Source organism: Rhamphochromis sp. 'chilingali' (assembly GCF_963969265.1).
Source record: "Rhamphochromis sp. 'chilingali' genome assembly, chromosome: 4".
Classification (NCBI taxonomy): Eukaryota; Metazoa; Chordata; class Actinopteri; order Cichliformes; family Cichlidae; genus Rhamphochromis; species Rhamphochromis sp. 'chilingali'.
In genome coordinates, this window is record NC_137948.1 from 26,911,959 (window position 1) to 27,481,362 (window position 569,404).

The 569,404-nt window shown below is 40.9% G+C and overlaps 8 protein-coding genes across 26 annotated transcripts; 5 read left to right on the forward strand and 3 right to left on the reverse strand.

The window, feature by feature from the left end:
* Positions 1-89,071: 89,071 nt before the first annotated feature.
* Positions 89,072-101,600, forward strand: ednraa (endothelin receptor type Aa). 2 transcript variants are annotated; one of them, XM_080880396.1, is made up of 8 exons: positions 89,072-89,427; positions 90,335-90,847; positions 92,340-92,467; positions 94,259-94,457; positions 97,150-97,302; positions 97,438-97,571; positions 97,751-97,859; positions 98,213-101,599. In XM_080880396.1, the coding sequence occupies exons 2-8, from the start codon at positions 90,380-90,382 to the stop codon at positions 98,348-98,350; spliced, it is 1,329 nt and encodes a 442-aa protein (XP_080736522.1). In that variant the 5' UTR covers positions 89,072-89,427; positions 90,335-90,379; the 3' UTR covers positions 98,351-101,599. The 2 variants fall into 2 exon arrangements, with proteins under 2 accessions (XP_080736522.1, XP_080736523.1); XM_080880397.1 differs by lacking the exon at positions 89,072-89,427 and having other exon boundaries at positions 90,340-90,847; positions 98,213-101,600.
* A 4,467-nt stretch (positions 101,601-106,067) lies between these two features.
* Positions 106,068-112,783, forward strand: tmem184c (transmembrane protein 184C). Its single transcript, XM_080879213.1, has 10 exons — positions 106,068-106,676; positions 108,283-108,413; positions 108,494-108,530; positions 108,641-108,846; positions 109,660-109,734; positions 109,834-109,927; positions 110,027-110,139; positions 110,243-110,342; positions 110,448-110,619; positions 111,251-112,783. Exons 1-10 carry the CDS (start codon positions 106,560-106,562, stop codon positions 111,559-111,561), a joined length of 1,356 nt encoding a protein of 451 aa, XP_080735339.1. The 5' UTR covers positions 106,068-106,559; the 3' UTR covers positions 111,562-112,783.
* A 103-nt stretch (positions 112,784-112,886) lies between these two features.
* Positions 112,887-132,523, reverse strand: prmt9 (protein arginine methyltransferase 9). 2 transcript variants are annotated; one of them, XM_080879211.1, is made up of 13 exons: positions 132,093-132,523; positions 129,757-129,956; positions 127,251-127,399; positions 124,187-124,423; positions 123,842-124,009; positions 123,590-123,692; positions 122,024-122,133; positions 121,737-121,929; positions 120,314-120,497; positions 117,966-118,656; positions 117,707-117,860; positions 113,869-113,991; positions 112,888-113,606 (listed from the first exon to the last, which is right to left on the reverse strand). In XM_080879211.1, the coding sequence occupies exons 2-13, from the start codon at positions 129,952-129,954 to the stop codon at positions 113,367-113,369; spliced, it is 2,550 nt and encodes an 849-aa protein (XP_080735337.1). In that variant the 5' UTR covers positions 129,955-129,956; positions 132,093-132,523; the 3' UTR covers positions 112,888-113,366. The 2 variants fall into 2 exon arrangements, with proteins under 2 accessions (XP_080735338.1, XP_080735337.1); XM_080879212.1 differs by lacking the exons at positions 127,251-127,399; positions 129,757-129,956; positions 132,093-132,523 and adding an exon at positions 125,522-125,828 and having other exon boundaries at positions 112,887-113,606.
* A 1,999-nt stretch (positions 132,524-134,522) lies between these two features.
* arhgap10 (Rho GTPase activating protein 10) lies at positions 134,523-189,943 on the forward strand. Of its 2 annotated transcripts, XM_080879609.1 has the most exons (23): positions 134,524-135,154; positions 153,660-153,755; positions 153,890-153,951; positions 155,817-155,888; positions 156,105-156,206; positions 157,668-157,778; positions 158,397-158,501; positions 158,979-159,108; positions 159,597-159,703; positions 159,836-159,930; positions 160,562-160,643; positions 160,833-160,875; positions 160,981-161,049; positions 161,484-161,558; positions 164,684-164,768; positions 166,204-166,262; positions 167,633-167,738; positions 171,020-171,179; positions 173,508-173,649; positions 178,347-178,512; positions 183,453-183,554; positions 184,975-185,066; positions 188,181-189,940. In XM_080879609.1, the coding sequence occupies exons 1-23, from the start codon at positions 135,001-135,003 to the stop codon at positions 188,267-188,269; spliced, it is 2,304 nt and encodes a 767-aa protein (XP_080735735.1). In that variant the 5' UTR covers positions 134,524-135,000; the 3' UTR covers positions 188,270-189,940. The 2 variants fall into 2 exon arrangements, with proteins under 2 accessions (XP_080735736.1, XP_080735735.1); XM_080879610.1 differs by lacking the exon at positions 184,975-185,066 and having other exon boundaries at positions 134,523-135,154; positions 188,181-189,943.
* Positions 189,944-195,784: 5,841 nt separating this feature from the next.
* nr3c2 (nuclear receptor subfamily 3, group C, member 2) lies at positions 195,785-334,141 on the reverse strand. 4 transcript variants are annotated; one of them, XM_080880590.1, is made up of 10 exons: positions 333,792-334,141; positions 282,369-282,407; positions 279,032-280,858; positions 231,920-232,047; positions 221,767-221,883; positions 213,903-214,241; positions 212,170-212,314; positions 208,021-208,151; positions 198,991-199,148; positions 195,785-197,780 (listed from the first exon to the last, which is right to left on the reverse strand). In XM_080880590.1, exons 3-10 carry the CDS (start codon positions 280,837-280,839, stop codon positions 197,625-197,627), a joined length of 2,982 nt encoding a protein of 993 aa, XP_080736716.1. In that variant the 5' UTR covers positions 280,840-280,858; positions 282,369-282,407; positions 333,792-334,141; the 3' UTR covers positions 195,785-197,624. The 4 variants fall into 4 exon arrangements, with proteins under 4 accessions (XP_080736716.1, XP_080736717.1, XP_080736715.1 ...); XM_080880591.1 differs by lacking the exon at positions 333,792-334,141 and adding an exon at positions 282,672-282,819; XM_080880589.1 differs by lacking the exon at positions 333,792-334,141 and adding an exon at positions 282,559-282,819.
* Positions 334,142-351,755: 17,614 nt separating this feature from the next.
* Positions 351,756-394,009, forward strand: dclk2a (doublecortin-like kinase 2a). Of its 7 annotated transcripts, none has more exons than XR_013971433.1 (18): positions 351,756-352,744; positions 356,611-356,948; positions 374,027-374,156; positions 376,012-376,110; positions 376,435-376,485; positions 379,488-379,567; positions 381,618-381,705; positions 382,124-382,229; positions 382,947-383,004; positions 383,328-383,447; positions 383,541-383,687; positions 383,777-383,910; positions 384,210-384,287; positions 385,096-385,192; positions 387,100-387,180; positions 387,272-387,385; positions 390,321-390,395; positions 390,846-390,921. XR_013971433.1 is itself a non-coding variant. In XM_080880594.1 (18 exons), exons 2-18 carry the CDS (start codon positions 352,339-352,341, stop codon positions 391,599-391,601), a joined length of 2,883 nt encoding a protein of 960 aa, XP_080736720.1. In that variant the 5' UTR covers positions 351,759-352,187; positions 352,294-352,338; the 3' UTR covers positions 391,602-394,009. The 7 variants fall into 7 exon arrangements, 5 of the variants coding, with proteins under 5 accessions (XP_080736722.1, XP_080736723.1, XP_080736720.1 ...); XR_013971434.1 differs by lacking the exon at positions 390,321-390,395 and adding an exon at positions 387,990-388,125 and having other exon boundaries at positions 351,757-352,744; positions 390,846-390,858; XM_080880594.1 differs by lacking the exon at positions 390,321-390,395 and having other exon boundaries at positions 351,759-352,187; positions 352,294-352,744; positions 390,846-394,009.
* Positions 394,010-394,122: 113 nt separating this feature from the next.
* Positions 394,123-566,861, reverse strand: lrba (LPS-responsive vesicle trafficking, beach and anchor containing). Of its 7 annotated transcripts, none has more exons than XM_080880583.1 (57): positions 565,950-566,861; positions 542,299-542,530; positions 540,768-540,868; positions 538,790-538,885; positions 536,966-537,087; positions 536,133-536,259; positions 535,325-535,444; positions 534,270-534,416; positions 532,538-532,735; positions 531,321-531,454; positions 530,705-530,813; positions 530,251-530,403; positions 529,802-529,970; positions 529,481-529,560; positions 529,068-529,130; positions 528,397-528,494; positions 528,104-528,196; positions 526,870-526,978; positions 526,476-526,557; positions 524,430-524,553; positions 524,125-524,317; positions 516,220-517,515; positions 515,855-516,051; positions 514,877-515,030; positions 514,173-514,353; positions 512,424-512,557; positions 511,750-511,857; positions 511,465-511,603; positions 510,426-510,765; positions 504,966-505,135; positions 503,064-503,148; positions 502,650-502,783; positions 501,896-501,957; positions 493,131-493,195; positions 490,872-490,980; positions 480,653-480,819; positions 467,827-467,951; positions 467,469-467,483; positions 462,955-463,098; positions 461,042-461,178; positions 442,895-443,012; positions 442,595-442,697; positions 440,992-441,107; positions 440,736-440,848; positions 434,681-434,821; positions 433,380-433,499; positions 429,740-429,892; positions 416,811-416,978; positions 411,408-411,497; positions 409,065-409,242; positions 407,701-407,766; positions 405,820-405,975; positions 403,804-403,971; positions 400,067-400,168; positions 399,478-399,674; positions 396,566-396,717; positions 394,123-395,425 (listed from the first exon to the last, which is right to left on the reverse strand). In XM_080880583.1, the coding sequence occupies exons 1-57, from the start codon at positions 566,133-566,135 to the stop codon at positions 395,335-395,337; spliced, it is 8,730 nt and encodes a 2,909-aa protein (XP_080736709.1). In that variant the 5' UTR covers positions 566,136-566,861; the 3' UTR covers positions 394,123-395,334. The 7 variants fall into 7 exon arrangements, with proteins under 7 accessions (XP_080736709.1, XP_080736710.1, XP_080736708.1 ...); XM_080880584.1 differs by having other exon boundaries at positions 503,064-503,145; positions 511,465-511,606; XM_080880582.1 differs by having other exon boundaries at positions 400,067-400,165; positions 511,465-511,606.
* On the forward strand, positions 458,075-459,952 carry mab21l2 (mab-21-like 2). The gene has a single exon (XM_080880598.1). It carries the CDS (start codon positions 458,494-458,496, stop codon positions 459,571-459,573), a length of 1,080 nt encoding a protein of 359 aa, XP_080736724.1. The 5' UTR covers positions 458,075-458,493; the 3' UTR covers positions 459,574-459,952.
* Positions 566,862-569,404: the final 2,543 nt, after the last annotated feature.

The following is a 569,404-nucleotide window of genomic DNA, read 5'->3' on the forward strand; positions in this document are numbered from 1 at the left end:
TTTCTGTCACACGAATACCGAACTAAGCAAAACGACTTGTGACCTTTTCAACCTGCCTGTCTTGCTCTCCAACACAACTGATCTCAGAGTTGTTTCTGTTTGTAGAAAAAAAAAAATGGTGTATTAAAAAGTAAAAGCGCATGAATAGATTAAAGAATTGCTATTCAAACACTCTCACATTTTGAGATGGACAAGGTTACAACCAGCAGATAAACAGTTAGCTGTGCCTTTAAAGCTCTATCTTTGACTCTTCTGTCCAGCGTACCTTATTTCAGTGTGTACTGGCAATCTTTGGCTTAGTCTAATGATTGTTTTGATACCTTTATTTTTGCTCGTAAGCCTCCCATGTAGGTCAAATCTTATTGAATAGTAATTTACTCCAGATAACAATTTTTACTTGTGATTGATAAGGAAAAAATCCAAAGCATTAAACACGTTTACCTTTAATCAAAGCAATTTTTTCTTATTCTTAAAAAAGTGCAGTTGAGATTTTTCACCGAAATTCCAGTGTACACTTTGTGCAACCATCTCTGCCCCACCTACCTCAGATGGAGTTTATTACCAAAAAAAAGTAGTCCCTAAATATAAGGTGGCTAGCACCTGAACTAGTCGTCGAAAAGTGGAGTCCATATAGTTTAATTTCAGCTTACACAATGTTGTTTCGAGAGATCTGATCAGATTTGTGCATTTTGCAAATCAGTTGGTGTCTCTGGAATATTTTCGCATCAAAATTTGTGGAAGCAAAAATAGACAAAAGTACACACTTATAATTACTTTAAGTATATAAAAAAATCATGGTTACTTTCTTACCTCAGCAAATTTGGTGTGAGTTTTGCATTATCATCTTCTAAAAGTTGTCATACGCAGGCCTTCTAACACTGAGAAATGCTGAAAGAGAGGGTTTGTGACTTTTCAATCCAGATTTTATTTTTAAGAAGTCACCAGTTTAATCTAAAAACAAAATGTTCCTGTAATGCACTGGAAAATAACAATTTCACATACAGTGCTGTTGGAGGGACTTCTCAGTTAGACACCCTTGCTATGGTCCAAGATCCCCAAAACTAACTTGGTAAGTATTATGTTATTATTAGAAATAAGACTGGTGATCAAAAAAATTCAAAAGAGACAGTTTGTAATGAGACAATAATGATTAGCAAATAATGCAGTTAGCCTTTAGAGCCTCGCCACCTCTTCTTCATGGATTTTGCGAAGGCGAATTTCCTGTCTGAGTTTGGATAACTAAACGCATTAGTTCAACTTTTCTTAAATGCTGTCCGACAATAAGTATGCTGAAGGGTTTGTACCGTGCCATGCTATCGGTAGCTTAATGCTACAATTTTGTGTGTGTGTGTGTGTGTGTGTGTGTGTGTGTGTGTGTGTGTGTGTGTGTGTGTGTGTGTGTGTGTGTGTGTGTGTGTGTGTGTGTAAAATGTGAGGGTTTCCACTGCAGATTTTCTTATAAAGGGTACCGGCTCATCTGTGATGCCACAATGCTTTGGTCAAAGATAACACAGTCTCAGTATCTTCTTTTATGCTGACTTGAAAGAGTACATGTCCAAGTGGGAACACAGTATTAAATATGGATTCTGTTTGGGTCCCACTTCAGTTGCCTCCGCGCTCCCACCAAACTCCCAACCAGTGTCAGTGTCTCTGTATGAATCCATGTAAGTGAATGTTTTTGTAATGTGAAGGCTCTAGAGTGGAGGGAGGCTTACCTTGGAAATGCTGTATGATTACCCAACAAACACAAACAGTGGTGGTAACCTTGGCCACACAGAATTATTCTTTGGTATGGATGAAGGGTGAAGAGGAGTAAAATGTGAAATTCCAGTGGGTGTCTCTGTGTGTATCTAACCTTGTGAAAACACAGAGACGTGAGTTTGATAGAGTTATTACACATCTGTGCTTCCACCATTTGTGGAGCTGAATCTATTATCGGAGAGAAACAGGGCTAAGCTGAGATTCTGTTGGGACATTTCATCACCTGTGTGTCAGGGGTCAGCCAATTGCAGCAGACACTGTTTGCGTTTCATTACTAAAATACAAACTATAAGCATGGCTTTTTGTTGTTCTTAACAGAACAGTATTTGCTCTAGCGCTGATTACACTGTTAATATTTCTGCTATGCCACTGAAAATGTAATTTTAGAAGCTGAGAGGGAGCACTTTGGCTCAGAAAGATGCCTTTTGTTCCAGCAATGTGCAGCCAGTTTACTGTGGTTATAAGCATTCAGGAAAATAATTAGCCGAGCACATGTTGTGTATATTAAGTACATGCCGCTCCTGTTTACTCTCTGGAGTATTTATTTTTTCTACAAAGAAACGGGGCTTCTCTGTAATCTATACGGTGCTAATCGTCTCATCACTCTAACGTCAGTCAATGGTTGAGTATTTCATCGCTGGATCAGGAGAGACATGTATCTGGCAATCAGGATGTTGCTATTATTTTTATCTCAGTGAGTGTTACGCTTCGAACATTTATCTTTATATAAAGTCATCACGTGGAAGGCGTCTTTTATATCCATCAAGTCAGGGATATAAGACGCTGGTTATCACTGCTCGACCTCCCATGACAACTGTCCAATTATGTATATCACACTGCGGCTACTGTTTGCACGAGAAGTAATCAATAAAGGATGTGGCTGAGTGCACATACATTTTGGTGGAACCAAATGCATGAAAACGTAATCATTTGCTTAGATGGTGGGGAATCAAATATCGGTACAGAACAAGTAGGCAGCGGGTTCTTCACGAGGGAGGGACTGATTAGTGGTTGTAGCTCCAAGTTTGACGGGTGGCGGAGGGTCAGGAGGCTTTTCTCTCCTGACGAGGCAAATGGAATGGGTGACAGGTGGAAATGTGGATGAGAAGGCGGTCCTCCGTTTCATGAATAAATGTAAACACAACACCATGCAATTACTGCGGCTGGTCATCTCTTTCAGGTCTGGGTGGGGGTAAACCTGCGGCTACATCCCTGCAGGTCCAATCTAATGAAAACGCCCAGGTTACTGGGGCGTTTAATTGTATATACGGTAAATCTAAGAGTGAGGAGTGTAGCGGCTTGTTGCGGATGAAAGCCTAACCCTACAACTGGAAAATTTGATTCAGTTTAAACATAGCGTTTCGTTTATTGATCCGCCGGGCTAGGTGAGATCATCACAGGAACACAACCTGAGCAGATGGATTCATTTGAACATGTCATGAGAACACATGGGTCTTGTTACTCTGGAGAATAACTTGTTACACAGGGATGGAAGACAAAATGACATTTTTATATCAGCTGTGATAAGATAAACAATTTTTCCAAGTTGAACTGATAAGTTCAATAGTTGATGACTGATTCACAAAAAAAAAACTTCAATCTATATTGAGGCCAGTTTGTAAAGTGTGTTAAACATACATTTCATTAACAATTACAAGAATAAAGTTTGTGTTTTTTATTTTAATGTCATTCATACAGTAATCGCACAGACAAGGTATAATCTTTATCCTTTTTTAAAGAAGTCTCATGTAATCATTGGTATGCATATGCATATCTGTTTGGTATTAACACTTATCCACCACAGTAGAGGCAGGTCCAAGCACGCCCCAGTTATATCTTTTCTATTACCAAGGTTAATCAATAATTCATGGGTCACAATAGCAGGCGGTGGGAGTCAGGGGGAGACGGGGGACATCCCAAGATCATCTCCCTACGCAGGATCCCCTCAAAAAACAGGAAGAGGAAATCAGAGCCTAGCATTACTCTGAGCAGAAAGATAAAAACAAACCTCGCAATGCTCCCACCCGCTCACCGCCTCAGCAAAGCAGACCATATTCACCATCATCATCGCTGACACTACGGCGCCTGTTCAGGCATTTCTTACTGAGGCGATAACCTTTTCTTTTCCCTTTCCCCCCCGTGCTAGTCTCTGAGTAGTGCTCACACCATCACTTAGAGCATTAATCAAAAAGCATGTGCCTAATGGCTCCTGACAGGCAGCACCCATAATGGGCTGCAGTCCAAGTCTGCATCTTCCTCACGCATCTGGTAACACTAACAGCAGCAGCCTGAGCACAGCTGCCTGCCTGGCCACGGCTAGATCGTTAATGGCAGTGGATGATATGGTCTCACTCACCATAAAACACTTAAGGTCCTAAGATGTTACCGCATCATGCATGAAGAAAGCTTTTTGATAGTATGCTAATCTCACCCATTACTGTGGGATGATTTACAATCACTTAAACAGCGCGTGAGCCTGCTGTAGAGACACAGGCTGGCTAGATGGGATTATAAAGACACTGGCGCGTGTTGATCATTAGAGAGCTCACTCTTCCTCTCTCTTTGTGTCTGTGTGTAAGCATGCACTCTGCATGCACTGGCATTTGGCTTAATTAGTAAGCGATTTTAACATGAAAGAGACAAAAGACAAAAGGGAGAAAGCGTTTTGGGTTTCAGCAGAGATGCAGTCCACCACCGACACCTGTGCGTGTGCTATTAGGGCTCTGTGCTAATACACAGCTGTATCCAACTGTTTATGCATGCTTATTTTAACTGTTGCCCTTATAGGTCAAACAAAGGTTTGAGTTGCAATTTCTCCAATTCAAGGAAATGTTGAAAAAGAAAGTTAGCTCCTATTTTTTCTCTTGGCTAATTCCAAATTTTTTGTAAGTGACATGCTAATAATGATTTTTGTAGATTCTGATTTTCTTTCACAGAACAATTACTGGCAGCATTCCCAAGCAAAACTCAGCAATTGTTCATTGAAAACTTTTGTTTTCATAATAAAAGACATTATTAAACTTGTAAACAATGTCTCCCAAACTGCACTCAGTTATAGGCTCTTCTCTCACTTAAACACCTGAAAGTAAAGTCCTCTGTTGTTGGAAAGAGTTTTGAATGACAAACTGAAAACAAACTGCTGTATAACTTACCTTTGTGTGACATATTTTACCTTAATAAACAAAAGCAGATTTCATGCAACAAAACAAATGCCAGCTCATTACATCATTTCCAGTATGTTTATAAAGAAATAAGATAAAAAGAAATTCAGCTTTTCCTCTCTTTTTTCATCTCCATAACTACTTTAATCCTTTGCTCATACCGAGGCTGCTAGCTTGTGACTGGCTCTGAGCTCTGGATAGCTTTAGCTTTAGTGTTTCCTTTGTTAGCTTCATAAAATCTTCCTGCCCAGTTGGGTGATTTAAGTGTCTGATAAGGTTGTTTAATGATGGTCACCCCATTGTTTACTATGACAAACTTTTTGTCCTCACTCACAGTGAGAAGCTTCCATGCTAGCATATTACTACTGCTGTGCATGTGTATGGTCTTAAGCTTATAATGGTAAACACTTGAGAAACAATCATTGAAAACCTCTATTCAGACGCACGCAGCAAATATATGCAGATCATTTTGTAGCCAGTCCCAAAAAGGATGTAATGTTTGCCTGGTTATCTGGCTGGTGTGTAATAAACGTGATTACAACACATTTTTTTTTTGGATTATCAGAAGCAAGATTATTTTACCCTTTAAAATAAATTATAATTTACTGGTTTAAAGAGTGGTATGTGTTTATATAATAAAATAGGCTTTACCAAGCTGAAGCCTATTTCAAAGTGGATCAGGCTTTACCTGATCCGCAGCTTACAGTGTGATGTCTTGTCTCACCAGTGTTCCACCAGTGTTTTGCTGTGTTTGACAATTTAGAGGGCGACATGCCATTCAGCAACCCGCTGCCAGTGTGTAACACCTAGTTTTTTGATTACTTTTTCTACATGTAAAGCTAGGAAATTGTATCAATATTTCATAGGAGGCAGCATTTTCTTCGGCACAGATTCAATGGGCAAGGAGATAAACAGTGAGGTATTAATAATGCAGTGCGGTGACACTGACCTTATTTTGTGCCTTTCAACCTGCACTGATATTTTGATGCACAGTGCCCCGCTACTCTCTAGCACACAGGAGGTTTTTTTACGCTCTCTGTTCAAAGCCTCGAAAAAAAAGACACTTCCTGTTTGACAGAGGTTACATCACTGCCTAAACCACCTAAAGACATTAATGAAAATGCTGGGGCTGTTTTTTTGGGGTTTTTTTTTTTTGATACACAGTGGAAATACATATCTTCATTTTACAGAAACAATGTGAATGCTAAGTGTCGGTTTGACACCTGGTGCTGACAGCTGAGCAGTTGCCTTGAAGGTGAACTGTGAGAGGCTTTGACAGGGGACTGAAAAGACAGCAAAGCAACCTGTTCTTCACTTCAAGAAAAAAAAAACATTATTTGAAGTTCTGGTCACCAGTGCAAATAAAAGTGTATAAGTATACCAAATGCTAGCCTTTAAATAATCAGTTTATTTATTTATTTCAGGGACAATGCACATTAATCAGCATTACTATAAAGTGCTAGTGTTACCAAACTGATGTCCCCTGGCCAGATGTTCAATTAGCCATTAAAACGATAAAACAGAAAAGAATATTTAAAACCACTGCATAACAAAGCAAGCGAAAACAGGGTAAAAGGATTCATATTAAAGATCACTGAACAAACAGTTAGCACAGGCAGTAAAATGTAGCCACAAAACCATTTTATAGACAAAGAAAAGCCTATAAGGGACACAATCAGACAAACCTTACAAAAAGCAAATAAGGGCAGGCAAGGTGAGTATACGTGAGGTAAGTATGACTGGAGGACTTGCTGCTCTTTAAAATTACATTACAAAGGTAACAGACACTTTGATGTGTTTAACCCAAGTATGTTTCAGCAATGAGAAGCTCTTATTTTGAAGGCTGACTGGCCAAAGTGGGGTTTTTTTGCCTTTGGACACAAGTGTGCTAGAATATGAATCCATCATGAAGATGATCAATAAGGAAAATGATATCAAGGCAATCATTTATCAACTATCACTATGGTCTCATTGACAAAACTGGCCAAAAAAATCTTTTTTTAATGTAATTTTAAGGAAGCTTCAATCAAACCTTCAAAATGACGCACTGTAAGAACCGCAACTCACTACACTTATTCTATTTATTGTCTGTATCAGTCAAGATAGGCTTTGTTAAATGCATCAAGCTTTTGGCAATTAATTTGGCATTTACTTGAATTTGATATTCTCCATCAATTTCTGGGACAACAACACTTCTAACAACATTTAACAATGCCCTCAATTCATTTACATGAACCAGTGCTCCTAGAGTTTAAGAGGAAATATTGCCATCCATATACACAGTATATACAAAACAACACTTTTTTTGTAGTACCAATGCTTTTAATTACATAGCAGTTTAAATATAGCTTTCAGCTATATTTAAACTGCTCCTTCAGTATTTTACTATATGCAAACAGCAAGATCGATGCTTCATTGCCAAAACTGTAATTCTAAATATTTTGTAAAATAACTGATGACTCTCTCAGAAGACAATATGTTAAAGAGTGAGAATTAAAGAGTGAGAGACAGGAATGGGAAAAAGAAGTGCCAAATCGTTATATGAAATTAGGGAAGGCATGATGAAGCTAAATTTATATCAGTCAATTTGTAAAAATGTATGCCAGTCATTCTTTTTTTACCTCGCTCCTATCAATTTACCTCTAAATGTCAGCATTATAAATAAAGCACTGGTTTGTCTTCTGAGTCATGTGTGGTTTACAGCAGTCACTCTATGCAAAATAAAAAAGACTTGTCCCATAGCTGCCTTAGAGACAAACATATGTGTTTCTAACTGTTCTCGGCCTCTGCTTCGCACATTCACAGAGGTGACAAACAATGACTAAGCCCCATCTGCCAGGAGCTTTTACCATGAGTGTTATAACAACCAATAATAAGTGTAAATAATAAATGGCCCATACCTTACAATCATGGGGGCTTCGGCAGCTCTGCTAAACTATTTAAGGTGCCTCATTGATGGGAGTTATTTTTTGCTGTGGGGTTGTAGAAATTCTCTGGCTTCCCAGTAGAGTTTTGGCCTGACAATAAACAACAGTTTAATACTTTATCTAATCCCTGCCAGGAGGTGAGTCCAACAGCAAGCTCTTGCAGATGTTCACATCCAATAATCTATCCATAATTGATGAAACAGGGAGGTCAGATGTAATGGCTGCTGCCATTGCAGCAACAAATAAATGGTTATTGACAAAACAAGTCAGTGTGGCACTGAGTGGGCTGTGAGATGACAGGCACGGAGCGGGGCAGAGAGAAGAGGCGTGCAGATGAGACGGGAGGCAGGAGAGAGGGGCTAAACTCTGGACCACTGCTCCTCAGATGGGCCGGCCAAGCCAGCGGGGCACGGAGAGAACATCCCGGGTGGAAAAGTGGAGGACACACCCATGAGGAGCCCTCAGGAGAGCGTAAACAGGGGGAGAACGAGAGCAAAAACGGGGAGGGACGTGGAAGGTGTTTGAGGAGGAGGGCAGGGAGGGGGGGTGGCAAGCAGCATGGTGAGGTGAGTGGAACTGCATGGAGTGTGCTGAGTGCAGTGGGCCAGCTGTCCGCTCTTCTTTCATCTCTGGGCTTTATGTCAGATACAATCTACCTGGCTGTCAAGCCTCTGCAACCGTCTCACAGCCCTCTCTCCCTGTTCCTCCCTCTCACCTTCTATAACTAACCCCCCCCACATCCCTCACCCCCCCTTCTCTCTCTCTCGGTCCATGTCTCTGGTGGCATCCCACCTCTGTGTCCTCTGATTCTTCTGGCCAAATCTCTGAATGGTCTGCAACATGTTTTATTCTCTGACATCAAAGTCTGTCTCTTCAAAACATAAAATAAGTACATTACCCACAGAAATAAAAAGAAGGATGACAGTGACTCAATGCAAATCACAAAGTTGTTTATTTCAGGCGCACTGGTATAACGTAAGGCCATTTAACTTATTCTACTTATAAGATGTAAAGCTTATAAAGTAAAGCGGTAGGAGAAAAACGGTCCACATGTCTGTGGCGCTAACTAACTGGAGTTAGCTCGCTAAACAAAACTGCACTTCTTTTAAGCCTCATTAACTCTTCTGTGGTAAATGGCTCCGCGCTGTGCGACGGCACACACAACGAGTTAAATGCTTCGAAGAATTACAGAGAAAGCAGAGGACAACATGCTTTTTAGTGCTGAAGAAAAAAAGGGGGCCATTTTTAACTCCAGCAGAGGGTGAGCGACTCTCCCTTGTAGAGTTCCCTTCTCCACCGCTTAATTACTGCGTGCGATCATGAATATTTCAGGCATATGCTTTCCCACTTTGTCATTGGAGTTCAGAACTAAGAGAAACAAGTTCATATGCATATTAATCCGCGGGGGCTGTGGGTGGATGGGGGACAGGAGGGCTAAGGGTTGCCAGTGTGCTGGTGACAGCAGGAGGAAATGGCACTCATTCCCCAGCAGCTGCTCTTTTTAGATCCCCCTCAGAGGAGACTGCCCGAGGAGGGCCTCCACCACAAAGGGGATAAAGGAGATGAGGGCTCTTGATGGAAAACAGGCAAACAACCACTGGGACCCCTTCCTACCCCCGCCTCCAAACGCTAATGTGTGTGCACACTCGCGCACGCAGACACACACAGAAACCTTTGGCCCACACTTTGCCAACCCTCAGGAGTTGTCAGGACCTCTTTAGCATTTTCCACGGTGGCTGCTAAACTGTGCATTAGCACCAGGCTAACGGGACCGCTCTAATGACAGACAGAGATTTTTTTTCTCACAAGCTCCATATAATGACACATACGATGCAGTCCTGCGGGAGGGGGGGGGGGGCTGATATGGATAGACTGTGGTCACAGAAGCATCTGAGGCCCCCGTCAGTTGAAGAGGGGCGTACTATTAAAATGACAATATAAATGTAAATCCTAAGTAATAATTCTTAAAAATGGCTGACACGACCCTTCGTTGGATCACGTGCATCAGTGCACTAACATGGTCTAGGGGCAGCATTAAACACTGTCTAATTGAATTTATGGACCTTTAAAATACCACTTAGCACCTAGTAGAGCATAATGACAGGCTTTATTTAACATATCTAAACAAAGACGATTAGAGCATTGTGCAGGTTTAATGGTGCACAAAATGTTCTCTTCCCACTTGATTGAGAGGGCTGTTTGCACACGCAAAGAGCCCCCTGTTTAGATGTTTGCCTAAAAGAAATAAAGCATCTACAAAACACCACTGACAGCAAGACAGAAAAAAGCTATTCAGCATACTTACAATGCAACTTTTTAAATGAGCTTTTTCTACAAAAAATAAAAAATAAAAAAAAGTTGGCATTTTGCTGCATGTGGGACAACCCTTGATTAATTTGAACCCTGTCAAGTCTGCATGGAGATATCAGGATCTCTCAATGACAAGTTCAAAGGGAGCGCTAATTAGTTTGACCTTTCCTGTCATAATTAGCATGCCCACTCAACCTCCTACAATTTACCAGCAAAGAACAAAAGAGGCAACGCTCAAGCTGTGCTCCTGGATAGAAAACATTCTCCTAATTGACGTTTTCAAACAATACATGACACCGTGTTTTGTTCCGCGTGCCCCTTATTTGCACAATTCGTAACACGGATGCAGATCTGAAATACACATGCAGAGGTGCTCAGCTTAAAGCGTCTTAAAATGTAAGACGGGAGCCCAAAGACGAAGCTTGCAGGGTGAGGCAATTAGAGCACTGGCAGTTATATCACTTCTTCCAGCGTGTCAGAGGTACTAAATGTGATTTATAGTGGGAGTTCCTGCTGGGCAGTCTTACAGGGGGAAAGGATTGAGAGACATTCATGAAGAATGTAATAGCCAGAGCTTAATATAACTATCCAAACAAACACCTTTTTTTTTCTTTTTTTTTTCCTTTTTATAGAGGCAGAAAATAACTTCAATATATTTCCAGATAGAGGAAAGAAAGCCTATAAAAGTACACATGACACAATCCAATCGTCACTAATACATTCTGCATAGATCCAAGTGTTAGTTAGGTAATCTTACAACTGCAAAGCCGATTGTTTAGGTTACTCAAAATATTATTAACCATTTATCATCCACTGAGGTATGCCAATGACAGCCTTTGGACAGGATTAGAGTACACGACTAATGCTTATATCTGCAAACACATCAGAATGACTGCCACAGCTACAATAAACCCTTGTGATCTGTTTCAGATCTTGTTCCACTTTCCCATCAGTCATCATCACAGACACTATAATTCCCTTTCTTTGCTCCAAGATTCTTCTACCCCCCCAGATTGAAGGCACAAAGAGAACAGGACGGAGAGGGGTGGCTTTTGTTTTGGTACCTCTGTGTCTTCCCCCCACTCGTTCTCTTCCCTTCCCTCTGTGAGGCTCTGGTGTGATTATTACACTTTCAGTGGAGGATTTAACCATGGGCCAGTTGGGCCATCGCCTCGGGGAGGCCCCCATTTCAATGCGTGTGTGCTACTTTTTCCCCCAGTTTATTGCCTTGCCTTTTATTCTGCCAGGCAGTCCCACTGACATCAGGGGCCTCTTAGAATAACTTGCCTGAGGCAATCAGATCCCTGAACCTTAAATCAGCCACTGTATACTGGTATAGATTCCAGATCTGAAATTGAACTTGCACTAACAGATGAAGATACGTCAGATGATGCTGAAAATGAAGGGACTATTTTTCTTGTTTTAATATTTTGGTGGTTTGTTGACCACATGTGCCTACCTTTAAAGGGCTTTAAACTAATTGAAGAACTTGGCAGGGTGACTTCCTGTTTAATTGAGCGATGCAAATCGTTGTTTTCTGTTTTTTCCACATGCAATTTTCAGCATGTGCGGACGCCATGTCAACATATTTACAGACAGTACACATTATTTAAAGCACTATTATCAGTTAGTTTAGTGTCTTTCCAGAGTTGGTCTCGAAGGGCTTCCTTTTTGTGAGCATAAGAATGCAAATGTGGAGCGTTTTTTCTTTTAAAAATTCACATTAACCAAGCTAAATCTAAGTTTATATCATCTTAATACCTTTTATATAGAAATGCATCAGTTTAGATTTTAAGACGTGCTAAAAACAGCTTATTAGATATTATGACAGGTATTCACTTCTCATATATTTGACACAAATTTTGTATTTTCTTTTAACTTTCCCCCAAATTTACCTCTAACATCTTTCTGAAGGTGCAGTTCACTGAGGACAAACCCTACGGTTCAAATCTTAAGGGTAGCTGGCAGGCAAAAATTGACTGGTGACAGATTTGAAGTCTAAATGAGAGTTCGGAATAATTAGTTGGTAAAGTCAACAGGGATTTGCTTTTGTATTGACGATCTTGGCAATGTGTGTGTGTGTGGATTAGTGTGAAAAGTCAAGCGCAGGTCAAGCTTATACAAACCAATTATGACAAACAAAAAGGAAATGAAGTGTAAATAACCTGCTTTTTCTGAAGCGCTGCCACGTCAGTGAGGAAAGATAACACAGCACTGCTGCCTTTCAGTGCTGAATAATGCAGACCCTTACTGTATTGAAAAGCTTAAAGAAATAAAAGGATCTTTAAAATGAAAGTCTTTATCTCTCCTGTACATTATTTTATGGACCGAAAATTTTATGGAAGTGAAGTGGAGGAGAGCTTTTTTTTTATTACAGCAGCGTTCCCAAACTTTATGGATTATGACAGTGAGATAAAGCAAAGGCGAGACACCCGCTTGCAACTAATCACGTGTTGAACATGTTTATGTGCTGTGAGACGTTAAACCCAAACTGACTTTTTTTAATGGCAGAAAAAAATTAAACCAAAGTAAAAAAAATCTGAAACATTCAGTTTTGTCCCTTCAAATCTTGATTACAATGTGACAACTACCTGTGCAGAGTAACGTAGCAGCCCTTCATGTGACTGACATCAGGTTTACACAAAGGAAAAGTCCCTACAGTCTCATCTTTCCTCTTTTAAGATTACTTGAATGCAAACCACATGTGTGCACAGGCTCTGCGGCATCTTATCACTGAGTGCACCTTTAATTAACACATTTTTCATGATTTCAAGAAACACATTTTTTTACACAAACATAAAAAAAAACTGCTAATCAATCAAGTAAAACAAAAACACCAGAGCCTGATTAATTCACACCGCTGTAAACATAATTAATGTGTTAAACGGGCCTGTTGAAAGGCCTGATTTGTTGCAGGCTGATATATATTTACATAAAAGCGTACTGTAATGTATGCACATCCATGTGTATGCTCTCGCTGTATGAATGACAGCTCAAAGATCCCATGTAGGAGGTACAGTGGGGCAAAAAAGTATTTAGTCAGCCACCGATTGTGCAAGTTCCCCCACCTAAAATGATGACAGAGGTCAGTAATTTGCACCAGAGGTACACTTCAACTGTGAGAGACAGAATGTGAAAAAAAAATCCATGAATCCACATGGTAGGATTTGTAAGGAATTTATTCGTAAATCAGGGTGGAAAATAAGTATTTGGTCAATAACAAAAATACAACTCAATACTTTGTAACATAACCTTTGTTGGCAATAACAGAGGTCAAACGTTTACTATAGGTCTTTACCAGGTTTGCACACACAGTAGCTGGTATTTTGGCCCATTCCTCCATGCAGATCTTCTCGAGAGCAGTGATGTTTTGGGGCTGTCGCCGAGCAACACGGACTTTCAACTCCAGCCACAGATTTTCTATGGGGTTGAGGTCTGGAGACTGGCTAGGCCACTCCAGGACTTTCAAATGCTTCTTACGGAGCCACTCCTTTGTTGCCTGGGCGGTGTGTTTTGGATCATTGTCATGTTGGAAGACCCAGCCTCGTTTCATCTTCAAAGTTCTCACTGATGGAAGGAGGTTTTGGCTCAAAATCTCACGATACATGGCCCCATTCATTCTGTCCTTAACATGGATCAGTCGTCCTGTCCCCTTGGCAGAAAAACAGCCCCATAGCATGATGTTTCCACCCCCATGCTTCACAGTAGGTATGGTGTTCTTGGGATGCAACTCAGTATTCTTCTTCCTCCAAACACGACGAGTTGAGTTTATACCAAAAAGTTCTACTTTGGTTTCATCTGACCACATGACATTCTCCCAATCCTCTGCTGTATCATCCATGTGCTCTCTGGCAAACTTCAGACGGGCCTGGACATGCACTGGCTTCAGCAGCGGAACACGTCTGGCACTGTGGGATTTGATTCCCTGCCGTTGTAGTGTGTTACTGATGGTGACCTTTGTTACTTTGGTCCCAGCTCTCTGCAGGTCATTCACCAGGTCCCCCCGTGTGGTTCTGGGATCTTTGCTCACCGTTCTCATGATCATTTTGACCCCACGGGATGAGATCTTGCGTGGAGCCCCAGATCGAGGGAGATTATCAGTGGTCTTGTATGTCTTCCATTTTCTGCTGATTGCTCCCACAGTTGATTTTTTCACACCAAGCTGCTTGCCTATTGTAGATTCACTCTTCCCAGTCTGGTGCAGGTCTACAATACTTTTCCTGGTGTCCTTCGAAAGCTCTTTGGTCTTGGCCATGGCGGAGTTTGGAGTCTGACTGTTTGAGGCTGTGGACAGGTGTCTTTTATACAGATGATGAGTTCAAACAGGTGCCATTCATACAGGTAACGAGTGGGGGACAGAAAAGCTTCTTACAGAAGACGTTACAGGTCTGTGAGAGCCAGAGATCTTCCTTGTTTGAGGTGACCAAATACTTATTTTCCACCCTAATTTGCGAATAAATTCTTTACAAATCCTACCATGTGAATTCATGGATTTTTTTTTCACATTCTGTCTCTCACAGTTGAAGTGTACCTCTGGTGCAAATTACTGACCTCTGTCATCATTTTAAGTGGGGGAACTTGCACAATCGGTGGCTGACTAAATACTTTTTTGCCCCACTGTAAATACTGCAGAAGGCCAGAGTCTCAGGAGCGAGCACAGTTGATCTGTGATCTCTGATCTGTGGAGGAACTCAGCAGGACACTACCACCGACTCCACTATCCCATCAGCTGTAGACATAAACTCACATTTGCTGGGCTCCCCTGTCTTCTGCTACAAGAGTTTTAGCATGTCTAAAATTGATGCTTTGCTCCCTCCTAGGAGAGAGGTGTATCAGGAGTCAGAGCTCTAATGAGAAATAATTGTGCCCTTGCTTTACGCTGGCACCCCACAAGACATACGGGTCAGCTGAACAGCTGGAGCTTAGAGATTGTTAAAAACAACCATGGCTGCTCGAGATGTATTTGTAAATCAGCTTAAACATAAAATAAAAAAAATCTTAGCTACTGTAACGGGTCTTTATTGGGAAAGTCACGGCTTTAAGCCTCCCCTTCAGTTGGAAGCACACAGCTGAAGCTACGCCTGAAAAGGCCTGCGTAGTTAGAATTTCATAACAAAAAAAGTCCTTTAAACAGAAAAGAGCAAACATTGAATCATTGTTAAGATGATGTTAAGTTAAAATCATTAATATTGAAGGCCCAGCTTTGTTGAGACGGTTTTAAGTCACATCGTATCAGCCTTTAAGATCTGAGTTTAAGATTTTATATGCAGTTTATGCAAGCAAAATGGGCCACCGCCACATTGAGCTCTTGCCTCAGTCTTTATTGAAAGCTTTCTTAAAAACGACTGATAAAAGCCAAGGGTGTCTTTAAGAATTGACACACTCTTTAAAACATACATCTCATGAAAAAGACTTAAAGAGGGCCAGTTGCAAATTTAATATAACTTGGGGGATGCAGCACTGAAATACCATCAGTGTGCAGGCAGAGGCTGGCTCACAAAGTAACTGCCTGGGTCTGAGAGAATAGCACGTTCACATAACATCTAAAAAGCCAAACACACTGGCAGGCAGAGGCGAGGCAGGCAGGGCTGATGAAGAGTGAGGAGTAAAGGCAGGCTCAATTGAGATGGAGAGATATACCCCTATTTCACCTTTTTGCATCACTTGCTTTTGTTCTATATGTCCATTCAGACAAGAGCCTTTTATGGCATGAAAGTAAGAGTTTGAGGAGTTCATCTAAGTAAATAAGCAAAAAAAAAAAAAAAAAAAAATACAAAAAAAAATACAAAAAAAGGAGAATAAAAAAAAAATCTTTCATGACATGTCTGATTCCTCAGACACCCTGTACAAAAATATGGACCAAAGGATTATCAGCATTCAGAACAATACATGTCAAGCACTCCCAAAACATGAGAAACTTAAATGTAATTCTGTTCACTTCAATTTTGATGCAGGGTTTTTTTTTAATCGCATAAATAATTGATGAAAAGAGTCTAAAGCAAAGCCATATAACACTCCTGCATAACTGATGCTCACACCCGTGAGCCATCAACATAAGAGCCGTGATTGAATGCATTCAAATGAATTCAAACTGCACATTGATTACTTGATGGAACAAATGGGCCCTTCCCGCTGCATTCCCTCATCATTCTTCAGCTCTGCTTACATGCAGTAGATTCCAGAGAGAAAGACGCTTTTGCAAGACAACAAGAGAGGGAAGAAAGAAAAGGGACAAACATTGGCAAATGCTCCTTTTTCTTTTATTAATTTCCCACATATTTGAAAATGATGAGTAGACTTGACCTCTGTGGAAAGTCAATTAGGTTTATATATTGCTCCAGGTATTCTTCAGGTAATTCACAGTGGCTTGACCCCAATAAAAAAAAAAGAAAAAAAAATCCTGAGACCTCTCTGCTCCAAAATCACAGCTGCATTATTGGGAGTAGCTAATTATCTTTACTGTGTCAGGGGTGTGCATTTTTTCGCCCGGTAGTAACCCAGCGAAAAAGAATAATAATTGGAAAATCTAATGAGATGAGGCTAGCAGACACAAAGAACCATAGCCTACATAGTAAAAAGTTAATGCAGTTTACAGAAGTTGCTCTGATCCTCTGAGGCGGCCTTTAAAACCTCAACCTCACAAGAACCTTTTCTCTCTCCCCCCCCCCCCCCCCCCCCCTTCCTCATCATTATCAGCTGCCAGTAGCCAGCGAGGAATATCAAATTTTTAAGTAGTGCCCTCTCCATTTTAACATTCGCGCCGTCAGTCAGGACTATAAAGGCGTCTAGTATAGGGAAAAACAATGTCATTGGCAGAGCATTGCAATTAATGTACAACTGCAAAAACCCAAAGAGCAACTCGGCTGCTATCAAAGGTGGAGGCTGTAGCTTCGGGATGAGCCTTAGGCGTCTCCCAGCTGTCAAAGTTGGGAGGATATGCAGTGAGGCCACTCATTTTCCGCTGAACAAGTTGTTCAGCTCAGAGCAGGTACTGGACCTGCAGGGTGCTTTGCATATTGGCAAAGCGAAGGTTGAGAGAATTGGAACCTCTCATTAAAACCTTCAGCTTATCTTCAGTTTCTCCATCAGCACTTTGCACCATTTCCTTTGCATTCCTTCTGCAGCTTCCCTTCAGTGGAGCACCTTTGTAAAGAACAGCAAAACTAACATAAAGCAAAAATAAATACATTTCCTATCTAATCACTCATTTCAGTAGATTCATTCATGTGCCCCCCCACCCCACCCCACCCCTTTCAGACAGATTGTATTTAAACAAAGGACATTGTAAATGAATCATAAATAAAGGGGCTGAACCATGCCAGTTGTTTAAAAATGTTAAGCTATAACTAAAACCTCATAATGAAGCTGATCCTCAGAGACCAAGGTCAAAAGTAAAAATCATTTTGGTAATCCGATGTACAACAGTTCCCTCGCACGGTGGCATAATTAACTTGAATATATTAATTCTTTAGTATACTGCTTATTGAATTATACATTCTCAATTTGCCTTCGACAATCCAGTATATTGAGCAATGATGTTGAAAAAGGAGTTGTAGATAAGACCTGCTGGTATAACTGGAGCCCCTGAGCATGAATCGTCTCCCACAGGCTGAAGGACACTCTGCTGGGTTCGGGGAAATCTTGAACCCTTCCTGAATAGGCCTATTTATCTGAGTAAGCTGTAATTGCTTTCCAGGGACATGTGGAGAACTTTGAATATTGTCAAACCCAAGTACGCCAAGGCTGCAGGAAGTGGCCTCACTGATGAAGGGAGAGTTGTGAAACTTGCCCTGCATTTGCTGATAAAACACAGTTTTACAAATTTATAGTCAAAATGTGTTAGTGGTCATTTTTTTCAAAGTCAGTTCTAAAACTTCACATGAAGCTTTAGCCTTTAGTGTCGATTACCAGCTTGTTAAGTTTCAACAACTTCTTAATGCCCAGTATATCATATTTGATACATAAGTTTTGGGGAGTTTTTTTAAAATGCTACCTCATCAGTATGATTTTTCCCCCTGGGATTTTCCAATGAAATCATCTGTTGCCGAGAACGGTCAGGAAAAGAGAAAACATCCAGTGAAGTCTTCTGGGCAAAAATGCCTTGTTGATGCCAGAGGTCAGAGCAGAATGGCCAGACTGCTTTGAGTTGGCAGAAAGGCAAAAATTACTCATATAACCACTGGTTACAACCAAGGTATGCAGAAGTCCTTAAGTCCCATTTTAGACTCAAGGTCTGCATTTGACTGTTAAACCGCTTGCTCATTAGCTAACGCATTTTTTTTTTTAAAAAGCGTGACCAATATTTACAAACCAGACTTAGTGTGTGACTGAATTCATAAACTCATCAGGAAAGTGTTTACAGAGGTCAGAAAAAGAAAAGTTTTTCCATGGACTTCTATAAGACTGGAAATCTTGTGCAACCACAGGTTTCACCATCTGTTGACCTTCAGAGGGTTTAGACCCACCATAGGCAGGTTTAAGGCACACTGCCTTCATTTTTCCGACCCTGAAGCTAAGTCCATGTTTTATGCAGTTAATGATAGGCACGAGAAGCACAGCACTACGGCAAAAAAACCTACAATATTGTTCTTTTTGTTGCACTACAAAAAGTAACTAAAAATATTTGTCATATATATCTTACGATTATCTTACTGGGTTTTTTTGTCGTTTTTTGTGCACTGTCTTAAAAATAGTGTTATTAGTGTTCGTTCTCATCTTCATTAATAAATAATTGCTCTCATATTTGACATTTTTTCATGTATCGAACACCAAGTATTTTCCTGGGTATTAGTATCGAGTTTGAAAATCTACTGCCATGCCAGTTAAACATTTACTTTTTGCCTTATAGTACATTTCCTAGGATATTTAAGCTCAGGTGTTTACCTACTCTGTTCTTTATGTGCCATCACTTTATTGAACTTCTTCTTTCGTAGCCAAAACAAGACCGAAATATTTTTCATTTTCCATTAAGTGCCCCACATTTAACCCATAACCCCCACTGTTTGAGTACTAACTGAATACCAGATCAACAAAGGCGGCGGCAGTGTAAAACTTTCCCATTGTCTTGTCAGTCAAGCCCGAAGAACTCACATTCACATCTCTTATTCTCATTTTTTTGATCCACAAAAAATGGCAAAGATTCTTTTATATTCAAATGAGAACATTAACATTAGACATCCAGCATCACAAAGTCCCTCTATGTTAGCATCTCATTTGAATATCTCATATCTTCAAGACAAGGCTCCGTTAGAGTCATATGGGCTTTTGTCCCCTGCACAGGACACCACAGGCAAGTCAGAGAGGTGTCACACATCCAGCCTAGTAATTTGTCATGAAAGAAGCCTTTCCTGGGATGAAAGTAATGAGCTGTCAAGGTTATGATGATGACTAGCATAAACATACTTAATTAATTAGAAAGTAGATAATGCCATACTGTTGAGAGAATCAATGATAAGTTAATATGTTAAATATATACTCCTCTGTTAAGGAGGCAAAACAATTATGCCGGTGTGAATATCAACAAGGAGGGACTCATAAGGAGTCTCACAGTGGCACCTGTAACAAGCTCAAAGAGAACATGCATTATAAATACAAAAAGACAAGCCATTCTCTATTAGAGATGAAGACTGAGAGGCACTCAGACAATAACATGTCAACATCTCTTAAAGTGCACACCAGCTCCCTCAGACGCCTCAAAACTGCCAAACAAAATGAAAATGACATGTTGCAGCTCAGAAACTTGGCACTGACTGAAAACTTTCAAAAATCCTTTTCTCCAAGGACTCAGTTGAGTTTTTAGACTCTGATAGTAAATTGCAGCTAATCTGTTCTGCTGAGTGGGAAGGCGTTTGGCTCTTATTGTGTCAGGCTCATTATATAATTCTGATCCAGCTCAAGCATTAATGTAGAAGCGAATTTGCCCCACCCAAGAGAACGCTGCATGGGGGTTACTCAGGTTGGATGAAAAATTACTTAAATTAAGGGAGAGAGGCAGAACCCAAGCGATCATACCTACAAAAATGTCTAGAAGTAGCTTCAAACTGTGGCATTTAGAGTTTATAAAATTAAACGACTCAGTATGAATGAGTCCAATTACCACTAATTCTCATTAATACTGGGGAAGCTGAAGACACACAGCATACCAATTCCTCTGCCCCAGGCTATGTTCTTAAAATTTGCTCTATTTGATTTATGATGAGAAAAAAAAAAGTTGGAAATCCCTCCATATGGGAGTGAGTACATACCATAGATCCTGGTACAAGAGAATTAGGAATAGATTGATTTGACAACAGTTGATAGATTTCTAGAAGTGACGAGTCTTTAAACTAGTAATGCCACAATTATTGCATATCCAATATGAATTCATAATACACTTCTATATCCAGTAAAAACACAGGGATTATAGTCCTTTTAGACAAATCTGTAATCTGATGTCATAGATAAATACAGATATACAATATATAGATCTACAATCGACAACAAAGCCTATACAGCCCTGTGCGACTCACTTAAATGTTCATTCATTTACAATAGTTTCAACTTCAAGTAAATGTGTGGAGTATTTAAGATAAGATAAAATGAGATAACCTTTATTAGTCCCGCACGTGGGACGTTTGATCACATATATCATTTAGGACAACACAAACTCACGGAAATAATGCAAGTGTGTAGCTATATCTCTGACCACTAGCAAAAGTCATTACATTACTTTTTTTTTTCATTTATGTTTAAACAAAGTTCTGAAAGATCAAGGACACATTAAACTCTAGATGTCGCATTTGTGGACTGGATAATGTCTGATGCACTGGACCCACATGGTAAAGAAGCTCCCGAACACGTTAGAAAGAGAACAAGAGAAGCAGTGGAATACTAAATATGAGAGGCAGCACTGCTTAGAAGACATGAAAAAAACCACTACTACTGCTAATAGCTGAAGGGGCAGGAGCTGTCCACGTTAAAAAGACAGTGCAAAACTGCAGGATAATCATTTGTCAAAGAATGGGACAATAAGCAGCACATTAATTGGTCAAATGAAACAAAATGTGTTCATTAAAATTTGGATTGCTATCAGTAATATTTGTGGAAAGTTGCTCACATTATTCATAAGACCGACTCAAATGTGTGGCTTTCCAAGAAGACTGGACAAGGAACCTAGTATATCATTTTGTGTGGACAAACTTACTGGTTAAATCTGTCACTGACACACACTGTATATGTCTGAGTCTTGTCTTTTCCTGTAATTCAAGTGTTTTTCATTTGGTTTCGAGGATTGGCCAGTTACTGATCAAGCAAGCCAGTTTCCAGAGAAACAAAATCTTTATGTGTTCCTCATTAGTTGAATGAAAAGCATTCAGATCCTAAGTTGTGTACTCACTTCTGCCTGGTCAAGTACCTGCTATATAAAACATGGCTGTTTAAGGTGTTTTGCACATAACTCACACAAAATCAGAATCAGAACCAGAATCAGAAAACTTTATTAATCCCTAAGGAAATTATGTGGGTTTCAGTTGTTCCAAGACAGTAACAGCAGCAGACGAAACTATTTAAACAATACAATGTGTTACAGATTTTACAAATGCAGTTGCAAGTGAACAGCAAATTCTTTGTTTCAGGAATTTTGAAAGTCGAGCACACTTGGACAAAAACGTGTTTCATCAACATATTTTGAGTCAATGAAAAATATGTTGAAGTCAATTGAAAAATGTCAAGGCCTAAAAATAAAGTGAAGCATTAAGAAACCACAGCAACTCACCCATGAAGAGGCAGACCATGAAAAGTTACAGCGAAGCGCATAGTGTCTAAAAGTCACCAATACTCTGTTGAATCAATAGCTGTAGAGTTCCTCCTCTCCTCTGGCGTTAACATCAGCACATAAACTGTGTGCTGGGAGCTTCATGGCATGGCTTTCTACATCCAAGCAGCTCCTGTGGGTATAGGTGGCCTTGTGCTTTTTTCCATATAGTGTCTGACACATTATCAGAGTTAACATAGGAAAAAGTAGAGCCAAACATTCTTAGTGAACTCTTTGAGGTCCTTCCTTCAATTCTTTCCCTGTCTGCATCTAAAAAGAATGCCCTAGCTGTTGCCACTCTACTTCCTAGAAGATTAATATTGACTAAGTGGAAATTAGCAGCATCTCCCACTCGTGCCCAGTAGATAAGGGGCACTCTGATTTATCAGACTGGAAATGATCAGACTTTCACTAAGGGCCTTCCCCTAGTACATCTAAGAAAATATGGATCTGTTTCTTCCATTTTAGTTAAGAGCATAAGTTTCCCTCACAAGAAATAAAAGAGAAAATATGCCTTTACAGTGGGGCAAAAAAGTATTTAGTCAGCCACCGATTGTGCAAGTTCCCCCACTTAAAATGATGACAGAGGTCAGTAATTTGCACCAGAGGTACACTTCAACTGTGAGAGACAGAATGTGAAAAAAAAAATCCATGAATCCACATGGTAGGATTTGTAAAGAATTTATTTGTAAATTAGGGTGGAAAATAAGTATTTGGTCACCTCAAACATGGAAAATCTCTGGCTCTCACAGACCTGTAACGTCTTCTGTAAGAAGCTTTTCTGTCCCCCACTCGTTACCTGTATGAATGGCACCTGTTTGAACTCATCATCTGTATAAAAGACACCTGTCCACAGCCTCAAACAGTCAGACTCCAAACTCCGCCATGGCCAAGACCAAAGAGCTTTCGAAGGACACCAGGAAAAGTATTGTAGACCTGCACCAGACTGGGAAGAGTGAATCTACAATAGGCAAGCAGCTTGGTGTGAAAAAATCAACTGTGGGAGCAATCATCAGAAAATGGAAGACATACAAGACCACTGATAATCTCCCTCGATCTGGGGCTCCACGCAAGATCTCATCCCGTGGGGTCAAAATGATCATGAGAACGGTGAGCAAAGATCCCAGAACCACACGGGGGGACCTGGTGAATGACCTGCAGAGAGCTGGGACCAAAGTAACAAAGGTCACCATCAGTAACACACTACAACGGCAGGGAATCAAATCCCGCAGTGCCAGACGTGTTCCGCTGCTGAAGCCAGTGCATGTCCAGGCCCGTCTGAAGTTTGCCAGAGAGCACATGGATGATACAGCAGAGGATTGGGAGAATGTCATGTGGTCAGATGAAACCAAAGTAGAACTTTTTGGTATAAACTCAACTCGTCGTGTTTGGAGGAAGAAGAATACTGAGTTGCATCCCAAGAACACCATACCTACTGTGAAGCATGGGGGTGGAAACATCATGCTATGGGGCTGTTTTTCTGCCAAGGGGACAGGACGACTGATCCGTGTTAAGGACAGAATGAATGGGGCCATGTATCGTGAGATTTTGAGCCAAAACCTCCTTCCATCAGTGAGAACTTTGAAGATGAAACGAGGCTGGGTCTTCCAACATGACAATGATCCAAAACACACCGCCCGGGCAACAAAGGAGTGGCTCCGTAAGAAGCATTTGAAAGTCCTGGAGTGGCCTAGCCAGTCTCCAGACCTCAACCCCATAGAAAATCTGTGGCGGGAGTTGAAAGTCTGTTGCTCGGCGACAGCCCCAAAACATCACTGCTCTCGAGAAGATCTGCATGGAGGAATGGGCCAAAATACCAGCTACTGTGTGTGCAAACCTGGTAAAGACCTATAGTAAACGTTTGACCTCTGTTATTGCCAACAAAGGTTATGTTACAAAGTATTGAGTTGTATTTTTGTTATTGACCAAATACTTATTTTCCACCCTGATTTATGAATAAATTCTTTACAAATCCTACCATGTGGATTCATGGATTTTTTTTTTTCACATTCTGTCTCTCACAGTTGAAGTGTACCTCTGGTGCAAATTACTGACCTCTGTCATCATTTTAGATGGGGGAACTTGCACAATCGGTGGCTGACTAAATACTTTTTTTTGCCCCACTGTATTAGAATATATGTGTCCATTCTAAACACTGCTGCCCTAGTTTTGAGTTTCTTAATTATCTTTTTCAAAAGTACTCTCATAAAGTAGTATAGTATTAGTACTTTAAAGTACTGGTATGCATCAGAAAATGTGTCTGACATCCAAATAAAAAAAAAACATCTCTGCATTCAACAAGTTATGATTTGCAGTATTTTATCAGAGAGGCTCTGCAGATTTAGGTTAACTTTAAGCAGCCCTGACTTTAATTTCTCTTAGCATTGCAGATGCTGTGGATGAAACCATTTCCATTTCTCTGCCCTCAGGCTTCTAATGGTGCTGCTGTGGTTCCTGCTGCAAAGGGGTGGCTGCCACCATCCCCCTCAGTTACCTGCTCGGTGGTGCGGCCCACGCCTCGGTCAGGAAGTGTTGAAGCTGATCCAGCTTATCGGGCTGGCTCCTCCGGGGGCTTCTGCCACCATATGGCTGACCCAGGCCCTGCAGCCTCCCCAGGGGTAACTTGCACATGGATCAGAGTAACAATTCAGAGTATACGGCTCTCACTGTTACCCCTTTACCACCAGCAGGACTGCACAGATGTTGTTTCAGCAAATTCCTGAAAAATGTGAACTACAGTAAGAGGATGAAAAAGGACTGGGGGCACATCCAAAAAAGTTAATTTGGGATTTGCCAGCTCTTCATCGAGCTATGTTTCTTCCTGATATTTGATATGATTTGAGAAATGTCAGCTGGCAGGATTTTCTTTTCAAGTACTTGAATAAAAATTAATTAATAAATAAATGGTAAAAAAAAAAAAAAAAAGGCACAGTCTGGCAAATGGACAGAGGTCTTTACCACAATACTAGGTAGCAGATGCACTTTCCAACCGCTTCACTTTCCAGGCGGTGCCCTGACATTTTAAATATGCTTTCAATGGTAGTTTCAATGGTCCTGAGCCAATATTTGCATGCCTTTTGTCCCCAAAGGCAACAAAAGAGGAAAGAAAGGGAATGGAATGGAAAAAAGTCAACAGTTTTTACACTAGCCAAAGCTGTATCTCAATGTGTCTTACATCTCTGCACCCTGCTAAGCCCCCCCGTCCCTCTCATCCCTCGTTCCTCTCACCTCCTGGAGGGTGGAATGATTGAGGGGTGCTACCCCTGCCTTTCATCCTGCAAGCGAAGGTCTGCCTCTCTCCAAAGTAAAAAACATCAACTACAGAGGTGTAGTAAAGACTAGGAAAGAAAAAGGGAGGGATGTAAAGTGTCACATATTCCCCTGAAGCACAATAAGCCATGCACAAGTTAGATGCAAGGATATGGAAAGTCATTATTTGCAGGCCTAAAGGGATGTAGCTGTTACATGGGCCAGATGGTATATCAACAAGAGGCAAAAAGAGCCAACCCACCACAATCCTCTATAGTACTTGTTGTGGCTACCTTGTTATCCAATTTGTATATGTTTATTTATTTGCCGTGTGCACTGGTTTTCACTTAGGAATTAGGCAGATGTCATTAACAGTTTCACGTAACCTCTACTTCTGCCTATAAAACTGATCCATGTTTTAAACACACTAACAAACAGTATTAAAAAAATATATACTATATGTTACAAACCTTACCTTTTAAAGTTGATGTTATTTTAAAGCTGACAAAAAAATTGTGCACACAGACTAATGTTCTTCTGAGACACCTTGGGTACCAGGTGTATGTAAAGATCACTTTGACTTTTAGCATTTACTCAGGATAGTTCCAACTGTTGCAGATGTACAGTGGGGCAAAAAAGTATTTAGTCAGCCACCGATTGTGCAAGTTCCCCCACCTAAAATGATGACAGAGGTCAGTAATTTGCACCAGAGGTACACTTCAACTGTGAGAGACAGAATGTGAAAAAAAAATCCATGAATCCACATGGTAGGATTTGTAAAGAATTTATTCGTAAATCAGGGTGGAAAATAAGTATTTGGTCAATAACAAAAATACAACTCAATACTTTGTAACATAACCTTTGTTGGCAATAACAGAGGTCAAACGTTTACTATAGGTCTTTACCAGGTTTGCACACACTGTAGCTGGTATTTTGGCCCATTCCTCCATGCAGATCTTCTCGAGAGCAGTGATGTTTTGGGGCTGTCGCCAGTCAACACTGACTTTCAATTCCCGCCACAGATTTTCTATGGGGTTGAGGTCTGGAGACTGGCTAGGCCACTCCAGGACTTTCAAATGCTTCTTACGGAGCCACTCCTTTGTTGCCCGGGCGGTGTGTTTTGGATCATTGTCATGTTGGAAGACCCAGCCTCGTTTCATCTTCAAAGTTCTCACTGATGGAAGGAGGTTTTGGCTCAAAATCTCACGATACATGGCCCCATTCATTCTGTCCTTAACACGGATCAGTCGTCCTGTCCCCTTGGCAGAAAAACAGCCCCATAGCATGATGTTTCCACCCCCATGCTTCACAGTAGGTATGGTGTTCTTGGGATGCAACTCAGTATTCTTCTTCCTCCAAACACGACGAGTTGAGTTTATACCAAAAAGTTCTACTTTGGTTTCATCTGACCACATGACATTCTCCCAATCCTCTGCTGTATCATCCATGTGCTCTCTGGCAAACTTCAGACGGGCCTGGACATGCACTGGCTTCAGCAGCGGAACACGTCTGGCACTGCGGGATGTGATTCCCTGCCGTTGTAGTGTGTTACTGATGGTGACCTTTGTTACTGTGGTCCCAGCTCTCTGCAGGTCATTCACCAGGTCCCCCCGTGTGGTTCTGGGATCTTTGCTCACCGTTCTCATGATCATTTTGACCCCACGGGATGAGATCTTGCGTGGAGCCCCAGATCGAGGGAGATTATCAGTGGTCTTGTATGTCTTCCATTTTCTGATGATTGCTCCCACAGTTGATTTTTTCACACCAAGCTGCTTGCCTATTGTAGATTCACTCTTCCCAGTCTGGTGCAGGTCTACAATACTTTTCCTGGTGTCCTTCGAAAGCTCTTTGGTCTTGGCCATGGCGGAGTTTGGAGTCTGACTGTTTGAGGCTGTGGACAGGTGTCTTTTATACAGATGATGAGTTCAAACAGGTGCCATTCATACAGGTAACGAGTGGGGGACAGAAAAGCTTCTTACAGAAGACGTTACAGGTCTGTGAGAGCCAGAGATCTTCCTTGTTTGAGGTGACCAAATACTTATTTTCCACCCTAATTTACGAATAAATTCTTTACAAATCCTACCATGTGAATTCATGGATTTTTTTTTCACATTCTGTCTCTCACAGTTGAAGTGTACCTCTGGTGCAAATTACTGACCTCTGTCATCATTTTAAGTGGGGGAACTTGCACAATCGGTGGCTGACTAAATACTTTTTTGCCCCACTGTACATCCCTTGATGGCAGTGGCCTCTTGCACCAGGATGATGTTCTCTCCCAGTGCATAATAAAACGGAACAAGGTGTTGACTTGCCATAGAAATGTCCCCAATCTCAATCTAATATTGTATCTACAGGATACACCATATAAACAGAACAATGGAGACCCTGCATTACCAATACTGAAGGAAGGATGATGATGGTGTAAGCTTTGCACAAGCCCCTACCTCTCTATTAAATTCTATTCTCAAGCTGCTTCCAGACCTGCACTGACTTTTTCAGATGTTTTCTAGTGAAGGTTCTTTGTTTTCTATGTGTTCTTCAGTCGTATCATTGGCTTGCATGTCGAGGAAATGTAGCTCCTATAGACTTTGATAATGATCTCAAAGCATGTTTCCTCAAACGTGCTCTTAATTTGGCAGCATGTTCTTTCTTCTTCAGAGTCTGCTTTATACACTAAAAAAGTTTCTGTTCCTCTGATAGGTGTGTATCGGTTTCATTTGCTTGCACTAACACCTTTTTGAACTGTAAATTCCAAATGCAAATTCAGTTAGGTGTCCAGTTACTCGTCTTAGTCATCATCGTAATAATAAAGGTCATGTTACACAGAAGAGTTAAAAACAGTAAGAATAAGCAAAACAATGTCAAGTCAATAAAACAAGTTTACAGTATGCAGAATCACTGAGAACAGAGGATGCATTTGATAGGTGGAAGACAAAGTGAATATGCCAGTTTAAGGTGGTGTTACAGATGTCAGATGGGAGGGAAATGCAGAGGTGAGGAGCAAAGCAGCTGAAGGTTCTGGACCCCATAGTAGTGAAATAGGGGGCAGGGACTGTCAGGTGGAGGAAAGAAGAAGAAGAAGACTCCTGAGGTTTGTAAACTGGAGAATCTATGTACATTTGGTACTCTGTAAATACTTAATACAATATTTTTATAATTCCTCTTGAATTAAAGGTGCAAATCTGCACACTATTCACTGTCTAATATTAAATTCATTTGGTGGTGTAGACAGACAAAATAACAAAACAACTGAGTTAAGCGCCACTTACGGACCTGACTCAATATATACTGCAAATTTTGCTCCACAAACAAGAGCATATACAGCCAGCACTAGTACAATTTGGTCTTTATATAAGATCATTTCTGAATATTTGTTTTTAGTTTAGCTTTGCGGTTTTTGACTTAATAAACTGATCAATATGAAAAATGACAACAGTACCACCGGATCACAAAGGGACAGAAAAAACTTTAAAGTTTAAATAGGAGCAACTCGTTGGCAAACTGTTAACTGTAACTGTAAGCCAACTAACATTTTAACAAGACAAAGTTCCTCCACAGTCAGTGCATCAGACAATAAGACATCATTAATACCAAAACAGCCCAAATGTAGCAGTGCAAAGGCAGAAGTGCACTCAAGACAGTTAAAAGCTATCACAGAACAAAGGAGGCAGAACATAGAGGAACATCAGGTTTTGGTTATTGCTCGGTTATTGCTGGCTTTGGAAGCAAAAGCAATTATCAGCGAGGGCATCAGTAAAAGCGTGAAGCTGTTGACATAAAAATGTCCATTTCACTATTGCTTTGCAGCTCATTGCAGTTGCTGGGAACAGTAAATTGTAATGAGGAGAGGCTGATGGAGGCGTTAGCTCCAGGGACTGTTAACTGACAGGCAAATCGGGTATTATAACTGACAGATGAGATTTGTAGCATGCTTAGGTTTGTAATCTAATCTGTGCTGTCATCAAATGATACGATCAGGAGGGTTTTTTTTTATCATCAATGTATTGGAAAGTCCCTTTGTGTATTATTACTGGAATATCCTTTGTTTGAGTGTTTGAACTGGGCCAGTGTCTGATAGAAGTTAGCCAGTGTAATCACAAAAAAGCATAGGGGCAAACCGAGACACCACTACCACCTCTCGCCTAATGTTTTTGTTGTGTTGTGGTCTTACATCACTTTCAAAGCTGAATAACATCAATTTTTTGAGTTCATCTAGATTTCAGCAGTGTTCAGATGTCTTGGGAATCTATTCAAACATTCAACATTTTCAATTTCAATCTTATTACGTATGGGATAAATTTAGAGTTGGGCAATGTGTGATGTATTTGCATGCATCATAATTCCCTATAATCCTATTTATATATCTCATTAAGCCTTAAAAAGGTCTTAGATTGTATTTTAGGCTTAACTACTCCAACAAAAAGTAAAGAAAAATATGTGAAAACTTAAATCGCGCTTAAACTCCCTGCATTTTTGTCACTGTATACCCTCTAGTTTTGTTATAGTGAAAGATGGTGACGATTGTTATGTCTCCAGTTAAGTCAGTGTGAGGTTGCAGGCAGGGCAGCACAGTGCAGTGTTTGTGTGGCTTGCAGGGACACCTATTGGCTACATGTGAAAACTACACTTTAGGTTGCAGACAAGATCAAAATGTACCACAAATCAAGAGTGCACTACTTTTAATTGGTGTAGTTCATTAGCGTTAAATAACAAACACAATTTGTCATACATAATGAATAACAATTAAAGCGCAAGGCGCTTTCTACCTCTTCAGCTCAAAAACAGAAAAACAGGGATAGAGTTTTTCGATTTTTATTACTCAATGCAGTCACATACTGAGCAGTCAAGTCAGCCTGTTAGGAATTTAAAAAAAGCAGTGTTTCCTTAGGACATACTAATGAATCATGTATAAAAGATAATCATTATTGGTTTATAAACGCAAGCGTCTCACAAGCCACAAGCACACAGCTCAGTCCCAGGATATGCAACAACTAGTAATATTGTAATTAAAACAAGAAACATGTCTGAAATTTTCAGACTTCAGACAATATATTATCACAAAACATCTCAGCCTCAGTGAAAAGCACAGCGCCTCAGCAGCCCCCCTGCAGAACGTCTGATTAAAACGTCCAAGAACACATGAATACATTTTGGAAATGGAAAAAAATGTGGATTATTTTAAATTCCTTTCCTTCACCACATGCTACTTTCCATTTTTAACAATGTTATTATGACAAATATATTTTAAAAATCCTTGCAAAAACTTTTGTTTTGAACACATCACCTTGTTCTGAGCTCTCTGCATTCATAAAAACCAGACTGACGGGAAAGCAAAACAAAAGAAGAACACACAAAAAGACACGGTAATGCTAAAGTGTAGCCCTTTAATGTTTTTCTCATTTAGCTTCTGCTCTTCTCCTCGGCACTCAACAGGTGTCGTTTGTGACCGTAAGTCCTAGTTAGAAGCAAAAAGACTTTCCTCCTGATTCAGTTTCACCTTTCATGGACCAGATACCTTTGAACGAGTGAGTGTATACAATAAATGGAATAATTCATGATTTTGTCATTAAAAATGAAAAGTTTCTTTTTCCTCATACTTGGGATGTGTTTTGAAATTATACATAATGGACCATAGATGTTCAGAAGTTTTCCAAACCTCCTCTAGCTACGTTGGGAGATGTACGTAAGTCCCCCCTTGCGTTTCACAGGAGAGGGGTACCAGGGCTTTAATTATGTGCAGAGCCTGGATCATTAGCATGGATGGGGGAGCCGTACGGAGCGTCCTCGTCTCCAGTCAAGTCAAGTCGACCACCCCCTCCTTTCTCCTCCCTCTCATGTAACAAACGAGCCCGGCCTTGTTACCCAGGCACAGGTTAACAAGCACCGGCACGAGTTCATGCTGATGAATACATGGAGAACATCAGCTAATGCATCTTGCAAGCAATTAATTCAAATAATAGTTGTAAGTAAATTAATTTGAAATAGGGTTTGGCGGAATTTATTCTGATTCAAATTAACCCAAAAGTTTAAGATTTATGCGAAGTCACTAAATTTACCATCGAAACACATTTCATAATGTGCATTTCTGAGCAACATGTTAAAAAAAACTTCCTAAAAACATGTCTTATTGTGACCCCAGATGATCAATCCGCCTAATCCCACAAAATACGTCTGCACAGCTGGAAACAATCTGAGTATTGTCATGACACAGATACATCTAACGCCCGCGCACATTTATCCCAACCCAGTTCTAAACTTTCTCAATTATTCATTAATATGAAATTGTGTTTGTCTCAAGTGGAACAGTGCGATTTCCTCCTGTGACATACAGGCATTGTTTGGCCCCTCTCCAGAGCCACTGTCGCTCCTTTGCCAATTTCTCAGTTGACACAAATTGTTCAGGAATCCATTTCCCTCCTGATAGTTTGGAGAGCCCTGATTTGTCCTAATCCTGAGACCATTTGTAATACAGAAGACTGGGATAAATAATAAATTGTGTGTGACAGAGTCAAAGGAACAAAAAAAAAATGGAGCTGGCGAACAAATGGTTTGCTTTATCGCTGGGAAAGAAAAGCTTTCTTTATGGTTGCATTATCAAATCATGATATGTATATTCGCTGTTGAAATGAATAGTAATGAGTGGAATGTGGAAGAAATATGTAGAACAAAACTAACTAGTGTGAGACTTCTCTCTGCTGTGATGGCTTCATAATTGTTGTGCTCCGAGAGAAAATGTATTATTTTGTTATTGTTGTTACTAATGCATGTGAGTCTTACTCTGGACCCTGTGTGAAATTTCAGTGTTTGAGCTATTAAGAAATAAAAATAGCTAAAATATTCATCAGAATACTCACAATATTTATTCACACAATATTCAAATTTTAATTATGTCTAATTTTAGTGTTTACTGTAACTACCAACGTTTGACATATTAGACAAATGGCAATGGATACGTAGGAAAATCATGTTTTTAGTGCTAATATACTGCATAAAATTATATATAAATACTTAGTAGGTTCATCATGAGTATCATACATTCATATTTTCAAAGCGGTCTGTCCTTACCTGTAAAACATTCTTTATCTTTAACAGAATACTGCAAATCTAGACAAAAGTTCCTTTATTTTGACCAGAAATTAGATATTTAATTTTCACAATAAAGCTTAAAAAGAATTGCCATAAATTACCAGCTGTGTTACTGATCAGGCCTTCTTAGAACCTTTATTTGTCAATCAAATGTATAAATCGCAGCCAGGTAGTTCTTTTACTGTGACGCTATGCTTGCACACGGCCAGATTGACAAGGAAATAAAAAGTGACCGCTTACAAAATTTCCCAGTGGCATTTCCTCCCCATGAATGCTGCATGCTGAGAATGAATTCATGCATAATTTGGAAACACTCTGTCACGTGATCTTCTGTGAGCACTGCTCGTTCAAATCCTGCAAAAGGCTACTGAATAACTTTAATAAAAGATCAGTGATGCTAAAGACTCTCTCATAAAACAACACTCATCCATTTTAATGCTAAGAAATTTCCATTCCAGTTGCCTTTGTAACTGAGATTCATTTTGCAAAAACTAAATTAGTTTGAATAGTATGATTTGTAAATATATGTTAATTAACCCCCTTTTCTTCATCTCATTTGTTAAGAGAGAGCAGAGCCAAATTAAATTCAAACTTACCTGCAAGGCAGACTCAGGACCTGTCTATGAATTAAGGCAAATAAAAACACTCCAGCACAGTTTACTTTTTTGCACAGTCAGTTGTTTTTAGTTAGGCGAAGGTCTTAATTGCATTGTCGTTAGTGTGTCTAATAATTGCCACAGGACATTTGGGTTTATGAACCTATGCAGGCTTCTACTGTGTGTAAAACCTGAAAAGGAAAACCACAGGAAAAGGATGCCCACCACTGCTCCTTAATTTAAGGAGAGATTAATAAAGTAGTTGCTAGACTTGCAGTTTGTTCTCCCTAAGGGTTGTATTAATAATCTTAGAGATACAAGGTTCAACTGTGGAGATCTGCCCTTGTGAAAGACCGGCAAAACTTAAAAGGCTTGTCTTAAAAGATCACTGATGTGCTGCTGTTACTTGTCGTCCATAATTTACTGTTAGCTTCATGCAGATTAAATGTTAAAAGAGAGTCTTTCCGTACAGTATGAAATACCTTACTGTCTGGGTGACTAAACTGCTATGAAATGTCCTGCAGATGTGACACCAGGAAAGAACAGATGTTGAGGCGACCACGTTCCATATTAACTTGGTCATACAGCTGTGGGTGAAGAATGAGGAAGGGGAAGATAAGTTATACTGAGACGACGCAGATCTTGACAATCCTACTTCTGATAGGAAGCACGAAATCTGGAAAATGTGTTTCCTGATTTTAACTTGATCTCACTAAAAATTATAAACAGAGTAGTGCCAGACAAGAAAGATTTAAGATAAATTAAATGTAGTCTTTCTAAAGCAAAGTATGTGATTATAGATCAGGCTGGAAACACTCATTATTGCCCTCTTTCTAGTGCATTTCCTTCCAATTGACATGTGATAGGACTCATAACTGAATGATGATTGGTTTTTAAACTGAATTTGGATCCGTGACAAAAAGTTATAGTTGATGTTTATGTAGGCTTTCCCAGCTGAGACTGTGGTTTGCCTCCTGTTCCAGTTTAGTTTTATTTTCACTTTCAACCTTTACTTTCACTGGATGTTTGATTGGATTTATGATCCAAAACTACATAGATGGCTTTAGGAAAAGGTGCATGTTAAAATATAACTAGTTGGGAGTGAGACTTGTTACAGTACTACCATAACACATGCCTCACATAATCAAGACTAAAGATACACCCGGAATATCTCTCAGATACCAGAGGCGTTTGGAAGGAGGACAGACTCACTTACCAGTAAGAAAAAACCTTCATAAAAAAAAACAACCATTGGTTATTATCGCTAGTTATTTATTTTATTACAGAAATGAATGTCAATTTAGTCTTAATAAAATGAATATGTACTATAGATCATTAAAAAGCAATCACAGTGTATAGAAACGGTTAATATAAAACACCTGTCAAGATGTAACAATAACTTTAAGGTGGCTCTTTGAAAGATTTATTTGAGAAACTTCAATGTATCATTCAGAATACTTAATTTCCGATTAATACAATGTATTAAAATTTTAATAAAAGCTATATTATTACTTCTATAATGTGGTGCCAGTAAAGAGTAGCGGTACTTTCATACTGTGTAAACTCGCTCTTCTCATCATGTACTTTGTTCAAAGGTACTGCAGTCACACCGACATGCTTGTCAGTTTATTTATCATAATGATAATGATAATGTTGTTTGACTTTTGAGAGGTTTTCATACCTAACTGCTGCATGTGTTTGTGTAAAAGGTACATTAATCACATTCCAGTTTATTTCCCATTTTTTTCAGCATTTGTAGTGAGTCCCATTGTGGTGAACAATTTCTGTGACAAATCAGTTTAGATTTTGTCAACTTTATTCCCCAAATACAATAACAGCAAATACTGCATTCAAAAGGACAGCGTGTAATCAAATGCCAATGTCTGAATGGTTTCTCTTAGAGAAGTGAATGAACAGTCAAAGGGTCAATTCAGTGTTTTTAAATGATCTGTTCTGTATTTTTCAAGCAGTTTTTCATATCTTTAAGAGATGCAGTTTGAAGCCTTGATGTGAAATTACTTCAGAATTTCAGTGTGCAGACTTGAGCTTCTATTTACTTTTCTGGTATTTTCCAGTATAATCATTTTAAAACAACATAATGGTTTTTGTACTTCTAACTAGATTTAACAATACTCTAACTTTATGCTTCATTTTTTTCGTACATGAATCATTTTGTTTTTAATTGGAAGCTGAACATTTTCATACTTAAAATTTGTTCAATGATCATATTCATGGTGATGTAAAATCCTGCACTGCACTTTTGACCACCTGTTGGGACCTTCTGCTAAATATTTCATAACTTTTCTCCATTTTTACCCTTTTTTCTATGGCCCTTTGATGTTTTTGTTCCAATTCTTTCCTCCTTTTTCATCCTCTCTGGAGTAGCTGTGGAATAATCCTACAGTTTTCGCCTTTCATGCCTGAAACTTTGCATTGCATTTTAACATTTGTCGAGAGAACATCCTTTTCCTTGTGTCTGAAAGATCATTTCCAATAAAAGTGGAGGGCTAAGAAGAGCTGTAAACCTGTACTAAACACACAGCGCTGAGGTCTCTGGGAGACTGATTAGCATCTGGGAGTCAGTGCATCACTTCTTCATAATAAGAAGAAGAACTGGTTGGCTGCCATGTGACTCCTGCACTAGATGACATTTCCCTTGTCAATCAGACATCATTACAGCCTTCAATTATTCCTGTGTCCACCCTGGCAGGCAGTCATCACATAACATCTTCACTTGAAAGGCCTTTTCTGATAATCTCACCACCAGAATGGAGATGTGACTGTGGCCAGGGTTGCTCCTGGTATCATATTTTCTACACATATCACACAGCATAGAGAATGGGAGGGGCTTTGTGCTTACCGTCTTCACACAACAATTTATATTATATTATATTATATATATATATATATATATATATATATATATATATATATATATATATATATATATATATATATATATATATATATATATATATATCCATAGGTCCGTCATCCTATTCATGTAGCCCCTTCCGCCGGGGTTACTTGCGTAGTAGCATTCCAACAACGCCCTGTATATATATATATATATATATATATATATATACTAAAATTGTTGTGTGAACCATCCAAGGAAACTAAAGCAGGAAACTAATAGAAAGAAACCTGAAATAATAACAAGGTTATTTTTCAAAAGCCTCTTTTCTAAATCTCTAAAACTTACTGACAAACTCACACAGTGGCACAATAAATACAAGTTATATCAGATGCCAGATGCACTTTACACAGAGAAAGCTAGTTAAAGGAAAGAATTAGTGGTCATTAACTAGATCTATCTAGTTAATCTGCAGTCTGCATGGCCATTGAACCACAATTAAATTGTCAATATTATGAATTATAATGAAAACTTAAAAAGGTGTATTTTTGACATTTGTCCGGTGATCATTATAGACACCAGCTACATGAGATGAGCCAGAAACATTTAGTTTGGGACATGTTTTCTGAACAAATCAATATTCTGCAACACAAAAACACACAATACACACAAATGCAAAATTATGCAGATGTTTGTTGTTATGTTATTCCCCCTCTGAATGTTACGTAAGAAGCCTCCTATGTAATTATTGCTTTGTGTTGGCTTTGATGTCTTTAATTTGTAACCACTACTTATTGTTCCATTGTTTCAGAGTTGCACTAAAAACAAGAACTACAGTACTGAGGTATAATCTCTTTCATGATGATGACAGAGATTCTGATGCATTGTAACATATTCCTAATGAAATTCTCGAGTCTTCTGCCCTCATGTCAGTCGATCATGCGGTATATCCATGATTTTTCTTTTCTTTTTTTTAAATTCCCTGGACAAAAAAGGGAAAGATCTAAACCTTTCTCTTTTCTACTGAATTTACATCTCCGGCTCATTTCTCCTGCTTTCTTACCAAGAGAATTCTAATGAAGGGCAGAGTCAGATATCTACAGGGATACAAGAGGACCTGGAGACAGGAGAGAATGCCGACACTGATGGCAAGAAATTTCCATAAAAGTACAATCAGGTTGGAATTTTAAAAGTGAATGTTTAAGTAGTCTAAGAGATGGGCTTTGATTCACAGCCTGATCAAACCCAAGACATCTCATTCAGAGAATAATGATTTTTCCCCCGTAATTTTCTCTGTCTCTGTCTCATCTGTGAGCTTACAGGTAGAGCAAAGCCCAATGGTATTGTTTTCCCTCCAGTACTTGAGCACAGGAGCCTTTCTTCTGCCAGATTAGACATGGCCAAAAAGAATGGCAAATGTAGATATGCCACATTATTAGGAGTTGGCTACGCAGTGAAAATTCAGGCCTAATCCGCCGAATACATTGATATCCCATCCAAAATTGGACTGGAAGTAGGTAAATATGTATCTTTTATTTTAGATAGATAGATAGATAGATAGATAGATAGATAGATAGATAGATAGATAGATAGATAGATAGATAGATAGATAGATAGATAGATAGATAGATAGATAGATAGATAGATAGATAGATAGATAGATAGATAGAAAATATACAGTGTAAACAGTATTCCTTTTGTGCATATATTCCCACGAATATAAGGATGCGACTGAATATGAAATATCTATTGTTGTTCACAGGAACGATGGTCAAAAACAGCGCTGGAGAAAAATATTGCCATGTGAGACAAGCAGTTATCTGGGCCAGAGTTTTAACCAAACAACCTCAACAACCCTCTAACACAGAGAAATAAAAAGCAACAAAGTTCATCAACCAAAGTATTTGTTTAGCTTTTACATTATTCGCTGAGTATTTTCATTGAGTTAGCTTTTTGCAACTTAACTTCCTTTGCTTTTTGGATCCAGAGTTACATTAGGGGAGACCGGGGATAGTTGTAACGTGGGTCAGTTGTAACACTTCCAATTTCTCCAATCAGGGCAAAGTTTCAAATGATGTGACTCATCCTGTGCATGCCCAACTCAGTTCTGCTATCACATGTGAAAAATCAGCACATTTTGTCAAACACAGACAATTTAACATGAAAAAAAGTAATTTGTATGCCAAAAAGTAAGTTTTTCTACTTTATTTCAATTTGTAATCGCATTATCTGCTTTGCAGTTAAACTCATCAAACTTAAATTATGTTATTTGTTTGTCTATGGGGATATATTCTGTGTAGGTCTTTAGTTCTAATGTTTTAGCCGTTGGCTGTAATGTTAGCTAGTTCATGGCTATAGGAGTCTGGGTCAGTTGTAACAGAAAAAGTCTGGGTTAGTTGTAACAATAATGCAGATGTTACAACTTTACCACACTATTACTTTAATTTATATTAAACAAGTTGGGGCAACGACATCAGCACAGAGAGGTTCACTGGTCACATTTGTATATGTGGTTAATGCCATTGGCAACACAATTCCTCCACTGTTTGTGTTCCCACACATACATTGTGCAGACCACTGTGTCAGAGATGGACCAGTAGGAAGTACTGGTAGTGGAAATAAGTCAGGATGGGTGCAAGAAACAGATTTCCTCATCTTTCTGAAGCACTCTGCAAACCACACCAAGGTAAGCCAGGATAAAAAGTAATGGAATTGCGATGCTGGTGAACAACTACATTTTTTTCAGCTTCATTGTTATGTTCAAAATTGGTGCAAGAGTTGTAGGTTATAATGCCCACTGAGCCAATGAGGCCAAACTCAAGGAAGACCAACCAAAATTAATGAAATATTCAGTTGCAGAAAATTCCATAATTTGTCTTTTTTGGGGAGTTGGAATATGTTCAAACCTAGATTTCTGTATTCTGTCACACACACACACATAGTTGCATAAATGGCTCTAAGTGCATTCATGTGTTGAATAAACAAAGATTACATGTTAATATTTTGTTAGTACCCTTATTTCATTGTGTTACATTTCACCCCAGGATATGTTACAACTAACCCAGACTATGGGGTTAATTGTAACATTTCACTCTTTGTGTTTGAGGCCATACCATGCAATGGGTAATTGTGCTGCAGAGAAAATAGCTGCACTATTTAATAGCAGAGACATGTAAATACTTTGCATTACATTTTGAATCCACTACCTTAAAAGAGCTCCAAGTTACAGACAGAAATGTCAAAAATGTTACAACTATCCCCGGTCTCCCCTACTTTATTTTTGATTTAAAAAAAAAATCTGAGATAAGGATAAAATACCACAAAAGGGAAGAAATTGTGTTACATCAGACTCAACTGAGAGCTACTTAATTAACAGTTATTTTAGCAAAATCACCAACAACTGCAAGATTTCCCTTTTTTTTTACGTCACTTAAAAAAACATCCATATTTCACTAAAAAAAACAATACAAATTGGTATAATGTTGATTATTTTCATCCTTTAGGGTGTGTTTTTTAAATTACATAACATAAATTTACTTATTTAAAGTAAACACACACACACCAAGAAAAACTCTTGGAGATGTCTGCTCGTTTTAAACCTCGGGGTGTTAAATTACATTTTCCACCTGCGTGATGTTGCTAAAGTCCAGGAAACTTTTTAAACTGGGCACAGGGTTTGAACCGTGCATAGTGTAGGTCTATATTTTTTTTTTGTTTCAAATATGATCTGTCAGACATGTGTGTTTTGGCTACAAGATATTACTCTTTCATGGACTCTTTTTGGAGAGAAGGTTCCTGACCAATTATTTTCAGACAGATGCAGGGATGCAGAATGACTAGAAGCATCAGGTTTTTTTTCCAGATGATGCCTAAGGTAAGGGGAGAATGGCCAGAGGCTACGGCAGCCCTCTGGGGACAAAGAGGGCTTATAAACAGTGAAACTGACATATCTCATCTATTACTCTTCCTAAGTAAACCTTTAAAAAACCTTGACAGTCCTCTGCATGCTTTTACCAGCCTGTATATATTTAGCATTTTATGAATTTGAAGTCATTTTTGAAGTATCGACTGTGTATAATTTTGCGAATAATCACTGATCCAAGGATGAATGAAAAAGCCTCAAACTTAATACACCTCCTCATCTGCAAGCTTTCATATTTCTTTTAAGGCACCTTATGTTACTTTTATGTCATAGAGCTTTCCAAAATCAATATACTGTACACTTTCAGGATGAAATATGTTTTATCTTATCAATCTACACTTCCTTTACAAACCGCATGCCCATCAAAGCCTAGCCAGTCACAGCGAGTTCTGGTGGTGCAGTTGGAGTTTGTCGATGTGAAAATTTTTTTAAAAAGCCACTCTTGCCGCTGCCATGCACGTTCCCTTGTTGACAGGCCCTCGTAAACCAAAAAGCCTTGCAGGGTGCCTCCAGATATGTTCCTTCAGTCACAAGGAAGCAAGTCACTAGTTCCCCCCACAAGGTCACCACATCTAATGCTGTCACCTCCACTTAAAGGCCGCAAAAGCGATGGCCCTCTCCCTGTAACTTCCTCCTAACCTCGCACAGACGTCATGTGTGTGTTATGTAGCCGCAGCAGCCAAAGTATAATAAACAACAAAGACTGTCTTATTAGAAAATCAGGTAAATAAGCAAGAGAAGTTGGCTTTACATGCAAGGATATAAACTGTATTTAAAAGATGGACATAGCCTTAAGCAATTTGCTTGTGGACATTCATAGTCTCTGGTTGCCTTGGTCACCCTCTAATGTATTCATTACCAGGTCATATGTCAATCACAGGTATTCTTCACTCTCATTAGCAGTCTAATCTCTCACGTGGAAGTTGACAAAACGTTTATCTCGGCCTCATAGTCACATGAATTTAGGGAACATCACTTTCTCTTGTCTGCGGTTGGCACATCTCCATGTTGTTTCCACTGCATGCACAACTTTGGGATCAGAAAAATGACTTCTTGCTTGCAAGTTAAACCTTACAGCAGGTTTCCCTTAACTTCAAAGATATTTTATATTTTCCTTATTTGGTTGGTTTCAAGTTTTATTTCAAAAGAACTAGGGAGTTAGAAGTGTTTCATGAGAAAGAGCTAGCATACCTGCCCCTGTAGTAAGAAAGAACATGTGGTATTTGGGATGAGATTGGGACAAACTTTTTGATCACCTGGAGCCTTTCTGTGGAGTTTGTGTTTTCTCTTAAAGATTCAAATGATCTGCTTGTTAACTGGTGTTAACTGGTGATTCTAAACTAGTCTAAACTGACAGCAAAATATTCACTCTCAGCTGGAACCTAGAAAGACGCATGTAAAAACTGATTTATAGTGGTAACATTTTGATAGATAGCTATTAACGGCTGATCTCATATATCTATTGTGTTATTCATATCTATCATATCTTAAGTTAGTGGCTCCATACTGTACTGGCCTATATATTTACCTAACAAACAAAAGATCCCCTGGTTTGATCCCAGGGAAACTTCAAATCTCTTTGAAGTTGCATTAGGAAGGCAACATCGAACATTTACACCAAAGAGGTGACTCTTTGTGAATAAGAATATGTAGAACATTTCAAACATACCTTCTAATGCCGGAAACCTGGATATTTTTAATACAGGAGTGTGTGGGTATTGGCCAGTGGACACTAAAGGAACTACAATATTTGACAATTCCCCACTGACTTTTACAGCGCTGGAGGTTTCTGCTTGATTGAGATTTTTATACATGATTAAATGATGAAGAAATGCACCCTGGGATTTGTAGTTCATGTGTAGCGAGTTTGTATTAAATTCTTTCCATTGCTTTATTTTTGAGGTATTATGCATATTAGTTACTGTAAATGTTTCAGCATTAATTCAACTTTTTAGACTGATTTTGTAACAGGTGTCACGTCACATTTTCAATGGGGATTATAGTTTAGGAAATAGCTTTTCCTACTTTACAATACCTTTTCATTCACTATTATTTCTGTACTTGTTTTTTTTTTTTTTTTTTACAATAAAAGACCAATTACATGGGTAATAAATTACAACTACTCAATATTGTATCTCTGACTCTTTAGTTGCTAAACGTTCATCTTGTAATACCACTCAAAAGTACACTTTGTCTCTAGATCAGTCTTTGAGTCAAATGTAAATAGATTTATAGTTCAAAGTGCTTTGCAACATAAAAAAGAAAATCAATGTTCTTAAGGTCATTCTTATATCTGGGAATACAGTTGTCATTAGGGCAGTATTAATAATTCAGCACACCCCAAGGTATACACTGAATGTCTTGAGCAAAAGATAGGCACAAAACAGGACAATACAATTCCCTAGTAGGCACAGTAGAAGACTGAATTTCACTTGGTAGTTGTTCTAATCAATTACTGTTTGGAGGTTCCCCAGTTCACCCTCTTGCATCTGCTGTCCTTTTTCATTTTGGTCATTTAGTTACAAGAAGTAATAATCCAAACAGAGGTAAACAGACTTCACCAATTCAACCTGACCTCTGGTACACAGGAGGCACTGATCAATATTGCTGCTCTGGGTGCCTTGAGAAATACCTTCAGGGCTGGACAACCATTATGATAAGCATCCAAGAGAATACTGCAGGACAATAAGAAAGGAGTCGGTGGTGGTGGTGGTGGGTGCTTTTAATGCTGCAGTGCCAACATGTTTCAGGTACACTGAATACAACATTTACCAGCTCCCTACCACTTCTAATCTTACACTAACAGTCTAGTATGAAAATGCATCATGTACACATAGAAACAAACAGAGGACACAGACATTTTACCAAAAAATCCTACATTAAATACATAAAAATACATTTAACCACATAAAACCAAGTGTATCATATTTGATACATGAGTTTTTGAGACCTCTACATCATTAGTGTGATTCCACCCCCCCCCCCCCCCCTTTTTATTTTTGCAATTTTGCATGTATCACATGTATCACACTACATTTTTAAGAAATCCTAGACCCCTGCTTGATCCCTTTTATTTCATTAATTTTCATTGACACTCTAAGTACTTATTAACTTCTAAACCTTTTGTGTGGTTTAATACAAAATAATAATTTAGGTAATGCTGGCACAAACAGACTACCATGAATAACTGTAAGAACGCAATGTTTGGGAGAACATGTAACACTGCCATCAACCTGAGAAAGAAATAGCCGTGGAGAGAAATGGAGCCAACCTGTAATGATCCGAGTGAGTATCTGGTGTTTTTCCCTGTGTTTTCCTGTGTCCGCCTACAAGGGCAGAGTCCTGGTTCCTCACCTTCTCCTGCCACCTGCGATTAATCTATGGCAATCAGCAGAGCAGCATTTAAGACTAGCTCTGCCTCAACCTTCGAAAGGCTTACCATATTTTTCGCATCAGATAGGGGGCTAAATGGAAAACTGCATTCAAAACAACCCTGGGACATTTCAAATTTTTAGTAATGCCTTTTTGCCCCTGCAGTTTTCCAGGCCCCAGAGAACAATATGTTTAGGGACAATGTGAACATTTTCTTTTCATATATTTAGATGACATTCTGATTTTCTAGTTTCTAGAAGAACACAGAGTCCATGTCTGCAGCATGCTGCAACGCCTCCCTGGAAAACCGTTTGGAAGTCAAGGCAGAGAAATGTGAATTTTACTTCCTGTCAGTCACCTTCCTGGGCTGCATCTTGGCAGGAGGGCAGGTGGAGACTGAGCCGGTGAAGATTTGGGCTGAGTGAATGGCCCACTCCCACGTCATTGAAGCATCCCCAACAGTTTCTTGTTCTCAGCATTTAAGACCAGCTCTGTCTTCCACTCTTCACATCTTGGTTTTTCCTCACCAATGCTCAGAATCTACTCATCTGCCATGTAATTACCTGGATTCTGGTCACTCTTGTGACGACTCACCAAGTCATCTTGCAAACTCTTTTCAAAACTCAATTACACACCTCTTGGCACCTGCCTGGCCTCCTGCTCACCGGGTCACTGGAAATATAAGGTTGGAACCTCATTTTCCCACACGTTGCATCTCAGACACACTCATTCAACTAACCTCCTCGGAACCTCAAATCATCCATCTGCAAGTTTCACATTAATCTGTATTATGACACTGATGCATCTAATTTCCCTCCTCTAATTCTAGCTGTCCACGACTATAGCTATAAAAAATTAGGTAAAGTGCAGTCTCCACTAATTTCAATTAAAGCGTTCACTTGCAAAAAGAGAAAAAAGTTTTTTAAAAAGTCAATGAAATTATGTTTGTCATTCTTAGCGTATGTGAGGAGATAGTTCAGCATTGAAATACAGCCCTTAAAGCTAGACAGTGTGTGTGAGCTTCACTGACTATGGGCAGCTCCATTAATATTTAGTTCTTCACCACCTCACTTCTTCTACAGATAAAAGCAAGCAGAGGCCAGAGTACAAGGAGACGCCACCTCTCCCAGTGATGCTAATTATCCCTGTTTGCTATCTGGGTAGCTTCCAGGCATTCTGATTGGATTTACTTCACAAAATAAATAAATGATCATCATAAAAGCGTAATGCCAACTCTCTGACCTTACTGAGGCCGTGTTAGCAAAGGTATAGTGAAGCAAACATTGTTAGAATCTTTTGTTCCTGTGTTAGATACTTTCTCCCTCTTAAACCATTCTTGATACCTGCCAGGGAAAAATCCTTGTGTGTGTTCCTCACTCATATTCTGCCTGCTGATTCTTGTCATTGCTTCTGTCTTTGAAGACACTGACATGATAAAGTTACGATGAATACAGTATATATGATGCACTTTTTATACAAGAGCAAAAATTGTTGGCTTGTGTAGATACACATCATGGTGTGATGACTGAGGTTTTATCTGACTTTATATAAACTTCCGATAAACTTGATTTTCTTAGCTGAGGGCAGCAGACAAAAGATATGAACGGTGAAACGTGCAAGAAACGCTGCTGATTTAAACACTTTTCTTCTTCTTCTGCTTTATGGCTCACATAAATCTTACAGGTGGTTTTATACATGTAAAAATTATTTACCAAAACAGCAGGCTAATATAAAATATATATTTGTGATGTGATGGTCATCTGGCAAGCAGAGTGTGGAGCCACACTCCCTGCCTGACCTTCTGCAGATGGAATTAAGCTCAAAACCAGAGCTTTATTAATAATACAATTATTATAAAATCACAAAACAGGGCAGGAACAAATTAACTGGAGGTAAAACAGACTAACACAACACAAGGGAAGACACAACAAAGAACAGAGGGAGACCCACAGAATATATACAAGGGGGATTAGGGCAAAGTGGGTACTCCTGGGAGCAAATCTGAAGAGACTCTAACTAAAAAAACAGGGAAAGCAAAACTTAACATACCACACATAACACATGGGACTATCAAAGTAAAATAGGAAATGGGAAAACTGAGACCAGGACTGTGACACGCCAACTTGACAGACAGGACATGGCGAGACCAGACAGACGTGGGGACATGGCTGGGGAGACAAACACGGAGATGAGACTAAGATACACGAAAGGAACAAGGAACTAGAAACAAAACTCAGAGGGACTAGCAAAAACTACCCTCAAGACTAAATAAGACAGAACTAGAACATAATTTGCATTCATCTCTTAAATGCAAAAACTCAAAAAACTAGGTTGAAGATCCAGCACCATGGAAATGTTAGTCTACTAACTTAACAGTTTCATTATAATCTTAATGTTTGTAGTATACTGGTGGGAAAAAACAACTTAATTAAACACTGGAAGTCTCTGTAACTCTGAACTTCCAGTCTTGCTGCCTTTAAAATGGTTGTCTCAAACGTGTCCGTGACTACTCACGGTTAGTTGCTGTTTTCAAAACAGCAATTAGACAGAGTCAGTATACACTCAGTCTGCTGTTAGTTTGCATTTGAAGGTGTCAGGTAGGCAGTTACATGCAGTTTGTTTGTGATAATATAGTGATTAGCCGTATCGAATCAGTGAAAATTACAAAACAGAAACTCAAATGAAGTAGAAATTCAGATTTACTTTTAGAGTCCAGAACTGCAGAAATTTCTCAACAAATAGGAACGTAGTTACAGAGAAACTCTGATTGATTGCAATGTGTCTGCATTTATAAATTAAACAGCTGTTACTGCAGTCAATCCACATCAGACCACGATTGTTCGGAGACAAGTTGGTCACAGCAACTAGTTGCAATCATTCTCTGACAGCAAAAAAAGAAAAAGAAAAAAAAAGTCAATGCATGACTGGGCATCCACCTTTTTTTAGAGTCCCCAACCATGTGGGTGCACATAACTACATCATAATACAGCTTTATTATGTGGATTTAACGTCTGCTGATGCTCTCACTCCACTGAAGCAAGAAAAGTAGTGGAAAAATATCAGTTATGTTTGGAGCAACAAGAATAGAAGCTGAAGTCACTGCTTGGTAGCACTGATTGGTGGGGACTGAAACAGCTGACTTTCCAAAGTCACAAGTAAAATTTTACTACTCCAACATTTTAGTAAGGCCATGCTGGTGAGGTGTAGGTAGTAAGTAAAGATGGCAGGAGTAATCTATTTCTCTCTGGATACGAGTGCAGGTTCCTGATCCTCAATCTGATTAAACTAATGCCTCATTAGATAGAAACTAATGTCCTCTTAGTAAGCCGAATTAGCTGTGCAGCACATCTATGAAATCCTGCACTGATATCACTATTGAGTGCATTGATATCACCTGTCATATACAAATGCAGAAATTATGCTCTCTGTGGGTAAAGAACAATGGCTCATTACTGTTTTTGGTAAATGAATCACTTATGTGTTAAATCAAAATATCTACATTACATGGAATAATAACATGAGTGGAAGACTAATAGACAATACAACAACATTAGGGATTTCCTGGCAACTATTATACCGTAGTTACTGTGTCTCATTTCATGGCAGTTTTAAACCTTTTGGCATACTCTGGGATGATGTACATGAAGTTTTGTTGTGATTTATTTTACAGTGCTGCTGTATAACCTACAGTATATACTATGTTGCAAGAAAATGATGATGTAAATGAAGAAAATGCACAGAATTGCCCCATATTTCCTTCTAAAGGGCTTGTAATAGGAGCTGAGTGGTTACTATATAACCATATTATATCCACTCGTGCCTCCTTTCTTGTCTCTTGTCTATTTTTCCACATGGCGTTGCATGGTGCCTTTCCAAAAACCAGTGCTATGTCATTTATGTACCTGTGGCTTTTGAAACTGCTTTTATTTGCTAATCAAAACCCTTTGTTGCTTAACATGAAAGGTTTTGATGATCAGGTTTTGACTGGAAGAATTTTAGTGGTCTGAAATGAATGATGCACAGAAGTTACAGTTCGCATCTGAAAAGTCATCTATTCATTTCTTCTACTCGCCACCGATGTCGGTAATTGGCCCCTCCAATTTTATTGGTGCCGTGCCTGTGTCAGTATGTTGGAAATAGATTCAATACCAGCACCTTTTTCACTGGTAAAGGTGGATCACAGAAGTGGAGACAGGAAGCCAGAAGCAGAACATCATCATATTAGTAAAGCCAAACCTTTTAAGAAAGAGGGTTTGTTCAATATAAACAAGGCAATCTTATTCGGGATGCTGATGCCACTCTGTATCCCTCTCTGAGCAAGCACCTCCTTGGGGTTTTGAAGAACTGTGACTGCACAGCTGATCCTGAGCAATGTACAGAGGACATGCCTTTGTTTTCCTGTGTAGTTTTTCTTATGAGCAATCCCTGTTACCAGACCTCCCGCCTTGTCTAATCCCCTCATTGGCTCAGCTCAGCTCCAGCTCCCTGAATCCCTTCCGCCTGACTCCTCTCAGCATTTTCCTCTGCCCTGCTCAGCTCAGCTTCCAGCCCAGCCGCAGCCCCAGGCTCCGAGCCATCAGTCCAAGCCATAGCTCTAATGTTCCTACTACCAGCTTAGCTCTTTTCCAGCCTCTTTTCCCAGCCCAGTTCATTCCCCTGCTTTCTGTGTCAGCTTTTGAATAAAACTGCCTTTTAACCAGTTCCGCTGCCTCCAGCCTTGGTGCCTACACTTGGCTTCACTTGCCAAGCGATACAGCAACAGCATTTGACATTTCAATTTAAAATCAGATTTGACAGGAGCTTATCATGGCCACCTATGATGCATGCACACAACCTTGGTGTGAATAAATAATGTTGGTACAGGTATACACTGCACATTTTCTATTATGTATCAATATTAAAGCTCTTTCTTTTTGAGAACTTTTTACAGAATAAGTGTAATTTAGAAACCGTGACATCACAAAGTCTGTCAAGCACAACTTCCTAACACCATAGTTTTAATTAGTAACATCCATATGCATCACAGCTGAGCAGAAGGCAGTGCAGAGTCAAGCGTTATCGCCACAGAAAGCTGCAAAGTCTTCCCTTTTTATAACTACTATAGGCCAAAAAAAAGATATGTAAATAATATTGTACAACATGCACAATATGGTTATTTTTAAGAGCATTATTAACCTTGCATGCAATAGCTAAGAGCCACCGGGACTCTTTTCTGCAATATTTCCTGCTACATTGTGTTCTTACATAAAATGGCTGTTTGAACAGTGGTTTCTCAAATGCTTAAACTTAACTTGAAGGTTCTGCTTGTTACTTCTGTCTTCTAGCAAATACATTCATGACGTCTAAAATCTTTGCGCCTTGGACTAAATGAAGAAATGGATAGGCTCAACACAGCAGGAACTCAGCGCAATTGGCAGTCCACAAATATAATCAAACAGTATATGAGCGACTTTGGCCTTCGCGATGCATGGCGCTCCCTTCACCCCAACAGTAAGGAATATACTTTTTTCTCGCATGTTCATCACTCCTATTCTCGTCTGGATTATTTTTTGGTCAGCAGCTCACTGCTGAGTGACATTTCAGACACTGAGATTCATCCTATAGCTGTCAGTGATCATGCTCCTGTATCTTTAAAACTAATACACAAGAATAATACTACGCCAAGTAAAAACTGGAGATTTAATACATCACTGCTTAAAGATGAAGACTTTATTAAATATTTTAAAAAGGAATGGACTTCATACTTAGACTTTAATGACACTCCCGGAATATCTGCGTCTGTTCTATGGGAAGCAGGAAAAGCTGTGATGAGAGGTAAAATAATTTCTTTCTCATCACACAAAAAGAAAGAAGAAAACAAAAACATTCAGGAATTAGAAAAAACCATCAAATCACTAGAAGAAGCCTACGCGTGCGACCAAGATCAGGAAACATTGAACAAAATATGCAAAACAAAACTAGAATTAAATGAAACTATTAATAAAAAAACACAATTCCTTATACAAAGACTTCGCTTGCAGAATTTTGAACACAGTAACAAATCAGGTCGATTTCTAGCTAGCCAGTTAAAAATAAATAAAGAAAAAACAACTATATGTGCTGCTAAAGATTTATCAGGGAACACAATATATGACCCTGGAAGAATAAACAACATTTTTAGGGATTTCTATGAAACTTTATACTCACCACAAATAAACCCATCTAAAAATGAAATTGATCGGTTTCTTGACAACGTAAATCTCCCAAAATTACTAGACAGTCAAGCAATGGAACTGGATTCGCCACTGACGCCAAGTGAGTTCCAGGAAGCCCTGATAAGTATGCCCAATAATAAGGCTCCAGGTCCAGACGGCTTCCCTGCAGAATTCTACAAAGAATTCTGGACAATTCTGGCACCAGTATTCCATGGAATGTTGCAGGAAATCGAGGAAAATGGCAGATTACCACCAAATATGAACTCTGCCAACATTAGTCTCCTGCTAAAACCAGGCAAAGACCCTTTATTTCCCTCAAGCTATCGTCCAATTTCTCTTTTAAATGTAGACCTTAAAATAATCTGCAAAGCTCTCTCAAAGAGATTAGAGAAAATAACCCCCCTCTTAATTCACCCTGACCAAACTGGTTTCATAAAAGGTCGGCACTCCTCAACAAACACTCATAGATTACTTAATTTAATAGACTACTCATACAATAAAAACATTGAAACCATAATATTATCCCTAGATGCAGAAAAAGCATTTGACAGAGTTAACTGGAAATTTTTATTCGCAACTTTACACAAATTTGGTTTCGGAAACTCTTTTATAAACTGGATAAGAATATTATACAATTCCCCAACAGCTCGTATCAGAACAAATGACCAGACATCCCCCAGCTTCTGTCTCCTGAGGGGCACCAGACAGGGATGCCCACTCTCCCCTTCACTTTTTGCAATTTTTATCGAACCTCTAGCAGCAGCATTTAGACAGGCTACAACAATTAAGGGCATAAAATGTAAGAACATAGAACATAAAATCAGTCTCTATGCGGATGATGTGTTGCTTTTTCTGCAAAACACACAAACCAACCTCTCTGAGGTAATTACTCTAATAAACTGGTTTTCAAGAGTTTCAGATTATTCAATTAACTGGCCAAAATCTACAGTTCTCCCCATTAACTGCTCCTTCCATAATTCTTCCTCTGCCCCACTGCAATCCGGAAATATTAAATATTTAGGTATTAATGTTTCTCCTAAGCTTTCAGACTTAACTAAATTAAATCACATCCCACTTCTAAAGAAAGTAGAAGGCGATCTGACTAGATGGAAATCTTTACCCATATCACTCATGGGAAGGGTCGCCACTATAAAAATGATGATCTTGCCAAAAATAAATTACTTATTTTTGATGATCCCTAACAAACCATCACAAGATTGGTTCAGATCTCTGGATTCATATATTTCCAAATTCCTTTGGAAAGATAAACCCCCGCGTATTAGCTTAAAAACGCTACAAAGAACCAAGGATAGAGGAGGATTAGATCTGCCTAATTTTCACCAATACTTCTTAGCCAACAGGCTTCAGTTCATCTCAGAATGGTCAAAACATACCTTCCTAGATGAACCTTGGCTAGATGTTGAACAGGCACTATGCAAGGATCTAGAGATTTCAGACCTACCATTTATTAGCTCAAACATCAAAAAACATGAATGCTTTAAAAGTATCAACATCAGCTTCTCTCTGACAGCATGGTGGGAGTATCTAAAAATAACGGAGTCTTCACTAATCCCATGCAAACGTGCTCCTATCTGGAATAACCCTGACATATTACAAAACAATAATATGATTAACTTCCCAGAATGGAGTTGTAAAGGAATTAAATACTTAGAACATATATTGGAGGGAACAGAATTGATCCCATTCGACAGACTAGTTGCACAATATGGGATCAACAAGAAAAATTTTTTAGAATATCAACAAATTAAATCCATAATAAAAAAGAAATTTAACCTCAGTCAAGTTGAATTACAAACACCACCAAGTGCGGCACATTTCCTTACTCTTAAATCCCCCAAATTATTATCTAAAATATATAGAACATTCTCTAAATTAGATGAATCAATATCCCTTCCTATTGCAAAGTGGGAAGCAGATTTATCAGTCAGTTTAGACCAAAACTTCTGGTCTCAGGTATGCTTAAAAACTTTTAAATTGATTAAAAATCCCAGTCTGCAATTAATACAATACAAAATACTACATAGAGTGCACTATACAGGTCATCGGATGTTCAAGATGGGCTTTACATCTTCCAACAACTGCTCACACTGTCAAAACAATACACCAGACAATTACATTCACGCTTTTTGGTTCTGTCCACCAGTGCAGAAGTTTTGGCACGAGATATGTGAAGACTTATCAAAGTGTCTGAAATGTAACATTCCAACTTCCCCCTTAGTGTGTTTGTTGGGCAGCTTAGATAATGTCACCTCAGAAAACAATTTAGCCCATATGGTTTTCACTGCCCTATGCATAGCCAAGAAAACTGTCCTCATGAACTGGAAAAATAAAAACAATCTTAATTCTAACCAATATAGAAATTATCTATTAGATTACATTAGTTTTGATACAGCCTCGGCCACCACATCAGATCAATTGCTCTGGGCTCCTTTGATCGGCTCCATCACCTAGTGGGGGTGGGGGGTCATAGTTTGGTCCCGCCTTCAATGTTGTGACTGGTGTGGGGGCAGGGACAGGCTTAGGGCGTCGGGGGGTTCCCCGGAGGCATCTTCCTTGGGGGGCTCAACCCGGGGTAGCGGTCATGTCCGGTTGGGGGCCTTTTTCTGACCATTTCCTCGTGGCTGCGTGCAGCGGGGCTAGGGGAGGGTCTGTGGTGATGGACGTGGGTTACTGACCTGGTAGCCTGTCTGCCCCTGGGTGGGTCCGGGATGGGCGTGAGGGTCTGGGGGCGCTCCATCTCTGGGCCGGGGCCCTGGCTGGGCCTCGGGGCCTTGGGTCCTGGTTTGTGTGTTGCCGGGGTTGTGGGCGGGTGGGTGCATGGGAGCCCATCCCTGGCGCAGGGTGCCGCCGGCGTGTCGAGTCGCCTGTGGGGCTCTTCAACCGGTGGGGGAGATTGTTACACCTTGCAGGAGCTTTCTTCCCCTCAGGAACTCTCTGCAGGAGGGGGAGATACAGGAGAGGTGGAGGAAGATCTCAGCCTGGGCGTCTATTGTCTCATGTAGTCTGGAAGACGAGTGGATGGTGGGGTGGGTGCAGTTTTCTCTGTGGTGGGGTTGGGTGGACTGTCCCGGGCTCTGTGGGGCCGGGGGGCGCTGCTGCGCTGGGCCCCGGTCTGGATGGGCCTGGGCCCCACTTTCCCTGGCGGGTCGCGGAGTGTGGGAGTGCCTACTGGGGTCAGCGGGGGAGCTGGCCCCAGGGAGGGGTCACCTGCCCCTCCCTTCCTTCCCTCCCCATCTCCAGCTGCCTCCCTCCTCCTGCTCCACCACAACCACCCACACATGCAGGGCCTTGGAGTAGGGGTATGTCACCAGGATGCAGAGGAGGCTACCCCCCCTCTGTCCCCTTCTGGCTGCCTCTGCCTCAATTTTATCCCACAACTTAGACATTCACATTACTCACACCCTCATTACACATACATATAGGATCTTGGGGGTGGGCACGATACACGGAGTCCAAGTTACCATCAGGGTGTACGCCTCACCCCTGGCGTCGTTGCCCACCTCTCAATTTTAAATACATGTAGACATTGAGGGCTAGCAGGAGGGACTATGCGCTTACCTGCTGCTCTCTGGCAGGTAGCTCTATGCCCTCCTGGGTTTTAATTGCACCTTAGAACACACATGCATCAACACTACAATGAGCGGGTGGAGGGAGGTTTGGAGTCTTCTCTCACCCCCATTCTCTGCGGCCTACTGGAGCGGGGGGGCTAGGAGGAGTGGGCCATCCGACTGCGGTCTGGGGCCTCCCTGCTGCTGCGGAGTCGGGGCGGTCTGCCTCTCCCCACCGCAGGGAAAAGGGTAACACCACCTGGGTCTGGGTGCAGTTCCCCCCTCCAGGGGCAAGGGTACCTAGACCCGGTTAGTAGAGTACGCTTGGGGAGTGTGATCGTGTATACAGCGTCCCTTTATGTCTGTCTCCACGTCGGTTGAGTGTGAAGTACATATGAGAGCATGAGGGTGGGAATGGATGTTTGTGTCTGTGTGTGCCTGTATGTCTGTGTCTATATGTCAGGTTGGGTATCAGACGCCACCTCTCTGGGGACATCTCGGGCCCTCCAAGGTTTGGAGGCCTATCTCCACCCACCACCACTTCCCCTGCCGGTGGCGGACTCCCTCAGGTATCGGTGCGTTGGTGGTTCTTTGTATCTGGGGGTGGGTGTCCGGGTACACACCGGCTCACTCCTTGGCGGCCGCTTATTGGGGCTCGCTCGGGCCACTTTGGAGGTGGGGTGCCCCCGGCCTCTCGGCCTGGGGCTCGGTCACTCAGGCACAGCTGGCTGCCGGCGGAGCTCACGGGCGCGTCACTGCAACTCCCCCTGGCTTCTGCTCCGCGGCTGCTGAATGAGCTCTCATCTGGGACTCTCCTTAGCTCTTACTGGGACAGTGGCGCGGCTGCCCCTCTGTGGGTCTTCCTTGGTCTCTTGTGTTCTGGGTGCCTCTGGATGTCTGGAGTTTTGATCTCCTCCATACCTGCTTGATACCATAGAGGACAGGGCTATGGCTCCCCACACTCTCTAGCAGATCATTACATGGAGAAACCTTTGGAATGCAAGCATGCTGATCCACACAGGTATGCACACAGGTGTACACATGGGTATTCACAGATGCGGACTACAGCTTTCTTGGCTGCTGCCTCAAAGCACACTGTGCGCTGTCTATCTTGCGTGCTGCACAATATCGTTTATTATTTAGTAACTATTGATATCTATGACTAGCTAGTTTATTGTGATGGTGCTTTTTTTTTTATTATTATGTTGCTCTTTGTTGTTTGCTGTCTCCCCTGGTTTTTTTGTTTTTCTTTCTCTCCATACAGGTGACCCAGGAGTTTTGTTTTGTTTTTTTGTTTTTTGTTTTTCTCTCTTCCCCCCCTTCTCACCGTCTCTTCTCCCCTTTGGTTTTCTTTCTTCCTCTCCCCCTCTTTCTTTCATTCTTTCCCCCTGTCCTATTAAAAAAAAAAAAAAAAAAAGGATGACAAAGGATGAACTGAAGCTCCGCCATCACGTGATGTCACATGCTGCTGTTTCTGATGTCACTTCCAAAAAATAAAATAAAATAAAATAAAATCTTTGCGCTGGGATGAACTTCCAACAGGAAGGAACCCAGAATTATGTTTGTGTTTTTTGCAAATTAAAAAAAAAAGTGAGCATTTAATGAGAAAATGGCAGAATGTGGCCAAAGGATGTGAAGTGCTAAAAGCAAGAAGATGGAGAAAATGTAGGATCATAACATTTAGTATGCCTGTGATGCTGCAAAAAATTTGTGTTACATACTACTATTTGTTACACTACACTTATCTTTACTCCATAACGTGGCCTGGGATCCATTATCATATAACTTCCAGTTAACAATAGGAGCCTTTGGCTACAGACCCACGCAAAAAACTAGTTTGCTCCTCCTAAGTGCAAACACAAAGCTGACAACACACTTTAAAAAAAGAGAGTGAGAAAGAAGAAAGAAACACAAAGACAGCCCAAAGAGCACTTCACAGTGATTGCCATTCATTCAAAGAAACAAAGATGAGCAAAAACTGAGGCTACAAAGCCACAAGTGTAGCTCCTCATCTCTGGTTCTGTTACCTGTTGAAGATCAGACCTTTATGTTAGCTTGTTGGCTTTGCATTGTATTTGTTTGCACAGTCAGTGTTGTGTTATCAGCAGTCATTTCTGGCATTTGTGCTTTACCATCACATTGTTGTCTTTCTTGCGCCATGAAAATAAAAGCCATGTCCATATTTCCACTCCACAAAAGCTGTAGATCGCTCAACAATTTTTAACCCCCCTTTCCACACAAACCAAAATTGTCTGACTGAAATGCAAGTGTACAGAAAAAAGACACATTTGATCAGAAAAAATTCCTTCTGTCTGCCCATCACACAGATAAATGTCGGCCCTTTGCAATGTAAGTAAAGGCATAAATGCAACTGTAATATGATTATTGAATTATTACATTGCAGTAATGCATTACTGTAATACTGTAAGATAATTACTCCATTACAGAGCACTGTAATGTGATTAAAACACCCAGTGCTGGTTATTAAAATCTATATTTCTGTTAGATAAGTTAAAAGATGTTGACAGTGGGATGTGGTCCATTAGAATCCTGTGAGTAATGAGTAATGTAAGTTTGTTAGCGCAAAGCTAACATTAGTATATATAGTTTTATAAAGGCCTTCAACACACAAGTCTACATTGATGAGGGCTTGATAACCACTCCGGGCAAGCACAGCACCAGTTTTATGGCCAGAATAGAGGTCCTTGATATAAATGGTAATAGTAAATGATTAAAAAAAAAGAGAGAATTGATGAAGACAGTGGGATCATTTTAGGGGGAGAAAGTTTTTGTCTGTGCCATGAAAACAGGTGAGGGATGTGATCTTAATATAGCTTAATATATAATAATTTCTCCATTAACTCTTAATTAGGATACCCACCACAATCGTGACTTAACACAGATTCATACTCATCACGGAGCGGGAGGGAGGGTGGAAGAACCAGATTGGATTTTGGCCCAGCTTAACACTTCAATTGTCTTGACTGATTATTAACCGTGAGACCAATAGTGTTTCATTACTTTTTTACAACCATTTTTTAATTTGATACAAAGTTTTTAAAACTGACTTTTTTCCCCTTTATTTTTAAATGTTCTCTCAAAATGTATTAAAATCATAAATTTAACATTCGGTCCTTGAGAAACTAATGTAGGCTACTCAAGTAACCTGATCCCTACAACATGTGGACAAAAAATGCCTACTAGCCACTGATGTAAATTCTAGGTAAGTTCAGCTAACACAATTATTTTTTCTCAGTACCCAGTTATCTTCAGCTCGCAGCCCAGAGCATATTTACTGGCACAGGTAAAAGCAGTTTTCAAAAGGTTTTCCAAATTTTCAAAAGTCAAAAGAAACTCCTGGAGCCTTACAACTTTCCACAAGTTGTGGCATTATTAAATCATCAGGACCAGCATTAACTTCTTCAAGGCAGTGATCTAAAGTAAGGCATTGATTTCATATCGGCAGTAGTTCTGTTTGTTTCTTCTGTAAGAATGAACCCCCTTATTTTACCATCCATCCATTTCGCACAAGACCTGTTGCTAGGGCTCTAACAGCTTTGCTATTAGTAGCATTTTTTCTAATTTTATCTGTAATGCATTTACATACAGTTATGATAACAAATACACACATAAACAATGAAGAGTATATCTACAATAATAATTTCTTCAATATGTAAAATACCCCATGTACTCTGATACATTACACCCAAGCTAATTCAGTTAAAAATACACAGTTTTTAAAAAAACAAACAAAAAAACCTTAAATAAGAATTTACAGAATAACTTTTAGTTGCTCACATGACCAGACCACAATTTGTTTTTATATTTAAATAATGTTTTTATTCTGAGTACTAATACTTTCTGGTTATTGTTGCCATGAGCTGATTTAAGTGGTTTAAGTGTGAAACTAATGCATGTTTAAAAAAAAAAAAAAAGGATATGTTTTTACTAATGTTTTGTATAAAATTTTCATCCTCATCCACCGGATACATTAATGGGATCGGATATAAAGGGTTTTAAATACGTGAAGTGTAGTTTAAAGAACACATGTATTAATGTTTATGTAGCACTAATGGTGGCATGTTATTATTTGAGATCAAGCACATGTTTTGAAATTGTAATGGGTCCAAGATATCTCAACTTTCTATCCCGTCTCTCTATCAATATGAGATGGGATGGTGGCTGTGGCTATGCAGCTTGCATAGGTCACAGGAAAAGCCCCTAGAAGAAGCAAGCATTCACATCACCTGCCTATCTGTCACTCTCTTTGCCTCTGTCTCAGAGGCTCACTTTATTGTCTCTGTCAGTCGTGAGCTGGTGGTTTGCCTCCACTCATTGTCACCCCTCTGTCAGGCCCTGACCGATAAAACTACCACGAGCGCCAGTCTCCGTTCTTCAGCTCTGTTGGCTGCTCCTGGACTCCATTCCACCACTAATTAGCTCTTCAGAGATTTCTCTTCATGGAAGTAGGGGGTTGGTGGTGGGGTGTTGGGGGCTTGACGGGCGGAGTGGGGTGGGGTAAGGAAAGAAGCAGCAGAATGATGCGAAGAGGAGTGATGAGTCCTTTTGGATAGGATGGCTCAGATGACGGTGCACTAGTTGTTGTACTGACAGGTGTACGAAGTGAAGCATAGACAGATAGATGGATAATCTTAAGGATTTGGTCAAATACAAAGCAATGTGAGAAGTGTCTCGCTAATGTCCGTCCTGCCTCTGCCGGGCCAACATGACCACTTCAGGTCTTTGGGTGATTAACATGTTGGCAGGGGTTCCTACATGAAAAGACCCCTGTTTCTTTGTCCTCTAGTGTGTAAATATTGTGCTAGCAGAATATGAAAGTAGTGCAACTATAAGGTACAAAAACATAGGGAAAAAAGATCAAGAGTGGGTCTCACATCAAGGAGGACCCCGAGGATGTCTTTGTTGTCAACTTCAGAAGGGGGGAGAGAGGAGCAGAGGAGGAAACTGGCAGAAAGGGGAAAGATGCCAGAGAGAGCTCAAAGGATTCGGTCTGGGCAAGGTGATCGGTATTCCTCGGCAGTCTGCCTTCTGGCTCAGATCAGTGGGAGTAAGCTGGCAGCCAAGCCAGAGGGCATAACAGCACAAACACACCTTCAGCACTACACTGCTAGAGGCTTGGCTTCACAATCTGGAGGGGCGGGAGTCGAAGGGAGAGAAAGAGGGAAGAGCAGGAGAAAATAAATACACTGTAATTATCTTCAAATCATCACCTACTGACATCCATTGTAAATATGTGCATGTGTGTATGTGTTCATATGGCAGCAAAAGCCATCACCTTCCATTGTGTCAAAACAATAGTTCATTAGATGAGACTCAGACGGGTTACGCATGGAGATACCGAGGTCAGCAGTCAGGCAGGCTGATCCTCAGGCCAGTGATGTCATATCTACTTAGATAATCACCTCACTCTTGGACAAAATCCAAAAACCCTCAATGTGTGACGATTGAAGAGACTCCTCTTCAAGGACTTCCTAGCATCATGCTGGGACACAAGCCTAACACACTCCTTGCATTACACACCTACATGGCCCTAGCTGATGTTCTGTTACAGCTCTGACTAAAGGTCTAAACAGGTACCTGATGGGTGGGCACAACTGGGCAGGTCACGCCAATGAAGAGCTCATGCACCCGCAAAGTGTGTGACGGGTACCAGATGTCTTGGCAAGGGCCAACTGTCTCCGTGGATGACAACTCCCCCCACCCCCACGTACACACTACTGCACATACACACAGCCGCTCACCCACATGTGCGCACACGTTGCGTTTGGCTATGATGCGGATCCTATGCAGCCCAAATCACCTGTGGTCTGACACACAGTAAGTGGATTGCCCACATCAATGTGCGCTATCTCTCTAACTCCCTGCTGCAAACACCTACCTTCATGTAACAGCGCAAATATATTTTGGAGACACGGGATGCAGACAGTTCATTCATCCCTGCGTGCAAAGACAATCCTGCTGGAAGTCAGTCGTTTGATTTCAAGGGGTTTGTTCTGTATTACATGCCACAGCTTGTGATATAATTGCAGACCAATTTAATGACTTTCATCCTCAATATACTGTTACAGATACATAATAAAGAAAAAAAATGTAAGAAAAATGCAACAATACAAAAAGAGTTTTGCATATTTTCTTTATAATTATATTCATAACTTAAATGTTATTTTTCTCATACATATTACGTTTTTTTAGTGGTTTTTCCTCACAGTGGACTTGACCTATTGTGTTGCAGTTATGTAGTATTTTATAGTGTTATAGTAAAATCGCCCCAACTTTTATGCTAAAATGTTAAAAGTAAATTAAATCTTATAGGCTACTCCTACATTCTGGTCAACTACCATGTCACAGTCCAAAAAAAGTTTTCTCATAGTTTCTGATGGTTAAAATATCCTTGCAAACATGTAAAACATTGATAACTAATCGAGTCTCATTACATGGTCGGCATTTTTCAGTGAAAATAATCGATAGAAAATAAGTTTTTCATGTAAATGTGTAGACTAAATGTGTTTATATAGTCTTTAAACTTACGTGATGGATTTTGGCCACAAAAACAAAGATTAAATTCTAAAACTATTCTCCTGTTTTATTATTTATCCCAGCTATAATTACATACACATGAAGCCAGACCTTGAGTTTCTGTTACAGCCAACGTGTAGAGAAACTAATTTAGGAGCTATGAATACATTTTTGATGCGTTAAATCCAATACTGCCTTAATGAGGAATAATCTTCATCATTATTCTATATCTCTGATAATGCGGTGTTGTAGTTGATCAATATGATGCCATCTTGAACCATCGGTAATGTCCACGGAGGCTTTCTGGAAGATCATCAAGGCTGCGCTGGAGTGAAACTAACATATCCTCTGATGCTCAACTCAAATTGCCATTCAGCTTGTGCTCGTCAGCCTCGTGAGATCCAACTTCTCTCCTTAGGATGGGGGAAAAAAGGGAAAAGTCCTTGCTCTTTTAAGGTTTTAAGTCGAATCTTAACGTGTGGGGTTTCTTTCTCTACTCAACATCCCTTATATTTCCTGCTGCACAAGGTCAACACATTCACGTGGTAAGAGATGGAATTAAATAAATAAACTGCAAGAAACAATTAGCAATGCATCAATAGTCAGATCAATAGTGATGTTGGTAATTATCACTTTTGGGATAGGGGAGATGGTCTTTCCTTATTGATGTGCTCTAATTCACGGGTATAACCTGAGGGCCTGCAGAATAAATCAAAACACATCAAGGTAAACCACATCCCCAATTCCTTTATGACAGATGAAAATAAATATTGCCCTGTAACTTAAAATATTAAAATCTAAACTTGGCTTGCATAAACACGGCGTTACGGTCATCACGAGCTGTTTTGTATTTTGACACCAGCTTTGATTAGGTCTTTATATTCCAGATAGATTTGTGATTTATATTCATTAGAAGTGTGGAAAACGTATTCAGCTGAGCCCACAGATGTAATAGATTCATTCGAGAATCTTGTTAAAGATAATTAGATGTTCAGGGAAAATGTTGTCATTTGTGAAGGTTTTTTCTTACAATAACAGTGAATATTACTGTTAAAATAATGCATTCATTCTTGAATTAATCCTTTTATGTGTTGCCAGATCAGTATTAGTCATATCAAATCACTATAAGTCAATAACAGTAAAAAAAACAAATTGTTTTTTTAAAGAAAAACTGAATTCCTATTTATTTAATAGCCCCTCATTTAAAAACTTCCTGCCTGTGCATGCTATCAAATTAAATGTGAAATTCTATTTCAATTTTAGTTTAAATTTATCCTTTCAAGCTAAAAGAAGATTCCAAATTAAGCCTCATCTAGCCAATCACAGTCACACGAAATCACATTAGCCCAGTAAGTAAGAAGTGTGCCCTGCTCTGCTGCAGAAGCATTTAACCAATCACTTGTGTTACAGCTAATTGTTACAGGGTTTCACTAAACTATGCTTCAATTAAAAATGTAGCCTTGTGAGGCTGGAATGCTGTGAAAAGAAGTTTTTAAAAAATTTGTTTTCATCAGTTGACTTTCTAATGTTAAATGTTTGCTGAATAAAATTAGTACGGTTGCTGCGGGAGTCCAATAACGAAAGGAAAAAAATTAAGTTGTGAACTTTTTGTCGGTCATTATATCAATCACTCGTGTCACTTCTGTACATGATATTGTAAAATTAATTATTGATGGTGTAACTAATTGTTATTATGAATGATTCAAAATTTCTCAGTTTTTTTTTTAATTTATGAAATGTGTTTAAAAAGCTAAAATTGGATCATTTTAGGCTTAAAAATGTAATTTGTCTTTTAACTGCTCATTAAAGATGTCTCACGTAATCCACGACGACGTTTCTAATAATTAAGAGTAATTATTTCCTTCAGTATGCGATTAGGGGATAATACTAGTGCTAAAACTGTTCTATATGACAGCATTGATGGGTCCTATGTATTATTAAGTGATTATCAGGGAGGATTGAAAGAAAGACTTTGAATCAAAATATTGATTCCTCTTCATCTTGTAACCTATATTCGTTTTCTGCATGGTCCCTCTCACCCTCTTCCTGTACAGGTAGCTGACGTGATCCCCGACTAATACTTCTTCCTAACCCGTAATTTTAGTTTTGTCCAAACCTGCTTCTAAACTCTCAAAAGAGTCAAACCCTTTGCAGACACACAGGAGAATAAATGTGAGCCTGTGTACCATCTCAGCCTGGGCCCTTCAGGCCCCGTACTGTATCAATAATGCAAACACGACCACACTGATTGGATGAGACATCGTGTTTAGACGGAGTAAATCCCAAAAAAAGGGCTGCAGCTCTACACAAGTTAAATCCACTCTCTGCCAGTGATTTAGATGTACAACCGGTGGAACGGTTGCTCCGCTTTGTGCAGCTTTGCCGACATTGACATACTACTGCAGTTATGGGTATAAGCATGTGAGTACACACACGCGCCTGCCCGCGCGCACGCACACACACCTAAGTTCATGCACACACTCAGTCACCCAGGTGAAGGAAGGCACACACAACACCACGGCTTGTTGATGGGTCCATTGATTTTTGAAGGCCTCGCTCCTTCTTCCCTTTTTCTTTGATTATTAATTCACAGAAGTAAAAGAGAACTTGCACAGCGCTTTTAAATCTTAACTGCTCACTGAAGTACCATCTATGGGTTAGATGGACCCTACAGTGGGTAAATACATGACTTTGATATGGGCAGGCAGGCCTTGTTTCACATCAGATGTTTTTTGACATGCACAATAGAGAAAGTGTCAAATGTGAGCACGTGCGGATATAACAGAGTCGCTGTTAATGTTACAGCGATTTTGTCAAAAAAAAAAACCCACTAAAATATTCCTTCTGTTACATTATTGTAAAATAGTGGCGTAAAATGGAAACTATACAGAGGCTGGATTTATTATATTTTCATATATGACATACACCTAACCATAAAGTTTAAAAAATGGAGATAAATTATTTAACAAAGAAAGATTAAATTGTGCACACTTTATGAATTTCTCTATCTGTATATATAAATGTGTATTGGAAATCTTTTTTAAAAGTGCTTGTTTAACAGTTTGACATTCCCCAATTACCTAAATCCAGGATGATGATGAAATCAAAGTGAAAGTGCTGGGGTGCTGGGTTGTGGCCAAAGGGTAAGAAGTGCTGGGTGTTGGGAAATAGCTGAGCTGACCCGCTGAGCTCTCAGGATTTGAGATGTTCTCTGACTGAAGGAGTTTTTGGAAGGAGTTGCCAGAAAATACAGGATAATATTTTATTTTAGCTTAATGAAGAAAACAGCACGTAAAATACAAACACGCAGAGATCCAAGACAGTCTTGTCTTTTTTTTCCTTCTCATTCACAAACAATTCATGATATTTCATGATCAGCTGTCCAGTCTGTCATTGCCAAAATGATTCACTAGAGGGAGCAAAAACAAAGCTCCTGAGTCTTTCTCCACTCAGAAGATAAGAATGGACTGTTTGTATCCTTTTGGGGTTTTTAGGTTTGTTTTTAATTAAAATTAAATACTCAGTAGGAAATGATTAAATATCTTTCTAATCCTATTTTTATAGAAGGCCTGATGCTCCTCGCATATTCCTATGCTCAGCTTTTCTGTGCAGTACTTTTTTTATTCACTCGAACTGACAGTTTGAAAACTTTTCATTTTGGATGAAGAACAGTCACCAGTAGCAAAGGGTTAATGAGGGATTTTTTCCCTCCAAAGCACAGCTGAAGGATGTTTGTGCCTCGTGCGCTTCAGGACTTCACACTGGGCTGTTTTTGATCCGTTGACTTAGCGGTGTTTGTTTGTCCGATGTTGGGATGCTGCTGATTAGTGAAGGTGGATTAATGAATCATAAAAAGACTTGTCAGAAGTGTCTTCTCCGAGGGACGCGTCCATTCATCTGAGGAGAAACTTGCAATGCATTTTTCAACTTTCCGCTGCATAATTAGACATATTGATGAATATTAACAATTAAGTCTTTCAAATGTCTCATTTTATCTGATGCCAGATAAAGACTGCCGCTCTTAGTGAATTAATGCCTGAGATGCTCCTTGCCGAAACATCTAAGATTCACCCAGAAGGCTGTGCTCTGCTTGCTCCATGCTAGTTGCTCTGGGCTCCCTCATCCACCCCCCCCATGCCTGCATCCCCTCAACTAGCACCCACTCTTCTACGCTTCCTCCCCCCTCCCATCTATTTTTTTTTCTTTTTGCTTGTTTGATATATTTCTTTCCACCCCACCACCACCACAATATTCAAAGACTTATACAATATACATGTTCCATCTGGTCAAACTTGGTGAACTTAAATATACCTGTCAAGTGCAACTTTAAAGTTTCCCTCGCAACCTCTACTGGGTCTCGCCCAATCCACCAAGGCTTTAATTAAAAAGCAGCCCCAGTTCCAGGATGTGCTTCTAAATGAGGGAGTTTGCGCTGGCAGACGAGGAGCTGGGGTCTTGCAGTGGGACCCGGCTTGTGGCTTTCATCACTTCCACTCCACAGCTCTGAAGTTCCGGAGAGGCATCTGTCTGACTTGAATTGGAAAGATGGAGAGATGCACAGTGAGAGAAATTTATAGAGGGAAGAAATTGAAGAAGCAAGAAAGCATAGGGAGGGGTGGGAGGTGGGGGGTTTGTGGCCCATGTGGGGGCAGATACCCCGCTTTTGTTCTAACTGTGAAGAAGGAAAGTGAAATGTTAAAGGTAGAGCGATTTTTTTTTAGCATTAATGCTGGAGTTTTGCAAATGAGTTTAAGTGAGCGCCTTGCTGTATTACCTTTTAGTTGGAGATTGTATTTATGATTGATTTTAGTGGGGGGGGGTTCTGACTACTGTTCAGGTGTGGACGCTGTTCAAATTTTTTAAAGGCCTGTAGAGTCCCTTCATAAACCTTATATATTTTTGTGTTAAAAACACATAAAGCAACACTCACATTTACAGATGTGTAAATTTACATTAGTGTTCAAATGACATTTGTGCCCCACTTATGTAAACCAGCAAAAACACTAACTGAAAAACTGTAACTCTTGGCAACACATGATGTAAAATGCAATATTAGTAATGTTTATATTTTTACAAGCCTGCTAACAAAAGAACAAACCAGCTGATCAGATTTCTCAGGGTAGAGCGGATAGATTTGCAATCACGCTGCTTGACATCCCTGAAAACCAAGCAACTATGACATCTAGTGGTCGTTTCCTTAAAACACAGTTTTACAAACTATCTTCATACCCACAAATAAGCAAAACTTGACCAACAATCTCACATTCCCAGCTTCTTCTTAAAAAAACAAAAAAGGCATTATACATTTAAAAAAAATTCCTAGAAGTGATCTGACTACCTAAACATTAGACCACCATTTCTAACAAGGTCCTCAAGCGGTTGTAGAATATGTAAAATGTTGAACTTTATTTATAACAAGATTTTTAAATGTTGTTTTTCCTTCATATATATATGAAAACAAATCAAAATCCAGAAAGGTTGTTTCAACTCCATCATTTATTTGATATACTTTTTATAGAAACTATCCTCTTATATGTTTTTTAATATTCAGGAGGCCCAAAACATCAGCCACAGCTTGATGACTCCAGGCAGCGAGCCAAAGCACACTGAACCCTGAGAGAGGTTAGAAATTTCTCACGCATGTTTGTAGCTGGTCTGCAAACATGCCTTTCGCTCAAAGTCTGCGCTTCGGTAATTTATTGCCAATAAGAGTAAGCAGCACAAGATCATTTCCAAAAGATTATACACGCAGCCTTGCTGTTCCCAGTTTGGAGCGGTACGAGTTGTTCTGCAGGGATTACCCAAAGTGTGATCGGCTGCCACAGCTGACTTTAACAAACCTGATGATGATAACCATGTTTCTAAATATACCTTTTTCTTTTAGCGTGGAGACGGCTGGTGGATCTGCCATATGTCTTTCACCCGTGTAGAGTCATTACGCATCAGCTGCTCATGAAGTGCACAAAGAAAGGGTTCAAATATCAATCTATCTTAGGCAGTTACATCTATTTGTGGATATTTACATATGCTCAGAGTTGTATATAATCCGTCTCGGCACCTTTGTTAATTTAGTGCCATTTTAGGAGAAGCACAAAAGCAGGCTCTGCTCAGTGATATGTGCTAGAATTTGACCGCGTCTATTCCCTATCTTCAAAAGAGGTTAGAAGAAAATCTGTTTCACATGGCAGTGGATAGTTTACCCTGCTGTGGATTTTCTGTTTTCCTTTAAGGTCTTTTGATGTAACATTATCTTATAGACAATGAGGTAACCAGCTTCATTCAGCTTCAAATTATGGTGTTAAAGTGCTTTTTTTCATAGTGAGGAAATCAGTAACGGTAAGCTAAATGAAAGAAAAAGTGTAAACATCTATCACAAGTACTTAACAAGGTTTATCAGCAGATAGGCTAAATAGCCAAATAAATATTTCCAACATCAGAGGAAGGTCTCCCCATTTCCACTGAGGTCACCGTTTTACAGCTGTCTTTTTCACATAGCCTTTACATGATATCTGAAACATCTTTGAAACAAATGCAGCTCAGTCTAGCAAGGAAAACGCAGTGTAGTCGTGTTTCTTATTTGTTTGCATTAGTAGTTTTTTTTTTCTCCAAACTTGTATGTTCTTTCATCTTTAATCCTTCGACCAAGATCAAGTCTCTCCCAATTAAGTGCTGCCATATGTTAAGTCAAGCAGCATTTAAAGCCGTATTAAAGCCTGTTTGTTAAAAGCCATCGAGGTATTTAGGCTTTAGTTAAATCAGCACTTTGTTGACAGGGGATACGAAATGCAAAACTATGGGAAAGTTGTGTGGAAATTCCCAATCTGGAAGATTTATTGCCAATGAATCTTCTCTCCAGAGATGCAAAAAAATACTAAGGCTGCTTGCTGACAGATCTGTTGACTGGCATCTCTCAGATAAAATGATAGTTTGTCAGAACCTGCACTCTTCAACCCACGTCAGTCACACTATAGTAGTTTTGTTTTCATTTTTATGAACTCCAGGGCTCACCATATATATAATAAATCATAACAGTCACTGGAATCACTCTGTTTTTTGGTCTGACTGGTCAGTATACACAGCCCTGTCTATGTTTCTACCCTCGTTTTTTGCACTGAGTATTTTTGTTATGTTCCTGTTTTACAGTATCTTTTCTCATTCGTTGTTTTAATGTGTATTGTTTTGCACTGAGAGGTTTTGTTTATAAAAAGGATCATTTGAACTAAAGTGTACTTTGGGGACTGCTTACAAGGCGATGGTGTTACTCACTCTGCGGACTGCTGATTGCTCCACCGCAAGTGTGGGTGATACTACAAAATATAACTTTTTAATATGTTGCTTGTGCCTGAGAAATAAATATGCTGGTTCTCATTTGCAGCGAGGGAAAGGGAGCGAACCTAAATGTGTATACGTTATGGTCCTGGTTTGTAATTACTGTTATTTAAAGGATTTTGTTTGTTTTGGCAGGGTTTAAAATGGTATCTGTTGTAAATATTAGTGTGATGCATGGGCATGTCTATAACTGAATGATATGATTCCAACAAAAAATTTATTTTTTCTTTATCTCAGTGATAAACAGGAACTGTTTCTTAGATGATACACCCATACCGAGAAACCTTCAGAAATTCTTTACAGTAAGGAAGTGATAATGAGTAGAAACAGGCCGTATTTTGACCAATTTAACCTTTTCTGATCTCATTTGAGTTCTCTGTCCTTAATACAGTGTTGTTCTGCCTTCTGCACAAAACCCCAGGGCAATTTTCCACACACACACATACCAAAACCCACTCACACGTATCCTTTGTTTCCTTCTACAGTCCCTCCAAACATTTTACTGCTGCATCCTTCATGTAGTCCGGTGGACTATTTGGAAATTGTAAGACATTCGAAAGAACATTTGGTTCAAACAGTCTTTCAAAATTGCTATACACACACACACACACACACACACACACACACACACACACACACACACACACACACACACACACACGCATATACACTATTTTCCTAGTGTAATTAAAGCGCCCCATACTCAGCCCATGGAAGCTCCCTAGAGGATTTGGAGGCCCACACTGACAGTCCCTGCAGGTCGCAGGGGTGGCTGTTTTTCTTGGACAAGTTTCATGAGAGTGCTTGTGTTCTCTCTGGGAACCGGGTCCTTTGTGGAGGAACAAAAGCACAACAGTGGAGATCTGGAGCATACACATCAGAAAAAAATGTTGAGAACAGACTCATCCCGGTCTTGCACCCTAACACCAAGAGCAACTCAGATCTTTGATTGGAGAGCCTCCCAGTGGGTGGCCTTGCATTCACAATATGCTAGAGGGCATGTCAGGTCTGCTCAGGTTCTGTTTATAATTTATTAAGGAACTAACGATTGCAGTCTTTACAGGACACAGTCGGTGAGGAGTTCTTGAATTTGTCAGTGCTTGGATCGAAGTTGGAAAGCCAGTCAGTGGACAGCAAGTGTACTATGTTACAAAGTTACAAGTAATCCATTTTCACTGGGGTTTTTCTGTCAATGAAAACAAGCATTGGTAGGCATAAGAAGGTCACTGTTAGGTTGAGTAAAGTTCATTTTCATTTTCCTCCATTAAAAGTATAGTTTAGCATTATTTACTGAAATTTAATGAGCACCACATTATTTACTAAATAATGCATTTAGTTCAATCAAACCTAAAACTTTCAGACTGTTTTTTATGGATTTCTCAGTATTAATCATGGGGTATTAAGAGTTATTAAAGTCTTTGCATTTTTCTTAGTTTGTCTTTCGATTTATTTCTTAACTAGTGATTTTTCACAGTTCATATCATCAGGTTTGCTTGTTCCTGTTCGGAGAGCATTTCTCATGATAGCAATTGAAGACATTAAGAATATCTTTACCATTTTTTATTTTTCATTTTACTTAACTATAAGGCTCTAGATTGGCCTTTTAATCAAATGATCATTACAGTGAAAGCCAGCATGTTTGAGATTAAGTGAAAGGGCGCCATTATTCATTAAGCCTCAGGAAGTAATATTTAAAGTTTCACAATTCATACCCAGCGTGAGAACCGCTTCACCTCGTTATTGACATTGTGAGGTGCTGGTGGTTGCGTTTTAGAGAAAAAAGATGCTAGGTTAGTAAAATAATGTGACAAAACAATATAAAGAAAGTTTACATTGACCCCTAACTAAAGTCACATGACAGGGTGAATTAGCCACTTTCTGTTACTGAAGAAATGCTACTTGCAGTCAATCAGAAGCATAGTGTGAAGAAATTCATATAACTACCTTCCACCCTAATAGTTAAGTCAGGTACAGCTTTAAACAAATACCTAAGGAAGTCTTTATACATTTTAAAATGCTAATTCTTCTTTGCTTTTAGGTGTTGTTGCTGTTTAATGTTTGAGAAGTAAATTCCTGTAAAAACTGCGCTTCCATGGTCTCTAACGCCACATTTTATTCTCTAGGTTGTAAGAAACTATCTAAAAATAGACATCAGCAACAGTGGACCTCCTGCTGAGAAGCAGTGTCAGGTCCATCCTCAGGTTAGACATATTGATGACTGAAGCCCATCTGAGCCGAGATCATGACTTGGGTCATTATCTTGACTGCTGTGGATGGAGGTGGAGGTATAGCTGTAGGCTGCACTGTGATCCAAGACTTCTAAACATGTAATCTATTCTCCTCTGAGGGTCCCTAACCACACGAAGCCTCTCATGCAGCTCTACTGATCTCTGCCTCATGGCCTCAGCGCACCTTACAACATGTTCCACCCAGTTTCACCAATAAAGCTATACATCCATGAGATCTATCTTATACTTTTCATGCCACTGAAAAAGTGATAAAAATATTTCTAAATCATTGATCCAGCTTGCCTTCCTGTTGTTTATGATGTCTGTGTTGTGTCTGTAACTTGAGTTGGTCTATTGATTCTTTTTTATTTATTTTCATAGTTCAAGAAAAATAGATATAATCACATTAACTCAAATTGGACTGCGTAACATGAGAGATTTATGAGGTAAAGAATAGTTCTGAGAAGTACAATCTCAGTTGTAAACAACAGTTACAGCAGATGCTGCCGACAGCTCAGGAGGGCCCACTACTGTGGCTGGCTTAATGACTAATTGTTGTCAGTGCTATTTTATTATTGTTATTTTAATTTGATTCTAATTGTATTTTTTAATGTATTACTATTAGTATTATTATTAGCAGCTGTAATATAAAAATAATAATTATCTATTATTTATTATTTTTATTATTATTTATTATTTTTATTGTGTTCTTAATGTTGTTGCTTTAGCTTGGCTGACACCCGTAGAGGAGTATAGCAAGAGCATTTTGCTAATGATCACATTCTCATCCCAGTATTTCCTTCTGTAGCAAAGCTGACAGGTGGAAATAAATTTATACATGCAGTATGTGCATGCAGTCAGGGCAAAAAGAAAGCACACCACCCCTACTAATCAGAAGGTTGGTGGTTCAGTTCCTGCCTGCTCCAGTCTGCATGCCATCCTTGAGCAAAACTTCCTAAACCCAGGTTGCTCTGTGATGCATCAGTTAGAGTGTGAATGTTAGATAGAAAGCACTTAAGCATAGTAAAAGGTGTTTATATAAATAGGCATAAAGCACTTTGACTGCTCAGGTAGTGTCGAATCCAAAGTACAACAGCTAATTTACAACAGCTATTAAAAAGGGTGCAGTGGTCCAGGTAGAAGTACAGACCTCTGCCTGAATGAAATGCTGTGTTGGGAGCTTAAGAGAGCTGTGCATCAACAAATGACCATAAATCGACTGATGCGCATTGATCATGAGGAATACTACTAAGCACTGAAAAAATAAATGTGGAGTTTACATCAAAGATTAAGAAATTTTTCTTTCACTTAAATTCTAGCACTTTTCCTTGTCTTTTCCCCTGTTTTCATTCTGTGCTCAATTCCAGTGCCTAAATTTTACAAACGTATATAACCCTTTAAAGCCAAGCATATCGCATTTGATACATGTGTTTTTCTGAGTTTTGAGACATCTACATCATCTTTTTTTAACCTCAAAAAATGATATAAATGGCATGACAAATTTTTAATGAATAAATTACATAAATATGGGTTATGTAGAAAAATGTGATACAAATTAAAACTCATATATGCAGATTAAAAGTTGACATATTTTTATATAGTTTGTCTAAAGGTTCAACAAACACTCCATTATTAAAAAATTTAAGGTTTCTGGCAGTTATTTCATGGTTTGGGTTTTAAAGGGATAATAATTACAGGCAAAATGTAGGTAGGTAAGTACCTATGGTGGTAATTTAAAAAAATGAAAACAAAAAAGTAAAAAATAAAGCTAAGTCTGGGGGTGCTAGTTTAGCTCAGTAGGTGAGTAGCCAACCGTATGCAACACGGCCAGTTCAGTGGTCCAGGTTTGAATCTGACCTGCAGCCCTTTCTGTGTATCTGCACTGCTCCACTACCAAATAATGGCAAAAAAAAAAATGTCCAAAATAAATAAACAACATGTACACTGTAAGTCTAAGAAACAGCAAGATGAAGGTTTAATACTGTGTCTGTGAAATCTGTCCTGACAGATGTGTTCAGCTGTCACAACAAGGAGAGTTGTTGCACAGTTTTACAAAGAAAGGGAGGAATGAGTTGGATAAGCCTTATACAACAAAGTTCTTAACAATTTTTGTTCCAGAATTACCGCGCATGCTTTGTTGATACTACCGGCTGAAGTTTTTGGCTACGGTGCCCACATGACTCTATGTGTACACTAACTCAACTTGCTGGGCAACCAAGGAAACGGTCTGCTTCACTCCAGGCTTGTCTTGGCACGGTCACGTATTAAATCTGAGCTGTTATCTGGCATTTTTTTGATAAGTCTTTAACATTTACCGATAGTCACAGCAGCTCTGTCTTCTGCAAGAACGTTCTGTGTAAACAAGTACAGGAAATGGTGATGACGATGATGATCACTCATAGTTTTTCAGGATTTCATTTTTGGCACTCGGCTAGTTTGACAGAGTTTATGCCCTTTGTGAATCATGAGGGTGTTGACACGCTGGCCCCCTGATAACACTTGTTCTTGTGTGAATATTCATAGTTGGAATTGAAAGTTTCTTGCTTCTCGGGCCTTAAATAGTCAGTATTTATACTACATTCAGTCTGCCTTTATGGTGAAAATAATTCAGTTTCACCATGTCAACAAATCTCTCAGTAAGGAAAAAAAAGTTACACTTTCATCACCGGTTTCCATGAATGCTATTAGAAAACTAGAATAATAATACCTTTAAATAATCAGGTCCTATATCTCTCATTTCATTACTTTAAAAAAAAACATTTTATTTAATTTTCTCTTAAAATAAGTGTTTAAATGTTGTCTATCAACAATCTTTATCAACCACGACTACTAAAAGACTCTCGGGGAAATCCTGGAAACTAAATGAACACACAGTAGCGTTATAAAGGCTGTGCTTAATAACCCAAATCTCCAAAACATACAGCAAGGTACTTGGTAGCCCTGCCCAGGCAGTGCCCATTTCCCCTCATTTGATCATGGCACACAGGAAACATGAGTCAGTGTGAAAGACTGGGTGAGTAAAACTCTTTCTACACTGAAACTAATTGCATGAGTGATAAGGAAAGAAGACGGAAAGCAGCTATTAAGAGACTCTAGTATAACTGCATGGCAAAAAAACACATAGAAAAATGTGTCCAAAAGTACACAATTTTTAAGCTAGACATACTGAAATGTGTTAATGATTTTCTGCTTTATTTTTTTATGAATGACACACAGATTAATCATAAGTTGTGACATTTGGGTTCTTAACACTTATCGCTTACTGTAGGGTGCATCAGTTTATCTTAAGGATGGACTTGTAACTATGCAGGACTTTTCTACTTTATTTGAGTTCACTCTAAGTACTTTCTTATTAAAAAAAACTAATCATCTGCCATAAAGTGATTTCCGATGTTTCGATGTGTTTTTTATGTCTAATATCTTCATTTACGTTGGTAAATAGCCTGTAATGACAGGGAGTTACACAGGGGTTTTATGTAAAATAAAGAACTTACATGTTTTGCAAGCATCTTTATGACCCTGCTCTATTGTACCTGCTCTGTGTCCTACACTCTAATCAATCCAGTCATTTTTGGCCACAATGTCTTTATGATATATGTTATGTGTTATTTATGTTGCAATTTCTATTCACCTCTAGACCAGATCTTGGCATGTTTAACATTAATGACAGTTTTATTTGGATAAATGGATAAACATAGGAAAGTCACTTTGCTAAAAACTAATTGCAGCTTCTGCATCACGACAGGAATTTCCTTTATGCTTAAAATCACTTGATATCATTCATGACAGACATGTTTGACAGCTTAAATGCCAGAACTCATTTTTTCCTGGCAGAAAAAATTTGATCTTTTTGGCGTGACACCGGAGATCAGACCACTAACCTTCCACCTAGTAGACAGCCCCGGTCTTCCTCTTACAGACTTCTTGTATTGCACTGTGCCTAGCGCCATTGTATTAGCTTCTTGCCACTTTTGCGCTCCACTGTTGTGAGTTTGCTGTTTTGATTTACCATCATCACGTGTCACTTTCAGCCACCGCAGTGTTTTGTAAAGCAAGTAAAGCTAAAGGTAAAACTAAAGCGTGAGTATTGAAGCCGAGTCCAAACTGAAGCTAATGCTGCTGCTAGATGGGAAATTGCTAACATGTTTGCCGTGACAGCTTTATAGGCCTACGCTGAGTGTTATGGTTATTACTACTGAAACAATCTAATTTTGTTTTGATTGTAAATCACACATATTAAAGGAATTATAAATATTAATACAATTTAATATGTGCTTTGCAGACAATGAGGCATTCATTCACATTTATTGTCTGTATTTGTGTGTTGAGCCCCTCATGGAGAACCTGTGAAGTATTCCAAGTTAGTTATTAATAACTAATCAACTCACCAGAGAAGCAATTAAACCCTTTACAATATGCTATATTGTAAACTAATTCCACTGAAACGTGTAAGTAAATATTGAAATGCTGCACATGAGCCGCATGTTAAAATTATCTTCTCAGTGCTGGGTGTCAGTTTAAAAAGCAGCTTCCTGGTTTTAATTGTCTACACAGGTGGGCCTCTAAGTATCCTTTGACCCTCAGGGCTGAATAGGGGCCCCATTATGGAAGTCAAAGGTCAGTTTAATGCTTGAGGCTAATTGATTTGGCTAGTGCTTAGATATGCATATTCAATGAATCACAGCAATTATTGTGATTATCCTTGTATTTTAAAGCGAGAGGCCAACAAAGGTTTTATAATTTCTTAATAGATTTTACCGCAACAGTTTTTCACTTCCTGCTTGATAGAGTGCTAAAACAGTAATTTGCTCCAAACAGTAAATAAAGCAAAAATGAATAAATAAATAAATAAATAATCTGACTATCTTAGCTCAGGCTTTTATTTGTTATCAGAATACAGGACGAACATGCTTTTCATTTTCAGTACAAACACCACAAATAGACATTCACAGCACAGAGTGATATCTCGGCTTCTCTTCAGAGACGTAATCACTGCCAGATGGTGTCGGTCTTGTCTCCCCGCACTAACCTTTGACTCCCCCTCGCTCTGTGCCTTACACATGCACCCGAGGGAGAATGACAAGATTCGGGGAGTTGCCAGAGGAGTAAAACTCAGAAGGAGGTCATAAGGTATGACGTGCCAGATGAGGCCAGGAAATCCCTGTGGTCTCTTAATCAACAGAAAGGAAAAACAAAATATAACCACAAATGGTAATGAATTAATGTGAGAGGGTCTTATGAGATAACTGCAGTCTGCAACACTGCAGCTTTTTGGCAGCATGATGACATGAAACGTCAAAAAACATTTAGAAACACTGTGAAACACAGTACAGACAGACTTCTGCTTGGAGGTTGAAGCTGGTCATTTTTATACTGATCTTTCAGATAAAAGAAAAAATCAACGCTAACAATATTCGAGCGTGTTCTTAATTTTTTTTTCTATCCTGTCTTTGGCACTCAGGCCCATTAGCTCCAGCTGAAGAAATCTTTAAAACAGACACGGCGTGGAACGAAATCATTTCCTGTAGTAGATAATGCATTTGTTTTGGACTGTTTTCACTTGTGAATGTGGTGCAGTATTGGATGCTTCCTGCAGCAGTACACCAAATGTATAATCATCATCCATATGTTTTTATTTTCTTTTGTTTTTGTAATGAAAGGAAATAACCCAAAACACTGGGGTTATTGTGTTTGATGTAGAGACTATGAAGATCTTTGGCACGCAGAAACGAGGTACATCAGACATTGGCTGCTTGTTAACAGTGGAAAAACACATAAACACACACACGCAAAATCTCATCAGCTTTTCCCCTTAAATGTATTCATCTGTGGGGTATACTTTCACTGGGTTTCACTGCCACACAAAAGGTTTGAAAAACATAAAGCATATTTACATTGTATTGCCAAATGTATTCACCCACCCATCCAAATCATTGAATTCAGGTGCTCCAATCATTTCCATGGCCACGGGTGTGTAAAATCAAGCACCTGATGGATGCTGAGTTGCATAGTGTGCAGGTGTCGCCAACTTTCTTTAGAGTCAGTTACTTCCAAACTTCATATGGCCTTCAGATTAGCCCAAGAACAGTGTAGAGAGTTTCATGGATGGGTTTCCAACACCAAGCATGATGCAAAACATCAGATGCAGTGGTGTAAAGCACGCCACCACTTTACTCTAGAGCAGTGGAGGCGTGTTCTCTAATTAATCTCCTCCATCTGGAAATCCGATGGACAAGTCTGGGTTTGGTCGTTTGTGTAGAGGGGATTATGGTGTACGGGTCGTTTTTTGGAAGTCGAGCTAAGCCCCTTAGTTCAGCGGTCCGCAACCCCTCAAGCCCTCAAATCAGATTTCAAATTTAGAAAATTGGAGATGGTCCACCAACCTCAAGTTCAAAATCAAAGGTGGTAGCAGTGCCATTAGTAAAACTGTAAAACTTGGGATGTTTACTGCTGCTGTATTTGTGACTTGCTAAGTAAACCATGCACAGACCACTGACCAGGCACTCCCTTGTGAACATGCTGTGGTGTTTTTGCACAAAAAATGGAAACGGTATCGCAACTCTGAAGTGATGTACCTCCCAACACCCAACTTCTGAGGAAAAGGAAAGCAGCATTGAGTCGGGTATGGGACTACACTGCATTTTTATATGCACAATAAGAGCTGATGTTGCTGCTGTGAAATCAGTTACATAGGCTAAAATGCTGAAAATGGCTAATAATCGAGTAGTGCACTACTCAATGGTCAGTGATTTAAAAGGACTTTTCTTAAAGGAGTTCATGTTTAACTCTTTAAAGTCTAAACCATAAAATTCTTTTTTTTAAATGCTAATTTTAAAAAAATTAATTAAATATTCATTTGTATATATACGTTTTAATTTACATCATATTTGGTACATTTCAGCATTTTTGTAATTTAATGCTTAAAAATCCAATGGGCAGTTTTATTTTGTTTTATTTTCTTGCTTTTTGTTTTGTTGTTGTGTGTGTGTGTGTGTGTGTGTGTGTGTGTGTGTGTGTGTGTGTGTGTGTGTGTGTGTGTGTGTGTGTGTGTGTGTGTGTGTGTGTGTGTGTGTGATCCACAAAGACGATGAAGAGAAGAAGATCAAGCGGTTCTAACTTTAACTCAATACAATCAAAAAACATGGTGCCACTTTTAACCAGTAATAAACAAAAAACTCATATTGTTTCTAATAAAGGAAAAAAAAACTGAAATCATTTTTGGGATTGAGTCGCCATTATTGACTTATTTTTATGTTAAACTGGTGTTTGTAGTAGTTTGCACCACAACAACCTTTAACTCACAATTCCATCTAAAAAACCATCTATAAATGTTAAGCATTCACACACAAAAAATCCCCTTCACTAGTTTCATAAGGCAGTATAACAGAGGAATACAAATGGGCCCAGTGCCCTACATCAAAGCAGAAAGCAACACTGCTAGCAATCAAGGGAAATGAGTGGAGGGATTAAGTGTTCTGGAGCGAGACGGAGGGCAAGGCAGGAGGTTTGTCTGATTGAAATAGCAACTGTATATATATATATATATATATATATATATATCAGTTGGGAACTGATTGGAAGAAACACACGCACAGGTTTGGCAGACAGGAGGGCAGCTCTTGACAGACTGCCGTCACTTACATATGTAAACTTACTAGTCGGTGTTTCAGACAGAAGTAAACCATTTTAGGCTCAACCACCTGTAGCTAAACGCACAGCCATTTCATTTTTCTGAGAGCCAGAATAGTTTCCTAAAAAGAAGCTGAAATTGTCGTCTAATATTAGATCATTATCAGGTAACTGACCGGAGCAACATCTGGAAATTCAACAAGTAAATCCCATCAGTCTTTCTTAACGGAGGTTTGTTATCTTCTGTTTGGCCACTTGATCTTTACAGCTGTGTTTACCAGTAGCGTGCCATGTTCAAATTGTCCGCAGATGTTTTTCAAATGTAACCTAACTGAAGTATAGGCAGCAAACTGTTGATCGCGGCTTCAGTGGCTGTTTATACTGCATTTTGGTGAGACTTGCAGCGCAGTAGCACCACAGCTCTAGGCAAATGTGAAGATTTACAGAGAACATACACAAGAAATCAATAATTTAAAAGAATACCAAAAAGAAAATATCTAATAGTCAATTTTTATTCTCTGAAGTGTTTACTGGTCAGAGTGTAATGGAGTTATAATTATTCCTAGAAATTTTGAGCATGCGCTCATGGGTTTTCTGATAGGGGAAAGCAAAGTGAGATGGGCAGAGACTGAGTTTATCAGTGCTTTGAGCCTCTGTCCAACAAGTGCCAGATTATAAACAGGAATGTGTCTAGGCTGCCCTGTGAGAGACTCCACTATCAGTTACCATGTTGTCTGAGAGCTCTATGTTTAGTCATCAGCACTGGGTTTGCATGGCGTGATGATAGTTTTGAAAATTTATAGCAAATGAAAAGTCTTGTTCAAAATACCAGCCTAAACTCTTGACATATCCAACTTGTTTCCAGATTGATTTTTAGAAAGTTTGGAAAGCAAACACCTTTCGGAAAAGAAGTGCTTGCAGAGTAGATCCGAGGTACATTTATAAGAGGTCGTGATTTAGTCTGGATGCTCTCGCCAAAGAAGTTGGTTTGCTAAGGGGATTTTGTGTCACTTGTAAAGGAACAATTGTCAAATACATAAAAATGCAACTTAATCAACCCATTTAACCGCATGTTTAGCTTAGAGTCACAGGTTTGCTGGAGTTTGTCTCTGCTAACATAGAGTAAAAAGTGGGTTACACCCTGGACAACGCCAGTTAGCTGCTAATAACAGCGCACTATGTAAATACTGAGGACTCCACCATTACTACAGCCGCCCATGCAGATAAGCTGCTGATGTCTAGACACACACACCCATACACACGCACACAATCACACTGTCCTAAAGATGTCCTGAACAAAAACTAATACATAAGAAAAAAAGTGAAATCTCTGTATGCAAAAACACAAGGCCAAAAAACAACACTGCATGGCTGTAACCTTGGTGTTCTGCATTATATAAAATATAAGAATAAAAAAAGACAGATTTGATTAATTGTAAAAAAAAATAAAATAAAAATGTGTGTTTGTGGACACTTAGTTTCACTTAGAGCAGTTTTTTGCCGCATAACTTATAACTCTGCCATATAAAAAATAAAACGTATTGTAATGACCTGGCTGGGGTTGTTAGCCAGGTGCATTCTGGGTATTGTGTTGTCTCTGTGTTTTCTATCGTTCTGCTAGTTCATATGTGTTTGATTTGCATGTTGTGTTAGTGTTATGTTAATGTAAGCCACAGTGAAGTTGATGTGTGTTCTGTGGAGGGGGGTGAATTGGCATGGTTGGCTGACACCGCGACTCTATGTGGTGGGAGCGTGATAGGGGTTCGGTGTCAGCAGTGTTACATTGTTGTTGAAAAAGATGGTGAATAAATGCCTGTGGTGAACCACTACTGCCTCCTGCTGGATTATTCGGGGATTACCAGTCTGCTGCTGAGACGCTCGGGGTCATGCGGTGTACGAGGCACGAGCGCTCTCCATTCATTGCGAAGTTTAGCGATAGCTGCTAGTGCCCCGCTAGCCGTTTAGCTAGTGAGCAGTTTAGCCAGTCAGCTCCCCAAACCCACAGTCGTTACAATTGGTGTCAGAAGTGGGATTCATGAGTGTCTAGCAGACACTATGGAGCCGACCATAGGCGAATTAGAGCGTGTAATCCGAGACAACAGCTCGCTTCTGGAAAGCATGGCTGCCGAGACCCAGTGGAGAAGACCCGAGCTGGGGGGGCCAGAGGGCCACAGCGCGCCCCGGAACAGCCACCCCCTGCTCTCCCTGCGACGGGAGGGGATTCCTGGGGCCGCACCACAGCTTCCTGGCAGGACGGCTGCTAAGCTACAGCACTACACTGGGGCGACGCAGCTGGAGCCGTATCTGGCCCAAGTCACGCTGGCTGCCACTCACAACGGGTGGGGTCAAGAAGAGACTGCCACCCACCTGGCGCTTGCACTGGAGGGCCCAGCGCTCCAGGTTCTGCTGGACCTGCCCCCAAAGGAGCAGCGCGACCTCCGGGCCTTGACCACGGCGCTCGGCAGACGGTTTGGACAGAGACCACCAGCCGAACAGAGCAGGGAGGAGCTGGCTTGCCGACGCCGACGCGAGGGAGAGAGCCTGGGGTCCTTTGCTGCGGACGTCCGCCTCTATGCCCGACGGGGCTACCCGACATTCCCAGGAGCGGCACGAGAGGAGCTGGGTCTCCACGCCTTCCTGAGGGGCCTCACACCGGAGAGGCTGCGACAGCATGTCCGGCTGTCATCCCCCCGAGACCTGGAGGAGGCACTGAGGGAGGCTGAGCGGGCTGAGGAGGTGCTGCGGGGCGAGCCAGGGACCCGACGATCGGCCAGGATGGTCGAGCGAGAGATGAACGCGTCCCAGTCGGATGAGGAGGAGGAGGCCAGACGAGCCCAATCAGAGGCAGTTCCACGTCGGAGGCGCCGGACGGACTGCTGTTATCGGTGCGGGGAACCTGGTCACCTCGCCCGGAACTGTCCCGCACCTAGTCCTCGGAGCCGAGTGACATCACCGACGGGAAACGGCCACGGGGTGGGACAGTGAGGGAACCCCCACCCCAATCGTTAAACCCTCTCCATGACACTCATCCCGTGGTGGGCCGCTGTGGGTCCACCCGTGGACTGTACCTGGACTGTATAGTTGATGGACGGTCTTGCCGGGCCCTGGTAGACACGGGGTCCACCATCTGCTTGCTGCGAAGGGGGGTGCTCCCGGAGACGGGTGGCTCATTGCCAAAAGACTGGACCCCTACTCACACAGCGTTGTACACTGTCACAGGAGAAAAGACTGTGATGCCGGGGAAAAAGACTCTGCAGGTGGTGGTGGGAACGAACAGTGTGAACCATGAGTTCTGGCTTGCCGACATAACAGACGAGTGCATTGTTGGACTGGACTTGCTGGCCCACTGGGGAGCACGGGTCGATGTACCGGGAGTTGCCATCCACCTTGGTGCTGAGACCGTGCAGCTTCAAGTGGGCCGCGGTAGCCAGGGACAGACCCCCACCCCACCAGCACCCCCAAAGCCCTTACGCCCCGCAGCTCCATGCCACAGCCAGGGGCCGAGGGCGGCAAGGGTGCAGAGGAGGACCCAGGGGGTGGACGTAAGCAGGGCCAACATCCCGCAGCCAGAGTCGCCGCCTAGCTCGGCAGTCTCCCTGTCACCTGAGACTGTCGCGGCAGTAGAGGAGCTTGGGCGGCGAAGTGGGGTGCACCTCAGTGCGACACAGCAGCAGCAGTTGCAGAGCCTCTTGGCAGAGTTTATGGACACTTTTGCCGCCAGGGAAGAGGACTGCACAAGGACGGGCCTGGTGCAACACACTATAGACACCGGAGCAGCTGCTCCAATCCGGCTGCGGCCCCACCGCCTGCCCCTCGCCAAACGCCAAGCTGCTGAGGGACTGATAAAAGAGATGGCAGCTAATGGCGTCATTGAACCCTCGGATAGTCCATGGGCCGCACCTATGGTTATGGTGCGGAAGAAAACAGGGGGGTGGCGCCCTTGTGTGGACTTCAGGCGTCTGAACGCGGTCACCCGCAAGGACTCTTACCCGTTACCTCGCATCGATGATGCACTGGATTACATCGCTGGGTCCAGTTGGTTCAGCTCGCTAGACCTCCGCAGTGGGTACTGGCAGGTGGAGCTCGCTGCCGAGGCGCGGCCCAAGACTGCATTCACCATAGGGCAAGGACTGTGGCAGTTTAAGGTGATGCCTTTTGGACTATGCAATGCACCAGCCACGTTCGAAAGGTTAATGGAAAGGGTCCTCAAAGACATTCCCCGTGCCCGCTGCGTGGTCTATTTGGATGACTTGCTGACTCATGCTAAGGACTTTGAACAGGCCGTGGCCAACCTACGAGAGGTTCTGACTGCCATCCGCGGGGCCGGACTAAAGCTGAACCCGGCCAAGTGCAACCTTCTTGCTCGCCAGGTGAAGTTCCTGGGACATGTGGTGAGCGAACAGGGGGTGGCTACTGACCCCGAGAAGGTGGTTGCTGTGGGGGACTGGCCTACCCCATCGAACGTCGCCGAGCTACGAAGCTTCCTGGGGCTGGCCTCCTATTACAGGAGGTTTGTAAAAGACTTTGCCACCGTCGCTAGCCCCTTGCATCAGTTGACAAACAAGGGTCAGCGGTTTGGTTGGACGGAGGGCTGTGCAACAGCTTTCGAGCAGCTGAAAACTGCCCTTGTGAGTGCCCTGGTCTTGGCGTATCCTGACCCCAGCCAGCCTTTCCTTTTGGACACCGACGCCAGCAACGTGGGGGTCGGAGCGGTGCTCTCCCAGAGGGGAGAGGCTGAGGAGCGAGTGGTGGCATACTACAGCTGCAGCCTCAGCCGGGCCGAGAGGAATTACTGTGTTACCCGGCGTGAGCTGTTGGCTGTGGTCCTGGCGGTTCGTCACTTCCGACCTTACCTCCTGGGCACTAAGTTCCTGCTCAGGACAGACCACGCCAGCCTAACCTGGATGCTGAACTTTCGCCAGCCAGAGGGTCAGGTGGCCCGGTGGCTGGAAATACTACAAGAGTACGACTTTGAGGCCCAGCACCGACCAGGGCGGCAACACGCCAACGCTGACGCCCTGTCCAGGCGCCCCTGTTCTGCGGATGAGTGCCGGTACTGCAGGCGCCTGGAGGAGCTGGACCGGGGTCCGACATCGGCAGCAGCAGAACCTGAGGGTGTGGATGAAGGGCAGGAACCTTTCACCGCGGCGGAGCTACAGCAGCACCAGGTGAGCGATCCAGCGCTGGAGATGGTGAGGGACTGGATGGAGGCAGGGACACGGCCAGACTGGTCCGCCGTGTCTTCCCAAGGGCCCGAGACAAAGTCGCTGTACTCCCAGTGGAACAGCCTGGAGCTCCATGGCGGTGTAATCTACCGGCGGTGGCGAGCGCCAGACGGGGGAGGCGACATACTCCAGCTCCTGGTTCCCCGGGCCTTGCGGCCTGAGGTCCTCCGCTGGGTCCATGGGGCTGCAGGTACTGGCCATTTTGGGAATGGCAAGACGTTGCGACGGCTGAGACGGCGGTTCTACTGGCCGGGGTGTCGTCAGGACGTGGAGATCCACGTCCACTGCTGTGACGACTGCACGGCGCAGAAAGGTCCCAGCCAGCGCTCCCATGCCCCATTGCAGCAATACCTAGTTGGGGCGCCAATGGAGCGGATCGGAGTGGATATCCTGGGTCCATTCCCTGTTACTGATGCCGGCAACCGGTATGTCCTGGTCGCGATGGATTATTTCTCAAAGTGGCCAGAGGCGTACGCGGTGCCGGATCAGAGTGCGGTGACGATGGCGCGGACTCTGGTGGATGAGATGTTCACGCGGTTTGGTGTACCGGAGGAGCTCCATAGCGACCAAGGGAGGAACTTTGAGAGCCAGGTGCTGGGAGAAGTGTGTCGGAGGCTGGGGGTGAGAAAAATGAGGACCACCCCCCTCCATCCTCAGAGCGATGGTCTGGTTGAGCGGTTCAACCGCACGCTGGCCACCCAGCTGGCCATCCTGACCAGCCAACATCAGAGGGACTGGGACCAACACCTGCCCCTTGTTTTGTGGGCATATCGAACAGCAGTGCAGGAGTCAAGTCAGTGTACTCCTGCAGCGTTGATGTTCGGAAGGGAGCTCCGGACCCCGGTGGACTTGGTGTTCGGAGCACCCCCTGAGCCGGAGATTGCTGGTGGACCAGAGATGGACTACTTCCGGTGGCTCAGGGAGCGGTTGCACACGGTGCATCAACTGGCAAGATGGACATTGGAGGGAGCCGGGGCCCGCCAGAAACGGGCGTATGATACCCGTGCGCACGGTCCTATGCTGGGGGCCGGAGATCGGGTCTGGGTGTTCTGCCCCCAGAGGAAGCGGGGGCTGACCCCCAAGCTCATGAGCCACTGGCAAGGCCCGGGCGAGATCCTGGAACAGCTGTCGGAGGTGGTCTTCAGAGTCCGGATGCCGGGGCGGGGAAGGCGGGTGGTGCTACACAAGGACCGGCTGGCGCCATACCATCCGCTTGCCCCCAACCCGCAGGCTGGTGTGCAGCCTGGGGACTCCTCGCCCCCTACGCCCGGCCCGGATGGGGGCGCCATGGATTCCCAGTCGAGGCCGAAGCGTACTCGACGCCGGCCCGGACATTTGCTGGACTACAGTGTGGAGAGTTAAGGTTGTGGGGACACTAAACCTTTTTGGGAGGGGGCTGTGTAATGACCTGGCTGGGGTTGTTAGCCAGGTGCATTCTGGGTATTGTGTTGTCTCTGTGTTTTCTATCGTTCTGCTAGTTCATATGTGTTTGATTTGCATGTTGTGTTAGTGTTATGTTAATGTAAGCCACAGTGAAGTTGATGTGTGTTCTGTGGAGGGGGGTGAATTGGCATGGTTGGCTGACACCGCGACTCTATGTGGTGGGAGCGTGATAGGGGTTCGGTGTCAGCAGTGTTACGTTGTTGTTGAAAAAGATGGTGAATAAATGCCTGTGGTGAACCACTACTGCCTCCTGCTGGATTATTCGGGGATTACCAGTCTGCTGCTGAGACGCTCGGGGTCATGCGGTGTACGAGGCACGAGCGCTCTCCATTCATTGCGAAGTTTAGCGATAGCTGCTAGCGCCCCGCTAGCCGTTTAGCTAGTGAGCAGTTTAGCCAGTCAGCTCCCCAAACCCACAGTCGTTACAGTATAAAATCAAGCTCGAAGCAGAAAAATGTGCTGTAATGCTCTGACCAATATCTTCAGGTTTCTAAGCAACCTGTGCTGCCAAATGACATCGTTTTCAGAGACAGACTTGCTTATTTCAGCAAGACAATGACAAACCACATTCTGCATGAATCACAGCAGTATCAGGCCAGAGTGGGAGAGCATTTGGCTTTCCAAGCCAATGTCTAGTAATGTATTTCTGAGACATGAATCAACAAAGCTTCAATATCCTTAAGAGCAAAACATGCTGCCACCTCACATTTCACAGCAAGCTGTCTGAGCTAATCTGAAGTATTCCTTTTATTTTCCTTTCTGCCATCTCTGGGTAAAGATGTACTGTGAGCAAAGTACGGAAATAATACACATATTTCTAGAAACTGGCTTTTAGTTTTATTAACCTTATTTCTCTAATCAGACAAAAAAATCTGGATTACTGTCATATTTTAGATTACTGTTTTAAGGAAAATGTGCAGTTCCAAAAGATAACGAGCTCCCAGACCCCAACAATTTGTTTTTCCTGCAGATTTAGCATAGCCAAAGTTGCACAAAAACAACATACTGCCACTGCCTCAAGGCCACAGTGTAGAAAGTTTCATGAACTTTAAAACAGACGAGTTCTCACGAACAGATTTTTTCTACAGGCTCTTTTCATCAGCCGTCATCATCATCGCCGCTTTGACAAAGCTTCCCTCCTTCTAATTAAAATAGTCTGTTAATATTATATTGATAAATTTCAGATGAAGTCAAGTGCTGGCACTAATCAGACTACAATGAAAATTTCTTCCATCCAGAGTCAAAATTTCTTTTGCTCTTGTGCTGTAACTTTTTGTTTGCGTGAGCCATATGGCCCAAATTAATAAAGCCAGGCAGTATACTGAGCCCTCATCACTCTGTCGCTGCTTGTCACTGTAGGATTGGCCTCAAACCTATTCTCTCCCTCCCTCACTGCTTCGGTCCCTCTCTCCCAGTATCTCTCTCGCTCCCTCTCTCTCTCTCTCTCTCTGTTCTTTCTGTTTTCACGCAAGTGTCCCAGTTAAGAAATTGCTTACATCCCACTCAGTCTGGGGCTGGATTGAAATTTCCCATAGGGTATGTACCAATATGCAGAGAGCACACTTCGACAGATGCCATCAGAGAACAAGCATATGAATTACCAGGCAGCCTGCCATCTTTGAGTTCAGACAGAATGGCATTAATACCTGATTACGATCCAAACAACAACACAACAACAACATGAAAGCCAAAGCAACTGGGAGCAGGTAAAGGTTTCATCATTTATATATTAATGGATTTACTAACAAAGACTCTACCCCCCCACCCCCCTCCAAAAAAAAAAGTTAAAATGTCATAGAAGCTGCCAACAATCAGGGGACTTTGGAAGGGGAAAAAATAGGGGTACGAAATCAGATGCCGTCAGCAAATCACGTTCCAATAAATTAAATATTCGCCACTGCTGACCATAACTAATTCAGAAGCCATGATATATTCATGACTACAATTAAAGAAAACACGATCCCTTTAATTTCAGATGGCTGTAAATATTGGCATTACCCAATTAAGTCACATTTGACTGTAGGAAAAGTACCTGAAAATCAACCATATGTGCTGAAATTATACTTTATCTGAGGAAGCATAAAAGTTTTATTCACAAAAAATATATATATTATTGTTAAACTATATATGATTTTAACACATAGTTTTAATTTGTAATTAACTTGTATTTGGTAGCAATAATATAAAAATTTGACCTCATCTTGGAAAATAGAATATTTTTTTATTAGTTAAGGTTATCAGGACAAATATTTTATAGTGACATGATGCAAACAAGAAAATATTTTGTGACGTGCTTTCTCATAATAATAAAAAACCTTTAGTGAACCCATAACTATAACACATTAGTGATTAATCACTTTTGCAAAGAAGTCATTCATCAATTAGTTTGGATGACCGGAGGTAGAAGGTGTCACAGGCTGGGTCTCCGACCCAGCACTTTGAGTTTTCTTTGTATTGTTCTTATTTTTTGAGATGTTGTTAGTTTTGTGTTATTTACTATTTTGCCTTTAGTTTAGGCAGTTATTGCTCCTGGGTTTTCTGTTTGAGTTCTTGCATTATTCATCACGTATTTGGTATGTTAAGTTTGTATTGTCATGTCTAGTTTTAGTGTTTCCTGTTTTATTCTGACAGTGTCATGTGTTCTTTGGTCATTGTATTTAGTTTCACTCCTCCTGGTCCTGTCATTAGATTCATGTCAGTCAGCTGTTTCCTCATGTGTCGCCACTTCCCCTGATCACCTCATGTCTGTATTTAAGCCTTTTGTTTTCTTCATGCCATTGTCAGTTCGTCTGTTTATTCTCACCAGAGTCATAGTCATAGCCTGTTTATTTTTCCCACCTCGGTCATAGTCATAGTTATAGTTTTTGGTCTTAGTACCTTTAGTGTTTTGTTTCTTAGTGTTTTGTCAGTTCAGTGTTTTGTTTCTTAGTGTTTTGCCTGTTTGCTTTGGTCTCTTGGTTCATTTCCTGCCGTCATCGCAATAAAGGTTCACTTTTCTGTTAATCATTACTATTCCTCGTCATCATCTGCTTTTGGGTCCTGTTTCCGCACACATCGGCGCACCCCGCCGTGACAGAAGGAAGCCTTTGTACAAACCTATGGCATGGAGCATCACACGAGAAATTAAAATTCTCAGGAGAAAACATATTTAAACAATAGAGACTTAGTGGATGTTCACTCAGCGCCCTTTGACACCGAAGGTCTCGGGGCCACAGCCAGTCAGTGAGTGCTTGCATATACCATGTGTGCATGTATGTGTACGTTTCATCCGGATTTCTCTTTCGTCATATAGTGTGTGCATGATCAACAATAAATGTATGATTTCTACAGCAAAATTATTCTCTACTGCTTCTTAACAGTTGCGTATACAGTGGGGCAAAAAAGTATTTAGTCAGCCACCGATTGTGCAAGTTCCCCCACTTAAAATGATGACAGAGGTCAGTAATTTGCACCAGAGGTACACTTCAACTGTGAGAGACAGAATGTGAAAAAAAAATCCATGAATTCACATGGTAGGATTTGTAAAGAATTTATTCGTAAATTAGGGTGGAAAATAAGTATTTGGTCACCTCAAACAAGGAAAATCTCTGGCTCTCACAGACCTGTAACGTCTTCTGTAAGAAGCTTTTCTGTCCCCCACTCGTTACCTGTATGAATGGCACCTGTTTGAACTCATCATCTGTATAAAAGACACCTGTCCACAGCCTCAAACAGTCAGACTCCAAACTCCGCCATGGCCAAGACCAAAGAGCTTTCGAAGGACACCAGGAAAAATATTGTAGACCTGCACCAGACTGGGAAGAGTGAATCTACAATAGGCAAGCAGCTTGGTGTGAAAAAAATCAACTGTGGGAGCAATCATCAGAAAATGGAAGACATACAAGACCACTGATAATCTCCCTCGATCTGGGGCTCCACGCAAGATCTCATCCCGTGGGGTCAAAATGATCATGAGAACGGTGAGCAAAGATCCCAGAACCACACGGGGGGACCTGGTGAATGACCTGCAGAGAGCTGGGACCAAAGTAACAAAGGTCACCATCAGTAACACACTACAACGGCAGGGAATCAAATCCCGCAGTGCCAGACGTGTTCCGCTGCTGAAGCCAGTACATGTCCAGGCCCGTCTGAAGTTTGCCAGAGAGCACATGGATGATACAGCAGAGGATTGGGAGAATGTCATGTGGTCAGATGAAACCAAAGTAGAACTTTTTGGTATAAACTCAACTCGTCGTGTTTGGAGGAAGAAGAATACTGAGTTGCATCCCAAGAACACCGTACCTACTGTGAAGCATGGGGGTGGAAACATCATGCTATGGGGCTGTTTTTCTGCCAAGGGGACAGGACGACTGATCCGTGTTAAGGACAGAATGAATGGGGCCATGTATCGTGAGATTTTGAGCCAAAACCTCCTTCCAGATGATGAGTTCAAACAGGTGCCATTCATACAGGTAACGAGTGGGGGACAGAAAAGCGTCTTACAGAAGACGTTACAGGTCTGTGAGAGCCAGAGATTTTCCATGTTTGAGGTGACCAAATACTTATTTTCCACCCTGATTTACGAATAAATTCTTTACAAATCCTACCATGTGAATTCATGGATTTTTTTTTCACATTCTGTCTCTCACAGTTGAAGTGTACCTCTGGTGCAAATTACTGACCTCTGTCATCATTTTAGGTGGGGGAACTTGCACAATCGGTGGCTGACTAAATACTTTTTTGCCCCACTGTATATGTGTCGCTGTAACGTAGATACAGTTTAAATTTTCCAATAGTGCCCAATAAATAAAATACCTTTGACGTAAAGTGCATTTTTTGGCTTATTTCTATGCAAAAGAAAACTTTGGAAAGTCCACAAATGCTCAGAATCAACATAAAACACAACTTCTTGTCGCCTTTTTGCTATTTAATCTATTGAGAAGACAGTTTTTCATTTTTAGCTTATATGCAGCTGGTTCTGTATCAGGAATGGCATACAACTGAGTGGTGTTTTCCTCTTTGTGCAGTTGCTGCGTCAGCTTTTTTGGTATTGCAAAACAGAGATTGCGGTGACTTCAATAGCCTTCTTCCTGCTCTCAGCTCACATCATAAACTATTTTGAAATCCATAATGGACACTGATGCACAAGCACTCTTCTCGCTTGACATCGAAATGGCTTTTTCTCCCATCTCAGGCGTCTGGTTATCTCAGATAGCACTCAGTTTGGGAATTTTGTTTATTTTTCCTCTGTTTTGGGGGTTTTTCCCCTTAAAAAGGTGAAAGAAATTTCCAGTTGATTTAATATTTGTTCATTTAGAAGTCTGGTAATGGAGCAGAACGCTTGTTTAATGCTTTTCCCCTAACTTATAACTTATTCAACAGATATTATATATCTTTCACACCTTAAATAAATCGAAAGTTAAGAAAGTGTGATGTGGCTCGGCCACCCACACAGCTCGTAGTATGTTGATGTAAAGGCTGGCTGATGGTTAGCTCCCACTTCCCGTCTCCGTTTCCCACTTAGATGAAACAAACACAACATCACAACATGGACACTGACTTCCTCTTGCCTTCCTCCTTCCAGTCTAATCTCTGCTGCCTTTTGTGTGAGGAAACAGTTGTATGTAATGTATACAAGACATATTGCGAGTCAGAGGGGATTGAAAGTGGAGGTGGGAGGGATTTAAGGAAAGGGGCAGATTGGAGGGGCGTTGGGCTCCCAGATGCCCCTGCCCTTGTGTGTGTGTGTGTGTGTGTGTGTGTGTGTGTGTGTGTGTGTGTGTGTGTGTGTGTGTGTGTGTGTGTGTGGGTGCTGCTGCGCCATGGAGATGACTGTCAGCAGGCGGTGCCTCTGAGAGAGAGGAGAGAGAAGAGAGGAGGGTGATGTTTCCAAAGGGGGCCCAGTCTGTTACCAAAGGGAGGTGGAGATTTACTATCCCACCCAGTCAAAGTGTCTCACTGGTGCTCTGACACGCACACACACACACCCACACACATACACATGTAGAAGTACACAAAACCTCAGACTCACACGACTGAGCACGCACACACTCAGACGTACTGCAAACTCTCCACAGGAAACTCTGAGCCATAATGCGAAGGCACCTCAGAGCAGACGGGTGCATTGCTCAAACCAAGTGGGATACGCTGCGGCTTTGATAGTGCGTTAATTACTCATGTGATGTGATACAGATGTCTGGGGGCTTCAGCTGAAAGTTTGCCTGACGCTTTCCAAGGGGGCCAGGCAGACATTTTAGAAGCGGTAGGTGAAAACCAAATGTATTTATTATTTATGGATAGATCAGTTTGCGTGCTGTCACAGATCCCAGCAGTGTCATGCTGATGCTAAACTGTGATGCTACTTGAAGGGCTGGCTGCTAAATAGTTCTTTGTGTACTTGGTGACAGCTGGGACTTTGAACAGGAAGAACTCTGGGCTATAAGAGTTGCCGGTACTGTGACATGATGAAAAGGGCTTCACTGTGGATGTGATAGTTTAAAACTTTCTCTCTTACTCTGATTTTGTCCAGAAAGTTTGTTGTTGTTGTTGTTGTAGGGTTGTTTTTTTCCTTTTAATAAGAAGAGGGATTCAAGTTATAAACTACTACTACTACCTCTTAGTTCTGTGGGTTTGGGTCTTCATCTGGTTTTTATTTTAACCTGGGCTCTTGCATTACTCAGCTAACTAGAAGTCAATCCAGCGTGTCTATAAAAAGCTCAGTACCACAAGTCTAAACTTTTTGAAATTAGAAACAGATGGAGAATAAAGAACATAGGAAATCAAACTCACATGAAGGGCTTGTTGTCAAAACAGCACAAGCTGACATAAAACCCCAACGTCCAGCTGCAACATTATCGATACAACCAAGTGCTGCTTCATCCAGGACTGACTGAGAGCAAAACAGATCCCCGACGTGTTCTGTTGATGCCTCATCCTCACTGTAACTACTCCTGGCATCATCCATCTGTGCCCCCTTGGCAAAACCTTTTAGAAGTCATAAAGATGTTGCTGAACTTCCTCATAGCTTTTGAAAGGGACATTAAGGCCATCAAACATTCTCGTCATCTCTGACTTCTAACATTACACTCCCGTCTTTTCAGATTTACTGTGAGCTTTCTGAAAAAATAACCACGTCTTTCTTGCTTTTGTTTGTTTTCTCTTCTTACCAGTGATACATTGGGACCATCTTTCTGTCAGTGATATCAAAGCGCTCAATGCGTCCCATAATGGGCTCTCCAGCTGGACATATGTTTTTGCTAATGGCCTGTATGGCAGCCAGAGGAATCTGCCAGATAAACAGAGCTGAAGCGGACCAGGACCCTCTCTCCAGCTTTCTCGTCCACTCCACCCTCCAGTCTGGTCTCTACAGCACTGTCAGCCCAAGCACGGGGTCCGGCATCCACCAGCGGACACAAGCGGTGGTATCTGGCTCTGGCAACGCAACTGCAGTAAAGAAACCACCTAATTGCACTGTAAATACCTCAATCAACGCGCATTTTAAGTACATCAACACAATCATTTCCATTATAGTCTTTGTAGTCGGGATAGTAGGCAACGCCACCCTGCTGAGGATTATATACCAGCACAAATGCATGAGGAATGGACCCAACGCCCTCATTGCCAGCCTGGCCCTGGGCGACCTTATCTACATTGTCATTGATATACCCATCAATGTGTACAAGGTACAGTTTTTTTTTTGCTTACTCTAAACTCTTATTTTCATGTCAAGGCTGCTGAGTGACATGTCTCGTTGTGAATATGATGAAATGCAGGGACAGCAAAGGCGATATGCACAGATAAAGTGGAATATTACAGGCAGACTGGAGAAGAGGAGAGAGGGGGGTGAGTGGGAAAGGGCCTGAGTGAGTGTACAAATAGATGGCAAAGCCTAATCAGTCAGGTTGTTATCGTGTTCGTGTGGCGATGAGACAAGCAGTGGTATGGCTGACATAACTAAACATAAGAATCAGGCTGTAGTCACACACATCACTGGCCTTGCGCTGACCTGAGACATTAGTCATGAACCCTTATCTGGAATTTGTTTTTTTTTTGTTTTGTTCTCAAATCTCACTGCTCCACAAGTGATAAATAACTTTTGTACTTATTGTACTTTATCATCCAAATAAAAGTGAGGTGAAATAGGAGCATGAGAGCTTATCGGTCGGTCATGTTTGAAATCGACTGGTTTTATTCTCGTCCTTATGAGCATTATAATTATTATTATTAGTTTTACCCAAATAAGCAACTGTTAAACATGTTAAACAGTCTTTTAATGATTATCAGCATCTTTAAAAGACACTGTCACGAGAGCACAACTGCAGCTCGTTTCAGTTTGGTTTGACTCGACCCTTTTGTTTACGCTGGGACCTCTTCAGAATGTGAATGACTATGTTAAATCATTACAGGCCCCCTGCCTTCGTTTGATTTCTTTCAGTAAACACTGTCATGGTTTTTTTGCAATAATAAAGAATGATGGCAAAATGAAGTGATCAGTCAACCTGATCCTTTGAGCTCATTATAGGATGTGGTTTAACCAAGAAAAAAAAGCACCTGGTTAAAATTATCTTGGGACTTTGAGGGCAGAGTGACTTTGTAGTCTGAGCAACACATGTGCAAAGAGGAAACAACAATCCTTCTGCATGGGGGAGCAGTTTATGCATAAACAAAGAAAGAGCCACATCTACAATGTTGAAACCTCCTGTTGTCTTCCTCGGGGCAAAGACATTGTTTCCAGAAACACTGTCTTTTGTTTTGCTTTGTAAAACTTTTGTGCTGCTGAAAAACGCTTCAGTGTCCAAGTGCTTACGTGACCCTGACTAATTTTACCAAAGGAAGAAGTAGTAGAAAACAACTGTTAGACACTAGTGATAAAAGTAGAAAGCCAATATTGAGATTTCTCCAATATTGGAAGTGGTCCCTGCAGACTGACAGTGATGTTAAGATGACACTGACGGACTTCAAAGTAAAATCCACTAGGAAGGTCTTATATATGCAAAAGGACCCATTTGAGTCAGGAAAACAACAGTAACAGCAGGCTTGTAAAACGCACGTGAAGACAAAGAAAATTATTTACTTTTTAATGATACATCAGGGAAGTGTGAGTTTTGCTGATGTGCGTAAAGAATACGTATTAAATCGGATTTAAATCCTTTCCTTTTTTTCTATATTTTCCAGCTCCTGGCATCACGCTTCCCATTCGATGACAGCATTGTGGGCCTGTGCCTTTGTAAGTTTGTTCCCTTCCTGCAGAAAGCATCTGTGGGCATCACAGTGCTCAACCTGTGCGCCCTCAGCGTCGACAGGTCAGTGCTGCCACATTGCCACACTGCTCAGTCACATAGTAGAGAGCTCTTATATGAGGATCTGGCATTTAAAAAGCTCGCGCTGTACATCTGACATCTGTACGTGTATTTGCTTAAGTGTGAACTTCAGTTTTATTAACTAGTGAACCAGTTTTTGCTTTTTCCCCATTATTAAAAGCAGCAGCTTCCCACAGAGCTTACATTCTTTCACCCAGCCAGGTCTCTGCGCATAAACATGCACGATCATCCCCGTACGCTTTTCTTAGATGGAAAAAGCAGAAGCTGAAAACAGCAGCCAAACAACTGGAAAGAAAATTTAACAAATTCGATTTGGCCGACCAGCCGTGCCAATTAATCCATATTGTGCTCGGCACAAGAGAACATTGCTTTAGATTAGTTGCTCGCAAATATTTTTTTCTAACATAAACAGGAGATGCTGGAATTAATTTCAGCAAAATGTATGAACATTTCGATTGGATTTCAGGGTAATGGCAGGAATGCTAAGATCATCTGTTCCAGGAAACTTGCTACACTACGTCAGTACTGATTGTGCATAATCACTCAAGAGTCATCCCTTTACTTTCTTTTCTATTGCTTCACTGCAACCCCCTCAAAAAAGAGACTCTTTACTTCTTTTATGGAGTTGTATATTATATATAAGCTGCACACTTCTGATGTTAACATTAGTCTGCAGTATGTTGATTGCAAGCATATTGACAGGTTCTTTTTTTTAATAGCACCTTAATAGAATTTCCTTAATGAATAATTGATGATCATGAAGTGCTGAAGCTCACGGTCATCTCATATGATCTACTACACTCAACTTTATAGATAAGAGGCTCGCCTGGAGCACCGGGGCTCAGCTATAAGAAGACAATATTAATGACCTCTGTTATGAGAAAAGCCAGGCTGCAGCTCTGTACCGTTGTAGTTCAAGTGCAGATGCTCTCCATTTGTTTCCAGGAAATGTGTAGCATATCTTCATCTGTGTGTGTGTGTGTGTGTGTGTGTGTGTGTGTGTGTGTGTGTGTGTGTGTGTGTGTGTGTGTGTGTGTGTGTGTGTGTTATGAAAGTGCTCGAGTCCCTTTTGTATCTTTTCAATGTTGGAGGAAGAGGAAAAGGTGGATACATTACCACTTAGTAAAATATAAATGCCACCATGTTGTTCAACAGAGAAATTCAAATGTGTCATGAAAAATATATTGTTTTTGCTATAAAATCTTGATGCCCGATTTTACTAAAACATTTCGACAAGTGGTTTCCATTAATGAAACAAACAAGCAAACAAGTATTCAGTGCACGGGAAACACAAGCCAACACACAGACCCCTCTGCCAACATGGGCCAGTCTGTTTGGAGGCTTCACAAAAATATAAATATTAGATATTTAAAATAAACAATTGATCATCTCTGCTCATGAATTCTTAACATTTTGATAGTGTTTGCTGACTGAGCAGTTTGTTGTGCTTGGTGTGCTGCCATGCATAAGGAAGCTCTTGTTAGCTTTGTCAATCAGGAGAGATGAAGAAAGTGATGACTTTACTTTAATATTACATTTCTATCGCACAGCTGAACTCTTGCTGACCTGTTTTAAACATTAAACTGACACTTTATATTCGTCTTACATTATTTGTATCCTAGGGTGCTGTAAGGATAACTGCAGTAATTACAGTCATTACTGCAGTAACTTAAAATCAGCCGGTGCTTTAATCTAAGCTGCTCATTGTGTGTAACAGTTATGGCATAAATAGCCATATGCCAGGTGATAACTTTGTGTCCCGCTGTGTCACAGATACCGGGCTGTGGCATCGTGGAGCAGAGTGCAGGGCGTGGGCATCCCTCTGATCACCGTCATTGAGATCGTGTCCATCTGGGTGCTTTCACTCATCCTGGCAGTGCCGGAGGCCGTCGGTTTCGACATAATCACCTTCGACTATGCCAACAAAACCATGCGCACTTGCATGCTTAGACCCCGGAGTGCCTTCATGGAGGTGCGCTGTTACCACTTTGCCATCCCTTTAAAGAAATTGCATTTTGTGCCCAACTTTTTAGACTGCGCTAAAGCCAGGATGTGCAAAAGAATTGTTGAATTCTGTAATGTAGAGACAAAATGATCTGCTGACATGACTGCTGACATGGGACACACACACGTGGGAGAACTACTCAGAGTGTAAGATCAGCATAATAGTTCCATCGTGATCACTGCCATCATCTTAAAAGCATCGTATTGTTCGTTTGGAGTCGGTAAGTGGTTCTAATGGACAGCTGGTGCACTGGTGTGCTATTTTCATTATATATGGGCGCATGTTTTTAAAGCATCGGTGCCCCAGTAAAGCATGTTTAGACCTTAAGAAAACTAGAATACAGCCATGAATCCGCTCCAGTGAATATTAAAGGAATAGACCTGGCCGGCTTAGTCTTTCTTAGTGATTATGCCCTGTTTCACAATTTTGGACCACGTAATTGATTGCAGGCCAAGTGCAATTACACAGACCTGGGGCCTCAGGCTCAGGCCACATGTGCATACCCTTGAGGTAATCTCTCCCAGATATCAATACAGTGCTAAAGTCTGTGCCATTGTTTAATAGCAATGAAATAGGATATTTTTGAAAGACACCTAATTCTATTTTGTCCATAAAGCACAAGATACCAAAACCTGAAGTGGTTCTACGAAGAGTCCAGAAAAACTTGGTGTAATAAGGTTTGGTCTGGTTTGTAGGGTTTTGAAACAGTGCATATTTAGCATATTTTTTAGAACCACAGAAAACCAGAGGCTCTTATTATACACAGTGTAATTAGAACGGCTTGATTTCAGACTTGCTACACAGTCTGTGTACAGAGCAGCATTCACATGGACTTCATTAACACTGGAGTACAGGGGGAGGCTGGTAGTGGTGTGAGGAGAACTGCTTCGGTTACAAAAGCATAGATTCTACTATAGCATGAAGTCCAGTTTAATGATTTTCAGTTTACTTCCATAGCCCAACACCACATATGACATCTATTTAGGATTTTTATTAATGTTAGGGCCATGTGAATAGCTGATGAAATGGAACTATAGATTATAGTGCAGAAACTGCATAAAGTCCTAAACCCTTTAAAACCTGAACCATGAAATAACCACCAGAAATCTTTCATTTTTTGATAATGGAGTGTTTGTCAAACCTTTAGACAAAAACTTGAATCTGCATATATGAGGTTGAATTTGTATCACATTTGCTAAATTGTGCTTATGTACAATATTTTTGCAATTTAGTCAAAATTTGTCATGCAATTTATATGATTTTTTGAGGGTAAAAAAAAAAAGTCACGCTGATGATGTAGAAGTCTCAAAAACTCACAAAAACACATGTATCAAATCTGATACACTTGGTTTTAAAGGGTTAAAAAAAAGTCTTCCATAGGAATTAAGAGGAGACTTGATTAACTGATCCTCAGCAAATGTGAGCACCTCTATAAAAGCAGAAATTTCAGCAGTTTGCTGGTCTGGAGCATTCAGGTGTGTTTTAACGCCATGCCAAGGAGTACACAGTGTCAGAGAGGCAAATTGTTGCTGCTCATTACTCTGGGAAGGCTATTTCTCAAAGAATCTCAAGTCCTTCATTCACCAGAGAGAAAGATTATTTAGAAGTGGAAAACATTTAAGACAGTTTCCAGTGTTCCCAGGAGTGGACATGCCAGCAAATTCACCCAAAGGTCAGATCATGCAAGGCTCAGAGAGGCTGCCAAAACCCCAGGAGCTACAGGCCTCCGTTAGCATGTTAAATGTTAAAGTTCACGACAGTACGATTGGGAAAAGACTGGACAAGGATGGCTTGTTTGGAAAGAGAAAGGAAGTGGAGAAAGGAGAAAGTCTCTTCTCTCTAAAAAGAACACTGCAGCACAGTTTAGGTTTGCAAAGTTGCATCTGAACTAACCACAGGACATCTGGAACAATGTCCTTTGATCAAACGAGACCAAAGTGGAAAGTTTGACCATGTTTGACAATGCCATGTTTGGCAAAAACCAAACACGTGATATCAGCACAAACACCTCATACCAGTTGTCAGCACAATGGTGGAGTGGTGAGGACTTGGGCTTTTTTTGAAACCACAGGATCTGGGCACCTGGCAGTCATTGAGGTCAGCACTGAACTCCTCTGTATGCCAAAGTATTCTAGAATCAAATGTCAAGCCATCTGTCGGAAAATTCAGTCATACAACAGGACAATGATCCCAAACATACCAGAAAAAGCAGTAAAAATAAATGCTGCGGTGGGATTTTAAGAGAACTGTGCATCAACAAATTCGCACAGACCTCAATGAACTGAAGCAACATTGTAAAGAAGAGTGAGCCAAAATTCCTCCAACGATGTGAGAGACTGATAGTCTTCCAGAAAATCATTACCTCAAGTTATTGCTGCTAACAGTAGTTCAACAGGCTATTGAATCGTGGGGGTGTTTTCACAGGACTGTATGTAATCATGTGAAAAAGTACTTTTTCACATTATTGTATGTGCAAGGATAAGCTTAAGGGGCATTAATAAATATGTATGTATGGGAAATGTGTGGAGCTCAGCGGTCTGGAGTCCCAGTAGGTCATAAACCTTCAACTCCCTAGTCTCAAACTCCCAGGTCACAGTAAAACATGAATTTATTGCAGTTTTTCATAACTAACCGCGTCACTGTGTTTGTCGCTCTCTAGTTCTACAGAGATGCAAAGGACTGGTGGCTGTTTGGCTTCTACTTTTGTGTACCACTGATTTGCACAGCTATCTTCTACACTCTCATGACCTGCGAGATGCTCAACCGCAGGAATGGCAGCCTCCGGATCGCTCTCAGTGAGCACCTCAAACAGGTTCAACAACATTTCTAAATCGCCTTTTCTCTCTAAATATAATCCCAGTGTTTATTCCATTGCTTTAACATTTGACATTTCATTACCTAAACATCATCTTCAGACTACACAGTAATCTGTTGTTTCCCTCTGCAGAGGAGAGAGGTGGCCAAAGCTGTCTTTTCCCTCGTCCTCATCTTTGCCCTCTGCTGGTTCCCACTGCACCTCAGCAGGATTCTTAAGAAGATGATTTACAACCAGACAGAGAAAATGCGATGTGAGCTGCTCAAGTGAGTTTCTAGAAGAATAGACTTCTGACAAACAAGGTCCTCAAAAATCTACTGGGAAGAAGAGTATGGGAGCGCATGGGCCAATTTAACTCAGGGTGTCACTAGCTTCTTTGGAAGCTGGGCTTCCAAAAATGTTTGAAAATTATTCCTTCAATATTTCTCCTGTTCTCTGTTTTCAGTTTCCTGTTGATCCTGGACTACTTTGGCATCAACCTTGCAACAATCAACTCCTGCATAAATCCCATTATCCTCTACTTTGTCAGCAAGAAGTTCAAAAATTGCTTCAAGGTATAGTAGGCATGGATATATACACATGTGGCATGCATGCAAAATCACTCTTTTTTTAATTCCACACACCCACACTTCTTCTAATGTTTTTGGTCAGGCTGGGAGAGCAAACAACGCTTAGCTTGTGATGACTTTTGGTAACCAAAATGTAAAAGCAGCCTGATGATTTATGTACTAATTTTACTGGCCGAGGTCACGAAGGGACAGAGACTGAGATTAACCATGTTTCAAGCTTGCATGTGAAAGGAGTTGCAGGAGCAAACGAGAAATGTGATCTACACGAGTGAAAAATCCTGTCTGCAAACGCTGCCATGTTTAAATGTTCCCTTTCCTCTCTTCACATGTTCTCCAAGTCGTGTTTGTGCTGCTGGTGTTACTCCGACAATCAGCTGAACAGCACCGGACCCATGAATGGCACCAGTATTCAGTGTAAAAGTCCAGAGCCCAACAACTTCCACACTGACCGCGGTACCAGAAAGTACAGCAACTGAGTTCCCGGCTGAGGAGTGTCTTTGAAGCTTTTCTGTATCCCCATCAAGCACTTAAAATGTGACAAATACTCATATTATAATACATAAATCAAAAAAATGTACACATTCAGACAATAATCTACGTGAGGACTGCAGAAGCAAAACATGAATATGGCAGGCATGCATTAGGAACTGGAATAAAAGGGATGAAAATGGATTGGGGAACTTCAATACGCTGGTGTTTCCTGAGTCTCTCAGCAGACTAAACTTCCTCCAACAAACTCCTTCTGTTCCCACACCCACGGACAGTGACTCTAGCTTGTAAGAAGAAGGAGGAGGAAAGCAGGAGGAGGAGAACTTTTAAAGGGAAGCAGCTGAGCCTCACTATAAATTGCTCTCTATCAGGAGCCAAGTGTGCTATTCCTGTAAAGGGCAGCACCACTGGGAAGGATGCTGCAGGAAGGAAAAAGCTGACTGTTCTCCGTCAGAGGGGATGACGAGTGATGAGTCCCCTGGAGTTTGCTACTTACTGATAATGAAAAACAGGAAAGCATGCTAGTGACAGTTGTTGTACAGTATATTTGGCTCATACTTATTATTCCCTGAGCTACTACGTGGTATAAACTAGAGGATGACTTTAAAGTTTATTCGCCTGATGTTTAAGTCCCACTGCTTTTTTTGAGTTATCAAGAAAGGGGTGCACTCTGGACGTATCTGAACAAAATCACTGACAAAAACACAATTTTTTTTCCTAGTTTCTAGTGAGAATACTGCACAGTAGACTTCACAAAAAGTCAGGTCCTCTGTTAAAGCAGCTGACACATCAGGAAACATAGGGTTGCAGGTTTTAGAGCAAACAGTTAATGTGCAACAATGTATTTTAACACACGTCATACAAATGACTAACATGCGGTAGATTAAAGAGTAACCACAAGTGTGACCATTGAAAAAAACAGATTCCTACAACACTGTGAATTTCAACATACAAATACAACAGTTTTCTTGACATCTCTGCTTTATAACCCAATGCAAATATATACTCATGTAATGACCAATTTTATAAAGTGTTAGACTGCAGTAACAATATTTTTACTCAGCCTATCTTACCTTTATAATGACATAGGTAAAGAATGTTTTGTGAGATGATAGACACTCCACATTTAGAGTTGGGTTCGCATTTTGGGAAATGTGTTTACAGTGGTCGCTCGCGATAACACGGTTCACCTTTTGCTGTTTCACGGATTTTTGTCTGGGCAAATTTGCGTGCTTTTTGTTTGTTTGGTTGGTTGGTTGTTGTTTTTACAGCACATTGTGTTCTGCGTCCTGTAGACTATTGTCAATCGATCTCGTGCTGTGTCTCCTGCACAATACAGAATACGTTCAGCTTGTCAAATTTACATAAATCTTCTATCGCTAGCAGTGTGCTGCAGATGCCTTTTGTTTCATTCTATAATACTGCACTTATTTTTCTACAAGGTTTGAAATTTGAGAGTGTTTAAACAACAGAAAAAAGTGTAAAAATGTTCATGCCTGTCTGAGAAAAGTGTATAAAGTGTGTAGTGAGGGGTTTTACAGCCTTAAAACATCTATAATAATTGTAAAAAATAAAGTTAGCTACTTTGCGGTTTTAACTTATTGCAGGTTATTTTTAGAACGTAACTCCCGCGATAAACGAGGGGCCACTGTACTTGTTTTTGCCCGTTACTGTGTGAAGCTACAGCCAGCACACAGTTAGCTCAGTTTTGCGTAAAGACAGGAAACAAGGGAAAACAGGGGGCCTGACTTGGTCCAAAACCAAAGGTCCACCTCCATTTTAACACATTTTGCCATTTATATAACACATCCATGTATACTTACATGCTTCACTGGTAGAACAAGACTAACTCAAAGGGGTCACAGAAAAGAACATTAAGCTAGCTAATAATACCTCTATATCTCCAAAACATATTTTGACTTCTTGTTAAATCATACTGTCTGTTTTACTTTTATAAGTGGTATCGAAAGAAAATAAGAGGTGTGGCTACACTGGCTTCAGATGTTTTCAAAAGCATTTTTACTGAAGCTAACGACTGAAAAATAAACTGAATCATGTATCAAGTTTAGCCATGTTAGCCTGTATGTAATAGCTAATTATGTAAAGAACATTCTTGTTCAAATCAGGACTGTTTCTCAACTGTGTGCAGTTATTTCCTAGATTTATTTATTTTATTTAGATGAACTAACCTAACCTAGAGCTTAGAGGCTACGAGCCCATTGCTTTATGGGCTTACTCACAATGGGCCTCTAGTGGACAACCAAAGCACTTGTTGCATGTGTAAGCCTTTTTGTATATTTTCCAATCATGTGTCAAGAAACAGAAATCCTAGCCCCCACTGCTGATCACCTCACTGATCCCACTGCCGATCACTGGTGCCAAAGCTGAGATTAGTTTGCAAAATTCCATTCATATTCCCAGAAATCTGAATCGCTGCTAGTTTCTTCCTGTGTTTACATCCGTTACATTTACAAACTGATGGCTTAAGCTTTGTACTGTATCTCTTTTCAACTCAACCATGCCAGAAGAGTAAAGAGGAGCATTTCCCAAAATGATGATCAAGTACTGTATGTGGAACCCGTGTCCCACCACAAAACAACTATAATGCCTTATTCTATTTGATGTGTGAACACCATTGATCTAGAAGGACCCAAAGACTGAGCAATAAGCTGTAAACTCTCTGCCGTCTTACTCACGGGTTAGTATGCAATGCAACAGAAGTCACAAACAAGTGTTGCAGCTGGTAGGCTCCCCATTATGTGAATATCAACATAATATTTTTTTCTGTCATGGAGCCACCAGTAAGATGGCAGCGATATGCTAAGGACCCAATTTCATTCGGGGTCAACCTTCAGGATCAATAAAGTTTTATTAAATTGAATTTGAATTGAAGGAGACAGGACAGAATAGCACCTTTCTGATGTTCTACATCTATGAGAGATACCCGTAAACCTGTGTGACTTTGAATGTGCACTATTGTGTGTGTGAGTGTGTGCTGTGTCTGCAAATACTAGCACGTCTTTAGTTGGAGTGTTTTGCACACTTATGTATAGATCAGTTTATATCTGTACGGTGTTATTTTACCACTACTCAAAAGCTATTCATAATAATCTGTAGAAAAATGGATTTCGTATATGTTTGTTGTCGCTGATTTAACGTGTTAACCTCATGTTAATGCTGCTGCTTATACCAATAAATCAATTTCCATCGTAGGAAACAAGGACGTTTACTCAGCCATTGTGTTGCTCTAAGAAGTCAAGGTCCCCCCTCCCCTCCTGTTTCTCATCTGCAACTGTGAGAAAGAGGCGTCTGGGAGTGATTTGAAACACACTGACCTGCTTGGCACTCAAGCCCTAAGGGTTGCGAATGTCAGGAGAGAGGATGTGGAACGGCTTGGATGGTGGGAATGTGATACTTATAATTCACTCTCTCAGAGGGTAGGGCAGAGGACTGAAAAGTTTGACCATTAGCGGCATAGTTTGCATAGTTGTGCAGTCCTCGTTTTAGTCTGTCTTTAGCATGGCTTTAATTGTCTAAATGCATCTAAGCACTGCTTCCCTAAATCTGTATTTTTTTTGACAATTTGGCTGTGAGCAAATGTGTCAATAACCCAAGATTACACTCCATCACACTCAACAGCAGACAGTTACCAGAACTGTGTAGCTCTATATACAAAGTCAAAATCATCCAAGACCAACAGGCCATTGTAGCAGTCACGGTTTATCAGACATTGGTCTGGTTAATGTTTCAGCTATTGGCGATAAATCTCAGCCTGGTCATGAACTTTATGACATAGTTTCATATTCCTTGCATTATATCACAACTGGTTTCCTGTAACTCGGAAGAAATTCCTCAAAACTGCAGTCACTAAAATGTCATATGTTACAGTTCAATGAAGTGGAGACAAAAATAAATAAATAAATAAATAATAAGCCAGGAGAGAATTTGGTGGGAATCTTGTCTTCTGCCAGCAGTGAATTAAATAAAGCCTGAAAACAAATAGAGGATCTGAAAGATCCAGAGTGCTTTCCAAGCAGAGCTTAACTCTGATTTGGTGGATACAGTAAAAATATGTTAAAAACTAGTCGATGTTCAAGGCAAATATATGTGATGGCTACGTGTTATCAAGACCCTTTCATATAATCTAAAGAAATTCCTATTTTTGAAAGATTTTTTCTTAGACAGGATGACACAAACAATATCATTTTCTTTTAATTTGGACAGACCCAAGAGTTTTAGTGTCAAGTCTGTGAAGCAGTCATATCCTAGTCATGGTAGAAAGAAATGCACATGCTCTTTCAGTCCTAAGGTTTTACAGATCACAAAAGAACTTTTTAAAATCTGGTCATTGGCAGGTGTTAAACTTAAGTAAATAATACCTCAGATGAACTGCAAAACACAGCTTTACACCCTGTCATTGTGTCATTAACAAAAATAAACCGAAATGCAATCAATGTGTGAAAACGAAAATCCAGGAACACTGTTTGTATCAAGAATTATTGTCTTCATCAGTCTCTCACATTCTTGTGGTCTTCTTTACAACATCAGTTCATTAAATTTTGCAGGCTTTCATTTATGCACAGCTCTCTAAAGGTCCCACCACAGCACTAGAATCCGGCTTTGGTTTTGACTCAGCCATTGCAACTTGATCCTTTTTCTTTTTCGTGTAGATTTTCTGCTGTGCTTGGGATCATTGTCTTGTTACGCGACCAAATTTGGCCCAAGCTTAAGCTGTCAAACAGACTTTACATTTGACTTTAGACTACTTTGGTATACAGAGGCGTTCAGTCATCAGTGACTGCACAGTACTCAGGTTCCATGGATGCAAACCAAGTCCAAATAATCACCACTCCCCCACCATGCTTGACAGTTGGTATGAGGTGTTTGTGCTGATATGTTATGTTTGATTTTTGCCAAACACAGTGTTGTCAAACATTTCCAAACAGCTCCACTCTGGTCTTGTTTGTCCAAAACCTAAGTCTTTTTTTTTAATTGTACTGTTATGAACTCTAACATTCAACATGCTAACTGAGGCCTATAGAGTCTGAGATTTATCTTCTTTTTATCTTTGCTTTGACCTTGAGTTGAATTTCCTGGGACATTCACTCCTGGGAAGAACCACGTTGAATATTTTCCATTTGTGAATAATCTTTCTCTCTGTAGAGTGATGGACTTTAAATCATTTGCAAATGGCCTTTTAACCCTTCCCAGATTCATGGGCAGCAACAATTGGTTCTTTGAGATCATTGCTGATATTTTTCATCCTTGGCCTTGTGTTAACACACACACACACACACACCTAAAAGACTTCAGGCTAGAAAACTGGCAAAACATCTGCTGATCATATGTACTCACACACATTTGATTATCAATCATTATGATTATCAGCACCTGCCTGCTACTTAGCCTCTTAATTCCTATGGAAGCAGTAAGGTTGTATTTAGTTTTTCATACACAATTCACATTTTGGCTTGTTTTTTTTTTTTTTTTGTTTTTTTTTTAAATAAATCATAAAATGGTGTCATATCATCTTTTGCTGTTCATCTCAGGTTTTCCTAATTTAAAGATCTGCTAAGAATCAGATTATTTTTTTTATATCCTGACACGACAACTTTAGAATTGGAACAAGGCGTACTTCCTTTTTACCATTACTGTGTCCTAATCTGTTTCTTATTTTAACATGTGGATATTTTTAAAATATGTTTTACAATACGTGTGATTAATAATTTTTTTTAAAAATTATATATATAGTTGCTTTTATTGGTTCTATTGATAATATTTTCTTAATAAAAAATAAGAAGAGGAATTAGTTACTTTCACAGATATTTATTTTATCATTTTATTTATTTATTGGCTTATGGGATCTATTTACGGTAAGTGAAATCTGTTTTAAAATAACTTTAACTACAAGATCCAGCAATAACTACATCCAATGTAAGACTCCAAACATAAGCCGACTGGTTGTATTAGAACAGAGTTTCTTAAAGCTTGAGACCAAGGTTGGATTACTAAACAAGCAAACAACTCCAGAAGAGCAATGTTGAATTATAAGTTGAATTTATTTTCATAAAAATCAATCAAAAATGCAAACAAATAAAAATACAGAGAACTCACAGCAATGTAGTACATGGAAATGAATAAAAATTAACTTGTTTTTGGTCATGTAGGAACACACACACAGACACACACAGATAGATAGATAGATAGATAGATAGATAGATAGATAGATAGATAGATAGATAGATAGATAGATAGATAGATAGATAGATAGATAGATAGATAGATAGATAGATAGATAGATAGATAGATAGATAGATAGATAGATAGATAGATAGATGTTGTGTGACTTGAAAGAACGTGTTTGATTCCCTCCTCTCTGTGTTTCTGTTCCTGAACAATAATATAAGTGGTGAGAGTGAGAGTGAGTCTAAACATTTCCTGACACAAAGGCCTTTGGCAGACATATTAAGATAAATAAGTAATTGTTGAACTGCTGCAGTCTTACGTATTTCTTTGACAAAGGAGGTGCACTTTGGCTGATGCATCAGCAACCAGACAGTATGTCTCCTTCTTTCTGTATTGATTATTATTATTATCATTCCGCAGACCCATCCATTCTGTTCATCTCATTTGCCATTTATACCGTACGAGATACTGCACTTATGGCTGCGATTCACTTTGACTTGATGGACGCCACATCCTTTATGCTAAAGTATGTTTTTGGGTTTGATCGAACACGGCATATGTTTATCTACCCTGCCCTTACATGGCGCTACCCTGTATGCCACTTTGCATGGCAATCCCTCCAAGCTACCCACCATGGCACTCGCATGCGCTACTTGTGGTAAAGACTATTTCTAATTCATAAAAGCCAAAAGGATCGATACAAAATTCATGAACAATCTGTCCTCCAACAGCCAGTGATTTCTGTGACTGTGGGGCAGTGTAGACATGGTGCGACAGAAAGGAAAGTTCTGCCTCCCCTCATTTTTACAGAGAAACACACTCATACGTCTGCACATACAAATACAAACAAAGAAGACAGGATAAAAAGAAAAGAGCTCCTTTTAAACTTTTATTATTTAAAGAAAATAATACCCATAAAGCAACTTCCACTTGGTTTTGAAAGTAAATGGAATAAACAAGAGACAATAAATAATCCCAATTTAAAGCTTTGTTTAGTCCTCTGATATGTTGTAATCCTGCCCAAATATAGACAGTGCATTTCTATGAATTTAGATAGAAATTGTTTAAAATAGGAACAGAAATAAACCAATAGTTTTGTTCTTAGTGTTGCTCTGGATCCTTTCTGCACAGCCTCATTTGGGAGTCAAACAAAATAAACTCTTTACTGTTCTACATACAGGCCTCTGTATCCAGTGGAAATGGGAATAAATCCCATTTGCCATTTCACTGACACCAATAACCCAAACGTTTCTTAAATAGGCCAGACAAAAATTATGTGAAAAAAAATGCCACATATACTCAAGCTCTGTATGTCCTAAAAGTGACATATTTACTATCTCAGCATCAATGTTTTGAATCTGTTTCACGTCTGATACCCTACATATAGCAAATGAGCCGGGATCCTGATAATTGTTAATTCACATTGCCATCTGCTGGCGAAACCACACATCATACGGCCATGAAGCTATAGCTCAACCAAACTATCCACGATTCCACCAATCAGGTTGAAGGGTTTAGGTGGAGCTCTTAGTTGAAGCAAAAAACAGGAAGTTCACACAACAATAACAGCAGTTTGGAAACTTTTTTAATCTCTAAACCTCTCTTGGCTGTAACTTTTTATATTTATATTTTTTTAACAATTCTCTTGATTTAGTGTGAATTATAATTTAATGATTTGTGGAGCCTGGTGTCCTGGCAGTATGGAACTATTCCAGCACCGTTTGTTTACATGGTGAATCAGCTGACAAGCTAATGTTAGCAGCCTAGCTTTTAAAATTGGAGTCATATGAGCTGGTTGTTATCAAGTAGCTTTGTCCTCATGAATGAATCGCTACGTTAGAGAAAGAGTCGACATACGCTTACACATTAGTAAAGGATTGTTTTAGAGTCGCGGTTAACCGATAGGAGGGTAACAGTATGCTAAGCTAACGTAAAGTGCGCAAAGTGTTGAAGACGTTGGTTCAGGTCTTTAGTAAAAGAAAGGGGTGCCCTGCAGTGTCTCTGTGAAAGATGCCGTGTTCCTGTGGGAACTGGAGAAGATGGATCCGGCCATTGGTCGTTGTGTTGTACATCTTGTTGCTCTTAGTGGTCCTGCCGTTGTGCATCTGGGAACTGCAGAAGTCAAAGGTCAGTGCAGTTTTGCTCATGCTTCTTTCTGGGGAGATCTGTTGGTTTAACACAGAGATAACACTGGTTCTCAAATACTGCACTTGAATACAGTTGTGAGTTGTTACAGTAGTTATGTGGCGTTGTGTTATTTTGAGTACAACTGTGTATAAAGACAAACATGTTCACCATCAACTGGCTACTTGTTATCATGTACAATAGCAGCCGGTGAGCTCTTCATTATTAAGCACTTATTAATGCATTTGCAAACCTACCAGTTTGTGCAGTAATAGCACAGTGCTGTGAAAAAGTACGTCCCACCTTCCTGTTTACATCCCCACGTACGTGTTTCAGGTCGTCAAACAAATTTTAATATTAGACAAAGTTAAACCAAGTAAATACCAAATACAGTTTTTCAGTGATAATTTAATTTATTAAGGGCAAAACTATCCAGATCGATCTGGCACACTGTGAAACAGTAACTTTCTCCCCTTTGTTAAATCTTGAATTAACTGTGATTAACCCCATTTTTTATTTTTATTTTTATTTTTTGGAACGCTGAGTTCAATTTAACCGACCTGTTAAATCAAGAAATCATATAAATTACACCTATCAGCGTAGCAGGCTAAAAATCTCACCTTTTAGCCTGCTTCATAGCATCATAGCTCGATCTAAAGAAACTCAAAACAGCTGAGGATAATTATCCAAAAATAGAGAATCCTTGGAGCCGTAGTGAACGTCCCCAAGAGCTTTCAGCCCACTAAAATAATAAGAGTGCATTGACATTAAAACAATTCAGCAAAGAAAAGGTTCGCCCAAAATTCCTGCACAGCGATGTGAAAGATTTATTGCCAGTTATCACAAATGCTTCACTGCAGTTCTTACTGCCAAGGGTGTCACAACCAGTTATTTGCTTTGGGGAGCAATTACATTTTCACGTAGAGTCAGGTAGGTTTGGATAACTTTTTTCCCCCTGAATTAAAGAGCTTGTCGTTTAAAAACTGCTTTTTTTATTTACTCAGAATATCTTTATCCAGTATGGAAATTTGCTTGATGATCTGAATCATGTAAGTGTGACAAACATGCAAAAAAAAAAAAAAAACAGGAAGGGGGCAAATACTTTTTCATAGGAATCTATATTAAGGACGTTGAGGGAGTAATGCTAAACGCTAAATAAGGTATTATTATATAGGTTTTATAACTGTTAAGATTGCTGATGTTTTACATATTAACAAGAAACTAGTCAATGACAGACTTTGAAGTCTTGTTTTATTTTTTCAAAAGTCATAAAATCTGCTAGAGTAATATAGATAACCTTTTTTATTTTTTTAAATAACTACCATCTTCATTGTTCTTCTGGTGTGTTCAACTAAAACAGTCTTTCCTTAATTGTACTTTCTTTAAAAACTATCTTTATCCAAGTCATCACACTGCACTGCAATTTAGTTAAACACGTCCCCTTTATACGGGACTTGAAATTAAGTGTTTTTACATGGTTGTAATGTTTCTGTACTTCAGAATCTGAATACTGCTTTCACCATTGACTTTATATTAAATGATACCCTCCAAGACTCCAATGGCTAAATGACTTAAATGATGTTGACTGTTCCTTTCCATGTCCCGACAGGTTGGCACTCATAACAAAGCATGGTTCATCGCTGGGATTTTTGTCTTCATGACCATACCCATATCATTATGGGGCATCCTCCAGCATCTAGTGCATTATACTCAGCCAGAGCTTCAAAAACCTATCATCAGGTAAAGATCTTAACAGTCATTTTAGCCACAAATAGGAGCCCAGAACAGATGTTTAACGCTTTTGTGTTTTCTATTTAAAGGATATTGTGGATGGTTCCAATCTACAGCTTGGACAGTGTGAGTTATGTATTTTTTTTAATGAAAGCCATTGCACACCGGTTTATGAGTTTATATATCCTCATAGCTTTTCCTGTTATTGTTCCCTTTTCATCTTTTTTTGTTTCCAGTGGATTGCACTGAAATACCCCAGTATAGCAATATATTTTGACACATGCAGGGAGTGCTACGAGGCGTATGTCATTTACAACTTCATGACGTTCTTGCTTAACTACCTGGAAAACCAGTACCCCAACCTGGTGTTGATGCTGGAGGCTCAGGAGCAGCAGAAACACCTGCCTCCTCTCTGCTGCTGCCCACCGTGGCCAATGGGAGAGTGAGTTCCCTTTAAACTTTTTCCTCTTATGTCAAACTGTAGCTGTCAGCAGGTTAAATTCACTGACCCAGAGTTTAGCTGCGCTCAAGTGTTGGTCATACCTTTGCTGTAAAAACGATATTAGTTAAACATTACCATCTGTTTATACTTTGACCCAAAAATGTTAGTTTTATGGACAATCTACTGACGTTTTACTGGAATTATTGGCCATAGTCATGTTTCCTTACTGTATCAATGAAATGGCCACAATTTAGAGATTTAATCTGCATCGGTCTTCTTGCACAATGTTTTCTCTTTCGATGTATTTTCATTTCAGAGAGGTTTTGTAAATTTAAACGGATGAATGAAATGAAACGGGTTCATCTTAATGTACTAAACTCTTGGAGCTCAAATCTCTTTTTTTTTTCCTCAAAGCAAACAAGTCAGTGAAAGTCACAAGCTTCAAATTAGCCTCAATCACACAACATCTGTAATTGACAATTGGTCAAGTGTGTTGTTAATTTAGCCCAGATTTATTCGGGTGACCTTTGTATATAAGAGACTGGTGTAGATGTATAAAAAGAAGTACTAATGGCCAGCATCAGCAACCTCATTGTTTAAATAGGAATACAAATACAATGTGGCTAAAATGGGCCATAACTTAGTTTGTGTTGAGGACGACACAAACTAAGTTCAGTGTTAACTGTTATCATCAAGCCGGTCTCGGGCTTCTGCCCAAGTGATCCTGAGATACTTCTGCTCACCAGTCTTGGGCTTTTGCTTGGAATTTCAGACCAATTCACTTCTAATTCAGATGATCAAATTCCTCTGCAGGGTTCTGCTGTTGAGATGTAAGCTGGGAGTGTTGCAGTACACAGTAGTAAGACCTGTCACCACAATCATTGCTTTGTGAGTACCCTCTGGTTGTTACATGCTTTATTCTTTAACTGTAGTCACATTTTGTTTGGTGTCTGTTGATCTCAGCTGTGTGTTTCTCTTCCTTTCTAGAATCTGTCAGCTGTGTCGAGTGTACGATGAAGGCAACTTCAGTTTCAAAAACGCCTGGACATACCTGGTGATCTTCAACAATATGTCACAGCTGGTAATGGTGGATCTAAATCCTGTTAAAAGTTGGACTAAAATTGTTACAAGCATTCCCTTCCTTCATTCCCATTCCTTTATATGTCTTCTTTTGATCTAGTTTGCCATGTACTGCCTGGTGCTCTTCTACAAGGCTTTGAGAGAGGAGCTGAATCCAATCAAACCAGTCGGCAAATTCCTGTGTGTGAAAATGGTGGTGTTCGTCTCTTTCTGGTAAATCTCAGTGTGTTAAAACTTCATGACATGACCCAAATATTTCTGAAAAAGTCATTTAAAACAAGGCTAATGAAACTGTGATTGCTGTAAATCGTTTTAGGCAAGCTGTGGTCATTGCTTTGCTGGTTAAAGTGGGCATTATCTCAGAGAAGCGCACATGGGACTGGCAAAGTGTGGAAGCTGTAGCTACTGGCTTACAGGTATGTGAGTATAGTTTAAACATTCTGACCAAGGTCAACAGAACTAATATATCCTATGGGACCTAATAGTGCAACACAATGAAGCTGTCCACTTTTTTTCTTTAGGATTTCATCATATGTGTGGAGATGTTTCTCGCAGCCATTGCCCATCACTTTAGCTTCACCTACAAACCTTACGTGCAGGAGGCCGAAGAAGTGTCTTGTTTTGACTCTTTCATGGCAATGTGGGACATCTCCGATGTCAGAGCAGATATTTCTGAACAAGTCCGCAATGTTGGTACGTGTTCCTGCTGTTCTATAAGTGCTATAGTACCATAAGCTAGTTGGTATCGTTGATTATTTAAGCTATTTTTCCGACTGTTTGTATGGTTTTGTGACTGCAATGCTAGAGTTGAGATCAAAAATGAGGAGCCAGTTCAACAATAAATATTGTCTGCAAGATGATTGCTCGTTACTTATGTATAACAGGCTATACTGAGAAGGGAGTGCCTCAGCAGCGATTTTTAAACACAATTTAAAATGTGTAGTTAGAACAACATTCAGAATTTAAAAGATTGTGGAAAAGGTGCATGTTGGAGTCGGTACTTGCTTGGCTTCTTTATTTTAGGTTCCCTTTACTCAGTAGTCACTGATTGTACTAAGTCCTGTGCAGTTTTCTGACTGTACAAAATGGTAATGGCAATGACCACGTGATGGTTGTGATCCCATCCAAGCAAAACAGAAAAAACTCAGAGCAAAAACACCTACCAAAACCATCTGTACTGTAGATGTACCTGTGATAATCTAGAACTGACTACTACACACTGCTACATGAATAGCATTGTTACTGGTGTGAGCCATCATAACATGATCTTTACTGCATCCTCTCTAAAAAATATTTAATAGTTTCTCTTTGTCCACATTTGCAGGAAGAACAGTTATGGGTCGTCCGAGAAAGTCCTACTTCAATGAGGCGCAAAGTGATGGTGAGCGATCCGGCCTGCTCTCTTCTGCATCTCAAGATGCCATCACCGAAGCAGCTTGTAATCCAGTTTCTCCTAAGGGTCACTATCAGGGCCTGGGCAGAACCCCCGCTCCACACTCTTTGTCAGCACCCGCTGGGCTCGGCTCAGCCCTGTGGGAGGAAGGGTGTGAGGCTCGACCTGAAGAAACCCAGGATGAAGAAACTACCAACCAAACCAAAGACCCGACAGAGGCAGATCTCATTGTGATCACCTAGCTTAGGTGTCGCAAACGAACTCTGCCAGACATGGTTGGGCAGGGCCCAATTATAGCCTTGCCACATTTTTTCAAACGTCACTGATGCAAACAAGACAAACTCATTTAAAAGGGCACAATGACCATGTAGTAGTCAAAGTCCACTTCCAGTGACAGCTTCAAGAATGTTTGGTGATTTAATGGCACTAAAAGACTAGTAAGAAATGTCATTTTGCTGTTTTATGTTTTATTAGAGAGTAGGCTAAGCTAGAATTGGTTTTACCCAGGAAAGACATAAGATCAGACAAAACATGGCTCTCACCGAAGAATAAGTGAAATATGGAGAAATGTTTTCCAAAAATGAAACTATACAATTTTACGTGTCATTCATGCCGTAATCTCAGATGTGACGAAGAGGGAAATATGCAACCTTTTAAATTGAATATCATGCTTTTACTGGTTTTTGAAAAACTGAAAACCTGCACTACTATAACTACAGATATCTGCAGTCGTTTTGTTCTAACTAGTCGATTCAGAGGGGAGAAAAGAGCAACACGATCTTGTACCACAGTTAACTGTGGTACAATGATGTGTACATCACTAGAGGGGTCATAACTGACAATATCACACAGTATCAGTATAAATGTAGTATACTCCATTTCAGAAGAGTACGAATATATACAATTAAACAATCCTAGTATTATTAAAATCACAATTCAGTTTTAAAAAGTACAATCAGCACCTTCTGGTTGGCTCTTATCTATGCTTTAATGCGTACAGCTTACTCGACAGTTAATAAAATCCGCTAGTCTTCGCAGATGCCTTGTTCTGTGTGCTGTGTAACTAGTCTGTTTACACATCCATGTAGAATGTGTTTTATTTTATTTTTCAATCTGGGATCATTTATTATTTGGTGAGATGTTTTCTGTCTCTTGTAAACTGAAATAATTTTGCACCTGTTGCACTAAAGCCATTTGTTTTTCCATAGGTTTTTAAAGGATCCTTCTTTGTGAATTCACAGATTTGTTCAGGGATATTGCCATCGTTAATGTACAGTTTTGGGATATCAGTGTGTGGCACAGCGAGGGGTAACTGGCATCATGCCTGACTCTGGTATGTCGCACTGCCTTATGGGATTTTCTTTTTCTTTTAAAATATGACTGACGCAATTGCATCAGATCCGTCGTTCTACATTTTGATTTAATTCCATCTCAGATATCCTCAATAAATCAAATGAAATATGACTTCGTTTTTCTTGCCTTTATTATAAAAATGCAACATTTATGGGTCAAGTGAATGATGTTTACAAAAAACAACTGAGTCAGTAATTAAGGGCTAATGTTTTTATTATCTACTTACAGATGTAAGTACAAGTCCTTGTGGACCGATTTTCCTTATACAGCAGGCTTTTTACTTAAACTTCTAACAAGGGTTTTTTCATGCAGGGAGTTGCTAAACTGTGATCCCAATGTTTTGAGACTAGTACTACATGAAAAATGTCAATAGAGAAAGGGCATTAAAAATACTAGTAATATTAGCAGCAGTGTTCTTTGAAATATACTCTCATGCGTATTCTGCAGACAGTGCTGAGAATATTGTAAACAGCAGGCTGTGAACTGCTGGGCAAACATGATGACACAATTTCTACATGCAATTTACCGCAAGCATCTTTTTCTGCAGTATGATCTGTAACAACAAAAATGGCCATCAGACAACAAGTACACCGACTCTGATACATCTGACAGACCAATACTGTCTTTGTTATCAGTCAGCCGATACAACGGTGGGCTGAAATGTATTACAAATAAGCTAAAATGTGAGCGATTATCACTCCATCTGCTGAGGTGTGCTTTCTATATGGGCCAAAATGGAGATGGTGCTTTTGTGAAGCTTCACGGCGAGGCGGACCCACTCTCCTGCTCGTACCTCCAGGGGCTGCTGCAGAACGACAGCGGCCTGCTTCCAGTGAGCAGCCTGGCCGAGGGTGCTCACGCTGATCTCTTCGTCCAGGTAGATGTGATACCAGAAGGGAATTGCAGTTATTCTGCCTGTAGATGTAGCCTGGACCTGTTCATTCAGAACCAAAGAAGCAAAGTCAGAAAGTTAAGTGAGGTTAAAAGTTTGTGGGGGGAGACAAATACAGGTCTGACTCATTTCTACTTCTTTTTTCATGCTTGTGAATTTTAATCAGCAGATTTAATGTGTAAATTAATTTTCAGCACTTCGGCCCTGTTCTATCACAGGTGACATTTCTTTTTCAATTTATTTACTTTAAAAAAAAAATTTTAATACATGATGCGATCACTGAAAGTATTGATGCACAACTAACCTTGACTTCTCTGTTAATGTAGTTTGCGTTGGCATCCATGAGGTTGAGAACAAAGAGCTCTACAGATTCACTGAGGTGTCTGCACTCCAGTGTGGAAAAGTCCAGAAACACATGGACCGGTACCTAAAAAACATAATAAAGGAAAGGGAACAATTATGTTGCATTTCATTCACCCACAACTGAAAAAAAGCCTTCTTAACATTAATAAATACTGATCGTGTCAACAAATGCCATAACTACTATAAATACTTATAGGTACTCTAAATACTTACCCATAAATACTATTACCCAGTATGGCCCAGAACAGGCATTTATGCTTTGAAAATGTCACATAAACGCCACTTTACCAGGTACTTCCTGCAAGTACCAGGTTGGACCCGTTTTCCTTTACTGGCATGCATTGTGGTCTTCTGCTGCTGTAGCCCATTAACATGTTATGTATTCAGAACAAGTAATTTTTTGAAGTACAGTCACCTTCCCATCGGCTGACCTCCAGCATCAATGAGGCATTTTCACCCAGAGAACTGCTGCTCACTGGATATTTTCTCTTATTAGGACCATTTTCTAGAAACCCTAGTGATGGTTATGTGGGAAAATCCCACCAGATCAGCAGTTTCTGTCTGTCACCAACAACCATGCCACATTCATTTAAATCACCCGTCTTCCCCATTCTGATGCTCAGTTTGAACTTCAGCAGGTCGTCTCCACCGTGTCGACATGCCTAAATGCAACAAGGAGCTGCCATGTGATTCGCTGATTAAATATTTGCTTTCATAAGCACTTAAAACTAAAAATAAAGTGGCTGGTAAGTATATAAGCTCTAATCTTGTGTGAATCTCACTCATGCACTGGCTCTGAAATTGGCACTCAGTCACCAAACTTTTAAGAAAAAATTGAGAGCCTCTGACATAAACACGTGTAAGTAAGCTTCAGGCAGAAGATTAAAAAAGGAGCTCTTGTTGAATCTTTCTTATTATTTCTTAAAAGAAGAAAAAAACTGTTTACTTCTGCTAAAGGTACAGATTATTTTAAAATTTAATAGCAGGCTAAGATTAAAAAGAATAAAGGAACAGCTAAATTGACTCACTGTTGTTGGTCTCAAAAATTAGTTTTTAACCACACAATGTTATTTTCAGCAGGGACCTCACTCCCTCACGGGTTAGCTCAAAAACACATCTTCCACCTCATCCAGACGGGCCGCAGCAGACCTAAAAACCTGCCAGAAAGTGGCAGCACAGAAACTGCCATAGTTTCCTTGACTACAGAACAAAAGAAGCTTTTCTCCTCCCTGTCGCAGTTGTGTAGACCTCAGAGCCCACTGTTTGATGTGCCTGATGTAATGTGCACTGATGTATGCAGGTAGGAATGTCTTAGGGCCAAGCTATGTGTTGTGTCTTGTGTGACAGTTGTGTTAGGAAGTGCCCTCCGCCGAGGGCTTCAAAGACAACATCTGTTAAAACAAACGACCGTCCCGAGAGAGGCCTGCAAAATTAGAGCGCAAACATCATGCTAGGGAAAGAAAAAATATTTCCAGACCAAATAAAGAAGAAGAAATTCAAAGGAAATTCACAGCTTGTTTCACACAGAGACACACTTCAAAAGAAGAGCACAGAAAACAAAGTCCTGGACCTTGGTATTCCAAATGAAGTACTTGTGTGTTTTCTACCAATCCGCCTGATTATCTCTGGCACGTCACATTCGATCGGAGATATTTTTTCTTATACTTTAATAACACCGCACCAAGTGTCAGTCCTATTTAAAAGAACCCTTTTGTACGATCTTTGTAAATGATGCGGGCTTACAAACATGGCATACTGTATGCGAAAACTGTCAATATTGACTGTTATTGCATCATGAACATGAGACAGAATATCAGATACAAGCAGCCAGAGAAGTACAAAAGCAAAGTAAAAACTGTTTTATGAAAACTGAAAAAGTCTTGGCTTTACAATCTGATTTGATTGTGATTCCCTGTAATTTCTTTGACCTAATTTAAAACCACTATAGATCGTAAGAAGACGCTTTGTAGCTGAAATTATTAAACTGTTATAAGTAAAACAACTCATGTCATCCTCCTGTTTAGAAATTAAGTCTTGAAAAATATTTGTGCCATCCACACTGAGAAGAATATAAGTCGCTTAATTTAAAATGCTAATATAGACAAGGAATCTGGTCTGCTTAAGCATGAATGAAGAAATAATACAAAAACAAAAGTTTTGGAGCATGTTTGAGTACTGATGGAAATGGTGGGGGGTTTTTCCAAGAAGGAACAAATATGGTTATGGAATAACGGACCAATTCTTCATGGCATAAATACTGGCTTGAGAACTAGTGACTTTGGAAGTCATCTGAGTACAGTGAACTCATTGTGATATTCAAGAAACCAGTTTGGGATGATTTGATCTTTGTGACATGGAGTGAAGAGGGTGGACATGGTCAGCAACAATACTCCTGTGAGCCTGTGCAAACTGTAGCTTCAGTGTCGTTATTAGCTGACATGTCTCCTCACTGACGCTCTTCTGCATACCTTGGAAGGTATAAAAGTTTTAAAAAATTATATACAAGTAATCGCTGTAAGCTAAAAGCTCAAGCTTCAGACTGTCCTAATTTTTTCTTCTATTACTGGGTCTGGCTGGTGTCAGCAAGAGGGGATTTCCTTATATGGTCATTCTCAGGCAAAACCAGAAGTATCAGGCTAAGCGTAGCATGCACACCTGCTCCATCCGACTCAGAGAGTTTAGCCATACGTTGCAGGTTGCAAATGTTTTGGTGGCTAATTAAAAACAAAAAACAAAAAAGCAAGTCAAATCTACTTTTCAAACAACAGTCGATACTAATTGCCAGTGGGTTTGTCCTTTCACAGGTAATAATTTTTATCAAACTGTGGTATTTTTTTCCCCTGTGGATGTTCACAATGTCCATATTCCAGATTGGATTCAATGTACAGATGGATCTGAGACGCTGCCATTTTTTTTTTTAAACAGCCTCCACACCAGCAAGTGGAAAAGATGGTGCACACAAGCCAGCTGGAGGCAAATCAAAGAAAGTGGTTTTAGGGAAGGTGGTTTTAAAAAGACAAAAGCTGAAACTGAGTCTGTGCAAAGGTGAATGAACTGAAGGCTGGCATCAACACCCAGTGTAAGATAAATAAGGATTTTTTTTTAACCTAAAAACCACTCTAAACTACATGGAAATAAGTATAATTTTCACCCACAGTACATGGAAATTATGGTAAATTGTCTGGTACTTACATAGCGCCATTCTACTCAACACTCAAAGCACCTTCTATTACTACCAAGTCTCATTCACCCTATACACAGTCATAGTGCTTTTATGTCCCCCAAGCCCTTTTTCTAACATTCACACAAAACTCCAGGTTCAGAAGCTTGCCCAAGGATACTTCAGCACATGGACTACAGGAGCCAGGGATTGATCCACTGACCTTCTGACTCTGACCTGAGCCACAGCTGTCCCGAACGATGGAGCTACAAACTTTAACCGGAGCACTTTTGTTTGATTCTGATCAAACAGTTGTTTGAACTTTGCACTACTACATGGTGCTCTGTACACAGCTTAGAAATCCATGTTAAAGGTGACAAATTTATAGAAACTAACATTAGGAGGGATCGTAATCAAAGGCATATTTTTAGAACCTAACGATATTTATGCAAAAAAACACGTATTTACCAATTTAAGACACACACACACACACACACACACACACACACACACACACACACACACACACACACACACACACACACACACACAGAGTCATTTACATGCAAAATAAAATACCATAATAAAGTGTTCTGGTAGATTTTGCAGTCATACTTACAGTGAACTGGTTGATAAAAGGAGCAATATTGAATCCAAGTGTGGGCTCCTGACCCTGGACAGCGCTTTCCAGTAGCAAAGTCTCAGACTCCACCAGCATACCATACACCACAATCTTTCCCGGGAAAATACGTCCTCCTTCCTCCAGCAGACATCTGGGATAATTGATAGAAATTGAGCTGACACGTCTAAAAGCAAAGCACTAAAAACTGAATCAAAACATGCAAAAGCAAAATACTTTATCAGTTGCACACTCCTACCTGGCCAGTGACGCTTTCTCCATCAGCTTCTGCCGTATGAGGCCGCAGGTTTCTACACAGTCCAGGATGATGGCACTCCACAGCTTCTCCCTGGAAGGCCTTTGCAGCATCCCCTGCTCATCCTCCGTGTTGTTTAGCCAGAACTCCAATTGCTGTTCCGAGACACTATTGGAGCGAGCCAGTCTCTTAAGCACTTCCTGTTGCTTCTTCTTTTCCACCGAGCTGAAGGCTTTCACGTGACCCTGGCTGGCAGCGATTAGGGAGAGCAGAGAGAAGCCTTCCGACACGTCAAGCACATAAAACGGGCTCGCGCAGCGTGTGGCCACAGCGGGGCCGGGCTGAAAAGCCGACCCTCGCTCTTGGTTTTGGCACTTAACCTTCAGCTGGGAGATGAGTTTGGCTAACACAGTGCAAAAACTCTGATGGTAATCCTGATTGTTCAGGAGCGCAATTTCCGAACATTCCAGCATGCAGAAGTCTCTCGCTTGACTCTGATCAGTCTGAAGACATGCTAATGCACTGCACAGTTCTGCCTCTGGGTTTGGGTTTGAAACAGGATACTGAGAATCCATTAGTTTGTCTAAACTGATTTTATGGCCGTCTCTCAGCACAGCAACACTGCAGAGCCTCAGGTAGGCATCTCGGCAGGAGACTTCAACAATCAGCTCATCTCGTGGCTTCAGGACAAAACCTGAGAAAAAAAAATTCAATGAAGGAAAATGATCAAGAGACTCAAGAAATAAAATTATACTGAAAATTCAGTGTAACCATTAGGCCTTACTAAAGATGCATTACTCTTAAATAACACGTAATTATGCATTTTTTTGCCTGTTTTTGATCATTTTTATTGGTTCGTGTTTGTGTATGGCTTCTCAAACGACCATGAACACCCCTGTGTACCAAAGTATTCTAAAGTAAATATAAGGTCATCTGTCTGTCATTCATTTACAATAATGAGGGACACTGATAAAGTCCTACACAAAATCAAGATCACTCCAAGTTCATGCTGTTGAAGCTGCTTCTACAAGCTACTGAATCATTTTTATTTATTTACATTTTATTAAATAAATAGCACCACGTTTTGTTTTTGTAACACTCTGATTGGAACTAAAAAAGGATCTATTTTCTGACTGCATACTATTCAGTACTTGCATCCTTCCAGATAAGGAAACGTCTGCTTTTACATGCTTCGTCTATTCCTTCTCAATCTTTTGTGTTAGCAACAAACGTCACTTGTGTCAAAACCATTATTTTAAAATAAGTACACATAAACATGATTTATAGACACAGTAAAAAATATAGTTAAAAACATCTTAAAAATATACTGAACACTATTTAGATGTCTGCTGAAATGTGAGAAATGGGCACGCAGGATGGAAAACAAAAAGAGCACAGAGGAGACGAAAGGAACCCAGCAGAGAAATTATAATTCAAGGGACCAGGCAGCGAGAGGATTCCTACAGGAATAACATCTGCTCGTGTCTTCGCGTCAACACGCGGCTCGTCACAGGCGTTTGAGGAAAATGCATATTTATTGCCTATAAGAATTTCATGAACACTAAAGAGTGTCACAGGCGATCAGGGCGCACGTGTCACGGCAGCGGGGAAACGGATGTTGGCGATCACCGGGAAAGGTGGCAGCACCCTTGAGGCTGCCTTCGCCAATTAGCGCTGCAGTGAAATGCTGTAGAGGCCTGTCTCAAAGATGATGTACTGCGATGCCAACCGGAACATGTCACCTAATGTCGGTGGCTATTAAGTTCACGCTGGCCTGGGATGGTAGCAAAGTAAAGAGTATGCAGTGCCCTTAGGTACATTTGCCAAAGTTAATTTAAAGCTCAGAAAGCAATTAAAACTTTTTAAAAGTCTTGACAGTTTTAATGTTTCATAGTATCCATTTTATGCTACTTTAATAGCCTTACTGTGAGCCTTAAAAATACAGAGACGTGTGCTATTTTTATTTGAGCTGATACCATATTTCTTAAATGAGTCTTACAATTTCACTAAAGGTGATTTTTACAGTGTCACTAAATTACATGTTGTAGTGGAAAATTCCCAGAAAATAACAACACAGAAATTATTATTAGCAGCTAAAATGCTTCTTAAAGTAATCCACACATTATTAAACAGAGAAGACTTTAACACACACTGCCCTCATCTGACGTAACACAGAAATGCAAGATAAACGAGAAGCAAACACAAGCAGATCAGATGTTTCATTTAAACATGCTCAATTCATGAGAATGAAGAAGTGGACTGGTTATGTGCTTAAAATTTACCTTAAGACAAGGCTAACAAAAGCAATGTATGTAAACTACAATAAGTGACGAAGTCTCCACCTATCTTACCCTTGGCACTGTGGAAGGGGTAGATGGCTTGTTCCCAGCAAGTGTCCTCCTGGGGTCCAGTAGACAGACTGTTCTCCTCATCCAGGTGGAGCTGGAACCACACTGCCAAAGCATCCAGCTCTCCCTGCTGAATGACGGGCAGCCGGATCTCTTGAACCTCCCTGGAGCTCAGACCTTCCAGCTCCTACAGGTTACAAAACAAGTCACACTTAAAGCGGAAGCAACACATCTCTGAAGGAGCTAAAGTCAAAACTCAATTCAAGCTTATACTCGGAAGGGCTGATCAATTTGACAGATGTTGCTGCTTTTAAAGTAATTCAAAGACAATCTGCTTGTTAGACTGAACAATTAGCAGATGTTGTCCGGCACTTTCAGAAATTTCAAGTCTCCAAGACCATTACCACTGTTTTGCTATTAAATCTCTCCTCTCATGCTGCTGGCACGCACTGAGAGTTGCAGTGAGGCGGTTACAGATTATGACATAAAGCGGGTTGTCTGCTAATCGGATGGTCAGTGGTTCAATAACTGGTTCCTCTAATCTCTAATCATGTGTGTATGTGTATGTTAGACAAAGGCATTTAAGAATTAAAAAAGCACTGATATGAATGCATGAATGAGGCTTGTAGTAATGAGCACTTTCTCCTCAAATTGAGTAGAAAAGCACTACATTAGTACCAGTCCATTTTCATCTATCGCAAAGAGCAGTGTAGTATGCAATACAGCAAACATCATCTGAGATGGTTCAATTCCAACTTAAAATAACAATATTTACTTCAGTGCAAGCATGCCAGTGGATATGTTAAAATAGTTCAAAATTTGAATGCTAACACTAGAAAAATACATTTCCAAGTTGCACTCATATCTATGAAAAGGTGGATTTGAATGGGAATTAGCAGAGTTCCCTCTAGTGGATAAACTCTGCAACATCAACACTCAAACACAGCTGAAGGGTGTTCCTCTCATCGCTTCTTTTTTTTTTAATGTAATTTATCAGCCAATATAAATGCCAATAACAATCTATCAGCCAATCTATCACCCTATCGATATATCGGTCTGGTTCTACACATAATAATCGTAATCTCATACGCAAGAGGTTCTTAAAGGAACACCTTCCAAATGTTAAAGAACAAAGTGCAGCTGGAAAAGTTTCACTTTCTATAGTTTTCAAGACACCAGCTGCACGTTTCAGCATAAATCTAAGTATCACTTATCTGCTAAAGTGGCAGCGTTGCATCGAGGCGACAGCCCGCTTACTACACGTGTATGAATAAATATCCTTTGCCTGCAACGAGGTCAGATAATTCTTTTCTCATTATTAAATTATTCTGGTCATTGCTATGGCAGACAAAGGACACGCAAAAGTAAAGTCAAAACAAACTAATATCATACTGGCTATTTCTGAATATGCGTCAGCCCTCATCACCTGCACATTGTTGAAATCTATGTTGAGGGCTGTGAATGGCTCTGTGAGAGGTTTATATCCTCCTGGCAGTCTGCTGAGTCTTTCTGTAGTGTACGGCTCCATGGAGTCATCTGGTTCGGAGCTGCAGCTCACTGGGCTGTGGAGCTCTCCAGCTGCAGCCATGGAGAGACCGCCCACCTTTGTCACACACAGCCTGCATAAAAAGAAAAAAAAGACACACAGTCAGCTGATTGATGCAGACAGCTAGTGAACACAAGTATTCCTTTTAAGGTCGCTCCCGGGTCTACCTGTGATGCCGGCGGATCTCGCTGCACTCGACAGCCATACCAAAGACAGTGGCTCCTGCGGGGATGACCCGTCCTGTGGCAGACTGCTCCCCAAATTCATTCTCACCCCTCTGTGGGGAAAAGGCATATTTGTGGCTAATGCTACTGAGCATTTAATCCTATTAATATTGTTAACACCTCACATGAAAGTCGACTGGATGCATTTGGCTTTAACAGCAGGGTAAAACTACTTGTAAGTTACTGGATGTGCTGAACTGTCACATCTCCCACTATGAACTCCGATTTTGCATGTGTTATTCTGACACTTAACAGGCTGCTCCTTGGCTATACATTAACAGATGCTTGTGCTGACACTGTGTTACCACCCAGGCAAGCATGTAGCTTTTTCTGTGCTTTTGTCATAGGCGGATCCTGTTCTGTAGTTCCTCTTACTCTGCCAACCAATCGGCAAGCTCGACCTGCTTTTGTTGCCTTATTTAAGCACTTCAGGTCAATACCAGGTGACTAGAATTGCATTTTTTGCAGCCCACCACTGCACCTTTTGGTCTACGCCACTGACAAACTTCTTATAAGCTTAACTGACTCAGGCTGAGCATGCCATAAGCATGCAATAAGTGCAGTTTATCTGCATTTCTGAGGTATTTCTTTTACTGGTTGTGGGCTGGGTCAGGCTGAGCTCTCTCATTCACACAGATACACACACAAACACATAAACACCACAGCGAGACGTTTCAAATGGTCACTTCTTAGACATAGTTATATTCTGAGTGTTGCTTTCATTTTCCTTTTATTACTGAATAAGTCACTGTTACTTTGTTAGCCCGCTTCTGTCTTTTTATTCCTTTCGCAGATTTGACCGGTCCTCTCCTACTTGCAGTTTTATTGCACCTTTTGTTTTTTGCAAAGCAATAAATAACTTTGCTAAACCAACAACAACTGGTTTTATGCCTGTACCCTACAAACTGGTAACGCTGAGTTGTGACACAGAGATTATGTCAGAACTTCTTTTTTGGGCTAAAACACGTGATCGCTTTCTTGATGCTTGTCCCATCAGTTCAATAGGAAGTGTTACTCACTAGAAGACTTTTGAAACCTTTTCTATCTCCGTTTTCACCTACCTACATATGTCTTCTGAATTTATGTGATTTTTTTCAAATTAATTACATCCGTTTTATCCACATGGCTCATGTGCAAAACTGTCCAAATGTTTTATTTATTTATGTGGGATTTTTGAGCTACAAACATTGCTTCTTTCGTACATTCAGTCGTTATTTTTTAAATCTGATCTCAGACCAAAGCCCCAACCATGGTTCAGTTTGTTTTGTTGTGTAAGATAAGTATTAACTTTAAGTACTGAGCGCTCAATTGTGTGTTTTTTCAAATAATCTATTAAAGTACTTCACTTGAAGATTGGAGAAACTGAACTTCACCCAAACCCAGTGTCATCCCTCTGTAAGTGCATGAATGCATTAATGATTGCAGCTAGACATCTGCAGTTTATTTACTAGTTTATGAAGGACTGCCGTGTTTACAGACTCATCTTTGTGTTTAATGATTAGGAGTTACCTTGGGCGGCAGCAGGAGGTGGTGCCAAGCGTGAATCAGACTCTCTATGATGCCCTCTCCAAACAATCCTGCATCTACTGTCTCTGTCACCACCAGTGATACTCTTTGCAGGAAGAATAAAAGCATTTATGGAAAAACCTTATTTTTTAAAAGACTTCATAAAACAAGGATCATTACACCACTACACACTGAGACTGGCTAAACTACAACACCTGGAGGGTGATTAAAAAGTATTTTAGGTACAAAGTGCACCTGTGCGGTATGTCCTTTGGCACTTCCATCTCTAGGGACTTCATATGGAGGATCTTGATGCTGCCGTCCATTCCATTAGCACTCACCACCTCACAGGCCAGCTCATACATGGTCTTTGACAGCTCACAGGCGTACACCTCAGCAGCCCCTGCCTTCTTAGCACACATACTTCACAGAGAGAAACAGGAAATCAGGACAAGAATTCACCTTTGAAGCCACAATAAGAAGCATAAATCCACCACTAACTCTGGAGTTTGTATCAAAGAGTCCAAATTTAACTTTCAAATCACACTGGATAACTTAAGCAAATGAACAGGTTTCAAATTCCAATGGAAAATGTCTCACCCAAGGATTCCAGTGCCAGTACCTATGTCAAGTACAGTGTTGCAGCCCTTCTGAACAGCCTTCTGAATGGCTTGCTGGTACTTCTGGTTTCTCCCGTGGTCATTGAGCATGAAGAAATGCCAGCGCTCCACCAGCCAGTTGGCCACACGGTAGAAGTTCTCTCTGGCCTCTGGGTAGTCTGGTCTCATCTTTAGAGCTTTGTGAAAATAACCTGCAGCTTCATCTCTAAATCCCATTCTGGATGGTAAAGGGGGGAAAAAGCATAAAAATATAATTTATTGAGAGAATGTAAAATGCTACAGAACTAAGAAACTCAAGTGCTTAAAACACAAATCCTATAGTATAATATACTACAAGCAAAGTAATATAATAGAATTTTTTTTAATCCATTTTCTTCCACTTATTCGAGTCCAGGCTGTGAGGTCAGCAGTCTAAGCACAGATATCCAGATCTCACTCTCCTCCACTACCTTCTCCAGCTTTTCAGGGTGGGACGCTAAGGCATTCCCAAGCCAGCCCAGAGATGTAATCTCTCCCATGTGTCCCGGGTCTGCACTGAGGCCACTTCCTGGTAGGGCACACCCAACACACCTCACCTAAGAGGCACCCAGGAGGCATCCTGAACCATTGAGCTGGTTAATTTAGATGTTTAGTAGCAGCAGCTCTACTCTAGCCTGCTCCCAAATGACAGAGCTCATCACCTTAGCTCTAAGAGAGCTAGACCGCTACCCTGAGGAATGACTAAACTCATTTCTGCCATCAGTATCTGCGATCTTGTTCTTTTACACACACACACACACACACACATATATATATATATTAGGGATGCAACGATACTCGTATCGATATTGAACCGTTCGATACAGTGCTTTCGGTTCGGTATGCATATGTATCGAACAATACAAAATTTGTAATTTATTTTATCAACTTTCCTTCTGACAATGCTGTCTGTGTTGAGCGTTCAGTGAATCTGCGTTTGACTATTATTTTGGTTTTCATGTGACTATGACCCTGAAGGTAAGCGCGTCATGGACTATGGTAAAACAGTATGTTGGATGTGCCACGCAATGCTCAATTACATGGGTGGGAACTAGTGTGTTAGCGCAGTTAGCTCGTTAACGTGTTGGCCGTCTAGCCCCACGCACGGGGCGATCAGGGGTAGCTCGTTAACGGAGATTTGCCATGTTGTGGCGTTAACGTCATTTCAACGAGATTAACGCTGACAGCACTAGTGGGAACACAACGAATATGACTGCACATTTATGCCGACATCATCCTAGTGCAAAGACAAGTGGAAGCAGACAAAAACAACAAGCATGCATGCTACAAACTTTACCCGAGTCATTTAGACAGCCGTTAGCACATGATTCTCCTTATGGGGACCTGATATGTTTAATATTGTGGCGAGCTCAGACAAGGAGGAGACGGAGGTGTCGTTTGGTCTTGCTTCCCGTGAGCTAGCCAGGGAGCACAGCCGTTTATTGACATCTGCTGAAGAACACTGCCGCTAGCTAACTGCTCAGCGCCGCAACCGCACAGCAACAACAACAACAACACACAGGGCGCCCTCTGACCCCGGAAGGACACACCGTCGCAGCGAGAGGGCGTCACCCGTCACTATGGCAACACAAACAAAACATAACTGTACAAACAGAACCCCGAACAGCCCTGACCCTCTACATAGCCCCCACCTAAGGGGTCAGTCGTCCCCGACGACCCCATTACCCCACACAAAGTCCTGCAAATGTCCAGGTGCCTTCTTTTGGCGCACCGGCCGGTCACGACCGGGGGGGGGGGGGGGGGGGGGGGAGTCACTCGGGTCAGAACATGGGATGCCACCATCATCCCACTTCTGACACCAATGTGGCGAGCTCAGACAAGGAGGAGACGGAGGTGTCGTTTGGTCTTGCTTCCCGTCAGCTAGCCAGGGAGCACAGCCGTTTATTGACATCTGCAGAAGAACACTGCCGCTAGCTAACTGCTCGGCGCGGCAACCGCACAGCAACAACAACAACACACAGGGCGCCCTCTGACCGCGGAAGGACACACCGTCGCAGCGAGAGGGCGTCACCCGTCACTATGGCAACATAAACAAAACATAACTGTACAAACAGAACCCCGAACAGCCCTGACCCGCTACATAGCCCCCACCTAAGGGGTCAGTCGTCCCCGACGACCCCATTACCCCACACAAAGTCCTGCAAATGTCCAGGTGCCTTCTTTTGGCGCACCGGCCGGTCACGACCGGCGGGGGAAAAGTCACTCGGGTCAGAACATGGGATGCCACCATGATCCCACTTCTGACACCAATGTGGCGAGCACAGACAGGGAGGAGACGGAGGTGTCGTTTGGTCTTGCTTCCCGTGAGCTAGCCAGGGAGCACAGCCGTTTATTGACATCTGCAGAAGAACACTGCCGCTAGCTAACTGCTCAGCGCGGCAACCGCACAGCAACAACAACAACAACACACAGGGCGCCCTCTGACCCCGGAAGGACACACCGTCGCAGCGAGAGGGCGTCACCCGTCACTATGGCAACATAAACAAAACATAACTATAAACAGAACCCCGAACAGCCCTGACCCGCTACAATATGCTGCTGAGAATATAGCCCAGAAGAAGTGTATAGTATTGCTTTTATTTTGGAAAGAGCCATTTCTCTGTAATAAACTCTCTTTTCCAAAGATGAGTGATTCCTCAATCAGATTTATTTTTTTAATTACTTTTGTTTCAGCAACATTAAATTTAAAAACTGTACTTTTGAGTTAAAATATATATTTATAAGTTTAATAAATGACAAATTAAAAAGGCATGAACATTTTTTTTGTATCGAAAAAATATCGAACCGTGACACCAAAGTATCGAACCGAACCAAACCGTGAATTTTGTGTATCGTTGCACCCCTTTATATATATATATATATATATATATATATATATATATATATATATATATATATATATACATATATACATATATACATATATATATATATATATATATATATATACATATATATACATATACATACACTGACTGTATCTGTGAGTTTGCAGAGTAGAGTACCTGAACAGGTGTTCGCCCATGCTGTTTAGGATCACCTCGTCATCAGGGAAAAGTTCCAGAGCTTGTTCATAGCAATCAAAAAGATACTGAATGCGGCCCAGAGAGTCCAGTTCTTCTGCCCATTTGAAGAGAGTGAACCTGAAAGACTCCTAAAGAGAGAGAGATTTCAATGAATATCTTTGGATTTATTTATTTATTGAGAAGATCATTGCTGTTAGGCCCAGTAATCATTTCTTCCTCTTTTTTATAGCCTTTAAAGGGAAAAGTTAAACCATTCTCTAGCTCTTCGGTTGTAATATGATCCTCTTCACTGATAAAAGCAGCTGAACGTTTCCCCTCCTGTAGTAGCTATGGTTTCTTACTTGCCCACAGGCTGTATCCCTTTGTATTTTAAGCATGCTCCCTTCCAGCTCACTTTTCAGAGAAACCTAACTTAGAACCTCCTGTGCTCAGGAGCTATGCATCTATATCCAAACTCACTTATTTGTCAAACATTTTGTACGCATTAAAGAAGCACAGTATAAAAACAAGCTCCAGTTTGGGTTTCACCAAAAGATCTCAACTCAGACTGCAATTCTAAAGCTTCAATTCGTCTTTGAATGACATTGGTTCTGTGACACTGTAGATCATTATATCCATAGAGGTCATGTGACTAGGTCAGTACTTCTGGCACACCATTAGATTAGAGCTTATCCCTTAAACAAAAGTTTCACCATCTCTGTAACAGTCCTCGAGGTCTAATTTCCACTGCAGTCTTCTGGGGCTTGTGTAGGGTTTGGTTCTAGCACCCCTATTACTCTCTAAGTGCTCGCAGCTAAAGCATAAATACCATATATCCACAGATCATATTCAGATTTTTTTTCTCTGAAATACCGTAATTGTCGGGCTATAAGCCGCTACTTTTTGCACAAGCTTTGAACCCTGCGGCTTTTAGTCAGGTGCGGCTTTTCTATGGATTGTCCATGATTTTTGTCATATCGTAAGACGATTTGTTTTATTTGTTCCGCTATTGTACGGCACTACGTTGCCTGGCGGAAGGGCATGTGATCGGACACACATCGGGGTTCAAGAGTAGTATGTTGGTCACATGTCCATCCGCCAGGCAACATAGTGCCGTACAAGTAGCGCAAAAAACAAACTTCAAAGTAGCGCTACACGTTCAGCGGGAGTCGTGGATGACAAGCGGCCATAAACTTGCGAAAAGCAAGTTATGCTCAACTCCACCGGTGGATTCTGACAGCGTGGAAAAGTGTGAAAACATCCATGATCACCAACGGATTTCAAAGGGCTGGACTGCTGCATGATGGAGAGGAGGACACCGCCACGGCCCTTCTGAGGGTGTTCGACTCTGACACTGACAACGAGGATTTCTTTGGTTTTGAAAGTGACAACGAAGGAAAGGAGCTGAGAGTGGATGACGAAGCCATCCTGAACCTGTTCATATCCGACACTGGGGAAGATGGTGGGAATGACTGACTTTTCTTCTTGTTAAAGCCGTGTCACTGCACCTGAGCCTAAAAGGTAGTCCGAATCTATTTTTCTGGTGTGCTGTAGGTTATTGTTATGTACTACATTTGTTACTCATTTATGAAGCACAGTACATGTTTCGTACTTGTAATTACCGCTACTTGTACATATACCTAAAAAGTTATGCAAATATGTACCCATAACTTGTTTTTCAAAATATTAATAAAAGTGATGTCTCCAAACAGCCATCTCTTTCCTGACAATTCCCTTTGTGCATATTCTCTTACATATGATAAGTCAACATTGAAACACCTGCGGCTTTTGGTCAGGTGCGGCTAATGTATGTACAAAACAGGATTTTCCCCTGATTTTAGCTTGTGCGGCTAATATACAGGTGCGCTTTGTAGTCCGGGAAATACGGTACATCTGCCTTTTGTTATCTGAAACCAGATTTTGCTAAATTTCAGTGCTCAGTGCTCGTCAAGGATCAGTCCCAGTCTTTATCTATTGTCTGGGATAATTCTAATTAGTCTTTGTCACTGACACCCATATTTTGTTTTGCTTGACTTCAAGTAGATGACCTGTGATGTGCTTTAACATTACATGAAACTGATGACTTACTAGACCACGCAGATGGTTTCACATCACACTTCTATTTATGTCTCTTCGCAGGCTCTCTGCTCAGCATCAAATTTCTCATTCTTATGAGCAACATGTGCACCTAAATTCCTTCATCTTCACTTCACTCACTCACTGTCTGTCCCAGTGACACCATACTTTCCAAGTCTGGTTGTATGCACTGATTAGGGTATTTTAATTCATGTTTTTTACACTTTTTTCTTTTGTTTTTCTTTCATATTGCTTTTAATAACTGAGTTTTTTGTGATCCTCATTTCAGAAAAGCAGTGTATCAGGAAATCCTGCTTGCTTGCTGTAAAATTTGACCTCTGCGTGTATAATTGTGACTGGTTATCTGTGGACAGCGTTTGGCACCGAGTGCTGACGGACTGGTTTTCAGCATAGTGTAAACAGTAATTACCCTTGCAAAGTCCTTAAACACAGGTGCGAGGTTGAGCACCAGGAGGTAGTGTGCAAACGCAGTTCCATAATCTTGGTTGAACAAGCACTGCTGGGCACTTTCCAGAGAACTGGAGACCAGCTCGTTCCTGGCAGGATCGGCTCGGCGGCGCCTTCGAGTCCTCCTGCCGTGCTTCTGCCGTGTGCTGGTGTTAGGCATCCCTCAAATTAAGAGCAATAAATGGAAATTCTTTAAGAAAGATAATCATGATGCCATATGTACAATCTGAAGCCACTTTCAAGCCACCCCGCCCAAAGCACTACACCCAGAAAAGAAAAAAAACAAAACAAAGGAGCTTTTCTATGTCGTGAAATAGAAGATAAATGCAGAAGATAAATACTGCATAAAAAAAAAACACAAATTAAAATGCTATATATTTAATCAGCCATATGAAAAAGAAAGCTTTAACAGAACTCTACGCAATCCTGTAAAAAAAACTTGTGCATCTTTACAATTTTCGCAGGAATTAAGAGCATAAGTAGCAGCCAGGTACAGCTAACTAAATACATTTGATTAACTGATCATCAGCAAGTGTGAGCACCTCTATGAAAGCAGAGGTGTTGGCAGTGTGCTGATCTGGAGCATTCAGGTGTGTGTTAATACAGTGCCAGGGAAGAAAAGCGTCAACAATGAGCTCAGAGAAGCAACTGTTGGTGCCTACCAGTCTGGGAAGGATTACAAAGCCATTTCCAAACAATTTGAAGTCAATCCTTCTACAGTGAGAGAGATTATTCGCAAGTGGAAAACATTAAAGACAGACGCCAATCTTCCCAGTAAGATTTCATCCAAAGGTCATAGAAGGGGTGGGGTGTGTGTGTGTGTGTCGGGGGGGCACTCAGACTCTACAGGCCTCAGTTAGCATGTTAAAGTTCATAAAAGTGCAAGTGCAATTTGGAAAAAGCTTTAACAAGTGTGGCTTTTTTTTTTAGAAATGTTGTCAGGAGAAAGCCTCTTCTCTCTAAAAAAGAACAATGCTTAGCTTTGCAAAGACGCTTGTGAACAAACCACAAGACTGATGGAGCAATGTCCTCTGGAAAGACAAGATTAAAGTGCAGCTGTTTGGTGGAAGCCAAACACAGCATATCAATACAAACACCTCAAACCAACTGTCAAGCATGGTGGTGGAAGGGTGAAAAATTGGGTTTGATTTGCAGCCACAAGGCCCCAGTACAGTGAGTCAACCATGAACTCCATATACCACAGCATTCTACACTCAAATGTAAGGACCTTAATCCAGCTGCTAAGGCTTGGTGCAATGTGGGTCATGGAACAGGACAATGATGCCAAGCACAGCAGCAAGTCTACAACAGAAAAAGAATCAAGTCGTTGCTATTTCAATCAAAGCCCAGATTTCAAGCCGGTGTTGTGCCAAAAAGTGATTGCCTGCCAAAAACTGATTTTCGGTATTTGCCAAAAACTGATTGCTCGTATTTAAACTGCTATAAGTAACTTGTTGGGCTATAATATGTGAAACATATGTCAAATGCATCCCTCATGGATGACAAAGTCCTATTGAGCCACAAACAACATTTGTGTAACAAGGTAGAAGCTGCAATCAGTTTTTGGCAGTGACTTTTACATACGGTAACCTTTATTTATGTAGTTAAAATAAAATCTCATTAACACTAAAAATGTCTTTTGTAAGAGTAAGTTGGCCAAGAGGACAGCAGAAGTGGCAGCAAATATTACAATAGGTCTGTAAAAATATTTTACGTGGGGATAAAGGACCGGATTGGTTATAATGTAAGTACAATAACACAGAGTAGTAAAGATGGTTAAAAAAAACAGATAATTTTTTAATTTTATATATATATATATATATATATATATATATATATATATATATATATATATATATATATATATATATAACCCCTTTGTAAACGCTGTCTATTTACCGACATACGTAAAGATGTTACACAGAAACATCGGAAATCAGTTTTTGGCACAACACCGGCTAAAACTCTGTGGCTGGACCTTTAGAGAGGTGTGCATAAACGAAAGCCTTCCAACCTCAATGAACTAGGGCAACTTTATAAAGTTCCTCGACAATGCGAGTCTGAATGATACAGAAACCATTACTCCAGGTTTTTGCTCCTGAATCCGAGGGTGCAGACCTGTGAAAACTTTCTTTAATGATTGTATATCGTACCTTTCATTTAGTGACACTTTTCAGATCTTCATTTTTTTTCTCGAAATAGGCATGCCAGGTTATCATTATTATTGCCAACATAATATCGGCTTTATAACAGCTATTTAAAAATGCTCTTTAACTTGCATCACTAACGTTCACTTACTGTATGCTGGTTTTGTCCACAGGCTGATGTTTAGAAATAAGCTACCGGGATGTTTAAGTGGTGCTGTTAATTTGGCAAACACACAAACGTTAACATTGAATTCACATCCAACACAGTCGTTAGCATGTTTGTTTGACAGTCCGTCTCCCAGCAGCACCCTGAAGATATTCTAAAAGTTGCTAACAAAAATTATCCGCAAAAAATGGGCATAATCTCATATTCAGGCTCCGTGTTTGCTTATTCAAACGCCAAATTACATTTCTGCTATAAATCGTGCATCTACCGTTCAACAAGACAAGTGTCCGCGCGCTGAATAGCCCCGAAGGAAACATGTCGCCAACTAGACCAAGGTTCCGAAAGTGCAGCCGATACACTCGTTTAATTTGATTTGAAATTGTGAAGAGGACAAACGCACTGCAAAAAACGTAGTGAATTTTTTAATCAGTTTATTTGCAGACCGACGTACAAAAAGCGCGATTGCCTCGTACTTTATTCCCGCGGAACTCGTCACGGGCGGATTTTAAGGTAAAATCAAAGACCGTGACAAATCAAGATAATTCCCAGCCAGGAAAATCCCTATGGAAGTTCCCTCTTTGGGTCTTTCTGTAATTTGGCGATTTCGGTGAATTAACCCAACTGAAACGTTTTCTTTTACAATACGGGGAAAAAATATAGTTATTGTTTTAAACCAGAATCGGGTAGTACAAACTTTAGTCAGGGCTTTAGTCACAATTATCTATGTGGTTTGGGGTTAGACCACACTATCTTTTGTGGGGTTTTTTTTCAAATGTATTAAACGTACACATTTCCGACCGAAATACAAAGCCTATACAGTACTGTGTAAAAACCACTCCTCATTTCTTCATATTTTGCTGGGTGCAAGAATTTATTGAAACACGTGCAGACATACACAAAACCACAGTATATGAGGCAAAAACAGAGTTTGTAAAATTCCAACCAGGTTGAAAGTCAGTGTTTGGTATGACCACATTTATTCTTCAACACAGCTTAAACTCTCTTAGGCAAGTATTCTTATAGTTAGTCTTGTAAGGAATAGTTCTCCAGGCTTGTTAAAGGACATTCAAAACTCTTCTTTGGATGTTGGCTGCCCTTTGTTCTGTTCTCTGTCAGGATGATCCCAAACCTATTCAATAATATCAAGGTACGGCTCTGGGGAGGCCAGACCATGACTGATAGTGTTCCTGTGTGTTTTTCTATTTAGATGTCTCACAGCATTAGTATGAGAAATTGAGCTGTTGCCAATTAGATGTTTTCCACATGGTATTACATAGTAAATCAAAATCTGACTCTACTTTACTGTGTTCATAATTCCATCAGTTTTTACAGGATCCCCAAAACCACTGGCAGAAATGCAGCCCCAAACCATTACAGAGTCCCCACCGTGTTTTATCCTAAAGATGCCTCTAGACCTCTCCTGACCTTTTCTACACATATTGATGACCTGTTCAAATTTGGATTCATGACCAGACCTGTTGCTGCTGATCTTCAGTCGAGTCTTTGTGTAATTTAGCATACCTTGGTTCTTCCTTAAGAAAATCTTCTGCCACTGATACCATTATAGTAAACAGTAAATGGATCAACTAAATGGCCAGATGTCAAGTCTCTGATGGATCTCCCCCCCCCCCCCCACACACACACACACTCACACTCATTAAGGTCATGGCTTTCATATATTGATAATTTACAATAGCTCTTTTTTTAAAGCCTTCCACGTCTCCTTCTGTCATCCACTTGCACATTTTCTTTTAAATTTTTTATTGTAAGTACATTGGTGCAAAAACACTTTACTCCCAGTCAAGCTGTTTCCTATGGCTGCCCCGAGAACATTTTCGTTTTGTTTGTAATGGGTTGCTAGTAACAAAGATCCTATAGATACAAACTGAAAGTGGGCCTTTGTTATATTTGTGCAGACACAACACCTTTTGATCCCTTGTGTTAGATGTCTTTTATAGGCTTGAATGACTCAGGTCACTCTTGAATGGCTTAAAAAATATTTTCTGAAAATGGTCAGGTACAAGGACTGCAGTGAAAAAACTTGAAAAAACCTGCAGACCTATGGCATAAAACCAGCAAAAAATAAATCAATAAATAAGAGAAAATGTGTCCCCTTAGAATCAAACCATAAAGAAATTACAGTAAGGATGGCAATCCTTCAATCCTCAGCCCACACAGGACCAGAGGGGAGCTTTGATTTTCCAAAGAAAAACCTGTAAATTTAGCACCGCCTGATTCTCCAGCGCAAAACAACCTTTCAGCCACGTTATAGTATACTACTATTCCTTTCAGTTAAATAAAACCTGCAATTACCCCCATTGTTCCCACCACAAAACGAAAACAACGGTCATTGGGCACGCGAAGAAACGACGGCGGAAGTATCCTGACTAAGCTATCTGGCGCAAAACTCTGCTGGCAGAAGTTTGCAACACGCACGCAGATGTCAGTAGCGGAGTTTCTCAATCTGTCACTTTAGCTAGGTGGAGTACATTTGATGGAGGAAGGAAAAAATTGGACACAGCACACTCTGACTTTTTGACCACTGGTGTCAACCGACTTCCGATGAATGCTTCAGGCGATATCGTATCTTTATCACTTCTTAACCGTTACACTTGCTAGTCATTCTGGTTTTATTTGACAGCCGTGGAACTACACCCATGAGCCCTTGTCAGAAGTTACCATGCTAAACAACGTTAGCTGCTGCTGCTACTTCTTCATGTAGCTATGCTTTCTCAGCCCGACTCGAAGACTCCTAAAAAACGACCCGTCATTTAACAGCAGCGACTATTTATTTGCTCGAATTGCAAACTGAACCTGGATTTGTTGTGCTTCTTTTTTTTCCGTGTGTGAGTTTTCCGTTGTTTGAAAACGAAGCTATCAATCTGTCACAGCAATGGGACTACACCCGCTGGAATTTAGTGAGTGCTATCTGGACAGCCCGAGCTTCAGGGACAAAATAAAGTCACACGAAGCAGAGCTGGACAAAACTAACAGGTTTATCAAAGAGCTGTACAAAGATGGGAAGAACCTCATCAATGCAACCAAGCGTAAGTTTGACGTTTTTAATATTCAAATGGTGCAAGAAAATCAGTGAGTCACAGACAAATCGAGCACTCAGCACTGATTATGTTATGAGCGAGGCTGTTGAGGTTAATTGAAGCTAGGTGTGAGGAATATAATGGACATGTAGAGGAAAAACGTTTTTAGATCTGGTCTGTCAGTTTGGCTCAATTTGTCAACACTTTGCAGTGCCGGGCTTCAGTGCAAATATCCTTAAACTTGGGGATGTGTACATGACTGAGAGTCCACTCCCTTCGCAGAGTGTAACGTTTGTGTTTTAATTCATCAAAGTTTGCTCCAGACATATCGCCCGTGTTTTAAAAATAATGCTAATTAAACAAACAGGAAAAAAAAAAGATAAAAATGAGCGATGAGACGAATAAAGCTGAGAAATAAGCAAAGACACTCGGGGAAAGCACCTGAAATACAAGAGAAGTGAAAAACGAAAACCTAATAAGAAACTGCAGAGCTTGTAGCGTCTCTGTTTATGAGGCGCTCGTTAGTAGCTGAAGGGTTATTGTAAGACGAGATAATGTGGGGGGAACAAATGTAAGTTTTTGTTTTATTTTATGGGGAAAGTTTTGAGTCGGTGTGAACCAGTGCTCTGGATTTTTTTTAATAACACCTTACACTATTTGTTCAGTCACACACCTCAGCTGGGTTAAAAATGATTACATTATCTCCTTGAACTCTAATCTCATGGGCTGGGCTTGTCTGTAGGTTGCCCTGTGCTTAACGCCAGGACTTAAACACTTATAAAACAGACTGCTTTGCCTTGCTGGAAATGCCATGAATCATTTCTAGTTTCTGAAACACTGTATCTGAAAGGTTTAAAATAATACCAATCCTATTTTAGTGAACTTTTTTATGCTGATGGGGGCTAAAGTTTACCCTCAGGCTTGCTTTATTGTCTGTCTGTGCTGCTGGTTAGTGTCAGGTATGATTTTCATACTTGCTTCTAGAAAAGCCTAAAGTCTCCCAAAGCTCACATTTACTAGTTGTTTTTTCATGCTGACTACACAGTGCACAAGCACTGCATGAGCAGACTTTGAGGCAAAGGGTTAATATTGTAAAGTATTAGCGTGTCACAAACATAAGATTATAAGTATATGAGTTTGGTTTAGTGTTTCCTACAGCAACAAAATATTTTGACTGATTTTCAAAACTGGCTCTCTGATTTTGAGCTTGATGTTTCTATTTATATCCTAAGCTTTTTTTTATTGGAAGGACAAGGTGTGTGGTATGTGAGATACTTAAGTTTTCTTGCATGTACATGAAAACTGTACTCTTGATGCAAACAGTTTGTGGCGTTAAAGTTATCTTTGCATCTCGTCTTGAGATTCAGTCTTAGCCACACTCTAGCTTACAAAAAAGCCTTTGGCGCTTAAAATATTTTAACCTTTTATGTATTTTTAAATGCGTATCGATTGTCTTTTTATTTTAATTACGTTGCTTTAACATAAAGTTGAGGTGGTGCATTTTTTAAAATCTTTTCTTTTGGTTACAAAGGTGCATATTAACTGGTTGTTATGTGGTGTGTGCTTGTTTGTTCATTAGGTCACTTAAATGTGCTTTAATTAGAAAAAATATGTGTGACTCAAAAATATGTATCACATCAAGTTGTTCATGTTATAGATGTGTATTCTACATGGACTTAAAATCTGCAGTTCATAATTTCCCTTTCTTTTCCCCCAGAAATTTAAAAAACTTGTAGATTTACATGCAACAAAACAATTTTCATTTCTTTTTAGTTTTTAAATTTTTTTTTAACTTGAATTGTTTGTGGTTTAGTAATGATCCAAATACGTAAATAGGACCTTTAGCAAGCTATTAAATGCATACATTAAAGGCACAGAAGTCACCATATTTTGCTTTCTGACTGGGCGGGCCGCGCCCTAAGCCATGTGTGGCTGCATTGAGCGTGAGTTTTTCCCCTCACAACTGAGAGGTTTGCTGGACAAGGGCTCCGCGCACAATAGTGCATTATTTGCACTTTATGTATCAGAAACTATTCAATAAATTACATTTTTGGACACCGTTTTGAGAAATATTTGCAGATAGTAAAGTTTCATGTTGGAAAGTCCATTTTTAAAAATGTTTTTCTTGATTGTGTTATTACTTGGCTGCTTTTTTGTGCACAGCCGGGATTGTCGGCCTGTTTCTTTGCCTTTTTGAATGTTTCCATGGTCTCATTGGAGCTCTTTGCTACTCTGACCCCCCTCATCATAGTGACTCCCTTGACACTTAAACTTTAAAACTTAACATATAAACTTAAATTCTTTCAATCTGAGTAAAGATCTTAGGAGGATAGTTGTGTACCCTCTAAAAGGACATTTTGGTTAAAGTTGTCTAAACATGTTTCATCTATACAACTGTCACATTGATTGAACATGAGGAAACTGTCCTTATGTTATGTACGTTTAATAATGCCTGCTGTAATTTTTGTGACTTTCTCATGCCTTAGGCCAGATTTATGGTAAACTGTGGACATGTACACGGACCCCTCAGCTAGGATTGTTACAATGCTACTTTTCAATCCTCTTGGAAAATGGGTCCATAGCTGGTGTCATTACAGTTGAGGGTGTGCAGATGTCAATACAGTCACATATGCCTCAGACCTTTGCAGATGCTCAAGGTGAAATGTTGGTAGTATTATTATTTTACTTGCACCAACAAAAAATTTGAATAGCCTCCGCAGTGTTGTGGTGACTCACTGGCAGTTGATGTGATGTTGGTGCACTGCTGTGTTGGTATAAACTGGCACAGTGACATAGTGTCTAGTTTCAGTATGGCATGTGGTATCTTGTATTTAGCATCGTATTTGACTGTAGTTTTTTTGCTTTGATTTAAAGTAGAGTCAGGATGGTAGCATATCACTGCTTTCACTAAGTCTGTGTTGGTGTTTTTAGAAAATGACAAGAAATAGGAAACCCTGGTCATGCTCTCCCAATGGGACTATTGCAAAATCTGTTTCAGGAAGGAAGTGATGGTTATGTTTTGACATTAATGAAGTTTGCTCAGCCTAATTCACTTGGCCTGTGCTGAAGCCTTTAATGGAAACTATTTTGTCAACAAAACTGTTTTTGGTGTATTTTTAGCATTCTAATCAGGAGCCATTTACACTATTTGGTAGTGGCAGCAATAGAGCAATTTAAACATTATAGAGCTACTGCAGCAGATTGTTAGACATGGCTTGATTGCTTTAGATGTTATCTAGACTTAAAGCAGAACTTTTTGATTTCTATTTCTATTTTAGGCTGTTCTTTGTGCTGTGCTGAAGGTTAATTTAAAACAAAGCTAGTCTGTCCAGGGTGGAGTAGGCTTTCTTCTATTGGTGAACAACAGATGATCAAATTAAGCGTCATCAATTTCAATAATTTATCATTGCCTCAAGTTTGATGGTTGTAGTTCTTTTTTTCTTTTTTGTCTTAAGCAAAAGAATATTTTTGTTGTTAGGATAAAAAAAACAACAAGCGCCTGTTTTTATGCGTTGTCGTTAGCAACAGCGACAGTAAAACCATCGCGTGTCCGCTTGTTTATTTTCCACATAAACCTTTCACAATAAAGCTGAAGATCCTGTAGAGACTTTTCAAAATAAACTGAATCACGTGAAAGAGTATGCAGAGTGTTTACGGATGAGAAGCAAAAAAGAGCTGACAGGTGCTAAAAAATAAACCTTAGACTCAAACGTTAGAACAGGCTTTTCCCCGCAGCACGCCGTGTAATAAATACTCATAAAGAAAACAGCGGCCGTTACAACTTGTGTCTAAAAATGTATAGTTTCATGCATCGGTTAAAACACTCGACTCCACGTACACGATGCCCAGCTGGAAACACTTCCCGCAAGTCGAGCTGCCCGAGATTCACAGAATTTACAGAAAATGTTCAAGTTTTGTGATTTATATCGTTATCGGGACGATAGATGTCTTATATCTTATATCGGGATATGAGATTTTGGTCATATCACACAGCCCTACTCTGCAGCATGTTAAAGTTCATGGCAATACAATTAGGAAAAACATGAACACATTTGGCTTGTTTGGGAGAGTTGGCTGGAGAAAGTGTTTTCTTAGATTTGCAAAGAGGCATCTGAACAAACCCTAAGACTTCTGGAACAATGTCCGTTAGACAGATGAGACCTAAGTAGAAATGTTTGGCTGTAAGATACAACACAATGTTTGATGGAAACCAAGCACACCATGTCAGTACAAACACCTCATACCAACTGTCAAGCACGGTGGTAGAGGGGTATTGATTTGGGCCTGGGCACCTTGCAGTCACTGAGTTGACTACAAACTCCTCTGTATACCAAAGTATTGCAGAATGAAATGAGGCCATCTGTATGACAGCTAAAGGTTGGTCCAAATTTAGCTGTCAAACAGATGGCCTCATTTCATTTCAAGGTTGATTCAAATTGGGTTATGCCAAGCACAATGGTTAATCTGCAACAGAATGGCTGAAAAAGAAGAAAATCAGATTGTTGCAATGGCCAAGTCCTACACCTGAACTTGAATGAAATGGTGTGGTGGGACATTAAGAGAGATGTGCATTTACAAATGTCCACAAACCTTAATGTGCACAGTCTTAAAAGTCTATCTTACAATGATGTAAGAGACTGATGGCCATAGGGCTGCCACGATTTGTCGACTAGTCACGATTACGTCGACTATCAAAATCGTCGACGACTGATTTAATAGTCGACGTGTCGTTTGAAGCTTTGTAAGATCGCAAAAGACGCAGGAATAATAGCAGGATTTAAGAGTGTAATAACGGACTGAAACAGAAGATGGCAGCAGAGCATGTACAAGGATGCCAGCTGCCGTTAAACCCCGAAGAAGAAGAAGCAGCTGTGTCCCAGAATTCATAGCGCGGCCCAGCTTAGTTTCCAACAATGGCGGTAGCTAGTTAGTTTTAATATTACTCTTATTATTCTTTCTGGGTCACAAAATAAACGTTTAACATATTTTCAGGCGAGAATGTAGCTGTGTAAACCTCAAATATCGGCTCAGTTTATCAGGACACCACATATTTTCAAAAGCGCTCCGACGTTTTCGGAGACGTCTGTTACCCACTAGCTCGATAGCTAGCCGGGGGCTAGGTCACTAGCGCCGTGAGAACACCGGACTCCCGGCAAATTGTTTTCAAACCCACCGCCGTCTTTCACGACTCAGGTTAAATATATATGAGTCACTTAGATAAATTAAAAATGTTGTTGTTTGGCTTTTTTTTTTTTTTTTTTTTTTTTGTATTTTATTTGTTCCTGAGTAAATCGGTTTGGCTGAGATTAAAGTTATAGTTTTTACACAGCTGAATAAATGTCAAGCAGACAGCTGATTATCAGAAGTGTGAGATGCTGGAGAATATACTCCGGTGTCCTGTTATATTTTAGATAGCAAGGAGTTTATTAAACTTTACCGAAACAATCTGCAAATTTCATTAAAATTGAATAAACTATCATCTTGTCTTTATTTCTAGTTAGCACCTTAAAAGCTTAAAGCTGTAAGCTAATGATAGTTATATAAGAGCAGATGCTGCTGGTGCAATAAGCTGTAGTTTTACGTCCAGTGGATGATGATCTGATTAGTCGACTAATCGCATAAATAATCGGTGACTAGTCGACTATCAAAATAATCGTTTGTGGCAGCCCTAGAAGGCCATACAGAAAATGGTTACTTCAAGATATTGTTGTCAAGGATGGTTGTACAAGCTAAACTCATAACATTTAGAATAGAATAGAATTCAACTTTATTGTCATTGCACATGCACAGGGCAACGAAATGCAGTTTGCATCCATCCAGAAGTGCTTTAGCCATGATATAGATATATTACAATTTAATGAGTTTTAAGTAAACCTCACAATTCATATAGTCCTTTCCGGTTTCTGTCAAACTGTAAGTATGTGTCTGTTTAGTATAACTGAAAAAATAAAATAAATTATTGCAATTAATTGTAATTTAATGGGTTGTTATTGTAATGTCAGAACTGTCAGCTCAATAACTGAAGGTAGTAGAGTTTGATGGCCTAAAATGGATTGAAAGCTCTACAGATAATTTTCTACAAATATTCTGATTCTTAAAATAGAATAATAGATTTAAAGTCTGTCGCGCTGCTCTAAACTTTTGATCCTGTTCATAGCTGGCATAGCTATTTCTTGGGTGATTTGATCAAAGTACATCAGTTTTCAGTGGGCAGTAGAAAAGTCTTTAGATGTTTTCAAAGTGACAAAATCTGCCTTTTACCGCTCCTGATTTGTTTGCAGAGGTCCTTCATGGATCTACATGCCAGTTGTTTAGGCGGTCCTTTAGTGTAGTCCAGTACACAGGAAACAAAATGGCTATGGCTGAATGCATCCTAAGTGTCTTTACATCTGTACTGTGAAGCTGTCCACTTATTGCAAGACCACCCAAGTTAATGCTGGGTGTGAACAGGGCCTTTCTCTAAGCACAGGGGTATTACTAAGTTTATAGTATTTTGGGCTATACCTAAAGTTTAAGTAAGGTACAGCGTTGTTAATGTACATTCGTAGGGTGGAGCTCAATCACAGTCTAGCTCTGTTTAGGTGGATACACTCTGATAATAGGGTTACAGTCTCATGAGACACTGTGTTTGGTTAGTCTTTTTAGAGAGAATCCTACAAACAATCAGAAGTTTTCTTCTGAGTATGCTTTTTGTAGTTTGCAACTTTGAAGTTAAAAGGGCCACATATCTAGATGCAAGATTGTGTGCTTTTTCTTGATGTGTAGACATGATTTGAGGCCGCTAAGCTGTTTAATCTGCAGGCCACTATCCGCTTCACAATAAGCTGCAACACTCGACAGTATTGTACAGATGTGTTATTTAGAGGTCTGCAGTGAACACTAACATATTTAATCTTGAATGCAATTTAGGTATAGATTTTTTTAGTTTCATGATGATTCTTTTTTCCTTTAGTGTTGCCCTCAGAAGGCTCAGTTGTTTGGGCAGTTCAAAGCACAGTTGTTGTTCTAGAAATCCATTCAGTTCTCAGCCTTTCAGTAACTCCCTTGGCTGCTACAGCTGGGAGGATGTGCCAGTATGGAAAGTCCTTGGTTCTGGGAGGAAACTTTGAAGCGGGGCCTTGGGCCAGAGAGGCATGACATGGAAGTGCCCATTAGAGGAGCAGCATGCAGATGTGCTTCTGTTTCAGAGGGTTTCCTCCACAGGAACTGTGTCCTGTCTGTACCCTCTCAGCTACACGTCACTGTTGTCTTTAGTAAACCTTTTTTGCTCCCCCAGGAAGTTTTGAGTTCTCAGTTTCTGAAGATCTTGTTATTTGGGCAGTCTTGTCACTGCTCACTTCTCCACTGCCCCTTGCAAATTGTGTTTTCGTGTTGTAATAATCTGGAAAACTGAAGTTAGACAAAGTTGCAGCAAGATCAGGCCTGTCTCTTCCACAGCTGGACTTGCTCAGGTAAATTGACCAAACAGTTCAGAAAAACAATTCCATAAGTGTAATTTTTTTTGTAGTTTCACTTTTGGTTCCACATTGAAAGCCCAGCGATGTGAAGGTCTCTTTCTGTCTGGCAGACAGGTTTAAGAGTAGCCTGCCGTAGTGTGCTTTGGCTCACTGCTCATCTCTGTAATCACATTACTGATTCTGCCAAAGAGCCACATCACAATCTTTCATTAAAATCGCATTAGCACAAGACGTGAAGTCATGTGGGAGGAACGCTCCTTATCTCTCTCTCCAAGGAAGAGGTCTACTATAAAAGTATATTACATTGCAGTGTTTCAAGGGCTCCTTTTTTGGTGAGGACACCTTTCACTGCATAATGAAAGAAAAGCATTTTTGGTGTCTGAGGGGGGAAGAATACCTCAGACACTGAAATATTGTGATCAGCCTCTTGGCTGTTACTGACAGCGTAGCCTCACCCAGCACACTTGTTTTGAGGTTCAGGGATACGTAAATGAAGTAATGCATGCTTTCTGGTCAGGGAGCTGCGGGAGGGGTCGGGTGAGCTGGCTCTGGGGAGGGCAAAGGTGGAAGGCAAGTAGAGCTGGGATACAGCCTGGAAAAGATGGGAGAGTGGAACAGGAAAGACTGTGGAAAGGCGCGGCACGTAAACACTGTGGGCTTGCATTAGGCAACTCCTGACCTAAGTGGCACATCTGGTGAGACTATAGAAATCATAACAAGCAACTTTCCAACAGATGCCAATAAATACACTGTGGACTTCTTCTGCAACTGACCTTTGACATGGACTTACATTTTATAGTCTGTTATGGAGAAAACCTTAGCTACTGCAGTCCCAACATGCATGTTAAACGTTCTGCTTTAAAACCCTCAGCAAGTTAAAAAGGATTTGGGCTAACTGTTGTTGACTATCAGTGATGTTAATCTGTAAAGCCCAGTGTAACAGAAAACATGAGGCCATTTTTTTATAAAGAGCACTGGTGAGCGTGCAACCAGTAACTCTACAATCAGTTTCATTAATATTCAACTTGTAAGTGCCAGTATTTTCCAATGGATAGGTTGCTCTGAACAGTTTATTAATATATGTTACAACACAGTGCTTTAAGCAATCAGGCTCCATTAACGAAGCTGTTTGCACTGTAACAACAGACCATTTTGTAGATTAATCAAATATCTTGACAGTACAATGACTCCAAGTTGTTGTTTTTTTTCCTGGTGTTAGATTCATTATTGTCATTGACTTTATTTTTTTTTGCTTTTGTTCTTGTGAATGCCAGTTCTTAAAGCACCTGATATTAATACAGTGTTTGAGAAATTAAATGGATTAATCAGTGATTTTTGGTGAAGGACCAGGCAGTTAGGGAACTTAATATTACTATTGTCCACCAGACCTTTGTCTGAAGTGAGTTTTACAGCACAGTACAACATCGAAGTTATCAAATATATTTAAAATAAAGCTCCCTTTATTGCCGAACTAACAGGAGATCAGCAATGTGTGATTTTGGTGATACTTCACTGTGTAAATTGTATATATTTTTGTAGTATTGGACTTTTTCTGGCGTTTTCCAGTGTTTCACTTTTTACTTGGTCCCAACAAAGTTGATGCATAGCTGGCTCTATAGAGATGAGTGCTTTGTGGCCCAGCTTCCAACTTGTTCACAGTTGGAAGGAGGGTTTTTTGTTTTTTTAACAACACTTTAGTCATGCTCAAATCAATGGTCCTTATATTTTTCCTCAGACCTTCCTCAGAGGCAAGAATAAACATTATTTATTGTCTTGTGTCTTTAAAGTCTTGCTGTTTACTATATCTTTGGTGGAATGGCAAGCCTAAAGTTAAAGTGATGAGCTAATGCATACAGCATCTAAATGTTCTGCTTGCACAGTAAGCACACACCCTTGAATAAGGTTGTGGGTTGCCAGGTTGCGCTGACAGATGTGTTGAAATTTTATTTAGTATGTGGGTTGTGTACATACACTGTTTCATAGACCGTGTGGTAAGTTGGGTAACATGTATTTCAATTATTAATTATAAAGCTTGAGGGACATGCAGATTACAGATGTTTCCTGGGAGAAGTGGCAATAGGGTTGATTGGCAGTTATGCATAGTACTTATCACAAGTCTAGCCACACAGCAGCCATCTAGGTAATGCTTAAGCATCATTTTGGGCTGACAATTCAAGACACTAGAAACATGAATAGAGAGAAAGTCAAAACTCTGATTCAGTGAGACTGAGGCATAAAAACTGTATGCGTAGACTCAACAGTCAAATCTGATTAAATTTTTTTTTTTTTTTAAGTATGAACTTAAAAAAGATTTTTTTTAAGTATGCAAGAGCAGCATATCAAAGCATTACTCCATCATTTATGCTTTAATCCAGAGCACCAAGTCAAGCAAGGTCTCTGGTTTATCCCATCAGAGCACTAAACAAATGCCATGCAGTGCAACAACATTCTACGCTATGTGCAACAGCACAATGGGCTTATGTTTTTTTTAGTTCGGCTGATATAAAGCAGATGATTGGCTTTTTAGTGGGTGTTACAGGACAACCACCATCTTTGGCTTTAAAATATTTTTTCCAGAGGTTTCTATTAAAGATTCTTCACTCGTTTTGCTCTTTCTTTCTTTCTTTTTCTTTTTTTAAGTAGTCTTGCCCTTTGATCGGTGACACTCTACAATAACCAGAGTCCTTTAATTCACTACCCTTCACATTTTGTTTGTCTTTTCTTCCTGAATGGGCATGCCAGTGCTAATGTCACATAGCTGGCCACTTATTTTCCTTTGCTTTCCGCTTATAGAACAGCATAGCCTGTGATATCAGATACAAGTAAGGTGGGGTCTGTATGACTCACACTGTAAATCCAGAAGAGTAGGGTCTCTGGTGTTCTGCGGAGAAACTAGCCAAGTTTGACAGTTCCCAGGTTTGCTCTGAAATGCCTTGCTTTAAAAGGCAAAAAGCAGACGAAGCTTTTGCCTTGGACTCTTGCATGCCCTAGTGTGTGTGGTATGTGATAGTTGCTGTCCTGAAGGAAAGAAATATCGTTTCAATCTCTTCTGCAGACCTCTCATCTGACACGTTGTTTATCACTGGAATGATTGTATCCAATTAATCTATGCTGTTGAAACTGTACAGGAAAACAATGCCGGGGTTTTTTTTTGTTTTTGCTTTTTCCCCTTATTTGAGTGTTGCCTGGTGTTGATTATTGCTGGAGCTTCATGTAACTGGATGACATTCATTCTTTGTGTTTTATGTAATGAAGTCCACAGCTTGGCCTGAACTGTCCACCCTGAAGTGTGTTAAACATGCTTGCAGCCTATGTAATCAGATTGCAGATGGGTGCGACCTGCACTGCACATGTGGCTCTAATAAAAACCATGCAAATCTGTCTGTTGACATCAGTGTTCTGGAGTGCATATTAATTATCCACAGTGTTGTTAGCCCCGTATTACTTTTTTTTTTTTAATACACAAAAGATGTTTCATATCCTAATAAAGTAAAATACAAAAGACCTGTGTCTTTTTCCCCCCATGATCTTTCTCTAACAGTACAAAAACAGGCTACAACCCAAAACATCTGGAACTCTGTAATTTCACCTTTCACCCTGTAAATAGTACAACAAGAAGATATTGAATTTCTAAAAAAGTTGTGGGCATAAAAAGTTGCAAACAGCTTTTTGTCTGTTTTTAGGCTAAATGTAACTTTCAAGAACAGAAAGTCTTTGTAATTTTTTTTTTTTTAAATTACTGCACCCTGTTTTTGTTTGTATTTTATACATCATTAGTTTTGTAATTATGAATCATCCCAACTCTGTTGGAAACTTATTGTGGAAGTTGTTTAAATCTGGAAAAGCAGAGAAGCGAGTGCCTCACTGAGAACTGAATCCCTGAGGCAACTTAAACACTGCACAAAAAAAAAACTCTGTAGAAAACCTGTGTATTACAGCATGCACATTACACTCTGCAGTATAACAGTAATTGCTTGAATGGCATTGATTTTTAGTGACATGTGATTCTGACCTTACGTCAGGTACAATGTAGTGTGTTGAGGCTTTAAGGTGTGTCAGTGTTCAGTGTAATGTTGTCACAACATCTTTTTACTGTGTCATTCAGGAGTTGAACTTTCCACTCTACATTTATATGTTTCTGGATAAGTTGAGACCTGCAGGTGACCAAGGACTCCATAAAGGTCACTCATTACCTATCAAGTAAATACCTTAATGAAAGGTTGGTAATGAGCTATGCTTTTAAAACCTTACATTCTAATACTACTACTAAAGATGACAGCATATAACACTGACCAACACAAACTTTGTAAGTTTAAAATATGGGGGGGGGGAAGTTATGTCGAACATTGATAACAAACAAGCAATGCCAAAAGCAACAGAGGGGAGTGAGCAATAAAAAGCACAACTTTGGGAATGAAAAGAAGCAATGCACTCCAATAACACTGCTTTTCTATAAAAGGTTTTGAGCAAGGATTTAATTGGCAATACTTGTTTTCCTTGTGTTCCTTCAGCACGGCTGCTTCAAAGCACAGAGACTCATATTGCAAACATTTTGTTGAAGTCATCAAATGGGGATAAATGCATTGGGACGGGGGTTATCTTTTAAAGGGTTTCCATGCTGATAAAACTGTTTTCTGGTAACGGCTCCATTCAAAAAAGGTAACTTAAAGACATTAGAAAACGGAGGAAACACCCATCCACTTAGGTGTGATTTAGATGCCTTGTAACCCTACGATGCAGCCAGTTGCATCAACTTGATGTTGTGTGGTCTGTCTGTGGTGAGGGACTGCTTCATTCTGGTTAAACAGTTTAGAAATTACAATAATTAAGTAATAGTAAGTGTATCTCATTATTAAGAAGTTTCAATAAATCTGGGAAATCTCACAGCTATATCAGCATTTAGATTTACTGTTACACATTAATATGAGAACCTTTTCACAAAAAAATGAGGCAGAAAAGATCCTTGTAACTAAGAATCTGTGAACACTTTCTGCTTTCAGTACTTTCAGGACTGTCTGCAGAGTACGTGACCATGGTGCAGTATCAATTGGTATCCTCACTCCAAGTTGCTCACTAGTTAGCTAAACTTTCCAGAAATGTATTTCATGTTGAGCCCATCTTCCAACCATCTGCAAAAAGTTAAAACTCCACCATGTGAAATCAAAATCTTTACACGAAAGATCTGGAAACCTCGTCTGGGCCCTGTAATGATGTATATGAAATAATTTTTTACATCTATATATGCTGCAGTTCAGAAGATGCCGTTTTCACCGAAGGCCTTGCTGATTTCAGCACGCCAACGACAAATCACATTTAGCATGTACAGCATTACGGTGAAGGACTCCTCAATAGCATTTGGGGGAAATTTCTGACTAATTGGTTACGCAGCTGAATCTCACTGTCCCTCTCGTGGACTGACTAAACAGCAGTGCCAGGTCTTCACATCAGAAGATATTGCGTAAGGTTTACAAGAGGCCAGATCCAAAGAGAAGCATTGGATGTTATGCAGTACTGTGTATTACTCAATAAATTATCTATTATCAAAGTGGGTAGCAAATATGTCCTGCCTCTGTTGCTTGTAGTCATTCCATGTTCTGCCAATTAAGGATGAGAGCAGGCTGACCAGAGTCACCTTTTATGGACTTGCTGAGCTGAATTCTTGCTGTCGGTGTGGTTTAGATTCCTGCTAGATTTACGGTCCCTTCAAAAAAAAATAAAAATAATTCCAACCTATAGCTTAGATGTGTTTGCTTCCAAAATAATGACCTGGTAGGCTTATATTTGCTATACCTTTATTTTGAAAATAATACCTTTTTTAACCCATATTTAGAGCACTCACACACATCATTCGCCAGGATGTGTTTCCTTCAGGTAGAAGTCACCTCTGAGACAGAATGAAGTTTTCATTATAGTACAAGCACATTAGGAAAATGAGCTGCACGTGTATTTGATGTGATTCAAGCAAGTTTATGACATCATTTGTCTTCTATGAATATTTGCCTAATAAAGTCTTACAGAAACTTGAGTGATTCTTTCCTGACAATAATAAGGAATCCCGAGCACACCTCCCTCTCGTTTCTTCTGGCTTTATAAAATAAAAGACTACAACCTTTAAAGAGGAGTCAGTCTTTGATACTCCACCGCTGTTCTGTGTTTGCATCTCTTAATGAAACTTGTGCAGTGTCCTATTTATATATACAGAAAAGGATGACTGCAGGTCTTAATGCTCAATTCCGATTTTTTTTGATCAAATCCAATTTTTTTGTCTGCTTGTTCACACTACAAATAAAATACGACAGCAAAGGCGCTCTAGTGTGAACCCTCAAAGCGGCCGGCATGCGCAAAAGAAGATGTCACACACAACGCGCTCTGTTTAGACCCAGAGCAAACAATATTGTTTGACTGATGGCCCTTAATATAAAGACTTCGGACTTTACGTTTCCCAATTTTTGCTTTAAGTTATTTTATTTACATAATAATGTAAATAACCTAATAATTATCCTTATTGCTGTTTTATATATCCGATACATATCCGATGTTTTTAAAACATCGGATATGTATCGGATTCAGTGCCACATATGAAAGTGACCCAGATCGGATTTGAAAATATCGGATGTCATACCATGATCGCATATGGGTCGCATAGGGTCAAAAAAATTGGATTTGATGCGCTTTCGCCTGCAGTGTGAACGTAGCCTAAAGCTCACTTCAATCTTCACGGTGTGACGTTATTCTGTTCTGTGTCTTGCAGTTGTTCAGGGGTCAGGCAATGATCTGTCATTTGCCACAAACAAGTCATGAATCCTTGTGTTTTATTTATTTTTATTATAGTATTTTTGCTAAAGAGGAATAAAGTGATTGTGCAAGTTCTGCTTGTATGCATTTTAGATGCTTCACTTTCTGTTTATACTTTTCTCTTACATCAACAATGATCTCACAAGAAAATAAAGCATTTCCTCCAAATGCTATATGAAAAACTACTTAGAGCAAAAACAATACTATAATAAGAAGCTGCCCCATTGTCTGGAAGATCCTTTAAACTTCCCCTAGTTCCACGTCAACTGGCCAGAGGACCCAAACCACAGGTGTTTTGGTTTTAATGTGCCTCGTGTGCTTTGGGACGGTACAGATTTAACACCTTTAGAGTGTAGAGTGACCAGCAGTGGGTTTCAGATAAAGAAAACGAATAAAGTCGAGGTTGAAAGTGTTAACCTTTTAATAGCTGAGCCACAAGCAAGCCAGGAATCCAAATAACAGTGTGAAAGTAGGGTTGCCAACTCCCTGAAAAATAAATAAGGGACACCTCGTGGCCAGGGCCGGGCGACCCAATTGTCTTCACCCTTCCCAGTGTGGTGAATTTTCTAGCTCTTTTTTTGTGTGTGAAATTATTTTTTTAACCATTTGACTTGAATTTGATTTAAGTAGATGTGTATTCTTTGTGATATGAACACATGTGAAACAAATGATCATTTAGCCATTTATTTTTAGCTCAAAATGACAACATTAACACAATAAAACAGGTCTCCTTCTTAAACAGAAGCCTGTCATGCTTAACTTTTGAGAATATAAGTAAATCTTTCTTTAAAAGAACTCTGTCCTGCTTAACTTAAAATAATAGAAAACAATAGAAAGAAAAACATTCTTGTAACAGTGCACATTTAGTGCATTTAGTACAATTGGCTTCAGTTGAGGTATTATTTCAGCTTTTCTAATGCTAATCAGCTGCTCCTGTTTGTAAACCCACTTGCTCCCATGATTACGCATCTTAACTCATCATCATTATTCATCTATGTATTACTTTTATGTATTAGTCATCTATTTGTTGTAATCATCTATTCTTGCAGTTGTTTATTACACAAAATAAATTATATTATCACACTTCTGGCCACATAGCGCTGATATTCACTGCACATGCCCATATTAACTTTTTCCAGCCAGGTGTTTTCCTTTTCCCATTCTTCCCTTTCTCTGAGGGGAACAAACATTGCTGCTCTAATGCTGGGCTTACACTGTGCAGTTTTAGGCCCATTTTGAGCCGATTTTTGAGTGATCGGACCGATTTTGGCCTTCATCGTGCATCGTGTAGTATACGTGGGGTAACGAGAAGTGATTAACACCTCACGACCAGCTCCCGATCATCAATCGCTCGTGAGGGTCTCACCACAGCCGCTCACACTGCTCGCGCGCAAACACGTAAACGTTGGTGTAAAAGATGGAGCAGCACGGCTGTGCAGCCTGTGATCTGGACACAAGCGATGGAGGCACAACTTGTAGAACTTTGGAAAGCTCATCCGAGCCTTTTCGATGTGGCATCACAAAATTATCACGACCACAACAACCGTGAAAATAGTTGGATTTACATTGCTGCTCAGTCACAGCTGCCCGATCAATGTTTTTCATTAGCAATTTAGCAAAGTTGATGGTGGTGGTGTGTCTGTGTGAGTGAAAGACAGAGAGGGAGAGCGACAGATTTTCTGTTATAACCTTCATTTTATGGAGGCACAGTGTGAGCACTCAGGTCGCATCAGAGCATCGGGCGGTATAGTGTGAGACCTGCATCGTGACCTACCAACTGCGAGTCAATCGTGCAGTTTGAGCAGGAGCTGAATAACGTGACTGAAAAAAATTGCACAGTGTCTGCCCAGCTTTAGGTTTACTGTCGTCCGAGACTTGCACCGCAGTGTCTGCGTTTGTTCCCCTGTTGGCCATGCTTCTTGTTGTGGTCATTTGTTGTCTTCCGGTATTTTCTCCGTAAGCGACCTTTCCTCGACCAATGAGATGAGCGGTAATCTGAATTGTCATACTCATAAGTGTGCTGTCAGCTCATTGGTCACAAAGCAGGAGAGGGGCTGGGAATTATGTTTTCAAACAAAGCGTTAATTCCATTAAAAGTTATAGACTACTTCTGATTCTCACTGTATTACGGGACAAAGTGCGTCCCTTATTAGCTCAATACGGGACGTGTACTTTTGTTTCGAAATACGGGACGATTCCGTATTTTAAGGGACGGTTGGCAACCCTATGTGAAAGACTTTTTTTTTTTTTTTTTTTAAGTTATCTGCATTGCTTAAGTTTGGTGTTGATTGAGGAATGCTTCATGATGTTTTTAGGGTATGTTGGGGCAGATTACTATCCATCCGTCCTTCCATCCATATTGGAACTAGGGCTGCTCGATTATGGCAAAAATGATAATCACGATTATTTTCACTGAAATTGAGATCACGATTATTTGACGATATTTATTTAACCCTTTAAGACCTACTATAGAACCAAGTCCACCAGAGCTTATATTATTTTTTTTACATGCTGTAGTGCCATTTGTGGGAGCATTTCAAGTTGCTATACATCAATACAACTGTTATAGCCCATATTTTAATAATATGTATGCATTAAGTGCATAGTAATTACATAAATTGCAAAAAAGTGCAATAAACTACAAAAAAAAATTTAAAATCGCTTTTGTTTTGTTTACATATATTTCTACTTGGAGAAATTTAAGAGGCTTATCCCTCAAAACTTTAAATACCACAAAGTTGCAAAAAATAGTTTCCCACCACAGGAAATTTATTTTGAGTGTCTTCATAGTTTTATTTTGGAGATACAGCAATTTTTATATACTGCAGGAAAAACAAAAAACAATCCTATGATGCAAATTTGCAAAGAAAACAGCATGTGCATCATTTCACTGTGGGAAGTGTTACGAACAGCTGATAGGAACGGCGAAGCGTGTTTCTGGAATATTATGTTTTTGTTCCTGCAAGCGCTTTTTATGCAATTTTTGCAAAGCTATATGTGGAACGAAACCGTGACCGAGGACAAGCTGATGGCATCAGATGTAAGTACAACTCCTCCGGTTTCATATGCAAAACAAATTATTGCGCTAGCTTACACGGTTCAGATTCTACAGGGATTTAAAAATAGTTACGCAAAACGGAGCGTGCTGCTCTGACCGGCTTTAAAGGGTTAACAATGACTTTAAAAAAATAATATAAAATAGTGTGCAACACCACTGAAGTTTTTTTTTTTTTTTAAAACTCTCTTTTCAACCAACGGCAGTCACTCTCCAAATAACTTCTGCTTAGCTTTCCGAGCTTCCCTCGGGTCCTCTTAATCAGCGGTCTCCAACCTTTTTTGCGCCACGGACCGGTTTATGCCCGACAATATTTTCACGGACCGGCCTTTAAGGTGTCGCGGATAAATTAGGGAGGGGCTAATAATCGGCTCGGTCATTTTTAATGATCGTTGAAAGCCCAGATGGTAATCGAGATTAAAATTCGATTAATTGAGCAGCCCTAATTGGAACCCATCCCAGCTGTCTTAGGGTGAGAAGCAAGTTACACCCTGGAACAGTTGCCAGTCCATTGCAGTGCTAACACAGGAAGAAAGACAGCCATTCATGCTGACATTCACACCTCTGGCCAATTTTGCTTCCTTTGCACTCACTGTGATGCAGTAGTGTTAACTGCTGTGCTGTCCTGTTGTATGTGTGATGATTTTAAGTTTCCAGTAATCTAGTCACCTGCCTTTAGTCAGGCAGTAAAAAGCATTGCCAAAGTGCTGTAGAAACCAAACATTTTATTTTATTTTCCAAGTTTTGGGGTTCATGTAATGTTATTATTTAGGAAAGGAAAATATAATACTGCATTGCATTTGGGAAATCGATATTGTAATTTGTGTATATTAATTTAGATGTATTGGCTTCACAGCTGTCTAGCTTTTAAGCATCACATTGTTAGCATCAAAGCATTTACTCGTGTATTGTGTGACTTGCTAAATATAGTTTGCCCTGTTTTGTGGCAAATGTGAAGCAGTGGTACCTGCACTGCTGGTGCACGAGGGTTTGATGTGCAACAGGATGTAGACAGACAGGATGTTTGCACTGTGGTTAACAGCTAAGTGCAGCAGACCTACTTTTCAAGACTATCTTTATTATGTCACTTTTCCACAGGTGGTGCCCAGGATGACACACAGTTGTAGTGTGTTATGATTTATATTGTAAAATCCCTTTTTAATACAATGAGGCTGATGTTTACTATGTTTTTGACATTTCCTTGTAGAGCTTGGGATGGCACAGCGCAAGTTCGCCCAGTGCCTGGGAGAGTTTCAGTTTGAGTACATTGGCGATGCAAAGACCGATGATGAGAAATGTATCGGTAAGTGTGGGCTAACCACCTCATATTGAAGGCGCTAACCATATGTTTTTTGCCAACACGTGCTGTTAGACGAGTGCAACTGATAATTCTAATATCTTTAACCCTGTATGTGTTATTTTTTGTTTTTTCTTCAGATGAGTCTTTGCAAGAGTTCTCAGCATTCCTCAAAAACCTTGAAGACCAAAGAGAGCTGATGGTGAGAGTGACCCGTTAGAACCTAATTGAAAGCCCGCTGTACCTTTTGTGTGTGTGTGTGTGTGTGTGTGTGTGTGTGTGTGTGTGTGTGTGTGTGTGTGTCTAGTGCTCATAATGTAGGATACTTGTAGCATATTCTCCAGCTGTTGTTGCAATATTGTTAGCGTTTGCACATATCCTCCCCTTCTGGCTGTCTAAGGGTCACTGTCACATGCCCTGCCTGGGCGTGGCTACAGAGAGAGCAAGAGTCCATAACTACATTACGCACAACACTCATCACACACCCAAACTTTAAGTACCAAGCCAGATCAAATAAAGCGCTACCACCAACAAGATCCACAACAATGCAAGTGTTTATGACCGTATATTGCCATAAAGCTATTCTGCCACAGGTAGCAATATTATAGCTGCCAGTATAACCACAAAAATCCCATCTAATAGTGAATTGATACACTTGTCAGTGCTACTCGTTTGAAGCATTCTTACAATGCAGATGCAGACTTTCCAGCCATCTTCTTGTAATGCCTGTCTGGGGTTAGGGAGTGAACCCATCATCAGTAGCTTGCGGAGATGCCTATTACAGCATCATGCTCAGACCGTAAGCACAGACTTAGCGCAGGAATCCTCAGAGTAAAGTGCGATGACATCACCATGCAGCGTAAGGAAAAGTACTATGGCCAAACAAGTACAGACATGCTTTGTTCTCAGCACAGAAGAAACTCTGGAGTAAAGACGTTACGTACAGTAACTTTAATAATGCACTACTGGAAGACAAAAGTTTTTTTTTTAGTAATTAGTATTGTTTAGAGGTAAAAAACGAAACATTGAGCCGCTCAAATGTTGGCATATTATCAACTTTTAAGAAGCCACAATGGAGCTTCAGCTTTAAATCTCCACAAAGATTCTATTGATACTGTTTATATAAAGTTACAGCCATCTTGGCTGAGAATGATTGCAGTACAGTTTTTTTTTTAATACTTACTTATGTTTTGGGTTGGGGTTTTTTTGGGGGAGGATTGGCAGAGGATGAGCTGGGAATGAAGTCCCAATGTTTACACTTACAGTTCAATGTGATCTTGACTCACTTTGAGATGGGGTGGCTGTAGCTCAGGTGGCAGAGCAGGTCAGCCACTAATCAGAAGGTCGGTGGTTCGATCCCAGGCTGCCTCCTGGCTGCATGCCAAATATCCTTGGGCAAGATACTAACCCCGTGTTTGCCTACTGGTGGTGGTCAGAGGGCCCGGTGGCGCCTGTGTCCGGCAGCCTCGCCTCTGTCAGTGTGCCCCAGGGCAGCTGTGGCTACAATGTAGCTTGCTATCGCCAGTGTGTGAATGTGTGTGTGAATGGGTGAATGACTGAATGTAGTGTAAAGCGCTTTGGGGTCCTATGGACTAGAAAAGCGCTATACAAATGCAGGCCATTTACCATTGAGCAGAGAAGCTGCCGAGTGTGGCCTTATACTTTGTCTGTTTACCTTGCTGGCATGCTAATAGACAACAACTGGTGCAAAGCCAAATATGCTCCAGGTGGTAGTCCACAGTTTTTTCATGTGGCAGTTCAAGTATGTAAATATGGGCCAGATAATGTGTCACCAAGGAAGGACAGTAACAGATAAAAATTGCACATGTTCTTGTCATTGTTTTGCAATGTGCAAATGTCTGAAAAGCATGGCAGCATTATTAAAATGAAAGGATGGATTATGCAACATGGTACAAGTGGCAAGAGTAGTGGCAAGTAACTACAGAGAGCCGCTCGTTCGTTAAGACTGGAAAGTTTTGAATGTCGTGAGTAAGTAAGTAAGTAAAAGTTTTATTAATGAAGCATGTCACTGAAATGAGCACTAATGAAGGCATTTATTCTCCGTAGATGAGGAACATCACAGAAACCTTAATGAAACCTCTGGAGAAGTTCAGGAAAGAGCAGCTTGGTGCATTAAGGGTAAGGGCCTCTCATTCCAAAATCTATTTCCCTTAAACAGTCTGGTTTTTGTAGGCTTGATGCCCTTAATAACTATAAAAAATGCATTTGTAGTTTCTGTAGTTAATGTTTAATGGATTTTACTACACATACAGCTTCTTACTTTAATTCCCAAAAATAAGGAAGTATTTCTTCTCCTTTAATTTTACTGCTTTTTTCCCCCTGTATTTTGTTAAGGCGGAAAGAAAGAGATATGAAAAGGAAACAGAGAAATACTACAGTTCTTTGGAAAAGCTTCTAAATATGTCATCAAAGAAGAAAGAGCCGCAACTGCAAGAGGTATCTTTATCATTGCCTGACCGCTCTGTGTGACATACATGATATGAATTTATTATGACAGTAAGATTATTCAAGCAGATGTTTTGTTTAGTGTCTGAATTCCGGTTCTGGCTTTATCGTTCGGTTCCATGAGGCTGCAAAACCTGGTCGACTGCTTTGGGTTTCCACTGGCATGCCTTGCAGCAATAGTTTTCCTGGCTTGTTTGAAAAGGAAATGTGTGCTCTTTTGTACCGCACCTCTGAGGTTGACCGTGGCTGCTGCAGTTTGTGGATCAATCCCCGCTGCACTACCACAAGCTGACATTTTTTGAGTTACGACGAACTGAGCCACCTTTTACAAAACAATGTTTTTTTGTGTTTTGTGATGAAACCCTGTAAAGCTGGCCCGTACGTTAGATCCACCAACCAGGGGGTGGTTAGAACTGTTAACATCACGACTGCGGGGTTTTGTATTCTTTGGGACTCTTATAAGACAAGAGTCTGTGGCACCAATACTGATTTTTAGCAGACTTGTATAAATAGACCCCATATTTCATTCCTTGCTACAAGGGTCATGAACTCCATCAGCTGTTAGGACAACTCAGTGAACAGTTTATACTAAATATAAACCTGGTGTGTGAACTACAAGTGAGAACTTTGGTATCTGTAGTAATCAGAGCTGGATGTTTACTTGACAATATTGAAACAAACTTGCTGTAGTGTGAAAATATGCATACTCTATGGCACTTAAAATGTATTTCTAGTATTCAAGCCTTGCTGCTTTGTAGTTCCTGGATGGTTATGATACTTCTGGGCATTTTTCAAATACTAATAATCACAGAAATGAAATAAGTAGATATTTTCTTTGTTCAAATTCCCTACTGGTAGGTTAGAGTTCAGTGTCGCCCCTTGTTCCGTAGATGTGAATACTGGTGTGTCTTTTCTCACCATCAGTCAGTGGGGTTAGCTCTGGCTTGCAAAGCACAAGAAGCAGTGATAATGGCCAGATAGATAGATATCAGAAAGATTGTGTTTCTCACTTTATCAACAGTTTGCACATTAAGCTACAAGGAAGGAAGCCGTGGTGTCCTGTGCAGTCTTTGTATGGTCTGAATGACATTTAAGTTCGCTTTGACTTGTACTGCTTTTGCCGTCCTTGAAGACGGATCCCTGCACTTCCTTCAGTTTTCGTCTCTTTTAGCGTGTGTGGCTTTTCTTTGTCCAAAGAGACAAGAAATGGAGGTTGATCACACAGCAAACCTGGTTTTTTTTGGTGGGGGTGGTAGAAATTAGCTAAACATTGGTGTCAGATTTTGATTTACTAACTTCAGTATGTCTTCTATACCAATTTAAAGCCATACCAAGGTAGACCTCAATGTCCCAAATTGCACCAAAAAAACTAAAATTGTGATGTTTCTTCTTTGCTTCCGCGCTTCTGCCTGTAACTATAATTATGATGGGGTGTGTTCTCCACCTCTCCAGGCAGACACGCAGGTGGAAATCATGAGGAGGCACTTTCAGGAGGAGTCGCTGGACTACGTGTGTAAACTGCAGGAGATCCAAGAGAGAAAGAAGTTTGAGTGTGTGGAACCGGTGAGTAACTGACCTAAAATGGCATAAAAGCACTGGCGCGGTGTTTCATTCATACCACAATGAATGTCTTAAAACAAAACCGATGTGCTAGTGTATACAGTACATGGGATTAGCCTGATTTACAGTATGAAATGATGGATTAAAAGGTAGAGCTCTATTTCTAGGGGTGCATTTTCAACAACCCCACACTAAATCGAGTTGGTGTCTTTGAAATTTCCCCTTGTACAAAGTGTGCCTACCTTCTAATAGATGTGAAAATATTTGTAAGTAAGGATCTACTTTCTTGGGAAACGAAATCTGTAACTTTAATACTGACTCAGATTAGTAGATTTGTTACAGCTAAAACCACTATGGAAAATTACAGATCCCGACACTTAATGTCAGATACAGATGGTCATAACAGTATTGCTTTATGACAGAAATCCCAAACCCCTTCCGTATTAAAACAAAAAGGCAATATGTGAAGTCCTACACCGTCACAAGTTTTTGCCTGACTAAAAGTTACTAAACAATTCCATCGTATCCTGTCATTATGTGGATATAGTTTGCAAGTTTCTCTTTTACTTGCTGACCTTTTATCTCTGGTCTTTTTCTTCGTCTCATGTGTTTTCCTTGTAGATGCTGGCCTTCTTTCAGACAGTCTTCACCTTTTATCACCAGGGCTTTGAGCTCGCCAAGGACTTTGACCATTATAAACGAGAGCTGCAGATTAATATTCAAAATGTAAATAATACTTTTTTTTGCCTAATTGTTACCATGATAGCAAATGTTTATATATGTCATTTCCCTTGCACTTTGAGAGGAACAGAAGAAAGGTCTTAAGTGTAGAAAACAGAAGATTAAATTTTAACTTTTTGGTCACTAAATAGGGAAAAAGGCCTCTTCATGTTCCGATCTAGTATTTACTTGTCTGTTTATCTTCATTTGGCCATCAACTCCTGAGAAAAATATGTTTTGTTTTCTTTACCGCTTCAGGTCACACCTCTGTTGTTTCGATTTCTCCTATCCTGCAGGACACAGTTTCATTCTTACCTTTACATTTATATACTGTAAATTAGCAGCTAATTTCAAAAAGTTGAAGGTGTTTTATGGAAGCCATAAAAATACAAGCTGTGACTTAATGAGGCCTCTGGAGGCCATCCCTACCAAGCGGCCGAAAGTGACTTCCTGGAGTGTGCGCTTGCTTCCTCTCCCTCTTAGACAAGGAATCGATTTGAGGGCACTCGGTCGGAAGTAAACGAGCTGATGAAGAGGATCAGAGAGGCACCGCAAGAGTACAGACAGACGAGTCCCATCAGTTTTGAAGGCTACCTCTATGTACAAGAAAAACGTAAGACTTGTTTGTGATCATGTAATAGTATGTGTATAACATTTTAGTTAATAAAGCGCAGCAGGCAGCCAAACTCTGAGCGACAAAAAAAAGCACAAATATAACTCTTCCTTATTAGAAGGGGATTTTTTGTTGTTGCTGCTAATCAAATGTGTAAATGGAGGTGATATATCAGATATTTTTATGTAAATCAGCAGCAACGTTGCTGTAGCGTGACACAGAAAGTTGAAACACAGGATAAGTTCCTGAAGTTGCACTTGTTGCTGACACTGTAGATGTTTTAACTGAATTTGCTTACTGTTGCGTATTTTTTTGTCACTCGCTCGCTAAAAAGGACATTGCGAAAACTGCGAGCGTTATCCGGGGAGAACCACACTGGAACTGTCAATTGTGTGTTAGCGTGTTGCAGCAGAGCCCAAAAGGGCTTGTTATGACTTAAACCACATGAAATGTTTACAGTATGTTGTTAATATTTGTGTTTCATCTAGGGCCACCTCCTTTTGGTTCAAGTTGGGTCAAGCGTTACTGCACATTTGTTAAAGAGCAAAAGATCCTGCACATGGTGACTTTTGACCACCGATCAGGAGGAAAGATTGTGAGTGGAAGTGCCGCACACTAAAAAAAAATCAGACTCTGTTCAGTCTTTTACTTTCCATTACAACGTTCATTTTGTCATGCATTTTCTTTTTTAAATAACCAACCATATTTTGATGTTTTTTTGTTCCAGGGGGAAACAGAGTCCATCACACTCAAATCCTGTGTCCGGAAAACGACAGATGTGTTGGACCGGAGGTTCTGTTTAGACCTCGATATAACAGATCGGTATATTGTCACTTACTATGTTCTCAAACACACTGTGATAAAATCTTGCTTGTATTAAACTTGTCGTTTAATTTGGATTACTGGTGACACATTATTTGTTATTGCCTGCTGGATGACTTTTGCTTGAACACAATGTAAATGTTGTCCACAGACTGTTCACAGAGCACATAGATCTGTTTTGCTAAAGGGCTTAGCTCCACACACACACTTGGTGTTTGTTGCTATGTTTTGGATAGCCGAGGGCAGCACTGCAGGGGTTGTTTTGGAGGACCGCCCTCACGCATCATGCTGTAATATATATCCCGTTTTGTCACAGAACTTAACCCTGCGCCGCCCCTTTTCTGTAGTATTAATAGAAGAGCAATACCTTAAATTTAGAATGGAAATGTCAGTGCACACATCTGTTCGCCCTGTAATGAGTAACTTGATACCCATTTGTTCCTACATGATTGGAAGTGTCATAAAACCAGCTGGCCTCTTCTTTGTAGTACAACCAATCTAAGATGTATGTGGCAGAGGGTGGTTTTTTTTTTTGCTTTTTTGCAAATACATTTCATGCACTCCTTAATATTTTACAAAACTATACCTCTGATGCTTTTCCTAATACAAGTGTGGTATGGCTCTCTCCCAGGCCAGGAACGGTGCTTACAGTGCAGGCTCTGTCTGAGGATGACCACAAGTTTTGGATGCAAGCCATGGGTGGGAAGGAGCCTGTGAGTCAGCTTTCACAATGTCATCATCTACCACTCACTCATGGAGTTTTAATACATTCTCTTTAACTGCCATCTTGTAGAGAGCAAATACATGTAGCTTTACACCAACATATACTTAGAACTCCCCAAAAATATATTGCGTAAACTTTAAAACTCTACGTCTGTGTTTTGTGGTTGTTACTTTAACAGGTCGGACATTATCTTATGAGGACTTATTCTAAAGAACGTGGAAGTAAGGATCCAGCTGTGCCAGACACTGAATCTGTAAAATTATGTGATATCACAATTTTATAAGCATCGGTGTTTTTTTTCGTCTTCATTTTTTCCCTACCTGTAGTCGACGCTCAGTTGGATGACGTTGGTTTCAGTTTTGTGAAGAATTCCATCAGTGCAATAGAGAAAAGAGGTGAGCTATAAATATATTTAATAATGTAAATATCTGATGCTAGCATATGGAAAATTGCAGGATAAATTTCAGTGTTGGTGGATAGTAATAATAGTAGGTAACATGCATGCAAGCCTTTATCTGTACACAAGGGGGCAGACTTTCTCCAGTATTGAAAAGGCAAAAGACTTCCCAGCATCACCTGCAGGCACCTTGTACTGAAGACATGCAACTGCCTTTTCACGGCATTATTCTTACTTATTTGCTCTTATCTGGCCACCTCTTCATAAAAAGATCCTCTAAAAACTGATATTTTTATGCATGTTGTTACCTCATAATGAACTTGGTTAAAATTGAAATCATGCTGCAAATATATTATTTCAATAATTGTCATTATTGTATTGTAAGTAATATGCAAGTAGAGGTGTATTATTTTTATTATTGTTATATTCTAGGCATTAATGACCAAGGCCTGTATAGGGTTGTGGGGGTAAGCTCCAAGGTCCAGAAGCTCCTCTCATTAATGATTGGTAAGTTCTTCATTCTCTTCTTTTTCTCACATAGATTTTTAGTTTTTTAAGTAAGGACTGAATAAAGTTACAAATTTTAATTTAATGCCACCGCACTATCTCTGTGAAATTAGGTCGCCCCTAGTTAGTTGAATATGCTGATGTAATGGATGTGTCTGGATGTGTCTGTTAGGGGTGATATTAAAAAGATAGCGATTGGAAATCATCCCGTGACTCAGCCCACTGGTACCCGTGGCTCTCTGAAGTGCAACAAGTGCCAGTGTGTAGCTTGGCTTCGCTTTCATTCAGTTTTAAGCCCCCCGAGACAACCCAACGAGGTCCATCCTATTCACATTCTTCTGCTTTTTGGCTTTTCCTTCATTAACACGCCAGTAGGATGGCCTCTTGTGTGCTCGCAGATGGCTTAGTCTGTCAGTTGCCTTTCTCAATTACCTTTATGCCTCTTACTCGTCTCGAATCCCTTTCACTCAACTCCCTTTCTATAGAACTTGTCCTCTGTCCTTTCCATTGCTCCCTGTCTGCTCTCTGGTTTCCTGCTGTCTCCAGCAGACACCAGCTCACTTTCAGCTCTGTGTTCAGAATGACAACAAACTCAGGCAGCCGCCAGCCTGTCTCAGCTTCCTCTCCAAAACCTTGCAGCCTTCCAGCCCGCCGACTCATGCGGTAGACTCCATTAATGCTCTGCTACGGAAGTTTCTTTAAAGCCTTAAAGTATAGAAAACTTCCATCACTAGTCTTGAGAATCTGCATGTTACTCATTTAAAGAAAAATAACGATTTAATCTGTGCCTAAATATTTCTATCTAAACGCAACTCGTATTTTATCCCTGAAATGACTAATATGTATGACAGCAGTTGTGTGTTACTTCTCCACAGACACATTCACAAACATTTCTTGCATACAACAGTTCACAGTGAGTGGGTGAAACAAGCTTTAAACCCTGAAGAAAGACTTTGGATCCTCCCACACCTCCTCCTTTTCATCTCTCACCCACCAACATGGCCACGGTCCAATCTGAGAGGACAAAGTGATACAAAATTCTCCCATCATATTACAGTACAAACAAAGAGAGCGGCACCTATTGAATGACAGACAACAATATAACAGGAAGAAACCTGTAAAAGTGAGCTCCGTTCCCTCTCTGACCTGTCTGTGGTTCAGACAGAACGGGCAGGGCAGCGTGTGGTGTCGGTGGCGATATGGTCATAATAGCTGCTGAATTGGAGGTTTTGGTCCTCCAGATGTAATTGCATAGGTAAATTTAATGAATGCACATTTCCAAGGAGCAAAGTCAGGCATTTAATATTTTACAGTTCAAAGCAAAAGTTGTTAAACACTGAATTAGACCTGAACAGATGCTGAAAAGGTTTATGGTGCACCTTCATTGGTTAAATGGTATCGCTTGAATACTGACCCGCCAGGCACACTGTGGCCTCTTTGTGCCCAAAAAACCCAGATGATAAAGAAGAGTCATCTGTCACTAGATGAACCAAGCAGGCGGTTAGGACATTTTGCAGTGTGAGTGTGCACAGCGCAAAAATAAACTCATGCAATAGCTGCTCTGAATAGCCACACCTGAAGTAAGAAGCTAATGAGGTGCTTTTTTGACTGTATAATTTATAGAAAATTAATAAATGAAAAATCTTGAGAGAAAAATTATAACCTACGACTCCTTTCTAGTTTGAATGTCGGCTATTTTTGGTTTGAGACCTTTCAGGAAAGGTGGGGATACAGGCGTTTCCTAAATCGACCGAGATAGAGTTACGGGTAAGTGGTTAACCGTGGGTCAGGCACTTTGGAAGAATTACCTGTGAGCTGGTTGTTTGAGAATAAAAGAACAAATCAGTCACGCAGGAAGCAAACACTGACAGGTGCTGCATGTGGTTGTTGCTTCATCTTAATCCTGAACAGCATTTGCTTCCTCCCTTCTTCTTTTTCCAGTTGGCATCAGTTGCACATCTTAGTCTTTACATTTTAGTGCCACTGAACATCCTTACAGCACATACGTCACACAACCATCGCTTCATTTCCAATTTCTGCACATCACTTGTTTGTTCGGGTTTGGGTCAGGATGTGGTATTTACTTATCTCATGAATAGGCTTACTTTCATACTGGTCCAGGCTTTCAATCAGCTTATCCTCAAATTTGAAAGTCTGTGAAGGAGAGTAAATTCCCTATTTTTATTTAACAAACTTTTCCCTTCTTAATATTTTGTGTATGATGAAAAGTTTTTCTGCTGGTGTTATGTCACTCTGCCGCTGTGCTTATTAAGTCCCCACACAGCACGGTGTTGGTTGCCTAGTCTTTATTGTTGCTAACACAAAAGAAAATAATATAGAACTGAACCTCGGTGGATGCTGTGTCGTTAACAGTTTTGCAATCAGTGCTCCTCCAACTGCTCCAGCTGTGTTTGTGCATACACCGACCTGGCCAAATCAGGCCTGTTTTTGCAAGACTACAGCACCTCTGCAAACTCCATCAGTCTCACATGTGGAGACACACCTGGCTACACATGCTTCCTAAAAACGTTTGCTTTCAGAAGTTGACACTGGACAGGCAATTTTGTGGATTATGCAGACGGAGAGACACGCGGTCCTCTTGCCTGCAGTGGATAGATCAAATAAAAAATAAATAGATTTCCTATTAACAGACCACCTAACACCCGTGAAGCTAAAGTCTGTGTGGTGGCTAAGACCCTAAGCTGTACATGTGTCAGACTCCAAACACTTCACTGACACATTGCACTTCCTCTGTAGTTCATCAGAGGCTACTTACGGTGTGACTAAAGCCCCCCCTACCCCACCCCCGCAAATTTTCAGCACAACACACCCTTGGAGTCCCTGTGGAGTCAGTGAAGTAGTAAGGGATTAATTAAACTTGTAATGAGTATAAAGCCAGCAGCCCTCTACAGATGCTGCAACTTCCTTCCATATCCTCTGGGGCGAAACGCGACCCCCGAAGGCTAGCAGGAATGCTTTTTATCCTCATATGGCTAATTACAAGTTACATATTTAAATCACATATTTGTTGTGCATAATATGAACAGGGTAGTTAATTGGCGCCTCGGTGCGAATACCTCAGTCAGTGAGTAATTGCAGTGATGCTAAGTTTGTGATTCTTATAGATGAGAAGAGCGACGAAGTGGATTTGTCAGCCAGCGAAGACTGGGATGTTAAGACAATAACAAGTGCACTGAAGCTTTATCTGAGGTAAGGATTAGTGTGATGTTTTAATGTGAAAGACACGCACACACCTGTGAGTTATTTGTTTCACCAAGCAGTGGCAAGCATTGATACTAAAACATTGCAGCACAGCAAGTGTTTAAATAAGGTAATTGATTCTTCTAATCGCTTTTGCAGTCACTTCAGCTCTAGACGTTACACCTAAACCCTCTGGTTGAATTGTACCTATTAACAAACTTTTAATTAATTCGTCTAATTAATTTGAAATATGACAAATAGAGCTTACCGCCATCCCTTCTCAGCAGCTCAAGAGTACAGTAGCTTTTTGTCTTCATTAGATGTTAATAGCTGCACTGTTAAGAGTGCAGGAACTCTTATTTGGGGGGAAAGACGCTTAGTAGGTAATTATATTTTTTCATCTTATAAACCGTCAAACTGTGCTGTTGTGCATCCAAGCAAGTCTATTTCTGACCCCACGACAACTCCTTTGATGAATGCGGTCCTTTCCGCTTGCTTGAATGCGAAACACTGCATCCAGCGCCGATGCTTTATTTTATAAAATGGCTACAGATTTAATTATGCAGAGTGCCTTTGTATAATTAACTCCTTGCGAACTCATAATGCTCATGATATGCATGTTCCACAGTCAATAACTCCTTCCAGGTTGGCAGCGAGTGTGGGTGAAGTTCAGAGATTAAAAATGTAGTTTGGCTGCAAGAAGATGAAGCGGTATAATTTTAAATGCCAATCTGATTTTGTCGACATGCTGTTGCAACAAATTGAGTTGGCTTTGCTTGTTGCTTGATTGGAGGAAAATTTGCATTTAAAGTTGGGAATTTGCCTGCTTTCTTTTATGCATATTAAAAATACTAAAAAGAAACTAATACCGTTTTTTGGGGTGGGGGGTTTCGATTACTTGTTTTATTTTGTCACTATGGAGGTCTTCAAACAGTCACTGCTATGTAATTAGGATGTAAATGATGAACCTAGTCAGGGGGGTTAAACTTGTGTGGACTGACCACTTCCAAAAAGCAGACTGATGGAGAGGACTGTGGACTCTGGGACATTACTTAGTTGAGAAGTTTTACCTCAGCATTTTAGTTACCGTACCCTTATCATTATTGACGTGCTATATTAAATCAACACAGTGTTTTTCTAATTTGTCTTTTACTTCCATGACCTGCTGAAGTAAAACGGCCTCAATCTCCTCAGTTTCCTCTGAGGCTAAGTAGCTTTGGCCACTATCCAGCTGCAGTGTGAAAGTACCTTCAGATGAACTTGGTTATCTCAACGCGTGCACCGTCTAATTCCATCTCCTGGCCTGGCCACATTAATCATTGCTGTGTGCAGACCCTATAAAACAGTGTGCCAGCTATTTCTGTCCCTCTTGCTCACTTTAACTCTCCTTCTCCCTCCCACCGCCCCCCAACCCGTCTCTCTTTCTCTCACTATCTCTGCGAAGGAGCCTTCCTGAGCCGCTGATGACCTATGAACTTTACAAAGAGTTCATTAGCCCCGCAAGTAAGTTCTACCGCCTCATGTACCAGCTCTTCATCTGAGCGCAGACCATACGCAAACAGAAGTGTATGTATGTGCCGTATCAGTGCGAAATGGGCATTTTATCAATTGAAGCAGCTGAGTTCATTACTTAGTTCTTCTTCGGGGGGTTATTGAAAAGGAGCAGTGAAGTGAGACACAATAAAAACACTTTTAAATTAAATTTTACTAACTTTGTTTAAACTTTGTGCTTTTAAGGGAAGTTGGGCAACAGTGGTCACCTTTCTTATGTCTGAAAGCTATTGTGTGGTGTGTGCGTGTCTTGATTGCTAATTATCGCCTTTTTATGTCTTCCTGCGTGGTATCAGTGTGTTACTCGCAGCACTCAGTGCATTTGTTCTTGATTCTAACCCTACCAAAGAGGCTTTCAGCTCCCTTTGGCTTAGTTGCATTTGTCTTTTCATTGCAGATGAGCTTATTCCAATCTCCATATAATCGCTACCTGTTTAACATGGGACTAAATTTGTGGCCAAAAAAGCCATTAAAGATCCTGGATCAAAATCATCCAGTGACCTTGAAGAGGAAAAAAAAAGAAGGGAAAAAATAGGGTTTTTTTTCTGCCCACATAACATAATTTCTGTATGAAATGTTTTAAATCAAGCCAAACTTGAATCTTATTACAACAAGTGCTATAATTGGATCAGGTTGACATTTTTATCAGGCGCTCGCAATGCCCTCATAACGAGGGGGGAAAAATGGATTAGCAATGAATATTTTTTTTGATGGATGACAGCATCCATAAGAAGCTTTTGCCATGTTTAAATCCTTGTCGTTCCCATAGTAATGATATTTTGTGTGCCTGTGTGTGTTAGCGTGTGGGCGGTCAGATGCCCATGTGTGAGGAAGTGTTTAAGAGATGATCTTGGGGGTTTTAACACAACCCTTTATACGGTAGCGACAGTAACGTAAAGCTATCTTCTCCGCCAGCATAGTGGTCCCTGCTGCCAAATTCTGGGAGGCTTCAGACCGTATATCACCATCACACCTCTTCTTCATTTATTTGAACTGGGATGTATTTTCCTCTAATGCTTAATCCCATACACTTGAGAGGGATAGCCTCTGATTGTTGCACGCTTAAAGGTCCACCAACTTTTGCTCATTTTAAAACATTCCCAGACTTCTGATAAATACTTTTAGGCCTTTTTGAAGTAACATAGAGCTCTTTACCTCGAAACCTCACTCAAATCAGCAGCGACTAGAATTTTTCATCATCTATTTAAATTTCCTACTGTACAGTGTACCATCTGAGCTGTGCTGGCTCCTTGCCATGCGAGGAGCACAGAGAATTCCTTGTAGTTTAATATGAGTACACGGCTGTTTCTGCATTTGAACAGAGGGCGGTAGTCCCGAGTCTCGCATCCAAGCCGTCCACTGCCTGGTCCACAAACTACCGGAGAGGAATCGACAAGTCCTCGGGCTGCTTATGAAGCATCTGGCCAAGTGAGTGTTCATAGTTCCTTGGTCATAGTTCAGCCAATCTCCACCCCCTCTCTCTCTCTCTCTCTCTCTCTCTCTCTCTCTCTCTCTCTCTCTCTCTCTCTCTCTCTCTCTCTCTCAGTTCTCTCTTTCTGCTCTTCCTGTCTGTCTCCTTATTCTCACTCCACATGCTTTTTCTCTCTCTCTCTCCCTCACTCCCACTCTTTTCACTCCCCCTTCCCTGCTGTCACTCCATCTCTTCTCTGTCTACTCAGTGACTGCTGGGTAAGAAAATTGATGCCACTAGCGTCTCGATTCTTTTTTCTTTTCTTTTTCTTTTTCTAAGGTCATTTTGTTGTATATTTAAAGTTGTCGAGGGAGGATTGAGTAGCCTGCCGTACCTGTTCATCATGCTGTTTTGCAGCCCACGGGCGAAACGAAATGAAATAGACCACTCAAATTAAGCCCTCTCTTGAGATTACTGTATACACCCCTGGACGGACCACTATTGTGCATCATTCCATTTGCGAGATTAGATAGGAAGAAAGATTTTAAGAAATAATGTTAGCTAACATTACAAGGTTTTACCTCAGCAAGCTTTTTATAAACTAAATATGAGCAAATTGAAGATAAGTAAATAATCCCTCTTCCCTGAGGCAGTGAAAGTCTGGTGGATCTTATTTCATAGAAACCCGCTGCAGAATCAGGCTGTGGTAAAAAGGCAGCGCTATTGAAATTGAATTTGGATTATCCAGCGTGAAATTCTCCAGACTGGAGAGACTCGAATATTTTTCTGAAGTTGGCGTGTGTGCATGTCCTGCAGGGGAAGGAAGCAAAGCCAGAATTTCACACTCCTATCTGAAATGGTTTCAGAGATGTTATAAATGTGAGTTGTCACCAATGTTTTTGTCTTCAAAGGCATCCTTTGAAGCTATTTAAACTGTCTCTCTGCAGCTGCACTGCATATCATCATATTTGGAGTATGAAATCTCTTCACCTGTCCGTATAACTTTTTCTTCAAATAAAGGTTTTTTCAACTTTTCTTTTTCTTGACCACTTAATATAGTTGTACCTATTGAACTCCCAGTTTTGGAATGGATGTAGGTGACATTAAATAAAACTCCAGTCTTTCCTCAATGTAAATATCATTTGGTAAGGTGGATCCATCCCCTGGCCTCTTTACATGTCAGCGATGGCAATATGATGAAGAGATTAATACATACTCGCATTCAGAACACAAAGAGAAAGCTTAATCAATGGCCATGTTGTGTGCTTTTGAAAAGAAAATCTGAAAAAAATCCCCCAGAATAATTATATGTGAACAAAAATATTAATAGAAAGTTCATAGTAATTAAACTTAATTGTAGTGTTTTTTAAGCGTTTTATATACATTTCATATGACACAAAGCATCATACAGTGCTGCAAGGTGTCAGTTTGGCTAATGTCTTTCACAATTACTAAAGTAAAAGTAAAACTTGAAAGTGTGATTTTTAAAAAAATATATGCTTGACTCTAATGCCATCAACAAGTGACAAAACAATAAAAGGGATGTTGTTTAAAGTTAAAAAACAAACAAACAGAACTGATCAGTAATGTGATTGTGAATGCCACTGAGTCAGAGGAAAAGACTCCGCGGTACTTTCAGCTGCTCCCTTATTTCTGCTCCCAAAGGATCAGCACAGCAAATGTATCTGCATATTTGATTTGGCACACATTTGACATGAAATACCCTTATCCTCACATTTACCAGCACTAGGAGTTCATGAACAAGCCACCCTTCTTTTAGACTAGCTTCGTGTCTCTTGCCCATCTCAAACCAGGGGTCTTTTGGATGTAAGGTGAATGTGTTAACCGCTGCTATGCTCTGAAAGACTACAGGAGCAAATATTTCGGCAGCAGTTTTAAAAATTCTCAAACTAAAATTGCAGAGAATTTGGGCATCTGAAATTAGTAATTACTTTTAGGAGTCACAACCAGAATCTGTAATGGCATGGGGTTACATTAATGCATATAGCAAGGGTGATTTTCATCTGTGAAGGCACCATAATTATTAAAAAGATGTGCACAGATTTTGCTAAACCACACTCTGTGGCATAGTCCAAAATGAAAGGATGCTAAACTGGTTCTACCTACAATCCTACATTGACGAGTCATCCATGAGTCCTTTCCTGACATGGAAAACATTGTACAGTACATGGATACTGGGTCATGTTTGCATTAGTATTCCCCCTGGGTTAATTGAGAAATGTAAGAATGACAAAAAGAGACAGCATACGCATGCATACTGTGCATAATGTGCTTCAAGACTTGTTGCCCTTGTGCCCACAAGCATTATCAACAGTGACACTAGAGTAGTGTAACTTCACTCTTTAGTTCCATCTGTCACTGTCACTAGAAGCAGTGTCCCTGTGTTTTCGGGCCTGTGTGTGCTTCAGCTGCCCCTTTACTGAATAAGGAATGGCGATTCTAGATGACAACAGCAAACATTCAAACCTTTCAGTGAGCTGAACAAGATTTGCAGTCTTAATCGTGTGTTTCTATCTGCTAATGTGACTGCATGCAGTTTAGACTTGTGTTGTAGAGAAAATAAGTAAAAGTCACACACGCCAAGTTGGTAAGATTGCAATCGCAACTGTGGCCAGGGCGCTCATACAAACACGAAGCTGACAAGTTCAAACACCATCAGATTAATGGGAAGGAGTGCATGTCTGAAAGGGCCGATTGGCGTCATAATGAAATTACAAATACAAATACAAATAACAAAGGAGGCCCCGCAGCTGAAACCCTATCTCAAGCGAGAAACGTTTGGCTTTTAAAAATACAGCAGTTGGTCTCCTCAGTTACCAGTCACAGGAGAGATGCTGGAGTGCAGCAATAAGCATTGGCCCTGTCCTAACTTTTTGGGATTTGTTGCTGGCATCAAATTCATTATTTTACATTGGGTTTAAAAATGTCTTTGAACTAGCTGTTGCATAGGCCACCATCTACTAATTTAATGAGCTGGAAGATGAGTGCATCCAGATCTGGGTGGTTTACCACCTCCAGTTTTGAAGGGTAGAAAAAACTTGTCTTGTGTTCAAGGGCTGTTTTTCAGCCAGCGACTAAGCCTTTATTTAACATTATTTTTGGATTCCCTTTCTCATCTGCTTATGTAACTTTTTTTGGGGGAGGGGGAAATAATGACCCATTACAGTTACGCTACTGGAGCTCTGCCCTTTTTTATTCTTGGACTACCCTGTCTTTGTGAAGTTAAGTTGTTTAGTTGAAATTAAGCGGCTATAATGTGAGTGGTTATTTTCCCCAGCGTGGCGGCACACAGCAAGCAGAATCTGATGACCGTGGCCAACCTGGGCGTGGTGTTTGGACCCACATTAATGAGGCCACAGGAGGAGACTGTCGCCGCCATCATGGACCTTAAGTTCCAAAACATTGTGGTGGAAATCCTCATTGAACACCATGAAAAGGTAACACACAGACTTTATAATCTATCATATGCCTAGTGGAGTGCACTCTATAGACTGTATAAGTGTCTATGGGAATATCCTTCTATTGTATTCTATTGACTTTTTTTGATTGTACACACGTTAACTGCGTTGACTCTTCACATTGGATTCATCCTGCGAGTGCAACATTTTCTATACAACTGTTTTGCAATTCGCAGTCCACAACTATATTCACTAAAACCTAAGCACTGTAGGCAGCGCCAGGTAACAAGTGACAGCACGAAATGAAATCTGAGGTGACATGACATCAGTAAGCTGCTCACAGCACCTTGTTGTTTACCTACCTATGTGGTGCATAATTACTCGAAACTGACAGATTATAAATGTGCTAGTGCAGCAAAAAATGTGTTTGCGAGTCTTTTTTGGAACGGGGCGCTTTATTACTGTTAGAGGTTTTGTGTTTCGCTTCCTAAATTATTATTTGGTACTTCTCTGCTGGAACAGAAGTGCACGTACTGTACTATGTCTGACAGAAGAGTTTCATCTGGATCGAATAAGAGTCTCAATTAGGGGAGATGTGATGCTCTTTTCTTCCGCAGGTATTCTTGTTTTTGGTGAGGGTGGTTTATACGTGTCCATTGAAAACCTTTTTTTGCTTTCTTGAGTAAGTGTTCTGGCAAAAACATGCATCATACTAGATGATGGGGTAATTTGTGGCTATTGGAAGCTTTTCCGAGTTGACATAGAGCTCAGATAATGAAACATGCTCGGACAGAATACCCTTCACCCAGTTATTGAGGCGCAGAGAAGCTCGATGTTAGTTTAATTTACATATTTTTGTGTGGCTCTCCAATAGGGGGAGCCCTAAGTGCTTCTACCAGAATCAAACACATGGTTTTCTCTTCAATTTCAGCCTTTTGATTACTCCGTAGATTGTTGCACACATTTTATTACATTCAGAAAGGCCTGTCTGAATGCATTTATTTTGGTTGTGAGTTGTTTCATAACCTGTAGTTCACAGGATCATGTAATCTCCCCCAGAATGTCATTAATCGGTGTCAATCCTCAAACGGGGATAATTCTCTGTGTCAGAAGAGAAAAAGGTTTGAGATTAGTTTTCTAATCTGTTTGGAGCAGAGCTGCACTCGCTGCATAGAATCAGATGAAACCGGGAGCTCGTCGTGTTTATTTTCCTTCCAAGCTTCATTAAAATGAAGAAGAGGCGTGTTGCGAATAATGTCTCCACCCAAACTCACAAATCTAAAACGGGGTGTGAGAAAATACAGAAAAAACAACACCAGCAAAAACAACACCAGCCAGCCCCGCGCGCACCGCTAGTGTCCTTAGACTACCTAGAGGTATCCAGCACTGGCCGGGTGATAAAAGATGTAGTGTTAGAATGCAGCAAGAGCATTTTAGAAAGTACAGCATGTTTGAGCAGGGGAAAAGTTGAGCAGACAGACAGACGGGCATTAACTTCCCTCACAGCTGAGTCCCACTCCAGACTGTTGATACCCCCAGATACCAACAGTAGACTCTGCTTTACATTCACCTCCATCTGCAGAGAGAGGCGAGAGGGGAAGAGAGAGGCAGCACAAACTCTCAGCCATATCAGATTTCTCACTTTTTCTATCTGCCTCTCTCCTACAAACTTTTTCTCTCATGCCCCCACCCCCCCTCCCCCTCCTCTATCTGCCTCTCCGTTCACACTCTCGCTCACTTTCTCTCTCTCTCCTCTCCCTTCCCTACCTCCCTCCTCTCCTCATCTGTGATCCTTTCTGAGGCTCTGCTGAGACTTCCTCTTCTCTGCAGCCCTATTCTCTTTTAACTCCACATCTGAAGTTTATATGTAAACACGGGCCCGGTGTAAACAGGCTTTGCCAGTTGGCCAGTCCTCCTCAAGTCCAAACCTTGTTTATTTGACTTTGGGTCAATTTTTTTCGGAGGAAAAACGTCACCTTAACTTAGCCCTGGATTTCTAGATGGGGAAGTGATTATTTATTTATTTAGTTATTTTTTAATTTTTTGGCCACACACACACACACACACACACACACACACACACACACACACACACACACACACACACACACACACACACACGCGCACACACACACACACGAATCTGTTCACATGCAGTTTTTAGGGTCCAATCAATGAGCAGCTCAACTTTTCCTAGGAGAACTTGCTGCTGCTGCAAATATCTTTTTCCATCCACAACTACATAAAGAGTGTGAGTTTTTCAAAACACATTGGTTCAGTTGAGGACATGCTGCAGCTCAACAGTCTAGGAGTATCTGCATTGTGTATGCTGTGTTTTGCTACAGACTTATTCACATGTGTATTCAGATCTTTACAGATGCTCCCGAGTCATGCCCTCTCTCACCTGCTGCCCCAGTGCTCTGTGCTCCCACGAGGCAGTCCAAGAAAATGAGTCGACAGAATCGGCCTTTGGCTGTCTACAATCCGCAAGCCCTTGACATTCAGAATGGTAAGAGATGTACAAGTTTGTACCTGTATATTTTCACATTTCTTGGTGTGTTAAATAAAAGGTGTTGTGAATGTGTTTAGGAATTTATTTATTTTTTTGCTCTAGAAGTTCAAATGCTCCTCACTTTAGCTGTAAAGCACTATAGTGATTCAGCAAGCATCTCACTTAGCATTTATTCATTTGTAGGGCCCAAGAGGTCTTAAGTGGCAACAAGTGAGTAATACCTGCCCTGAGACTTTTAGTAAGTGCAAATGAACTGAACATAAATCTGTTATGTTGGAAAATATTATTTTACTTCCATTTCCATGTGCGGATATGCGGATACACCACACAGCAACTCAATACATTTAGGCATGTAGATATGGTGAAGATGACCTGCTGAAGCTCAAACCGATAACTTTGATCGTCGCACGGTTGTCGGTGCCAGACAGGCTGGTCTATAGAATATAGCAAAGTATTTCAGAAACTGCTGATCTACTGGGATTTTCCCCACACAGTCATCTCTAGAGATTACAGAGATGAAACAAGAAAGAAACTATACAGTGAGGGTAAAAATGTATTGTTGATGTCAATGGAGAATAGCCATACTGTTTCAAGCTGAGAGGAAGGCAACAGTAACTACTGGTTACAACCAAGGTACGCAGAAGAGCATCTCGGAATGCACAACTCAGTAAGTCATGAAGCAGATGGCCTGCAGCAGCAAAAGACCACGCTGGATGTCGGTCCTAAGCTACGAACAGGAAACCAAGGCTGCTGCTGGACCAAAATGGAAAACTATATAGACTTTGCCTGGTCTGATGAGTCTCGATTTCTGTTGCAGTATTCAGATAACAGGGCCAGAATTTAGTGCAAACAACATGAAAGCATAGAGCTGGCCTGGCTTGTATCAGTGGTTCGAACTGGTAGTAGTGCAGTGGTGCAGAAAATATTTTCTTGACACATTTTGGGCCAACTAGTACCAACTGACCATCATTCAAAAAGCCACTGTTTAGCTTAGTATGGCTGCTGACTGTGTCTATGCCTTTATGACCACAGCATGCCCATCTTCTGATGGCTGCTTCCAGGAGGATAACGCACCACGCCACAAAGCTCAAATCGTCTCAAACTGATTTCTTTTACATGACGATGAGTTCACTGTACTCAAATGGCCTCTACAGTAGGGCTGGGCCATATCATACCGTTCACGGTAATACCGGTATAATGTTGGGCAACGATAAGAAAATGAAATATCGCGATAGATTATGGGTAAAACGCGCATGCGCAGTGCCTTTGTTTTCATACGCACATGGCGGAAAATGAGAAGGTCGAAAGCGGATCGTTGAATGAAACGGATGAACCAGAATTGGTTTGTAAAAATGAGGCAACTTCAGTGGCGTGGAACTGGTTTAGCTTTCGTCCGTCAGATACACAACAAAGCACTATTTTTGGTAGAGCATGCTAGCGGGCCGTCGTTATTACCGTGTTTTTTTGGAAAACACGGCACACTTAAAATCAATCCTTTGATTTTTCTGAAAATAGACAGTGCCCCTTATAATCCCGTGTGCCTTATGTATGAATTCCGGTTGTGTTTACTGACCTCGAAACGATTTTATGTCGTACACGGCGCTCGAAAATCTATCAAATGTTTGAGTACGACTTTGCTAAACTACAAAGCCGCACCGCTTGATGGATTGTTGGAGCATTACGGCTATCGTAGGCAGACGCCTCGCGGAGTGATACGTACTGTGCTTCAACATAATATTACCGTATTGTGTGTGTATAACCTCTTTTTAAGTTTTGTGGATATTATGCATGGTTATGCTGAGGATATGTCGGCCAATTTCCACTGGAAATGCCTTTTGGTTAAACTGTCAGCAAGGAATTTGCACTGTTACATTTTTATACAACTTTAATGCACATAAAAAAACAGCTGCTTGTTTAAGTGAAAATATATTGATGTTTGGGGGGGTTTTTTTGCACTAACAAAGGTGTAGAGTTGTAAAGTATTTTGTCTAGTGTTAATTATATTGTCAGTTATATTGTTATTGCAAATTTTCAAACGTATATCGTGATAAATATTTTTGGTCATATTGCCCTGCTCTACTCTACAGTCACTAGATCTCAGTTCAATAGAGCCGCCAATTTGCAGCCAAAAGAATTTTCTCCAAATTTGTGACGCTATCATGTCAATATGGACCAAAACCCCTGAGGAATGTTTTCAGCATTTTGTTGAATCTATGCAGCAAAAAATTAAGACAGTTCTGAAGGAAAAGGGGGGTCTACGCTGGTTCTAGGTCTACACAAGGAAGCTGCCAGTTGAGATTCTGTTGAGGGGCAATTTAAAATCCAACATGTATTGTCTTAAAGAACCTGAAAAGGGAAAACTTTAGTGCTAATTTATTTTAGTGCTAATTTGTACACTCATACTCTAACATATTTTGTGCATTAATTATCATAATAGAGTGTTGCCAGGTTGTGAGGTGCACCAAGGAGGTTAGGCTTTATGTAATACAGTGTTGTTGAACAGAAACACAAAGTCAAAATATCCAGAATTATCATGAAGTCGAATCAGCATCTTTCTAATGGGCGGTTTAAACAAAAACTAAACATTATCACTGTCGGATGCATTCAGGCAACAATATTAGTATCCATTAGTTTGAGGTGGGTGTAACAAATAAACTGGCAACTAAGTGTATTTACCGCTGATCCCTGCTGAGCTCTAAATCACTCACTCTGTCTGTTCCCTTATGAGTGCTATGCAGAATAACAGTGTCTACAGATGACACACTAAACTTAATCACCTTCTTTCTCTAATACTGTTTGAAGGGATTTGCATCTGGGTCTTTTCTGTGTTTTTGTTTACTTAAAAATTTACTTTCTCTAAAGATTGACTGGGAGACTGCAGCATAAGAGAGTCCCACTCTGGTACATCAGGAGAGCTGGTCACCTGACCCACTGACCCAAACACTCTAACTCTAGCAGTTTCTGATCCACAGCCAGTTAAATCCCCCCCCCCCCCCCCCCCCCCCCCCCCACACACACACACACACACACACACACACACAATACCAAAGGAGTCTAAATCTGCTTACCAGATTGCCTCTCTTTGTCTCCCTTGTGCTAGCTTTTACTGTGGGGTATTTTAATATCAGGGATGAAAGGCATAATCCTTTTTTAACCTTTGTGTCTTTTATATGGGTCCCACATAATAAGAGTAAAAGCAATTTAAGAATGCTGAAGTGGGTAAGAGAGAGCAGTGTTTATGTATGCGTGTGACTCTTCTTATGATTCTACGTGCCGTGCTGGGTGTCTGATATCCTCGCAGATGTGACGGCACGCTATGCGTAGAGAGGTGCTTTAATCAGAGTATTTGTGTCAGGAAGCTTTCCAACAACTGTGGTTTACAAGGCTCTTATTCTCAAGATGATTACAGATCACTTGCATGTTTGTTACTGATTTAATTAAAATGTAAAAGGTGCTAAAGATTTAGCTGCCAGTTTATTACTGTTGGGTGTGTTTTGCTTTTTTAATATTTATTTCATCAGATGTGATCTTTTTCTTAGAGCACTTTACAAAAAAATGTACTGTCAAAATCTGTAGATAAAATTATATAATAATGCATAAAATAAATTGAACTCATTCTCATTATAAAGTGGTCTCAAGTTTAATCAATAGATTTTTTTTAACTTTTAACTTTAACTTTTTTCCACTAGAGAAGCTTTGCATGATTTACAGTATAAATTAATCTTTGGTTCTAAACAAAAGACTTGAACAGTAGGCTAGCAACAATATTCTGCTCACATCTAGTGCTGCGTATAAGAAGCAAGTTGTAACAACAACTGCTTCATTTTTCACCATGACAATGATCCCAAACAGACTGCCGGCGCAGTAAAAGCATACTTGGATAGAAAAACTCACAGTGTAACACTGTTGGTCATCGATTGGCCTCCCCAGAGCTCGGGCCTCAATATTATTGACGCAGTGTGGGATCATCTTGAGAGAATAGTGCCAGCAGCCAACATCCAAAGAAGAGCTTTGAATGTCCTTCAAGAAGCCTGGAGAACTATTCCTGAAGCAGCTGCCTAAGAAAGATCAGGCTGTGTTCATAACAAATATTGACTTTCAAGTTCATTAGAAATGTACAAACTCTGTTTTTGGCCTATATATTGTACTTCCATGTATGTTTGCACATGTTTCAATAAATCACTGCACACATTTCCTATTTTATTAGCAAAATATAAAGAAATGAGGGTGGCTCAAGAGTTTATCACTGTACTGTACACAAAGCCAGTTCTTAGACATTTTCATAATTGATGTATTTATCGGGGGAGAGATAAATGTTGTATTTTGTGGTTTTGTTTTTTTTGTTTTTTTACATTTATCCTTTTGTGCCTCCCTCATCTCCTAAAAGCACAATCTTTACGTCACAGTAAAAGTGAAAAACAAGAGCTCGGCTCTCCCAGCTGTCTCTTAGGTTCCTGTCTATGACTTCACAAGTGTAACGAACAACACAAACTTGGTTGTAAGTCTCGCCTGCTTTGACAGCAGTTTGATTTACAAAGTCCCTTGTTGATGCAGGATTGTTTTCATGTGTTGATAAATTATTCATCTGTTTTATCGTCGGCGAGCTTGAGCAGACTGAACCTTTTACCATTGACTAAAATTATTTAAAAAGATGTAATTAACTCAAACAAACACATGTTAATTGTTTATCCCAGTGTCAACAGTGGGAGACAGTTCCAGCCCAGCTCCAGATGAGACATCAATGGGCAGCAATGAATCTGTGTCATCGCAGTCATCATCAGCCTCGGCCTCAGAGGTGAATATGGAGAAGAGTGACCACGCCCCTCTTAATGCCAGCCTCTCCTCAGGCAGCAACTCCGGGTGAGTTCTTCACTAAGTCTCAAATCGATATGTCGCATGCGGGCGCTCAGAATGCATGTTTGTGAGGTGAGATCTTCAGCTATCAGGCCACAAATGAAAATGATTTCAAATTAGTAGTGCTTCACATCAAGTTATCCCATTCTCAAAGGTAAACTCTGTTTTTAATAACTAATGTTTGATTAGAGTGTTTTCTAATTAACTGGTCTTTGCTTCCAAAGCACAGCTGTTAGTCTGGTAATCAGTCTTTGGGCCAATTTCCTCTCACTTAATGTATTGATTCATTTAACATATGAATCGTTGAACTTCTCAGAAGTGTAGGGGATGATTCAGAGGAAAAGGCAAACTCCAAATAAGAGAGAAGGACATTATTTTAATTGTAGGCTTTTTATTCACTTGCATTTTGTATTGACGTGGTTACTGTGATTCTGTGAGAACCTGTTCTTATGTATATTCATATTCTTTTTAGTCTCTTGTTAGTGTTTTTGGAGCAGAAATCTTCCATTAAATCAATTGGATTTTAGGTTTTTTGTCTTCCAGTTCAAACCGGTGTAGTTTAATCAGACCATCGGGGATTCGATGCTCCCCTCGTCCAGTTTGAAAACGTCCTTAGAAAAGCACATCTTTTAGCAACATGTTAGCGTTTGATTCAGGGCACCGTTGGTCATCCTCAGCTGGCAGAAAATTGAAATGCCCTTTCACACCCTTTCAGTTTTGCATCATCTGGCTCGACAGTAACTTTGATGCACACTTGCGGAGTAAAATGAAGAATGAAATACTTTGAATATTGGCGCACATATTTCAGCAACAACCTGAGAATAGCGACTCTAAGCCAAAAGTCCAGCAACTTCTTCCTGTGGACATTATTAAAAAGGAAATTCATGTAAACACTTTGGGTTTCATTCATCATGGGAAGCAGTTGCACTTTTCTGCACTTAGCAGCTGCATCTCAGCTCCCTCTTTACAACTCTGGGCAAAAAGCATACTTGGCAAGATAAAACAATCATTATTAATAATGCACACTTACCTATTTTTGAACATTGTGAATCGTGGAAAACGAGCATCTCAGTTCTCGTGTGAATCACGCGTTTGCTAACCTGTAATGCACATTACGCAGTTGCCATTTTTGAGTTTAATTAAATAACAGATTATTCAAGGTAAAGTGGAATTAATTATTGGAGTGTCAGCCCCATTGTTCTTGCTATTACTCTTTTGTACTAGATGGGAAATGCATTAATAGCTGGAATGCATTGCCATGCCTCTCTCCCTCTCTCTCCCTCGCTGGCTTCTCCTTTCTGTCCTCACTGCTAAGTCCTTGGTCCTTTTTGTTGTTTTCAGCCTATGACTTGTCTTGAATGCTGATGTGAGAGATGAATTATTGGGTTATGCTGCAGATGTTAGACTCTCTGCTGTGTCATGTCTACACATTCACCTTGGAATAGACTTGTCTTTTTTTCCCTCATTCACTGTCCCTCTCTCCTTTTCCATCAGCTGAAAAGAGTTGTAAAATAAAAACAAATCCTCCTCACACCTTGACAGAGGACAATGTGATTCTTCTCTCTGTGACCTCTGTGGGTGCCTGCCCGCCTGTGAGTGTAGGCATGTTTAGTTTTTTTTCTAAGTTGCAGTATTAGACGGACAAGGCTCTATAGCCCTTATGTAACCAACTCTATTTTTTTCCCCTGTGGGTATTTTATTTATTTATTTTTTTGTGCTTTCCCACATATGTGGCATCATGTTGGAGGACGGAAGGAGCAACCAGGAGGAGGTCGTAAATCTCGGCTCTTATTTGTTTGGGAGACAGGTGGCCGTGCGTTGGCCGTGTAAATCGTATTGACATTGGGGAGATATTAATCTTGTTTACCCTTATAGCCGCAGCCCCTGTCCCTTTATGAAGACTTGCGCCATATGTCACAGGGTGTCGCCCTGGCTTTGTTCGCTCATAAATCTTAGCATGTGAGATGGTAGAGACCTGTTAGCACAGCAGCTCTCTGGCGTGGAACCCAGGGATTCGGCGTGAGTCGTAGCCAAAAAGAGCAGTAGGGATGGCAATTGCTGCATTACTTCCAGCCACTCTCAGAAATGTGTTATCTGCTCTCTGGCGTGCTCAAAGGCGCACCTGGAAAGCAACATATTTTAGTCTCTGTCCTGCAGAATGGCAAAAATCTGCATGGTCATACAAAAAAAATGCATCCTGACTCACTGTATCATACAGTAACTCTTTGTGGGTATTTGCACGATTTATCTTCTCTGTCTACTTCCATGTCTTGCCTCATTTCTCCTCTTCTCCCTGAATTCACTCACAGCTTCTCCCAGCGGCTCAGTTGCCCGAAGTGCTGCCCAATGAGGTTACATTTTCTGGCCTTTTTTTTGTTTTGTTTTTTTGGCCTCCTTCTATCTCTGTGCTGCTGCCCCACCTCCAGCCCTCCAAGCCTCCCACTGGCAGACAGCTGTGGATCATAAAATGGTGGATCAGAGCTTATTTCCTGCCCACCCAAACTGGAGATTGCTGGGCGAGCAGCTCGGCTATAGGTCTGATCCCACTTTCTACTAGAAACAGTACTAAATCCCACCGCTGCCTTTCGTCCTTTGGTAGAAAGACGGTCGATAGCCCCGCTCATCCCCATGTTAGCTCCACGCCAGGATCAACAAGGCTTGGATCCTCCAGGCTGAAATTCCTGCAGTAATGAGAAGCAGCAGCCCTCTGCTGTGCAATGCGTGATAACGTGTGATAACCCCACTGTTTATAACGATAAACCAGAAGACCTCCAGGTGCTGTTCACTTTGAAATTCCGTGTTTGCAATATTGTTTGAGTTTGATATAATGATGCCCTTTAGTTTTTACAATTTGCCCTCTGCTCAATATAATATACATACACATCCTCACAACTTAATACTCTTAAAGAAAACTCTTGTGATAAATATTACCGGCATCTGAAAGGGGATTTTCATCCAGGCCTTTCATGCACTGCATTTTCAAGTCCCTATTTACTGTATTTAATCATCTTTACAGAAAAGGCTTAGCTAGGCCTGTGACGGGTAAAAAACAACGAAGAGCAATTCATGCTCGATGCTATTTTTGCTGAAGAGAAACGGTAAACGATTTCCCTCGCTTTGGCTTAGCTGTAATTGTGAAAGCAATTTTTGGATAAATCCATTTACCTCTGATGTATTTAACAAGTTTCTAGGGCAACCATGTGGCGTTACCTGATTTCCCTAACTGTTTATTCTGTTATTATTATTTAGATATCTGTTTATTTTAAAGATCTTCACAGAGCTGCATAATCCTCTTCCCAGCTGTGAGAAACAGTCAGACAGATCATTTAACTTTTCTGAAATATGTGGATGTTGACATTTTCTCCTTTCAATATCATCTAATTTTGGATATGGCGTGTATGTGAGTGAGTTCACCTGCTGGTGGGTCAAGTGTTGGCGCTCCTCGGCTCTCCTCTCTTTTGGCTTCGACCCAGGCGGACAGTGGTTGTGCCTGGGACCAGGTTAATGAGTGGATTTGCTGCACTGCAGCGCACTGTCCCCCATGCTGATGTGGAGCAGCTGAGCACCACAGTGGCCCCACACTGCTGCAGAGCTATAAATCACCCACAGTCAGGCCAGGCCCAAACAGAACAGCCACCGCTGGGGATGGACAAGAGCACTGAGAGAAGCAGCGGAAGAAATGAGGGAAGAAAGCAACTACGGGAGGCGAGGGGGTGGCGTGGGACGAAAACGTGAGCACAGCGCTGTGTTCACCTCCACCTATGTCCACATAACATCCCCAGCCATGTTCTCCCTTAAGGCTATCTCTCCCCCCACGTCTACTAGTGCCAACGTAACCACTATTCACACCATCCTCTCAACCTCCAGCCCCTCCCCAGCTGCTCCCTCTAATTGCCTTTATTAACGTCTCTATGGGAGCGGCAGCTAGGAGCAATTTGCTCATTATGTGCTGTATTAGCACTGGCCCTGGGGCAGGCATGGAGCACAGAGGGATGCCTGGCTGAGACTCCTGCTTTCCTCTGCTGCACTCTCCCTTTATCAGGACCCCTACCTCAGTCCTTCAGGTCGGCCATAGACTTGTTGGCCCTGACAACGAGTGTAAAGCACAGCTACTACTGCAACAGATAAAACTACAGTCAACGTGTGACTGTGCAGAACCTGCGCTCACTACTGTAGGTACAGGTTTTACCAAGAAAAGAAACGCATAATGGCTTGAGAACCTCTTCACGGGGTACACACACAAAAATCAGCTCAAGATGGTGACGTTAACTAATTAAAGTTTTCCTTCTGATTTTGCTATATTGTATATCTAAATGTTATATTTAATGGAATCTGGTGAAATAAAATTAAATTGATCGGTATATGTTTAGTTTACACCAAGCACATTTTCCTCACAAAAAAATCACATTTGAGTAAATAAACCTTTGAGTTCATATATTTCAATTGCATTTATATTATAATGCTGCGTGAACAAGAACATTAATGCTGGTATCGTGTTGTTTTCATGGAAATGTGACTCCGTGCTATAGTGTAGTATGCCAACATTACTGTATGTATAAGATGTCCTTAGCCTTAATCTGCATTCTTTTTGATGGCCAGCAGGGGGTGACTCTTCTAGTTGCAAAACCAAGTGATTGTACAGAAGCCTGTGGTTACATGAGCCTACTTCTCTTTTGATTTATGACCTCACTAAACGCTAATTCTAAGTCTAAATGTTTCATTTTGTTCTTTATGGTTGAATTAAGAATTAAATAAACTATAAATTGTGCAATATTCCAGTCAGAGACGCCCCTTTCTCATAGTGTTCAAAAAACAAGTCGTCAGCGGCTAAAAATCCAAAAATCCAAAGCGGGAAACCGATGGATTACATAATGCTGACCATAATTTCAGTCAGCAGACGACACTATGGAATCTGTGGTGACTAAGCTGCTCTGTTTTATTTGCAGATCTGCCACAGCAGCAGCCTCCTGCTCTGCTCCTGGATCGTCAGGAGAGCGTCAAACTGCTGCTACCAAAGCTACTTCTGACAAAGAAAGGCAAGAGGAAAGGTAAGACAGGGCTCTTTGCTAGTTTCTTCTCTAATTTCGTAGTTGCAGTTGGCCTCTCTTCCGTGCTGTTTTGTCTGAATTGTTCACTATCACGCTCGCATCATGTTTGAATGTCATGCGGAAAAATTCTTTCGCTCTCTTTTCCTGTTTTAAATCACTTCCTCCGTTACTAACTCGCTGCTCTTATCTTGCGTGTCTCAATCGTCTAGCATCAGCGCAGCTTTTCACATCAATATTTTCCTTCTTTTTCTTTTTAATGTTGTTCACTCTTTGTGTGATTTGGTTACCTTTGATGAATTGAATGCCACACAAGCATTGGCCATAGCAGCAACCTTCTCCTTTGTCAAGCCTCAAATGGTACCTTGAGAGAAGTGGATGGGACTGTGCACGCAGTCAGCCCATTGCACTGATCAATTGCCCTGCCTGCCTCCAAATAAATGCTCAGTTCATTCTCGGTGCCTTCAGATGTTGCTGAGGAGTATGCAAACAGCGTGGTAATTCTATGGGCAATCCATCAATGTTGTTTTCATCGAAATAAAAGTCTTCGTTTTTCCAAATGCGGTTCCACATGAGTGCATTCTTCCAAAATTCTTCTGAATTCAGGAACTTGGCTGAGCATTGTTGTATTGACAACTCTGTGACCACAAACTTTTTTCAGTTTGTATATCTTCTTTCTCCTTTCTCATCCTACATTGTTGCCTCTCTGCAGAAAGAATATGAAATATTTATCAGGGCATCGTGCGTTGAAGGCACAATTACTACATGGTAATGTTGCTGGCGTTCGAGATAACACTTTGCAATGGTGGGCAAAACAAGCTTTCTGTGGAGACGGTTTTTATGTTTTTGCCAACCGAATGGCATAAATACGTCTTTTTACTAACCTTTGCGGTGCGGTGAATATGGTTTCTTTGACGGCGCTCTTTTACATCGGGCTGATTTAAAATGCAGCTTCTGAGCTCACAAATGGGAATTTAAAAGCCGAAGCGCTGCGGAGGGAGATTTCTTTTCTACCTGTGTTTGTGTGCAAACCTACTTTAGAATCCCCCTGCTACTTTTTAATTATCTCACCATAGATGGTTGTCTGCTGCGCAGACCTGATGTGTGCTTTCCTTTTTGGCTGTACAAAATCTGCTGCAAACAGTGCTGCATCCCATTGTGTCTGAGCACACACACACGCACATGTGCTTGTAGCTGTGTTTTGACTCGCTCCTTGGACTGTCTAGACTAGAGATAGGGCAAGACAAGGCTGTGTAGTGGCCCAGCTCCTCTCTCAGTACTTTTTTTCTTATTTTCCAACCTGGCCCATTTCTGCTGTTTCAGGCTAGTGAGTGAATGAACAAGCAGGCCCCGGGCCCAGATTGAACTGTGCGGTAATCCTTCCCAAAGCTCCGCCAGCTCACTGATTGCCTTCATTTTTCAGTGTCACCAGCAGGAAAGCCAGGGCAGTGTACCCATGTGAGGCTGAGCACGACTCTGAGCTCTCCTTCCACGTCGGCGACATATTCAACGGTGGTAAGTGTTATCGCCTACACCAGTCGCTCACTCAGAACCAGCCCTGGCATATTGGATTTGGAGGAAAACCGAACAGCCAATCTGATCTTCAATTGAACGGAGAGATGAGACAAGGAGGGGGGAGAACAGGGAGGGCTGCGCAGGAGACACAGATTTGGTCTGTGGTGTCTCTGAGTCGAAGCTCAACTGAGCTTTAATCACTCATAGAGGAAATGAGGATTTTTCGAGTCCCTATTTTTTATATTTTTGTGAGAACCCTCCTTTATGAGACACAGATAGTATAAAGTGTATATACTGAATTATGTACAAGCAAACCTGCTTGTGGAGATGCTTTTGATATGACCTAAGAATTTATTGGTTGTTGTGATCACGTAGCTTTACATTTTTGCACTGTTTGAAATGGGTGCAACTGTATTTTAGTGTTGGTGTGAGGAGTACATGCCATTCAAAACATGATTACAGTAACAACACTTAATTTATTAGAAAGTGGATTTATAAGTATTAAGAAAATAATAATATTTTAAAAGTCAGATTAAACCATCCTCTGTTTTATTTTTCTCACGTTTTAAATAACTATCTTGTTGAAGTTGTTTCTTTTGGATTTTAACATAAATCTCCAGTGATCCTGTTAAGAAAGTTTGGGCACATTCTGTACAGCTTTGTTTACTATCTGTGTGTCCTTCAGCACTTAATCTGGCTTCAAAGGAGGCGACTGACATTGTTACATAAATGTTACGTGCCGAGGTTTTAATCAACTAAACATCTACTTGCTGTGTCTTCAAAACCCTTGACATTTTGCTGCACTTCTATTTCTAAATGTATTTGTGGTCTTAAGTCAGCTGGAGCATAGCAGATGTGCAGAAGGTCAAGAGGTCTGACTCTTTACCAAGTCTGTGTATATGTGTGAAGACAAAGTTGACATATATTGATGTTTCCTAAGCCTTAAAATTAGCAGAACATATCTGCATTTCTTATTTGCTTATAATTTATTCTCTTCGATTCTTCGATTCTTAGCCACCTTAGAGACCTAAAGTTTTTTGTTGTTGTTCCATTATACTATACAATATATAACAGTTCAAAACATAGTGGATGCAAACAGCCCTTTAACAACAGTCCTTGCACTGGAAGACAGGTCCCAGGGGCGGAGACATGGGGTGGCTTTGGCAATGAAAGCCTGAAGTCTTGACCCCCCTCTAGCCAACCCACGCAGTCAGTGGTGGTGAAGGGGGGGGGCTACATTCACACTAAAAAGAACTGGAGTTATGTCCAGTTTGTTTTATCTTTCCAGCAGAAAGTTTTTGCAGAACTTTTCTCTGTGTTCCACGTTTCCATATTTTGAACACATTTTAGCATTATTTTAAAAGCATGAGTACGATTGAAATTGTTCTCATCCTATGAGTTTTATTGTAGTTTTTCAGTCACGCGACTGCTAAACACGTGACATTAACTTATCTGACATTTTGGACGTGTCACAATGTACGGTCAAGTAAACAAGGCCCCAGTCACACAGATCTAGAGATCAGTCCATGACCATCTGGCAACCGACGATTGTGAGTGGAAAATGTGTGTTGCCTCCACTTCCTTGCGATTGTGTTAGTTGCTAACAGATTGCTGTGGTGGCTGGTGGCTTGCATGGAACATGCCCAGCTTATCTGCAACTACTTTCTGCTTCTATTTTGGAGGCAACATTTTCTGTTTCCAGTTTGTATTGCACTTTTTCCAAGTTTTACTGCGACTTTGCTAGTAGTTACCTACCTTAGCCTACCAAGCACACTAAGGGCAACAATCTGCTAGAGACTAACACGATCACAAGCAGGTTTTTGGTGCAACACCTTCCTTGCAATTGATTCCATCAAGTGTTGGTAAACAGCTGCCAGAAACCACTTGTGAACTGGTTAGAGGTTCAGTGTGTCTTTTATATATATAATACACATTCAAGCTTCGTCTTCCGTCATACAGCTTCAACTCTCCCTGGTGTCTTCTCCTGAAAAATGAAGAAATAAGCCCAGAATCTTAGTTTCTTCCTCTTCTTGTGCAGAAACATCAGGACCAGCTCATCATCACTTAATGTCAGCTTAATTTTTTTCACGGTGCATTTTTTAAAAACTAATTTTCTGGAAAAAAATGCAAGGTGTTTAAAGTGTATATGTTACACAGCAAGTCTGCATCTGGAAAATTTTGAATTTCTTGTCACTTTTTTCCAATGCGCTCAGTTTGAAATGGTGCTATGATTTAAAAATGAATGTCATGTTGTTTTTTACAAGAGCTGACATGAGGGATTGGGTCCATAACCTCATCAGGAAAATGCTCACTCAAGTCACAGAGTAAGAGACCTGAGAGGCATGTTTTCATGGACTTTTATTTAGCTGGGCTTTTTTTTTTTTCTAGCCGCAGCTGTCGCCCCCTGCTGGTCGTTCAACTCATCGGTCCCCAACCTTTTTTGCGCCACGGACCGGTTCATGTCTGACAATATTTTCACAGCCCGGCCTTTAAGGTGTCACGGATAAATACAACAAAATAGAACCAGTACTGTTACCAAAAAACAGAAGATTTATTCATAACACATGAGAAAAGACACAGGGAAACCAAATTAATGATAAAAATGATTAAAAAATAACACTAAAAACCCCGAAAACCATGAATTTCATACCTGAGCCTCAACTCTCGCTGCCCAGTACCAAATGACTCACGGTCCGTGGCCCGGGGATTGGGGACCGCTGGTTTAACAAACATAGATTTAAAGCTCCTCTGCATTTGCTTCCCTTTTCACAACTAACTGTTACACCACTCATTATGCACTTCATTTAATGCCACCACAACTCAACAGATAAAACGTATATGGTGAGGTGACGTCAGATACTAGATGTCACAGAGATCGCAACAATTGTCTTTGAAATTCCCATTCTGTTCAGGAAAAAGTGAGATATTAGTTTCTATTTCAATTTAGCAAGCCTTCTAAAAGCGGGCTGTTTTGCTTTGAGGTTTGGAAATGACCTCCACACTCTCTTAACAGTGTACTCACTGGAGGCCCAGTGTCCTCTGTCTCTCTCCCACCCTCATCCCCTCCCATGCTGTTGTTCCCCCCCGTCAGTGACACTGTGTCCTCTCTTGCAGTGACCCAGTCGAGGGAGCCGGGCTGGCTGGAGGGGGAGCTGGAGGGGAAGAGGGGCCTCATCCCTGAAAACTATGTGGAGATGCTGTAGAACCAAAAGGAAATATTTATGGACATTTCATCACGTTCGCCGAGGGAAGTATGGGAAGATGCACGTGCCTCGATAGCCTCGTTCAATCGAAGCCCTGAATTTTCTCAATCAGTAATGACAACACCATATGATGTTATTGGTGCATTTTTGTTTGTTTGTTTGTTGCTGGCAAGTAGACTTTACAATGCATTTGCAAGCATGTTTATGTGTTTGTTCATTTTAGCCAAGTGTTCACCTGATTTTTGACAATTGTAATTGCAAAATGGGATTGCACTTCCAGTGCTCTGCTGTATATGAAGATGCTGTAGCCTCTATCCAAGGAACTTAGCAGAACCAGAGGAGAAGCGTCTCTCTAAGCGCCCTCTGCCCTGTTATACATGGTATCCATGAGCTCAAAGTCAAAGGGTGATCTTCAGAAACCACAAAGTAGAATGACAGCACTCAAAACCACTGTAACATTGACCCCCTCACAACCCGCCACAGCCCTTGACATTGATCCACGCAAATTTGTTTGAGATACCCTTTGTGCCTTCACAGTCAAAGCACCCGGTATAAACATGCGTACGGGTATGTATGAAAACGATCGGGCGAACTTTTCATTTATACGCTTTTGCGATGTTCTGTTCTTTTGAGAATAGCTAGACATGCAAAAGGAGGCACACTGCTGATGTAATTGTATTTTGTGTAATTGGCGCATTGATTGCACGTTTTGTTTTGTTCTTCTTTTTTTTTCTCATTTTAATTTACAGTGCCGTATCGTTGCTGCCGAACTTTTTCAGAAACGCCTCTTAGCCACCCGATGGAACCTGTTGGGTTAAACACTAACACCTGACAATCAGCCGCAGTCGATTTCAGCAGGTGATCGAAACCAAGTGTTTTTCTTCTCAAATCCTCCGTCTGGTTTGTTGTTTTTCGAGTTCAACGTTACTCAGGTTCTTCAGAGCAAAGGAATGAGACACTCCCAGAAAGTCTGAATTTTGACTTTTATTAGTTCTTTATTAACTTATCGGAAATGTGTGTTTTATTGTGAGCGAGACCACGAAATGCAGTACTTTGAAATATTTGTACCGTTTCGCATCCATCGAGTGTACAAAGCCCTAAAGAGTTACAACCAAGTATATTTACTGCGCTAAGTAATGGATGGGTTTTTTTAGGTTGTCATTTAGATTTGGTTTTAGCATGTGCGCACACCATAATACATTTTATCCTTCAGCTGTTCAGCGAAACACTTTCATTTGTCTGAGAGCTTTGGTTCAGCTGATTGTTTGTGTTTGCAGCTGAGGTTACAATAATTTAAGACAATGATTTATGACGTTTGTAAAGGTTCTTGGCTTTTCTCTCTCTCTTTTTTAAAATTTACCTTTGGGTAACTTCTTGATCAATGTTAAACAAATAAAGATATCTATTTTTGTTCTTTCACTGCATTGCATATTCTTGTCATGAAAAAATACGATAAATGATTTATTTAATTTTTTTTTTTTTTTTTTACAAATTAAGGTCTTTAACAGTTTCTTTAATTATTGGACTAATCTCACAACAGCCTATTAAACGACACACATTTCATGGCCGTATTGTGCCGACTGAGAGTTATAACGAAAGTTTGCCGTTTAGATCTTTGTCTGGGAAATGTGCAGCTTTATTAATGTGGAACGTGTGTGGTTTTTTTTGCTGATTCATCCATTGTGTCACTGAAAAGGCTCCCAGTTTCCCACAGAGTCTAAGAATAAAATGATGAAATGCGGATTCATCCTGCAGCCACTTCACATACACTGAACCCTGTGGTGTAATGTAATCCTTCCTCTTTATATTGACCTGTGCTGGGCCCCTCCGACTAAAAGCTACTTCCAAAAAAACTTTCCATAAAGGGATTAAAAATAGATGTTAATCTTTTATGGAGGAAAAACACACTAATCCACCCTCCTCACCATTCCCTGATCCATTAACATCTCAGCCTCACGCATGTTAATTCTTAGACTACATCTGTGTAATTAACACACCAAATGGCCTCCAGACCCAGAGCTTCGGCCTCTGTTACATAATCACCATCAGTGCACCCCCTGCTACACTCAGGCCTCCAGTGAACGGGCTGATGCGCTGTTTAGCAGCGTAAACACATGCAGGCTTTGTCCATTTAAAGAAAGGTTTTTAGTGGTTTTAGTGGGTGACACATGTCCACCAGCCCCCCTGAAGCAACTGTAACATTAACATTATGAAATGAGGCATAGCTAATGAGATGGGCACAATAATCCCTCAACTACCACTACCGCCACCACCACTGCCACCCACTCCTATGGCTCTTCATCATCTTCCCTCCAGCAGAATACTGCTGAATCATAGACGTGCGCCCTGCCTGCCTCTCACACTCTTTGGACTGTCAATCAGAAAGCATGCCATGCTGCAACGATCTGCCTACCTATCTCTCTCTCAGTAGTATTTAGGCTCATCTCTGCTCCCTGCTGCCTCAGCCAGTGATTCACTGAGGCTCTAGTAGTTTCAAAATCAATTAAGCTCCATTCATTTATTAGTTCTCGTCATTGTGTGAAATTGTTGAATAGGAACAGCGTTGGGCTTTTCATATTTGAGGCTTGTTGAGCTGCCCTCCACTGCCACTTAAGATTGAGGTCAGCCTACCTGTGCATGCATTATTCATTAGTGTGCATCAGACTGGGGTGATGTATACATCAGTGTCACCATGTCGACTTACTTGATGTGTGTGAGTAAAAAAATCCAGATAGATGTGTTCATTTCTCACATCCCAGCCCCCCACCGGCTGTGTGCCAGCTGTCCTCTACCTCCCATGACGCAGTGTCCTTCAGCCCCCAAAAAACACACACACACACACACACCGTGCCGTGACTCAGCCCAGATCAAAGCAGCGCAGCAGTTTACCTACAACCGTGAGAAAATGGCACAACTGCCTTAATACTTTCCTGTGTCTCCATCACGCTTCACACTCGTAGACTCGGTGTATTACCGGGGCTGAAAACTGAGTGGGAATTTGGAGGAAAGTGAATTTCAAACATAAAGGAAAGAGTGTGTTTTCGTGTGTGTGCGGAAAGGGGGTGGGGGGGGGGACTCCTCAGCTGAGAAAGTGGGCCACAGAAGCCGCCATGTGTGCGGGTGCAGCCGTGAAATCAGCCTGATCCAATAGATTCTGTTTATCTGGCACGACTACAAGTGAAAGCAATTGGAAATCTGGGGGAGATTTGGAGAGGGCTGTGGATTCACAGAGAGAGAGAGGGAGAAGGAGGAAAATGAGCAAAAAAAAAAAAAAAAAAGTAATACTGTCTGCTCTACAGTCTGGCAAAGCAGGCGTGTTTTCAGATCAGCCTTTAACAAGGTTAATGGTGATTTTTCTCCACAGGCGTCGTTTTACTGTAAAAGGCTCACGCTTGCCCGCTGCCTTTTTGTCATTATTCACTCTTCCCTCTTTCTGTTTCTCTTCATCTCCTCTCCTAGTGAATGGCGTACCTGCTGATGCTTCTCTCTGTTTTGTTTTCTTTACCTTATTAATATCACCGCCCACCAAATGCAGCTGTTTCAAATACATCCATCAACTCTTATAGTTTGGGGCAGGGGTATCAAATACGAGACCCAGGGGGGCAGAATCGGTCCGGCACAGACCTTTTCCTCCTAATAAAGATCTTCCCCTTGGTCATTTTTCATTTTTTCTTCTTGTTGGTCCAGAGTAAAAATGTAGTTTAATCACAGGACAGGCAACTACAAGCCAGAGCTTTTTATGTTATGTTGCACATTTATTTACTTACAATTTCAGTTCAACTATATATTAACAGAAAGAGTGAATTTCAATGGTCCGGCCCACTTAAGATCAAAGTGGGCTATATGCATCCCATGATGTAAACGAGTTTTCTAGCTTCTTCTCATTGGTACAGATTTCATCGCACACGCCTTTAAAACACACACACGCACACAGTTGCACACAACCCATAAATTACAACAAATGCTTCAATTTAATGTTTTTTTTATTAGAATCTTGCAATAGTTTGCAAACACAAGTATGGCAATATCTGCATCAAGATATACAGTAGTAACTGCTTTCGAAGATGTTTTATTGGTTTATAGTGAGGGTTGTCTACTGTATGTTTGCTGAGAATTATTATACAAAGCATCTGAGTAAAAAAGTCAATTTTCAAATTGGAAAAAGAAAGAAACTAAAAAAAACAGGAAAAAAAATGTTGTATATATTTATAAGAAAATGCACTGCCATGGCTGTGGAGATATGGCTTAGTCTCTCTACACCCGAATCATTATTGTGAACAGAGAATGGTGATGATGGGACTCCACGTACAGTGACTCCACCAAAGTGTACTGTGACACTGCAGTTAGAAAGAAAAAAAAAACCAGACAAATATCCCGAGTTATCCCGAGCCGACAGGGAGGGAGTTCATTTAGGACAGCTTTGAAGATAGAGCCGCTCCCCCAAGTACGGGGGTAAGGGTTGATTTTATTGTTTGCAGTGGGCGGTGATTGATGACCATTAAGTAAACAATACATTAATCTTGCTCCTCCGAAGCATTGCCTCGACACTTGGGGGAAACACACTTACAGTCCCTTTTAGCGGAGAGTTAGGAGATGAGATGTTTTGATACCGCTCTCAGTCGGCTGTTTTAGAATTCAATTTCCCCAAAATTTACCAGACTGACTGTAGACACTCTCACATCAGCCACAATGCAACTCCACCACTGATGGCGCCAAAGCCCTTCAACAAATGCCTCCACACGTTGATCCGGGCAGTTATTTTGAATTTGAATGCTCACTGGGACATTAAACCTCCATAAGTGTTTAAAACGAATTGCAGAATCTGCCCCTAAATAACATTTTAAAAAGGTTTTACCTCTAAAAATGATGCTTCTACCGTGACCTTTGCCGTTGTGCGAGTGCCAGGTCTGTCTCCTCTCCTATTATGCCAGCAGTGGCTCATATTCAAACACTGTGGTCTTGAGCCCCGCCTGACGGCGCCTCAAACGACACCATTCCCTGCTATTTCCTCTTGTTTCCAGTCTTTATGTTCAGCCTAAGCAGATTTCTGATTTCAACACTGGAGTGACGCTCATCTTCTTATCTAACTCTCTGCAAGCAAGCGAACAAGTGCGTGTCCCACTAAACTATATCCAAAAGTATTTATCTAAAAAATAGCCAGCTCATATATCTGGAGGACGATAAAGGAGATGGAGCTTGATAACAACATCATCTTTGCATTTTTTGATACTTTTAATTTGAAGGTCCAGAAGAAAAAAAAAAAGGGGGGGGGGGGGGGTCATAATTGAAATTGGCTGGATGGTCGGGTAAACCGCAGCTTCTCTCAGTGTGTGCACAAAGCCAAAAATAATGTTCTGTCACATAGCCGCAGTTTCAATAGTTTGTGACTTCTTGATTTTTATTGTGGTGCTCATCAACAATTACCGCCACGGATTAGGAAATCATTTCAACAGCAACAAGGATCCATCACTTCATACATCTCGTTACAAAATAAATCCTTTTTTAAATCGTGGTTTGTTTGTTTTTTCTCTATGAGTCGGGGAACAACAATGCAAAAAGTAAAAAACAGAAAAAAGATGCAGAATCAAATAATTTTACTTAATAAGAAGATAATAAATGTTCTCTCTCTAACATTCAGGTAGTAAGTTCCATAAGTCTCTCACGATGTATGATACATTCATTTCTCTGTTTGGCCCTTTGCCTGGTGCCAACCCCTTTCTTGAAATTCTCCTCTGTGATCCGACACACAGGACATGGCGAGTGGGAAACACACATTAATTTTTTTTTGTTTGTTTGTTTTTGTCATTTTTTTTCTCGAATATTCCAACAAGATGGTTAAAGTAGAAATGTTTTATACTACACTCAACATAAGGACTTGCTGTATTATTTACAATATATACTGTAAAACTGTAAATCAGGTGAGATAAAAAGGCACAAGTTTCCCTTTTTTTCTTTTTAAATACAATGTAAACATCTCATCAAAAAGCATGCAATAACATTTCATTTTACAAAAAGGATATCGTTTTTAGACAAAGTACTTAAATATTGTTTTCCAGCAAAATATAATTCTCTCAAAAATACTTTCCCATTCATCCTATGAACCTTTAGACAGTTTATTTTTTAAAATTTTGAATTCTTGAAAAGAAAAAAGAAAAAAAAAGACAAGAAGCAAAATAAAGAAACAGTGACAGATCAGCGTAAGGGCACGGCAAAGATGAATCGGGTACTGCATGATAATGACTGCGCAGGAGAAATTATTATAAAGTTTATGGCAAAACACAAGAATCCTAGCCTTCATGAGTGAACCGGGCCCACACACACACCAACCTCTTTGTGAATTACTGAAAAAGGATTCGGATTTGGGAATGACAAAAAGTTCAAATACCCTGCTTTGCTTTCCTCTCCCCCAAAAATACAGTATCGAATGACAGTCGTGATCCCAACAATGCCAACCTCCAAGCAGTTATGTAAATAAGTAAGTAAAATCACCTTGACTGATTTTACTTACTATCTTTTTACACCAACGTCCAAGCAATTAATGACGTAAGTAAGTAACAGCCCTTTTCCACTAGTACCTACTCAACTCGACTGACTCAAATTTGGTTGTTTTCCATTACAATCGAGTACCAAATACAGTACAGTAAGTCCCATGACACAAACACAACACAACAATGGAGGATGAGCTACCTGCTGCTCGGTCTAGTTCTTTTTGTCAAACTCGAGGACCACAGTGTTGTTTGTTTGTGTAGCCATTTTTCTCCTTGCTGAGTTTCAAAAATTTTGGTGAAGGAGTCGCTGTCATGACTTGTGGAATGACGCCACTGGCTAGGCAATCAGTGCCATGTGGCCTGTTGATGTAACATTTTCGGTTAGCCTCAGAACAACCGCCGAGAAGGTACTAAAAAAAGAACCTGGTAGCAGGTACTACCACCTACTCGAAAACCCTTAAAAACCGGGTCAAGTCAAGCTGAGTAGGTACAAGTGCAAAAGGGCTATAAGTAAGTAAAGTTACTTACCTACTTACTCTGTTATGCCAACTTCAAAGCAAATAACAACACAGACGAGACCTCAGTTGAGCACGAGGCCACAAATACAGCACGCGGCCACCCTGATGTGGTAATGATGTCGTCTCTAACTTTAGGCCGGGGTGACCATGCAGAACGTTTTGCTCCCCTCCCCCACCCCGCATTATCAAAGTTGCTTATCGAAAGAGAGAATTCATACGAGCTGCACTGACGCCTCATTTCACATTGTATCTTCTCTGTGCAAAAAAATCTAAATGTGGAAATAGGATAATCCTATAACATTAATGCATAATACCCACGCCGAAAGAGCAGATCATCTATGCACATGCTTGCCAGGAGGAAAAAACAAAACAAAAAAACGCACACGCACTCCATACACACATGTAAATACACACTTACAGGGCACGAAAAAAAGAATAGTAATATTCACACACCAACCCCCCCCCCCCCCCCCCCCCCCCCACCCCCCCACCCCCACCCTCCCCTTGCACACACTCGCACTCTTTTTCTTCCCCAGCGACTCTGTCGTTTTTCAGTAGCATCATAGTAGTGTTCCACAACCACCCGGAAACCAGTGGGGTGTGAGACGAGCTAATGGTCCAGATGACTGGGCCTCGCCATGCTTTTAAAATAGTAGCACTTGGCCCGAAGATAGGGAAAAAAAAAAGGAAATAAGCAAAGTGAGGGAAAAGTGATCATACCAACACATCTTCATCAAGCTCTCGTCGTCGTGTACCTTAAAAACGTCTTCTGTACAACAGCTGAATAGAGGGTGTTTTTAAGAAGTTAATACCTGTACACATCTGCCTGGGGTTTGATACGTTAGCTGTTTTTACTGTAAGCACTGCAAAGAGTTAACGCTCTGTCTTGGATTATATCGACTTTACAGAGTATGCGTGTTTGAACTGCGAGCCCACGTGGCGTACTGCATGGACTGTTCTACCAAGTTACTGTACATGTTATGTTTTGCCTGGCTTTTGTAGAAACGAAGCACCTTAAATGTAAAACGACTGGCTTGTCAAAAACTTAAAACCTTTGCAACACACGTTTCTTTAAAAAAAATGCTTTTTATTCTTTCTGGGAAGAGTAGATAAGTGTCGGTTCACAAAGGGCTGGTTTCGCTTCATTGTGAGTAAAAACAGACATTTGGACAGCTGCTCTGGAGATAACACAAATAACAGCAATTACTATGGATGCACCTCAGTCAAATCCATTACCAGCGGACTGTACTGAAATTGTTTCCGTAAATGCATTATGTTTTTCCATCCCGCCGCGCTCCTGACCATTTCTGCACAAAGGTAAGAAGTCTCTCGTCAATATTGTCTTTAATTCTACACCACCATGCCTCTAAAATAGTGACTTTATGACATGGGAGCATCACGTGCAAAGCTTTCTTTTACGCGAGAGAGAGACGTTTGTGTTTCAAAACAGCTTTAGCTTTGGACTTTTGCATATTAGTTTTGATTGTTTGACTACACATTTTAACTTTGAAAAAGAAAAATCAGCATGTAAATGTCAGCGATGGCTTATATGATACCGATTTTAAAATTGAACCTTGTTAAATTTGATGCGACTATTCAGCTTATGATGATCCTTGTATAGCCCTTGGAATATATTCAAATAGACCTTTGTCTATTAAGTCTAGATTTTCTGTGCCTCCTCATTAGTGTCCTTTTTTTTTTGCCCTGCAGTCTCGTCACTACACTGCAAAGCAAATGTAAATATTGGCATAATTTTTTTTCATAGTACTATTATCTGTGAAAGACTGCATAAGCCAGAGTTAATATTTGCAACAAAACCTTTTCTCTAGATTTGTAAGTAAGGGAGTCCCATTTCTAGTGCATGTGGAGTGCACCTGTGCATTTTGTGTGAAGGCATGTGGACAGTTAAGTGTGTCGATTTCCCTCTACGTGTGTTTCTGTGTGTGTGTAGTGAATGTATCTAGTGCGCCCTAAGAAATGTATGGCTTTATCTCCATAGAAAATACTGTTATCGTCTTTGGGGCAGGGGGACATTGGTGTACTTCGGGATGCTTTGTCACATTTGTCACAAGTCCTTCTCGGTGTGTCACGCTCGGCTTCTCAAACTATCCGCAGCTCTAAACCGCTCGTGGTGACTGCAGGGTCAAAACCTTCTCCCCCAAACTTTCTCTTTTTTTCTTTTTTTTTTTTCTAAATCTTTCCATCCAGTACGAGGACGCTGGCATACTGAGCGACACGGTGCGGGCCAGCAGGACGGGCCTTCCCAGCACATTTCTTCTCTTCCCTGAACTTTTCTCGCTCCTCTTTTTCGAGTTCTTAATGCCGCTTCTGTCCCATCTGTGTAAAGAGTCACTTCTTGTGGAAGTAGATCGTGTGAGTGAGGCCTGACTCCACCTTTGGTATCTGGTCACTGATGATCTCCACCAACATTTCGGGGAATTCCACCTTCAGGGCCTGGGACTCACGAAAGGTGTAGAAACAGAAGTCCAACAAGTTCCCCACCAACTGGACACCACAGAGAGAAAAATATGATTATTAGAAACATAACTGGGTTTTTTCCACTTTATTTTCTAAATTCTAAATTATTTCCTACTTACCAACGTTGTGCAAAAGTCTTAAGCCACCCCTAATTTCTTTATATTTAGCTAGAAAAACGATTCCACTTTTCTGAGTTTGGAATTCCATACATTTTGACAAGATTCCCAACACCACTGGCTCTAATGCAGTCCAAAACCATGGCTGGGCCCATTCTCTTAACTTTCTCTATATATACTGATGACTTTAACCATAAATGTCATATTTGGATTCATCTCTTCATCAGACGTGCTGAAAGTGTAATCTGTTTCCTTTCATTGAGAATGGCTTCATGACAGCGCCTAAGGATACACCTCAAACTGGTTCATCTCTTGTGTTTTACACTTGAATTATTCACAGGTACACTCATTTTCAGTCCGCTTCTTGTACCGACTGAAAATGAGTGAAAAAGCAGCCAATAAAGGAAGTTCAGAAAGCCTGGAGAACAATTGCTTAAGACCACTTTAAAAAATTGCAAGAAAGTCTGACTCCTTGGAAGCAAAATATAAAGACGCAATACTTTCACACAGTACTGTACATGTATATTTTTTAACTGTGTGTAAACTGCAACTGAATTTCACTGATTGTCTTTACCACTTGGGGGCACCACTGATTTTTGTCTGGGCAGCCCTTCTTTAAAAGAAGGGTCATCTGCCCAGCACTAACCCCATTCACTCAGTCATTAGGGTCGTTGAATCTCTATGACTGCTCTCTCTTGCTAACGCTCACCTCCAGAGGCTGTGCCTACACTGTCATTCTCCCACGCACTTGTTGACACATACATTTAAAAAAAACTAAAAAAACCTCATTTTGCACATTTGCTATGGTGACCAGTGTGAACTTCAATAAACTGCAAGCTGATATCGATCCCCTTTTGTTCCATTCACCAATACGAGCCTCATCACTGCCTTTTCCAAAATAACCTTCCCTCAGGGAGAAAATGGGATGTAATAATCCTTATTCCAAGCCACGGCACCATTGAACTGCTAAGTAAACACATTATCCAAATCCACTATTTTGCCATTTCACTGAGAACATTTCCAGTTGTATCAGAGCCCTAAAGTGCATAACTAGACTGCCAAGGGAAGGCAGTACTGTATGCAACTGGCAAAGGGGGGGAGGGGGGGTCAAGGGTACTTACATCATGCATGGCGTCCAGCAGCTTGGTGAGCTGGAAGAAGCGCTGCCAGGTTTGGCCGGAGTTGTTGGTTGCTTTTCCCACCGAACGCCGGAGCTCTTTAATGTAATTAACCCTCATCTCCTCGAACGCCGCCTGGTTCTTCAGACCCTCTTTGGGAACTGGGAATCAGACAAATCATTACGTCATTGATATGGATGCAATGACTGTACAACAATTATTTGAAACGATTTAAATTTTAATGACCCAATACTAGCAATGAGGACTAAACAGTGCAGACTTCTCTACTTAAACCTGTTAGCCGTTTTGACATGACTGCAGGGGACTTTGTACTGAACAGCCAAGCCTGCGATTCCATTAGACATATACAGGAAGAAATATTCGCCTAATGTGTCTCTATTGTGCTCTATCTGGGCTACGCTGAGAGCTGCTGAATGCTTTTCAGATAATTAATGGTGTTATCACAATAAATATTCAGTGGGCTGTAGGGTTGGTTTTAAAAAACAGCAATCTGAAGAGCAAGTTAATGTTCAATTTGTCATCTGTGGTTGTATTTTAAAACAGTGAGGGCAATGTGTTAAAGTAATGATCAGGACTGTTGGGTGACAGTGTTGGTTTTCTTTATATTACTTCTGTATTCGTTATAAAAGTAGTCAAAAACAGGGGTCTTTTAAATAGTAAAAGTCAATCCCACATTAGAAAAACGTAGTTATCCACATTTTCACTCATAAACATAAGACAACTCACACATAGAGTTTTATTTTTTTTAGAAAACACAAGTATTACAAATAGATGCCTGAAGTAATTTAAAATGGGCTCATCTTGTAATTGTGGCTCCAACTCCACTGTTTACAATACTGCTGCTACTGTAATCAGTAATGGCCAACAAACTGTATATAAAAGATGGAAACAGGTTGCAGGCATAAAGATGGACATAGCTACCATGAACCATCCGGTGGTTTGTGAAGACTCAATTTGAGGTTAGCGTTTTCACTATTGCCATTTTAGCTTCAAAAAACATATGTGATGAGGAGGGGTGGATGTGACTGTGAAACCTCCAGCTCATTGGCTGCTGACTTGTCAATCACATGCTGTTAGCCAACGTGAAAGTTTCTAAACCTGCATTCTTCTTAATGACCAGTAGGGGGCAACTCCACTAGCTGCAAAGAGATTCCCCGCTCCTCCGCTCCCAGTCACCGTGACCTCAGTAAGCACTTTTGTGCTGACATCAATCACTAGTTTTAAGTGTTACTGAGTAAAACATGGAGATCACTTTGTAAATGATGATAGCCAGTAGAGTGAAAAAGGAGGATAAAGTAAGGTACTCTTCACCGTGTGAATGACGAGTCATCAGCCATTGAGCATGCAGTTTCACAGTCAGATCCACCCCCGTGTGATGGGTGGTTTCTCAAAAGCTACGATGGTGATAGAAAAAAAAAGCTCATCTTGAGGTTGTAAAAACAGCTTTAGTAATCAGCGGTTGACACGACAACATCCGTCTTTCACATGCAACTCATTTTGTCCCCCCCCCCCCGCAAAAAAAACAATCCAATGTTGGTCGGGTTGTGGTTTTTACAGCATTCATTCTTAGCTGTTTGAGAATTCTTGAAAACACCAAAAGGGAAGTTGTTTTTTTGTTTTTAACCATTCATAGTAACTCCGCTCAAAACAAAGCACATTACTAATTAACTGTGACTGTTTTCCTGTCTCGCATGTTTCTGAATTGATTTTCCTGTCGTGCTGAAACATTTGACGCATTTTAAAAATGTCTGGAACATGCGTGTTAAATATGATTTGCAGGTAATGGGCTAAGCCATGCACATCCCGCGGTATGTTCCTTTAATGTGCAACTGTGTTAAGGGTAATTAGAGGTGCTTAGTGAATTATGCTCTGAAACCCACACAGTAGCCTGTTTTTGCACATTTTTCCTGTGCTGTTGACCTGAGCCTATTTAGCAACTCATTACAACCACTTTCACCATTTCAAGTAGTAATTAGTTTCCATGTGTAGCAGCTGGTTCATGAAGGATGACAGATATAGTGAAAGGCATTGATTCAAAGTTATCTCAGAAACAGTGAGAGCAGAAAAGGAAACAATGGTGCTTATGTAATTTAAAGGGTCTAATAATTTTGTTAGCCAAACCTAATTTATTAAGCGCAACGTTCGGCGCCCGGAGCTATTAAATAACGTCAACCTTTCATTCTCATAATAATGACTTGGATTGTGGCACTTAGAGTTAAAAACTGGTCTATTAGAAATCTAGATAATAATGAAAAAAAAAAAAACCCCACAGTAATTACACCACGAAGATCCATTTAAACATCTACAGTATCATTTTGTCTCACTCCGTCTTCCCACCTGTGCAAAGGATCATGTCATGGATACATAAAAAAAAAAAGCAGTACATCCTGGGGTTTTAGAAAACGAGCTATTCAGTTCAATTCAATTTGATTTATATAGCACCAAATCACAACAGCAGTTGCCTCAAGGCCTTCCCAGCTAAAATGATTTGAATACAATCTGAGATGAACAAAAACAACACAACATATTTCACTGTGCCATTACTTATTTAACACAAGTAAGCAAAAACTACAAAAGCGGTGTGCGCAATACTGAGTACAACCCATGACTCAACAATTTGTAGAAGCATCTTAAGCAGCAATAACTTGAAGTCCCACCACAGGACTGTTATCAGGGTTGAGGTCCGGACTTGGACACCTTGATCTGCTGCATGACCCAGTCTAGGCCAACCTATAGCTGTTGGACAGATGGCCTCATATTTGACTCTAGAATACTTATACTACAGGAGAACAACTATAAGGTGCTCGGGACCTATGGATCCAAAACAAGCCCAAATCATCACTCCTCCACTACCGTGCTTGACAGTTGGCATGAGGTGTTTGTGCTGATGGTTTCACCAAATGTTGCACAGTGGACGTTGGCCAAACATCTCTACTTTAGTCTTGTCTGTCCAAATGACACCGTTTGAGAAACCTTGTGGTTTGTTTGGATGCAACCTTGGAAACCTAAGCTGTTCTGCTTATTTTTTTCTTATTCACATGACTGTATGCATGCCTGCTAAACCTCTTAAATAACATTCTGCTGCTGCCATACAAAGACACATCTCACCTCTCAAAGCTTAAAAATCAGGTGTGCTCTTTGAGGCAACATCTTTAGTTTTCCTAAAGCCAAAATCAGAAAATGATGCTTTACAACACAGTAAGGCCTCAAATGAATACAACATAAAAGCTGCTGGAAGGTCGAGTGTGTTTTGAAAATGACACGTTGATTTTGATATTTCTAAAATATGTCAGTATTAATGGTGCCTTCGCAGATGTGCAAGTTACACATGGTAAGGGCAATAATTAACTCTGTTCCACCATCACTGGCTTTTGAACTACACAGTCATTCATAAACCAGATGGTTCATCTCCTGTTTAGCCTGGAGGATGCAGCATCTGTTATTTTCACAAAGAATTAAACAATTTTTTATATCAAACCAAATGACAGTTTTCTGTTTCACTTCAGTCCTTCTTAATTTAGCTCAGGACCAGAAATGAAGTGTTTCTGGATCTTTATATAAATGTACATGTGTGTGTGTTTTCTTTTACATGATGGGTTTTGTGAATGCACAGACAAAAATATGTTGCTTAGGTCATACAGTGATTTCTGCTACAGAATTATGTGTTTCTAATACACTGGTGACTAAGGGCTCAGAGATCATGGCCATTTAATACCGGTTGTCATCTTTGTCACTTGCATATAGAGATTTATTCAGTTTCTTTTAATCGTTTTACAATATTATGCACTGTAAATGACATCCCCCCCAAATTCTTTACAATTTTTATTTTGAAAAATTGTATTTTTTAACTACATGACCACACAGTCTTTACACACTGGTGAACCCCTCATTATCTGAAACACTGTCAGCCTCTCAGAACGGCTCTTTTTTTCCTACCAAATCTTGTTAATGACCTGTTGCTAGTTAATAATTACCTAATTACCTACTGAAACATGTTCAATAGGAACACGTTGCTGGCCTCAAGCTCCAAGCATCTTATATGAACTTTAGCAACAACGATCAGCTGATAGGGCTTGTTTGAATTCTGCAGAGTGAACAGCCACAGGCAAAGCCGGCATCTTGTCAGTCAAAATTGCAGGTTTTTTAAAACAGATCTTTGAGAGTATGTATTTTGGTGTGTGTGTGCTCCTTCTTGTCTCTTTCTATGTAATTCTTTTCATCATACTTTTAGGTACAATCACCTCCAGAAAACAGATTGTACCCTGGTGCTGTGATTTCTGTGCTGATTTCATGGCTGACATGATGAGAATGTGCTAAAACCCTTGGTCGCATTTGGACCTTTTGTTTTTCTCCCACTGACCCACATACATCCTGATTAGAAACTGACCTGGCATTCAGGGGCGGCACCGTGACCGGCCCTGAAATAGGGCATTTATACCACTATAAATGATGTCAAATTGATTTTTGCTGCAGGTCGAGAGCACCTTCAACTGGGCTGCATTTCTTTTTTGGGAGTTAAGACGCTGCACCGTGTGCACCGCAACCACCGAACAGCTCTTTTTCTTAATGTGTTTCAAAGGAAGCAGCGCATATCTAATGCCGAGAGAAGATGCTCTTAGCATGCGTTTCGCCAAACTACGTGCAGCTTCCTGCTCTCGGTAGCTACATGCCTAACTGACAGGGTGGCTCTTAGTTTTGATTTACTTCCTGATAGTAACCAAGTTTGCAGCTAGTCCTGATTATGACTGCAATATAAAGCAGGTGAAAGTGCTGAATGACAATAAATATTTATTAAAAGATTATGCAACAGAAAAATAACCAGCTGCAATAAAAGGAACACAGTATTTGACACAGTATTTGAGATTGTAACCACTTCAGCTCCGCACACACACACACACACACACACACACACACACACACACACACACACACACACTTGTCCCATCTGGAATGAGGCTCCGGAGCCATTTTGGAGAGAAGCAAGATGACGGTTTGGAAAGGAAACAAATGACTGAGATCATCAACTTTATCTACATCTTTGTAGAGGTGAGGAGCATAACCGGTTCAAGCAGGCCGCTGCTACTGTACTGAATCCAAACAGGGTCATGAGACACCGCGGGCTGACTGAAACCTTAGCCAAGGTCACAGAGGAATAACAGCCCTTGTCTCTTTTCCCTTTATCCCTTTTCGCATGTCTGTTTCACTCGTTTATTCTCTCTCCATGCAGCGCACACATTCCCTTTTGCAAAGCAGCCTAAAGGCACTCGCAAACTCGGTGACTATGTAGTACTTGCTCAGCTGACAAGTTCTGACACCTCCTCTGTAAACATTTCTCCCGCTACTCCTTCCACAAGGCCCGAGTATTATATCTGAATGATGGTAACTAAGTGAGCCTCCTACAGCGCCTCAGAAAATCCTGCAATAGACTGCTCCTTTTTTTGAAATTACCCACAAGTGCTCTGCCAAACCTCCGTACAGTACAGACATGAAAGACGAAGCATTGAATGATTATTTTCTTCCCTCCCCTTCCCTCATTTTTGAATGTTATATTTTGACTAAATCCAATAACTGCAGCAGACTAAGCTAACTGTGAAGCATCTTAAATTCCCTGTTTTGATTCTGCATCCCACTTTCTTTTATCCACACCCTCGCTTTCAAAATTCTAGCCCGGGTTTCAAGGAAGTGGAGAAAAATAGCAGGTCTTGGAGCAATGCCTGGTGCTTGACTGGCCTTTATTAAGTACAGCAGGGCTCTCTGGAAAACCTCCAGAGGACCAATGAGGAGAGGGAGAGGGAGGCCGCGGCAACAGAAGGACTAGCTCCGCCATCCCACCACTCCCTTTGTCTTCGCTTTCTTTCTCCCCATAGCTGTGCACCTGTCTCTTTCTCACCAACCCTTGCTCCGTCAACTCCAAAGAGTGTTTTCACTCTTTAAATTGAACTTTCCCGTCTTTGGTTTCTCATTCTCTCCGCATCGCCTTGCTCCTTCTTCTCTTCTGACATCCACATTGTTAAAGTCCAGTTAGAGCTCTCCTTCTTTCAGAGTTCATATTCAGAGAAACGCTTTCACATTTGTTCTTCCATATGTCGCTGAGCTATAGAGCCAAAATCGGCCTTCCTCTGCTACATCGCAGTACAGTGCATGTTTAAAATACTTGTAGACTTCCCTTCCCTTCCATTCAATACTTAAAAAAAACACTTTAATGAAATTCAAAGTATTCACTACTCGCTTAACTAAGTATATAAGTATATAAGTATATTAAATAGAGTATAGATGCTTAAAATGATGCTGCAGCTGCCAGTTTACAGTTGGTGCAAAGCACGGCAGCAAGGCCACTCATAAACACTCATAAACAGAGTACTCCAGAACTAAATCGGCTACCCAATTGTGACAGAATCTAATTTAAGGACATATCGATTTCTTGGAAATCGCTGCATAATATCTTTCTGCTTTATATTTCAGAACTCTTAACCTCTTATTCTGCACCCAGGCTGTCAGATCAGAGAATCAGGAGCTGTCACAGTTTCCACACTCAGGGCTTAAAGCTCGAGCTCAACTGATATTAGCTATGTGCATATCTAAAAAATTAAATAAGTTAAAGAAAAAGGAGTCAAGTCAAGGCAACGGAAAGACACGTTTAAAACATGTTAAACATATCTTCATATATGTCATGCTATAAAGTATGTGTACACAATCGTGACACAAATATAGCAACAGCAATTAGAAGTGAAACACAAACAAAACTAGAGTTGTTGCTCATGCTCACAGATGTCTGGTTTTATATATATATATATATATATATATATATATATATATATATATATATATATATATATATATATATATATATATATATATATATATATATATCGTTTGTGTTGTGCTAGATAAAGAGATGGGAGAAACAAAGTTGAACCATGTTATGAGGGTTGATGTTGCATAATTTGCACCCTGCAACTTCCCTGTTGGCAACAAATGTTTTCAACAAACCCAACAATCAGCTGGTCTGGGCAGAGTCGGGACGGGCATAAAACGGTCATCCACGTCTTGTTGTGGCAATAAAACAAGATTATTTTTAAACTGAACTCTCACATTATCTTAGCAAGGACTCATAAATAACTGGGAAATCTGTTTATGCTTAGCGATTTAAAAACAACACATATCTGTATCGATATAACTTAAAAATGTTAAGACAATAAGTCGATAAGACTTAAAGGCTCTACTTAAAGCATTCAAAGTGCTCAATCAGCCCTTCAGTTTCAAAAATCAAACTTTGTCTCGCGTCATAGCCTGCTTTTGTATAACACATTATGGTCTATCTAGTGTAAATGTTCTCATTTTGTTGTTTCTAATTTTTGTAACTTCTGCCAGCCACCTAACTCCAGTTTTAAAAGGTGCTATAGAAATACAGTTTAGTAATATTAGCATTCCCGCTGGATCAAAATTATTCGGTACAACCTGAAGAAATGTGGGCTACACTTTCTTTGCGCTATTGACATTTGCTGTGTCCCTGCTGTGTAAAGAGAGAAGTCATTACAGGCACCAAAGCTTCCTTGTATTTCAGAAAAAACCCAAGCACTGAAAATATGAATATAAAATGTACAACTTTATCAGGATTTCTAAGTATTTTAGTAGATGTACTTAATTGAAAGTTTTTGAAAAAGTTTTCATTTAAATAAATAAATTTGTCCAGTAAAAATAAAAATAAAAACCCGCCAAGTTTTTTATATGGAAACATGAGATTGCTCACTACAGCCTTTCTGTGCCCTTCTGAATGTGGCACATCTATCGACACCCTACACAGACAAATGCAAGACTGCATCAGGTCTCTGGTGTGATTTAAAGCTTTGTGTTTACCTTTTCATTAATTCTAGTGTGTGTGTGTGTGTGTGTGTGTGTGTGTGTGTGTGTGTGTGTGTGTGTGTGTGTGTGTGTGTGTGTGTGTGTGTGTGTGTGTGTGTGTGTGTGTGGACAGTAACGTTTTGATAGACTGCTACCATTGACTTGACCACAGCCACTCACTCTGTTGTCATAGTGAAAAGAAAAAACAGAGGCTACTTTTGGTTTCCAGTTGAGCAACTTGGTCCAACGTATCTTCTCTGTGAGGCTGTAGTGGTGGTGTGTGTGAGGTGGTATCACAGTGAGACCCTCAGTACTGAGCGGCACGAGTGTTAATCCTTGGCAAAAAAACAACAACAAAAAAAGCAGCAACGGAAAATAAACCAGAGCACAACCGAGAAATGACACCATCTCTCTTTCATTTTGCATACATTGCATTTTGCCACAGGTGCCTGCAACACCAAGTCTATTTTTCACACTCTTTGTCTCTGTTGAAGAATTACTAAGAATTGAACCGTGGGCGCCAGGAAGGCAGATACTGCCAAAGGTGTCTCGAAGGTGTGTGGTGAAACTGAACAGACAACACCTCATCGCCACGTTTCCTTTGTGAGATGGCAACCTTTTTGGTTAAGAAGAAGCAGTTTGACTCAGGCTGTAGCAATCCACATCATGACGCCTTTAATTGTGATCCTAAAGTTAGCGAGGGGGGATTTATATCGCAACAATGACATACGCTGACTGTTCTTAGTCTGATTCTGCTAAAGCTACACTCACTATCCTTAAATATGAGGGAGGTTTTTTTAGGTCACAACATAAAATGAAAACAAAGAGATTTGGGATTTGTCCATCTGTATTATATAACGCTGTTGAAAGCACCAACGAAACAGTGCAGTACAAAGAAAGTGTTAGATGCCCGTCAGCATTCCCGGGTTCACAAAACATCGGATTCATCTCATCTGGGCACTTTTGGCATCAGCGGAAATGTTGGGAGCCGGGACCCTACGGTTTGAATGCTGAGTCACGCACATGAAATGTGGCAGGTCTTGCGAGGTACTAGGAAGGTCCGAAGTGGTTCTGAACAGATGGCTCGATTATTAGTGTGGAGTCTATGATAGCCAGGTGTGTAAGTGGAGAATAAATAAGAGCCGTGCAGGTTTCCAGTCCACTGCTTACCTGTGCTGAGAAGCAGGAGGACCTTCATGGAGAGGAACTCGTCGTAGGTTAGTTGCAGTCGCACAAACTCCTGGCTCACCTGCCTCATGCCCAGACACAGGTCGTACATGGCCGACTGCTGCATGCGCTCCCTGAAGAGAGACAGGCAGAAAAAAAAAGAAATTAATAACTAGCAACTGTGTCGGTGTTCTGTTACACTCCTTTCCCCAGTACAGGCTCACATTTATTCTCAGTTCATTCACTGGTTATTTTCTATTTATTTATTTATTTATTTTTGTCGATACTAACTCACTAACAGGCTTCCTCGCTCTGTTCCTACCAAAACTAGTTCAGTCCAGTGAAACAGTGTTTCCACACAGTGCAGAGGAGGATCCTTCCAGTCTGGGCTAAGACCAGAATACCAAATCCCCCCAGATTGCAGATTGCAGAGCGCTGCGTACGGTCTCACAGCACAGATGCACCAGTTTTCCAAAGCTGCGGCAGACTACAGCAGACCCCGTATCTAACCCCAATCCCCATAAAAAAAAAAACACATTTGAAAAATTGTGTGTAATTCCAAACACATCCATGTTGGCAGAAATGGCACACATTAACATATGTTAAGTACGCATGTGCATGCTTACCAATCAGCATCAGTGCCTGTGCACCAGAGTGTCAAAAATACACCAGTTGCGTTGATTTGTCTCACTCCCCTTCTCTTTCACACACATTTTATCGCTAAAATCATCTTGGGTATGTTACACAACTCTCTCTCTCACACTCACACACACACACACACACACACACACACACACACAAAGAAACGGGACAAAAAAACAGGAAAGCAAGAAACACTAGAAGAGATAAAGCACAAGCCAATCAGAAACACTCTCTGCAGATGCCACAGATTCTCTGGCTTTGGATGCCACTTTACTCTGCTATAAATCACCACCGCATCAGGACTACAGTAATTAAATGCAAGTGGTGCGCCTTGACTTGAAAGAGGTTGGACTTTTAACCACAATGCAGTGACACCACATCATTACACAGGCAGCGCGGGCGGAGACTTATTCTGATAACAACTACATGTAATATTATGTAGAGGGGACCGGGAGCAGCCGATTGGAAATGGGTGCATAATATTCCCATTAAAGCACAAAAAAAAAAGACACGCAACGCCTTTACAGTATTTACTGTGCAGCTGTCGGCTTCGCTAAGTAACTGATAAACTGTGACGTCTGAGCACGCCCGCTTCCCCGCTGTGCAGTGCCGTGTATGTGAGCAGTTTCGCAAAGTGCGGTGTAATATCATTTGATACAACTTTGGGCTGGAGTTTCTAAAGTCTCCACACGTTTTCTCTATCGCTACCTCTCTCTCTCTCGCGCTCACTCACTCCCTTCCTGAAATCAATTTTGCTGAATCACTGCCCAAAATGAGCGCCTGGTGTTGGGGAAGGAAGAAGCAGAAGAAGAAGGAGGAGAAAAAAGAAGACAGCAGCAATCTCTCTCCTTCCCTCTCGCTTTCCAATTTCTCTGTATCTCTGTGTGTCTGTCTTCTTCTCACTCGGTTTCCTTTTCTTTCTCTGTTTCTAAGGCAAAAAAGGAAGAAGCACAAGACTGAGGAGAAAGGAGAGTTCAGAGTCTCCTTCAGCTGCGAGAAGCTCCCAAAAAGCTCACAAGAGAAGGACAAAGGAATCATTTAGAATTGAAATGAAATCACAATTAGTGTTCTCTTTTTTCAAACTCTCAAATATCAATGTCAACATAATTCCTCAAAAACTTTGTTAATATAATTTAAAAGTTCACAAAAGGGTCTTTGCAGATGCATCACAAGGGCTCATTGGGAGGACGCTTATATGTGTTTGATTGACAGCTGAGCAGCCACGGGATCAGTGGCACAGTTTAAATAACGCTGTACCACTGGCTACAGTTTTACACACTAAGGATGCACAATGAGTCGTGAACACTTGATAACAAAGAATAAAGAGAAGTTTAGATCAGCTGTTTGACTTTAGGTATGTTTTTGAGCAGTTAAACTGTTCGCCCGTGTTCAAAATTTAAATTCAAATGAAAGTAGTAAGTTAGATAAATAGAAAGGAAACCAAAAATATAATATGGTAATGGATGGATTATAAAGCACTGTTTTACTCTATCTGAGATGTGCTTTATGCGACATGCCACAGTTATCCATTCACACAAGCACTTTTTAAATTTTATCTAAGTGCTTTATATCGAACATTCACACTCTGAAGAACAGATCAGGAGCAACACGGGTAACTCAGCATTTTGCCCAAAGACACTTTATCATGCAGACTGGAGCAACCAGGTACTGAACCACCAACCTTCTATGCTCTACCTCCCGAGCCACAGCCACCTCATACATTAACAGCTATAAGCAGAATAATTTTTATAAATCTATGATGCATGCAGTTTCCACATTTTTACAAAGTAAAAGCAACTGTTTGCACTCTATAATTATAATGTTTGAATCTAGGGCAAGTGATGTGATCTGACTCGGGAATTTACTGATAATAATGGACAAAATTTGACAGATGTACATAGCTTTTAATGTAAAATGAACATCCATGCTTGCTGTATTTAGACTCAATTGCAGACAGCTAAGTGAGGGGACAGGGTGCTCAATAAACGCTTTAATGCCCTAGGCCAATAAGCACTTTGTTGCTATAGAAACAAGTGGACACCGTCCTCTGCCCTGAAGACTGACCGGAGCTCGAAAAGTTATGGACAAACTGTGTACCCATATTTGACCTCAAAACAACAACAAACACGCACACACACCTTCGCTCAGAAAGAATCAACGGGGATGGCAGTGACATCCAGGCTGCCCTGATAGAGCAGCAAGCATGTGACCAACATCCAGGCCACCACCAACAGCCAGTCTACATCTCCTCTGCTCTGTCAAGCTTAATACCAGGCGCATCTGTCAAAGGGAAAGGCTGCTGTATAGAAACCAACACAGCAACTGCAAAGTATATATATGTATGTATATATATATATGCATATTTATATATAAATGATTAATAATCATTCATTATACTCGTGCTATTCGTTTTTTTTAAACATCTTTTCTCTGTGTTAGGACTTATTCAGAGCTGAATGTGTCACATGAACCATTCGGTTTCTATCACAGCGTAAGATTTTCCCCCTAAAACTGATTTCAAAGTAGGAAACACAATTCCTAACCTACTGTGTCTCATTTGGCGCTAAATGAAACTCAGGATGTGAGCTAAGCACACAGTGATACAACATGCAGGTCCCAAAAAAAAGGGGCTTTTACTGTAGCTGTGTTGCACGAAAGAGTTTGTGCTCCTATTTGGTTGTTTGTGTCTCTGTATTTATTTATTTGGGACAAACTGACCCAGTGACATTGACTTATACAAGCTATTAGTTGGGAGCTTTTAAAGCAGCCTCTGACTGAACATGCTCCTCTACAGCAGGCTGCCTAGAGAAGTTACCGTTCTCCCCTTTGATTAATTCTACAACATTCAATTCATCAATGGCCACGCACTGCAGCTCCAATCAGAAAATATATATATATAGCATATATATAGCATACGTTTCCTTTCTGCCTGCTCCCCTGCTCAAACATATTAACACAGATCAACTGGGCTATTGACTGCTCTTGCCAGGCTTTGATGGTCTGTGCCTGATGCAATTAAAGGACCATCAGAAAGTACAAACGTGTTTTCTTGTAAAGTGCCAGAAATCTGGCGCGAGATTATGACCTCGTTTAAAGTACATCCTGACTTCCTGAGAGGGAAGTCATTACCACAAAACCTCATTGTGGCCTTTTAGTAGCTTTTGGGTGGCTTAATAAAACGCTTAAAATAGCACAGACCCAAAATGCACTGCTTACTTCCTTATGTTTATGCATAAATTAGCATTTCATGAGTGGCTAAAAATAGAACCAGCCACTAATAGTGTAAGCCTGGCTGTTCACTCAATTACTATATCGACTAATTAACTACTCTAAAAACCAAATTGTGCTTTTTCATGTCTTTAATAGATGACTGAAATGGTTGATAAAGGGCATATCTCCTCACTGCCTTTAGTCTCAGTACTGCTACCTGCTAACTGTTACGACCAATACGATCTAATAACATGAGAGCCATGCGTGCGTTACATTGCAGATATGGAAGTGTGGACCTACTCGTTAAAGATGAGGTCAGGGGCAAAGTAGAGCATCTGTCCATTGGTGTGTTTGTAGGAGCGCCAGCTGAGGCAAAAGGAGGACAGACACATCCATGAGTACTGGATCAGGGTGATTTGGTCCTCAATGGGCAGGCTCCGGAAACCTAGCGCACATGAACACATGCACAGCAGACAGAGACAACGTCACGTTTTAAATGCAGCAAGGAACACTGAGTTAACGCATTTGGACTTAAGCAGCAACTTAAAGAGGCCTTTATCTAGCCTGGCACGTGTGTGTGTGCGCGTGCGTGTGTTTACTCATGTCTATGCATTAAGCGGCGTGTATCTGTGCTACAGCGAGCAGTTTTGTGCCCGTTTTTTATTTAGACATGATAACCACTGGGAAGTATTCACCCATTCTTGTTTCATGCAAATCCCACAAGGCCTCCAGATATTGGCATGCCATCTACGGAGCTCCAAAAATAGACTCAAATAGGAAACTTGCCAAACTCTCAATCAAACTCAGGCAAGGAACCCCTCCTTATCCGAAACACACAGGCCAACTAAGGACACCCAAGTGACTTATCAGGGCTTAGGGACTATTTCAGTCTATATGCATGTCAATCTGCCAAAAACAATGATTTGTATGAAAACATTTGTGGGAAAGGTATGTCAAATGCCTGGCTGTCAACACCGTTTAGTCAGTTTATATCACGTTATGAGGGTCTTCTCTAAACTGTTACATCTGATCTGTGTGTGTGTGTGTGTGTGTGTGTGTGTGTGTGTGTGTGTGTGTGTGTGTGTGTGTGTGTGTGTGTGTGTGTGTGTGTGTGTGTGTGTGTGTGTTTTTACAGGCTGCTTTAAAGTTAACATCAGAAAAGTATATGTGCTTAATGACTGACATAACATTGCTGGCCCGTGTTGCCTTGCGTGTCACTCTGCCACATCCAAATGTAAACTGAATGCCGGCAGGGGGCATATCTGAAAGTCGAAGGTGCTCATTTTGACCCTTCTGTCTGGCTTCTATTTATATGTCCGGATATGGCAAGCAGACACCGTGGAGGTATCAAATATTTGCAATACAGCAAATTAAACAGGCTCAAAGAGCTACCTGTGAGGCATCTTTCATTATGTCTGCCACTGACTGGAATTTTAGGGGAACGTGTTTATTCCTTCTCAAACATTATTTTCTCTCAGCTTCCCGTAATCTGGTGTATATGAAAAAATTAATGAGAAAGCTGTTCACATAACAACTGGCAACACTGATGTAAATTAGTTTTGTTTTTTTTTCTTCTATAAGAAATCCTAATCTTGATTTTATTAAATGGTAAAATAGGATTCATCTCTAATCTTGTTGAAGCACCGCAGAATTATTTCCTGACCTAATATTTAAAATCAAAATTGGGTGCTCTGACAAAACTGGCAGTGTTTTATCCGAAAAAGATCAAAAGTGAAGATGTTGGCGTGTTATCTTCATTAAAACCCCTCTTCATAATTACGATATAGAGTCCCCTCTGATTTATTAGGCTGGTATTTTTACCAGCTTACCACTTTTTTTGATTCAGCCATAAATAAAACTGAATATCAATTCTTTTGTTAGCAGTAAACTATAAGGCCATGCACATATAACCTACTTCTCTTACACATGTCTTTAGGACTGCTTCCACTCTTTTCCAACATTCCTAAACATTTCTAGCAAACATTCCTAAACAGCACTTAGGCTTCAGCCCTCTTGCACTAATGGTCACTAACCTGGAAGTACTTTGGCCCATTTCACCATGCGTACCATCTGCTTTCCAGCCAGGCGGTTGAGACTGGATAGCAGGTGGTCAGTGGTGTCAGGCTGTGAGTTGTCATAGCCAGAGTACACTTCTTCGGGCTCAATCAGCTCCAACACGCTGCAGATGGAGGGCGGCAGAAAAGGTGTGACCACCCCAGGCCTGTGGGGCACCAGGGCATTGGCAGCACTGGCATTCAGCTCCTTCTCTGAGGACAGGTAGCCTCCAGCGCCACCTGTAGCAGTTTGGCCATCCTTAGAGCCCTGCAGGTCCTCGCTGACTCCCTTCAGCTTCAACTTCTTGGATTTCCGTGCTGCGGGGTACAAAAGAGCCTTTACTAACAGTGTTAATGGTGGTATTTTTTCTATTTATGTGTCTATCTATGGGTATAAATAATATGCAAATGCAACAAGATGTACTACTTAAGTCAAACATTTATGTCTGCTGTGCTGCTATCACATAAAAAGTGTTTGTTCAAGTTCCTGTTTACTCACACAATCATATAGGTTTTTGGAAGGTAGTAAACATTAAGATGCAATACAGTCACCTACACTGGACTGTAAACCAGCTAATTACTAGTTATAACATTATAAGTTGTCAATACTATCATATAAGTGTTATTCTAATTTCCTTTTAAAATCAAGGTTAGTCAGTAATTTAACAGAGCCTGCTTCTGCCGGAGCTTTCTTCTGGCTTAAACTGAGGTTTTCATTTCCACTGTCGCCAAGTTCTTGCTCATCTCATCTCGGGTCATCTGATTCTTGGCATTTTCTCTTTGTTCTCTTAAAACTCTAACATATTTTGGCACATAAGCCTTCATAACTTCTCTCCTCATGGAGCTTTTTAAACAACAGATATAAGCATGTTTAATTTTACCCCTTTCTGCCATGTCTAGGGTGTAAAGTCTCATAGTATATCAAAAATCAACCATTTGTGGGAGCACAGCTGGTAAATACTTACAACTGAAACTTAACTAGAGCCAATCAAAATGTGGGACGTTGTCTGACGAAGGACAGGGTATGAAAATTATGTGCGGTCCCACATAAGGTGGGACATCTGGCCATCCTACTGCTGGTATAAAAAGTTCCTGACAGGCACTCTTGCTATGCCAGTGTGACTTCTCTTCAGATACTCCAACTTCCTCCCAAAGCCAGGTTTGTTTGGTTAACTGGTAACTCTAAATTAACTGTAGGTGTGAATTTGAGCATGAACGCAATCTATCACAAGGCTGACATAAAAAGACAGCCTTTCACCCCGTGACAGGTGGCATAGGCTCCAGCCCAGCCCTCATGCTTTTGTTGCTATAACCACCTTATCTCCATGTATTGCGGTTTCATTGTGTATCATACATCACAGTTCTGATGACGAGCCTAATTGCATTGCCATTAGCCAGATAGACAATAATGATGGCTAGGATTAGCTTTCTGCGAACGCAGTTGTAATACCTTGAAATGTAACACTTTCCTTCTGGGGAAGTAATTCCCCCAGACCCTCGTAGTAAAGGCAGGTTTTTACCTTCCTTATTCTTTCTCCATTTTCATCCCTTAAGTATTAAAGTGTAACGTGTTTATAGAGATCAGTTGAGTCTGAATTTTGCTTTCTAATACTGTCTCATTGTCAGGATTTTAATTTTTAAAACAGAGCTTCTAACCAATAAAGGACATCTGACCAGTAACCATGTGATGTTAACTCCTTGGGCCATTTGTGTGACAATGTAAATATTACATGTGTGACAATCATGGTGACGATGTAGGATCAAGAGAACAAGACCCGAGTCACGCAGGACTAGAGACCAGTCTGCAACCATCTGTCAACCACCATTAGTATTTCCCAACAGGTTGTGAGCGGTTGCTGGAAGTTGTTGGCAAAAAAAAGTATAAAGTCCCAATCACACAGGCCTATAGAGTGGTCAATGACCCCCTGGCAACCACCTGTTGTTAGGAAAAAAGGTATTCCCCAAGATGTTGGCAAGGACTTGGCAAGGACTGTTGTGGTTGCTAGTACATTGCTGCGGTTGCTCAGCATTTTTCCTAATATTAAAGACAACCGTGGCAAAGTGCTAGCAACCAAAGCAATCAAAAAATAGTTTTTCATTGTAGGGCAAGGGTGGGGAACTCCAGGCCTCCTGGAGGTTTTAGATATGATCCTGGGTCAACACACCTGAATCAAATGATAAGTTCATCACCAGGCCTCTAGAGAACTTGGAGACATGCTGAGAAGGTAATTTAACCATTTAAATCAGCAGTGTTGCATCAAGGATGTATCTAAAACCTGCAGAACACTGGCCATTGAGGCCTGGAGTTTCCCCAACCCCTGGTAGGACCTTCTCTGCAACCAATTTCACTTAGCCAGAGTGGGACAACTTCACCTACTTCCAAGGCGCATGGAAAAGATGACATGAAGACTTCAGCGACACTTAATGTATTTGCGAACAACTTTTTTGGGTGACCAATGCGTTTCGGCTTGTGGCCTGCATCAGGGTCTGGACTTAGCCAGGGCCACCAACTTCGAGGAACCTATACTTGTCAGTCCGGGGGATACATGTTTCCTTAGCAACCAATGACCAATATGGCAGACAACTCTTGAGGAATGTGTGCATGATCTCGTGTGGGAAACCTAAATAGCAGCGTTTTATTTGCTCCAAAATGTCAGCGTCTTTACACACTTTCTTCATCGCTCCAGCTTAAACTAACACGCGAGTCTTTGTGATGATAATTGGAAACGGAAAGTACAGCAAAAGCCTTCTGTTTTCTTTTAGAACAAAAACCCTCACGCTGTTAAATTATTCCCTCAAATATAAATGAAGCATTTCAGTTCCACTGATCTCATCGTGCATTAGACAGCAATGCTTCACCACATAATTACAACATCCTTCCTCATCATTAGGGAACCAGACAAAAAAGTCTATCTATTTTTTAATTTCAACTTGCAAAATGCACCTTTTTTTCCCCTGCAGGAATTACTCTTTCATTATATATCATACTTCTCTAATCGCTCTGTCATAGATGTTAATCAACAGCTCCAAACATGCTCATAGATAACCCCACGAGCAATACCCGACAACGTGTCACGTGTAAATGTGCAGACACGCCGGTTTAACAGCAAACAAGTTTTAATGTAAGCATACATGGCTTGAAGGAAACAGCATCTTTTTGAGAGAATCGAGAGAGAGCTTCAAGGGTTGTGTGAAAAACAGGTCGTCCCTAATCAGCTCCCGCAACTGTTCTTTTTATATGTTTTAGCCAGAGTTGTTTTAACCCATAATAACTGACAGAACTGGTTTATTAGCATGTAAACTACATTAACTACATTTTAAAATCAACACCCCAGCAGGTTTTCTCTGACCAGGCAATGTCCTCACCTTTTGTACGGAGTCCATGTTTGCATCCCTGATAATAAGTATATTTGTGCAGCTTACGTGGTTTTTATTTTGCTTTTCGATATCTTACTTTATTCCGTCCTCACGATCAAATTTATCAGTGCATCACTGGAGCTGCACTACATTTACGACTCCGATGCTGATTCAAATCGGCAGCTCCGAGTGCGCTCACAGCTGGAGTTAAAAAGCGCCTTTAAGACTTTAAACCAGCTTCATAGTAGCCTTAATAACAGTAAAATGTTGGTTTCAGTAAAGCCGGCTAACCCAGAGTTCGATTTGCATCATGATGCCAGCCCCAGGTCTCTTGTAGCTGATGCTCTGCCAGCACCAGAAAAATGAAAAAGACTGCTGTCCTTTACGAAACATGAAATTGTTTTTCCTTAATGTTAGCTTTCAGGCAAACTTCACTAAAACGGTTTTAAATGCAGCAGCTTTCTTTACTGGTCATCACAACAGAATTGGGGACAAACAGCTGAGGCCTCACTGGTAACCTTAAGTTCATTTTTGAGTCACGGTTATGTGATGTCTTTCAACACCTCAGCACTACAGAACGATGATATGTATATTCCAAACTATGTATGCTTAAGGTGACAATTGTTTGCTTTTAAACTGATGTCTTGCTATACTCGAATGCGATAACATTGCTGGTTTTACAACTGTTGCCTGTGGTGAGGCCTGAGGTGCATTATCAGAGGGTAACCATAACTATAACATCTGACTGGAGTCAGACACTGTAACCGTTTTGTTTCTTGTAGTTTTATGTGCTCTGGTCTGATCTCATCTTTGTCTAAATTTTACATGACAGATTCAATAAACTCGAGTAATGTACTTAAACCTAGAAATTTGTGTCTATTGTCTTGTTGTGCTACATTTCATCAGACACCAACACAGCTGCTTCTGACATATTAGAACACACCTTCATCCTTGCACCCACCTATCTACTCCTATTAGCCGGTGAGGTTGCTTATTACTGACACGTTCGCCTCTTCTCAGTGCATAAAAAATGTGTTTGCTTTCAGATAATATGTAAAAATAAAACAGTCAGCTTTTGCATTTCTTATCACAATTATAACTGTTTTTTGTTACAGCACACAGATTTTTCTTATCAGTGCATGCAGTGTAATATTTACAGACACCATTGTAAACTATTGAGTGTTTACAATATTCCAATTCATATCAAGCCTCTTTCTTTTACTCAGACTACTAATTACATGGAGAAAAGGATATTGTTTGCTAACGTTAGCAGCTAACGCTCCACCTTTTTTTTGATTCCTGAGTTCACTTGCTAGACGTAACTGCATGCTGTTACTTCAAGCTAGTTTTCCTGGCTGCCTATTGTTCTTAGCAATAACGAGTTCTCTTTCAAAGCTGTTTTTACCAGTAACATATAAGGCACACGCAGACATACCCAAAAACAGTATAAAACACGGTTCTAGCTTCCGGTTGGAAAAGTGAGCGCCTTCAACCTGCACTTTACCCGAAGCCCACCACATGGCGATAGTTGTGATTTCAAAGAGCCTTCCCGTACTATAGTTCACTGTAAGAAAATAGCTTTCTGACTTGACCTCTGTAAACATTTTTCTGCTCATTCTGGGTTCATGCTGAATGAAATATTACATCTATTTTGTAAATCCAGGTCATACTATGTTTCAAAAAGAGGATTTGCCACAATAAGCTCATTTGCTTGTGATTAACAAGCCATTAGCCAATTAACAACTGGTTTTACAGAAAGACCCGCCTCTCCTCCCCACTGTCTGTTTTTTTCTTCTTTTTATTCCAAACCAAGACGAGGACGGTGAAATTGCTAATCTCGGGGCATCAATCGAGACTATAAAAATCAATGCTGTCTACAACGACACCTCACAAAACTGTTGGGGTTACCACAGCAGGTAGTTCCCCTATGTTTCATTTGACAGATTTTTTTCCCTCTTCCTGACTCCTTCCTGATTTCTGTCTCATCCTGGGATCAAACCAGAGCTTCACTTGTTGCCAAATGTATAAACCACTGTTGAGCTACATAAAGCTGTTGCTACTCTTTAGCTAATAAATAAATGTCTATAAGCTAAATTTTCAGTGGTATTACAGGTTTGTTTTAACGATAATAAATATTACATATTTGATACAGTTACCAAATTTGCTACTTCTTTGTGCTCTCCACTCTCACTAGGTTGGTGTAATTTGCATGAGCTGCTTTAAATTCATGTAGCTAGTCCATTACTTTTTTCTTAAAGTTCTTTAAAATGATGCTAATTTGTTGTTTTTTATAGTTGCTTTCTACATATTTGCACTTACTGTAGCTGTGGGCTGAACTGACTAACTCGGTGGTGCCTGTACGATAGAGCATGATTAAGGGGTTATCCATCTGTGGTCTGATTTATCTGCTCGAATCACTGCAACTCATCCTTCACTCATGATTCTGATAATGTTGCTTCTGGTCAACTCTGCCTCTTTCACACGGAGATGCTCCAAGTTAAAAGAATCAGCCGATAACTAGCTTAATGTTGCCAGGACAACCAGTGGTAGCCAAAGTGAAGGCAGATGACTTCCAGATCGAACATGCGTCATGGTACAGATCCCATGTCTCTTGTAAATGATGCTATAGCGGCAGTAGGAATAAATATTCATAAAAGGGACTACTTACACTTTACACAGCATGAAATAATATTATCATATTTGTTGGCTGGAAGGCAAACTTCACAAAACAAATAAACAAAAATAAAATTCTGATATTAAAAGAGCATTACAAAAATATGTCTATTATTAAGTTTTGGGAACATGTCAGCTTTCTTTACTGGTCTTCACAGCATACAGTAATTAGGTATAAACAGCTGAAGTCTCTTTCAATGGATTACGCTGCTGCTACTCAGAAATACACTTGCTGGCAACCTTAAGTTTTATTTATTTGTGACTCATGGTCATACGATGCTTTTCAACACCTCGTAGAAATACTGAAAGAAGAGAGCGAAGAGAGTGTTCAAGCTGTTCAAACTACTTCAAGCTATGAGTGCTGATACATGTGGCTAATTACTGGAGGGTATCTGTAATCAGACTACTTTTTTGGTGCCATTTTCCAGTCCCATGTGTGCTGAACTCGCTGTGCTGAAGGGCAGTGTTTAATGTGACTAACACTTTATAATACTGTGGCTTCTATCTCACTCTGGTATTCTGCTTTAAAATCCAGCTTCACCCCTGCATCCACCTATAGACTTATTATCCTCGTATACCCGGTTCTTCACAGACAGTGAACATTGTGTCTGCTCTCAGACCGTTATAATACACACCAAAACAAAGTGGGCTCTGTTCCTATAATACACTAGCAACTCACTATTACATCCATTTCATATTGTTTTGTTGCCTGAAATATATAGAGGCAAATTAAATTGTCTGTGGAAAAGTAAGCTTCCAGAAGTTTATAGGACAGAAAATGGATCTTAAAATCCTTTTCCGAAATTGATTTTTCTAATCAGCGTCTGTTTATGTGAGTTTTGTTATACTGTGAGTTGGTTGGCCGGCTTGCTGGATAAACTTTGTCCCAAATATTGGATGTACCTCTTCAAATCATAGGCCTTATAACAAAATAGGTCGTACTCTCATTTAAAACGTTTGGCATTTCACTCTTATTCTGAGGAGTTCAATTCAAGTGGCCATTCTTATGGTGTAATTCTGAAGGTTAACATTTTTATACCATCAAAAGTTATCGTATTATAAAAATCCCTTTAAAAAAAAGAGTATAATAAGAGCTAGAATTTCTTTTACATGGCTTCAGTAGTAGTTGGTGAATATTCAATTGTTTAGTAAACCTAAAACTATTTATCCTATTTTTAAGGTGCTTTTTACAATATCCAATATGCCTTTATGCATATATTTCATATATTTATCTAGTAAATTGCTAAAATCCTAAAATGTGTCTGTACAATTTTAAGCAGAGTATTTTTTTTATGTGTTTACATTTGTGGTGAAATTCACTTCCCTTTGGGAGCGTAGAATTGGAAACCATTTGTAATTTCAATCTCTCTAATGGAGTGAAAATCTATCAAGTGTGCTTTTAGCTTTGCGCGTTCCACTGTGACCCTGAATTGGAATATGCCTGTGGCAAAAAAAATGAATACATTTCACTTAAAAGAATAAATAAATAAATAAAACACAAATTTTCCCCGCTAACATACAGTGTCATACTTCCTTATAACACAATGCTGCAACTTGTCTGCAGGCTTCTTTTTTTTTTTAGCTTGTACTGTATATAGTATTGTTGAGCTACACCTGCTGTAGATGCATTATGCATATCATATTCAGACACATAATATAAACACAAACATCCTCTGACTCAGCATCCCAGGGCCTCTTGTGACTATATATGGATCTACATTTATAATTTCCATGAAGCAAACAGAGGCTGACTTAAATGCCACATCTGAGACAAGTGACCGGGCAAATGTGTAATGAGGATGTGACTCCTTACCTCCTAGGTTCATCCCAGCCTGGAGACACTTCCGTACACGACACGCTGGACAGTTTTTCCTTCGGATCTTGTCAATGATGCAGTCGTTTCTCCCAGCGCACAGGTAGTTATGCTGACCTACAGGGAGACAAGACCCTGTCAGTTTGATGATGACAATCCTGAAGCTTGACACAGAATAATAGTGATATTTTCAAAGTTTTGGAGAAAACAGGGGTTTTTTTTGTCTGTTTTTGTTTTTTCTTAGAAGAAAAAAAAGCAAAGCAGGAGATAGAAGCCGCTTACTTATAGAGGTAGGATAATAGTTCTGAACATTTTCCAGGAAATATACAACCAATTACATGAATGGCAGGAAATGTTTCATTGTAATGTCAGATCTCTGTGAGCCACTGTAATGTAGGTCATCAAGGTAAGCTGTAAAAAAAATGTGTGGCAATATCGGTTTTCACGACTGTGAAAATGATTAAAATTGTGATTATTCCGCTCTCACCTATGACTAATAGTGCATTAGACAGTAAATAGCATGAGAGTTTTTAGAATTCGCCGGAGCCAGGACTCTGACTGCAGCTAGACTATTCCTGACAGTGATGCTAACATGGCGAGAATCCCTCCTGCCTCCTGCCTAGCCCTGAGCTAAACCCAATGATCTCCCATTTCAGAGAGCTTCCTTCCGCTCCACTAGCTCTTCACTGTACAGCTCCGCTCTCCTCCTCCACTCTTCTCCTTCGCTACGCCTGCGTCTCCATCCCTCCTTTTCCACACGTCCGCCAGCCTCAGAGCGCCATACGCCCACACACAGACAGGCTCATGCACATGCACACATACAGTCATTCACTCTCACTATCTCACATGCGCACACATGCACATACAGCCAAAGCTGCTCCACTTGGCAATTTCAAAAAATAAAATAAATAAATAATGCAAATCTTGTATCTGATTCCACAAAGAAATAAACACACACACACACAGGGACTGAAATCACAACCCAACCCGGGTGGAGTGGTACAGTGTGCCATTGTGACCCTAATGACCTAAGTATAAGGCTTAGCTCCCTCAGGGCTTATGTTAAAACTGTGTGTCCCTCCCACAAACACATACATGGTTGCGCGCATGCAAATGCTTGCATGTCTGTGCATATTGCTCCGTATTTTCCCTTGCACGTTTGTTGTCAGTTGTTTGTTTCTCTCAAAGTACGCAAAATTTCTGTCGTGGATTGCAATGCTTTTAGTACGGGAGCTCGCCGTGTGGCATTCACATGCAGTTTATCTCCAGCGACAATGCTACTGTGCATTGCATTTTGTTGCACCTACAGTACAGTATCTGTATTTGTGTGTAGGACTGAGTAGAAGTTGTTTTCTGAGCTAGCGGGAGTAGTGCGCAGTGTGTCTGTCTGGCTGCTGCCAAAAGCCAAGGAACCGAGCTGCAGGAGGAGAGGCAGCAGCTGTAGCCCCACCACTATTTCTGGCTAAATCACATGACCGTTACATAAGCCCATTTTTCTTGCTCTAAAAAACAGTAAACTGCGACACAGGATACACAACGCAGCCATCCCATTCCCTGCACCCCCCCCCCCCATCCTCATCCACACACACACACACACACACACACACACACACACACACACACACACACACACACACACACACACACATGTTTACAGTATACACAATCACACATTTGCGCCTCTTTAGGCCAGACCGAAAGGCAGTTCCGAAACTCTGGAGTCCTCGTGTCAACTGTTTGGCTCATTCCTGTGAATCTTGTTAATAATTGTTAGAGTGAAACACACTTTAAGAGCCAGCCAAAGTCGCAGTCCGATGGTGGATACGTGTCCAACTTTGTGTGTGAGTTTGTGTGTAGGTGTGTGTGTGTCAAGCATGAGAATTTATTTATGCACACTGTGCATGCGCTCACATATACTCGCGCAACATGTTTATCTTTTAAATTACCTCTTGATTCGTGCAGAATGAAGAGGAAACTCCCATAATAAAAACTGAGAAATATTAAATATTTAGAAAATACGAATGTAAGGACCAATGCATTACTAGGAAATTCTTCTAAGAAGGAAATTTTCTTTCCAATTGACCTACAGCACTCTGGCCACTCAGGAAGCTACAGTTCGGCTGCTCTCGAAAGCGAAAATCAGCTTCAGGCCTTTGCTAAAATACAACCTTTAACCTGACATATTTAAATAGCCAATAAACACAAGTGGTCAGACCCCTGTTTGTGACAATAACCTCACAAATACAGATGCAGACGCACATGGATAACGGCACCGAAGAACACTTGCCAGTGGACGCACACTTCTTCACTGGGTACCGTTGCTGTGGACTTAACTAAAGAACGCAATCGTGGACGACAGTAATTTAATTATTGACCAGCAAAGCATTTGGCCAATTCTGTGATCACGGTTCATTGGTGTTTATGCAACCTATCATTACACAGATACCAAAATAGCAAACACAAAAAAAACCCAAACAAAAAAAAACAGAGATGTAATTGTTGTCACCAGTGAGCCAGCAGTATGCAAATCACTGCCTTGCAATGGCATCGCTACTCCGCTTCTTTGGACAGCACACAAACAGCTGTGTTGGATGAGGCTTTACACAATTAGGTTTGTGCTCTTATTTAAAACTACTAAATCTATGATGCCAAGTGGTCCCAGCTTTTAGGCATTTTTTTCTTGCAATATAACTATGTGAAAACTTTCTGTCATCTAAGGCATGTTTTGAAAATAATTCTCTGCAAATTGATAAGTATCCTGATCGCCTCTGCAAAGGATGAAGACATTTTTGCATAATTGTGGTGGTATACCTATTTTTAATGAAGAGAGCAGCATATCTGCAGCAGCACTTTCTAACGTAACGCCACTCCCTTAGTGCTGTATCTTTAAAAAGAAAAAAAGAAAAAACAATTACCAGTGAAGACAGTGATAAAGCCCATCAGATTGGCGGCCCTTATTTGGTTGAGCACAAAAGGTGTAACCCACATTGAAGTCACAGAACAAAGGTATCACCAGGGAGTAGGAAGAGATGGAGGTCAGATTATATCCGCTGGGGAGACATGCAGGTCAGCCTAGGCCAGAGGAACTGATGGCATGGAGGAAGTAGTGCGAGTTATATCATCACACAAGCACCAAAACATATGGTGTAGTTGTTAGTGCCACAACAGGCTTTATAGGACAGTAGACAGTGTTATGTATGTTGTTTTTATTGCTAAAATGAGGCATTAAATAGAACATAGTGAACAACCACTTAAACAAGAATATAATATGTCTGCAGTGCAAGATGTTGTTCAAGTGCACAATTTTAATATAAAAAATAATTTGTAGCCCTCATGTATTGTTTATGTATATGAATATTCCTAAAAGAATGCATAATTTAACAGTATTTAATAGTGTAATAAGATATCCCTTCTAATATCATTACAGGTCTATTTGCAATCGGGGCGACACACATGCTTAGAGTAAGTCATTTTTACCCCGAGCCGTACACCTGAATTTCTTTCCTCTTGTGCCTCCGGTTGTGTCTTTGCTATGCAGTTTCTGATTAAAGGATGTGTGATGTGGGGAAGGTGAGATCGGGACAACACTGACTCCAGCCGTCGTTACATGAGCTCCTTCACACACAACCTGAAGCATTCACCGAGGAGGCACTGCAGGGAGGCCTTTCTCCCTCCCCCCCGAGCCTGAGCTGAGCAACGGGATTGGACAGCAGAGCTGTCAATCCAAACAGAAACCGGGCAAGACGTGTCCTCAGACGACCTCTTCCTCTGAGGAGGCAAGGAAGAATGAGTTTTTCAGATTGACACGAGCGCCACGGAAACCACGGCCCAGTCGGATTTTTAGAGCTGAATGAGGGCGTAGCAAGGTTGAGTAATTTCTCGTGTATCACGTAAACCCAAAGTTAAAAAAAGAAAAAGAAAGAGGAACAGTAAGAGCAGCTAGTGAGCTCCAAGCATGACCTGGTATTATTACGAGGAGCAGACATGCCAAGCCACTGATGACATGCGAATAATAAGTTGGCGCTGAACGCTTCAAATGTGCGCCACATGGAGCCGTTTATTGAGTGCAGCTGTCTTGTATCAACAAACTTGTCTTTAGAGGAGTGAAAGCAGGAAAGAAGCACATATGAATGCATTCAGCTATTTCCACATTTCATTAGCAGCGATGGCACATATTTACAAAGCGCTGTTTTATGTCAGAGGGTTGTTTTCTGCAGCGCAGGACTAATCCATAACCTGAAGAGTTAACTGCAAGACATTTACTGCAGGTTTGCATGACAGTTTAGTCAATAACATAAGTACAGCTGCCTTGTGAGCTTCATAAGTCATTCTATATTTATTTATCGGACAATTAACATGCCAGATGTAACGGTAAACACAGTAAATGTCTAACAATACCTGCCATTCTCTAAAAGATAAACTGGATTATTTGTAGTAATTGCTTATCTATGTACTGATAATATTGGTGTCACAGCACTGTGTGAGAACGTAGTTACTAAATACTACTGAGATGGGGGGTTTTTTATTTATTTTTTTATGTGTTGCACTTTGTAGACAGTTTCTACAGGCTAAATGCCAACATTATTTCAGCCTTTTAGCCAGAATAATCCAGAGTACAGTAGTTTTAATAATGCAGTTTTCCCACAGACTGAGATACTTTTTGTGTATTATTAAAAATTAAGATCCCGTGGACAGACTCCAACCTTATTGGCTTTGACTGCAGCAACCAACCATATAGTCTCTGTTCTGCTCTGCAGTGCTGACACATGAACTATCTTTCCACCTTTGTCAGGTTCAAGTTAAACTGGCCCGAGGCTCACAATGAATCTCTGCAGCACATCTTATTTGTAGAAGAAGGGCTGTCATTGCCAACTGCAGTCCAAGACAGCAGGACAAGAAACAGCCAAATGATAGAAACAGCTAAATGAAATCGAGGTTTCTCACAAGGCGTCATACGCACATTGCTCTAGAGTTGTCTGCCATATTGGAAGTGATACAACCACTGGTTGCTAGGGAAAGATGTTTTCCCCGACTGGTTAGTCAGAAATTGCTGTTTCTTGCTTCGTGAAATCGGATGCAAAGAAGTTACTGCACCAAAAAAACAAAACAAAAAAAAACCCCTAACTAAAACAAACTTTTAGCAGTTGATTTGGTTCCTAGCAGGTTGCCACGGTTGCTTGTAGTTCTTCACATTGGTCTGCAAATAGTGCATTTTGGGAAAGTGTGATGCGAACAATCCAGAAGTGGAGAAAGTTTACCTTCAAAGTAAAAGTTGTGCCTTGTGAAATATGTTAATTGAAAGAGAACCTTCCACATTTCTGGTTTGTGTCACACTTTTCTGTTTCATTAAAACTACAGCTGAAGTAATATACCAGTGACCGAAACAACCACAACTAGGCTTCATGTGTTTGTCATATGGTTGCAGACCAGTCTCTAGGCCTGTGTGACAAACCTTTTCCCTTGGTTTTACATTGTCACCATGATTTATGTCACCAGTGGTATCCTGTTGTTAAAAGGACAAAAATGATGCTGAGTGAATGGTGCTAATGCAGCTGGGTGGCTAATCCAAAGTGAAAGCAAAATGTGTAGTTTGAGCTTAATTCGCAGTACTGTATACCACAGTGTTTAAATATCATTTTGCTTATCAGTCATTGTGTTGGGTAGTTCTAATCTATGAATGGCAGCAGCAGCAGGTACTCTAATAAGTTGTTGTTGCTGCCCTCTGTATTCTAAAAGGACGTTTTGCCACCAGCAGCCAGCAGGGAGTTATTTTGGACTATCTAAATGAATAGTGATATAGCTGTAATGTCAACAGCCAATTCAACAAGTTTAAAAAATGATTATTTTTTCCTCCCGCAGGTTATAATTGCTCCACATAAGCACAAATACACGGCATTGTGATTTAATTAACGGCTCAACCCCGACTGCCAACACAGCATCTCGTGGCGCTTTGATGCCTCATCCCACCAAAGAGCTTGAACAAATGTCCTGCTAACTCACACTACTAACACAGTAAGTCAAGACAAATGATAAGAGCACTTATCTACATCTGCACTACGAATAGAAACGTTTGCCCCCACACGGTACAAAGTGTCGTAAACTTCAACTTTTAATGTAGCAACTTGATTGGCTTATATGTTTCCCAGTAATCAGCAAAATGCCCGCTTTGGCGTGATGGACTTCTACCACTGATTGCTATTGGGGATTATGTAAGTGCCATGTGTTTCTCATGCAGTGCCTCTGATATACATTTATCCCGTGAGCGTTAGCAATTAGAGCAATTAATGTTAATATATAATAATAAATACATTTTAATAAATCATATTAATGCATACTGTATGTTGTGAGGTAAGAATGAACCGAGGGCTGTTTTTTTTTTTCTTCGGCAAACTGGGAGCCAGAGAGTTCTCAACACCTAATTTAATATTAATATATATTTCACAGGCTCATGGTTCTAAACTTTATAGTGTACAGTTGGCAGCACCTTCTGGTAGATATGACAACATTAAGTGGAATGAATATTAGTCCTCTTGAGGAGAACTGTAAGTGAACAGATTTGGACAGTGAAGGGCCCATGTGGCCAATAGATATTCCAAACAGATGGTCTAAATGTAAATCTAAAACGTAGACTTCAAAAGGATAACCGTGCTGAGGCCCAGTGATGTTAAAAAAGAGAAGAAAAGCTACCTAGCAATGACCTATATGACTCGAGTAAAGAGAAAACCAGACTCTTCACAATCACAGAATATCATCTGATTTGTTGATGGCTTCAGAATGCTAGCTCTGTAGTAAGGGCTGTGAGCCAGTTAGTCGTCTAATGAGCTACAGCCGACCGAAAACTTGTGTCCCCCGAGGCAGGCCGTGCCAAAAGAAATTAAGCATGGGCTGGATTATTCCCCTTGTACAGATGCCCACTCTCTGCAGTCTTCTTTTATATCTCCCATGCCAAGTCTAAGTTTTTAACTTTGAGAGAAAAGAGGAGGAGAAGGAGGAGGAAATACTGGGAGAGGGGCGGAGTGAAACGTCTCCTCACGTCCTGACTTACACCTCTCCGGCACTCGCTGCTGACACATCATTTTCCATCCCTCTCCATGTTACTTACTCCCAGCTCCTCCTCTCTTTATCTCGATCTGCGTCTGACTTTTTCTTTGTCCTTCCTCCCCCTCCTCCCTCGCTGTATCCGTTTCACCGTCCTCTATCTCTCCTCCCTTTGCAAAATCCTTCTCTCACTATTTTCATCCTTTGCTTCGCTCTCCATCCACCTCAGCAGCGGCAGCAGTAGCTATTGAGGGGGGTCAAGTAAGGTAAAAGCTCACATGTCTCATGCAAACTTGATGACATAACACCACTCTAGGGGTTGCTTTCATAGTTTGCACAGTTGCCTTTTTTCTTTTTTTGGTTGTGCAGAATCAAGAGGATATCCCCCCCCCCCCCCGAGAAATACTGAATATTGAGAAAATATGAATGTAAGGATCACCGTGTTAAATTTGAAAGGCATTATGCAATCACTGAAGCCTTTTCTGTGTTTTTATAAGAGCAAAAAATACGGTTTTAGCACCGTAATTACAAAGAGAAGTGAGCACTTTCCGGTGCCTCACCTGACTAGCGCTCCCGCACAAAATCCGATCTTGAGTGTCTGCCGCCGGCGTTGTGCCAGACAGGCTTGAAGCAAGAACAACGGCACATCTGATTCGATAACCCCAGACACATAATCTGGTTTTAGGTCTCTACGTAATGACGGTGTGTAAATATCATCAAATTAAGGCATGATTTGATTGGGAATGAATGCAATTCCTTCAATGGTCAGGAAAACACCTAGAGGGCCTGACGGCTGGCTGGCTAGCAGCCTTGTTTGCTCCTGTTTCCCCCCCGCCTTCACTGGGTCTGTAAAAGTGTGTTTTGCATTCAAACACTCATCTAAATGAGTTAGGCCAAAGCCTCAGGCAACAGGCACAACATGAAAAGCACATTATGACTGGTGCTGATTTTCCCCAAGCTAAATATAACATAAAGGGCTGCTGCTGGAGACTAACCTACTGAATTGCTTTTTTCTTCCCCGATGACTCACTCTATAAATGTAATGCCTAATTTTGGTCATTTTAATGATATTTTAGGAATAAATAAACAGATGGTCTAGTGAGATTAAACAGTAGTTTGTTGCATAGATGCAACAGTATGGTGGAAATTTTAAAAAGCAACTATGGGTAATAATTCTTGCAAAGTACAGTGTGCTGAATGTGTGGAAAGAGCAACTTGCCACCATGTCCTTGTTTAAGTGAGCTCTTTAAAATGTTGTTGTTACATCTGAAAATGACTTATACCATTTTTCTCATTAACATTTTCCCCAGCTCCTACCTAACATAAGAGGCACATTACAACGTGAGATTAAAGTCATCCGTCTTTTTACCTGGATAAATCACCGTGGTAACTTGTGCTGGACACATAACCTGGCAGGGTTATGCAGTTAGTGGGGTTAGGTTAGTTGTTGACTCTAAATTGCTTATAGGTGTGAATGTGAGTGCAAATGGTCGTCTGTCTCGCTCTGTTAGCCCTGCGACTGTCCAGGGTGTACCCGCCTCTCGTACTGTGAAAGCTAGGATAGGCTTCAGCTCGCCCCACGAAACCCTGAATTGGATAAGCGGAGGAGAATGAATGGATGGGGTGGCTGTCGCTCAGGAGGTATAGGAGGTCATCTTCTAATCGGAATGTTGGCGGTTCAATCCATGACTGCTCCAGTCTACATGTCAAAGTACCCAAGTTGCTCTGAATGTGAGTGAACATTAGATAAAAGCACTTCAGCATAGAAAACAAGCTGGTGTGAATAGGTGTGAATAGCTGAATGCACTTTTCTGGTCTAATTTCCATCTTATTTGTTGTGTGTTGCATTTTACTGTTATATTTTGTGTACCTTACAGAATTTGTTGAATTTTAATTTCACCACTTTGTCATCACCATTTAACAGTATCTCTGATTGCAGTAGGCGACACTCATAAGGATAGTCTTGCGTAGAAGAAGAGTCACATGATGCGTGAAACAGAAAGCACGGCTTAACAAAGAAAGATGGTTACCATCGATGTCATACCTATTATTTCAGACTGGGTTTGAAGTTTTGTTAGTGTCCTTCATAGCATATCACTCTGGTATAAGATCCTCCAAATAAGCAGAATATTGGCCAATAAGTCTGAGAGTTGTAATTGTCAGTTAAAGCGATTCTCTTCATTTATCTGATATTGAGTGAAATAATTAATTAGAAATTCCTGCAACGTAATAGAACAGTATTAATGTGTCTTTTCTTTTTTTCCTGTATAAAAAATATGAGAGTCCAAAGCACAGCAACGAAAAGAGGCAAACGGAACTAGCGTCTGAGGCTACGTTCACACTGCAGGTCTTAATGCTCAATTACGATTTTTGGATCAAATCCGATTCTTTTTTTGTCTGCTTGTTCACACTACAAATAAAATGCGACAGCAAACGCGCTCTAGTGTGAACCCTCAATGCGCAAAAGAAGACGTCACACACAACACGCTCTGTTTAGACCCAGAGCAAACAGTATTGTTTGACTGATGGCCCTTAATATAAAGACTTCAGATTTTACGTTTCCCAATTTTTGCTTTAAGTTATTTTGTTATTTACATAATAATGTAAATAACCTAATAATGATCCTTATTTCTGTTTTAGAGAGGAGCGGTGCTTCAAAGGACAGTTGCAGTAGAATTTCTAGAACATCAATTAAGAAACACATTCGCCAATTTGAAAACACATAAGGCTGCATATGCTGCAGATACAAAAACACTGACGTCAACTAATCATCAATGTTGTTCCAAAAGAGCAATCAAAAGATAATGGCTCCATACCTAGATTCAGCCAATTACTTGTTCATTATTTTTTGTGTTGCCACAAATGCGGTTATTGTGTACTTGGCTTGTACCAATCTCTCTGTTTGCCTGTTTCCTGTACTCGCTGTGTGTTTCTTATGCTGCATACTGTGTGTGCTATCAACTGGTCGATATGTTTCTTGATTTGCTTGCTGTTTTACTTATTATCTTGTCAGAGAGGTGGTAATGTTTTCTTGCACTCCCTTGTGTTTGCTTAATCTGCAGGGTTTTAAGCTCAAGCCAGTGACATCTCATCTAAACGTGGGACGATGCCATACCTTCCACAGCTCTTTTGAAGAAGACCTTGCAGCTTCCGCATGTTACGACGCCGTAGTGACAACCTGATGCCTCATCTCCACAAACCAGGCACACTTTGGCCGTCGAGGACGGTTGTCTCAGTGGCGAGCTGAAAGGACACACATAAGAGTTCTTCAGACGAGGCATAAATTAACAAGGAATATTCAAAAGTCAACAATAAAACCAGGGCTGACTGTCCCCTTCCCATCTGCATTACGGCATGATGCGCACTGTGAAACATTCTTGGGTTTTTACAACCCACTGACAGTAGCAGCACAATGTGGCTAGCCATAAAAATGTCTGCCAACCGGGAGAGGAGGGCTTTACGCTCCTCGGATTTATGGTTTCTCCAAGCTTACCAGGATGACACTGAAAGAATTATAGAGGAGATTATTTAAATTCAATAAGCAGAGAGAAACAGAGCAGGGTGTCAAATTTAAGTGGGATCCAAAACACCTCTTCTCTGGCATGAAACCGGACTGGAAAAAGAGTTCAGAGGTGGACTAAAATGTCAAAAACCACGGTGGAACAAAAGCCCTACTGTGTTATAGGTAAAACTATATATCGAGTTCAAGGCCAAAGATCGCAGGTGTGATTCAGCACTGACGTGTGCTGTACTGTAAATAGCATGACGTGTTGAATTTACTCGAAACAACGCAACAAACAGGCAAGACAACACGAGTGATGAGTCTGCTGATCTAAGGCGTTGTTTACTCTGGCATCATTTACTTCTTTTACCACTGACTGATTCCTGCCATTACAGGCTCATTAAATCGCAGGATAAACAGTATGTTCTTACTAATGCGCTGTTAAATGGGAGAATTAGTTAAGACTTGCAGTTTACCCACTCCTGAAAATGAGACCATGAGGGTCATGGCGAGGAGTGTCACTGGTAAAACCTGATGTGTGCTGTCAGTTTCCACCTGAAGAAAGATCATTATTTTTATATAATGTTTCTGTCTGCCAAGCCTAAATGTGGACCATTCCAGGAAGATGTTGGATAAAAGATCGAGAATCGAGACGGTAGAAGCTAATTAGTGATTCTAAATTGGATGTAACTTTTTAAAAAAAATAAGTTTACATCTGTAAATACTGATGGACTGATTCACGAGGTGGCGTTCTAGACCCAAATCTCTTCTGATAGAAGAAACATTTCCATAAATCTGATATATATCGTCACCACGGGCAACTGTGTATTATCAATGAAGTAACACTAACATTTTTTCCCATCATTTAGTCTCATTTAAAAACCCTATCCAGTTCGCAAAAGACCACAAACTATATTTTCAAACAAAAAAAAAAGTCCTGTCTTATATATGTATTGAATTCACAGTATTTTAATATAAAATTTCAATCTAATGAGTTTTAGGTGTTGCTCTTTGTTCTGCAGATTTGATAGTTTGAGTAAAACTGGAACGGGTCTACATTAATCAGCTGTCTTGTAGTAACCACCAGCACAGCTGTACTATAGAGTGAACCGGTTAACATTTACGTTCTACGTGCACAAAAGTTTTTGTCACGTCTAGACACAGCAGAAAAAAAAAATCAGGACATTCACTATAACCTTTAACAAAACGTTTCCCTTCATGCTCAAACACACACAAAGAACACAATATGTAGATTGGTACAAAGAGAGAACACCTTGTATCAAAACATTGAAAGTGGCCTCAGCTTCCCCTTCTTTTCTGTGCTAATTACCTCTCTTCCATCTCAATCAATAAGATGCAAGGTGATTGTCTGGTTAACATTCTCCGTACATCCTTCATCAAACCAGCTGCCAAGCGCTCTCTTTCTCTCTCTCCCCCCTCCCCTTTTCTCTGTCTCTTTCCCAGTCTCTTTCTCTCATGCACACGTATTTCCTCCAGGGGACGAGCTGGAAAGGGGTACAGCAACAGCACACTCAGATACAATCAGGACCACTGATCTAATTCCCTCTTGTCCATCTACACACACATTCAATTTGTTAGGACGCTTAGAGGAGTCTCTGGTGAGGTGTTTGTCTGACTTGATCTTTCTGGCAGCGGGCCTCACGGTTTCAGCTTAATGTGAGTGCAAGTGTGCGTGCACAAATCTAATACGTATCAAGATGTGTTTCCAGCATGTTTATATGCAGAATATTCCCCCCATACATTGGCCTTTTCACACCATCACCAAACTGCATTAAGGGGAAGACAATCCAATCCAAGAAAAACAGCCCCGGAAAGTTTCACGGCCAAGAGCAACACGAGGAGCAGATGAGAGGTCTCTCTAAAGTATGCCTCTAATATCGAGTCAGTGGTCAACCTTTTAATAGTGCCGCACATTAAAGCCTTGTCGCTGCGTGCCAGCCTGCCTGCCTGCTGGTCCACCAACAAGGTGACTTCCCCTCCCTCAGAGAAGTATATAGGTCATTTGCTCTCTCTGCTTATGAAACCAGAGCAGACAGGCCAGGCTGCAGTGACTGTGCACCAACGTCTGCCAGTAGCCCAGAACCAAAAACGAGCAGCCAGACATTCCCAAATCAGCCGCTTTTAGCAGCCTACAGTTTACACGTGCAGCATATACAAAGAATATTAGCAATTTTGTAACAATTTTTTATAAGCTTACAGTAAATGCAATTATGGCCCCTAGCTGAAACCAAAATGGGGATATAGTGGTTATATTTTGTGTGTCTATCTTTGACTACTGGGCCACAAGAACACAACAAATGAATGAATTTCCTTTTTTTTGGCCTGCCAATTTAGTGGCTTGAAATATTAAGTGGTCACAGTTTATGTCTGCTTTGATGAAACTTGAATGATGATGTGCAACTTGGTGAAATGTCTTGTTAAAGCTAGATGTCTAAAATGTTAATTCCCACAGCCTCGTGTCACATTTCATCTTGAATGAAGACAAAAAAAACTGAGTCAGAAAGCAGAGTTAATGGTGACTTAGTACAGATGTTCTTTTTTTGGGAGGGTAGCCCTAATAATAGTTCTAAAACAATGCACAGGATGATTGTTTCTGCAGAAACTTCTGCAGGCAACTGCTGTGAACCGGGAACGGGGCCTTTTTCTTTTCTTTTCTTGACCCCTGTCTTCTCTATTTCTGGGTACAGTCTCAGACTAACTCAATGGGACTGACTGCACAGATCAAAGGTCTCATTCTTCGCTCCAGTTGCTTTTTTTCCCCTTCTGAAACCCCAGGGCAGCAGTTTCATTGTTTTCAGTGTCCTTTCATCTTAAAAGATAACACACAAAGCTAACAACTGATTTAGTTGCTGTGTATTTCCCATGAGGGCCCAGATGAGTACGAGTACACAATGCCCGATTCTTCCCACCAAAATGTACAAACAGAAATGTGTGTCTTCTACTTGCTCTTGCTCCCTCCTTATCAGACCAACGTGCTGCTTGGGGAAGATATTAATGAAAAAGCCAAAAATGAAAAGAAGCATGTTATCTTGAAGGCTGAGAAAAGCCCACTGCGCCCACCAAACTGTGTGAAGACCAAACCACAGGACAGATGTTGCTCAAATTGGCCTCGTGTTTTTTTTGTGGGGGTTTTTTTTACGAGTAATTCGGATGTCACACTGAGAGCATTCTTCAAATGGTTCAAATATCTCCACCCTCTCTCAGCTGCAGCAGGAATGCTCAGTCATTAAGAGCTACAGCCAGGAAGGATGGTCATTTTAGCCACAGATTTATCAGAACCCGGAAAACTGATAATGACTGCAGTCACTCACAGCTGGTCTCTCTTTTTTTTATCAAGGAGTCTTCTTTGGCCCTAGTGCAAATCCTCCGATAGCCATAAAAAAAGGTCAATACAGGTCACAACAAAGGGGCAGCAATCATTTGACTAAGGCATAACAAAAACAATTAGTTGCTATAGAAACCACGCCGTTGAAGAAAACTAACGAACGAGGGAGACATATAGAGGAAGTCCAGTTATTCTGGCTTTATCAAGATAACATCATTATGGGTGAATAACTGGGCACGAAACGGCTTTATGATGGACGGCAGCGAGGCTTCGTGGTTAGAAATGAACCCTGTGACCCGCATGCTGTAAGTACATTAGCATGACAGCGTCAGTAAACAAGCGAGTGAACCACAGACAGGGCACTGTTATACAGAGAAACAATGTCCTCATCACGCATGTTACACCGCCTGTCGCACACAAACACACGCGTGTGTGCTGAACTTTGTTTACACCGCTGTACAGCCGGCCGCCTACTGTAAAGATAAACGCACTGACTTGCTCATTCTAGAGGCTGATTAAGTGCCACGGCCTCCCTGAACCTGCCCTTCATGAAAGAGAAGCATCCTTGACTCTGGAAAGAGAAAAAAGGGAAAAGAAAAAACAGCTTCCACGGTACAGTACCTCTCTACAGTCTGGCCTACAATATTTATGTAATACACACCCTGGCATGCTGAAAAACCTTAAGCTAGACCAGTTCAAAGAATATTTATGTAACGCATAACTTGGCATGTTGGGAAAGGTAAAGGTAGATTAGTTAGAAAGAGGACGAAATGGCTTACATAACCATGAGCAGACAGTATAAACATTAGGCTGACACCCACTCGCCGCCTCTCAAAGGGAGAGAGGTCTTATGGGTAGTGTTAATGAGCCACAAGGGATTTATTTTTCCTGGTGAAGGTGACCCTGGCATTGGGCAGAGAGTACCTGAGCATACAGAAATATGAGATTTCCTCTTTGCTAGGCTTGTGTTACACATGTGTTAAGGTTACAGTATAATCTACTCTGACTGCTGCTTTTGGTTAAGAAAGAGGAATCAGCCTTAAGATGTTTAGCACACCTGTGAATGTTTATTGCCTTTACTTTTTTCTTGTTACATTACAATTGACAAAGAGTCAAACTACAGGGCTTATGTGAGTATAGCAACAGCAAATAATATGTATTATGTCAGCCGTGTTTGCATTCCTCATGTTAAACCCAAAGCTGTCATGTTGTCTCACCTCCATGGATTATTCCCGCAAACTTTAGGTGACCTTACCCATGACAGCGAAATCACATTTATCTTCCTTTTAGAAATCCACTGTTTTGACTGTAAACAAAGGCGTAGAAATGCACACACGCACGCAGACACGCCGCCCTCTTAAGGCGTTCACACCGCCTTGGTCGACGGGAGGTTACAGACGACGCTATCGTTCTGATCTACACAGTATCCAGTTTGGACTCAACATGTCTGAAGCTGTACCTGTTTTCAAATTCCATAAACAACTTACAAACATCACAGGCGCTTTTTTTGGCCCAACTTTAACCTTTTCTTTAGCGTGCAGCTGCAGCTGAAGGGCCCAGAGGCTTTGTTTTTACACAAGCAGTGGGTACCTTTAGAGCAGCGGGAGGATAACTCACCGGGTTTAGAGTGGCCGGAGCCGTTGAGCATTTCAACCTCATCTTAATTCCTCAACGTCAAACGCATTGAATGAAATTAATCACCTGAGATATTTTGGCTAAGTGGTAAAGCATGCGGGCATGAATCTCAGAAAGATGTGGCAGGCTGTTATTATCTGGTGAGGAGGATTATCATGGCTGGAAACTCCTGTAATTCGTGCCTGCTGAGGACAGAGAGGGACTGATCGCATGCATCCAGTATAAAATTAGACACTGGGAAGCCAGCGGATGCCCAAAACTTCATTCATGCTTTTTATGTTGCACCTTTTATTTTAGGTATCCAAATTTCTGAGTACTTCTCCTGAACCAAAAGCTCAGGCTTCAGGCTACTCTGATCTTGCCACACATTTCTTTATATGGTGATCTTCTTGTATTCATAATCTAAGTTGTATTATAAGCAATTAAATTATCCCAGCATGCAAATAACTGTCGGTGTGTGGTGCTACCATACGTTTGTTTGGTGACAACAGGAGAAAAAAACAAAACAAAAACATTTTACTAGCTACATTACCTTTCATGTTTTAGGATAGGAGATGACATTTAAGCACATTTTCCACACTTACACCTATTTACAGCACAGGGCAAATATTTCGTGCATCAGGTAGCGAATGTTTTGTTTACCGAGCTGAGATGTGCTGCTGTCGTCTTTGTTACTGTGAATATTTGTGCTGCTCACTCAGATCAGGCTTGAACGTTTATGGGTGGGTTTGAGAAGTTGCCAGTTTCCACTCAAGTAAGTGAAAATATATTACTTGGTTGCAGGGCTTAGCGCTGTCGCCTCACAGCAGCGAGGTCCTGGGTTCAAATCCGCCAGCTGGCCGGGGCCTTTCTGCGTGGAGCTTGCAAGTTCTTCCCTGTGCTTGCGTGGATTTCCTCCGGTGACTCCGGCTTCCTCCCACAGTCCAAAGGCATGCGTTTTAGGTTAAATGTTCACTCTGAATTGGCCGTGAGTGTTGAATGGTGGTCTTTCTCTGCATGTTAGATAGACTGGCAACTTATCCAGGCTATAATCTGCCTTTTGCACTATGACAGCTGGAATAGGCTGCAGCCCTCCCACAAGCCTGAACCGGACAAGCGGTTAAGAAGATGGATGGATAGCTGCATAGTGTTTTTTTTTAAGAACCTTCACACCAACCAAAGGATGAGTTAGCGTTCACGGGGTTAAGGTGCTGCCCCTTGGCTGGCTTCCTGAAGTTGACCAATCAGAATAAAGCTGACCTTTAGAAACGATGGCCTAAGGAGCCCTAATATTGCCTCTTTCCAGGCAGAGGCTCAACTCAGGAGCTGCATAACAGGCAGAATGAGTTAAATAATCTTTTCTCTCTTTTCCACTCTCCTCTCACCCAGACTGGTTGAGGCAGATGGAGAGCCTTCCTGAGCTTGGTTTGCTCTGCGGTTTATTTCTGTTAAGATTTTTGTCGCCAAGCGCTTACTTGAGGGAATTTTTTTCTCTGTATCGCAAGATCACTTTACATTACGTTAAAAAATGTATTTAAATACACTGAATAGGTAAGGACTTTTTTAAGAATAAACTGTGAATCATTTTATAATATGCAAAACAACTCACTTTCTACTGCTCACCTTCACACGATAGCAACCCTGAGGTATATACATCATCCAATATTAAGTCTCGTTGTATTTGTATTCATATTATGTCACTATATTTATGTTATCGAAGTCTTTTTATGTGCCATGTGAGGGAGTATTGCTTAATTTCATAATTTCATTATGCTTGCATAATGAAAATAAAGAGTCTTGAACTGAATCATGCAAAGCCACAATTGTGGAGTCCCAGAATAAAAAAACGAGCGTGATATGTTACGCTTAAAGTCTTTGTGAGCCTTGGTGAGCTGCTAATGAATATTCGTGTGCATGCTTTCCATACTTTTCAAACTCTACATTAAAAGTTTAGTGTAGCTGTGATAAATTTCATCTTTACATAATGCTACACGAAAACTAGACAGTTCCTATAGAGTTCAAGGGGTCAGCACACCCACTCATTCATTTGACCACACGCAGTCCACCGAGTTCATGGGGTAATGTGCAAAGCTTGAACCAGGCCAAAGAGATCCAGGACTGCAAGAAACTTAATTTAGATGCATCTTGCATCCCCTGCCTTAGAAATGATGTATACGGACAACGGATGAGCAGAAGTTTGGGTGCAAGTCCCACATCTTAAGAACTTTCTCCACTTGGAGTGTTCTTTTTCAGACTTGAGTGGACTCGCCTTCAGAAACCTGTAAAATGTATTTTTCAATAACCCCGCAACAGAAAAAAAGGCAACAGCTTTTACTATGCTGAATTCATTCAAACAAAACAATCCTACTACTCATTTGCTGAGCTCTGCAGCAGCTTTGGCAAACCACCTCCTCGAGTCCCGCAGCATTGTCTTTAAAGCACTGGAGAGCTTAAGTTCCTCACGTGCTCCTCACACCAATCTGTTGCTGCTTCGCTAATTTTCTGTTTTTGAGCTGCCAGTTTTCAAAGCTGCTCTGGACTGGAATCGGAAAACAGCCACAAAACAGCTGGGAACACAATTCGGCTGACATGTTGAGAAACTTCATTGTTGGGCATCAGGTTGACTTCCAGATATGGGAAATTGAGAAACAATGCAAACAAGGGGCCAGTGATAAACACAAAATGTTCAGCACACAAAGGAACATGAAATTCCACGATTAGAACCCGAACTCGCATTTCCCTCCCCAACCTAAACCTATGTGATAACTGCAAAAATAAGCAGGACAGTTGGCTTAAATCTAACTAAATACACAAAGGGGAAGTTGTTTTCGTCACCTTTGTGAAGCACGGCTCGGGAATGACTTGAATCAAACTCACTGCCACGAAGGAAAACACAAATGGACCACTTCAAAGTCACGCTGATAAATCTGGTTTTGTTACAGAAGCAAATCCTTTGATTTCAGTGGCATGAATAAACTCTAGCCCCGACCTCCCTTGATGTTCATGTTTCAGCTTTATTTCCTGCTTACTGTGCTCTCTCTCACTCTCTCTTCCACCAACTCTGAGCAGTACCTGGCTCCTTACGTACTATTTGTCTATAGCCAGATTTGGGCCCCGTTGCCTGCACAGGAAGTGACCTCCAAACTCAGCTTAGAGGCCCTAGGACAAATGAGAAAAACAAATCCCTAGACAGGGAGATTATCTTTAAGGGATCAGCCCTGACCTGAGCCACCTCCATGCCACAAACTCATTAACCTCTGTTCTCCACTTTCTAGCAACAGTTAGTACGCAGCTGACTCCTGTTTACATTGACCTTCCTGTGAGCAAGAAGGGTCTACTGAATAAAATGAAAGTATATCATAGGCCAAAGGTTGGCATTTCAACTCTAAAGCATGTAAATGTAAAAGAACTGAGCTTGTGAGTGCAGAGAAATGAAATGTGCCAGAATATTTTATTCAAGAGATGACCTTTTCCTTTCCCTAGTGATTCAAAAAGGCCTCACTCTGAATGTAGGTTAATGTACACTGGCGCTAACACATGTTGCCAGCAACCCTATGCATTGGCTGTCACATGTGATCATCCTTAACACCCACCAGTCATTTACAATTCTGCCAGGACAAACGTGTCAGATGAGCAGACAGGGAGTCCAGTGTATATACAAGGGGAAACGCTGCACACACAAGCCATAGTACATTAAGATATATACTGAGAGACAGAGTTAGCAATGGGGCTGTCAAGTGGATCTATTTAGGGGCTTTATTGTATGTAGAGCTAATAGTCAAGCGGCTCACTAAAGTCACAGGGTATGAAACCTCAACCTCAAGAAGCTGGCTGTGCACAGGAGCCAAAACCAAGTCTGGGGTTGGCCAAGATCCAGGTGGTTAACACCACAGCTTACATTCTGCATGTCGGCTGCTGTGAGCTCCTCTCCAGTCAGTCAGCGTTTCTATAGCATCTGACAGGTTCAACAGCAGAAGAGCAGTCTTACGAACTGCTCGGAGTCTCCTTCCTGCCTGCTTTCAGCCACTTAGTCAAACTGCTCCAGACAGCAACAATCAGGAGCCAATCAGGTAATGATTGTATATGGATAGAAGAAACAACAACAGTGAAACCTCACATATTTTCTTTAGACTTCTATGCACCTAGGAGCAGTTCAACAAGGTAGTCGGTTAGAAAAGTTTCCATATTTCACAGTTTTGTGTTTCTTTTTTCTTCTCCAAGACAATAAGCTAATGCACATTAACCAAAACTGTAAGCGGATACAATGAATAGTTCAAAGAATCATGTCTACAGTTTGTCCAGGAGCACTGAGCCTGCTCATTATAAATGTTTACTCCCTAAAAGGTCAACTTAACAATTCGGACTTCACAAGTACAAAAGGTCCCATACATTTGGTACAGATGAACACACACACACACAATGTTGGTGTTCATCTCCGAAGGATTACAGGCCCAGATGGTCTCTGGATGAACAATGCAACACCTGCTGACGGACATAGTGCAATTAGGTTCTCACATTAAAAAAAAGAAAAACTACTGCAAAAAAGGAGAACCTAAAGTGAATCATCAAAGGTACACATATGCTTGTGCTGACTAATCTCACTCTCGGCTAATCTCTGCATGACAACAACCCTAACCACAGTTTAATCCGACACCCAGTTGATCTTTGATCAAGGTCAGCCCTTAAAACCTAAAACCAACAGATGCCTAAGTCTTCCGACTCTCACTCTGTAACTTTATTCACATTCGGCGAGCATCTGCAGCGAAGATAAAGAAGTATCGCGTGTCATGTTTGTGAAGCTGTCTCACCTTGTTCCTGCTGTTATGCTATGAAATGTTTTAAGCAGCGTGACAAACAGAAAACAAATACTCTCTGATTTCTCATTTCAAACAAAGTGAAACTTGACCAGACAGGCTTTAACGAAGAGGAAACAGAATAGCTGAATGATTTCACTTAATACTGTTTTCATGAAAAAAGAAATACGAGGAGCTCAGCGGTGCAGGTGTAATTACATGATTCAGCAAATCAAGCATATTTACCTCTTGCATCTCTATCATGCACCAGATGCACCTGGCCATCACTGCCCAGTACCCGGACTTGCTCTAATGCCAGTCTATTTCACATGTTGCACAAAGAGATGTGTGCTTGCTGTGTGCAGAGACAATATAAATGGTAAATGGCCTGTATTTATATAGCGCTTTACTAGTCCCTAAGGACCCCAAAGCGCTTTACATATCCAGTCATCCACCCATTCACACACTGGTGATGGCAAGCTACATTGATGAGGAGTGGGAGGGTGTGAGTGGCTGAAAAATCAAGGGACACTGTTTTTACCCACTGTTATCAGCATACATCATCACTGCACTTACACAACTTGTAACACGCATGGGATCCCAATTTCCTGTTCAAAACAAGAAGTTAAAAATAGCATCAGTCATTGTAACCTTGGCTCAGGTGAGACTGGCTTCACAGGTGTAGTTGACTATAGATCTATATTTAATAAGGTGAAAGATTTGCAGTGGTGCATGTGGCTGCCCTTTCAGAGCAGGCGCTCATGTCACCTTTTATGGCCAGCCACTTCCGGGGATGATGATGAGTGATGATGAGGCACAGGAAAGGGAAATGAAAGGTAAAAAAAAAACATTCAGTTCAAGCTAAACACAAGATTGAACCTATTTTAAATCAATCATTTTAAAATTATAAGTGATTTTGGATATATTTCTCAGAATGTTTGTCAAATAAAAAAGGCAAACAGTTTATTGTCAAAAATATAGTGCATGTTCCCCCTTGTTTGTATAAGGCTAGCATTGCCAAAGGGTGGCGGTTATGGACCTATAAGCTGTTTGCCCATTGACATTGAAGAACAAAGACAGAAGCTACTAACGACCAACCTCCAGAGCAGGAAAATGAAGCTAACGTTGAGTATTATATATACTATACTCATTGGCTAATGACTTATGCTTGACAATTTGTTAGCCAATGAGCAAGTGCTCTTACAGTATCATGCCCCCCCTTTTGTAGTTTCATACTGTAGATGGTGACTGTAATAACGCTACTCTCACGGCTTCAAAGCTGCACGTCAGAAACAACAGGTACATAGTTACTATGGCCATATGTGCATATTTTATACCGTCTATGAATGCAGCATGCTAACCTAGCTACCTAGTGTTACCTGACTTAGCGCTCCACGCTTTTTTCGTTAAACGGTAGCATCTGGCTCCCAGAAGTCATTAGCTTCAAAATGTAGATTGACAGATAAAGTGTGTGTGACACTGAGAGACTGAATGCTACTGTATAGATAAGAGAAACCTGGAAAGCCAAAAACTACTACAGCCATAATAAATTAAAGCGTCTGCACCAAAGATGCAGTCTTTTTTTCTTTTTTCAAATTGAAAAGCTTATCTGTGGTAAACACCATGTCAGGTATTACAGATTGTTCTTTTGGTGTTTAAGTGCAAGAGAATTTTGAAATAAAACATCCTCTACAGTATACAGTGCCAGGAACTTAACCAAATAAAAACAGCAAAAATTCTCACGCGTATTCACACTCATTTCACATCCCATCATTTTAATATCAATCATTTGGATTTCTGACAGTTTTTAGTGAAAACAATAAAATAATTATCAATAATTATTTAATTACTTTGTTACTATATTTCATTATAAATCTCATATATTGCCAAAATATAATTCACTTGAATTATATTGGATGGATGGATGGATGGATGGATGGATGGATGGATGGATGGATGGATGGATGGATTGATGGATAAGTTGTCATATAGTTTATAATAATGACTTCTGGCTTCTCAACTGGTTCTTGTCTTTATCTTCAGGATTATCGTGAAGAAAAATGAATATTTAAAGAAATTATGCCACTAGAAACCAATATATATTTACATTTTCTGACAGTAAGTGGATTCATTAGTAATTATTAATTAAATTCAGTTTATCTCCTTGCAAGAACACCTAGCAATAACATACTACATGATGAATATATCCATATAAACCCTATGCATAAAAGTACAAGACACATGCACAAGGTAAAAATCTCCTTTCATTTTATAATTTCCCTTCATGCTGCACTTTTAATAAATTGTCAGGTTTTACCACAAAGATGTCCTGTTCCAATAACACATTAGCCCAACCAAATACTCCAGGGGCCCAGAATATCTCCCACATTTTCCATGTGTGGGAAATACTGTTGATTCAGAGGTTCTCTCTTTCCTCTCACTCCCTGCTGCTCTTCCCCTCCCCACATTGTGTATACACTTCATGTCATTGTTTGAGGTGTATGAAACTGAATTTTATGGTAAATACATAACATTTTGGGCTCATTGCATAAATATTTAAGAACAGGAGACAGGCCTCAGGTGGAGAAGACGGTGAAAGTCAGCACAGTAGCATATGGTAAGGGTAACTTATTTGAGAGGTTTTTGTTATTATGAAGATTAAGATAAAAAAATAATAGAATTAAGAGTGTAGCTTTTCTAAAGATAGATCTTTTTCTTAAGGAGACTATTCAGAGTCCAACCTGAGAGGATTTTAAAAAATATTTGAATTACATTTTTTTGTGAGCAGCCGTTTAGTCTCAAGTGACATGCTGAGCTCTTAAACAGGAGGCCGTGGGGATTTACACAGTGAACAAAGGATTCCCTATTGAAACACTGCTTTGTGCAGCAGAAAAGCAGCTTGTAGTTCTACATTTTCTATCTATTCACTGTTCTGCTCCATGTTGCGAAGCCCGCCAGCACTAATGAGTACCTTTATAAAAGGAAATAGAGCGTAATTGCTTTTTCTGAGACATGAAGAAACTTGGGTGAAATTGGGAAAGATGTCTGTCAACCCACATAAAGCACATATATTCACATGCATGCATACTATACGTTAATATACAGTACTATGCAATAGTCTTGAGGCACCCCTCTTTATATTTCTTTATATTTTGATATGCAAGTGATATCCAAGTGCAGTGATCTATTAAAAAAGTGTGCAAATATACATAGAAAAGCAGCATATAAGACAAAAAACAGAGTTTGAGCAATTCTAACGATTTTAAAAGTGAATATTTGGCGTGACCACCTTTATCTTCTATACAGCCTGAACTCTCGTAGCAAGTTTTCCTCCCGTTGAACTTCTTTAAGAGTCTTCAGGAATAGGTCTCAGCGTTTCTTGAAGGACATTCAAAGCTCTTTGGATGTTTCTGCCTTTTGTTTTGTTCTCTGTCATGATGATCCCACACTGCTTCAGAAATGTTGAAGTCCGGGCTCTGAAGAGGCCAATCCATGACTGATATTGTTACACTGTTTTTTTCTATCCATGTATGCTTCATGGTAAATGGCCTGTATTTGTATAGCACTTTACTTGGTCCCTATTGGACCCCAAAGCGCTTTACATATCCAGTCATCCACCCATTCACACACACATTCACACACTGGTGATGGCAAGCTACATTGTAGCCACTGTCACCCTGGGGCGCACTGACACAGGCGAGGCTGCCGGACACTGGCGCCACCGGACGCACTGCCAGTGCTTTACTGCATTGGTTTGAGATCATTGTCAAGCTGAAAAATGAAGCTGGTGACAATCACATGCTTTTCACATGGTATTGGATGGTGGATTAAAATCTTACGATATTTTGTGGCTCCATTTTTCCATCAATTTTGCAACACCAGCACCACTGACTGAACTGCAGCCCCAAACCATGACAGAGCCTCCATCATGTTGGACCTGACTACCTCTGTTCATACTAACAATGATTTAAACCCCAAAATTTAAATTTGGATTCTTCACAAGACCTGTTGCCATTGATTTTCAGTGTAGCTCTTGTGTAATCTGGAATACCTCCAACTTATCTCCCTATTTCCCTATAGAATGGCTTTTTGACAGCCATCAATCCACAGAGACCATTTCTGATGAGGTTTCAATTAACAGTAAATGGATCAACTGAAGGGCAACGTCCATCTCTCAGGCCCTGTTATCTTATCTGGACTTTTTCCTATTGCTTAAGGACTTACAGATACTGGTCATGTGCTTTTTAGGCCTGCCATTTCTTCTTTTATGCGGCACATGTTGAGTTTCCTCAAATTTCTTAAGGACACACAGCAGATCATGCCAAGATATACCAGGTTTCCAGCTAGCAGCTCTTTGGGAATCACCTTGGCATTTTTTGAAGATGATTTTGAAGAAGATAAAGATATAATTTCAATGTATTTTTTGCAAAGTTGTGTGTTATGTGTACACTCTTGAGTTAGATGTCTATTTATGCTTAAAACTTTTGAGGTCAGTGTTAAGTGGCTTAACATACAAAAAATCTTCTGAAAATGGTCAAGTGCAAGGATCGGTCTAAAAATGAATGAAAAAGCAGCCAATGTCTAAAGAAAAACTTTGAAAGACCTTCAGAAAACCCGAGAGAACTGCTGCTCAAGACCACTTTGAATTAAATTACAAGTCTGGCTCCTTGGAGGCAAAATATAAAGAAATGAGGGGTGGCTTATGGCTTTTGCACAGTTCAGAACATGACTGGTGCGCCGCATAAAGATTTTTGACACCAAACTAACAGCTGATCAGTGTGCCACTAACTCCCCTTTATGTAGATTTCCCCCACCCATCCTCTGTCTGTCCACACAGGCTTTATATGAGGAACCCTGTCATAACAGCCATTTTGAAGGGTGAGGCATGCCCCGTTGCACTGGGATGGCTGGCCAAAGTATACAAACCCTAGTTACTGTAAATTCAGAAGAACTGCTATGCTGCTCTGAACAGATGTGTCACCATCAAACTCCACTGGGAAACAGAGGTCATGATTTCCATTTACACCTACTTCTCCTACACATAGATGTTATTGTTTAAATCCTTGCTGGTGTAAGCAAGTTAATGTAAAGCAGGCATATGCTTCTGTCTGTGTGGGGTTTTTTTTTTTTTTTTAAATACAGAAGTTATAATTCCCAAAAGGCTGAAACTTGAAGGCCCGCTGCTCCACTGTAGAGCCTGTGCATTTCCTTTGAGGTTCAAGATGAAGGTTTCTCTTCTGTTCTGAATAAATCAGCAACTGGCTTGCCCCGTCATTACAGAGAAACAACGTCTCTCTGTTTCTGTAGTTAACTCGCGATCCTCTTAAGCAAAAGACAAAAGCTTAACTCTTCAGAAAAGAAAAAGTCTTGTTTTCTTTTTTCTTCCCAGATGTGAAACAATTGCCATTTCGCCACATCTTTCAAGCTTTTTAAGCTCTCTGGTTCAAAAGAAACTTTTATTACTTCATCATACTGATTTCTCCACTGATGTTCTCCTGCCACCTTTTTTGTGTCGAGGACTGACTTTGGTATGCTGCTGAAAGGTCCTTACCCCAGCTGCTGCTCTTTAACAGTGCCTCTGTAAACAGTCCTGCTTCCTCAGCTGTTCTGTCAGAGGCTCTCTGCTCCTTCGCGTCTCTCCTCTCGTATGAACAAATCACACTCCGTGCATTATCCCCGTAATCTCTCTCTCCCGCTGAGCAACTTCTTCTAATTTATGTGGATTAAAGCCATTTGTTGAAGACCGCAAAGTGTGCCATCACGAAGCCAAACATCAACATTAGCCTCATGCTGAAGACTTAGATCTTCTATTGTATACCGCAAGCATTTAAAAAAATCCATACATGGTTAGTTGAGCTTTCTCTTTAAACTCATTGCAACCCCAGAGCCCTTCTGTGTCTGGGCTGAACGTAAAAACGACTATTTAAAAACTTTCCGTTTGTTTGTTTCGATAGCTTCGTGTTATTAACGTGATGCAAGCATCGCGTAAATGAATCCGTTGAAGCTTCGCGCCCTCGGCCCTCAGAAATAATACACTCACCGCCAATTAAACGGGGTTAGAACGGCTGCCACGATGCAGTACAACGATGCTACATGCCATTCACTGAAACTGTTTCAGTGACCCATTCTTCATTCTTTTGTTCTCTTTCCTTACCTGAATTTGAAACCCGATCATCAAGGAGGAAGAGTGAGAAAACTGTGAAAGAGTTTAAGCCATCCCACGGCTTATGAAGTTGTTCCAACAGTCTTGCACCCTAGGGGGCTGTTCTAGTCACACCAAATCTATCCAGAGAGACAAAAGTGGACCGAGAGTAAATATGGGCTTTTGCAGGTCTGTGCAGCATTAGCATGTATTTCCACTCTTTAGCCACAATAACAGGACATTCAATTTCCCTGTTTCCAGCTACTGAAATCAATTGGTGGAGTTAGGAACAGCAGAGTGGGGAATGATACACACTAATTCTCTTGGAGAGGGAGGTTAATGTGAAGTGCACAAGGTCAGTACATTTGTAAAGGTAACCTTGGCTTTGCCTGTGACGTTCTCCTCTTTGTTTCTCCCCTCTGTCTTTTTCTTTTTCTCACATGAACACACATAGAGCCACAGAGTCCCTCAGTGGTTGCTTTCTCCTTCACTCGTTCGCTCTCCCCTTCCCCTCCGTCTCTTTCTCCCTCCCACAGCGGCTGTCTCGCACAGCCTCTCCGACTTTCCGAGTTTTCTGTCTATTTCCCCCATTTCCCCCGTTCCTTCTTCTCTTCCTCCTCTCGCCTGCATGCTAAGGAGGTGTCTCTAAACACATAAGAGGGGCTCAGAGAAAGCTGTGCTGCAATAATTGGATTATTGAACAATCTGCAAACAAATGTAAGACACAAGGCAAAGGATCAATGCGGAACGCTTGCATCATTTGTGGTGGTCAAAAGCAATCAGTGTAATAAAGCCATCAAACAAGTTGCTGTTCGGGATTAGTGAGTTTAGGAGGAACTTGTGGTGATATGTCAATAATTGCTTATTAGACATCAAAGGAATCTTTCCTCCATGCAAACACTCCCTGTCTGGTGGATTTGGATGAATGTATGTTGGAAGGCTTAAAATGAGCCCTGCAGTGAACGTCACAGTCTGTCCGTAGCCGGTGAAATGGCTTTGGGTTCCTATTGTGTATTAATGTCCAGATGGACAGTTGTGTTGTAATCTGCAGCACTTCTGTTTACAGCCAGGTAGTGCTATAAACTGGCTAAATATAGCAGCAGCTTCAGTGAAAGGAAGCATAAACCGAGTGATTGGAAATAAAGAAGAAGCCATGGTAAGAGTTTCACTCTGTAATGTAATCTGTGTAACGTAGACTATTATGTTTGACCTTTTAAAAAAAAAAAAAATAGTAAGACTTTGACTAAGGATGTTTGTAATCATTTATTAATTTGACGAATCTCTAAAAAAAATAACCACTAAAGTGTTGATGAGTTTAACTGCAAGACATAACGGTACAAATAAATTAATAACTCTACACAGTATTTGCACAGTATTCTGTCCTCACCTAAGTTAGCTCAGAAAGTTCTCCCATCCTTTTAAGGAATCTTCACAATATTAAAATACCGAATCAGTGGGAGCCACTAGCCCAAAAGATCTCACAGATATTTTGACTGACTAGTGTTAGCAAAATTCAGCTGGCTAGCATGTCAGCAGTGAGCCAATACAAGATAGCTGCTGTGACAAACCCATAAAAATTGCAGAAGTAATGGCAAATTTAGCTTTCTCACTATCCGGCCTTAAATCCAGCCAATTAAACTTGAGATATGAGAAAGAAAAGCTGCAAGGCCTCGCATCCTATTAGCTATAAGCAGAAAATATTTAGCTCCTTGCTTCAAAAGCAGCTAAAAGGATTACTTATAATCCGTGACAATGATATTAATTTTCTTTTAATTATCGACTTGATTAACTTCTTAATTTAGTAATATATATGATTATCGGACACCTGTAATTAGGGAAAACCTGTTCTACCGCTCATTAATGCAAATATTTGATCAGCCAAATCACATTGCAGCAAATCAGTGCATTTAGGTACGCAGAAATGGTCAAGACAAAACTTCAAAAGTTCAAACTGAACAGCAGATTTAAGAGAATTTGAATGTGGCTTGGTTGTTGGGATATTGAAAATAGCTTTTTCAGTGTCAGAAGCTATGGATCTACTGGTACTTCCTGGCACAATCATCTCTGGTGTTTTCAGAAAATGATCCAAAAAGTGAAAATATCCAGGGGGCAGCAGTTCTCTGGGCAAAAATGTCTTGTTGATGCCAGAGGTCAAAGGAGAATGATCAGACTGCTTTCAGCTGTTTGGAGTAACTCAAATAACCACTTGTTACAGCTAATGTATGCAGTGGAGCATTTCTGAATCCACAATATCTTGAAGCTACAAAAGCTACAGCAGCAGAATACCACACCAGGTGCCACTCCTATTGAACCCGAGGCTATAATTCACACAGGTTTACCAAAACTGGACACCAGAAGATTGGAAAAATGTTGCCAGGTCAGATGGGTCTCGATTTCTGCTGCAACTTTCCCGTGATAGGGTCATAATTTGGCATGAACAAAATGAAATTATGGATCCATCCTGCCTTATATCAATGGTTCAGGCTGCTGATGGTGTTGTAACAGTCTGCGTGATATTTTCTCTGCAAACTTTGGGCCCCTAAGCATCAATTAAATGGCACGCCCTACCCGAGTATTGTTGTTGACCATGTCCGTCCCTTTTTGACCACAATGTTCCCATCATCTGATGGCTGCAAGATAGTGCAACACAGCATAAAGCTCAAATGATCTCAAAGTGGTTTCTTGAACATCACAATGAGTTCACTGTACTCAAAAGTCACCAGATCTCAGACCAATAGAGCAACTTTGGAACGTGGTCTAACAGGAGATTTGCATCATTTACGTGAAGCTGACAAATCTGTACAACCATCTGAAGCTAACATATTAGTATGAACCAAAATTTCCAGCACTTTGCTGAATCGATGCCATGAAGAATTAATACAGTTCCGAAGGCAAAAGGTGATCCAACCCAATACTAATAAGGTTTACCTGATAAAGTGTCTGGCGAGTGTAGTGTAACTCCAGTAACAAGGTGGTATTTGGCTTGTTTGTCAATTAGGGGGGGAGCAATAATAGGAGCTTTAACACATCTTTTTTAGTTACAGAATAAAGCCATCACCATTCCAGTACACTGCTTGATGTAGAAGCCCCCCAAAAAGAAAAATATATTTCCCCCTGAGATTCTCCAAAACAACAGCAAATCATGCAGTAAATAGCTTACATGGTACATTGTGCACCCACATGCAGTGTATAGTTCCACTATAAAATCAAAAATTACTTTTGACTTCAGAATATGTGCGCAGTTATAGCAAGAGCTTTTTCTAGGTCAACTGAATAAATATTGCCAGTCTCGCATACTTCCTTAAGAGACAACAGGGGGTAAAAGAAAGACTTCCTCCGAAGTTTGCCAAAGAAACCTGTTTCAGTAACCCTGAACTTCTGGTGTGGAACGTAAAAAGTTGAGCTCCTGCCCGCCTGTCAGGTTGCGGTGAGGAGGGTGTCGATAAAAATGTTATATCGAAATTGACGTGCTGGCAGTCCTTCTAACAAAAGCCATACACTGTCATTCCTACTTTACTGTCTCTCTGAGCACACAGTCACTGAGACCCTCTCGCTGCTTTCTTTCTTCTGCTCCCTCACCCTGTTTTGCGCTGCCTCCCTCCCTCCCCCTTTCTCTCTCTCTAAAACCCTTATAACATCCTTCGGATTTAAGAGCTTAAATGTCAGTCTCATGATATCAGTGCCACTGAGATTAAGCGCCTTAAATACGATGTAAATGTATAAATGTGGGCCAATGAGTGGGCACCATTCAATCCAATTAGTCGTAATGAAGGCAGTCTCAAGCAATCTGAAAAGCAATAATTTCTAATCATTTTTTTGTGGCTTTTTGTCTAATATACTCCAGATAGACAGCTGAAAATATTCTAGCTTCGTATAGAATTTTGTTCCAGTTTATTCTGTGAGGATGTATGTGGGCACTTTGAGCACCACCAGGATTTCAATCTGAAAGCAGCGCAGCAATAAAACTAAACAAGGGGCCGTGTGGTGGGTGTGTTTTGCTCCAGGTGCTGGCTTATCAGATGCCAAAGACTGGGCAGTAGGTGGTTATATAATGAGGAAAGATTTTTAAAGGTTAACATAGAAACAATCCTTTGTCTTGACAGAAGTGAAGAGTGAAATTACCACATTCGCATCTATCAGGACGGTGTGTGATTGCACACATGATTTGCATACAATGTATAGTTTTGCACTTCCAGTTATTCTCAGGCATCTCACGGTTGTATCCTCTGCTTGCATCCAGCTCACAGTGGAGCTTGATGTTTCCCCCCCCCCCCCCCCCCCCCAGTTTTATCCGCAGTTTATTTCCAGATTGTTAAACAAGCCGCTGCCAATATCTTATGAAAAATGCATATAGGACATAGAGCAGATTGTCCACTAATCAGAAGATCAATGCTTCAGTGCCCTTATCCAGCCTGCATGTCTTGGGCAAGACTTCAAATTCCTCTTTATGCATCTACCTTTGTGTGAGTGTGATAAATAAATCACCTTAAGTGCATTACTTTAAAATTTTCTTTCCCTTATTTTAGCTCATACTTCAAGGGGAAACCCTCCAGCACAAGAAGAACCTTTGAGTGTCGTGTACGCTGATTAATCTCAGTGTACGTTGAGAGGTGCAGCACTTTCAAGTCCCATATTAAAGAATATCAGCATAGACATTTTATAAAAGGACATGGCCCAGCAGTACAATCCAGGCTTTATTAAATCTATATGCAACAGAGGAAATACAAGGTGATTTTGACTCATCAAAGCAAAAATATTTTAAAAACCTTAGCTACAACTTCCTCTTAACTTCCAAACCCATTGCACCAAAGGGGTAAATGAACCAGAGATTGATTTGAGTAGACCAAACAGATGTGAAATCAACTTTACTAGATGCTATCCTTGGTCAGATTTGACTAGCATGTGCTGGTAATATTAGTCAACCTTTCGGACGCCATCATAAGTGACTTGTGAGCTGCAGTTAGATGGAGGGAGCCTCTAAGGTTAGTGGCTTATTCTATAGCTGACAAAACAAGTCTGAATTCACAAGTCTTCTAATTATGTTGGAAACTTTGAAAACACACAGAGGCAAATGCAACATCCACCTGCTTGCTGCTGCTGTAGTCTTGCTGCTGCTATCCCAACCAGCAGCATAAACCTTCCTATTGGATATGCAAGTGCAAAGAGCGAAAAAAAAAACCAACCCTTGAGGTTATGTAGTTCTCGGGGGAACGTCACAGCAGGTAGTTACCCTCAGGAAATCCCCAGTAGCTACCTTCAAGAAGTCAAGGAGGACTCGAGGCATTTCTAAAACCCGGTAGTATACAAAACCTCATATTCTTTATTTTCAGTCAAGACAATGCAAAAGGGCAAATCCCACACCGCACATCACATATACTGTGTGGTCAAACCTTTGCTTTGATTAGGCATTGTGGTTTTATATCTAAATATGAGTCTTTCCCTATATTATACACCCTCTAAACAGTTGTTACAGTTGATTGGCGGTTTGCACTATTTGTGGTTTGCTTCAGCTGCAAATCACCAAATTCCACATCTTATTATTTCCCCTAAGGTGTACTTGAACAAATTAAGTGTCAGATTACTTTAAATTTTCATCTATCTGATGTAATCTGGAGGGCAGTGCAGGGTTTTGCAGTTGGGGAGAGTGTGTGCTTGCGTGCATCGCGTCTGCCAATGGAAGCCTTGGTTTTTGGAGAATCAAATATTAGTAGGCTGCATTGATTTTGGAACAAACCTCTACGTTCTTGTGAGAGCTCAGTCTTCCTGCCAAGTTTGTCTGGTCTGTCTACTCGCTCTTCCTCTCTAAGCAGTCATTTCTCTGAACTGTGTTCAATATGCAGAACAACAGTCGCTCCATATATCTATTTCTTGTCGCTCTCTTACGGTATTAGTAGACATCAGGCTAGGTAATAAAAAAATCATTAAAATATCTTGTTAACAATAGCGAGCTACCGTCTCTGCTCAGACGTGGATGTTCGTTTCACTTCAAAATGTCAAAGGAAAGCTAAATCTTGGTCTTCGGTGCCTCCCCTTGAGCTGCAGCAAGCCGGGCTGTTTAATGTTTAAAATTCAAGTCTGATGCATAAACTTAGTGGCAAGTCTCTGGCTACGAGCCAGAAGGAAAGGATGACAGGAAGGGCAAGAGACTTTGTTTGCCTTACATTCCTTTCTCCCTTCAGGCATCCACTGTAAAGGGTATTTCCCCTTGCTGTTTAAAATAAACAGCATACTGTACATGGCCTTAATGCTTTCTCTAATGGTGCTTCTCATGTAGCACAAGGACAAAGCAACTTATTCATACTATTTTGCTATTTTCAGACCCATGTCTCATTTTAGCAACTGCAATCATTACTATTAGGTACATGCATTTCCTGAGTAAATCAATTTTTACATAATTAAAAACACGGGGATACGTTTACTGACATGTGGGTTGATATGTGAGGATTACTTATGGTCATGTGGGGTACTTTATTGGTATTTTTTCAGGCTGAAATCTCAACAATATGGAATAAATTAAAAGGGGACTTACAAATGCCCTTACCCACTGCTCTTTTGTCTCTCTGATCAGTATCTGTCCATCCCTGTGCAGCACTTCATCAGTTTCTATCCATTTTTCTGCTCCTCTTCATTTTCTTTTCACTTTAAATTAGGCTACATATCCTTCGAAAGGCACTGTTGTGAATTAAGTGAGACACGTTTTTAAAGTTATTTCAGTACTTAAGTTTTATGTGGCTCTCATAATAAATGACAAAGGAGGACTTATTTCACGTTTTTGAACGAGCTTTAATTTAGGCTGATTCCCTCCTGCATGCAAACGCTCGCCGTGCAGTTCTGTTTTACTGCTTGTTAATGCAAATATCTAATCAGTCAACTGCATAGCAGAAATCCAATGATTTGGGCATAAGAGAGGTTAAGACAACCTCCTGAAGCTTAACCAGAGTTTTAGCATGTGTGAGGAAGGTAATGGTGACTTTAAATGTGGTTGATGGTGCCAGACGGGCTGGTCTGAGTATTTCAGAAGCTGCTGATCTTCTGGGATTTTTCTGCACATCTCTGGGGTTTACAGAGAAAAGAGAGAATATTCAGTGAGCAGCAGTTCTGTCTTTTTGTAAGGATACAGTAACTCAAATAATCACTTCTTACAACCTGGGTATGCAGAGGTGCATCTCTGGATGCAAATGTCGAATCTTGAAGCAGATGGACTACAGCAGCAGAAGACCACACCAGGCAGCAATCCTGTCACTTAGGAACGGGAAGCTAGAAAAATGCCCCCTGATTCTGTTTTTCTATTCAGATGAACGGGTCCGAATTTGACATAAACAACATGTATGCATGGATCGATTCTGGTGTGGGAGGTATTTTCTTAGCACACTTTGGCGCCTTGAAACCAACTAAGGATCGTTCAAGGGTCACAGCCTACCTGAGTATTGTTGCTGACCAAGTCCACCCCTTTGGCCACAGTGTGCACATTTTCTGATGCCTGCTTCTAGCAAGATAATCTGCCATGTCGCAAAGCTCAGATCATCTCAAATTGTATTCTTGAACATGGCAATGAGTTCACTGTACTCCACAGTCACCCAGTAAAGCACCTTTGGGATGTGGTTGAATGAATAATGAATGTGCAGCTGACAAATATGCTGCAACTGTGTGATGCTATCACTTAAATGTGGACCAAAATCTCTGTTTCCAGCACTTTGTTGAAGCTGTGCCACAAAGGATTCAGGCAATTTTGAAGGGGAAAAATTTTCAACCCATTACTATCAAGGTGTATGGGCAATGGGCAATATCATAAGTAGTATAATTTTATAATGCTATTATATATTTTTTTACCACTACAATTTAATACCAGTCTTTAATCTGCATTACTTTTCTTTAACATTACCAAATTTCTGTTGTGAAGCAAATCCATTGTATTTATATTCTACCCACCAATATTGACAGTGTGCAATGTAAATAAAGCCCACAGAAAATATAACGTATTTGGATGAAAAAATGTATAGCAGTGATAGAGAAGGTACTCTTTCCCAGGGCACCATGGGGGTTGGTGGTGATATCTTAAAAAAATGAGGACAAAATACTAACACTGGATGTAAAATAAGACCTTATTTGCTGAGAAAAAAAAAAGGTTTTATGTAAATGAGATGTAGTGCATATTAATCATTTGCCCCAGAAATTCCAAAGCACCCTCTAACAGATCCTAGACGTGTGTAGATCCCAGAAAAGAACCATTAAACTTTTTATTTCTTCCACCTAAAGTGTCGCTCAGCTTCTTTACTTTTGTAGAAGCTTCATTTGAGCATAATTTCCTGCATTTTTTTGCACCTTCTTTGTGTCATATGCCTGCAAAGTGATAGTATGCTATAAGTTAAACCATGTTCGCATAACACCTCCCTTTTCTCAGTAATGCAGAGTGTTATGCCAGTGTTACAGAGGTGCAAAAAACATCACAATAAAACAACATAAGATCAGCATAGAAAAACATAAGTACATTAATTTAGCTACTCAGAAAGCGAGGTAACATGAGAGCTACAAAAAGTACAATTTCATGCTTTTTTTTTTCTAGTGTCTGTTCAGCAGGTATTACTGTAACTGCAAATCCTAATTTTGGAAAATGAATGTCATGGAGAAATAACTTGCTATCCATTAGATTGTTTGTATTCTTCAGATAATCTGGCTTACTTCTTCCTCATCCTGTGGAGTACAGGTGTGTTTGCGCACGTGAAGGTGCAGCAGCGCTCCCCTTGGCACACTCCTTTATGTTGAAGAGCCTAATCTGACTTTAATACACTGCAGGGTTAACTGATGCTGGAGGCAGAGAGAGCTCAGCTCTGCGAAGACAGATCGGATCAATTACCCGATCCATCAATAGACAGAGAGTAGAAACTACCCCGCGCTGTCCGAGCTTTAGCTGAATATATTCCCTTTTAATCAGAGTCACCGCGACCTTTCATCAATGCCATCTTCCCTCTGCCCAATGAGGTGTGAAGAAAGAGGAGTTGACAGGTTTGAATGTCCTTCAGTATCTGTCCTGTATCATTACCCATCTCTCAAAATAGATCGAAGCCATCTAAAAAAAGAAGCCCGTTGTCGTGCATTCACTGTGTTTGATGGAGCTTTGAGACCTTGGTCAGACATTGCTCTCGAGTTCTAGGTTCTGCTCTTATGTTTGTGTAGATGTTACTAAATAAAGGTTCAGCATCATTTGAATCCTGTGATCTAACGGTTACACCACAGGATTTGTTAGCAACTCCGGCACAGACGTTTACCTACATTTCTGTGATCGCGTTGGCTTCCTAATGTCCGAATAATTACCTCAGCCATATTCCCTTCCTACCAATGCCAAACCCTGCGAGCACTAGATAACACTCTGCTTCCAGAAAATTCTCAATTGCATCACTCACCAAAAAAAAAAAAATCTTAAGAATCTTTTACAAACTACATTTGTTCTCTCAGGATACAATATAAAAGAGCACAAAACTGAGAAGCAACACTGAAATATTAACATGTCCGCTAAGCAGATGTGGTTGTTTACAAGTGTGCATTTATTTATGTGTGTCTGATGGTGTGTGCACACCCCAAAAGGGAGCCACAAGGGGACCAAAACCAAAGGGAGACCACTGAGGGGAAATAACTAAATCATGCAGCCCACAGATGTTTGTTAAATGCCACAAAGAGACAAAAAATAAGGGGTCCAAAATTGTCAGATTGTTTTGTGATGTGTGTTTTTTTTAATCAAATCCTGTCTGACCACTTGTTAGAATCCATTAGACAGATGTGAACTGAAATCCATCTCCAAATCCATTTGATAGTGCCTTTGTGCAGTACTATCAAATGTAAATTAGACCACAGGAGGACAGAGAGGCGCACACAAACGTGACAATGAGATAACTGCCTTACTGGCGCAAACGAAAATTGTGGCAAAAAAAAGAAAAAAACCTTGAATTCAAATCATTTCAACACGTGGAAGATGCTTCATGATGAGATTGTATACACAGCAGGCGGTACAGTGATTGAGCCTTCGGGCCATCTCTGCTGAGGCCACTGCATCTTCGAACGTGGCAACATATGTGACATGCCCTCATTTTCAACACCATTAATCGCAGCGGGTTTGACTCAGCATTTTGCCGTGGAAGTGATCTAAGGACTGTAAATGGGGGTGAGTGCTGAGTCGGGGTCTGAAACCGAATAATCGTGCGCACTGATTATATGAATCAGTACTAGGGCACATGATCGAGAGGGGAGGCCTTAAAAACAATTAAAAAAAACAATAGTTAATGTGCAGTTGCATTCAGTTAGGTCCATATATGTTTGGACAGAGACAACTTTTCCCTAATTTTGGTTCTTTACATTACCACAATGAATTTTAATTGAAACAACTCAGATGCAGTTCAAGTGCAGGCTTTCAGCTTTAATTCAGTGGGCTGAACAAAAAGATTGCAACAAACACAATCCCTTCAATTCAGGGGCTTAAAAGTAATCGGACAAATTAGATAACTGAAAATAAAATGTTCATTTCTAATACTTTCTGTCTGAAGTTTAGTCTTCAAACTGTGAAATGAGCCGTCCCACACCTTCTCCATACTTTTTCTTGCCATCATTCTGGTAGATGTGGATCTTTGTTTCATCTGTCCAAAGAATGTTTTCCAGAACTGTGCCGGCTTTTGTAGGTGGTTTTTTTTAGCAAAGTTCAATCCAGCCTTTCTATTCTTCGGGCTTACGAGTGGCTTGCATCTTGCAGTGAACCCTCTGTTTTACTTTCATGCAGTCTTCTCTTTAAGGTAGACTTGGATATCAATACGCCTGCCTCCTGGAGAGTGTTGTTCACTCGGTTGGCTGTTGTGAAGCGGTTTCTCTTCACGGTGGAAATGATTCTGCGATCATCCACCACTGTTGTCGTTCACCAGTGTTTTTTTTCTCAGACTGTATCAAAATGTAGATTTTGCCACTCCTAATATTGTAGCAATTTGTCAGATGGGTTTTTCTGTTTTCACACCTGAAGGATGGCTCGTTTCACCTGCTCCTTTGACCGCATGTTTTCTGTTCACAGCAAAATCTTCCAAATGCAAGCACCATACCGCCAATCAACTCCAGGTCTTTTATCTGCTTAATTGATAATGAAGTAACAAAGGAATTGCCCACAGCTGCCTATGAAATAGCTTTTGAGTCAATTGTCCAACTACTTTTGGTCCTAAACCCTTCATCCAGTTTGATTGTGAATACCCTGAAATGAAAGCTGAGAGCCTACACATTATTAATATAATGGTCATGTCCATTATATAACTACAACTGGAATATGTTTCCATATTAAAAAATTACTAAACTTGTTTCAGTGTCAAAATATATATGAACCTAACTGTACTTTATCCCTGCTGTAAAAAATTCTTTGAAATGTACTTTTAAGTTTCCTTTAATTCTTTCAGAAAAAAAAATCTTCCATCCTTCCACAACAACTTCCTAACTTTCCTGCTTTCCAAACCACTACTACTCACACATCTTTTTGAAAAACCTGTCACATTTCTTTGCTTAAGAATCTGAAAAACTCCCTTTAAACGATGCAGTACATTAAAATGTGCAACAATCTTCTCCTTCTTTCCGCCTCAGTCTATATTCTTTTTTCTCGCTCCTTCTCTCTCTGTGGCAAACACATCAAGTGTCGTACTTTCAGGTTCTTCCTGTCTTGGTATAGTATGGTAATTTTCCCCTGTTTAGTTTTTTTTGGCACCTCTCCAGTGTAATCGCTAAGGGGAAATCGCCCCTTGAACACTTCTGACTGTTTGTCCCTTAATTCATATTTCATGAAATGAGCATGGAGCTCTGTTCACACAGGGAAAACAATGCCATGCTGTCGATATAACTTTTCTAATACAACCCACAGATGGGAGCTCTAATAACTCATAGCAGGGCCAGGAGAATAAAACAACAAATAAATGGGACCTGTACCTAATGTGACAGCACCTGCTAGTCTACAGACGTGAAATATTTAATATACGAGGCACACGCTGCTCTACATTGTTAGCAATTTGTATTGGGCTCGTGGCACCTACTGATAATAATCATAAAGTTACTTATTTTAATCTCTGTTCTGTATTTGACTATAAACGAGGACTCATTCAGCGTTTTTTTAATTGCGCTGTTCTGTTGATTTTTCACCACTACTTTCAGTGATTTGATCAATGCTGATTTTGTTCCCAGCAACAGTCTTATTCTTACGTAAATGGAGCTGTGGATAGTTTGTTTCCTCAGTGGTAAAGTGGCTGTTTCATTCGCGCTAATGCTGGATTAAGTGAACAGTAGGTCACGAGGACAAATCAGGACAGCATTAAGGGAAAAAAAACCCTGAACTTTTCTCACCATTACTCAACATTAAAGAAGAATACAAGAGTACAACTTAGATCAGATGGTCGACTGTCTCCATCCCACCATCACCCCAGTACACTGTTTTCATAATATACGAGGCATGTATGTGACTCCACGTTTAACTACTTTGTTAAAATACTTAGTAACGTGCAATGCCAGTGAACTTGTAGCCCTGGCACACATCAGCACACCTCTCTCTCCCGCTGACAGGAAGTTGTAAACAAGCAAGAAGTGAAGTGAGACAGATGACAGCCCCGCTAACCAATGTGGTTCTCCAGCACTTGGATGTGGAAAATTGACCGTTGTGTGTAGGCTGTGTCAGAGGGAACTGGCATATAACCAAGGCTGCTGGTGCCTGCAATGCTAACATTAGCCATGCTCAGCAAACTAACTTGACGTTGCCCGTGTGCAGCGTTATGCACCCCAAAAAGAAGCCACACACTTAAGCAACTTTTAAGTTTAGTTTACTGAATGTAAGCACCAGTTTCAAATGGCTCTTATATACAATATTTCAAATGACTATATTGAACTTTGCCTATTGGATTTTGCACAATTTGGGCTGTTTCGCTATGATCAGTCTTATTTTTCCCCCCAAATCAAATACTAGCTGGCACGGATCATCCTGAGTGGGAATAAAACCGGTAATTCATAGCTGTGTGTCCTGCCCCCTGCTTGCGCTACCAAGGTTAACATCCAGCAACATTTTTAGCAGTGAGAACGCATCTGCCACAGGCTATCTCCTGGTCTGTGCTACATGTGGGGAGGGCAACTCTGTATGATGTCCTGACCTGATTTTCCAAACTGCCTGAAGTTTAAGTATAAAAATGGTTTAAGTTAAGTTTCCTCCTCTAAAACGTGAGGCTGATATTGGCTGGGTAATATAATTGGCTGATTTAAGCTATTTGCCAATATATCAGTAAATGTATTTAAAACACCTGATAAATACAAATTTAAAAAAAGAAAGAAGAAAAGAAGAAACACCCTTCAATCATGTTAAAAGCGTTGATGCTGCATAGTTTGCCCACTAGAGGGCTCTCTGGCAAGACATGGTTGGAACGCCACAAACACAACAACGTGCAATAGTCATATATCTCGTTTAAGCACAGTTGTTTAAGTACAATTGTTTGCACTTACAATAAAAACTAATTAAAATGCATTGCCATGTTATCTTAGTAAAGTATCATAAGTAGGGCTGTGCAATATGACCAAAATCTCATATCTCAATATAAGACATCTATCGTCCCAATAACGATATAAATCACAAAAATATTCCGTTTTCTGTAAATTCTGTGAATCTCGGGCAGCTCGACTTGCGGGAAGTGTTTCCAGCTGGGCGTCATGTACGTGGAGTCGAGTGTTTTAACCGATGCATTAAAGGATGCATTTTTAGACATAAGTTGTAACGGCCGCCATTTTCTTTGTATTTATTACACAGCGTGCTGCGGGGAAAAGCCCGTTCTAACGTTTGAGTCTAAGGATTATTTTTTAGCACCTGACGGCTCTTTTTTGCTTCCCATCCGTAAACACTCTGCATACTCTTTCACGTATTCAGTTTATTTTGAAAAGTCTCAACAGGATCTTGAGCTTTATTGTGAAAGGTTTATGTGGAAAATAAACAAGCGGATACGCGATGGTTTTACCGTCATTGTTGCTAATGACAATGTATATATATATATATATATATATATATATATATATATATATATGCTAGGGGTGCAACGATACACAAAATTCACGGTTCGGTTCGATACTTTGGTGTCACGGTTCGATATTTTTTCGATACAAAAAAAAATGTTCATGCCTTTTTAATTTGTCATTTATTAAAATTATAAATATATATTTTAACACAAAAGTACAGTTTTTAAATTTAACCCTAACCCTTGTGCGTGTTGTTTTTTAGCTCGTCATATTGCAGCCACAGAAATTCTTTTGTCCATGAAACCATAAAGCTGCACTTTCTTTTTGCCTTATAGTCTGATTTGTCATAACTTCTCCGTTTTGTGGTAAGCTTTTCTTTGGCTGTCACTTCTTCACCCTGACCTGTCTTATTTGGCTCAGCAGAACTAAAATATATATCTGTCTGTGAAGGTTCTCAGTCATCCAGGTCATCGTAGTGAAATATATATCCTGCCGCACTCACATAAGCTCAGCGATTCTCTGCGCGATCAACCTCTCACATGTTTAAGCTGCGGGAGATTTCACTTGTCATGTTTGCATAGTAAGCTAACAATTAATAAGACGATGTCAGAGGAATTGGTGCACAAATTATCATCACTCACAGATCAGTGCTGTCGCTCTCTATACACAGTTCGCGCGATTGCAAAGTGAAAGCAAAAAAACAAGCGCAAATTCAAACACGATTTCAATATGTCACATATTGACAGTGGCTCACCCAATGACATAATTACCCAGCTACATTTCTGAAAGAATGCAAAAGCATTGACATATATTTTTCCTTCCTACAATAGCCCGACAGGCAGGGGAGAGATAGCCCCGGGACGTCGGGCTAGCGATATTGCGAGCCCTGTATCTGATTGAGGAATCACTCATCTTTGGAAAAGAGAGTTTATTACAGAGAAATGTCTCTTTCCAAAATAAAAGCTATACTATCCGCTTCTTCTGGGCTATATTCTCAGCAGCATATTAAACATATCAGGTCTCCATAAGGAGAATCCTGTGCTAACAGCTGTCTAAATGACTCGGCTAAAGTTTGTAGCATGCATGCTTGTTGTTTTTGTCTTTGCACTAGGATGATGTCGGTGTAAATGTGCAGTCATATTCGTTGTGTTCCCACTAGTGCTTTCAGGTTAATCTCGTTGAAATAACCTTAACGCCACAACACGGCAAATCTCCGTTAACGAGCTACCCTATACAGAGGGGCTAGATGGCCAACACGTTAACGAGCTAACTGCGCTAACACACTAGCTCCCACCCATGTAATTGAGCATTGCATGGCACATCCAACATACTGTTTTACTTTAGTCCATGACTCGCTTACCTTCAGGGTCATACGTCACATGAAAACCAAAATAATTCCAAACGCCAGATCTGAATGAGGGTGGGGAGGTCCACTTCTGTCTCGCTAGCTTGCCCTGCGCTCTTCCTTCTGACCATCCTGTCTGTGTTGAGTGCTCAGTGAATCTGCGTTCGACTACTCCGCCTAGGCTGCACTCTCGAGCCTAGGCGGAGTAGTCAAATGCAGATTCACTGATTCACTTATATTTTATGGTGATGCCCATATTGACAGTGTGATTCATCAAAATTCCCTCTATGCATGCTGGTAGTGAACCATCTTAGATTGTAGATTGGGGTAAAAGAAAAAACAATCCAGTTCAAATTTTAGTAAAAACTAATGTGAGGCTTTACCAGTCTGAGTTAGCATAGCCTTAATTTAATCAGTCTTCATTTCTAATTATAAAGTGTGCCTACTCTCACAGACGATGCTTACTTTCTGCAATCCAGGGATACAGTACATCCTTGTAGCTGAATGCAGGGCTGTTGCTCGGAAAACAACAACACACCTAAAAGGCTGCAATCATTGCCACAAAGGATTTGACAGTCTCAGGCTGTACGATCAACTTCAATGTACATATTACCAGTGTTGGGACTAACGCGTTATTAAGTAACGCGTTACAGTAACTACGTTATTATTGTGGTAACGAGCACGGTAACTAGTTATTATGCCAAAATCAGGAACGCGTTACTCGTTACTGGGATTTAGATAGGCTCGTTATTCGTTACTTCGTGTGGTGGCTGTCGCGGAGCTTCCACAGATTCAGTAACATTAGCAAGTGGTAGAGGCCAGCAGGTGGATGAGAGAAAGGGGAGGCAAGAGGAGAGACCCGAAGCGGCCGAGTGTCAGGTGAACTGAACTTCAGGTAAGAAGTTATGACCTGCAGTCTATCTGGGTCAGATATAAACCAGGTTTAGTTGGAGTTTATTTTCGTTGTACTGACTTTTTCATACTGCGTGCTAGCTAGCATGACGGGGTTTCTATACAGCTGGGTGGGTGCTATGTTACTGATGTTGAACTTTATTTTGTTCATACAGTTAATTATTAGAGTTGCCGTTCCCTAAAAAACGGAATCGTCTCGTATGCAGAGAAATTATTACGCGTTTCGTATTGAGGTGAAAAGGAACAGTTTGTCCCGGACTTAAGCTACAATGAAAAAGACACAAAGCTGAAGTTATTCTGTGTCTTTGCTGCACAGCTGCCTCTTCTCTCATCCTCTCCCCTCCCTCTCCTGTTTCTACTACAATCATGAAACTGATCAGCTGATCGGCTTTTCTCTCTTGTTTGTTTATCGTCCACTTTGCGCCAGAACGGGGAAACCAGCGGATGTTGCGCTAAACAACAGCAGCACGTTTAAGCTTGATCAGCTAGAATTTATTTAATATTAATTTCTAGTATCAGCTGATGTTTGCTGGAGCCACAGCTGTAAAACTGCTGGTCATGATATCGGTTTGTATATCTGGTGAGAGGGAAACATGAAGATGAAACCAGGAGATGTCCTTACTGAATCATCAGAGCTGTGATGGAGAAACAGGTTTACCCTTTAGGTGACATGAATGAGTTGAAGAGAAGTTATGAACTGTTTCTGAGAGACAAATAACACCAGGATCCTTTTCTAAGTAGCTGACAGCTGGTAACTGTGCAGGGGCGGATCTAGCAAAGTGTTGCCAGGGGGCCAGGTAGGGCATTAACAGGGAAAGGGGGGCACAAAGAAATACTTTCTTATTCTCACTTAAAATGTCTAGCTTTTAATAAATAATTATCTGAGTCTTACAACAAACGATTGATAGATTGATACATATATACCATCAAGACAGTGTACATCACTGTCACAACAGCGTTTGTTTTCATTCAAAGGCTTCATGATTTTTCCTATAATGGCGGGCCGGTCTCTAGTCACAATGCCCGGGCTGATTTTTTGTCCCAGTCCAGCCCTGTATGCAGCTCATCTGCAGTCTGGTGTTACCTACATCTTCCTATTCGGAAGGCAGAATTTCAGAGTACAATCAAAAGCACCACGACTGCAGTTTTTGTGTTGGATGTAAAAAGCGCACATGATGCTGTGACGTAGGCTAGAATCCTGGCGGTGGTCAACAACGGTCCAGGCGTGGGATTTCTCTCGTGGAAATATGCACATTATTTTTTCCTTTGGTAGGTGGCACAGTGCACTTGTGGCAAGTAAGCAAGCTAGAAGACTGGCACTCTTGGTGGGTATCCAGTTAGCAACAGATTAACAAGAGAAGTCTGAGTAAAATCAAAGTTACTTTCCCTAGTAACTAGTTACTTTGAAAGTAACGAGTAACTTGAAGTAACTGAGTTACTTTTGATGGAAGTAACTAGTAATGTAACTAAGTTACTAATTTAAAGTAACTTACCCAACACTGCATATTGCATGAGAGATCAAGTGTTGGCAACTAGTCGGAATGAATAAACTCAATAACCTGACTCGTGCTTTACATCACATCTTACACTGTGTCTCTTTTATTATCTTAATGCCAATCTCACATTTTAACCACAATAAAGTAGATATCAGTCTTTTGGAAAGTATCCATGTGGTCAGACAAACTAAAAAATTAAGTTATGAATGTGACATTCCACCCTTTTGCGTCTCTTAATTAGAGCTGGGCGATAGAACGATAACGATATGTATCGCGATATAACTTTTACTCGATAGAGAAATTAAGCTATCGCGATAGACCTCGCCGCTCTTGTCCTCTTTAAAAAAAAAAAAAAAAAAAAAAAAAGGTCAGCCAATCCAAATTAAGTAGCGCAGAGCCGAACCAATCACAGCCGCAGCGTCACGTCGCGTGACTTGTTACGTACAGCACAAGTGCCAAGCCGCACCTGTGTTTGTTTGGGAAGCAGCCAGTGGGTAATGGAGCCAGCGCGTAATGGAGGAAATGAGTGTGCTGACTAGAAAAATCAACCGAGCGTGACCGAAGAGAAAACAGATGATGGTTCCAATGCCGGAGAGATTGTCGAACAGAAGAGCCATAGAAGTTCCGTAGTGTGAAGGTATTTCGGCTATTTCAAGTCTGACAAAAAACAGAGTAGCGTGCACTGTAAATTGTGCCGAAAGCAAGTCTGGAAATACAATAAACTGGTGCATGCGTCACACTGTGCGCCACGTTATTGTTTCGGTGAAATGAACTTCTACAATACTGTTACTGTTAATTGTACTCTCTGCAGTGTTTAAATGCTTACATATACACACAGTTACTGTCCCTCCACACATACGACTCAGTTCTGCTTCTATGCCCCAGCTTTGTTTACTTTTTCCCACCGAGGCTTCTAGACTTCTGATTGGCCAACATTTCTGCACGGTTAGGAATCTAGCGCCACCTGCAGCTTTGGCATGTTCATAGCAGCGTTTTCCTTCATTTCTGCCTTTATGTGTGGACGGGATTATTTTTTAAAACGAAAACGGAAAATCTCCGTTTTCAAAAACACCCGTGTACGTGTGGACGTAGCCTCAGTCTCTGACTGGAAGCGCTAATTCGTCATTCGGCTTTTGTCAGACTAAAGTAACTGTTAAAACTGTTTGAAAAGCTCAGCTATACAACAAGGAGAGATTGAGAATTTCCTTTTAGTTCTCAGTTTATTTGATATTGACAAAAGTTAGTCAGTTTTGTCTGTTCTTCTGTAAAACAAACTAAGATTTATTTTTAGAATTAATATTTTGTTTCTAAGTGGAATTGACAATTTAGTCTGTTTCGTTTGTTCTATTTTGAAACTTAAACGCTTTAGCGGCTGCCTTTTGTGTAGTTTGCAATATTTGCCTTTATTTATCTGAAAAAGTCTCATGTTCCTTAAGTACATCTACCCTGTTGAACTTATTATGGGAAATAAATATTTAAATCAAAACAAGCTGCTGATTATTTCACATTTTACTTGTGAGCAACGGCACATTTAAATCTTACAAATATAGTTATTTGGCTTATATCGTGATAGATATCGTTATCGCCTGAAATGAAAAAAACATATCGTGATATGAAAAAATCTCATATCGCCCAGCTCTACTCTTAATAGTCCGACATTACGGTATGGTGGTGAGTCAGCTTCTTTCATTTTATCCAAGGTCCAGCAGCTGAGCAAGAATGTGAATAAAAAAGAAAGCTACTGCTTAACAGTCGAAACCCAAAACAGCCCCAGACTGACTTTGTTACAGGGAAACAGACGGTCCTAGCCAAGTCAGAGGGAGGCAAGCAGAAGAAAATGCAGACACAGAACAGTGGCATGTTTGTCTATGCCAGGTACAGTGCAGTAAAATCTACCAGGAGAACAGTAAGATCAGAGGATTTTCCAGAGCTGCGGAGTTTATGCTAAATCAACAGTGTCTTAATTGTTTTTCCTAAACACTCAACCGCATTCAAACACATTCTAGTGACTATAACATCCACTATTCATTAAAATAAAAGATAGATAAACAACCAGCTTTATCTAGTAAGAAGATTTCAGTACTGCTGGAGGTAAGTAAATATGTTTTGAGATTCACTATAACATTCAGACGTATTCATGCTAATATAATGACATTTTTTAATGGCAGAAATAACACCAGAAGTACAAAAATATAGATATTTAAATGGATACATTTTATGACTTGAGTCAAGAATTGTTACTAAATTGTGAGTTAGAAGAGATAATAACCATTTTTTCTCCTGCACCCGCCTTCACACCCATACTGCCAGAAAACAAAGGCCTGAAAGTTTGCAGGGCCGCCCTGCTTTTTCTTCTTGTTACACCACAGCGAAATGTGTCGTAACAAACACATCAAACGGGCTGGGCTTTTTAAATTTTTCTTCTGTTTTTTAAACAAATATGGGAAAATATGGGAGGATGGTGGAGGAGAAGTTAAAAAAAATACAGGTTACTCATAGGCAAAACAGGAAGGTCGACAGGTATGGCAATGAAAACGAATTCAATACCTAGACAAATGAAACTAATACTTTCTGCATGACTAGACACAACCCAAGGTCATGAAAAAAAAAGAGAAAGAAAAGTTTTTGTTTTGTTTTCGTGTGTCTGTAATTTGAACGCTGACCCTTTAATATCCCTTCAATTATGGCTTTTCTTCTCCCCTCTACAGAAAACCAGGCTCATATTACACTTCCTGACAAACATGTTTACCCCTTTGCAGCAGCAGACTAGTGAATTCTCTCTTTAGCAACAGGTTCAGTTATAATATAGTATCTTTTCTCTGAGCTGCCACTTGATCCTCGGAAGCTTCCTTTTACTTTCTGGGTCAGTGTATCACAGGAAGCTGCCCCATCCTCAATCACAGGGGTTTTGTGGGACCGTCTCATATGGATTCTTCTAAATGCTTGACAGAGGACACGCACAAATCATTTAATGTTTTTTATCCCACAGCAAAGCAGGAAGCCCAGGGTACCCACTAAACATGTTTTTCTAGGTCATGATGGCAGCCATTTTAAAGCTTCACAAGTGTGAACACGACTAGTTACTAGTAGCTACACTGCTAGATAGGTAGTAGTTTGTTAAATAGTTCAGTGCTTCACATGATTTAATATTATTTGCTATTAAAGTTACTTTGATAAACTCTTGAGCCAGTTCTCATTTTTTTAATGTTTTTCTAGGAAATGAGAAATAGTTGCAGTGCTTATTGAAACATATGAAAACATAGAAGGAAGTAACAGTATCGAAGGCAAAAACAGAGTGTACAATTCTAACAACCTTGTAATGTAATATTTGGTATCACCACCTTTATTCGGTACAGGCTGAACTCTCTCAGGAAAGCTGTCTTCTAACTTCTTTAAGTAGTCTTCAGGACTAGTTTCCAGGCTTCTTGAAGGAGATTCAAAGCTATTCTTTGGATTTTGGCTGCCTTTTGTTCTGTTTTCCGTCAAGATGATCCCACATTGATTAGATCATGTTATTGTCCAGGTTCTGGGGAGGCCAGTCCATGACTGTGTGTTTTTATATCCAGGTATGCTTTTACTGAACTGGCAGTGTGTTTGGGATCATTGTCATGCTGAATAATGAAGCTGTTGCCAATTAAAATACTTTACAGTTGGCTCTGCATGGTGGATCAAAATTTGATGGCACTTTTTGTGGATAATTATTCAATAAAATTTGACGAAATCCCCCAAAACACTGGCTGAAATGCAGCTCCAAACCATTACAGAGCCTCTACTGTCATTTACAGATGAATGTAGAGACTCACTGTTGTACCTCAGTCTTTCATCGCCGCCCTCTCTTAAGAATGGCTTCTTTACAGGCGTCCTTCCACTGAGACCATTTCTGATGATGCTTCAGTGAAAGATATATGGATTAACTGAAAGGGCATATTCATCTCTTGGGTCATGTATCAGGTTTTTTGATGAACTTTTTATTGTTAAGGACAGGAATTACACAAGCTGTTTATATGCTGTAGATCAGGGGTGGGCAACTTGAGGGCCGGTGTCCTGCAGGTTTTAGATGTGTCCTTGATCCAACACAGCCGATTTAAATGACTAAATGACCTCCCAAACATGCCCCGAAGTTCTCCAGAGGCCTGGTAATGAACTACTCATTTAATTCAGGTATGTTGGCCCAGGTGAGATCTAAAACCTGCAGGACACCAGCCCTCGAGACCTGGAGTTCCTCCCCCTTGCTGTAGATTGTTTTCTAGGCCTGCCAACTTTCCTTTTGTCTTCCACTTGTTCAGTTTCCTCAAGATTTTTAAGGACACAAGGCATGCCCAGCCAAGATACATCAAATTTGAAGCCAATGGGTCTTGGAAATCAACTTGTTTGTGCACAAATACAATTTTATGCCCGTCAAACTGTGTTTTTCATAGATTCAACAAAATCTGGAACAAACTTGTGTTTTTGTGGAACGCTGGTGGGAACAAAGAGCCTAAAATACAATTTAAAAATTGGTTCGTTGTTAAGTTGCTTGTTATGTATAGACACAAGATCTGTTCATCCCTTGAGGTACAATAGATGCTGAAATGATTCCACTGAAAATGTCCGGGTACAAGAATTGGACTGAAAGTGAATTAGAAAGTGGACAAGGATCCACAGAAAACTTTGAAAGGGCTTGAGAAAGCCTGGAGAACTACTGCTCAAGACCACTTCTAAAGAATTACAAGAACATCTCCTTAGCAGTAAAATATAAATAAATCTAGAGTGAAAACAAGACTAAACTAATATCTCACTGAAGAGGCTCAAGTTCAACTTGTTACAATTTTTGATTCAGGAAATCGATCAGTGCTCACTGCCTACTCAGATTTTTCGCATTTGTATTTGTGAATGTAAAATCGACAAAGTTATGGTTTTAAGTCACAGTCACACTTTTCTGAATCACGGGTTCTGCTGATGTAAAAGTGGATGCACCTCGTATGAGTGTCTATGTTCGTGTGTGTGTGTTTTATTCAGGGAAGAATGAAAGTGTTATGTAAAACGCCCAGAAGCCCCCCCCTCACCAACAACAACAACAACACACAAACGCAGTTCCTTTGGTTTATTTGAGCCAACTATGCATGACCTACTTTGGGAACCTTTCAAGCAAGCTGAACAATTAACATTTTTTGGAAGTGTCTTCCTTCATGGCATCCCTTCCATGGAGAAAGTGACAAGACAAACACCAGGCTTAAACGTAAGCACTCTGGCACGAATACTTGGGCAAGCTCTAATTAAACATGAATGATAAAGGCATGCCTTGTTTGCTTAGTCAAATATATCAGGATACAAGAGGAACACAATTATATGCTGAGAGAGTGAATCGAAATGGATTCTCTCTGCATCCTCTCCACCAAAAATGAAATATAGATCTAATTGGTTTTTATAGCGCTGAATGAATAATATCCAGCCAGTGAAAGAGACATCACCTTGCATTTAGATCAACAAGAGGTACTTTCTTTATTTATGACAATAGCAATAGGCTCTTATGAGCGGTTAATCTCTATAATTTGTGATTTAATATGCGCATATTTTCCTCTAGCTGCGGTGTATGACTAAATCGCCAAACTGACCCACAAGGCTCATGACTCAGGAGATGTTCAAGAGCACTTGTGAGAAATCATTGAGACTTCTTGCATGCTAGGTAAACAAAGTACTTGGTGCACAAAAGACGGCCACAGCACCTCACACAGCAGCACGCCACAGAAATCAGGGCAACACACAGAAGCATGCACTATGCTTTGTTGCAGCTCCGGTATTTAGTTTCCACCTCCTTTATGCAGTTTGTTAATAACCTCAACAAAAGAAGGGAATGTCAGCGGTAGGTAATAGAGAGTAGATCTCCAACTACAGGACCGGCCTAGTGGAAATCTGGCCCTCTGTCACCAGACTGTGTTTCAGGAAGAAGTTCAAGTGAGGACAAGACAAGCATTGAAATCCCAGGAGCCTTGGCCAGCAGTAACCACACTTTTATTGGAGTGTCAAGTCCGGCCTAGAATGTGTGCTGTTGTTCTTGCTGTTGGCGACCATGGCGACAGCGTTGTGTGCTTGTATGTGTGTGTGTGCGCCTTCATGGCTGTGTGTGGGAGAGGCTGAGTGGGAACTTTTAACATGATTTCTTTTCTGTGCAACAAAAGCATCCGACCATTGTGCTAAACAGTATCATCTGGGTTCTTTTAAAAAGATTACATCCACTGTAGGCATCTACTCCTACACTCTGGTAGCACAAGGTAAAAAACATATCCATTCATAAAAGCTGGGAAAGAAAACTGGCTTTCACTTTATCCTCATGGCTATGCTTGTTAAAATAAGGGGCGATATTCTGATCACATCCGTACCCGATTTAGAGCTGTTTTTAAGATTATTTTATAGCCAAGGAAAAATAGCTAAACTCTTAGCTAATGTAATTTTGCTCTTCCGGCAAATGAATTCAGCGTTACTGTGTTGGAGAAGTAACAGTAAAGGAAGTAATGGAAACAGAGCGTTGGACAGAGATGCTTGCAACACCAAATCTCGTAGAAGTGAAAGTAGAGCTGACAGAGGTGAGAATATGCCTCTTTACATTTTAATGGTGACCATTACTTCCCCCTTAAAGCACCATAAATACAGTTTGGGCAGCACGACAAGCCATAAACATAACACCGACATATTATCACCTTATAAAGTTGTTGTGGTGAACCTCTTAGCAAAAACTACCAGATTATCCAGCAAATGCAGACATATCAAACAAATGAGCTTTTGTTTGATATGAGAAATCTCAACATTTACGCCCTTTCAGCTCTGTTTGGGTATACAGCCACACCCAACGAGATATGTGGATTACTTTATGTGTCTGCTCATTGCTCCTGAGAAACCAGTTGGTCTATCAGTTTTTTGTGGAAAAGAGTGGCCCGCTGCTGCTGCTGCTGTAAACATGGTTCACACAGCCTGAAAGACCACACCAGGGACAGTTAATAGCTGAGAGCAACTGCAGCACAGCAATAGTTGGCTGTGATGGTACTAAAATTGCAAACACTACTGCCAAGTCAAGTTGGTGATAATTTAATGTCCTCAAAATGCCTAAATAATTGTGATCCAATTGCTTGAGTGATACCTAATCAATCAGGAAAAGCTTGGTGATGATTATTCAAAACTTACACTCATTGTCTTATAACCTAAATGAACACACTGGCTAAACAACACCATGAACATCTGACTGAACTGAGGATATCCGCAATGCTGAAATTCTGTTTTGAAAAGAACAAAACTGCTTCCAAGCATAAGCCCATAAAACGGTTAACTGTTACACAGAGAAAAGGCCAACAACATCACAAACACAGGTTACTATACAAAAAATATGTACATTCATAGTCGTACAAACTCCTAAGTTCCATAAAATACATTTTCACTGCTCTTTACAGGTTTTCCTGAGCCGAAACGCCTCACGGAGAGCTTTTACCGTCACTTTTAAGGATACATTTTTAGACTCTAAGAACTGTAGACAGCTGAATTCACCACTTGGACCAGCTCTTACTATTCATACCTTGAATGCTGCCTCTCGACTCTGCTTTACACAGCTTCCAATCCACCCACACCAACCAGTGCTGGGCTACCCAGAAGACAGAAAAGACCTGAAAGAACTGGATCCTTGTGGTCTCTGCGTGTTCATTAATTTGTGTGTTTCTGCAAACGTTTTGTTTTTTTCATTTTTTCTAGACATTAATGTTATTTTATTTTAATGCATTTCAATGCATCTGTTTTTACATCAATTCAAAATAAAAGGGGATAAAAATTTAAATACGTATGATGAGGTCACAAAAAGTTTCAGGCAGTAACACTGTGTTGATTTGTATTTGTGAGATCTACATTTTGATTTGACTTAACAAATCTTATTACACTGAAAATCCATTTTGCATCTACAAGCCGCGGTATCCCACTGCTTTATTTTATCAATACGATTCACGGGCTGAAAATCTAAACCTATTTAGACTGTCCTTACTTTATTCTGTGCTCAGTGTGACGAGTGCTCGGCAGGACTGGTTTAGTTAAATGCTGCACTGAAGCCAAGAAGACAGAAAGCCCCGTACACGGATGTGCTTGTGCATTTTAGCATACTGTACTTTACTTTATTTTACGTGCAGCATTTAACTTCATTTAAAACACGTGTAACTCGATTGTAGAGGATAAGCTGTCTACCTGTCTTTTTATTTAAGGATTATTCTGTATGCCGTGCCAGCGCTGTGGCTAACACATTTTGACTAAATTGGTTTTACGTAATGTAGCTTCATTTCCTTCTAAATAAATAGCGCGTATCATTTTCCCAACATCCTTTGAGAGCCCCTTTATAGTGGGCTGTTAACAGCTGGTTACACAGTGTCGGGGAAACATTTCACCAGTCTCTTCCTAAAGCACCAGACATATGTAGATACATGCTACAAATATACATATCTATTATTTTGACATCATTAGTTATAGTTTTAGATCTAGTTCGTTCTTTATTTATTTATTAATAGATTTTGTCTACACGTGACAACTAAAATCTGCATGACAACATGATGTCTTCAATCCTCATAAAGCTAAAACCAGTGTATTAGTTAAAAAGTTCTACTATGCTATTATGTGCTAGTTACACGTTTTATATTTTATATTTATACATATATAAATATGATAAATCTCATCTTGCTCACGAGCGCATAAAACAGCACTCACGCTCGATGAGTATCAGGGCTGCACTTGAGACGTAGTTAACAAGAACTCGTACACACTCAAGATTAAGAGAGTTTTTCTAAAGCAGCCTGACATTCATTACATTTTATTACACAATAGAAGAAGAGCAACACGAATACTCCAGAAATCTGAACTTGCTCCTTGAAGTTTGCCAGAATAAGTGGTTTAAATGATATCCAGCACAATTAAATGATCATAGTCTTCACTTAATTACTACAATATAATTAAATATTCACCGGCACACATGAGAGTGCATATAATTAAAACGCTTGCGCGCAACAAAAGACAATATCTCTGCCACACTGTTATGTCTGCTGGGCAGACACGTGAGAGCCGAAGCCATTCCCCAGCACCTTCACCTGTAACGTCCTTTTTCACAACCCAAAGAAACAGCTGTCCGCTTCACAGTCAGGAACCCATAATGCACCGGGAGCCCCTGTGCATGCCTGGTGTTGGGGTTTAATTGGATATTAGTATCCAGCAGTGTCTGAATTAATCAAATCATTTCCATCCATTAATTTAGTGGAGGAACATACAATTAAAGCCTTATTAGCGTGCTCTCAGGAGTATGCCTTTTCATCCCTCTGCAGAACATTGAGAGTTGGCCAGAGTCCAGCGTGAAGCCTTCTCCTTGCTCGAATCCGGTGCCTCTTCACGACGTGCTCTCGTTTAATCTATAGAAACCGGCTGCGAGTTTAAAACAAATGAAAGTGTCTGTCAGCGCTGGGCAACTTTCCTGTTGCTGGGCTGAAAGCTACAAGTTTCAGGAAGGGCTTATTTAAATTGAAAAAAGCATTGTTGGCTTCGAGTTGTCGGATTATGAAATTATAAGGTTAGCACTGACAAGTTTTAGAGAAATTCTATGTGGTGAAAAATTGCTGTGAAAACCAACACAAAAATGCCCTAAATAGGGTGAAAAGAGATTTGGAGATTTAGGCTGTGAGCAAACATAATCCAGAGCCCTAATGTAGGTCATTTTATGATCATTACCATATTTATATATCTTCAAAACTGCAGCGCACTATTTTTTTTCCTCAAAAAAATCAAATAAATACAGAAATGATACATTTATAACACATATATTAAATAACATGCAATATTCCATTCTACTTTATCCTAGCATTAGGTTTAAATTAAACATCACACAAATACAAATATTCCAGGACTCCTTTTTCCCCCTTCCTCCTCTGTTCTGAATCTAAGTTAAAACATTTTGCACAAAGTAATCCAGACTGCTCAGATGAGCAGCCATTTTTAATTAAAACCATTTACAGAGGAAACCAAAGTGAGAAAAAAAAGAGCCAAGGGATTTAACACTCTGTCATCCAAGGCTTCAGCGGATCAAAGAGTTTTAGTTGTGCTTTTTAATGGTTACGTAACATTTTTGCCTATGAAATATTGGGCCCGGGTACCATGCAGTCAGTCCAAAGCTGGACGGTACCACAGATTTTCCCGCAGTGCTTTTTCAAATTTCAGGCAGGATACACTAAGCCTGTGTTTATGCCTAAGTATAGCTGTCAATCAATGCAGCACCAGTAGTACAACAGGAAACTGAAAGAAGGCAGTAACCTCTGAAGAAAAAACGCAGTCTTGCCTTCTGCCTAATGCATATATATATATATATATATATATATATATATATATATATATATATATATATATATATATATATATATATATATATATATATATATATACACATGTGTATGTATACAGTATGCGTGCGTGTGTGTGCGTGCATGTATTGTATGTACACATGTATATTTGCATCTGTCTGCTTCCCTGTCTGCCTGACTGCCTGCCATGTGGCCCACCTTGTACTGTCATCCTGTCTGACATTAGGGCTAAGCTGGATCTCATTAGGACCAAGGTGGCAGTGATCCCGTCAACATCGCTTTGGCTCCTGCCATATGGGTCGCCTCCAAGGTAACCGGGCTGTATCAGTCTCCTCAGAGCTGCAAGCCTTGTTATAGCACATGCACAAACAAGCAGACGCAGTATCTACTTTCTAGACAAGTGTGTACGTATGAAGCTGAAAAGCGCGTCAAACGGGAGAAAGCATGTAATTTTGATATGATAATCAGGCCAAATGTTTTAGATGAAAGAGAAATAAACACTGTCACAGATACACACAGGGGCAGGCACAGAGCACAGAGTGCTTGCTATCTATGTTTAACACATAAAAGGACAAAAATTACACCAAGACAAAAACATTTTTTGTGAACAAGGTTAAAAGGAATTCATCGGGTTATCTTGTGTCACTGAATGATGGTTATTATAAGTACATAAACTTTTAATACAGGGGTGTCAAACCCATTGTAGATCACAGACCACATGCAGCCTAATTTGATTTAAGTGTTATATTTCTTTCAGTGTGCATGGACTAACTATTCATGTTTAATGAACCCTCCGTTTACACAACAGAAGATGAGCAGAATTTTAAGGAATCTTAAGAAATTTAAGTGCAATTTCAACCTTTTTTTCTGTTTTTCCACATCAGTCGGATTACATTCATTAGAAACAAAACACCAGCGTCGGCACGGCTCTTTGCCTTAACCACCTTCCCCTGAAGGCGTATGGCTGGCTAAGGGTAACGTCTTTGTCAGTAAGCAGGCTGTAAAAACGATGATGTTTCAGATCTTTGTCTCAGATTAAATTAACAGTCCAGACAATCACTCCCATAACATGAGCCTATCTTAACGAGCTGCAGACAGAATACTTCCTGGTGCAAAGCGCACTGAAAAATGCTGCTCTCCTTCTCCACGATTTTCACTTCCGGCGGACCCTTTCACGAGCCTGTTCTGGCCCGCTCACCTTGTGTTTGACACCTCTCTTTTTAAGGTAAATTCTAAACAGAACAATCAACCCCTTAGAAGCAGTAGCAATTTTATAGATTACATTTATATTCTGCAGTAAATCATACTTCTAGTGATGACCTAATTGAATATCCAGTGATCAAGCACTTTATTATGCCAGCTTTTTCTAAAATAATTTCCCTCCCATCTGAACGATAGTAACTGAGCTGAAGAAAATGATAGAAAACGGCCGAGAAATCAAAAAGATCTGCAGAGGGGTTTTTTTTTTCGTTTGGTTTTTTTTTTTTATTAATTCAATCAAGAAAACTTTTGATCTAATACATGTCCATTACGGGGTTCTGTGCAACATCTCGGCCCGAGCTCAGCTTGGACTTGGCATGATCAGTCAAACATAGCAAAGCAATGTACATCAAAATCCCAGCGGAGGCTCGGATACAGTGCTGCACTTATTTTACAGCAAGCGTCTGACTTTTATCAAAAGCGATCCAAGTAAGCAGGAAGTCATTTATGGTTTTGTTTAGTGCGTCTTTGCTCGAGCTCATAAAACCTGTGAATTTATGACATCCCCAAGCATAAATAGATTATAGCAAAGTGTATTTTATAAAGCACTAGGAGGCACTCTCTGTTATTTAAAAACATTTATAATACGTGCAAATTCTCCATATACCACAAACCATTCTTTGACTTACTGTAAATAAACAGCAGCATCCGTCACTGTTAGGCGAATATAGCAATGTATTTTCAGCAACACAACCGTGTGTTTTATGGCCTACGGTTGTGACATTCACTATTATTAATCGTGCTGATAATTCACCTCCTTCACATGCAGCCGGGACAGTAGAATACACTGGAACCACAACAACTGTGTCAAAGTTCCACTATGTCAGATTGGCGGCTGTTATAGATTTTTTTCCCCCCTTTGGCCTGTTTGTTTTGTTCCACCCCCTCCACCACCACCCTCACAAAAATCAACTGTTTATTTCATCAGTTTGGCAACCAAAGCCTGTGATCAATCATTCATAATTTATAATGCTGCCAAAGGCCTAGGGCCCATAAAAGCAGATATTTGCATTACACAAGGTCTCAGCTAGAACTTCTGATAACAGACCAATAAATTTTGTTATTGTACGTACACACAGGCCCCTGATAAGAAGCAAACTTTGCCTCTGTTTTACAGTAGAACACAGGCCTGTAAGAAGAGAGACGATAATGTTGTGGTCACATGCTGCTACAACAATGACCTGGACCCTATCCTTTAATTCCTGTTCCCCCAGCCAGCATTCCGCTGCCTTTCCCAAGCCCTGTTGTTGTTGTTATTATTTTGCACTTCTCAAAGCAAACGCCCTAAATCCCCTGTGCAACAGGAGTCCCATTACAAAAAAACTAAACAAAAAACTGGCTCTCCATCTATGGGAGACTCTGGAGCGGCATACTATTATACAGGTACACTGAAGGGAAAAAAAACCCCAAACATGATTTGATATTTACACAAAACAGGCACACACAGAGACTGCCTAAATACACCTTCTTCTTCCTTACCTCGACATGCCGTCCGAGATGCAGTTCTGACCCGGATATCCTTCACCTCTGGCTGCGAGAGACCCCTGGGATATGCCCGGGTGAGATTTCCACGACTCCATTAACGCCGTTACGGGTGAAATTAGATTCAACAAAGGGTTGGTCTGGTCCCTCACATCGTGCCGCGTGAAAGACATTGTTCCTTGCGCTCCAATCTGGTAATGGAATGAGTGTCCACCGGAATTAACTCCAACAATGGCGGATGTGGACATGCTGTTATTCTCTTGGTAATAGCTGCCATCTGTGGCTTCCTGCTTAACCCCTTTAGACAGGACATTGTTGGAGAACACATCAGACTCATAGTTCCCATTCACAGAGGAGACAGGGGGTCCTAAGATACCGGAAAGACTGTATTCATCAATGTTATTCCTCAGGGACAGATAAGTGGTCTCAGACGCAGAGAAGAGGCCAATCGATGGTGACTGCTCACCGTAGGGCTGTTGATTCATACATCCCTCACTTTTGTTTGGCTCACTCTTAATCTGCGTGATAAAGGGCGTGTTGCTCGCGTTACATTTGGAGCTGCCTAAACACATGCTCCTGAAGTCAGTCCCAGGCTCGTTCTTTATGTACTTAACCATCCCCATCTGATCTAAGCCGACATTGAACACCTCCCCGTCTACCATCTCTACTTTAGGGAACTCGAAATTCTTGAAGTCCGTTTCTCTGGTCAGCCCTGCTTCCGGGCTGCTCGTGTCATTCTGCACCAGACCCAGTCCGTCAGCAGGACTGGACACAGGAAACCCACCAGAGGAGGGGTTCTGTGGGCTGCTGGCAGTCATGTTGCCTGCTGTGGCCGGACTGGAGATGGAGGGCATTGCTGTGTTGCAGTTGTTGGTGGTTTTGCTAGAGCAGCTGCCAGCTGTTGGGCTTGAGACAGAGGACCTAATGTTACATGTAGTGCTGCAGGATGGAGGGGATCTCACACTACTCATGCTCTGAGGACTGGACATGGGAGACCTCATGACATTGAGCGGGCTGGTGAGTGGCGGTGAGCCCACGGTGCTGGACTCCACAGGGCTACATGTGACTGAATTCCTGCGCTTGATGTTGGCTAGAGTTGCAGCACACGAAGTCTGGCTGACAGGGCTACTGACAGACGAGCACAGAGGCGCAAAGCACGTAGGAGGACTGGTGGTAGACGACACCATATTGTTGCTGCCTCCGGGGCTGGAAATGGCACTGGAGGTTTGGGGACTGCAGGACAGAGAAGAGGCCAGCATAGATGCTGAGCTAACCGGGGTCCCCGCGGTGCATTCTCTGGGAGTCGCGCTAGGCTGCTGGAAACCAAATGGCTTCAATTTGGGGCTCTTTGTGGGACCACATTGGTTCTCCTCTAAAGGCCGTCCACATGCTGGATACAGCTTTCCTGGGCTGGTATTGGCTCCCTGCTGGTTAAAAGCAAAATCTGCCTCCCTGGCAGCATTCATATACAGGCCCATAGACTCAGCCACAGTCTTGGAAAGCTCTTTGGAGTCCATTTCCTGCTTATGACCAAGGAGTGAGTTGTTGAAGTGTGGGAGAACAAATGGCTGGTTCTGGCTGAGCTGCAGCATTGGCTGCTCCTGCTTTTTTGTATTGTTGTCTTTGCAGTCGGTGGCCGGGCTTCCAGCAGGGCAGTTGACATTAACTATGTCCATCAGGATATCACTGCCAGTCAGACTTGAATCCTCTGTACTGCAGCAGTACTCCATAGTGCCAGGGACCTGAGGCCATCTGTTCTCTGTGTCCTTTCCATCAAAGAAACTTTGGTATCTTTTGGTCTCCATTGCTGGCTCATTGAGTTACCTAGTAAACATGGCAAACAGACAAAAAACAAACAAAAACAGGGTCAGTCGAGCTACAATAGTTGGCAAAGGTTTTTAAGAGTATTACTTTCTGATAAAGAGACTATGTAAGATTACGTTACATATTAAAGGATTATGCAATTTTATTTTCCTTTAAAATCTAATCAGTCTCCTGTTTATAGCTTATAAAAAGTTGCACTTAAGTGAAACCTAACAAGGCAGAAAAAAAAACAATGTGGAGGAACTGAAAGATTTCTGAGTGTGAAGCCCCTGTTTGATTGTTTTATTTACACGGGCAACATTTTTTAAGATTAAAGTGTCTCATATTTTTTTTAAACAAGTTAAATCTAATAAAGTCCAAAATAAATCTGTACAGTATTTCCCTCTCACACATGATTCAAACCCCTTATCGGCGCACTACAGGGAATGCAGCGATAACTTAAAGAAACCCAGACCACAAGGGTTAATTTATCTGTATGTGACGTCGCCTGGGCTTTTTTTCTTTTTATTCCCACCTCTACTGCGTCTCTATTGGCCAGCTCGGCCAGAAATCCAGCAGCTTCATCAGGCCCCATTCATGGATTGGCCCGAAAGCTGTCACTCAATAGTTATCGCTCATGCAGCCACAACATTGCTGCGACACAACTTGAACTGTTGTTTTAGGCAGCCGGAGCGGCTTCCCTGTGTGCTAAAAACGATTCAACATCACTGGGAACAATCGGACGATAAAACACAACAAATTGCATTGATTTCTGGCTGGTTTGGAGTTAATGTTCAAGCTATTTATTTTGCATGCAACGGTGCAAGTCCGCGAAGGGCTCGCAGCGAGCGGCCGAGATATCGGCGTTAAAGTGTTGCTGTCTGCAAAAAAAACAGGCTGTCCTGTGCACATGTGCAGAGAATTTGAAAGTAAAACAAGAAAAAAAGGGGGAAAAACCCGAACAGCTGTCAGACTCATAATTCCCCTCCTTGTTGTCCTGCCGCGATCGCTCTGCCTTTGCAGGACATGCACAAGTCTGCATTTTGCGTGTGCGCAGAATACAAAAAGTAGATGAAAAAAGAAGCCAAAAGCCCGTCCGTCTGCTATATTGTTTCCGTTTTTTACTCCTTTTTGCTTTAAAACTCGCATGTATTGCTTTTGAATGATTACGTCCACTACGATCAAAGTATGAATTATTTAAGCCACTTTTTAGACAGAATTTGACAGCCTTATATATCACTCTCCGCAGACAGGTGAGCGCATGTACGTTAAATCCACGAACGCTGCTCTAAATCACGGTGGCGATTTCCTAAAGTGCATAAACTTCTTGGCCACTTTTATTAAAGAGCAGACACGGAGGGGAGAGGCTAACGGTCCCGGTTAAAAGTTATTATTTTTCTCCTCCACAGCACCAAGGCCAGTGTCCGTAAGTATTCAGTTCTCCCGACACCAACTGCGAGGGGGACTTGCTTTCATTATCACCTCGAATTAAAACTGTACAGTTAAAACACAGGGCTCCGTCCGTCCTTACCTTAATTACGACATTCAGAGTTGTCAGGTGGCTGTGTTGCTGGGCAGCGATAATCCAGAGGACAGAAAAAGAAAAACGCAAAAAAAAGAAGCAAAGTCAATAAATATCAACCAACGTGCTCTCCGCCCCCCACCTCCTCACCCCTCTACTCTTTCCAATACATTGTTGCCAGTTTGACAGATAGACACACCGGAGAAGTCTACTGCGTATTATCACTAGTAATCCTCAACAGCGAGCCGCTGCTCCTGACAGGACGAAACGACAGCGATGGGTCGGACGGCAGCGACGGATAATCACACTCACATTATGGCCGTAAGAAAAATTTTTTTCCCAAGATTGACGATTCTGGAAAAGAAAAGAAAAAAAAAACAGAAGAAGAAGAGTAATTAAAAACAAACGAAGGAGTCGAGTCGGACTTGCAGTCAGAGCGACGTCATTCTGTGCACATGGACCCTCCTACTGCAACGAGTGCAACACAAACTCCGAGGAGGAGGGAGGTGGTGGAGGTGGGGGGGGGAGAGAGAGAGAGAGAGAGAGAGAGAGTGGTAGAGGGGGAGGGAGGGGCTCGGAGCGCAGGTAGACGGAGCCGTCTGGAAATAGGGCACCGAGCTGTGTGAAAGAAACTCGTGTGATGGCGACAGTAAGGCTTTCGTGATTTCATTTTTTCTTCTTCTTTTTTTGTCTGTTGAAGTCTTGCAAGTTTGTTACGTTATATTTTCTCTCTCTCTTTCTCATTTGTGACTTTTCAATATTAGTCATTTCTGCCAACTGACACTTCGGAGATCCCGTCACGGTCACGCACAGCAATTTTAGATCACAGGAAAGTATTTCAGGTGCTTTCCCCGCACGACCCCCCTCCTCGTGCACGGTGAACGTGGAGCTCATGAGACCCTCGCGAGTGCTGAGAGAAGAGTGAAATCAACTCGGCGAGAGCGTGACGGCTGCCCCCCACTAGATGGAGATGCTGTTCAGAAACAAATTACAGAGTGGTCAAGCTGTCACTTAATTCCGTCCATGTCAAACTATATTAGTAAAAACAAAAAACGCTTTAATCTCTAATGAATCCAAATGCACACTTTCTGCTTTTGCGTGTTAGACCCGTAGCTTTCTTTCCACATCATCTGTCTTCTTAAAGAAGAATATAATAATAAAAGCCACAAACAATGTTTCCTATCTGAGTGTGGACATTCGGACACCTTTCTTTTAAAATGAAGTGCAAGACATCCACTCATCCCTGATGGTGACACATCCGAGTCCATCTGGTCACTGCGTGTTCACGCTGTCTCGCTGGCATGATGATTACAGTGCATGGTTAACGTCCATAGGTGCCTTCACTCGAAAGTAAAAAATAATCAAATAAATGTTCTCAGGTTCGTGATTTGTGACTCTGTCATCTGGATTAAGCTGCTGTTTACATTTCACGACCCACATCTCATGGTGTTGACTTTGGTTTTACTCCAGCAACATCCAATAATCAGTTTAATCTGTGGAGTTGTCAGTCACACTTTGTAGGATTTTTTTTTTTTTCATTTGACTGCATAACAGGCAGCGTGTAGGGGTTTCCACTGTGAGGGTGGCACTTTATACAGTAGAATAAAGTTCCAGCGTTTCTCTTCTTTGCTTTTCTGGATACTCCATACCAGCCTGTAGCCATTTCTCAAGCCAGGCAGCAGCAGTTAGATTAGTCAAAGCCAACCAAGCAACACTGCCCGCCTCCCTGATCTGCCTGTTAATCACCCATGAATGGGGACCTGCTTCACAAAAACAGAGGGAAAAAGCGTAGCAGAATTGAGATATAAGCAATGTTTCCCACACCCATTCATGCAGCTCCCACTTGTCCATTGCGCATAATGGGTGCCAGTCAAACACATCATGGGCAAATCTAATTTAGCTTTGCACCACAGATTTTCCTTCCACAGCCACAAAGTCCTAAGAATTTGCAGACTGACAGCAGAACACGGCTGATATGAAATCAGTAATAATTTGCTCCCTCATTGGTAGAAATTGAAGGGAGCCCCCTTGAATCTCTCTGAGCTTCCAAGCACTGTCATTTTAGACAAATCAATGATAATCGCAATAGCCTGAAAACACTGTACATATATGGGAGTTTAAAAATAGCTGTGTTTTGAAGTGATTGGGGGGAGGGTGTGTGTGTGTGTGTGTGTGTGTGTGTGTGTGTGTGTGTGTGTGTGTGTGTGTGTGTGTGTGTGTGTGGGTTTCTCTCAGATGAGTGATTGCCATGATTAGGAGCAGGCTTCCACTCCAGTTTAGACACATAGCAGACAACTCCAGTAGCTGAAAGGCCCGGCTGCAAAACAGAGAAGTGGATGCTGCCCCTCATGGGGACAGGTGAATTGGAGCATGTTAACTCTGAAACAAAACACTCGTCAACTCAACAGAAGACCCTGTCCCCATCGTGTGGTAATTACAGATGTAGTTTTTAATCAGAGAAGAAGTCCATCGCCGACACCCTCCCCCAATCCGCTTATTGTTTCAGTTCAGTTTTCCTTGAGGGTCATCCATTCACAGATAAAGCGACAATGCAGTCGCTCTGCCAGTTACTAAAATATTCCATTACCACCTTTTTTTTCACAACTCTGACTTCATGGGTCGAAATGATGATGTGTTGACTTTCTGTCCAAGAAGTCCATCAGACAAGCGTTTGATCGAGGTTGGCATTTTTACATCCTGGATTCAAAAGCCTTTTTCACACAAGTTGTCTTTGAATATCCGATAAATGCAAGCACTGACTCTCCTTTTGGCTCTACTTTAGTCTCCACCAAGCCCTGAGGGAGATACGTGGCTCTTTAGCTGCAGCTCTGCTTACCAGATAGTTGCAGGTTTTCCTCCACCTGTTTTCTCGTGCTGTTAATTAGATTTAACAGAACGTTTCCACTGAAAACAGCTGACCTTTAACTGCTAATACGATTCCTCAGTTTGAACAAAAGCAATGCAGTTTTTTGACCTCAAGTGAGCTTAAAAACAATAAAAAATAAAGCTGAGGTGAGGGGAAATGCAATTTCTTTTCATTACTATAAACTAAAGGGTGACTATTCACTTAACATTTAACACTTAAGCTTCATTTCTTGCCTCTGTGCAGTCATTATGATTGTGTTCACAGCATCCGTCATGTTTCCGCGTATTATGTCTGTTTGTTCAATGTCATGTGGTAGCAACAGGGCAGAAAGTTGACCGCTTCTCATCTGCATAAAGTTGAGGGGTAGGTGACTGTATACAGGAGTGTTTCCCTTAACCCGTACCTCTGATCATCAAAAGATTTTCCAAATAGGAAAACATATTCAGCAGCTGCATGACTCTTGTTTTAGATGTTTTTTAAGAAGCACATTTTACTGGATTACATGAAAAAGTTTGCAAACAGCTCCCCGTGTTAGTTTGGTTTGAAGCAGACAGTCCTTGAGAGGCAATCAACCAGTCAGATGCAGCTCAGTGTTTGTGTGGTAGCAGACTATAAGGCCGGGAGAAACCGGTCAGGCACTGTCTAGTAGCTCACAGTTCATTAGACATGTCTACTTGCCATAGTAAGTTTCTTATAACTAATATGATTGGATGAAAAATCCGTTCTTTACTTTGGCCGATGCAGATTTCAAGATGAGGAGTACATGCTGTCGTATCTGGCTCGCAGACTGAATAACCTCACAGTTGGATGATAAGCCTATGAAGGTCAGACACAGGCATACATACCATTGAATTTTAAATGGGGTTGTTATGGGAACTAGCATGTTTTTGTATCTGAACTCTGCAGCCATGGTCAGTGTAGGCAGGATGTGAAAGAAATTAGCCTTGGGCTACTGCAAATGTTAATAAATGTGAATTAACATTGGGAATGAACTCTTTTACATTTCATAATAATAAAGAGAGTTTATGGAGTAAATGCAAGAGAGAGAAAAAAATGCGAAAATTAATTTGCTAACTTTATCGGGATTCATGCTTTTCAAAGACGATTGATACTTTTATTCACAGTTACCGTGTGTAGTTAAACATTTAGAGGCAGCTAATTAGATTTAACTTTCACCTGGTAATCAAAGTTGACCAGTTCCTGAAATAGTTCATTTAACAGAAATCATATCTCTGCACTGCAAGCATTTGAATAAATGCAAAGTTGAAGAGTTACACAACCAACTTGGCAAGATATTAATTAATTCACCCAAGGGTATAATTACATACTGAATCATTCAAGTATGACTGTATGGGTGTGAAAATTTACACTTATTTAAAATAAAGGCATATTTTACTAATTCTAAGATAGATAGATAGATAGATAGATAGATAGATAGATAGATAGATAGATAGATAGATAGATAGATAGATAGATAGATAGATAGATAGATAGATAGATAGATAGATAGATAGATAGATAGATAGAATGCTATTACGAGTAAATTGCATGTTATGCAAAACCTTAATATGTCTGTTATAACACAGCAGAAATAAAGCTATCTTCCAGCTCCACGTTTTGACACAGATCACAGTTCACCTTAAGTTGGCAGACTGCACGGACGGCACGTATCGTTTAAATCCTGAGCATGTTCAGCCAGCCTCCCTACAGAAAAGTCTCTCGTACTATGTGTACAACACCTGGGGTTTGTTCACCCTACTTAAGCAATAATGACAGACAACACGGCGATGATTAAATAACATGTTTACCCTCAGTGTGGTCAGAAATACATATTCAGTGGGAACACAGCGTATAGGCTACAGCCTGACTTCAGATCAGATTATTAACATGCAGAAAATTATCACTAAATAATGTGTTGTTCAACAAAACTGTGTCAAGTACATTATGAATTCATATTCCTGGTGCCTGCTTGCACCCACCCCTCCCACCGCACCCAACTCCCCCTCCCCCCCCACCTCTCGCAGCATTTAGATGCCAAGGTAGAGTGAGCTTTAAGAGCAAATGCCCAGATTGCATTGTGTACATCCGAGTATGCTTTGGTGTTGAAATATCACTTGATTCTGTTGCACAATAAATTTGACACGTTTTCTAATTGGAGATTGGAGATATATATAAAATATGACATTGTTTTGCAGATGTGCAATAAAAGATGCTAAGCTATAAAGGTTTGCATGCGGTAACACCTTGTGAATTTGGCAGTTTTTGTTTGTTAATCAGCTTTAAATATACTCACCACAGACTTTTAAAAAAAAAAATACACCTATCAGGTATCAGCTTGGACCCCATTTTCAGAACTGCCTTTAATTCTTCGTGGGATAGATTCAACAAAGTTCTGGAAACGTTTGGTTCATATTGGCATGATAGCATCACACTGTTTCTGCACATTATGAGAATCTCCTGTTACACCACATCTCAAAGTTGTTCTGTTGGATTGAGATCTGGTGACTGTGGGGTTCAGTAAAATCTTTGTCATGTTCAAGAAACCAGTCTGAGATGATGGTACTAAGGGACCCATAGCTGGACTGGCTGCTGATTTTTTGTTTTTATGGGCCGATGTTTTTTTTGTTTTTTGTTTTTTTTTCTCCGTAACCGTATAAACACTGAAAGGTGGTGGATTGGCCAGATGCTGGGAGATGTGTAAAAATAACTCAGTTGTTTGGTGGCGGCTATCGTTAAGTGATGACGTGACGAATCCTACTTCCGGGCCTAAAGTAGTCTGCGTTTAATATGGCTTTTGTGTTGTTAACATGTTTAATGTCTATTCGGGGCCTGAACCAGGTGTAGGACTGGACTCTCCCAAACACGTCACTATAAGACTGGACTCTCACACACGTCACCACACGCACCACCACACATTTCCTATAATCCTATAATTCCTCTAATTTATAATCCTTATCTTTATAATCTCTTCTGCTATTTGCACATTCTTTACTGTAAATTCCTAAGTTAATTTGTAAATTTTTGTAGTAAATTGTAAATATTGTAAAACTTTTCTTCTGTCATTTAATGGTCGGGCATTGTATTTAGTATTTAGTATTTAGTATTTATTTATTTATTGTCATTGTCAAGAACAATGAAATTGCGTTTGGGGCTTCCATACAACCCAAAAAAAGAAGAAAATAATAAATACCCCTTAAAACCCAAGTGTACATATTTAACCCAGTGTGACTCCAATGCAATAAGACAATCCTTAGCAATAATGTTCGTAGAAATTCAGACAAAGACCTGAGAAACATGACAAAATACAACAATGCAACCCATTCAATATTATTGTACTGTGAGATATGATATCAGATATGATAGTTATCTATTTAAGAAAGAGGGGGGGGGGGCAGGAGGGGGAAGAGAATAAAGATATGATGCACCAATGCAGACCAGTTCATTGCTATTAAGAAGTTGGATATGGTTATTGTCCGTGAGAGGGGGGCAGAGAGTTCAGGAGCCTCACAGCCTGTGGATACAGGCTGTTGGCCAGTCTGGATGTTCTGGCCTGTATAGACCTGTACCTTCTCCCTGAGGGCAGCAGATGGAAAAGGTGGCGCGCAGGGTGATGTTGGTCCCGCAGGATACTGTGCACCCTCCTCAGACAGCGAGTGGGGAAGATATTACTGATCTCTGGCAGACTTGTTCCAATAATTCTGCCAGCTTCTTTCACCACCCGCTGGAGTGCTTGCTGATCGGCCTTGGTGCAGCTGGGGAACCACACTAGAAATCCATACGTCAGAACGCTGCTGATGGCACAGTTGTAGAAGTTCAACATCAGAGATCTGGGAATGTGTGCGCTCCGCAGTCTCCTCAGGTAGTAGAGGCGCTGTTGGGCCTTCCGTACAACTGAGGTGATATGGTTGCCCCAGGACAGGTCCTCGGTCACAGTTACCCCCAAGAATTTAAAACTGCTCACCCTCTCCACCGCCTCACTGCCAATGAAGAGAGGCAGATGGTTGTTATGACCCCTCTTCCGGAAATCTACAATGATCTCCTTGGTCTTTTTGGTGTTTAAGACCAAGTTATTGTCGTGGCACCATGACTCTAGTTGTTGCACCTCTGTCCTATAGTTTGTCTCATCATTGTTGGATATAAGTCCGAGCACTGTAGTGTCATCTGCAAACTTAACTTGTACAGCTACAAGCATTTCACCCCCATGTCATACTGTGTATGGTTGTGTGTGTGTGACAAATAAAAATTGAATTTGATTTGAATTTGTTATGTATTTTCTTCTATTTAATTTCAAAAAGCTCCTAAAACAGTCAGTGATCACTGTTGACCTCCCTCGGCTTTTATTACCGCTAATCATTTATTTAAGCTCAGTTTTTAAAACCTTAGGATGTAACTACAGCCCAGCCCATGCAGCAGTATATGAATGACTAACCTCGTATTGTGGATGGATTATCTCAGGTGTTCTCCTGGCTGAGGTTTGGTCCTTTTACAGCATCCTGCCATGCGATTACATTTGTTTCTGACCACCGAGAACACTCACGTTAACTTTTATCAAGTGGAAAAAAAGTATTATGCTAACATAGCTGTGTCGCTAGCGGACACATAGCACATCATTATATACCAGCTAGCCAAACTTCAGTAACCCTACAAACATCACTGCTGTTTAGTTTTCTGTCTTCATTTATGTTGGAAGTGATAACAGAGCTGTACGTTTTAATTTGTTTCCAAAACCCCGCAGTCAGGACTAGGGTTGCCAACTCCCTGAAAAATAAATAAGGGACACCTTGTGGCCAGGGCCGGGCGACCCAATTGTCTTCACCCTTCCCAGTGTGGTGAATTTTCTAGCTCTTTTTTTGTGTGTGAAATTATTTTTTTAACCATTTGACTTGAATTTGATTTAAGTAGATGTGTATTCTTTATGATATGAACACATGTGAAACAAATGATCATTTAGCCATTTATTTTTAGCTCAAAATGACAACATTAACACGATAAAACAGGTCTCCTTCTTAAACAGAAGCCTGTCATGCTTAACTTTTGAGAATATAAGTAAATCTTTCTTTAAAAGAACTCTGTCCTGCTTAACTTAAAATAATAGAAAACAATAGAAAGAAAAACATTCTTGTAACAGTGCACATTTAGTGCATTTAGTACAATTGGCTTCAGTTGAGGTATTATTTCAGCTTTTCTAATGCTAATCAGCTGCTCCTGTTTGTAAACCCACTTGCTCCCATGATTACACATCATAACTCATCATCATTATTCATCTATGTATTACTTTTATGTATTAGTCATCTATTTGTTGTAATCATCTATTCTTGCAGTTGTTTATTACACAAAATAAATTATATTATCACACTTCTGGCCACATAGCGCTGATATTCACTGCACATGCCCATATTAACTTTTTCCAGCCAGGTGTTTTCCTTTTCCCATTCTTCCCTTTCTCTGAGGGGAACAAACATTGCTGCTCTAATGCTGGGCTTACACTGTGCAGTTTTAGGCCCATTTTGAGCCGATTTTTTGAGTGATCGGACCGATTTTGGCCTTCATCGTGCATCGTGTAGCATACGTGGGGTAACGAGAAGTGATTAACACCTCACGACCAGCTCCCGATCATCAATCGCTCGTGAGGGTCTCACCACAGCCGCTCACACTGCTCGCGCGCAAACACGTAAACGTTGGTGTAAAAGATGGAGCAGCACGGCTGTGCAGCCTGTGATCTGGACACAAGCGATGGAGGTGTAACCCAGTGTTAATGTGGTTATCTGATATTGTGTGATATTCAGTATATATGTATATACCTATATTGGGTGTTATAAAATGTTCTTCAATGATTTTGAGTTTTTTTTTTTATTGCTATTGGTTTGCGGCTGCTTTACGACAGTCGACTGTGGTAGTACATCCTAGCGGGAGGGGCTATGAGCTCACGTGGCTTGTAGCTGTGCCAGAGAGCAAGCTGGGGTGAGCTAGCGGGGAATATCGCCTTCTGCAGTAGCCTTGAAAAGGACTATTGTTCGTTCTCCTGCCAGGTAAAAATCTGTTTCGTATGTATATTATACTATTCCATGTGTTATCATGTGTTTGCTATGATGTGATGTGTAGTAATGGTTATTAAGGTGCTAATCGCTAATCGAGGCTAAGCTAGCAAGCTCGACAATTAGCCGCCATGCTAAGCGGACGTTGGTAGCCAAGTTCGTATGTCACTATGGGGCTATGAGCTCACGTGGCTTGTAGCTGTGCCAGAGAGCAAGCTGGGGTGAGCTAGCGGGGAATATCGCCTTCTGCAGTAGCCTTGAAAAGGACTATTGTTCGTTCTCCTGCCAGGTAAAAATCTGTTTCGTATGTATATTATACTATTCCATGTGTTATCATGTGTTTGCTATGATGTGATGTGTAGTAATGGTTATTAAGGTGCTAATCGCTAATCGAGGCTAAGCTAGCAAGCTCGACAATTAGCCGCCATGCTAAGCGGACGTTGGTAGCCAAGTTCGTATGTCACTATGGGGCTATGAGCTCACGTGGCTTGTAGCTGTGCCAGAGAGCAAGCTGGGGTGAGCTAGCGGGGAATATCGCCTTCTGCAGTAGCCTTGAAAAGGACTATTGTTCGTTCTCCTGCCAGACGCCTCGCTGCTGTGCTGCCTCGCTGCTGTGCTGCCTCGCTGCTGTGCCATTAAAGGACAAGCGGCCGCCATCCCTTCATCCATCCGGACCTTGATTATTTGGACCGAAGTACTCACACACACGCCCGCACTCAGTGCCATACACTCTCTTTATTTTGCTGGCCAGCTAATATCATTTGTTTTTTTTGTTTTGTTTTGTTTGCATTCACAAAGACTATCCAAAGACATTTTGGTTATTGTCAAATAGACACTCTCTGATTACGGACTGAGGAGGTTGTGGTGTTACAACCCCAGGACTGAGAAAAAGGACTCTTTACATAATATATTCACTTGTCTCCTGGTTAGGAAAAGTGACTATTGATGGAAATATTTTTCTTCTTCTTGTCTTTGTCTACATTGTATCCCAGAGAAGTTTTAAGTTGTTCAGGTTGAAACATTTGCACTTAAAGTCGGTTAAGTTTCCTTTGATATATCAGTGTCAAGCTGATGTTTAAGAGGGTATGTTAAGGACAGATGTGCTCCAGTCCATCAATCCTTTAAAGTGCTGGACACCGATGGTAAATTGCCATCAGACCCTAAATAAATTGTCCTCTGCTGTTATCCATATTGCTTCACTCATTCTTTGGTGAGTAGACGTATTGGTTACAACTAAGAGTAGTAGGAAAAAATTGGCGCCCGAACAGGGACTGGAGCGCATCACTAACTTTATCCTGAAGCACATGCACAGACATCTGTGAATTCATCTACTGCTTTGCAGAGAGAGACAATGGAGTTTTGTGACAGGTATGGTTTTGATCCAGAGTACACTGTTTTGTTAAAAGGGGCTAAAGCCGAGATTAAACTACAAGAGGTGCAAAGAGCATTCGCTTTGCTGGATCACGTTGTCAAAATTCAACAAATAGATAGTCTCCCTGACACTATTTTGTGTCAGTTCATGGAGTGCATTACCCCAATGCTCTTAGATGGAGAACATTCAGCAGATGGGGAGTGTTGGGAGGTTATTCAGATAGATGAGTACTGTCCTCAGGGACCTGACAGTTTTCACCTGGCGCATGATGTGGTCCCCCTCGCTCGAGCAATTGATGATGTGACTGCTAGTTTCAGAGAACAAGTGAACGAACTGGCATTAGCATATAATGTGAGCCCCATGACTTTAAATCAGGCTGCAGTGAGCCACATGTGTGGGAAAAATGATACATATAAGGGGTTAGCTACCTCAACTCCTACCTTGGGAGTTAAAACTCAGTCCACACCCGGTCCCAGGTCAACTGCCGCCTGTGATGATGGCCATGTGCCCAAGGCTAAACAGGCACTTGATGCGGACTCCCTGCTTGTTGATCCTTTGCCAGCGGAGGTTCAGAGAGTCATTGTGGAGCACATTGTAAAACATGACTCGCCCATGCACACTCCCTCTGGTTTTGAGCTCCGCTCATTTTCAGGAAACTCTCCAAAACCCCCTAATGAGGTAGAGTACAGGGTATGGCGACTTAGAGCTAAACAGGTACTAAATGACTCTACCCTTTCCGAAGGGCAGCAGCGCCGTGTTTTCCTCGATAGCTTGGCTAGCCCTGCTTTGAATGTGGCCCTTTCTATTGGGTCTCAAGCACCACCAAAAGACTATCTCGATGAGCTTGACAAGGCTTATGGCAATGTCACTGGAGGTGAAGAGCTGTGTATATTCAGTACCTAGAGACTCATCAGAATAGTGGAGAAAAGGCATCTGATTACTTGCGCCGACTCCAGACGTTGCTGCAGGAGGTAGTTGACGGTAATGGCATACCTAGAAGTGATTTTGATGTTCAGCTACTAAAGCAGTTCCTCAGAGGTTGCTGGGATGACTCTCTAATTGCCACTCTGCATCTAAAAGAAATAGTGGGATCTGCACATCATGTTATTCCCACTTTCTCAGAGCTGCTTTTTAAAATCAGAACGCATGAGAAAGAGAGTCAGTTAAAAGAAATGCGCAGGAGACGTTACATGAGCGGCACCTCAACTAAAGTGCAGGCTAGAACACTCGTAGCCACAGATGACGGCAGGCATTCTGGCACACCTCCCACAGCGCTGGATGCTTGTACCAGAGAGCAACTGGAGGAAAGAATCAGGCAGCTAGAAGCAGAGCTAATGAACAGCTCATCTGCAGCAAATTCTCAGTGTCCCAAAAGTGATAAAACTAGGCAGAAGCTATCGCACAGAACCAAAATCCACAATCCAGCTCCACCAACTCCTGCTAGGCTACCTGGTGATCATAAAAGGGTTGGGAAATTTTGCTATAATTGTGGGGAGGATTCACATATGTTGCCACAATGTTCAAACCCAACCAATGCCATATTAGTGCAAAAGAAATTGTGTGAGAGGCACAGTGCTGGGCAAAGCCAGTGTTCAATGGCTCAGCGACAGAATAGTCCACAGTCCAACTTGCCTTTAAACCAGTAGGAGCTCCTGCTGTGGAACGAGCAGGAGCTGATGGTCAGAGCAGTTCCAAGCCTTCAAGCCAGTGCATGTACGAAGCCCCAGCTCCAACGGTGCCTCCCCAGTTTCCTCAGGGTCTAATTGGGGAGCCTTGTGATGGTTTAGCATGGTTAGATCAAGTTCCGTGTCGGTGTTTAATTGACACCGGGTCCCAAGTGTCAATAATATCAGAGTCATTCTATTCTCGCTATCTTTCTCATAGAGAACTGTTCTCTATAAAAGAGGTACTGGACATCGAAGGTGCGGCTGGACAAAAGGTACCATATGTGGGGTACATTGAGGCTAAAGTTCAGTTCCCTGAAAGTGCTTGTGGCACAGACAAGTGTTTCAACATCTTAGCATTAGTTAGTCCAGATCAATCGTACAATGATAAGTTTTCTCTTCTTGTGGGCACAAATGTGTTAGGTCCCATGCTACAAGACTGTCAAAAAAAGGGTGGAGCAAAGTTCCTGCAGACTCTACCCATTGACACTAACTGGGTCATGGCATATACCGAATGTTTCAAGCAGGCTGACCCCCAAGCAGACGAGGTCAAAGCCCTCCGTGTTGCACTCTCCAGCAAGGTACCGGTGCATTTGAAACCAGGTGAGGTGTATACTTTGAAAGCCATCTGCCACACTAAACCTGGGAGCGATAAATTTCAGGCTCTTGTGTGTAGCTCGGAGGACACACCTACACCAGGGGGGTTTATCATCTATGACCAGATAGTTGATGTAAAACCTATGTCTCACTGTAAGTTTAAAGTTGCGGTCAAAAATGCCTCTCGGCGGGGCATCACACTGTATCCTGGAACAGCTATTGCTGAGTGCTCCCCCATTGATTGGGCGGTTCCTGTTGCACTCCCTGATATGAACCCCCAGCCCGAAGATGCTCCTCTGCAGGCACAGTCCCTGCTAGTTTCTCATAGCGAGGACAGTAACCAATCTGCCGTGCTTCTTGGCCTTGATTTTGGGGACAGCCCGATATCACCACAATTCAAAGAGCACATACAGGCTAGAATTGTCAGAGAAGCATCAGATGCTTTCTCGAAACATGATCTTGACGTTGGTAGTGTGACGGGGGTCAGTCACCGCATTGAGTTAGAACCTCATGTCCCATTCAAAGAGCGGACAAGACGTGTTTCGCCCGCTGATTTCAATGATTTGAAAAGACACCTCCAAGACCTTTTGGCAACAGGCATTATAGAGGAGTCACATAGCCCCTATGCCTCTCCAGTAGTGCTTGTAAGGAAAAAGAATGGGGAACTGCGAATGGTTGTAGATTACCGGAGACTAAACAACCTCACCAAAAAGGACGCATACCCATTGCCTCGTATAGAGGAGACGTTCACTCTGCTCTCTGGTTCAAAATGGTTCACTGTTTTAGATCTCAAGAGCGGGTACTATCAACTTGAAGTTGAGCCATGTGATCGACCCAAGACAGCATTTACAACGCCGTTTGGAACATGGCAATTTCGGAGGATGCCTCAAGGCTTGACTAACTCCCCTGCCACGTTTCAACGGACAATGGAGAAAGTGATGGAGGGAATTAACCTCCAGGAGGTTGTTGCATTTCTAGATGACCTCATAATCTTCTCCAACTCACTGGAAGAGCATGAAGAGCGGGTGATGAAGGTCCTTAAGCGCATTGCTGAGTTTGGTCTGAAGTTATCCCCTTCTAAATGCAAGTTCTTCCAAACCTCCGTGAAATATCTGGGGCATGTAATATCTGCCCAGGGGATCCAGCCTGACCCAGACAAAATTACTGCTGTGAAAGACTGGCCATGCCCACAAACTGCCAAAGAGCTTCGGTCATTCCTAGGTTTCACGGGGTATTACAGGCGGTTTGTGAGAGATTATTCTTGCATTGTCAGGCCTCTCAATGACTTGTTAAAGGGAGAACTAGCCCCCAGGCATAAAGGCCAAAAACATTGGCCACGAACAAAGTCACCCTCACTTGGGGCAAAATGGACCCCTGCCTGCCAGGCTGCTTTTGACCTTATCGTTGAAAAACTGATTTCAGCACCTGTTCTGGCTTTCGCCAACTGGCAGCTCCCGTACGTAGTACACACAGATGCCAGTATGTCAGGCCTGGGAGCAGCGTTGTATCAGGTTCAAGACGGCCAGACTCGAGTAGTAGCTTATGCTAGTCGTGGCCTCTCCAAAAGCGAAAAGAATTACCCTGTACATAAATTAGAATTTCTCGCCCTCAAGTGGGCAGTAAGTGAGAAGTTCCATGATTATTTGTATGGGGCTAATTTCAAGGTGCTGACTGATAACAACCCTTTGACGTATGTGTTGACCAGTGCGAAGCTTGATGCTGCAAGTCACAGATGGCTTGCTTCTCTGTCGATTTACAACTTTGACATACACTACAAATCTGGCCAACATAACACTGATGCTGACGGGCTCTCTAGGAGGCCTCATGGACCCTCAGAGGAGGACGAGGAGTCCCTGGAGACAGACAGAAGAATCTCCAGCATGCTGGACTGTGCTAGTTTGTCCCCTGAGGAGTTTAAAGTTCTCGATGGGGAGGCAATGAGTACTGTGTGTAAGCGTCATAGTGTCAATGTCAACACGATCTTAGGTGAAGGCACACAGACAGTCGACACTGTAATCCCTGCCGTGGAAACACTCTTGTGCAATGACAGTGCGGTTCCTGATGACCTTGAGGATCCGGTCCCCCTACCTGGCCAGTCAGCCCTACCAGGAATGTCTATGGTGGACTGGTATCAGTTACAGAGAAATGACAGCTCTTTAGCCCGCATCATAGGCATTTTAGAGACTGGGGATGAGACTTTTGACAGAAAGTCTGAGGAACCTGAGGTGGTTCTGTTTTTACGGGAGAAATCAAAGTTACTTCTAGTTGATGGGGTGCTATACCGTAGAGTTTTTGATCAAAAGGGGAAGGCCTTCCATCAACTTGTCATCCCTAATAGCCATCGAGAGAGAGCTTTCCAAGGTGTTCATGACGAGACAGGTCACATGGGTATTGAGAGAACCTTAGAACTGGCTAGAGCGAGGTTTTACTGGCCAAAAATGGCTAGCTACATTGAGAACAAGTGTAAAACATGTGAGAGGTGTGTGAAACGAAAGGCACGAGTGCAGAAAGCCTCTAAACTTGTCAACATCAAAGTCAGTGGTCCCCTCGAGTTAGTGTGCATAGATTTTCTGACAATAGAACCCGATTCGAGAGACACCAGGAACATCCTAGTACTAACTGATCATTTTACAAAATATGCACAGGCATATCCCACGAGAGATCAGACAGCGAAAACGGTGTCCACAGTGTTATGGGAGAACTTCATCAGTCACTACGGGTTTCCTCGCAGAATCCATAGTGATCAAGGTGCTTGTTTTGAATCTGAAATAGTGGCAGAGCTTTGTAAACTAGCAGGGATTACAAAGTCCCGTACGACACCCTACCATCCACGTGGAAATCCAGTGGAAAGATTCAACAGGACTCTGTTGGACCTCCTCGGAACTCTGGAGGATAAGAAAAAAGAGGAGTGGAGGAAGTATGTTCGCCCCCTTGTACATGCTTATAACTGTACAAAACATGACGCAACTGGAGAAGCGCCCTTCCTTCTGATGTTTGGTAGAGAGCCACGCCTTCCGATTGATCTCTGTTTTGGACATAGTCCACGTGGCCACAGCACCAGAACACATATTCAGTATGTACGAGAACTAAAGAGTAGGCTGAAGTATGCATACGACCTAGCCTCAAGAAATGCTGAGAAGAGACAATTGTTGAACAAAAGACGCTGGGATGCTAAGGTTACTGCCCTTCCATTGGAAGTGGGTGACAGAGTCCTGGTAAGGAATCTGAGCCTAAGAAAGAAACACAAAATCTCTGATAAGTGGGAGCCTATTGTGCACATCGTTGTTAAGCAGACGGATGAGTCTATCCCGGTTTATGTGATTAGGCCAGAGGATGCAGAGGGCAGAGAGCGAGTTCTGCATCGTGACATGCTTCTTCCCTGTGGGTTCCTACCGGTTAACCTGCAATGTGACAGTCAGGATGTGCTAACCAGTTCGGTTCAACCTCTCATGAGAGAGGATGCAGGGAGCAACACAGAAGAAACTCGGCTGGAGGAGGAGTTTGGGCAAGACGAGGAAATAAACTTTACATCCAGCCAATTTCCTGACAATGACTTGTTGGCGGATCAAAGGGATGTTCTGGGAGAACAGGAGGCGTCCCAGCCACAGTATCCTCTGAATCCTGGGGCACCTGAATTCATTGTAGATCTGACAGGATCGGAGACAGCAAACGATGAGGAGGTGCTCAGCCCAGCCCCAACATGTGGTAGGCCACAAAGGAGGAGAGTGCCACCGGCTTATCTCAGTGACTATCAGGTCGGCTACAAAGTCGATTGTAAGCATCACAGTTTCAATGTGCCGATGACACTTGCATTGCTCAATAACTTTTTCCTGTCATTACAACAACAGATTGCTGGGTTAGTGCAATCTCTGTCGGGTGATAGTGACGGGGACGTCACACTTTAAGCAGGGGTGGATGTAACCCAGTGTTAATGTGGTTATCTGATATTGTGTGATATTCAGTATATATGTATATACCTATATTGGGTGTTATAAAATGTTCTTCAATGATTTTGAGTTTTTTTTTTATTGCTATTGGTTTGCGGCTGCTTTACGACAGTCGACTGTGGTAGTACATCCTAGCGGGAGGGGCTATGAGCTCACGTGGCTTGTAGCTGTGCCAGAGAGCAAGCTGGGGTGAGCTAGCGGGGAATATCGCCTTCTGCAGTAGCCTTGAAAAGGACTATTGTTCGTTCTCCTGCCAGGTAAAAATCTGTTTCGTATGTATATTATACTATTCCATGTGTTATCATGTGTTTGCTATGATGTGATGTGTAGTAATGGTTATTAAGGTGCTAATCGCTAATCGAGGCTAAGCTAGCAAGCTCGACAATTAGCCGCCATGCTAAGCGGACGTTGGTAGCCAAGTTCGTATGTCACTATGGGGCTATGAGCTCACGTGGCTTGTAGCTGTGCCAGAGAGCAAGCTGGGGTGAGCTAGCGGGGAATATCGCCTTCTGCAGTAGCCTTGAAAAGGACTATTGTTCGTTCTCCTGCCAGACGCCTCGCTGCTGTGCTGCCTCGCTGCTGTGCTGCCTCGCTGCTGTGCTGCCTCGCTGCTGTGCTGCCTCGCTGCTGTGCCATTAAAGGACAAGCGGCCGCCATCCCTTCATCCATCCGGACCTTGATTATTTGGACCGAAGTACTCACACACACGCCCGCACTCAGTGCCATACACTCTCTTTATTTTGCTGGCCAGCTAATATCATTTGTTTTTTTTGTTTTGTTTTGTTTGCATTCACAAAGACTATCCAAAGACATTTTGGTTATTGTCAAATAGACACTCTCTGATTACGGACTGAGGAGGTTGTGGTGTTACAACCCCAGGACTGAGAAAAAGGACTCTTTACATAATATATTCACTTGTCTCCTGGTTAGGAAAAGTGACTATTGATGGAAATATTTTTCTTCTTCTTGTCTTTGTCTACATTGTATCCCAGAGAAGTTTTAAGTTGTTCAGGTTGAAACATTTGCACTTAAAGTCGGTTAAGTTTCCTTTGATATATCAGTGTCAAGCTGATGTTTAAGAGGGTATGTTAAGGACAGATGTGCTCCAGTCCATCAATCCTTTAAAGTGCTGGACACCGATGGTAAATTGCCATCAGACCCTAAATAAATTGTCCTCTGCTGTTATCCATATTGCTTCACTCATTCTTTGGTGAGTAGACGTATTGGTTACAGAGGCACAACTTGTAGAACTTTGGAAAGCTCATCCGAGCCTTTTCGATGTGGCATCACAAAATTATCACGACCACAACAACCGTGAAAATAGTTGGATTTACATTGCTGCTCAGTCACAGCTGCCCGATCAATGTTTTTCATTAGCAATTTAGCAAAGTTGATGGTGGTGGTGTGTGTGTCTGTGTGAGTGTAAGACGGAGAGAGAGCGCGACAGATTTTCTGTTATAACCTTCATTTTATGGAGGCACAGTGTGAGCACTCAGGTCGCATCAGAGCATCGGGCGGTATAGTGTGAGACCTGCATCGTGACCTACCAACTGCGAGTCAATCGTGCAGTTTGAGCAGGAGCTGAATAACGTGACTGAAAAAAATTGCACAGTGTCTGCCCAGCTTTAGGTTTACTGTCGTCCGAGACTTGCACCGCAGTGTCTGCGTTTGTTTCCCTGTTGGCCATGCTTGTTGTTGTGGTCATCTGTTGTCTTCCGGTATTTTCTCCGTAAGCGACCTTTCCTCGACCAATGAGATGAGTGGTAATCTGAATTGTCATACTCGTAAGTGTGCTGTCAGCTCATTGGTCACAAAGCAGGAGAGGGGCTGGGAATTATGTTTTCAAACAAAGCGTTAATTCCATTAAAAGTTATTGACTACTTTTGATTCTCACTGTATTACGGGACAAAGTGCGTCCCTTATTAGCTCAATACGGGACGTGTACTTTTGTTTCGAAATACGGGACGATTCCGTATTTTAAGGGACGGTTGGCAACCCTAGTCAGGACATGCTTTAATGTATTTAGATAGAAGCTAGCGAGCTAACTTCCTGCTAACTTCTAACTCCGTTAAATGTCATAAATTCCGTTTTCATGGATGCCTGGATGTTAAACTCAATTGTTACACCTGGTAGAGCAGAACGCTGATCATTTTATTAAAGATGAAAGACTTTAGACAGTTTTTCAACTCTCAGTATTGCCATAGTGATCGTTTGATATATGGACCTGCAGCGGAGTTTAGGCCCAGACACGGCTAGTGACGTCAGACTGAACAACCGGATTGCGGAGCTTCCACAGATTCAGTAACATTAGCAAGTGGTGGAGGCCAGCAGGTGCAACACGCTGGCAGGTGGATGACGGAAAGGCAAGAGGAGCAGAGACCCGAGGCGGTGAACTGAACTTCAGGTAAGAAGTTATGACTTGCAGTCTATCTGGGTCAGATATAAACGAAGTTTAGGTGGAGTTCGTTTTCGTTATGCTGACTTTTTACAGTCAGTTACAATAACTCGTACTGCGTACTAGCTAGCATGACGGAGTTTATATACTGCTGGGCGGGTGCTATGATATTATTGATGTTGAACTTGTTTTATCTTATTTTATTTATAAGGTTAGTTATTAGAGTTTCCAACCGTCCTGTAAAAAACGGAATCGTCTCGTATTCAGAGAAAATATTGTGCGTTTGGTATTGAGGTGAAAAGGAACAGTTTGTCCCGAACTTCAGCTACAATGAAAAAGACACAAAGCTGAAGTTATTCTGTGTCTTTGCTGCACAGCTGCCTCTTCTCTCATCCTCTCCCCTCCCTCTCCTGTTTCTACTTCAATCATGAAACTGATCAATGATCGGCTTTTCTCTCTTGTTTGTTTATCGTCCACTTTGCGCCAGAACGGGGAAACCGGCGGATGTTGCGCTAAACAACAGCAGCACGTTTAAGCTTGATCAGCTAGAATTTATTTAATATTAATTTCTAGCATCAGCTGATGTTTGCTGGAGCCACAGCTGTAAAAGCTGCTGGTCATGATATTGGTTTGGATATCTGGTGAGAGGGAAACATGAAGATGAAACCAGGAGATGTCCTTACTCAATCATCAGAGCTGAACAGGTGATGGAGAAACAGGTTTACCTTTTAGGTGACATGAATGAGTTGAAGAGAAGTTATGAACTGTTTCTGAGAAATAACACCAGGATCCTTTTCCTGTCAGCTGACAGCTGGCAACTGTGCAGGGGTGGGTCTAGCAAAGTTTTGCCAGGGGGGCAGGTAGAGCATTAACAGGGAGAGGGGGGCACAAAGAAATACTTTCTTATTCTCATTTAAAATTTCTCACTTTTAACAAATAATTATCTGAATCTTACAACAAACGTTTTCATCTGATGTCAGATGTATAGAAATCCATTATTGTACATAGTAATTTTTTTAGGGTCCCATTTTAATTTCTTCAGAAGTAGCTAAGTACTGTATATGATGCCAGTATTTTCCCACATTTTCTAGATACTGTACCAGTACTGTGTGTAAAATGCCATCAAAAAGTCAATTAAGTTTTATTCTTTCTCACCTATCTTCCTGTCTCCTTTTACTTATTAAAGGTTGCCATGTTAGAAAAAATATTTTGCCCTGCCATGGTGTTTATTAATGTGGCAAATGAATGGTTTATGAAAATATATCTAAATCTGTCATCGGTAATCAGTAATGATCATGTCTCACCTCTAGTCTTCTCTGTCTTAATTTCAGGTTTTCACCATGTGTTGTAGATGGTTCAGGAGGTTAACTCGACCAAGCAGTCTACTTTCGGGTACTGTTTAGAATACCAGAATAGGGAGGATGGTGTAGGTTTAAGTTTATCAGACTGATACATATATACCAACAAGATAGTGTACATCACTGTCACAACAGCGTTTGTTTTCATTCAAAGGATTTATGGTTTTTCCTATAATACCATGGTGGGCCGGTCACCAGTCAAAATGCCCGGGCCGATTTTTTGTCCCAGTCCAGCCCTGAAGGGACCCCATGTCTGCCATATTTTAACCCTGCTATCTAAATAAGACTGATCAGAGATCAAGACTTCTATTGTCGAAGCTATCAGCTTAAAGCAGTCTGGCCATTGTCTGGCATCAACAAGGCATTCTCACTGCTGCGCTCACTGGATATTTTCTCTTTTTCAGACCATTGCTGAAAAAAATCCATGATTGTGTGGGAAAATTCCAGCAGAGCAGCAGTTTCTGAATTGTACAGACCAGACTGTCTGGCATAAAAAAACATGTCACATTTAAAGTCACTTAAATCAGCTTTCTTTCTACTTCATCAGGTCATATTGACCTAAGGCTGTGCGATATGACAAAATATATCAGAAGATGAAATTACAAAATCTATTGTTTCATATTATGCGCTATCGTTTGTTTCATGGTGTCACAAAATACCCAATTTACAGCAACATTGTTTCATCGTTTGGATGGTCACCATGTGGATGCAGGCACAGAGGATACCAGCATGGCCAGTGAAGATGAGGCAGAACCAGGTAGCTCCAAACAGAAGGACCAGTCAAAACAAACTGAGGCCCTTATTCCTAAACAAGGGGCTACCTCTGTAGCATGGACATGGTTTAGTTATGAAAAGTCTGACGTGGACCAGAAAACTGTACTATGCAAATTATGGCACAAGACTCAAACACGGCAAACCTCTTCAACCACCTACACAAGAATCACGTGAAAGACTATGGAGAGAGTTTACGGATGAGAAGCTGTCAAGAGCTCAAAATAAACCTTAGACTCAAACATTAGTACAGGCGTTTCCCCACACCAAATACTACAAAGAAAATGGCAGCCGTTACAACTTGTATATGAAAATATATAGTTTCCTGCATCGGTCAAAACACTCGACTCCAGGTACACAACGCCCAGCTGAAAACACTTCACATAAGTCAAGTTGCCCGAGATTCAAAGAATTTACAGAAAATGCACTATTTTGTGATATATATAGCTATCGGGATGAGAAATGCCTCATCGGGATATGAGATTTTGGTCATATTGCGCAGCCCTATCTTGACCAACTTTATGGGCTGGAATCCACCTCTGATGCTTGTGGACTTACTTCTCTTCCACCTGGCACACACAACATATCAACCATCCTTGGCTCCATCATATCAGTCAGCTCTCTCTGTTTACAACTCAGAGTCCCCACATTTAAAGCCCCTCCTCTCACCACCACACCTCCACCTTTTCTTCTCTCTCTCACTGTCCTCAAACACACCTTCACCCCCCTTTCTCTTCCTTTGCCAGCACTAGCACAGTTTCCCTGGCACCCTGTTGACCAACAGCACCAGAGGCAGTTGTTGTTAACATGTCAGAGCTTGGTATCTTAACAACAAGATATACTTTCTGGAGTGGTTGTGAATAATGTTGCAAAATGATCTTTTCTGTTCAACCCAAACAATGATCCTTTCTAAACCTTTCCAAATTCAAGGTTCAAGGTTCTTTATTCGTCACATGCATAGTTATGCAAGTATAACACACAGTGAAATGTAACCTGACACGCTCCACGACTTGTGCAAAGGGGGGTGGACGACATTATATATAATATATACATTAGGTGAATGTGCAGCAGTAGCATGTATGCAGCAAGCAGGTGAATTCTGTACATTAAGTGAATTAAATAACAATAGACAATCTGACTATTTTACAAAATACACAATATGAATTTTAAATTAAAGGAATTTGAGCCGGTGGGTTTAGAGTGTCTAGAAGAGAGTCCTGTCTCAGTCACTTATGGATGATGTGAGAGGGTGGGTGTGAGTGTGTGTGGGGGGGTCCTTAACACAGCTGTTCCCAAAACAGGATGTGATGTTCTGTGTGAGGATGCTCTCCACATATAGAAAATCCTGAGGATCTCTGGAGAGACCCTGAACTTCCTCAGTTGTCGTAGCTGGTACAGGCGCTGCCTAGCCTTTTTGGTCTGGACCTGAATGTGGGCAGACCATGTCAGGTCTGAGGAGATGTGGACACCGAGATACTCGAAGGACTGCACCCTCTCCACTGGAGCTCCATTGATGATAATGGGCTTGTAGTCTCTGTGCTGACTCCTTCTGAAGTCCACCACCAGCTCCTTGGTCTTGCCAATGTTCAGCTGGAGATGGTTGTCCTGGCACCATGATGCCAGATTCACCAGATCGTTGTTGGAGAAGCCGCCCAACACCACTGTGTCGTCAGCAAACTTCACAATGGTGTTGGAGCCGAACTGCTGAACTGTAATCAACAAACAGCAATCTCACATAGTTACCCTGTTTCTTGTCCACGTGGCTGAGGGTGGTGTGCAGGATGTGGCCGATGGCGTCCTCTGTGGATCTGTTGGGTTGGTAGGCGAGCTGGAGCAGATCTCTGATGTCTGGGATAGAGGAGGAGGTGATGTTCTTCAGCAGCCTCTCGAACACCTTCATTACTACTGAGGTCAGTGCAACTGGCCAGTAATCGTTCAGGGATGAGGGTTTGCTGTTCTTGGGCACAGGGATGACGGTGGATCTTTTGAAGCATGTGGGGACCACAGACTTCCCCTGGGACTCGTTGAAGATGGAAGTGAACACACCTGCTAGCTGGTCAGCACAGCAGCGCAGCAGACGGCCGGTGATGCCATCTGGCCCAGCCGCTTTCCTTGTGTTCACTCTCCTCAATGCCGCTCGGACGTCATGCTCCATGATGCTGATCACCGGTCTCTCGCTGATGATGTCACTGTCCTCGGTAGTCAGGCGGTAGTTAGCATTAGCCGCCTGGCTAACCTCGAAACGGGCGTAGAACTGGTTCAGCTCATTGGTGAATGCAGAGTCGGCGTTGATTGGCGAAGTGTCGCTGGCTTTGTAGTCCCTAATGGTAATTTTGACCAAAAGCTTAAAATTAATAAGAAAATACAAATAAAAACTAAAAAGCTTCTTTTGGTCCACACAGGACACAAACTCCAACTCCTGGGTGAAAGTGTTTGACCTATTTATCCAATACTCTGGATGGACTTTCAGATATTCTTTACACTATTTCTCCCAGTATTGTACAGAAAGTGCTTTAGTATTTTTCCAGCCTGTGTCTGCTGCAACACTATTGGGTTGTTGGAGTGATCAGAATCAGAATACTTTATTAATCTTAGAGGAAATTATGTGTTTACAGTTGCTCCTGGACCAGAAGACCAGTAACAAACAAGTTAAAGCATCAATATAAAATTGTACAATATATTACAAAATAGGTCTAATAATACAAATATCTCTAATATATAAATATCCCAATATAAGGGTCAAATGGAAATATAAAATAAAGTTGAAATTGAGCTGGCCCTCGTATTATACCGACTGTTATTTTGTCTGTAGAGGGTGTGCAGATATTAAGGGTGTATAACTTCCTCAGTGTATACTTGCGCTTTTAAATGGAAAAAGGCTGAGGGGGCGGTGTGGCAGCAATTTTTCACACCAGCCTATTAATTAACGAAAGACCAAGACAGACTTTTAATTCATTTGAAAACCTGATGCTTAGCCTTGTCCACCCCAGCTGTAAAACTCAGAAACCAGTCTTACTTGTTATCATCTATTGTCCACCTAGGCCTTACACAGAGTTTCTCTCTGATTTCTCAGACTTTTTATCTGATTTAGTTCTCAGCTCAGATAAAATAATTATGGTGGGTGATTTTAACATCCATGTAGATGCTAAAAATGACAGCCTCAACATGGCATTTAATCTGTTATTAGACTCAATTGGCTTCTCTCAAAATGTAAAAGAACCCACCCACCACTTTAATCACACTCTAGATCTTGTTTTAACATATGGCATAGAAACTGAACATTTAACAGTGTTTCCTGAAAACCCTCTCCTGTCTGATCATTTCCTGATAACATTTACATTTACAATAATTGATTACACAGCGGTGGAGAGTAGACTTTATCAAAGTAGATGTCTTTCTGAAAGCGCTGTAACTAAGTTTAAGAATATAATCCACCCACTGTTATCATCTTCAATGCCCTGTACCAACAAAGAGCAGAGCAGCTATCTGAACGCTACTCAAACAGAGGTCGATTATCTTGTTAATAATTTTACCTCCTCACTACGTACGACTCTGAATACTGTAGGTCCTGTGAAAACTAAGGTCTCAAATCAGAAGTACCTGACTTCTTGAAGAAAATAAGAACAACCCCAGGTTTCTCTTCAGCACTGTAGCCAGGCTGACAAAAAGTCAGAGCTCTTTTGAGCCAATAATCCCTTTAACGTTAACTAGTAATGACTTCATGAACTTCTTCACAAATAAAATTTTTATCATTAGAGAAAAAATTACCAATAATCATCCCACAGATGTAATATTATCTACAGCTACTCTTAGTACCATTGATGTTAAGTTAGACTCTTTTTCTCCAATTGATCTTTCTGAGTTAACTTCAATAATTACTTCCTCCAAACCATCAACGTGTCTTTTAGACCCCATTCCTACAAAACTGCTCAAAGAAGTCCTGCCATTAATTAATGCTTCAATCTTAAATATTGTCAACTCATCTCTAATAATCGGCTATGTACCACAGGCCTTCAAGCTGGCTGTAGTTAAACCTTTACTCAAAAAGCCATCTCTAGACCCAGCAGTCTTAGCTAATTATAGGCCAATCTCCAACCTTCCTTTCATATCAAAAATCCTTGAAAGAGTAGTTGTCGAACAGCTAACTGATCATCTGCAGAGGAATGGTTTATTTGAAGAGTTTCAGTCTAGTTCAAAACTAGTTCATGCATTTATTACTTCCAGGCTGGACTACTGTAATTCCTTATTATCAGGATGTCCAAAAAACTCGCTGAAAAGCCTTCAGCTAATCCAAAATGCTGCAGCAAGAGTCCTGACAGGGACTAGAAAGAGAGAGCATATTTCTCCTGTTTTGGCTTCCCTTCATTGGCTTCCTGTTAAATCCAGAATTGAATTCAAAATCCTGCTCCTCACATACAAGGTCTTAAATAATCAGGCCCCATCTTATCTTAATGACCTTGTAGTACCATATCACCTTATTAGAGCACTTCGCTCTCGCTCTGCAGGCCTACTTGTTGTTCCTAGAGTATTTAAAAGTAGAATGGGAGGCAGAGCCTTCAGTTTTCAGGCCCCTCTTCTGTGGAACCAGCTTCCAGTTTGGATTCGGGAGACAGACACTATCTCTACTTTTAAGATTAAGCTTAAAACTTTCCTTTCTGCTAAAGCATATAGTTAGGGCTGGACCAGGTGACCCTGAATCCTCCCTTAGTTGTGCTGCAATAGACGTAGGCTGCTGGGGGATTCCCATGATGCATTGAGTTTTTCCTTTCCAGCCACCTTTCTCACTCACTATGTATTAACAGACCTCTCTGCATTGAATCATATCTGTTATTAACCTCTGTCTCTCTTCCACAGCATGTCTTTATCCTGTCTTCCTTCTCTCACCCCAACCGGTCGCAGCAGATGGCCCCGCCCCTCCCTGAGCCTGGTTCTGCCGGAGGTTTCTTCCTGTTAAAAGGGAGTTTTTCCTTCCCACTGTCGCCAAAGTGCTTGCTCATAGGGGGTCATATGATTGTTGGGTTTTTCTCTGTATCTATGAAGCACCTTGAGGTGACTTTTGTTGTGATTTGGCGCTATATAAATAAAATTGAATTGAATTGAATTGAAAAATTGCACAGAGATGTGACCAGAAAAAAATCCAGTGAGTAGTGGTGGGATAAATAATTAGACTTTTTCAATTATTGCATGCATACACAGAATCTGAACACACAGCACTCCAGTTGTTTATGGCAATTTGTGTTTTTGCTGTATTATTTGTTTTAGCAGATATGGAAAATATAAATGTTCTGCTACTGATACAACATAATGATACAACACAGGTGGTTTTGTCCTGAGATAGGTTGATTATGAAAATCATCTTAATACCCACTGTAGATATATTATTATAAGCAATTTACTGTGTATGCAGTGCCATTTGTATAAAGATATAGATTGAATTACCTAAAGCAAAGTGTCAACACACTTATCACAGTGCTAACACACAGTCATTACTGTAGTGGTTCTTTCTTTGCTGCTGTCTTGAGTGGAAGGAGTGAGGCGGGTAAAGCCCTGAAGCAAACAGAACATCAGAACAGTAGCCAAAGAAATGGTCGAGTTCAGTGTGTCACTCTGCCTGGGATGTAATGTAGTGATACAGTAGACAAAAGAAACCAGACAACAGGAGGAGAGAGGATTAGAGGAGCCACCTTTACTCTGATACACTGTCTAGCTGTTTGTGTGTCATTTGTAAAGGTTACCTTCTGCTACTCTGTCTGTCACGTACGACACACACGTCCCTAGATGCCTGTAGTTTCACCAGAGGATAAAACACATTTCTAAACAAATCTACACAGTGAATTAAAGCGGATCCCGCTTAAAAACTTTGATCTAAGAATCTGGCCTTTGCATATGGAAACAACAGTGCTGTATGTTAACGGCAGGTCTCTTGTGACTGTCATATGTTTTTCTGTTTGTGTGCGCATGTGTTCGCACATATGGCTCTGTGCTGATACTTTGTGCAAACATGTTCTGGCCTATTTACAAACTTCTTTCCCCTGCTATTTTTTCCCCTGTGCGTTCTGTGTTGTTCTTTTCCTCAGATACAGGTAGACTCGAGCAACCACAATCAGAAGTGATTGTAATGCACTTTATGTTGTCCTGTGTTGATTGTCTGTTATACGTTGCCCCATGGTCTTGGAGGAACACTGTCTCGTTTCACCACTGTACATGGTTGAAAAGACAATAAAGTCACTTGACTTGACTCATCATATTTGGATCTCCACATGCACGTTCACCAGGACAGTGGAAGTGTGTAATGATACACTTAGGGCTTTTCAAACACAGCTGAATTTTTGGTGAATTCCAAAGACGTTTTGAGCAAAAGCCACGAACCAGCATTGTAAAAAAAAAAAAAGAAAGTATATTTTGTTATATTTGGAGGAATTGCAGTTTAATATATTAGAGAATTAATAGACAATTTTCCAATTAGATAATAGAACAAAACAAAAATGGCAAGAATGAGGTAACACTGACTGCCTTTATTGTGCTTCCATACCACACCTCAGGAATATGTGTGGGTCATCTACCAAACTGAAGGCCCCTCATCAGGGCATCTTTTATGGTAATGTTAAATAGAAGCACTTGTGTGATTTGGTGAATGAGGCTTGTAGTAGAAAGTGCTCAAAGTATAAGTGTGTTATATCTGTGGTCAGACGCTTACATACACGTATTATGGGCATGAATTACCATTGTAATTTTGGCTTTCAATGATTTCTTTCAATTGTTCTTTCTCCAAGGTGGAATCATTGTACAAATAATTTATTTTAGATTTTCTCTAATCCACGCAGGCTCAAATATACACATACATTTCTACTAATATTTGGTTAAATCTCAGCTTTTAAGGGTTGATGTTGGGGCGTTGGGAGGGCCATTGCAGCAGCTTAATGTTAACCTGCTTTATCCATTTCCAAAACCAGTTCTGATTTTTGTTTGGTATCATTGTCGTGTTGGAACAACCAAATGCATCAAAGTTTCAACACCTAGCTTAATTTGAGGTAAAGTCCTCTTTCTTCATTATTCCATTTGTTTTGTGAAATGTATCCATACCACTGCCAGCGAAACAACCCGAGAGCATGATGCTAACACCACCATACTTCACAGCTGGTTGTGTTCTTGGGCTTGAAAGCCTCCTTCAAACACACCTCTCAATGTGGCAAAATAGCTCAGACTTTGTCTGACCATGAAACTTTTCTCAAGAAGGTATTTGGCTCGGCATGTGGGCTTCTTTCCTGGTCACTATCCTCTAAGTCCATGGTGATTTAAAACTTGCTTCAGCATGCTTTTGCATAATTCACACTAAATCTCTGAACACTCACTCTGCTTGGCAGAATCTGTAGAGTTCATTTAAATTTGTTGGTAGTCCACAAATTTTCAACATGGGTGAAGTTGAGATATTAATGTTAGCCTGCTTTATCCATTCCAAAACCAGTTTTTATGTAAGCTTGGGCTCATTGTCCTGCTGGAACACCCAACCATGTACAAGTGTCAGCTGGTTAGCTCTTGATTCGTCACTTATCAAAAAGGGACAGTAATTCTGGTGTTCCTGTAGGCTTGAGCCTTGGTGGGTTGCTCCTGAACATCCTAACCAATTTCCCTTTCATCTCAGGGTGACAATTACAGACCAGACTTTGGCAAACAATTTTCCTTCTTAGATTTTCATTGATTTCCTTGTCATTTCTCATTGTTCATGTGTTGGTCAATCCAAAGAGTGTTGTCAAATAAATACATTTTTATGCTGGCAAAGAGAAACTACCAGCTATAGTGGTTCATGATCACTAATGGGAAATTAATAGAACTTGTCATTGTCAAGTTAAAAGCCATTGTAGAGCCTTTAGCACACAAAAGGGTTGACCCTTTGCAGATTAGAGAAAATCTAAAACAAATTCAGATTTGTGCACCTTGTTAGTTAAAGTTGTTAAATGTATGTATGTTGTACAATTCAATTCAGTTTTATTTTCAAAATGCAATCAAACCATCAGCCACCTCAAGGCACTTTATTTTGTAAGGTAGACCCTGCAGTAACACATACAGAGAAAAACTCAGCAATCATATGACCCCCTATCAGCAAGCACTTTGGTGACAGTGGGAAGAAAAACTCCCTTTTAACAGGAAGAAACCTCCAGCAGAACCAGGCTCAGGGAGGGGTGGCCATTCCACACTGGAAGTTGAACAGCTCAAAGAAATCATTAAAAAAGCCCAAAGTTTCCATGCTATGCCCATGATATGTGTATGTCATGTATAGACAGGAAAAAATTGATTATAATAAATCAATCAAAAGAAAACGGGCATCCCGACCTATGTGGTTCGTGTCACTGACCATATAACTCCAACCTACATTTGTTTAAGTCAGGGTGATGGCTTTTTCTGTTTTACTTTTTTTTTTTTACACCCTAGTCTTACTTTCTCTGCTATCACAGACAACAATATAAAAATGCACTGAGAAAAAATACAAAGGATAAATGTTAAATAAAAAAGGAAAATAAGCTCTGAGAATACCTCTCAGGACTCTAAGGTCCAAAGTCTGTTCTTCCAGGTGCACTCAGTGACGCACCTGAGCTTGAGAGCAGACGGGAGCTGAGGCTTTGGAGAATAGCTGAAGCAAAGATTTAAAGTTGAAATGGTCTAAAATAGCTTAATGGTGCACTTTGCTGGAAAAACACAAGATACATCAGACAGACCTGAAGCAAAAGCCGTGCACTGTTCTCTTTAGTCGTGTCTCAAATGGGAAACAAGTTTTCTTTGTGTTTTCCAAATGAACAACTCCGAGACATTACACTTTGAAGCCAGTGGAAGATCAAAGCTAATCACAGCCACACAAATGAAAAAAAAAAAAATAAAGGGAAAAAAAAAGGACGTCTGTATGAGAGGTAAACAACAAAAAAGTGAGATGTCAAATCAATTAGCCTGCGTCTCGTCCCAAACTGCTTGGCTTGTAATCATTTGCCACCGAGGCAGCAAAAACCTCTTGAAATGAGCAACCGGCTCTCGTAGAGAGGTTTGTGCTCTGATGAGCTGCATGTCACATTAATTATGCCAGATATGGGTGGGCTGCGTTTCTGGAGTCTCAGTTCATCTATTTGTAATAATAAAGTAACAGCGAGGTTTTTCTGCTAACTGAAAAGCAACTGTTTATGTTATGCATGGCTGAATATACTGTAAACTCTTTCCAGTACAATGCTGCATTTATAAATAGCTCTCTAGCCTTCTATGAGCTACTGTGGGCTCACAGCTGTTTGGAATTTGTGTGGAGACACACTCGTGCACCCTTGTTACACATGAACTCTTATATTATTTCCCTCTCCGTGCCCACAGCCCCTCAAAGTGAAAACAACCTCATCCTAGTAGTTAGAAAATAATTAGTTCCAATTTCTCTGTCTCTCCGCACTCACTGTTCTCCTCATCTCTCACCTGACATTAGTTTTTAAGGCGCCTCGTTATTATTAAGACATCAGTGTCTAATCAGTATTTGTGTGCATTTGGTTTATTAATTACATCGGCTGGTACGAACTCGGAGCACTTGGCGAAGAAAAAAAAAAATCAAAAGCTGACGCCTGTGTCATGATTAATTTCGCAGTGAACAGTCTCCGCGATGTCAGTGGTAATTAGGCATCACCCATTGCATAACACACCATGTGTCAGGGTGGGTGGCATGTGAGTGTGTGTGTGTGTGTGAGAGAGAGAGGGTGTGTGTGTGAGAGAGAGAGAGAGAGAGTGAGATAAAAAAGCGAAAGAGAGAGGGAGAGGAAGTGAGGGGGGCGGGGCGGGGAGGGGGGGACAAAGAAAAAGACATGGCTTCAACTACTTGTTTAGCGAGTAGCTGTGTTGCACTTACAAGCCACGGACTCCTCAAGAAAATGATCTGTCTATCTGGTCTTCAACATGGAAATGCAATGTGTTTATCAAAGCATTTTAATGCACGGGGATTTGAAAAGAAGACGAAAAAAACCTGTGGAAGAGTAGCTGCTGGTGACTGTTATTTGGGATCTGAATAAAAAAACAATAAACATCAAGGAGCGCCTATGGGAGTCCAAATGTTTTCACCAGGTGGTAGAAACAAATGCAAAATTACTTTTATCTGCTCAGCGTGATTACTGGCCTAGATAGTGTCGTTTTTTATTTATAAAAATGCTCCATTTATGAATTAGCTTCATTTGTGCACAATCTACGAGGTATTATTGTCTCGTAGCTATATGAAATCTTTATGTCGCCAGGTTAGACGCATCTAATTTTCAGCAGCGACCTGCAGCGTGTCTGGCATGGTGCAAAAACTTTGGGGAAAGCACTCAATTAACTACAAAAGGGTTATTAATCCTGCGAGTAAGCTTTTTCTCTCTTTCTTTCTTTTCTTTTTTTTTTCAAAAATAAACAATGGCCCATAACACTCAAATTAACACAGATTGGGATTTGATGTGCTGTGCAGCCAGATGGCTTGCTCACTCACTCTCTGGCGGGCTGGCAGTGCAGCTGAGGACGCAGGCACTTCCAGAGCGGATTTGAAAGAATCTAGGCCAGAGAGAGTGGGGCTGCTCTCGGAGACTAGCCGCCAGTGCTGTCATGTTTTAGTGCACATTTTCTATTTGAGGAAGGAGCCGCTACAAAGATGTGCACTGAGTGTGTCTCTGTGTGTCTCTCTCTCTCTGTGTGTGTGTGTGTGTGTGTGTGTGTGTGTGTGTGTGTGTGTGAGATGAGCAGTGACTGGAAGAGGAGAATTGCCTTGATAGAAATGAAGGGAAAGAAGCTCATCTTCGAGCTCTGTACACAAGCTCAGTGTGCATTTTTCTGCTGTCCACCTACAGTATTTGTGCAGTGCATGTACACACCTGACAGCAGAATGCTTGGAGAAGTGAGAAATATTCAAATACCTAAAAAAAAATGTGAGAGAAGAAATAGTTCTGGTAATTTTAACACGAACTGATGTGAAAATAGTTTCTCCTTACATAAATCCATATTCAAATGAGGCGTAAATGTGTTCTTGAGATTGATGTGTGAGAAAGTTTACTGTGCGTATTGTGACTTCAGCACCGGTGTAGGGATCAGCACTTTTGTAAACACTGTAGCACAGAGATTCAAATGCAACTTTTAGAGCTAGTCATTATTCAAAAGCCTAGCCTCCATCTGGAAAGTGGCAAACTTGGCTGTTTTCCTGGTGTTGCTGTGGAGGAAAACTGGGTCTGTGTGAAATTGCAAGACTCATGATACTTGGCTAAGGTGTAAATTTGTCTGGCTTTGATGATCATTTTCTTCACAGGATTAGTTTTGCCAATGGGGAAGGGTTAAAGTTGTTACAAGACTTAGAAACTTTTCAGGTTGTGAACACGAGTTCACAAGTTCTGTCTTTGGTGCGTGATTGTAGAGGAGTGAGCAGAGAGAGAAGGGTATGAGTAGGAGAAGTAATACCACATTGGGCACACAAACTATAAAGTAGACTTAGCAGAGGTAATAATTTGCACCATTTGACCGCCACACATTCCCTGATATGAGATCAAATGATTTCAGCAAAAAGTATATGCCAGTTTCCTTAAAATTCCCTGGGACTGCAAAGTGAGACATGCCCATGGAGGAGAGTATGGCGAGTTAAAGGTACAGTCAGTCATTTTTTACGGTTATTTAATAAGAAAAAAGGACACTGTTTAATTATGTCTTCCATCAAATTGATGCATTCTTATAAACTTAGGTTTAATCTATTAAAAACACATAGAAGCACGTCCTGGTTTGTCAAATCTGCCATGTTGCCCTGGTGTTGGTGTTGTTACTACATCATCATTATCATTTTTCATGTTGTTGTTATTCCATTGTGTGTGGGGGGAGCATTTCAAGTCTTTAAGTTCTTAATTTATATAAATTAATATAAATTATCAAGTTAGATTTGCTGAAAATATAGATTACTGATGTTGTTTGCTAGTGATGGTTTTTAAAGGCATTAGCTAATTTCTTGGCTAATGCTAACTGAATGCTCAGACGTCACTAGTCAGTTGGGATGTTGATCCTGGACCAGCATTATTATGATGATATAGGGACAACACCAGCACAAGGATATCAGATTGTACATGTTGACCCACCGTCTTGTAAACAGTTGCCAAAACGGACATTGCAGTTACACCTAATCACATGTTATGTATATGGCTTGAAGTCATTTTTTTGCCATAGAGGCTAATTTTAATCAATATCTGCAAGTAGACTGAAAATATGAAGGATCATTACATTTGCATTCTCACATCATATGAGATTTTATTCACTATGTAAGATCCACTTGAAAGGGAGTTTTACTAACACCGACTAACAGTAACTAACAGCTGCTAACAGAAGCTAACAGCAGCAAAAACAGCAGCTCTCATAGACAGAAACCTTACCTCAGTATCACTGTCATTGGATAGAGGTGAGCTTCACTGACTCACCAACTCCAGACTCCTTTGACTAAGTTTTACACCCTCCTCCAGAATAAATAGAGGTGAACACATATTGGCAGCTGAGATAAACAGCAGACTGACAGCCTACACTCACTACAGATTGTTTGTCCTACAAAAGCCACATTTGCTAGGATTATGCACTTGAATTGGGAGGGGAACTCAATGACTGCAATCGGCATTCTGCTGAAATCTAGCGGCGATACTGTACATACTGTCACTTTAGGAACAACACAAAAAAGAAATAGTAAGTATTTCTGTTTGTGGCTCTGTATTTTGTTATTATGGCCTAATTATGGCCTATTTCTTTGACTGATTCATTCATTATTTTCTTTATGTTAAAATACCAGATCATTATAGTCTTGGTCCCAAAATGATTTAGGATTTTATAATGACGTGAGAGAATTGCTCACATTTATGAAGGTCGAACTGACAGATATTCAGCAGTTTTGCCAAACTATCAAAAATATTTTTAGCTGTAGAATAATTTTCTATTATTCAACAAATTGATTCAAATGCTGTTCATTTCTGTTCTTTTATGATCCTTCATAGTGATCCTTAACTTTAAACAGATGTATATATTACTCCTGGTAAACATACATGAAGACATGGCAAAGAAGCATCACGACTTACAAAACAAGCACAGTGAAGCAGGGTGCATCAAACTCTAACAGCAGATTCATATTAATTACAAACTGGCAAAGTTGTTAATATAACTGCTCTCAAAGCCAGAAGTCTGTGTGAATGGCCCGAAGTGCCAGACAACACCTTCTGTTTCAATCGATGGCCATCAGCATGCACACCCCCTTAGACAAGCAAGGCTGCTCTGCTATATATACACACACCAGCCTCAACTGCCTGGGAGGAATCTCCTCTCACAAACTAACTTTTCGTTCTTTTTAATTTTTCTATTCTTTTGCGCCCTCATTATCTCTGTGTTTGCAAAGGCTGCAGATGTGCTTGTAGCGTCACACAGGAAATTTTCTCATTTTTAAACTTAGGATTAAGACAAAGTCAAAGGAAAGTTCTCCAGCACAAAGCAACAAAAGCACGCTCGTGTGTGTGTGTTTGCTTTTGAAGCAAAGGAATTAAAACTACAACGTGGAGGATGGAGTAGGAACATATATGTGTTCTGAGAGTAAGAATATCAAATCAGATTGAACTGGGTTATCTGTAATGAGTAAACACATTTTGCCCGAACACAAAAAATACCATACTTAGAAAGACTTCAGCACGATTGTGTTGAGGTTTTATATGAAATTAAAAGCAGTGGTTAGGCTATAAAACTGTTAATTAAATGACCACACTACAGCGTGTCTGTTTGCACAGTTTCTTAAAAGCAATGAATGCCTTTTTGTCTGCAATTTTCAATATTATTGATAGCTTTTCCCGGAGCAACCAAAGATTTTCTTTCCAAGGCGTGATTTCACAATTTTCCCTTTTTTTCTCTTAATGCTGGCTTATCTATCCATCCATCTATTGTTTCTTTTAAAAATTACATGATCGTTCCTCATCAATGGAGCCCATAATCTGTTCTAATAACAATGGATCTGTTGACATGCAAACAAATTGTAAATAGTTTTGAGTAAAATTTTAAGCAACAACTTCAGGGTAAGTTGTTGTTAAGTTTCTGCTGGCTGACGGATTTTTTTTTCTTACTTTTTAACTTTGCTTTGCAATTCTCTCAACTGTTAATGCTGTACTTTACGATATAGCTGTCGAGTCCGATGACAAGATCAATGTCATTCTCATATCTAAATGTGAAACTACCACTAGGCTTTGTCCAAAGCAAGCAGCTACTGCTGGGACTGACAAATGAAGCTGAGAAAGACCCTGCCAGAAATGTGCAGTTCTTCAAATAGCAATTTGAAGCTGGTCCCCAAAATTCCCAATATGTTCAAAAATTGTAAACAGGTGCAAAATGATGTTGACGGATGCTCAATCATCCAGGTAAGTAAATCCCAAAAAGTTGATTCTGTTAATCTGGACGTAGCGTTTTCAGTGGGAGAAATGTTTTGTCACTCATCCAAGTGGCAGGTTTCCCCATCCTTATAAACAGTACAAACAGTGTCACTGATTACACCCAACAGTGGTGACCACTTGTGATGGGAATCGAGAACCTGTTCTTGCAGAGAACCAGTTCCCAGTATCCCAGTAGCAAGTGGAACCAATAAAAGTGATCGGCATAACAACTGGCAACTGTGGCTAAGGGAAAATGGGTATTCCCTGAACCTTAGCCGAGTGATTGCTTGAAACTGTTGTCACTGGGTAAAATTGGTCACAGGGAGATACTACATCAAAAACCTCCTTCTGATTGCTTTGGACACTAGCAGATCATCGCGACTTGTCTGTAAACACTCACTATGTAACTATTGAGCGTTAGTGAAACTTGAAAAAGTGCAAATTAGAAATTGAGACCAACTGCCAAAAGTTGTGCCTCATGCAACAGAAACTAGCACGTATCAAACGCACAACTTTTACTTTAGGTGAACATTCTCCAGTTGTCATCACACATAGTTTCACAGCCAAGTTTGCATCTTCCATTCAAACTATGGCTGACCGTGACGTTCTCCTTGCAATCAAAGACACTGCAGGGAGATTTTCAGTAGAGAACCACATGTCACTCAGTGACAGCAAGCAACTGGTCAGGGAATACACGTTTTCCTAGTACCCAATAGTTACCAGGGGGTCACTTAATGTTCTCTGGGCTGGGGCTGACTGGGGCTTTAGCAATCAGGTCAACAGTGACTGTCCACTAGCAGCTAGTCGGGAAATATTCATTTTTCCCTATAGCAACCAGTGGCTGCCTTGTTTAATATACAGTCTGTGGTTCAAACACCCAACCTTAAGTGTATTTCTAGGTAACTTTGTTGCTGTGAAGAGCAGAGTACACACTAGCACAATTCCTCTACCAAGACACATGGCGGTCCTTTAAAGTTATGTCTGAGCTAGTAGTAGTAAGCCCACTCTGCCAACTCAGCATGTGGTTGTTGTGGGAGAGATGTCATGAAAATGTGGAACGAACATTTGAGTTTCCTTCTAAACTCTGTCAATCACTGTGTGCATAAAGAGTTTGCAAAGTGTATTCTATCTGAAGATTTCTTGCTCCTTAAGTATGAGGTTACTGAAACTCTATTCGGTGGTAAGGAAAGTAATACACAGAGAGCTAAACACTTCTTCTATTACTGATATTTACTTCATTGTTGTCCCATGTAACATGATGAGCATGGAACCTATTCTAGTTGTGAAGAACTGAAATAGTACCTTGAGCTCCTATCAACTGCTTGCTATAATCCAGTGTCAAAGGCTATGAAGGTGTTGTGAGTAAATTTTGTGATCATTTTAATCTAAGTACTATAGAAAATTAGGTTTTGCAGTCTTTAGTTCCTAGACACCTTCAAGGAGTCTGACCGAGTGAATAATTGGCAGGTGTTTTACTGACTATTGTTACAGTGTACCTCTTTTTGTTGCCTGTAGATGACTTTATTAGTTCAGACTCCAGACGTTTTTTGGGTATAGTGGAGTAATAAGTGAAATTCATATATTTTTCATGGACCCTAATTGGTGTGGGGCAAGCTAGCAATCTGTCACCTTTTTGGTTGCATTCAAGTGAGTCAGGAGTCACCATCACCCTCCTTCCTGATGCCTTTATTTAAAAAATGCTGTGGCAGACTTCCAGCACATTTATGACCAAATATAAGATGGACTCAGGTACACTGTGCCATTGGTAAAACAGGCCATTTAAGGTTTGAACGTCTCAACTCTTTAAATGTTAACAGCAATGGCTGTAAACCATTGCAAACTGTTGCCACAATACTTGTTGACATTTAGCATTTGATTTTATTGGTCTGAGGTTACTAAGATGGACAAGGAAATGCCTCCTTTTGAGACTGCCTGAGAAAACTGCTTGGCAAGTGGCCTGACATATGATACCTTATTTGTCAGTGAGAAAAAAAAAAGGAGCATACATAAGTCATGATTCAACTAAATCAAATGCCAACAAGGAGAGATCATTTGGCTGAACTGAGCATGATTTACTGATGTGCAGAATTTGATTAATAAGCTATCTGTTAATTAGACTAGGGGTAAAGTACACAGTATAGAGACTGATTGGCTTTCAGAAGGTGGGCAAGAGAATGACTGGACTGAGTTAATAATATTAATGATGTCAGTATTCAGATTTTTAGTGCGGAAAAGCAGACGTGATGTTTAAAGAATATATTGGTAATCTGAACACCCAGGATATCAGGCAGATGAATGATTTCAGATCTTCCTATTGAACTTACACCTAAGTTTCATTTGAATGTAAAAGCACTTTTAGCTACTGGCCCAATTTACTTTAATGTGTTAGGTAAAGTGGGCCACATTTCTGATGGATCCTCATATTAGAAATAATTGATATCGCTAATATATTTTATTATTGCGTGCTTTATTATTGCCTTCCTCATATTTTCTCTTCTAAGTATGTTTGCATATGGTGTGTGTTTGTGTGTGCTTAACTACATTTGTATGTGCATTGTATATATTCATGTTCAAAAACATTAAAAACAACCCTTTTTATTACTAAGAACACAGTTTTGTGTCTTGTATTTACCCCAGGATAAAGATTTTAATGCCTTTAAATCAAAGCAATTTAAAACATTTGTGTAACAAAATCCTACAGTTGATAGATATCTATAATTTAGCACATCTTTATACTAATAATGATAATAATCCACAAAAAAACCTCTCACAAGAAGTCCTGTTAACATTGAATATTTTATGCTGCGCAGGGATTTGATATTTTCAATTGATCAAACATTTGCATGTTTACATCTGGTACTGTCTTCATTATAAAGCCGTCATCTTCACTGTGTTGTGCATCCTCTGTCCCACTTTGACCTACAGGAGCATATTGCTACATGAATTATCTCTTTGATTGCCTGAGTAGGAGGAACATTTACAGTAACGAGGACCACGGGAACAGGATTTACCGTTCCATTTGCCCTCCAATGACATTACTTCAAGTAATGATGATGACAGACATAAAGTGGTCATGGTGGCACACAACAGATGAAACCGGCATGGATTTTGTGTTGTTCGCTGCTGCCCAACCAGGCCTTGCTTAACAAACCATTTAATCGCTTTCAATTAGACCATTACTATGTGACTCCTGTGATAAAATATTACAGCAAATTGCGTCAAACGCCTGCAACGCCGATTTAAATTGTATCCACAGTTTGCACTTCCTTGCTGAAATATTTGGGAGGAATATTCTTGGGAATGTCCCCCTCTGTACTATGTTGTTTTCAGCCTGTCACTCTCCATCTCCCGTGGAGGCATCATTCCTCATCTACTCTGTCATCCCAGCACATGTTCCATTTACCATGCATTAATCTCACTCAGCTTCACATTGCTCTCACTTGCCTGGTCCCTTGGGATACAACAACAGACAAGCATGCTCTGCTTGCCAAAATGCAATGCAGTTGCAGCACTGAACGTTAAACTAAGCAGGAACTTACTGCAGCAATCAGGATTTCATATCACTTCTAAATGGCATCCAAAAGTCAGTGCTACAATGTACTCTGTGTCCTGTGTAGCAGTGTCCCAGCAAAACCTTTATAGACTTGTCTCAGTGCTCCTGAGCTAACCTTTTGATAAGCCCTTGAGACAGTGTAAATTAAAGGCATTAAATCATGATTTGGTGTTGTGTGAGGGTGCTCATGGAGACATCCCCTTCACAGTCTAGTGGTCAAGGGGGGAGGTGTGCGGTGGTCAGTGCACACAGGTCATCCCATAGCGGTGACTGATGGCTTTCATCAAGGGGCCCATGGGCTCACTGGGGAAAAGAACATGGAGAACGCTGCCAAAAGAGCTGATATTCATCTACCGGCAGCCCCACGGGGCAGGGAGAGGGAAGTCAGTAAAGACACAAGAACAAATCTGCATGCACTGTACAAACTAGTAGTGCCAGGCAAATGAAATGTGGAAATCAGGGCTAATCCTAAGTGTGATTTCAGCTGAGAAACATGTATTCCTACAACATGCCTCACAGCACTCCCTCACTGCTCTAATTCAATAGCAAATGGAGACATCCTCAGATTGAAATGAAGCCAATTAGCAGAGGCACAGCTGATTTTAAAGCACTGATTAGGGGAGATGTGTCGTGCTGGTTCTGGGATCTATTCCCTCACTGCGGACCTGCTTCAGCTTGGGCTACCATTAATATCCCATGAGGCACTGGGGCACGCTCCTGGCCAGCAGCCAGATTCCCAGTTATCTGTTTAAACAATTTTGCAGGCTATTTCAGGAAGAGGAAACTCGCTGCCCATGCCTCTCGGCGTTGTTATGGCAACAGCCCATTTAATCTTAAACGTAACATGGGGAGGTGACCCAGTACCCAAAGCTTGAGAAGTTGGATAATGTACGTTTAATAACATTTTACAATATTGCGTTAAGCTCATGACAGCAATGACATATAACCCCAAAACATGCGTTGCATATAGCTGGTTGTGGAAGATAGATTGTATTTTACAATACATGGCACCATGAGTAGCCAGCTACATGATCAAACTGTGGTCCAAGGTCATTTTTATTCATCGCAAATTACACTAATGCAAGTATTTTGCTGGCAGTCTGATAAAATAGAATTATATGGTCCTGCTTGAGAGACTCTAATTTGAATTTGTTCGGTGCTGAAAATAATTGCTTATCTCTGTAACTGCTCCTAAATATAGGATCCCTTAATCCTTGGTAACTGCGTAATTGTCGCAGGATTGGAAATGCAGGCGGCACAGTATAGAAATGCATATGCATATTGTGATGTTAATGAATGGCACCTAGGTTAATAAGACTTTTCAAGCTCTGCAGCTCACAGCAGTATAAAAGTTACAGCAGTGAGAGGCTGGCTGTTATTGTTCATTATGTACACCCAACGTACTTCTGTAATTTTAATAAAAGAGAGTTGTTGTTGCTCTTCTGTAAATCTTGGATTTATAAGTATTATTTTACATGAATCACGGGTCCCCCATTTCTGAAAATATGAGACTTTGCGCATGTTTGGTACTCCATCTGTACGTTTTCCTGCACGCCCACACTGAGTTTAGCATGTAGCTTACATGCCAGATGACATGCTTTGAATTTGAGCCTACAGTTGTCCTTGGGCACAGACGTGAAAGCCATGAATTGGCTTTGGCAGCTACATGCTGACACGGTCACAAGATCAACATCTGAACTATGCCGTACAGAAGTGTCATTAGTTTTGCTGCCGTTTTGTTCATAAACCAAAATCATGGTCTGGCTTGTGATCGGTGCAAGATGAAAGGACGACAAAATAAGCAGAATTCGTACAATCTGAGGGTATTATTTAACAGTTAGATTTCTCTAACTGTTAAAAAAACATTTCCGTTAAATCCAGAAATGTCAACCTCATGGTGATAGACCAAAGTCATTAGGCTGCACCCTCTGGAGTCCATAAATATTCAAAGCCAATCAACCAGATGTTGGAATTTTTCCAATCTCCACCAAACTGTACCACCGAGAGTACCTAAAATATTCGTACTGATAAGTAAACAGTTTAGAAAAACGAGGCACAACTGAAACGAACACATCAAACTAATAATGTCATGACGTGGCGCCCGTCTCTTGTTTCCTGTGAACATTTACATGCACGCGCCGTTCTTCTCTGCTAGCGCATTTTGTCGTGTGATAATTGAGACCCCTGCTGCTGTAAATACTTTTGCGGTTGTCGTAATTGATGTGCCCGCAATTTGTAGCACCGTCTCTTTGACCACTTTAGAGCTCCATTAGTTGCTTCACGCTGCTCAGAGAAGTCACATAAAAGTGGCATTTGTTAGACCTCTTTTAAAGGTGACCCATAATGCTAATCTTAAAATGACACACCGCTGCTGCTTGCTTTGCTTACGTGCTTGGCGATTGGGATTCAAAGTCCTTTTGCATTTGCTGCTGTCAATATTTGGTCCGGTCAATCCATCTAATTTAGGCTATCATGAATATTTCATGACAAGAGCTGAAAATTAAGACGCACAGTCGATAAATAAGAGGTAACTAAAGGCAAGCATCTTTTTCATATTCACTTAAAGATGTAGTTTAAAAGTGTCACGACGATACTGAGACTGACTGAAGAGGAAGATAGGTCTTTCAGATCATTTCAGTTTAATAGTCTGCACTGTGCCGGGACCTGAGGCGCTGCTTAGAGCTGTATATGTTCTAGGCTTTTGTCTGCAACTCATGTGAACACTCACACCTTACAAAAGCTATTAAAATGAACATGTCACTAATTAGCTCCCAGTGATTCACAACCTGCACACAACCACAGTTCAAACTTCTCAGTAATCAGCAAATATCTTTTAAAGCATCTTTTTTTTTCCTTTTTATAATGTAACAAAAGAATTTTGCATATTTAGACACTAATAGGTACTAATATTTACAATCGGATTTGGTAGGTTACTCATTTGAAACAGTATTGTGCTCTCTTCACCTTCAGCTGAGACACAACTTCACACAGCACCCTGCCGACAGGCACACAGGCCTTCCCCTCACTAGCGGCTGAACTACTAGAAGTTCACAGCTCGGATCGACACTTTTCATTTTGAGAGGTCAAAGAAGTGGAAAAAGTTGAGGGAATAAAGTCCTGGTATATTTTTTCCCACCTGGATACACCACAAGGTAATTAACATGTAATTACCACTCACAACCATAAGTGCTGGCAACAATCTGGGCCACTTACATAGGTGACATTGTAGGCTCTACAAAAATTCAGCACAGAAATAAGCAAGTATACTGCTAGTGTCAATCACAAGCTTAGATAATTGCAAAGGCAAATCAAACTCTCAGATTCATCTGCTGTGGCACCTCCTATGGAAATAAGGGAACAGTGGAAAGCATCTTTATCCAGTAGTCACATTTTCTGTCTATTAAGTTATCATTAAAACAGTGGCTAGTGGCTATAATAATAAAAGTATAACATTAATATTTGGGCTAGGCAGCAAACGTTATCAGCCCTGCATCTGTAATTGTCTAAAACGTTCCATTAATTTAACAAGATTACACAATTATTTGTGTTTAAAAAATGTTTGTGTGTCTCTTAGAGTCTCAGATTGAAGCTGAGAAAAGCATACCAGCAACTAGACAAAAACAGTGGCAGCCTACTTTACCAACTCTGGTTGATTAGCAAAGAAAATATGATGCCAGGTCACCAGATGCACACCACTACCTCAGTTAACCTGAGAATATTGTTGACTTTTTTTGTTTTTTGACACTACAGTCTTAACATTTTGGCATATATATATATGCCTTACAGTTATCGCTATCTATCTATCTATAAAAACTCTTTGTTTACTTTTTACTGACACTATTGTTTGTATTCACAAGGGATCACCATAACTCCACATATTTATGTATATATGGGCAGAGTTTTACAGCAGATGCAAAGCCGAAGGGATTTGTATCTCCTCGCAAGATTGGATGAAGGATCATTTACTTATTAGGCAAATGTGTAACCCACCCCTATATTTTTTGCCCCACAGTATAAAAAAGTATTTAGCATTTTCCTGATTTCTGGTATCAAGCTTGTATTGTGATAACCCTGCTTCTAGCACAGCGTGATCTCTCCTGTTTACCATGACCCTGGCAGCTTTATTGCTTCACATTCGATGATCAACTTTTTTTCAAAATGTGTTGGTTAGATTTTTTTTTTTTTACATTTAATTAACATTAAATGTAATGTGGCGCTGAATATTATAGCAAACAAAATGAAAATGCGGAGACATTACAGTGCCAGAAATCTGAATCCATGCAGCTACCCAGATAGTACCAAGGAGTTTGAATTTCACTCTCACTAAAACTGATTACCAGCTGCCCACACATGCAGAGAAATACAGTAGCAGTAATACACACAACCACACACACACACACACACACACAACACACACATCCATGCGGGTATTGGGAACAAGAAGCTACCTTAGACGGAGGAATAGACAGAAAAACCTGGTGCATTTTTCATTTTTGAAACCAAATTCAAAATAAAGATTGGATTCAGAGGAGGTTTTAGTATTTCCTTTTTCTTATTTGCACTTTTCTTTTCCAAAGAAAAAGACAGTAATATAATCCTCAAAGGTTTGTTTTTTTTAAGGTGAACTAAGGCAAAAACAATGATCATAATCATGCATGCTTTAAGGGAAAGCGTTTGAGTCAATGCAATGTCATGTCCATGTTTCATGTGTGCATATACATACTGGGCTTCATGTGTTGGTTTGTGGGAACTGCATGCGTCCGTGCTGGTGGGCGGCAAATTCTTCATTTAAAGCCAGGAAGTCTGTGTGCCCACTAACATGATCGCTTCACAGGACATGCAAATCATACCTCCAAAGAGGCTTCTGAATCTCCATTTTGTCGTTTTTGTTTTTTTCTCCCCTTCCCTCCACTAATTGTGTCATTTTCGTCAAAATGGTAAGGTCACATTTTCAGTCCAACTACATTTTCAAAGACTCAAAGCTTTTTGCACACTGGCAGCTGTTCAGTATTTGAAGCATGGTAATTTCTTCAGCTCCATTTTATTTTATGTGTTTTTTTTTCCCTCTTTGGATATGTTGGACAATTAAAAATAGGTTTGTACAAATAGAGGAAGGCAGTGAAGCTTTCTTGAGTACACCTACGATCTGCCGTTGTGTTTGGTAAAGTTTCCTTTTCCTAATGGAAATTATTCCTTCTTTCTTCCTCCATGCTCTCTGTGCTCCTACAGCTTCACTTGGGGGAGGGGAAAATATGTTTTTTTTTCTCCTGTGTTTTAATTTAGGCAGTGAGTTCAGCTTGGCTTTGCTTGATACTAAAGGGAACAGCTCTGCAAATTGACTCTTCCTTCACCTTCTCCTTGAAATCCCTCCCCTCTTGCCTGGGTGAGGACCTTTGTGTCTGTCCACACCAGTGAGCTGACTCATTCGTTTGGCATCGTGATGTGAAACTTTCTCAATTAAAAAACAACAACAATGCGTTTAATGAGCACCACGGGAGGACTAACAATTAGCCAATCGTAGCTGCAGGTGGGATTAATGCCATGGTCAAGGTGCGTTCTGCAAGTGGGGTGTTTGAAACAGACAGTCTCCTCCTGTTCCCAAGCACCCTCAAAGCATAGCTGCTGAATGACAAACAGAGGAACATGCTGAACTGTTTTTGTTGTTCCACTATTAAAACCCAGATAAAACCACTACGTTGGCATGGCTACTCATCGGTGTTGAATTAAACTGATTCAGGCGCATGTGGGCATATAGATCTAGTTAGATGGGGACTACTGAAACTGCTCTCTGCTGGAAATCTGTGTTGGAGTGGATCAAGTGTCAGAGTGAAGATGGAAGTGAATGCAATGACTTGACGCTTTTGTCTCATATCGGGTTGCCTCCCTTGGGGCTATATCACTTGTCTAATCGGTACTTGTCATGCAATATGAGGGAAAAAAATCTGCATGAGGCTGTAGTCAGAACTAATTATTACATTTTCTTAACCTACTAATTTTGCACTACAGCACAAAGATAAGGTTCTGTTTTTCACATCACATGTGGATTTATAATGCCCTAGTTTGTGTCTGTAACATTAACATTTGCCTCTTTTAGCACATTTTCACTACAGGAATGAAAAAACAAAACAGGAAACAATGGTGAATCTAGCTGAGTAATGCCATTACACAAATAGCTCAAACACAGCAGCGTGTAGATGTAAAATCTGTGTGGTGTCAGACACCTCTCTGATCGTCTCCCTCATTTGATGATCAACTCTTATGTGTTACCCCTCGCCATCTGAGCGAGACCTTGAACCAACTCTCCCAATGACAGGAGGCCATCTCCATAATTACAGCACAGAGGACCTGCTACGCATCAAACTCACAGCACTTAGATTGTTAAAGCACATATGTCAGCTGTTGAATCTGACTCAGATCCAAGGCTTGCCAGTAATGAAATAGGGGGATGAGGGGTGAGTCAGCCACTGGCCTTTGTTAATTGCATGTCTCACATCATCCTGGCCAGGACAGTTAATTGGAAAAGATCAAGGGGATTTGCTGTGTTAATGAGCTTCCCGTGAACCCAAGTCATACTTTGGATACCAAAGGAGCCTTTACAACTTTTCATTTCTGGAGCAACATGGTCATAGTCGACTACTGCCTCATCTCCTGTGTTTGGTAGCGTCAGCTCAGAGGGGAATAGATGGTCTATTATAAGCACAGCACCATTTAAGCAGATGTAATCAGTCATCCATTTCTATGTCCATGTCACTTTGCATTCAGCATGCATTACACTGTGCGCTTTCTTCTGCTGCATATTCATGTAAGCCTACTGAATGCAATACCAAAATAGAACAATTTTAAAAAGCAGGAAGAATATATGATCCACCACATCCTAATAATTCAGTATGCATATTCCTGTTGAATTAAGTAAAAAATACAGTTAGCCACACTGTGCAGTAAATTTCCTGCTAACAATGCTTTTACCATTAGTCTGTGCAGTTTTTGATCATGCCTCTGTCTCAATCTGCCTGCTCTGATATAGAAACCGCATAATAGATAATGATCTGTATGATTTTTGAGAAAGAAAAATGCTTACCTGGACCTAAATCATTATTTTTGCCATTTATTCTTGGCGTTGCCTGACGAGCAAAATGAGTCGTGCTACAAAACTTTTAGCAAAAAACAGATTATAGAAAAAATTCTAGTTCTAGATACCCAATGACTGTGTGTATATGCACTCACTGGGCACTTCATTAGTAATGCCAGATTGGACTCCTTTTCACTTTCAGAGCTGCCTTAATTCTTTGAGGCATAGATTCAAACAAGGTGCCGGAAACATTGCTCAGAGATTTTGGTTCACGTTGACATGATAGCAGCACAGAACCAGAGTTCAAGAAACCAGTAGGACCCAAACGCAGGACTTGGAAACAAAAGGGATAAACAAAAGAAGCAGCTCTATTAGCTGTAACACGCTTAAACATAAACATACAAGAATACAGAAACTGGGAACTAGGAACTAGAATTGAGGGAAAAGGAGATAATTAGAAGTAGCGAGGGAAACAAGGAGCTCAGGGAAACGCACAGCAAACGGGAAACCGCGACAAGGAACACAGGGACTTAATACACACACAGGATGATGAGAGGATGGGCAACAGGTGGGAACACAGCTGGAGGTAACACAGCCTAAAGAGACAGGAAGCAAAACTGAACACAATGCACACAGGACAAGAGACTGCCAAAATAAAACAACCGAGGCGCAGAATAACACACGTGGACTTGACACTAGGACAGGGAGAGGAGAGGGAAAGGGAACATTAAACAGAGACCAGAGACAAACATGGGGAGAAGAGTAAAAAAGCATGGGACGAGGATCACAGGGAGGCATTTTAACAGAAACCTAAAGAGTAGGTAACATAAGACCAGAAAATACACAAAATAATTAAACGTACCAAACCTAGAATATTACATAAGCCAGAACCAAAATTACAAAACAAATCTCCTTAGATACTAAGAAACCCAAAGTGTGCCAAAAAAAAAATACCCACACCATTAAACCAGCAGCAGCCTGAATGGTTGATACATAACAAGATTCATGCTTTTATTTTGTTAACACCAAATTCTGGCCCAACCAGTTGTTGCAGCAGTAAAGCTGAGATTCATCACAGGAAGCACTTTTATTCTATTTTCTAATTTTTTGGTGAGCCTGTGTGAATTGTAGCCTCTGTTTCCTGTACGTAGCTGACAGGAGTGGCACTTTGTGCGGTCTTAAAGGATGCACATGATACTCTGCCTACTCTGGCTGTAGTGAGACGTTATCCGGGCTCAAGAACTGCTGCCCACTGGATATTTTCTTTTTCAGACCATCTTCTGTGAACCCTAGAGATGTTGGTGTGGGAAAATCCCAATAGGGCAGCAGTTTTAGAAATACTCACACCAGCTGGATGCTGGAAAACTTTCAAAGACTTTAATTTACACTTTTTAATTCATGACCTTTAGCAATTTAACTTTTCAGGATGTTACTGATGTTGATATTCAAACAGTGGTCTTGTAGGCTCAAGTTTAGTTACCACAGGCTGGTAAGTGTTCACTGTTCCCACTGGTCGCAGGCACAGGTCTGTTGTGGTTATTTTTTACAAGTGGAATTTGCAGGTAAGACTTCTCTGTTTTCCACAAACGTATATACTGGGAATGATTCACTTTTTCTCCACAGGCTCTGGTTTGTGAGTGAGAGTGGGTCAGGCAGGTTTGGCCAGAAGCAGGGAAGACAGGCACACCAGGACTGAATATGTGACAAAGAAGAACAGGTCAGGAAAGTACAGAGCACAAGTTCACAGGTTGCTGAGTAGTGAAATATTCACAGAAAAACAAAAGTGAAGGATTGATAAAGTATTTCTGATTCTGATTCTCAGATCTCTGATAAAATAATTTGTATTAAGTAACCGTTAAGTAATTCTTCTTTATTACCTTGTAAATCATGCATGTACTTCATTTAAATCTTTTTAGTGTTTTTAGGCGACTCTTCACCTTCTTGTGCATTGCAAATACACATTTTAATAGTTTGGAGTTTAAATTTGTTTTTTGGTTTGTTAGCATCAGCTATATTTTTGACTATTTTGCTTCTTCTTCCTTGTTTGATTCTTGCACCATCAGTGCAGGTTGTGTTTCCCTGTACACCACTGACTGTTAAGTTTTTTAGGAACGTTTCTTTGCACAAAAACGCAAAAAAAGTTGTAAAACTCGTCGTCAGGTAACTCAACCTCTGAATCCTCGTATAACACCTTTTGTGATAGAGGCTTATAGGGTGAGAAAATGTGTCAAGCGACAGCGCCAGATTTTAATAGTTATGTCTAATAAAATAATGTTTTATTATGGGAAGTCTTGTCTGGAGCACGACTCATATTGCAGGCTATAAGTCAGGGTGTGTTTTAACCATTAGGATCAAGTCTCCAAACTTTATCAAATAGTTCTAAAATACTGATCGAGTGTTTTTTACTCTACTCCACTGAGAGCTATTCATATATGACTGCAGAGTTAAAACTCATCAATACAATATTTCTTTAAGTTTGTATTTTAGTGTTTATGATGGAGTTTAGTAATAAAACTCTACAGGTTTTCATCATTGCTCAGTGAAGAGCCAACATTACAGCGATGGTGAAGGCTGTATAACGTAAAAATAAATTATTCTTCAGTACTTTATTTGACTGTAACAGTTTTCTAACAATATCATTGGCAGATTTAAGTTAAACTAGCTAACCAAACTAAACCTGCTTATCGGTCTTTTAAAAAACTGCTGAATGTGATTAAAATGCAGCGAGCATCTTTGAGACAAGGTTTTACAACTCTAACCTCACTGAAGCGAGCCTAAAGCCTTCATGATGAGATGCAGGCTGTCTCTCTCTCACATATACACATGCACAAGATGACACATTATGAGCGTGAGCATCTTGCCATTGGCAGTGACAAATAAGGTAGGTCTACAGTAAGAATCATGAAAGCTAGAATTCAATGTGATCTGAACGACTGATGAATATTCATAAGAAGGCTTTGCAGACTTTTTATTATGTGGTGCATTAAAATTGAAATGTCTATACTATGTAATCAGCCAAGCACATGGCAGAAACTCAACGTGTTTTGGCAAGAGAACCTGCTGAAGTTCAAATGAGCATTAGGACCACTTTAAGAAAAAAAAATATTATTGATCATTTTGAAAATAAAGGTGAAATTTCAAGATTAAAGTCGAAATTCTATTTTTGAGAAAAACGGTTGAAATGTGGCGACAACAGCTGTTGTTCCAAGGCAAACTGCCATGTTTGCTATACCCTCTACAAAGTGCCTCATGTAGATGAGCTAGTGAAACAAATTGATCACCCGTCTCGTGACACGATATACATCCTCTTTATTGCACGAGGGTGTAACCATCGATAACATCGCACCTGCCAACGATCTGTCTGTCCAGCAGCCATCTTTTCAGTGTCCTTCTACTCATCACCACATTGTGTTTATGAGCTAAAAGAGAAATCATTTCCTTCCTTTCATATCACTAACTCAGAGAGCACAGCAACCAAGCCAGACAGTCTTGAAACAACTGTAATCTTCACATCAGCTGATTTCCCCCTACACATCCAGCTGGTAGGGCTCATATAGGGTGTGTGTGAGTTATTCATCTTTTAGCTTTCTCACATCTGCTGTGCATTTACAGGATGCTTTGCAACCCACCTGCACCCTACCACTTCATTTTTCATGCTGTCTGATTGAATTACTGTCATATATGTTGTTATTGATTGTTGCTCTCCTGGGTCTTACTGCTTGCTTTCCACAAAATACAATTATTGCAGCTAGAGATAGAAAAATCTGTTTCTGACTGTAGTGGTTCTTGCTGACGTACGGTAAAGGTCAGAATATGAAGCTTGAGTGATTTCATGTGTGTACGGTGTTCAGCTTTTTGTGAAGCTCTGTCCATAAGTGAGCAAAAAAATAATGAGGGCCAATTCAAGACACCAAGGAATAGACAGTGGTCTGCAATACATATATACTACTACCATAGTATATTTAAAGTAATTTTAACAAATAATAACATTAGAGGTAAGAATGGCCTTTCACTTATGTTATTATTTAACCAGAATAAAATATAAAAAAGGCACCTAACTTAAGAATGTGTGTCAAGAAGCCATTCCTAAGGAAGGGAAATAGGAGGAAAACCCTGAGCTATGCCAAAGTACACAAGAATTTGACTGAAAATTACTGGCAACAGGTCTGATTTGAAAATTTGGTTAAACTGTGGTCATTATATGCGCTCAGTAGAGAGGTACAACTGTGAGTGTCAGACGTTTGTAAAACACAGTGGAGGCTCTGTCATGGTTTGGGGCTGTATTTCAGCCAGTGGTGTTGGAGACTAAATTATGGAAATCTGCAAAATTCTGTGAAAAATACCATCTGGAGGGAGTGTAATTGCTAAGAGCTTCATATTTCGGTGATCTCAAACACACACAGTGGAACATCACCAGTCATGGATTGGTCTTCCCAGAGCCCGGACCTCAAAATAGTTGGGTTGCGGTCACGTGGTTCTGATGACGTGCGGAGGCAGCGCGATTTTTGAGTGGAGGGCGGAAGTAAACATGGAGGACACTGTGGAGAGTCAGGAGAGCAGCTATTGTGCAACTTTAGACCCCGTTTCTCGGGAGAGATATAAACAGATAGTTAAAAAATATATCGGACGTGATCCGTATTCTTTGAAAATGTCCGAATACACCACAGAAGTAAAGGATTTGCCTACTATCGAGGCTGTGGATATCACCAACTACTTGGTCCTCCAGACTTCTTACTACACTAGGCAGCAAATGAAAGCTTTCAAGAGTCTGGAGGCGTACAATTTTTTTGTCAGCGGGTGGGTCCACAACCTTGGAACAAAACGACTCCGTGATGGATACAGTTTGGTGTTTGCAAGGGTGAGTGTTTGTTCTTATATTGCTTTATCTTAAACACGCTAACAGTTAGCGGTAGCGGCTTTAACGTCAACAAACATGCCACATCCTTAGGACTTCGTTAGAGTGACAGTTGTTTGTTTCAAGGTAAACCATTCTCAGAGGTCTAACGAGACACCTCTGAAGACTTGGGTAATTGCAAAGGAGGATGGAGAAGTGATTGCAGCTCATTGCAATTGTATGGCAGGGTTAGTAGCCTAATTAAGTAGGCTCAAATCCGGGCTCTCAGCCGTCTGTTGCATATCCAAAATCGCCTCTGCACATCGATGCTGTTCTGCCTTAAGCTTCATTCTTTTCTCTCGTTTGAGAACTGATTCCGATCTGGGTTTTCGTTCGTAGCCGAGATTGACCGTCGGAGCCCAGTCCTCCGACTCTTCGTCATCCAAAGCACTTGGGCAGCCTATAGTCCCAATCAAGTCAATATTAGACTACTAACTTAAAAGCACTAAGTAAACGAGAATTTAACGACAACCTAATGCTAATAAGTTCGTTTGCAAACATAACATTACCTCTGACGAAGTGGTCGCTGCAGACACGGGCATTGGCAGACTCTGCTCCTCCCGACTGTAAACGTAAATTTAAAATCCATTTTTTCCTACGTTTTTCGGTTAGAATTTTCCATTTTTCTCCTCTTCGTTGGGCTATTTTTGGTACCCTAAAATACCGTTTATCAGTTTCTCGGGTCGACCTACTGGAGCATCCGTAAACACAACAGGACATAGGCATTTTGCGTACTGTCTGTCTGTGATTTTGCGCTTATCTTTTTCACTTCCGACCGCCAGTCAAATTTCGCGCTTTACGTCGACGTCACGTCTACGTCAAATGAAACCTGGCTATTGTTGAAGCAGTGCGGGATCATTTTGGCAGAGAACAGAAGAAAAGGCAGAAATATCTGAAGAAGAGCTTTGAAGGATCTTTAAGAAGCCCTGAGAGCTATTCCTGAAGACTGCTTAAAGAAATGTGATTCAACTCTTCCCACAGTAAACTTGCCCATAGACAGTCAGCAGCCACTGAGGAAAGACTGCTGGCGCAGATTGCGAACACAGTACTGTATTCCACTTGGTTCGGCAGCCCTGGGGGACGGTTGTAGTGGGGAACACAACACTAATGGAGCGCAGCACACAGGCTTGGACTCAGTCACACCATTCAGCCTCTCTGATTTGAAATATTCAAGCCGGCGCTCTTGTCTGTCTATTAATATTTACTTCAACAACTACTACATGCAGTCTGCTCATGGGGCTTTGGGGAAGCATGCGACTTTTACTGTTGCTGGCTCGATTAAAAATGATTGAATAAATATACACATTAAATGCAATTCGTTTTTTATAGAGACGAGCCTTGAACAGTTTTGACTGTAATCTGCATGTTAACATTATTGCCAATCAATCACAATTACCCGGAGCCCAAAGAGCCAGCTTCATTTTTTTCAGCCAGTAGACCAGGGGTGTCAAACTCAAATACACAGTGGGCCAAAATTCAAAACTGGAACAAAGTTGCGGGCTAATGTTAATATTTATTGAAATATATTTATTCCTCCAGATATAAGAATGAATCTTTTCTTATGGACTCAAACACGTTTTGCTGAAAAACTGAATATGGAACAAGCAAAGCTTAATACTAAACAATATATATATTAGCTGTATAATACCAGTAGGCCAGCTCTGATAGTAATTTGGTATGGCTTTGCGGGCCAAATGTAATTAGGCTGCGGGCCAAATTTGGCCCACGGGCCAGAGTTTGACACCTATGCAGTAGACCAAGGCCACAAAATAATTTCTAAAAAACGGACAAGATGGAGCTTCACGTTGATCACGTCCATGTCAGTCGTTTCACGTCTACTTGTCAGCGACTTATTAGTAGAACTGTGACTTTGGAGCATCACAAATATGGTCTGACTTGCTAAAAATCATAAGACCACAGTTTTAAGCTGTTTTAACTCAGCCACTGTGAAAAATGGAGGCCACGGGTTACCTGGCAGCATTTTCGGACTGCCTTTTTCACTCCCATTATGCTGACATGGGTGACAGATGCCAGCTCTCCTGCCAAAGGCCGCATCATTCCTTGCACCCCCACCGCCTCCATTGCCTGCCATCTAGCCATTACTGCTGCTGAAAATGCAGCATACATGAATCACACTGCAGCTGTCACAGCTCTCTGGCCCCAGCCTAATTAAACAATTAGGGCATTTGGTTAACAATCAGTCATTGTCAAAGGACAAATGTAGGCTAAATGGAGTCAGTCATACGGCTGTGCAGAGAGTGAAAGGAAACAGGTATAGATGTATGACTGTAGGAAAAAAGAGGTCAGATGTGGGGGATTTTTTTTTTCTTTTTTTTAAAGAATCTGGCAAATTGAGTGATGCTTCTGCAGAGATCAAACCTAATGGCTGAGATTGAACAGGATATAAGCAATGTCAGGACTAAATCTTGAAGTATATGCCCACCACTGCTGCACCAGCAAGTTGCAAAAAAAATGAACAAGGTAACGCTGGACGGCAGGTTTTTTGCTTCGATGTGTTCATCTGTCTGTACAGCACCTACACTACATTAAAAAAAAAAAAACATTTTCAAGTTGTTTAAAAGAGAAACTTATGAGAGCACTCAGAGGGCACATCTACACCAATGGCAATCTCCCCAGTTAGCCTGTGTTTTCAGTCACTGAAGCATTGCCAAAGTAAGCTAACTATGGTCTAATGGTGGTATTAATAGAAAGGTCATGAGGTGGCTAAAACCACTAGATTTCCCCCCTGTTAGGAGCACAAAGATAAAAACCAGACACAGACAGTTGCAACCATAAATAGTCCATGCTCCTTGGTAGAAGTGGTGAATAAATCCAATAGTGCCAACCTGCCATTTGACATTAAAAAAAACAAACCTGTTTACAGTTACTTGGTGTGACTGCAGTTAAAGACGGTTTACAAGAGTTTTGACCAGACTGTTGTTGTGAATACACAGCCTTGAATTCAGTGACCTGTGTCTCCCTCTGTGTAGGTCACCAGAGGTAGGGAGTGGGAGAGAATGAGAATGATGAGGGAGGCAGAGGCAAATATGAGGGTGTGGGAGGAAGGGGACCTGGAGAAAGAGAAGGAGAGAGATTTTTTTACTGCAAACAGGCCGGAGGGATTTAATCACAGTAAAAGACGGAACTCTTATTGGGGGTATCAAAATTTTTTACAAGAGCAGCTGTGCCAAACTGTAGCACCACAACAGTGTCCCAGTCCAAAATAAATCTGCAGCCTGCTCTATATCAGCTTATGTCTCAAAAAAAGGTATTTCCTCATCATCAAGGTCAAAAATCACAATCTTTACATTTAAAGGTACCTTCGATCTTAAATGCTGGTTTGGGATATGGAGTACTCTGCCCGTGTCATTTACATGTAGCCTGTACACACTCGTTAAAATGTGGTGGTAAAAAGATCTGCAGTGATACATTTTGAAAGCTACACAGCCACCTCTGCACCATGACGACCTGGGAAGAAGACAGGCCACACATACAAAACACAAAACTCAAGGACACCATTCGCACAGTGGGAGAAGATGAAACCCTGCACATGAGGGAAGAAACTTACAGGCAGTGATGCCAAAGGTGCTGCAGGAAACTATATCCAAAAGGTGAGGAATAACTAAGTGAGGGACGGAGAAATCCTCACCTCATCATACTTTGGATAGTCGACAGATCACACGTTAAACAATTTTAAACAATTTTGGATTTTCAGCTAAAGAAACACAAAACTTTTCATAGCATATTCTGGAGATGATCCATTAGGCCAATTTCTAAAAAGAGGTGATGTGACAAATTTTTTGCACCCTGTTTTTTGTTGTTGAGAGCTGGGAGGACCACAAATGAAATGACATGTTACACTATGTGATTATTTATTTAACAAAAACGGAACCAAAATTCAAAAGTAGTTGGTGGAAAATTAAGCACGTCCCCGTGATTCAGCAGCTCGTAGAGCAACGTTTAGGAGCAATAACTTGGAGTAATCATTTTTTGTATGACTTTATCAGTTTGTCACATCATTGTGGAGGAGTTTTGGCCCACTTTCCTTTATACTGTTGAGGTGTGTGGCCATTCTTTTATCCACAGCTCTCTTAAGGTCCCAGCATTTCAGTCAAGTTGAATCAGCCTTGCTGATATATTCATTTTAGAGACAAGAGGCATCCCTTCCAACTAGCCACACTTGTTCATTCGCTTTCTAATTGTACTTTCTCATTGAACTCACTAACATTTAACATGCTAACTGAAGTCTGCACAGTCTGACATGTGGCTGTTAGTTGGGTTTTTTGGGGGTTTTTTTTAGTTTCTTTGAGCATTGCACGGTCTGATCTTGGAGCGGATTTGCTGGGACCTCTACTCCTGCAAAGATTGGCATCTGTCTCAAATGTTTTCCTTTTGTGAATAATCTTTCTGATAGACTTCAAAATGTTTGGAAATGGTCTTGTAACCCTTCCCAGATGGGCAGCAACACTTTCTTCTCTAAGGTTATTGTGGATGTCTTTCTTCCTTGGCATTCTGCTAACCAAAAAACTCCCAGTAAGCAGAGACTTGTGCTTTTACAGAGGTGGTCACACTTGCTGATCATCAGTTCATGTGGAGCATTTGATTAGCAGGCCCTGGCTTCTAATACCCCTTAATTTCTTTGGAAGCAGTAAGGCTGTATGTAGTTTTTCATACACTGCTTCTGCATTTTGGCTCAGTTTTTTTTATTAAATACACACAGTGCAATATGTCATTTTTGTAGTTCATCTGAGGTTGTATTCATGTACAAATCTGCTAAGGATCATATTATTTTTCATTATGTCCTCATATGAAAAACCGCAGAATTAAAAGTGTAGTGGATCTACCACTACAGCTGACTCGGGTGAACAAACTCTGCAAATTGTGGTGTTATGGTCGTGTCATTTGAGCAACGTTAAATTGCACGGTACTTTCTGAAATGGTGTTATTGCTTCACAATTCCCATATTATGGCAAGCCACATTTTTAATAGTTAATTCAAACACTAACCCGAAGCTTCAAAACATGTGAGGTTCCAGGGCCAAAATGCAATGGACAGATATGAAATGAGCAACAGATGGCTGGAACCGATGAGGAGAGGAAAACAACACTATTGAGCTGAGCCGGAGAGGCATTTGGGCAGATTTCAGTGCTGCCGTCTCCATCATCATAAACCATTCATTTGTCTTGAAGAGAAGGGCTCCTCAAAAACAAGTGCCAATAACTGCTCATTACACAGAGATTTACCATGGATTATATATCCCCATACACTTGTACACTTCACAAACAATAAGGACCTCTTCTGACTTTGTTCAGCAGAGGATTTGATGCGGTGCTGTTCAACTGTACTCTATTATTTTTCCTGATTTCCTAAAAGAGGAAATCATATAAGCAGCAGCAGCAGAAGTAACTAACTTAGTCTTTCATTAAAAATAAAGGAAAGTAAATTTACAGACAGAAACTAGTCAGCGTAGCTGGAAGTAGCAACACCCCAAAGGAATTATCACCTGACTCTTTAGTTCTCTTCATTTTCTCAGTATTCATTCGTGTATATAAGAAAATGATTGGGCCTCGGGTTCTGTATAGTGAAGTAAATTAAAGTGAAGTGAATTAAACGCGCAGTCTCTTTAATGGACAGCACAGTCATTAAAAAGACTCTTTGTAAAAAAGAATTGTAATTGAAGTTTGTGGGGAAATGATCCTACGTTGCATCATATTTACGACAAAAGCAAACATTTACCTCATGGGTTCAAAGTTTCAATTGTTAGTTTCAAGTCTTCTCTAATGTCTAAAAATCATTTTAGAGTAAAACAGATAAGAATTATTATGGAGGTGATTTCTCAGTGAGATCCAGCCTTCATTTGTTCAGCATTCAGATGTAGTAAAACACGCTTTAAGAAGTCAGCTGTCAGTTTTCTGGTAAATATAATTCTCCAGGAAATCAGGTCAAGTTAGTCTGCTGACTTCTTCAGATTTTTTTTTTGTGTGTGTTAATCACAACAAAAACAAACATAGCCAATGGCTATGCAATGTGTTTCAACAAATGCCATTCCTCTTTTGCTTTCCACACAAACTACCACCTTCCACCAAAGCTTGCTCAAGCGTAATTGGTCAATAGTACTTGAACCACGAGTGGACTGCAAACAGAAACTAAAAATCTTGCTTCTTGCCTGCACATTCGACTTATGCATATGCTGCTTAAAGAGATTCGTTTTCTCTGCCATCCCAGTTAATATCACCATATATAACAAATGCTCCTTGCCAGCTTGTTAGATAGAGAGCCAGTGCTAATCGTGTTGCCTTCCTATGTAACTGAGGTCACGTTTGGATTCAAATAACCAAGATGGAGACTGGATCATCCCTAGTATGGCCATCGTTTACATGCAGCTAACTAATTCGTTCATCATTAGTTGTTTCCAATCATCATCCAATCAGACAAGGTTAGCCAGTAAGTGGGGAACATGCACTGTTTCAGCAGTTGGTGGTGATCATCATAAGAGAAAAGAAATGCTTCAAATAAATACAAATTTGATGGTTAAAACACTCCCCATCAGCTTTGTAAAGTGATATGAGTAGCTGTGAAGAAGAAATGAAGAAATGGGAACTGATCCAATGCCAACTGGCCGAGCAAAGTTTCTGCAGTGAGTCACTTTAATATAAGAGAGGATCCTACTATGAAAAGCAAAGTTGTTTCAATTATTGTCCCAGTCAGCTGTTAACATTTACCAGGACACCGAAGTTGAAAGCAAGACGTGATATTTATTTTAAAAATCTGTCCTTTTCCTGCTGTGACCATTCTGAAAAAAGAGGGGGGGAGGATACATCCTGTGAGTATTGATGTTAAACTTCACCTATAGCAGAGGCGCACACGCAGAGCATATCTACTTCTACTGTAGTCCACTACTGTCATGTAAGGAGTGATTCACTGAGCAAAGCTTGCTTCGCTGGGAGCTTACGGTACAGACTATGAGGAGACCCGTTACCTAGCAACCACGCTGATTGTCTCATGCTCCAGGTGTAACTTCCACGAAGAAGGTAGCTCGATGTGAACCAAGTGGCTGCTATGCTATTTGAAACCCTGTTATTCGTGTGATTGAAGAAACAAAAGGAAACTGAACACACATTGTGTTTGTGCTCTTGAGGTTTCCAAAAAAAGAAAGAAAGAAAAAGAAAGAATGAGCTGGTGAGCTTCAAGGTTTAAGAGAGAATCTCATGAGCTGAGGCGGTTTTCCCTGTCACACTGACTCATCAATCAAGCTTCAGCCTTTCTCTCTCCCTCCACACTTTTCCGTTCTGTGATCAGTGTTATAATTAATCAAACAACACCACGCAGCACTCTAATTAATCTCACCGCTTACTGCAAGTCTTAAACCAGACGTCTTTGCAGCTGTCAATCATCTGCAGGTAGATCAACTTCAGGGGGCACCAGTGGAAATGATTTCATTTTTAATATGCTTCTGCAGGTTTGTCTGAAAGCATCAGTTTAATTGCACTCACAAGTCAAAGTCCCTGATTTTTTTTTTTTAAACTCGCAGACATAAAGACATTTTTTTAAATTTTTCATTCAGACAAGAAAAAAAATTGTCTCACAAATCATTTAGTTGGCTCCTCCATCTCCTTCTCTCCTCAACCGTTGCACATCCCAACTTGTATTTTAACAATATTTCTCCCTAAGTTACACAAATCAACATTTGTTCATCCTGCTGCCTTTCTTACCTTTTCTAAACAGGCTTTTGAAAACCTTTAATGATTGGCTGTGGCAGCAGACCCGTGCTACTTGTTGACGTCTCTGAATGATCAGCACGATAAAAAGTGACCGTGACTCTTCCAGGTGAAAAAGCAATTTAAGTCAGGATGGTAGCTATATATACCTGCCCATGCACATGCCATTCCAACAAAGCTGTGAACTGTTTGAAAATACTGCATGTAAAAATATATTGGACCATGCAGAGAATATCACTGGCATGTCTGCACTGACTTATAACACTTTTATAATCACAGCATAAACGCATGTTATTGCCTATAAATCTCCTTGATCTTTATATAAATTTCATTTTGTGTGTGTGTGTGTGTGTGAGACCAAGATCATCCATCTCAACCAAAACTGTTATCCAATCCTCAGTTATATATTTTGATACAATGAGTGCAGCGATGTTTTTGATTCAGTGGTTGATATTGCTTGAAATGGCTCCAGGTATGCTTTGGCCAAGAGTCTGTTCAACATTTTAGAGAAGTGGGTTCTAGACAGAACAACTCCAGGCTCCCAGGAGAGGTGAGAGAGAGAGAGAGAGAGAGAGAAATGGAGAGAGCTGTGCAGCAGTGAGGACGGTAGAGAGGCCGAGGCCTGGGAAACAGTGCCATCTATTGAATGTACTTCTCCTACCATATATGTTATAGCAGGAATGGTAAATCATTTGGAGCTGACAGCAAAGGTTTAATAGAGACGTTTCTTTCTCCGCTGAACATCTATATTTCCCTGCATGTCACCGATGCCAAGCACATAGTCAACTCAGTATTCAAAGACAAGCAATACTAAGAAGATGCACCTATTAAATCATATATATATCCTGCAAATATATAGACATTTAATCTATAGGAAAAACATCCATGTAGATGCCTTTTTAGGGTGATGCATTGTTAATTTTCAGGTTTTTTTGTGTTTTCTGAGGAGAATAATTGCCATTCATTCAATGATATATTAAACCTTTAAGGACATTAAGGGTATGTTCTCTTCTAGGCAGTATATATGGGTGTAGTGTATACAGTTTAGAACTATTCCACTATATTTAAAGACTGGTAAAATCTCTGTACACATCAGAGTGAAAGCCTGGCTCTGACCACAAAAAGTGTTTGACAGCTGAGAAATGTATGTTTTTTTTATGCTGTTTTTATAACATATTCTAACATATTCAGAATTTTTAATACTAAATTTAAATGTTTTTTATGCAAAATAAATATTTTGTATGATTCGATCTTTGTTTCAAAATCCCATCATCTGTTATGTACTTATGCACTGGTTTCTACTAATGGGTAACTAATAACAGGTGAAAGTACTATATATTCAAACCTCCTTGTACTTGTATAGTTATATGTAGTTTTCAGGTATAGTTATGCAATGGTTTTAGACTTAAAATGGTCCTTAAGGTGACTTTAAGTGTTATTTATTTGTCCAGAACAACAAAAATCTAGAGTATCAGCTAACCCCAGTTGCAACAATCACTGAGATGTAACCACCACTGAAGCAACACTGTATTAATATTTGATCATATTCAAATGTTGATTTGTAAATGAGTAATTTTAGGCTCTAAAAGAGTTAAATGGTGGTAAGAGTAGCAACAATGTGTAATAAGCACTCACCACACGCTGAAGTGAGTGGACCTTGTAAATTATCATTATGACACTTTATTCACCAACAGCTACTACTGCCTACTGTATTGTAAGCTTTACCAGGATCCTTTTAGCCCGACGAATGTATTTAACAGGAGTCATGCTCATGATAGCGTGAACCTACAGACTGGCTCTGACATCATAGAGGTCTGTAGGAGTTTGTGACAAGATCAGATGAGAAAGGACTTATTCACCAGCGCCGTGGTTGATATTCACAGTGAAAGACAACCGTCAATGCCCAACTGCTCACAATGCTAATTTCTGACACATCTCTGTGAATTTTATGCAAGATCTGTGGTGACATGCAGTGACCAGCGAAACCGCATCATAGTTCACGTTGGGTAATTGTTGCACGGAGGGTGGTAATAGCGGAGTTAATACTTGCGATGGAGTCATCTGTTTGTAACAGTTCACACACACTTATACGGTAGTTAAATGTACTATTTAAAGCTGTACGAATTATGACAGTTTTTTTCGTCATCCTGTGAAAAGCATCCGTGAGACTGGTCCTAGTTGTGTAGCATTTGAAACTGCAGACTGAAAAGATGATAAGAAACTGGGTTTTTTTTTTCATAGATATCAGCATTTATGCCTTTTATTGTTGCCAAATACAAAGCTTAAGAAATTTCACAAGTGTAGACATTTCTGCCTCCGTAGCTGCTTTAACACAAACATGGGGTATAATAAAGCTGATTGGCCAGTATGACAGATCAGTGCTGGTGTTTATAGTCCTTATGTCTTTGGAATGGTCCATGCAGCTTTTCACAATAGTGAGGCCAGAGGCCCGGTGATTTCTCTGGGGAGGAGCAGGATGTCTTGGATGAGATCAGGCCGGAGCAATGCCTCGCTCTGACATGTGTCAGCCTCGATTAGTTTTGACTGTTCAATGTGATGACCCCTTCAGCTGTAATCTACCAGTACCGGCTCTGACAGATTAACAGTGCTATTAATGTCTAGATGTTTTTTGCTCCTGCTGAGGATCTATTGATCAGAGGTGTGTTTTTCTTCAGTGGGAAACACTCAATGAGAGGGGAGTGTGTCATGTTAGGTCAAGGCCAGAACATGCAGTGGCACATAGTAGCATAGCAGTGTGGGGGTTTGAAGGTGGGCTGTTTTTTTTTTTTAAATAGAATATTGTGTGGGTGAATATATACAGAGAGATGAGGAATACCTTCCTTGATACTTCAGCTCAATTATTGAGATTTTACTCCTTTAAATAAAGTGATAATTTTACAAATCAGGTCCAGTTTCCCTGCAGGGACTCGACTCTTTTCCATTCTGTTTTTTCCCCTCGTGGTAGAAATTTTTTCCCCCTCCTCCAGATACTCTCCGCTCTTGCTTAGAGCCTGAAAACTCATCTCTTCTACCTCATGTTGCTCTCACCTAACTGAATCATATCCCTTTTCTCTGAAACATATTATCTTCCTTCTCTACACCCTTGCAAATAAGATCCTTCTGCAGTCTCATTTGGTATTATTTTTATTTCAATTATCATTGCTTCTGTGTAAGAAAAAGAAAAAGAAAGAAGAAGAGCCATGGGAGAAATCTACCCTGACTCAAAAATTTCTAGTTGATGGCAGGTGTATGAATATGTTGCTCATTATTCTGATGTATCCATCAAAATCGTTCTCTGTCATCTTTTATAACATGAAATATAAGAAGGATATCATTGCAATGCTGAAAAAAGAGAGGTACAATGGAAGGTGTAAGACCCCCATCTTGTGGTCAGACCTATAAACTGCTGCCATAAAGAGAAAGTCTCCAAATACCATGTACATTTCTATTATACACTTTATTAACCATACCACATAAAAAATATCTGTTCTCTGGCCCGATGAGTCTTGATTTCTGCTGCAACATTCAGATGGTGGTATTTTCACGTTGGCTTTTGGGATGCATGTTTCTTATTATATGATGTCTCTCACAGTTTTTTTTATAATTTCTTCTACTTTAATAAAATGTCATTGACGTTTCACGTTGGTAAAACATTTCACAGATCTTTATTTTAAGTTGGATTTTAAACAAAACGGCACCACAATGGTTTTGCCTTAATGTCTTGTATGACGATTGTGTCCTTCAGAATGACAATCACGGTATATCTGTAAGCGTGATTACACCTTGCAATCAAGTATCTACACTGTCTTATCAACTGCTCCTGCGCCCAGACACAGGCATCTAGCTGCTGCTCACTTACAGCAACAGCTGACCTGGCAGCAGTACTGTGTGTCTTACCTTTAACAGAATGTGAGAGAATTGGGTCATTGTGGGAAAACATGGGCCCTCAGAGTCACTGCTGCCAAATGGTGTAAAACCTGACGTGACCTGAGATAACTGAATTTGTTTTGGCTGCAAAAGAAGTGCTGGGTGCATTTCAGACAGTTACCAAAAACAGATCTGTAGCTGACCAATATTGTCCTTGTTTTCATGATGGGCTCTGTGTGTGTGTGTGAGTGTGAAAGCTGTGGTGTGGGCAAATTACCAGATAAATAAAAAGCCACTTGTCCTTTTACACCACGAGATTAACTTGGTGAAATTACAGAAATAATTTATGACTCTCACATTTATTGTCCCCATAAAAACCTCCATGTGTCAAGGCTGAATTTTTTATTTCATGCTTGTGGCCCAAAGTGTGGACTTCGCATTAAGGTGACAGTTGTGGTTTTTACGACGCTGCTCATTAGCATGCAAATGTGGTATATGCTGCTTCATTTATTGTTCCACCACATGTCTACATTTTCAATAATATGGCAAACAATAAATGGAAATGTCTCATAGAAATGTGGATTTTGCAAGTTTTAATAGAATTTCACACTCATCCTTAACATCATCAATTTCTTTCTTTTTTCCTGTAAAATAAGACTAAACTGGCAAAACTGCTTATTGTAGCATAAGGTACGGCATGCCTGGGTATCGCTGGTAGCTGTGTTGTCACAGGCATCACCTCTTTGCAGGGTCTCCCGAGGCCCGTGGTCTTAGGTGAGGTTGAAAATAAGAACAATGTCTTGGAAAACTTATGCTAGACATGCCAATCACCTGCTACTAAAGTCAGGCATACCACAGTATGAAGGTGAGGTCATGATGCTACCACTGCATAGATGCACAGAAATGCACGGCCACTCCTTGTTTCTTAGGGAGGGAGGGATACATGGAGTCCCAACCGGCCAGAGATTTTCTGGTGCTGGTCAAAGCTCTAATCCAGATTCCCACTAATCTACAACACTGATGAAAGAGCTAATCAAGCTAGCCTGGAGCTCTGCCAATTCAATGCCTTGTCACCAATTTTATTTGTGAATTTCACAAGCAGATCCTCTGGGTGCAGCGGAGAAGTAGGGTATGCCTGATTGGGTAACCTGAGACCCCTGGTTTGCCAGTGATCTCGTCCGTGACCTCGGCTTGGCTGAAGTCTAAAGTCCAATGCAAAACTGGTGCAGTTTGCAGCCAAGCGTGAGGAAACTGAAATTAGAGTCAGCACCCTCTGAATCCCTGATACTCTGCCACTGCCTTTGGTTTAGGAGGTCAGGCATAGAATTTCACATTCTTGTTCACAAGAGAGTGTCACGGGTGTGTGAGATCAGTAAGCGCTGGCAGGGATGGTCATATAGTTGAGGAGCGAAGAGGAGCTGCATGAAATCAGGATTTAATGAAACTCTGTTGGCTGTTCTCTCTTTTTTGAACATTTATATATGCTTATACATAATATACTGTATGCTGGTCACTTCAATTCACCGTGTCACTAATGTTCATTCACCAACATGATGATTACATCATGCTTAAAAGTCGTTCCGAGGTAAAACTGTTTGTATGACATATTTCCTGTGATTTTTTTATGCACAATTTATTCAGTAAAAAGTCATCAAAGCAAAATACACACAATATACAAAGTTGTCATTAAATGTTCAGTGTTGAACACTAGAGGGTGACAGAGTTATTTTCTCCTTCAGCTTCACTAGACTGGAATGGAAATCCTTTAACCTTCACATGATATTTTGGGTCAGGGTTTCCTGTTTTTAACTTTTCACATCAACATTTGACCTGAATTTTAACATGTTCAGTGTGTCTAAAGTTGTGATGTATAGTCTGACCCATATGTTTCACAGATCTGCCTCTCTCTCCATTAACCTTTGGCCCCAAAACCAAAACCGTTTTTATTGGCACATCAATCTGAAATTGTGTGAGTGTTGTAGCAGCTGCAGTGTAAATAACGCACAGAGTGCGGGTGAGTTTCCACATGGCTTTGATACAGTTGCTGTCATGATGTGGGCTCCCCAGGACCTATAGCACTTAAGAAATGTCACTGTGCTGAATTCAGTGTAAGTACAGTGTTACAGCCAAAGCGCCTTCATCTCTCTAAATGAATAGCTCTCAGTATGTTTATATGGCTTGTAGTTTGAACCTGAAACCAGCAGCGCTTTGTAACTGATCACACGCTTTGCTTTGCATTGTTTTGTTAAGACTGGATTGGTTTGCTAAGTGATTTTCATACAAATCCCTGTGTGAGAAATATCCCCCAAATCCCTTATAAACTTCACTGTATTAGCAGCTGGCCAGAAAGTATCGAAAGAACCGGTCAGGGGAGGATTAAGCTTTATTGTCAACCTAATTGTTATTTATATTTTAGATAAAGGGATTTTTGTCATTGAGGGATTTTATGCTTTGTCATTCTGTACAGGATTTCCCTCTGCCGGGTTGGTTCCTGCTTAACAACTTCCTCCAGAAAGGCTGCTCAAACAATGCATATCCAAAGCTGGCTTCTTATCTGAGATCTCACTAAAGTCCACGCATACTGGATGTATTTCAAGTTTTCATTCTTCGCATTCTTTTCCATCTTCATATTTGATGTGCTTTTCTGACTTCATGTGTCAAATAATTGTTGAGAAGTTGTTCATCAGCCTTAAGTTGACTTATACCAAAAGTTAGACTCATTCGTTTCTGTGGCACTGGCTTCAGGAATGAGGCTACAGTGTTTCAAAAGTGGGTTAACTGATCCCCAGCCTGTCCGTTGCAGCTCTGGTTGGCCTGGTTTTTTTTGACAAGCTGCACTGACAGTGTTTCCCAGGTCTGCGCTCTGCCAGGTTATGACGCAGGTGAGTGAGAGCCTGGATGGAAACGGTGGTGAGTTTCTCAGGAACCCACCAGGTGGTGAGTAAACCTGGCATTGCCAAGCATAATCCAAGGTCACTATTTGGCAGGAATCAAAAGTCCAGCTTAGTATTTGGGACATTCTCCAACATAAACATCTATATGCCTGGCACACATATCCGTGTATTTTTTATGCATATGCGCCATATATATATATATATATATATATATATATGTATGTGTGTGTGTGTGTGTGTGTGTGTATATATATATACACACACACACACACACACACACACACACACACACATATATATATATATATATATATATATATATATATATATATATATATATATATATATATATATATATATATATATATATATATATATATATATATATATATATATATATATATATATATATATATATATATATATATATATATATATATCCATCCATTCGCTTCCGCTTATCCTTTTCAGGGTCGCGGGGGGCGCTGGAGCCTATCCCAGCTGTCATAGGCCGAGAGGCAGGGTACACCCTGGACAGGTCGCCAGTCTGTCGCAGGGCCAACACACAGGGACAGACAACCATTTGCACTCACATTCATTCCCACATTCACACCTAGTGACAATTTGGATTATCCAATTAACCTATCCCCACAAGCTGCATGTCTTTGGACAATATATATATATATATATATATATATATATATATATATATATATATATATATTAGGGGTGCAACGATACACAAAATTCACGGTTCGGTTCGGTTCGATACTTTGGTGTCACGGTTCGATATTTTTTCGATACAAAAAAATGTTCATGCATTTTTAATTTGTCATTTATTAAAATTATAAATATATATTTTAACTCAAAAGTACAGTTTTTAAATTTAACCCTAACCCTTGTGCGTGTTTTTTATTTTGACAGCGAATGCGCACCTGCGGACCACTTATGTGCAGCCCTGGTTATTTAGCTCGTCATATTGCAGCCACAGAAATTCTTTTGTCCATGAAACCATAAAGCTGCACTTTCTTTTTGCCTTATAGTCTGATTTGTCATAACTTCTCCGTTTTGTGGTAAGCTTTTCTTTTCTTTGGCTGTCACTTCTTCACCCTGACCTGTCTTATTTGGCTCAGCAGAACTGAAATGCTTTTACACACGCACTCACATAAGCTCAGCGATTCTCTGCGCGATCAACCTCTCACATGTTTAAGCTGCGGGAGATTTCACTTGTCATGTTTGCATAGTAAGCTAACGATTAATAAGACGATGTCAGAGGAATTGGTGCACAAATTATCATCACTCACAGATCAGTGCTGTCGCTCTCTATACACAGTTCGCACGATTGCAAAGTGAAAGCAAAAAAAACAAGCGCAAATTCAAACGCGACTTCAATATGTCACATATTGACAGTGGCTCACCGATGCCAATGACATAATTACCCAGCTACATTTCCGAAAGAATGCAAAAGCATTGACATATATTTTTCCTACAATAGCCCGACGGGCAGGGAAGAGAAAGATTTTGGTAGCCCGACTGAAAAAATCGCTAGCTCCGGGACGTCGGGCTAGCGATATTGCGAGCCCTGTATCTGATTGAGGAATCACTCATCTTTGGAAAAGAGAGTTTATTACAGAGAAATGGCTCTTTCCAAAATAAAAGCTATACTATCCGCTTCTTCTGGGCTATATTCTCAGCAGCATAAGGAGAATCATGTGCTAACAGCTGTCTAAATGACTCGGCTAAAGTTAGTAGCACGCTTGCTTTTTTTTTGTCTGCTTCCACTTGTCTTTGCACTAGGATGATGTCGGCGTAAATGTGCAGTCATATTCGTTGTGTTCCCACTAGTGCTTTCAGGTTAATCTCGTTGAAATGACCTTAACGCCACAACACGGCAAATCTCCGTTAACGAGCTACCGCCGATCGCTCCGTGCATGGGGCTAGACGGCCAACACGTTAACGAGCTAACTGCGCTAACACACTAGTTCACACCAATGTAATTGAGCATTGCATGGCACATCCAACATACTGTTTTACTTTAGTCCATGACTCGCTTACCTTCAGGGTCATACGTCACATGAAAACCAAAATAATTCCAAACGCCAGATCTGAATGAGGTTCAATTTGCCTGTTGCAAGGAGAGCTTAACTTCTGTCTCGCTAGCTTGCCCTGTGCTCTTCCTTCTGACTATGCTGTCTGTGTTGAGCGCTCAGTGGATCTGCGCTGGACAGTGCAGCCTAGGTGGAGTAGTCGAACGCAGATTCACTGAGCGCTCAACACAGACAGCATCGTCAGAAGGAAAGTTGATAAAATAAATTACAAATGTTGTATTGTTCGATGCGTACCGAACCGAAAGCACTGTATCGAACGGTTCAATATCGATACGAATATCGTTGCACCCCTAATATATATATATATTGTTTGTTTGTTTTTTGTTTTTTGTTTTTTTCCCTAAAGCAACATGACACATGTTTGAGTTGACTCATTTAGCAAATCTTCCTCTGTGAAACAGCTGCATTCAATCCACAAACTTCTCTTTGATATCCTCTTTTTTACATTCTGTAAATGTTAAAATGGCCAAATTCAACAAATGTTTGAATAAGAAGAATTCATTTTACATCATAGGGCTTTTCTCTGCTGTGGTTGGTAGAAGTTTCTAGTCTAATGTAGACTTAGAAGACTTTATTAGTCACACATTTGTCATACCAGGTTAGATCACCCTTTGCCCTCAGAACTGCCTTAATCCTTTTTAATGTAGATTCACCAAGGTGCTGGAAACATTCTTGTGCCAAGAAAACAGGGGTAGGGTTAGCGCCCCCCACCCCCACCCCAAAAAAAACAAAAAAACAAAACAAGGTAGGATAGATCCATGTGCTTATGTTACTCACACCAAATTCTAACCCTACCATCTAAATGTCACAAAAAGAAATAGACACTCATCGTATCACATTTTTCAAATCTTTGAATCTTTGAATGTTTTTTTTGTTTTGTTTTTTTATGTAGAGAATAATCTCACAACTTACAGAAACACCATTACAATACTAATGCCACACACAAAGTAGCTAAAGCAGGGCTGGGTGGAATCAGTGCTATTGTGCATTAACCAACAAGCTAAGTTTAGTGCCAAAAAGTGATTTGTGATATTTCTGTGTGTGTGGTTTTTTTTTTCGTGTATTTTATCTGCTTCTACTGGTCAACAGGATTTAAGAAGGGATTATATATACATTTATAATGAAGAAATTACCAGTTTTGCATTATTGCAGCTACTTTATAACCAATCCAGTCCTTTTTGGTCACTTAAAATATCTTTACAGAAGTATAATATTATGTTTCTTGCTATTTCTGCTCATGGCCAGATCTATCTTGAAAAAGACATTTTTTTTATACCAGATAAAAAAGCTGTGTAAAAGTCACTTTACAAAAAACAAACAAACAAACAAACAAACAAAAAACAACTGGTAGGAGCATCTACCTTGTGATAGTAATGTTCTTTGTGGCTCAATATCATATAATTCATGAAAGATCACTTTTTGGCACAACCGTATGCCATAACGACACAGCTCATGAGCGCTCCCTGTAAATGGTTTAATCACTGTTATGTATCTAAGATAAAGCTTAGAAACCCCAAGTTTCTTCTTGAAAAAGAAAGAAAGAAAGAAATTATATTATATTATATTATATTATGCTATTGATTTCAGCCTTTAATAAAGTGTGTCAAACACATAATGAGCGAGAATGAGCAAATGTTAATTAATGGTATCATCTGATATATATGCTGCAATTTAAATACACAAGGTTGATATATGTCTTTGGGGTTAATTGTAAATTAAAGGTAATATATAAAATACATAACTGGCGATATGTTTTTGGTAGCTGTGCTGTACTGATCTCAGGCCAGCTAAGAATGTACTTTCTCGCTCTCCGGGGGAGGGCGTGTATCATTCTTACGGTTCCTCAGTCTGAGGTCATCTGGCCGGAATGTAAAACCTCAACTTCATTGTTCGGGTCTTGAATGCATGAACGGAACAATAGACAGCATTAGGACCCGGAGATGCGGAAGGCGTCCTCCTCCTCCGTCTCATTATCCATTGATTTGACAGCCTGCGCCGACGACCAGTTAGAGGAAAGGATGCGAGGAGGAGGCGGCTTCAGTGCGGCGTGCCGAACTTTTCTAACATTTCGTGGCTGTTTGTGAGATAACAGAGATCCACTGCGATGTCTGTCAAGCACAGCTGCCGGTTTTTTGACACATTTTCAACCGGATATCTCATCTCGAGCTGACGTCTGGATTATTACTCCTGCTGTGTTTTGTTGACGGTTGATGAATCAGTTTAACGGATCGATCTGATAAGATTCAGCGGACTGAGAGGTCACATCCTGACTTTCTCTTTTTTCCCCTCTCATTTTGAAACTGTTGGTGCTGCTTAAGGTAGGCATAGCAGGCTTAAAGTGGAGACTGGAGACGCACACGTGTAGGCTGCCTTCTTCATTTGGCTCATCGATCCCTCATCTCTTTCTCTCTCTCTGTATAAAAGTTGGTTTCCTGTTTGGAGCAGCGTTCAGATAAAGTGAGAGACGACATGTCGCTAAGCAGAAGTATTGAATTTGAACACTTTGAGGAACGAGACAAGCCTCACCGGCCACCGAGGACCAATTCGGGCTCCGGGTCTCAATGTGGTTCTAGAGGTAACGGGCTGGTGCCAAGCCCCGCGCACAGTGCGCATTGTAGTTTCTACCGCACACGCACTCTCCAGTCCCTCACCTCCGAGAAAAAGGCCAGGAAGGTGCGCTTTTATCGCAATGGTGACAAGTATTTCAAAGGTTTGGTGTACGCCGTGTCTAACGACCGATTCAGATCCCTGGATGCCCTGCTCATGGAGCTCACACGGTCCCTGTCAGACAACGTCAACCTTCCGCAAGGAGTCCGGACGTTGTACACGCTGGATGGGGGCAGGAAGATCACCAGCCTGGATGAGTTAGTAGAGGGTAAGATCGATGATGGATGAAGCCTTCAACAATCACTTTGCGTGACCGCAAATGATGACAGGAGCTCAGTACTTGAGATTAGATCAACGGTGGCCTAATGTGCATCGACTCAGACATGCTGTTTATCGTTTAAAAGCTACATTTTTTTTTTGCCTTGAATATTGATTAAGTTGCCTGAAAACTTACAAAGCAAATTATATTTAGAGAGTTGGCTCCTTGCCCTGCTTTTACAACATAATTGGGAAAGTTCTGACTCTGTTCCAAATATCTGCTGCACTTAAACCCATTGGATGCAGTGCAGCGATATAGATTATCGCTGTATATGCACTGACGTAACCGCCCTAACATGTTTGACCCAGTGCCATACATGCACTCAAGCATACAGACCCCTCCTCAGTAATGCTCTGTTCTGCAAAATGTGCATCGCTGCCCACTGATCTCAGCTGGACTCAAGCTCCCAGCTAACGCCTACTTTATTTGTGAGCTTTTGTGGGCGTGAAAGTGCCCTGTGTTTCACTAAATACACCCCTGCCTGGAAATGAATGAATGGATAAGTGAGTAAGTGAGTGAACGTATGTATTTTGTTGGCTTCACTGGCATTTAAAATCTTTTGCAGTTGATTGAGCTCAGCCTTGGGGCTTGTAGGATAAAATTGCCCTCCCCCATCCCCTGTCTGTCCATTTTTTTCATAAGATAAACGTGAATACTACTACAAAAAGTGGTAACAACTGTTCCTGTAATCCTTCTATATGGAGAACTGTACTCATCTTGTCAAAGAGCCCCTAGACAAATTTGGTTACTCACTGCAGAAACGAATAGAATATACTCTCCTACCTACTCCTTCTTCCCTGTGCTGTTTACTCTGCAGGGAGAGTGGCCTCTCAGTAATAAGTTAATCTTCATGTTCACTGTCTGCACTGTGACCTGACTGCAGTCCTCTATTACTGCTCCTCACACTCACTTAGGATCCACTGACCTCTTACTGAAGTTATTAATCCTATTTTCATCTCACATCTTCCTAAATTTCAGTCTGTGCTGCACTCATTTGCTTTACTCTGTCCCTCCAGAGACTGGGGAAGATTTAGGCCAGTGCCTGATCTAAATTCTGTAGCAACAGTAGTTTAACAAACTGCACCAAGGTTGTTTTGGTGCACTGACTTCACCCCTCAGTGCTACTTCAGTAGCTCACATAACCAGTGATTTTATTTCAATGGGCAGTTCATCCAAAATGACTGTTCTGGTGGTGTATGCAGAAGAATTTTGGTATTAGGACAAGTGTTTGAATGTACGAGTGCCCACATAGTGGGGAAAATAAAGCAGGTCCTTTTGTGTTGTTTTTGCTGTAGTCAACCTTGTTATTACGGTTAAATAACCCCAAAATGAATACTTAAAGAATACTTCGTTCCATTTGGCCTCCATTGATTTGATTGTATTGCTTTTCTGTCTTTTTTTTTCCTAATCTCACCAAATAGGGCCTATTATTCCAATAGGAACAAATATTCCATTTATGATTTGGTTTGAAGAGACAGGCCCTTTAAGGTGGGAATTTCAGGATATGATAATGCCCTGGGTCAATGGTAAGCATGTTTGTTGACTGCTTAATTTCTCCTTGAGCCGCTCAGATTGCAGGTGGGCCATATTGTCGATTTTTACACACCCATCTAATGGACAAAGAGAGCAAACATTACTGCACAGCTCAGCAGTCTGCATCCATTGATTGAGGCTTGCTGGGGCTCTTTTGTGTGAAAACCCAATCAGGCGCCATTCACATGTGCACCTCGTATGACTAGATGGGATTACAGAGCCAACCAGTCGACTCGAACTGCTGTGCTTGTGGAAAACAACGGCTATAGCCAATCCTGAAATGGGTTTAGAAGGAGCTTTGCAGGTTACAGTGGGTCTCCGTAGCATGCTGACAAAGGGAATTCTAGTCGGGGCAATAACAAGTTTGGGCACCAGAGGGTCTTTATTTGAACCTCATGGGGAAATTAAACCTTTTAATGGTCGGTGTTCAAATTGGCTTGTGATACTAAAGCATTTGAGCCTTAGGGAAAATATTTTGTATTTTACAGCAGAGAGAAATGGCTGAAAGAGTTTTAAATCATGACTTAGAAACAGTTCTTTACTGATAATACACACCTCTCATGACAGACGTGTGCTACATGTTTCTGTAAAATGTGACAATATGAACCCTTTAGGATGATAGAAACAATGTAAATGTAAAATGTAAAAACTCAAATTGACAGTTGAAATTCAAGTGTGAAGTAAAGGCCACAGTCTGATAAGGTTAAAGAAAGTTGATCTTTCTTTGTAACATTGTGAGTATAAATCGGAGAACCATGACCTCATACTTTTTGCAGTTATTATATCACTTTATTTCTTTGTGACAGCAACTCTGTTATCACAGTAATAACAGTGGCTGTTTATTGACGTCATGCTGGACTGGTGACCGCTGTGTCACCTCGTAAAAGTTGCTGGGCTGGTTAAACAGTCCGTCAGGCCTGTCCTCATCTGTTGTTCACACGAGGACAGCAGCCAGCGGCGGGTGGCTGGGGCTCCGATCACATCCCCGTGGGACGTCGGGGAATAGACCTGTCACCGCGCACCATCTGAGGGCATGTCAGCGTTCTGTCATTTCCCTGCAGATGAACGGCAGCCTCGGTTATATATTTTGTTTCGGTGCTCAACCACAGCTCAGTCCCCTCCAGCTGTGGCCTAGCCTTTTAATTAGCCTTTGGTTAATTGCAGGCTTAATAAAACCTGGTATCCTGGGACGCGGTGTCTCAGTTGGCCTTTTTACGCTGAAGTTCAATTTGCTTGTTCTGACACAAATCCAGTAACCAAAATGTCAGTGTTGGGATTGATTTCTTATCAGCAGATGAACTGGTGAGAAAAATATGCTGAACATATCCTACAAATAAAAGTTTTCCTTTAAGTTTTGAACAAATACGTTTTTGTGGTATGTAAAGGATTACTCTTCCTGCTACTTAACTGGGATTCCCTGGACAGAGCCAGCCACTGTGGTTCTTATATTCATACACAGATGCAGCCATGAGTAATAATCTATTTCTCGGTTTCTTAGTATGTACATGCTGATTCCTAGTAACCCTGTAATTATCTAGTTTCCTAGAACAAGATTTCTTTCAAATAAAGCCGAATATCTCTCGTGAAGTTGAGCATGCAGTAAGTTGCTTCTGAGAGAGGCTTTGGTACTTGCAGACACTATTTGTCACTTTCCAGCTCTTACTCATATTTGGAACAGACCGGCAGCAGGGAAGCACAAATCCAGCACTTTCAAAACAATCTCCAGACATTCTTGATGTGGTTTTTGTTCACCCATCAAGCTCCCGTACTTAACACAACTTTCTTGTTAAGGAGAAACAGTTGCGTGCTGGGTGTTTAAACTGGAATGCTGGCTGATAAAGCAAAACGCTTTGCTTTGGAGGAAGGCCAATAAAGCAGCCCTGCAGCTGGAAGGGAGAGAGAAGAACAGCGTCACACTGTCTGTTCCTTGTTATTCACCATATGGGAGCAGTGTTTAGTAAGGCATGCTATGGTCGATGTTGTGCAACGTATGTGTCCTTTAGTGTGCAATTAATAGCAAAATAACCTCAGCCATTCTCTTTGGTAAATGTACACACAGATGTTTTTTTCCTTAAAGGTATGTGTTGATCCTAGCAAGAGCTTGCCACAGTTTCCTTATAATCCCAGAGTGATGCAGTAATGTTAATGTCAGGGTAATGATGAGGCCATCTCACCTGTTGCAGGACTTCCTCCCACTGATGACTTGAGTTCTTTACGTGGCTATTTGAGCTTTATGCGCCAGTGTTTAGCTTCTCTTTACAGCACCTCATTTCTTCCTGCAGGAGAGAGTTACGTGTGCGCCTCCAATGAACCCTTCCGACGTGTCGACTACACCAAGAACGTGAACCCCAACTGGTCAGTGGGCAGCAAGACCAGCACATCGCGCTCCCTCCCGTCTCTCTTCCCGCTGAAGAGTGAGCTGCAGAGGGAATCTAAGGACTTCATCAAACCCAAGTTAGTCACAGTCATCCGCAGCGGCGTCAAGCCCCGCAAGGCCGTTCGGATACTGCTCAATAAGAAAACTGCACACTCCTTCGAGCAGGTGCTCACCGACATCACAGACGCTATCAAGTTGGACTCTGGCGCAGTGAGGAGACTGTACACACTGGAAGGCAAGCAGGTAGGTCTGATGAATATCTATTTAACTTGCGCTACATCATGTTAAACTGCCTTTAACTGTGTGGACACCAGCTCCAGTAATTACTACACAAACTATGACCTGTTCTTGTTTTAGTTTGTGTGGTGATTTTATTTGCTACAGTTGCATAACTTAACAGCCAGAGCTAGTTAAACATATTGTTTTCAATGAGATGAAACTGGCTAATGTGCTTACGGGAACCAGATGGAGCAAAGCTGAGCTTATCTCTAAAAACCGCCGCGATTTATAGGTTTCAGCTGTGTCAGCAGTCCAGATAATTAAAGTCAGTTTAATCACCCATACATAATTCTACGCCCATATATTATTTCAACAAAGCAGTAATGGATACACTTTGGCTTTAAGGCCTTGTGCCATATCCATCAGTATGGTATCCCCACCTTGTGCTCTGGTTGTACCACATGAGACTATTTATGCTATAATGCTATCCATCTGGGGCACATGTTGAAATTCTGGTGTTCAGACATGAGGTGAGCTACAACACATGGTGGCCCCCGTGTAAAATATTTACGCTGACATCTCATCTGACCATGAACAAACTGTCATTCTCACAGAAAATATAAAAAGTACTAAATATAAAAAGTATTTGCAAGTTAACGGGGTAAGATAACGAGGTAACAAATGAGGCAATGCTAGGCAGAGGAGTATGATAAGAGTATTACACAGTGAATTTACCAATAATGAGAATATTGCACAGAGTTTCTGATCATTTGAAATATTGTACATGGCTGTGATTATTACACAGATTATTCATTGTTGTTATGATGCTGGACAAGAAGTTGTTCCCGAGTCTGTTCTTGTGATGTTTGTATTTTGTGATGCATGTTGGAAGAGTTCGTGTGAAATGTGCTCAGAGAACTAAGTCAAAGTATGTTTGTCACATGTAAGATGTTACATACATTTATAGAACACTCATCTTGTTGCATGATTCAGTGGATTTCAGGGTTGAAGTTAAGACAGAGAACCAGTCTTTGTACCTGACAATTTTCAGAGGAATGTGTTTGCTTGTAGTCTTTGTTAAGCCAGTTGACACTGACCTATGAAGCGCTATGATGTTGTGTGAAGAAGGACAGTGAGTATCTTCAGCATCTGTAAAGCACAGTGGAGAGACTCCGTCATGGTTTGGGGTTGCATTTCAGCTAGGGGTGTTGGAGAAAGGTACCATCAGATTTTGATCCACCATGCAGTACCATCTGGAAAGTGTTTAATTGGCAAGAGCTTCGTTTTTTAGTATCACAATGATTCCAAACAATCTGGCCGTCCAGTAAAAGCTTACGTGGATAGAAAAACACACAATGGAACACCAACAGTCATGGATCAGCCTCCTTCAGCCTGGAGCTCAACATTAATAAAGAACTGTGGGATCGTATTGATACAGAATAAAAGGCAGCTAACATCCAAAGACGAGCTTTGAATGTCCTTCAAGAAGCCTGGAGAACTATTCCTAAAAATTAAAGGATAGCTTGCTAAAAAAGTTCAGGGTGTGTTGCAGAATAAAGGTGTTCACACCAAATGTTGACTTTCAAGTTACTCACAATTGTACAAATTCTGTTTTTGCTATATATACTGTATTTCTCTTGTACTTACTGCACTTTTCCCCCATTTTCCTAGCAAAATTAAAAAAAAATTAGGAGGATAAAGATTTTTGTGAAATCCTGTATTTGGCCTATACTGGAATAGATTGATGCACATTTTAATCTAACAAATAATGTATCAACTCATGGTTTCATAAAATTAGTTTACTGGAATTAAGCATTTAGAAAGTGAAACCTTAATTACTGTAACTACTGAACTGATAGAGCTCTAGGAGTTTTGCATTTTTAGTGAAGCTAAACTGCATTTTATTTATTTTTAACGATCAGCTCCACTCACACAGGGATGTTGATTACAGAATTATGTCAAAGACTACAAAAATGTCAGCATGCTTTGTCCATTTTAGTACAAAATCACTAAATGAATTTCTTTGGTAACAGTTTAAGTTAAATTGAGCTTTAAAAGTGTTGGTGAGTGGGGAAAAAGAAAAATTAAACTGGGACTGAAAGTGTGACAACCAAACCAGCTGATGTTTGTTTTCTGTGAGCTGATGGGAATCTTTCTGGGCTGGACAGTCTGGACAAATTGACTCATGAGAATTGTGATCCTTATCACCTTTGACAGAGCAAGCAAAGCATCCTTTCTGTTAGGCCAGCACTGCACAGAAACACTGACTCGACAAGATTATATAATAGCATCCAGAACATTGCTGTATTTATTTACATTATTTTAGACTGAAGCCTCGCCTACCAAGCGAAAGCTCCCCAGTTTGACTCAGAGAGGAGCCACGTATCCCTTTGGGGTTGCATCAGGAAGGGGCATAAAAATCTTCCAAATCAGACATGCAGAGCTCCCTGTAGCGGATGCTCTCCAACTTAAATTCGAAGTTTCCCTCTTTGACAATGAAAAGTTTTTACAGGGATTTTTTTTAAAAAAGGGAAAAAAGCTTCTTCATATTTGAAAACTACTTTAAAGAATTCGGTTAGCAGACTTCCCACCTAACACAGATTCCATATGTGTGACATAAAGCCTTGATATGTCTACTTCCATCCCTTGAGAGATTCCAAGTAGACCAGCCATGCAAACCAGCTGTTTATTCCAGGCTTTTTAAGCTCCAGATCAGGAGAAGCAGATATGGAGCTTTATGGAGCTTCATTTGTGCACTTTAGAACTCATGATCAGTGTTGAGAGCTAATGCTTTCACCAATCATTTGAAGTCACAAGAGGTGGGCAGAGTGTTCAAATGATTGCTCTACCCCAAACCATGCTGATACAGTTTGCCAGAATGAGGCACTGTGTTAAAGTCCACAATGTCTGTGTAAATGTAACTTGTGGTGGAAGTGGGTGAAACTGAAATTGCCGATGTCAGTGTTGTGGGAATGGCCCGTGTGTTCAGTGGTGCTTTAAACTGAACCGTAATGTCCCAATCTATATTTATTCTAAAGGAAAACATCAAAAACAGCACCCGCAAACACTGTCTATACCAGCAAAACCTTTACTGGGTGGACAGAGATGATGATGGCGCTGTCACAGCTTGCACAGACTATACTTACTCAAAGGTGTTTTCAAGCCTGACATTTTAGTCATGCCCACAAGTGCACTGAATATGTCATGTGGTCAAAAGTAAAAATAACAATATAATTTAGCGTTGCTCTCACTCCGAGGGGAAAAAACCAAACGACACATCAGTCGAATATATTATTTTATCAAACTGAAGATCAGTCGCAGCCCAACATTCACGGCAGTGATTCTAATAAATCACCGATTGGCTGACTGACTAGAAAAATCTTGTTTCCCATTTAGGTTTTTATGTTTTTCAACCATAAATAAATCATTTGTAATAGTGACTCACAACATGTACTCTGTAAGTGTTTTGAGGTTATCCATTACAGATGACACATTACACAATTTATGTTGACAAGTGTGTCGTTTAGCTTCCTTAGATATTCACCGCAGGCGTCTTAATGATCACATTGCACCAGCCTGTGGATGCAGTAGTCTTTTTATTTAGCTTCCTTTAACAGATGGTTTCTGCTCTTTGGTGGAGTATAAATCCATCCATCTGGCAAGCGCTATATATAGACGAGTTAGGTCTTTATTAAAAGTAATGTTGGTCAATTCAAAGTATTAAAACCTCCAAAGTTTGTGAGGTGCAAATATGCTATTTAGCTAATAAAATGTGGTGTTTCAGTCCCATTTATTAGTGGAAACACTGGAAATGTGTTTGTGCTGGAGCATTTAATTCTGTTTTAAAGTCATTGTTTCTTTAGTCTCTTTAAGGTTTTTCCATTGCTGTTCATTTTACTGCTGGTCTTAGTTCAGTTTTCTGACACACTGACTGTATGCAGTGAGTTGATTGCTCTAACCAGAATATTACCCAGATCATGTTGGTAATACTTGCTAGTTGGGTTTTCATAGTATTTCTCCTGGTCCTTGTGATTTCTTAGTTAACAGCTTTTATGATGATTTTCTGATGATGCCTACATCTCTCCTGGTTTGTGTACCACACAGCCTTTAAAGATTTGAATCGTCCTTGATCTGAGACTTTACAGTGGCCATTTCTTTTACACTATCTATCTATTGAAAGCCACATATCTAAAACTTCATCAGTAGAAGCTGTATTTGATTACTCTAAAGATGCATTCCAAAATGCCCAGTCCCATAAGTGTGATGGACCGATTAAAGAGTTATATTATTTTAATGCAGTCCAATTCAAGAGCATTGTAAGATACAGGCTTCTCGTGAATCCACAGTAGAAGGGTCACGGCTCTCACACAGAAACAGAAACTGAACAGTAGAACTCCCATAAAAGTTGGATTTACTGCAGCACCGTTTTAGGTTCAGTTCAGTTTAATTCAGTTTTATTTATATAGCATCAAATCCCTCGAGGCGCTTTATATCGTAAGGGAAAAACCCTACAATAATATGCGGTTGCCTAATAAACTGGCAACTGAATGTATATTAGTAGTTCATGTGAATATCTTTCTAGTCTGAACCCCATAGCCTCTATAAAAAGCACTTCTAAGGCTCCTTCCTCAGTCACTCACACACCCATAAACACACGCAAACACTCCGAATGCCTTCCAGCAGCAGCCGACCATCTGCTCCTCCAAAATCAAATCGGGGGTACCAGCCACCCGGTCTGCAGACTCCCACCCGCTGATGGACTCACACTCGCACAGAGCCCTGGCCACAACCGAATGATTAGACCTACAAGCTGGAAGGAAGGGTTACAGTGCAGCTGTCAGGTGTGTTTGAGGGCGTTTGTGTTCACGGATGTTTTTTCGTGAGTAAGGGGCCTTTCACAAAATGTCTCTGTCCACTCTCCCTCCTCGAGTCAAAGCTCCTCTTCAGACTGAATGTTAATTGTAGATCATGGTTATCAGGGCCAACAGAATCAGCTGCTGCTTTTGAAAGAAAACCCTGTTTTACATCTCAAAGCTGACCGGGCAGGCAGAAAATAAGATTTTCCTATTTTAATTGTCTAAACTGTCGAATCGATGCATTCATTAATTTTGGGCACAGTCCTGCAGTCCCTGAGTTTGCTTTTGTTGCGTGTAAATCATAGAGAACGTATTCAAGGGAGTTATAGAAGAAGTAGCAAAGACAAATAAAAGTCCCTGTGACAAAATGAATGAATTGTAAACTAGAGCCTGATGCTGGACATCTTTGGGCTGATACACATTTTTAGGACTCAAACGTTGATAGATTCAGTATTCTTCATGTTCCTGAAGTATATATTGCATGTTTTGTGAGCTGTATTAAAAAGGAAAACACGATGGAGCGGTTAAATAAAGTGAAAGTTTTGTGCTTTTTGTTATTTATATGCATATATATGCCAATCATGGTTGCTCATATTATAGCCAAAGATTGAAATATAAAACAGAATTAGAAGCACAGGGCTTCGACTGTTCAAAATACTTTTCTTTCAACAGTCTCTACTACCTCTGGAGCTATGTGATGCAAGAAAGGACTGAGACGTGGTCATCTCAGGCACGCAGATCTTTAACTTTCCTGCCATGTTTTAACAAATTCGGCAGCAGCTTACTGCAAAGATGCCACTCAGCTCCACACCATCTGCTCAACTGGGATGCATACTTTGCTACATATCCTGCAGACAGAGTTTTTAAATAGCAGTAGTAGCCAAATTACTCCAAACCCCAAAGTTTTCATATCAGGACTAAGGACAAACACTATGCTGGGAGCCAACAGGAATGATTTAATTAATAGGCACTCTGCTGTCTCATGTGACGCTGGTTGCTAGTTTCTTTGTAATTTAACGGTAAAGGCAGAGAAGAAGACGACTGAATCGAAAGGCAAACGTGACCTGACCTGATCGCAGGCAGCAGACACAGGTGTTAACCGCTGGCTGTCTTGGCTATACCCATTTCAAATGCTAAACTGTGAATAGTTAATGGAGCACAGAATGCTGTCTGATGTTATCGGCGCTATTGTGATTTTGAAAATCTAGGTCCAGTCCAGAGTTTCCCTGCCTTTCCCCGATGTAGCCTTAAACCCTTTGTGACCCTGACACATGATAAGTGAGGAAAGGCTGCCAGGGGATCAATAGGTGAGAAATCCAATTTTTCCACAGGGGGAAAAAATCTTTTTTTGTTGTGAGCGAACAATCGATTACATTTTCTCTGTCATTTGCAAAGTTTCAGGGCAGATTCGGTGCCAGATTAGATTTTTTAAAAACAGAGAAGTGTGAAGTCACGACCATCTATTTTTAAAAGGTCTTAGTTCTTAAATTTGTTCAACATATTCTGAGATTTTCTTGACCACGCAAAATTCATTCTGTTATATCCAAACTATAATGTTCAAGCTGTATCTCTAAATGGCTAAGCAGATGGGCGACGGCAGCAGAAGACCACACTAGGTGCCATTCTTGTCAGCTAAGAAAGGGAAATTGAGGCTACAGTTCACACAGGTTAACCAAAACCTTGAGCCCCTTAATACCAGCCGAGCGTTATTTAAACACCACAGCCTACCTGAGTGTTGTTGCTGACCATGTCCATCCCTTTACGGCCACATGGCTGCTTCCAGCAGGATAACGCACCATGTCACAAAGGTCAAATCATCTCAAACTGGTTTATTGAACATGACAGTGAGGTCACTGTACTCAAATGGCCTCCGCAGTCATCGGATTTCAATCCAATAACGCACATTTGGGTTGTGGTTGAACAGGAGACTCACATTATGGATGTCCAGCTGATAAACCTGCAGAATTGGTCTGATGCTTCTTAACATGGTACCAGCAAAGTGTACCTAATAAAGTGATCAGTGAGTGTATATCATTGAAATAGCCGTTGTGCTCTTGGTCTTACTGAAAGCAATATGTATGAAATTTTAATGAACAGTAATAAAAATAGCAATTTTATTTATATAGCACGTTTCATTGCATGTTGGCTCACGGTGCTTAACAAAGAAGACAAAATCAGATCAGCAGTGCCTAATGAGTGCAAGCCTGGGTGACTAAAGAGGTTCTGAGTCTGATTTTGAATACACACGCAGTTGATCTCAGATCAGCAGGCAGCTTGTTCCAGACCACAAAGACCACTTGGATCTGATTCTGGGTTAACAGTTAAAAGATTTGAACCTGATGACCCGTGAGGTCTGTCTGGGATATAGACGATGAGCAGGTTTGTCAACTAACAAAAAGGACTTTTTGTTTTGTACCTGGAGTCAATGATGTGATTTCAATCAGTGGAAAGATAACTGGAATCTGTGTTCTGTAATGATATATATGTATATATTTCCCTTTTCCATAATTCTCTGCCCGTGCACATGATAGAAATCCTAAAATGCATTTGCCTTTAATACTTCTTTTAATGATGTTTGTAGGATAACGGTTTGTCTGCTCACTATTGAGAGACTGAAAACAGAACCTGACCTTTAGACTACTCAAATGCTCGTCTCTCTAAAATCTTTAAAGCTCCTGTCAGTCAGTACACACAGTAACCTGAGGAGCGGGGGGGAAATGGGAGCACTAGTAACTGGACAGTCTTATTTTCTTTACATGTTTGCACTAACTAATGGGATACAGAGGATCCCGAATCCATCCATAATAATCTAAAGATGCAGAAGATGGCTGATAGTTTTAAAAATCTATAAGAGCAACCACGAAGCAGAAATTCTATAAATTGATGGGTAAAAACTGGCTTCCTTAACTGTTAAGTGCATTAGGGCTCCAGCATTTTTCCAGCAGTGTGCATGACAACAACTGAAGGTCACTTGTAGGCCTTCAACTCCGCTGCAGTTTATCAGGGCACAAAGAATTTGATGTGATGCTGTGCAAGAGCAGCAGGCTCACAGTCTGGGACGTCTCCCAGCAGACTAAAACAAATCATGCACAACAGTTTTGTTTTTTTATCCCTACTGCACTCTTTCTTTTTTTTTTAAATAACCGATGATGCCCTATGAGAAGGGAGTATACAGAAAAACTTCATTCCAACATCTGTTTCTGTATTTAACATTTGAAAGGATATTTCCCTGTTTATGTCAACAAAACACAAATCTGTGTATTTTTGTCAGTAAACAGACACGAATGATGCACAATTATTAATTTGTAATTCATAAATCTACAAAGGTGCAAAGTGTATGGGGGGAAAATAGAGCTATGCAAGAGGAGACACAAATTACTGTAATAAAAAAAGTAAACTAATCCAGCGTTATTGCTGCAGCTGTGCATTCAATTCATGCCAGTGCAACTTAATTTCTACACCCAGGAGCAATTATTAGTAAATGCAGTTCAGTACATTAGGAAGCAAAGGCAAAAAAAAAAAAAACTGGGGGAAATAAAATTAATAAAGTAAGAGGCGGTAAATAGGGGACAAATACTATGATGATTACTTTTTCCCAACAGGCAGATTCTACTGATATCTTGAAGGCAGCAATGAAAATGTACTTTTCCTTTCAGGCCCATTTCCCCCTTTATATCTTTCCAGAGCTTTGACAACAAAGATCGGGTTTCTGGTAACCAGCTGTTTTGGACATAAAAAGAAATATAGTTTCTCAACTGCAGCGCACTGCATAAAAATGTCAGTGTTGTCCTCAATATTGAGTTAAGAGTTCTTCCTTTGCGAAAATTGCTCACAACTTTCCAAGTAGTTGCTCTGTTTGTGCCACATATAGAAAGAGTGCATTCATGCACTGCTGTGTTTTTGGTGCATATACATATATGTGGTTACTGTGACGCTGATGCACTTTGGCATCATCTCCAATGACATGGTCTTAATGATGATGGCCTCCTGTCCCCATTATCCCAGCAGCCCAGGTCTTGCCGTGCGGCACTACTATCTTGTGCCAGCAGTTAAAGGGTTTGCATTCATTAAGCTGTCCGAATTCTTCTCACCCTGTTGTCACATTGAAGGTGCTGATATCTTGTTGTTTGCACATTCTCCTGGCAAGACGGTGAAACTTGCTGCGGTTAGAGATAGATTAATAAGACTGCCTCCATCTCTGACTAGCTAGAGGCAAGGCCACACAAGGGTTTCATCTGGTTGTCAGGCTTGAGCTGTTGTCAGCACACAGTCTGGATTAAACACCGTCATTTGGGTCAACAGCCATGAAATTTGCATGCCCACCCATTGTTCTGTACTGTCATTAGCATACAGCACCATCTGACGCCAGTGCACTGACACCATCCAACCAGGAGTGCTCTCTGCTAGGCTCGACAATATGTTATTATTTGAATTATCCTTTTATTTGCCAAATCCTTACTAGAAAATCAGGCTATTCAAACTATATTGCTAGTAAATCTGATTTTTTTTTTTTTGTCAGTTTAGTGGATTGCAGTCCTTTCATTGTGGAAGAGGGATACTTGTTCAGTTTGCTTTTTCAAAGTTGAATTTAAAGCAGTTTCCCCTCACAGAGTACAGACTATAGATTATTGGCACACTGAAAGCAGGCAGCTTCTTAATAAAACATCATTTCAGTGGTTTTTCTGTGCATTTTGTTATGCTGCACTTGTGTTGTCTTCTAATTGACGATGTCTTAGCTGTTTGAATGTGTTTAGTTTCTCCGTGTGCGTCTTTAGTGGCCGTGCATTTTTGGTGTAAACCACACTAAGATGAGGATTCATTAAAATGTGCTCCAGTTTTTCATTTGGGGATTCATGTGCCAAGAATTGTATCGGCTTTCCTGTTTGCGAGTAGATTTGACTTGACTTTGAGTAAACAAAGCTGGCACTGATAGACAAGCACGAAGCTTTGGCAATAACTTAACAATAGTTTGGATACTTGGAATCAATCTTTGTTCCCAGCTTTCGTGACAACTTGTAGCACGGTCACTGCAGTTATGACACCAGAGTACCTGTTCTATGTTTCACGAGGACCGACTGAACAAGCGGGAAGACAAAAGGCTGCCAGACGACAGAGAGCCGGGGTGCTGGGTGGGGGTGGCGGGCGGGCTGTCAGCTGTGCAAAGCGTGTGGAGGCCATAGAGGGGGAGTGCATCCATTGTGTGTTGTGCGATTTCAACTGCTTGTTTTTGTTTTATTTGTGAAGCCTGGCCCTCGTCCATTCTTTGCAGCGGGCCGTTCGCTCCCCCAGCAGGAGCTGACATCATGATATGGTTAGGCATCATCACAAATCACAGTACACACTGTTTGTCTGCTCGAGTTTAATCACGCAAGGAGAGTCACAGCAAGTTTTAGCTGAGTTTAGCTGAGGACAGATCAGTTGTCCAAGTCAACCAGGCGACGGAAGTCTGTGCTTGTTCTTGATGTTCAAGTCTTTTCTTTCACTGGCTTAAGAGCGCTTGGAGCTTTTGGTGTTGTTAATATTTTGGGCCGGTCTAAATGTAGCACTCTTACTGATTTATTAAAACTCAGGATATGTTAACTGGCAACCAGCATCTCTTAGCCCCTCAGCAATTCTGAAGGGTAATCAGGAGGGGCTCCTTTGAACCTTTGTATTTGGATGTTTGTACAATGTTTCCATTTTACTTGCACAGCTCTTTTTGCATATAGAGAGTGGAGCACTAAGGTACATTTAGACAGCCTGAAGTTATGTGATTATGAGTCTCTTTGTGCAAATATCTCTTGGAAGAGAGGAAGACAGTAAGCCAGACAGCTGTGTAATGTGTGATAGGGCGAAATGTTGCAGGCTGCTGGAGTTCCTCTGATCTGCTCTACAAATGACTTCAGTGGGTACTGTGCTGCTTTTGTCTTTAAGTGTGAAATCTCTGCACACCTGAATGAGCGAAAAAGACTTCATAAAAACAATTAAGCACAACTCCCACACACTGTCTTTCTTTCTGCCTGTATATTTATTATGCTAGTACATGCCTATGTAAATATTAACAGGGTCAGATGAATAGATGAAATTTTGCTGCCAGTGGTTTTGATCTACTTGTTCTTTTTGAGGAATGATCATTGCAAATCAATACAAATGCATTCTGTGTGATTTAAATGCATTAAAGCTGTTCTGGCAGCATGTAGTGGCCCAACTCCTTAATACTTCACTTTGGTTTGGTTTCTTTTAACTTTCATTTGTCACCCAGCTGTATCACTTTTGGCGTGAGTTAATGATGGGCTTAGATTTCTCATCGCTCATTTCCACGCTGCTTGTGCTGCCTGTTACACGTGTCTGAGATTCACTGCTCTAATCCAGAGGAATTAAACTGTCTCAGGGAGCTGCCTCTGTCTGAGAGTTCAGTGTTAATAACCAGGCTGGCTTTAGCTCAGACATCCCCCTGACAAACTTAATGGGCATCTACTTATCAGCAAATTCTTAAGTAAGTAACACTCTAAGTGAGAATTTAAGCAAGGTCTGTGGGTAAATGAGGTTTACATATACGGACGGAGTAATTCTAGCTGTCGTTTTCCCTTTTTATGCTTTTTTTGCGTGTGTGTTTTGTTCATTGCTGATTTTCTATTTCAGTTGTTTTTGTTTTGTAAAAACAAGAGAAGACAATTCTCCCTCCTTGCTTTAAAACCCTTTTGAATGCCTTGAAAATCAAGACTGTTCGCTTGTTATTGTATTTGAATTATCCACACATGTTAAGCCCTTGGCACGTATTTGTGCTGTTGCCGAGCTTACCCGGGCAGAAAATACAGCAGACAGGACGGAGGACAGACTGATGGTGAGGGTAAGAGAAGGTCAGACATTTGGGAGGAGGGGGAGTGTCCCATCTTGGAGGGTAAACCAAGTTTACCCTCAAGTCATGTCACCCAGCCAATACCGAACCCTGCAAACAGTTCACTTCACTGATTGGCCAAGACAGGCCCTACAGGACAGTGCTGGCAGTAGACGGCCATTGGCTGTTTATCCTGGCAGTGGCTGACAGGAGCAAAGGCAAACATGGTCGATGTAGTCTGACGTTTATGCTCTCCATTTCATGATTCCAACGTTTTCCTTGTGTTTGAGGAAATAATCCCATGTGTAAACATACTCAGCTTGTGAGTCCTGCTTTATAATGTGATATGAAATGTATTTAAGCTTTAATATTTAGCACTTTCACATTTCAGTGAGAAATTTCATTTATAAGAAACTTAAAAAATTCAACAGATAAGTAATGCTGACATCAGGCACTGCAGGAGACTCAGGCAGAGGAGGGAGCAGCTGATTGGATTAGTATGACTGTTTTTTTACTGTTGTCAGTAAATTGCCTGCTTTTCTGTCTCATCTTCAGGCCACTCTGTGCAGTTCTTTCATATGATTTATAACACCTGGGTCTTCTTAGAAGTGTGCTTTGGTAACGACATCCCGCTGTGATGTTACAGCATACGCACATCCTCATATCAGCCTCTGCATCACTGAAGCAAGCTGCTGGTTGACTTTAGTTTAAGCAATTTTGTGTTACTTTTGCTTCTAGTGGTCCCTTCTGTTAAACTGTGGAGATGTCCTGTAATTTTACATTTGTACACCACCACAGAGGACTTTAAAAACAATGAGTCAATATGCAGTCAATGTGCAGGTTGAATTAAATTTAAGGAGTTTATTAAATGTACTGCATTAACTGTTCAGAAATTAGGACCACTCGGACCACTCCCCCAAATCTGGACATGACCAAACACTTTCCTGCTTTGAGATGCTCTTCTAGGCGTTTACTGCCGCCACCTTCAGTTCTTGTGTCTTTGTGAGTCTTTGTGCGTTCAGTTTTGTCTTCATGCATGCTATGTTGGGTTGAGATCAGGTGAATGGCTTTACCATTGAAGAATATCACATTTCTTTGCCTTAAGAAGCTCTTAGGTTGCTTTTGCAGTATGCTTTGGGTTATCATCCATTTGCACTGTCAGATCAGTTTTGCAGTGTTTGGCTGAATCTGAGCAGAGAGTATGGCCTTGTGCACATCACAGTTCATCCTGGTACTTCTATCTAAATCTAGTGCCCTGGTTCCACTGGCAGTTATACGTGCCGTAACATTGCCTCTGCCATTTTTCACAGATGATGTGGTATGTTTCAGGTCATGAGCTGTTTCTCTCCCTCTCCATACTTTTCCTTCCCATCATGCTAGTAAAAGTTAATCTTGGTTTCACCTTTTCCAGAACTGTGCTGGGCTTTTTAAATGTTTTTGGACGAATGCTAATCTGGCCTTAACAACCTTGCAGTAAACCCTCTTTATTTCCATTCATGAAGGCGTTTCTTGATTGTAGGCTTTGAAAGTGATATTCCCTCAAGAGCATTGACTTAGCGAAGGAATTTAACTTTGCGAAGGAATTTTTGTTAACCAAGGAAATAATTCTTCAATCATCCACTTTAGCTGTCTTCTGGGATCTTCCAGGTCTCTGAATTCGCCAGTGCATGGCTTCTGTTTAAGCATGTTTTAGATTGTAGATCTGACCACTTCCTAAAGTTTTTGCTATCTCTCTGATTGGTTGATTTTGGTTTTTCAGCCTAATGATGGCCTCCTTTACTCGCAGTGACGTCTCTTTGGACCTCATAGTGAGAGTTCCATTAAAAACCACCAGATTGACGTTCAGCACTTCGAGTCAACTTCAGGTCTTTCATCTGCTTAGTTTATCATGGCACATTACAAGGGAACAGTTTTTCAGTGAATTGTCCAGTTACTTATGAACAACTGGTAATGGGAGGCAATGTATAAAAAAATACCTGTAAGTCCTAGAATACTTTTGTAAAACCTTGATATAAATCTAAAAGCCTGTATTTCAATCACTGTGCTGAAGAAAGATGATGGTGTGAAAGTAAAGTCAATGCAGGACTGCCTTAAACTTAAACTGGTTGAAAAAAAAAGAAGTTATTTTGAAGTCTGTGAGGAAAATTAACGGAGTTTTCAGTTAGTAAACATTCCTAATCTGATCTAATATGACTTCATTTTATAAATTATGGTCTGATTTATAATACACTAAGTGATATTATAGGTTGGCGTTGTGTAGTTTCTGACTCACATCATATAACGATGCACTGTCCAAATATTAAATAAACTGTTCTTTAATTGACTTTTCATGGTCTTTTATTTCATATAAAGTCAGTCACTTTTTAATAAATTGCAAATAAATAATAAATTTCTAAACTGCTTTCAATTTAAAAAAAGAAAATCAATACAAACACAGAACACAACCTCCGTTGCTCTTTAACTTAAGTTCTTAACCACTTGACCTCTTCTTTTTTTTTATGCCTGTTTAAAATGTATCCATACAGCCACAATTTGTCTCAATTCCCTTGCATTCCCCCCGGGCGTCACAGAGCAGCTGAAAAGTACTTTATCATAGGCCCCAGCAGTGCTAGCCTTGCAGAGAGAGGTGTGCGTAGGGGTGAAAGCAAATGAGTGTGCAGCCACGAGCCTTTTCAACAGTGATGTATAATATTCCAGTCTGCCTTCTTCATAAATAAGCCCACTGCCTCAGAGGGCACATGGGACAAGTAGGTCTTGGGGCATTAAGGCACAGATTTCAATTTTAGATTGAAATTTTTAGGTTATTGTGATGTAATTTATCATCCACTCTCTTTGCACAAGTGAAAAAGAGGCATCATGTAATGTGAGGCTGTAGTTCTATATTGTGAAATGTGCTTATTGTTTGCATGCATGACATTTAAATGAGAACATTTATCTGTACCTCGTGTGTTTGAAGCTGCAGCCAGGAGATGGTTAGCTCCTGTCCACCAAGTAGAACCGCTGATTTTAATTGGCCAGTCTCAGTGAGCTGCCAACACGGAGCGAGGCAGCTATTTTACATCCGAAGTGCTGCAGTCACACAGCTGTACTACATAGTAAATGAAAATCACAATTTTATTATAACATGGTACAAAAGCTAGCCTTGTTTTGTTTTTTTATTATATTAGCTTGATGCAAGATGTTTATATTAATAAATATCACTCCAGCCACTCTCCTTACTCAGTTTAAAAGTTAAACTCTAAGATAATATTTAAATAATATCACAAGCTTCCAAGGGCACTGACATGTGTATCTTGTTTGCTTATGATATAACACGTGAATTAGTGAGGTAGAACAATTCTGTCAAGGTCATTTTAAGCTGAATAGCCTGTGATTAAAGAGTTTACTGGACTGTGCAACAGGTTTGAGTATGGTGAGAAAATTCACATGAACTGAGTCTCCACCACAGCGTTTCACAAAATGACAAACTGTTGTTATAAGCGGTCACTAAAGCCCTCTCGCTGCTGATGTCATCCCAGTTCGTGGCTCCCCTGCCAGAGGACGGTGCTCGCTGCTCACCTCAGCAGTCTGTGCTTTGCTGTCTCACGTTGTCCTTAAACAAATGACACAGCAAAAATGCAGCAAAGTGTCATCACTCATGATGTCTGCACACCGAAGGAAACAGCAGGCCATGAGGATCAAGGTCAGAGGTCAAGTGGAAACGTTATCCAATATCCTCATGCAGCAGAAGCGTGAGAGTTCGTAGTTCACCACAGTCCATTTTTGACACGCATCGGACGCTCCCTGGGGCGGGTGTTAACACCTGTGCTTACACTGTACAGTGTGAGGATCAGCTGCCAAATTCCTGAGTGAGAGCCTGTCTAAAGAATGACATTCACTTCAGCTATGTCAAATCTTCAGTAATCTGCCACAGTTAAGCATGGACACGAATTCTGCAGACATTTTCCCCACAGCAGCACTGCTCCTCAGTTTTGCCAGTAAAAGAGGTCGTTGGTTGTCATAAAAGTTGAAAAGAAATTGCATTCACTATAAGAAAGTCACAGATACTGAATTTTTCATTCTGAACTCAGACTGTCTGATTGCAGACACGTTGTGCGTCTCACTTATTGCTAATACACGAGTAACTGGGTTTATGAATTTATGTCAAACACTATACTTTTCATCATTGTAAGTTTTTACTCCTCCTCCACTTCTAACTTATTTTATGTCAGCTTCCATCTCTGCTTTTTAAAAAAAAAAAATTTAACCCTCTTCAGTGGCCATTCTGCTTTTCTGCACCACCTGTTCCTCTGTCGGCCATCACACACACAAATACACTTTCCCCGCTGTGTCAACCCCTAATCTCCTCTAGAGGATCCATCTGCCCACAGTCTTTAGCCATGCAGTACCCCACCTCTTATTTGCAAAAGTGTGTGTCTGTGTGTGTGTGGACACAACTCACATGACTGCCAGCGAGTGGGCACACATGCATGCAGTGGTGGGAGGGATAATGAAGGGATATTTTGCTCCTTTATCTTCCTACTTGTCCACCTACAGCAACAGAGGGATTGTGTGTGTGTGTGTGTGTGTGTGTGTGTGTGTGTGTGTGTGTGTATGGGCACGACTCAGTGTAGCTTAAAAGTAGCTTCTGTTTCCGTCTCCAGGGGTGGGTGGTGGTGGGTGTAAAACAAAAAGTGCTCTGAGCTGCAGAGAAAATGACGACCACGGTGTGAGACAGAATAGAAGAAGGAAGAGAAATTACCCTGCGGCACAACCTCGAACTGTACTGCTTCCCTCTCAAGACTCTGCATTAACTCTGCAGTATTCTGGGTGTCAGGAGAGGTTCTGACCTTGTCGTGCTTGTTGGCCTGTTTTATTTAGCTGATTGCACAGTGTGTAGATCTAAAAGCACTGCAGTTAAACGTGTAGCTAAAACCTGTTCTGGTTTACTACTAAATTACTAAATACAATTACTACTAAACTTAGAGCTAATGAAGTTTCTGGAAATGGCACATTTGGCAGGATGAATTGGGAAATCCAGCTTGTCTTAAAAGGCATCTTGTATCTTTTACTGTAATAAATGTAATAAATCATTACTCATAACAGTTCTTAACTTCTTCTAGATTTGGATGAGTTCAGTTGATGCAAGACACAAACATTGTTCAGTCAGGGTCACGGCATTCAAAAGAGCGCTGTTATTTCCATCTGCTATTTATAATTGGCCTGTAGTTGTGTATATCTGGAAAGTGGCAGCAAGATCCATACAGAACAGAAAAGGTATTTAATACTCAGGCATAGTGTGAAAATGTGGGTTGCATAGTGGTTTGCAGTGGCGCAGGCTAAAGCAGATTAAATGGTGTGGAAATCAATACTTCAATGAGGATTTAGATCTGAAAAATGTGATATCCGCATTTTTCATCACTCCTTAATATTTACTGTTTTGTCTCCAGATTACTTGCCTGCAGGACTTCTTCGGAGATGATGATGTCTTCATAGCGTGCGGACCAGAGAAGTTTCGCTATGCCCAAGACGACTTTGTGCTGGATCACAGTGGTAAGGCTTCCACAGCCTTTACAACTGGTAGGCCTGACTAACACTAACCAAACATATGTCTGTATATATGTGTGTGTCATGTGTGTGCATGACATTCTTAACCCATTATTTGTTCTCCTGCAGCTGCATGAAACACTCCTTCCTTTTGAAAAGTTGACATCAAGATATGCTGTGTGTTTTCCCGTGCAATGCCATATGTGATTTCTTGTTGATTGGAATTTTGAACATGGAAAACATATCAAATGAGAAAATGTATCATTTTAAGAAATGTAATGTCAAATGTTTTCAACTGGGGAAAGATCTGGACTGCAGGAGGCTGATTCAGCACCCCGGACTCTTCTACTATGAAGCTATGCTGTTGTAATAAATTAGCATTCGTTTTAGAATTATCTTGCTTAAATATGCAAGGTCCCTGAAAAAGGCATCATCTGGATGGGAGTGTTTGTTCATCTAAAAACTGTATATGACTTTTAACATGTTCAAGATACTAATTCCATAGGCCAGCAGTCAGGTTTTTGAACGGAGTCCTAAAAACAAGCTCGATGATTTCGTTCGCCTTTAAGCCAGAGGATGCAACATCCATGTTTTCAAAAAGAATTTCACATTTCAATTCATTGAACTGCTGAAAAGTTTACCACTTTGTCCAAGTCCATTTTAAATAAGCTTTGGCTGCTCTTTCACTTTTTACTTCTTCAGCATCCGGAGCATTTTTTCATGAAAATGTAAAATGTCTTAGTTTAAATATTTGGTATGCTTTCTATGTTCTGTTGTGAATAAAATATGGAGTTCAGAGATTTACAAATCATCACGTTCTGTTTTGTTTTTTTAATTTACATGTTATACAGCCTCCCAGCTTTTGTCAAACTGGGTTTTCAATAAATTGAAAATGGTGTTGCATATTTTAAACACACATCCTTTTTGTCAAAAAGGGAAGAAGGTTGCATTCTTGTTTTTTATTTTATTTTATTTTAATTTTTGAATGGCATGTCCAGTCCATGTGTTTGTAAAAGTCCCACTTTAATGTTCTGTACTGTATGTGTTGTACATAAGTTAGGCACGTCTTGCATATTTTTGTATTTTATTATGCAGAAAGCTTTAGAGGATATGACCTGTATAATCAGCTCATGCATTCACTGTCATAGCTGCACATAACTTCAGCCAAGACTGAACAACCTCATGGGAAGAAGAGGAAGTTTAATTTAGTTGCAGTCCAAAATACTGACATCCTGTTTGATATTTGTGTTGTTTGGTCAGGTTGGCTTAACAACAGGGAGGCATATCCTGACACACTACACGTTAACTGATAGTGGTTTGCCTGTATGCAGTTATAGTTCAGAGCTTTTGTCCCACTTAGACTGCTGTGCTCCACTTGTAAGAATTAGGTCTTTGAAGGTACATAAAAAGGCACACTGCACTCTGCTGAGAGTACAGAAGATAGGTCCAGGACACACCCTGTGACTGAGGAGAGGAAAGTGGGTAATCAGATGTAAGCAGGTTAGCTTTTAAGTCATGAAGCACAAATCAGTTTGGAAACTATATTTGTTGGTCCTGGAAAAAGATTTTGTTTAATATTTTATTTCATAGCTAGAACTGCTTTATTCCTCCAGGTTCTGCATCTGCTGATATACATTATGGGTCACACTGCACTCTGGATGATTTGAATGTATGTGTTGGACTGCAATAGAAATAGAGTGTACAAAATGATTATCTATTACTGCAGTCAGTTATGAAAGGCTGGTGTATAGCAGGTACTGATATGCACAAATCTGTAAACCTGTGCAGTTTTTCATGAACAAACAAGTTCTGTCCTGGTTCACAGACTCCAGGGAGTATCATTAGTGGTTTGAATGCTGTGGTGACTTTAACTGCGTTGTTTTCCCAGAATGCAGAGTGCTAAAGTCGTCATACAGCCGCTCTGCTACTCCAAACCGGACGGCTAAAAGCCCTGGAGTTTCACGGCGCAGCAAGTCCCCCGGTGCAGGTAGGAGGCACGTGTTGCACAATCATTTTAAAAATAATAGTCTATAAAAATGTGTGGTGATTCCCACCTCATACGTCTGCCATGCAGGCAAAGTCAGTTCTTGCAAATTATTACAGCATATAGTATGTATGAAAATATTTCACACGTAAAAAAAAAAAAAAATCCCATTCGACTAAAGCCAACATAAGACTGTAACAGGTTAGGCAATGATTATTTAGCAGCTTAAATGTAAACTGGCCATAGTTTCTGAGCAGATTGTGTGCAGTGTTGAGAGATGTTACATTAAGCTGAATGCTCTGCATTGTATTTTTTTCTGTTATGTAGCAAGGCGACCTGCCCACTTCTCCACCACGCAGTCCCCAGTCAAGTCCCCAGGTGAGGCTTAACATGCTGTGCTGTGAAATCTGTTGTGCTCACGTCTATGTTATAAAATGATTTTTGTTAGTTTGACATTTTATATAATTAGCAGTGACTCCAAATCTGCTGTCCCAACGTTTTCAGGGGTAATCTTCATATTTGTACAATAATATTTAACTTTTAAACCATTTTGATAACCATTTGGAGCTTTTACCGCAAAAGTGAAATGTCAAAGAGTAAAACACCTGATGTAGAATCTACCTGTTGAGTCGAAATTTATTAGAAAAAAGCTAAGCTTGATTCCCCCATAAATGATCCAGGATCATCCTGAGTGTTGCTCACAACTGCTTCATGTTTTATTACTCTGTTAGCAAGTGTTTTGTTGGCAGGTGAATAAACCCCAAGATCTGCTGTGGTACTGTAGGAAGCATATCATAAAAAATAAATGGATTAAAAAAACACCAAAATACAACAATCTGCAGATTTTTACTGACACCTCAGGTAGGTTTGTTTTCTTTGTGGACAAGCTGTGTTCAGCCGACCTGTAGCTCTGGGGTTAGTTACATCATTAGTTACACTTTGCTACTACTCTATTGGACCCTCTTTTGACTTCAGAGCTGCCTTAATTCTTTGTGGCATAGTTTCAATAAGTTGCTGGAAACATTCCTCAGAGATTTTGCTCCAGATTGACACGATAGCATCACATGGTTGCTACAGATTTGTTGGCTGTACCTACATGATGCCAATCTCTCATTCCACCACATTCCAAAGATGCTGTATTGAATTAAGGCTGCGGAGGTCATGTGACTACAGTGACTTCATTGTCGCGCTCAGGAAAACAGATTGAGATGATTTGAGTGTTGAGACATGGTGTGTTATCCTGCTAGAATCAGTATACCCTTTGAAAGAGGAGTACATTGTGCTGATAAAGGGGTGGACATGATCAGCAACAATACTCAGGTATGCTGTGGCATTTAAACAATGCTCAGTTGGTTCTAAGGGACCCACAGTGTGCCAAGAAAATATCCCCCACACTATTACACACCACCACAACCATGATGTATTTATACAGGTCAGGATCCATCACTGCATCCAAATGTTACAGCGGAAATCAAGATTCATCAGACCGGGCAATGTTTTTCCAACCTTTTATTGACCAATTTTGGTGAACAAGAGTGAATTGTAGCTTCACTTTCCTGTTCTTAGCTGACAGGCGTGGCACCCTGTATAATTCGGAATTACATAATCTGAATAATTACTGATTACTGAAGCTTCACCTTTACTCTATTCTTAAAATTGTCTACTCTTAGCATCACCCCATACTTGACATTCATATATGTTTTAATTTTACCTGTGAATGATGGTTAATGATAAACTAATCATTAGCAGCTTAACCATAGCATATGAATGGGGAGCCAAATCCAATATGACAACACATTTACAACCAAATGCAAAGACTGCAGTTATGTTAGGAAAAAATCAAACTGAGAATTCAAACTAGGGAGCAAACACAAAATTTTCTAAACTTAACAGACTTGACTGTTTTAGCTACTATTAGCTACTTTAGCTTGCTAAAACCAAGTCTATGAAATAAAGCAGTTTTCTTAACATTCAGTCTTCCACTAATTGGTCCTCTAGTGTTAAGTGAAAATCAGAGCCAAAAATAGGAACACTGGTTTGTGTTTCTTTCTATTTTTAGCACTGTTAGCTGTTTCCTCTGTAGCTCCTCAGATCTCAGATCAGTGTATTTAAACAAGACACATTTCTGTACTTTGACCCTCTTTCTCTCCCTCATTCTTCTGAGGCCAATGAGATGCATTGAACTCTACTCAACTACCTGTTAGAGAGCCAGCTGCTGCAGAGCCATGAACTGATAATACCGTGTCTGCACAGAAAGCTAAACATGAGTAGCACATTAGCACAGATACCCTACTACTCTCTTGACTGCTAGAAATGAACAACTGAAGAATGCTTCTGAAAGGAAACAGTTCTCGTCTGTGATAATTCAATTATAATCTAACTGAATAGCTGCAGATGAGATGCTGAGAAAATAGCTTGTTATCTACAGGCTAATGTCATGTTGTGTAAACTGCCTTCTGAGGCATTGATTTTGAAGTACCTTTAGGAAGAAACACTTTGAGTTTATAATTAAATAAAAAAGTTAAACTCTGAAATGTGAGTGCAAAGATGCAGCCTGTAGGCAGTGTGAAATGATTTTCCTCAGCTCGTCTGGGTTTATGCAGATGAATGACTGTGAGTTAAAGTTTGACGCATTATGGCTCTGTATTTGTGCCAGCAGCCGATAGAGAGCGAAGCAGAAATAGACTGTTCTTGAGAGAATGAATCACTCAAACAATAGAGGATTTCGTCCCGGCTGTGTGCTCTTGTTTTAAAGAGTGATAAAGTATATGCAAACGTGTGAAATCTAATGATAATTTTCAGGCAAATTTACAAAAAACTCACTTTTATGATCAATCAATACATTTTTTTTTAATGTATTGTGTCTACATAAACCAAAGTGAACAGTAATAGGGGCATCAGCCTAGACTGCAATCTGCAATTCTGCAATCATTCGGCCTCGTTACCTGTAGTGAGAGTGCTTTCAGTGAAAGAATAATGGTATTTTTGTAGGTACTAAAAGTGTACCTACAAAAATGACCACACACCTCCCCCTCATGGGGAGAATCTGCAACCTGCTAAAAAAGAACTTGCAAATTTGTGAGTGAGTCACAGGGGGGGCTGTTTGACGATTCACTTTATTACCAAGTGCATAGTATGCTAGTGTGATACAGTTTGCATTGGATAACCACGGGTTATCTTTTAGCACTGGTATCACTGGCAGTTTTAAACATCTCAAAAGTATATATTGCTGCAAACATGTTTATTAAGTCACTGCCTGACTTATTGATGGATTCTCCTCAAAGCTGTGCATTACTCCTGAACTACAACTACTACGCTCTGAATGATGAACTCATAATCCCACTGACTCTTGCCCTGTTTTTTTCCTTCTCTCTGCACAGTAAATGGTATTTCAGCCCACAAGTCCACCAAGTCCTCTACTCCATCCCCTACCAGCCCTCGAACCACCCCCAGTTTTAAGGTAAGACTGTGTATCCAATGCATTTTATACAGTAACAAGATACCCACAGCTTGCTGCTGCACCAGAACCCACAGAGTCTCAGCGATTCTCTTTATACAGTGTACTGTGAATATATGCATGGGCTCACACTGACAGTCACTCGAGAGACACACACAATACTGCAAAAGAACACTGACAGACTTTGTTAAAGTTTAGTTCATAATGCTGCAGAATTTCAGGGCGTGTGTCACATTTGTGTTGACACTGACTCCTTCACTTCGTCCTGGTTGAGACCAAACAAGCGCCTTTAGTGAAACTGTCTAGATAAGATGCAGATAAGCACAAATTTAAAACTGCTTTAAAGGTAAAGAAATGTTTACATCCAGTATATAATTTTATATATTTTTACAGCACTAACTCAAAATGTTGGTGATGCCTTGTAAAATGTAAATAATGCTAAAACACAAACCTCATAAACCCATATTACCATTAAAATAATAAAAAAAATTAGGTCACTTTAAATCTCAAAAAGAGTTGGGATAAGCCCTCTTCTTCTAACAGCAGGCGTAAAAATCTGTGATCTGAGGAGACCAGCTGCTGGACTGTTAGGAGAGGAATGTTTCCTTACAGGATTACATGTTTTCCAAAATGAACTTCAGATTTTGATTCACCTGACCCCAGAACAGTTTTCCAGGTCGCCCCAGTCCATTTTACATAAACTTTAGCCCAGAGAAAACAGCAGTGTTTCTGAGTCATATTCAGATATGGTGTCTCCTTTGCATGATAGAGCTTTAACTTGTGTTTGTGGATGGCACGGTGAACAGTTTCTCAGATGCTTTTTTCATTACCAGTCATGTGACTTACAGTAACCTAATTAGTTACAAAATGTTGCTTCCAGCCTTTTGTCGCCTCTGATCGAACTTTTTTCCAGACATGTTTATGCCATCAATTTCAAAATGAGTCACTATTTTTCGTGAAAGAGCAAAAAGTCTTAGTTTTTTCGCTTTCTTCGTTCTATTGAGAATACGATATCAGTTTATGGGGGATTCTGCTTTTATTTACATTTTACCTAAAAAAATTTAAATCTCTATATTCCAGCTGCATTTGCTAACATATAGCCGTCTTTCCTGCATTTTTCTGGCTCACTGGTACCCGTTAACCAGTGGATTAGCTTGAATACACTGATTTCAGTGTAGCTCTGCCTCTGAGACTTTAAATCCAAATTAGTGCTGCTAGTGGCGTTATTGCAAAGCTAGGGATAAGGCAAGGATGTACAACCTACATACCCTGAAATAGAATAAATCAGCATCAAATGAATTTATCAAGCCACTGACTGTCAGTCATGTTGTATGACTCGCAGGGTATGTCGTAGCTGCCTGATGTGTTTTCACTAGATTTTAAGATAATAATCTGCTTTATTGATGGATTCTCCTGTAAATCTGTGTTAGTCCCAGACTGTCATTTCTGAATGATCCAGCCAGCTGGCTAACCTCCTCCACCTCTGCGCAGTTCCTCTGTGAGCCCAGAGTTATCCATCCACATTAGTTTGGCACCACTAAGTCAGATAAAGTCATTTATCAAAGTAAAAAGCTTTTTTATGTATCTACCTATAAAAGGGACCTTGACACTGTCCCACGTTCAACTTTGCTTCAGAGGGCTACCTAAAAATAGATCCTCACTGTAAGGTAATGCACATTATGGCTCAGTGCGGTATGTAAGCACTGCTGTGCATGATGGGGAGTGAACTTTTTCTGATCTTTAGTGCTGGTGGCATGCATTTATTGCTGACATTTCAGAAATGTAGACATAAGCTGCTGAAATGACTCTCTTAACAAATGAATGATTCATTTAAGTGGTCAAACTCAGACATCTGAAATCGTCTACATCTGAAAGAATATGAAAATGAATATGTCTCCTTTTATTGTAATCAAAGTCACTAACAAGCCAGTAATACATCAGCAGCGTTTTAACGACGATCATTATGTTTGTCGACACTGTTTGTTATTTTGCTGCCAGTTTGAGTATTGATGAGGCCGAGCTCTTATCTCTGTTGTTGTTTGTTGTCGCACAGATCCCTCCGTCACATCACCACTCTTCCCCAAATATAAATGGCTCGTTGAACAATCATCAGGAGCAAACCAATCAGCTGAGTCCAGAAGGTATGATCAGAGTAATTTTACACAGAGACTCTGCTGCTTAACTCAGTGTGACACCTGCTGGAGTTGCAACTACTAGAGTTTAGATTAGAAAATTAATCAGTTACACTTATAGACTATTTGAAGCCTGTAATTTAGAATGATTAAAATTTAACCCGGCAACACACTAAAGCAATCTTCCTTTAATTTTCCTAGATGACACCAAAACTGTTTTTGTGAGTAGACAAAGCCTTAAACAGAAAGTCTGTGTAAATAAAGAAAACTGATAACCACCAGCATGATACCTGTTACCTTTGACTTGGATTTGACTTTTTTTCAAGCCAGCTGAGGCAAAGAAAGCCTGGCTATGCTGCTAGATTTCAGCGTAGTTTTGTGTACCTTTAAGACTTGCTTGTTTATAACCTTTGTCTCTCCTCGGCAGTTAATGGGAACCAGCACTCGCATGCCTCAAGCATCTGTGAAAAATACAAGATTGGCAAAGTCATCGGAGATGGCAACTTTGCTGTGGTCAAAGATTGTGTGGAGAGGTAAGTGAAACCCGTTCGATCAGACTGGAAATGTTGGCAGAAATCTGCAGTGAACGCACAGCAGTGTCCCTCCTCCCCGTGTGCAGCTTATTGAAGTATGTGTCACATTATGGTCACTGCCCAGTCAGGCCGTTTGAGTCCTGATGACAGGCATTGTGCAGACAGAAATATGTCATGGATTAAACCCAGGAGTGATTTCACTTCATTAGCCTTTTTAATCTCAGTCAACACACAGACAGGGAGGTGGAGGTGACAAAGAGGGGCCTGTTGAGAGTGTGTGTGTGTGTGTGTGTGTGTGTGTGTGTGTGTGTGTGTGTGTGTGTGTGTGTGTGTGTGTGTGTGTGTGTGTGTGTGTGTGTGTGTGTGCGTGCGTGTGTGTGCGTGTGTGCGCGCGCAAGATGTCTTGCACCTTTCTAGAAAGTACTTATGTGAACACACTGTAAACAAACAGTTTAGATTCTCAGTTTCTTACCAAAATACAGTGTATATGTCATTGAATAAACATTTGCCTGCGCCTGCACGGTTTCACAGCTCACACTCTGCATAACAAAGTTTATTTGCTACATCTAGAATTCCTCCCCTGTAACGATGTGACGCAGCGCTCCTGCAAAACCATAACCGAGCGTCTCCAGCGAGCACTTCATTTAAATTACAGACACTGCTGTAGCTTCACTGCTGCGTTCAGTGTTATCCCCTAATTGCACTGTTTCTGTTCAGGTCCACGGGGAAAGAGTTTGCCCTGAAGATTATCGACAAGACAAAGTGCAGCGGAAAGGTTTCACTTCTGTTCCTCTCTGCCTCCTCCTTTTATTCCTCCCTTTGCATGTGTCACTTTCAGTCAGACGTAAGCAGGCATCATATGTTGGTGCACTGCACGGTCACACCTGTGTGCCTCTGATGCTCAAAGCTCGATTAAGTGATATTGTTTATTCACACCCTTGTTCGCATTACCCTCATACTTTCACACACTTACACAATGACACACCAGGATTCGCTCATGTTTAACGCACAACTCAGATCTTTTATTATTAGCGCAACAACTGAGCGTAGACACCGGGGCGCTAGCCAACTCTGAGTGAGTGTGTGTGTGTTTCCTAGGAGCACCTCATAGAAAATGAAGTCGCTGTGCTCCGGAAGGTGAAACATCCCAACATCATCATGTTGATCGAGGAGGTGGACACTCCCTCTGAACTATACCTGGTTATGGAGCTGGTGAAGGTGCAGTAGAGGCTGAGGGGGGAGTGGGTGGCTGAGGGGAGAGGGGTCATTTCTCGTTTTGCTGTGTAAAACACAGTTGTCATATTTTCGCAGGGAGGCGATTTATTTGACGCCATCACCTCCTCGGCCAAATACACAGAGAGAGACGCCAGTATCATGGTGTACAACCTCGCCAGAGCGCTGAAGTACTTACACAGCTTGAACATCGTCCACAGAGACATTAAACCAGAGAATCTACTGGTATGCATTTACAAACATGCTGTGTTTTGGGGTGGGTCTTACAACAAATCCAGATCCTCTGTGGGCTTTAAATGAGTATTTCATTCTAGGTTTTTGAGTACCCAGATGGCACCAAATCACTGAAACTTGGAGACTTTGGCCTAGCTACAGTAGTCGAGGGCCCCTTGTATACTGTATGTGGCACTCCTACATATGTGGCTCCAGAAATCATCGCTGAGTCAGGGTAAGCTGGACGCTTTGACGCAATATGCTTTAGTATTGTGCTGTTGTAATCAGCTGACTGAAGATTAAAAAGAAAACTGTATTTTATACCAGTGTACAATACAGCATGACAAACTACGCATACAGTATGTGGCAGCAGGCACGTTTATGTGGTAATATGTACTGTTGTACCGTTACAGCAGATTAGAAACTTTCATTTGTCAAATGTCAAAATGTTTTTTCTGTATTTTTATGTCCAGAAAGAGTTTGCTTTAAACGATTTAGTCTTTTTCTGGCTCTGTTCTTACCCTCATTTCACAGTTATGGCCTGAAGGTGGATATCTGGGCCGCAGGTGTCATCACCTACATCCTCCTGTGTGGATTCCCTCCTTTTAGAAGGTACTCGGTTCACATAGTTCAGTAAACAAACATGTAGAGGGACGTGGTTTTCAGTTTTAAAGGTAGATACTATATCACAGGTGGATAACAGGTGATGCCATATATTGCTACCATACTTTTTTGCCTAGATTTAATGAGCGAGGATGCTGTTCAAGTTCATTTGGTGTCAATATATCAATGACAAGCTAGCCATGCCCTAAAATATGCTTTACTTTGTATTTACTTTTTATATGACACCCCAGCTTATTAAACTGAGATAGTGCAGTATTAAACTAGAAAGTGGAGATATAGATTGAGTCTATAAATTAGATAGGTCATAACCAGGCCAGAAGTCAGATTTTTCTATCTTCTTATTTTTCCACCCACAGGAGTCACCCCCTGCTGGCCATTAAAACGAGTGCAGCTTAACTTTGCAGTCCTGAAGGCTATGCCAGTCATTAATATACAGTCTATGACTTTGAGCAAAAAATTCAATCTTTTCTAAATTGTCAGCAGAAATTCAGCAACGTTGTCAGTTTGACTTTCATCACTGTCAGTTTGCTACATCTGTACGCTGTCGCTGATATTAGTCACTGTGCTAAGGATTTTGTAATTTGATTTACGTTAATGTGACCCATATGTCATCTCTAGCACTTCATGTTTATGGCAGTAGCCACAAATTGAAATTCAAAATGAAAGGATTTTATTATGCAAAGTACAATACAGATGGTTCAGTTTTTTCACAGTTTAGATGTATGTCACGTTTGCTGAGTAATGCATTATAAATTCTGAGTTGTTTTTCTGAGTGTGTGTTTCTCCTTCAATATAGTGAGAATAACCAGCAAGAGGACTTATTTGACCAAATCCTTCAAGGGCGACTGGACTTTCCCAGTCCTTACTGGGACAACATCACTGACTCAGCTAAGGTCAGGACCACTGATTTACAAAATTCATATATATTCATTAGATGACATTACTCTGGAGGGTTACGCTACCCACTCTGTTGTTTAATCCTTACCCTTCTCTCTGCATTGGCTGCAAAAAGCCTGAAACAAGCCTCCAGCTTTTTTAGTTCAAGTATACAAGAGTAGAGACTCCTGTAATAGCTGCTTTCTGCTGAAGGACGCAGAAACCCCCTCAATTCTCTAAGTTAATGTCAAGTATTAAGGTGGCAGCCGGCACTCAGCGTGCAAGACCTAACTGCTAATTAAACACACTTGTGTTACAGTGGCTTTGTCGCTGTAGACATGAGCACAGTTATTGATGCCACACCATGAGGCAGCGTGGCGTAATGAAGCTGTAGATCTAAGAGAGCACGATTTCTCTGGAAACAATATATGCATACGTGACTTCCTGAGTGCACATGTGCACAAATGGTCATTATTTATATTTTAAAAAGTGGTTCTTTTAGGAACATGTTTATAATTTATTGCAATGCAGAAACCAGCTTTGCCAGGAATATACATTTCCAGTTTTTTTGTTGAGATAATAGTTTTTTTTCCCCTCCCAATAAAGCAGTTAAAACAGATAAACTGCTCCAGAAACAAATAGCATAAAGCTGTCAGTTATCACCATGCTTGGTTAGCATGGTGTATCCATAAATTGTATAAATGCATGAGACCGGTACAAATATATGCTAATAGTACATAAAATCCTGTAATTTACTTCTTGCACAGTATTTTAGTACAATTATCAGCACTCTAAGCAATATTAGTTGTCAAATAATGACAGAAAAATACTCAAAAGGCTACTAGCAAGAAGCTAACTAGCAGTCATCTAGGGTCAGCTGCCAACCCTTACTAACACTTAATTTTAAGATTTAAAAGTGTTTAAAGTGTGAGTAATATCAAGCACAGTTACTATGAAGGGGTAAAATAACTAGAGTGACCAAAACTGCTCTTTGCAACATGCTGTAGATCATGTTTCTGTTTGCTGTAAAGTTGCATATTTTGACATAGGAGTTTATGGAGATCGGTTCACTTTTTGAGCTAGCATCAAGGAGCTGTAGTTTATACTTGTTCCACACTTTAATTTTCAATTTAACTCAAAATCCACTTGATTAGTTCAAGCATACACCCACCTGATTCTGTGCATTGGTATTTATCAGATGGACTGAAATGCGACTATACATGGATGATTTTGGCCTGCAGGTAGTCAGTGTTGCCAACTCCTCAGTAAGGAAAATCGCTATTGGCTGTCCTAAAAGTCGCTAGAAGTCGCTACATGACGCCATCGCCTAATTTGCATAATTGGTCATGCTAATGTAATTGTAACCTATGTTGTAGGCGAGAAAAATAACATTGTGGAAGAGACATAAAGTGAGTAAAAAACGTCCTAAATGCATTTAGAATTTATTTAGAACTACAAATTAAATTTCTTTTAGCAATTATTGTTTTTTTAATGTCACAATTCCAACCCTGCTCCTCTATCCGGGCTTGGACTGGCAAAAGTGACCCGAAATAGGCACTCTGGGGGAGTTGCTTTGTGTGTGTGTGTGTTTATAAGTAGTTTTAAACCTTGTGATCCCCAAAACAACATAACAATAAAAGAAGAACTGACTGCGTTACAGTCATGCGCGATTCATTTGCTAGTCGCTTTTTAGAAAAAAAGACGCTAAGGGGGTCTGAAAACTCGCTAAACATAGCGATAAAGTCGCTAAGTTGGCAACACTGCCCACGGGTTTGCTAGAACATCTTCATCGGTCACATATCAATTTGGCACTTATTTCTTGTTACACCGCCGCCTGGTGGCCAAAAACCCCCCGAAAAGACTTTAAGTCTAAAGGAAATTTATCTTTAAAGCTGAACTAATCTAGTGTTGTGAAATGTTGCAGGAGCTGATTGGAAAGATGCTGCAGGTCAACGCTGAGGCTCGATACACAGCACAAGATGTTCTCTCACATCCATGGGTCACGGTACTCTAACACAATCTGTATTAACACAGCCCGAGACTGTGGTTATTTGTTTCTGTGTGGATTTCAATATTGTGTGTTTGTGTGTGCCAAGGATGATGCAATCATGGAGAATAACATGAAGATGGAGGTGACAGGTAAACTGAAGACGCACTTCAACACCGCGCCAAAGCACAGCACCACCACAGCCGGGGTGTCAGTCATCATGGTAAGCACCTGGAACGAGACATGATTTGTTACATATTTCTGGAGGGGTTTTTTTTTTCAATCCTGTAACTGTAATGAGATTACCTTTCAACGATCTCCTAAATCTAAATCAGCAATACTGATGTCTTGGTGTGGGTTTAGTTGTAAGTGACCCGGAGCCTGCAGTGGGATGAACATGTCAGGCCCTTTTCCAAGCATTTACTGCGTGATTGTGAATGTTTGACCCAAATACACAAGATTGCGCTCCTAACCAAACAAAGGTTTAGTTGACCACTGGGCCAAGAATTTCTGATCTCGTGTTCATCCAGGAAGACACGGATGAAGCCATAAGTCTTAAGACTTCAGAGACAGAAATACACAATTTATTCCCGTAGTATGGGCAGCTCTTCATCTTGTCTCTTTCAAGCCTCATTTACATCACTTCCTGTTGTACAGTTTGACTTCCTCTCCTCATCAGGTCACACCACCCATGAGCTGAGCACAGTCTCTTCAGTCTGTCTAAAGTGAAAGCAGGATGGTGGGGGTGGAGGAAGGAGAAGATGTCTTTGATTAGAAATTTGATTTGGCACTCCAAGCCTCATTCTGTTGTAAATCTCATTTGACAGTTTGAGGTGTAATTGCGGGCCCTGGCCTCGGCTCCTCCTCTTCCTCCTCCTCTCCACGCTCTTCCTCCACCCTCATCCTCACCCCTCCCTCACACCTGACCCAGGACCACAGGGGACGCCTGGAGCTGAGAGCTGGGTACACACTTCTTACCACCGCCCCTCTTAACTCCCGTCATCCTCTCCAGCTATCACCCTTCCGCTCGCACTCTTACTCCATCTACAACAACTCCCATCCCCACCCCCCAGTCTCCCTCCTCACCCTCCCGTCTCACCCTCCCTTTCCCTTCCTTCCTGCTTCATTCTCCGACCCCCTGTTCCACTTCTTGGGCTGCCAGCTGCAGTGACTGCACTCACTAACACTGTGTCCTGGATTTAACCCCCTGACTCTCTGCACATGTGTCACTCTGCTCCTTTTATTCACATTCAGCTCCTTTTGTGCTGGTCACAACGTTTATATAATATGATTAAAAAGAAAATGTTGGTTTGTCTTGGGGGTTTTTTTTGGAGGGGGGGGGGGGTGTTGGATCATACTGTCACTGAGGTTTTAAAAGCATGTTTACACTGCTAGCGCAATGCAGTTTGCCTCCTTCTCTGTATTTATTATGTCAGTCATCACATTTGTCTTAAAGTCAACTTTCTGTAACTGCTGATCTAATAAATCAATGATTGGCTGCTTAGCAGTCATTCCCATTTTTGATAGTCTGGCGCCACCTTGAGGAAAAGCTTTGGAAGCACAAAGTTGTAGTTGCAGAGAAGGATTCAAAGTGTCTTTATGGCTTGGATGTAAGACTCCATTTGCGCATTTTAAAGAAATAGGGCCAGATTGTTCTGTGATGTCTTTGTTGTCTACAAATCCAACTTTTTAAAAACACCCAGTGATGTCTTATTAAATGGACGAGCACTTCTTTTAGCAAAGCTGCCGCAGAGAGGGACAATGATGCATTTGTTTAAAAGAAAAAGGGAATATTAACATTTTGCTATAGCATGGTAACTAATTATAGCATCCATGTTTAGAATAACACAAGTGTAGAATACGTTTGGCCCACTTGAATAAGTCGTCATTAGTTATACAGTTGTGTATATCATAATCATCTGGTCCCAGTCACATTACTGACCTCATGCAAATGAACCTAGTTAGTTCTAAAAGACTCCTCTAGCTGTTTCTGTTTAGTAGCACTTACTTCTACAGGATTTTGTTACTACAATCTCAACTGTTTTCAGACACGTTGCTGGAATAAAATTCACGGAACGAGCAAAGTGTCTCAGTTTAAACATTTTTGTGTTCTCTTATGAGATTTGTAGGATTACATTATAATTTATGTTTTACATACCAACCCAACTTTTGAGGAATTGGGGTCATACAATATGCGCTGTTCCCTGCAAGTCTTTTTCCTAGTTTGATCTGGAACGTACGTCACAGCACGCCACGGTCAAAGTTCAACACTAAGCCAAAGTTGTAGAGCGGCGTGGAGCCGTCGTCACGTTGTATGTGAAGGGGCGTTTTATGCAAGCAGATATCTTTTTGAAATAATCCACTGTATCCGCCATTAAAAAACAAACAATAACAAAACTCACCTGCAAACTATATCCATCGTTTATATACAGTCTCTGTATGTACTCTTATTAAACTGCCTAATAGTGTTTTTATTAATCCGAACACTTAACTTCCAGCAATGCCTTTGGCCAAACGATTGACCGTTTATTTTCTCCAAAGGATTTAGTTTTCTATTTTGTACAGTTTCACTTGTTTGTCCAGATTATTCACTAAAAATCAAGCTATTTAATAATCATCAATTATTAACTCTTCTGTCACAATTTATCTATTATAACTTCCTGCTCAGAAAACTGTGCTCAGTTCTTTAACTTCCACATTTCACTCTGAGGTATGTGAGGTATGGGAGTCAGTGATCTCTCACCCACCAACAGACCTTAAACAACAGTTTATTGATTGAGTTATTTCACTGGGATTTGTTGACAGTGATAATAATTTTAAAAAAAAGTCTGGAGTGATTACAGGCTTTTCTTTTAAAACTAAATCCACATTTAATCCACTCAGTCCTCTGATTGTTATGCAGCACTCGCTGACACTAACCCTTTTACAGAAGGTTTCACAGTTTGTTCCACGTCAGTCCTCTGAAGGAGCCTTTTGGTTGGGAGTAGTTTGACTTGAAACGGCGCAGCAGCACTGAGCTGGAACAACTGTCCACCGGCTGTCATGCTTGTTGTGTTGACTTTTCTTTGTGAAGCTGTGAGTAAGACTAGTCTCTGTCCCTTTTTTGCTTCTTCCCCACCTCCCCCGCCACCTTCCTGCTTTTCGTCCCTCTGATTTAGCTCCAAGGCAATGGTATGTACTAACACGATGCTACGCCTCGTCTGTTCTGCTGCTGAGATTCAGCAAAAGGGCAAGTGAGGAACGTTACATTTACTAGTTTTTGTCTTCAAAGTATTCTCAAGTATGTGTTATTTTGGTTGATTTATGTAAAAGTGAACCATTAGGCATCCGTACAAAGTAAAAGTTCCCTTTCTCATTTGCCCTTCGTCTGTACATAGAGTAGCACTTTGATGTGGTTTTCTTCCCGTTTGGGTCAGTCTTCTGTGCAAAGCGTACTTTCTTTTGGTGAACATCTTTCAGTTTTTTTGTGTCCATTTATTTCCATTAGCTTCTTTATTCATTCATTTTGTTTACTCACTAAAAGCTGGGTCAGTAGTTCTGAAAAAAAGAAAAACAAACACAGAAGGATTATTTATGCTAAATGAATATGATTTCCTGAGATCAACCCGCAGTATCTCTTTCTGTTCTGACTGATGTTGCTGGATGCACGCGCATCAAGCTGATGGTTTGTTTTGTTCCTCCAGAACACAGCGCTAGATAAGGAGACCCTTCAGCTCACGGCCCGTTGTTGTCCAGGGCCACAAGCGGTGCCATGTTCGCCCCTGTTGCATGGCACTGAAGTCCCATCTGCTCTTCCGGACCAGTCGGCGTCACCATTTGCCAAAGTACCCGAATCTAACGAGCTGGCTTCAACAGAAACCGCTAGGCCTGATACTACGTCCAAATCTGCACCTCCCCACTCCGATTCTCCGAATGACAGCCACACATTAGCTGCTAAGCTTGACCTGCCCACCTCTAATCTTTTAAGTTCACTTCAGTTTTCTCCTTCACCCTCTGTTGAAACTTGTCCCATCAACTCTTTGCTCATTTCTTCTCCACCACAAATAGAAACCTCCCCAACTGCTGCCCCCTGTTCGTCTTTAGAGTCTACCTCACCCTTGTGTCCTCCTGCTGTTCTCACATGCATAGCTCCCTCTGCACCCATCTCCCGTCCTTCCCCGGCATCTCTGATCGAGCTGACCACAAATGCTCCCTCTGCTTGTCCTACCAAACAAGCAGCATCTCAGCCTTCCTCACCCACTGTCTCCCCGATCCAGCCCGTTGTGTTATTCCCTCTCTCATCCCCAACAAAATGTGAGCCTTCCTCCCCCTCACCTATCCATCCAACCCTGTTTCCCTCTCCTCCTTCCACACCTCTGAGATCCACCACCCCGCCCTCTCCTTTTTGCCCTCCTTCTCCTATCCCTTTAACAGCCGAAGAACTTGTGGAGAAGCTCTAAACACTCTTATCCCCACAAACAGAAACCATAGGATGAAACATCTCAATTAGCATTTCCTGGTAGATGTAAACTGAGCCAGTGACCGCTGTGACCATGCCTTTTCCCCTCATATTCTTTTCCCGCTCCTTTTATTAGACAAAGGATATGAGGCATTTTCTGTACTCTGTTGATTGTATATATGTTTTTATTTATTAATTGAGGATGTTGAAAGGGAATGAACTGAATATCGTTCTTCTGAGTGGTTTGTCTTTTGAATTCATACACTGCTTAGTCAGATTTCTTGTTTTAGCTTCCCATTTGGAATCCCCGGGGCCCCTTTTTAAAGGGTTATTCAGTACAAACGCATAGCAAACTCCTAGAGAGGCTACTGTGTGTGATTCTGTATGCGTTTTTCAATCACTTCACCATATCGAAGTCCCAAATTTGCTAGACTGTCTACCTGTAGTAAAGTCATCCTGATGATAGTGGCCAATTGACAATTTCATGCATTGTGTCGACAAAGTAAAGGTGGCATCTGCCAAAGTAGCCCATGGCTAAGGAGTCAGAGAGTGTTTCAAACAGCTTTAGCTCCACGTATGTGTTTGAGTGTAAAATTGGGAATCATCAGATCTGTTAAATTTGAAAGAAATGGCTGTTCACACGCAATTTTGAAGCTACGTCTACAGTAACATCCAAATGACCTCTAGTGCAGCAGTTCCCCAAATATTGTGTTCTGCAATTCTTCCAAAAGTGAGAAATGCTGCAAAAATAGTCTTAGGAAAATTGCTGTTTTAAGATCAAAAGTTTCCTCTTCTGCTCATCTATCCTCTTTATCATTTTTCAACTCCTTAGATTTATTAGCCAATGTTAGTTATAAACAGAGTGCTGGTTACAATGTTTCTACTCACAGCAGCACCCTGGAACTGGAACTGTTTGGAAAAAGAAGCATAAAATCTAATTTGGGTTTTTTTTTGTGAGCACAAAGTATAATTCTACCCTTCATGATGGACTGGAGACAGACGTGTGATGGACATCTAAAAACAACTAGCTAAAGGTCATTGCATGTCCAGGCACTACTGAAGGAAAGTAATGTACTCCGTACGTGTATTTGAGTCATTAAAGTCTCTTTGTTTGAGTAGCCGACTGCAACTTTCACTCATACGCTTTATTTGTATGTATTGTGCTGAACTACAGCTGTGAGCACATGTAAAGAGAAGAAAGATCCAACAGATGTTAAACCGAACTGCACGGTAACTTTTATTTAACCGAAACTCTCAATACAGACGTGACTGGTACTGTACAGGAAAAACATACTTGCTGGTATATTCTCTCCGGTCACCACTATGTCATGAGCTATGCACACTCAATGGCCACTTTGTTAGGTACACCTGTTAAACTGCTGCAATTGACACTTTGTCAGGTTTGAGTCTTGATTTTCCAATGTAAACAACATGGCATGGATCCATCCTGCCCCGTGTGGTGGCGTAATGGTGTGGGGCTTTATAGTTTTATTATAGTTAACTAAACTAAACTAAAATTTTGAAAATTAATTCAAACAAAATTATATAGAAGGGATCTTTAGATTTAGTATTTGTTAGTCTGGTTAAAAAAAAATGTTATTACATCTTGCCTGATGTGGTATTAATGGACATATTTGAGACTCTGGATGCGAGTCAGCAGCTTAAAAATTATTATTATTTTTTTTAAATGACGAGAAAAATATGCCCTCCATACTGAACAATAATAATTTAAAAAACTAAAACTAACACTGAAACTCATCAAAACTAAAGTAAAATGAAACATTTTCAAACGATAAAAGCTAAACTGAAGGTGGCGCAGTGGTTAGCACTGTTGCCTCACAGCAAGAAGGTCCCAAGTTTGATTCCAAAGGGCCCGGGCCTTTCTGTGTCTGTGGGGGATCTCTCCCAGTCCTCTGGCTTCCTCCCACAGTCCAAAGACATGCAGTTAGTGGTGTTAGGTTAATGATTCTTAAATTGGTGCCTGCAGGTGTGAATGTCCAACTAGTAAGGTGTACCTAAAAAAGTGTCCAGTGAGAGTAAAACCACAGGAATGATTATCCTGTTATGATTATTGAGTTTGGACTCGATCACAGGCCAACAGCTTACAGATTACCTTCATCAAAACCAGATCTCACTCTCTGCAGCGTAAAAACAAATAAAGTGACCTGTTTTGTCGTCAGCAGAGCCAAATCCTCCGCTGGTTTAGCAGTTTTTTTCACTGCATGAATACTTTCTGTTCACAAATTCAAGTTGCTACATGGCCTAATTTTTCTCCTATGTACTGTATATGTAGTCAAAGTAGATTTTCATGCTTTAACAGTTTGTAAAGCAAAAACTGTATGAGAAGAGCAAATGTATCAGTGGTTTTTATGAGGCGCTGAGTGGTTGCTTTTAATGTCCCACTATTTTAGAGTGGTTCAGCAATAAAGACTTGAAATTAGTATTTGTTTTTGTGTTGGATGTGTGGGTTACCACTAGGGGGGGGCTGAGTCACACCTTATAAAAGATACACCAAAGGACAATTCAGGTTATAAAATTCCATTTTATTGTCAGAACTCATCACACAAAAACACTCCAAACTGATTGGAAGAAAAAGATAAAAGTAGCTCCCGTGTTGCTGGAGATTCAAACCATTTTAGAAATGCAACTTTAAAGAAAGGAATGCTTCCTGAAAATCAAAGATATAAGAGGACGACTGTCTAAAGATCAAAAGAATGTGTGTGATTAGCATTTAAGTATTGAATCACATTGATCAATCATTCTGTGATGAAAAGAGAGGAAAAAAATGGAAATGGTAAGTCCCTCCCCCTCGCTGCTCCAGCTTTCACTGCTCATCTCACTGCTTTGGAGACTAGACTCAAAGTGGACTGTGCTGAGGTGGTATGAGCTGAATCCTCAGCTCTTGATTTTAGCAGGGGGGAAAATAAAACAAGATTCACTGCTTACTCAGTCATAAAGGATATAAATCTTAAAAGGAGCTGAAAGCAGATTTTAACATTACAGAGTAAGTTTTATGTTTTTGATGTTCAAAGTATTAAATAACGCAAAGAGGTTGCACTGATGTTTTATGAGTAGTGAGCCATGCACACAAACGTAATCTCTTAGCAAGTACGGAGGTACAGAGGGAGTAAAAATTTTAAATATGGAGGACTACATTTAAACATTTTATATATAGTTATTTATATAAATGTATATTCCCTCTTCAATATCTTCCTGTGCTTCATCTACTCAAACACTTTATATCTATGTGCTGTGTTGCCAAAACAGGAAAAGCATGTTAAAATGAATGACAGCTTCATATTTATTCACCACATACACGCCTACAGAAAAAAAATCATTCACCCTAAAGTACACAAATATTTGGATTTTTACGTCACAGAGAAATGATTCTCACCAACTTCCCACAAATCCCTCGTTTCTTATTTTGAGAAGAAAATAGACTCTTACAGCTAAAAATAGATTTGTTTTTAACCGTAAAGTAACGTAACCCCCACCCTAAGACTGGTATGAAAATTTTCTATCTGATCTACAAAATATAGCAATGCCCTTTTTAAAAATAGTTTGATTCTTTTGCAATAACAGGACATGTTGGGTTTTTTCCTTCTTTCGTTACATTCAGGATATCAGGATATAGACAGAATAGTGCTTTTGATAAGAGTTCACACTTGCAACAGTTTGGATTTCCCCCGCCCTCCCCTCAACTCTTGTCAGTCAAGTCGCTGCTGATTTCACCCTCAGTATCTGGTCTGGTACTCGTGATGCCACCTGTTGAAGTCGTTGTAGAAGAGGACGATGCTTCCCGACGCCATGCCGGTTATGATGCACCTGAGGAATGTTAGGGGGGAACATCATGAGGCCGTGAAGGTGAGCTTAATGGTTTGCCTGCTCTCTTGAAGTGGAGGAAATTTTAATTTTGTAAGTTTGCTCACTTCCAAAAACACACTTTCTAACTTTTTTAATGTTAATGGAGAGGAACAGAAAATCAACCAAAAATCTAGAAAGAGACGTTACACAAAAGTTATACATCATATTGAGTGAAATAAGTATTTGATCCTCTACAAACTAACCAGAACTCTGGTTCCTACAAATTACAATCAAGCCATCAATTACACATACTCCTGACTTTAACTAGTTATGTGTATGAAGCACACCTGTCCACAGAATCAATTTCTTCCATTAAAACCTCTCCACCACTGTGGGTGAGACCAAAGAGCTGTCAAAGGACGTCAGGGGCAAGCTTGTAGACCTGCACAAGGCTACGTGGGCTACAAGACGCTTGGTGAGTAGGGGACAACTACTTGAAAACAGAAGAAATATGAAAACTCATGTGGAGTACAGCCCAAAGAACACCATCCTCACAGTTCAGCACAGAGGTGGACCCATAATGCTTTGGGGCTTAACAACTACTTCACTGTACTAAGGGACGACTGGATGGGGCCATGTACCATAAAATGTTTTAATCTCCTTCCCTCAGCCAGAACACTTCATGATGGGTTGTGAATGGGTCGTCCAGCATGACAATGCTAAACATATCGCTAAGACAACCAAGGAGTGGCTAAAGAAGAAACACATCAGGGTCATGGAGTAGTCAGCTGATTTTCAGACTTCAGTGCTTTAGAAAATCTCTGGAAGGATTTGAAACTTTGAGCTGCTAAGCAACAACAAAGAAACCCCCAAGAGACGTGTGACCAACCACAAGAAACATCCGACTGCTGCGATTGCCACCAAGAGGTTCTCCACTAAGTACTGAGTCATGTTTTGCTTGGAGATCAAATAGTTATTTTACTCAATGACATGCAAATCAATTTATAACTCTTATGCGATGTGTCTTTTCTAAAGTTTTGGTTAGTATTCTGTCTCTCTCCATTAAAACTAGAGACTGTTCGTTATTGTCCAAGTGAGCAAACTTCAAATAAATATAGCCACTGTTGTACATATGCATGATCTTTTGTTTGAGCGCGTTACCTTTGGTCATGTGACATGGCCATGGAGCGGATTCCTGCGTCACAGCCCGGATAGGTGAACAGCTGTTTGAGGTTGTGGACCTGCCAAACAGATACTACACCTCCATCACCGCCTGTCAGCAGGTATTGGCCATCACGGCTGAGGAGCACAGCCTGTGAAAGATGATCAGAGAACTTCCTTCTTAACTCTTCGCTTCCATCATGCAAAATCAATTATTTACCAGCGTCATCTGTTAAGTGTCCCACAAAGGTCAAACTCAAAGGTTTTCAACTTGGTAGCGTGTGCATAAATTGCCTCTGAATAAGCCGCTGATCTGGGGGCAGTTTGTCTCTACCGTCAAAGCAAAGCTCGTACCGCGAGGTCGAGCGATCCGACAAAAAAAAAAAATCTCAGGTCAGCGCCGCCATCCTGAGGGGTTTTTCTGCACACAGACCCCGACCCGCAACAAAGATGGCTCCCCACAGCGAGGCCCGGAGATTTACTCGTCTCATCTGCTTTTCCTGCAAACTGTAGCGGCCGAACGGGTCCCGCGGGATTCACATGTACACAAATCAAGTCGTGTGCTGGAGTCTATTAAGAGCGCAGCGCATAGTGGAAGCTGAAACTGAACGAGTCGGGAGCATCAATCAGCAAGTAACCGTAGCCGATGAAATGACGAGGCAGAATGTTAAGTTCTAAAAGCAGCAAATGACACTAATTTAGAGCTTTTTGTCCTCTGCGGTTTTTGTGACATGCTTTGCGGCGATTCAGCGGGAGACGCTTCAATCAGCAGCCGCATGTGTGTTGAATTGGGCTCGCATTAAACGGAAAACTGAAACCTAAACTTGAAGTTGGAACAAGTCATTTTCAGGAACTTGATTCGGTAAGGAAAACATAAATAACCCTTCAAGACCTGCAGCCTAATTAAGCAAAAATGTTTTGTATGTAAAGAGAGGGGGGGGAAAAAGCTTATTTCTCATTCAGGCACAAACTTGGATGTGAAGGCGCTCCCACACACAGCTACACAAAGCGTTGCGCAGTGATGCCCTGGATTCTCAGCTGGCCTTGAGAATCAATCCAAACTAATTGTCACGTTAGATCATCGTCATCGTGGCGCACGAGCGAGCGCAGCTCCGGGTTGATTTGTGTGCTGTGGGTCTGCTTTGTGTCCACAGCAATTGTCTTGTGTGTCAACATTCGGAGTTAATCTGACAGCGGCGATAAAGACAAGCGCTCATTTCAGTCTGAGCCATCAACCAAACCACCACCAACACAATAACAGGTACAGTGAGATGAAAGAGAGCAAAGTGCTCGGCGCAGTTTAGCCAAGTTGCCTAAAAGTTTGTGACCACAAGCAACATAATAACGTTCAACAGAGCAGCAGTATAAGTAAAAGAACTATTTATCAGTTCTTATGCTGTATTAATGCACTTGTGTATCTACTAATGGAGTCCATGACCTTACTGGAGCCCAGCAGGAGGCAGGGGAGCTGGCAGACATGTCAGCCTGGCCAGGTAGGAGGCTGCAGACAGACATTATAAATCAGTCCTTTGCCACTGGGCGGCCAAACAAGATGGCCGATGGCTCTGTGGGGGCTAAGATGGCTACCCGGGCTCGGATGACTAAAAAATGACTCCAGCAGAAACACATGCACTTTTAATGCCCATATTTCCTACTTCTTTCAAGGAACAGTGGGTGGATTCTGGGGCTGGAGAAGGTAAAAAGTTTAATTTATGGTGCCGTTAATCCTCCTGTTACACGGACGCAGGCAGCGAAAGAACTGCTGGAATGGTTACACTGCCTGAGTTATACTAGTACTTAAAAGAATGTAATCCATTCAGTATGGCTCCTGTCACCCGATTCTGCTATTAGACTAGGATGCCGACTGTTAGCCTGTCATCTAACCTCTGACTCCAGACCCCTATAAATTCACAGTGCATACACTCTCTCTCACAGTCTTCCTCTCCGTTTCTGAGTGTGTACTGCAGGCCAGGACAAACACTTATTTATACTGGAGCCCTACTGTGCAGACGCTCCAAGGGCTGAGAAGATTGATTCTGGTATGTACCAGAGTGTACAAAATACTGTTGGAGTCTCAGACCAGGAGGGTGAAGCAGAGAGGGTGAGGCAGGCGGAAGGGAGGGAGTTGAGACTCTTACAGCCTCACTCCAAGATATTAGGATTCTCCTAATGCCATCTGACACGACTGGAATTTACAGCAGCAGAGGAGAGCCGACAAGAACGCCAGTAGCTTGAACTGTTCCCAAGTTTCATCTTCAGAAAGAAACCAAAAAACTGAAGCTCAAAAACTGTCTGAAGGACGCTGTTAGTTTCTCTTAAAGACACAAAGATCCAGCATTAGTTTCACAGGGATTGTAATGCACTCCGTCAGTATTTGAGTATATTTGTGGCTTTGTGTGGGAGCGGGGCTGGTTGGCAGGTTAGGTGCCTGGGCACAAGAGCTTTCTTAATAGGAAACAGGCACGCGGCTGCCTGTCAGAGCTAGCTTACATTTCCCAGGCCAAACCGGACACATCGGGTCGGGAAACCAAATGCAGTAGTCGCTATCTTATGTCACCCGAGCCACGAGGGAGGAAATGTGGGAAATGGGGAATGTGTCGTCCCGCGCTGCAGGGTAGTTAATGGTGTTGGTGTCCAGAGCTGACCACTCCTCTGGAATGTTTTCCGCCAGCGTCGCCAACGCAATTTGACCTGACAACAGAGCTCCGGATCAAAAGAGGCCTTTCCTCTGGTGTAATGCGGGTGAAAAGGAAAGAACAGATGTGAGGCTGTAAGTTTGTCCCGAGGCACAGCGACCTTTACCTCGCTCGCATCTAAAACCAAGACCGAGCTTTTAATCAGGGAGAGGACTTTCTATACTGATGCAGTGCAGACGCACACGTGCAGGCGCATGTGTGTGATCGTGTCCTCACCTTGACGCTGTCTTCCACTTCCATGTGCCTCAGCAGTTTGCCGTTGACACTGAAGAGGCAAAACTGTCCCTTGTCATAATAGATAACGCACTGTCCCTCGGCGGAGGACTGGATGAGGCGAGGCCGGAGGCAGCGCTCTGGTCCCTCCAGGGTCCGCAGCAGGTCCCCATTCATGGAATGGATCAGACAAGGACCCTCTATATACAGATGAGACGAGAGGTTAGAACAAATTAATCCGTAGCTTGATTTAAGCATAAATGACTTTTTAAAGTTTGTTTTTAGCTTATTCTTTTAATCTTCGGTGCAGCTGTACACCTATAGTAGAAATACTTATATCTTCTCTTTTCCGTCAGTTATTTAGAAAAAAATGACCTTCATATCTTGTTTATATAATTGCTGTTATTCCCACACATGTCTGTGCATCATCTCTGAAAAAACATCTGCTCATACACAGCTCACATACTCTGCAGGTGTTCCTAATATAGTGGCCACTGAGATTTGTCCTTTGTCTGCTCCTGTGCATTGTTAGTTTTAAATAGCAAGCAGCACAAGTGTAGCCTTACATTTTTACAGGGACAAACAGTCTCACCTTTGCAGCCGCTGATGACGAGACCCAACTCAGCACACACACTTGCACAAGTCACCTCGCAGTCGTGGCCTGTAAGGATGGCCCTCGGTGTGGTAAAGTCTGCTGGCAAAACACAAACAAAGCGAAGACAATCCTGGTATTACCATATGCAGTACTGCTTTATGGCCACTAGAAGGAGGTAAAGAAAAAATTAAAATTCTCCTTGATTGGTTTAGTCTTCTAACTGCAGTCACAGCTGAAGCTACAAAAATTTTCACTCCAAACTATTAAAAAATTTCTTTTTTAAAAAAGAGGCGGGCTTTCAAAAATAACCAAAAATAAAATTGCTAATTTCATCATCCTGGAGGGTGTTTTACATGTTATTTTATACGGATGCGCTGGGACTTGTTGCACAGTCTTTAAGCCTGCTTCTCCCCTCATTCACTCTCCCTTTCAAGCACTTGTCACCAAGGGCCTCCTCTTATGTTTAAAACCTTCTCCCCCTCGCTGCCTTCACTCGATCCAGATGTTTCTGCATTTGACAGAGAGAATGAGAGCCAGAAGGAAAAAAAGAGTGCGTTATGAAGTTTGTGTGATTTTGTTTTGGTTTGAGCTGTCAGGGTGAGCGACAAAACAAAATCGGCTGTTACTTCTCCATCTGTCTTCTGTCTGTAAGCACACGCATTGGCATAAATACGCTCATACGCACAGTTGCATCTTTGGACTGCATTTTTAAATATCGAGAGGTGGTCTTCCGCAACCTCAGCTCAAAAAGACAAGGACACTCACACACGCTTGAATTCCTAATAAAACTTTTCCAAAACTGTGCGCGCCAAAGCAATCGAGTATCAATTTAGCAACACAGAAAAGTGTAAGACAACATACCCATGTAGTAAATTATACTGAACATGCCTATTATTCACTTTTACTTTTAGTTATCAAATGCAATGTCATTTAAGACCTTTCCTTTGAAAAGTTGTTTCACACTGTAAGAAATTAATTGGAAACAACTACAACTAAAACTGAATGAATATAGGAGTTAATGTTAAAATGATATTTTGATCCAACTACAAGGTCACTTTGTTATCCCAGAAGATTTGTCTTCATATTTGACAAAAATAATTAAATTGTTTTCTAAGCTAAAAACGAAAATTAGGAAAAAACATTTTAGCAAACTGACACAAAAACACAAACTGAAATGTAAAAGTAACTGAAATGAAACTTTTCACTTTAAAAACTGACAAAAATACAAGTAAATAAAAAAAAACACAGGCCAAATGTGTCAGTACATTAAACACGAGAAGGTGTTAGTGTGTGTGTTTGAGACATCTACATATGCTGTGGGCCAAGTGCTTGTATTGTAATACCAAATCTGAACTTCTTGATTGTGCCCCTGAGTAACAACCCTATATTCAAACTATTAAGAGATTACAAATAAATTAAAATAAACAATTATTCTAAAAAAAACAACTCTGTTTCTGTTGAGATAATAACTGTTTTTGACTCCATTTTATTCTATTTTGTTCCTTATTTTAACTTGGTTTTGTATTGTCATGAACTATATTTTAATTTTTGTATAACTTGGTTTTATTTTATTGTATTTATTCATTTGATTCACAATGAAATAAAATAAAGACCAATTATAAAAGCAGAAAACTAAACCCAGTAGTAAAGAAAGTTCAGCTGCATGCCGACACTGTGTTTGATTGATTAAGTTAGTGTGTTGTGTGTATAAATGAATGTAGACCAGGAAAAATAACTGGGGAAGTATTTAAAGCACTTAAAATGAAAAGGTGAAAGCCAGATTTGGCACAAATTACATAATACAAATATATAAACCAAATTAAACCACACTGCATTTGGATGCTAGTCGGATTTACACATGAGCCACGTGATCAACAGCTAAGAGTTTTTTAGAAGTAGGGACAGCTGGTTTTGCATTTATTGGCTCTATAGCATCTCTTACGGAGTAACAGTTCACGCCCAGAATATGAAATGTTGAAATGTTATGCGTCTTCAAGCAGTCTGTGTTTGTCTCATTAGATTCCTCGGAAAGATGGAATAAAGGGATGAGTATTCTTCCTCCTTCTATATCAATCATGGCACTGTAGAGGTTTTAAGGGTGGACGCACCCCCTTAGCTTGTCGTCCCCTCAGATTATGCACCTCAATACTTGGAGGAGCAAAAGCTATCTACCGCGGTGATCACAGTCTCATGATCCCTCACTTCAATAAGATTTAATATCTCTTTTCATATGTTTGTTTAAAATGAGGTGGATAAAATGCCAGTTCATGAAGTCTAATTAAAAATAATTTATGATGTAATTATTACACTGGCAGCTTCTTTGTTTCTTTGTGTTCAGTGTTTAAAAAGAAATTCATTTTTGGGCCTTAGGAGTGGCAGAAGTGAACCTACGTACATTTATTCTCTCATATGGTGCGTTCAAAACAAGAGGAAAAAACAGAAATACTGTAGTTACTGAGTAAATACCACACTCAGATGATTCCTGTTAGGTGCCCAGCAGATGGCGATAGCGTCTGTAAAATCTTTGCTGTGCACAACATGTGGCTGCAGCAGGAACAAAGTGGGGATAGGTCATTGTGTGCATGTGCATATCAGCCATTCAGATGTATTTGTGTCAAGCTTATGAAGTGAGTGGGATGCCCACAGAACATTATGCATGCAAAGGAATGTGTGTGTGTGTGTGTGCAGGCTTTAGCTTTAACGTGTGTCTGTGGGAGAGGAATAAAGAAAGGTCTGCTGTCTGTATGCATTTTGTTAGTACATGTATGTGTGCATGCGTGCGTGTGTGTGCAGCAGAAGTTCATGTCTGGGAGAGCTTTCTGCGGTCTGGGGCAATGGAGCATCACATTGTGGTGGTGATGGGATGAGATGACGACTGCTTTGTCTGTTCCTCTAGCTTCAGCTTGGTAACCAGGAGTTTAGACTGACACACAAGCACTTGCAAGGACATGTACAGCACATGCATGGAAACATATTCATATATTTGTTATTTGTAGAAAATGTGCAGCTAAAGCAGTATTTTAAACCACTGGTTATCCACTAAATATGTTTAAAAAAAAAATCTTGTGTATTTCTGCTCTAAAATCCCGTGTATGGATGTGTTAGATGACCATCATCTGCACGATCATAAACCAATATGGCTTATTAACCAAATCGCAATTTGTCATAAATTTCATCCCACTTGTAATGGATCACTTATCAACATGTCCGCCAATCTAAGCTGACCAAATTAGCACCGAGGGGGCTAAGGACCGAGCAATGTGTGCGCCGTGCTTTGATCATGGCTAATGCCATATGTTATGGTAACGTAAGGGAGGCCCATGACATTTTTCACTTTTATCGACTAACGTGACCCCGTGGCCCTCGGATGGTGGTGAACTTTCATGCGCTGCCCGACGACCCCCAACATCACATTTAACGTCTCTAAGTGGCCCTCACTTTCACTCACATTAAAGACAGATTCTCACACACACTACACACCATATCTGGCTTCACAGAAATACACACGCACGCACGCAATCTCAGACACATTACCGAAAGCTGTTCCTGGTGCGACAGGGCTGCGAAATCCAATCTGTATGCAGGAGGCCTAGCTTGGTCAGACGAAACTAGTTGTTACTTTACAGAGGGAGGCCGTAAATCACACAGTCACATCTGTCTGCGAGAGAGAGAGCTCGGTGAAGAGCTGTGTGCGTGTGTGTGTGTGTGTGCACGCTCTCAGAAGGTGCACTTACTGCCTGGGCTCTCTCCAATGCTGCTATGCTTTCCGTTCCAGTACCACAGCAGCAGGGTGGCATCTCGCGAGCCCGACAGGACGTAGCAGTCGCCTCCGATGTACGACTCTGAGCGTGCCAGACACGTCACCACATCCCGATGTCCAAACACTATCTGGGTCAGTTTGCCTGCAAAAAGCGCACAAATTTTCAGGGATGTTCTTAGTAAATCAAAATTCATTCTTCTGTAAACATCAAAGGAATGAACTACTTAAAAATAGATTAAAACATCTCAACAATAAGGGAGATAGGGTTTTTTTGCATTGCAGTAGTCCTTTTGAACTTCCCACCATGCGTTTGTTGATCATCTGTCTGCTCAGTTAGTTGATCCACACAAGATCAGACTTCTACTAATTCCCAGACAAGAATAAATATTTGCTTCAGCTTTGTGTGTGCGCCTGTGCACATCCAGGGTGCTCTGTGTGTATATATAAAGAGGCTAATTGCTGTCAGATTCCCAGACCACAGCCCCACTGTCTAGCTGTCTAATACTCATTACGCTCCTCATAGTGTGACCTCTGCAGTCAAACAGTGGGTAGTTTGCAGCACATGACATTTCTGTCTGGGTGTCAGAATCGCTACCCGCGGGATAATTAAGTTGTATCTTGCTGAAAACGACGAGGATTATTATGAAACTTTCAAAGAAGAACAGAGACATCAAAGATGTAAAATGTTTGACATTTTATAAACGCTGAAAATAAGTAATGACGGGTGCTGCAATAATGGCTACCACGCACCTCGTATTAAACTCTCACTCTCATGCTCACACGCATGTGTGCACACCGACAAATTAAACTCGGTGTGTGTGTGTGTGTCACTGTTTGAGGCTACGGGTTTTGTGGATGTGTACCAATCAATTCTTGTAATTGATAAAATCCCTCAGTTCTTTAACCTGGGGGATTTAGGGACCTCGGTGGCAGCTGTTGAGCGTGTGCGATTAAACTGTGTTCACGTTCCAGTCGCACACCCCGGTGGCAGTCGCACAATAGAGCTATCTCTGTGCTCCCATCCCTCCTTCCCTCCCTCCTCCATCAAAAGACACAGAGGGCCTGGCCTGTAGAAATTGAATCGCATGCCCGTTGTATAGATGTGTGTAGAGTACTGAATGAGGCTGAGGGTGTGGGGGGGAGCATTGAGGAGCGGGGTACAGAGATGAAGCTTCAGACAGTTTCATTTAGGACCCCTGACCTGATGGCATTTGTGTGTGCACGAGAGCGAGTGTATTGGATGTGTGTATGCAAGTAGCACTCAGGCTTTAGGTGGAAAAACAGTAAGTTAACCAGCAAAGCAGAAGCAAAAAACAAAAAACAATCAAAATCACACTGAATCAAAGAAACCTAAAAAAAAAAGCCATTTTTGTGCTGTATAATGCATTTTAGTGGTAAAAAAGGCTTTGACACTGCTGACGACACACAAAGTTTGAACTTGTGCAAAAGAATTAAAAAGGAAATGAAAAGAGCCCCACTGTGGCAAGAAGGAGTCTAAATGTATAGCAACCAAACGTAGGACACTTGCCAAAACCACATGAAAGCAGATCACTGGGTCAGTGGCAAAATACATGCATGCCGTTTTATTTATTAGGTAATACTTGAATTCTAACAACTAATAGTAGTATTTCTATTGTGTTACATAACCTAATAGTTTTGAGGAAAACCACTAGTATTGAATTCATTGGTCTTTTCCGGACCACTAGTATGCCCAACCTGATGATGGTGCTAGAGGAAAGCCAAAGGAGTGTTATTCATTTTAAATTTCAATTTCATATGGCTTAATTTGTATCTAAATATGCTGTGAGTTTCCATACTGCCAAAAATATATATACACAAGAAGCTTAGTTAAAGCAAAAACATTACAGTGAGGATCTGATGTCAAAAAACAGCAAATGTGTGAAAGTCTTGGAGAGATTACAGGTATTTTAGTTTAGATACATTCACATTAGGCCAGTTGGATATTTGGTCTATTGTGGTGAAACGATACCTGTGTCAGTGGAGTAGACCCGGAAGCTCTTGTCCCAGAAACCACATAGAAGGATGAAGCGGTTCTCAGCCGTGATAACAAAACACTGCGAGCTGATCTGAATGCTCTGATCTAGCAGATCTGTGATCTGCCGACGGTGAAGACCCACGTTACTGGCTGGAAGGAGATGAGAGGAGATCAAAATAAACGGAGCAAAATAAAGATGTTTACATGTTGAAAATGCACAGATGTCCAGAGAAGTATGAAACCTGGAGCGTGATCCGAGAAACCCTTTACTGTTTTATATCAACTACTTTCAAAGAGCTCACACTTCAGCGCACCTCCACTAAGGTTTCAGCGCTGGGGTGCAAAGAAGATTTGCGAGGGAAAACATAAAACATCCTAGGGGTTAAGTTTATAGGGACTTCACATTTTCTATGAGAGTCTAAGAGGCTGAGTAATATAGAGCGTGCAGTCTTCACAAAATATGTACCCCACTCAAGTACGAACAGACCCAGAAAATTCATCTTGGCTGTGTAATTAAGCCAAGTTGGTTAGAAGCAAATTTACCGACATTCTCATTTCCACGAGAGGCGTCTTTTTTCTTCTCTAGAAATATGTTCGGTGTGAAGGGTTTCTTATTTGATGGGGTCAAAAGCAATGGAGAACAGGTGTCAGAGAAGACTGTCTAGAGTGGAAATTGAGAAAGTCCAGTATATCTGCTATGAATAATATTTCAACCGATTTTTAACATTCCCCAAAGCCACAGATGGCTCCACGCTCATCCTCAATTTACTGTGTTTAGCTCAGGCTCCTCCTGGAATGCAAACAGTGTAAATATATTACTGACATGAAAAATCCCAGCTACCTCCCCTAAAACACACACGCACACTCCCAGCAACACCAAAATTCATTATTTAGCACATTATTTATTCTTTAGTGTTAGAAATGAGATATACAGTAAACACTTTGGAGGATAAATATACTCCAAAACCTGTGCATTCAGTGACAAATCACACATCTGCTGAAGCACAGAACAGCAACACGCACTGAATGTGTAAATACTGATGCACAGATAAGATTTCTTTTATTCTGCCTCTACAGAGGGAGCATTGAAGCAGAGAAATACAGCACAGTGCGTGCAGATAAAGATGAATATCTGGGGTTCAACCCTGGTTATTTTCAGTAGTCTTTGGAAGGGGAAAAGAAAAAAAAAAAAAAAAAAAAAAGAGTGTGAATATGGTCTGATGAGACTAAGAGAGACCACAACACCCAGAGAGAAAAAACAGCCCCCCTCGCAGATGTGTATGAGATTGCAGGAGGCTGCAGGAAAGTAACAGAGCTGGGAGCAGATAGAGGTGGCTCGTCTCTCCCTGCTCTCTGCCAGCGCATCCCATACATCACTGCAGCTCGGCACTCTTCTCCTGCTCATCAACAAGTCGTGAAGGATGAGAGGCGCCCATATTGTCCTGACAGCCGTCCGCCGTGCATTCTCAATCACACATTATTACCACATTCATATTCATTTCCATTGACACGCGTCCTTTCCCTCCGCTCAAATTAAACCAAAGAGGATGCAGAAAGGGAGGGAGGAAAGGGGACGATGGAGAGGGAGAAAGAGGGGGAGTTGATGATGAAATGCCGGCCTAGGCCACAGCTCATTGCATTCCAATTTGCATGCAAATGGTTTAGTGTGAGAGCAGGGCCTATATCATCACGAGTGAACTAGGGCAGAGGCTGAGAAACAACTCTAATCTACTGTCCAGGGACACAGCCCAACAGACTGCCATGAGTCACCAAGCAGCGCGATTTAGGCACAAATCCACACAAAACCCCATTTCATGCCCACACGAAGCCAACTCCCGTGTGTGGATTCTCTACCGGTCGTAAAGGACAGCGTACCTATTAGAGGGTCAATTTCCACAGGAAGTTGGTACTGCTGGTCCTGCACCGTTGAGCCCTGATGACCTGACAGAAGAAGAAGACAGAGTGGATTAATATTGCAATTGTCTGGCCTTGCGGAGTAGGTGCTGGGTTTGAGGTCATTATAACACGCTGAAAACTATAACCATAAAGTCAGAGGCTCAAGAGTCGCTCCACAAATTAGACATCAGTGCTGTCAAAAAGCTATCGAGGCCATTCGGAGCACAAAGTATTACAAAACTAATTAATTATCCTGACAAAGTCAACTATAACATATTCACAGCAAGTGATATTTAGTCTAATTAACTCATTTTAAACTGGATTAAGTCGTCATGCATATACCCATTATGTTTAGAAAACTTAGATTGTAGAGTGAGGTAACAATTTTACCCTTTTACCACAAGTTTAGCAAGTAATCTCTCACGATAGAGCTTTTTATGTATTGTTTTAGTGATTTCAATTATGTTTAGCTGATATAATCATTCATTTACTTTTAACCTGTGTATTTTTTGGGCAGTTTATCCTTTACATTTAGTTAAACTTTTTCAGGTTCACTCTATCCATTAATTAATTGTAATAGTTTAGCTAATTTATTCACCAATAACCTGATTTTGATTTTTTTTTAAGATTCACATGTAATTATCAGTATTGTACACTTGTGTCACATCGGCTCTGAAATTAAAAAATAAAAGTAAAAAATGAAATGTGATACGAAAGTGTGCACTGCTTTCAACACACTCATAATTTGTCATTTTATTTCATGCGTTTATTCTGAGATTTTAAAAGCAGTTTTGGCAACTTTGCTCTGCACATCATTTATTAAACAGACTCCAGTGGGTCCCTACAATTAATCCACTATTTCCAAGCAGGAAAAATTGCCCAATATGGCCAGCCTGTGGTATGCATGGATGATGTCTAATTCCAGTGAAATCTGATCAGTGTTCATCCTCGTAAACTTAGATATCAAATTTAATATTTCTTCTAGGGCAGGATGGACGTTGAGTAAATAAGGTTTTGTGTAGTAAGCGGCTGATGTATGGAGGTGGACGTGGGACCTAATGCTGGCTGCTACATGTGTCACATTTGATACTGCTATCTAGTAGACACAGTCAACTGTCTCCCAAATCAACGTCCATCCTACAGAGACGAGGCAGGTTGATCTTCTGATAAATTAGAAGCTAACGTATGGAGGAGAAATGAACAGAAGCAGCATGAAAATAATTATGTGAAAGCAAACTCAGTTCAATAACAAGGATCGTTTCTGTCTGCCTGAGATTTTATTTTTAGTCATCGCTTCAGCTCATTCGTTTCAATGCACATGTTCGTGGCTTCAAGTCTCTCACCTGTCAGGCCCTGCCACTTGTTGACCGCAAAGAGGCGGTTGGCGGTGACAGTGATGATGGCAGGTGACGTCAGACCTGCCTGGGTGTTGGCCGCTACGTGTGTCACAGGAGAGTTGGATGGGAACTTCAGTACCATGATAACATCCTGCTGCATCTGCTCCGTAAACATCAGAGGCGTCTGCAGGAGAAGATACTGTTCAGGGCCCCGGGACAGACGACGCGATGAAGGGGAGAGACGGGGAAATAGCCGAGGTGTGGCGCGACGGACGAAGAGCGAAACGCAAAGATGAAGGAAGCAGTTGGTGAAAACGGGGAGGAAAACAAAAACACAGGGAGACGGAGGAAAGAGAAGGCCAGAGAGAACGTTAGGAGGCTTGAGGAGGATAGTGGTAAGCAGAAGCTAAGCAGCACAAAAAAGCTAGCAAAGAGTTCAGAAGAAGGCAAGAGTCTGCATTTGAAACAACGCTACAGTAAATGAGGAGAGAATCTCAGAACAACATTTAAGTTTTAACAGAGAAACTGAAGCAGCCGAAACAAATGTCTGTTGATTAATATTTCCCCTTCAGTGTGCACAGTAATGATATTATACATCATATATTAGACATTTTATAGAAGAAGGCAAAGACGCCATAGATTTCACAGGCTGACTACAGTCTGATGTCCAGTTTGTATTTGTGTTCTAAACTTTTCTTTTAAATGAGGAAGACTGAGCAGATGTAAAAGAAGAATTATTGTAAGAAAACACCAGATTATTAAAAAAAGAAAAGATCCTTGTGCATGTCGGCAGGGTAGAGAAGGATTCTTAAGTAAACTGCTATACTGTACATGCAGTGTGTGTATATATGCACGCACTGCATGTCTATACAGCATCTGTGTAAATGTTTTACTTTTTTTTTTTTTTTTAAGATTGCAACTGATCTGCATGCTTATCAACCAATCTGATGAACATAAGTCATTACATAGACTTTAAAATATATATGTCTAATAAAGAAACACCAAATTTCTCTGAGTTCAGGTTGTTGTTTTTTTTGTTTGTTTGGCTTCATTAAAAGCCCCCAAAATATGTTGAATTTACAGTAATAATAAAAAGAATATCCTTGCAAACAAGTAACTAATTTTAAAAACTTGTACTATCAGCTGACTAACAGACTATACAAAGACAGAAAATGACAGCAACTTGCTAGGTTGCACTAGATTTATTCTTGTAAAAGCTGAGCAAACGGCAGGAGAGACCATCTCTAAAACAGTCATAACAAAAAAGTAATTTCATTGACCTATCAGACTGTTTCCTCTGCTTAGACAGGCTCTACAGCCATTTATAGAGTGTTTGTACTAAGCAGCTCTAACAGAAAGCTATTTTCCTCCTTGTGTGTAAAGAAGAGGAACATCAGTGTTTAACATCAAGAACAGACCTGAGTAAATCCGGTGTGTCTGACAGCTAACCAGAAGCACTGACAGTATCATTACCACCAGCATGGGCAGATGCCGACACTCTGACAACACGCTCGCACGAAAGAGGATGGAGAGAAAGTAGAGAGCAAGATCCGTAAAAAGCAAAGAGAACAGCGTGTTCTGGAGCAATATGGAGCTGCGGGGAGGGAATTAAAGTGTTTGAAAAATGGTGCCTGAATATTATGTTTGAAAACTATGGTGCGGCGGTGTAAAAATAAAAACATTACACAGGAATTCACCCGTACAGTCGGGCGCTGGATTCAAAGCAATCGTCTGCGTTCGTGTCTGTGTGCACGCGCACGCTGGGTGGTGGTCTACAGCCAGCTGTCAGCACCACAGGGACACCGCGCTAATAGGGACTTGTGGGGCCTCGGTCCATCACAGGCAGGCATGCTGACTAAACTCCTTGGCCCTTAAAGGGCCGTCACATCAAAACTTCCATTTGTTGTTGATCATCTTCTTTTTTTTTTTTTTCAGCTCAGGTGGAAAATCTGGCTCAGACCCAGGTTTCCAGCACGAAGCTGTGCTTTTCTCCAGAAATCTCTTTCTAAACGCACATGCACACAAATGTTTGTGATCTCTCCCTTTCACACACACCTCACTAATGATGAGTGAGGGGATGCTTTCAAAACCAAGGCTATTTTCCCACAGTGGTAGATGGAGAAAGCGGACACAAGGTAAAGGAAACATGAAAAGAGGAAAATTAAACAGAACAGTTCGGGGGGCAGAAAGGTTTTTGCCGAGTGCTGACCAGAAATCAAAGACAAGAACTGGACAGGTAGAAGAACTGATGATCAGCTGTTTTCTGACCCACCAGAGCTTAACCTGGAGAATTAAAAGATACTGGAGTATATGCATTCATTTTTGAGATGATTGTCAGTGTCTACTCACCACTTGCATGGCCGAGCTTCGGGGCGGGTGTGGCTCGATTAGCAACTGGCAGGGGGTTTGTCCGAAACTCCTAATCTGAGACTCCACAGCCTGAGTGGGGAGGAATAAAAACACAGAAATAAAGAGAGATGTTAGAGGTTTTCCTCTCACTCAAACTATTCTTTGATAATTGTGTCCTGCGATCTATTTCAATGAAACAATAACGGCTCAGTTTCTAAGTGAAAAATGGTTATATTCCACTCCGCTGTGTGTGAAGGTCATATTATTATCTGATAAATGCTACAACAATCTAAGATTAATGTCTAAAAGAAAACAAAACAAAGAGGAACACAAAAGCCCATAGAGCTAGGGAAAAATGCGTGCACTTGTGCTCAAGCACACATGGACACGGTCTACATATAAACACACTTTTTCACAGTCTGACACTCACTCTCTCTCGCACACACATTTACACACAAACACCAATTTCTCCTCCGCAACCACACAGAATCAGAGGAGGGCTGGGCAGGCGGGCTTGTAGGCTTGGTTAGGTGGTGTTAATGAAGAGGTATAGGACCATAAATGTCACAGCAGACGCCGGCTGAGCAGCCTCTGGACATCATCACACAGCTCACTGTCAGGCCAGCTAGCACGAAGTGGGAACACGCCCACAGCACGGTATGGACAGATGAGGCTACGCTAAAGTGCTGCAACACATTTGCCCACGATACCGTTCTGTAGGTTGAAAAAAGCCAAACATTTTAATTATTGTTACATTTATTAGCCTTGTTATTAACCAAATTATTGCTTAAATGTATAATAATGTCCCTTCCCCAAGAGTTATCGCCACAGACGTTTACTGAACAACAAGGAGAAAACCTGGGGAAATTTCAGAAAATGAAACCAGCAAATGCTGCTTCATGCACGACTATAGGAAGATGGTTAAAACTGTAGATGGCGCATTTGTGTTAATTAATCTTATTAAGGGTCGCAAGTGCCTCATTTAGGAAACATTTTGAAAAGCAATCACAGCCAGATAACACACGCAAGCATTCAAAATTTGCATGTGCACAAAATCCTCTTAAAAAACAGAAAATGATGCAATTCAGTCTCAGCAGAAATGTATATAACAATAAGAAGCAGACAATAGTAAGCAAAAGCAGTCCTGTGAGACAAACTCGGTGTGATGGATAGTTTGTAACAGGGACAGGAAGAGGGAAAATGACCAACACAAAATTGTGACAGACCCGTCAGTATGTTGGTGTGCTCTGTGACTGGCTGTGTAGGAGTGACAGCTTGTGTGTGTAGGCTGAGACGTTTGAGTCGACTTGGCGCAGCCTGAGAATGAGCTCATGGTTGAGGCCTGCGTATGGTATTTCCATGAGAAAAAAAACCCAAAAAAAAGTTGGGAAATGAGTCTGCTCATACCCATTGTCTGAAACTAACCAGAAACCAGAGAGGCAAGTAGTGATTGTAACTGTCTATTACAAGGTTTCATCAGCCTCTTTAAGACCAAGAATCCAGCAACAAAAGCTCTACATCATGTTATTTTTATGTGAACACTGGTCTTTATACTTTTGTGCACTTTTAAGAAGCAATAAAATCTCAGGTTTCCTTCTTTTTTAGTCTACTTTTATACATTTACATCTGAATAAGAAGAAATTTACTCCAAAGCCTCTGAATAAGATGGTAATAATCCAGCGCTAGCTCATAAAATCCTTCGGCACAAACGCACGAGCAGTACTTCTTATGGGAGGCTAATTAAAATAGAAAAGAATTCATGGTTTTATTCATAAATTGGGTTAGTGTCCGTGTTAGAACAAGTGTCTGCGGTTTTGTGTTCAGGCCACAAGTGCATTTTCTACATGTGTGCAAGCATGCCAGATGTAAAAGGCGATGCTCCTGTTATGCAGTGATGTGTGATGTGCATTTATTAGCACTGGTCTGTAAGACTGGATTTAAAGGTCCGTCACAGTAAACTGATCAACACTGTGTAACACTATCATGACATTTCCCACCTCATCCACAGTTAGCCTCTTGGTGGGAGGACATGTGACATAACTGCATTATTCAAGGTCAAAATGCTGCCCATCTCTTTGACTACACAGGAAAGCATTTTGCGTAAGCTCAAAGCCACTCAACCTATCTTCATTAAGTGCGTATTTGACATTTATGAGGCTGTGGAAGGCTGGAAAGTGGCTGAGTCTAGGTCAGCATGTCCTATCCTGTATGCCAATGCAATGCTCAGGTGATTATATGAGGGGCCTTCCACAAGGCCAATCTCTTTTGGGAGCATTGGCCCATGTCTGATGAAGGTTTTCTGTATTCTATACATTTAAATGGCCGAGACGCCCTCGGCTCAGATGTCTCAGCCTGTCCTTTGATTTACTCAGTCGCTTGACACGATAGATCTCCATGTAAAACATGCTGCTTTATGCAAATCAACCCCCTCCTCCAAGGGAAAGAAAAAAAAGACCAATAGTTTTGTATTTCTCACAAGCAGGAAACTGGACAGATTGTATCATTGGTTTTAAACGTCCACCTTAAAATACTGAGACAACTCTATGCAGAGGAGGTCACATTGTCCAGTGAAAATAAACCAGCAGGTTTTATGCTTAGTGAGTGACTTTGGCTTACTGTCGAAGCAGGTTGACTCACGTGGGCATATATTTCTGCCGAATTACGCAAACGGCAAACAACTCAAGCGGGGCTCTGTGTTTTGTCGCTCGTGTGAGAGGTGGTGGGATTTTCCATAATCACATGCGAAAGAGGGGAAGCCCTGTACAACGATGAGAAGGCTACACAGGGCGCGTTTCTCTTTATACACCGAGAGGCAACACAGATGTGCATGCAAGCCATCTATGTGCACACGCGCACACACAGATGAAATTTGGGGTGGGAGAGGGGAAGCAGGAGGTAGTGCAGGAAGTAATCATGGTTTTGAAAAACACAGCACTGGTCTCCACAGCACTCACTAATCTGTGCTGAGATATTCCAAACTTTCTCCCGGAACAGAAAAGCACACATAAACACACAACCGTGTGCATTTATGCTGATGAGCACACATAAATATACAAAGGTATACACATACCAATGAATGAATGTATACATATGCATGCATATGTAGAAACACATCAAGGTATGAGCCACACAAATCTTGTACGCGTGTATTTGTGTGTGGGCTACAGGGAGAGTTAGCCTCTGTGAAGCAGCATGGCAGGAATACAGAAATCAGCTCAGCAAAAATACAGAACCCTCCAGCCCGGTCTACTGCATTTTCCCACCTAAATATACACACACAAAAACGTACATGCACACACATCTGTGAACCGCCCCCCTGACACTGAGCAGCCCCGGGGCCTGTCCTAATGCGGGCTTGTCTGGCCGAGACCACAGCTCAGACTGAAACAGTTGTCACTCAGTAATGGCATACTCTAGGGACACTTTCAGACCCCAAACCCTCAGTCCCAAAGCTCCTGCAGCCCTCAGCCACCCCCAGCGCCCAGCCATGACGAGCCCCAGGCCTGGAACTGTGGTTCCACCTTCTGCATAGACAGGGCACGTTTCCTTCCGCACAAACACAGTTGAAGGAGAGCCTTGGATTAGCTCACTGGGGTAATGCTTGTTTGGTTTATTTAACTAATTAAAGTGCTCAGGGAGTTTTCTCCCAGCAAACTGCAATCAAAGCATCAGCGAGAGAGCCCGCGAGGACGAAACAACAAGAAACTTTTTTTCCCCCCTCCTCGAGGCAGGCTAACTTTACAGCATTACAGATATGATGACTACTGACTTTTAACATGAGCTTCTGTACTACGCTGCCACTGTAGTCTTTCAAAACATCAATTAATAATTTTAATTAAACTACACCAATATTCATGACTACACCCTGTATTTTCCAGACATTTCACACAAAAGTTTGACCCAGTGCACCAATACAGAACACTTCAAGCTAGAGACAGTTACACTAATTTGTTTATAGTAAAATGCTAAATGTGGTACCAAAGCCACAGACAAATAAAAACCTCATTCAGAAGCATACAAATCCTAAGTATGCATCCTTAAAGTCAGCAGTCGAAGATGCTTTTTCAATGCCACTCAAATCACAAGCACCTCCCTCTGAGGCCTGTGTGTGTGTATGTTGGTAGATTATCAATCCCATTGTCACTGGAACAGCTTGGCAGAAATAGTGGAGGCACCAGTGATCCAATTTTCTGCTCTGTGTGTGTGTGTGTGTGTGTGTTAAACAGAAGAATGGGTAATGGGCTGAGAGTGGAAATGACCGGTGAACCCAGATAATGAATCTGCATGTCTGTGTATGTGTGTGAGAGAGAGAGTGAATAAAGGCCAAAGCACATCTGGATGGGAATTGGGGTGAATGAGGTGATAAATCAAGGATCTACCCCTGGTGCCTGCGATGCTCCAGTCACTGAGCATGAAGGGCAGCAGTACAGTGGAGGCAAAGGGTGTTTGCCTGCTTAGTGTGTTCTGAACTTATCACCATTTATACGTTAGCACCATGGTGAGTCTCTCTTAAAAGTGAAAACGTGGCCTTTTCTTGACTGTTCTGTTCTTGTATTTAGGTGGGGCACCAAACAAACAAACAACGACAAAACTGTGAAGATGATCTGTTTGAACTTTAACTGAGATCCGCCTGCTCATTTTGTTTGCCCTTGTATTGGAGTTTTCTGTATGGATGTTTCCAGATCTCAGAAGTTGCCTACAAACAGCCACAACAACCAGTAATAAACACGAATAATCACTTAAAAGAAAGCCAACGCCTGGTTACTTTACTCTGGAGAGAAAAGAAATAGAATATGCACCCCTCTTGGCACTAAAATGCAGATGTCAAAAAGGCTGATGGGAGCAGGGTCAATTGGCCCGCTGCTGGCTAGCTGCCTTTTACAGCAGATTGGTGAAGTTGTCAGGCTTGTTTGGCTGTGGGCAAGCTAGCTGTGTTTTTCTTTTCAACACTGTGTTTTGTCTGGTTGCTTTCGGGCAGGACAGTGTTGCTTGTGTGTGCAGCAGTACAAAGTGAGTGAACTGAATAATGAATGAAAGCCAAGGAGGCGGCTTAAAGGCGTTAAAGTGGAACACTTGGTGGAGTGCTTTCAAAAGGTATCACACAAAGGAAAAGGCTTCGCTCAGCAATACTGTGTGGCAGATTGTTAGCTTAGCTCTCCCATGCCACTCTACAAGCACTTTAACATGGCTAATGGCATCAAAACCTTCCTGACATACAGATGCAGAGGGTGGACATGTGCTTTTATAATATAGCCAGATTAAGCGTCCATCTGAGAGCACTGCTGCTCAGGAGTACTTACCTCTAATATGGAATTTTTCTCCTTACTCAGCATGGTCTGCGAAGGCAGTTAAATCAGCTACGTGTATTAAAATGTGTGTGTGTTGATGCACGCACTGTATCACCTCTCTGAGCATGGGGTCGTTGATCGAGCTGAGGTTGACTGCGCCTTCATAGGTCAGATAATAGAAAACATTGAGGGCTCTGGCGGCTTCGGGTCCCTGCTGCTTGTAGCCGAAGATCAAATCGATCCACTGGTGAAGCTGGCAGGACACAAACTCGCTCTCCAGTGCCTTTAAAAAGAGGTGAAGCCGGAGAGTTAGGTTTATCTAGGATGTCAACAGATGCAACAAAAGGCAACTCCCCTAACATCCCATTACTGAACAGCAGTTATTACTAATACCCCTCAAAGGTGAATTTCTCAGAGAAAGCGGAATATTCTTCTAATTGTTCCTCTGACGGAATCTGCCAATGATTTCTATAACGAGCAAAAAGCACAGTAAATCCATATCTGATCATAAGAGAGCATCAAGACATTAGAGGACTCTTGTAGTTCATTAGGGAGCCATTTCAGCTTCTGTCTTTGTTCTTTTCTCTGCTGGTCGTGAGCGGATAAGAGCACCGTGTTGCTCTCCTGCAGACGTCGTCATAACGCCACACATACAAGCCGTTTTCTCTCCTCATTAGCGGGCAAAGGAGGGAAAAAGCATTTATGGTTTCCTCATAAAAACCGACAATTGTGTTAATTTGTGTAAAGCTGCTGGCTCACAAAAGCCCTCTAAACACAACCAAATTAGAATGAGGCAGCCCTTGATTGTCATTGCTGCCTTGTGTCACATTAATTTGTGACAAAACATTAGCCTGCGCTACACTTAAATGGCAATTTATATCATTTAAATTTTTACTGCGGAGACCAGTGCATCCCTCACTTAAATGTGACTTTCTGACAGCTCATTCTGCATCTAATTCCTCCCCACTCTGTTAATTACGACTTTCAATCAGGGAGCCGAGCACACGTCTGAAGAGGAGAGTGTGCGCTTTAGGTGTGATGCTGGTTTTTAACGCTGCAGCTTGACTGACTAAATTTGTGATGCTGTCACGAATCTCATCATCCCAGCTGATGAGAACCTTAACAGTGAAACTGCATTTCGGTTCCCGGAGATGAAAAAAAAAAAAAAAAAAAAAAAAAAAGATCAATAAACAAAGATATAAAATGTTTTTATGGCTTAATGCTGCAATAATCAAACGTAAGCAAAGTCTGATCATCGTGTGTTTTCATTTGATTTAGCATTGCGCACAGATTGTGTGACTGTATACATTTGTAAGCGACACATTACTGCCCCTGTATTCCCCAGATGCATTATGTATGTTTTATTTAAAATGTCCCTGTATATACAGTAACTTATGAACACATAACAGTTTTAAAATGTTTATTACCCTGTGAGTAAGATGGATAACCACGGAGGCAATCAATCACAACTCAAATACAATAAATTTGTACGAATCCTTCGATGCAACAAAGAGCTTAATGGGAGTTTGACTGATTTTGTCCTTATAAATAAATCTCTGGTTTATAGCTAAGGTGTATCCAGCTACAGCAATGAGAGCAAAAGTTAGAAAAAGCTGATCTGGCACAGGATATCTGATGAAATTCAAATTCCTGCTAAGTTGGTCTTTGAGGCTCAAAATGTTTCAAACAATACCCGACCCTACTTTAAAAAGTGCCGTCTCGTGCACAGCTTGTCACTGATGTAGCATTAAGCAGCATGTTCTGTAGCATTATGTATTTTTTTTATTATTTATTTATTATTTTCACATGTGAGAACTGTTCTGAAAGCTGCAGATTCAACAGAACTAGCAGGCAGAGGGATCTGTGTATTCCCTACTGTCTATGATCACACTCAAAAAACAAATCTAACCGTTAGTCTTAAGATAAAACAGAACACCCCTGGTCTAGACTCCATGTCTGTCTGCCTCTCTGGCATCGCCATAGTCACATTATGTCATAGGGCAGCCCTTTTTATTAATGTTACATGATAAGCCAGAAAAATCCTCTTTATTCAAACTCCCTTTAATAGCAGAGGTTGAGTCGTGCGTGTATCGTGTGTGTGTTTGTGTGCGTGTGTGTGAGGGAGAGATCAGTTCATTATGCACTAGGATTGACCTTTGACAGGCCCTGCTCCCCTGTTTCGAAAACTAAAGCTGGGGCTGATGGGCATTTAATGTGCACCGCAATCAACTGTCATTCAGCAAAGGGAAACAAAGAGCAGCCGTGTTATTGCAGCTCCCTCTCCTGAGGCCCACCTTTATGGAAATCATTTGCATGATCCATTTGGAGAGGGTGAAACAGAGTAAGTGAGAATTTGTGTGCGCTCTGCTGGAATTGGAAGTGTGTATCTGTTTTTGTATTTGTTTGGTTTGTCAATGTCTCCCTGACTCAAGTCTGGATGTAGGAACTTAACCTCAGCAGATCAAGCTTAGAGATTCAAAGAGTATCTGCCTGCAGTAGAAAAGCCACGATCGTATCACGTCAAAGGTGTCGGGTGTGTAAATTGTACGCAATAGCAGTGGTATCAGGCAGATTAGGATTCAACTACTTTAATCTGCCCCTTTATCTAAACTCGGGATTTTACATCATGAGCCGACGTCAGAGAAAACATCTTAATAGAAGAAGCTTAGGGAAAGGTGCCATTGATCAGACTCCACTGAACAGAATGAAACCAACAACAAACTCATCCAACACTTAATAGTACAGCTATAGTACAGGGAGCCACACACACACACACACACACACACACACACACACACACACACACACACACACACACACACACACACACACACACACACGATAATTACACAAAGATCTAAATACAAAAGCAATCAAAATTTCTAAACCTCAGCACCAATAAAGCCTAAAATATTGAGTCATATTGAATTCAGTTGCAACAAATCAAATTCACAAATTCAGATCAGATTCACATCTGCCAAAAACACAAATGCTAAACCTTTAAACTCTAGAAACCAGTCAGTGACATCATCCTTAACATTCAATCTGCGAGGCACACCACTGCATTAGGCGACACTATGATTGACATGAGCCCAGTGCTTTATTTTGTTTTGGTTTTCTTGCTCTTCCTATAAAAACTTACACTCTGAGATCGAGAAGTCCCCATCACTGACATTGCTTAACTGTGTCACATTTAACAATGACAACTACTGCCAGCTACTTCAGTTAACCTTTTTCAAAATGTCATATTGGTGACTCATTTATTCACATTTTCGGATGGGAGGAGGGGAAGCAACAGAGTAAATACAATTTTTTCCCATTTGCCTTTTCACAATAATAAAATTATATACTCAGAAAATACCACACAATACTATGCAGGTACTCAATAAACCTAATTTCGATTTATAACAAGAAGATTACACCTAAGGAACATATTTATAATCCATCAAAGAAACCTAAGTGAAGTACAGAAATTAGGCATGTTCTGATAACTCATTAACAATGTGTCATGTGAGCAGCTGTGGAGACGTTTCCACATGTGGTGCCACACTGTGGAAACAGTTGAGCAGAAGGTTGAGGCAGATAGTAGATTCCTGAGGTGGGATCTGGTGCCACTTTAGGAGAACCAGGCAGGATTATTGATGGGCCAATTAGCAGCCAGTGTGTGTGTCATCCCCATCCACAAGGGACTCTCTGATAATTAATGAATAATTTAGCATGCCTTTATGTAAATGCTAGAAGGGGGTAGAAGTAACTGGAATCCCACATTCCTATTGTTACAGATTTGACAAAGTACACCTTCGAAGCACAGGGGAGGGTGGGGTGGGGGCAAGGGGGTCCCTTTTGTTGTGTGCTCTGATTTGTTTCCAACAGCAACAATAATTTGGAATATTCTCCTAAGGAGAAGAATGATACATTTACCCAAATCATTTTTCCCCATCAAAGCCGCCATGTATTCAAATGCATATAATTATATAGTCTTTGTGAACTGCATGCTTATTTTGCTTGTGTTCCAGCATGCCGCGCTGTGATGTGGATTCCAATGAAAATGTATCATAATGAACAAGTCTCGTCTGCGTGCAAGGCTCGGGTTACTTTAATCCCTTCCTTTGTGAAACATCTGTAGCTGGAGTGTAGACTTTAAGTTTAGAAAGAAAACCCAAAACGCTCAAAAAGAATGACAGTTTGACTACATGTCTGTCAATATGTTACTCTTTAGAGGGACCTGTACTCTAGACTGAGGATTTAAAGACATACAATCCTAATTTAAGACATCAGACAAGAAACACCAAGTGATTGCAATTAACCAGCTGGTGGACATTAAACTGGGGTTGCTTTGAGTCCTGAGAAGCAAAACTGAGAGCGTCTGATCTCGAGTCAGTAACCGGCCCACAGCCTCATCTTGAAAAGCTTTTTCTGCTCGCAGGTGGGAAATTTATTATCTTTATTTTAACCTCATGTGGGACCTCTTGTAGTGATTATCTTTGCTCTGCTTAAAAGGAAAACTGCGTGTCCATACTACAGGTTTACACTGGGCCTATCTGTGAAGGTTCTGTGCCTCGCAGTGGTTTGCGGTTAGCTTTATGGTCTGGATTGAGCTGGATTTCACTTCAGTCTTAACGAGGTGACAGTGAACGCTTTCCTCCTTGCCTCACTGGTCCTTAAAAACCCTTTTAAGGACTTATGGAGAGCTGTCCGTAAGGATGTTAAAACATCACTTAACAAATCAATGCGCTCATTTGCATGCCAACGGTGATGCAAGTGTATGTTGCACGTGCGTGTGTCGCCGATGGTGTGGGTGTGTAATTAAAGGCACATGTTGTGTGCAGAGCCGTTGTCAGCGGCAGACTGTTTTCGTTCGTATTGATTACGGATGTATAAAACAAACACTTGTCAGATTTGGATACATTAAAATGACTGTTTCAGAACAAGCTGATTAAAAACATCCTGAAAACCACATTCAGTACGCTTGACAGTCAAACATCGTGTTTTCACGTTTAAAAATGATGATCCAAGGACACTGAATCGGTAGTCGGGACCAAGTTTTGTTTAGTCATATTCTTTTTGGGCATTTTATTAAATCAAATCATAAATCCGCCCATCAAATTTATATTTTAGACGACATCTCTAATGGAAACTGGTCTAGTAGTTTTACCTTAGTACAGCTTTATTATCTCACTTTTTGATTCTCTTTTCCTTCTCCAAGTTCAGCAGCCTGATTTCCTTCTCCCTCCCTTCTATTTGTTCTCCCACTTACCCCGTTCTTTTCCTCTACCAGTCATTTGATCCTAAGGATCAATTCCTCTGGAGTTTCCTTGCCCTGAGGTTGACAAGCACTCTGATTAAAGGGCTTATTAGCTTGCAGAAAATGAGAAGCTAATTGTCATTGTGAAGCACGCAGAGGAAGCCTGTAAACAGCTAGAAGAGAGGGGGCCCCCAACATAGAAAGGCAAGGGGGGCGTATGACGTAAGGAATGAGATCCTTAAAGCAGCCATGCAGCTAACGAACCATTTCCTTTATTCTCATATTCACACACACCAAGAAAAACCCAGATGGGCCGCGTGTGTTACTTCAGTCCAAAACCCCACCTCCTTTCCGGCTCAGCTAATTAGACAGGTCGCAACTGTGAGAGTTCTGGATATGGTTCAGTGGAGGAGGCACTCGTCGGCAAGTGGAACCTGAAACTCTAACCCTAATTCTCGGCTGCTCTCTCCTCCCATCCTTCTCATTATCTCCCGACCACTTAAAAAGCAAGAATATCATGTTAAGGGGTGAAAAGAAGCAGAATGAGTAGTGATTGGGAAAGTCGCCACAAAACAAACACATCATGGTGGATTTGATCCAACTTACAGCCCAGACAATGGAGTAAACACTACTGATTGGGTGGCACTGAATCCAAGTTAGATAACAATAAAACTGTGGTGTCTGCATCCATTTAGATTTAAGTTCATGCATGACTGTAAAAATGCAAACTAAACAATGATGCCTTAAAAAAATACATTATTATTACAATTGTTATTAAAACAACTGCTAACATTATTATCATTATTATTATTATTACTACTACAACTGGCAAGAACCAAGAGAAGCTAAATCTTAAACACTGTTCACAAGCACCTGCGAAGGACATAACCATCTGTCCACCTCCACTCCAAAAGCCTAACAAGCTAGCAAATACTTCACCGGTGCCACAACGCAATGGGATCAAGTGAGCAAAAGCTAAGTCAACAGTAAGAGCTGATTACACACAGAAACGCTGAAGAGGGCTTCTGCTTCTGGATGAAAGAATATTTGGATAGCTGTTGAGAGAGGCATTATTGTCTCAGATGATTACAGAGTTGGCTGCAGGACTGTGTGGAGGTGTGGAGGCTTCTCAGCACAGATTGGAGATGATTAGGATGAATGGCTCAACTGATCAGCTTGAGTGTAGTTAGCCTTCAAGCAGAGGTTATTAGGGTGTGGGGTTATGTGGAGCTGCAGCTTGTTAGTGCGAGACTGTCTGCGTATGTACGTGACTAGCAGCTCCAAACCATAAATACATCCTCAAGGAAACCCATGGACTATGCTCATGAAATGTAGAAGGAATATGCATGAATTCAATGTGACACATTTTGCTTCATTTTCAGAAATATACCGTTACAAAACTAAATAAACACTCAGAAAATACCACAAGAACAAGAGTATACAGCAAAGCATCCCTGCTTTGCGCTAAATTCTAACAAAGTGTCCTAAAAAAAACACCCTAAAATAAGATTGCATCCAATTTCCATCACACAATTTTATTCATGCAAGCCTTTGTTTTTGAATATGTCAGTCATCTTCTGGGGTCTTTGAATGTTTACACGGCATTTCCTGGGAACCTATACAACAGCTGTATGGCTATTTCCTTCTCGTATGGATAATATAAGTATGACAAAAACGTCTTAAAGAATTTATCTGCGTTCATGCTCCAAGAAACACACCCTTTGCCCCAACTCAAACGAATAAGTACAAGTGTTTCTTTAAATAAAGCCAGGATTACAAACACGGATATTCAGGAGTCTGAGATGCAGCACAGAATAATGCTGCAAAAAAAGTGCCTCAGTACACTTTGGCAGAAGTAAAATGAAAGCATGGAGGAGTGCAGGAAAGGGAGAAAGACAACATTAGTGAGTGAGTATGTCAGCAGGAGTGGATCATCCCATTTCTCAGGCTCTCATCGGGTCCGCCATTACGTCATCGAAAGGGAGGATAAACGAGGGGAGGGGGAGATGAGCAGGCAAGAGAGGGAGGCGAAGAAGAAGGGGGGACAGCTCGTAAAACACCGAGCACACAGTAAACATGTCTGCCCTTATGCATGACAATACCCCTTCAGTGAGCGCTGCCTGATATTAGCCAGATAACCTCCCTCTACCCCACGTGCTAGTTCCCATCCAGCAACAAGGCTTTCAGTGGAGACGCCAGGGGAATAGATTAGCACTAGGCTAACATGGCAAACTGTCTTCTATTACCGGGGGCCACTCTGGGATAGACGACGTTAAGGTTTTCACTCACTCAGTCATTCACAAGTGCACAAGTATTTCTTAGTGGTTAGTGGCTGGTCGCTGCAGTGGTTTACCTCAGCTCATGCATGGGTTCCTGTGGGGTTACTGTGAGAATAAGATGTGGAGGCTGGTGGGAACGGCATTATGCGAGTCCCAGCGGGTGTCTGATCAGAGAGTGCAGTACGGATGAGAGGTGAATGTAAACAGTCGTGATCTTTGACTTTGTGTAGCTGGTGGTCTGAGCTGGGGAGCGATCATGTCTGGCTGTGTGACTTGTGGGAAAAAATGCAAGACACATTTTTGTCTTCTGAGTCTACTCGCTTACATTTCGGATAGTTCCTACACAAATCACGCTTTACAGTAAACTTCCTAAAATCTTTATCCAAGTCTTTCAAACTATGTTGTCAACTTAAAAAAAAATCTTATGTATAAGATTTTCATGTCTTAATGTAATAACATGCCTGCTGAATAACGGGTTTCTTGATTGCATAGTTTTTTGCAAAGTGTTAATGGCTGTCAGCACATAAAGCTGACAAACTTCAGATTTCAAACAAGTTGAGAGTGCAAGGCTTGGGGGGGGTAAAGGTGATATGTCTCAAATAAATATGACATTTGTCTTTTAGCAGCCATGTAGATGTACCTCTGCGGGCAGGATTACTGTGATGACATCACAATAACAGCTGTATGGCCAAATGACAAAGTATGAAACACACTCACATCACTGTCCACTGCAAACATCATAATTATGATTATATCAATATTTTCATTTTAACTGCAACAGAAGCAAAGCTAGAGTTATCCAGTGCTTGTAGAGGTTCATCTACCTGAGTCTAAATGCTGGAGCTTTTAAATGCACTGACATGGGAACAAAGGTCTTAAAATAAAAGCAAAGACATCACTGATAAACTCTTCAGTAATGGATAACAGAGTCACTCAAAGCTTGTTAGCACAATCTGACTGGACCATATACACACACTATATGTGCAACTGGTTAGCAACAGAGCTAAGCTCCAGACGTTACTCTCAGACATCAGCAAACATTTATAATTCAAGAGAGCTAAGATGTATACTAGCAGCCACAGACTAATGTGTGCGGCATGTGAGGATGACTTAGGTCATAATAATCCAACATTACAGGAATAATGCACTATTCTGCCTGGCAATGCAGAGAGAAGCCTCTTGACTTCAGATGTTTTCAGTTTAGCAAGTTTGCACTGAAATGATGATTATGTGTTTTGCATGAATGATTGATAGCATGTGTTTCAGTGCCCTGAGCACTCTAATGTGCTAGGGTCATATAATTACAACTTGTGGCTATAGAAGCTACTCTTTAGCAAAGCTTGCAAAGTGTTCCTTGAGATCTAAAGCAGCATATAGTACATAATGCGTTGTAGTGACATCACAGTCACACTGAAAATCCGAGTAGTTTCTTATATTATAGCACAGGAATAAACCGTGCACAGAAATTCAACAACATGACAGTTTCAGAGTTTCTGCATAGAGTAAGTAAATCAATGGGAGGCATAATGGTCGTCTTTGATGAGTTACACAAGGTTCTTTGGCATCCAACACCCACAGTGTCTTCTTGTGGCCAGCATTCTCTGTGGCATTGCTTCTGACCAATCACTCAGCTGCCTTTTCCCATTCACAAAGACGAAAGGCTCCCTCTTTCTGTGAGGCCAGTATAGCTGATGCCTCTGTCACTCCTTTGAGCGAGTTGACACTTTATAAGACGGAAAAGGCCAAAAGTAAAGCATGCCCGTCTCTCCCATGTGTGAGGTTTGCAGGTCTGTCAGCAGCGCAGCAAGAGCACAGATGAGTGAAAGAAGCCAAACAGCTGAAGCAGGGAGCAGCAAATAAGCACTGGAGAGTTTGGTTAAATGGCAACACGAGAAAAAAGTAACAAGAAGCCTCGGCAAGTGCATGTAATGGCAACCATGGAGTTAAATATGTCTGATTAGACAGCTTCACTTTTTTTTAATAATGAAACTATTATTGTGATTGTAACCATATTACATTTTAGGCACAAGCTGATTGGTGATTATAAAGATTTCATCCAACACCAATCTCTGTCTGCATTCGTATATTAGTTTAACATTGATCTATGCACAATAAAATAAAAAAACAGCAGTGTTTAGCTCAGTCTAGCATCACGATATACCCACAGCAGATGGCTGCTCTAACAGACTGTGGTTTAGCCCGCCCCATCTCAGTAGCTCCAGTGAAACTTGGAGCCATGACAGCAAAGGTAAACACTGATATGGAGACAAATAACAGTCAAATTTACACGAGCATGCACACAAGATCACCTGCTATCGCTCTAATGGTTAGCAGGCCTGAAAAGCGAGGTATGGTCGTACATAGTGGAATGTCAGAGCGGCTGACAGTGCCCAGAGAAATGTAGTTATCTGGTGGAGGAGGGATCAAGTTCTTAACCTCTCCTTCGACCCCCTGGTAAAAACAACAAGCAGCCCCTGATCTCCGTGGCATGCTGCCTCAAGACCCCTGTGTCTCCACAGGGATGCATGTGTGGATGTGTGATGGACCACGAAAAAGGGAGTGTGCCTTTACAAGAAAGCATTTAAGTATACTGTGTAGGCACTTCCCTTAAGCCGCGGAGGTGCTGCTCCGCCTCCTCCCCCAAAAATCCAACTATTCTTCAGACCTGTGGTTTTCAAGTGGAGCCTTCAGTGTTGTGTAAGACATTTGTTGAACAATAAACTGTCTAGGCATAAACTTGCAGTTAATCTGTTGCCATGCAACACACTTCCTGCTAAACATTAGCGATAACTTATGACACTTCTAAAGGAAAGCATTATGAACCCGGCTACAGTTTGATGGTAGGCTTATATCATCTTTTTTTTTTTTTACCCCCCCAACCAACCATGAAACTCTGAACAACAAAAACAAGCTGCCGATTTGCAGAGCAGCACAATCCTTTACTGAGAGAGGCTTTTAATGGCCTTTCCAGATTGGGCCCTAATTAGCTGTTAATCATCTAAGGCTCATAACCAGAGTGGAGACAGCAGGCCTGTGTGTGTTTGTAAGCGAGTGTGCATTTGCGTGTGTTTGCGTGTTCTCTCCTGCTGTCTATCCCTGTGTTGCAAAGCCATTAGCAGCAGACAAGCTAAAGAGAGCCAAACAGCCCATTAACTCCTTCACTCTTCCTCTCTCCTCTCTACCACGCTCATCTCTTTCCCAACAGTACCACAGTTGCCAGCTGACACCCTCTAATGCCAGCTATCTGTCATGACCAGAGACCTGTCCACCCACACATCCCTCCCTGAACCTTGGTGCTGTTTCTATGTGATCTGTAGCATACGACTGGGCCTCTTAAAATGGTAAAACTACAAAGACAAACTGCACTCCCACACTCACAATCCCAGCTTTTTTTTATTATTTTAAGCGAAACCAACAGATTCCAGGAAGTGATTCAGTCCAAATAAATTAGAAAATTATACTTAAACTGACATTTGATAGCAAAGCTTTTATTCACAGTCCCTCTGGGATGAAACCTATTTTCCTAAGCTTGTTATGTTTCTGTGCACCTACACCTGCCTGCTGGTTGTACGTTGGATCAATATCTCAGTTTGGAGAAGGAGAGAGAGAAAAAGCAGAGCGAAATTTTACCAGTTTGAAAGCAGCATTACTAGTATGGCTGCAGACAAAATAGAGTCCAAATTGCATCTGCAGTGCCAAATGGAGCACAAAGGACAGAAGCAAGGGGGAAAAATGAAGAAGTAGAGGAGACCAGACTGGCACCGGTCCATGAGTCATTTGGTACCAGGCCGTGCGAGTGAGAGAGGGTGTGAAGTTCATGATTTTCAGGGTTTTCATTGGTTTTTAGCATTATTTTTTTTTTTATCATTTTTATCGTTATCTCTGTTTCCCTAGATCTTTTCCCATGTGTTATGAATAAATCTTTTTTTTTTTTTCCTCGTACCAGTACTTGCTTTATTTTATTTATCTGCGACTCCATGAAAATACTGTCGGACATAAAACTTTGCCAACTGTGGCGCAAAAAAGGTTGGGGACCGCTGTTGTAAGGCATGTATCTTGTAAGGCGCTACTACAGCACTGTGAACAAGCATTAGGCAACAGTGGTGAGGAAAAACTCCCTTTTAACAGGAAGTAACGTCTGACAGAACCTTTTAATTTAAGAAACTAAATAAAAACAATCCAAAACTTTTTAAACTTCACGCCATTAAAAAAAAAAAAAAAAAAACAGTTGGACTAGTGGTTCTGTTTTTTGTTTGTTTGTTTGTTTTTTTAATGCATAACAATTTCCCAAATATCTGTCAAATATAATCCTCATTTAGCACAAATGAAAACTCAACTTTTCCTCCCCGTGAGTATAAAACACTGCACAACAGCCTGCAACGCTGCCGCCACAACAAGCGTCCCTCTAATACATCCACAGCGGGCTGCATGCTGACAGCCAAAAAGAGGGAAGTGTGTGATTAATGATAGCAGCATGGTCATATCAGCAGGCTAGCTAACAGACCCCCACCATAAGACTGCACAGGTCACAGAGCACACCCAGCATCATCAGCACCCATTACTACTGTGGGCACACATCACACATGGAGCTGCCACTGCTTTTACCCCAAATATGTAACTGAGAGCGAAAAGTGGCCTGCGCTAGGCTCCAGATTACATTGCGTTATAACCCACAGTTTAGTTTTCTTCTGTAATTGTGTTTATGCAGACAGACAGACAAAATTATGAATAAGCTTTATTTGTAAGGGGACAGCTGTCCTTTCACTGTCAGTATGAAGTTAAAATGTTTTAAAGATAAAAGGGCTAAAAGCATAAATGATAAGCAATTTCAGCAAAGCAGAAGAGAAAATGTTAACCCCCCATCTGAGGCTCCTAGATCTTCTAGCGCTGAGAAATCTGATCCAAAGTGTTACCTTAGTCTCCCAACAGTGTGTGTGCATGTTGTGTAAAGCACAGAAGAGAACATCTAGAGTATAATGAAAACACGGCAGCCACTCTGACAACATCTGACGTGAATATACACACAGAATATTTCTGCCTTTGGCCAGGCGGACCGGAAAGGGAGATCAGAAAGTGGATACTGCATAATTATTCTGCACAAAAACACAGTTGCAGTTGCACACACCGGCATGTTCCAGATGTGTATGAACAGAGCAGAGAGAGGGACCGTGAGGCTGCATGGGGATATTAGATGGGGCAGAGCTGGATCAATTTGCCGGCAAAGCAATCTGAAAGTTGGGACACGTGAGAGGAGGGGAGGCTCAGGTAACAGGAAGAACTGTGTGAAGGTCAGGAAATAACACTGTCTCTTTAAATTAGCATTTCCAGCTAAGCTTGGGGCTCAGATGGCCTGCGCCATGTGCCATATGAGGAAGAAAGAAAACAAGGCTATACATGAATGACGACACAAAAACTTTTTTTCTTGCCTAGACTCTATGATGGCTTCAGTATATTTTTAATGCACACTTGCTTTAACCTGGATCATACATGGGACACAGCATTCAGGTGTACTTTTCTTACCAGTCGATTAATGCGCACAAACTCTTCTGGGGTTTTGGCCCAAGGTGGCAGATCAACATCAGAGACTACAGTGCCATCCTCCATCACTCCCAGGCTGTAATTGCTGGCGTTAACAAACATCTCAGGCAGATAGTAGAACTCTGGGATCAGCTCCTGAAAGGGTAAAGCACAGACACATAAATGAACACACACTGGTTATCGGGAGAAAAGGGGAAAAAAAAGCAGTTTGAGAATCTGCAACAGTTATCGGACATGATGCTGCAGCTGTAGAAAGCTCTGCATAATCACCAATGGAAATTTAGAATAACGGCAATGCTAGATCTGAACATGATGTCCAAGAAGATAAAGGGTATGTTCACCCCTGGGTCTGTGCCTCACAAAAGGTGGCCCTGAACCAGTTCAAATAATCAAGGTACCGCCCTCACATGTGAAACAGTGCTGTGTGGGTGTGAAAGGAAAGAAAGCAACTGGGCTGGTGCTTCTACAGATGTCAGGGAGTAAATAAGTAGAAGCTTTACCCCCCCAAAAAAAGAGTGTAAAGTCCTGTGAGTCTTGATCAGCATAAATTTGATGAGTGTGGTTTTGCAGACTCCAAGTCAAACTGTGGGCTAAGGGAGGTGGACGGCCTCCCCAAATTAAAGCACATTATGTTACAACTCAAAAAGCCCTTTTGAAGTGTTGAGTAACTCTTTAAGAAGAACAAGAGCAGGGAAAATAAACACAACGAAGCAGCACTGTTTTTGTATATAGATAGTATTGCTGTATTGTTTTCTGAATGGCAGAATTATTTGTGGAAATTACATGACGCTGGTCTGTTGTAAAAAGCCTCTGAGTGCACTCGGCTGTGGTTTCTCCCTATTCTGATGCAATGATCATATTCTTTGTGTCTAAGAAAAGAAAAAAAAAAAAGGTTCACTTCTGATTTTCCCCTCTCTTCCACAACAACAAAGAAAAGTCAGCTAAATTCTCGTCTTACTATGATGATTTTATTTGGCTGTCACAAACAACACAGCATGTTTTCAATCTGCACGAGAGTGAAGAGAAATGCAAGTATGACAGGAGATGTAACCCTATATGTTTAGCCATTTGTCATTCTAAACAAAGCAGAACTTGCCACAGTGAGTATAAACATTAAGATTGTGTTTGAGCTTAAAAACATGTAGATAAATCAACAACGCTTCCCAGGCTTTAGCTGTTGTGTTATTGTTGTGGGTACGTCTCACAAACTTCGACACAATCAGGACACGGGAAGGCTCAGTTCTTGGCTGTGTCATGCAAATAAGGAAAGGAAAGTGGAGCGTGAAATATATGGTATTTTGCATTTTTCCCCAATAGACTGAAAAAAATGAAGGGAAAGCAAAGTGCCTTAAAGTGCATTCTGTCTTATGGTCAGCAGGGGGCAGTTGCAAAAAAAGTCAGATTATAAAGCATCTATGGAAAAATTACCCTTCATCCTATTTGACTGGGGAAAGCAGTAAACAGTTGACACATGCATTTATACTTTCAATCACTAATTTATATTCTTAGTGAATAAAACAGGATGATCATTTCCATATTACAGTCCTCATTAGAGTCCAAAAAGATGCTGTAAGATGAGTGTGATGATGGGCAAATTCTGATCTCAAGCCAATAAGACAGGACTTCACAAACCAGTGGGTGATGACTTGGTCCTAATTCAAATTTTTAATATACAGTCCATGTGCTCTATGAAGACTTGACAGGTTTTGTGTAACAAAATACATAATTATATGAACTATAACTATCTATAACTACATTCACCTGCATATACAGAAAACACTATAAAGAATCAATTATGGGCATTTCTAAGGGAATTTGGTGACAAACATGTTAATAACCTAGCATTAGAAATGAATGGCCTACCTTCAAAACTAAGTGGCGATTGGCTGACAGCTAACACTCAAAGCAAAAAAAACCAAAAAACTAAACTCGGAAGTCAAGAAGCATTTTGAAAAGATTCAATTCTTAGCATATGTAACATGATCTTTACAAATACAAGCAAATAATAACATTCCTCTTATCAAATTAGCTGCACAATATCTCCCCCTCTCATTAATGGGGTGAAAAGATCCAATCAAATGAGCAAGCAAACACACAGCTTTAAAACAACACGGCACTTCCTCACTTCTGAAATCTCTTCACTCCACAAAAGCTGACCTAAAACTAAAGGTCACCTTCTTAACGAGGCCTCCTGCTCACCCGGGTTCACCGGCTACAGCCTGCTGTAAATTTGAGCAGGAGAGAGCGGCACCCGTGCACGCACGCATGCACATACCCCAACGAAACCTTGAGGGCTTCGCTCCCCAACACTCAAGCCTGCCTTACATGGACCATTATGTGCAGTGGCCCTTTTGCTCCAGCCTGGTCAGAGGCCAGCCCCTCTGATCCCCAATCCTGTCCTGTCATGGGTCACTGGAAGGGGCTTTGGCCTCTGGGCTCTCCAGCTACACTTCCACTGTTGCTACTTCTAACCCCTCTTCTCTTGTGTCTCCCCCTTCTGATGCCTGTGGGCTGAGGCTAGGGGTCAGGGGATTGGGGGTGGCAGGTCATTCTAGCGTCACCCAGGCTAGAGACACATTGAATCTAGGTGTTGTAGCCCATTATCACCCCTTCTTTAACAGTGGCGTATGAAAACACAGGGGCTTTTTGCCCTCTGGCAGAGACAGAGGGTTGCCATCAATGGTCCCAATACTAAAGCTAAATGGTGTACTTACCCTACTGAATTGATACATCTCACTCCTAATTCCTCTACTGCTTAAAAGAGGAATTAAGCAATATGGATGCGACTGGACTGCATCCAGTTGGTTGCACACATTCATATTTTGAGCAAAAACAGAAAAAGGAGCATGAATGTGTGCATCCAACTGGATAAAGTCGACAGATTTTCATTCAAAATATGCTAAAAATTCAAGCTGAACATGGAAACAAACTGACGACGTCCAGATTTCCTCTTTGTTTTGATCTGAAGTTGAGCTCTCACAGTTTGATCCACATTGACAGGTTGAGACTAAGAGAGCAAACTAAGGCTGTTGTTGGGCTTTTGCAATCAAGCATTGGCCAGCTACACAGTAACACAATCCACATGTTTTATCAGAGGGATGCGGGAGGGGGGTAAACGCAATCAAGCGTCAAAACCCCCAACACCACTGCTGTTCCCCCATCCAGTGACCCAGTGCCGGGAGAGCAAGCAAAACTCAGCTTTGACAGAGAATGTCTGAGTGTAGTTGTAAATGTTTTAGGAGAGCAGTTAAAGTGTGCGCTGGGGGTTCGAAGGCGCTCGGTATGAGAATGACCTGTGCCGTTTCAGGGTAGATCCGTCGGCGCAGCAGAGTTTGGGGGCCCAGTGGGCAGGGATTCAAGTCCATGTTATAGCTGACTGAATCTGAGACAGACGGCTGGGACAGATGAGGATTAAACCAACGCTTTGATCAGAAGAGCAGGAAGCTATCATTGTGTAGGGACAATGATTGGTAGTGACTGGACATTACTCTTTTGAAACCCTCTCTTTTTTATGTGTGTTGGACTTGGATTTATTCTCCTGCAGCGCTCGGGACTTTATCGTCCAACTTCTATTATTTTTGTCCCCAGATCCATTGTGAGCATGCATAAGTATGAATGGTACCTTAACATCAGATGTGTCTCTCTGGCAGTTCCTCCAAGCCCTGGATACTGAGGAGAAGGTGCGGTCAGCATGGTCAAACTTTCCTCCTTGGAAGTTAAGGAAGAACGTGGTGAAGGGTTCCTGGAAATTATAAAGGTTATGGTTAAGAATATAAACTGGGGAGTCTACTCCTATAACTGAAACCACCCAATTGCTTTTTCTGCAATGAAAACATGGTTGTCAACATGTCTACAGTTTGAATACACTCTGTCAATATATTTGACCTAGAATTGACCCTTTCTGCACACCCTGTAACAAACTTAAAGCCAAAAATGAACAAGTAAAACAACAATATTCCCAGTGTGCTACTAAAATCAATGCACATGTGCTGCTGATGCATTTCTAATCACGTATAATCTTGTTAGGGCAGATCAATAGCCATCTCTCTGATGCACGGGCACACTGTGCTGTACCACAGCTATAAACTAATACTGTAAATAGCTAATTAAGTCCAGCCTGAAATGACGCAAGCCTCATTTATTTAATCTTTTTAAATGCTGGGACAGTGAGCAAATTGATCTTGTAGTTTATACATCAGTGTAAAATCTTACAAAATACACAGTTACTACACAAACCCATTTTCATTTCATATTTAAGGTTAAGTTTGATCTTTAAGCGAGAGTTATAAATGAGTGCTTCTGGTAAAGTGGCTTTAGAGTAAGCTGGCTAATGATGTGCAGAGATCAATGAGGTAACTCTACTGGGAGTTACAGAGACAGTGAGCTACTGGGACAATAACAGCAGAAAACTGCACGTTGGAGAAACTTAGTAACCTCCCTCTCCCCAGAGTGTAGTATGGAAAGATTGATGGCATCCATTCAACAAAGGTACTACAAGAGAGCACTCTAGTGCAAAATATACACCACTAATGTGCTTCAAAAACAAACAAAATCACATTTCAGTACCTGTTATTAAAAAGAAAAACCTTGAGAATTTGCATCAAGGTGAAGGTCAGACCTTTAGGTGCACTGCTTTTGCTTTTCATTTATTATCACCCCATGCATGCATGCTATGCAATATTTAGCATGCATATACTCTTAATTTGATAAAATCCTAGGTCTAATTAAGAATACATTCATGACCTCTACATCATGAATGTACTGTTCATTAAAAAGAAGAATCCAATTTAAATACTGCGCTTAACTACACTTTTAAAGAGCAAGGTGAAATTCTTGCACAAGCATAATTATTTCATTATTTTCCAGAATTTATATTAAAAGTCACGAATGCTCCTAAACACTCCAAACGTGCACTGCACTTACAATACGTAGCAGCCACATCAGGGTGAAGCTCGAGGTGGAGTAGTGGGTGCCATAATGGAACTTCGGCACCTGATCATCCTCCCAGGTCTCATATCGTTCTGAAAAGAACGCTGCCCTCTTGGGGTTAAGAGCACCGATGGGCTATAAATATAAACAAACAAAAAATAGGTCAAACATGTTAAACAGCTAAACTGAAAAATAAATAAATACGACAAAACAGATATTAGGACACGATAGATGCGTGAAAGTAAAAAAAAAAAAACACAAACCAAAAGCAGGGAGGCAGTACTGAATTTTACTGTGAATACAGGGACCACTCACTGCTGCATAATAGTTGCAAGGCGAATGAAGCTAATAACCATTGTGCTATCTCAAATGAATATTAGATGATGTTTTCCTTCAGACAGATCAATCCTTTCCCACAGAGTGCTTTTTAGAGGCTGTGAAACCGAGCCCCTGCAGCTATAGTCTGTCAGAGAAAACTAATGTGCTCCAATGAAAGAGTGCCTACTCAGAATATCAATAGCAAGGCTGTGGGTTCCTTTAATTTTTACTTTTATTAATCTGTAACTAATACACTGGTCACCAGCCCTATTTATAGTCCAGAAAAAAAATGGTTAAATTGCATTAATTTTCCATTGCTCTTAAAAAAAAAAAAAAAAAAAAAAGCCAATAACCCTGTGCAGCTCGCCTATTATTTAAATACTCATTTATAGAAATCACTTTCAGGCTGGTTCAATTTTTATTAGTCTTCTGCAGGCTGTGCCTCATTCCCTCGAACCGCTCCATCATCTTGCTCCCCCCCCCCCACACACACACACACACACACACACACACAGCAGATCAATGGTAATGGAATGATGCCCTTTTGAGAATGGGGGCCTAGTAGGGTGTGGATCAATTGGATCTCTTTCATATCATAGGGTGCATGTCACAGCAAGACACATACAGGGCAGGTCTATGATATTGATCTGTGCAATGGCTACTGTTTTATGTGGGTGTAATGGTGCATGCTTGTGTACCTGTGTGTGTGTGTACTGGGAGTGATGCACACGGTCCTGCAGTTATTGCTGCTTTTTTTTTTTTGTTCAATGCATGCATTTTTTTGGTTATTTTGTAAATAGTGCTCCTGTGCGTATGTGCATTTACACAGCGAATTGCCTTGTGCCACAACACTGTGCAGATCTATGTTGACAGTGATACACTGTGGGCTTCCTCAGGGCCACTGGGGTGGGTGAGTACACACAGTGAATTATACATCACACCCATTGGCCTGATTTATAGCCCTAATAACAGTCGGCTCATTAAAAAAAGAAAAGGGAGAGGAGGCATATAAAAAAAAAAGAAAAGAAAAGACTGAAAGTGCCACAGTGACAGGGAGAGAGGGAGAATTGTGTGTGAGGGCACGTGGGGGCTGTTGGTTTGCTCGAGCCCGACATTGTTTACTGCTGTAAATTACTGTGGGGCTAGCGCTCTCAGCTTACAGTAGCTACAACAAAGCGGCAGCGACGGTGCCGTACATCAGAGCAGAGCGGCCGGCGGTGCGCTGATGGAGCGCCTGCTGCTGCCCCATCACAGATTGACCCAATACGTCGTGGCAAAGAATAGCACTCTGATGAGCTCTCAGACAAATGAACCGATCACATACTTTTAACTAAAGGGTACACTACAGAAGAAAACTGAGCCAGAGTTTTCAGTAAAGATGGGGAAAATAATGCTGAATTAGTCTTAATCTGTTCTAAATCAAGAAGGCAGCTGCAGATGGTGTAACAGTGACATTTTAAAACTGCTATGGTGAGATGTATTTAAAAAAAAAAAAAAAAAATATATATATATATATATATATATATATATATATATATATATATATATATATATATATATATATATATATATATATATATATATATATATATATATATATATATATATATATATATATACACACACACACCTACTGGTGTTGGCCAGAGGGGCCGATGGCGCGATATGGCAGCCTCGCTTCTGTCAGTCTGCCCCAGGGCAGCTGTGGCTACAACTGTAGCTTGCCTCCACCAGTGTATGAATGTGAGAGTGAATGAATAGTGGCATTGTAAAGCGCTTTGGGTGCCTAGAAAAGCGCTATATAAATCCAATCCATTATTATTATTATTATTATATATTATGTATGTTATCCTGCCTAAACTCTCCTCCTTACCCAAATAATCAGAGGTTTGGGAACTCAAATATTTAAAAAGTAATTTTTTATATGTAGGCATACCAAGCGAAAAACACTCCCTCAAGGAACAATAAGCACCTTCCTGAGAAACTATTATAAGAACATTACCTAGTGCTACGTTGCTTTTAAAACACTAATGGGTCACCGGTGATGAAGTATAATGGCTCACCGACGATTTGAGCATCAGTAGGGCTTTGAGTCATAAATCACAAGAGCCTTTTGAAGAGAGTGTTTATGTATAATGTCCTATTTAAACAGTGAAAATGGTGTGGAGGGCCTGGGGGGATAAACATATGGGGCGAGTACGATGAGATCAATACACCATTAGCTCATGTGTCTGTGAGCAGCACGTTATAGCACAAAGGTACACAAGATGCTCAGTAAGTCCTATTTTCTTGCTATGTAAATGCAGAGTACATATTAGATTAACAATTGTTTGAATTATTTGTTTCATTAAAAGCACAGTAAGAGTGGATTTATTTATTTACATATTTTTGCCTTTTATGAATAGATGAAGGCGTGCCTTTGCTGTAAGGACACCTTGTACGAACACTCAAGTTCAAACAGATCAAATAACAATTTTCTTTTGTAAAAATCGCCCCAAAGATGAATTTTATCTGTTAAAATGTCAAATTTAGGTTTGGTTTTGTTATATAAAGCATCTTTATGAAGAACAAGTGGATTTTTGTGGGGAGATGTGCGACAGTATGCAGAGCTGGGGTGCAAAAAGGGGTGGAGGAATAAAAAAAGAGGTGTTAAAACACTTGCAGTCAGATCAAGCGAGAGCTTATCGTGACTACAATGTTATCTCGGGGGTCGGCGTTTGATGTCAGGTTGAGGTTAGAGTTTATGATAAGAAAGTCCCTGGGGTCAGAATGGCTCTGGTAGCAAGGAACATAAATTCTGTGTGGCCTCTGTTGTGCTGGGAATGATGACAGTGTGTGACAAACACACACACACACACACACACACACACACACACACACACACACACACACATTCATAGCAATTTGGCTTCTCAATGTCACTGGAGGCTTCGCAGATGACCTGTTTCTACAAGAGACAACCACCAACGTGACATTAGAGGGGGACAAGAGAGATTTGAAGGGTGAGGAAGAAAGAGAGCACGAGAGGAAAACAGAAGGAGACAAGAAAGAAAAACAATAGAGCGCAAACAAAAGAGGGGAAAATGGGAAAGTAAGCACAGTTTTGAATGGTGCAGACACACACACACACACACACACACACACACACACACACACACACACACACACACACACACACACACACACACACACACACACACACACACACACACACACACAGAGTGCAGAACTAGCTGAAGGTCACCAAATATTAGGTTGCAAAGAAAAGAAACGGGGAGCACAAATGATTGTAGGAGCAACATCGTGTGGTGGGGGTTTGATTTGAAGGGCTGCACAGAGCTGCTTTGCCCTTTTCCAGACACCGCAGTCTGGCACGGTCCAGTAGTCATACATTAATATCACACGCGTGTCAACAACATGAATAAAACAGATGTAATAAAGATTGGCTCTGCTCCCTCCCCTCCTTCTTGCTCTCTCTGCTTCCATTCTGTTCTTTAAAAAGAAAAAGGGTTAAAGGGATGGGAAATAATGTTGTTCTCCCTTTCTCACACTCTCTCCTCCTCTTTCTTTTGCTTTCTGATCGTCTTTCTGTTTCTCCTCCTTTTACCCAACTCTCCCATTCATTCAAGTCCCCGGGGCGGCGAGGCTTGACTGAGCACAGAGGCTGAGCTGTCCAAACTCCATGGCAGTGCAAAGGAGAAGAGAAGGAAGCAGAAATGAGCTAAGAAACCACGCGGGAAGGCTGCGTGGTTTTTGTGCCTGTGTGTGTATTGGTGGGGCAAATACAACTGTCACATTTCACCCTGTTGGGCAACATCAAGCAGGATAAACATAAGAATTATGCAGCTGCTTACAGTGGATAAAAACTACACTGGGAGGGATAAAAGCCGAGGACGGAGACACAGAGGAGCAGATTGAAAGTGAAAGCAGGACTGGAGAGAACCTAAGGGACAAGATGTTTGAATCTATGTGACAGGGAAGTGTGAAGGAATGAAAGTGTGAGGAGATGGTTCACTTGTGTTTCATAACTGTGGTATTTGTGCAGGACAATAGCGTTGCATCTGGATTATATTCTGCAGATATTTGTTCTTCCTTTCATTTCCAATGGTTGATGGCAGTTGATGGACTTTAATGAATGCTTGCATAAAGAAACAGCAATACTAGGCTTGCTGTCCCCTAAATAAATAAATAAATTTAAAATTGCTGCCATTACAGAATTTTCTTGCAAAACTAAACTAAATCTGCATTGTCCTTTTGAACATAACATGCAAAATGCCAGCAAGTCAAGTTGATGGTGGCTCAAAAAGTAGAGCCAGAAGGTCACTGGCTCTTCCTTTCTGTACCCAGCCAACACAGTGAACCCTAATTTCCACCCATGGATCCATCTGTGTATTAGTAACATATAACATGACGGTATAACATGTATACCGTCATGTTTGAACAGGACTGAGCGAAAATTATGAAGAGTTTTTGGAGAGTCTCCAAGAAATGCTAAAACACATTATTAGGGAAACTGGACTTCCTAGATCGTCTAATCTCACCCGAACCAATGCAGACTCTAATTTACTTACTTATCGTTTTATTCAAAGAGCGATATCTTTGAAAGAAGACCAATATGTTCCACTTTGTCTCATTAAAGGACTACCTCCACGTCTGCACCTGAACAAATGACCTCCAGCATACCTCTAAAAAGCATTTGCTCCAACAGATCCCCTGTCCATTAACACATGCTTTCTTTTGCTTCCATGGCTGATTTATTCAGTCATTTTCCTACCAGGAGCTTGACACTCGCTCAATCTTCCCACTCTAAAACTAATCCTGAGTCCTCCCACCGCTGGACTGTTCATCCACCGACGTTAGCTGACAAGCTAAGGGGTGTGCTCTTTTATTTTTTTGCCTTTTTCCATCTGAGTATGTACGTGTAAAAGCGAGGGAGTTAATGGGAGTAAATAATTGCGTGACTACCTACAATTATGGGGGAGAATCCTTTAGCGATGCGAGTGTGTGTATTTATGTGCCAGGGAGCATTTCAGGGCAGGTTTCATTGTTTTAAGCCCAATCACTCGATGCCTGGAGCTACCAGGGAGTATTACTTCACTTCCTGCTGTGTTGTGGAAGGTCAAACTTGAAAGAATTCAATTAGGAAACTTTGATTTATGGCCAGAAAATGATAGCTAAGCCACAAATTAGGAGCTGCAGACTGAGAAGATGAGGGGCTTACATATGTTTTAAATGCAGCAGGTCAAGATTGCCTGAACTAGCAAAAGTCAACAACTAATCATACAGATTAGATGTAATGAATACCACTTGCAGTTTTGGGAAATTTGTCACATTGTTACTCAAATTTCATATATCTGTGAGCTGATGAAAACTGTGCAAATCACTGCATATAGAATCACTTCATCAACATAGATAGCATGACGCTAGTAACATAAAAAGTTTCAAACTGCACTATTCTATCAATTCTTCTCAGACATCTGAAATACTTGGGTCGTTACATGGGAAAAATGCTCTGCACGTGTGGAATCCTAGCAATCAGCCACCGGTGATTAAAGAGCAGGTTCACTAAACTATGATCAATGGCAATTACAAAGCAACAAAATTGACTTTAGGAAGAATGCACACACAGTTATCTGTGTGTTAATGCCCCCCCTACTTTTTCAGGGAATTAAGAAGAAAAAAGATCCATTATAGTGAAAACAGGGGAGAGGAGTCGTCTCCACGCTCTTACCTTAGACAGATCTCTAAAGTTGCTGGGCAGAGTGAGGTCAAGCTCCTCTGATTCATAGTTTGTGATGACCCATGGAAAGACTGGGTACTGGTTTAGGTCATTATAGGTACGGCCTGGAGGGGAGACAGCACGGGGGAGAGGGGCGACAAATATTGTTAAAAAAAAAAAGTTAGCATCATAGACTGTTAAAATGTGCACAGCACCTCTGTGTTACACCCTGCAATAACATCACACAGGTGCTGAGCGGTGTCCTCACCAGAGATGGTGTTCAGAAACATCAGGTACTCAAAGTTGGATATTTCACGGCGCTGCCAGCGCTGAGTCATGTTGGATGCCTTGAACAGCTGCTTAGGTGTGGCCAGAGAGATGCGTCTATAAAAAGAAATGGAAAGCTCGATATTAAAATCTTTTGTAGCCGTTCAAATCACAAGAACAGCAGACTGCAAGAATAAAAAGCCCCAGGCTTTATTAGACTTTTGCAATCCAAATGTCATTTTATGAAAAATCTACCGAACTTACAGTCTTGCTAATTAAGAAGACAAATGCGCAATAAATTGGGTTGAATACACATATTTACGTGCATGTGTACACACACACAGGAGGCCCCAAAGAATGATGTATGCTGCAGGACAAAAACGAATGACCTCCAATCCAATTAAAACAAAAGAAAATGATGAAATTAATCAATGTCAATGTGTGAGATTATGGTCATTAGGCCTTGCCAAAGAAAAGAAAAGAAAAAGAATGTGAAAACATGACTTCCCAAACACAAGTGTACTTTGACACATTTTTTATATTGTCACCAAGCAATTCTGTACATCCTTTGAACTGCTTTAAATGACATTATAAATAGATATGGAGAAGTAAAGGAGAGAAAAGAAGGAATGCAAAACTGGAAAAATGGTTGAAAACAGAGGGATTAGATTAAATTATGAACATATATTGGACTTTTGCTTTAATTTGTGCATCTGTGTGTGTGCATAACTCTGGACATGAAGCTAAATTGTGCTGTGCTGGCTGTATGAGCTGACGTGCACCGGGTTGCCCTGAGCAGCCGTCCTCAGGTCGTAGAGGCAAGGTGGCCGGCAAACTAGTATGATTAATGAGCCGAGCACACACATTCACCTGCCCTAACCCTGTGTGTTATACACACAAACTCTCCTACACCCACACTAACTCATTACTGGATGCACTTCCTCACTCTACTTATCACACAGCCCTCACTGTTATGTTGCCACATGTCAAATTCTGTGATGCTTAATACCAAAAAGTTACAAAAAAATTAAAAATATCATCTTCTCAAAATACAACTCAAAAATCCCATCAGACGGGCTCTGGCACACCTCAGATTAAAAGAGCCAATCACAAATCTTTAATCTTATCCACATTTTTTCCCCTCAGATTGAATTTTTACCATCACCAAAGCGTCTTGAAAACTGTCTTGCTGTGAATTTTGTGCAAGATTTGTGCAAAACCAACACCATCGGCTCCAGCAATGCGTGCACACAGAGTGGGCATGATGTGAGAGAGGGCTGGGGGAAGGTGTGTGCCCTGCAGGCTTACAAGCAAGTATTTGCTTCACTCTGGTGGAAATAAATAAATGAACTGGACTATGTTTGTGTGAAGCCAATTATATCTGGGGGGAGCGGGGTAAGGAGTGGGAGGGAGATTAGTGGCCAACCCCATGTGTACATTTTTGAGAGAAACAAGAATAAAAACTATTTGAAATTTTAAAATATTTGCATAACACCACCATAGATGTTCCATAATCCTCTTCTGCTCCCCAGTTACCATTTTTAACCCCATGAGATTGTACTGCAACAGCAACAAACACAACAAAGCAATCGCGCACGTCTAACCTGGTCTGTGGAAGGCCAAAGTTCGTGCCCACGCCAACACGAGGAAGACTGTGAACCACCTTCTTTACCGTGGCTGCATCTGGGAAGTTGAACATGACTGCCGCTGCAGAGAGGCACAAAGCAACAAACAGTTATCAAGGATTATTTCTTAAAGATTAGAAATCACAATAATGACAACTTTTGATTGCCATTTCTCCACAATTATTCATTAAAAAAAAAAAAAAAAAAAAAAAAAGGTGTGTGTGTACTCAATAAGAAGGTGAAATGGTTAGGCATAGACAATTATGGGGGATGCCTTACTCCTGTTGGCCATGAAGACTTCCAAAGCAGTATTCTGCAGGAGGTAGCGTCTGGAAAAGACTGCACGAATCTCCGAGAACAGCCATTTTCCATGAAGACCTTCTGTGTAGGCTAGAATCTGGAAAACACGAAAGAGAAACCAGAGAGATGTGGATTCCAGTTAAATAATGAAAACAGAGCGTGCAATGGAAATTAAAATTAAAAATTAAAAGAAAAGGAAAAAAGAAGAAGAGAAGGGAAGAAGGAAGGCGAACAGACCAGAGGGCCGGGTTAGTTCATTTTTCACAGTGATGGCGTGACGGCTCGAAGAGCACGATTAATGTCTTATATTGATCAGCCTCAATGAAAAAGAGATTCCTTTAGCGAGAGAATGGGCGCTATTCAGCCGGACGCTGTGAGGGAAATGTTCTGTTCACTAAAAGATCATCTATTAAGCGACAGTTTGCTGTGACAAGAAGCTATTTTATGCAAAACATCTGATTACAACTGGTCTCTGCATTTCCTAGGAGGTAACTGACACGGAGGTCAGACGATATTATGTTACTAAGCTCCACATTTAAAAATGCTTCGATGAACTGAGCTTAATCTGTCCCCATGGAGACCGCGGTGGCTGTCAGAGTGACTTGTTCTGACGGCTGTCACAGCTCCTGACAGACCCGCATGCTTAGCCCTGCCCCTGTGATTTGTCCTCATACTAATCCAGCACTTAGGTTGGCTACTAACCTACTTAGCACTGCTTTGTTAACTAGGTTTTTATTTCAACCTCTGCTTTTGGTTTCAAAGGTGCCCGCTGTTATAAGGCAGAAAGGTAAAATGAGCATTTCATGTTGTTAAGATATGATTTTGCAGCATCTTATTAATCAAAGGTATTCAAATTTGAGCCGGCACGCTGGGCTTAGTGTTAAGCTGAAGGAGCTCATTAAAGGCAAGGGGACAGAGAAGAGGACCAGCTGAGGCCTTCAGCTAAGGAGCGCTTCCCTCGCTGTCTCTCTGAGGAATAAGACCTGCCTGCATCACAGACTCACTTCAAAGTCTCTGGAGTTCAATTAAATGTGGATTAGTGGCCTGGAGAAGCTAGCCAGCACCGCATCCTCCTGCCTCCCATCTCTCTCAAGGCAGCTTCAGATGATTTAACCAGTCACAGCCAGCCTAAAGCCAAACCCATTTCCAAGACTTTGTTTGTTTGTTGTAAATACAGTGTAACACAATATTAGCTCTTAAGTTCAATAACATCTTGATGATAAATTTTATAAAGAATTTTTTTTAAATCTTCAACATATTTAATTCAAAAAATAATTTTTTGGCATTGGGGAAAAAAAATATGCTTTTTTCCCTATTTGTAAACTAACCAGCCTTACAAAATGAGCTGTCCTTACACTTTGGCTTTGATATTTATTATTATTATAAAGACAAACCATTGTATTCAGTCAGCTCTAGAGATGTTGGGCACAGATTTCATTACTTCCACCAACATTAAGTTTATTGTGCACCAGGTACAACGAACCAAAGAAGGAATGGCATGGTTTTAAAAATAAGCAGGAGCAGACAAAGAAAAGGGTAGCACCAAGGTTCAATCCCCAAAGAAAAAAGCCTAAACATTTATTTTATTATCAAATTAGCACAAAGATAAGCTCAACGGAATCTTTAATGCATTTAAAACAGTGGATATACTATGCGTGCAGTATTCTCTGAGGCATGCTCATATTAAATCCAGGTCAACAATTGCACTTTCAGATTTGTTGGCTACTAATTCATCAGCAAAATGGGGACATAAGTTGTGATCACTTTTGCTAGCTGAGATGTTTGAATTTTGATGACAAACAAAATCTACTGGTTTTCATCGTTTCCTCTATTTACAAACGTGACAATAAGCTGATCATGTCGAAACACTACAGAAGGAAAGACATTTTTTTCTGTTCTTCCATCAGATCGGAAAAGAGAATCCAGTCTTCGGGTGTTTAATAAGTGAAAGCTTGAAGTATAACTATTCACAACTAAAGAGTGGTTTTACATAGATGCCCAGTGATAAACTAATGAAGCTGCCAACTCTCAGCTGATAGAAAGATATGACACAAGTGAAAGCACCCAGATATATTTCACTAGACTTATGGATCTCCTGGAACTCAGCTGTAAACAGCGTGCTGCTCTCCAAGATCATCATCCCGATCGGCAGCGCCCTCTCCCTTGCAGATGAAAAAGCAGAGTGTGTGACAATGAGTATGACGAACTATCTGTGTCGTAATGCTCGAGCTGTTCTGGCCACATCTGGACAAATTACATTGGTGTGGAGGTTATTGTCCATGCTGGAGTTATGGGTGCATCAGCTTCATCTGTAATATATAGTAGTGGAAGCTTTAAAGAGACGGGAATGCTACAGTTACAGCACAAGGGAAAATAATAGAGATTTCAGACTATTGCAGTCTTGAATCGCAATTTAATTACACCATCTCTGGTTTACCATCTATTGAATGTCTGGTTTTAAAGTGATAATATTAATAATGAAACAATATATTATTATTGCGGCAGCAGCAAATTGATCGGGAGCCGATCGTTGACAGAAGCTGTTTCTTTGAGGTTTCATTTCAAGTGGAACGATATCCACGGGCACAGGTTTGGAGCACTCCGAGATCAATTTCACAGCGTCACGCGAGAGGACACAGCCAAACAGAAAACAAAAGAACCGGTCTTGATTGCATTGCCTTCTCTCCATCTTCCTTGTTCAACCTGTTTGTGCAGCGGGCTGCGGCTCATTTCTGAAGCACTGTCGTTTGTCTTTGTCAGATGCCCAAAAGACTGCGGAATGAAGAGGGACACATGAAGAGGGGTCGGGTGACTGTGGCTATGGTGTGTAACCACACACACACACACACACACACACACAAAAAGAGCTGTCACCACTGAATCTCACAGACAGTCTGTGCCAGTGAATCCTCTTCATCACCCCTCGCATCCACCCCTCTTACCAACCAGAGCATCTTTAGAAACAGAGGTAAAGCCAAACACAGGGATGCTAATGGGTTAAATTGAAACTGTACTGGATTAAAGAAGAGTTAAGAGAGCAGAGGAGCAACTATCAGCAACGTGGTTCAAGATAGATGAGGCTCTCAGCTGCCTTTGCAGTCAGGCCGGCTGAGTGGGTGTGTGTTTTTGGGCTGATAAGACCCTAGAGTTGAAGAGGAGAGAAGCCACTGCCAGCAACCAATGATCCTTATTTGTCATAACATGTGAAAAAATACAAATAAAATATCATTTGAATATCAATTGTGGTGTTTTAGGAAATAAAGGTTTCAGAATTGCACATAAACAGTGTTTGATGAATGGCGGAAGCATATTTGCATGTTCGGTTTAATCTACTATAGATCCTCAAAGGGGAAAAAAGAGGTGATTGAAGTTCAATTTGTTGCCTCTTATTAAGTATTTCCACATGGGTGCCTCAGTTAAAGGATAATGGATGAGGGATTTATTATTACCTTTTGGTCAAATGAAGTGGTGTGGGAGATAAGGTGATGAAATTAATGAGCGGGAGGAAGAGAGGTGATCCATCAACATCAAAACGCAGACGAGGGACAAGCAATACTGCAAGAACTTGAATAGAATTCATAAAAAATGAAGAAAAAAATGTGCATGCAAACAAGGGAGGCTACAGATTCCTTAGATGTCTTAAAAAGACTTCCAAGTCCCATGCTGTTTGTGACTGTTTCCACTCGACTGACCACAGAATCAAGCAATCTGCAATAAACAGTTTCAGTGAACCGAGTCACTTGCAGCGAGTTTTTATTTATTTTTTCACTGCTGCATCAAATAAGAAAGAAAATGAAGAGAAACATAAATCGGCATTTGATGGCTTTTCCATACTCGTAGTATTTCTGCGTATGCACCTTGTAAGTTCAGTTATATTCCCCTCTACTCGGTTCTTTACCCTCCCTGTTCGCTTTAACCCCCGCCCCCTCCGACCAACACACACACACCTTTCTCTGTTCCACACTGGTAAACGAGGCCGTGTCACCCCCCATCAGTAAATGAGTTCATCGGACTAACGAGCAAGCAAAGGGCCCCGACACACTAACAAGGGTCTGTTGGCTGCATGTGCCTCTGGACCAATCAGGACCCTCATCAGCGTTGACACAAAGCCTCCCCGAGCCCTCTGGAGCCAATTAAGACAGATTTTGCTTTTGAGATTGAGTGATAGCAAAAAAAAAAAAAAAAAAAAAAGATAGAGGAAGGGAGACTGATGGACCGAGAGTACCACAATGGAAAAAGAAAGAGCCACACAGATCCGCACAGTTTGAGTGTAAGGCTTCACGAAAACATGCACAAGCTTTAGTCGTGACTCACTGCAGGTTAAAACTGTGTTTTGCTTTGTTTTTGGCGAGTAGGTGTTTGCAGGTTGCATTTGGAATAAAGTAGGCAAAGCTTTTAAGAGGAAAGCAATGCTCAACACAGGAACGCTCGATCATGTGACCTTAAGAGCAGCCACATGACTCCTCTTTCACACTCCAGCAGTTGTCCTCAAGCCTTTGTGGCTTTGAAAGCAAGTGCCTTAACAAAATGCAAAAAACATGACTCTACCTCAACTTATCCATGTTCTCCACAGAATTTAAGAGAAAGTGCATCTGAATATGCAAATAATATAGAACACTTAGCTACTGAAGTAATCAAGAGTCAGTTTAACGAAACTAATGTTTCTTTGGGTTAAATTAATAGTATTATTTGACTGATTTCTATTCTTCGTATTTACCACAGAGGACAGAGTGGTATCAATCTTCCCATCTAAGCAAGTTAAGAGAATCCACATTTTTTTCCACAAACTTAATAGGTATATTTAAAAAGGAGCAAATATATTATCCATTAAAACTAGAGAGCATCTAAAAGAAAGAGTGATATGAAAGTCAGTGTTGAATATTAGACATCCTGTCATCATGCTGCAGGAACAGCTAGCCCAAAACGAACTGATAATCCCAGTTGTTCTACAGCTGTGTAACTAGTGTAATGTGTAATCACTGGTCACACATAACGTTCTATTTGCCTTGAGGGGAGTAAAACAAACTATAAGGTCAGAAAAAAAATAAACACAGCTAAGAAGCTGTGCTGGAAAGTGAGAACTGAAGCAAAATAAACAGGCCCAGCTTGCAGCATGTGTAGGGTTATGAAGCCTAAAGACTCAAAGTATTCAACTCCAAACGTCACCCAGCAAGAGTTTGTGCTCCCTGAAAGAAAGTCCCCTTTGAAAGGATCTTTGGGGCCACAGTCTGAATTTAGCCTAATAAGGATTAACTCCCCCCTTTTTTCTGCCCTTTTCACTGTTTGCTAACAGGTTAGCCTTTTTTCTATCTTCGCCTGCTTGGCCTTTTTGAAGTGGGAGACCAAAAAAAAAAAAAAAAAAGTCTTGTGTAGATTTAGGGAAATGCTGCAGTGGTCTTGGGGTTAATTGGTGGTGAATTAAAGACTTCAGTGCATTAAATCATTAAAAATTCTACCTTGGGCATAAGCTATGAGGACAAAAGCCTTAGAAGTGCCCCAACATATAATAAGATACCAAAGTGGTATTAATTATCACTTACTGGCAGTAGCAGGTATATACATAACACAAGCCCCAACAGAAACTATAAGTCAAAGCCTTAGTAAATGACATATAAAGCCTTTAACACCAGGATTTTAGTAAATTACAGTTTTCCTTTAAGAATGGCAAAGAACATAAAATGGAAATTTTATGCTGATATATTGAACATCAGTGCTTCCTTTTCACTCCATCGCAGGCTGGACTGAGGCCACAAAGGGCTCAAAGGTGATGGGTAACAAAGGATGGATAAGTGAAGAGAAAAGGGCTGTGAAACTGGGTGCAACAAATACAGAATCTCTAGAGCATGTTATGAAAAAAGTCAAAGAAAATTAAGATAATTTACTAGAATTGTGTAACAAAGAAGTTCATATAGAATGCACACCTGCACTATGGCTAAATGTAAGGCCTTTCTGATATTGCTGAGCACCTGTTGACATGGACGGGACATGAAAGAGCTTCTATACACACCTGGATTTGTCAAGCCCATCAGTAAATGCTAGCACATCAGGGAAAGCTGGAAAAGAATGTATACGCTTTTCACTGACACTTGGAAAAATCAGGGAGACAGCCCGGAGCCTCCGCTAAAGCACAGGAGCTCTTTAGGACTAAATGCTGCTGGACCTCTGCTCTCCTATAAGCTGCCATAGCAAACATCAGACAGGTTAAGATCACCGACCGGCTCCCATCGCATTCTCCCCGCTTTCCTTCAGTCTCCCATTTTGCCATTTAATGAAGGATAGGCTTTTTTGGGGGTATGTGTGAGGCTTTGCTGAATAAATTCTTCTCTAATCCAGCTATTGTCAGCAGCTTAAGTGGGTGTAGGGTGAAAAGTACACCCCTCTTGGGGAATTTTGGGTGGGTTGTCCGAAAGGATAGATGAAGAAGAGAAAAGGCCTTTTTAGTGGAGAAAGAAAAATGTTGTGGAGAGTTAAAATATTTGTACGTGACTCAATTGGTGCTCCAAATTTATCAGTGACAAGCACTTTCAGCTACACTTGGAATGACAGAAACTGAATCAACAACCGTCTTCAATTACGTGTGCACACGGGGTGTTATCCCATTGCTGACTCAGAACACAGGGCATTAGACGCTAGTTTAAATACTGAAACTTGACTGTTCTAAGCCAACGCTTAAGCTAAGGTTTCTTCTTTGCATAACGAGCTCACAGGGTATCATAAGCTTCAATTACGAATAATACTCCAAGCACCTGATAAGCATAAAAAGCAGTTTCTGATCTGATCTGCATGCAGCGTGTTAATGGGCAGGTAGAGTAGAGCTAGGTCTGCAAGAGAACTGCTGAAAATGCATGTTAGCTTCATCTGCAAATAATGCACATATGAGCAGTAGCATCAAACAAAGGGGTGACCAGCAAAATAGCAACAAAGAGGAGAACCCCCCCCCCCCCCCAAAAAAAAAAAGTATAAGCGTTGCACAAACAAACTGACCCACTTAATCTACAAATATTAAGTCATGGTCCTTGAAGTTTCATACGTACAAGTTCAATTTTAAGTTAGCTTCAGCTTTTTATTCTACCATGGAGGCTGAAAAACGACGGGGATTGCTGATCTAACATGAACCACTGAAAAAAATCAAAGATCTGTGGTGTAAAACAAACATGTTTATTGATGAAGATGTCAAGTTAAAACCAAATCTGATTCACGATTAGGGTTTGATTTTATTCAACACTGTGTTTGAATTGTTTTGTATTGTTGCTATATTATATTCCACAAATCCACTTTACTCTTCCACTAGAAATGGAGTCTTGGATGAGTGAGTAATCTCCAGAGCATCCCTCTGGTTGTGCCGTTTAAACCACACTGAATAGGTCATTAACCATGATGAGAATAGAAGTACAAGAATTTAACATTCTGCTCTCTGGCACGCAAGATATCTTTACACAGATTGTGCATCAGTGTTATGAGGTCGCACATATAAAGCAACCTGTTCTTGACTTTTTCGAAAATTAAAAACATGCGTTATGTTGATGTCAAGCAATTTTACCTTTGCATTTGTAAGGTAACCAAAAAAAAATGGAGACTTAACATAAATAGCTACTTGCTTCTATGATCCATGGATCTCGTTTTAACTTTTGATATGCAGCAGAGAGCTTTCTGACAAACCGAGAGCACATTTACAATGCCAATTTCCAATCAGCATGGCTGGACATCGATCTTTCAATCAAAGCCGCGTGCCTCTCTGACCTCAACTGAATAGCAGAGGCTCGTGAGAACAGCAGGTACACAGGTGCTGATTGTAATATCAGTAGCCTACCAGGCAGACTGGCATCCATAAACAGGCCTATCCATCAGGCTGGTGCGTTGCCTTTGACGTGTGTGTCAGAGGCAGACGAAGGGAATAAATGATGGAGAGAGGGGATCAATCAAAGGAGGGGAGGGGGAGGCACCTGCCCCCTGACTGGTCCAGTCAAGCCCAGAGATGGAGCATGATGGAGGGGCTAGGCTCAGGTGCAAAAAAAAGGAGGGGGTAGCTCTTTGTCTGGAGATGCTTGGTTAAGTGTGAGCCAGGTCAAAATGGCCACAGTGGTCTGTGGATGTGTTAAGGTCCAAAGTCAGGTCACAAACAGAGAGAGGCTGAGCGTGTTTGTGAAGGAGGTTGTTTAGAGCGCCTGCCTGTGTGTGTGTGTGTGTACGTGTGTGCGTGTAAGCGCAAAGAGGCATTAGTCATCATTATGTGGTGAGATGAGACTGTCTAATGGTTCTTTATGTGATTACCTATGTGGCAATTGTCTTTCCCTGACCTGTCCTACCTGGTTACCATTTGCAGCACAGATGCATCGTCGGCCTGTTTTTCACAGGAGTCACGCTTTACATCGCATTGCAAGGGTTACAACAAAAACAACACAAAAATGCTTTGACTGTACTAAAAAAATTCAAAAAGCAAGCTGAATGATAAATAATTATTATGTGCAATATACCTGGATGTTTTAATTGGATTATAACACTGGTAGAAAAACGCTGAAAACAAGACTACAAATCTAGAAGCCACACAAGCTGCTCTGAAAAGGTTTTTTAGCAAAGCAGTGTTTAATTCTAATGTAAACATGCTAAAAACTATCATTTTAGTATGATGAGCATATAATGAGCGTAATTTAGCAATGAATGCTACTCTCACTACTCTCAAACCGACGTTTTGGACAGATTTTGGAGAGAAAGGGAAGCACACATTCTGATTGTGGCTCTGAGATTTCAAGTGCAGTTTCAAGTGCATTTTACCTGTCAACCTCAGAAACCACCAGCAAATAGAAAAACACTGCAAGAGCACAGAAAACACAGCAGAAGCTGAATAAAACAATGAAAGAAAAATAGTTTAACCTCCTAGGACCTGGCGTCCACATATGTGGACATCACATTTTGGGTTATGTAGACTAAAATACTAAATTTTGCTCTACCTGGGCCTGATATCCACTTACGAGGACATTATACTGCTACTGTTCTATCAAAATTTTAAACAAATATCCTCATATGTGGCTCTTATTTTTCTTAAAAATGCATGTCGTGGAAGAGTTCGGGTGTTAGGAGGTTAAAACTTAAAACTTTAAGTTATAAATATAAATGGTAAATGGCCTGTATTTATATAGCGCTTTACTAGTCCCTAAGAACCCCAAAGCGCTTTATAACATGAAAAATAAATCAAAGGAACAGGTTGGTGACACTAAAGGAAAGTCGAAGCATCACCAGAGTCATGAGGTTTAAACCTGATATGAATGTTTGTAAAATAAACAACACAAAAACCTGATGAGATATTTCAGTCTGGACCAGTGTTGGGCCAACAGTAAAATCAATACATCTAACAAAAGAAACAATAATCAGATAATGGCCAAAATCTCAAAGATGTCTAATAATAATTGCAGGTTTAATATATGCAAAGGGTCAGATTCTGAATGAAGGGTCGATGTCTCGATATGTCTACTGAAGACTTCAAGTTCATTAATCATCAGTGACATAGCCTTATTCAGCTGGATGTGAGGGACTGTACACAACAGTCCATGTGGTTGGAGACCCAGTATCAGCATGCAAGGGTGCTTCACCTCCTACTGGGCAAACAGAAATACAGTTCAGAAACCTTAATTTGGTGTTATCTCCTATAGTTGGCTTAAATAATTCCAGATTTCCCACATATGTATTTTTGTTGACAAGTTCCCAAATCTGTGCGGTAACTTGACTTAAATTGAGCATTTAGATTATTGGATTCCCCAATGACTGGATGATCCAAAGTGGGCTGGGAAGAAGGAGCCTGATTCTTGACAGTAAACTGGCCGTGGATGTTGGGAATTTAAAGACAGAGAAAATCATTTCACGCTTGTGAAATCTGTCTTTGTTAAGGAAACACTTCATGCCTTCCACCTACTGTAATTACTGCACCTGAGAACCGGGCAGAATGCAAAAGAGTGAAGGAAAGTGAAGGACTAGAAAGAGAAAGGTCAGCCTAACCCTTCGCTCTACTAGTCGTTGCCATAGTGTGGCTGAGCGATTTATTGACAATCTCAGGATGTGCTCCAACCAATAGAGTGGAACAGTATGAAGGAGAGACAGTGAGAGGCCAATATGAATGAGTGAAAGGATCTCTTTCCTTGGACTCATTGATAATGACATACCTGCTTGGGCTGTCCGTTAGTCCTATAGCACACACTACTTAGGCTCTAACTGGAAAATCAATAGGCTCCTCTCTCAGAGACCTCTGGCTGCCATGGCTCTTTGTGATTGGCAGCTCCAGCCAAAGGTCGTCCCTGGCGACCACGAGGGTTTGGTGGAGCAAGCAGCCGAGGGGGTGGAGGGGGGGTGATCCCTGCAGTCTGACACTTTGGGAGAGCTTAACGATATGGGACTGGTTGCTACATAACACACCAGGGTGGTTTTCCTTGACTGAATGGTCCTTCATTCAACTGCTTGAACCAACCCTGGGTAGCCGTCACCACCCCACTAATTAGAGTTACCAATGTCTTCTCAGTGGGGATTTTATTATTGCGTAGCGCAAGGCTGGACACTGACAAAACTATTGACAATCTTTCAAATGTTTTCCCATCTCTGTTTTTGTTTTTCTTTTGGAAGAAATATTTTGGAGACTTTGTGTGAAAATTTTAGGGGTATTTTTGTAGCAGTTTGCGTACAGATAAACTGATGACTTCATATGAGGCATATAAACCAAATGAATTCGAGTGAAGGTATTTTGACGTTTAATAATGTGCAATACTTTGTAAATCTGTCTGGTCCAGCGAGGGATTAATCGTTTACATCTCTGCCATCAATTTCTTTACAAATGCTGTGTCACAGTTCTGATTTCGTAAATATACCAAGTCACAGTACACAAGTTGATAACAATCCTCAATCTGGAAAAAATTTAAATTAAAATAAAAACAAAATCTCATCTTCAAGCACTTTAATGATCAATGGAAAGCATAAACATATTTCAATGTTTGCAGCTCCTGCAACGCCCCCTTCAGTATTTTCACCCTTTACTTTATTCAGCTGTTAACACTGCAAACTCCAAACACAGTACGATAGCATGGAGCACGCTCAAACTGCACTAGGAAGGGTTACAAACGCCATCCAATCAAGCTTTTGCAGATATTCCCTTTAACCAATCAGCTGGGGGGCAGAGCGGATTTCACTTCCTCATACATGCGATATTAGCAGTCTCCAGGAGAGGCTCTGCAACAATAACTCTGCATGCAATATTGATGGCTGGTGTCTAAACGCAGAGAGGGTGCTGTTAAACACACACATACACAGGCAAACGCACATCTGCTCTGCTCCGTGACTTCATCAGTTCTGCTATCTGCCGAGCAGATGCAGAGGCCTGCCAGGCAATTAGATGCCTGCGATGATTTTCTTTGAGCTCTCTATGGAGCTAGCAGCTGGCTCCATATGGGTACGGGAGACGGCAACAAAACGTGTGAACAAGAACATCAAAATTTACTCTCTCGGTTCACACGGATGTTACTCATGTGCAGTGTGTGTGTGTGTGTGTGTGTGTGTGTGTGTGTTGGGAGGCAATGAGTCACTTTCCCTGGACCTATCATGTTTCCAGAGAAATAAAGAGAGCAGAAAAAAAGGAATTACCTAAAACTGGCAGCAGTGCTACTACACCCCTCACTTCAAAGTACAAAGCAAGAAAGGAGATCAGTGTTAATGAGTGCAACTCGACTCTCAGTTTACTTTAGTACTGATTATTGAGACTAACTATTAAACAAGTAGATGAACCAAATAACCCAACTCTCACCTGATAAGGAACCAAATGTATCTTTGAGGCTTTGATACCAATTTTAAACTAAGGTATACAAATATTGTAGTTTATGCTATCTGGAAAGAGCCGATAATTGTGTGAAAATGGCAAACTCAAAGCAAGAACAGAGAGGGGGGGATGCGTGTTTTTGTCTAGTTACTCATCAGCTGGCAGATATTTGTGCAGTCAGTTTTGCGCTTACGAGGGGATGGCTGTGGAGTCGCGCAGGCTTGGATCAAAGAGCTCTTTGACAGGATCTTCTCTACACTCAGAAATGAGAAAACCTTCAAGGAACACTGAATGTTTTCCAGAGATGTACAGAAAAACGTATGAGTGACTGAGTGGGGTAAATGAGGTACAAACAGTCGGCATTTGCCGTTCATATATATAACAGTATATATGAAAGAAACTATGAGGAGTGTTAAAAAAGCAAAGAAAATTCTAAAATCTCTGCTCCAACGTGTGCTGACTGCGTTTCTGTTTTCCAAACTTCGATGGACATGTAGTAAGCTGAAATATAATGACGCCCCTATTCTGACATATGGCTGACCTTTGCACTTTGGCTGAAAAAACGATTTTATTAATCCGACACGAGGTATCCATTCTATAATAAAAATGAACACAGTGGCTCAGGAACGCGTGGTGTGATAAGTGGGCCCGCAAAGATCCCTAGCGTCTATATAAAACTGTACGTTTGTGTCACCGTATATTTCATTAAACTAGGCTTAGCATCTCCTTCATAATATTTGGACACTTGCTCTCCAAGTAGAGCCGATTAATCTCTCCGGAGCTGCGAGCTTGATAATAAACAGTCATCCTGAAATCACACAGCCAGACATTTTTTCTCACTTATTTCATCTTTTACTAAATTCCAAAGCCACATTAGGATAACGGCTGCTTGAGGGAAGACCTGGCGAATATCAGTTTAGTATTTTTATCAGCAGTATTTCACAATAAATCTATGTTTGGAAGCCAAAATAAAATGTCACGACGCACCAGCAACACTTCCCCTTGAATGTTTTCTTAGTGAGGAAAGTTAATCCGACACTAAAACTCTGTGCTATTATCTATGGGGGTCGGGGTGGGGGGGTGGGTCCTGCTAGGTTATTATTAATAAAGATAAAAACTCACTCATAGAATTTAATGAAATTAAATGTAGGGGGGTTTTAGCACTTATTGCTACACCTACATGAAGCAAAATGTGCTGTTTGCACAGGAGGCAAAAGCAGTATATCGTGTGTGTGTGTGTGTGTGTGTGTGTGTGTGTGTGTGTGTGTGTGTGTGTGTGTGTGTGTTTTAAACACATCTAGTTTGAGCTCAAATACTAAAAAAAGGTCTCAAACGTCTTTTGCAATATAGCTAAAAAAAAAATTACACATCATGACTAACTTCACACTTCTCAAAATTATCACCACTTGTGGAAAACACAACATGATAAAGTCCAGAAAATGTGGCAACTGTGAAGGTTGGCTCATTAATCTGAGGCTTTTCTGAAATGTTTATGTCTTATTTCAGTATCATTTGCATAGTTTGGCCACTTCATATCAGCGGATGGCTCCTGGGAATCATTAATGAAGCAATATTCTGCCTTATCTATAATTTAGTAACAAGTGTCAAAAGTTTCCTTTATTTTTCTTATTTTTGTTTTTTACATTTCATTTGCAGGAAGCTTGGAGCAAACTCCATATTTGACTCTTTGAACAAAAATACAGCAACCTTGTTTTCTCTGCAGCCTTCAGGTTGCAGATGAAACGCACGACAGATTCTCTATTAATCGGTGGCAGCCACAGCAGAAGGCCTATTTGCCTCCTACCAACATTCACTCCGAGAAACACCTTCCACACGAAGCTTCAAAAACGATGCCTGATCGCCGCTTATTATTGATTTTATTTCAAGAAAATGAGGTTACAATAATCGACAGCAGTCTTTCAAAATTCTAGGCCTAATCTGAGATGCTTTGATCAAAATATATGTTTGCATAAAATTAATCCAAATATTTAAACTCATTTTTTAAAAGACCTGAAAGTCTCATCAAATGTTTCATTAAAATCTAATTTAAGACGCACTATTATCGCAATGTCGTTCTCTGGACGCGTGACGGGATAGAAAAGGACTAAATATTACATGTTGCTTAAACATGCCCTCACACCCCAGCCTCTCGTCTGTGAGAGGATGTAATGGCTTCTTTAGTTCTCCAACACGCGGTGACAAAGGGATGTCTACGCAAAGACCTCTAGTTAAATTATTCAGTATATGGTCAGGGTTCACGGCGATCAAGCCACGGGCGGTGTGTGAGGGAAGTGTGTTAGGGAAGACACACACACACACACACACACACACACACACACACACACACACACACACACACACACACACACACACGCTGAATAAGTTATTTAACTAGACACAATGTTGTGTACTGGCTGTGTAAAAGATGCTAAACCAATCCCAAAAATACATCACTTGATTAGTTAAACAGCTCATCAGGTTTAGGAAAAGTCGTTGGGGCCGTTTTGGTTTCGTTCGCGTCACTAAAGAGCTTCAGAGGGGAAGCTGCAGGTGCATTGGACACATTTATCCCAGCAAACAATACACCGACAAAACTGTGTCGATCGGAGATTAATCAGCAAGAAGAAAAACACACATAATAATTAATTAAAAGAAAATGACCCATGGATGTGATATTAAAAAAATCGATTTTCACAAAGTAAGGAGAATTGGGATTGATTTCAGATGAAGAGGGAATAAAAGAATTTTCACTTTTATTTCACAAAATAATACCAGCAGATCATACCTGGTGTTAGGTGTCTAATTCAAAACATGGAGAATACGCCCAAAATCCGCAAAACCCCGAGTATAAAAAAAAATTAAGTCAGCGATGATTAAGAGTTTTTTATGAAGAAAGTGGCGCAAAAGCCTATAGACGTTGCGATTACTGAGCCTTGGAAGTCGGAGTGGCATTTTTATTTTTTTAAGATAGAGAAAGAAACTTGTTAAATTAAAAACTAGGAGAAATAGCGAGGCACTTATCTGCAGAATGCAAGCAGCTGTTAAGTTAAAGATTCAAAATCTCAATCCTCAAAATGCAGGAGAAGCTGCGCGTAAAGGAGCAGCACTTGTCGTGGAAAAAAAATGTTTTACTGTCGGCGCGGAGAGTTTACACCGGCATATGACGTATAAACCTAAAGGTTTGTGTTTTCCTGTGTCGACTTGGGGAGCGCTGGACTGCATGCACCGTGTGCCCAGATGCTGTCGAAGCGAACTGGAGCTCTCCGGCAGGACCGTCTGCCTCTGGCAGCTCTGATTGGCTGCCTGCACTGACAGCTCTGCACATGATTGCAGGAGGAGAAGCCCGACCCCCTTCACTCTTCTAAAGGAACCATTCATAAAGTACACAAATCCAGCTCAAAGCTGAGTGTGGACGAAAAGTGAGCGGGGGCACAGAGGAGAGAATAAGAGCAAGAAGAGATGAGTGGTCATACGCGGCGTTTTAGCCTTTAGCGTCTACAGTCCGGGAAACGGATGGTGACCTACAACCTGAATATGAATCTTCTTAGCTGTGCTGGAAGTGCTCATGTCTTGGACTGATATTTAGTAAGCTATTACGTTGCATCCCTATCCGTTTCCTCCTCCTCACACTGACGTCCATCCGCTGCAAAAGCAAGGAGAAAAAAAAAAAACTTTGATTACACATTTTTCCTGCACGGTGAGCGTTTGCCTCTGGCTTTACCGGTAAGCATTGGATCCGTCAAATTACTGCGACTCTCCGGTGTACAGCCCGGACCTCTGCCCGAACATGATTGCGACGCAGGCAAAGCTGGTTTACCAGCTTAACAAATATTACAACGACAGATGCCAAGCTCGCAAAGCGGCCATTGCGAAGACTATAAGGGAGGTTTGTAAAGTGGTGTCCGATGTCCTGAAAGAGGTGGAAGTGCAGGAACCCCGCTTCATCAGCTCCCTCAGTGAGATAGATGCGCGCTACGAGGGGATGGAGGTCATCTCCCCCAATGAGTTTGAGGTGGTGCTTTACCTTAACCAGATGGGGGTGTTCAACTTTGTGGATGACGGCTCCTTGCCCGGCTGCGCGGTGCTGAAGCTGAGCGATGGCCGCAAAAGGAGCATGTCGCTGTGGGTCGAGTTCATCACAGCCTCGGGCTACCTATCAGCCAGAAAGATCCGCTCAAGATTTCAGACTCTGGTGGCACAGGCCGTGGATAAATGCAGCTACCGTGACGTGGTAAAGATGGTCGCCGACACCAGCGAGGTCAAACTACGGATCAGGGAGAGGTACGTGGTGCAAATCACCCCCGCATTCAAGTGCACTGGGATTTGGCCTAGAAGTGCAGCTCAGTGGCCCATGCCCCACATCCCCTGGCCCGGCCCTAACAGGGTAGCAGAAGTGAAAGCCGAGGGCTTTAACCTGCTCTCCAAAGAGTGCTACTCGTTAACGGGGAAGCAGAGCTCCGCAGAGAGCGACGCCTGGGTCCTCCAGTTCAGCGAGGCCGAGAACAGGCTGCTAATGGGAGGCTGCAGGAAGAAGTGTCTGTCCATCCTCAAGACTCTGAGGGACCGTCACCTGGAGCTGCCGGGACAGCCCCTCAACAACTACCACATGAAGACCCTGCTGCTGTACGAGTGCGAGAAACACCCGAGAGAGACCGACTGGGACGAGTCTTGCCTCGGAGACCGACTCAATGGTATCCTGCTGCAACTCATATCCTGTCTGCAATGCCGCAGATGTCCCCACTACTTCTTGCCAAACTTGGACTTGTTTCAGGGAAAGCCTCACTCAGCCCTGGAGGTTGCTGCTAAGCAGACATGGAGACTAGCGAGGGAAATCCTCACCAACGCTAAAAGTTTGGACAAATTATAAACTGGTTGTCAAGACTGCAGCGAAGGACATTTTTGGGATAAAATTCAAAGACTATTCTTCAACCGAGTCTCCAAGAAATGTGAAAAGAAAATCAGCAAGAAAATAATGAAGCGAACAAACAAAACCCCCACTTTTGTTTAATAATAAATGGAGCAATTGGGCCCCTGCCGAGAGAAAGTGAAGGTACAGTTTCAAATAAATGTAATAAATTTTAGTTGTCTTCTTTAAATGTTTTCACAAAGTGAAGAAACTTTTATTTAAATATATGCACAAAACTCGTTAAGTGAAAGAAGAAAATGTAGCGTGCCAAGTTCATTTTTTTTTCCATTATGTGACTTAAAGAAGAAATGTTAATAAAATGTTGCAAATTAAATTACAACTTGGCCTCATGTTTGGACGTCTTTGGACAGCTGAGATGGCAACTTTGCAAATCTGTTTCACTTTAGCTTAAAAAAAAAATAAAAAATAATCACAGGACAAAATTTAAGTTGATGAAACACAGGCAGAAAAAAGATTAATATGATTTAGCAATTTATTTATTTTTTTTACGTTTTTATTTTTAAAAGGCCCATTTTAGGCCATAAGTTATTGTAAGAGTGCCAAGCTCAACGGGATTGGATTTTTTTGGATTGTTGTTTTTTAAATGAATGTAAATCCAGGCTCTGGTGTTAATGTGTAGGTCTGGGAGCATCTGTGCTCTGTTTGGACAGTGGTACAAGCACAGGGCCTACAGCAGAGTGAGAAAAAAAAAATCTAGTAATGAACTGATTTTACTATTTGAAACCTTTATTGCCATATTTATGGCATTCTCCATGTTTTCATCCACATATTTCTGATATAAAACAACACCCAACTAAACGTGGATTTTATTAAAATAACACTTAAATAAATATGATAATTTTACAGAGTCTTAGCCAACACCCACCATACACTGACAACAAACAGCCACCTGTAGGTCAGCACTCCTCTTACTGACCAATATTACTAAAACAAATTTAAATCATTTTTATTTTCAACTCAGAGCATAATTTAATGCAATTTCAACTTGTGTTTTTCTTATAGTGATGAAACAAATGCTGCACACTTACATGATACAATTGCTAAATTAGCTGTTATAACAATGTTCTACCAATAAAGATTATTTTTTAAATTAAACTTAAAAAACTTTCATGGGAAAATAAAATGAGTTTCATAGAATCCAGAAACCACTGTAAAGAGAAAATAAAACACAGACGCAGTTGGAATCCAACCTTATGGTAACTTCAACCGCGTCTCCTCTTTAGCAAATGTTTAGAAAAGCTTACAAATGAACTAAAAAAAATATTTTATTAATTTTAAAACAAAGCGGACATAAAAACACACAAGCTTCTGTGTGACATTTAGATGCCAGCAGGGCCTATCGGAAATCCAAGCATATCTTCTGTAAGTGACCGTGAGAAACATGGTCAATGGAGCTTGAGTCCCTTACCTTTGGATCGATGCTCTTGAAGCTGGGCTCCTCTTCATCCACCTCGAAGTAGAGCTCGGAGGCGGTGATGGACAGGGTGCCTTTTACCACCACAGCCGGAGCCACGAGCTGAGCGCTGGTGCTCATGTTTACTGGGCCTGGAGGACGGACAGAGACACAGGCCGGTCACAAAACGAGAACGTCAAACTGGGGGACCACTGAGCGCTAATGCGAAGCTGTAAAAAGGAAAATCAAAAGAATCCAACCTGATGGAAAAGTTAAAAACAAACCAGGGATCTGGTTAATTCGTGAAAGTTAATCATGGTAAACGGTAAAGATAACGTTAACGTCTGACCACTTTTAAAGCTGACGCACAATCGCGCAGTAACCAACTTCCACGGTATTACTTTTACAATAAAGCTGCCATGTTTTTAAAAAACAAAATGCTTCGGTTGTTTAAAATAATCAGCGTTTTATTGGCAAATTTAAGACAAAACCAACACACACGAAACAATAGAAGTTCACCAACACGTGTTTTTACTTTATGTAATAAAACGGTGTGGGGCAAAAAAAAAAAGCCGAAAACACTCAAAAAAATGACTGATTAAAATACTACTTTGCGTCACAACTGTCAAAACTGACTGTTCATCAGGATCCATTGATCGGTGGCTTCTGGGAGAAGCTGTATTTCATCTCTCATCAATCTTAATTTATGCCAGTATGACAATGAGAGCCTGGCTCAGGGGAGCTGTGGGTGGAAGCTCTGCCCGGCTCTGCGCATATGAGCCATTGTATTTGCAGATGTGCGCCGCGGAGCTGCGGGCTTGATTTCCCCGAGCACCCTCGCGCTCTCGCACACGGATGGAATAAACAGATATGTATATAGTCATCCCTTTGCCTGTCGTGAACCCCGTGAGTACTGACATGTTATCCGTGGGTTGAAATAACATTTTTTGTTCCGTTCACTCAAAGACATTCAATTACACCTGGAGCAGACAGCTGCTTAAGAGCACAGCTAAACCTCTCCCGACAACTTCTACGCACTTCTCGCGGGATAAATCACACGATTAGACAGGATTCAGTGTTTAATCCCATTGTCATCCAGATGCATTATTTTTATAGCACTCTAAGCCCAATTACTGCAGCTTAGTCTGCTGAGCGCTGTCGCTGCGCATAATATGCGGATTACACGGCAATAGGCCTATTAAATGAAGATTATTTAAATAACAGACATTAAAAAAAAAGGAGGTGGGGCAACATCGTGAACTGGAATCTCATTCTCATTCTGCAGCTGCAATAGCTGACCAGGCTCACATGGAGGGAATTTGAAGTTTTATCAAAAGGAAAAACTACCCTCCTTCAATCAGATAATACCTCATTTGAAAAGAGCTATCCTGGGGTAAGCTGCTACTGCCAGATAAAAAAATGTTTAGAGTTGCTGCTTGGGCCGGTGTGTGTGCCTGTGTGTGTACAGTATGTTTGTAAAGCAGACCTCCATTGGCAGAGGCAGGAAAGTTAAGATGCCATGGTGGCACTAGCACTCCAGTGTGCTATGAGAAAGTGATGTATGCTCATTAAAAAGCTGGTTTTCCTTTGTTTATAAAGGAGCTGTACACACAAATTACTCAAGTATGAATGTAAAAAGAAGCACAGCAATATAATAAAACACCAAGGTCATATTGGAAAATCACAGCCTGCTTTGGAAGATAAGGAAGACACTGTTTGGATTTGTTTCGTGTATAGATTCCTCGTATTCAATGCAGTAAATCAGAGTTGCACATGTAGCAAAAACTCAAACTACAGTGCCGCCATTTCTTTATTTGGTCTGAACTGCAGGGGGGAAAATTACAACACAGACACAAACACAAGCAGGGAGGTGGGGGAATGACCGAGGAGCAGGTATGGGAGGTGGCGAACACGAGCTGCTTCTTTACCTGTGACGTTCTCCAGGTCCTTGTCCTCTAGTGACGACAGAGTGTCATCATCTCCGTCGAGGGATGCCTCGCTCTCTGAGTTTTGATTTCCCAGAGCCTGGCTCCTGATGGACTGCTTGCCTTTGAGAATATCGTCCTCGGATGCTAGAGTGGGAAGCAGGAGGGGGAAAGAGCCATCTTATTTTGCATTTGAAGTAATTACAGCATAAAAGTCAAGGTTGTATTTCATACTGTAGATTGACACGACACGAATGCATCCGACTTTATTTTATGAGAGTTTAAGGACACAAAAGCTTTCACATCAAGTCGATTTAAAAAAAAAGAAAAAAAAGAAAAAAAAGAAATTGATGCACATTTTTAAAAAAGAAAAGAAAAGAAAAAACAGCTCTTATAAGCAATCCCCTTACACACAGTAAAAATAACAGTGGACTAGTTATTTGTATCCATTATCACACAGTGAAAATAAAAGTGTTTGTTTCTTTGTTAAAATCAATTAAAATCAATTGTCAACAGTCTTCTTCAAGATTCAACTCCAAGTAAAATCTTATATTTCATTTTCAGAACATAATTAATTTATGTTTTACAAAATGAAGAACAATCTGAGGCCTTTTAGTAAGATAAGGCAAGTTTTTTAATATGATCTGGATGTTATGTTTTTTGCTTTTTTTCACTGAAGTGAGCATATGGTGTGTTTACCCTAATGCAACTATTTGCATTTGAGTCTTTACCTCGATGCAGCGGTTCAGTGCAGCGCTCACGTGCACTGCATTTTCAGACAGTCACAGCTACGAACAACACGAGACAAAACCCAAATGCAAACACAACCCTAACTGGATTTTTCCCCCATTTACCATGAAGCATAACAAACACAACTTCACACTCAGGCTTTTCAGACACATTTAAACAAAATGATGGTCACACACTTCCCGTTTTGATTTTAGCCGACACAACTTGAGATTCCAAATACATTATTTAAAAAGACAAAAAAATCTGCAAATCTGCAAACATTTACAGAGCCCCGTACTTCCCCAGCGGTGCATGGTAAAGATCCACAGACGCAAGTTCACAACACAAAGACTGGCTGGCAAGTCTTCTACATTTGTAAACATAGCTGGCAATACAGAGAGTGCTTTCACTGCTTCTGTGCACGACTTTGTGTTCTAATCCAGCACTCAGCTGCAAGTAACCACGTTCAGTCCGGCGAGTCGCTGAACGCATATCCAGGGGATTTTTTGTCATCACCACCTGGGATTGCGGTGGAGATCAATTGCACTTCCTAAAAATGCACAGCCGTGCCGTGTAGCCGTACACTTTGAAACCGCTAGACGAGCGCGGCTAAAAAAATCTCTTGTCATGGAAAATATGCAGCTCACTGATATTTAGAATGGCCTTCCTGTAATTAAGCCTCCCTGGAGGATTCTTTAGTTAGCAGCACTGAAATTACTACCAGCTCCCCTAATACGTACCACATGCCATTGTATTCGCACCAAGCAAGTGGACAGGGGACTTGTCAGAGGAGCTTAAAAACAGAAATGTATTTGAACTTCTATGCATTGCATGCTCAGCAATTATCCTCCCCCTCATATTAAGACGGCACTAGCGCACAGTATCAAGCCATGAAAACCTCAAACAGCTTATAAATAGCTCTTTAGTCTATTCGCTGAAGTACATGCAACACAAATAATGACAACTCAGCATATTGTGGGTGTGTGTGAGTCCATTAGGAGCTATTTTGGCTAAAGTTACATCACTTATCACCAGATACATAAAAGTGGACATAAGTGACAAGCTGTGTGCCAGCCTCCCAGCCTTCCTGTTCTTAAAGTAGGTAACTTTTTCTCTTTTTTGAATATGACGTGTGTGTGTGTGTGTGTGTGTGTGTGTGCGCGCGCGCGCGCGTGCGTGTGTGTGTGTGAGAGTGTGACAACAATATGAAATTAACTAAAATGAACTACAACTGTTCTAATACTTATGAAACAACTTCTCCACCCCCCCCCCCCCCCCCCCCACACACACACACACACTTTTTCTTTTTTTAAGAACTTTAAGAAAAAGAAAAAAAAGAAAAGGGAATTAAAAAAAAAAAAAAAAAAAAGGAAAAGAAAAGGAATTAAAATAACACAACTTTAGCTTTAACATCACGGCTTTTACCATCTTGTTAATCACTGTAATGCTTTTAAATTATGCCGTGATTACAAGCTATGCGTGGAGCGGGAGTGCCACATTAAGAAAAAAAATCCACGGCACTTCAACCTCATCACTCATCACGCAGGGAGCAGAAATGTACATAAATCCCAACTGGTTACACTCTTTCCAGGACCCCTTTTCCCTCGCTGAGAGGTTCAACTACCTGCTTATACAACACAAGGCATGCATGGTCGCGGCAATTAAATTGTCAGAATTAACAAATTTGTTTTTAACGGGAGCGTAGCCAGGAGTGTGGTCATGAGGAGAGTATTGATTACCAGAACAGAGACATTAGTCTTCAGGTATTTACTCTGCCACCTCTGGTACACGGGCCCGGGACCAGACCAAATCAATCCCTAGAAAAGATGGTTCTTTCCAGCTGTAAATACATAACAGCCTACTCAAGCCCTACTGGCAGCCACACACTCTCCTGTGGAAATCATCTTGGCACTGTATGAATGATAACAGTTGTCTATATCTTTAACACAGAAATGCTTTTTTTTTTTTGCACATATTTCCCCAATCTTAAGAGCAAAGCATGATTAATGGAAAATAAAATGCTTTTAGAATATATCAACAAGTAAAAACTGCATTTTTCCCCCTCGTTGCTTCCAATTTTCTGATTATGTGAGAGATGTGAAAAGCACTGCCACAGGTAGCTAGCAAATGAGGGTAAATTCAGGCTTGATCTTATGCTAAATATTTTCTTAGGGAGCGAGACTGCATTTTCCCTTCTGCATCTGATGAATATAATTACAGCCAGATATGACCTTTGTGCTCTGTTTGAAAACTCAGCCCTGCGTTCTCATCCCGAGCTGCACTTCCGTAACAAATGTCGGGTCGACTAAAACAAGACAAAAGGTTACATCAGAAAATGTATGCCGTCAGGCTTCACTGTCAAAGAGTTATTTTAATGATATATTCCCATAGTTTATCCAGGTAGTATACTCTCAGGAGGCAGCGCAGTCTTTCCAAAACTGGCCGCTGGCTATTTTTACACAGGCTTGACTTTGAAACTAAATATTGTTTGCAGGAATTTGTCTTCTTCCACCAGTGATGGATGTATAGAGCACATGAGCTGAAATTATTTTAGATATAGCAGAATACCAGACCGAATACCTGAATAACCAAAACATAAGGAACTCCTTCCATGTGAATGTCTTTTCCTCTACTAAAAAATGTTTTTTAAAAAGGCAACGATAGAGCATGAGTATGTCTGTTCTCTGCCGTTACTTAGCTGAAGGGAAAACACTGAGGAATTCAAACAGAAAGTAAAAATTTGGAGCATTGCTGCAGAGGAACAGCAACCAGCTGGACTCTGGCCTCGTTCCCCAGCTGCCTCCACACTGCAGCCATTACTGCAGAGCAGAGGTCTCCCAGGATCCGGGGTTCCCAAACATTTATTGCTTTTAGATCGTATTCTTATTGAATCCTGTCACACCTGCCATTTGTCTTTAAGAATGATAACGCATTTAAAGGGTAGTTTTGCAGGTGACACACCGAGGACATTTTTGGCTCGGAAATGTCCATCTTTCTATTTTTTTATTTTATTTTTTTTAGGAGAAGGCAATTGATTGTGCTGGTTAATCTTGATGTAAACGCCAGGGATGAGCTGGATACTTGCAAAAAATGAAGGATTATATGCACTTTTTCCTGCAGGAATGTGTGACTTAGACTCTGCTGTTAGCTGATAACTAATCTTGTAATCAGACAAAGATGGGGGGGGGGGGGGGGGGGGGGGGGGGGTCTACATTATAGTGGTAAAGGAAAAAAGAAGTCAGTGTTGTTGGTGTTCACTGTCAGAACTGATTATCCCAGACCATGTAAAATTATCAGTAACTGAGGCCTTTCTTCAACTCCAATTTGCGTTTTTGCTAGCATTCTAATAAACTTGAAGGACCGGCACAATGTTTACTGTTAAATAATATTAGACATGACTTACACATATTAGTGACAAATTAATAGCAAAAGCCAAAGTCTTAGCACAGGAGGTTCTATTATGTTTGGGGGGGTTTGCTGGCATTGCTGGGGTCTGTGTTCTCCTTTAGTGGGTTGAGTGATTGGACACAAAGTTGTTCTGACCGATTACCTTCATCCTGTGATCAAACACTTCTATCTTAATGGGTGTGGCTTCTTTTAAGGCTAGCAAAAAAAACAAACACCAAAACAAACAAGGACCTAATGGATGGTTTGATTAATATGAAAAATTATATACATTTAATTTCAACTCTAAAAATCTTCCTGAAATGAAAAGTTCAAATCCGACAGTGATCCTTCATTCGAAAGGTGAAAAAAAGAAAATATGAGGCTGAGTGAATGTTACTTACCACTTATATCAGCCACTGTTATGCAGCCAAGAAAAAAAAAGAATAAATAAAATTCAATACGTCATGTTATCCACAACATCTCAGTTAAACATGTTCTGAATAAAGCAAGCCAATACGAAGGCGGTAGTTCGGTTTTGCATAATGGGTGGCTGTGTATGAAATTACCTGTGTGTGAAATTCAAATGTGGGTGTTTTTCTTCTCCTCCGTTTTGTGGTACAATAAATCGTTTATTGCAGTGTGAGGACTAATTTTTATTGCCTTGTAGCTGGTGCTACCACCAAATGAGTAAGAAAGGCTGTGCTATGAACAGGCGGGGGAGTGGGGGGGGGGCACAAAAACCTGGTGGATGAGACTGACCATGTTCAGCCACAGCTTTGAGCGTAGCTTCTGAGTGACTGGATCCAAAGGGGTTCCTGACGCAACGACGTCGCCGTCTTAAATCGTCCTCCCAGTAGTCTAGGCGCCAGAAGTCCCTCGGCCTGCTGCAACGAGACAGAGGTAGCACATGTGTTAGCAATTACCAGCCAGCATGGTATAGCAACCCAGCATTAGCACTTGGTCCGAGCAAGCATACATAAAGCCAGCATTGTGTTTGGAGGGCTCCCCCCCACCAAACTCTTAGAATTTGTCTTTAAAAACATTCACTTACACACAAGCTGAAATCCCACATTATTGTATCCCTGCCCCTGACAATGAGGCTCTCCATCCCAGAAGCAAAGGTGCTCTCTTTTTTTAGTTTTATCCCCCTCTTTTGATTCGCTCTTTGGGAAGAGGAGCTGAGTAAGTGTGCGCCATCACAGTTCAAAGAGTAAACGACAGTGCGATCATTTTGCACACACTGTTGTGGCACGCACTTTCATTCCAGGCTCATCCCAAGCCCAGCAGGACACCTCTTGTCAGAGTTATAGCTAGCATGATACGGAAAGGCCATTACAAAAACTCCTCACAAATCTTCAGTCCAACACCAATGATCACACAGGGGCCTCTAAAAGGGAAAAGAGCTATACGCAAGAAAATAAATACAATTTCCAAGCAGGTCCTTTAAAACCCTGCACGCCCTAGCTAATGAAAACCACTGATTATTTGATTTATCTAGATTTTTTTTAAAAAGGGGAGGAAAAAAATCAGTCTCAAACGGCTGACAAGTGGACAGTGGCAGCTGTTCGGCATATATTTATAGTAGAGTAGATAGAAATAATGCATGAAAATGTTTAGCCATGAAACCAAAAACTGGAGAAAATGAATATTGATGTTGTATATTCAGAGCTGTGAATTGAAAGCGAGCGTGTGTGTGCTGAATGCAAGCTAGACCGACGCTGGGGACAGAGATCTGTGCAGGACCAGATTTCTCAGTGGTGACAAAGCCTGTGCTCTATGTTTGCATGTGATAGCCCCCGCACGCAAATGGCCACTTCATCATCCCGCCTGCAATTTCATTCATCTATGGAAATAATTATCAAGGTTGTGCAAGCGCCTCTGAATCGGGATGGGCTCGTCTCTCATCTCATGGAAGGTGGGGATCTGTCCAGTTCACACAATACACATTAATCCATCAGGAGGGGGAACCATTGCCTGGAGTAATTAGTTACGGCATGGAGCGGACTGCGTTTGCCACTCATATTCATCCAGGGCAGAGGCGACAGTGGAAGCCCTAATGATAGGCTGCTAGAAGAGGTGGACGTACGATGAAAGATACCTCGTCATCAATCCCCAATACGAGCGCCGCTATAACAAGAATGGAGATGTACAGCACTATGCAATCCCCCCCCAACACAAGCTGAGTGTGTTTCCACAAAGATAATAAATTATTCAGGGCTCATCCATCCTCCTCTGGTATCCTTGGCAGAATTTACTGAAGCACCATTCTTCAAAATAACAACAATTAAAATAACAAAAGGGCCCACGTTGTGCTGTGGCTCGCGCCAACCACTTGTGTAATTAGTAATTAGTTCGGTCATAAAAAGGTGTCTGGAAGGCCCGCTCGTTAAGCCGGAAGTGAGCACCAGCAGCTGATCAAAGTGGGGGAGAATCAGAGGCCGTCTGCGTGCATGATTTCAAGTATGAGCAGTACTTTCATGCTGTATACACCAGTGCTTTCAAGCCGTACATGGGGCTGTGTGTTTGTGCGTTATGGAGGAAACGTTGAGCCATGCTAAGCTTTTCTAATGTGGACCACATTGGCTACTGCACAAGAATTTTATGCGAGGCTGTAAATTCTATTTACCTTCTTTTCTTTCTTTTTTCCTTTTTTTAAAAACATCTTTGGATGGAAGTTTACCAACACACAGAACAAATGGAGTGCAAGTTTCTCCTTTTGTGTAGCCCCGATTTTTCTCTCTAATCTGTAACAGAACAGCTACCCCTCCAATTTAATCAACTCAACACAAACCATCAACGCCACTGCGAGGAAATATTTTACTAGTTGGGCTCTTTAAGATTTCAGTTGTGCTACTAAATTCTCCATTTACATCAAAACAAAGGACGAGTCCAAGTAGATCTGGCACGGTTAGGTGACATAATAAATAAATGCTTTAATTGTGAGACGTATTCAGTCAGTATGAAGAGGTTGCATCAGGATTAATGAAATGCTTATTTGTGGGGGGGGGGGGGGAGTTTAGAAAAGTGGAGGGCTAAGTGAATTATATTACCTCTTCTACTATTAACTGTTCCCATGTATACACACACAAGTGGCGTCTACCCAAATAAAAATCAAGAATCAAAGTTATTTAAGGATCTCGATATGATGGCTGTTGAGTGAAATTACAATATTTAAACATGTTTTGAAAGAATTTGTCCATAAAAGGTCTATAACACTTATTCCCAGCTCAAATATTGTGATTTCAACCAAATACAAAGTGTTTTTTTTCCCTTTTTATACATAACTTAACCCTTTAAGTCTGGATATCTTTTGTTTACTTTGTTTTATTGACTATTACACATGCATGCTTCACTAACCCATAATCCCCTTAGTGAGTAGGCAGAGTTTAATTAGGCAACATACAGTAACACACACACACATATATATTTATATTTTTATACTGTTTATTTATTAGAAATTCTCTTCTTAAAAATTTTGCCCATGGAAAAAAAGTTTAATAAGATGTGCTGACACTTTCTGAATAGGACTGCATATGACTTTATGGTCCTTTTGATTTTATTGTACCAAAATCAAAATAAAGATTTAGATTTTGAATAATGCCCTCTCTATTAATAATCATAAACTACTGATATTTCTGGGTTTCTAAGTACCTATTTACTATTAATAAATGTGGCATTTAAACATGTTAATAGATTCTGTCTGCGAGTCCTTAAAGTCTGATAGTACAGTTAGCTCTGTGCCAGCATTCAGGATTTAAAGACAAGGAGAAATGAGGACTATTTTGGGGCTTTTTTGGGCTGCTATTTTCAGTTTTTGTTGTTGTTTTTTATTTTATTTTAAAATATGAAAATACAAAAAAAATAAATAATAATCATCCAACTGCCTTCCTGACGCTATTATGTTTTGCTTGATTTTAGCATTTTCTACATTTTAGGGGTGAACATGAATAAAGAGGCAGGAGAAATCTAGGTTCGCACAGGTTTCTATTAAAAACGGTATGTAAATGATAAAATGACCTTTACCACAGCGTGCGTGACACGCAGAGTGAATCTACTTTCATATATCACCACAAGCGACTGCACTTTGCCACAAACAGTCATTCATAACCTTTCTGCTAAATTCATTTGGATACAGTCAATGAGACCTGCATATGCACCGGAGATTTTCCTCCCTTGCTTATTTTATATTAATGCCAGTTCCTATTGGCAGCCCTCAAATTGCTCAAACATTGCTGCTATCCCCAAGATCATTTTGCTTTGATTTGCATAAACCATGTGTTTAGAAGAAACGGGAGAGAGCGAAGAAGATTGAGGATTTGTCATGTTGAGGACTGGTTGCTGGAGGACTGGCTCTTTGTCAAACGGTGGCAGCGATCGCCTCGACGGGCTCTCCAGACTCAAATTAAAATGAAACGGGGCCAAATACCTTCCCGCTGAAATTGTTTGGCATGATTAAGTCTTGCCGGAGTGATTTTCTACATGTGCATCAATGCCTATCCTTCCCGCTACAATGAGGTGTATAGGACACCATCTACATATGTGGATGTTAATTTACCTCTGCTAATGTTGTTTACCAGATTCACCAGAGGTGATACCAGGGTCACAGACACGACGACATTTCCATCTCATCCCCTTAAATGACAGTGCACATGTAATCTTGCCTATCCTTACTATTAATCACAGTATAAAGTCATTTAATTTGTCTTTTTTTAATATAAGCTTAACCCAACATTACACGAGGGCCGTAATGAGAAAATTATTAAAACGTATCTAATTAAAGAATATTAATATGTTTAGAGAGGGGAAAAAAAGAGGTAAAAGCCTTCAATGTGGGTGAATTCCTTACCTAACATCTATGAAAAGTCCCTGTATGTTCACTTGCTTTGCTTTTATCACCCTAGGGTTCACTCCCTAGCACACCAGAGCGCTCAAGCTCTCATTACTGGCACAACGTAAGCCGCTACCACTCCTTCCAATTAACTCCAATTCATCCAAGAGCTTTCAAAAAGTGATCTGATAAAAGAGAGCATGATATTGCATCTCTGCAACATCACCAGCTTGTGAGGATCAAAGCACTCCCATGGGTGGATGGCAAAAGGCTGCAGACTCCCCACAATGCAGTGCAGCCAAATGAAATAATGCAAATCAAGCCCTAATTACCATCAGCTTACTGTGAGGCTTCCAATTAGCAGCAATTACACTCAGAGTAAATTCACCAACAAAGGCTAGATGATTACACACTAATTATATCAGATTTCATGGGACGTAAAAGGAAAAGTGCTGGATTAGTAAAGCGGTAAATATTGACCAAAGACAGGATCGTTTACCGTGCTGTGAAAACATTTAAAGGAAACCCGTCCAGCTTCTGCTCCCAGCTTCAGCTCCTTTTTTTTTGCTGATAAGTATCATCTAAATATCAAATACATACTAAATAGCATCCGCAGACTTCCACTGTGACAGCAATGAAGTGGTACCATCTGTATTTTTGATGAAGAGTCACATTTTTCCTGCCATTTTGACAACATGCATTTAAGGCCATTTATCATCAGTACTGCTAGGTAATGAGGGCATCCACTGGACCGGAGTTGCATAATTCTGCCATTACTGTCCCATTGTAATAATCTTCTGACCTCTAGCTTTCAGAGCTGATCTTGAATGCTGTGACAAATCTGAACACGTACCCACATTTCTAACACCCGCTCCCCCAAAGAAAAACATAGGGGAGAAGCTCAAGGTCAGCTGAGATAGGAAGTCTGAGGAAAAGGGCTTTCCCCCCCCCCCAAAGGAGTCTGAAGGTCCCCATTCATAACACAAACTTGGGGTCATGTTTAACCTCGCACCTTGAACGACAAAACTAACTCAGGAGCCTGACATTAAAATAAAAAGCAGAGGACATTTGTGAAATATCAGTTTTAAAACTTTTCCTTTTAAAGCAACAAAACAAGGCAGGTGATTTCAAATTCTACGGGACAAAAAAGGAAAATTCTAAAATAATACATCAGTTTATTACGTTTAAATTACACCAAATTACAAACAATCTTTTGGGAAACTTAGTAGCAAATGTTCTCCTCTCTTTTCCACTCTATGTAGACAGTAGGTCTATTATGCTTTTTCCTTCAGTGCCCCAAAGAACCACTACAACACTCGACAACCTCATGTAGTGCTGTCGCCTATTCACGAGCACCTCCTCCCCTCTCTCCATCATATGGCTGCGTGCATTACACCACTGATAATCCAGAGTGTGTGCATGTGTGTGTCAAGTGCAGCAGTAACTATAATGACCCTGTTAGTTATCTCGATTTGGAGAAGGGAAAAAAATGCAATTAACATCAGCACGTGCACACATAAATTTACCCTTTACAAATACATATTTTATCATTTTTATCATATTGCAAAATAACAATTTATGGAAGAATTACAGTTTTAAATTAGATTATACAGGTTTATCAAAGTGGACTGAAGTGTTTGAGCCTGAATATGCTTCAGTAATAAGAAGTCCCTGAAGATACGGTTAGAGTCTTGTTTTTATTTTTTAACCACTGTTTTAAAAATTCAGCCCATTAATATTAGTATCAGCATTAATAACTAGAATTAACTCTAAACGTCGCCGAGCTTACCCGTCAAACTTATCCGGATTGAACTTGAACTCAGACACAGGGGCTGTGAAGTAAATCTACAAGTAAAGGCAATCCTTCGTCTTCACAATACTACCCTTTCTATAGGAGGGAACCTTGTTGTTTTATGTGTCGTTTTCTTCTCCTATAGCTGCACGACAAAGTGCTGGATTCTAAAGATAAAGGCAATTTTTTTTGGATGGGGGGGGGGGAATGTTGAAAGTAGCAAAATAAATGACCTGCTGGTCCCATGGTGTAATTACAGTGGCTGGAAGCATACCAATCTATCAAGAGGAAGAAGGGGGGCTGACACGCTGCAAAGGGGTTAGTCAAAGGAGATAGCCTTTGACTAACTACTGGCCCCGGAACAATCGATACTCTGCAGATATTGCATCCAGGGAGAAAGGAGGGGAAAAGCCCTAAAAACTTCCCAAATGGCTTTTCATTCAGATATTGATCAGCACCCTTTTATCGTGACCTTGCTCCACCAAGGCCATATACTTTCTTAAGGTATATGAAACTCATAAATCTGATAGTTGCTACTGAATCCTGCCTGGCTGTGAGCAGCGAGGCAGGAAGCTAGGGGTGGTGTAATTGTTCTTTCTGGTATCGTGACCTTCTGTCATACTTCCAACTGGCAGTCCCGAACATTTCTAAGATACCGGGAAGTTAGAGAAAAGCAAGGACTTGAAGATAAAGTGATAAAGTGATGAAATTAGAGCGTGACATTGTGTCTGATGTCTGTGTATTTTATTGCAGAAATAGCTACTAAAGTTAGCATGCTAATTACCTTGCCTCGAGCAGTCTGATCTTATGATGCGACCAGAGTGGGTGACTGTAGCAGGCAGAGAAGCAGCAATGCTGCGCTGATAAACTGTATATAAAAGATGGGTCTGAAAAGTGAAATAAATATGGAAGTGCCTTAAACGTGAATACTTTTTCATGGCTAGCAAGGGGAGAGTTCAAAAGCTAGATTCAAGCAGTAAATATTACTTAGCTTTAAAGCGTCACTGGAAAAAAAGTGATGTTCATTGTTTAAATAAATACCTGATCCCCATTTGAGTTGAACCACAGATAAAGCATGCTTTACTGTGTGACTGAAAAGCTGATATCCTATATGGATCCTGGATGTGGCGAGCAAGATCTTCCCCCAAATTCTTCACATTAGTTTCAAAATAAAAGGAAGAAAACTGTGAAAAGGCTCCGATTCAGGCTTTGCAAACCAACACGTGACACCACAATGGCTACTTCCATCTTTTACATACAGCCTGTAGCAGAAATGCCTCTGGTGATGCGTCCCACTGCTGGAAATGCCTTGAAGTTTGAACTTGCAGCCTGCCTTTTATTATGTAGCCAACTGGATAGAAACAGTGTTAATATTTTTTTTCTAAGTTAGCCATTTGTGATAGGACATGAAGGACATGAAGGACATGTTTATTGCTTTTTTTTTTTTTTAGCATTCATGGGCTGCACTGCGATTGTATTACCCACACACAACTTCAAGTGAGGTGCAAAGTCAATTGGTGTGTACAGGTGTACCTCTTATTCTCTCTCACCTGCACATTAAATGACATGCTAAGGAAAGCTGTGTCATAGGTGCATATACAGTATGCAGCCAGCTCAGACATGATGTGTAACCGCTACACTACATTTTTAAAAAAATAAATAAAACAATAATAATAAAAATAATTTAAATGATAATGATTAAAAATACCCATTTCGACCTAACCAATATCCTATTGTTGTCATTTTAAGTGATCTAAGTGTAGTTTTTTGAGCCTCGGTCTATACCGCCTCACTTAACCATGGTAACATATGGACATCATCAGCTGTTAATATGTTTCACCATGACATGTTGTTACTATTCCTTACAGGCCCAGCCACTGTAGTGTATATACAGTAGAGGTAAATGTTATCATTAAGGCTATATTCTAATTCATATCTATGAGCCAGACTGCATGGTAGGGCCTTCGTGGCACGTTATTTTATGTAACTGATGGAACGCATGTCTGTCAAACTTGAACAGCTTCCCCAGAGATTTAAGGAACATCCTTTTTGTCCAAGTGCCAGACGCACGTCGCAGTCAGTGATTAATGAATTGGAGGTTTTTATGTTAAACCCGTTTAAGGACTTGGGTGCTGGAGACCGTCTGTGCGCTACAGAGCGTCTCGTTTACAGAGATGAACATAGCTGAAGGCAGCCTTGTATTGCTTCGCGTAGTATGTTTATGCTATATGTTTATGGCTGTATGAAGGCAGATGGATGATCACAACTCGAGCCCCAACTAATTGGTTTTGAAGGAGTCAGGACCTGGACTAAAGGAAACAACTGTCTCTGCCTCAGACAACATGGAAGCTACGCACCGCTACAGCTGCCAAAGCTCAGTACATTGGGTCATGTTTGTGTTTAGACTCCCGAGTATTTATAAGCAAACCAAAAGGCCAATAGCAGTTAAAAATTAGTAGCTAATTCTACACAAGGAAACGGTTTTTCCCTATATAAATCAACGCAGTCGTATTTTAGGGCTTATCCCATTTTAAATGAAATGTTAAAGCCAACCCGTTTTGGCTTTGGATTTAATAATAAATTTGGATTGCAAAACGTAATCCAACTGGAAATAGTTTTTAAAAATCACTCAATAAAGAATGATCTGTTTATTCTTTATCCAAACACAAAGCAAATCGGGGTGTCTGATAGATACACAGCTATGTACTCGCTCAACATTTAACATTCAGATTTGCAAAATCGATCATCTAAATGGCTCTGTGAAAGGATGGAAGGATGGTGTAGAGAAATGCCACCATCTTGTCTTTGTCTCCATCTAAACTTTTGATCCTCCTGTAACAGATCTCTCTCTCTCTCTCCAGTGCTTTGTTTCATCCTTCTCCTCATCTCGCTCTCTCTCCCCGTCTTCCTGCCCCTCTCGTGTCACGCATTTCCGAGAGTCAGTGTATTCTAAACTGTTATGCTCTTGTTTCCTATGGTTATAATCTCCAATGACATGCCAGAGTCCCATTTCCTTTTTCAGCCCTGCATCCACAGTACCAGTGCAGCCTTAATGTACAGTGTGTCCATAAAGCGAGCACGCAACGCAGTGCAGACACTGTGCAGACCTCAGCTTTAACACATGCATTACATTCAGTATTATGTATCATAATTGTGATTTAAGTCTGGAATGAAAGTGTACGAGTGGAGATTAATCTGGCTGTCGCAGCTTCTCATGCGGTCGTTTACTGAAATAAACAAATAAATAAAATGTGAACGTGAACGTTCTCACCGTAGTAACAGTAACTATGTGTCATAAGAATTTATTGTAATTCAGAGATTTGTATTCGGCATCTTATTTCAGTGCTTCTCAAGTAGACACTGCCAAAACAAACAAACAAACAAACAAAAAACACTGGTTATTCTGATTTCTCAGTTTTCCATTCTGACAACGTGACAAAAAGCATTCATCACATGTGGTGATTTTTGATTGGGCTACAGGAAATTTTGACCATCATCTGTGCTCAGAAAGTTAGTTAATTCAATCTAAAACTAGTTCGATCTCATTAAATTTAAAAAACAAGCAGCAGAGGTTTGTGGTCGTGAATGAAGGAGGACGACTAAATACTGTGCCTGTGCTCAAACAGCATTAACATAAGACACAATACTACTGCCCATACCATAACAGCTGAAGCAAAGCAAAACTGGAATAAATCCAATCATTTAACAACTGAAGTGGCATGCCAGTGTCTCCACGGCATTTTGTGCGTCTCATGTCATGATGTATCACTGCCTAAAAAGGAGGGGAAAAAAGCTTTTCTGGGAATGTTAAGCTCCGGCCTCTTTCCCCTCAACAGTGCACTGGTGAAATGACGTAGCACAAGATAAAATAGTAATGCTAATATCAATAGTTTGTCCATTACAGGTCAGCTAACTGTCCACTGGAACAGTTACAAAGCTGTTGGTTTTCGATCTCACAAGGCCGATCAATACGGGGGCATACTGTTTCAATTTTGCCGGCATTGATTTTCTCTATAACACTCCAACCCTAAAGCATTCATCTTTCTGAAGGAAGGAAGATTTGATTTACTGAAGAAAAATTGGAGTGCACATCACAAAGATTTTTTGCCGGGCGGGAGTGTGACATGCCAAAAGATGGATGTCCCTTGGCTGGGAAGCCTCTAGCCTAAGGGCGTCCATTAGAGCAGCGGTGCTGCAGAAAATGAGCTGCTTATATGAGGAAGGAGGAGCAGAGGGAGAGGAGTCGGTGCTCAAGGTGTGTGTGTGTGTGTGTGTGTGTGTGTGTGTGTGTGTGTGTGTGTGTGTGTGTGTGTGTGTGTGTGTGTGTGTGTGTGTGTGTGTGTGTGGAGGGGCTCGCTGTAGGTGAGGATTTTTGAAGTAAAGTGGAAATAAAAGGATACCATTGCAAGCTTGCACGTGCAACTTGAATAATGTTTGCATTTGTCTCAGAGAGACTGGTGACATCAATAAACAACTGCTCTGGTTAAAAAAAAAAAAAAAAAGTATGCACACTTCTTCTACATCACACAATCTTTTTCCAGCTGCAGCCACCTTCCTTTTACTTTCCCTGCTTCCAGCATCCAGAGTGAATTTCCATGGTACATTAGTCAGCCTATTAGAATGCAATAAAGAGAAGGTATGAGAGGGGAAAAAGAGGAGAGTAGTGTCTGTCCCCAGAGACCGCGAGTTGGCGTTCTCCATCATCTGCCCTCATCTCCCCTCTGTCTGTCGACTTTGTCTAGGTGTCATATACATGAAAGATGATTCCTGACCCAAATAAACACCACAGCAGGCTTGATGCTCGGTGGACCCAAGCTCCAAAAAGGAGGGGAAAAGTGGAGTGAGCAAAAAAAAGAAAAAAAAGAAGGATATCTGACAGTTGTTTCATTTGTGATCATCTTGCTAGCTATTCATTTACTTTTTCCTCTCTTAAAAAGACAGCAGGCTGACATGTTGTACACCTGAGTCTCAAGGTGCTGGGACACAAATGCATGGATGAACAGGTAGTCAACCTATCTGTCTGACCGTGGATCTGTCTGTGTCTTGAAACTAGATGACAGACAAGGGCATAAAAAAAAGATAGACACCCTTTGTCTGGTGAAAGGATTCCTCCTCGGACACTCAGTGATACAACTGAAGTGGGTGTGAAACTAGAAAGAGCAAAAGGACAAAGAGTGAGGGAAAAGGGGACAAGGAACTACATGTGGTGAAAGACTGACAGAAAGACAGAACTGCAGACAGAGAAGAAGCAGAGGGGAATGGAAAAAGGAAAATCACCTAACACCTCTTTTCTCCAGAGGCCAGGGCGGCTGTAAGCTGGATATTAAGACACAAATTGCATTCAGGCAGGTCACACTGTGTCACAAGATATTAGATGCCTGCCGTGAGGAAACAACAATTCCCATCAGCTTGTGAGAAAATAATATTTTCATTTTCAGACCCTTTATTGAATGGAAACTTTGGGGAATACGGTTTTATGGCATGTGAGCAGGCAGCCTACAGTTTTTAACACCCATGCAACAAAAAGGACGCAATCATAGCTGCGTATTGTCTTTGTGTTCCTGGATTTCATTTTCACAGCTGGAAAAGAGGTTGCGGGTTTCACTGGGTGAATCCATCCTCCCCCCTTCCTTATTTACCATCAGGAATGATGCTGCACCACATGCTTTGTGTGTATATATGAAATTAAAAATAAAGAAGAAGAAAATCTTTTATTAGGAAGCCTGCAGGTATACAGGTGTGCAGAAGGGGTTTTTTGTTTGTTTTTCCCACATTCATCGTTTCCTTTTTTCTTTTTTTCAGAGATTTGCAGCACCAGATGTTTCTCCTATGCCCACATACCATCGGCTCTGGTGCGAAGCTGCACCACCTGACCTTCACAGTAATTGACCAAAAATATTGATGTAATGGCACAAGACTGATTGTGATTTATTAAAAGAGCGCTGCACTCCAAGGCTCAGTGCCAATGGCTCCCTGCGCCCATCGGCAGCCATTAGGAAAACCATCAATAGTACAGCGGCATAAAGCAGCGGTAATGGGGGACTTTTCTAGCCAGAGCTCGTAGAACACAATATCCATATTAAATGGCGCAGCCTTGTGTGAGTACACATAGAGACAAACAGAGAGAAAGAGAGAGAGAGCGCGATGGAAGGAGGGGAGAGAGGGAGATTGGATCAAGGCAGGAAAAATATGACAAATAATACACCATAACCTGATGCCGATATGAAACAGAAACAAATAGAAAAGGAAAACAAAGGCAGCGAGAGATAGACTCCTGATCCAACGGCAAACTAACCCTCGCCAGACGAGTCCCTGGAGACTTAGTGCAGCCTAACAAGCGTGAGCCAGCAGCCGTCTCTGGAGCTCGCCATTACACACTACCTGCACAAACAGCCATCATTAGGGAATAGCTGCATTGGACTGTGCTGCCTATTTGGCGAAACAAACACAGAGGATAAGGTTCCCTCTGCTCTTAATGGGAACTGAGCTGTTCAAATGGCTTTCATCTCTCCCCCCGAATCAATGCATCATTCAACCCGCGGCTGACATTTTCACCTTTGCAAATCTAATTTAATCAAAGTCATGAGTACTGGTGGCTGAGATTAAAGATAATGAGATTAAAACCATAATGGCGATTTGAATAATTTTCAAGCCCGACAACTGGATGCAATTGAAGGCATTTCTATGAAATTAAAGTAATAAGGTTGCTTCTTGATTCTTACGATTATACGGGCTTATCAAAAAGGAAAACATAATGATGAGACAAAAAACATGTTCACGCACACACACACACTAAATAAAATAATGGATTAATAATGGACTAGCTAAAGCATACTGTGTGAATATAAGCGTGAGGGAGGGGGGAAATAAATAAAAACATTTTTATAATACGTCTAATCTGATCTTATTTGAAAGCGGAGCACAGCTCTGTTTGACACTTTACACAACCACAGTTTTTGTTTTACCTTATGGAAGAGCCGCCCCAGGCTCCATGTTTGTCAGTCAGGATGTTGACTATCTTCTGGATGAGCTGCGTGGCTGTCACATGGTCGCGGTACTTGGCCGCACGGATTAAGTGGTCGCACAGTTTCTCCTCATCACGTTTGTCTGCTGCGTACTGAGCACAGCTAGACTGGAAAAGAGAGGGAAAACAAACACACATACATTAATAACGATGCCCTAGCATAATCTATAAAGTGCACATCGCCAAAAACCCCCAAAACAAAACAAAAATCACACATGCATGTGCCACACATTACACCGTGCTCTTGTGTGTAAATAACACAAACAAAAACCACACAGATATGAGCACAATGGTGTTTTCACATACAGAAACTCTACTCTGAATAGAACCAAATGAAAAGCACAGGGGGTCATTTCTGCCCTCGTGTCATGTTGATTAATAACAGTGGACATGTATTTTCTAATGCCCTCCAGCACACCAAATCACACGATACCTACAATGCACAGGGAGGACATTTTTCTCTGTCTGAATTTGTTATCAGAACGGGCCTTTGAACTCGGCAGCGATGCTGAAACTAAAACACCTTCTGACAATAGGGGCTATAATTTGAAACAGTGTTTGGAGCTTTCGTAACCAATTTTTACAGCGTATTCAGGCTGCAATCGTGACTTACTGTGGCATGCATATTGATGATGAGAAGTCAAAAAACAAAGAAGAAGAAGAACATGGGCTTTGTATTGCATGATTAATCGCGTAGTCTGGGTATGATATAGGACTGTTTATTATCGACCACCTTTAGATTAGCGTTAAACTGACTGACTAGTGCAGCAGTCATACAGTAACTATTAAACTCAAAAGCATGGCTGAACAAATACAACAAGCCCTCTCAAAGTTAAGGGTAAAGCGCTTTATAATGGGCCCTCCTCTTCAATTTCAAGCACAACATTTCATATCTGACAGAAAATCTATAGGTATAAATCACAGAGGGGCTTTTCTGTGGGCTGCTTAATTATCAATCTAAGTCTCTTTATGTGGAATTAAAGGGGGCCCTGACCTTCCTAGAACGATGACCTAGTCACTATACTTCATACAGAAAAGGGTGCCTTAAATCTGGGACAATCTGTGAGTCCCCAAATTTTCTACTTAGTTATATGCATTAAGCTCCTTGCAGGTTTCCATCATTTATACAGATAGCAAGTAGCAGGCCTGCAACGAGTCTACTTCTATCTGCTCCTGTGTGAGACATGTAAAGTCTGCAGTACTAATCAGCGGTGCTGGGTTCAAACTCATAACCATAAACAAACACTTCATCACCTGTGTGTTGAGCCTGCCCAAACACCCAAACCCTCCATGCTGTAATGGGCTTTGCTTCTATCCGAAGCCAAAGTCTGTGGGAGAACAGGCCAAGTTCACAGACTCGACCTTAAAATAACAACCAAAATTTTTTTTTTTTTTTTTTTAAAAAGCTCAGCATGTAAGTAGCGCCATTAAAACCCAAACTTTGGTTTGCTTCTAAGTGGAAAAGACAAGTCACAGTTAATTCCAGGGGTCATACCGTTGATGTGAAGTCAGAGAATATGCCGGGGTATTATGAAGGACTTATTATGTTATGCTATTATGAAGGTTTGAGCGAATAAGTAAATCTCCCTGCTGGCACCACCTTGCTTTCCCTCGCATACAGGTCGCACTGACAGGATAGAGGACAGAAACTGAAGAGAGGCATTCAGAGGCATTTTAAAAACAGACTGTTCTTTCATTCCTTTCAAGGAATGCCAAAGAAACAAGAAATAAATTAAAACTTTCTGTTTCCACTTTAGTTCATATCATGCCTCTTTGTGAGCCACTAAAGCAGTCAGTGTGATTATTTTTGATAAGAAAACACACTTTAAAAAAAAGAGAGAGGGAGACGAGGACATCCGAGTTAAAAATGCTCAGCTGGGGTTGAAATATGGGAGACTCTTCTCCGTTTGCCTGCTACTCAGACAGCCACCAGGGCACAACTTGCTGCCAGTGAGAGCGTTATGACTTGCGACATTGTAATCATGGGCAGCACCTTCCATTACACGGCCTGGCTGACAGGGTCGGGCCAACGTGGGTGCTGGCTCTGCCGGAGGGAGACAGCTTGGTTGAAGACGAAATGATAATGGCTGGCATTAATCGAGTCAATTACGCTGAGTCGTGTCTCCCGCAATTCATCTACAGTTCAAATAAATAACTAGGGATGTGTGTTGGAGTTTTGGGGAAGGAAATGGCCTAGCCAGACGTGACTGGAGGGTGAAAAGAACAACAATCATCTCTAAAAATCACACAATGGTGGAAAATAAGCAAGACGCACCTGCAGAGATGAAGCGTGAGAAAGAAAAAACAAAACAAAATCACATGAATTTTAATCACAGCTGAAGCCGAGTTTATAACGAGAGAAAAACAAACACGCAAGCTTTCTGTGGCTGCTAAATGTTACCGAGGCTGCCAACAGATTGTGTTTGTGCCGTGTTGACTACAAATAATAAGCGGAGGTGGGGGGGTGTTAGAAAACGAGGAGTAGACTTTCACATCTACACAGCAGCGTTGTACTAGTGTCAGCTTTATCTAAATGCTGTAGTTGTTAGATGATGCCTTGGCTCCCCTCCTTCTCTCCCTCTGTGGGTTGAGAGGGTTAACCAGTATAATAGGCTGGAGAATGGAGGCTCATTACAAGATATCAGCCCTATGTTTATCAATTAGAGTGACAGAGAAAGGTCTAGTGGTGTTGCCGTGCCACGGCGAGCCTTCAACACGCCGTCTGACAAAGCCAGGGTCTCGAGGTTCTGACGGAGAACAGGAGGAAGGAACAAAACCAGCAGAGATATTATTAAAGCGCTTGATTTGCAATCTCTTGACATTGGTGGCACGTCAGGGATACAAGTGCGCCAAGGCTGGGCCTATTGCTCTACGAGATTCTCCAATTTCTCACATCCGTCGACAAGCACTCCCAGAGGGTTTCATTTACGAACGGGCAGAGAAACTGTCCAGAGGAAGGCGAGACATCAGGCTTGTCCTTGTCTGGCATCAGAGAATGCAAATATACTACAAATAAATTCCTCCTGGAACACAATGGAGGTCTAGTGAGACAAGGGGATGAAATGAGAAAGGAGGGAGGGAGGGAGGGGGGCGGTTGCTAAACAAAAGTAGATGGCAAATCGGTCCACCACCACCACCAATTGGTTGCAGAGAGATTCTCTTGCACTTGATCTCTTGCCCTCGAGTTTTCAAATTGCAACATAAAATGTCACCAGGGGAATTCAGACAATAGGCAGGGGAAGAAACGAGTGAAAGGACGAGGAGGGGGAGAAAAATGAGGGCTTAAAAGTACAATGGCGAACAAAAGTCACCAAATGACAATGCCTGACAGCCACTTCAATTCTGAAATGATGCTCCTGTCATGCTGTGCTCCCAAGTATTGATTTTTTTGCTTCTTCTCTTGGAGCGCCAGAGGGAGAGAAAAAAAATAATCTAATCCAGTCGAAACAGATCCCTGCTACTGGCATCAGCCCACTGCTATAGCCATCATCAAGGTTAACGCAGGCACAACACTTATCAAAGTATCCCTCTCCTCCTTTCTCCTCCCCCGGCTCCTCCCCTCACACTGATCTTTAATGGACTGGTCACCATGCTTGGCTGGCAGCCTCTTCATCTTTTCTTACCCAGAAACCACTTGTCTCTGCAAAAACCTCGCCCTCCTTTTGCCACATCAGTCTGCACGGCTGCCATCTCCTTGCGCGATAACTCCGGCACAGCTTCAAGGTCGTGCCACGTGAAAAATCATTCGTGTTAAAATGTCATCTGGAGATGAAAAATAGTCAAATGAAGGCAGGACGCAACCGGATGAAAAATTTGGTTGCACCTCTCCTGAATTTGCTGTTGCCCAGAAGTCAGGAAGGCAAGGTTTTAGTGGCACGGTGCTCAAGCTGCATGTAAAAGCAAATCTCCACCAAAAAAACATAAATAAAAATAAAAATAAAAAAAGAATTAAAGCAGCAAACAGACTCATTGTGAATAAAAACATCTAAAAAGCATACAGCAGTGACAGCGATGTGCTTTTATCCAGCATTACAAGCTCACCTTCAGCCATTAATAGGAACAAAAATATATATATAAATATCAGGAGAACATTCCTCCAGTGACTAAAGGGATGGTGTCGGAGTGAAACAAAGGAAAATGTGGAGTAAAGTCATATTTCGGGGTGAGGTGGTCAGTAATAATGATGGGAGCTGCGGAGGAGGTACCTGGGGACTTCATTATGTTGACAAGACAGCAGGACTGAGACTACTGTTCTCCTCTGTAACCCACTTCTCCTTTTCCATTTCTTGGCGTCTTAAGTGAAACAGTCAATGCTGTGCTGTGCTGTGCTGTGTGTGCTGTCCAGGCTGGAGAACTAGGTGCAGTTTCTCACTTTTCTTTTTAAAAATGTGCCCCTGTTCTCATGGTGGTGCGATACTATCGCACAAAGACACTTGTTTTGTTTTATTGGGTCCCCCCCCTCATTCTCTTTATAACAGATTTGCCTGTAATGAGACGCTCGGTAAACCAGCCCTGCTGACATACTACATTACAGCAGCGACAACTACATGACAGCAGGCTACAGTTGGTGGCAGCTATCAGTTTGAGTGCTGCGAATGTGGTGGTGAAAACAGCCTTTGGGAGTTACGGTTTCTGACTTTTTCCCCTGCGTGTGTGGTGGAGTATCCCCCACTCCCCACAGTGACGATTTATTAGGTATATGAGAAATAGAAAAATAAGGAAACTGCATTAGCACTCACTCTCGCCGGGCATTACTTGTATCACTCATAAGAAAACAGTAAAGTATTTTGCTCATTTTGTTTTGTTTGTACTTCTTAAATTTACTTCTAGAAATTTGCATTTCAGTAAAAACTAGAGCAAAGTGGCTTTTGTTATTTCTCCTGTTGAAGCCCATTTTAATAGACTTGACATAATTGTGTGTATAATTATTTTATTACTTTTTATTCATGTGGAAACGGAACATAAGTAATTATTTAGTAAAATTATTTTAAATGAGTAATGAAAAATATCAAGGGGGGAAAGTTTTTGATCACAGGTTGGTTTTGCTTCTCAAACAAAATACATACTTATTCATGAAGATGGCACATGTATTCAAATTGTTATGCCATTTAATTAATATATAACCTCACATTATATATAGCTCATTATTATCTCTTAGACATTCAGATCAATCTATTGGCCTTGAAAGGGAGGTCAAAGGTCAAATATGACATACTTTATATCTTTATGTGTTACTTTCTATAAGTTGGCAATAAACACCACTATAGTAAGAATAATAGTTTCTACATTTTAAGGCTTTTTTGTCCATTTTCAACCAAAGAATTATTAAATGAACATTACAGACCTTGGTGAACGTGAGCCAAATTTTAATGGATTGTTAAGTCCGCTGACTCCAGTCTACATCTCTACAAAGTTTTTATCAGAATTCATTCAAAACCTTTCTGTTTACAGACAGAATGTCTCACATGCGAAAACTACCAAAAATATAACCACCTCAGCAGAGGTAGTAATAATCTAGGTTTGGCTTGATTTATTTCTTCTATCTTTTCAGATAACTAGCACCAGACAGGTATTGCAGACAAGTTTGTTCATTAGTTCATCAAGTAACCTCAAATTAAAAGTAAAGAATGACACAAAATCACCAGTTATGACAGCTAAGATTGTCTGAACAGTAAATCTGTTGACAGCTAACGTCAAGAGACATCGTTTAAGATACAGTCTTGAAACTTTGCAGGTGCTTGGTTGGAAAGTCAGGGTCAAGTTTATTCTCCATTGATGGAGAAAACCAGCCATGCTGACATGACTCCCTCAACAAGGTTGTCTCTAAATAAAGAAGTTATAATTCTCATGCACTATAGAGTGGGAGAAAGACTTCTGCTAAAGCATTGCAATAGCCTTGCAAGAAAATTATATTGGCAGTCAATAAAATTTAGAGAAAGCAGAGATATCATTTCACTGTAAAATATTATTCCGGTCACAGATATTAAATCACTGGAGTGTAAAAGAAAACATAATTCATCAGACCAAGTCACATTTTTCCATTGCTATGTGGTCCACTTCTGATGCTAACGTGCCCAATGTGGGGCTTTCTGTGTTGGACAGGGGTCAGCACGAGCACTGACTGGTCTCCTGCTATGCAGCCCCATAAACAAGAACCTGATGCACTGTGATTTCTGACATCTGTCTGTCAGAACCAGCATCAACTTCCTCTTCAATTTGAGACACAGTAGCTCGTATGCTGGATCAAACCACACAGGCATCCTTCGCTCCCCACATGGATCAATCAGCCTTGGCTGCCCATGACCCTGTCAGTGGTTCCTCACCATTTCTTCCTTGGACCACTTTTGACAGATAATGACTGGTGCAGACTGGGAACACCCGACAAGAGCTGGAGTTTTAGCTATCACAGTTCGACCCTTGTGATGGTCAAACCCACAATTTTGTGCATATTGCCTGTTTTTAACATATCAGCACTGAAGACAAATGTTCACTTGCTTCCTAATATATATCTTACCCACCAGATAACCAGTGTCATTTACTTCACATGTTAGTTATATTAATGTTATGCCTGATCGGTGTATACTACATTAAAAAAATTAACCTCGGTGATTCAGACTATTTTAACAGATGTTATCTGTAAAATGCATCCTTAGCCAGAGTTTCTCTGAGATGCTCAGCACAGTCTGACAGTTTGTGGTAAACGCTCATCCACAGACTACAGGTTTATGATAACAGAACATAATGAGCATCAGTTCAATGTTAATGTCATTAACATGGAGAGAAGGGCCAGATCGTTTTACAAGCTCAGCAGAGGGAAGACAGTGACACCAAGCACTAATTAGGCGCTATCGTCTGGCTTTCACTTGATCTCTCAAACAGTAAAATCAATTACTCCAGAGAGCAGCAGAGGATGAATCAAGAGGCTATATGTGGGGAAAAGGCAAGAAGCAAGAAGGAAGAGTAAGAATAGAAATGACTTGGGTGTTGCTCACTCTTCCCTATCTGAGCCTTCTTATCTGCCCTTCTGCCCCTGAGCCCACCACATTTCATCCCTAATGAACAGCCCCATAAAAAGAGGGAGTTCGATTTCTCGCTCTCCTTCTTTCCATCTCTCGGGCTTCCTCTCCTCCCAGCTCCCGTGGAAGATATCGGAGTCTATCATTTGCTGTGCTGGGCGGCAGCATCCGATCTGCAGATCTCCTTCACATTAAGGATCCTATTAGATAGAGAACCCTAAAAGGTAATTGGATTTCCCCCCTAGTTATCTTCATCTCTGTTTCACCCTAAGCCCGCTGTAATAACTTACTCTCAGGGCCAAAGATAACTCAATTCTGTCCCACAGAGAGCCAGAGAGAGTGTGAGTGAGAAAGAAAGAGAGGGACAGTGAGAGAGAAAAAGCATATGTTACGTCTCTGAGGCAAACGGGTATCTAAATCAAAACGCTCCTCTATCACTGCCTTCTCAACGATATGCAATCTGACAAGGAGTAAACATAAATTTGTGTTTTTATGGATCGAATTAATCTCATTGCTGGTGCCTTGGTTGAGATTTGCTGCTGCTGTTTAAAACAGAATTTCTCAGATGTAGCAGAGGATGGGGAGGGAATTGCTCTCTTTTTTTTCCCCCTTCAGAAAACCTTATTTTGATACCTCAAATGACGCGCTGTGGGGGCCCATTTGGAGGTTTATTTCCTCACAAAACAATAACCAATCTGAAGTGTCACCGCAACACAATGCAGAGAAACAACCCTTTAAAAATCTGGGACATAACTGAAAATTATTTCACAACCCCCCCCCCCCAAAAGGGTGGGGGTGGAGGGCCTTTCATTGGCCTGTTATTTTTATTGTGGCAGTGCAAAATGAAACCATTGGCTCCAGCAGGCTCAAGTAGAGCTTGTATAGAGGCAAAAATCAATACAGCAATATCAGAGCAAGACTTATCAGGGTTCGCTTCTTCTCAGAGGTCACCGTGGAGCAACTGCATTTAAGTGGGGAATTCAATTGTGAAGCATAGTTTGGGACAAGCTTTGCTGGGTATCTGATTAAGGACAGCTGGGAGGTTGCAAGGGAAGGTAAAGTTACAAATGACAACCCCAAAACACAGCTAGCTTTGCAGAGGAACCTACGTTTTCTTTGTTGCACGTAATATGGAAACAAAATCTATGAAAGTGAATGCTGACAAACCCACAATGCCCTAAAATGCAGAAAGAATTCAGTCTCCATACACGTAGCTACCCCTCACAGAAGCGTCTTGATAAACTCTGTCATAAAATCCATCATAGACTATTTAGTTTGTGTAGGTAACTACACAAATGACTTTATATTTATTAAGGCTTGAACTCAGTTCAACTGTTTATTCTTGCAATACTCCCTATTTCAGTACACATTTTAAAGGTTTTCAAAGCCCAGAAGCCTCAGCTGGAAGAGATGTAGAAATATAGAAAGAGAAAATAACAAGAAAACACAGCCAAAAAAAAAAAGAAAAAAAAAAAAAAAAGAAAGATATTAGATTTGCAGACCCGAGGACAGCAAGTCTGTTCTTTGCTCAACATGCCAGGCTAGCAATCAGGACCTGTATGCTGGAGAAATGTAGAAGGGATAGGACATGGTTACAATAAGAGTACGTGGCCCACGGCCACAGCAGAAGGCTGAGGCAGCGCAGGATCATTTGGGGCCATCGTGTGCAAACTGACTGCCTGGTCTGTCGATCGGCCAGTCTAGCAACCTACTGTAAGATGCTTTTACTTGCCAAATGCCCAAACCTGCATAGACTGGAATAAAAACAAAAACTGCCGGTATTACCCTTGCAGAACTTAATCATACTCTAAGAGTCAGTGCTGATGATGATAAGGTCAAATCATGTCAAACAATACTGTGCAAATGACTGACACTTGGCACTGTATGAGCAGTACGGGTTCAGCCGAATAACATGACAATCACACAGGAAAGCAGTCTAGCCTGTGATTGCCATGTTTTGCTCTCTTCACTGTATAAATGCTCAAGTGCACGAGCTGTGCCTCCACCCCTGTGATTGACTTTCTGCAGTCTTAAGGGATTCTACTTTACCCAAATGTAAGAAAGACCCTTCCTTGAACCTTAAAAAAAAAAAGAAAAAAGAAAGCATCACATTTTACTGCCAAGTGGGGGCCAAGGCTTACACACAGTGAGCCCTTCAGGCCAGCACCTCTCAGGTCTGTCTGCAGCTTTTAGTGCTGGCAGGTTCCTGAGAAATGATGGTGGGAGGGATGGAAGAGAGGGGAGGATGCCATATTCCTGTCATTGGCAAAATACACCCCCAGTGGGAGTATAATGGACAGGATCTCAGCAGGACAGGAAATGATTTTGGTGAGATCTAGAAAGAAGAGTCGGGGGAGTGAAGTGGAGTTGGACTCGCGAAGGGGCAGCGAGAGGTGCCTACGGGTCAGGACAGAGTTGGCCCGGCGGCTACATGTGAATGGCAACGTTTGTCCTGAGAGCTAGAAGGAGGAATAGGAGAAGTTAAGACACAGAGGCAAGTCCACCGTTACACTGAGATGTACAGGGATAAATTAACACTAAGCTGGGGCTAGCCAAACTGTATGTGCAAAGCAGTTAACACGCGCCTGAAACTACATCTGTATGTGTCTCTATGTTCCCAATTAGCCAGGGTTATGTTTGAAAAGTAAACATTTGTCTTCTAGATTTACTGTGACAGATTCTACAACTTTATGGTTTAAAGTAGCCACTGGATCAGCACCTTTCCCACCACTTTTACCGCTTGTTTGTTTTTATTCAACATATACACAGTCAGAGCATACCAATAACAAGTCAAGAATTCTTATCAAAGCAGTCAAAGCTGCTGAAATGGATAAAGTTGCCATGGGTCACACAGGGGGAAAGCCAGACTGATTTTGCAAACATCCTTCATCCTTATTAAAATATAATTAATGATATATTTTTGATTCCAATTCACTGAAAAAGCTGTCCTTGCATCTTTAAGATAAATTGTGGCAAACGATTTTAGTGTCTATGAAAACTTCCTGCGCCAGGCTGGTGAAAATCACAGTTTATATACATTTTCGTATTTTTTTTTTATACTTTTTTTCTTCCGTAATAAAAATATTTTCAATGGGCATTTTGTGTTCATGCTTGTGTGTTTGCCTAAACTGCGCAGCATCTTACCTCAAATTCTGCATGTTTATGAATGTCTTCGGCCCTCTGTCGGCTGAGGATGAATTCAGCTTCGTTAGCCACACGAACCAGGTGGTCCTTCATGGTGTGACTCAGAAGCCTGAGGGCAGATGGGAGAGTGGCCATCAGTACACTGCAATACTGTGTAAGATTTATTCCTTCATTAACATAACAGCTTATAAGTCATTTAGCCTCAGACGCTTCGAAATTTCACAAAATCGAGAGCATCACTGTATTTACAGCTTGTTTAAACCTACAGATAAACCCGCCATGTAATATCCATGAAATATTGAAAAGGAACCGTGCGAAATAAGCAGAAAATCTAATTTGAAAACCAACACAAAGCACATTTGTCTTCTACCTGGGGTGCAGGTGTTAATTGATCTGTTAATGATATGCATCTGACAAGAGGGAGGATCTCTGCTTGTGTTGCTACATATGTAGTCTACCTCCTTCTTCTTATCAGTGTTGATGAAACATGCATGTTATGTGTGTGCGCGGGTCACAGAAACCTCTCCGCAGCCCCACAGGTCAGGACTGTGCAAAGTGGAACAATAACAGACCGGTGGACAGAGAGGAGAGGTGGGGGCAGGCTGGGACTGGCAGCGGGATGGCTGTAACCTAAGCCTCCAGTTTCAGCACAGTGCAGCAGGGGAGCGGAGGCACTGGGGCCTCTGCAACCTCCGAGTCCTTATTCCGGCCCCACTATCAATAACCTAACCACTGGCACTTCTTTATACCGCACCAAGTTAATGATTGCACATGTGGTCAAATCCTGTTAAAATAGGGTTGTAAAATTCAATCATATTAAGCACGTGCCACTTTAGAAGAACTTTTAAAATCTTGTTGGAAAGAAAATTCGGGAAAAAAGCAGTTTGGATGGACTGGTCATACCTGCATACCAGAAAATCCAGCAGAGCTGCACCAAATTATTTTCTTTACTGACAGAAAATGGTGTAAATCTTATAGGCAACTAGAATTAGGGGCTAACAAGTCAGGTTTTTACAGAAAAAAGATACATTTACTTACATTAACTGTTGTAAGTAGTGAAAACCAAACAATATACATCTCCATCTCATATAGTAACTGTACTTTTCAGGGTGTGAGCTGTATTATATATTAACCATGTCCAACTTCTGGGTGTTTTACATGAAAGGAGATACAAACTACACTGTAAGTAATTGACAGCTGAATAATAGAAAATCCATCATGTACATTGACATAATGAATATTAATTAATTATGCAAAAAAATTAGGATGTTAAAAGGAAAGATTAATCCACATCATAATATAGCCCGATCCCTGAAAAGTACAGCATACTCACAACGTAGGATGGTTTTCCACTTCTGAATCTATTTTCCCAAAGCAAAGTGTCACATACTTAAAACTTGGATGGATGGATACATAGATAACGTATTAAGAATATCAAGTATATTAAGCTTAAAATTATTATATGTCACAAACGCCAAAGTTGTTAATAGCTGAAGTACTTTTTGGGTTGACTGCGATTTGAGTGTATTTCTTATTTGTTTATCCTCCTATGAGTCTGTAATAAATAAAGATTGATTGAAAAATTATATTATATATTACATGTATCATAACAGCAAAGTCTGGAAAGTAATTTTCTAACACTTTCTTAGACAAACACGTCAAATGATAACATTGCTATCTCATTTGTGTTACTTGGGATTACCCTCTGCCAATTCTAAAAGCTGAGGATCAATAATAGAAAGTGTTGCTCTACCAACCTGAAACTGAGTGTGAATACTACAAAGGAGCCAGAGTAAGAAGGGTGACCTCTTATTAGCAAAATGAAGCTTCATATGTGGGAATAATTGAAAAACAGAGATGGTAGCCGACAGATAAAGGCTCAGGCAGAAAGGCCCGAGTGGCAAATTAAGAGCGATTTCCCAAGTGTTGCAGAGGAACCAGCACTCAGAGCTCCTATCACCTTCTACCTAAACCCTCTTTCTCTCCCCAAGTCCCACTGGGATAAGCAGGTATTGAATGGAGCCTTGAACGCAGCGGTCCTCCATCCTCACTCCCCTAAGTCCCTCTGCGCTTTTCAACCATTGATTGTTGTCTTGAACAGCCACCATATTGCACGGGCCTTGAGGATCTCGGGTGCCCGAGTGGAGGAGGGGTACGATGCGATCCGAGGAAGGTGAAATTGGAAAGTGGCTGATGAATGGAGGTTGGAGAGATAATTTAGTGCTGCTGCAAGAAGAGAGGCAGGTCGGAGTTACCTACCTGCCTTCGTTTACCAGCTCGATAAAGGCTAAGCCGGCATTCTTCTGGATGGAGTTCTGCCATTCCTGCAACACAAACATCAACATGTTACTGATGCAACTTTTTACAATAGTACAGAACTCTGTTGCTATACATTAGCAGCAGCAAGAGGCAAAAATGATACGTTTACAAGATAAGTGAGTTTTTCTTAGTCTGGGTCAAAGTGAATTTAGTTTGAACAAAAACAGTAGCTCCATGTAAAGCTTTTAATCCCTCTGACTTAGCTACTTCTTTACAGGCCCCTAATATCACATAAAACATGATCCAAAAAGGATTAAGAATTGCTTGGATTAGCGCCGGCTGCATAATATGCGAGCCCACCATTGCGCAGCAGTGAAAGAGCCGTGTTGAGAGTGCATTTATCACAAGTAAATACACACATTTCTTCCTCTCTTTGACTAGCGTTATGGTTCGAGGTGTCAGTCTAAACAATCCAACCGCAGCCGTGTGCGCCTTATATCCTCAACTTCGAAGGGACAACGAGAGAAGGGAAACTCGGCCGGTCATCGTCTCTCATGTTCTGTTCCACATTTCAACACCTTCAACGCAACCGTCAAAAGAATAATAAAGCAACAAGGTCACGGGGGGCTGTCTGAAGCTCACAGCGTTTCCCCCCCTTCTTCCTCTCAGGGGAGCTGGAGAAAAATGCACAAAAAAATTCTCAGGTTGGAGACCTAAACCACCAAACTACTCTTACAAAAATCATTATTCAAAGCTTGGACTTCTTTTTTTCTTTGCATTCTTAATATTTTTGTTAACCAACATTAAAACTTGCCATCAGTTGACAAATGTTTAACAGTTACTACTGTGAGAATAACTGTGATCCACAATTTATTCAGACTTGGAGACACTTTTATTCCAAAGTAATCAAAACCACTAATTTTTATCATTTCCATTTAATCGTTTCACAGAGACACAGAACAGCTATGAAGTGAAAAACTTGCGTATAAGCCTAAACTCGGCTGTCATCATCTCTGGAGCTGATAGAGGAAATCGTGTGTTTACACAGAGACTAGCTTTTCAGTAACCCTTAGAGAGCCCGCAGGGACGTGAATATCAGCGCTGCGAGGAGGAAGGAAAGATCAGTTTACGAGAATTTCTAATACACATCCACACATATCTGTGGGTGCGTCGAGATTTTCTCACCTGTGCAATTTTTAAGCACAAGCCCATCAAAACTAATCACATGGCAGTCAAGAGTACCGTTCTTCTGAAACGCCTGTGCACCATCACTCTGTGCCCAAGTGCACGTCATATACAAAACAACCTTACACTTAACCTCAGTTCATAACTGCTTTTTGTCCTGCAGGACCATATTGGCATTGACCGTGTTTACAATACATTCCAAATACAAGAGGGCACAGAGGGAATACGAGTCTGGGCGAGGGAGTGGAAACAGCGTTTCTGGGAGAGGGTTTTGTGGCTGCTTTGGAGGAAGCATGTCAGAGTAGCCTTGGGGCCTTCTAGCTGAAGCATTGACTGTAGTTGAAGGACATTAACCATGAGTGTTAGCCTGTGGCTGTGTGGATATTCTAAACTGATCCAGACTGTGCGAGCTGGATTTCAAATAAACACCACAGGAAGCAGGGCTGTAAATAGAGTCGTGCTCTGGAGAACCAGAAAAGCGGTGACATAAAATTGCCTTTATGCCTTTAAAGCCTTAAAGATTTTGATGCCAGACTCTAGAAAGTAAAAGATTATCCTGAAGTAATAAAGATTGGATCTGAATCTGTGGCCGGGATAAGCTCTGCGTCTAAATTAGGCTCGATGAAAAGCGTAGAGACCATTGGCATTTTGGGGGACATGGACAAAGGTGATAGCAAGACTAATGGTGTCATTATGGGCAAGAAATGGCTCCTCTAGTTGAATTAAAAAAGCAGTGACCCTGATCTGAGGGACATCTCCCAGTGACAAAAAGGAAACAGGGACAGGTCAGTGATAGAATATTGGATATTGGCTGCCCTGGTCAGCAGTGTCGCAGCTTTTATGGCTGCGATAGAGGCCGTGACCACATCGCTCCTGTTGAGAGGATACAAGCAGCCATTTGTGACCTCTCACCTTTAACCTGACCTCCTAACAGATGATAGGACGCGCGAGAGAGGCAGCCGATCTTTGATCCCGACTTTAAAGCGATCGAAAGAGAGAGATCGTGCACACGTTTAATGCACTTTACCGGCATTTATGTTTTGCTATGCATGAATCTGTTCATGAAAATGCCTAATGTCTAAATCTCAAGTCAATAAGACAGCTCTGTTTGCTCTGCGTTCCATGATGATGGCATTGAGTCTAAACACACATGCCATGCACTTCCGTCATTACAGCTGATTATCCATAATCAACTTCTAAATATACCACTACCACTGGTGAGAAAACACAGACCTCCTGAGCAAAATCGCCTTTCAAACATCAGACTCGCCACAACACAAGGAAAACATTTTCCAACACCGAAGAAAGAACCGTCTCGGCTCTGTCGAAATAATAAATAAGTCAGTTGTGCTTTTCGGTGGCATCACTCATAATCACAAGTATTTGTTGATCTGAAAGGCTCGGGGAATACAACTTTAGATGAGACGGCAAGAGCATAAATCTGCATGTCATAAGTGGCAGAGCAGCAGAAGCTAAATTAAAGAGGCTAAAAGCTACTGATTTTTCCTCTCCCCCCTTTTACTCAAACGCCTCACTGTTTAATGTATTTTTTTGCCACATTAACTGAACAGTGAGAGAAAAAAGTCAACCGATGCAAATAAAATGCACGCATTCAAAGAAAAAAGAAAAAAAGGCTCTAAAAATATACTGCTCTTTAACCTGATTAATACGGAAGCTCGGTAGTTTGTTATTAATGCTGCGTCTGCTGCGCTTGTGTGTATGAATAACTTAACACTGGTGTACATTTTCAACAATCCACATCTGCATGTTCAGATGCTATCTGCTTAAAGAAAAACAGACACTCGTGTTGGTGTTTGCGTGATCAAATTCACAACCCAAGGAATATTTACTGATGTCCAAATATTTATACTGCTCGGTCTCCGAGAGCTTCATGGGATCACACTGTCATGGCTATACTAACACAGAGTGAGAAAGCTAAGCCTAAAGCCCCCATACCCCAAACAGACAAATCAAAACATATGTTACAACCACTTGAACTCTGCACGAAAAGTAAATGTAAGGGGAATACATAAATATATACAGAGCATTTTATAAGCCAGTGGTATGTTATTTAAAAACTGACTTTTTCCTCTTTTTTCTTTTAAACTTATTCTGTAATATGATATGCAGTTCAGCTGGTGGATTTTAATGGTGTGAGGAGAAAAGGAATATTTAAAAACACCATATGCAGCCGTTTCAGGTCCAAATCAAACACATGTTGAAATGAAATCATCACCTCGTCCAAATGTAATTTGTATGACATTTCAGTGCAGTAACGCACAACATTTGTATAAATTTTCCAGAAAACAAAACATTAAAAAAGTTTTTTTCTAACTGACAATTTTGAGCAATCATTACAGGTTTATTCTTAACTACACTGACTGAAAAAGGGTTGTTTTTTATTCCCCAAAATGCTGGCTCCAAGCTGCTCTAACTGCAGCATGATCTAGGAGAAAATGAACAAAATGGCAATTCTTGGGCCTTTTATATGCCCCACTTCTTCTGAGGAAGCTCTGCGGTGTTGCAGGAAATGTTTTGTGGGATAGTACAGTAGCAGTTCACGGCCCATTGCACAAGGACTGCAGGATCAACCGGGACTGGCAATGGCAAACCAAGGACCGAAAAAGACACACATAAACAAAACACTGTTCCCCAAACAAACTTTGTTTCTGCACCACTAATTATTCAGGAAGCTAAATGCACAAAATAAATGGTAAATAAAGCTATAAAAAGAACTTTGTACGCACAAGGCGATTTGTGCGATCTCCAAGTTAAGGATTTGGGAATAACACAAGGTAAAGATTCCCACTTTAAAGCTAAATCATGCCAAATATTTGAACCTCTCCCGTCCCAGATCATAAACGAGGGCGAGTGAATTCCTACTGAAAATGTGCGCGAAGACGACGGGTCGTGATTTTAACAACCGGTTAGCTGAGAGAGGATAGCGAGGGGAAAAACAGAAGCGCATTCCAAGGTCTTATAACAAGGGACCTGACAGGTAAGAAAACACTGCATTAGGAGTGCCTGTCGGGAGGGGAGGGAAATTCATTTATATGAAAGAAAATTATGTTGCGTATAAATAACCGGCCATTCGTGCGACTTGAAGCCCAGTTCACAGTAAAATCCGCCTGGGAGCCAAATTAAAAGCCACTCAATATTTTTAGGAGTCTCCTGTCTGATTTTCTCCTCTCAGCTAGACTTCACTTCCTGTCAGGAAGCCCTCCTTGACCCTAAGCTCCTCCAACACAACGCACCCCGCTGCCCCCTTTGCGGCTGCATAGTTGGCAACGATGGGGAGTCTGCAGGATTAAGTGCCAGTTGGCGTTACTGTGTTTTCTCTAAGCCTCAAAGGTCGGTGAAACTTTCAAAGAATATGCAGCATGATATTGTCCTATGAACTAGAGAGCAATGGCAGGGACAGTGAGCCTCGTGGCACAGCTGTAAAGGGGCACTGGAGCAAAGCGTGGAGCGAGGGCCAGCAGAGAGGGAGGGAAAAAAATAACACTTTGATTTTCACTGATCTTGAACCTTGCGTGCCTCTTTAACAGCACGATGGGGTGCGGGTCTGACTGTGCCGAAAAACGATGGAGAAAGTATTTTTTTGTCCCTTGGTTTCATCACATTCCTCACTTTTCTCTCAGCTCCCCAAGTGGTTCATTCAACACGGCCTGCGTTTGATCCATCGCTTATGGGAGAGAAGAAGAAACAATGTTCACTGACAGAAATAAATGACTATTTGAGCAACTCAAACATGGGACCGGCTTTCACAAGCGTAACTTTTAAAACAAACCTGTTACATAAAATATAAAGTGGACAAAAGTAACCGTCAAGGCTTCAACTTCCCCGTTCCCTCGTTTCTCACATTATGCTATTGATTTTCATGAGCGTACACTCCCGAACTGTTCCCCGACTCCGTGGGTTTAAACTTCTGCGCCCAAGTAGCTCTCCACTTCTAACCTGGAGGTCAGAGGGTCAGAGGTCAGGAGCAGCCAAGTGTTTGGGGAAGTCAATGTCTTTCTCCCTGCAGACTGAAGGAGAGGTGCCCATCTGTTAAACAGGTTAACTTTGGTGAGACGGACTGGGAACATATGATGATGCACAGTCATTGGATTAGCGGGTTAACACCGATGTTATTGAATTACAATTTAAGGATTATCTGCATCAGCAGCCACGACGAAACGCTTTACTTAAATCAGAGATTGACAGGCGTCCGAGAAGTGTCAATCGGGACCAAAGTAGTGGATCAAATAACAAGAGTATAGAGGTGGTGGCTGCTAGCATGGCTAACCATATATATCACAGATATATAGCTTTTGAAAGAATTTTGGATTCAGGAAATGGGACTTACAAAATCTAAAATCCATCATACGGGACATTTTTCAGTGTGTTTTTTCTTTTTCCCCACTGACACTGTTAAAGCTGCTTTTTCAGTGCTTTGTAAATTAGGCCCAGACCTCTGACAGCATAGCAGAGCCACCTGATGACCTCGTTTCAGTATTCAGTTTTCCCCTCTTTCTCCCTCTTCTGCACCCAGTCTTGACCATCATGAAAACGACACTCCACGAGCCCACAGCACACTCACTCTCCCTCCCTCTCTTCTTTCCACTCCATGTACAGGATGCATTTCTGATAAATGGCAGAAGGATGGATGGTCTGACAGAGGTGCCGGACAATAATGGCTGATCTACAGGACACAAATGCAGCTACTGAGAAGATTAATGAGCCCCTGCTCATCGTAGACTGTCCAGTATCCAATGAGATGATTTCTCAAAGCTCTCGACGGATGGCAGCAAGCACAAGGAAAAGCTCTCTCTCTCGTCCCAGTGCATTATTTATTAATCAGATATCTTTGGTAGAAGCGAGTTCAAAAACTGCACCGGGGAAGCGAAACGTTGACTGTGAGTACGACAAAAACGGGAAGACGAAAAAGTGCAAGACCTCGTGCTTAGTGTCTAGTATCAGTTAAGATTCATAGGTAATATATGTGAATTGTACCTATAAAGTTTCTGGATGCAGCTCACAAACAGCTGATAACTTCTGGCTATATTTAGTCACAATTATGATTTTAACTAAAGGCTTCAACATGGAAGTCCACAAGCCAATCGTTTGTGGTACAATGTTATATACATCTTTTATATACAGTTAGTTAAACAAAAACTAAGAGTGTAAAACAAAAAAAAAAAAAATCTGACTCACTATTCGACTTTTTATAGGTCAAAAATTAATCTCCCATATCCTCCCAAATACACAATAATGGGAAAGTGTCAGCTGTAAGCCTTTAAAGACAATAAATACTGAATAAATAAGAACACAATTGACAGTCAGCCTTTTTTTTTCCCTATATTGAGTAGTCCTCAGTAGTGGTTAAAGCCAGAGTTTATGATCATTAATCCTCACTTTGTATATTCAGCAGTGTGTGAAGATCAATATTACAGCTGAGAACAAGGGCAGTATGCCACCCCAACAGTTAATGTCTTATCAAAATGGTCCTTTAATTGGGAGCGCTGTTGTACTCGTCTCGAAAAGGGGTACCATCAAACAGCGGTTTACAATCCCCTCCTCAATGCCAAGCTGATGTGGCCGCCAATGCAACTTTCATAGGATCCCTGATTAAAAACTGCTCTGCAGTCCCCAGCCTCCTGACCCTTCACCTTGGCTCCACTCCATCTCAAAGCTTGGGAAATTAATTAAAATTTCACAGAGACGGTATCGCGTCACATCTCTGATGAAGGCATGGGGGTTGAGAGGGGAAAGAAAGAAAGAAAAAAAAATCAATCAAAATCATCTCCATCTACTCGCTCCACTGGTTGACTCGAAGGCGGGGGGGGGGGGGGTCACAAGATGGCCACAGAGGCACTTCCTGTAAAGACAATTGAGCGCTTCCTGTGCCAGAGGGCCCAACAAACTTTGCTAAATAACGTCATCAATCACGGCACTGGCCCACTCTCCCTGCCCCACAAGGGGAACCAACACACACATAATTATACATTGTAATTTAGCCCAGAGGAAAGTCTGTCCCTCTTTTCCTCTTTTCCCTTGTGAGAGGCAGTGCATTGGCCCTACCTTTCTAGGCCCCCCTCCTCTTCTCCTTTACACAACAATAAAATTACATTTGCATTAGCTGTAAGAGAATTTGGTTGGATGATTTATTGATGCAATCAACACTATGCTGTCCAATCCCTGGTCCTCTGACTGAAACAGTGTGTGTGTGTGTGTGTGTGTGTGTGTGTGTGTGTGTGTGTGTGTGTGTGTGTGTGTGTGTGTGTGTGTGTGTGTGTGTTTTGGAAATTGGGTGGGATAGCTTGGAGCTCAGAGAAAAAGAAGAAATAGCCTGGGCTAGGGACCAAAGAGGGGGAAGCGTGGCATGAGCTGTGCAGTGGAACAATCACCAAGATTCTGCCTTTGATTAGATTAGCATTAAACAACACCCTGACAGATATGACAAATAGGTGCATTAGAGCCTGTCATTCTTCTCTCTTTGGTTTTCTATCTAGCTTTCATTCCCGCTATTCCATCGTCCCTGGACATTACGGGGCTCACATTCCCTCCCCGAGTCCCACTAGCCCCAATTTATGCATGGCCACTGACATCCACACAGATGTGTGATCTGACTGTATTAGCTTTTTTTTTTTTTTTTTTTTTTTTGAGAAGTAGTAAAGTGAACTATAGGAACTAAACAAACGTATGGAGGTTAAAGGGTGCAGGAACGAAACGACAGGAGCTATTTCTTTAGGAAATGAAGCTGATAAAAAAAAAAAAATACAGGCGAGTGGAGCAGTGAGAGGGGTGTCATTAATCAGATGTGCTTTTGTATTATTGGAAACCTTGTTTTTTTGTGTGCGTGTCGTTTTTTTTTTTGTTTTTTTTTATGAGGTTCTTTAAAAACGATAAAGATGCACACAAACACGGCCTGGGATGAGTTATTATCTGCTGTCCTTGTCACTGGCTGTGCATGTGAGGGCAACTTCTTGTTTATTTATTTCTGATGTACTATGAACATAAGTGTTTTTCAAGCAAAATACACAGACTAAATTCACCCTAAATGTAAAGCTCACCGTGTGCTGCATTTATGGTCTGCACATGGTAAAGCCCTTCAGTAGCTTTCTGTCTCTAAATACTAATCAGCTGTCCTGAAGTGATGTATTGACAACCCCGATCATTGATCTGCCCACGCCTGCTTATGATCCCTAAATTAGTATTCATGAATCCAGCAGCAGCTAAATAAACTTGGCAACAAAACACCCACAAGACAACAGAGAAGAGAGGGATAATCAATGCAAAGCACCATCAAATCTACATTATCCCTCCTCATCAGTTTGGCCCAGGCCACAAGGGCCCCGCTCAGGTCAAAAGGTGATGCGGACAGGTCGCCCACCCTTGACCCTCCAACCAATATTTGCGGCCAAATATACCTTCGCTCTGCCCTCACGAGGGGAAGGGTGAATATGGAAAGGTAGACAAGGTAGGGTGGGGGAGAGATAAGGCTCTGTGAATTTACTGCACTCAAGGTGAGGCTGATAAATCAGCCTGCTGGAAAAGCAGAGCGCAGGCCTGAGGAAAGATAAAGATGCCAGACTTGCCTGGGAACACAGAAGCATGACAAGCTCCACCACTGAGCTGCTGGACTTCATGCACACCAGACCTGGAGAAATATAAAGTAAAGGGAGTCAGACATAATGGCATATGAAACAAGAAAAAGTTTTGTGTTTGATTTTAAACAGCTTTCTGGATTTCTGTGACAGCACACGCTAACCATCAGGGATTACCTAACCTTGTGCCATCTGCAAGGGAGCGGATAGTATTGATGGGCCTAATGAGCCGACATGATGTTACTGTAAACTAATACATATTTGGGCCTTGTATTACAGGCCTGGCGTGGCTAGCATATGTCCCATTGATCCCTAATGGCAAGCCCTGGGCTTTTAGAGGGCAGGGGGCCGCTAGAGTGTCCAGAGTGCGCTTCAGCGGATGTTTCATGTGTCTCCGTGTTTCACAGAGACACATGTAACATCACATTCGTGCAAACACACATGCATGCACATACAGCCCCCCCCTATTTTTTCCAGCCCCCCCTTACAGCTATCAATCAACTTTCCATTTTGTTTGGTGGCAGCAGACATCCCAAACACTGCTATTAGTGGCCTGGCCTCTGCCCTGGCCCCCTGGAAACCTTCAGCACGACTACCGGCGCAGCGCGACTCATCACAATATTGGATTAACAATAGCCTGGACATATTGTTGCAATTAAATAAGAATCCCTGCATGGTTGAGGTTTGTGAGATGATCTAAAATGATGATGTGACTTCTAAGGAATTTCCATAATTTTCTACTCACTGGTGCCCTCAATAAGGAGCTCTTGTCCATGGCTGCCCAGCAGAGTGCGAGAGAGGAAAGGGGCAAAGTCCACAAAGATCTCCCTCAGTAGGGGAGCTGCCTTTTCAAGGGCATGCTCCAAACGCTCCGAGATACTAAAAAAAACAAAACAGACAGCGGACGGAGTAATTTAACAGTAATTGGCCAAAAGGCTAAACAAACTCTTTGAAAACTCACAAAAGATGCTTTTAAAAATACACCGTCAGCAAAAATGTGTTTTTAATATGATGAAAAAAAATATGGAATAAAGACAAAAACAATAATCAGAGCATATGCATAAATAACTGATTGTGTAAGCGCATGTGCATAAACAGCTGATTGTGCATGTGTGTGAGAAAAAGAGAGCGAGAGAAAGAGAGAGAGAAGATGAATCACCTCATATTGGGGGCTGTGTTCTGGGTCACAGGGGAGAGTGGGGGGACAGATGGCAGGCTAGTGCTGGCTGGAACCTGGCCGCCTGCTGCAGGGAGAAACCAAAGAACTCTGTTATTAGTCTGGATGTTGGACAAGAATGGGACACACACACACACACACAGCAATACATTATATGACCAAGGTCGCACCATAAACCTGTGAAGAAACATGCCTCTTATGAAATAATACAGAGGTCTCCATTCAAATGTATAGAATAGGTGGATTTATGGTTGAGTATGTGGGGGTACAAGTATCATTTTATAGTTAGATAGTGGATGATGTACTCTGAGCACAATACATCTCCCATAACAGTGTATAATTCATTGGGTTTGATGAGAAAAATCTTTCTATGTGAAAGGATGACAACACTTATCTTCTGCTTCAGTTACACTTTAAAGATGAATTATTCGTAGATGGAAACAATATATGTTAGACAAAGGCTTAAATATGAAAGAAGTAACTCCATTCATTGTTATTATTCTATTTTCATGTTTTCTTGTTTCCCCTCATTAAGTCATTACATACCAATTTACCCCTCAGGGCTGCTTTTCTGACCATTTCATTATACAACTAAAAGGTGCTTTACGACTTCATTCTGGAGACAGAGGCACATGAGGTACAAAGTCCGCGTGTGATTGATCTTGCAGTAAATTCACTTCCCTGTGGCTCATAAATAAGCTAATGCCCAGCTGAATATGGAGGAGGGGGATTCCTCTGGTGTTTCAGTGGGCTTGTTTTTCCAGCCAGGACAGTCTCCGTGCAGGGATAACTCTTCAGGAATGACACAGTGTAATGTGCACTGGAATGTGTGTGTGTGTGTGTGTGTGTGTGTGTGTGTGTGTGTGTGTGTGTGTGTGTGTGTGTGTGTGTGTGTAAGGTGTTAAACAGCGCCATGTGGATCTGGTGAGAGTATCCCTCTCAAGCTGAAGTAGCTCCTTCAAACAAAGAGGAGTAAATGAACGTCTCCATTAGTCCTCCCACTGCCCCACTAACACACACACACGCACACACACAGCATATTTACTCAACACTTCTCAGTGCCATCAAGCAGTCTGTGCATACAGCTAAGCTATAATTATTTACTAGCACACACACGCACCCAAAAGTCCTAAAACATAATCCACATACTCATGTCAAACCCTCCTCTCTTAAACACACAGACAAAAAAAAACATTACACTTTTACACAGAAAGGGGACAAAAACTGCTGATTTATGTCACTTATGAATCAACTAAGATAGGTATGACTTTAATATATTGTTTTATTCAGTCACCATTCACCTTATTCCTTCTCCTACTGGAATTATTGTAATACTGGGATGTCCCAGTAGCCTGTTAGTTAAGACAAATGCCAAATAACTAATGTCTACGTTTGATTCCCCCCACTTGAATGGTCCCTTGATACATGAAACCCACCCTTTCCAAATGCACTCTATTGCATCTCTGTTACAGTTATGCATGTTCCAGTGTGATTAGTACAGTTTGTTTTCGGTTGTTTCTGCGTAATCCTGATGACTAACCCATTACATTTTTGTGTAGACTCACATCATTTTCTGTGTAATTGCACGATGGGCCCTGGCACTGGCAGAGCACCGCCCTAAAATTGTCTCAAATGTTTTTATTTTTTTCACATTCGATACTGCTTTAGCTTTTTAAATAATTGAATCAGTGTTACTCATGCTGTCCTCCAGCCTGAAGAAACTGGATTACACTGTGCAAACACCATTATTCCATCAGACATACGGAGAAGCACGATCTCTAAATAAATATTGACTTTCTCCTCAGCACACTCATCCACCCTGTGACTTAGCTGCCCTCGCTGCTCTGCCAATACTGCAGTCCGGTTTTGTGTTTGTGTGCTTACAGGCTGCAGAGTCTGCAGAGGTGCTCTGGGAGGCGTCGCTAGAAGATACCACAGAGACGCTATCGATAGGTGTCCCACCAGACACGGAGCCGGAGGCGGTTGCCAGGACGGGGGTGGAAGTGCCTGGAGATGGCATCACTCCTGCTTTCTTTGGTGCAACGATGACGCTTCTGTAGAGAGAAGAAAAAGCGCTTATTATCAAGACTCATAGATCAACTGGAAGAAAAAGCTGATGCTGCCAATTCACAGAACCCTTCATAAGATTTTTGCACACAGCATGACTAGAACAACACCACAACCTTCACTGACACAGAGTAGAGGAGTAATTATGAGCAATTTAAATAAGCAGAATAGTAGCCCACTGAATCTTACCATAAAACAGGACACCTGATGTAATGTCTCCATTTAAAAAACTGTTTTATTTGGACATTTCTACTTTTAATTAAATACATTTTTCTTTAGTCAACAATACTACTTTGAGAAAACTTGAAGAAACTACAGTTTGGCTACACTGAAATCAAGCTTCATCTAAAACATCCTTAAGTGTGCCGAAGTGCTTTCTATCTAACGTTCACCCTCTGATGAATGCACTGGGGTTAAGTATGTGAATACTACTGAATAGTTTTGCAGACTCTAACAGCCAGGAATCAAACCATCGACCCTCCAATTAGCAGATGATCTCTACCCCCTAAGCCATAGCCACCCGTTTTATTAGATGTCATCTTCTGCTTTATCACATAACACCAGCTGCATGTTATCTGATATTAATGCAACTTCTACTATGATGCCTGATATTTAGTCTACCAAAGCAGTACATTTATAATAATATACTTCTATAATATCTCAGTTATTCTAGAAAACCACAAATAAGTGATCTTTTTTTTTTTGTTGCTCAAATTCAGGTTATTTCAAGGAAAGAAAAAAACATTTTGAAATGAAAAATGTCCTGATAGACTTGGCTCTTACATTGGCTTTGCCTTAAATAAGGTTTGCGTCCACACTTGATTTTAAAAATGACAACTTTAAGTTGTTTGTTCTAAAAATGTAAAACAATCAATGTATCCTTAGACACAAATCCTGACATTAATAAAAAACAACTGCCAAGCATCACAAAAAACACCTCACTGACAGCTAGATTAAATATGTACATTGAGTTTCTCTGTAACAATGATGCTGCCTGTTGAGAGGTCCCTCCTGTGGAGTAACAGGAAATGTTTCTCATAGTGATGTGGTACGAGTAAGTGGAGTTCAATTCTCATCCGGCGAACAGCAGATGCGAGGAGAGCAGCATGTAGATAAGCTGTCAGTTTAGACCAGGGCTCTGACAGACCAGCGGCCATATCAAAGAGAGCCTGGCCCTGCTTATCAGTGCTGACATAGGAGAAGCAGGGTCTAATCCCTGGCTACTGCTCCCCTCTCAGAAACACGACCCAATGCAGGTTTTAACAAGACATGCAAGAATACGTCAAATTTGAATATGCAATAAAAAGAAGAGGCCCGAACACAAGAGCTTGCAAACATTCCTGCACGTCCCCAGTTTCAGAGTGTGTATGTGCATTCTTTCCTGCACACACACCCACGAGGATAGTTGGCTCTCTGTACTGCAGACAGATACCTGGCTGCTGTGTCAAAGCATGCGCTCAGCTGATTTAAGGCAGCTGATCAGATCTATTGTTACTAAAAGTTACTGTAGCTGTTAAATCTTAACAGCTTTGAGGGAAAATAATAATAACTGTGTCAGGAATGCTCGACAGATGGAAGGTCCACTCAAGGTCCACGTGTTGCATAAAACCCGAAGTAGTGACAGAAGAGAATGAAATCAGTATTGATAGGCAAGAAGAGTGGAGATAAAAGTATCTGGTCATTTTTTTTCTGTTCAGATAGTGAGTGGACTGGACGGTGGTATCAAGAAGCAAGGGTGGCGCTGACATGAAGCACCCTGGGTGTCAAAAGCAGCAGAGACAGAAGGAGAGACACCCCTGCTGAGTGAAGGCTGAAAGTGTGTGTGGATGTTTTCAGAAATATTTTAATGCACACACATGAGTGTCCAAATAAATGCTCGAGTGCACGAGTGTGAAGAAGTCTGCCAGTGAGCATGTCTGCATATGTGTTTGGCCTTCCATCTGTTCCTCAGCAAAGGCTCAGTGAATTATTCAGCAGGTCATTAGCCACACTTATCATGAGTGGGCCGCCCCAGTCGATTAATCAGCCGTCAGCGGCCCCACTCAACCCGCAAACAGGAGCCCAGGGCAGAAAGTGTGTGTGTGTGTGTGTGGCTGAATTATTTAGAAGGTCTAACCTACTATGGCTAAGTGCAGCTATGACTCCAGTAAACTCTGCTATTTCAGGTAAAACAAGTGTGAGACCGAATAACAAATTGTCTCAAGTTGCATGTACATAAAAATACTCTTCTCTGGAGACTTTACCTCAGACTGACACGATGGAGAGAAGAGTGCACCCCAGCAAAGCTTTGATCATAGCTTTCACTATGTAACAACAACACTGACCGTACGCACACAAACACATTTGTACACATCTTCACCCTATGGAGCTGCGGCTGGCGGGAGTCGGTACCTTGATGTTATCTGTGATCTGTAAGTGTGAACAACATCAACTAAAGTGCCCACAAAAACAACTGCCTCATTAAACCAATGGAAGACACTGGTTTAAAAGGGGGTAAACCGTTCTTTGTTAATTATCCAAAACAGAGTGAAAGACACATGTTTACACACAGTAACCAAGGAAGCATAAAAAGCTGTTATTATTTGTGAGGACCGCCGCTCACAAAGCCCATATCTTAACATCTTCAAGTAATCCTGGGTTTAAAGACAGAAGACCCGGGGAACTCCCTTGTCCTTTGTTTATATTATCAACTGAGTTTCTCTTGTGTTACTTGATGTTAAATAATCTATTAAAAATGGAGATGATCGAGAGCAACCATCTAAAACTACGGTATTAAATAGGAGCAAAAGAGCTCAGTCTTTATGTTTGTCAAACAAATATTAAAATAAAACATTAACAAATCTCAGTTGTGGTAACCAGACTGCATATTAGACCTCGCTTTATCAATTTCACGGTGTTATATACTTGCAGTTTTCATTGGTGGCTCAATTCTTTAGTAAATGATATATGAAAAATCTTTTCCCAGTTTAATTTCTACTGTCTTGTAATCACAACAATATTTGACAATTTTGTTAAAGCAATGTACTAAAAACAATGGCAGATATTTATCATTATGTCCTGATTCGGATATAATATGGATCTTTGCAATTAACACTAGCACATAAATGTGTGATTTTTATTATACCAGCTAAAGTGGGTTCAAGCTTCCTCAAGGTACATCACTGCAGGTGAACTCCAATGCAAAGCGACAACGTCTTTATTAACTGACTTTTCTAAAAAGGTAGGCCTTGACTGAGAGCTGCGCTCATGTCTGACACGCTTACCGCCAGCAGTACATTAACAACATTTAATCATCAACAAAACTCATCTGTACATCAGCTCTCACATGCATGCAAAGCCTGCTGCCAGGAATGCAAACAACCGCACCATGTATATCCCACTGTCTAACACTCACATATTCTGCCGAACCATGAAGTCTAAATCACAGACTCGTACAATGACACTGTTTAGTTCTGGTTAGTATCAGCAAATATTTGCAGACTGGCTGTCATAACAGGGGCATGGCTGAGAAATGCATGGGAGAAATCCAGCACGTCTCCACTAGTAAATAAATCTGCAGGGATACTTCACCCTCTGACCCGCCTCCAGTTTTTATCTGGGAGATCCCGGCTTTTTTCATACATTGGTCTCATAAATCCAACCCTCTGGGCAAGCAGAAAGTTGCCATGTTTTGGCAGGAGATGTCAGTGCAGAATGTCAGCTCTGGCTTGTACTCGTATCCCTGGAAGACTTAGTGGTTAGCGGGAGATGCCGAGCAGTGATAAAGTCATTGCAACAGATAATAAACACCATTGGAACATATCTACATGTGTCGAGAGGTAATTGGTAAGGGTTGAGAGACAGCGGGGTGATAAAAAGCAGTAAACCGAGAATAAATATAGGCTTAAAACCAGAGGATGACATGAATGGGAGGGGTAGTTTTGACTCGGAGGCATCAAAATAACTTGGCACACTGACAGACAGTAGTGTGTGCAGGACACACTAAAAGCTGAAGTGACTGATCAATCAATAAAGCCAAACATTTGGTGGTATCCACTTTTTTAAAATTCTCTTCAGTCCCAATTAATTGTTATTTTTAATAATAATAATACTATCTAATATATAATCATACAATATAGACCAAAGAGTTCATTGATTTTTTTCTGCTTAAAGAATAATTCTGGTGATTGAATATTGTGTGAATAATATGAATAAGATGCTGGTTTTCAGTTTAAAATAATATAAAAGTCTGGACTTGTTAACCTCCACCTGGATTTGATATTAATTTTTTTGTGCAGATGTGCAAGTGATTAATAAAAAGGTAACTGGGGTAAAGTCTACTGTCATCGTGCCCTGCATGCAGAGGCTCCCATAACCAGCAAGTGAGCTGTTAGTCTACGTTCTCCAGCTCTCCTGACGTCCTCTCTTCCTACTGAGTGTGCTCAGCGGACAGGAGCCAGTCTAATCCCCCTGATATGAGGAGCGCCCTGAGACCTGACAAAGCATTCCTCAGATAAAGACACGCGATCACAGAGATGCCGTGGAATTCCCACAGTTGGGGGGCAGGCAGACTGACTGAGTGTGAGCGTGTTTGTGAGTGACAAAGAGAAAAATGTAGAAATGTTTTCTTTGGTGCGTGAGAACTTTTGACTTGACACGCTTCCCCGTGACGGCTTCCTTCTCCCACTTCTCCCATCTCTGTGCCTCTCCCTCTTTACCCTCCCCACCCCCGCCAAAATCGACCCGTTTGTAAAAGTCTATGTGCGAAACAGCGCTCCAAATGCAAACCAGACCAGTAACCATCCTCCCTCACCTGAGCCCGTCTGTGACTTCAGTACCCTGCTCTGCTTTTGAAGCCTTACTCCTGACTGTTCACCCCATACCGCTGGAGATAACGCAAATTATACACATTTTTTTTTTTTACTTTAAGAAAGGAGGGAACCCCTGATAACTGTTAAACAGGGACAGACAAAAGCTTTCCTCAAAGCTTTTTCTCCGTCTTAAAACAGTTCTTTGAAAGGAGGAAGTCTGCATGAGGTGAGGACCTTAGTAAAGAGAGAAGTCGTCACCAACAAAGACTCCTAGTCCAAAGGGGCTTTTGTTACTAAATGCTTTTCAAGATCCTCTAAAGCCCCCTCTAAGGAAATAAAACAAAGATGCATTCAAGGTTTAACTTTCAAAGGTCTCCCGCAGTCATGTTGGGAGTAAAATCCTGTGGAACTGTCAAATGCAAACGTTGAGACTATAAACACCATATGTGCTTTTTAAGTGTATGTCAATCCATGTTCACACCCTCACCTATCAAAAGAGCGGAACTGTGGCGATGGTTCTCTGGCCGCATCGCTCACACTTCCCAGGAACGCTGGCGGCAACAGGCTTGGATCCACCACGATATCATCAGTTGGAGCGCTCACCAGGCTGCGCAGAATGTCCTTCACATTTTTACCCTTTGAGTCAGCAGACATAGCAGGTCTGACCTCAGACGACAGCGTGGACAAGGCCTCTGAAATGGCATCGGGAGCGTGAGTTCCACCGGAGGATGACAGATCTGCGTCGCTTGCGGCAGTTGAGGTGTGGTCATCTCCGATGCCGGAATCATAGCGGCGCAGAGAGAAGCCGTTCTCTCCTTCTGTGCTACCTGAAACAGCAACACTATCTGTGAGGACATAAATAATAACAAATAAGAGTATCCAATTCCATCAGGGAAACCTGATTTACATATTTTTCTTCTGGACTGTCGTCTAGATTTGACCCGTTACTGAGATATTGGCTGCACAGCAGAAATGTCTCTTTTCTTAAAATTGACTGAGTTACATGGCACTTGTCTAATAATGCTTAATGTATCAAAAACAGAGGGCGGGGACAGAGGAATTATCATGGAACTATTTTTTTCTTTGTGGCATACACCCTGCTCAGGAGGTAGAGCACGTCATCTACAAATCAGAAGGTTGGTGATTCAATCCCTGCTTGGGCAAGATACTGAACTTCAGGTTCCTCCTGATGAATCAGTGTGAATGTGTGTGAGATTAGGTGATTTATTTACATGGCAAGTTACAATCACAATCAGGAGAAACGCACACCAAAACAATCTGCAGGTCAAATAAAAATACACAAACTTTAACAATTTTTCTTAAGATGATTAGCAGCTGTTTGTTTGTTTTATAGTCGAACACTATGCAGTACATGAACCCACTTATTAAAAAAAAAAAGAAAAAAAAGAAAAAAGGAAAAAGTCAGGATTCATAGATCCTTTTCAAGTTGTTGAAAACAACAACTTGCTTCATTCTGATGCACATAAATGCGTCAGATGATTTTTTTTCTTGAAGGTTCTGTATACCTGTACTCCTTGCAGACTGGGAGCGTTGAGGGTGTTTCTTGTCATTGTGGGGCTCCAGGATGTCACGGTACTTGGACACCATGAGGACTGAGATGAAGTAGACGACGGCAAGAGCCAGAAACTGAGCCTGCTTACCGTCCTCCTGAAACAAACAACACACTAAACAATCTGTACGTGCGTCCTCTTTGAAAAGCACCAGAGGTTAGAGGATGCTAGAAAAGGTGATTTCATACACGTTATGAGTGCTGTGTACAGGCATGCGAACGTGTCTGCTGGACAACTCACAATGTCTCTGAAGACGACAGCCCTGAGGCGGTTTATGTCCATGTCCTGAAGCAGCCGGTCTAAATCTCTCACTGGAGACATGCCACCTGTCACAGCATCAACAGGACTCTGCATGCACGCATTAAAAATCAAGCAATTATCATGTGAAATGTATTATTATCTGCAAGGGAAGTGTAAACCGCACGTGCACGTTTACACCGTTCTGGGTGTTTATTAATCCTTCAAGGAGCAGGGTAAGGTTTAACAGCTTAGGGAAGCTATCCCTCCTGAGACCGTGTCCTTAACATAATGGCTTTTCTATAGAGCCACTGCATTATAAATGAGGTTTAACACCCGGTTCAGGGAAGAACAACATGACTTTTACTGGAAGTCACTATATCAAATCAAAGGGGCAATGACAAAGGGCTTAGTCTAGTGTAACAAATAGCAACCCGTGTGGTAACATAATAAGATATGAGCTAATGCAATAACACTTGTGAACAGGACAAAGGGCAAAGCGCCTTCTGGTTGCCTACTGAGGACAGGAGAAGGACAAAAATGTGCGTTATACAAAAGATAATCAGCACAAATGTGGGAACCAGTCACTGAAAAGTATGATGTTATTTTGCGTTTGATGGTAGAGGAATTTAAAACAGCAGAAAATGTAAGTTAAGGTGATCATTTCAAGTACTTGCCTGCGCAGATGCAGACTTGGCTGTTCCAAGCAAAGTGCCTTGCATGGCTGTGTAGCTGCGGGCTGAGCTGTCTGCGCCGTTCTTAAACTGGGCTTGCTGACACTCCAGACAGTTTCTCACTGCAATAGCACACACTAGGGAGGGACGGAGAAAGAGATCTTATGTGACATCATACAAATAAAATCATTGTCGGGGGGATGTGAACACAAAATTTTAAGTCTTTGTATTTACAAGCCTCCGAACACAACAAAAGAGCGCGTAAAACTGAGCCGCGAGCGGAGCGAGCAGAGACAAAAACAGGAGAGAAAAAGCGGGGCCGTGACAAGGTCAGTGCTCTGGCCAACTCTGGCAGCATCGTTCACTCTTCCCTGCTCCACCTCTCCTCCCAAGGTCATAGTGCAAGGGTGTGCTCTTGAATCACATCCACTGTGTGCAGCTCCCATAACAAATGACACTGCCGGGTGTGCACATGCTGAGTAGGCAGCGCGATACACCCTTCAACGGACAAAAAAAAGACGAAAAAAAAGGAAAGAAAACCTCGTTGTCCGACAACTTTAGGTGGGTTGAGAACTGGCACACTTAACATTTGTAATTTAATGTATTGCTCCTCTTTGGACCCCTCCCAACCCCCACTGCTCAGAGCGTGACAACTGACAAATGTTAACTCTGAGGCATTTAGATTACGAAGGAGGGAATTATTCCGTCTGGAAATGGGCTCGCTTTTTCCATTAGGACCACTCTTTCATACGACCATTTATAAAAGGAAGAAAAAAAGAGAGGAGAGGGAGGGGCGGAGACGCTAAAACCTTGTTACAGTTTTCCAAAATCAGATTAGGTGCCAGCAATGGGGAGCGCATACCTCATCAAATATTCATTTCATAGCGGCTGCTTTCTAAAACTGAACCTGTGCTATGGTGGCATCGTTTTCCTGTAAAACACACACAGCAGCAGCAGCGACATCAGAGGGAACAAGCGTTTTTAGATAACAAGTCGGCCTCTTGACAGCCATTTTGTTTGTGGGCTGGACTGTGTTTAAAAGCAGAAACAGATACCTGAATGTGCAGCATTAAATATCCAAAGAAAATTCAATAATTTTTTTATAGCTTAAGTACAAAGTATACTGTACTACTTTCATTTTTAATCTGTGCATGCTGCGTTGATAAGGTGTGCTGCAAAAGAAAAAAAAATTAAATGAATAATGTAAGATTTTCAATATCTTTTATTCAGTGATTGTGAGGCTGGGCTTTTGATGCTGTCAGGGGAAACTTTAATAGCCTGGAACAGAAGGCAGACAAAGGCCTCGGGCTACGCAGCAGTACAGTACAGCCAAGGCCATTATGAACAACTCACTATATCATGCGAGCAGCCATTTTAAAGTGTTGCCATGCAGGAGGGTTATAATAACAAGATAAGAGAGGGCTGATATGAGCGGGGTGAACGAGGCGAGGGGGATCCGAGTGGGAGCTGGAGCTGAAGATTGAGAGGAAGAATACAGAAGAGAGGGTCAAAAACACTGTAGGGAGCCATGACTGGGGCTAATACAGCAGGCTGCTGCCAGCTGATGTAAGGTGGATCAATGAGCGGGAGGGGGATGAGGGGTGGGGTTAGTAAAAGGATGAAACAGAAGTGGGAAATTCACTTGAAAGCCAGCTACACATGTAAAAACTCAGCAAGACAGAAAAAAAGCAGAGGACCAAACAAGAGAAATAAAGCTAGTTAGAAGCTCAGGAATAATGACAAGGTGCATACCGAGGCGAAGGCACTGTCGGAGGATGCCTCCTGATGACATGTTTTTCTCAGCTTCTATCTCTGTGAAGTTGAGCGAGCTGGCAAAAATAAGAACATCCACAAGGTTGACGAGGCGCTGCAAGAAGGTGACCGAAGCCTCCACTGACAAGCCATGGGAGGGCTCGATGTTTTCTAGCTCATGCTGAAAGTCGAGAGAGAAAGAGGAAAAAATATATAAATAATAAAAGTAATAATGAGGAAACCTCTCTAAACATTTTCTCTCAAAAGTAACATTACAGTCAGGTTTTACCCTGGTCAGAAGCCTCGACTTATGTTGAATAACCAGTGATTTATCACAGTTAGTAAGTTGTTACATACGTAACGTGTGCAGCACTGAAAATACATCAAGGCATGTGAAAATGCAATTTTTCACATTCAGGTTGAAATCTGGTTACAGAGCCCACACAACTGAATGTAAATCAATTATAATGGAAGTGAACCCGCTCCTTAGACCGGTCAGGTCATTGGCAGAAGCAAAGAATGGTGCAAGAGAGCGGCTGTCACTGAGGTCAGACAGGACTAAAACAAACTAACGTTGTTAGGAAGCAGCTAACTGTAGTCTAATGTGATTGGGGAAAGGTCAATGTGGATGGATAACTTCCTGTGACCGGAGCCACAGCCACACAAATACAAACGTAAAATCACACGTGCAGCAAAGGACTCACGGAGGAAGATGTAGCAGCTGAGAGCAGAGGTAAAATGCCTCCGCAAGCCATGACGAGATTGTCCACCACCTGGGATATGAGGTGTATGCTGTTGTGGACAAACACCACATTCTCGCTGCTGTTTACAAAGTCCAGAATCGTCTTTGTGGAGTGACTAAAAGGCAAAAGACAAGAAGATGGTTTTAGTTATTGCAATGAAGTATTAACCTCCTAGGACCTGCCGTCCACATATGTGGACATCACATTTTGGGTTATTTAGACCAAAATACTCAATTTTGCTCTACATGGGCCTGATATCCACTTACGAGGACATTATACTGCCACTGTTCTATCAAAGTTTTAAACAAATGTTGCTCACATTTTTCTTAAAAACAAAAAAAAGGTAAAAAAAAATAAAATAAAATCTGGTAATTCTTTGTTTTTACATTCATCGGGCCCCAATGTGACCAAATATCAAAGAGAAATTAAAAATGCATGTCGTGGAAGAGTTCGGGTCTTAGGAGGTTAAGGCTCCTCTAAATTCACCTCAAGCCACACTCACACAGCGTAAAGCTATGTGGCTTCTTCTTCTTTTATTTAGACACTTACTTTAATATCTGGTCCCATTGCACAGTTCTAATGCACTTTTCTAGCTCAGGATCTGTTACAAACCAATTTCGATAAAGAATGACTGAAAAACTCACTTATTTGCTCAACAATTTGATAAGATTACACCATTCTGACAATTACAGATTTAGAGTTACATTGTTTTTAAAAGCCTGCTAACTCGTAATTTTCTGAACAAGACAGTAAACCAGCATTTTTTGCACTTTCCAGTCTTTATGCTAAATTGAGTCAATCACAACCTAACCAAACAAACAAAAAAAAAAAAAACCCATAAAACTTCTGCATGTTCCTCAAAAAATCTTTAGTTGATAAATCCGTGTTTCTGTTTATTGAAGCATTAATAAAATCAGAGCCCGCGGACTGTCGTCCTACCTTCTCCACATCTGGACATCTGTCTCAATCGAGAAGAGCAGGTCAGCGAGGAGACGCTGGTGCATGTGGGACCAGCGGAATTCTGGGATGCGAAACATGGTGGAGCGAGGTGCAGGGGTGCTGCTGTCTGTTGGCTGGCCTGAAGAACTTCCTGTGGCTGTTGATGCAGCAGCTGCTGACTGACCTTGGCTTGTTTCCTACAGAAATATGGAAGCCAAACGTCATACGTTTTAATGTGACACGAACCTTTGAGAAAACACTTTGAAACTTAAACGCTCAATTTTGTGTAACACCTAAACTATAATAAACTATTATAACAACTGAGTAACACATAAGCGCTAAAAAAAAGGGGGTGGATTGCATACTGTTGCAGAGGTCTCCTTCAGTTCAAGTTTCTCGGTGTCTAAGGCCACATTGGATACGTCCAGTCTGGCAATTTTGATTTCTTTGGTTTTGCTGACAGACTCTGCACCCTTCTGAGTGTCGGAGCTGGTAGAGGTGGTGGTGGTGCTACTGTCAGCGGCACCAGATGGGGTTTCTTCTCCAGTGGCACCGCTGGTCTCTGATGGCTGGACATCTGCAGTGGAGTCTGATGCCGCTGTAACCTCCTGGGCTGTAGATGGCGGTGTGGTGTCTGAGGGCTGCTGGCTTGTAGTTTCAGCTATGGAGGAAGACTGTTCATCATCAGCTTTTTCTTTAGGTGCTTCTGTGACACTTTTCTCAGGTATTTCAGCTGGAGGAGTCTGGCTTTCCACACAAGGCGTCTGTTTCACTTCACTTTCCTGTGTCTCAACTTTTTCTTCTTCCTTATTCAGCTCCTGTTCTTCACCACCATCTCTTCGTTCGTCTTCGTCCTTCTTCACTTCCCCACCTTCCTCTCCGGTGGCAGCAGAAGCATAAGAGGACTCCTCTTGGCTGTCATCAGCATCGCTAGGATGGACCTGGTCGCTAACAGATGACACGTCAACCAGGTCCTCATTGAGGACCGAAGCTCCACCGAGCACGCTGTTTTCTCGCTCTGAAGCTGCTGGCGGTTCAGCCTCTGCTTCATTTAAAGAGTCTTCTGTCATTGACTTTGACGAGTCACCTTTGTTCTGTTCACTTTCAGATCTTTCATCATCTGTTACAGGTGCCTGTGCATCATCGCTACCAGATGGTGCAGAGACTTTACCCTCGTCCACCGCTTTTGTGTCAGCCGTTTCATGTTGTGCAGTTTTTCCAGTAGAAGTCTGTGCTTTCTCTTTGTTGACGTCTTCACTCGACTGCTCTGTAGCACCTTTTTGTGTCTCCTCTCTGACACCCGAGTTATCTCTGGTAGACTCCTCCACCAGCTGCTGTTGCTCTTGTTCTTCGTCTTTGGCCCCGGCCAGGATGTTGGACACAGTGATGGATGCCTGTCCCCTTTCATCATCAACCTCCAGCAGACTGGAAATAATGGTGGAACTGGATGCTGAATCAGGGGATTTCTGGGACAGCTTGTCCACAGTCAGCTCAATGACAGTGGAGGGAGCGGTTTCCTCTGCAGGTGGCCCATTAACACATTCCATAGTCTCAGAGCTTTGGCTGACACCAGAGATGGAGCGAATCGTGCCGGTGGACTCTTGATGCTGGTACTGACGGAACATACGGGACAGATTCTCTTTGTGTTGCTCAAAGGTGACCTGCAAACACAAAACATGTGATGTTAGAAAAACTAATGTCGTACTGTTCACACACTTTATCAGTCTGCTCCGTTTGCCTAGTTTGATGATAAAAACTGGTTCATTGGCTTATTACAGTCCATCCACTGATGATTCTGTGTGAATAAGGAAATAAGCAGGCCAATATAACACACACTAAAATGTTTAAAGCAAAATATGTATTAATATGCACATGTCAGTGATGCCATTACTAATAAGAATGATGATGAGCCTATTTAGCACTGAAATTATCCAGTGAGATCTGTTCCTCAATAAGCAACCAAAAACTGCAGGTCATCAGATATTCATGTCTAGCTAGCCACAAAGAGAGCCAATCCCCACTCTGCTAAAACAACAACTACTTAGTTTGTCTTGATGCATGGTCAATCATCCAGGTAAGTAAATCTCCAAAGATGGAGAAACCTTTGGAGTCAGCTGAGACTGAAGAAGTCACTGATGAGTAACGAAACATTTCTCCCACAGAAAATGCTACGTCCAGATGAACAGTATCAACTTTTGGAGAACAACTACTTAGTTTTTTTGACAAATAAAAAAAAAGTTACTTTACTTTACACCTCATAGTTATCTCACACACAGCATGGCTTGCACCAAAGTTAACTGTACAAATGAGCCCCATGTAAGAAATGCGCTCCAGTCCAGGTGATTGAAACCGCAGTATTTTATTTGCATCGTACTTCTCACTAATTAGCAGCTAACCTGATAACCTGATATCACTTCCCTTTCACCCAAATATGCTAAATGAACTGGGCCTCATTATATTGCTTTTCTATTCTACTTGAGCACTCAGAGCACTTTATACAACATGTTTCATTCACACAAGCTCTTTTTGTGCATTTAACATTCACACTCAGATGAAGCCATTCGGAGCAAACTGGGGTTCTGTATCTTGCCCAAGGATACTCTGGCATATAGACTGTAGCAGCCAGAGATCAAATCACCGGCCTTCCGATTAGTCGATAATGTGCTTCTGAGCCACAGCCACACTTTTAGTTACCTAAATTTGGTTGCTTTTAGCCCAAAAACGCCAACACAGCTGCAGCCAAAGTGTTTGGAGACTTCAAATCAGGCATTTTACATGGATTTAAACATTTTATTTTTTATTTTTTTTAAAAAGGGAGGGGGGGATACTTCTGTAAAAGAATTTAGAAACATCTGTCCTATAGGAAATCTAAACATCTCAGTAAGTCTGGAAAAAAACGTAAATTAACATAAAAACCATCCAGCCACTTATCCACTGTATCCATTTTCTGCTTATTTCCTCGTGTCCCAACAAACAGCAAACCCCAAATTATGGAAGCACGATATCCTCAAACTGCCTGTTTGTTGTGTGCTTCTTATAATATTTGAAAACTGGGACCATTTGTGGCTAACTGTGGCATATTTAAAACTTTCTCTCTCCCTCTCTTACATGCAGCTGCCCACGGCCTATTAACCTCTATCAGTCTTCTTACCATCTGATATAGGTATACTAGACTGCTAGTCTATAACGACAATAGTCTGCAGTGGCATTTGAGGAAGAGCCCATCCATGTAAGCAGTCATAGATTAGCGGTAGACACTATTAGTGTGTGTCTCCTAGCTGCGCTGAGTGCGTGTCCAGCATCGGCAAATCCTCCCACGCCTAATTTAAGACCCTGCATTAATCACTGGGATTGGAGGACAGAAAGTCAAAGATGGGTTGTAGGTGGGGGGGGGGTCTGCTGTGTGAGTGAAACTAGACCCACTTTGCTGCTTTTTTACCTGAGGCTATTTGGATAGGAGGAGAGAGAAAGAGAGAGTGAGATCTAAACAAAGAAAATGGGAACGCTGGAGATGAAAAGGAAGGAAAAAAAATAAGAAATTGCAAAAGGAGAAAGAGTCATTGAGAGTGGAAGAAAGGGAAGGGGGAGAAAGAAGCTGATTATTTGTAATTAATTAGGCGTTATTGTTCTAAATTAGCCTGCTACATGGGTGCTCATTAATCTTCTGTAGTGGGAAGCAGTGATTGGTAATCCATAGCTGTTTTCTGAGTGCACAGCCTGTTCTAAATGCACCAGCAGTCTGCCTTTCTTTCTTCCTTCCTCCCGCTTTCCCACTGATCACACAGCAAGACCTTCTACCCCATTAGTTTGAGCTTAAATTGACATTTAGCATTTTTAGCAATTAAAAGGCTGCATTCAGAGTGCACCGCTATGGAAATTATGTAGGCAAGCAGCTCAGCACATAACGTCATAGATTCAGGATGCAGTCTGTACATTAAGATGATGTATGCCGGCCTTAAATGGGGCTCTGTAACAGATCCAGTTACCATTAGACAGAGGTAGTATATGTCTCTGTGGTTTTTGAAAGAGCGTTTAGCTTCGCTACAAAATATAGAAACTGCCTTGGGTGGCTAGGACATCAGCGCTGATCTAATCTAATTTCATTCTATTCCAAGACTCGGTCTGGCCTCAGTGGGTTATGGAAAAATGCTATGGTAATGTACAAAAACATGGTGGGCTTTTCTAATGTGACAGGTAACATGGAATTAAGTGGATGCAGCACAGCCAGATCCTAGAAAAAGATCTGAAATGCCTCAAGACTCTAACACAAACAAAACCCAACTTGGACAACTTTGTGTTTTTTGTACACAATAATACTTGGACATTTTCTTTATTATTACTATTTAAATATTCTTAACTGCACTTCTAAAAAAGAAAGGAAATTTTTGCAGAGTTTTCACAAGTTCTGAATAAAAACGACAACCTGTTACAGTAATAGAGCGGCGCAAAGCGCTGATCTTGAGAGGACCCCCATGGTAGGAGCTTGGGAGTCCCCATTTAGATTGGCGATAGATAGATAGTGACCACAAAACAAGGGGGAAATGGAGAGGGCAGCGTGGCTGTAATCCGATTTGCTAAATGCAATTCCTTCTCCAAAATCAATGTCATCTGCAGTCTCCATGCAGTTTTTCTCCTATTCACAGTACTTTCTTTTCTCACTTCTTGTTAAAACTTTTCTTAGTTTTGTCCTGCCTTGCTGATCGAGGCTAATGCAGATAGGCTTCATTTTTATTTTTTATTACAACCATAAAAAGACAAGCTTGTAGAAAGATCCTTCCATAGCGTGCACTAACTTGCACTAAAAGTCAGAAAAACACTTTGGATCTCCACCATTTGGTTATCATTAATTTCATACAATATATATCTTGTAATATGTAATATTTTAAATATATGAATGCTGGAAATGTGCAAAATGTTAACTATGATAACCTCGACAACACTTGATGCGCAGCTCTTTATCTAGCATTGGATCCTCACTTTCTTCCTTTGTCCAGTCGTCACTGGATCGCTCTCTAAACTCTTTGCCAAGAACAACAGCTTGAGTCAAGTGTGTGTGTGTCTTAATAATCTTAATAATCCCAGAAGGCAAAGACTGTTTTGCTGAACTACTATTCCTGTGATGTTTAGCACCCCATGACAAACTCAAACAGACTAAATTATTACACTTGGGGTTTGAGCGAAGAATTTTAATACCTTAATGTGTATTAAATTATGTCAGAGATATCTTTGCTCCTCTCTGCTTATCGCCATCTTTGTGGTGAAAAGTCTGGCAGGTGATGACGATAGCCAGCAGTGGAAGTGTGAAGGGCATCGGGACCTTCACGCCCCGATCTCTCCCTTTCGGAGAACTCCTCGTTCTCAAACTGATTTGTGTGCAGAGACGGACGAGGGGCACCTTGGGTGGGTTATGTGGGCAGAGAGTGGGAGGGCTGTTGTGTCACCGTGCCCACCTGCAGAAACATCTGTCTACTTAGAGACACTCGTGCAGATACACTAATGATTGATGTGAATAAATGCACATATGAACACACAAACACACATGTGTGTGTGGGGAAACTATGCACACAGCAACTTAATGCAAATAGTTTTTTCTTATATCGTCTCCTCAAACTCTAAATATGAAAATTAGAATATCAGCAGGTATACAATATTTGTAGCTACCTTTGTTAGTAAGCATTGTATCTCTAATGTCTGCAAATAAAAGGGGAATGTATATACTACTGCTAAATAAGGTAACACAAAGTCATCTCTTTGACTTCCTATGGAGCAGCTGTGCTGTCGGCAAACTCGCCAATATGTCAAAAGTAGCCATAAGTCATTAAATGTCTATTGAAACCATCAAGAAAAAGAATATTAATAAGCAGCACTGGCACAAATAGCACAGTAACAATATCTGTCCCTAGTGATGAGGTGTCTAGCATGTAAATGAATGATATCACAAAAAAAGACAATTTATTTTATCTACAAACCACCTTTTATTTTTTTTTAACTGCATAAAAGAATTTTTGGTGTCCTACAAACTGGTTCTAGACAGCCCCAAAGGAACCTCATGTTTATCATTTCATCGTGCAGCCAAAAGAGTGACAAGATATGTGTAAAAATTCAACAGACTCTGTGCTTTTACTGTACACAGTGATCATTCACCCAAACACCCACTCTGAGCCAGGAAAAACCCACAAATTTAACACAAGAACAAAAAAGGTAAAAAGCAGACATGCTGCTGCTCATCCCACTCCATCAGCCAGAAATCTGAACAGCCAACACTCAGATCACAGATACGACACTTACATTAAAAAAATAATTTTTAAAAACAAAACTTTTATAGCTAGACAGAAATTCCTGTGTATTAGAGCCTGTAAACGATAATAAAACTCTGTGTGTAATGTCTAATATTTTTTAAAGCCATCCTGCATCAATAGAAAAAGTAGTTTCAGTGCGAGTCACAGACAACTTTTCAGACCGTGCTCAGCTTCAAGTACAGCATCACTCTACAAATCAAACTGATAATTTTACCGTGTTTTACACAAGGCAAACTCAATCATAAAAAGTCTTTGTAAAGAGGAGGTGTGCAAGTATGTGTGAATGCATAATATGCGCTTATCAAGAGGCTCCCGGTGGGCTGGTTGTATTTATGAGGCCTTGTTTCTCTGATTGTTCACGCGCAGCTCCCATGAATATTCAATGTGATCAGAGAGAAGGGCTTGCTAGAACTCGAGAGAGAAGGAGGGCAAAAAGAAAATGTGCCTGGTAACTCACAACAGACGCACGCGTGTGCACGGACGCACGCACAAACGCACTACAATCGCGCGTGCAAACACAGCCCTGCAGCAGTGGGAGGAGATAGCAACAGTGACAAACAGCTTTGGTGCTACAAAGGTGGCAGGAAATCTATCAAACGGGACAATAAAATTGCAATTGAGTTTCTTTAGCTTTTTTTATAGCAGATGCATGCATCTTGGTGGGACCTGCTGCAAGTTCGATTCAGAGGCAGTCCCCGGCCCTCTGTGTATTTGTGTGTGTGTGTGTCACATTGTGTGTGTGTGTGTCACATTGTACAAGTGCATGGGTTTATTCACGCACTGTAAGGGTGAAATTCAGCAGGAACAACTGTAACTTCAGTCAAGAAGAAACAGCATTAATCTTGCTGCAATTACACCACATTGTGGGGGGAAGAAAAAAAATAGAGTTTATCCCTATTGTACAAAAAAACAAAACAGCTAAAATAATAGCATTAGTATTTTTCACGCTCCCCAGCAGTCTATTTCTTTTTGAAATATCTCAAGACACTCAAGCTTGCAGCAGCATCTGCTGTTGTGCATACGCGTGTTACCTTTTCAGAATTTCACTGACACTCTTCTACAATATGCTGACCAATATTTTCTTCTTCTTGAGTCCTTATCATTGTGCTTCAGTGTTCAGATGTGTGGGAGTTTTAAAACACCCCACATCCAACACACACAGCAGCCTACATGCCGCTGATCTCCCTGGCAGTCTTTCTGTGCCCCCTGTTGGATGAAACCTGTCACGGCACTCAAGGCTACAGTGAAGCGTCTCATATCACGAGCACTTCTTTAACTCAACTTTCAATCTGCCAGGCTTAAAAACCCCCCAGACCACAATCTGACACCAGCCTCAATTACTTCACTGCTCTGGAACAGAGGAGCGCAATATGATATCAACACTGAATTTCTAAAGCAGTATTTTGAATTCAGGTTTTGGAAATAAAACGTGCCAGAAGTTGATTTTTATCTGTGTGATGTGAAAGAAAGAGACGCTATACATAAACACAGAGAGGGAAGGCTGAAGGGATTCTTTCCAATTGGTTTATACTGAAACTAGCTTTTAAATTACAATCACTATATAGCTTCCATAGCTTTATCTGATGGGCACCGGGACGCAAGGTTCAATTACCCCACTCGCCTCTGCTGAAAGTAACCGGGCGAGATGATAATGCTGCGTGATTCTTTTATTTGATGAATTGTGTTGTGTCACATTTGAAAGTAAAGACATGGGTGGAAGAACTGATTGCTTTGAATGATCATTGCTTTCTGTTTGGCAGGAATTGAAAAGGAGGAAGAGGCTTGTGGTTACAGTCATGTTGTGAGTGTTCAAGGCTGACGATACTTCAGCAAGACGGTGAGTGTGTTTGCTACAGAAAGATAATGGTAAGATGTTAAAAAGAAAAACAGACGAGGAAATGGAAGAAGTTTGTAGAGAAGGATAAACAAAGCTGTGTGTGAGCTCTGTGTGCGGGGATATAATGAGCTGACCTTGGAGTGCGTGATGGACAGGGTGTCCACCCAGACTCGCCAGCCGCCCCACTCATACTTGATGGCGTGGTAGAGCAGGATGCGGAAGATGGCGTACACCATCTCTGTGATTTTCTGCTCCTCGTTGTTTTGCGGGTTGATGAAGCACAGAGAGAGCATCCACTCCTGCCACACCGAGCACTGCAGCAGGCTCCTGAAAACAAACGGCAGCAAATGAGGAGGTGGCGAATCCCACGGGCGCCTAAACGCAGCGTGCACTGACGTGTGATGTACTTCTCTATCCTTTGAATCGGTCCGATTCTTACCTGCGGTTCTCTCGGCTGTTATTGAACAGTTTGATCATGTCTGACAGAAAGACCCTGCGCACCTCCATGCTCTCTTGAGAGGGGGGAGAGTTCTTCAGCAGAGCAGCTATTACCTTCAGAATCTCTGGAAGAGGGAAAAAAACCCACTCTGTTTACAGTCTGAGATAAAAATGCTTTATGGAGTTAAAAAAAAAAAAAAGAAAAAAAAAAAAAGGCACCAGTGCTGGAAAATATCAAAAATACTGCATCTGCTTTGTGCATTTTGTAATGTAATACATAACAGCCAAGCAGTATTTTCAAGGCTTATAAAATAACATTTGAATTTGGAAACAGCCAGCATCGTGTTTGGATATACAAAAAGGATTGGTCGCAGGAGGGGAAACCGAGCAAATCAACAGCTATATCATACATTGGTTTCAACATGTGCAAATCATTGTGTCACAAACTATCTGAACTTGCAGCTGTGCACACCTGAAAATCTGCGCCCGTGGTAAGAAAAACAGAACAGAGGAGAATAAAAAGCCCAGAGCCATTGATCTTTATCATACTGTAATGGCTTTGGTATTGTTTCAAATGAGAGCGCCAGAGTCACAGGCCCTTCTGAAATGCTTGGCTTCGGTTAAACCAAAGAGACTGACTGTTTAGATGAATTATCTAGACAATGTCAGTGTCCATTTGCTCTGAGTAGAGAGACGGTAGGGCTTGGATTTCACTCGTCTCTTCAGACCTTGGCGCTAACCGATGCCCCCTTGCCCCGGCAGACAGTTGTGTTGTTTCTACGCCTTAGTCACTCAAATTATGAGTCGCTGAACCTTTACCGCCAGAAAATTACCCCAGCATGTACCGGGAATGAGGATGGAGGGATGGCGTGTTCCTTTTTTTCTTTTTTTTCCCTTCTTTTTTCCATTTGCTCTTGGTTCTTTTCCCTCGAGTTAATTTGAGGGAAACGGTACTTCCTCGGTTTGTTTGATTGGCTCTGACGTTACTAAAGACTGCAATCAGGGGGCCATTTTGGGAGTTTGTCACAGATTAAATCAAGAGAATACACGGCAAAGGAGAAACAGACCACCAGTCTATGTTCCATACAATATGCTCGCAAACCCATACAAGGTTCCTATGATATATACCGCCTGTCCGGGATGGTTGGGCAGGAGAGATTTTAACGCAATAAAGGCCTGGGATAATCAATGTGTGACTACACAAAGACCTTGTCAGATTAAGTCTGGCTGGATGTAAACCTTGCTTGTGTTTGGACTTCAGACTGATTAAAGCTTCTTTTTTTTAGCTGCATATGCATCTATGAAAGCACCAGTATGAAAGAGAGTGGGATGTTTTCTTTTCTTGCTTGAAATGAACACTTAAGATTTCAACAGAGGGAAAGATTTGGTGAGTTGACGTAAAATTCGAGGTAAGTAACAGCCTAAAGAAAATAATAATAAAAGTGACCAAAGCCACCATCCTGGGCTGTGTTTATCCCACCTATAATTAAATATACAAATGTGAAGCAAACAGAAAATGGCCAAGTAATAATAGTTATCAGCTATGCAAATATTTTTCATTTTAACATTCATTGAAAATAGCAAAAATTATATAAAAGTTAATTATTGTACAATTAAAGAAAACAAGAAAAATTTAATTTAAGAAAAAAAACATTAAAAATCCAAACTCACCATTAATTAAACCTAAATGCATTAAAAAAACAATTATAACCTGAATAAATTATTATCATGTCACTACATTTATCTTTCCTTTATATGGAAAATAATCCCCGTGAAAAACAACGCCGAGGCTCAATAAAACCAGCAGACGAGTGTATATTTGTCACAAAGTGTTTGCACCATCCTCGTGTAAGGTTTACATCTGAGGTTCAGGAGTCTGAAAATACGCTCCGGCTGCAAAATTTATGTCGTTCATTTGTTTGACGGTATATAGCGATCGCACGGTTCCACGGGGAATATCCTCCTGCGGCACAGAGCCGTAGGTATGTAGAGGGTATGCTGCGGCAGATGATTTAAGGGAGCGGTGCGGCGCGGAGGAGGCACTTACGTGGGTTGAGAATCTTCACAGTGGAGTCGGGGTCCGGATGCTGTTTATGGATCACTTGAGTGCAGATCTGCTCCGTAAGAATCTATCGGGGGATTCAAGTCATAAATGTCCACATAAGTCTTAAGGATAACAGAGAAACAAAGCACAGGGATATCTGCATGCTTCTAAATTATTTCACAAATCAAATTTCTGTTGGTGGTCAACCTAATGTGTTATTGCATTTTCAAGTACAAACAACTGAGACAGATTAGATAATAAGGCACAAATTCAGCATATTGGGGGGGAAAAAATGGGCCATGTGGCTGAACACAGAGGTTATTAGTGTGTGTTTTGTTAATAGAAAGCTTTCACTCTGCAAGCACGAGCCTCGAGGGTGAATGGGCAGCATACAGACCTCAAAAAGCACATTGTACATTGTCATGGTGAAGTGGCTGGAGTGAAGCATCAGGCGTTCGGTGAGCAGGGAGAACAGGCCATGACTTAGCATGACCTCTGCTTTCCTCCTGATTGAAATGATAAAGAGGTCAAAGGTCGGTCAGCAGTCGTCAGTATTTGCTTAAACAATTGTTATTTTGGAAAACATGATAAACCAAACCTATATCTGTTTGCAGAAACACACAAGCAGAATCTCAATTTTAAAATCAATATTAAAATCAATGGTGAACAAAACTCTTTACACTATAAGGAATAACAAAAGCAAATCTGGAGTGTGTGATAGCTCAAATGTTAATAAAAAAAAAAAAACGGAGCCGTGTTAAGATAAAAAAAAATCTTTACACGCCTCTGTTTGAAATCTGCAGCGGTACAAATCAGCTGTGCTCTTGCTAACATTTGACAAGGAGGAAATGAAAAAGAGAATCCCCGCTGACGAAGCCTGGGTTTTTGCTTTCTTTGTTGCTTTCATCTCTAATCATTCATCAGCCCCACTTTTACTTTTGTATCATAGCCTCGAAAACTGAACTACTTGCAGATGTGCACATGTGGATTTCAAGGCTTAAAACTGCTGCAAAGACGATGGTTAGAGTTGTTTCTCTAACTCCTATATCAATACAAGCTGCACAGTATCAATGGTGATTATTAGCCAAAACATTAGAATTTCATTAAGTAAATTTATATTAAGTATCATCACCCAAAATGGCAATACTGACATGCTAAATTCTTATTTTACTAAGTTATTTTAGTGTGTTCTGTCAGCATGTGGGCTAATACAAATTAAATGTTAACAAGAATCCTTTTAAAAATGAGTTTTAGCTATAATACAGTTAAAATCAGGATAATGAGAAAATGCACTGAATTTTTAGAATATAAAGAACTAACAAAACTGTTAAGAAAATATCCAGTAAGCATCTAAATAAAACTCTTAAATTAACAAAGTTAAGGACTTTTTTCCTCTCGTTTGCAAAATTTTTGAAGAGCCCTTTTCCCCCCTTTTTATTTTACAGTGCAGTGCAGAGAAAAACAGCACGTGGTTAGAGACAGCAGATCCAGCTTGTATGCAGTGATAGTGCAGAGTCTACTCTATTAAAAAAAAAAAAAAAAATCTGCCAGTGTTGGCTTTCTGTTGTTTCGTCACTTAAAAGTAAAAAATGTGTTCTTGTATGAACAAAGACTTCTAATAAAGTACTTACTTTGGTGACAAGTGTTTCAGAAAGTAGCCCAAAACTTTGAGTGCTTGGACTCTTATTCCCTCATTTTTGGCGGCCAAAAGCTTGTAAATCACACTGTGGGACGAAAAACAGAAAACAGTTAACAGTTAAGCGTTAACAAAAAGAAACACATATTTATACATTAAAAGCTTTTTTAATGAATACATGCATATTCAATTCTTATATCTTAGGGCTGAAACTAAGAAATTCAACTGGAACCATTCACACCGTTTGTAAAGGAGCTCATGAATATGGATATAAAAGTCGATCTTTACCGAATCCCATTCCGCTGGTCAAAGGCCTGAATCATGGATCCAGGATGCTCAGACATGAGAGCGACCAGCAGCTGCAGCACATCCATGAGATTGTCGTCCTGAGGAACATAAAGGAAGGAGACTGAAGCTATTGTAGTATTAAAAAAGGACAGTGGGAAACGAGCCAGCTTTATCAATGATATCTAAATTATGAGGGGCTTACAGTGAACTGTGTATTTTAATCTAAGCTAAAAGCAAATATATGTCTAGTCACTAATTGATATTTATATTTCTGCCTTGTACAGCAGTGGCAGTAGCAGCAATAATACATGGAATACATCACAAGCGTCTGAACTAAAGAATTACAACATACAGGCTGTGCAATGTATGGCTGCTGCATGATGGTGGCTTTTCCAGACAGTGCTGTAAACACCACTTAGGTTCACTGCGTTACTGACTGATCTGAATGATTCATTTGCTATGCATCACTTCACTGTAAACAACCCCACTTCTGTCAGGACCTCAAACTGGCAGACTTGGAAGAATAACAAGAACCAGTAATGCAGCGTTTAGAAGCAGGAAGTGTTTGCTCATGCTCTCCACATCACATGGTGAGACACACTAAATGCAGTGTAGCGGTACTGTGTTGCCATCTGGTGGTGAGGTCTCTCTCTCTGCCGGTCTATGCCTACCTCATGCATGGTTAGGAGGTAGCTGAGGATACTCTGTAGCTCATCTTCCTTCACTCCATGATCCTAAAATGCAAAATGCGCAGATTGTTTTAACAACGCAAGACTGGAAAAAGAGGTGACTAAGAAACAACATTTTTAACCCCGTAAACCCTAAAAATGCAAAGCACAGATTATAATGATGAAACCTTTAATGATATCGAAATCCCACATACTGTAATAAAATATTTGAACCCTGCAAAGCCAAGTGTAATGTATGCATTACAATATAATGAAAAAAAAAAGTCCGATATAGCAAATATAATACATTTATTTACCAACAGACAGATCAAAGGTTAAAGGTTCTAATCATCCTAAGGACAAGAGAAGTGCATGCTGAGTTACAACACATGCCTGAGGAAGAGGCATGAGCTTACCTTCATTATGAGCTGCTTGACAAACAGCAGCAGAAAGGCTCGCAAAGAGAGTATCTCCTTCTGATTTGGCCTTGGACCTTCTGAAAACCCAAAGAGTTCAATGGCTGTTTAGCGTGGTTAACAAAAGAAAGGCATGAAACTACAAGATGATCCATTTTATTTTGTAAAAGTTCTATATCACTTGAAAGGACTTGCATACAGTGTGAGTGTGCTTGTATGTGTGAATCTGTGTTTTTGTGCACATGTGCATGTGAAAGTTTAATCAGGGGTGTGATTATGTCGTAATTGCTGCATATTTTTGCATTTTGTGTGTAGGCTCACCTAGGCCTTTGGGTACGATTCCACTGCGGTCCTGAGGGTTGACAACCCAGTAGTAGAATTTTAGTGTATGCATGATCTGAAGCACAGTGCCCACCCTGCGAACAGCGTTGTAAATGGTCACTGTGCTGATGAACTCTGTTGCCAGGTAGGTGTAGAGTGTCAACTGCACCTGCACAGGTTATAAAAGCAAATGAAATTTAAATGTGCATGGACTCAGGGCTGAGTCCTGTTTTACTGTGTCCTTGCTTTTTGTTCCTTTGAGAGGCAGCTGGATGCTTGGAAAGCTACTAAGGGTTTAACTGAGACATTCTGGTTTTAATGGCAGTTACAGGTGGAGGGATAACCTTGAACTAGGGCAAAAGCACAGAGGGGCAAATTTGTGTGCAGTACAAATTCATTTCTACATTTTTTTAAACATAACCAAAAAATAATGTAGCCCTGTGTGTTACCTTAGCAGGGGCATGGATCCAGATGGCAGGGTTGAACAGAATGTGGTCACACAGCTGCTTGAGCAGCAAGATCCCATTCTGCAAGTTGCTAAGGTATCTGGAAAAGGCCAGTACAATGTCCAGGACAGGCCTCGTCACATGCACCTTGGAAGACTGGCGCAGAGAGAGAGACAAGAAGGCACAAAGTGACACAAATGGAGGTGAGGGAGGAAAAAAAATCCATAAGAAGTACAACAGTAAAGAGACGGCAAAGTGATGAAGGGAAATAGTCTGCCTAACAGACTCATAAGAGTGACTTCCAAGCAAAGCCAAAGGAAGAGTATAGTAAGTGTAAATGTGTGCCTGTGTTAGTGTATTAGCATTGGAGATGAATGAATATTAGGGTTACAGCTGTGCTGGGATCATTACCAGGACAGGAAAACTGTCTTCTTGTCAGTTAAGCCAGTTTACTCACCTTTTCCAAAGTATAGCCAATGACGAGGAAGCCTTTGCAGGCCAAGACCTGCTCTTGCATAGCCACTGAGTTCTTCAAGAGCTCCATCACAAAGGACAGCAAAGTGCAGCTAAGAGCCACAGACAGAAAGACAAACAGTGACAAAGAGAAGGACAGACTACAAGTCAGACAGTGACAGTCTATGTAAGCTGCTGACAAAGCCCAGACTGTCAAGAACACATCATACAGGAAATGTGATTGAATGAGGTTGTGTGTCTCCTTTGTGCTGGGGTAACAGTTTCAACCTAGCATCACCTTGAGGACTGCAAAAACATCCACAATGCAATTTAGAAGTAATAAACAAAGCAACGCATGTATTGAACTAAACATTTAGTAAGGATGAAATAATCTGAGAGTAAACTTTTAATTTAACAAGCAGCGTACACTATTTAGACCATTCAATTCTAGAGTCGTTGAGAAATAATAGTACAAATTGATTCACTGTTACTCTGCACGTAACAGCCCTAATAAAACACCATATGTGTTACAACCTGAGTGGTCTTAATGACAAATGAACAAAAGCCTGCTGATTATTCACTGCTCGGCTTACTACTGTAGTGCACGTAAGTGGAGTTACCAGACAGAGGTGTCCAGCTCATTGCTGGAAGGCTGGCAGTAATCCAGCTGTGCAAACAGTGGGAAGAGGACCTGCACACCACCGATAGAGTGTATGCCGCTCTGGACTGAGTGAGTCACCACAGCTTTCACATCCTACAGAAACACACACACATATAGCCACGTTACACATGTAATCAGAATCGCACAGGGTCACACAGATGTTCTTTTCTTCTGATAATTACAGGGATATGTAACTACTTTGGGGGTTTTATTGCCACAGCATAACATAAGAGCCCTCATTTGAATCTTTGACTGTTGCTGCCTGCTTACCTCCTAACCTCAAACCATAGTTTTGATATTTCCTCTTATTTACTGTAATGTTTTATAATATTTCCCCCAAAATTTATATGGATGTTGCTCAGTGTTTGAGAGGGTAGACACAACTAATGGATGAGAAAAACAAACTGAAAAAAGTGAGAATTTTTCCCGCCTTCTTCTATAGGATTGGAATTTTTGAGCATGGAATACCAAAGCTGCAAATATAGGTCACACATTCGTTCATATTTCACACCGAGTGTGTTTGTGTGGTGGAGGGAGCGTATGTTTATGTGGCGGCAAAGGCCTCCCCCACAGAGGAAACAAAGTACTTTCTTTGATGAGAGGGCATGAGAGAAAAACTCAATTAGCGCTCGAGAGGAGAAAACTCAACATGATTGAAGAAACAGTTTTACACGTGTGGTGCACCTTTCTCTGAGCATATTTGTGGGTACGTACATGACTATGGCAGAATTTGGAAAATGTCCATGCACTAACACCATATACAGCTACAGAAGAAAAATGCACAACTACTCAAATGTAGTTCCAAACTAAATCTCCCAGAGAAAGCCAATTTTATAATTAGAGCACCAGGATGGCATTTTTCAGCAGCTGCAGCAGTCTGGCTGGCTGGCTCAACACATTCGCTCCTCTGCCCTAATGAGGCTATTAAAATGAAAAGATGCCAACTGGGCCACTTTCATTACCGTGTGGGAAGAAAGAGAGTAAAGAGTGGTACATATGGAACAGTGGGAGGGAAGGAGCAGGTGTACAGGTGCTGAATGAATTTAGGCAGTGAAACTGCTTTAATGTTGGTGCTGTATGGTGGCTTAAGGTTAAAGCAATGCTATAAATACCAACTCCAATGGATGGCTCTAATATGATAGACGCACTAAGTGTTAACTGTGAGGGTGTAATTACCTGCAGCATGAGCGCATGGGGTGAGTGGACGAAAATGGAGACATTGTCCTTTGGGGAGGACTCGAGGCAGAGCTGGGCGTCTGTGGCTCGGGGATTGTAAGTGAAGGCAATACTAGAAGACAGCTTGCCGTCATACAGTAAGGTCTTATGATGCTCAGCGAACAACAAGTCACTCTCAGCCTTGTACTTGAATGTGCCCTGAGCAAGAAGACAAAGAAAAGGGCAAAAAGTGTTTAGTAAAAAATTACATTAGACAGTCTCTGCATTGTTCTCTTAAGTGTCTTTCTGCAACCCTGGTAACCAAACAAAAAGGCCAGTTACAAATACTGAGTCAATGCAATCATCTGCAAATGAAACAATACTTCAAACACAAGACATTGCATGTTTAAACAGAGAGATCTTGCTTTTGAAAGACTATATGCCTATTTTTAATTTGATCCCAGTTGTGGAGTCTTAAAAACAGACCTGTTGGAGCATGAACTAATTAGGTTCATTAGTAAAGACTGAGACAGATCCACTGCTCAAAGATTGCAAGGACAACAAGACGCACTCAGAGCACAAACATCCATGAGCAGCTCACTCACTGGTCAGCTCTTACTTTTAAGGGAATAATACTGTAGTTTGTATTCATTCAGCTACCTTCTTTCTTCTTTTTAAAACATACTTTATGTCCAGGTAGTACATTTGACGTGATATTTTAAATCTTTATACATACATGCATACTGCAAGACATACCACACTGAGGATAATAGTAAGAACCATTGTTTATAAGTTTTAAGGCTTTTAGTCCATTTTCAACCAATAAATTATTTAACTGACCTTGAAGACCTTAGTGAATGTAAGCCAAACTGTAATGAATTATTAACATGACCTCACTCTACACCCCGATAAAATTTTATCAGACTATTATTTAAATCTTTTCGAGCTATCGTGTTTACAGACACATGCATGTAACCCCTACCAAAAGCATAACCTCCCAGAGGTAACTAGCTCATCAATATAAATGAATGTTTCTTAACTTGTATACCAAAGTATTTTTAGATTACAACACATTAAAGGACTTTGATAATATATTGAAATCTCTGTAAGCATCTATGATTCAGAATCAGAATCAGAATACTTTATTGATCCCTGGGGGAAATTATTTTTTGTTACTGGCTATGATCCAAAAAACACCACTGCTGTTCATTTAATATGGACTTGGATGATTTTTCTAAATGTGAAATTCTTCTTGGAAACCATGGATGTTGCGCCCTGTTGTGGCCACCCAGCTTGTTATCATTATGCAGTTAAAAAGCAAGCATAGCTCCAAAAATAAGATTTCAGGTGTTGCCTCCAGTGCAGAGCTGCCACCCACTGAAAACATTTTACACACGAGGAAATGAAAAACATGACGCAGGGATGTCATAGAATCCAAGAAAGTAAAGTAAACAACCTGCAAAGGTACTATAATTGCCCTTCTTAATTCCTGAATGTTTAAAATGTTGACAAAAGCAGAGAAGTCATGCCAGTATATATTTTTTCCTCTCTAAGATGCTCATTATTATAACCAATCATGTTACTGAACTTTTTACAATTAATCTAATTAGTAGCAAAAATGTTCCTCTAGAGTTGCACATGTCCAAACTTTTGTGAGATTTTTCAAAAAAAATAGTAACACGTGTCAGTTTAGACATTTGATATTCTTTTCTATGTTCTGCTGTAAATAAAATACAGTTTCATGCTTTCCAACCTGGTAGCCCGGACCCAGCTGATAGATAGCAAGGATCTGAGCAGCGCTGAGAGCTTCTCCAAACAGGTACACTGCCCCCATCTGTCCGCAGAACACACGGTTGATATCTGCCGTCTCAGACGATCCCAGGAAACACTTGTCAAATGTCTGCAAAGGGAGGAAGCAGGAAGGGAGGAAGGAATTACGAGAGCACCAAAAGGAAAAAACAAAAATAGACAAAAGGAGAAAAACAAAAGGGGTACGATGCGAGGAAGGAAATAAGGGGTGATGACAGATGGGGGTGGGTAAACAAAACCAAAAAGGGAAAGAAAAAAAAAATCAAGAGAGAACAGCAGGGAAAGACACACTGATGTTAACGCTAGCTTTAAAGCAGAAATATTAAGAATGATAAGATCACGTCTCCTTCAAGAAGCCAATTTGCTTTCTGCCACAGCTACAGGATTACATTACACTGTGATGGCACAATAATTCCAAACATAATGTAATGTTACAATCTTTTATCTCAGCATGACAGAAAGCAATCCTGTGGACTGTGACAGAGTTCTGAAGTGTGAAGTGAACACGGCCATCATTTAATCATTTTACACTGCATTTTCCATGCTTCACAGATGGAGGGCAAGGAAAGCCCTCTGAAAGCAAGGACTGTGAATGGATGTGCGTAAAATCAGGCAAGATAGTCGGGGTGTTATTTGTTTGGTTTTGAGTGACAAAACTGATATTTAAACAGAAAACCTGTTAGAGCGCCTATATGTCTAACCCCCACATGCTACAATCAATGCCTACATCTTACCAAAGGGTTCATGTAATAAGTAATAATGATTTGCAAACACAGAAATGGCTTATTTAAGTGAATACTTAAATGCATTTTAGCAAAAAACTAAATAGCACTACATGAAAAGCAAAACATTTCTCCCCAAATCTCACACTCTTCCTTTAATTCTCTGTGAATCTGTGCAGACATTAAATATTACAGGAGCTGTTAGTAGCACCAACTCCTGTCCTGTTTTTGAGAAAAAGAGAAAAAACAAACATACTATTAAACTGTTGCTACTTACGTCACTGGTGTTGACAAACCAGGCAATGTCTCCAAAGGAAGCCAGTTCACCGTTCACAAAGCAGGCGATTTCACTGTTTTTCCAGCGGTTGTAGATATGAACTAGAGTCACCATGTACCACTGCAACGACCAGAACAAGCACACTTTCACACAATGGAAGTGCATCAATCAGACCAACACACGCACACACATGTTATCAGCAAGTCGGTGTCCTCTATCACTGTAATTCAGTCACGTTTCATGACTCACTGCCCTCAGCTATGATCCCACCTTCTGCTTAATGTTTGCTTCTAGTTTTACTTCAGCTTTGCAACCAGTGAAATAATAATAAATAGTTCATTATGTGAGAGAACAAGCATTATAACCATGTAAAAATCAACTAAAATGAGTCCTCTTGGGGTTTGGTGAAGTAAGATGACTCCTTCAAGCTCCAGGGGGAAAAAAACAAAAAAACACCAGAAACTTTCAAATTGCTCGCAGACTGCGGTTTCTGAAACTAACAGTTTTCAATGCATGCTTTGTGTGGAAGGAACAGAGCCCTGGATAATCCTTCTCTCCCACTGCCCTCCTTCCTCCATCTTCTAGTTTTGCTTCTCCCCAGAGTCAGGTAAGATGTGGCAGCTCATTTTTAAAGGAAGGGCTAGATTTATCGTGTGTGCAAATGTGTATTTGGGTGTATAGATGTGACTGATTATGTGTGCGCTGACATATGATTTCTGTGATCTATTTACAAGGATTTGCCTTTTCATGTGTTTGAATATTTGGGTACAAAACACTGTATATAGCTTCGTTTTCGTTCCTTTCGTACCTTCTGCGGTTTGAAGTCATACTTTACACAGTGCTGGAATCCTTTCCCCTTCGATTTTAATGAGGTCACTATCAAACAGCCGCCCACAAAGTGTGCCGAGTAACCCATGCCTTTGCTGGTACGGAAACTGAAACAAAACGAAGGGGAAATACAAACATGTAACTTTACTTTGGAAATGATGCTGCACAGTTTCATACCAACTACTGTACCTTTTAGTGGCAGCGTGAATTACAGTTTAAAAAAAACATTAAAAAAACATTTAAGGGAATTTTTAAAGCATAAAAAAAAACAATCATTTCTGATCCTCACTAAGTATTCCCATCCTTCTCAGTGTCCCAGAGAGATGGGGCCCCTTCATGTGATTTAGTGAATATCTCTCTTGTTAAAAGGGCACCAGACTGAAGGGGGGAGTTTTTATTAAGGATTCTCTCAAACAGCTCGTTGGCTGCCCGGTTTGCTTACCGTTTTCACAGTGGCTTAAGCAGACCCCTGCTGAATAAATGAGATTTTGGCAGAAATGAATGTTGGTTGAAAATAAAATGTTCAGAGGGTTTGTTTTACTTGTTCCTCAGAGATTAAACAAAGTATGATGACACGGGGAAAAACAACCTTTGAGGCTGGAGGGAGTGGGTTTCAAAATAAATCATCTTGGTGGGAAAATTGACACGCTCACCTTTCGTGCAGTTTTCTTTGTGTCTAAACTATGTCCTAAAGGCGAAGTTGGCACTCCTGCGTTCCATTTGTGCCACGTTCAAACAAAATTAACATTTAAATGGCAAAGAGCAAAGGTTTATGTTCACTCCTTAATGTTTCGAAAATTCTCGTGTACCTACCAGTACAGGTAAGGCTTGTCTTTGTCTACATTGATGTTGTTGAGTGGATCCATGCGGATCCACGTGTGGAATGTAAACCCATTCTGATATGGCCATTTTGCTATGGGGGGCAGAGCTATTGCCTGTTATGGGAAAACAAAAAGAAGAAAAAACAAAAAGCATCAGACACTGTGATGTAGGATCCCAACTGTGGAATGAAATGAGCCTTCAAATATTAACTAACACTGTTCAGTAGTGCAGTAGGTCAGTCTGAAACCCCACAAAAACAAAACAAGAGTGAAGAACAGCTGGAAAACATTTACTCTAAATCACATTCCTGTCTTACTGTTTCATTAGCAGAGGTATGTGCACTGTACACAGCACGCTGTAGAAAAGCACAGACACGTAATAGCAGCATTTAGGTGAAAAAGAAAAAAATGAAACCACAGCTCACAAGGCGGCGTGCTGCATCTGTACATGTGTCATCATCTCAGCAGAGGGTTACACACACACAAGCAGGAAACCACACACAAACATGCAGTATGTTAAAGGTGTGAGTAGACTAATGAAGTACCGAGGAACAGATTTAAACACATCTATGTGCATTAGACATAATGAAAGGTTCGTTTAGCTTCATGTTTTAATTTAGCCTGCGTCCATGTATTTAAAAACACTGATTATGACGCATTTAGCTCCAAAGTTTAGTAGCGATTATCAATCGAGGAACAACTGTGACATATTCAAATATGAGAGAGAGAAAAAACTCCCAAGGTGATCGCATTGACGTGCCACAAAATATCTTGTGGCAGGAAGAGGGGGGAAAAAACAGCAATGCAATTTTTCATGTATGTGGTAATGATGCAAAAAGCAATGCTTCTATAAACAATGCTTTTGTAAAGTTTCAGTGTAATAGAAACTAAAGCTGGAGCGTGCCACTCACAGCCAAAGTAGATTATAATAATTAGGCAGATAACTGACTAGATTCAGTTGATTTGGTTTTTCTTTTTCCAAGTCTGTTAATTTTTCTGTAGCTGTCACAATCGACAATCCTGTAATATGCACCAAGGGTGTGTTATGATGTGTCATCTTTAAAATAAAAACCTACTAAAAGATGTTAAGCAGAGACAAATAAGGCACTGTGCAGCCTGCCTTTCCATGATACCAACGGCTAAACGAGGAGGCTTCCACTAAACTAATGTGCAGCCAAGTTACAAACGGTATTTGAATATTTCAAAGCTCACTATGCATGACCTTTGCTTCATTAATGCGTTTCATGCAAACATCAGAAAGCATGGTATTAGCATCAAACTGCATGAGATTATGCTCCAACATTACTACACACTTCACAAGATTTAGCAGGAATGAATTAGCTTTGGAGCCCTGGGAGGGGCCTGATGCTTAATAGCAGATCAGAAAATATATAATATAAAAAATATAAGTAGTATGAAAAATAAAAAGCATGTGTAATGCAGTCAATAAGAGAAAAATTACACACAAGACTAAACAGTTGGCTTAATGGAAAACAGGTGAAAAAGCAAAGTCCTTCATTTCATCCCAACACTGGTGTAAAATATTTCTCAATGGTGGTGGGAAAAAAGGATTTTTCACAAATTTTAGAGTGCACTCATTGTTCCTAAATTCCACTTGAACACTTCTCATGCATTATATTCCTCCTCGGAGGCTTTGCTTGTTTTTTTTCCTCTTGTATCTGTGGTTACCTCAGTTGGGTTCATGATTTCACATCTTTAATCATTAATTTAGTGTTTCATATAAAAGCCACTGATAGTGCACACGGACAAAACTACAAACTGTATTGTGTTTACAGTTGTGGCATTATATACTCACAGCTGCATTTTTTCCTGGAAAGCTGAAGAAGGAGTCGGGACCGCTCCTGTGAGCCATGTACTTTAGCACTGACAAAAGCTTCACTGCGTGACGAGGCTGAGGAGAAAACACAGACACATGGGTGTTACTTAAGGCAGCTGATATACTATCAATGTTCAAACAAGCATACACACACAAATATGCACACACTGGTTTTAAACCTGCTCTTCACACATGCAGGCTCCTTCTGCTTGTTCTAAATCTAACTCAAAAACTGACATCCTGACAGATTTCCTCATATTTTCTCAACCCTGTGCACGGCACAGTACGCCTATTTAAAATACAATGAATCGCCAAGAGTATTCACTCACCCATCCAAATCACTGAATTCAGGTGTTACAAACCCAGGAACTCAGCCACAAAGTAGCAGGCCACATAAAATCACTGAGTGGGGTCAGCAGATGCTGAGGTGCAGAAAATGACAACTTTTTGCAGAGTCAATCACTACTGACCTCCAAATTTCATGTGGCCTTCAGATGAGCTCAAGAACAGCCTGCAGAGAGCTTCATGGAATAGGTTTTCACGGGCGAGCAGCTGAATCCAAACCTTACATCATCAAGAGCAATGCAGAGTGCCAGGTGTCGGATGCAGCAGTGTAAAGTAGGGTGCCACTGGACTCTAGAGGAGTGACAAATCACCCTTCTCTGTCTGGCAATCCAATGGATGAATCTGGGTTTGGTGGTTGAAAGGAGAACAGTACTTGTCTGACTATATTGTGCAAAGTGTAAAGTTTGGTGGAGGGGATTATTTTGTGAGGGTGTTCTTCAGGAGTTAGGCTCGGCCCCTTAGTTCCAGTGAAAGGAACTCTTAATGCTTCAGGATACCAAGATATTTTGGACAATTTCATACTCCCAGTTTGGGGATGACCCCTTCTGTACCAAGATGACTACGCACCAGTGCACAAAGCAAGGCCCATAAAGACATGGATGAGCGAGTTTGGTGTGGAAGAACTTGCACAGAGTCCTGATCTCAACCTGATAGAACACCTTTGGGACAAAAAAAAAAAAAAAGAGCTGAGACTGCAAGGCTGGTGTTCCTGTCCAAAGTAAGTGTCTGACATCACAAATGCACTTCTAAAAGAACAGTCAGAATTTCCCATAAATCCTCTTAAACCTCATGGAAAACCCTCGGAGAAGAGTTGAAGCTGTTATAGCTGCAAAGGGTGGACCGACATCATATTAAATCCTATGGATTAAGAATGTTGCCTCACTCAAGTTCATGTGCGCATGAAACAAGTGAATACTTTTGGCAATATAGTCTGTGTTGTATAAATACAAATATGACTGAGTGTTTTTACAAAAGGAAAAGAAAAGAAAGTCATGTTTTACTAGCACAACACAAGCTCCCATGGTCTATCCGGCTCCAGATATTCATAAAGGGAAAAAATGGAGCAGTAGCAAAAGCTGCTTGACAGGGGGAAGTGTGAGGTGAAATTTACAGGCATAAAATCAACTTGGCCCATTTCCTTCACTTGATTAGTGTCAGTGATCAATGGGTTACTCTTCTTCTCTTCCTCGCTTCATCTGTCATCCTTTCTGTGCTACTGATTCTCCCTGGATGAAGCAACTTATCTTCTGTACATGTATCATAAATCTTAATTTCATTGTGGGTATACCTGTGTGCAGCTGCTCAGACAGGATTTATTGTAGAAAATCTTCCCCAACTGTATAAATAATAAGTGTGTTGGCTCGCACGGTCACGATGTGAAAAAAAGCAACCTAAATTTGGACTGTGTGTGTACTCTCAAGAAGCAGCTAATATCAATAATCTAGAGGTGCAAAGACCAGTGAACAGGAGTCATCTGGTTTCACATGATCTATATTTTCTGTGTGATGAGGGCATTGCCTGTGGGATGGCAGCAGTTTAGGTGTTGCTAGAACATTGCTCATGCGGGCCCCAGACAACCAAGACAGATCACCGTGGCGAGCCTCTGACTCACCCACTGGCCTCGCTCCCCTTGCAACTTGCTGAAGAAAAGCTTCAGCTCTTTAACTGTGATGCTGTAGCTGGCAAGTACACCCAGCATGTCCACCAGCAGGTCTGCAAGGACACACGTACACAAAGAGGACAGAAAAACACAGGCGTTAAACATGGCAGGTTAAAAACAGGCTGACAAGATATAATACAACCTTATTTCCAAAACAGTTCAGCAAACGTGTAAAATGTAATAAATAAATAAATAAATGCAGTGATTTCCAAGTCTCACACTCACATGTTATTCTCAATAGGACATAGAAACCTTATCAAGTGTTTGGACTGAGATGTTGAACTAAATCCTATATCAGACAAGAATAAGGGATTCCTCTTCCAAACGTCCTGCAGCTAGTGTCCTCAGTTCCCACACGTTTACAAACTACTGTTAAAAGAAAAGAGGATGCTACACAGTGGTAAACATGACCTTGTTCCAACTTTTTTGAGACATATTGCTGCCATCAAATCCAAAAGTACCTCATTTTTGTCTTAACATGATACATTTTCTGAGTTTAAATAATCGATGTTCTCTTCTAAATAAAATATGGTTTTCTTAGATTTGAGGTTCATTGCATTCCGTTTTACTGTACATTTTACACAGCATCCTAGCTGTTTTGGAAGTATTACAGTAAGAATTACAGTGTAGCGAACGCTTCGAGCAGCTAAATAACTAAAAACGGAGACCTAAAATAGACAGGATGCTCCGGGAGAGTCCCAGCTTCTGTGCAGTCTCTTATTAGCCATTATTAATAATGAGCCTAGTGACAGATAAGACTAGTGTGCATTTTATGGAAGTTAACCGTTTAATATGATTCACTTCTTCCAGCATAAAGATGAACGGCAGTAACATCTGAGAGGATGTTTTCTACATAATATTAAAGTCTTGCTGTTCAATTCTGTACTACATGGTTTCATTTTGGTTTTTAGTAAAGGGGATTGCAGATCTCTTTAACTTAACTAATACTGCATTCACACTAAAGTAAATGTTATTATAATCATTACTTTTAGCTGCCTAGTTACTACTGGGCTATATCACCCTTGCTTGACTGCATACATGCTCCAGGCCAGAGCTGTTCTAGCTGGCAAAGGTTCACTGAACCATACACTGCAGGACTAGTTCATACTAATTTCCAGATGGGCATCAGACAAATTAGACTTAGACTTAAGGAGGCTGTGCAGGACAACTGAATCCTCACTCAGCATAATATGTGAGGATGAAATTATGATATTTTGGACAAAAAACTGTAGTGATCAATTCACATGTGGAGTTGGAATTTATCATTTAGCCAGCTTTCCTTCCTTACAGAGGTCACAGTAAAGGCTTAGCAACAAAACATCTCTTCTCCAGATGGGGAAGATCCATTGTTTTGTTAAGCAAACATCTGCAGCCTTTGCAGCTGAATAGCATGCTGCAACTGCTACACAAGCCAATTGCCTTTAACCTTTAAAAACTCATGGAAAGACAAAGACTTGTTTCAATGAAGGACTGTTTTCAGCACCTGCGATCATGCTGTCAATGGTGGATATACGCTGGAGCACAAGCTGAATGAGCCCCACTTCAGTGCACGCCTGCAGGTTGCGGACACTCTTCTTGAGGATGGCGGTGAAAATGCTCCAGATCTCAGCCTGACAGTTGGGCTCACACTTGTCCAACAGCTCGACCATGCACACAATGCTCTCCGGTTCCTGGATGATGAAGTTCATCTCCAGGTCAAACTGGCCGCCGACCAGCTGGAAGACAGAGAGAAAAACAAGTGAGGGTGGATGAGGAGGAGAGAGTTCCTTCCTTTTCTTTCATAAGCAGACAACAGAAACATTCCTAAGTGTGGGTCCACACTCCTAAACAGATCATTAGTCAGGCATTAGAGATGATGCCAGAGGATTAAAGGTCAACAGAGAATCTCTGTAAGTCTGTGGTGTCTACAGCTAACCTTCTGACACTGCAATTATTCAAGAGCAAAAACTATTGACCTAGTAATAGTTCGTTAATGAACTTCGGTTCTGTAAATGCCAAAATGCTAAGAGCATTGTGGAGTGTGTGTGCATCATAGTGATACTGCATCAATACACACACACACACACAGATCCCAGGTGTGTGTGTGTGTGTGTGTGTGTGTGTGTGTGTGTGTGTGTGTGAATACTACGAACAGGAGGCTCACCTCATGCACTACCATCCTGAGCTAATGTTCGGTGGGCTAACTTACTTTAAATCAACTCAACCCAAAAAACTATTCAACACTGTGACACAGTTGGCTTGATATTACTACCTACTAATTCAGAGCAAGCTAAGGGCTCAGTCACATGAGTAAAAATAGGATTTATATATGTAGACAGCAACAGATATGCGATTTTTGATGATTTATTAGAAACAGATTGCATAGGATTGCCAACTTGACCCCATTCAATCGCAGATTAATAACAGAGTACTCTGTATTACGGCAACATTTATGGCAGGTTTTAGTCTCAGTTTTGGCATCACGGATCATCTCATTTTGCAGCACAAAAAACATAAAAACCAACTTGGACAAAAGCTAATTTTAAAGGGTTTAAAAATGTCAGAAATAGTTGTGTTTAACTTTGCAAACTGCAAATTATGTCCTCAGAGTGAAAAGCATGTTTAGAGGTCTTCTATTCCTGTAGGAGGTCCTGAAATACTAACAGCATCCGACAGAGCCTGGCAGACACAAACTCGGGCTGAGATTAATTTCCCGTTCTGATCAAGTTCAAGAGAAACAATAGCATTTGTATAAACCACATCCTGCCATATATGCACAGCTTTCTACACAACATAACACACAACCCCAAGCTCTATTCCTTTCTCCATGAAAGAAACTAATTACAGTATTAGTCAACCTCAGCAGCGATCTCCAGCTAACGCTTATTCAGGCGGTGGTGAGGTAGATTGCTTGTCTTATTGCAAAGAAATAATGTTCTTTGTGTCCAGGGAAAAAATCTACGAGCCATAAATGTCATGATTTGTCACTCCTTAATAGTTGTGATGACATTTTTATTATTGAACCCTGCCTAATAGAAAAAGATAAAGAAAATAACAACACGGATGTCAAATTAATAATGCGAGGAAGGCTGTCATGTTTAGAATCAAGGAGGTGTGACTAGACAAAAACAAAAAGATTGCCGTACCACCATTAGACCAGCTCAGTGTGAAAACAGTGTGATTTGGTGCAGGGATCAGAAACTGTACTATTAAAATGAGAGAGGGGAGATTTACTCTGCAAATGTGTATCTGAGCAGAAGATAGAGGAGGAGGGGTAACACAGCTGCCCCTGCTGCTGCTGCAATATCTTTAAAGATGTGGAATAAATAATAGCGCTGAGACGCAGCTCTCCCATCGTCCTTTTGCCCTCCCCTCACATATAATCCATTTATTCTTTATGTCACCATTAAGCCTGGGAAGATATCCTTTACCTTTTGACAGAATCAGATACACGATGCATTTTTCCTATCATCCCTTTGCACACAGCCTCAGATGAAACATAATGTAAAAAATATGTTTTGGTACTAACATATTGTTCCAAAATTCACAACTACTGCAAATGCAAACAACTTTGTATCTAAACATATGAAATGCCCGCATTTAGCTTTTGTCAAAAAAACACTTGTAACTTTTAACACATAAATAAACTGTAGAAAATAGTTATTTTATCACTATATATCATATTTATATGAATATTATTTTACAAAGAAAACATAAACCAGAACATCAGTGATGGAGTCGCTCATCTGACTCACAATCCATCATCATTTACTGGTTGCTGCACGAAAAAAAAAAAAGACAACCATGGCCTTAAACTTAAGCTCGCTTTGGCTGAAGACTCATTGAGTGATCACACATTTATCCTTTTTTTACAAATCAACACCACAAACCAAATTTTGTTATTCAGTTTTAATTAGTTACATTCAAATGTCTCAAAGCCTCGAGATTGTTTTAGCTCACTATGTCCATGGACAGACATAAAATAAAAGTAACAACATATTTTTTACCACATATGGATTATTCACACCTTTCATCAGGCAAACAGCTAAAAGATTTAAAAAAAAAAATCATCAGTCTGCAAGTATGAATGCAGCACAACTAAACTTTCTATGCATCTGTTCAAATGAATACCAAGCTACCTCTTATTGAAACAAATGGAAGAAAGTGTGGACAAAATGACCAGCATCTCTTCTGTTTCCTTTTTAAAAACCATAAATCGTGCACACCTTTTCTAACTTGGTGGATGCCCATATGTACCATCATGTCATATAAACAACTGATTTATGAGCATCACATTGTAAGCTAGTCATCCATCCATTAGAGTCAACTGACCAACAGATGACAAGAGTGGAAGCACAAGGATGGAGACCACACTGCAGTTGCACACTCTTGAAGCTAACAGGGCTGCTTTTAAATCTGATTTTCCACTTCCTATAATCAGAAAGGTGTCCAAGTCCAAGAAGACTTAAGCAATTACAATAAGTGGTTGTGTGGAAGTGTCCCCATCTCCTCGACAAAGAGGAATCCCCTTGTGGTCCTAATACTAAAATTAAAGTGAAACGATTCTGTAGACAGATAAAAATTACTGGGCTGATGTTGACTACAAAAATGCATTTTTCTGCTTTTGTTTTGTGATAACAAACATCTTGTTTGTCTACCAGGAAATGTTTATGATGCTTACAATATTTAAACTCCCTAAAACATTCAAACCAATGATTTACATTGTTCTTTCTGGGGAACAGGTAAAAAGCTGGCATAGCCTGAACTTCCTTTTTAGTCAGAAGCTACCATAATCGCCAGTGTCTTTTGGAAGCTAGACACCAGATCCCTGGATGGGTAACCTAGCCTGGCTGTACTCCCCTGAGGCCTGCCTGAATTAATCATGGCTGAGCAGCCAAGCAGCCACTGGGCTGTAACACAAAGCACAAACAGGCTGCTCTGGTCTCCATGGAGAACAACACCGGAGGAGAGCTGTTCTAAATGTTACACAGAACCAGTGTTCGTACATCAGATCCAAGAGGATTATGAATTTTAATGAAACTGAAGGCTGACAGCCAAAAAAAAAAAGGATATCAGGATTAGCAGGAATCAGAATTGTAAAAGTTATAGTTTAAAAGTTAATAGTTTTGTAAATGTTTCATTTCATGTGTTTAATATATTTTCAAACTCTATCAATATTCCTTTGCTATTGTAGAAAAATCATTTTCTATCATAAATGCCACTTTTTTAAAATCCAGAATATCACCTTAAACTAATAAAAATCACCAAAATATTGAGATTAAAAAAGGAAGAAGAGGTGGTCATATAAGACTCTTCCAAAGGGGGGGACCCATCACAACCTCCTACTGACCCTTACTGCAAATAAAGACGATACATACAGTGGGGCAAAAAAGTATTTAGTCAGCCACCGATTGTGCAAGTTCCCCCACTTAAAATGATGACAGAGGTCAGTAATTTGCAGCAGAGGTACACTTCAACTGTGAGAGACAGAATGTGAAAAAAAAAATCTATGAATTCACATGGTAGGATTTGTAAAGAATTTATTCGTAAATTAGGGTGGAAAATAAGTATTTGGTCACTGAGTTGCATCCCAAGAACACCATACCTACTGTGAAGCATGGGGGTGGAAACATCATGCTATGGGGCTGTTTTTCTGCCAAGGGGACAGGACGACTGATCCGTGTTAAGGACAGAATGAATGGGGCCATGTATCGTGAGATTTTGAGCCAAAACCTCCTTCCATCAGTGAGAACTTTGAAGATGAAACGAGGCTGGGTCTTCCAACATGACAATGATCCAAAACACACCGCCCGGGCAACAAAGGAGTGGCTCCGTAAGAAGCATTTGAAAGTCCTGGAGTGGCCTAGCCAGTCTCCAGACCTCAACCCCATAGAAAATCTGTGGCGGGAGTTGAAAGTCCGTGTTGCTCGGCGACAGCCCCAAAACATCACTGCTCTCGAGAAGATCTGCATGGAGGAATGGGCCAAAATACCAGCTACAGTGTGTGCAAACCTGGTAAAGACCTATAGTAAACGTTTGACCTCTGTTATTGCCAACAAAGGTTATGTTACAAAGTATTGAGTTGTATTTTTGTTATTGACCAAATACTTACTTTCCACCCTGATTTACAAATAAATTCTTTACAAATCCTACCATGTGGATTCATGGATTTTTTTTTTTCACATTCTGTCTCTCACAGTTGAAGTGTACCTCTGGTGCAAATTACTGACCTCTGTCATCATTTTAGGTGGGGGAACTTGCACAATCGGTGGCTGACTAAATACTTTTTTGCCCCACTGTATGGGTCAGAAAATGCATTACATTTACTGGTTCTTGATTTCGCAATCTTTTCACAATCCCTTTAAATTCAGTTAGCAAGAAATTGAGACTGAGCCTGAGGTCTGAGCTAAACAAAACGAATTTGTGAATCATTACAGGTAGCCATGTGATGCTGACGATGAGAAAAAGCAACAAATGATGACCATTTTGTACCACAGGGGAGGAAATTACCCGGCTAAAAGTAATAGGCACAAACAGTGATGTTGCCAAGTCATAGCTGCAGGGTGACGAGCCCCTCCATTGTGTCTGTGCATGACTATATCCATGCTCATGTTAATCCTTCATTTCTTGTGAAAGTTCAATTAAATTCTATGACTGAAAATGTTTGAATATAAAAAGAGTTGCATGGCTAAGATCAGAGAAAACAGAAAAAAAATTCCCAGACATTTATATGCTCATATCTAGCATCTCTGTAGATTGTCAGAGGGCTTGCATCCAGCTTTGAATTGCTTTGAACGGTCAGAACACGCACGCCCCATCTATCACTTGTTATTATCTGCCAGTTTTGATGCATAAGCTCTTAAGGACAAGCCTAGAGAGAGTGAGACCTGATCGGTATGACATTTGATTGATTCCACTGTGCAGCTAGCAGTCTAAGTACATCCCTAAATCTCATGTGTTGCAATACCTCACTACCAGAAAAAAAACATGTAAATGACTCAAGGCCAAGTTCAATTTGTCCTTTACAAGAGCACTAAATGCCAGATTGTTTTCAATCCATTTTAATGTAAATCAAGTCCAAATAAATAAATAAATAAAATACTCAAATGGGCTGTCAAGAGTAACCATGCTTTCACCACACACACACACACACACACACACACACACACACACGGCCTACTTTTTCAACAGCTCTCTTAAGTGGATCTATTTTAACAAGCTATCTTGTCAAACCAAATTTAGTTTAGCTTATTCTTCCATGAGAGCCCCCCACTGCATGACCCAAAACAAAGCATCTATCAAAGTGACCCGAAACATGATTTGTGATATGACAACATCTTATAATCCGGCGCTCTTCACTGCTGATAAACACTCACATTTCAAACATATTGATGTGAGATGTTGAAATAGCTCCAGCAGATAAGGAGGTCAACCAAATAATCTGTCCCACTCAAATCCCTCTAGCGCTAGCAGTGATACGGTGGAATGGGCTTCTGATGGAGGAGATGAGGCGAAATAGTGAGCCGAGGTCTTTGAAGGGGCTTGTGATACAAATTTTGGACACAGCAAATTTTAATTAATGTTATCAAGCCCTGTGACCTATAAATCTTCCAGCTTGCTTAAAAAAAAAAACAAAAAAACCAAGTCAAAACCAACTGTTGGTAACCACTTCATCACGCAAATCTTGGTCATATTAATTCACCAGCTGTTTGTCAGCTAGAAATAGAAAATGAAGGAATACACAACCCAAAGGTGTTCTATTGAATACAGGTCTGCAGACTGTGGAGTACAGTGAACTTGCTTTCATGTTCAATTAAGCAGTTGAATATGAGCTGAGCTTTGTGACATGGTGTATTATCCTGGTGGAAGCAGCCATCAGAAGATGAGTACCCTGGGGATGAATAGATGAACAGCAACAATACTCAAGTAGGCTGTGGTGTTTAAACAATTGGTAACAGTTGGTAATAAGGGCCTAAAGTTGCCAAGAAAACATCCACCACACCGTTATACCACCACCACCAGCCTAAACCATTGACACAAGGCAGGATGATCTAGTTATTGATACCATTAATGCAAAACTCTGAGCCTACAATTTGAAATCAAGACTCATCAGAGCAGGCAATGCTTTCCCTCCCAATCTTCTATTGTCCAATTATGGCGAGACCATGCAAACCGTAGCCTCAGTTATCAGCTGACAGAAGTGACACCTGGTTTGACCATTCTCCTCTGACACAACATGCCCAACAATTTTAAATCAAGAGAACTGCTGTCACTGAATATTTTTCTCTAGACAACCTGTTGTCTTACAACTTAGAGAAGGTTATCTGAGTAAATCCCATCAGTACCACCGGCACAAACAACCATGCCCTAATCAAAGTCATTCTGATGCTTGCTTTAAACTTCAGCAGCTCATCTTGACTGTGTCTACATGGCTAAATCAAACTAATAAAGTGGCCTGTGAGTGTATCTTGAAAGCAAAACCAGAGTTTGATGACAGCTGACAAAGTCACTGAATATTATCATTTGGCATTTCACATTATTGATAAGACCCAGCAAAAATCAGTTTTCTATAAAATCAAACTTTGCTGCTCAACATTCATGATCCAGGTGTCAGACATCAGACCCTCCCACCCCCACAATCCTGAGTTGGATAAATGGTTAAGAAAATTGATGTATGGATGGATGTTTACATTTATCTCCACTCATAATTATACTACAGCACATCCAAGTAAAAATGCACTGAATTGTACTAGTTTCACCATGCTGTAATAAGGCTTGTTATTACAGCTTCAGTATTGGAAAAGCTATTCACATACCACCCCATCAATATTCTGCCTTGTGCATGAGCCTGCCACTTTGCATTTTCTAAAACAGAAGTGGAGAGCAAAGTGGTGAAAATTATGCATGCAATGACCATGAAAACGGCGGTCCAATGATCACAGTGCAACATAACCTTTTAAAGTGGCTCACTCCATTCATCTTGTATGACAATTTGTTTTTCAAAATGTAATACATTGTTTTCCCGAGCCACAATGCTACCTTCAATACCATATGAGACGAACATGATGAGAGGCAGAGTGGAGAGGGAGGAGGGAGATATTTTAATAGCTGGATTTCTAAGAATATCTTCAGAAGTGCAGTCTGCCAAGCTTTTGTTTTTAACAACGGCTGGCATTCATTTTTACACTACAATAGGAGTGATGATGTCTTGGCTGTAGTTTGATTAACACATGATTTCTTTTGTTGCATCATTTATTTATCTAAGAACAGATTTACACAACATGCAGATGGAGTATAACGCACATGAACCTGCAGAGTTTTTGGATTATTTCATGCAATCACACAGCATTTATTTTTACTAAAACTATGTGCACACTGTGAAGGAATAAATGAAGCAGAAACCAAGACAAGAAAAGGGAACCCAAGCCTTAATTAGGACCATTACATCTGATTTAATAGACTGCAGATGAAATGTTGCTTTTACATATTTTACCTGCCGAGATTGTAAGGTGTGTGAAAGGTGGGTCCACAAAAAGCAAATCAACATTCCTGTATGAAACACTTTGTGCCATCGTCCTTTAAAAGATGCCACAAAAGATCTGATAAACTGCCATCAATTCTCATCAAAATATACTACCTGCCTCGAAATAGCCTACATGGAGGGGCGTGACTATGATCTGTAGTAGCTCTTTTCCACAATTGCACAGAAAGATAAATATAAGCACTTCAGTGATACTGTGAGAAGCTGGATTTTGACCTTTTCTCCTATTAAGCAAATACTCGTACACATCACATGAGTTGGTGAGCTATTCAAGTCCCCTGTTTAATGCTTGCACTATCTGGCAATCGAGTTCGAGTTGCAGGGTGGCTGCTATTGTCAACAAAAGGAAAAGGCTTGTCAGGAAATAGTCCTCATTAGTAATCAGACTTCTTGGTTTGGAGCAATCTCTTAGTTTTCATGGACAGCTCTGACCAACTAAACTCCTTTTGCTTCAGGAATAGATGTTCAACATCACAACAATAAAATCCTGCTTTGTACATCACATTTTAGGGGGAAAAATCCTTACATGGCTTCTGTTTGGAGCGGGTTATTGAGCTAATTCTGGGGGATAGGTGTTCTCTGCTACTGTGATGTGACTTCCATAAAAGCAGACATGGAAAGAATGATTCGATCAAACAAAAGTCAGGGAGGGAAAGTCAAAGTGTAGCAGCTTTGCTTGTGGTTTTAGTTTGAATAGCAGCCGTACAATAAGTTAAAAATAGCAGCTACAGGGCTGAAGAAGGAAAGAGATAAACATTAGTCATTACAGAGGAATTCCAGCCCGTTTTGATACATGGGGTGAAATCAAAATTTAAACACAAAGAAGCCTCCATTAATACATCTCTTTAACGGAAAAGGTGGGCTGTAAAGGGTTCCTTATAAACAAAATACTGATTTTTTCCTCATTCACTGAGGTACCAAAAGGTACCACACTTCAGACTAAAAACATAACTGTACTTTATTGTGCTTGAATAACAAAGCACACTTTTCCAATCACAGGTTTTTTGGTTTTTTTAAACACCTTCAAATCTGTTTTTTATGAACGTCCCATCAAAATAAAATTATATTTTCCAGCACTTTTGTACACAGATTGGGGAGCTTTGGAAACTTTAGATTTTTGAGTACCTTTGTAAGTGGCAAATTGAAGGTTAACATAACATGTCAATTTAAGCCTAAGAGCTCATAGTCATAGTAGTACAGTTACTGTATTGCAGCCACAGGCATATATTACCACCGAAGCAGCTTTATTATTTAGATTTTATTTATTGCAAGCTCCTGAATGTGACACCAACCTGCTAACCTAAGAAATTTGTACTCTGGTGCAAAGTCATAATGACAGCAGCTCTAGTATTGTGCATTTTGCTTTGTTATGTGAAAGAATATTAATGCAGCTTGATCCCAAATGCAAAGAATGGGCTATATGATCCATATCATTTCTGTTTGACCTTTTTAAAAAAAAAAAAAAAAAAAAAAAACCCCACACACACACACACACACACACACACACACACACACACACACACACACACACACACACACACACACACAAGATGTAAACAGATCCAGAATTCAAATTCTGTTCAAAAAGTTACTGGAAGGTTTTATCACCGTTTGAAATCTGGGAAATCCCACATGGGGAGGCAGGAAACCGTCTGCACCCTCCAGCATATCCCAACAAAGTTGCTCTACTCTAACGGACTTCCTGTAGTTTCCTCTGCATATCATAAAATTCTAGTCAACAAAGACCATGCATGAAGGCCACAGAAAATGGCACGATGCACATTTACCTGCAAGTAAATCATTGCCCAAGTGTGATTTAGTATTTCCATCCCGATTTAGAAGCACTCTTTTAGTATAGGAACTCAACAACTGTTTTGAAAGCCGTACGTTGTATTTGTATATGTGGTATTATGATTGAGTAGTAGTAAAGTAAACGTGAATTGTGGGGATAAACATTCAAAATCCTAAGTGGCAGCGTGGCCTTTAAAAGCAAGAGAGCTACATTTGTGTCAAGTCAACTCAAATTTATTTATTTTGAAGCACATTTAAAAAACAAAAACAAAAAAAAGATTAAAATTACATTAAAAAAGTAGAACAACAGATGAAAAAAAAATGTCTATCCATGTTTAATGTATAGACATTTGCCTCTGGGAATCCAAAGCTAACTGCTGAACCTTGATGACTTGAGTGCAGCTCAATAAAACAAAGTGATGTAAGATGTCAAACTGATAACCCCAGTGCGGTACCAGCATGAATACCCTCGACCTTTTAACATTTATTTCAGTGGTTTGAGAGCAGGTGCTGCCTTTCCGATCGTCCTATAGACCTTTGATGGCATCGCTCGACGTCTCAGCAGTCATCGTTTATGGGTTACTGCATCATTCTTCTGACATCTCAGAGAAAACTGTTTGATTTGGATTAAAGGCAGGGTGACTAACTTCATATTCATTGCTGCCCTCTTCCTTTTCCAGCAATAAAGTGAGAAAAAAAAGCAAAAGCAAAATTATTTACTCTTTAATTCTGGCAGAACTACTGGGAGAGTCCTCCCTCAGCCTTTCACCTAAATAAGTCGTTCAATAGAAGCTATGTGCACTCCACCTTTTCTAACAGTTTATAATACTACTCCCTGCCTACAGAGCCTAGAACATAAAGAAAACTAATCAAAAATGCCCACAAACCTCAATGAACTGAAGAAACACTGTAAGGAAGAGTGGGCGAAAGTTCCTCCACACAGAAGGTCACACAGGAAGTTATTAATCAGATGCTGATAAATGTGCTTCTACAAGCTGTTGAATCATGGGGTGTACTTAGTTTTTGCCCCCATACGCTGCATCTGCATTTTGGTTTAGTTTGTTTTAAATCAATTATGACATGGTGTAATATGTCATGTGTTGTTCTTCTTCAAAAGTTGTATTTAGAAAACCTAAAACTGAAAAGGGATATACTTTCCTTTTCACTGTAGAGCTGTGTGAACTTGACCTTTTGTTTTTGGGGTATAATTGAATTCTTTCTTCTGCTTTCGAATGGCCAAAATGTGTTTTGTTAGGTCACAGAGAACTTGATCTTCTCCTCCAAAATCAAATCGTTTCATTATGACGGTAAAGTAAACATTTGTGGAAAAAAGTTTGAGGAACGTCCTCCAGATCAGACTTATCACCCTGTGAAAATATTTGATGAATTGTGAAATAAAAATTATGACCAAGTTGACCCAGATCTATTTAGCAGCTTGTGATGTGTCGAATAAGAGTCCAAAACCTTTTCAAAACTAGAGTGTTTTCAAAGAGCTGATTGATGTGGTGAATAACACCCTGTTGAATCTTTCTAAAACATGCTGCTGGCTTCACATTTAAGATGGACATTGAAAAAAAAATAAAAATTTTATACAATTTTAATATTTTTCTTTTTGAAGTCTAAATCGCAGCAAAAAAAAATAAAACATTTCTGGCACAACTTCACCTGCTTCCAAGGTGCATGGAGAGGATGAAAGAATTCACAAAGTAGGAACTCCAGCAACACTTGAGGGAAGATTAACAACTTAAATAATTGACCAACGCGTTTCGGCTTGTGGCCTTCATCAGGGTCATAGTAAAACATTGTAAAAAAATTGCTTAAATACAAGACAGGAAACAGAAAAAGATTCAAATTAACCAGTCAAAACTTCATAGATAGGTCAGCTGACATATAATAGGTAGGTATTGGTTAATTGGCTAAGTCACGCCCAAGTAAATACCAGACTAGATCATTACTGATTATTCACATTTTGCTCAATGTTCAAGCCTTTTTGAAAATGGGGTTGTACAATAACCAGATTCATACAAGTTTCAATGTAACGCCTCCAAATTTTCAGTTAGTGCAGCCGCTTTGACTCCAGCAACCTACGCATTGTGGGTTAGCATGTAGGTATGCAATCACAAGGGTGCAATTTTGCTGGTAAAGTGAGCTTTAACTCAAAACTCAATTTCAACACACTGGTTTGAATACACAAGTATTACCTGGGTATTCTACACGTTAATACTTTGATCAGTAAAATAACCGGATAAGTAAAGTCTGAGGGAAAGCAGATGATCCCTTATGAAGGGTAGAATCATTCAATCATGCCCTTTACTAATGCAGAGGAACACGCCTCTAGTTACAGAGCGGCTTCAACTAGAGGAAGTGAATATATCACCAGTGTGTCTGTCTGAAGTGAAGCTGAATATCATTAATTATACTAACACTTTACCATAACGCTATGAACACTGTAAAGTGTCAAGAGTGTCAAGAAACCATCTGTTCTGTGCTTCTAAAACTACTGCACATAACAGACTTCAGGTTTCAATGTAGAAAACCTTTCTGAATCAGAATGACAGCTGACTTGGTCTGAATACAACAGTCAAGCAGCTGACACTGGGACACTTCTCCCCCCTTTCTTAGTTTTCAGCCTAGTCTGTTGCATTTACTCATGTAAAATATTAAGACATGCACTTTATCAACTTGATCTCAGATAGCTTCTGATAAATGTCTCTAAATATTTGCATAGAGTGCAGTAAAACTAAATTAATTTGAGCAATTTGCAAAGCAGTTTACAAAAGGTCAGGGAAAAAAGTTTAGTATTAATCTCTTATAACACTTTTACTGAAAAACAGTTATTGCTGTATGATGCAATTTCAATAGAAATAAAAAAAGTAACTTCTCATGCAATGCTGTGTCATACAAAACAGTTTGCCACATTTTCCACATTCTTAAGTCTATCACAGATATCCAAGGGCAGTTCATTTTCACATTATCTAAGGTTTACCTAAATTGCTAATCAACCTGCCCAAAAACAAAGGAAAAGGTAGACAGCAATGCTATGAAACACTAGAAAGAGAAAAAGCAAGAAAGAACATTTAGACATTAACATTTACATTACTTTCCCTTTAAATCTTTGCTCACACTATATTATGTTGTATCCAGCACATATTATGTTTTAACATTCACAACCCATCTAAGCATCTAGCACTGAAACTTGACTATCTGCCAAATAGTACTGCAATATCATCACTGTGAAAAGAAAGGTTAACACTGCTTGGCCAGAAGCTATAGCGTTCAAACATGTCATTTTAACTAGAACTTCAAGGTGCCAGCATTCAAAAAAGCACATGCTTTTCACATAACAATGCTTAATATAATAGTTAATTATCTCAGGTAGGTGCAACTCCTAGCTGGTCAATGTACAACTTTATTTTAACAACAGCTGACCTGAGCTGTTGTTAAGTCCACTATCATAATTGTCCTTCAAGTGACTTCCACTATTGTTACCATAAATGCTGGAACCAATAAAAATGATGAGTAGCCATTTTATCTTTATATCTCCTGAAGTCAATTGTTGATAGTCCTGCAGTCTCAATGCATAAAACACTTAATACTGTTACCCCTCTGAAAAAGAAAGCTATGACTCAGGAGGCCAGTCCCATGGTTCAATTCACACTTTAAAGCATCAAAGCATTTATAAAGAATTTCAGCCAGTCTGGGAAGATAAGCTAGAAGTGCACATTACTCACTGTTATTGGAAGGAAACAAAAAAAACAACATTTTTTAACAGGCCGAGACAGTCATAGTAACTCAGTTCAGCCTTTCATTGATTTAGCTGTCAGGACTGAGTCTTTCCAAACTGTCACAGATGTATCATCAAATGGAGCCGCTTTAGAATAAGACCAGATTTAGACTGTTTCTCTGTGAGTTAGCATTAACAATAAGTTGATTTAGACCATAAACGGGCCCCAAATGGATTTGACAAATCTTGAAGACATACCTTGCAGACAATACCTGATTGGAACTGAGATTACTCCAGCAATGACCCAAGGCATAGCTTCAAACTATGCAAGAACTATTCAGACAAATGCAATAAAATGCTACTCTGTCTGTCCATGTATCATAACGTATCATACCTCACAGCTACTGAGATGTTTGTTACATAAGGAGTACCTGTCAAACTGAGTGAAAGGCCTCATGAAGCATGTGGGGTAAAGTCTCCAAATAACCTCTGCAAGTTACCAGCTAGAATGTCAAAAGAATCTGGGTGTACTCTGCATCTCTGATCACCAGCGTTTCTTCACTGGCTCTCAGTTTAAAAAAATAAATAAATAAATAAAAAAAAATAAAAATAAAAAAAAAAATCACAAATAGCATTTAAAATCCTTTTCCTCATGTACATAGACTTTAATGAACAAGCTTGATAATATCTTAAGCTGATTCCACACATGAACTGAGAAAACTGTCAGAGGAATTGTCCAAAGCTCTCTCAGATGTAGGACACAGCAGGAGATAGTTCACATCAGCCATGCCCTCAGTACTGGAAATACTCTGTTTGGTTCAAGCGAGGGTGCTGCTGGGTAGCGTGATCATGAGAAAGGACACAAGACAACAGACGAACTAGGAAGTTTGTCGGTCAGAGACTGTTGAACATCCAGTCAAACCATGTCAGATGTTTTACATCCTGACATGTTTTTCCACTGGGTAATCTCTATAATACTATAATGCATGAAAACAGCTTTAAAGACTTATCATAATATCATCCTAGTAGAGCTCTTTGTAGTATAGTGCAGACTTCAAGAGTATCCAAATTAGGACGGCAGGCAAAGCTATCAGGATCCTGTGTTGTGGACAGACACCCTGCTCTACTTTAAACAAGCGGCCCAAAACTTCTCTTCGGGGCAAAAATTGCATAAAGATTAAATGAAACTTAAATGAAGTGACCCTAGCCATTTACTTAACGGTACAGTATTAATCTGTGTGCAAGAAAATACAAATGATAGCGGGCATAATTACCCCTGTGGCTCTTGGGCACAGTTTTATTATCAGCTTGTTGGTGTTTGAGAGCCTTCAACAGCGCCTGTTCCCAGTTTCCGCCATCATAACCATTAGCATCTTGACAAAATGCCTTTGTGAGCTGGCACAGTTACAGGCGAAACAATAAGTAGAGATGTAGGCCAAGTAGTAGGCTACACTACCCTGACCCTGTTTCTTAAAAGCAGGCAGTCACTGCAACAACCGCAAATGGCGAGAAATCTATGAGCAGTTAATCTTTTACTATTTGTTCAGCATTCTACATTTAAAAGCAAACCTAAACCAGAACAGTTTGGAGAATGGTACAAGTGACTCAGGTTTGAGTGAAAGAACAACACTCAAAGAATATTAATTTAACAGAAGTTGCAGGAAGACAAAAACCATTAATCAAAAATAATCAAATTAATAACGCAAGTTTTTCTTTTGGTTTCCTGGAATGTTTGTTCTCTGACAATAATTGGAAACTTTAAAACTAACTTTCAGTTAAAAAACATATGCGATTACATCTAGACTACTGTGTGTGCAACAAGACTTTAAGTTGGATGTGTTGCCTGCTTGATAAATGTATTCTAGCCACACTTTGCCAATTGTGCATACGAGCTGATTAGTTTACAAATAAACTTGCAGAATGTAGTAATTCTAATAATTGGAATTGTGCTCACTGAAGTAAAACTTGTATAAACAATAAAGCTAATTGGTTATTCACTGCTGTGTGTTACAAGTCTACATTTGGTGGTCGCCTGAAATCTAAGTTTTCTCACTTACAAAGAAATGAACAGTCTCTAATTTTTTGGTAGTTTCATTTTAATACACAGAGAGAATATCAACCAAAAATCCAGAAACAAACCCCACATTTCATTAAAATTAAATATTGCTTTTAGTGTCATTGAGTAGAATGAGTATTTGATACCCTACCAACCAGAATTTTGACTCCCACAGATTGTTTGTGGGCACACAAATTACAATGAATCAATTACAGATACTCCCAACTTCAACTAGTTGTGTGTATATAACACACGCGTCCACAGAATCAATTTCTTCCATTACAACTTCTCCACCACCATAGGTGAGACCAAAGAGCTGTCAAAGGATGTCAGGAACAAGATTATAGACCTGCACAAGGCTACATGTGCTAAAAGACCATCTGCAAGAAGCTTGGTGAGAAAGTGACAATGCTGGTGTGAATATTTGGAAAGGGAAGAAATATAACGCACTTAGAAACGCAGTCTCCAACAACACCATTAGCAACACACTATACAATAAGGTCCAACCGTTCAAGAAAGAACTTGTACAGGTCCAACTTAAGTTTCCCAGTGAACATCTAAATGATTCAGAGAAGGCTTGGGAGAAAGTGCTGTGTCCAGATAAAAATCAAGCTATTTGGCATCAACTCAACCTGTCGTGTTTGACGGAAGAGAAATGCTGAGTATGACCCAAAGAACACCATCCCTACAGTCAAGCATGGAGGTGGAAGCATTATGCTTTGGGGCTGTTTTTCTTCTAACGATACATGAAAACTTGAAGGTACATAAAGGGCAGGGCTATGTAATGTAAAACCTTAGACTTCCTGCCCTCAGCCAGAACACTGAAGATGACTCATGGATTGGTTATCCAACATGGCAGTAACCTGAAACATGCCACTAAGGCAACAAAGGAGTGGCTAAAGAAGAAGGACATTAAGGTCATGGACTGGGTCACTCAAGTACATGTATTGCTTGAGGATCAAATACTTTTTTCACTCAATGACATTTAAATGAATTTATAACTTTTCTGTAATATGTTTTCTTTTTTTCCTGGACTTTTGTTTGATATTTTCTCTCTCTGCATTAAAAGGAAACCATCAGAAAAAATAGAGACTGGCTTTTCTTTGTAAGTGAGCAAGCATACAAATTCAGCAGGGAACAAAGTAATTATTTTCCCCACTGTACTCCAGAGGTAGTTACCACTAAACTGTCATGTGGAACAAGTTTCCCTAACCACACTCCTGAAGTAGGATGTGACACCAGGCAACTGTTCCCACCCAGTGCTTATCAACGCTCCCATTAAATCTTTTTAAAGCAAAAACAGGAAAAACAAAGCACACTTCTCAGAGATATTTCATGTAACTACAGTGTCCCAAAATACTATATCTCAAGCTTTTAACGGTCTCTAAATTCTTGTTATGCAAGACATTATATCTCTCCGATGACACGCATCTCTTTCAAACCCTGTTAAATCCTGAGGCCATCTGCCTATTTGTCAACAAACAGCAGACAATGAGGCATGATGGGTGCATTATCTGACCTGCTCCAGGGCTAAATAAAGACACTGCATAAAGAAGGAGAAAACAGGCATTCCAGTTGTGGCTTTTTAAACCCACTTACACCTATAGCTCATCCAGACCAGCTAATCCTGTTTACCCTCAAGAAAACTCACTGTGGTGATTTCACTGTTATTTCTATGAAAAAGACATGACTGCCAAAATGGTGCAACGAACACAAATGCCCTCTTTTGTTTAGGGAAACAAAAAGACCATTTACGGAAACAATGAGCACTGAATATTATTCTGAAAATAAAATAAACAGACAGTCATGCTGACAGTCAACAGTCCTATACCACTTCGGACTACCTTCAGATACAGTGATGCAAGAAGAAAGAGGTGTGACCCTGAAATTGGGCTGATGCGACAGATAATTGAGAGAAGCAGATAGCATTTCATTCATGTGTCAGATTAAAGGGCTCTTTGTTACTGCCAGAGAGGGCAAAGCATGCCTGGAGAGAGCACAAGCATCGCCCTCACTCTTACAGCTTTTGTGCCAGACTGCTTGCAAATGAAGGGAGAATGTGTGTGTGCTTGTGGGCAACATATGCACACAAGCAGTGAATTATGAAAAAGAAAAAAAGAAAAAAAGACTCAAGTGTTCATATTAACACTTGTCTACCATCTTGGGGATTATCTTATTGCAACCATCGCTAGTTTCTAGTCAGGGCAAAAATAGCCTGTATCTGCTGATAAGAATAAAGCTACTAAACTCAATTTCACAGTTTTAAAGCGTGACACATAATAATTCCACAGAACAACTACTTTTCGGGAAGTAATAAGGGTCCCAGGCAGCCTATTTAAAGAAATAAAAAGGGAAGATGCAAGTTTAGAACAATTAATTTCACTTATGACAGCCTATCTCAAAGGAGGATCCTCTGTGTCAACATCAGTCCCACAGATGATAAAGTGGGCAACAAGGCACTATCAAACACAAACTGCACATGCTCAGAAGCACAAAGACAAAGAAAGAGACCTTAAAATATCACTGAAGAAACAGAATAAAACTGATTTGCCTCGTTGACACAACTAGAAATACAGAATGCCTGGAAAACAGTAGCCTCATAGAAGGGAAATTAAATGCAAGTAGATATCATAAAAAAGGATAAAGACATGCCCAAAAAGAGGCCATCTAAGCTATAGCTACAGCTAAATACAGATTTAATACATAGTGTTGCAGCAGGTAGTTCAAATACAGTGGCTCAAGACAAACTGAAGCACATGGACAGACAAATTCCAACACTCCACATTTTAACATTTGAAAAAATGAAATGAGAAACGTCAACTTTATGAATGAAATTATGATTTTACTATACGCCATCTTCCAGAAAGCCCTGTAGCATAACAAGATCACTTTGGTTAATGAAGCCCTGTGGCACAGACTGCATTTTCAGATACATGAATAAACCTATCCCATATTTAATAAATCATAACTAAATAGAAACATCACAGAGTTTTATTTGTGGCTTCTTCTGCTACGAGCCTTCAGGCTGTAGTTCTTTGTGATAAACACAAATACTTTGATGTGATGCATCATTTTCATAAAGGAAATCAAAACTAACACTTAAATGATCATAGCCAGTGTATTCATATAGTTGTGGGCTGCATAGCTGTCTGCCATCGGCTCTATGACCTTGTATTCAGGTAATGCCGCCGTTACATTCCACCCATCTCCTGTGTCACCTAACAGAGGAGCCATGATTCCAGCTCAGCCTGGCTCCTCTTCACAGAGCGTCACATTAGTCAGTGCTTTATTGGGCCTAGGAGATTACCTACCCTATGTAAGGCAGCGGTATACCTCTTTCATTCTCTTATATTGGGATAACCGCAAGAGCCCCGACGTCCCACTGCTTCATTTTAAAGTGCCCATGTATTAACAGTATTTACACCCTCTGAGATGTCCATTAAACACAATAAACCCTAATGAAGGAATACTGATGTTGCCTAATTGCAGCCTTTTATTTCCTCATTTATTTCTATCCTATGTAGCAACATGTAATTATGTGTGATTATGCATTACAAGGCTGTCTTTGCAAATCTACAATAAAGTCTGCTAACTAAAAGAGAATTACATCAGCAGACAGATACAGACAGTAACGTTTATTACTGGCTCAACTGAGAATTAACACCCCAGTCTGCAGCTCTTTCCAGCTTTCAGCACACTATTTCAGTTAGCCAGAACAAAAACAAAACAGTGGCACTTCCTCTAAAGCTGTGGGCAGCCACTTAAAGCACAAGGGCGCAAACAAACCGATTCTACACTACCTGCCTTAAAAAGGGGGGAAACAAGTGTAAACGAGTGACTACTAGACAAAGTCAAACATTTACTCAAGCCCAAGAGACCCACACATTTTCCCCCTCAAAAGTTGGCATGGGGTTAAAACACCAGTGACCATTGGACTTAACATTTTGACAGAAAGCCAGATATCAATATCTCAGACTTGCTAAATGTTGAACTTTGTTCACCAATTCATCTGTGTTTCAAGAAGTGCCATGTATAATCTGTAATCTAGTGGGATGAAAACTGTAACTCAGCTTCCCTTTGTCCTAACCAGTGTGGTTTGGGGATTGTTTGGTTTTTTAAGCCCACTGATTGGCCAATAGAGCAGGCTGTAACACTTTGGCAATAATTAGTTTCACTTCGTTTTAAAGAAATATTCATTACTTTTGTTTTAATAGTTAAAAGGTTAGAAAACATTATTTAAAAAAAAAAAAAAAAAAAGCTCAACTATCAATTTGTGTGGCCTGTTGTCATAATGTGCACAAATCATGTTGTACACCCAATAACATCTTGACACAAGTGCTTTCAGTTTCTCTGGCTCCATTCAGGGTGGGTGCTGCTATGCTTTAGACATGCAAAACAAACAACAACAACAACAACTACAAAAAACGTGGACACCTGTTGAACCATTATGAACATGTATGATCAAGAGTAATAAGCACATAAAGACATAGTAAAAAGAAAGTATGCCATCTTTCAGGTCTGTGTCTTTATATATCAGGATATAACAAAAAAATTTCTGTTCCTTAGTGGGTCCGCTAAAGAACAGAGCTACTATTTAATTCCTGCTAATCACTGATAACCTCTATAAAAGCAGACGTTTTGGTAGTTTGTTGGTCTGGAGCATTCAGCTGTGTGTTATCACAATGCCAAGGAGCAAAGACATCCACAGTGATCTCAGAGAAGAAGAATTGTTGCTGCCCATCAACCTGCAAAGTCTAATAAGGTCATTTCCAAATGATATGAAGTAATTCTGCAATGGGAAATATTATTGACAAGTACAAAACATTCAAGACTGTTTCCAGTGTTCCCGGGAATAGAAATCCCAGTAAATTGACCCCAAGGTCAAACATTATGCTGCTTTTGGTTTCTACCTTATTCAGAAGGGGTAGCAACAGCAGGTAGCGCTGCATATTTAAGTTAACAGTTTAAATCCCAGAAAGTTGATTCTGTTTTAGTGGGAGGGAAGTCTCATCAATCAAGTTTCCTGACATCTTCACTCCCAGCTGAACATCAAGTCCAAGTGTGACTGGGAATATGATCCCAAACACAGCCTCAGATCTACAAGCAGAATGGCTGAAAAAGAAAACAATCAAGGTGCTACAATGTCCCAGTCAAAGTCCAGACCTCAACGCAATGGAAATGCTGCAGCAGGACTTTTAAAAGAGCTGTGTATAAACAAATGCCTGCAAAACTCAATGAACTGAAGCAACGCTGTAAAGAATAGAGGGACAAAATTCCTCCACAGTGATGTGAGAGACTGAAAGTCATACAGAGAATCATTTCTTCAAGTTATTGCTGCTAAATATGATTGTACAAGCTACGCAGCTCTTCATTCACCGCTAAGCATTTTGACTTAGCTTTTGTTAAATAAATAATGACGTGGTGAAATGTGTCGAGTCTTGTTGTTCATCAGAGGTTGTATTTAAATTATTTTAAAACCTGGTAAGAACCAGATTATTTTTTAACTACGTCTCAATACATAAAAACTTAGAATTCCCATATTCTTTCTTTACCATAAGTGTGAAAGCCACTGCAGAGGTAATCCGTTTGAAGCGAAAATATGCCTTTTTTTGCACATTGTTCCTCTGGCTGTGTGCAAACTTGTGTATTTGATGCAGACTCTGGAAAAATAAAAACTTGCCATACTCAGATCCAAGAAAATAAAGAAACAAAACATGTTTATGCTGTGAAATTCATCCCTTGTATTACACCAGTGCTGCTTTAAACAGATTGAATTTGTTAGCCAAGACAGGTCCAATGAGCCATGACAGGGCAAGACTTCATAGGACCAAAATATATAAAAAAAAAAAAACTGTCTCTGAATACAGATATTGTACTCTGCCACACAGATTACGGTTTGTTTGTTTTTTTTTCCCTTTCCTCTATTTAAAAGTAAACTTGAATACCGGATTATGTATCAACAGTTCAGCTGTTGCACTGACAAAAGTTCAGCTCTCTATTCTCTGGCCTGCTCATCTTTACTTTCACTTTTAACTGACAGCTATATACCCCTTGAACCTTGTATCGAGATAGCGTGAAGCAGATCGACCAACGGGGGGGGGGGGGGGGGACAAAACAGCGTAACACTCAGACTGTGACTGTGTGAAGCAAACTCTTCTTTGCCCCCATCTATAGCAAATTCCTGACTCCAGGCACAAACAGGGCCGGCACATGAGCCCGTTTTTCTAAAAACAACTGAATAGTGGCATTTATAACCCAAGCCCACGTGCTGCGAGTCATCACAATCACTGCTGATGAGTTGTGACACAGAGAGACAATACTCTTGGGGAAACCATGTAGTATTTAATCAATGTAGGGCTCTGGCAGATACTACCAAAGAGAAAACTATGACCACTGTGATAAATCAGACTATCATGTGGAAAGCTGTAGAATGTTGTAAGCATAATGAAATGCACAGCACCTCCTGAAAAATGACACTGTCCATGATAAAAATGCAGTCCAGAAGAGCTGCAGTGAGACAGAGGAGCCTGTACAGATCATATTTGTACAATGATGGCTTTCTCAGCTTAAAGGGGAAAAAAACACACACACACAAAAAAACAATTGTACATATAGTCACTGGAAGCTGCTACTAAAAACAATACTTCCCCGTGATACTGCATTTACATTGTCTGCTTTTCCAGTCAGCGGTCCTCGCTTGCAATCACATGTCTGTCTAAAATTAATAATAGCAACAGACAGACAAGACTGGACACAAAAAATAAAGAAATAAATGAGGAAAAAGCGAAAAAAAAAAAAGCTTTGCTTTTGCAGCATCCTGGTGACACTACAAACGTGTCCAATCAAAGTAGGTCAGTGTAACATGGGTCAGTATAAGAGTGGAAAGACAAGTTAACTGATCGCTTTTTGTCTGAAAGGCATTTAATCATCATCTGCTTTGTTAATCAATTCACCGCTTAGTTTTTCTTCTTGGTTAAATGAAGTTTTCAGGCTCTCAGCTGTGCTGATATTTAGCTGATGGGATAGTTTGTGTTTAGTAGTGCTTACAAATATCTCGCCATGAGTCAGACATCTACTTGCAGTTCATTAGCCTCCTCTGTGGGGGTTGGCGTTGGGAGTAAACTATACTATATGACTATAGGCGAGCCTCCCCTATCTAAAGGATTCCATTGTTGTACCACTGTGACAAAGCAGTTTTGCAGGTTCTACCTTCACGTCTCCTCCCTCTCCCTTCCTCCCACACCTCACCAGTGAAAGCTGCAGTTGAGCATGCTCCCATTCATCACGGTAAGTTTCCTTGTTACTGGTAGTTTCATTCATTCTCATGCAGACACCGCAAAGTCACTTTGTGAAAAGCTTTGAGGCAGGCGAGGGCTATCAGTACTGCAGACAGGCCAAGCTGGGGTACATGCTTTAAGGTGGCCAACAGGTAACAGACAGATAAGGCACCCAGTATGACTGACCTGGATATGTCACACACTCTCTCACACACACACACACACACAAAAAAGCACTGACTGATTTGCTGCTGCCGCAGTATTTTCTCTGCCACGATTATTCTCACATTGGTCATCATGTCATGTTCAATAACAACCTTAGCAACATGTTTTTAACACTGATAATTACATGTGTACATGCAGGGGCCCAATAAGACAACAGAACAATGCAGCATAAGAAACTGTATGACATGCATGTCTAAATAATGAGAACCTGCTCTGATGAGCCCAATCACTCCAGCTATCTGTAAACAACAAACCAACAATATACCATTTAATTTACAGGGCCACATGGATAATAAGGGTTCATTAGAGAGAGAGGTCCTATAGCTGTGACTCACTGCAGTTTCCAGTGTAGGCTGCTTGCCTTTAAGTCAATATGGCCACACTTAGTAGAAAGTATCGATTTTGTCAGTGCTGACAGACGATCAACGCCTTTCTTTTATGCAAATATGGGTGTAAGCCAGACTTTCCCAAAGATTCACAGCCAGTACCACAGCGTGACAGTGCTATCTATGGCCTATTCTGAGCCCCATAATCAGCTTACCAGGTTGAACACCGTCTCCACAATGTCTCGGTTGGAAACTTCCCCAACTTCCACCAGGCCGGTGAGCACGGCGAATTTCATTCTTATCCCCCTGATAGGCACTCCGGGGTTGAGCCCCACGGCGCCAGGTCGCCCGTCCTTCCCTTCACCTGGCGGTGCAGCGCCCGCTGTCTCCTCGCTAGCCATTGCTAAGGAAGCGGACGGGACAGGTGGCGTTCACAGGTAAGGCACCTGTTCACCTCCAATGGTGACAGTGGAGCCGATGTCAGAAGAGGGAAATAAGGGGGAGGGGGGTTTATCTCCCCTTCAGCTGAGTTGTTGACAGTCTATAGGCACATAAGCAAGACGTTTCCCTCCCATCCAAAAACAGCCTCGAAAGTGGGTAAAAAAAAACAAAAACGAGAGAATTTGATGACCGCTGACACCGCGAGGCTGGAAATGTCAGTGCTCCTCTCCACGGTGAACTACTCCTCTGCCCTGTAACTTGATGCCACACGGAGGGTTTTACACTGTTAAAAGCCGTGGAAAGTGTGGTGCAGGTAACAAGGGGAGAAGCAGGTGAAGAAGAGTTCGCCCTTTTACCTGTGTCCTCCCGTGCTCCTGTGCACAAACGGCAAGCGAGGATACTTTAATATCTCCGCACAGCAGTGGAAGTTGCTATTGTCACTGAGTCCACTCACTTGACAGGTAGCGCTTGGCATAATAATAAAAAAAACTCAAACTGAATGGAAGCAAGTCCGCCAACAGCTCCGGAGAAAGCCGACAAAGAGCTGAGGTCCGCTCGGTGACCCCCTCCTCCTCCTCGGGAAACTCCGCACACTTGGCTAAATGGCAACGTTGACCCAGCTGCGCTGCATTTGCTTCCTGATCTACCCCGGTAGCTTCAGCTCGTCACCGCCATGACAGTATAGCCCTTGAGTGAGTGGCGCATGCGCAGTACACAACTGGGGACTGTTAAGCTCAGTGGCAGGTGTGCAGCTCAGGTGGTTTTCTGGCTCCGTGCACAGGGACTGCGTTCAAATCAACAGCGTGTGAACTGAGTTACTGCGAAACGTTAACGGTTTGAGCCCTGCCGCTTAGAAGTCCTCTCTAAACAGGCTCCACACAACAAAACTCGCGATTTCACAGTCTCTCTACACGCACACCACATCATTAACATCAGTAACACAAGGAGGCAAAATAAAATGCACAACAGTAGTCCGCTAACCTCAGCGAGAGAGCTACATTATCACCGTTCAAGCAATGCCAGCTAAAATTAATGTGGGACTATAAGCTTGGAAATTTTGCGTCTGAGCTGTGTCTGTCGCACAGTATGCATATTTACACATTACAGGTTATTGAAAGTGTCTTTGTTCCGTTTTCGGGAAAAGCAGCTTGCTACCCTAACCTCAGGACAATGCACATGTCACGTGAACCCAATGTAAACTACAATGCTGAAGGGAGGACGTATAATAGTAAGCAGATAATGCTGCACTTTAATATTTCAAAAAGTTACACAGACCATGGGGCTGTTTATGATAATCCAGGTTTGACTGTATGCTGTGTATCAGCATGCATATAAACCTCAGGGGGATATATTTCAAATACTGCACTTGAAATGTGGCTTTATTTTGAACATGTTAAAAACATAAGGAAAAGAATAATCACAATGTATAACTTTACATGTTGAAAAGGGAGCAGAAATAAGTCTAATTCTATTAAATCCCACCCCCTTTCCACAAATAGTAACAACAATCATAATTTTTTTCTTCCTGTTTATGCCCTCTCCTAGAGATAGAGAGAAAAAGCAATTAAAATAAGGTAGAGTGTACAAGACAAGTGCCTGCTACATACACACAGAAAAGTAGTAACTGTAACACAAGCACCAACAAATCATGTTCTGAGTGTAGGAGTCTTAATTTAGAAATCTTATGTACAAACTGTCAATGTAAATCACACATCATATAATGGATAAAAAGAGGATGTTATAGCTTAAACTAACACAACAAACAAAATGAAAAGGCAAACAGGAAATACATGCAGAACAACGTTTTTGTAGGGCACAACAGCACACACTGACAGATGTGTGCATCCCGCGGCGCTGAAAACCAAACATTAAAGCAAAGTGACGGCTCTGCTTTGCTTGCCTTTTCAAATCACCGCCACAACCATAACCCCTGACACGTGAGGGGTTTTTTTTGCACGGCTGAGGAGAAGAGACAAAACTCTAATCAGACACAATCAAAGCAGTCGAAGTCAAATAATGCCCATATTTGATACTATCTGTCTTCCCATCTCTGTTCTTTCTAGTGACTTCACATTGGCTCTGTGGGATGGATGTGCAGCCATGAGTGTTGCCACAGAGGCAGCTGGCGTCACCGTTCCCGCTGACCTCCCAGTAAAGTGTAGCTGAGCCCTCAGGGACCCTGGGAGTCATGGAAGCCAGCAGCACCACCCATGAGATGCAGGCCTTGTCTCTGATTTAATGACCTCAAATCAGCAGTCTTGTTCACTGAGCCCAAAGACTTTCTTAAATACGACCTTCAAAAAGAAGAAGAAAAAAGAACAGAAAAAGAGCAGAGAAAGCTTTTACTGACCTTTAAACTGAACTGTGCCTTCTTATTCTCCTGCAGGCTTTATGCAGCTAATGAGTGGACAAGTTTGTGACACAGCGCCACCGTAATCGTCTCTTTCTCCCCTCTTGCTGCCATCCTGTTGGAAGCTCTTATTATCTCAGAAGAAGATTATAACATCTGCAAATGATTTAGTGTCAGAGATTGCAATTAAACTGATGAGCCCTTGTTAAGAGCTCAGAGTGTGTCAGAGCAACTCTTTGAAAAATATCTTTTTAAACCATCTTGAAAGCAAAGATGACTAAAGTAATGACGGCAAATGTAATAAGCTTCTCATCCGAACCACAAATGTAAAGTTGTTGCTCATGCAAACAATACAGCAGAGGCTGTAGATCAGGGGTGTCAAAGTCATCACGGGCCACATACAACCCTACTTTGATCTCAAGCGGAACAGATCAGCGAAACTCTTCTTTCTGTCTATCTGAATTTAACTGCACATTTAATCCCCGACATATCTCAATATAAGAAAAAGAAGTGCAATTTCAACAGTAGCTCTCACTTTTCTTTACATGATAAAGAAATGCCGCTGTTGTAAATGAACAAACCCATCAGCGCCACTCTTTAGACTTAAACTGTAAGAAATTAATATGTAAAATTACAGAAATGAGTCTGGTAGCTCATTGATAAAACTGCCCTGTAATTATAAAGCAGAAAGTTACTGTCAATTCACATATTTATTTACATTGGACACTTTATAAAAAACTAATAAAACAACCTTGTAATTTCTATAGTAGTGAAAAAAACGTGAACAGGTGAATTGTATCAGTAGATGGGAAAATGTATGGAGTATGTTGGAGTTTTTGCTGGACTGATTTTTACCCCTGGGCCTTATGTTTGACACAC

Excerpts from the sequence above, each read along its gene's own strand:
- ednraa (XM_080880396.1), top strand. The coding sequence starts at position 90,380 with ATGCGTCCCATAATGGGCTCTCCAGCTGGACATATGTTTTTGCTAATG. Across the intron at positions 92,468-94,258 it reads TGCGCCCTCAGCGTCGACAG|ATACCGGGCTGTGGCATCGT; the intron begins GTCAGTGCTGCC and ends GCTGTGTCACAG. Across the intron at positions 97,860-98,212 it reads AGTTCAAAAATTGCTTCAAG|TCGTGTTTGTGCTGCTGGTG; the intron begins GTATAGTAGGCA and ends ATGTTCTCCAAG.
- tmem184c (XM_080879213.1), top strand. The coding sequence starts at position 106,560 with ATGCCGTGTTCCTGTGGGAACTGGAGAAGATGGATCCGGCCATTGGTC. Across the intron at positions 108,847-109,659 it reads CCACCGTGGCCAATGGGAGA|GGTTCTGCTGTTGAGATGTA; the intron begins GTGAGTTCCCTT and ends ATTCCTCTGCAG. Across the intron at positions 109,928-110,026 it reads TCAACAATATGTCACAGCTG|TTTGCCATGTACTGCCTGGT; the intron begins GTAATGGTGGAT and ends CTTTTGATCTAG.
- prmt9 (XM_080879211.1), bottom strand. The coding sequence starts at position 129,954 with ATGCCTAACACCAGCACACGGCAGAAGCACGGCAGGAGGACTCGAAGG. Across the intron at positions 124,424-127,250 it reads ATGGGCGAACACCTGTTCAG|AATGGGATTTAGAGATGAAG; the intron begins GTACTCTACTCT and ends TTTACCATCCAG. Across the intron at positions 117,861-117,965 it reads GAGAAAGCGTCACTGGCCAG|ATGTCTGCTGGAGGAAGGAG; the intron begins GTAGGAGTGTGC and ends CAATTATCCCAG.
- arhgap10 (XM_080879609.1), top strand. The coding sequence starts at position 135,001 with ATGGGACTACACCCGCTGGAATTTAGTGAGTGCTATCTGGACAGCCCG. Across the intron at positions 159,704-159,835 it reads ACCGATCAGGAGGAAAGATT|GGGGAAACAGAGTCCATCAC; the intron begins GTGAGTGGAAGT and ends TTTTTGTTCCAG. Across the intron at positions 183,555-184,974 it reads AAAGAAAGGCAAGAGGAAAG|TGTCACCAGCAGGAAAGCCA; the intron begins GTAAGACAGGGC and ends TTCATTTTTCAG.
- nr3c2 (XM_080880592.1), bottom strand. The coding sequence starts at position 280,839 with ATGGAGACCAAAAGATACCAAAGTTTCTTTGATGGAAAGGACACAGAG. Across the intron at positions 232,048-279,031 it reads ATCTCGGACGGCATGTCGAG|CTCGCCACTGAGACAACCGT; the intron begins GTAAGGAAGAAG and ends GTGTCCTTTCAG. Across the intron at positions 214,242-221,766 it reads GGCTGGGATGAACCTAGGAG|CACGGAAATCCAAGAAGTTG; the intron begins GTAAGGAGTCAC and ends TGTACCCCGCAG.
- dclk2a (XM_080880593.1), top strand. The coding sequence starts at position 352,339 with ATGTCGCTAAGCAGAAGTATTGAATTTGAACACTTTGAGGAACGAGAC. Across the intron at positions 381,706-382,123 it reads CAATCAGCTGAGTCCAGAAG|TTAATGGGAACCAGCACTCG; the intron begins GTATGATCAGAG and ends TCTCCTCGGCAG. Across the intron at positions 384,288-385,095 it reads GGATTCCCTCCTTTTAGAAG|TGAGAATAACCAGCAAGAGG; the intron begins GTACTCGGTTCA and ends CCTTCAATATAG.
- mab21l2 (XM_080880598.1), top strand. The coding sequence starts at position 458,494 with ATGATTGCGACGCAGGCAAAGCTGGTTTACCAGCTTAACAAATATTAC.
- lrba (XM_080880581.1), bottom strand. The coding sequence starts at position 566,135 with ATGGCTAGCGAGGAGACAGCGGGCGCTGCACCGCCAGGTGAAGGGAAG. Across the intron at positions 540,869-542,298 it reads CATTGACAGCATGATCGCAG|ACCTGCTGGTGGACATGCTG; the intron begins GTGCTGAAAACA and ends GTGTCCTTGCAG. Across the intron at positions 532,736-534,269 it reads AGCTGGGTCCGGGCTACCAG|GGCACATTCAAGTACAAGGC; the intron begins GTTGGAAAGCAT and ends CTTCTTGCTCAG.